General features: G+C 35.6%; 105 protein-coding genes, 5 long non-coding RNA genes, 7 other non-coding genes and 1 pseudogene across 157 annotated transcripts; 69 read left to right on the top strand and 49 right to left on the bottom strand.

Moving 5' to 3' along the window:
- Window positions 1–7,286: 7,286 nt before the first annotated feature.
- LOC106369241 (casein kinase 1-like protein 13) lies at window positions 7,287–10,899 on the bottom strand. 5 transcript variants are annotated; one of them, XM_048741972.1, is made up of 14 exons: window positions 10,597–10,811; window positions 10,283–10,505; window positions 10,170–10,210; window positions 9,825–9,894; window positions 9,589–9,737; window positions 9,411–9,506; window positions 9,266–9,336; window positions 8,967–9,028; window positions 8,796–8,859; window positions 8,515–8,726; window positions 8,353–8,438; window positions 8,190–8,256; window positions 7,950–8,083; window positions 7,287–7,768 (listed from the first exon to the last, which is right to left on the bottom strand). In XM_048741972.1, the coding sequence occupies exons 2-14, from the start codon at window positions 10,356–10,358 to the stop codon at window positions 7,496–7,498; spliced, it is 1,401 nt and encodes a 466-aa protein (XP_048597929.1). In that variant the 5' UTR covers window positions 10,359–10,505; window positions 10,597–10,811; the 3' UTR covers window positions 7,287–7,495. The 5 variants fall into 5 exon arrangements, with proteins under 5 accessions (XP_048597929.1, XP_048597927.1, XP_048597928.1 ...); XM_048741970.1 differs by having other exon boundaries at window positions 7,950–8,086; window positions 10,597–10,809; XM_048741971.1 differs by having other exon boundaries at window positions 7,950–8,086; window positions 10,601–10,797.
- Window positions 10,900–12,337: 1,438 nt separating this feature from the next.
- Window positions 12,338–12,409, bottom strand: TRNAG-UCC. Its single transcript has one exon. It is a non-coding gene; the product is annotated as a tRNA-Gly (tRNA).
- Window positions 12,410–13,353: 944 nt separating this feature from the next.
- Window positions 13,354–19,325, bottom strand: LOC106405298 (ethylene-responsive transcription factor 14-like). The gene has a single exon (XM_048741974.1). It carries the CDS (start codon window positions 14,558–14,560, stop codon window positions 14,003–14,005), a length of 558 nt encoding a protein of 185 aa, XP_048597931.1. The 5' UTR covers window positions 14,561–19,325; the 3' UTR covers window positions 13,354–14,002.
- A 68-nt stretch (window positions 19,326–19,393) lies between these two features.
- LOC125578651 lies at window positions 19,394–21,880 on the top strand. 3 transcript variants are annotated; one of them, XR_007316741.1, is made up of 4 exons: window positions 19,394–19,898; window positions 20,130–20,876; window positions 21,025–21,455; window positions 21,543–21,880. It is a non-coding gene; the product is annotated as an uncharacterized LOC125578651 (long non-coding RNA). The 3 variants fall into 3 exon arrangements; XR_007316740.1 differs by having other exon boundaries at window positions 20,130–20,240; window positions 20,503–20,876; window positions 21,025–21,880; XR_007316739.1 differs by having other exon boundaries at window positions 21,025–21,880.
- Window positions 21,881–23,714: 1,834 nt separating this feature from the next.
- On the top strand, window positions 23,715–28,456 carry LOC106365408 (RING-H2 finger protein ATL1). Its single transcript, XM_048741973.1, has one exon. The coding sequence runs from the start codon at window positions 25,463–25,465 to the stop codon at window positions 26,558–26,560; it is 1,098 nt and encodes a 365-aa protein (XP_048597930.1). The 5' UTR covers window positions 23,715–25,462; the 3' UTR covers window positions 26,561–28,456.
- A 7,870-nt stretch (window positions 28,457–36,326) lies between these two features.
- LOC106369242 (1-aminocyclopropane-1-carboxylate oxidase homolog 6) lies at window positions 36,327–38,173 on the bottom strand. The gene is made up of 3 exons (XM_013809365.3): window positions 37,567–38,173; window positions 37,045–37,366; window positions 36,327–36,680 (listed from the first exon to the last, which is right to left on the bottom strand). Exons 1-3 carry the CDS (start codon window positions 38,070–38,072, stop codon window positions 36,429–36,431), a joined length of 1,080 nt encoding a protein of 359 aa, XP_013664819.2. The 5' UTR covers window positions 38,073–38,173; the 3' UTR covers window positions 36,327–36,428.
- Window positions 38,174–40,192: 2,019 nt separating this feature from the next.
- Window positions 40,193–42,389, top strand: BNAA09G50560D (uncharacterized protein At4g14450, chloroplastic). The gene has a single exon (XM_048741975.1). The coding sequence runs from the start codon at window positions 41,897–41,899 to the stop codon at window positions 42,179–42,181; it is 285 nt and encodes a 94-aa protein (XP_048597932.1). The 5' UTR covers window positions 40,193–41,896; the 3' UTR covers window positions 42,182–42,389.
- An 873-nt stretch (window positions 42,390–43,262) lies between these two features.
- LOC106405974 (TNF receptor-associated factor homolog 1b-like) lies at window positions 43,263–48,843 on the top strand. 2 transcript variants are annotated; one of them, XM_013846543.3, is made up of 13 exons: window positions 43,263–43,426; window positions 43,988–44,213; window positions 44,454–44,565; window positions 44,654–44,742; window positions 44,837–44,905; window positions 44,976–45,108; window positions 45,308–45,466; window positions 45,793–46,141; window positions 46,282–46,394; window positions 46,492–46,642; window positions 46,749–47,188; window positions 47,267–47,375; window positions 47,452–48,843. In XM_013846543.3, the coding sequence occupies exons 2-13, from the start codon at window positions 44,036–44,038 to the stop codon at window positions 48,601–48,603; spliced, it is 3,054 nt and encodes a 1,017-aa protein (XP_013701997.2). In that variant the 5' UTR covers window positions 43,263–43,426; window positions 43,988–44,035; the 3' UTR covers window positions 48,604–48,843. The 2 variants fall into 2 exon arrangements, with proteins under 2 accessions (XP_013701997.2, XP_013701998.2); XM_013846544.3 differs by having other exon boundaries at window positions 46,495–46,642.
- A 473-nt stretch (window positions 48,844–49,316) lies between these two features.
- Window positions 49,317–50,605, top strand: LOC106369246 (40S ribosomal protein S15-1). Its single transcript, XM_013809369.3, has 4 exons — window positions 49,317–49,469; window positions 49,552–49,700; window positions 49,801–49,858; window positions 50,174–50,605. The coding sequence occupies exons 1-4, from the start codon at window positions 49,467–49,469 to the stop codon at window positions 50,420–50,422; spliced, it is 459 nt and encodes a 152-aa protein (XP_013664823.1). The 5' UTR covers window positions 49,317–49,466; the 3' UTR covers window positions 50,423–50,605.
- A 1,851-nt stretch (window positions 50,606–52,456) lies between these two features.
- LOC106369247 (auxin-responsive protein IAA17) lies at window positions 52,457–54,786 on the bottom strand. Its single transcript, XM_013809370.3, has 5 exons — window positions 54,348–54,786; window positions 53,661–53,872; window positions 53,009–53,144; window positions 52,854–52,915; window positions 52,457–52,728 (listed from the first exon to the last, which is right to left on the bottom strand). Exons 1-5 carry the CDS (start codon window positions 54,584–54,586, stop codon window positions 52,691–52,693), a joined length of 687 nt encoding a protein of 228 aa, XP_013664824.1. The 5' UTR covers window positions 54,587–54,786; the 3' UTR covers window positions 52,457–52,690.
- An 8,976-nt stretch (window positions 54,787–63,762) lies between these two features.
- Window positions 63,763–64,949, top strand: LOC106369249 (auxin-responsive protein IAA3). The gene is made up of 3 exons (XM_013809373.3): window positions 63,763–64,104; window positions 64,194–64,502; window positions 64,613–64,949. The coding sequence occupies exons 1-3, from the start codon at window positions 63,947–63,949 to the stop codon at window positions 64,686–64,688; spliced, it is 543 nt and encodes a 180-aa protein (XP_013664827.2). The 5' UTR covers window positions 63,763–63,946; the 3' UTR covers window positions 64,689–64,949.
- Window positions 64,912–69,946, bottom strand: LOC106369248. The gene is made up of 9 exons (XM_013809372.3): window positions 69,201–69,946; window positions 68,464–68,728; window positions 68,192–68,351; window positions 66,759–68,061; window positions 66,524–66,680; window positions 66,216–66,443; window positions 65,778–66,131; window positions 65,474–65,575; window positions 64,912–65,391 (listed from the first exon to the last, which is right to left on the bottom strand). Exons 1-9 carry the CDS (start codon window positions 69,665–69,667, stop codon window positions 65,110–65,112), a joined length of 3,318 nt encoding a protein of 1,105 aa, XP_013664826.2. The 5' UTR covers window positions 69,668–69,946; the 3' UTR covers window positions 64,912–65,109.
- Window positions 69,947–71,415: 1,469 nt separating this feature from the next.
- On the bottom strand, window positions 71,416–79,965 carry LOC106365409 (probable indole-3-pyruvate monooxygenase YUCCA9). The gene is made up of 2 exons (XM_013804841.3): window positions 72,302–79,965; window positions 71,416–72,184 (listed from the first exon to the last, which is right to left on the bottom strand). The coding sequence occupies exons 1-2, from the start codon at window positions 72,968–72,970 to the stop codon at window positions 71,585–71,587; spliced, it is 1,269 nt and encodes a 422-aa protein (XP_013660295.2). The 5' UTR covers window positions 72,971–79,965; the 3' UTR covers window positions 71,416–71,584.
- Window positions 79,966–80,125: 160 nt separating this feature from the next.
- LOC106369250 (eukaryotic translation initiation factor 2 subunit gamma) lies at window positions 80,126–82,750 on the bottom strand. Its single transcript, XM_013809374.3, has 9 exons — window positions 82,623–82,750; window positions 82,323–82,450; window positions 82,183–82,244; window positions 81,986–82,098; window positions 81,799–81,901; window positions 81,419–81,646; window positions 81,096–81,314; window positions 80,751–81,011; window positions 80,126–80,659 (listed from the first exon to the last, which is right to left on the bottom strand). The coding sequence occupies exons 2-9, from the start codon at window positions 82,429–82,431 to the stop codon at window positions 80,357–80,359; spliced, it is 1,398 nt and encodes a 465-aa protein (XP_013664828.1). The 5' UTR covers window positions 82,432–82,450; window positions 82,623–82,750; the 3' UTR covers window positions 80,126–80,356.
- Window positions 82,751–82,997: 247 nt separating this feature from the next.
- Window positions 82,998–92,287, bottom strand: LOC106369251 (myosin-8). Its single transcript, XM_013809375.3, has 39 exons — window positions 92,038–92,287; window positions 91,138–91,266; window positions 90,885–91,028; window positions 90,663–90,808; window positions 90,414–90,573; window positions 90,181–90,239; window positions 89,930–90,089; window positions 89,715–89,864; window positions 89,511–89,647; window positions 89,287–89,433; window positions 89,111–89,212; window positions 88,753–88,810; window positions 88,567–88,668; window positions 88,424–88,461; window positions 88,215–88,341; window positions 87,929–88,096; window positions 87,723–87,854; window positions 87,525–87,634; window positions 87,400–87,460; window positions 87,133–87,310; window positions 86,841–87,046; window positions 86,639–86,758; window positions 86,441–86,539; window positions 86,146–86,358; window positions 85,917–86,056; window positions 85,728–85,842; window positions 85,597–85,641; window positions 85,459–85,509; window positions 85,209–85,379; window positions 84,966–85,118; window positions 84,690–84,881; window positions 84,465–84,593; window positions 84,310–84,380; window positions 84,096–84,192; window positions 83,946–84,002; window positions 83,768–83,824; window positions 83,602–83,682; window positions 83,454–83,536; window positions 82,998–83,366 (listed from the first exon to the last, which is right to left on the bottom strand). The coding sequence occupies exons 1-39, from the start codon at window positions 92,038–92,040 to the stop codon at window positions 83,255–83,257; spliced, it is 4,503 nt and encodes a 1,500-aa protein (XP_013664829.2). The 5' UTR covers window positions 92,041–92,287; the 3' UTR covers window positions 82,998–83,254.
- Window positions 92,288–92,522: 235 nt separating this feature from the next.
- Window positions 92,523–97,487, top strand: LOC106405004 (FT-interacting protein 3). The gene has a single exon (XM_048741976.1). The coding sequence runs from the start codon at window positions 94,270–94,272 to the stop codon at window positions 97,225–97,227; it is 2,958 nt and encodes a 985-aa protein (XP_048597933.1). The 5' UTR covers window positions 92,523–94,269; the 3' UTR covers window positions 97,228–97,487.
- Window positions 97,488–97,969: 482 nt separating this feature from the next.
- Window positions 97,970–102,327, top strand: LOC106405833. The gene is made up of 14 exons (XM_013846380.3): window positions 97,970–98,385; window positions 98,620–98,778; window positions 98,869–98,985; window positions 99,061–99,145; window positions 99,381–99,489; window positions 99,573–99,640; window positions 99,727–99,852; window positions 99,932–100,827; window positions 100,903–101,103; window positions 101,203–101,263; window positions 101,394–101,507; window positions 101,593–101,706; window positions 101,786–101,875; window positions 101,979–102,327. Exons 1-14 carry the CDS (start codon window positions 98,297–98,299, stop codon window positions 102,003–102,005), a joined length of 2,256 nt encoding a protein of 751 aa, XP_013701834.2. The 5' UTR covers window positions 97,970–98,296; the 3' UTR covers window positions 102,006–102,327.
- Window positions 102,328–102,334: 7 nt separating this feature from the next.
- LOC106405835 (tetratricopeptide repeat protein 4 homolog) lies at window positions 102,335–104,276 on the bottom strand. The gene is made up of 8 exons (XM_013846382.3): window positions 104,044–104,276; window positions 103,749–103,961; window positions 103,490–103,681; window positions 103,221–103,421; window positions 103,066–103,146; window positions 102,844–102,967; window positions 102,666–102,764; window positions 102,335–102,584 (listed from the first exon to the last, which is right to left on the bottom strand). The coding sequence occupies exons 1-8, from the start codon at window positions 104,146–104,148 to the stop codon at window positions 102,511–102,513; spliced, it is 1,089 nt and encodes a 362-aa protein (XP_013701836.2). The 5' UTR covers window positions 104,149–104,276; the 3' UTR covers window positions 102,335–102,510.
- A 141-nt stretch (window positions 104,277–104,417) lies between these two features.
- On the top strand, window positions 104,418–107,356 carry LOC106369255 (TATA box-binding protein-associated factor RNA polymerase I subunit B). The gene is made up of 2 exons (XM_013809380.3): window positions 104,418–105,118; window positions 105,469–107,356. Exons 1-2 carry the CDS (start codon window positions 104,533–104,535, stop codon window positions 106,836–106,838), a joined length of 1,956 nt encoding a protein of 651 aa, XP_013664834.2. The 5' UTR covers window positions 104,418–104,532; the 3' UTR covers window positions 106,839–107,356.
- Window positions 107,357–108,726: 1,370 nt separating this feature from the next.
- Window positions 108,727–110,539, top strand: LOC106402626 (acid phosphatase 1). Its single transcript, XM_013843402.3, has 3 exons — window positions 108,727–109,278; window positions 109,388–109,597; window positions 110,276–110,539. The coding sequence occupies exons 1-3, from the start codon at window positions 108,848–108,850 to the stop codon at window positions 110,451–110,453; spliced, it is 819 nt and encodes a 272-aa protein (XP_013698856.2). The 5' UTR covers window positions 108,727–108,847; the 3' UTR covers window positions 110,454–110,539.
- LOC106369256 lies at window positions 110,036–112,457 on the bottom strand. The gene is made up of 5 exons (XM_013809381.3): window positions 112,136–112,457; window positions 111,919–112,022; window positions 110,874–111,813; window positions 110,691–110,764; window positions 110,036–110,449 (listed from the first exon to the last, which is right to left on the bottom strand). Exons 1-4 carry the CDS (start codon window positions 112,217–112,219, stop codon window positions 110,693–110,695), a joined length of 1,200 nt encoding a protein of 399 aa, XP_013664835.2. The 5' UTR covers window positions 112,220–112,457; the 3' UTR covers window positions 110,036–110,449; window positions 110,691–110,692.
- A 48-nt stretch (window positions 112,458–112,505) lies between these two features.
- On the bottom strand, window positions 112,506–115,992 carry LOC106369254 (BRCA1-associated RING domain protein 1). The gene is made up of 13 exons (XM_013809379.3): window positions 115,842–115,992; window positions 115,703–115,756; window positions 115,524–115,594; window positions 115,191–115,423; window positions 114,874–115,107; window positions 114,441–114,716; window positions 114,249–114,349; window positions 113,935–114,121; window positions 113,739–113,842; window positions 113,570–113,660; window positions 113,283–113,448; window positions 113,080–113,198; window positions 112,506–112,998 (listed from the first exon to the last, which is right to left on the bottom strand). The coding sequence occupies exons 1-13, from the start codon at window positions 115,922–115,924 to the stop codon at window positions 112,636–112,638; spliced, it is 2,082 nt and encodes a 693-aa protein (XP_013664833.1). The 5' UTR covers window positions 115,925–115,992; the 3' UTR covers window positions 112,506–112,635.
- A 287-nt stretch (window positions 115,993–116,279) lies between these two features.
- LOC106369259 (phospholipid--sterol O-acyltransferase) lies at window positions 116,280–121,128 on the top strand. 2 transcript variants are annotated; one of them, XM_013809385.3, is made up of 17 exons: window positions 116,280–116,612; window positions 116,999–117,134; window positions 117,237–117,381; window positions 117,481–117,650; window positions 117,737–117,813; window positions 117,929–117,964; window positions 118,147–118,363; window positions 118,439–118,613; window positions 118,952–119,051; window positions 119,198–119,292; window positions 119,613–119,664; window positions 119,785–119,856; window positions 120,069–120,237; window positions 120,319–120,423; window positions 120,500–120,584; window positions 120,686–120,782; window positions 120,859–121,128. In XM_013809385.3, the coding sequence occupies exons 1-16, from the start codon at window positions 116,367–116,369 to the stop codon at window positions 120,765–120,767; spliced, it is 1,962 nt and encodes a 653-aa protein (XP_013664839.2). In that variant the 5' UTR covers window positions 116,280–116,366; the 3' UTR covers window positions 120,768–120,782; window positions 120,859–121,128. The 2 variants fall into 2 exon arrangements, with proteins under 2 accessions (XP_013664839.2, XP_013664840.2); XM_013809386.3 differs by lacking the exon at window positions 117,929–117,964 and having other exon boundaries at window positions 116,281–116,612.
- A 1,499-nt stretch (window positions 121,129–122,627) lies between these two features.
- On the top strand, window positions 122,628–123,629 carry LOC106356014. Its single transcript, XM_048740602.1, has one exon. It carries the CDS (start codon window positions 122,628–122,630, stop codon window positions 123,627–123,629), a length of 1,002 nt encoding a protein of 333 aa, XP_048596559.1.
- A 5,413-nt stretch (window positions 123,630–129,042) lies between these two features.
- Window positions 129,043–129,998, top strand: BNAA09G50740D. Its single transcript, XM_013809387.3, has one exon. The coding sequence runs from the start codon at window positions 129,251–129,253 to the stop codon at window positions 129,716–129,718; it is 468 nt and encodes a 155-aa protein (XP_013664841.2). The 5' UTR covers window positions 129,043–129,250; the 3' UTR covers window positions 129,719–129,998.
- A 278-nt stretch (window positions 129,999–130,276) lies between these two features.
- Window positions 130,277–131,844, top strand: LOC106403907 (CRIB domain-containing protein RIC8-like). The gene is made up of 4 exons (XM_048741978.1): window positions 130,277–130,968; window positions 131,069–131,175; window positions 131,268–131,346; window positions 131,449–131,844. The coding sequence occupies exons 1-4, from the start codon at window positions 130,908–130,910 to the stop codon at window positions 131,736–131,738; spliced, it is 537 nt and encodes a 178-aa protein (XP_048597935.1). The 5' UTR covers window positions 130,277–130,907; the 3' UTR covers window positions 131,739–131,844.
- Window positions 131,845–132,295: 451 nt separating this feature from the next.
- LOC106365411 (glutathione gamma-glutamylcysteinyltransferase 2) lies at window positions 132,296–135,102 on the top strand. The gene is made up of 9 exons (XM_013804844.3): window positions 132,296–132,522; window positions 132,965–133,121; window positions 133,204–133,442; window positions 133,514–133,677; window positions 133,781–133,832; window positions 134,014–134,241; window positions 134,322–134,511; window positions 134,632–134,801; window positions 134,926–135,102. The coding sequence occupies exons 1-9, from the start codon at window positions 132,448–132,450 to the stop codon at window positions 135,007–135,009; spliced, it is 1,359 nt and encodes a 452-aa protein (XP_013660298.2). The 5' UTR covers window positions 132,296–132,447; the 3' UTR covers window positions 135,010–135,102.
- A 297-nt stretch (window positions 135,103–135,399) lies between these two features.
- TRNAD-GUC lies at window positions 135,400–135,471 on the top strand. The gene has a single exon. It is a non-coding gene; the product is annotated as a tRNA-Asp (tRNA).
- Window positions 135,472–135,608: 137 nt separating this feature from the next.
- Window positions 135,609–138,626, bottom strand: LOC106369261 (casein kinase 1-like protein 9). Its single transcript, XM_022691607.2, has 13 exons — window positions 138,361–138,626; window positions 138,232–138,272; window positions 137,982–138,051; window positions 137,748–137,896; window positions 137,588–137,683; window positions 137,438–137,508; window positions 137,299–137,360; window positions 137,169–137,232; window positions 137,006–137,090; window positions 136,786–136,912; window positions 136,613–136,698; window positions 136,160–136,306; window positions 135,609–136,081 (listed from the first exon to the last, which is right to left on the bottom strand). Exons 1-13 carry the CDS (start codon window positions 138,434–138,436, stop codon window positions 135,788–135,790), a joined length of 1,368 nt encoding a protein of 455 aa, XP_022547328.2. The 5' UTR covers window positions 138,437–138,626; the 3' UTR covers window positions 135,609–135,787.
- A 1,096-nt stretch (window positions 138,627–139,722) lies between these two features.
- On the bottom strand, window positions 139,723–143,398 carry LOC106369262 (cactin). Of its 2 annotated transcripts, none has more exons than XM_013809391.3 (9): window positions 143,210–143,398; window positions 142,610–142,893; window positions 142,072–142,539; window positions 141,620–141,715; window positions 141,153–141,437; window positions 140,747–141,058; window positions 140,480–140,656; window positions 140,134–140,400; window positions 139,723–140,036 (listed from the first exon to the last, which is right to left on the bottom strand). In XM_013809391.3, exons 2-9 carry the CDS (start codon window positions 142,871–142,873, stop codon window positions 139,917–139,919), a joined length of 1,989 nt encoding a protein of 662 aa, XP_013664845.1. In that variant the 5' UTR covers window positions 142,874–142,893; window positions 143,210–143,398; the 3' UTR covers window positions 139,723–139,916. The 2 variants fall into 2 exon arrangements, with proteins under 2 accessions (XP_013664845.1, XP_048597934.1); XM_048741977.1 differs by having other exon boundaries at window positions 142,610–143,103; window positions 143,210–143,257.
- Window positions 143,399–146,992: 3,594 nt separating this feature from the next.
- Window positions 146,993–150,002, bottom strand: LOC125578652. The gene is made up of 2 exons (XR_007316742.1): window positions 149,932–150,002; window positions 146,993–147,084 (listed from the first exon to the last, which is right to left on the bottom strand). It is a non-coding gene; the product is annotated as an uncharacterized LOC125578652 (long non-coding RNA).
- An 8,605-nt stretch (window positions 150,003–158,607) lies between these two features.
- On the bottom strand, window positions 158,608–160,620 carry LOC106369264 (12S seed storage protein CRD). The gene is made up of 4 exons (XM_013809392.3): window positions 160,138–160,620; window positions 159,807–160,060; window positions 159,302–159,712; window positions 158,608–159,081 (listed from the first exon to the last, which is right to left on the bottom strand). The coding sequence occupies exons 1-4, from the start codon at window positions 160,436–160,438 to the stop codon at window positions 158,710–158,712; spliced, it is 1,338 nt and encodes a 445-aa protein (XP_013664846.1). The 5' UTR covers window positions 160,439–160,620; the 3' UTR covers window positions 158,608–158,709.
- Window positions 160,621–161,131: 511 nt separating this feature from the next.
- LOC106369265 (prohibitin-2, mitochondrial-like) lies at window positions 161,132–163,138 on the top strand. Its single transcript, XM_013809393.3, has 6 exons — window positions 161,132–161,280; window positions 161,420–161,601; window positions 161,690–161,806; window positions 162,232–162,402; window positions 162,484–162,696; window positions 162,788–163,138. Exons 2-6 carry the CDS (start codon window positions 161,431–161,433, stop codon window positions 162,980–162,982), a joined length of 867 nt encoding a protein of 288 aa, XP_013664847.2. The 5' UTR covers window positions 161,132–161,280; window positions 161,420–161,430; the 3' UTR covers window positions 162,983–163,138.
- A 2,607-nt stretch (window positions 163,139–165,745) lies between these two features.
- LOC106365413 (monothiol glutaredoxin-S13) lies at window positions 165,746–166,614 on the top strand. The gene has a single exon (XM_013804846.3). It carries the CDS (start codon window positions 165,968–165,970, stop codon window positions 166,430–166,432), a length of 465 nt encoding a protein of 154 aa, XP_013660300.1. The 5' UTR covers window positions 165,746–165,967; the 3' UTR covers window positions 166,433–166,614.
- Window positions 166,615–167,480: 866 nt separating this feature from the next.
- LOC125578653 lies at window positions 167,481–168,109 on the bottom strand. The gene is made up of 2 exons (XR_007316743.1): window positions 168,067–168,109; window positions 167,481–167,991 (listed from the first exon to the last, which is right to left on the bottom strand). It is a non-coding gene; the product is annotated as an uncharacterized LOC125578653 (long non-coding RNA).
- A 3,437-nt stretch (window positions 168,110–171,546) lies between these two features.
- Window positions 171,547–176,661, top strand: LOC106365414 (zinc finger protein MAGPIE). The gene is made up of 3 exons (XM_013804847.3): window positions 171,547–174,510; window positions 174,706–175,102; window positions 175,574–176,661. Exons 1-3 carry the CDS (start codon window positions 174,366–174,368, stop codon window positions 176,502–176,504), a joined length of 1,473 nt encoding a protein of 490 aa, XP_013660301.1. The 5' UTR covers window positions 171,547–174,365; the 3' UTR covers window positions 176,505–176,661.
- Window positions 176,662–180,448: 3,787 nt separating this feature from the next.
- On the top strand, window positions 180,449–184,071 carry LOC106369266 (protein TPX2). The gene is made up of 16 exons (XM_013809395.3): window positions 180,449–180,700; window positions 180,791–180,944; window positions 181,022–181,280; window positions 181,370–181,483; window positions 181,555–181,650; window positions 181,739–181,891; window positions 181,978–182,040; window positions 182,113–182,193; window positions 182,264–182,419; window positions 182,490–182,621; window positions 182,704–182,784; window positions 182,871–183,157; window positions 183,236–183,344; window positions 183,432–183,491; window positions 183,583–183,677; window positions 183,753–184,071. Exons 1-16 carry the CDS (start codon window positions 180,562–180,564, stop codon window positions 183,877–183,879), a joined length of 2,106 nt encoding a protein of 701 aa, XP_013664849.1. The 5' UTR covers window positions 180,449–180,561; the 3' UTR covers window positions 183,880–184,071.
- A 200-nt stretch (window positions 184,072–184,271) lies between these two features.
- On the top strand, window positions 184,272–186,454 carry LOC106403913 (MATH domain and coiled-coil domain-containing protein At2g42460). The gene is made up of 4 exons (XM_048741981.1): window positions 184,272–185,161; window positions 185,252–185,412; window positions 185,486–185,697; window positions 185,788–186,454. Exons 1-4 carry the CDS (start codon window positions 185,070–185,072, stop codon window positions 186,313–186,315), a joined length of 993 nt encoding a protein of 330 aa, XP_048597938.1. The 5' UTR covers window positions 184,272–185,069; the 3' UTR covers window positions 186,316–186,454.
- A 412-nt stretch (window positions 186,455–186,866) lies between these two features.
- Window positions 186,867–190,253, bottom strand: LOC106369267 (switch 2). The gene is made up of 5 exons (XM_048741980.1): window positions 189,783–190,253; window positions 189,565–189,671; window positions 187,633–189,208; window positions 187,363–187,549; window positions 186,867–187,269 (listed from the first exon to the last, which is right to left on the bottom strand). The coding sequence occupies exons 1-5, from the start codon at window positions 190,170–190,172 to the stop codon at window positions 186,935–186,937; spliced, it is 2,595 nt and encodes an 864-aa protein (XP_048597937.1). The 5' UTR covers window positions 190,173–190,253; the 3' UTR covers window positions 186,867–186,934.
- A 307-nt stretch (window positions 190,254–190,560) lies between these two features.
- LOC125578819 lies at window positions 190,561–190,645 on the top strand. The gene has a single exon (XR_007316902.1). It is a non-coding gene; the product is annotated as a small nucleolar RNA R32/R81/Z41 (small nucleolar RNA).
- A 376-nt stretch (window positions 190,646–191,021) lies between these two features.
- LOC125578817 lies at window positions 191,022–191,109 on the top strand. Its single transcript, XR_007316900.1, has one exon. It is a non-coding gene; the product is annotated as a small nucleolar RNA snoR31/Z110/Z27 (small nucleolar RNA).
- A 214-nt stretch (window positions 191,110–191,323) lies between these two features.
- LOC106403101 (probable serine/threonine-protein kinase At1g54610) lies at window positions 191,324–195,170 on the bottom strand. The gene is made up of 8 exons (XM_013843950.3): window positions 195,034–195,170; window positions 194,210–194,957; window positions 193,853–194,137; window positions 193,196–193,513; window positions 192,892–193,119; window positions 192,281–192,487; window positions 191,828–192,202; window positions 191,324–191,741 (listed from the first exon to the last, which is right to left on the bottom strand). The coding sequence occupies exons 2-8, from the start codon at window positions 194,942–194,944 to the stop codon at window positions 191,583–191,585; spliced, it is 2,307 nt and encodes a 768-aa protein (XP_013699404.2). The 5' UTR covers window positions 194,945–194,957; window positions 195,034–195,170; the 3' UTR covers window positions 191,324–191,582.
- A 2,324-nt stretch (window positions 195,171–197,494) lies between these two features.
- BNAC08G45520D lies at window positions 197,495–198,607 on the top strand. Its single transcript, XM_013845312.3, has one exon. It carries the CDS (start codon window positions 197,927–197,929, stop codon window positions 198,434–198,436), a length of 510 nt encoding a protein of 169 aa, XP_013700766.2. The 5' UTR covers window positions 197,495–197,926; the 3' UTR covers window positions 198,437–198,607.
- A 117-nt stretch (window positions 198,608–198,724) lies between these two features.
- On the bottom strand, window positions 198,725–201,155 carry LOC106369270. The gene is made up of 8 exons (XM_013809399.3): window positions 200,808–201,155; window positions 200,302–200,442; window positions 200,128–200,220; window positions 199,928–200,054; window positions 199,718–199,824; window positions 199,496–199,576; window positions 199,329–199,411; window positions 198,725–199,232 (listed from the first exon to the last, which is right to left on the bottom strand). Exons 1-8 carry the CDS (start codon window positions 201,117–201,119, stop codon window positions 199,013–199,015), a joined length of 1,164 nt encoding a protein of 387 aa, XP_013664853.2. The 5' UTR covers window positions 201,120–201,155; the 3' UTR covers window positions 198,725–199,012.
- A 79-nt stretch (window positions 201,156–201,234) lies between these two features.
- LOC106369271 (thioredoxin M-type, chloroplastic) lies at window positions 201,235–202,794 on the top strand. Of its 2 annotated transcripts, none has more exons than XM_048741991.1 (3): window positions 201,235–201,578; window positions 202,020–202,372; window positions 202,617–202,794. In XM_048741991.1, exons 1-2 carry the CDS (start codon window positions 201,356–201,358, stop codon window positions 202,334–202,336), a joined length of 540 nt encoding a protein of 179 aa, XP_048597948.1. In that variant the 5' UTR covers window positions 201,235–201,355; the 3' UTR covers window positions 202,337–202,372; window positions 202,617–202,794. The 2 variants fall into 2 exon arrangements, with proteins under 2 accessions (XP_048597948.1, XP_013664854.2); XM_013809400.3 differs by having other exon boundaries at window positions 202,020–202,363; window positions 202,608–202,739.
- Window positions 202,795–204,849: 2,055 nt separating this feature from the next.
- On the top strand, window positions 204,850–205,769 carry LOC106365417 (N-terminal acetyltransferase A complex catalytic subunit ARD1). Its single transcript, XM_013804850.3, has 2 exons — window positions 204,850–205,174; window positions 205,420–205,769. Exons 1-2 carry the CDS (start codon window positions 204,931–204,933, stop codon window positions 205,650–205,652), a joined length of 477 nt encoding a protein of 158 aa, XP_013660304.1. The 5' UTR covers window positions 204,850–204,930; the 3' UTR covers window positions 205,653–205,769.
- Window positions 205,770–206,222: 453 nt separating this feature from the next.
- On the top strand, window positions 206,223–209,247 carry LOC106365418 (secretory carrier-associated membrane protein 2). 3 transcript variants are annotated; one of them, XM_013804851.3, is made up of 11 exons: window positions 206,566–207,164; window positions 207,256–207,363; window positions 207,430–207,492; window positions 207,575–207,608; window positions 207,681–207,803; window positions 207,903–207,965; window positions 208,044–208,137; window positions 208,222–208,267; window positions 208,375–208,442; window positions 208,570–208,618; window positions 208,683–209,223. In XM_013804851.3, the coding sequence occupies exons 1-11, from the start codon at window positions 207,111–207,113 to the stop codon at window positions 208,833–208,835; spliced, it is 855 nt and encodes a 284-aa protein (XP_013660305.1). In that variant the 5' UTR covers window positions 206,566–207,110; the 3' UTR covers window positions 208,836–209,223. The 3 variants fall into 3 exon arrangements, with proteins under 3 accessions (XP_048597943.1, XP_022547331.1, XP_013660305.1); XM_022691610.2 differs by having other exon boundaries at window positions 206,230–207,164; window positions 207,256–207,492; window positions 208,683–209,237; XM_048741986.1 differs by having other exon boundaries at window positions 206,223–207,164; window positions 207,256–207,492; window positions 208,570–209,247.
- TRNAQ-CUG lies at window positions 206,398–206,469 on the bottom strand. The gene has a single exon. It is a non-coding gene; the product is annotated as a tRNA-Gln (tRNA).
- A 212-nt stretch (window positions 209,248–209,459) lies between the features above and the next one.
- On the bottom strand, window positions 209,460–209,531 carry TRNAD-GUC. The gene has a single exon. It is a non-coding gene; the product is annotated as a tRNA-Asp (tRNA).
- A 487-nt stretch (window positions 209,532–210,018) lies between these two features.
- Window positions 210,019–212,070, top strand: LOC106406811 (coproporphyrinogen-III oxidase 1, chloroplastic-like). Its single transcript, XM_013847548.3, has 8 exons — window positions 210,019–210,643; window positions 210,723–210,798; window positions 210,885–210,979; window positions 211,070–211,153; window positions 211,245–211,332; window positions 211,416–211,540; window positions 211,627–211,725; window positions 211,828–212,070. Exons 1-8 carry the CDS (start codon window positions 210,119–210,121, stop codon window positions 211,894–211,896), a joined length of 1,161 nt encoding a protein of 386 aa, XP_013703002.2. The 5' UTR covers window positions 210,019–210,118; the 3' UTR covers window positions 211,897–212,070.
- Window positions 212,071–212,980: 910 nt separating this feature from the next.
- Window positions 212,981–214,161, top strand: LOC125578654 (protein NETWORKED 3A-like). 4 transcript variants are annotated; one of them, XM_048741988.1, is made up of 3 exons: window positions 212,981–213,126; window positions 213,238–213,350; window positions 213,475–214,161. In XM_048741988.1, the coding sequence occupies exons 2-3, from the start codon at window positions 213,266–213,268 to the stop codon at window positions 214,074–214,076; spliced, it is 687 nt and encodes a 228-aa protein (XP_048597945.1). In that variant the 5' UTR covers window positions 212,981–213,126; window positions 213,238–213,265; the 3' UTR covers window positions 214,077–214,161. The 4 variants fall into 4 exon arrangements, with proteins under 4 accessions (XP_048597945.1, XP_048597946.1, XP_048597944.1 ...); XM_048741989.1 differs by having other exon boundaries at window positions 213,003–213,126; window positions 213,244–213,350; XM_048741990.1 differs by having other exon boundaries at window positions 213,008–213,126; window positions 213,233–213,350.
- LOC106402674 (putative DUF21 domain-containing protein At1g03270) lies at window positions 214,096–217,671 on the bottom strand. Of its 3 annotated transcripts, none has more exons than XM_048741983.1 (13): window positions 217,218–217,671; window positions 216,892–216,968; window positions 216,681–216,764; window positions 216,432–216,545; window positions 216,070–216,153; window positions 215,839–215,910; window positions 215,603–215,670; window positions 215,355–215,442; window positions 215,195–215,268; window positions 214,732–215,122; window positions 214,599–214,645; window positions 214,448–214,508; window positions 214,096–214,377 (listed from the first exon to the last, which is right to left on the bottom strand). In XM_048741983.1, exons 1-13 carry the CDS (start codon window positions 217,456–217,458, stop codon window positions 214,270–214,272), a joined length of 1,509 nt encoding a protein of 502 aa, XP_048597940.1. In that variant the 5' UTR covers window positions 217,459–217,671; the 3' UTR covers window positions 214,096–214,269. The 3 variants fall into 3 exon arrangements, with proteins under 3 accessions (XP_048597940.1, XP_048597942.1, XP_048597939.1); XM_048741985.1 differs by having other exon boundaries at window positions 214,096–214,369; window positions 217,218–217,669; XM_048741982.1 differs by having other exon boundaries at window positions 214,096–214,380; window positions 217,218–217,667.
- Window positions 217,672–217,827: 156 nt separating this feature from the next.
- On the top strand, window positions 217,828–221,161 carry LOC106402801 (TVP38/TMEM64 family membrane protein slr0305). The gene is made up of 9 exons (XM_013843597.3): window positions 217,828–218,717; window positions 219,054–219,115; window positions 219,255–219,309; window positions 219,422–219,520; window positions 219,721–219,807; window positions 219,961–220,077; window positions 220,324–220,416; window positions 220,647–220,677; window positions 220,834–221,161. The coding sequence occupies exons 1-9, from the start codon at window positions 218,616–218,618 to the stop codon at window positions 221,013–221,015; spliced, it is 828 nt and encodes a 275-aa protein (XP_013699051.2). The 5' UTR covers window positions 217,828–218,615; the 3' UTR covers window positions 221,016–221,161.
- Window positions 221,162–222,486: 1,325 nt separating this feature from the next.
- On the top strand, window positions 222,487–223,961 carry LOC106405517 (probable aspartic proteinase GIP2). Its single transcript, XM_048741994.1, has one exon. The coding sequence runs from the start codon at window positions 222,550–222,552 to the stop codon at window positions 223,852–223,854; it is 1,305 nt and encodes a 434-aa protein (XP_048597951.1). The 5' UTR covers window positions 222,487–222,549; the 3' UTR covers window positions 223,855–223,961.
- An 813-nt stretch (window positions 223,962–224,774) lies between these two features.
- LOC106405767 (pre-mRNA-splicing factor 18) lies at window positions 224,775–226,698 on the top strand. Its single transcript, XM_013846307.3, has 2 exons — window positions 224,775–225,672; window positions 226,177–226,698. Exons 1-2 carry the CDS (start codon window positions 224,845–224,847, stop codon window positions 226,594–226,596), a joined length of 1,248 nt encoding a protein of 415 aa, XP_013701761.2. The 5' UTR covers window positions 224,775–224,844; the 3' UTR covers window positions 226,597–226,698.
- On the bottom strand, window positions 226,648–228,889 carry LOC106369279 (tRNA (guanine-N(7)-)-methyltransferase non-catalytic subunit wdr4-like). The gene is made up of 10 exons (XM_013809410.2): window positions 228,649–228,889; window positions 228,399–228,563; window positions 228,156–228,309; window positions 228,026–228,082; window positions 227,879–227,949; window positions 227,708–227,786; window positions 227,568–227,627; window positions 227,348–227,448; window positions 227,205–227,265; window positions 226,648–227,134 (listed from the first exon to the last, which is right to left on the bottom strand). Exons 1-10 carry the CDS (start codon window positions 228,774–228,776, stop codon window positions 226,778–226,780), a joined length of 1,233 nt encoding a protein of 410 aa, XP_013664864.1. The 5' UTR covers window positions 228,777–228,889; the 3' UTR covers window positions 226,648–226,777.
- A 358-nt stretch (window positions 228,890–229,247) lies between these two features.
- LOC106405765 (methylcrotonoyl-CoA carboxylase subunit alpha, mitochondrial) lies at window positions 229,248–233,330 on the bottom strand. 4 transcript variants are annotated; one of them, XM_013846303.3, is made up of 15 exons: window positions 232,942–233,329; window positions 232,646–232,767; window positions 232,414–232,561; window positions 232,189–232,326; window positions 231,901–231,996; window positions 231,746–231,805; window positions 231,371–231,463; window positions 231,172–231,283; window positions 230,960–231,064; window positions 230,689–230,825; window positions 230,315–230,549; window positions 229,962–230,239; window positions 229,647–229,892; window positions 229,466–229,562; window positions 229,248–229,385 (listed from the first exon to the last, which is right to left on the bottom strand). In XM_013846303.3, exons 1-15 carry the CDS (start codon window positions 233,287–233,289, stop codon window positions 229,381–229,383), a joined length of 2,220 nt encoding a protein of 739 aa, XP_013701757.2. In that variant the 5' UTR covers window positions 233,290–233,329; the 3' UTR covers window positions 229,248–229,380. The 4 variants fall into 4 exon arrangements, with proteins under 4 accessions (XP_013701757.2, XP_048597950.1, XP_048597949.1 ...); XM_048741993.1 differs by having other exon boundaries at window positions 230,689–230,828; XM_048741992.1 differs by lacking the exon at window positions 229,248–229,385 and having other exon boundaries at window positions 229,461–229,562; window positions 230,689–230,828; window positions 232,942–233,330.
- A 1,613-nt stretch (window positions 233,331–234,943) lies between these two features.
- LOC106369282 (protein NETWORKED 1D) lies at window positions 234,944–240,727 on the top strand. Its single transcript, XM_013809414.3, has 5 exons — window positions 234,944–235,258; window positions 235,426–235,492; window positions 235,601–235,716; window positions 235,852–239,489; window positions 239,621–240,727. Exons 3-5 carry the CDS (start codon window positions 235,620–235,622, stop codon window positions 240,539–240,541), a joined length of 4,656 nt encoding a protein of 1,551 aa, XP_013664868.1. The 5' UTR covers window positions 234,944–235,258; window positions 235,426–235,492; window positions 235,601–235,619; the 3' UTR covers window positions 240,542–240,727.
- Window positions 240,728–245,022: 4,295 nt separating this feature from the next.
- LOC106369283 (protein SPIRRIG) lies at window positions 245,023–259,470 on the top strand. 2 transcript variants are annotated; one of them, XM_048741995.1, is made up of 20 exons: window positions 245,023–245,497; window positions 245,848–245,917; window positions 246,090–246,175; window positions 246,444–246,579; window positions 246,660–246,716; window positions 246,854–247,024; window positions 247,127–247,318; window positions 247,450–247,515; window positions 247,843–247,957; window positions 248,116–249,281; window positions 249,472–250,171; window positions 250,291–250,393; window positions 250,495–251,609; window positions 251,706–253,356; window positions 253,627–253,792; window positions 253,880–256,638; window positions 256,724–257,032; window positions 257,142–257,448; window positions 257,540–257,686; window positions 257,780–259,470. In XM_048741995.1, the coding sequence occupies exons 1-20, from the start codon at window positions 245,325–245,327 to the stop codon at window positions 259,007–259,009; spliced, it is 10,719 nt and encodes a 3,572-aa protein (XP_048597952.1). In that variant the 5' UTR covers window positions 245,023–245,324; the 3' UTR covers window positions 259,010–259,470. The 2 variants fall into 2 exon arrangements, with proteins under 2 accessions (XP_048597952.1, XP_013664869.2); XM_013809415.3 differs by having other exon boundaries at window positions 253,627–256,638.
- A 259-nt stretch (window positions 259,471–259,729) lies between these two features.
- LOC106369285 (beta-carotene isomerase D27, chloroplastic) lies at window positions 259,730–261,703 on the top strand. The gene is made up of 7 exons (XM_048741996.1): window positions 259,730–260,062; window positions 260,141–260,289; window positions 260,367–260,459; window positions 260,564–260,625; window positions 260,801–260,907; window positions 261,249–261,341; window positions 261,467–261,703. The coding sequence occupies exons 1-7, from the start codon at window positions 259,804–259,806 to the stop codon at window positions 261,499–261,501; spliced, it is 798 nt and encodes a 265-aa protein (XP_048597953.1). The 5' UTR covers window positions 259,730–259,803; the 3' UTR covers window positions 261,502–261,703.
- On the bottom strand, window positions 261,515–264,331 carry LOC106369284 (putative clathrin assembly protein At1g03050). The gene is made up of 3 exons (XM_013809416.3): window positions 263,429–264,331; window positions 262,080–262,943; window positions 261,515–262,001 (listed from the first exon to the last, which is right to left on the bottom strand). Exons 1-3 carry the CDS (start codon window positions 264,096–264,098, stop codon window positions 261,742–261,744), a joined length of 1,794 nt encoding a protein of 597 aa, XP_013664870.1. The 5' UTR covers window positions 264,099–264,331; the 3' UTR covers window positions 261,515–261,741.
- A 328-nt stretch (window positions 264,332–264,659) lies between these two features.
- Window positions 264,660–267,651, bottom strand: LOC106403922 (F-box protein At1g69090-like). Its single transcript, XM_013844701.3, has one exon. The coding sequence runs from the start codon at window positions 267,305–267,307 to the stop codon at window positions 266,204–266,206; it is 1,104 nt and encodes a 367-aa protein (XP_013700155.3). The 5' UTR covers window positions 267,308–267,651; the 3' UTR covers window positions 264,660–266,203.
- Window positions 267,652–270,733: 3,082 nt separating this feature from the next.
- On the top strand, window positions 270,734–271,920 carry LOC106365419 (monothiol glutaredoxin-S1-like). The gene has a single exon (XM_013804852.3). The coding sequence runs from the start codon at window positions 271,408–271,410 to the stop codon at window positions 271,807–271,809; it is 402 nt and encodes a 133-aa protein (XP_013660306.1). The 5' UTR covers window positions 270,734–271,407; the 3' UTR covers window positions 271,810–271,920.
- A 689-nt stretch (window positions 271,921–272,609) lies between these two features.
- LOC106365420 (BTB/POZ domain-containing protein At1g03010-like) lies at window positions 272,610–276,231 on the bottom strand. 2 transcript variants are annotated; one of them, XM_013804854.3, is made up of 5 exons: window positions 276,113–276,231; window positions 275,493–275,559; window positions 274,170–275,378; window positions 273,458–273,704; window positions 272,610–273,117 (listed from the first exon to the last, which is right to left on the bottom strand). In XM_013804854.3, exons 1-5 carry the CDS (start codon window positions 276,202–276,204, stop codon window positions 272,816–272,818), a joined length of 1,917 nt encoding a protein of 638 aa, XP_013660308.2. In that variant the 5' UTR covers window positions 276,205–276,231; the 3' UTR covers window positions 272,610–272,815. The 2 variants fall into 2 exon arrangements, with proteins under 2 accessions (XP_013660308.2, XP_013660307.2); XM_013804853.3 differs by lacking the exon at window positions 276,113–276,231 and adding an exon at window positions 275,650–275,766.
- Window positions 276,232–277,394: 1,163 nt separating this feature from the next.
- On the top strand, window positions 277,395–281,682 carry LOC106369287 (peroxisome biogenesis protein 6-like). Its single transcript, XM_048741997.1, has 11 exons — window positions 277,395–277,755; window positions 277,872–278,745; window positions 278,940–279,081; window positions 279,245–279,428; window positions 279,601–279,789; window positions 279,909–280,175; window positions 280,247–280,405; window positions 280,481–280,875; window positions 280,945–281,089; window positions 281,162–281,245; window positions 281,364–281,682. The coding sequence occupies exons 1-11, from the start codon at window positions 277,501–277,503 to the stop codon at window positions 281,451–281,453; spliced, it is 2,784 nt and encodes a 927-aa protein (XP_048597954.1). The 5' UTR covers window positions 277,395–277,500; the 3' UTR covers window positions 281,454–281,682.
- Window positions 281,683–281,870: 188 nt separating this feature from the next.
- LOC106415538 (cysteine-tryptophan domain-containing zinc finger protein 7) lies at window positions 281,871–286,423 on the top strand. Its single transcript, XM_013856287.3, has 10 exons — window positions 281,871–282,025; window positions 282,154–282,315; window positions 282,400–282,472; window positions 282,562–282,650; window positions 282,727–283,059; window positions 283,129–284,853; window positions 284,941–285,101; window positions 285,272–285,432; window positions 285,526–285,686; window positions 285,973–286,423. The coding sequence occupies exons 2-10, from the start codon at window positions 282,154–282,156 to the stop codon at window positions 286,168–286,170; spliced, it is 3,063 nt and encodes a 1,020-aa protein (XP_013711741.2). The 5' UTR covers window positions 281,871–282,025; the 3' UTR covers window positions 286,171–286,423.
- Window positions 286,424–286,636: 213 nt separating this feature from the next.
- LOC106365422 (cullin-1-like) lies at window positions 286,637–334,540 on the bottom strand. Of its 2 annotated transcripts, none has more exons than XM_048742002.1 (8): window positions 334,091–334,540; window positions 333,762–333,995; window positions 332,920–333,687; window positions 332,784–332,839; window positions 332,099–332,525; window positions 331,791–332,009; window positions 331,532–331,699; window positions 286,637–286,753 (listed from the first exon to the last, which is right to left on the bottom strand). In XM_048742002.1, exons 1-8 carry the CDS (start codon window positions 334,331–334,333, stop codon window positions 286,652–286,654), a joined length of 2,217 nt encoding a protein of 738 aa, XP_048597959.1. In that variant the 5' UTR covers window positions 334,334–334,540; the 3' UTR covers window positions 286,637–286,651. The 2 variants fall into 2 exon arrangements, with proteins under 2 accessions (XP_048597959.1, XP_013660311.2); XM_013804857.3 differs by lacking the exon at window positions 286,637–286,753 and adding an exon at window positions 331,233–331,435 and having other exon boundaries at window positions 334,091–334,538.
- Window positions 288,206–295,695, top strand: LOC125578655. 2 transcript variants are annotated; one of them, XM_048742000.1, is made up of 6 exons: window positions 288,206–289,268; window positions 289,345–289,639; window positions 289,724–289,897; window positions 289,976–290,570; window positions 290,841–291,048; window positions 295,606–295,695. In XM_048742000.1, exons 1-5 carry the CDS (start codon window positions 288,238–288,240, stop codon window positions 291,002–291,004), a joined length of 2,259 nt encoding a protein of 752 aa, XP_048597957.1. In that variant the 5' UTR covers window positions 288,206–288,237; the 3' UTR covers window positions 291,005–291,048; window positions 295,606–295,695. The 2 variants fall into 2 exon arrangements, with proteins under 2 accessions (XP_048597957.1, XP_048597956.1); XM_048741999.1 differs by lacking the exon at window positions 295,606–295,695 and having other exon boundaries at window positions 290,841–291,259.
- LOC125578658 (K(+) efflux antiporter 1, chloroplastic-like) lies at window positions 292,845–295,376 on the bottom strand. Of its 4 annotated transcripts, XM_048742007.1 has the most exons (10): window positions 295,054–295,360; window positions 294,818–294,940; window positions 294,444–294,653; window positions 294,221–294,370; window positions 294,002–294,054; window positions 293,866–293,875; window positions 293,660–293,713; window positions 293,494–293,552; window positions 293,283–293,357; window positions 292,845–293,177 (listed from the first exon to the last, which is right to left on the bottom strand). In XM_048742007.1, the coding sequence occupies exons 2-9, from the start codon at window positions 294,821–294,823 to the stop codon at window positions 293,354–293,356; spliced, it is 546 nt and encodes a 181-aa protein (XP_048597964.1). In that variant the 5' UTR covers window positions 294,824–294,940; window positions 295,054–295,360; the 3' UTR covers window positions 292,845–293,177; window positions 293,283–293,353. The 4 variants fall into 4 exon arrangements, with proteins under 4 accessions (XP_048597964.1, XP_048597963.1, XP_048597965.1 ...); XM_048742006.1 differs by having other exon boundaries at window positions 293,866–294,054; window positions 295,054–295,376; XM_048742008.1 differs by lacking the exons at window positions 293,866–293,875; window positions 294,002–294,054 and having other exon boundaries at window positions 295,054–295,354.
- Window positions 299,867–301,785, top strand: BNAA10G03660D. 2 transcript variants are annotated; one of them, XM_048742005.1, is made up of 6 exons: window positions 299,867–300,289; window positions 300,389–300,517; window positions 300,604–300,735; window positions 300,824–300,952; window positions 301,044–301,379; window positions 301,475–301,785. In XM_048742005.1, exons 1-6 carry the CDS (start codon window positions 300,002–300,004, stop codon window positions 301,580–301,582), a joined length of 1,122 nt encoding a protein of 373 aa, XP_048597962.1. In that variant the 5' UTR covers window positions 299,867–300,001; the 3' UTR covers window positions 301,583–301,785. The 2 variants fall into 2 exon arrangements, with proteins under 2 accessions (XP_048597962.1, XP_048597961.1); XM_048742004.1 differs by having other exon boundaries at window positions 299,872–300,289; window positions 301,472–301,785.
- LOC125575442 (cullin-1-like) lies at window positions 305,917–309,600 on the top strand. Its single transcript, XM_048741998.1, has 11 exons — window positions 305,917–306,127; window positions 306,246–306,275; window positions 306,461–306,675; window positions 306,747–307,052; window positions 307,118–307,885; window positions 307,968–308,023; window positions 308,140–308,257; window positions 308,358–308,648; window positions 308,738–308,956; window positions 309,049–309,222; window positions 309,311–309,600. The coding sequence occupies exons 2-11, from the start codon at window positions 306,260–306,262 to the stop codon at window positions 309,410–309,412; spliced, it is 2,265 nt and encodes a 754-aa protein (XP_048597955.1). The 5' UTR covers window positions 305,917–306,127; window positions 306,246–306,259; the 3' UTR covers window positions 309,413–309,600.
- LOC125578657 lies at window positions 316,312–322,355 on the top strand (annotated as a pseudogene).
- Window positions 324,007–327,003, bottom strand: LOC125578656. Its single transcript, XM_048742001.1, has 5 exons — window positions 325,936–327,003; window positions 325,565–325,859; window positions 325,307–325,480; window positions 324,634–325,228; window positions 324,007–324,363 (listed from the first exon to the last, which is right to left on the bottom strand). Exons 1-5 carry the CDS (start codon window positions 326,961–326,963, stop codon window positions 324,200–324,202), a joined length of 2,256 nt encoding a protein of 751 aa, XP_048597958.1. The 5' UTR covers window positions 326,964–327,003; the 3' UTR covers window positions 324,007–324,199.
- On the top strand, window positions 328,052–331,099 carry LOC106369288 (cysteine-tryptophan domain-containing zinc finger protein 7). The gene is made up of 6 exons (XM_048742003.1): window positions 328,052–328,599; window positions 328,674–329,530; window positions 329,615–329,775; window positions 329,946–330,106; window positions 330,190–330,350; window positions 330,649–331,099. Exons 1-6 carry the CDS (start codon window positions 328,167–328,169, stop codon window positions 330,844–330,846), a joined length of 1,971 nt encoding a protein of 656 aa, XP_048597960.1. The 5' UTR covers window positions 328,052–328,166; the 3' UTR covers window positions 330,847–331,099.
- Window positions 334,541–334,931: 391 nt separating the features above from the next.
- Window positions 334,932–337,662, bottom strand: LOC106369289 (wee1-like protein kinase). Its single transcript, XM_013809423.3, has 10 exons — window positions 337,372–337,662; window positions 337,110–337,170; window positions 336,957–337,023; window positions 336,472–336,735; window positions 336,316–336,383; window positions 336,122–336,231; window positions 335,980–336,020; window positions 335,728–335,873; window positions 335,274–335,627; window positions 334,932–335,193 (listed from the first exon to the last, which is right to left on the bottom strand). Exons 1-10 carry the CDS (start codon window positions 337,632–337,634, stop codon window positions 335,110–335,112), a joined length of 1,458 nt encoding a protein of 485 aa, XP_013664877.2. The 5' UTR covers window positions 337,635–337,662; the 3' UTR covers window positions 334,932–335,109.
- A 1,314-nt stretch (window positions 337,663–338,976) lies between these two features.
- LOC106365423 (glutathione S-transferase F4-like) lies at window positions 338,977–340,497 on the top strand. The gene is made up of 4 exons (XM_013804858.3): window positions 338,977–339,098; window positions 339,238–339,380; window positions 339,728–339,776; window positions 339,872–340,497. The coding sequence occupies exons 1-4, from the start codon at window positions 339,005–339,007 to the stop codon at window positions 340,339–340,341; spliced, it is 756 nt and encodes a 251-aa protein (XP_013660312.2). The 5' UTR covers window positions 338,977–339,004; the 3' UTR covers window positions 340,342–340,497.
- A 1,873-nt stretch (window positions 340,498–342,370) lies between these two features.
- On the top strand, window positions 342,371–348,662 carry LOC106369290. Of its 2 annotated transcripts, none has more exons than XM_048742010.1 (26): window positions 342,371–342,592; window positions 342,674–342,850; window positions 342,941–343,054; window positions 343,136–343,282; window positions 343,383–344,020; window positions 344,131–344,255; window positions 344,349–344,440; window positions 344,682–344,910; window positions 344,981–345,053; window positions 345,149–345,297; window positions 345,369–345,439; window positions 345,533–345,706; window positions 345,798–345,869; window positions 346,015–346,119; window positions 346,206–346,295; window positions 346,394–346,469; window positions 346,556–346,652; window positions 346,758–346,827; window positions 346,924–347,103; window positions 347,172–347,294; window positions 347,376–347,459; window positions 347,580–347,764; window positions 347,840–347,978; window positions 348,061–348,120; window positions 348,209–348,313; window positions 348,389–348,662. In XM_048742010.1, the coding sequence occupies exons 1-26, from the start codon at window positions 342,494–342,496 to the stop codon at window positions 348,500–348,502; spliced, it is 3,588 nt and encodes a 1,195-aa protein (XP_048597967.1). In that variant the 5' UTR covers window positions 342,371–342,493; the 3' UTR covers window positions 348,503–348,662. The 2 variants fall into 2 exon arrangements, with proteins under 2 accessions (XP_048597967.1, XP_013664879.2); XM_013809425.3 differs by having other exon boundaries at window positions 342,410–342,592; window positions 342,677–342,850.
- Window positions 348,663–348,906: 244 nt separating this feature from the next.
- Window positions 348,907–350,847, bottom strand: LOC125578659. Its single transcript, XR_007316744.1, has 2 exons — window positions 349,284–350,847; window positions 348,907–349,209 (listed from the first exon to the last, which is right to left on the bottom strand). It is a non-coding gene; the product is annotated as an uncharacterized LOC125578659 (long non-coding RNA).
- Window positions 350,848–351,937: 1,090 nt separating this feature from the next.
- Window positions 351,938–354,143, bottom strand: LOC106412466 (E3 ubiquitin-protein ligase BAH1). The gene is made up of 6 exons (XM_013853381.3): window positions 353,761–354,143; window positions 353,455–353,696; window positions 352,869–353,135; window positions 352,514–352,651; window positions 352,359–352,417; window positions 351,938–352,257 (listed from the first exon to the last, which is right to left on the bottom strand). The coding sequence occupies exons 1-6, from the start codon at window positions 353,942–353,944 to the stop codon at window positions 352,152–352,154; spliced, it is 996 nt and encodes a 331-aa protein (XP_013708835.2). The 5' UTR covers window positions 353,945–354,143; the 3' UTR covers window positions 351,938–352,151.
- Window positions 354,144–354,711: 568 nt separating this feature from the next.
- LOC125578660 lies at window positions 354,712–356,443 on the top strand. Of its 2 annotated transcripts, XR_007316746.1 has the most exons (4): window positions 354,712–355,217; window positions 355,349–355,513; window positions 355,618–355,774; window positions 355,884–356,439. It is a non-coding gene; the product is annotated as an uncharacterized LOC125578660 (long non-coding RNA). The 2 variants fall into 2 exon arrangements; XR_007316745.1 differs by having other exon boundaries at window positions 355,349–355,774; window positions 355,884–356,443.
- Window positions 356,444–359,360: 2,917 nt separating this feature from the next.
- Window positions 359,361–360,025, top strand: LOC106412228 (60S ribosomal protein L22-3-like). Its single transcript, XM_013853132.3, has 2 exons — window positions 359,361–359,651; window positions 359,836–360,025. The coding sequence occupies exons 1-2, from the start codon at window positions 359,422–359,424 to the stop codon at window positions 359,975–359,977; spliced, it is 372 nt and encodes a 123-aa protein (XP_013708586.2). The 5' UTR covers window positions 359,361–359,421; the 3' UTR covers window positions 359,978–360,025.
- A 191-nt stretch (window positions 360,026–360,216) lies between these two features.
- Window positions 360,217–360,910, bottom strand: BNAC08G45960D. The gene has a single exon (XM_013853131.3). The coding sequence runs from the start codon at window positions 360,907–360,909 to the stop codon at window positions 360,319–360,321; it is 591 nt and encodes a 196-aa protein (XP_013708585.2). The 5' UTR covers window position 360,910; the 3' UTR covers window positions 360,217–360,318.
- A 1,370-nt stretch (window positions 360,911–362,280) lies between these two features.
- On the top strand, window positions 362,281–365,284 carry LOC106369296 (endoglucanase 1). The gene is made up of 8 exons (XM_013809431.3): window positions 362,281–362,592; window positions 363,006–363,212; window positions 363,297–363,497; window positions 363,670–363,762; window positions 363,849–364,010; window positions 364,095–364,206; window positions 364,453–364,616; window positions 364,799–365,284. The coding sequence occupies exons 1-8, from the start codon at window positions 362,326–362,328 to the stop codon at window positions 365,129–365,131; spliced, it is 1,539 nt and encodes a 512-aa protein (XP_013664885.2). The 5' UTR covers window positions 362,281–362,325; the 3' UTR covers window positions 365,132–365,284.
- A 782-nt stretch (window positions 365,285–366,066) lies between these two features.
- LOC125578661 (endoglucanase 1) lies at window positions 366,067–369,073 on the top strand. Its single transcript, XM_048742011.1, has 8 exons — window positions 366,067–366,382; window positions 366,796–367,002; window positions 367,087–367,287; window positions 367,460–367,552; window positions 367,638–367,799; window positions 367,884–367,995; window positions 368,242–368,405; window positions 368,588–369,073. Exons 1-8 carry the CDS (start codon window positions 366,116–366,118, stop codon window positions 368,918–368,920), a joined length of 1,539 nt encoding a protein of 512 aa, XP_048597968.1. The 5' UTR covers window positions 366,067–366,115; the 3' UTR covers window positions 368,921–369,073.
- A 1,231-nt stretch (window positions 369,074–370,304) lies between these two features.
- Window positions 370,305–372,180, top strand: LOC106414786 (exopolygalacturonase clone GBGE184). The gene is made up of 4 exons (XM_013855366.3): window positions 370,305–370,573; window positions 370,720–371,019; window positions 371,132–371,635; window positions 371,755–372,180. The coding sequence occupies exons 1-4, from the start codon at window positions 370,373–370,375 to the stop codon at window positions 372,004–372,006; spliced, it is 1,257 nt and encodes a 418-aa protein (XP_013710820.2). The 5' UTR covers window positions 370,305–370,372; the 3' UTR covers window positions 372,007–372,180.
- Window positions 372,181–373,558: 1,378 nt separating this feature from the next.
- LOC106415971 (60S ribosomal protein L19-1) lies at window positions 373,559–374,887 on the top strand. The gene is made up of 5 exons (XM_013856785.3): window positions 373,559–373,750; window positions 373,931–374,053; window positions 374,140–374,453; window positions 374,539–374,615; window positions 374,708–374,887. The coding sequence occupies exons 1-5, from the start codon at window positions 373,639–373,641 to the stop codon at window positions 374,733–374,735; spliced, it is 654 nt and encodes a 217-aa protein (XP_013712239.2). The 5' UTR covers window positions 373,559–373,638; the 3' UTR covers window positions 374,736–374,887.
- A 434-nt stretch (window positions 374,888–375,321) lies between these two features.
- TRNAK-CUU lies at window positions 375,322–375,394 on the bottom strand. Its single transcript has one exon. It is a non-coding gene; the product is annotated as a tRNA-Lys (tRNA).
- Window positions 375,395–375,536: 142 nt separating this feature from the next.
- Window positions 375,537–377,099, bottom strand: LOC106411577 (protein DEHYDRATION-INDUCED 19 homolog 2). The gene is made up of 4 exons (XM_013852363.3): window positions 376,913–377,099; window positions 376,578–376,741; window positions 376,159–376,236; window positions 375,537–376,054 (listed from the first exon to the last, which is right to left on the bottom strand). The coding sequence occupies exons 1-4, from the start codon at window positions 376,995–376,997 to the stop codon at window positions 375,698–375,700; spliced, it is 684 nt and encodes a 227-aa protein (XP_013707817.2). The 5' UTR covers window positions 376,998–377,099; the 3' UTR covers window positions 375,537–375,697.
- A 299-nt stretch (window positions 377,100–377,398) lies between these two features.
- LOC106369300 (protein MRG2) lies at window positions 377,399–379,759 on the top strand. Its single transcript, XM_048742012.1, has 10 exons — window positions 377,399–377,717; window positions 377,800–377,853; window positions 378,006–378,019; window positions 378,235–378,368; window positions 378,472–378,527; window positions 378,626–378,730; window positions 378,805–378,884; window positions 378,986–379,155; window positions 379,269–379,353; window positions 379,461–379,759. Exons 1-10 carry the CDS (start codon window positions 377,505–377,507, stop codon window positions 379,540–379,542), a joined length of 993 nt encoding a protein of 330 aa, XP_048597969.1. The 5' UTR covers window positions 377,399–377,504; the 3' UTR covers window positions 379,543–379,759.
- A 207-nt stretch (window positions 379,760–379,966) lies between these two features.
- LOC106414733 (probable galacturonosyltransferase-like 5) lies at window positions 379,967–382,637 on the bottom strand. Its single transcript, XM_013855331.3, has one exon. It carries the CDS (start codon window positions 381,202–381,204, stop codon window positions 380,110–380,112), a length of 1,095 nt encoding a protein of 364 aa, XP_013710785.2. The 5' UTR covers window positions 381,205–382,637; the 3' UTR covers window positions 379,967–380,109.
- An 826-nt stretch (window positions 382,638–383,463) lies between these two features.
- Window positions 383,464–384,764, top strand: BNAA09G51220D. Its single transcript, XM_013804862.3, has one exon. The coding sequence runs from the start codon at window positions 384,120–384,122 to the stop codon at window positions 384,657–384,659; it is 540 nt and encodes a 179-aa protein (XP_013660316.1). The 5' UTR covers window positions 383,464–384,119; the 3' UTR covers window positions 384,660–384,764.
- Window positions 384,765–386,234: 1,470 nt separating this feature from the next.
- Window positions 386,235–389,043, top strand: BNAA09G51230D (phospholipase A1 PLIP2, chloroplastic). Its single transcript, XM_013809435.3, has 3 exons — window positions 386,235–387,165; window positions 387,255–387,677; window positions 387,808–389,043. The coding sequence occupies exons 1-3, from the start codon at window positions 386,545–386,547 to the stop codon at window positions 388,819–388,821; spliced, it is 2,058 nt and encodes a 685-aa protein (XP_013664889.2). The 5' UTR covers window positions 386,235–386,544; the 3' UTR covers window positions 388,822–389,043.
- Window positions 389,044–391,292: 2,249 nt separating this feature from the next.
- On the bottom strand, window positions 391,293–397,531 carry LOC106365429 (histone-lysine N-methyltransferase MEDEA-like). Its single transcript, XM_013804863.3, has 17 exons — window positions 395,605–397,531; window positions 395,160–395,413; window positions 394,892–395,050; window positions 394,447–394,534; window positions 394,241–394,363; window positions 394,106–394,153; window positions 393,940–394,011; window positions 393,782–393,863; window positions 393,603–393,684; window positions 393,241–393,367; window positions 392,947–393,152; window positions 392,681–392,812; window positions 392,509–392,596; window positions 392,372–392,419; window positions 392,061–392,189; window positions 391,894–391,971; window positions 391,293–391,651 (listed from the first exon to the last, which is right to left on the bottom strand). Exons 1-17 carry the CDS (start codon window positions 395,710–395,712, stop codon window positions 391,484–391,486), a joined length of 1,992 nt encoding a protein of 663 aa, XP_013660317.2. The 5' UTR covers window positions 395,713–397,531; the 3' UTR covers window positions 391,293–391,483.
- A 2,940-nt stretch (window positions 397,532–400,471) lies between these two features.
- LOC106369302 (MATH domain and coiled-coil domain-containing protein At2g42460) lies at window positions 400,472–403,251 on the top strand. Of its 4 annotated transcripts, none has more exons than XM_048742013.1 (8): window positions 400,557–400,621; window positions 400,839–400,903; window positions 400,989–401,113; window positions 401,191–401,336; window positions 401,453–401,664; window positions 401,778–402,146; window positions 402,249–402,590; window positions 402,696–403,251. In XM_048742013.1, the coding sequence occupies exons 2-8, from the start codon at window positions 400,841–400,843 to the stop codon at window positions 403,143–403,145; spliced, it is 1,707 nt and encodes a 568-aa protein (XP_048597970.1). In that variant the 5' UTR covers window positions 400,557–400,621; window positions 400,839–400,840; the 3' UTR covers window positions 403,146–403,251. The 4 variants fall into 4 exon arrangements, with proteins under 4 accessions (XP_013664893.2, XP_013664894.2, XP_048597970.1 ...); XM_013809437.3 differs by having other exon boundaries at window positions 400,560–400,621; window positions 400,848–400,903; XM_013809439.3 differs by lacking the exon at window positions 400,839–400,903 and having other exon boundaries at window positions 400,472–400,621.
- Window positions 403,252–412,479: 9,228 nt separating this feature from the next.
- LOC106352676 lies at window positions 412,480–414,312 on the top strand. 3 transcript variants are annotated; one of them, XR_007316747.1, is made up of 8 exons: window positions 412,483–412,941; window positions 413,026–413,125; window positions 413,205–413,300; window positions 413,411–413,463; window positions 413,556–413,604; window positions 413,691–413,738; window positions 413,857–414,070; window positions 414,225–414,312. XR_007316747.1 is itself a non-coding variant. In XM_013792308.3 (7 exons), the coding sequence occupies exons 1-7, from the start codon at window positions 412,658–412,660 to the stop codon at window positions 413,929–413,931; spliced, it is 705 nt and encodes a 234-aa protein (XP_013647762.1). In that variant the 5' UTR covers window positions 412,483–412,657; the 3' UTR covers window positions 413,932–414,074. The 3 variants fall into 3 exon arrangements, 1 of the variants encoding a protein (XP_013647762.1); XR_007316748.1 differs by lacking the exon at window positions 413,691–413,738 and having other exon boundaries at window positions 412,480–412,941; XM_013792308.3 differs by lacking the exon at window positions 414,225–414,312 and having other exon boundaries at window positions 413,857–414,074.
- A 4,259-nt stretch (window positions 414,313–418,571) lies between these two features.
- LOC106377342 (polygalacturonase At1g48100-like) lies at window positions 418,572–424,264 on the top strand. Its single transcript, XM_013817560.3, has 6 exons — window positions 418,572–419,163; window positions 419,261–419,428; window positions 422,497–422,544; window positions 422,630–422,837; window positions 423,307–423,391; window positions 423,502–424,264. Exons 1-6 carry the CDS (start codon window positions 418,702–418,704, stop codon window positions 424,010–424,012), a joined length of 1,482 nt encoding a protein of 493 aa, XP_013673014.2. The 5' UTR covers window positions 418,572–418,701; the 3' UTR covers window positions 424,013–424,264.
- Window positions 424,265–425,437: 1,173 nt separating this feature from the next.
- On the top strand, window positions 425,438–427,927 carry LOC106372124. The gene is made up of 5 exons (XM_048740603.1): window positions 425,438–425,626; window positions 426,326–426,506; window positions 426,964–427,078; window positions 427,152–427,276; window positions 427,362–427,927. The coding sequence occupies exons 1-5, from the start codon at window positions 425,438–425,440 to the stop codon at window positions 427,481–427,483; spliced, it is 732 nt and encodes a 243-aa protein (XP_048596560.1). The 3' UTR covers window positions 427,484–427,927.
- Window positions 427,928–434,833: 6,906 nt separating this feature from the next.
- On the top strand, window positions 434,834–435,499 carry LOC106381887 (protein NIM1-INTERACTING 1). Its single transcript, XM_013821832.3, has one exon. The coding sequence runs from the start codon at window positions 434,885–434,887 to the stop codon at window positions 435,338–435,340; it is 456 nt and encodes a 151-aa protein (XP_013677286.2). The 5' UTR covers window positions 434,834–434,884; the 3' UTR covers window positions 435,341–435,499.
- Window positions 435,500–435,530: 31 nt separating this feature from the next.
- LOC106352657 (ADP-ribosylation factor 1) lies at window positions 435,531–437,023 on the top strand. Of its 2 annotated transcripts, none has more exons than XM_048742016.1 (5): window positions 435,531–436,132; window positions 436,223–436,299; window positions 436,381–436,500; window positions 436,574–436,713; window positions 436,799–437,023. In XM_048742016.1, the coding sequence occupies exons 1-5, from the start codon at window positions 435,982–435,984 to the stop codon at window positions 436,881–436,883; spliced, it is 573 nt and encodes a 190-aa protein (XP_048597973.1). In that variant the 5' UTR covers window positions 435,531–435,981; the 3' UTR covers window positions 436,884–437,023. The 2 variants fall into 2 exon arrangements, with proteins under 2 accessions (XP_048597973.1, XP_048597972.1); XM_048742015.1 differs by having other exon boundaries at window positions 435,536–435,844; window positions 435,941–436,132; window positions 436,574–436,851.
- Window positions 436,879–438,788, bottom strand: LOC106352648 (cytochrome c oxidase assembly protein COX11, mitochondrial). Its single transcript, XM_013792277.3, has 8 exons — window positions 438,651–438,788; window positions 438,416–438,543; window positions 437,985–438,294; window positions 437,835–437,887; window positions 437,661–437,733; window positions 437,464–437,568; window positions 437,300–437,380; window positions 436,879–437,220 (listed from the first exon to the last, which is right to left on the bottom strand). Exons 2-8 carry the CDS (start codon window positions 438,496–438,498, stop codon window positions 437,065–437,067), a joined length of 861 nt encoding a protein of 286 aa, XP_013647731.2. The 5' UTR covers window positions 438,499–438,543; window positions 438,651–438,788; the 3' UTR covers window positions 436,879–437,064.
- Window positions 438,789–439,034: 246 nt separating this feature from the next.
- Window positions 439,035–439,933, top strand: LOC106369272 (leucine-rich repeat extensin-like protein 3). Its single transcript, XM_013809406.3, has one exon. The coding sequence runs from the start codon at window positions 439,129–439,131 to the stop codon at window positions 439,546–439,548; it is 420 nt and encodes a 139-aa protein (XP_013664860.1). The 5' UTR covers window positions 439,035–439,128; the 3' UTR covers window positions 439,549–439,933.
- Window positions 439,934–442,260: 2,327 nt separating this feature from the next.
- Window positions 442,261–444,651, top strand: LOC106352639 (transmembrane protein 214). Its single transcript, XM_013792266.3, has 9 exons — window positions 442,261–442,458; window positions 442,586–442,744; window positions 442,822–442,932; window positions 443,020–443,187; window positions 443,260–443,397; window positions 443,468–443,589; window positions 443,674–443,918; window positions 444,012–444,241; window positions 444,313–444,651. Exons 1-9 carry the CDS (start codon window positions 442,402–442,404, stop codon window positions 444,511–444,513), a joined length of 1,431 nt encoding a protein of 476 aa, XP_013647720.1. The 5' UTR covers window positions 442,261–442,401; the 3' UTR covers window positions 444,514–444,651.
- Window positions 444,652–444,757: 106 nt separating this feature from the next.
- Window positions 444,758–449,434, bottom strand: LOC125578662 (serine/threonine-protein kinase/endoribonuclease IRE1b-like). Its single transcript, XM_048742014.1, has one exon. It carries the CDS (start codon window positions 448,544–448,546, stop codon window positions 447,062–447,064), a length of 1,485 nt encoding a protein of 494 aa, XP_048597971.1. The 5' UTR covers window positions 448,547–449,434; the 3' UTR covers window positions 444,758–447,061.
- A 2,672-nt stretch (window positions 449,435–452,106) lies between these two features.
- BNAA09G51360D lies at window positions 452,107–454,463 on the top strand. Of its 2 annotated transcripts, none has more exons than XM_013792259.3 (9): window positions 452,107–452,367; window positions 452,436–452,519; window positions 452,591–452,722; window positions 452,787–452,954; window positions 453,038–453,175; window positions 453,257–453,378; window positions 453,459–453,715; window positions 453,792–454,021; window positions 454,091–454,463. In XM_013792259.3, the coding sequence occupies exons 1-9, from the start codon at window positions 452,185–452,187 to the stop codon at window positions 454,349–454,351; spliced, it is 1,575 nt and encodes a 524-aa protein (XP_013647713.2). In that variant the 5' UTR covers window positions 452,107–452,184; the 3' UTR covers window positions 454,352–454,463. The 2 variants fall into 2 exon arrangements, with proteins under 2 accessions (XP_013647713.2, XP_048597974.1); XM_048742017.1 differs by having other exon boundaries at window positions 452,108–452,367; window positions 452,436–452,525.
- Window positions 454,464–456,986: 2,523 nt separating this feature from the next.
- On the bottom strand, window positions 456,987–461,489 carry BNAA09G51370D. Its single transcript, XM_013821821.3, has 4 exons — window positions 458,474–461,489; window positions 457,628–458,155; window positions 457,417–457,537; window positions 456,987–457,323 (listed from the first exon to the last, which is right to left on the bottom strand). Exons 2-4 carry the CDS (start codon window positions 458,082–458,084, stop codon window positions 457,254–457,256), a joined length of 648 nt encoding a protein of 215 aa, XP_013677275.1. The 5' UTR covers window positions 458,085–458,155; window positions 458,474–461,489; the 3' UTR covers window positions 456,987–457,253.
- A 2,666-nt stretch (window positions 461,490–464,155) lies between these two features.
- On the top strand, window positions 464,156–466,294 carry LOC106352603 (transcription factor HFR1). 2 transcript variants are annotated; one of them, XM_013792228.3, is made up of 5 exons: window positions 464,156–464,291; window positions 464,400–464,763; window positions 464,882–465,010; window positions 465,095–465,160; window positions 465,903–466,294. In XM_013792228.3, exons 1-5 carry the CDS (start codon window positions 464,194–464,196, stop codon window positions 466,182–466,184), a joined length of 939 nt encoding a protein of 312 aa, XP_013647682.3. In that variant the 5' UTR covers window positions 464,156–464,193; the 3' UTR covers window positions 466,185–466,294. The 2 variants fall into 2 exon arrangements, with proteins under 2 accessions (XP_013647682.3, XP_013647687.2); XM_013792233.3 differs by having other exon boundaries at window positions 464,213–464,279.
- Window positions 466,295–466,454: 160 nt separating this feature from the next.
- Window positions 466,455–470,016, top strand: LOC106352621 (F-box/kelch-repeat protein SKIP6-like). Its single transcript, XM_048742018.1, has 2 exons — window positions 466,455–466,663; window positions 466,999–470,016. The coding sequence occupies exon 2, from the start codon at window positions 468,786–468,788 to the stop codon at window positions 469,950–469,952; it is 1,167 nt and encodes a 388-aa protein (XP_048597975.1). The 5' UTR covers window positions 466,455–466,663; window positions 466,999–468,785; the 3' UTR covers window positions 469,953–470,016.
- LOC125575552 (germin-like protein subfamily 2 member 2) lies at window positions 467,127–467,520 on the top strand. The gene is made up of 2 exons (XM_048740604.1): window positions 467,127–467,261; window positions 467,323–467,520. The coding sequence occupies exons 1-2, from the start codon at window positions 467,127–467,129 to the stop codon at window positions 467,518–467,520; spliced, it is 333 nt and encodes a 110-aa protein (XP_048596561.1).
- A 305-nt stretch (window positions 470,017–470,321) lies between the features above and the next one.
- LOC106352592 (translocase of chloroplast 33, chloroplastic) lies at window positions 470,322–472,148 on the top strand. The gene is made up of 8 exons (XM_013792218.3): window positions 470,322–470,471; window positions 470,601–470,698; window positions 470,779–470,886; window positions 470,966–471,090; window positions 471,201–471,465; window positions 471,539–471,607; window positions 471,681–471,842; window positions 471,939–472,148. The coding sequence occupies exons 2-8, from the start codon at window positions 470,603–470,605 to the stop codon at window positions 472,005–472,007; spliced, it is 894 nt and encodes a 297-aa protein (XP_013647672.2). The 5' UTR covers window positions 470,322–470,471; window positions 470,601–470,602; the 3' UTR covers window positions 472,008–472,148.
- Window positions 472,149–474,149: 2,001 nt separating this feature from the next.
- LOC106352582 (uncharacterized calcium-binding protein At1g02270) lies at window positions 474,150–476,594 on the top strand. The gene is made up of 9 exons (XM_048742019.1): window positions 474,150–474,400; window positions 474,498–474,602; window positions 474,689–474,794; window positions 475,088–475,311; window positions 475,386–475,462; window positions 475,552–475,660; window positions 475,750–475,881; window positions 475,970–476,191; window positions 476,267–476,594. Exons 3-9 carry the CDS (start codon window positions 474,722–474,724, stop codon window positions 476,492–476,494), a joined length of 1,065 nt encoding a protein of 354 aa, XP_048597976.1. The 5' UTR covers window positions 474,150–474,400; window positions 474,498–474,602; window positions 474,689–474,721; the 3' UTR covers window positions 476,495–476,594.
- Window positions 476,595–478,250: 1,656 nt separating this feature from the next.
- LOC106352572 (silicon efflux transporter LSI2) lies at window positions 478,251–482,836 on the top strand. Of its 3 annotated transcripts, XM_048742020.1 has the most exons (7): window positions 478,264–478,397; window positions 478,522–479,806; window positions 479,897–480,149; window positions 481,774–481,904; window positions 481,977–482,236; window positions 482,367–482,498; window positions 482,580–482,834. In XM_048742020.1, the coding sequence occupies exons 2-7, from the start codon at window positions 478,555–478,557 to the stop codon at window positions 482,772–482,774; spliced, it is 2,223 nt and encodes a 740-aa protein (XP_048597977.1). In that variant the 5' UTR covers window positions 478,264–478,397; window positions 478,522–478,554; the 3' UTR covers window positions 482,775–482,834. The 3 variants fall into 3 exon arrangements, with proteins under 3 accessions (XP_013647651.2, XP_048597977.1, XP_048597978.1); XM_048742021.1 differs by lacking the exon at window positions 478,264–478,397 and having other exon boundaries at window positions 478,423–479,806; window positions 482,580–482,836; XM_013792197.3 differs by lacking the exons at window positions 481,774–481,904; window positions 481,977–482,236; window positions 482,367–482,498; window positions 482,580–482,834 and having other exon boundaries at window positions 478,251–478,397; window positions 479,897–480,305.
- An 828-nt stretch (window positions 482,837–483,664) lies between these two features.
- Window positions 483,665–485,429, bottom strand: LOC106381837 (soluble inorganic pyrophosphatase 1). Its single transcript, XM_013821779.3, has 9 exons — window positions 485,305–485,429; window positions 484,940–485,045; window positions 484,836–484,864; window positions 484,687–484,752; window positions 484,484–484,591; window positions 484,340–484,405; window positions 484,142–484,262; window positions 483,977–484,058; window positions 483,665–483,879 (listed from the first exon to the last, which is right to left on the bottom strand). The coding sequence occupies exons 2-9, from the start codon at window positions 485,043–485,045 to the stop codon at window positions 483,837–483,839; spliced, it is 621 nt and encodes a 206-aa protein (XP_013677233.1). The 5' UTR covers window positions 485,305–485,429; the 3' UTR covers window positions 483,665–483,836.
- A 4,194-nt stretch (window positions 485,430–489,623) lies between these two features.
- LOC125578663 (WAT1-related protein At1g01070-like) lies at window positions 489,624–492,487 on the bottom strand. The gene is made up of 6 exons (XM_048742022.1): window positions 492,217–492,487; window positions 491,823–491,885; window positions 491,512–491,628; window positions 490,528–490,930; window positions 490,008–490,159; window positions 489,624–489,918 (listed from the first exon to the last, which is right to left on the bottom strand). Exons 1-6 carry the CDS (start codon window positions 492,417–492,419, stop codon window positions 489,771–489,773), a joined length of 1,086 nt encoding a protein of 361 aa, XP_048597979.1. The 5' UTR covers window positions 492,420–492,487; the 3' UTR covers window positions 489,624–489,770.
- Window positions 492,488–497,964: 5,477 nt separating this feature from the next.
- Window positions 497,965–501,793, bottom strand: LOC106352565 (WAT1-related protein At1g11460). The gene is made up of 6 exons (XM_048742023.1): window positions 501,509–501,793; window positions 501,359–501,421; window positions 500,863–500,979; window positions 499,415–499,817; window positions 498,407–498,558; window positions 497,965–498,303 (listed from the first exon to the last, which is right to left on the bottom strand). Exons 1-6 carry the CDS (start codon window positions 501,712–501,714, stop codon window positions 498,138–498,140), a joined length of 1,107 nt encoding a protein of 368 aa, XP_048597980.1. The 5' UTR covers window positions 501,715–501,793; the 3' UTR covers window positions 497,965–498,137.
- Window positions 501,794–506,342: 4,549 nt separating this feature from the next.
- Window positions 506,343–508,199, bottom strand: LOC106352549 (pyruvate dehydrogenase E1 component subunit alpha-3, chloroplastic-like). Its single transcript, XM_048742024.1, has 3 exons — window positions 507,851–508,199; window positions 506,915–507,692; window positions 506,343–506,842 (listed from the first exon to the last, which is right to left on the bottom strand). The coding sequence occupies exons 1-3, from the start codon at window positions 508,070–508,072 to the stop codon at window positions 506,565–506,567; spliced, it is 1,278 nt and encodes a 425-aa protein (XP_048597981.1). The 5' UTR covers window positions 508,073–508,199; the 3' UTR covers window positions 506,343–506,564.
- Window positions 508,200–508,675: 476 nt separating this feature from the next.
- LOC106352541 (60S acidic ribosomal protein P1-3) lies at window positions 508,676–509,951 on the bottom strand. Its single transcript, XM_013792157.3, has 4 exons — window positions 509,755–509,951; window positions 509,454–509,538; window positions 508,990–509,205; window positions 508,676–508,903 (listed from the first exon to the last, which is right to left on the bottom strand). The coding sequence occupies exons 2-4, from the start codon at window positions 509,523–509,525 to the stop codon at window positions 508,850–508,852; spliced, it is 342 nt and encodes a 113-aa protein (XP_013647611.1). The 5' UTR covers window positions 509,526–509,538; window positions 509,755–509,951; the 3' UTR covers window positions 508,676–508,849.
- An 837-nt stretch (window positions 509,952–510,788) lies between these two features.
- On the bottom strand, window positions 510,789–512,391 carry LOC106352540 (3-ketoacyl-CoA synthase 1-like). Its single transcript, NM_001316053.1, is given in 1 exon segment — window positions 510,789–512,391. A coding segment is annotated over 1 exon segment (1,587 nt). The 5' UTR covers window positions 512,387–512,391; the 3' UTR covers window positions 510,789–510,799.
- Window positions 512,392–518,012: 5,621 nt separating this feature from the next.
- Window positions 518,013–521,558, bottom strand: LOC106352539 (CBL-interacting serine/threonine-protein kinase 9-like). The gene is made up of 14 exons (XM_013792152.3): window positions 521,138–521,558; window positions 520,614–520,676; window positions 520,442–520,513; window positions 520,041–520,148; window positions 519,877–519,957; window positions 519,714–519,767; window positions 519,403–519,528; window positions 519,233–519,322; window positions 519,019–519,144; window positions 518,840–518,941; window positions 518,630–518,746; window positions 518,490–518,546; window positions 518,319–518,393; window positions 518,013–518,234 (listed from the first exon to the last, which is right to left on the bottom strand). The coding sequence occupies exons 1-14, from the start codon at window positions 521,324–521,326 to the stop codon at window positions 518,157–518,159; spliced, it is 1,338 nt and encodes a 445-aa protein (XP_013647606.1). The 5' UTR covers window positions 521,327–521,558; the 3' UTR covers window positions 518,013–518,156.
- Between the last annotated feature and the right edge of the window lie 5,926 nt (window positions 521,559–527,484).

A 527,484-nucleotide genomic window follows, 5' to 3' on the forward strand; every position in this document is an offset into this window, starting at 1 on the left:
TCAATGAAAAAGATACAGCTGAACAAGCACATCAAGTTACACAGTTGGCTTTAAATTGGTTGTTTATTCAGCTTATACAACATGTTCATGCATATTCATATACTTTCTGTTTGAAAAGAAATGAAAATTTTAATTTTCACGCATATTAAAAAAAGATATAATTTTGATTATCAATACATATTTTTTGTAATATCCTATATATTAAAAGAGAAACATTATCATTTAATGCTTTCACACTATATTGGACACGTGACAGCTTCACATCAATTTTAATTTAAGCATGCTGACATGTCGGTTTCACAATTATTTAACAATTAATGCGTTCACACACTAATTTTTTTAACTCCATTGATGCAATTTAATGTGTTCACATTAATCTTTTTTACTCAGTTCATTTTTAAATCTTGCATTTTTAACTTTTGTATTAGTGAACTGATTTTTTTCTGTACAACAACTGAATAATATCATTTGAAAGAAAGAAATTAGAAAATCATTAAGATTCGCATCAACTAAAATGCTAAAATGAGAATGTTTTTAGAAATTTAAAGTTTTGTATGTTGCCAAAATTAGTCATTGTTGATGTTTCTGTACACGAAGACAATAAATAGTTGTGATTGATTATGAATTAAAAAAATTGAAGTAAAAAACACCACGCACAAAGTCGAATCTTTAGTTTAGCCAAATATTAATTTTCTTTACGGAATTTTCATATCAGACCAGGAATTAGAAATATAATCAGATTGGTAGTATACTCATAAAACAGAATTTTTTAAAAAGAAAGATCATGAAATCGATTGAAAAACATAACTCATGTGCCTACCGAAGATATCACATTATTTTTCACGCAGCTCTAACACTTTTCATTCGATTGTATCGTGTTTTTATTATATTTACCAAGAATTTTTTATAAGAAACTACATGTTATTAGTTATAGACTACATCAGTTTTGCAACATGCCGAACAATATTGACATGACATCCAACCATTTTTACTGGTATTCTTAAAGTATGATCCAATAATTATGTATTTTAAATAAGCCAATATTTGTTTTACATTTATTTTATTTTGTTTTATATTATTAGAAGAAAATAAGCATGGGTAAAATATATACATGTATCTGACGAACTGAACCGAAATAGATTTGAAATTAATACTAAACACAAACTAAAACTGACTAAGTACTCATATTGATCTATAAGTTTAATATCCAGATAACCAAATTCGAGAAAAAAAATCTAAATCACAATTATATATTTAGATATATTAATTATTTTAAATTTTATATCTATTAGATATTCAAAATATAAAAATATCTAAAAATTATCGACGTAGTCTCAAGTAAATATATAAAATAATAGAAAATATTCAAAATACTGGAAATATTTATTTTTTCTCCATCCAACCCATATTTAAAATTGAACTAATTTTTATGTAAATTTAAATATTTATTCTTACATCATTCAAATTTTTATATTTTATATTATTTTATTTTTGGATTATGAGGATTTAAGTATATTTGGATTTTTGTTAAAAAAATACATAATTAAGATGGATACCCGAACTCGAGTCTGAACTCCGCAATGATTCGAACTAAATCCAAAAATTGTAAATATCAGAATACAATTTAAATTTCTAACTCTAAAAATCTGAAATTTGAATATATCAACTGAATCCTAACGGATATATGTATGTTCATCTCTAAAAAAAACTATACAACAAATCTTTAGTACAACATACAATAAATAATCTAATAAATTATTTCACTTGTGCGGAGATTACTACCTATTTAACTGCTATTAATCAATAGAAATCCAATAAACATACTCATGTTTTTTTTTAAATTTACAATTTATTACTTAATGTATTGAAATATAAAAAATATAAAAATTTTAAGAACCAATTTTTTTCTAAAACGAAAATCTTACTAGTTACACAGCTGACTATTGTTTGGTTGTTTATTCAGCCAATGAAACATGTTCATGCCTATTCATGTACATACTTTTATGCGTATTAACCAAGAGGATATATAGTTCGTGATGGTAACTATAACACTGAAGATAACTAAAACCAGCCATGTTTGTTTGTTTCTTAACGATAATTAGGAGACTCACTTCCTCTTGCCGTTCCCAATAATGAGGAACTCGAGCGTAACGTCAGGAGGAACTCTCGATGGTGCGGCAGCATTTGTGGCCAAAGCGGAGGACGAAGGAGGAGGGAACTGAGTCCACTGAGTTGTAGATGGCCGGCCATTGTTTAGGACGACTCTGCTCGATCGGTTCTCTAAGAAATCAGCTGAGGAAGTGACTCGAACACTAGACCCAGCAACTGCTTTTCTTGAAAAACTCCGGTTCCTAGATATAGTGATTGGTCTCTCCTTGTTAACCTGATTCAACAAAACAAAAAAAAGATTATTTTTGTTAAATCCACAGTTCTCGAATCCTAGAATCAGGGCCGGATTTAGGCACAACCGCACGAAACATTGACCTTGGTCCCTCTGAAAAATTTGTAGTTTATATACTTAAAGTATAGACTCCCAAAACTATGCAAATTTTATTATTAATTTTTTTTAAATTAATATTTATAGTCTCTAAAATCTCAGATCTAGGCACAGTGGCACGAAACATCGACATTTCCTGAAAATTTTGGAGGTTATATACATAAAGTATCGGGGCGTTACAAGTGGTATCAGAGCTGGTTAGCCATCTCGGTTCTGACCCGAGAGGTATCTTGAGACCTGTCCTGGGGTGCAACAAAGACGTTGCGTTCTTTGAGAGAGGGTGGATTGTAACATCCCAATTTGTGATATGTGGAAAATGCTTAAGAGAATTGATTTGGCTACCTATATCACCAAAGTTGACTTACCTTTTCTGTCACACATCCGTTTAGGACTCTAGAGTTAAGCGTGCTTGGGCTGGAGTAGTGAAATGATGGGTGACCTATCGGGAAGTGATTCGCGATACCGTGCGAGTGAGGCCAAAGCACGAAAAAAGTCGGGTGGTGATTGCATGATCAGTAAACAAGACTCTAGAGCCTTGGAAAATTAACGGACCGACTGTCGGATAGAATGGGACCCACAGGCCGAGAGAGCGGACGTGGGTGGCGTTACATTTTATTTTATTGAAAGTTTTTCATAAGAACACCTTAATTATAGGAAAATAAAATAGATATTACAATAATCATTCCAACAGCAACGACAACAGAAACAACAGCAACAACAACAGAAACTACTACAATAAAAACATATTAATGCTTTTCATAAAGAACCCTAGTTTCTCTTATCCAGAATCATATTTTGCTTGTTTGATATCAAGAAAAACCCAGCCTTAACGTCAAGTCGATGGAACTCGAGATGGCCCCGCCTTGCTCCGTCGCAGTATCCTGCGGTGTCCGTTCCTCCAGCTGGCTAAGAAGCGGAAGCGTACGTAAGCCTTCCGATGGCATCATCGGAAAGAGATCCATCAGCTTCGGCTTCTCTTGCTGCCCAAACAAAACATTAGTGCTAGCCGGAGTCATTGCCAGAGATCCTCTGAGAAGCCTCCCTTGTTCATCTGTAGGACCACTACGGTAAATGTTCAAGTCAGGACGATTCATTGCCGGGAAAGTAGGATTAGGGTTACGGTTAAGGTTCGGGTAGTGGCGGAAGGTGGCAGGTGCGGGGGCAGGTCCGAGGGCAAGTGCGGGGGCAACGGCAGATGATGAGAAGTTGGAGTAATGATGATTGGAGTGAAAAGTGTTTGTGTGTGTGATTAGGTCTTGAGGTGTGAAGAAGATTCTCTGACAAAGAGAACATTCTAGGCGGTTTGAAACTCGAGTGAGATCTTTTCTCATGCCAAATCCAGCATTCATTTTCTGCAAAAGGATTGAGATTTAGAGGGAGAGATAGCTATATGATATGAAGAAGCTAAGACACATATATTGAACTATTTATATACAAGTTTTTTTTCTTGGTAAACTTATATGCAAGTTTTGTGTACAAGAGATAGGATATGCATGATGCCAGCCTTCTATTCGAGGAAATCTCTTTTCCATGTTTGTTGATATCATCATAATTGGGGCTGGGAAAGATATCTATAAATCTGATTTCATTCGTTATTTGTCGTGATTTGAACAAATCCATATATCCGTAAAACGCTGCGAATCAAAGCAGAAACTAATATTTAATATCCTACAAATATTAAAAAAACTAGGAACAAATATCCGATCCGATCCGTTAATTATATGCATATATATACATATATTTAAATAATTATATATACAAACTATTTTTTTTTGAAGACGCCCATCTTCTAAGATCAAGTGGTATGCGGGTTTGAGTCGTTCTGAAGAGACGTTCTGTCCGGCTGGATCTGATCTATATGGGAAAAAGAGTACCGCTACATCTCGCCTTCTTAGCGAGAGAATCTGCACACAAATTCTAGTCATGGGTATGCGGGTGATTCTGAACTCCAAAAACCCGTCTCTTAGAAGTCAGAATGAAACTAGCTCGGAGGCAAAGGCCGGCCAGTCGAAAGGGTTTGCAATCATGTCCACCAGTTCCGAGCAATCCGTCTCCATTTGGACCGCAGTGAAATGTAACTCTCGTAAACAAGACATTGTCCATATGAATCCTTCCATCTCTGCATGGAGGGCTGATAGGCTTTTCCGGCATCATTGTAATCCAAATCTTTCGACTCCCATTGGGTCGTTGTAGAACCACCCTAGTCCACTGACTGTGCCATCATCGATCCATGACACATTTGACAGGTCGGGCGTTGGGGGGCCACATAGAGAGTCAAGGTAACTAACGGAGCAGATCGTGCCTCCCCTTCCTCTTCCACTTCGTCCTCAGGTAAGCAATTATTAAATTATTATATTTTCTTTAATATTTTTATTTATTAAATTAATTATTTTAGTTATTAAATTCTTTTAATTAAATATAATTTTGAATTATATATTATTATTGTAAATAATTTTAGATATTTATTATGTAATAATTATTATTTTTATTTTATTTTTAATTTAAAAAAAACGGATCGGATAGTCCGCGAATAATTAAAATTGTCACGGATATTCGAAATAACGAATACTTAAAATCTTACAAATCGAAGCTGATTGAGAACTTAAGTATTTGTATGGTGGTATGTAGCGGATCACGAATAATAAGACTTTTTCGAATATCCGTTCCGTGCCCATCATAATTAATATGATAATGATGAAATGTATAGCTTTAGCGATATGTCAACAAGTATGAATTTATTTTAGAATTTTAGAAAAAATATTTTCTATAGAATTATGTATGTACATATGTCTTATCATATATAGAAGTCGAGCATATTGTACGGAAAATTTATGAGGTAAGATGCTTTTAATGCTAATAGAAATTTTAGAATAATGATTTTGTTCATTTTGATAAGGATATTAATGGTATGTTACTTGTTTGTGGGAAAGTAGTCCATCACTTATATACTTATATACAGTGAAACTTCTATAAATTAATATTGTTGGGACTATACCAAAACAATTTTTTTTTTATTAATTTATAGAGATATTAATGTATTGATATACTAATTGAAACAAAAACTCAATTTTAGACTATGAAATTATATTATTTTATAGAGATCTTTAGTGTATATTAATTTATAGAGTATTAATTTAAAGAGGTTATACTAGATATATTATTTTGTTTTGTTTCAGGGAGTATATTTCTTAGAGCATGACTAATGAGGAGTTCTTAGAGTGATGTTTTTAGCGGAATATAAGAAACCGTCTCTTAACTTTTAATAACCCATTCTTAGCTTTTTTGGTTAAAATTTAAGAGACAATTTCTTATATTCCGCTAAGAACCTCACTATAAGAACCATCCATTAATCATGTTGTTAGTTTCTCTACTGTATTATACAATATATTTTTGGTAAAATCTTAATGAGTTATTCTGGTAAATACCTATGTTACATGGAAACGAAAACGGGTGTGTGGAAGCGGAAGCATATAAAAGCGCATAAGCAAGATTTTTTTAAAAATTAAGAAGCGGGTACATGTTGAAAGCGTATCCATATATATATATACACATATATAAGAATTTTTTTAAAAAACACACATAACTTAAATGATTTAAAATTAAAATAGAGCATTTAGTCATTTATAATAATTTTAAATGATTTCATATTAAATATGTGAAAACACACATAACTTAAATTTAAAATAAATTATTATATTAATTATTTTTTAAACTTTATAATTAATTAACATATTATATTTGGATTTTATATAAATTAAAAACTACAATTTTTTATATAAAATATTATGTTTTTTTAATAATGGAAACGTGATTCCAAAACAGAATCGTAAACTTCCAACGTATTTCTAAAAAGAATATTTTAGAAACATTTTGGAAGCAAGATTCTGTAAGCTTCCACAAGGTTCAGATTCCGATTCCGGTTCCAAAGCGAGAAGCGGATGTCCGATGAAGCTTCCGTGCAACGTAAGTAAATACTAACACAAATGAATTATTTGTTGCTGGTCTTCCATGCGAGTTAATATTCCATTTAAGATGTTAAAGTTAAACTATCCAAACTTATTTGCCATAAAGATGAACCTTCAGACGGAAAACTAAATTAATTACTTAGCTTATGTGCATCGAAGCTTATGTGCATCGACTAAATGGTTAAAATACTTACATGGTATTAGTATGGAAAACAAATCTAAATACAAAGTCGTAAATCATGAAAATGTGATTTAACTGGTTAAATTTGATTCAAAATTAATTAGTAAGCACATAGGTAAAACAGAAAATTATTATATTCAAATTGTAAAATGTACATTGGATTGAATTCCATATATGCAAATATCTATTTCTAGGATTGTTATGCTACTAAATCAGAAATTATAAGAAAATGTTAAAAGTGGACAAAATGTGGTAGTAAATATAAGAGAAATAATCTTTTGCATATGATGATGAATCAATGAAAAAGATACAGCTGAAAGTTGTCCAAAAAAAAAAAGACAGCTGAACAATCACATCAAGTTACACAGTTGGCTATAAATTGGTTTTTATTCAGCTTATAAAACATGTTCATGCATGTTCATGCATATTCATATACTTTGTTTCAAAAAATGTAAATTATAATTTAAAAAAAAGTACATTATAAAACTTTCACACATATTAAAAAACATATATAATTTTGATTATCAATACATATATTTTGTAATTAACTATTAATGAATAGAATTCCAATAAACATAGTTATATTTTTTGAAATTTACAATTTATTACTTAATGTATTGAAAATATAAAAAATAAAAACAAATTAAAAACCAATTTTTTCTAAAACGAAAATCTTACTAGTTACACAGCTGACTATTGATTGGTTGTTTATTCAGCCAATGAAACATGTTCACGCATATTCATGTACATACTTTTATGCGTATTAACCAAGAGGATAGTTGGTGATAGTAACTATAACACTGAACATAATTAAAACCAGCCATGTTTGTTTCTTAACGATAATATTGAGACTCACTTCCTCTTGCCGTTCCCAATAGTAAGGAACTCGAGCGTCACGTCAGGAGGAAGTCTCGATGGTGCTGCAGATTTTGTGGCTAAAGAGGACGAAGGAGGAGGGAACTGAGTCCTCTGAGTTGTAGCTGGCCGGCCATTGTTTAGGACGACTCTGCTCGATCGGTTCTCTAAGAAATCAGCTGAGGAAGTAGCTCGAACACTAGACCCAGCAACTGCTTTTCTTGATAAACTCTGGTTCCTAGATATAGTGATTGGTCTCTCCTTGTTAAACTGTTTCCAACAAAACAAAAAAGGTTCTTTTTGTTAAGTCCATAGTTCTCGAATCCTAGGATTTGGACGGATCTAGGCACAGTCGCATGAAACATTGACCTTGCTCCCCCAAAAATCTCCGGCCCTGCCTATGCCTATGATATACTATAACTTACAAGAACAAAAGAAGTAGGTTACTAACCGTCTCTCTAGATGCAAAAACGTTCTCTGAGGTTCTTGGTCTACTAGACCAATCAGCTTGAACGCCAGTCCCTGAGCCATTTCTTCTGGTGTATGCCTCGAAAACACCTGAGAGTCTATCCCGAGTGCCTTGCCCTGCTGAATATTATTCCAGAGAGTAGTGTGTTAGTATTCTAGCTTCTCAACCTCTATTAAGTTGGCGTAACTATATATCTTTACTAAGAACAAATGTGAAGCTTACTTGAAGGCTTTTCTGCTTTCTCGGCAGATGGTGGAATTGGAATGTTCAGAGCTGGTCTTAGGCTTGGCTATTAAGAACAGAGGCAAAGCATGAGAAGGTTGTTAATTACTCTACTGATATAATAAACGATTCTGCACGTGTAGCTTCAGAACGGTGGACTTACTCTTGGTCTGGCATTGGAACTGGAACTGGAGCCGAACTGGGGATACCTCAGTATTGTCCAATCGAATACATAGTCAAACTGGTAACCTGCACACATGAGAACCAAATCAGTTTCTTGAGAATTTTCTTTAGAATTATTGAAAGATAGAGAATAAGTGTATACCTTCTCGGATGAATAGGTCTCTGAAAAGCTTCTTTAAGTAGGAATAATCTGGTTTGTCTTCAAACCGTAACGAACGCACGTAGAGGAAATAAGATGTGAACTCAGGTGGAAAGTTTTTACAGAGGACCTCCACTGGTGTAAGTCTTTTCTTTTCGCTGATCTTGTCATACTTCTGCTTCTTGGTTCCTGCACGAAGTCCTTGCCATGGAAGGCTGAAAAGAGAAATTACAGATCAGAAACAAGTCTAATATATACAATAAAGAGTAGACTTATTGATTTACCTTCCTCGGAGAAAATACATAAGCATATAGCCAAGAGATTCCAGATCATCCCTCCTACTTTGCTCTGTTATATTAAAATACTAATTAAGAAACTGATGTAGTGTCAAGTCTCTCAAGTGCATGCAAGTTGATGGTAAACATGAGAAGCAAGAAACAAATTAAAAAACTAACCAATTCCAAGATGAGTGTTAACACTTGCATACCGAGCTGTTCCTGTAAGATTCTTGTTATCTCTGGGAAGCAACAACACTTTCAGATTAGCAAAAGTGAAAGCCATCAAAGAACAAAAGCTAAACTTTGGGTAGCTATTCAAGTTGAAATGTATTATTGTAATGCAACCTGAATATTTTCTACCAATGTTCAAAAAATCACTAGGCGGTTACTAGGCAGGCACTTTATAGAGAACTACTGATTTGCCGCCTAAACCGATTTTTAGAACAACTTTCTACATGAGGAGACAGAGTAGGCACCTGTAAGGAATATGCTTGTGTGTTTGAAGATCTCTATACTTTTTCGCTAGCCCATAGTCAATGATGTAAACCTGTAAAGTAATAGACCAAGATGGTATTTAAACCAAATTTATGAAAAATGCTCAAGCTCTCAAACTGTACTCACCTGGTTAGCTTTGCGGCCAAGACCCATCAAGAAGTTATCTGGCTTAATATCACGGTGAAGAAAGCCTCGCACATGCATATACTCCACTCTGTTTAACTAACATAAACAAAAATTGAAACCAAGTGTAAGCACATGGAATCAAGTAGAAGAAAAAAGAAAAAGAAGAATGAACTATTACCATCTGATCAGCGAGCATTAGAACAGTCTTGAGAGAGAGAGATCGACTGCAATAGTTGAAAAACTCCTCCAAACTAGGACCAAGAAGGTCTATCACCATACAGTTGTATTCACTCTCAACACCAAACCATTTGAGGTGAGGAATACCAGCTTCAATAACACAAAGCCACATTATATTAACATAAACATGAGAAAAAAAGATTGAAGAGTGAAGAGTCAAAAGCAAAAAAAACATACTTCCTCCTTGGAGAAGCATATAAAGCTTAGACTCATAATGAAGCTGAGGATGCCTAGATCGAAGAGGCTCCTAACAAAAATATCAACACACAAAGGGGTGAGAAACATTAACATAATCAGCTTTTAACCAGTGTTCTAAAAACGGTCTAGGTGGACTAAACAATTTTTTTTTTTTTTGCTTAAGAGGACTAAACAATTTTTACAAACTTGGTTTTTAAAAAATCAGTCTAAGCGTTCAAAAAATCAGTCTAGGCGCTGGCATAAATATTAATCCTCTCTAACCACCGCCTAGCGATTTCTTGAACATTGCTTTATAATACTAAACTAGAATCAATTGGCACTTACGAGCTTAACAGCAACTTCATCTCCAGTTTGTACATTCACTCCTGAACCAAAACATATAAAAGTTAGAAAAAAAAAGTAAAGACAAACAAGAAAATAAAAAATGAATTAATTACCTAGAAAGATTTCACCGAAGGATCCACTTCCAAGCTTCCGACCAAGCTTGAACTTGCCACCAACCACACGATCCATTTTTTTTTTATTACAAATCTCCAATCAAAAAGTAACCCTTTTTAAAACTTCTTCTGTGTATCCAACCCCAATTCAATTCAATGAAGAACCTTTGATCACCAATCAAAAGTTTTTTTTTTAACCCAAAATCGAATTTGCGGAATAAACCTGAAAGTATTCAACTTTACAAACTTAGCTTCTGCTACAAAACCAAAACTAGAATCACCCATTTACATAACCATCATGATCGAGCTGTTACCGACATCTTTCGAGACCAAAGCTTGAGACTTTAGGACAAGGAGAAGAAGAAAAACGCGGAGAGAAACGTTAACGGTTGACAAAGAATTGGTCTTTAGACTGCTATACGGATTAGGTAGAGCTCGATTCAGTTTATATATATTCTTTGGAAATATCAAATCACAAGAGCCTCAGAGATTTTTTTATATTTCATTTTCATAGTTTGCCTTATCTTGAATAGACAGAAAAGTCAATAACTCTTTGCTTTAATTGCGTGCTAATTTGTACTTACTCTCTCTCTCTCTCTCTACACATGGTAATGTAATCAAATGTTTCTCTTTTTATTTTTTTGTATTATTATTAATAGAAACTTTTGAGTCACCGTTAAAAATATAGGAAACCAACATTAAGTTCCATTATTTATAATATTGATTCTTATATTAAATCACATATTTGAGCTTGGAATTGGATGCCTTTGTTTTTTTTTTCTTCTTACTTTCGTCGGCAATATTGATTCTAATTAGCAAGGTATATTTTCCAGTGTCATGCACTAAAACTATTTTTATAATTTATTGTTAATGCCATTGCAATGATCTAATTTTGATAGTATTATAATGTTTAGAGCTATTTTCGGTTAATTGTGTACATTGAGTTTGTCAATGGTTATCTACTACTGAATAAGGTGTCATCCAAAAAAAAATATGTTAATTTTAATCTTGTCTTTTGTTTACATTTTATTCACTAACCCTGTCAAACATGCAGTACTAATAGCTGATTTTTTTCAAACCAACCAAGATATATTCTAAAGCGTTAAAGTTGAGATAAGATCATAAGAAACATCGAAAGAGAAAAATTAAATAATGTTTCAAGAAAGTTAACAAAAATAAATGATTAATTTTAGTATTATAAAATTGCTTATAAATGTCGTAGAACTCAGCTATAACAATGAAAATAAACCTGTAACAAAAATAAATGATTTTTTTTTCCTCCTGCTTTTCATTTTATTACCCAGTGTCCCTAAAGCTTTCACTGGTGAGCCATAGTTTCTTCTTGACAACAAAACGACGTTTCAAGTGAATTGTTTCCTTAAAATTTGCTAAGTAAATGTTTTAAAGTTGCTTTACAAGAAACTAAAACACAAGATAAAAACATCAATGAGCTATGACTTCACTGAAGTTCAGCATAAAATGATCGTATAGTGAAAGTTTTATGGGATGACACAGGTTGATTCATTGATTGTATTGAAAATCCTAGTATTATTCTATAAATAATGTTTTGGGCAAACGATTATGGCTACAAAATGGATTATCAATTTATGTAGAATTACTTATTCCATTAGTTACACGGATTGCTACAAGTTTTGGAAAAATGGTTATAAATGATCAAAACACAAAGCGCAATGTTATTCTTGCTGCTATTATTACAAAACCTAAAATGTAGAAGTGTGAATGTTTGTGTCTTTACTCTTTATACCTTGTCATGATAGCATAGATATTGAGCCCAATGGGAAGGCCCACGCCCTGAGGATTTGGTGAAAGATACTTGAGTTAAATTCTGACCTTTTATTTGGTTTGTGTTTCATGATGACGAACGACAAGTTCATAGGCGTGACAAGCTACACTCTGTTCGTGGGTTTGCAATAGCGAAAATATTATAACATTTCTTTGCTTACGCTTCTTTAGGCTCCATGACTTCAGCAATCATTATCAAGGTTAATGCAGCGATCTTAGATTAATTTAATTTTCCAGAATTTGAAAAAAAGATGCGTCTGCCGGGAGTCGAACCCGGGTCTATTGCTTGGAAGGCAATTATCCTAACCGTTGGACTACAGACGCTTCTGTTCGACCTGAATATCAACAGTAAGACAATGTTTCTAGGCTCAGCGTTATTCAGCTAATTCAAATGGTTTTCAATTGTATCAACGAAAAAGTTAGTAAACTTGATCGAAAAGTAACTAATTATAGAAGCATGAGATTAATACCTGTCTATCTCTCACTTTAGCAAAGCCCTTATCTTGTTCTTAGCGACAAGACCACCAATCTTACGACATGTCCGATCAGACCTAACGGCGGCGGGAAAAGGGATTTTAGGTGAACAAGTAATCAGACTTGACTGATGCTGGCTCGTCAACGGCCGCCGGTGGGTCCAGTAGCGACGACGCCGTTGAAGCAATGAAAGTGAAACAAGAGATTGGTGTAGTAGACAAAAAAGGTTAGTTTCTTTGTGCTACTTATAAGGCGAGCCCACATTTTTAATCAAATATTATTCCTTTCGAATTCGATAAAAAAACTTTCCTCTTCACTTTCTTATATGTTTATATTTTAAAATACATTTTGTTATCTTGGTTTAGTATAACATTAGTTGAAAATATTATTAATATTAGTTAAAACAAGGTTTACCTACATTTTAAGTTTTTTTTTTACCTTCAGACGGAAATAATACCTTTATAAAGCAAATAAAATATATGTTCTTTTCTTGTAACATAAAATATATGTTCTATAACAATTCTGATGACCCCTGCACGTACTAATAATCAAACCCCTGCACGTACTAACATTAAATCTTCTCCATTTTTCTTAGTTTGATTTACATTTATCTTTGATTCTAAATTTAAACTTTTGGTTTATAGTTGTTTCAAATGTGTAATTCTGAAAATTATATAATAATCAAAACATCCACAATGAGTTACTGAACTCATTTGCCAATCAGAATTGTTTTAAAAATGTACGCATCAGGTAAAAATGTAAAACAGTAAAAAAGTCTGAAAGAATATTACATACGCATATTTTGAGTGTTGGAAGGTGCGGTTACAATATGCCTCTCAGATTTGTACGTTTGTGATGGACACAAAATTACTCATAAATCGGTATGGTCGAAATTTCGTTTGACAATATATTTGAAGTTAAAACTGGTTTTAGTAAGATAGTTTCATCGAACCAAAAACTATACGAAATAGTTATCATTTTTTTCACTCAAATACAGGAATACGTACTGAACTAGAAAACAAAATTATATTATATGGATATCAAAATTAATGCTTGGCTTTCTCTTTCAGTAGTTGGCGTTTGCAAGACTTTTTACGCTCGTTTAGATAAGTATATAACATGGAGTTACAATTATATCAAATCATATATAGCTTACTACACAATATATAACATAAAAAGATGTTTCATTTATCCATCATTTTCAAATGGTGTATTACATTAATTCTCAAAACTAATTACACAAGGACCCGGCCATTTGAACCATGAAGTTCTAGAAATCAAGATGACTGGCGCTTAAAGAGGCTTATTCGGTATAGAAATAGATTGACAAATAAACTTGCCAATAATACATTTCTTATAATACTTATCATGCTTGGGATTATTTTCGTTATAAATGGGAATGGTCTGTCACTTAACTCTCAGTCTAATACGACTGTATTCCCTTTATTGCCTGTTACCCATGTTAATATTATTAATCTTGTTATAGTTCTCTCCATATTCGAGAAGTTCATCCAAAACACTGTCGTCCAAGTACTCAAACTCAAAAACTTGCCTCGACGAGGAAGAGGTTGCCGCAGTAGCTGCAGAGTTGGATAAAGATCCGCTTCCCATATTATACTCGTGAGGGAAGTTGAGAATGGCGGCTTGGCCTCTCATAGAATAGGCTGCTCGGTCATAGGCTCGAGCCGCGTCTTCTGCAGTTTCAAACGTCCCTAGCCACACACGCTCACCGTGCTTCCTTGAATCTCTTATTTCCGCTGCATATTTCCCCCAAGGCCGTCTCCTTACGCCCCGGAACTTCCCTTGCTCGGCTCCTCCTCCTCCTCCACCACTACGACTCCCTTGATCCATATATGTATATGTGTGTGTGAGAAGAGAAACAAAGGCAAAGTGAATAATTAATAAGAAGAAATGTATGTTCGATGGACGGACACAAGCTTGAGCGTATGATTTGTATTTGTCGTTGTGTGTTTTATCTGCATGGGTTGAATGAGATTTCATTTCGGGGATTTATATAGAGAAGGAAACAAGTGGGTCCATTAACCTAATATTCGATTTCGAAGCCTCCACTTATCAAAGGTTATATATATTCTTTATACCTTTTTCAAAATCTATGTTCCTTATATAATATTTTTTCCTTATAGATATTGGTATGTGAATTCACTACATTTGGCATTTTCTATCATTTTGTTATTTATTTGGGAAAAAAACGAGCTAAAACCTGCCATTGTTTTTCAAGTCTGAAAAAAACTACTGATAACCAACTTGCTTTGGTCTAGTGGTAAAGGAGCTTCAGCTGGAGTGTCTGCCTCTGGGTTCGAGCCTTGGCCACTGCGGAATTTATATATGGGCTGCAGCATCCGAGACCGAAGACCGTTACGCGGTGAGCCACCTGGTGACACTCGGGTCCATGTTCACTTCGATCTTTAATCTGGACCACCACGGTGGGACCAGGTAGCAAAAAAAAAAAACTACTGATAATATATAGGGTTTCCAAAATGTACAACATATGGCATATCTATCTGTAATAACATGCATGGTCAAAATAAGGTATCCAAAGTTTTGTTGTTGAATTTAAATTTTTGTGTTTATATGTGTATATATGATAATAATTGTGATTATTTTATTTGTATATTATTTAATATATTAACATTAAAAAATCTCGCTTTTTCTATATATGGTATGATGCACTGAAGTTTAAACTCAAATTTTAAATTAATTTTGAATAGTGTTATCCATGGCCAGGCTACCTACACCTCCATTTAAGAACTAGTATGGGTAGTATAAGATATCTCAGATTAAAAAAAATTGAAATAATTTTATTTCAGTTTTGTATTTTTTTAGCCTGCTATTGCATTAGATAAAATACTTTAGATCTTTTTAATCCAACTTGAAAACTTTCCGTAGAAAATTATTTATAAAAATTAGGCAGTATTTTAAAATTATATTAAACAATATCATAGGTTATTTTTCAGCAACAGTAGCAAGATTTTTTGTTACCAAAAATATATGGTGCAACTATATAAAGAGGGAACCATGGTTAATGGGTAGGTCCACTTGGAATATGGTTGACTTGATAGTTGATAGTGCACACGTGGGTTGACTCTCAAAACCGACTCAGAAGTTCTCGTTGGACCATGTTTATACACTTTTTCCACGTGTCTTGAAGGGCGAGATTGTAAACCAAGTAATCGCGGAGTCTAAAGTGTCTGCTTGGTCTTTTAAGATCGATACCTCAATTCCATTTGGTATGAATGGCTTAGTTTCTAAATTAATTATGTTCACATTTGATAAAATATTATATTTATTTTTTCTGAACATAAAATATTATATTTTATAAATGGTCTTTTGTATCTTTAAGTTGTGAACGCAACACAAAAGGTATTGCAATTTGATTTTATACTAATTAAGCATCTCAGACTTGCGTATCATTTACATATTGTGATTATTATTTTAAAAGACTAACTTATCATCGTTGCATTTGATATCTATACAAATGTTAAATATGTATACAAAAGCAAAATTCAAACTTATAATCAAAATACATTTAACCGTATAAATACTATATAATATCATTTAACATTAACAAAGAAAAATTATCAGTTATTTTGTCAAATTAACATTCTAGTCACAGAACTAAAAAACTTTTTTTTTTAGGTTTAGTAACTTTTTCAGATCTACTATTATCACCATCTTTAGTTTATTTGCAGACTCACAGATGAATCGGCCCTTGAGTTTGTTTGGGCTTATGATCTTTGCATTTTCATGACGTCTTCGGAAAACAACTCAACCTACAACCTTTAAAACGTAAATCCACAACCTATAATATACATACTCTAGAATCTTATAACTACAAAACGGGCATCAGCTTTGAGCCAACAAGTATCAGTTAACTAGGTCCACAAAACTCCTCGGTAGAGTTCCATCAGAATAACAAGAGTGTGTCACTATCATTAAGAAACTTCTACGACTCTTTATTAAAAAAGAAGAAGAATCTTCTATGAGAGGACTTCGTAAGAGTGAACATTCCATAGTATATTTCACCCGTTAATTCAATTATTTTACTGACACTAGTACTCAAATTGATTTTTGTTAACCTATTAAGCTATTTGTCACGTGGGTTTTCCTGATGATTCATGCATCCTTGTGATTTAGGATCAAAATATCTACAATTAACGTTAAGTCAGTTGTAAAAAAAAAAGAAAACGACATGTCCGATGTATCTAGATGATGGTTAATTCATGATCATAGTCACAAAGTGGATCTACTACTACATCTATAGCTAATTTTCTTTTTGTATATTTTTTAAAAAATAATACATTAGTTAGCCTTTTTTGGCTGCTCCTAGTCGTGGATTCGATCCTCTATGTGCCCGTACATATTTAAAACTTTATTTTAGTCTACAATGCAGCTGTATGGAGCAGTTCTCTTTCTTCTCTCTCCATCTCTTTTATGTTATACCTGGGTTCCTTTCCCTTCGTCATTATAAAATAATGATTGCGATTCTGCTACTATAAGTAGTTTATATCTGACTCGGTATATATTATTGACTTTGAATCCGACCACTGCAAAGACTGAATTATATGTATATATTAGCTAGAGTAATTACAGCAAATGATTATGTTTTTCATGTTATTATCTATATACAAAGATTAAACCGTTTAAAAAAATCGTACATGAATAAATTAAATTTGTTGCATGTGGTTTTGTTAACATTTTTGAGGCATTTTTTAAACAAAAATTATGTTATAATATGACTACATCTATACTACTTTTCTTGAAATTTTCAAAACGCATAATAGCTTTGTATTAACTTTTAGAAATCAATCATTTCATATTAAAGCCTGATTTACAGTTTAAAGTTAATTAGAGCCTAAATCAAATATTGAGAACAAAAATTAACAAAAACTTTTTCCAAAAATCCAACAATCTTTAAAAGCGAGATGGATCTTCCATCTTAAATCACCAGTAAGCGAATAATAAGCAAATTGAAAATAGTCATTCTTTTTGTAGATTAATAATCCTGAAAAATATATATTGTGTGGTTAAGACTGAAGAAGAATTAGAATACCTTTTGTTGTGGCCACTACGACTAGTGCAAGGGCTCTCTCGAGGTTGGGGACAAGGTAAACCTAGACTCAAAAGTTATGTCTTCGTGCATGAACCAACTTATTGAATATCATATTATTATAATTTATTTTAGGATGAATCTATCATATAATCGGCAATGTTCCATGACGAACCGATACACATAAGCAAAAGTATATTTAACCAAATAGATGAAGCTTCTTTAGTTCAAAATAATAATTGCAAGTTATGTAAAATGTTATGGGTTTATGCATTCTAAGTTATTACTAGTAGCATTCAAAGGTAGTAATATTCTCGTTGGGAAAACATAGTTTAATTCATTAACAAAATCATCGTATGTATAACTATCATGATACATCAACAATTTAGTATTTAAATGTGTCAATTAAGTACCTTGAGTTTCATTTTAAACTACATAAACTACTACTAGTAAATTACGGTTGTGCCCAAAGATATTTATGTCAGATCATGTATAACTTATGCTTTCATATGAATAGCATGATAACTTGAAAATTTTGTTGATTTCCAAAAGAAAAGCTTGAGAAAATTTTGATTTAAAGTTTATTGATATTTTCATGCATAATCATAACTTTTTAGTTGAGATGGTTAGTTAAAGAATAAAAGTTTTTGGAATAAATCTGAAGTCCAATCGCCCGGCCCAAGTTTACGCGTAACCCCCATGATCCACGCAGCTTACCCAATTGGGTTTAGAAATTATGGAACAAACAGGGAGGGATAAACAGATAAAAGCACCCAAATCAAAAGGGTCTCGAAACTAAATCAAATTTAATACATTCCCCTGTGTATAAAAAGAAATTGATAGTAGTGTTAATGATATTTTAAATACTTAGGGAAAACTAGTCAAAGAACTTCAATATTAACATTTTACCACAAAAAAAAAAATTGCAGTTTCTATCATCACTATTATCGGCTTTCGAGACCCTTTTATTTTAACAGTTTAGAGTAATTTAGACGTATTGAATTTTAACTCATTAATGATCCGCAAATATATGAAACAGCATTGGAAAAGGATGTTTTGACTCTCACACACATCAAAAAGTCAAATTACGTTGACCCAAGAAGCTGCTCAAGCTTTCTTGAATAAAAGTCAAATATTTTGTTTAACATCAACTACAAATAAGAGTACAACTTAATTTCGAAAATGAATGAGATTACGTTTTCTTGAATAACGTTTACATTGTTTGCTAGTAGCGTAATACCAAAGATTTCTGTAAAATATCTTCTTAGCAAAAGATATATACTTGATCAATGATCAGCTTAGAGTTTTGGATTAACTAGTAAGTAAATTCTACATATGTTTTACATATAAGAGCCTTCCCCTAAGGATATAATACGATTCTGAATGCAACTAATATAGTTCTAAAAATTATGTATATATATATACATATATATATATAGTTCTAATTTATCTTTGGAACTTCAAAAACGTTAAACCAAAAGAAAATTGTATACGCATAACGTGAATTCTTTGCTGAGCCACGTTTACAAATGTCTGACGCACTCACGTGACCGACCAAGCATCGTGTGCTCCTGATCCGGCTCACTGTTGAAGTCTAAGCTCAGTAGCCCAATTGGCGCATTACGATACATTCTCAGGACCTCATTCGTCAAATAGTCTTTAGTCAATGTCAAAATGAAATATTTAACCTTTTGTTAGGAGTCCTTAAGTTTTTTTTTTTATATTGAGCAATCAAATATTTACTACACTAATGGAATCGGTATAAATCTAACCTATACTAAAAGGGGAATATGGTCAAAGGAGAGCCTGTCCACGTTGGATTAAATAATCAACCAGTAAAAAATTGACATGTCAGCTTCATTTTTAAGTAATCCTCTGTTTTTGTCCACGTCTTTATTTCTACAAACCCAAACTCCTACCTAATTTTTGACAAAATATCGCCTCCAGACCGATTCGACTTCTCATTCCTTCTGATTGAAAAATCAATCATAAATCACTATGTTATCTTCTCCACCGATTCACCTGCGTAGAGTCTCATTTCCACCCCTATCACTCATAAAGACCCAACCGTTATTGCATTAACACAAAGCTAATCAACTCTTCCAATTCTCACACCTAAAAACGTTATATATATAGCTCTTTTACGGTGCTCTCATTCACCAAGAAGCTACCTTCATCAGTTTGCAACTCTTGACTAATGCTTCTTCATTAGGCCAAGATCTCATACATTTATCCTTTTGCTCCCTTCTTTGCTCGACAATCTTTCGCAAGGTAATTTTGTTTGATTTTCTTCTATGATTTTATCTCTAATTCCTCTCGATGTTGTGTTCCCCGATCCCTTTGTGATTTTTTTTATACATGTTGATAGTTTGTTTATGAGCCGAATAATATTTGTTTTCATTTTCAGTGTCTTTCTAGATCTCTCTTCTATGTATGTGATTTTTAATCGGTACCTGGCTACCTACTCAAATTCCTCTCCATACTTCATTTTGATCTCTCCAGGTGGATTATCTATGTGACCAAGGAGCCACCGAAGTGAGCAGGATGTAGCAAAGCGGCTGCAACTGATCCAAACAAACCAAAAAGGCCAGCCGGGGCCTTCTTCTTTTTCATGTAATAATCGCCTGCAAATTCTTCTTTTATTTTGTGTTCAGTAGTTTCCATGGGTTAAATTTTTTTATTTAAAAAAGTTCTTCCTCTGGCTACTGCGAAATCTAATACAGGTTAGATGGTTTGAATCCTTTCTGTTATTTTGATGTCAAAAGTATTTGACAATGGTTATATGAACTTATAAATCTGTTGCCATTATTCCTCTTTTTAATTTGATTGTAATGTATTTTTTGTTGGTTTTCTATTATTTGTATGGACATACAAGTTGCAAAAGCTGCTGGAGATAAGTGGAAATTCTTGACAAATGGGGTATGTTCTCTCAACAATTACCCATAGTTGTGTTATTAGCTTATCATCTCAGTTGTCATAACAAAGTATAATACTTGTGTTTTACAATAAGTGAGGAGAAATAACTTCATGTTGCCAAGGCTGAAAATCACAAGTTTGACTACGAGAATAACATTGAGACCGTACAACAAGAAATTGGTAAACCAAGTGTCAATCAAGTGTCAGTTTATAGATTGGTTGTTATGTTGGTCGTTGACCAATCATTGATTACTTTTCACTCATAGAAGAAATATCCAAAGGAAGATGAGGGATCTGAAAAATCAGTGCCAGAGGTTAGGATGAAAGAGAAAGGTTAGTGGTTTTGAGCTATTACACATCATTGCATAAGAAAGAGCTTTGATTTACTTTTGTACCATTTGTATAGATGTCTGCAAAGATATCTCTATATGTTAATCTTAACTTAAATGTTTGTGGGGCTAATTAAAAGAAGACTGAACAGGGTGCAAGAGCATAAAAACTACACGCTACACAAACCTCTTGAAGCTAAGGACATTGCAGCTAAGAAAGCTCAGAGAAATTCTGAGTATTTAAGGGAGAAAGAGAAGAAAACGGTATCAGCGAAAGGCTACAATTGTTTAAGAAATATGTGAAGCAATGAAATTGAGCAAGGAATCGTCTGATGATGGTGGCAGAAGCTGCTCATTACGCCGAAGTGGCTACTCATAAAACAGATGTTGTTGGGTAGATAGTGCAAGGGACAAACTCGATTGCAGGGACGGTGGAAGGTGCAGTGGGATATGCAGGGCATAAGGTGGCTATAAAAATGTGGAGTTGATTAAAAATAAATCAGCAGCGGCTGCTAATATGGTGGTTGGATACACAGTGAGCCAGAAAGAGAAAGCTCAACACAAATGCCAAGAAATGCACCAGGTACTACTCCGCTTACGTCAAAGATCTTGATTTAGCTCATTCAAGTATCATAATGTTGTTACGTGGTTCTCAAGAAACTGTTTTTAGATTTGTTGAGTGGGGGTGAGGAAGAGAAGCTACCAGGGTTTGTCACAGAATCAAGAAGATGCTATGGACCGATGTAAGAGAAATTAGAAGTAAGGAAATTGTATTCGGATATGGACCAAAAGGGTTCGGGTATGAAGAAAGATGTTTAAATATGGAACAAATGGAATGTTTTTTCAATTGTTTTTGCTTATAAGGGTCCTTTATCTAAATAGCATGAGACTATGCTTCAGAATAATTCCCTTCTAAATAAAAACCGCTCTTTTTCTATTAAATGGGTTGAAGTATGTAACTGGTTAAGGTTTATCAATCTAATCAATCTCTTCATATTTTCCTTTGAATTACTAATATTTATCTACTCTTTGGAGACTAAGTCAGTGGACTTTATACTTTGAAGTGGATCGTACAACACTATCATACCAAGAACATTAGCTACCTTCAATTTAAAAATACCAAAATTTCAAACATGTGATTGCAGACAAATATCTTGGATGGAAGTCATCCTCATAATCAAATCACTTCAATCGAGTTGCATGTTAATTTGTATCATATTGTATAATAGCAGACACATATATATGTGCAAATACTACATATAAATACACATAAATTTGTATTTTGATCGGCAAGAGACGTCGGAGACCATATATGTTTTCACACAATAATCAACAGGAAGAACCATATTAATCTTGGATGATGCAATTAAATAAGAAAAATGCTTAAAATTACTAAATATAACTACAAATAGTAATAAATAATTAAATTAAAAATTAATCAAAAATGATATGTGATATCAATATACAAAGAAGAGAAAGAAAAAAAACCCAAAAAACTAAAGATTATATTACAAAACAAAATGTAAAACACATAAAGTTATACGTAAGTCTTATATTAATTCAGTATAACTACATGAATAATTTCATATGCACAATAAATCTATTATTTAGTTCAAAAAAAGTAAAATAAATCTATTACACTTAATAAAACTCTGATTATATAGGAATCAAGAAGACAACATAGAAGACCAAGACAACATAGAAAACCAGCGTCGTTAACAAACAAAAAAAAATCATCTTCTTTACTGTTGTAAATATTCTTCTATGTATTAGCTTGATCAATGAAGAATTATTTAAATAAATAAGAATCAAATGAAAGCAAAAGTTTTTACGGAAAATTGTTTTTAGAGCAAACAAATGATAACTATGTCCTTTTAGACTAATATTTATTTTGTGTCATTTTTGTCCATAACACCTTTTAATATTTTTGAAAATAAATTCAATAAGTAGTTTTACAAACCAAAAAAAAATTGGAAAATAGTAACTTTTGATAAAATACCATTATGAACTTAGTGGTATTTTTTCAGTTCTAAAAATGTTTAAATCATAAATTTTAGATTATGTTCTAAATAAAGTAGAAATTGCATTCTACAAAGTAGAAAACAAAATCCACTTTTTTCATTGAATCTACAATGTTTAGAATACATGATCTACGTAAATAAGAGTATTCTAAAAATATTTAGAATACACATTCCATGCTTAACCTACCGATCTAAATCTTTAGAAATCAAAATCTACACATTAATATAAATCTACAACACGTAGAAACCGACTTCTACAGATTTACTGTAAATCTAAAACATGTAGAAATCAAAATCTACATATTACTATAATTCTAAAAACCTGTAGAAATCGTTTTCTACATATTAGCTGTATTCTACGGATAAGATATCAGTTTCTAAAAATATGGAAACAAAATATTTGGGAATATTCACTTTGATATTTTTTTAAAAATCGATTTTTTTTTTTATAAAAAAAACAAAAAAAAACGAAAAAAATAAAAAAAATAACAACTTTAAGGGCATTATTGCCATTTTGAAAATAATTAGTCTAATGGAACATAAAGTATATAAGATTAGTCTGAAGGGACATATTTATCATTTTTTTGCTCTAAAAAAATAATTTTCCCAAGTTTTTATAATAAAGATTCCGCGCGAAGCGCGGAAAAAAGATCTAGTATATATAAGTTGAATACACTCTAGTTCAACTATATATATAACTCTTCCTTGAGTTATATATATATAAAACTCTTCCTTGAGTTATAAATAACAGATAGTATATGACATGCTTCCCAAACTGAACCAAACTATTTCGTCGTTGTTCCCATGTGAAATCTACTGAGTTTTTTCATAAGTTTCTGGAATGAATAGTTTTTAATGTCGTTCTCAGAAAATTTCAAAAGTAAAGTCAGTACAATGTAATTAAGTTACATATGATATATTATTCTGCTGCTCTGTTAGGGTAGTATTTGTTTATTTGTAAATCATAACCACAAATCTGAATCTTATTTTGTCGATTTGTGATTTTCATATTTCCCACTATATTTCTGAGAACTGTGATTTCCATCGGGAGGTAATCAAAATGTCTTGATTTCTTTTGATTTTTTTCAAGCCTGTCAATATTTTTTTTGAAACGAGTTTTATTCAAGAGATACAATAATCAGTTTGAAAATTAGTGTCCACTATGTTATGTCTCCATCGTGGCCACGTTTTCCTTTTGCACTGTTTGAAAATCTGAGAAATAATAAATTTATGGTATCTCTTTCAAAATATCCATGCCATGCAAAAGTCGAGTATACATATGCACCTATATGAAAATCAAATACATAAATTATATATACACAGACTTACTGAAGCCACAACTGTTATTACTGAAATATTTTAGTTGTGGAGGTATGAATTTTATTAATACTATTTTCTGAAGATGGGAAATGATTGATAAGAAACATTTAAATATACCATGAAACTGTATTTCTCACCGAACATGTTCTGTCAGTGTCACTATCACTGTGAGCCAAACTCGAAGAGCATACATACACGATAGAGTATGGAAACATTGTGGCGTCCTTAAATTTTTTTTTATTCTGTCTGCCAGAGTCATCTTTTATTCTCAGATTCCATAAATCTAAAATAGGAAATGAAAAATTATAACGAAAACTTTTTGAGTTTTTCTAGCGGTGGATTTGACTTTTCTAAATTTCTTCTAATTCTCATGTTTTCTTCACGGTGCTAGACAAAGAGACGATAAGTCTTACTAACTTTGTGTCTTTTTGTAACGTGTTGAGCCACAGCTTAGATCCACCATAATTTTTGGGGGTTAAAGATTTATGCAATCTTCAATAATTTTCTCAATTTACAGACAAAATGTGAATATTGATCAAATTATGTATTTTACAAATCAAATTTTAAAGTCTCAATAATAATTTGGAAAGAAATAATATTCAAATTAGCAACTAACAGTCATGGTTAGCTGGAGTTTACAGACTAGATAAGCGAATCCAAGTTTATCATCAGTACATTTGAATAAATATAAAGTATACTACATGGAGAAACACAACTTAATTTCACTATATCCAACTAAGTTATAATCAAAATGCCTATTAAGTTAATCCACTTGGAATAAGTAAGTAGTTTTCCCTTATTGTTTAGTGTTTACTCTTATAAAAGTACAAAAAACTGCTTAAATCAAAGAACCCTTACAGCAAACCAGTCACATAGATCGAGAACATCAAAATAAATAAAAAATTAAGAAGGATGATAGCTTAAATGTAGTAAACAAGAAACAAATATGATAGCCTAAACAAATTAAAACATTAATCATATAAAAGAGCCTCTAAAAATCTCACCAACTCTCTCTCTTTCCTCAGCTTCATTTATGTTTTTCTCCTCTACCACTCTCTGCTCCTCTCCTTTGGTCTTTCTTTGTCACACGCATTCACGTATATATACAAACACATCAGATTCTTGTTTAGAGAAAGAGAAAGATTCAATAGAAAAATTATTTGATTTGTTCATTTATTTCTACTGAGTATAACCCTACAAGGCTAGATTTTACATTTTTTTCCTTCTTTTCATAGATTTTTTTGAGTCAATGGATTTAACGGACCGTGGCAACCCTTTCAACAATCTAGCTTTTCCACCGCCACCGCCGCCATCCACCACCTTCACAAGCCCTCTATTCCCAAGATCAAGCTCTTCCGCCACGAGTTTTCCCATTCTCGCCGTGGCAGTGATCGGAATCTTAGCTACTGCCTTCTTGCTTGTAAGTTACTACATCTTCGTGATCAAATGCTGTCTTAACTGGCACCAAATCGACATCTTCCGCCGCCGAAGAAGAAGCCAAAACCCTCTAATGATATACTCTCCTCATGAGCTAAACCGAGGTCTTGACGAGTCAGCCATCAGAGCTATCCCAATCTTCAAGTTCAAGAAGAGAGACGTTGTTGGAGGAGAAGATCAGGACAAGAGCTCCCAAGAATGTTCTGTTTGCTTAAACGAGTTTCAAGAAGACGAGAAGCTGAGGATTATTCCTAATTGTTGCCACGTGTTTCACATTGATTGCATTGATATTTGGCTTCAGGGCAACGCGAATTGTCCCTTGTGCAGAACCAGCGTTTCTTGGGACGCAAGTTTCTCTCTTGACCTAATTTCTGCACCGAGTTCTCCTCCTAGGAATGGGAATCATGGAAACGACGCGGTTCAAGGAGGTGACAATGAGTTCTTCGTGATTGAGCTTGGGAGCAGTAATGGTAATAATAGACAAAGCGTGAGAAGCAGAGAGTTACTTGCAGAACAAGAAAGGGCTACCTCGGAGGAAGTGTTGATAAGTCCTTCACCAAAAAAGTTTGATCTTCATGCAATGCATAATAAAAAGGGAATGTTTCATAAAGTGACGAGTATGGGAGATGAATGCATCAATACTCGTGGAAAAGATAGTCAATTCAGTGAGATCCAGCCCATAAGAAGATCGATCTCGATGGATTCTTCACTGGATCGCCAGATGTACTTGGCTGCTCAAGAGGTGATTGGCCGGAACACCGGGAAGGCTGTAATGGTGGCCGGAGACGGTGGAGGTTCTGCGGAAGGTTGTAGCAGTAGTGGTGGTGATAATAACAGAGTGATGAAGAGATGTTTCTTCTCTTTTGGAAGTAGTAGATGTTCTAGAAGTTCCTCAATATTGCCTGTTTAGTTTGAACCCAAATTGTCTTTCGTCTTCTTTATTTATTTTTTGAAAATTTTATATTGTTTTGTGAATTTTTAAATAAATAATTAGAGATGAATCTCTTAAAATTATTTTGGAGGGTGAGGTTGGAGAGAAATGTATGCTCACTGTTTATAAGTCAAAGGAGATAATGAGTAGTTGAATAGTTCCATTGAAATAGTAGTGAATAGTACTACTTTTTAAAAAGATGTGAATAGTATTCTCTTTGCATCAAATGTGCTAAGGAATCAAAAAAGTCACACCAACTGTGTAGGTGATTTTCTTATTTTTTAAATTCAGAAAGTAGAACAAAGGTTAAAACAGACTGAAATTTGGCTAAGAGTCGAATTCTTTGCTAGCCATTAATTTAACACTGCATATCCAAGAATTCTCCAAAGCTTGTAAATTTCCAAAACCTCTTTTATTTGAGTTCATGTCCTGTTAGAAAGACCTCCAACAGTATCAATACAACGATGAAGAAAATGGACAGGGCAAAAAAATAAACTTGCTAGGTTTAAGCAAACTCGTAATAAGGAATTAATATAATAAGTTTGAGTTTGTAATAAGGTGAAGAAGCAAAAAAAAATCTAATATAAAACTCCATATTTAAAGTACATAGCAACTTAACTGAAGTGAACAAAGCTAAAAGATAGCGAGCTAGGACAGCTTAAGCGGTTCTTTCAATCTTTGATCTCAGATTTGTCTGCAGCCAAAGCACCACTTACAATCTTGATCTCGGGAGCAAGAGACCCATTTTGTTCCCCTCAGGCATGTCACACGAAGCGCTTGTTTCAATCTTCGAGACTCTTACTCCCCGTAGGTTTTCCGAAAACGCGCCTGTTTCTTCTTAAGGCGCAACAGCAAAAGATAAGTAGAAGAACCTTCCTTACCATTCACTTGATCTACATGGAGATTCATACATGGCACATAATAAAACTCAGATTAAAGGGAAAAGTAAAGCCCTAGCTAAATAAAACAGTCGGTTTCAAACCAAACAATAACACTACAAGAAAACACAAGTTTTACGAGGGCAGTTTTCCTCGCTAATTCGTCGTAAAAGCAGTGTTACGACGAATTAGCGAGGAAACCCGTTTCGTCGTTATATGTTTGTCGTAACGCATATATCCTCGCTAAATCGTCGTAAGTTAGCGAGGAAATAATTTCGTCGTAAAAGCGAAGGAGGATATTTCGTCGTAAAGACCACGTAAAGATTCCTCGTAAGGACGTCGCTAATTTTCCTCGTAAAGACCACGTAAAGATTCCTCGTAAGGACGTCGCTAACATTCCTCGTAATTACCACGAAAATCTTTCCTCGTAAGACACACGTAAATAAATACTCGTAAAATTGACGTAAATTGAAAACTTTCCACGTAAAGAAAACGTAAAAACCTTGATAGATTTCCAAACGTTTCCTCGTAAAAACCACGTTAAGCTTCCACGTAAAGAAGCCGCAAAATTAGCTACGAATTTACTTCGTTTCATTATTTTATAGAAATATAAAAAATTATAATTATAAATATAATTTAAATTATTTAAATTATTAATGAAATTAAAATTCTAAAAAAATCAAAACCAAAATATTTTATTTATAAATAAGTTTTGAATTCATAATACAATAACCGAAATTAAAAAGAACTTGGGTGGTCGTTAATTAATCGCCTCGTAGAATTCATCACTCCTCGCCTGAACATCCGCCTCGGCATGTGAGTCGTCGGTCGGTGACTGGCCTGGGATAGGATTTTGTTGTCGCATGGTCCTCAACAAAGTCGCCCATTCCGGATTTGTGGCCGCTACAACGTCCAAGAAGCCCTCGAGTCCACCCATACGAGATCGCAGCTGAGTAGAATCTCTACGCAGCTCAGTAGACTCTCTACGCAGCTCTTCGGACTCCCTACGCAGCTGAGCGACTTCATCATCCCGTCGCTGAACATAAGACGATGTCGCTATCGGAACATCGTTGACGGAACCAATCCCCAACGTCCGTCCCTTTTTTTTAGGGACAACCTTAAAAACAAAAAATAAATTTTGTTAGTAAAAATTTAAAGTTAAATTAAATGAATATTTAAAAAAATTAAAATTTTAGAAAATTTACCTCCTCGTAAAGCTTATCCACTTCAGGTGTGGATAAGGTGACGGGTAATCCATCGGTGGACTGTTGGGTCAGCTGGGTCTGGCGTTCTTCAACCCGAGCAGCCAAATCGTTGTAGATTTGTTCGGACTTGCCATCTATAAATCGGCCCGCCTTGTTCTTGTGGGTCCTTTCGTAAAGTTGCATAAGAGACGGGAATTCTCCCGTCTCTTTGGCCTAAAAAAACATTTAAGAAAGTTGTTAATTAGAATATATATATAAAAATATACTAAAAATTTAATATAATTAAATTTTTAATTACCATTTCCAAACGGACACCAGCGTGAGGTTTTTGGCCCGTAGTGTGAAGCATCGGCCCGTTCCCGTGCTCATCGACTGTGTTACGGGAGTTAGAGCAAGACTGGGCGATTCTAATGGAATCAGGAAGACGCCAATATCGGATGAGGCCATCCCAGACATCCGTGGTGAGCTCAGCGGGTTTGCCACGCTCATACCCCTTCACGATCCAGTCACCCTTCCAGTTGGAGACCGTGTCCAACAAGCGAACTTTCGCCTTCGCTTCAAACTTCTTCCTCACCCTCTCAGTGATCCCGAAGGCCCAATTATATTTTTGCTGTTGGAAAAAATAATTTCTAATTAGTTTTTCAGAAAAAAATATATATATAAATAATTAAAAAATTTAAAGATATATATTTAATTAATAGATTTTACAGCGTAAATTTTGAACCACGTCTTTCTGACGTAGTGGGGCGTCATTTTCCAGTTCGGATGTGCCATGGAGAAGTAACCTTTTATCGTGTCGGTTACGTCCGATGCAAGACATCCGTCAATCCCCCACCTGAAAAATACAAATTTAAAATATAAATTATTTTTTAAAGTTATAAAATAATTTAAAAAGAATAAAAAAATAATGAAACATACCATAAAGTTCCGTCCGGTCGGTCGGGGTCGATGACTGGTAAACCTTCTCTGCCTGGCAGACGGAGAATGTCCTCTACGGTGTACTGCGAGTAAGGAGCACTCGGAGGCACCATCAAATCGGGATGAATCTCGGCCGCGGGCATCGGAGGTGCCGGCATCGTAGGAGGCACAGGAGGAGGAGGCATCTGGGGAGCACTAGAAGAAGGAGATCCAATGACTCTCTGAGTGTACTGAGTCTCGGGGACAGTCTCCTGACCCGAAGAACCGGGAGCTGAAGAAGACGACGGGTCTAAACGACTACCCGGCTCTCCGAACATCTCTCTGTAATGGGCAGTAAGTCTACCTTTTCGAACCTGAGAAAAAAATTTAATTTTTTAAATTTTCGTAAACATATACTTCCCAAAACTATCCACCTAATCAACACTAAATAACATAAGATCCGTAAACCTATCTAAATTCCCTATACTAACCACCTAATCTATCCTAAACTAATCAAACTAGAGAGGAATTAGGGAGACTTACCATTGCTACGAATTAGGGAGGAAGTGGAGAGGAAGTGGAGAGGAAAGACGGAGCGAGCTCGCTCGGGATATATATAAGATTACTTGTCCTCGTAATTTCCTCGTAAACTTACGAGGAATTACAGAGGCCCGCGTTTTCAGTTACGACGAAATAGCGACGAAATACAAAGGCCCGCGTTTTTGTTAACGACGTTTTTACGACGAAAAGGGTTACGTGGAATTAACGAGTTAACCAGTTACGAGGAATTAGCGAGCCTTTATTTTCTATAAATACCCACAACTTTCCTTCTCAAACCACACACACAAACTCACAAAACACACCCTATCTCAAATCACACTCCTCACCAAAATACTTTTCAAATTAGAAATATTTGAAAAAAAAAGAAGAAAAGAAGATATTAGAATTTATGTGGGTGAGACTTAAGTCTCGCCACATATAATTCCAGTATCTTTCTTTTTTTCTTTTTTCTAGTTTTTATACTCCCGCTTTTCACCAATTTAGAAAATTTGGAAAAAAAAAGAAGAGAAGAAGATATTTGGAACTCATGTGGTCGAGACTTACGTAAGTCTCGCCAAATGTGATTCAAGCATCTTTCTTCTCTTCTTTTTTTTAGTATTTTTAATATTTTCGTCGTAATATCGTCGTTATTTTACGACTCTTTTACGACGATTTTGGCTTACGTGGAATTAGCGTGCCCCGCTTTTTTAATTTCGTCGTAAAGTCCTCGTGGCCTTACGAGGTGTTTACGACGATTCTGTCCTACGTGGAATAAACGAGTGCCACCTTCGTCATTTACTTTACGTGGCATTTACGTCAATTTACTTTACGAGGTCTTTACGACGATTCTGTCCTACGTGGAATAAACGAGGATTACGTCGTACATTCGACGTCAGGTTACGAGGAATTAACGAGCAGTACGTTTAAATCCCTAAAATCCGAAACCCCAAACCCCAAAACCCCATATTCCTTATCTTCTACTTCATATATTCCAAACCCCATCTTTATTTTCATTCCAAACCACAATTCCCACATTTACTTATTTATAAAACAAACTCCCACAATTTCTTATTCATAAAACAAACTCCCACATTACCTTATTCATAAAACAAACTCTCACATTACCTTATTCATAAAACAAACTACACAAAATCAAATACATCAATCGGATACATCGACATTCTCGTCATCACTAGAAATATCATCATTTTCATTAAACTCGTCTTCTACAGCTTCGTCTGTGGCATCATCGGTAAGATCTTCGTATTCGTGATTATGCGGATCAATGAGAAGGATGTCATCAACTTCTTGTTCAGGTTCCTCGACTTCATTTATCTGTTCTTCTTGCAATGGTGGTTCTTCTCCACTGATGATTCGTCCTCGAGGTGTAACTTTGATCACTGCTAACCAATTTATACCCGAATCTCTCATCCGAGGGTATGGAAGGAAGCTAACTTGGTCTGCTTGTGAAGCTAAGATGAAAGGCTCGAATTTGTTGTACCGACGTCCACCGTTGACATCAACTACACCAAATTTGTTAGACCGAACACCTCTGTTGACGACGGGGTCAAACCATTCACATTTGAAGATGACGCATTTCAGCTTCAGTATCCCTGGAAATTCGACTTCAATAATCTCCGTCAAGATCCCGTAGAAATCTGTTTCCCCTTTCACACATATTCCATAGTTACTGGTCGCCCGCTGTCTACCATACTCATATGTGTGAAAAGTGTAGCCTCGTGTGAAATACATCTGTGATGTGGTGACCTTTACAAGTGGAGATTGAATTACTTCGTGTAACCACTTAGGATAATCTGCATCGTCGTCATAATCAACCTGCAAAAATAAAGAGAACATTAAAATACAAATCATGTATGAAAAAATAGTTTGAGTTATAATACCTGATTCCGCAACCACTTAATGAAGTGCTGATCTTTCCTTTTGTCTACGTCACTTGTGGATATACCAGGAAATGTTTCTTCGACTTGAGAAACAAATAGGCTGTAAAATTAATCACATTTCATAGGAATGAATCTCTTGCAATTATATAATTAATTATATGTGTTTTGAAGTGTCCATATATGTTACCTTTCAAAATAACGCATCAATGGATCCTCGCAATTGAGTAGAATATAGGTGTGTGCACTATGAGCGTCTTGTTCACTCGACCACCAAACCTCTTTAGACTTCCCACCGAGTCGTCCAATCTGGCTAAAGATCTCTGGAACACCAGCAACTGCATATGTTGGCGCAACTCCACCATCATCATATCTTCTTGGAGCTCTTCTACGGGTACGTACTTTTGACGCAAAGTAGTACGATGTGAAGTGAGAAACTTCTTCCGTCAAACTTCCAGCAATTATAGAACCTTCAACTTTGGCGAGGTTCTTTGCTTTTCCCTTCAAATATTTCATGGCTCGCTCATACTGATACATCCATCCGTAATGTACAGGTCCACGAAGCAATGCTTCATATGGGAGGTGGACAGCTAGATGCTCCATGACGTCAAAAAATCCAGGAGGAAATATCTTCTCCAAGTTGCACAATAAGATGGGAATGTTCTCCTGAAGCTGTTCTACAACTTCTTCTTTAAGAGTGCGTGTGCTCAGATCCCTGAAAAATGCTCCAATGCCTTTTATATTCCAAAAACAATTAAACACATTGTTAGTCGTATATTATTTTGAAAACTAGACCGTTATAAAATTATTGTGATATAAAACACTACGAACCTGCAAGTGCTTCATGTACGTTTGTTGGAAGTAGCTCCGCAAATGCAAAGGGCAGTAGTCGTTGCATAAAGACATGACAATCATGACTCTTCATCCCAGAGAACTTTTGACCCTTTTCAACACATCTAGAGAGATTTGAAACATACCCATCGGGGAACTTCACTTCTGATGCCACCCAGTTGAACAACACCGACTTTTTTTCTGAAGACAGTCTGAATATCGGAACAGGAACTTGTCCATTGCTTTTAATATGTAACTCGCTTCTTGAGCAAATATCCGGCAAGTCTAACCTCGATTTTATGTTGTCTTTTGTCTTCCCTGGGACATTCAATATTGTATTCATGATGTTCTCAAAGAAATTCTTCTCTATATGCATCACATCGAGGTTGTGTCGCAGAAGAAGATCCTTCCAATATGGCAACTCCCAAAATATACTCTTCTTGTGCCAGTTGTGATGAACACCGTAAGAATCAGGCATATTACGAGGGACATGCCAATTACCACCCCAACGAACTGTTTCGTTAGCTCCGTAGTAGTCGATTTGTGCTTCAATTTGTTCTCCAGTTAGATATGGTGGAGAAGTGTCTCTCACAACCCTTTTGTGCCTAAACAAATTCTTGTTTCTTCGGTAAGGATGGCCAATGGGAAGAAATCGACGATGACAATCAAACCAACTTGTCTTCCTACCATTCTTCAGTTGAAACGCATCTGTCGTTCCATTACAATATGGACAAGCTAATCTTCCATGTGTAGTCCATCCAGACAACATCCCATATGCAGGAAAGTCACTTATGGTCCACAAAAGCATAGCTCGCATCGTAAAATTCGTCTTCGTTGAACAGTCATACGTCCTCACCCCTGTTGACCACAAATCCTTCAACTCTTTTATCAGTGGTTGTAGGAAAACATCCAGGGACCTTTTTGGATGGTTCGGACCAGGTATCAATATCGTCAAGAATAGCAACTCCCGTTGCATGCACATCTCCGGTGGCAGGTTGTATGGCGTAAGAAAGACTGGCCACAATGAATATTGTCTCCCTGACATTCCGAACGGACTAAATCCATCTGTGCATAATCCGAGATACACATTCCGGCTATTGCTAGCAAAATCCGGATGTACTTTGTTGAAATGTTTCCAGGCTCTTGCATCTGATGGATGAGTCATCTCACCATCCGTCTGAGTATGCTCGGCATGCCATCTCATCTTTGCAGCAGTCTGCTCTGATTGATACAATCTTTTCAATCTGTCTGTAATTGGTAGGTACCACATCCTTTGGTACGGTACCCTATTACGTCCCCGTCCTTGCGGTTTGAATCGTGGCTTCTTGCAGAATCGACATACTTCTAGCTTCTCATCATCTCCCCAATAGATCATGCAGTTGTCGATGCAGACATCTATCATCTCCGAAGGCAACCCAAGACTATAAACTAATTTCTGAATCTCATAATAAGAATCAGCAGACACATTGTCTTCCGGCAAATACTCTTTAAACAAGTCCGCCCATTCGTTCATGCAACTTTCAGGTAGATTGTGATCAGTTTTAATATTCATCATTCTAGCAGCCAACGACAATTTAGAGAGACCTTCTCTACAACCACTGTAAAGTGGTTGATTCGCCGCGTTTAACATTCCGTAAAACTTTTTTGCATCTATATTAGGTTCTTCATCTTCATCATGAGCTACGAATGCATCAGCTACCATATCATGAACCCTATCATAATCTACCATCTCCTCCTGATGGTAACTATGTTCATTATGCAAATGATGATTAACCGGTTCTTCCTGAAAATTGCTATTACTACTACTAGCTTCATTCTGATCATAATTATAACCTTCCCCATGTTGAAACCAGATATAGTAATTTGGCGTGAAACCTCTATTTATTAAATGCTTCCAAACATTTTCACGGTTTGCCAATTTCGAATTGTTGCATTTCCGACAAGGACAGAACATCTTACCACTTTCTTGGGCGAGCGGTGTTGAATCTGCTTGGTGCATAAATGTCTCCAGCCCCGCAAGGTATTCTTTCGTCACTCTCCCGTTAGCATCTCTATGCATATACATCCAATTCCGCAACTCGTAAATAGTCCCAGAGCCAGCCATTTTTTTTTCTTTCACGTTTTTTGTTGTTGGTGTGTTTAAAATGATGTTCCAACATCCATATTTATAGAAAATTTCTAATCTGGTAGTTGTAATTTTACTATGAAATTACGACGAAAATTAATTGTATGGCCAAAAAAAAAACGTGAGCCACCTACCAAGTTGGTGGATTCAAAATTTCCTCGTTAAGTACACGTAAAATATTTCGTCGTAAAGCACTCGCGAAATTTACGTGGCTTTTACGAGGAAAAACTATTTCCTCGTAAAAGCCACGTCAGTTTACATCGTCTTTACGACGAATTTTTTTTGTCGTTAACTTACGACGAAATAACGATGCTTTTCTTTCTCAACGTAATTTCCTCGCAAAATCAACGTTTTTTTACGAGGAATATTTTTCCTCGTTAAACTTCCTCGGTAAAGATACGTTTTCTTGTAGTGTAAGAAAAACCTGTATTCTCGGATGATTTACAATGGTTGTGAGATGAGCTAGGTGCCTGAGTCATTAGAAACCCTTGAGTCTAGAGATGGATAATTTTAGTACTTATATTATAATACTTTCTTTTTTGAGTCCTCTACAATTTGATTGGAAAGGAAATTTCCATTGTAAGCAATTTGATTGAGACGTGAAAAAGATTTCAAATCTTCAAACTAAGTCAAAATTGGTTTACTAGTTCATCGTGGTTTTTATTGGTTCAGCTAATTTGGTTAAGATAAACCGGGTATGGAACATGGTTTTTAGTAGGAGAGGCTACGGTTGTGATAGGCACCACTATAGTAAGCACCACGCATCAACAATTTTCTTTGAGCTGGTCTTCAAGATGTTTTGGCCCGATGGTTGAATATCCTTCAAACACACACACACACACACACAAAATACACCAGACTATTCAACCATCGGGCCAAAACATCTTGATGGTATTAGATATATAAGAGTTTAAGAAGATAGATTTTAGCTTTGCTCCAGAGTGTATAAACCATTGACCAAGATGGTATCTAGAAAAGATGAATACCATCATGATCATATAAAAGAAAGAATAGCTTATTACTTTTAAACAAAACCAGTTGAAAATTTAGGGCCAGATCTCATGAGAACATAAAGAGCCAAACTAGATATGTTACAAAATCGCAAACAAAATAAGAATAATTAAGCTGAACTACAACGAGCACCTTTTGATCGGATTGGTTGGCTCAGTAACATTTGGACAAACTAAGATAGATCTATCTTTTTGCAACAAACAACTTTCCAAATCTTATTGCAATATTGTGATACTAATTTGTTCAAAAAAAAATTGTGATACTAATTAAGAAATATAACTTTATTTGCACAAAGGAAGTAGCTTTGGATGCGATCCAAAGCTCTTCTTCGTTCTTTTTGATACAGATGGTATAGAGAGGTGACAATGGAACGAGGACTGGACCACCATGCATGAAATACACATGTATCTTACAACGAACTTAAACGGCTTGTACTATTATTTTATTTTTGCCAAGTGTTTGTCATAACTTGAGATAGGACAGATGAGAAGTTCCGTTGAGGCCTTTCTTAACGTATCCCTTTGTGTATTCTTCTAAAGTGAAGTCTCTGTAGATTGGAGGGTTTTCTTCAGAGAGAAGCTCTTTGATTGGTCCATATACAGTTGAATTTGGAAGCAAATTCGTGGTGAAAAAGCTCGCGACTGAAATCCTCGTTTCAGTTCTGTTCGAAAGCACTCTGTGCTCTGCGCTTATGAATTTGTCATTCGTTATTAGCTGCATATCAAAGACATCTCTCAGATTCTCAACAAAAGCAGACATTGTTTGTTATAAAAAAACATGCAAAGTGCTTGTGAACAAATGTGAATTAACTTCGAAAAACTAAATTACAAAAGACTTAAAAACACGATTGAATCAATTATCGGTTTTATGGTTCGTATATTAATTATTAATTATGTGAATTATAATTTACAACAGTTTAGATTCGTATTTATATTACTTCAAAATCTGTAATTTATTTTCTCTTTAGAAAAAACATCATAAATTATAATTATGTGAATTATAATTTACAACAGTTTAGATTCGTATTTATATTTTCACTTCGAAAATCAACACAAAGAATGGATCAATGAGCTATTACCTGCATGAAATCTCCGATGTTGATAACAAGAGCCCCTGGAATGGGTGAGACATCGACCCAACAGTCTTGATGAAGAATTTGAAGGCCACCGACTTGGTCTTGAAGGAGAATGGTGAGGAAGGAGTTGTCAGAGTGATGGTTTGTGCCGATAGTTAGGTCTGGTCGAGGACAGGGAGGGTAATAATGGCATATCATAAACAAACCCTTCATACAATCCATGCTCTTAAGCCTATCAAAACTCAAACCAAGAGCTTCTGACAAGAGTTCAAAGAGCAAATCACCTAAACTCATCATATGCTTCCAGTGTTCGATCGTAGCATCCCTAATTCAAATAATATAAATGATGTTACAGTTACAAATTTCTCAACATGGATAAATTGGTATTTAGTTATTCATATAATATATGTATATATATATATATTATGATTTAGAACTACTATATCATTTTATATACAGTATTAATTTCTAAACGATAATATTTTGTATAATTTCTTGAAAGATAAAACAAAACTAGGTTTCTACCTGCAAACCACTGGGAGCTCTTCAGGGGTTGGGGGATCAGGAGACATGTAACAGGCGAAACTGTCTCTCCAGTTAACGCATGCAGTAGAACTATACAGATCAAAGTTACTATTGTAGACAAATTTCTTGGTGGCTTCACGCGAGAAGTAAGACTTCTTAACCTCGAGATCTTGCTCAAAAAACCTTCGAACTCCATCTCTCATCTCTTCAAGAACGCTTAAAGGAACACCATGGTTGACCACCTGAAAAAAACCCCACTTCTCTGCCGCATCTTTGATCTTCTCAACGACACGTGGACGTGACACGTGGATGTCTGCGAAGTCGATGATAGGGATTGCAAGATTCGAGGAAGAAAGAGAGGGTTTCTTATCCGATAAGGTACCTTGTGGGAGACGGAAGATACGAGGAACTTCGGTGATGTGAGCATCAACGAGACCTTTCACACCTTCTTTTGTCTCGTCGAAAGCTTTGCGCTCATTGTAAGAGTCGAAGTCTTTGCTCTCCATTTTCTGTTCTTTAACCTTATTCAAGATTTCTCACAAAGGTTGTGTCTTATGTATAAAAAAGAAGAACGTTCTGGATCTTTGGTTTATGTGTTTGTTCTTGTGGTGGTTGAGGGAGTGTCTCTTATATAATATTTTGGTCATGAGGTGAAGGAAGACAAGATAGGTACCTTTGGTGCATGGGACCGACAATGACCATTGATGACATTGTCCGTTTTGGTTGATGATGACTGTAAATGATGTCATCATAAACATTCACAACTAGGTCATGCTGACATCAACATAAACTCATAAAGCATCATGCCTCAAGTGAAGTGTTTTTTTTTTCTTTCTTTTTGCTAAATTATATAACTCAAGTGAAGTGTTCTCATACGTTATGTCCGAGCCCGATTGGTAACAGATTAGTACAGTTTTATATGAAAGGAAAGTCTTTTATTTAGCAGATGAAAGGTCAGAAAAATAAAAAATAAAAGCAAAATGCATATGTTATGGACAATATCTTTTTTTTGGCTTTCAAGCTGGGATTTCCTAGCGTAGATGTATATTAATAAACCATTAGTATTAATAATAGGCCAATGGAGCTTCAACAGATTAGTATCATTATCTTAGTTATAAAAATTAGTATCATCAACATGAACTATTCATCAAATTAGAAAAACTATTCATCAAATTATTTTATAAAATCCATTGTAATATAACAATATTATCTCTACAAACTTCAGTTCAATTTGTATTTTGCTACCTTTGTTTTCATTCACTCATTATTTAGTCGATTTTATGTTTGGCTTAGTTTCATAAATTATTGATTTATTTCTTTATGAATTAATAGTTATTTTTTATAGGTGAATAATCTAGTTACAGGTGAATTTTGATTTTTTTTTAATATAAAACTATAAAATCTAAAATCCAGTTTAATTATATTTGAATTTAATTAAATTGTCATGGGATTTTTGTTTGCAAATAATTTAATTAAAAATATTCCAAAAATATTTTCGGTTCTACAAATTACAAATTGAACATGGAAGCTGGTAAGTAAATGCACAAATATTGCAACAACGTTTTTGTTACTACTTTTTTAGAAAAACCATATCAATGAAGTTCTCTTTAGAGAAACCTTATCAATGAGGTCCTCATTACTTCATCAACATTACCAAATTTCAAACATAAAACACATTTTCAAGACAAGAAACGAAAGAAACAAATGTAACTATGCAACGAAACCGAACATGAATCTTAGTTTATCAATTTCACAAAAACTAATCAGATTCTCTAACTCTTTTCTTTTGGCAGATGAGTATAACAATCGTGTTGATTAGTTTCTACATGTGTGTTTTATTATAGAAAAATAAAAGTAAAAAGCGGTCTGCTGAAGTATGATGCTTTTCTCTTGGAGCATCCTCTCCACTACGAGAAATGGATTGAATATGAAAATGCTGAGAATAGTTTGGGGTCAAAGGGTAATGCATATAACGTGTATGAAAGAGCCTTTGAGATACTCACACATTTGGTTGATCTTTGGGTACATTACTGCAAAGAGTCCATCAACAGTAATTGGCTTCACAACGACATCAAAAACCTCTTTACTCGGGTTACACTTATAGTTGGAAACGACTATAATGCATCTCTGCTGTGGAACACAATCATTGGGTTTAAGACAAAACACGATGACTGGAACCGGCTTGCCATGGTCTACACTAGTCTTTTGATGCATCTTACTCAGCATCTTGATGACTACTTGACCCGGTAATTTCCAACGACTTAGTTAAACCATTTCCAGTGTGTATTTCATCTGCGCCTATAGGCCCGAGTATTGGGTTCGGTATGTATTATGCATGCATAAACGTCACCTTGATCACTATGTGGATAAGCTCATTGATCGAGCAACCAAATTGGTTTTTCCCAAGGTATGAAGTAGTTTCTCTATAAAAAAATTTTAATCACATATGTTTTGTTGTGTGTTCATCACAGTATTCTATCAACATAAATCATATATTTCAGATAAATGATGCTTTAAAGGTTCTCAAGCCCCTGCTCAATGGTGGAAACGATGACAAAGTTCTTTCACAAGCATGCTTGGTTCTCTTCAGATGAACTCTTACTTTTCTAGTTTTATTTTTTCTTCCTGGTTCTCCCTAACGTGTCTATAGAGTCGTTGGAAACATAGTGAAGTGTGTTGAATCTTTTTTCACAGGTAAGAAGAGTAATTCTTTATGTTTTGTGTTTTTGCTTTACTATTTTGACAACAATTTTGTTTGTTTGTTTTGTAGTTTATCACTGACAGTGATGTGCTTACGAGACTCTACCAGTTGCTTGCAAGAGATGACACCGAAGGTATCCAAAAGAGATTTTGTTGGATAATTTCGAGACTAACTAATGGGAAAGGAGCTCCGATAGAGGTATTAACCTTTTTTCTGCTATAAATGACAAAAAAGACAGAATTGTTCACAGAAAATAGTAGTGACTGTTTTTAATCATATTGTACAGGATGTGCTTGGGACTGAGATATATGACAAGACTGTTAATGTCTTGAAGATGAGAAAAAGCAGCACATGCGGTATGTTATTCGGTAGTAACTAGTCGTCAGCTTCAAAAGAAAACACTTTGGCTCTTGTGACGTGAGACTATCTTTTGTTAATAAAATGTCTATCAACTTAGTAATTTTTGTTATTGTCGTCTGAGTCATTTGAAGTATAAGATTTGATCTTGTGATGTGAGACTATCTTTTGTTATTAAAATGTCTTCAACTTAGTAGCTTTTGTTATTGTCGTCTACTCAAGTGCATAATGGTACATGTTTTTGTTGCAATCTTTTTTCTTTCTCTAGTGTTCCACTCTGTAAGAACTTGCTTGTGGCCATCATCAAAATGAATTTCTTCATAAATTGTACAAAGTATGTATATTCCTATTTTATAGTATGGTTGTAATCCAATGGACAAGCTTAGTATGCATGATTATAATATGATATCACATCAATAAATTTGTCGTATATATATGACCTGAATTTTTGATAAAGGTTATCTCTAAATAATATAGACCGTTAATTAATTTTGTGATAATTATAATAAGAGACTGGCTAATTATTCAAAAACATATTATCTTTTTTAAAAACTAGAATGTGATTCTTTCCATTCTATGTGGCACACAAAATCTCATAAAATTAAATAGATTTGGTTAGTCTAAAGTTGGTATAGAAAAAAGTTATATTATCTCGTTGGTTTGAAGTTAATTTGGTCTTTATTATTTTTTGTTTTGAAAATTTGCAATCAGTTCAAAAATTTAAAAGGTTTTATCTCGAGTTAGGGGTCTGAACCTCATAACATACAATTTCTTGTAAATTATAAAGATGTGAAGTTTTCTGTAAGTTTCAAAATGTTGCAACTTGTTAGCATAATAATTACATTTTGGAGTCGTTATTCATAGAGTCGTTTATAATACTTCATATATTAAAGATAATTGGTTATCATTTGTAACATAAATATAGATTAGACGATATAATTTGATTCGATCGGTAGTAAAATAAAGAGACATACCAGCATTGCCGAAACATACAAACTAATCGGATATTTGTAGAAACCAAAAATGAAAAGAGGAATAGAGAGAAGTTAACATAAAAGAATATAGTCAAACTTATAAATTTATAAGATATACTAGTCAAAAGGAAAAATACTTCAAATACTTAAAAGAATTGGAAAAATAATACTATAAGATTCGATCGTATACCCAACATACAAGCCAAGCACACTTAATTGAACACATCCCTCTATATAAAACACATACTCACAGTCACCCTCATAGACAAAAACAAAAAGGCAGCAAGAAACACTAGCGATGTCGTCCACAGCAAGAAACCGAAAGTCGAGTAGGCTGCAGCGGCGGGCTCCACCGCCTCTAAAGATAAACCCATCCGTTGCAAACTGGAAAATTGTTATTCCTCTTTTACCACCTACGGAGTCACCGCCACAGAAGCCACCAACGGCAATGAAGAGGGAGGAGCAACGGTGGGGGAAAGAGGTGGAGAAGCCGCCGGTTTTCAAGAAGTGGCAACACCCAGCGGCTCCGTTTTACTACCAGCCAGGGCCGTCGTCTAATCAGCCGTTTGCATGGCCAAACTAATTAACGGTCTCTTAATACTATAGGGCTACCACGTACATGCATATATATACATATATATGCTTTTTATGCCGACCACATAGGTTAATAACCATATAAAAATATAACTGATTATGTAGCGTATACATATATCAGCTTTATGCAATAACTATATATGTGTTTTTTACTTTTTACTTTTAATGAAAGATGCAATAATATATGTGTAAGATGAGTTACCAGTTTAATCATAGTTGTCAATTTGTCAGCCCATTTTTCATTTGTGGTTGGATTTTTAGAGTATTCTAAGCCCATGTCAGGATACCTCCTTAACTCTCTCAGATGACAAGGCTTAAAAATTGAGATAGTAGTAAGTGTGAAAAAGTTAACTACCATGTAAGCAAAAGGAATGGTTCAGACGTGTTACATACTTGCATGTTAGATAACGGAATTAGAAGTTCAATGTGTCGGGCGATATTTTTTTCCTGTTATTGTCCCATCGATGTCGTTAAATGTTTAAAGGAAGAAAACTAGTTACACCCAAAAAGAAAAACTGATTAAGACTTACAACTTATTAGCTCCTTTGTAAAATATTGATAATTTAGATTAGCTATCTTTAAACAGGACTCGCTGGACTTTTCAAAACTTCAAAGAATGCATATATTAGAGTCTATCTAGGTGTAAAAATACTAGTGATTTTCAGATCCAAATATAAACAAGTTAAGGTATACTATTTGTCTAAAAACAGAAATATAATATTGCAAGAAGATTTGTTTCTTAATAAAGTAAATATTTCTTTCACTCAAATATATACCATCTTAAATCTAACCGCGTCAAGTCTTTTTTTTTTTTTCAATTTAATCATAAAACTGTTTACAATTTCATATCATAAGTATTTCTTCTAATATACATTTATTCTGAACTAAAAAATACAACAAAAAATAGATTTGTGAAGCAAAACTAAACTAAATATGTTATGAATTATTTAATTATACAAGTTGAATATAGTAGTAATAAAACAAAAAAAAAAATCCAATTAAATAAATGTAAATTTTTTTTAACTATAACATAAATAAAAATAATTAAGAGTTACTAATCTCTTAAGAGAGTTTTATTCGTGTGTGTGTTATGTCCATGAGCTGTTTCGTGCGACCTCCCTCTCTCTCTATTCCTATTTATCTCTCTTTCTTCCTTCCGTCGTCATCTTTGGTTTCTCTCGAGCTGCCATTAACCTATTCAAAGGAATAAGCCTCTCTCTTCCCACCATCACAGGTTCGCTTCGATCTACACGATCACCCCCTTTAAGCCCCCTTCGCTATCCATTTCCTTATCGTTCTGATTTCGCCAGGGCTCAGGCTCCTGTAATCAAAAACCGCTCTCTAACCCGAGAGAGAGAGCTGTTATTTTCGATTTTTTTCGATCGTTGATTTTATCTTGGGTTTGGTTTAGGTTTCCGATTTCTAGATGAAATTGGGCGGTTTCTCTGGAGATTGTAGTTGATAAAGAAATCAAATATTGGATTATTATTGTTGTTGTTCAAATCTTGATTTTGAGATTGGAGTTTAGGGTTTATTGCCCCCTTTTGATTATCTCATGTGAGGTTTAATGGCTTGGATTCATTTCTAGAACTGAATTAAAGTTTGAGAAAGAGCCCAGATCGCTCAATATGATCCCAATTGTACTCAAGAGGCAGATGATCACTATTAGCGATCAAATTAATTGCTTGAATCAGCTAGTTTGATTCATTAGAGTGTAAACTTGCCTTGGCATATTGTTTTAACACTTAGTCTTATTAGTTTTCTTTTTTTTGCTTGTTTTTTTTTTAATTTATAGTTGAAGTAGGGAGAGAGCTTTGACGGGAAAAAAGTTTCATATTGGGGAATGGCAGAGACTGTTGATGAGGATTCTGGAGTGGGGAGATCAGTAGAGGCGAGTACAAATGGACAATACAGTCTATCAGGAGAAGCACTCTCTCAGTGGAGGTGTTCTACTCAAGTGGAGAATGGGACTCCTTCGACTTCCCCTTCTTACTGGGATACCGATGATGATGATGACTATGGTACGTGTTTCCACTTTGTATCACTTGGTTGTGGTGGCTATCTTCAAAATGAATTTATTCACACGTTTTACAAAGTGATAAGTGGTTGGCCAGATGTGACCACCACAGTCCATGCAGTTGTCTCTCAAGTTTAAATTGTTCTTTTTGTGAAGTTTGCATCACATCTAAAAAACCGGCTACTTCCTCTCTTATATGTATCATATACATGTGCCTTATTATACTTCTATAATCTTTTCCCAGGCCTTAGACCGTCTCAATTATTTGTGAAACATAAATGGAAGATAGAGAAATTCTCAGAAATCAAGAAAAGGGAGCTCCGTAGCAGTGTTTTTGAAGCTGGCGGCTACAAATGGTACATAACATATTTTAATCTTTCCCATCCTTAAATTTTGTCTCACAGTTAAAACTTAAATTTGTTACCTTTATCTTAATTTTGTCAGGTATATATTAATTTATCCCCAAGGATGTGATGTTTGGCATCATCTCTCCTTGTTCCTCTGTGTTGCAAATCATGAAAAACTTCTTCCAGGTTAGTTATTTTTTTCTCCTGTGGTCTGTGTGGTCCCCTTTTTCTCCCTCTGGATTGCATGGTCATGTAGGTTCTTTTGTTATCTTTGAGACAGGCTGGGGTCATTTTGCTCAGTTTACTATTGCTGTGGCGAATAAAGATCCAAAGAAATCCAAATTTTCAGGTGAGTTTTTGAGCTCTAATTTTGCTTGCCCCTTTTTAAATATGCAGACATTTGAACTCACCTCTTGCAGATACGCTGCACCGGTTCTGGAAGAAGGAGCATGATTGGGGCTGGAAAAAGTTTATAGAGTCACAGAAATTAAATGACGGGTTCGTAGATGATTCCGACTGTCTTACCATCGAGGCTCAAGTTCAGGTTATCAGGTAATGCGAGACTCACCTCACCTCTGTGTAGACTGTAGAGCCTGACTAAAAGTTACCTCGTCTATTTTGTCCATGCTACCATTAACTTACATCTCCACAAGTTCATAAGTTCTCAATTTTAATATAGGAACGTGTTATTTATTTCCGGTGTCACTGATTTATGTATTGTGGTTAATAACTCTGTAATTGGTCCTTGCAGGGAGAGGGTGGACCGACCTTTTCGGTGCCTTTATCGTGGGTATAGGAGAGAGCTTGTTAGGGTGTATTTGACAAATGTGGTGCAAAATTGCCGACTTTTTGTGGAAGAGAAGAGAAGCAAGCTTGAGAGGTTGATAGAGGACAAGGCAAGATGGACGAGGTATTTCACATTGCAACTTGTACCTTTAACTCTCTAGATTCCAAAAATGAGGAGGAAGTAGCTGTAGTTACCTTTACTGTTGAAGAAATCTTGCCATGCTTAGAATTATCTTGTTTCCACCATGCTTTTGGATCCCAAATATAAATTTGATTTAGTTTCACATTCAATTTTTTTTTATTTGGTGGCTGTGGCTCTCCACTATCTGGGATTTACACCCATCTAGTATAGAACTGTTGCCATAGTTCTATATTTCATCTAATATCTTTACCTCTCAAGTTAAGCAATTTTGCCTAAAAAAGGAATGGATTATCAATCCTTGGTTGCAGCTTCGGCGTTTTCTGGTTAGGGATGGACCAAAACTCTAGACGTCGGATGTCTACAGAGAAAATGGACGTAATCCTAAAAGGAGTTGTAAAACAGTTTTTCATAGAGAAGGAAGTTATAGCCACTTTGGTGATGGATTTCTTGTATAGCGGATTGAAGGCTCTTGAAGGCCAAACTAAGAGCAAGAAATCTAAGCCAAGATCGTTAGATCCCAAGGAATTGCCAGCTCCGCTTGTTACTGTGGACAAAGATATGTTCGTATTAGCTGATGATGTGCTGTTACTCCTAGAGAGAGCTGCCCTTGAACCCTTGCCTCCAAATTCGGATAAAGGTCCACGAAACCGTACAAAGGTCGGTTTCATGGGCTATATATATATATATATATATTTGGCAGAAATTCGTTTTTTTTTTTTTTTTTTCATTTTTCTGTTTAAGAGGACTTGTTGCATTGCCCTGAGGAATTTTTTTTTTGTTCTTCTATGCAAATTTAGGACGTCAATGATGGAGAAGATGACAACAATGAAGCCATTGAGCGTGATGAGAGACGTTTAACTGAGTTGGGACGACGAACTGTGGAGATATTTGTTCTTAGCCATATCTTCAAGTAACAATACACTCAATATGTCTCTATACGGTATTCCATTGTCTTTGTCCTTCGCTGCGCTTATGTAATCGTACTTGAATATCTGTAACAACTGCAGCAGCAAAATCGAGGTTGCATATCGTGAAGCTGTTGCGCTAAAAAGGCAGGAAGAACTAATTCGTGAGGAAGAGGAAGAGTGGTTGGCAGAAACCGAACAGAGGGCCAAAAGGGGAGCAGCAGAGAGAGAGAAGAAATCTAAGAAGAAACAGGTGTGATACTTTCTTCAGTTCCAAAAACAAATTTTACTACTTCTGCTTGTCTTATACAGCTTAGTGAATGTTGATAAGAGTTTCTTTGGTTGTTGCACATTCATAGGCGAAACAGAAACGGAACAGAAACAGAGGGAAGGACAAAAGGAAGGAAGAAAAGGCGACTTTTGCAACACATGAGAAGGATCTCGAGGAAGAAAAGGATTCTGTCGCAGAGAAAGCAGAATCCCTAGTTGAAAAAACTGATACTCTTGGAGATGTATCCGACATTTCTGATTCTGTGGATGGTTCGGCCGAGATTCTTCACCCTGATTTAGAAGATGGGGACAGTAGTTCTGCTCATTGGGATACTGCCGCCTTAGGGAGCAGCAGAGAAAACGACATTTCCATATCTGCACCCAATGGAATTGCAGAAAGAAAGAATCAGTCCAATATGGAAGATAGTTCATCGACTTGTTCTAACGATTCCATCAGGTCTGGGTTTACCAATGGGTCCTCCTACACAGGGAATGCCTTGATTTTCCGAAACCAGAATTCGCCAAACAAGTAAGTTTAGTTTTGACCTCCCCTTGCTCCTTTTGTGTGTTCTGATTTCCTGATGGTGAGACACCTTGTGATTTGCAGAGGAAAGAACCAACCAAGGAGTCAGAATTCTACTTCCGAGTCTGGTTGGGTTGTTGTCTCCCACAACCAGGAGCCAGAGAGCTCTCGGAATCGTAGTCCCGTGGGAAAGGTTGGTCACTCATGGTTTTAAATTATTAGATAACAAGTGAGTTGCTTATTAAATTATTACAAATTACCTTTTTCAGGTACAAAACGTGGCTCAAATCATTGTGAACTCGGTTGACATGGATCGACCTAAAGAGAAGAGCGCTGCTGTACTTACTTCTCCAAGAACTGCTGCCAAGAATCCTTCACCACTAACTCAGCCAAAACTGGAGAAAAAGAACGTTTCAGTGGCACCAAACAAGAAAGTAATGCCAGCAAGTGGACCACCTTCATCAAATCAAGTAGTGCCGCCTTCTTCAGATATTGGTCTCAGAGCTGATGTGCAAAAGATCCCTGCTCCAAAACAACCTGCAACAACAACTATAACAAGGCCTTCTAGTGCTCCAGTTATCCCTGCGATGCGACCTGCTCCTATTGTCGTCTCCTCGGCTCAACCAACAACATCCTTTCCTCGGTCGGTTAGCTCAGCTGGTCGTCTAGGTCCTGACTCTTCGCTACACAACCAGCAAACTTACACTCCTCAATCCTACAAACACGCCATAGTCGGCAACTCTCCTGGTTCATCATCTAGTTTCAACCTCCACCCAACCACATTGCCATCAGCATCTTACTCGCAAACACCGACATCATCTTATCAGTCAAGCTTCCCGTTCAGTCAAGATGGGCTCTTCCTGGGTGGAAGGAGTTTAAATTCTGTAAACATGGGAATGAACAACCCTTATGCACCCACCGTGACTAGCAATAGTTCTCGACAACAAGCACAAAACTTGATGACGGACGAGTTCCCTCACCTCGATATCATCAACGACCTGCTCGAAGACGAGAACTGCAGCAACATGGTGTTTAATGGAAGCATGTTCAGTTCACAACCCCAGATGCTGGACAGGCAATACTCTTACCATGGTGGTGGTGGTGCTGCTGATTTTGGCATCTCAGGTGAGTTACTGTCTGGTGGCAGATCCAGGAGTTTTGGAGAAGAGGGATACCACTACATGCCACATAATGGTCTCTCTGCAGCAGGAGGGCCATATGCAGCAGATGGTTTGATACCGACGCAGTGGCAAATGGCGAACGTGGACTTGTCTTTACTAGGTATGAGGAATAATAATAGTAACTTGGGGGATACAACAGCATACCATCATAACGCATACTTTGGTTTGGACTCTTCGAATCCGAGTTTTTCGTCTGGGGTTAATGGCTACACTGAGTTCAGGCCGTCCAATGGTCACTGAGTGCAGGCATCATGAAGAGGGGGGTGGATTATAGGGGTTTTCATGAATTTGGGATTTGTAACGTTTTCATATACTAAAAAAAGTTACCATGAAAATACATTTCCTGTAAAGAGAGTTTTCTTGTCTTCCTCTACTTTTCAAATGAATCTGGTTTTCTATAGTTTTCATATTTTTCTATAGACAAAACTTTTGTCCTGGAATTTCCTACAAATTTAGATGAATAATATAAATATTCCAGTTTTTGGTAGTAGTAATAATAGAAGGAAAAAGGAATTTTCGTAAATTAATTGGTGACTTTTTATTTTCGATTGACGATTGACTAAAGTTATTAGTGACATTTTCTCAATACACGATGAACGTACTATATCAGGTTCCTCGAAATAAAAAGATTAAAATTAGTTTTCACTTTCTCTACTATTTATAATGCACATATATGAATCAGAATTTTGAAAAGTTGATTACTAACGTAACCTAAGCATAATTTTACATACAATATGTAACCAAAGAGTTCTTGATTAATTCACAAAAAAAAAAAAAATTAACAATTCTTTGTAATCTTAATCGAACTTTTAATCTGAATTTTTTCAATCCATCGTTTGGATATTTAGTGGTTAATACATTTAATCTAGATTAGAGAAGGTTGTATAATTCACAAAACGAAGGTTTGTGCTAATATTAAAATAAAACGAATACAGAGACCCGAAATAATAAATAAAGAACTCTTAATACTAGGGCTCCCAAGTGTGTCTGATATATATAAAGAGTGTTAGCAAAACTAAACATCCTCCCTACTTTATCGCCTCCAAAGACTTCAACGCAGACCATCTTCTTGTAACCGTTTATCCTTCGCTGAGATCTAAAACATGGTGAGTTCTTCACTCTCCTCTACAATCTCTATACCTTATTCTCTAGTTTCATTTTCTGATTTAAAAAAAACTGTGAATGTAGGCTGATGTGGAACCAGAGGTTGCTGCGGCAGGAGTCCCGAAGAAGAGGACGTTCAAGAAGTTTGCCTTCAAAGGAGTCGATCTCGATGCTCTTCTCGATATGTCTACTGACGATCTCGTCAAGCTCTTCCCTTCTCGTATTCGCAGAAGGTAAAAATACAATTCTAAAAAAAAAAAGACTTTACACTGTTGTGTAATGGATGTTTTTATGTTTGTTCTGACATTTCGCTCTTGTCTGAAAATGGTTTAGGTTCTCTAGAGGTTTGACCAGGAAGCCTATGGCTCTCATAAAGAAGCTCCGTAAGGCTGTAAGTCATTTCTATCTCTCTGTTGGCGTAGTTGAATGATTGGTGGTGTTATTCGTAGTTCTAGATTAGCTAAGATTCTCATTTGTGAACATTTTCAGACAGATTGTGTCTTCTAGCTTGTTCATCTGATGTCTGAAGATTGTTCATGTGATTGTTGGATACGCTGTCTTAGTTTACATTTCAGACATTAATTTAAAACATGAGTTAGTTCTTGTAGTTTTAGAATGTCTTCGTTTAAACATTCTATTTGATTAACCATTCAACACTATTTTATGTTTAATTTTAATATTTATTTTATTTTGGGTTGGTAAATAGAAAAGGGAGGCACCGCAAGGTGAGAAGCCAGAGCCAGTGAGAACCCACCTGAGGAACATGATCATTGTCCCAGAGATGATCGGAAGCATCATTGGAGTGTACAACGGGAAGACCTTTAACCAGGTCGAGATCAAGCCTGAGATGATTGGTCACTACTTGGCTGAGTTCTCCATCTCGTACAAGCCGGTTAAGCACGGTAGGCCTGGTGTTGGTGCTACCCACTCCTCCAGGTTCATTCCCCTCAAGTGAGGAAGAGCTTGTTATACTCTGGGGAACGCGTTCCATCTTTTTACATGGTCTCTTGCCTTTGGTTTCTCAAAGTTTGTTTGACCCTTTTTGTTGTTGCTTTATGATGAAAACTTCGTTAGATACTTTCTCAACTATTATGTGATCAGGATCTTAAAAATCAAATTGTTTTGAGTTTAACTTTAATTTCACTATCAATTATACATTATCTACTCATAACGAACACGTAAGAGCATCCTCATTGAAGAGGATCTCTCACGTAAGAGCATGCTCATTCAAACCGTACACTTCATTGAGTTTAAGAGATGTTTAGGAGAAATTGAGTTGTTTGTTTCCCAATTTGAAGATAGGGAGAATAAAGGCGATAGAGAAATTAATCGAGACCCGGGGAAGGATTTCACGTGAATTTTAGAGTTTCTAACGGGCCGTCGCGGAACCTGAAATTGATTGTTGTACAGATAAAATGTCCATGAAACTAAATTATCTCGTAAAGGCCCAAATAACAAAATATATGTGATTATTAGAATAAATAAAAAACAGATTCGAGTATTTATTACTACTACTGATTGAGGAGTTTGCACAAAAGAAAAACTTTTAACAATGAAACTATTAGTTTTTAAATTATGTTAGTGATAATAAGTGACTATACATGTTTTGTATTCAGTCATATACTTAAATATATTTTGGTTTTTTATCCACTAATAATAATGATAATTAAGTATGACTCTCTTTGTGTGAGAACTGAGTACGCAAGTCTCGAATCAAATTCATATTTTGGTTTTAGTCTCGAGAACATTGGATATTTTTGCCAACTAAGACATCCATTTTAGGTAATCACAATTAAAATTTTGTTCTCTAATTCAGAGTGGGTTGTATCCAGTGTTTTTTTTGCTTGTTCATAAACTGTTTGAGTTTCTATCTACTGCTCAATAATGTATTATCTATAATATTAGTTTGCTGAAGAACCCTCTAGAGCGTCAACTTGTCAAATTAATTATCAACCCCATCAAACATCGAACATGCTTCTGCCTGATCCAAGAAGTTGATATAACTATTTAAATACTTATTTTCAAAACATTTCAACGTAATTAATTTACAAATGTTTGTGTTTACACATACATTGTTAGACATTTTCTATATTACTATATATATATATATATATATGCATGCATGTATGTTGAATCGATACATTCACGAAACTTTGACTTGTTCGTTTGGGATTCAACATTTTCTTCACGTGCTTCCTCGATTATCAATATTTACATTCTCATTTTCTTATTATAATATGTGAATATGACATTCTTGATAGTTTTTAACGTTGAACATAAAATTAATAAAGCTAATCAGAGAATTGAGAGACATCTGATAGCTCCATTATAATAGTAACCAACTTCAAACTTCACTTTTATATGGATATTTTAATTTTTGAAATCGAAAACCTACCATGGGTCATGTATATGACATAACTGTATCTAACATGTAGTTTGTTTCTGAAAGTTAAATGTACATAGTTTTATCTTTTAGTGGGATTGTAAAATTAATATAATCAAGATAATGGAAAATGAATTTATAAACAAATATGTTAAAATGTAGGAAAGAGACCCAGGAAGATGCACATGGCATTGCTCCCTCTCTTTCGCATGGGGTCCTCCTATTTATCTATTTTATTTCCTCCAACCAAAGCTAATTATAGCTTTGAGTACCGCCAACAAATCAAGATACCAATTAACAAAGTGCATCCTTTCCGATTTCATGATTACATTTGATATAATATAACATGTACATGTATGTTAGTATTTTGCCATCCTGATATATTAAGTTTCGAAACTATGCTCGGAGAAGTGTTACTTCTAGGACCTAGTTACTTCATTCATGGCTATGATTTTCAGCTTAAAGATGTATGAGCCGATCGAACAATCAACTCAGTCAATCAAAAAATATGTGCAGTATCATTTTCATTTAAAAAAATTTGGGCATTAATTGTCCTACTCATATACACATTTGTGGCAAAAATAAAAATGAAAGACAAACACAAAATATGTTCAAATTATTACATATTTTCATGCAAACGTCTCACATATTTAACTTAATAAATCCATTACACATAATAGCATTTAAATTGTATCTATATACCACATATAATTCAGATCAAAACAGACAATTAAAAAAGTAGATATCGAACAATGTTTTTCATCGTAAAAACACACACACAATTAACACTGATCATTGTGTTAACAAAATATATGGTCATTACCATATAGTCTCTTAACTTCAAGTTCTGCTCTTGCACTTCTCCATTGCTCTCGGAGCTGAAACGTTTTACAGTTATTAATCAACTAAAATTTTGCACATTAGTTATATATGTCATGTTTTACAATTACTATGACATACTAAGCGCAAATATAAAACAATATCATTGGTATAAAACTCATACCGAGACCAATGGCGTCAGATCCTTTCATGAGACGTAAACGCTTGCATGTATCAACGAACATTCTATTAAAATAATTTATTTAAGCAAAGGAAATGATCATTAATAAATTAAGGTCTATAATTAGATCATAATTAATAAGGAAGAAGAAGACGTACGGCCAAGGGACGTCGCCGACGAGCATCCAGTCACCGTCTTTGTCTTCATAAGAGGGAACATAGTCCCAAGTATTCACTAAAGCCATGTTCCTCTCATTCATGAAGTCTATCATTCCTTCTTCTCCTCCATATTTTCCTTCATTATTTTCTCAACAATATTAGTATTATTCTTACCTTCACATTAATATACAATGGATAAAGTTTAGCTATATATGTATACAAGTCTATAGCCTTTAATTACTTGAGTTTTTTTTTGTAAACCTTGAGTTGTTTGGACCCTAGGTGAGGACTTGTTTCCTTATCTTTATACTTGGCATTTATCATGATGCAACAACATACATTTTTAAAAAATAAAAAACAACATATAAAATATTAATTTTATAAAAAAATAAAAGCCATATATACTTGTTATGAATTAACTTACAACTTATGGACTTTTCCAATAGCTTACGCATTTTCGAAACTATTACCAATAGTTAAGTTAGCATATGAAATAATTGTCTGCTGGATGTAGTACCGTGAACATTGTAAATAACTAACCATCTTTTTCCTTTAATTAGTATAGTGACAACTAACAAGTATTATCAAAAGCCCGGTTGATAGATATATGCATGGAATCGTATATCTAGTAAGACATATATATACAACGTACCCATGGTAAAAGAGCTGAACATGTTGGACAAAGCATTAGAGAGTTCATCGTAGCTCTTATACATCTTCAAGTCGACTTTCCTCAAGTACGGTGCTCCGTCCATCGACACCTTCACAAACGAAGCCGTCTCCGTGCCACCGCTTGGTTTTTGGCACGAACCCATCACGTTCTTCCGGTATGACCTCACAGGTGGCCATCCCACAACTTGTGCCCTTCAAAATTATATATATAGAAAATTGGAAAACAGTTATATTATACAACCTTTGTATGAGAACATGTTTATATAAAGTGTAGTTAGCTCATAGTAAACCAGTTCTTACGTTATGTTCCAAATATGCTATATTTGCATGAGACTATATATGGTTTAACTGGTGAGAGAATTAGATTTTTTATTTTATTCCTGCGGACTTGCAACGTTATAAGAAAAAAATAAACCTTAGACATACTAATTAGATCATTTGAGTCTTTTTTTTTTAAACTAAGTTTAGCTACAATTTCTTTAAAAAGTGTCCGTTGTTTGCTCAAACTTTATACATCTTAATGAGGTTTTATCAACACAAAGAATAGTTATCGCTAGAAATAATATCTTGGAGGTCCATCAAATTTAATTTTCCGCATAAAGATAAGAAAAAGAAACTTGCGCGAAGATCGGAAAATAAATAGAAAAGGGGAACATAGTCAAATTACTTGGCAGGAGGCTTGGCGGGATCTTTGGGAGATGAACTCTTTTCCTTGGAAACAGAAGTCACGACGTCATGAGTCTTAGATCCTTCATTGCTTTCAGGTTCATTGTTCAGATTCAGCTTCAAATCAACTGTCTCCGAGAACCCTCTCTTGGTTCCAGTCACCGGAGCCCCCGTTTCTCCGCCGGGAAGACCAAGACACAGCTCAGTCTCTCTCAGATTCAGCTCGACAGTGCCCATCATTGTCAACCTCTCTTCTTCTTAATGTTCTTCTTCTTGGGAAGGTGATGAGGAAGATGGACAATTGATTTTAAAAAAAAACACACAAATAATACAAAGTGTGATGAGTCTCTATTATATCTCTCTCTAGGTGGTAGCTGCATGTGTATGTCGTATTTAAGAGATATTTGGATAAATGAGTCTTTGACACGTGGATGAATGTGAATCCTTTGATGGAGTGGTTTTATTCGATTTTACACTAATCGCTACTAGCTATTACTTAATTACTGTTGTTGAATCTCTTGTGATTTATTTTGTAGTTGTATATGACTGCATTTTTTGGTTGTGATATTTTTAATTATTCTTTCTAGGCTTACTTTCTTAAAATAAAACAAAGCTAAGATGTTAAAAAAAATTAACCTATATTCCAATTTATAATATTTATCATTAATTGTTATACATTTCTGCATTCATAAATCCACCCCCCCCCCTCCCCCTCTCCCCGCATTTTTTATTTTGTCAAACTAAAACTCATTTGATGCAAAAAGTTACTTTTCAAATTTGCTGCAACTTTATAATGAAGTAACAAATGCTTTTCTTGCACACGAACATAAATAACAATCCTGCATATATATATATATATATATATATATATATGATTACATATGATCTTAAAAACAATATGTATGGTCTTGTTCTAAAAACAATATATGGTCTTAAAACCAAAAATATTGAAGATTTGTCTGTCTGTTATGTTCTACGTGGGGGAAATACCCATTATATTCTTCCAACATCATATATATATTTTCCAGTTGTAGTGTAGTTCTTTTTTTGCACAAAAAAAAAGTTTAGTTCTTTTTCTTAGGTAAACATGTCGATCATTATATGACCATATGAGTGTAGTAAAAGGGTTAGCCATTTAGGTGGCGAGGTCGCACACATTTCATATCAGAGTGTATCAGTAGAGATATATACATATCAGAGTGTTCTTAATTAATATAATTATATTATGCTTTTTGACTTCCAATTATTATAATATATTTAACTATATAGTTTGATTTTCGCCGTAAGATTCTTTGCCGGAACCTTCCAATTATGCATATCACAGCCACATGATACAATTATACATCCCACAATAAAAGCGCAGCCCTCTTGTATTTAAATATTCTCATACCACCAACACAAAATAAAGTATACAATGCATCTAATTAACTTATTTATTAAAACCCACATATATATAAAACGAACTGTGTATCTAGACACATATAAACGCTCCATTGCTCGTTGTAATTTTAAAATAATAACATATATAACTAAAGCCACGTTCAGTTTGTAGCGAACAACAACAGTCTGGTGGTTATCGAAAACATTTTATATATGTCCCAGTTTTTACTCATTAAATCGATTTGAAGACATTACACGTACATCGTATATGTTTATACTAGAATACAGAATATTTTGTGTGGCGCCATTAGTTGATATGAAAGCCACGTTATTTGATTTACGATCATAGATCTGATTTTCTTGATGTTATGATGGAATGATATATATCATCTATCGTTGTAGACGAAATCCTTTTTTTTCTTATGAAAGAAGCAGAGTATTAGAAATTGATCAGAGGCATATTTGTGATCATCTGATACATGATAATGAAGATGATGTGATGGCTATTGACCATATCGATTTAGTATAAAGAATATAATGTTAAATGTATAAACGAAGAAAGTTTGTTTATTTCTTCACTTATAACATCAATGCTTTATCATGAGAATATAATAAAACAGAATATACATTTTCTTAAAACAGTGTAGCTAGCTCCAATAGTTTAAGCAGCATATCACTTTTCTTTTTAACTTTAACGTCAGATATATGACCGATATTAATTTAAGTGATATATAATCGACCTCAGACTTATAAGTGGTAATTTTACTTCTAGAGTTGGGTTTGGACCCTGTTTTTGAAATACCAAAATTTTAGATCAGTTCGGATATTTTAACAGTTTGGATTCGAATTAAGTTGAACTTTTTGGATTGGATTTGGTTTGGTTTTTCGGATCCAAATATTTTGCTAAACCCTAAATTGTATACATTAGAAAACCAAAAGCATAGTAGTATATCTATAGTTTTCTCTATCTAAAATTTGATGTTGGAATTTGGTGCTATTTAAAGCAACACCTCTACGAAAATTACGATAATACCGCCAATATTTCAGTGGACGTAAATTTGAATACGGCACATTTTCAGATGACATGTACTAGCCGTAACCAGCGTATAGTCGTAAGGGTTTTGAACCAGGGGCGAAGCCAGACTCTCTCTTCACTGGGTGCAAAATAAATATAGATAATAAGAAGAGGGGAATCCTTGAATAATTGTGGGTGCATAATAACCAAATAAGCCACTTTCACCATATATGTTCAAGGTAAAACATTAAATATCTAAATAACAGTGGGTGCACTTGCACCCATAGTCTTCAAGCTAGATTCGCCACTGTTTTGAACCGGAAAAGAAAAATTACCCTAAGGGAATTGAGGGGGCACAGGAGCAGAATCGAAATCCAAAAGAGGAGACACAGTAAAATAACATCAGCATAAATTCCAAAACCAAAATTTAAATTAGTCAGTTTAACCAAAAAAAAAATTTTAATTAGTGAGAAGAAGAAAAACATGGAGATGGTGAAGGGACAAGTTACATCCAATAAAATTTAGAGGCAAAAACATCTTAAACCCTACTTTTGTTCCTTGATTTGTCTACATCCCTCTCTTTTACCTCTTTCTCTCCTTTTGTTTGTATCCCAAAACACTCTCATGAGCTTTCAAATCAAGAAACCCCCTAATGTTTTGTTTACATTTTTTGGGTCACGTTTGTCTTATATATCACATCATTTTGTCGTGATTATTAATTAATGTGTATCCACTTTATCGGAATATATACACGGATTATGGAATTCACCTGATAACTGTAAACCAGTGGATAAATATCAATTCTCGACTGAACGTACATGACTAGACTAAAAAATCGCCCGCACACATAAATGGACTGTATGCGAAACTTTAGTGAGATTGAACCAGTGCATGCAACCAATTTTCTATATCAATAATCACAAGAATATATGGAGACCACCCTTTTTGTTCAAGGTGGATTGTTGGTGACCACCTTTGATGTGTACGTAATCTAGATTAACTTTATTTTCATTTAATTTTTATATTAAAATACATTGTGTATTAATATGTATACATATATTATATGTATAAGCTTGAACGTTATATGCATCATGTAGAACTGAATGACTTGCTATCAGGGGTATAGAGGTGCTGGATATTAACTTGCACGATAAGAATGTGTGAGGACCAGGTGTACTTTCATATGGATATAAGAAGGCCACAACTCTCAACAATCCACCACACAAAGATCATTTCATTTATTTTTCCCTTTCCTTTCCCTTTATTATTATTTGTTTCTTAAGTTTTCTCCTTTGAATTAGTTGTTGGAATATACTTCTCACATTTAAAGAGTGCAGCCAAATGACATGCATGCATGCAGTTAAAATGACAAAACCAAATAATAAGCTTTTTACATTGACTAAACTGTAGTTTGTGATTTCGTGTGAAAACTACAACACTTGTGAGACTCAAACAACTTAGTTAATTTACGTCAATACTTGCTCAACAGTAAACACAAGCAATTATTTATCATGAGTCATATGTATATATGGGTTAAAATAATTAATAAATTGGTTGTAAAACTAGTGTGTTTTTGTCAATAAAATAAAATATGTATATATGGGTTAGGATAATCAATTGGTTGTAGAACTAGTGAGTTTTGTCAGTTAATCGTTATGTTTGCATTTAAAGAAAACACAACATTTTTCTTGTTACCAAACAATCTTGTGAAATTATAAAAACAAACATAATTTGTTGGCGAACACCCATGAATATAATTTCTACCGAGTTTAAACTTTTAACGAATCCTACTATATAAAAGGACTAAATTCAAGGCTTTTGAGACTATCCACCTCAGCCAAAATATTTTCATCCAAAAAGAATTAGAAATAAATATTATTTAGAAAATAATTAACTAACATATGACTTTTGATATTTCTAGAAATTTCAAATTCGTAACTGCTAATTTATTAATAGAATTATATATCTATATTGAATTATGTTCTATTTTTAATCATTAGACATCAAGGGTAAATAAATTATTAATTTATAATATTTGTAGTTTATAACTTTATATTGTAGTTATTATAAATAAAGAGAAAATAACCGGGGAGGGTGAAGAAGCTCATGTAAAATTATGTAATTAAAATGGTAAAATGGTGAGTATGATGAGGTGAATCTAAGAAAATTTGTTGTACAAATTATGGTGTTTTCTTCGTCCACTATAATGATTTAAAATAAAATATATATTCACATAAATAAGTCAATATTTGTTGGCTTTTTTTTGGTAAGATGTTAAGATTATCATTTTCTGAAAGGTTACACTGTTGTTTTTAAACAACTTATTACAACAAGGAAACAAAAATAACCAACAACAACTCAGGATAAAAAAAGCCTTAAGGAGGTCTTATACAAGAAAGATAAAAAGAAGTAGAGAAAAAGAGAAAAAAGAACTTGCCGGGTAAGAGAGAAGACGGTCACACATCATACGGTCGAGAGAGGCAAGGATGACTGATGAAGGTGAGGAGACAGCTGTGAACACACGAGCATTACGCTCTTTCCACAGCAGGTAGATGGCTGACTGAAAGTAGAGCTTGATGACTGGAGTAGCATGCGTATCTGCGTTGACGCGAGGTTGATTGATCCAGGCTGCAACAGAGTGTAGATCAGCCGGAGGAGAAATCTAAACTAGCAAAAAGCTTCCATATCAAGCGAGAGAAAGAGCACTCAAAGAAGAGATGATGGTGAGTCTCTATTTCCAGATTACAAAGGACGCATGTTCCTGAGACATTTAACCCCCAACGCTTCAAGCGATCCTTGGTTGGCAGTCTTCTCCGCAAAATCAGCCATGATATAAACGCATTACGTGGAATATGTTCCTTGAACCAAATAGTCTTGTGCCAATATTTATTGTTGATAGTGTTTATATTCTTTTCTGACATTAGTATCCATATGTTTTAGTAAAGTGATCCAAAGAGATAAGTTTGTGGAGCTAACCAAACGAGGATTATAGTGTTTACTTTGGAAAAAGTAATAGGTTGAATGATAGATGGTGTGCGTGCTTTTTCACATGGAAATCTGCACATATATTAAAATTGTAAGATTTGAATCATAGAGAAAATATAGTGTATATGACTGAAGTTGGTCCATTCCGAAACTAAAAATGGCCAAAATTCTTCTTTGTCAAAATGCATAGATGTGAATCTTATATGAATAGAGTTCTCCATTGCTTATAGCAGTGTAATAAACTTCGTGTGTAAAGGAGAAAAAATGTTATATAAGTGAAAACAAAAATTATGATTTTTTTTCTTGTGCCTATAGGCTCTTCGCAATTGAAGAAGAAAGAATATATTGTGTGAAAATCTTTGGCTCTGTCAAATTTTATCAAGTTGTTTATAAAACTGCTTTTATCTGATTCATGTAATTTTTCAGTGTTGATTTAAAAACCCAAAAAACCCATCTATACTGACTTTTTGATATATATTTTTCTGTGATTTGAATTTAAAAAGAGATAAAACTTTCGATAAGTTATGTAAACTGATAACAAGTATTTAGCTTTAGAAAGCATTTACATGTTTCAAACTTATAATATATACATATATAATGTTTAAAATTATGCATATAAAACATGTGTAAAATGTGCCTAAATATGTTTTTCTTCTTTAATGTGTTAATCGTACTATACATAACATTATTTTAAAATTTCAAAAAGTTTATGTCACATACAAAAAATCATCAATAAAAAATTTAATTCTCCATCTACAACAAGAAAATGAAAAATTATAAACATATAAATTTAAATTAAGAAAAACTAACATTGAAAAAACAAGAAATTAATGTAAAATAAAAAAACCGACAAATAATATTATAAATAAAATAAATTTATAAGACACAATCCGCGCGAAGCGCGGAAAAAATCTCTAGTACATGATAAATCCACTTAACTATTAGATTTATAAACACTAGCTGATAATATATAGTTGGTGCCAACAAAAAAACATATATATATCTATAACTAAAATTTTCAGTCCTCGAATTTAGATAATGATAGAGCTACAACACTAATGTAAAACATTGGATAATATATTATATTATGGTAAAAAAAATTTTGAAACACAGTTCATTCATGAATACTCTTAAACAGAGTTAGTTGGGGCCATAATGGCAAGTTCAGCAGACCCTGCTTTGCTAATATATATCATGGTAAATTTATCATATATTTAGGTGATAAATCATATCTATATTGCAATTTAGATGATAAAACAGTAACATTAATACAAAACACTATATTATCATAGTCAATACAAATATAGACAATAAGGTATATGTATTTTATTTTTCTAATGAATTTCAATTAGTCTTTTGTACAGATCATTTAGATAAAATGATTTTTTTTATTATATCATAAAAGTAAATATTCGAAAATGACCAGCTCATGATATATTATATAAATATATATATTGGTAAAACTCTTAACAACATAGCCTCATGGTGGGGGATAATCACATTACCATTGCTTGGAATGTCTATCTTTACTTAACTCCTAAAAGCAGTTAAAATAGCTGACTGATTTAAACTCTAATTGTATCAATAGAAAATTTTGCATTTGCGGCTATTGCGATGGTTGTACGTCAAATATTGGATATACATGGTCATCAGGTCATCGGTATGCAACTGAGTACATTTAATACAAAAATAAGTATGATTTGTTCTTATTAAACCACTCCTTATATCATCGTTAAATGGGTAATCAAATGTATCGGGATCTAAAAACATCTGATAAATTGGGTGATCCCAAAAACTTTAACGGTGGGATCAACGACGATTTGCAAAATCCATAAGTTAGGTAAATAGTGGGATAAGATTAGCATACAAGAGATTTGGTGAATCGCTTTATTGATCACATTTGACTGGTAAAGATTATTCTCTGTCCAAATAATTCCAAAGATTAATAGGGAATTTATTTTAACAATATCCAACAATATTCTTCTAGCCCTAAAGATTTTTTTTTCCTTTCGATAACTTATTACCAATATGAAATACATTATGTTCCGCTTTTCAGAACTTGTAGCTTGAATCCTTGATTATATAGAGTCATATAGTAACTTCACTTTCTAATTTTTCTTTTATATAGCATGATCCTTTTTAAAAAATATAAAAAATATTATTTTTGAAATCAGGTACATATAATACGTTTTGTTAATTGAGATTAATTACTTGAAATTTTCCTTGGGGAACTAAAAAGAAGGTAATAATAGCACATCCCTAAAAAGGGTCCTAACAAAAAATTATATTAATTAAATAAGAAAAAGGGTTTAACAGATCCCTGAAATTAATGAGGAAACCCAAGGTTGGTTTCGAGCCCAGTTTGAGTAAAATCAAATATTATTTGCGGATAAAAAAAATTATAAAGTTTGTTATGTAATTAAGAAAATAGAAAAGGTTGTTGGGAGTATAGTGAGGACTGCGGAGACAGAAGAAGTGGTCCAGGACGCCGTCGAAGTAAAAAAGACTCTAAATTTCGTCGGCCCAGCCCATTTAATTAATCTTAAAATATTATCCAATTGCAAGGCATCACCGACGACTCCGTGTTACATGGGACCAAATCTGCATTCCTTGTATGATTTCACTACACGTGTACGGTCTAGATGATGGTTGGCGATATTCCCTGTATGTAGGACAAGCAAATACTTTAGTGACAGGTGTCTCGATTATCATGTCGGCAAATACAATTAACAGCGAATCATCATTACCGACTATAATGATCATAGCTAAATTAGGTTTTGAAGCTATCTTTTTTTTTTGTTTATTAACTGTATACCGTCTCCTTTATAAAGAATGCCATTTTATTTTGTTTTTGTTTCACAAAGAAAATCATATATTAGATTTCAAGTTTAACATTACAAATAATGCATTATATATATATATATATATATATATATTCTCTTATAGATAATGCCATTTATCATAAAATTACGGGTTAAATTGTTGTAAGTTTGTAACTATTAAGAATATAAATTCATTTCACTTATTTTCTTGATTTGTATGAAAAATATAAAAATGACATTTTCAAAACGGAGAAAATAATATATATAGTCCATTAAATGTAATGTTCCTAAAGAAAATCTTTAAATCTTAATCTTTTTATCAAAGTTTGAAACCAAAAGAGTAATACACAACTAGATATTTTCATGGACAGGAAGCTATTAATCACTGTTCATAAGACGATTAGGACCGAAACCAATCAAACCATACATGCAAAACCTGGGTTACTAGAAAAACAAATCAAGCCATATGTTATATCCGATTCACTTAGATAATGTCATGTCAAAGACGTAACATCTTGAATAAAAGCTCCCATACAGCCAATGACACGCTGTAACATGAACAAAGAAGACACAGAGAATCTAATATGCTGAAGATCTCTCAGGTTCCACCCCATTATGATGTTACTGACAATTAACTAAGCCTTGAGGTAGTAGAACCAAAAGGAAGATGCTTGTCTATTTAGCAAAAAAAAAAAAAGCCTTGTCTTGACTGTTTTACGTGTGTGGTTGTGTCATGTCATGATCATTATATACAGACAAAAGTGGTGGGCTTTCACAAAACCCAGTAAAAAGACAAAGAAGGCTCTATATCAAGGGCCCAAGTATTTGTTTAATTATGAAGGTGAGAGTTTTCAACTTTTGATCTAGTCTCATTGAAACAAACTCATCAAATCTAACCACTAAACTACACACAATTCAAAAAGAAAGAGTTTAGTTAAAATGATCTAATACCAGAACTGAAGTAAAGATAGATGAGCAAATCTGATCAAAACTTTTATCTTTCAGAGATATTAGATAGCGAGAGGTGACAAACATGTCAGTAATGGCAGACCACATGAGTTGGAGATTCAAATATTTTGATCTGGACTGTGTATCATACACATGTCCCCAGGTAGATGGGACACACTTTTGCCTCAAAGTTGCTGTTACTGCTACCGACAAGCTTTGCTGTTTTTTCCTTTGTCCTTAACTCAAAAAACAGTTCCCTCTATCAACCTATCTTTAACTTCTATAAAACACTTAGCTTCCACGAAGACTCATCTTCATCTTTAACATCAACTCTATATCTATCTCTATCCTCTCACTAAGGAAAACAACACAAAAGCTCTCTTTTATTCTCCTCTCACTCTTGAAGAAAACTCAGAAGAGGGTTAAGTTTAAGAAAAGTTTGTTGAGAAAATGGATGAGTTTGTTAACCTAAAGGCAACGGAGCTGAGGCTGGGATTACCAGGAACAAACAATGTATGTGAAGAAAGAGTTTCTTGCAATAGTAATAGCAATAAGAGAGCATTACAAGCTGATGCTGAGAATGAAACCGAAACATCCCCTCCTAGAAAGTAAGTTTTAATACACAAAAAAAGATCTCTGAATCTGATTGGATATGATACAAATTTTGGTTTATTGACAGTGTTTTTCCTTTTGCCAGGGCTCAGATTGTTGGATGGCCACCAGTAAGATCTTACAGGAAGAACAACATTCACACAAAGAAGAATGAATCTGATCTTGAGAGTCAAGGAATCTATGTGAAAGTAAGTATGGATGGTGCACCATACTTGAGGAAAATAGATTTGAGTTGTTACAAAGGATACTCAGAGTTGCTCAAAGCTTTGGAGATGATGTTCAAGTTCTCTGTGGGAGAGTATTCTGAGAGAGATGGATATAAAGGGTCAGACTTTGTGCCTACCTATGAAGACAAAGATGGTGATTGGATGCTTATTGGAGATGTTCCATGGGAGTAAGTTTTCTTTATAATATCTCAAAAGAAAAAAATATTTACAAGAAAAAAAAAACAGAATAAAAATGTTTGTAATAAGGGTTCTTATGGGGTTTTGTTACTTGTTGCAGGATGTTTGTATGCAATTGCAAGAGATTAAGGATCATGAAAGGTTCAGAAGCCAAGTGTTTAGGCTCTGGTGTATGAGACAAAGCTTGAGGAAACCTAACAGAGACACAAGAAGAGCTTCAAAGGTTGAAAGGGTTTTCATCAGATTGAATTTAAGTCATAGCCAATTTTTTTTTTACCTCAACGGTAAATTTCAAATGTAGATAATGGTCTTTCAGTATATGGAAACTGAAACCTAATCAATTTTTGTTACAGATACAGGGCAAAAGGTTGTGTCCTTGGTCTGTTGTTATGTATTGCATTTAAAAAATGTTGTATGAGATTGAAGAGTTCATCTAATGTTTGTAACAATATGATATACTGAAAGGTTACAAAATGAAGAAACAAAACAAGTTACATGAAATAATTAACCATCAATGGCCATGATCTAATCCCTATAGCCTAATGAATGGTTAACTTAAAAAGACTGAGACCAGTCTTAAATCATCATTATCTCTTTTCAAGCTTCAAAGGCTTGAGAGCTTTGTGAAGAAGTGAAAGTACCTGTAGGAGAATGGCTCTTTGTCCATGAAAGAATCATTTCATGAAGGTCTTCAGCGCTTAGACGGTCTGAAGGAGACTCCATCGTGCAGCAGTGAAACACGTCGATAAGAAATCTCATTGTGTCCAAGTCAGATTCGGTTAGGTCAAGCTCTTCAGGCAGTTTATTGGCTGATTCTTCTTCCTCCGTTTCAGAGGCCAGCTTCTCTAACTCCTCTGGTAGTTTTGGCCTTTTGCCCTTCTGTTTAAAAGTTAAAAAGAGAATGAACGGGTTAGTTGTGTCATAGGTCTTGCAAGTGTAAAGAAGATCTGTAGAGACAAACCTGTAGAGATTCTTGAATCTGAAGCTCGGATGAATCAAAATATGGGATCTGTAGTGTCAACAGCTCAAAGATTAGGCATCCAAATGACCAGATATCCACTTCCTGACAAAACACACGACCAAACTCATCAGTGTCTGTCTTAAACTATCTCTAGGCCCTGTTCAGAAAAATATTAACTGTATATTTAACGATATAATGAAGTAATATAAATTCTAAATTTAGCAGTATATCTAAAAATTTAAATTTTTAGATCATAATTTATATATTTATTTTGATGAACAAAAAGGATAGTAGAGAAACTTACAAGACCGTAAAAGTTTTGTTCATGCATTGCTCGGAAGACCTCAGGAGCCATCCAACGTGGCGTACCAACGCATACATTAGGAGGATGTATTCCCACATGAGCAATGCAGCAACCGTGCAAGTGAGACCTAAGCGGGACAGCTCTATCGAAATCACAAAGCTTCACAATAGGTTCTTCTCCGTTTGCTCTTTGGATGTTCAGATCGATCAAAACGTTTTCGCTTTTGATGTCACGGTGAATTATATCCTTCGAATGCAGCTGTACTAAAGCCCCTGAGATATCTCTTGCGATAGACAAGGCTAGATCCATTGGTACATGATGCTTACCAGCTTCAGAAAGCTTCTCAATGTGGCCCTGTAGACAGTCAAACCATAAAGAAGATTCTCATCAGATGTTACATAGGGTATCTATATATAGAATGAACAAAAAAATGTTTACCTTTAGAGATCCTCCTTTTATGTATTCCATAAGAATAGCAGACTGCAATATGCGTCGGTGTTCGTTTCCATCTTCCGAGGCTATCCACTTGGAAGATAACTCATGTCCGTATAACTCCACTATACAGTCATGCTTCAATGCTCCTAAAATCCTCACTTCTCCTAAGCAAGTGTACTCAAAAGTCCTAATGTCATCTACGGAAGCTCCATTAACCTCTAATGTACGCATCTGAGGAAAGAAAATAATAAACTATTCAGCTTATGGTTACTCAAACCTGAAGTGGAGAAAGGTAAAAAAAAAAAACAAACCTTAGCAGCTGCTTCAGTGGAGCCAAGCTTGCAACGGATAAGACTACTATTAGCTCTTTCTACTCCTTCGCTTGTTGACAGAGAAGGAAAAGAGCATCCTGGTTCCAGCTTTGCTCTTTTGCAAATGGATTCACTAAGCCGATTAAGAGGAATGTACCTGAAGCAATCAGCGGATTAGTACAAAACCTAGCAGACGACATGAACTGGTAAGAAGAGAGTAAAGAAGTGTTATTACCGGCAGAAGTATTCTTGATCTGTATCTTCCCTGATGTCATGAGGACGGCAAGCATCAACCACCATACGAACCAAAGAGTCACCTCGCTTCACAGGAACAATGTTCCAGGCATGCGGCGTGAAGTCTAGATAGCCTCTAACGAGCTCGCAAGGCACAGGAGGCTCCATACGATCGCAAAGGAACTTCATGAGCAAGGCCCTGTGTCTACAGATGCCAAACTGAAGCTTCCCTAGAGGAACCACTACAGAGTTCCGCTTGGACTTGATAGAACGCAATGATCTTTCACACACATCAGAGAAATTGACATCTTGATTCCCAGTCACACAAGTGCAGACAAAAGGTTTCTGGTAGTTTGTGCCGGAGAGCGCAACCTTTCTGGTTCTTTCGATGATAGCAGTTCTGTCACTTCCTCCGAAATGATCTGACACAAAGAGGGCGAGATATGATGCAACTTGGAGGTTGTTGATGGAGACTTGATCTACTTCTGAAGGTGGACAGTTCAGTATCTTCATTCTAGCTACCAAGGCTCGAGCAGAGAGGGTGATTGCATCCAATACTTCATCCTTGGACCTGTCCAGGAGTATGACTTCACGTGAATCAAGGGGCAAGATCTCCTCATACTTACTAAGAGGCATAAAGGGCCTATCACGTCCAGCATCAAAGAATCCATCAGGAAGAGAATCTTCTGTGCTGCAAAATGAATTGCTGCTGTATTTGTGAGACAGGTTAGCAATGTCTGGAGATGGCTTATGGCATTTAGAACCTTTTGGGTTATCCAGGTACTTATCAGAGCATCTCTTTGTACTGTGATTTGGTTTCTTTCTCTCTGTAGAAGAACTATAGTCTGCATCTCCTGAAGAGGGAGAAGATGACTTAATTTCACAACACTCCTTGTTATCTTTTTCACTCGTTGATTGGTTTTCCACAGATGGGGAATTTTCAGAAACCAAATCAGCTTTCAAACTGCTCTCTTCATCTTCAGAAGTAATGACAGGATCTCCTATTTCAGCGTCTTCTAACAGTTTATCACTGTCATCCAAGCAGATGCTATCAACCGAATCTTTGTTAGTGTTCTGTGAAACATTCATCTCCTGTTTTCTAGTTTCTTTGACTTTGTACTTCTTCTCCAGAGGGATTTCACCTTTCCACTTTTTTTTGTTGTTCAAACGATCTTGCCTTGTCCTTTGTTGTAAGTAGTGATGTTTCCGCTTCCACCTCTTACTTGATTTTCGAACCGAGACGCATCTACCGTTGGAAGAAACAACAGTTGACATACTTAGTGAGTTACGGTGAGAGCATGCACCTACAGTGCAAACAAAGAATTCACCATTCAGTTTTAACAAATAAAATCAAAAGCAAAGAAGTATCAAACTCCTCAGCTTTATCAGGCATACATAGTTCAGATGCAAAGGAAATGAATATTAAACTCTCACCTTGAGGGACACTTATGATGTTGTTTTCAAACGGGGTTTCTTCATATACATCCATTTCAACTATAGAGCTGCAAGTATCAACTCCCATCTCTTCATAGTTCCCTCCCAAATCACATTGTATCCATGCAGGAATAGAACAACAACTCTGGAGCCTATTGTACTTGAAACAACCAGAAAATCAAAGAAGCTCCGTCAGATCAAAGAATCTGGTGAACTCCTGAAGTTAAGCATATAGTCATATACCAAATAATAAAGCAATGTTAGAGAAATACCTGTAAACTTAGAATCTGAAGCCTAGGCATTAAGCTTAGATCGAGAGGATCCAGAGTTGTTAACCGGTTGTTAGACACGTCCAGGCTTTCCAAGTTTTGTAACAAAGCTAAAACCGATGGTAGCTCAATCAGCCTGTTGTGAGCAACCTTCAAGAACATCAATGAAGTCAGGTAACTTATCTCCTTAGGCAAACTCTTGATCTTGTTGAAGGAGAGATCAAGATACTCCAGACTCTTGAGACATCCAATCTCCGAAGGAATATATCTGCAAACAAGTAAGGAGACAAAAGTTCAAATCCTAAACCCAAAAAAATTTAAAACTGATTATATTATGAACCAAATTATTAGCATGATTGATTAAGCCTCTCATAAAATAAATAATATACAACTAAAATCTCTCTAAACAGTAAACAACATTCAATTAATTTATAAAATTTGATTAATCAATTTAAAATAAAACCTAGTTTCACATTATTAAACAATAACCAAAAGACATGGTTATCTCTATATATTATCTGAAGATAAATGATTAACACTAGTTATAAACAAAAAAATTAAAACTGATTATAACATGAACCAAATTATTAGCATGATTAATTTAGCCACATACAACTAAAATCTCTCTTAACACTAAACAACATTCAATCAATTTATAAAATTTGTTTAATTAATTTAAAAATAAAAGATCATGATCTAAGGCATCATCAAGAAGTATAAAAAGGCAAAGCTTTTCTTACCTAATGGAGAAGTGACAAACAGAGAGCCTCGTCAAGGACCTAAGACCAGAGATCTCACTCAATAGAGTCAACGCAGAAGAGCGTTTAGGGACTTTAGTAAGCTCAAGCTCCTTCAAACCCTTGAGCTTGTCCCACGCCAAGCCGTCGCCGAAGCCCGGCGACGAGATCTTCACCTGAAGATACTCCAAAGCCACCAGATTCCCTAGCTCAGCCGGGAACAGATCGATCTCGTTGCCGAAAAACTTGAGCTTCTTCAACCTCCCGAGCTCTCCGATCGATTTGGGGATTAGGTTGAAAGCGTTTCGAAAAAAGTAGAGACCTTTGATGGGATCGAATGTGTTGTGGCCCGGAAGAGAAAGCTCCAGACTTTGGCCGGAGACATCGATCACTGACTCATCGGTTTCGTTTCCTTGATCAATGTCCACGTCATCGATTGAATTAGCAGGATCGTTGCTCTTAGCTTCCATTGGATCTCGTCGCAGCGATTGGGAAGTGAAGAATTAGGTTAAAGGTTTAATTGGGGGTTAAAGAGATGAAATTGGAGAAGAGGAATCGAGCCCAGAAGCGATGGAGAGAGAGAGAGAGGGGGATGAGCTCGAGGCCATAGAAGGAGAGGAACCCTAGCTTTCGCGACAAGACGAATCAGAGATGCGAGATTGTTGATACCGACAGGATAAATCCAATAACGCGCTTAAGACATGGAAAAAGTAATACTTTGAAAAGTTTTTGAAAATGGATAGTTTCCGTTTCTGATTCAGACAAAAAAGGAATGTGCCGTTGATTTAAAGCTTTTGATGCTAAGAACTTAAGATTGTATTATTTTAATTATGGATAAGCTATGTGACAAAGTAATAATTTGTAAATACTACTTTCTCTGTTTCGAATTAGATGTCGTGTAGAACAAAAATTTTATTTCAAAATTAGTGTCGTTTTATGATTTTAATACAAAATTTATTGATTTTTTGTTTTAATTTATTTTTTTATTCGTTGAAATATGATTAAGTGTATTGATAATAATTTTTAAATAATTTATTAATCTGTGTGTCGAAGTCTAGAACGACGAGTAAAATGAAACGGAAGCAATATATTTTAAAAGTTGTTGATACGATATTTCAAAACAGCAAATTTTTTATATATATTTTGGTGATTGGTGGAGTGTTTGCGCTTAGAATACCGCACACACATGACAAATTGCCTAAGATTACGAAATAAATACGTAACCGTAGCCACAAGAAGAAGAAAAAAAGAGAAAACGATGAATATTTAGTCATTAATAACCGCGGTAATAAAAATGACATATCTTTTGTCCAAATCACGGCGCCTTTAAGCGAGAAGAGAAGCTGTGATTTGTCAGCTCAATACTCTCTCCACCACAAAGGTATGGCACTGGTTAGAAAATCATGTAACATCAGCATAACCACAATTTAACAAGGTATTTATCTTTAGGTGATTTAAATCCCTGGAAAAAGTTTCATCCCACAAGTATTTTTTTTTTTAAAGAATGTTAAATTTATTCAAATAAAAAAAACCTTTTAATGTATGCTACTTGTCTTAAAGTTTTGAAATATTTAAGAACACAATTTTCAAACTCAATTACGCCCGAGCCATAAACCAAACTCGAACGCAAGTATCTCTTTAAGCACATCTACACTATGGATGGTATCAGGAGCCTCAAGTGGGTCTAACCAGCCTGGTTATTCAAGGGTTCGTGTCATCTCATGCATTGACTCTGAAAAATCTTCAATCCTTGAAGATGATCAGATTCCTGGAGGGACTAAACTGTTGGAGAAATTGCAAGGTAAAATCTCAATAGAAGAGAGGGTGATGATTGCTGCATCCGAAGCTGTGGGAGCAGCAATGTCCAGCCTTTTGATGAGAGCAATACTCTGAAGAGAAGAGAGTTCAGGAAAAGATCAAGAAATGATAAGAAAACCACCAACTAGTTGCAATCTGCTGAACTTGCTTTAGGCTGAATCTTGTTTGAAGTTATCATTATGTTTTTTTTTTGTGACTTTCATCATTGTCAACTACTAAAGAAGATACTTTATAAGATCACAACAATGCTAGTTAGGCGCTTTATATAAAATTATTGATTAGACGGGTAATTAGACCGATTTCTTAAGTGTGTAAACCGACTTTTAGAAATAATCATTCTGAAAAAAATCGTTTTGTTTAGGTTTGATTACACTAATTTATAGACCACTGCGAAAACCTATTACAAAATGAAGTATATATGTTTAAAAGCCATGTCATCCTAATTATACAAAACGTCCATACAGCTGTATAATTACAAAACACTGTCAGGGACTTCAGTAGAGTGCTCTCTTGACTCTATCTTTCATATTAGTATCTTTTTTTTACAAATAAACATAGTAACTTGAAGCTCAAGCAACTGAGATACATCTGCGGTGACCTACATTTCTTCTCATCTTCTGTCGCTTAGTCTCTTCTCTCCACACATTACCAATATCTTGAGCTATGTTAACAGCATCCGCAGATGCTCCGGCCAGCCCTTTCCTCGTGAATCCAGCCGCATATAAACCCGACTTCCCTTTCCAAGCTTGTGGAAATGGTGACTTCGGGAACCCGTTCTTCGAAAAGAACTCACTTTCATGAAGCCAAGAAGGGACGTTGCTGCGATAACCGGTGGCTAGAACCACCGCATCAACATCTAACTTTCGTCCATCTACGAGCTCCACGTGGCTTCGTGAGAACCGTTTGATCGCAGGGACGATTTCTACGTCGCCGGACTTTATCTTCTCCAGTGCACCGATGTCGAGAACCGGCGTCTTTCCCGTCTTGCTTTTCAGCTCCATTGGGCCTATGTTGGGCCTCTTAAGCCCGTAGTTTGATAAGCTTCCAAGAACCAGCCATGATAAGCTCAGTATAAGCTTGTCTACTAGCCATAGAGGTAGCCACTTCATTAACATCACTGAGATTCCAAATGTTGATTTCCCCATTATTTCTCTCGGCAACACATGAACCTGGTCGAATAAAGAAACATAAGAACATGATAAGTTTAACGTTTCAAAATTTATTATATAGTTGTACTTATATAAATAAATAAATAAATAATCATTTTTGTATTGTGTTTTGCTTACCGAGCTACGAACGACCATGGAAGTAATAGCATTGTGATTAGCAAGATCAAGAGACACTTCCATGCCTGAGTTTCCACATCCCACGACAAGAACTCTTTTCCCTCTAAACTTCTCGCCGGACTTATACTCACAAGCGTGGATCACTTCTCCGTTGAACTCCGTCTTAAGCCCCTTAATCTCCGGCACAACTTGTTCGGCGTTTTCTCCCGTCGCCACCACCAACCACCGGCAAATATACTCCATCTCCTCTCCGGCAGAAGTCGTCCTAACCCTCCACAACCCGCTGGTTTCATCAAACCGAGCAGACTCGACTGATTTATTAAACTCCGGTTTAATCTTGAAATGACTTGCGTAGGACTCAAGGTAGTCGATGAACTGTCGTTTTGTTGGGTATTCAGGGTAGTGATCAGGGAAGGGCATTTTTGGTAATTGGCAAAACTTCTTGGGCAAGTGAAGCTTGAGTCTGTCGTATGTTCTTTTTTGCCATAGTGAAGCTATGCAGTCTGATCTTTCGACCACGACGAATGGGACTCCTTCATCACGTAGACAAGCTGCTGTTGCTAAACCGGACGGACCGGCACCGACGATAACCGGACCGTTGACCCAAATACACCGACGGTCTGATGAATATTCTTCACTTGCCATTAGGCTAAACATATTATTCTCCATTTTTTGAAGTGGGTTTGATAAGTATGTTTGGGGTGGGTTTTTGATCAATTTGAGAGTATAGGTAGTGAAGTTGAATGTTTTTGTTGTTGTTGTATGTTAAATGAGATCTGTTGGTTTGGATTTGGAGGGAGAAGATGTGTGTATTTATAGGAGTCCAGTTATTAGGAGGATGCATGTGGTTTGCGTCTTCTTAGGACTGGTTATTTTTATCACTGAGAATAATTTGTACGCAATAGTTTATTTAGGACCTAACTTTTGTCATATGCTTTTGCTTGAAATGTGAAATACATAAACATTATTTACACCTTTTTCAATAGAATTATTCGATTCTCTTGTTGTATTATGTGTAACTTAGAAAATAGTATCTCACAAAAATCATTAATCATATATTTGCCGTCTTTGTTTACATTTTTTTGCTGATAATTTAATTGATCACCCCGCAATCTGATTACTGGTTCTTGATGTTGATTCCCGTCTATTTTAATTATAAAATTTACTTGAAATTTACTGATGTGAAAGAGTAATAAATTGAAGTCTGGACCAAAAGATAATGAGTGATAGGTGTGTTTACTGATCGTTTGGTCCAGTCCGTATTATACTTCCGCAAATTTGACGAGTTTAAATAGTACGTATGATAGGTTTATATATGCATGGCATAGTACATACTACATATGGTAATAATGGTACTCATATAACGTAGTAGTACTTTTTACTCGTGCTTGTTATATATTTAGATGTTTTGTTATGTTGATGGGATCATGGGAACGGATTTTGAAATATTCTTTTCTTCGGTGATTGCGCTAAATAAACTGAGGTATACATGTATGTTAGAAGAAAAATAGTATAAATTTTGTTGGTTATTAAATGTATAATCCAATGCGTCGAAACATATGAAGAAATAACTAACCCTTTAGAAGGGATTGTATTGACATATATAATAGTTTCTTAGAGCATCTTTATCTCATCAAACCCATTTGGAATTCTTATTTTCCTTTCTTTTGTCTAATTAGAAAAAAATAAAAATTAAAAATCGAATCAATCGCGAACCGTCACATGTCAGTGGAATCCGAAAATAGTGCAAGAAACCCATTTAAATTGGTGCTTATTTGGAGGCTTTAAGCAACGGTTTTTTTGCTTTTTTGTGAGGTTTACACTAAAAACCTTCTCTCAACCCCTGCGATAAAAATACTTTCAGATCATATTTATTGTAGGTCTTTTAGATTAGATTTCTCATCATAATACAAGATATGATCTCTTAACTTTTAAGAGGCTTACAATAAACATACTCTTTGTTTGTTTTTTTCTTTATAGATTCTCAACTTCTCCACTATACATATTACATATACATCTATTCAAATAGTTTTCTATGTTATTGCAATTTAATTGTGTTTTGTTTTTCTTGCTAACTAAATGTTATCCATTTATAATTAATCCCACTGGTTCGTTATTATTACTAACCTAATAGAAGCATTTAATGTCTTCCACGTTAATCATTGGTTATATGAATCCACGTGGCACATCATGCTCACAAATACTCAACCACGTGGAGAGTTTTGGCCCAATCTGAACTCCTCCGCCGGCTAACTAACCACATCAAATCAAAATGCAACTTTCTTAATTTTAAATACCATTTTTATTATTGCGATTCTCTTTTTATAGTTTTTTTTGAAGATAATTCTCTTTTTATAGTTTCTCTTTTGTTTTTGTTTTTTTGCTCTTTTAGGTACTTTCAAGTTTCATATTAGTTTCTTTTAAGCTTGTGACATACTCTCTCTGTTTTTAAAAGATGCATATTCTAGATTTTTCACATATACTAAGAAAATTCATTAAATATGCATTGTTTTTTGTGAATAACAATTTTCTATAACTTTTAGCCAATAGAAATTTAATAAACACCATTAATTTTTTTGAAACTTACAATTTTTTATAAAATCATACTTAAAAAATGTATCTTTTTAAAACAAATTTTTTTTCCAGAACATACATCTTTTAGGAACGGAGGGAGTAATATATATTTTAAACCTGTAAGGGGAATAGTTTCTTTTCAAAAGGTTTTACCAAAGGGAATAAATAGTTGGAAGTGTATTGCTTCTTTTCCCAATTTATTAAGATTTAGTGGATGTTGATAATAGTTAAAGAAATGTCACTTCCATGTAATACACTAAATTGACTTTCGTTGGAAAAACTAAAATTAAATCGGCACTCATTCCCTAAATGCAATTTTACTATTATTTATTATCATATAAACAACAAATACGTATATACTATAATATTAGGGTTACTTAAATATATCATTATGTACCTAGGTTAAAAAGTTCTTTGAATTACTAAACTTTGTAATACATATATAATGTTATGGGAAGTACAAGTATATACGCATGCATGGATGTAATCCACTAACTTCAAATTAGAGAATAAGATGGGGAAAAAAAGTATTCATGGGGAAATGACATATAGATATGTGCATGAATCTTTTTTCCCATTAGCTACAAAATTTAATAGGTTTAGTTAGAGTTTCACGTTTCCCTATTTTCATATAACGAGACGTTTTTCTTTTGTTTGTTGAAAAGCATCTTGATACGATTTGTTACGGTTTTATATAATTTGTATTAACATTTTCACGATATACTAGATACATTTGGATCACTATTGTTGCATTCATAACCGTATATTAACCAAACCACGTCTTTCTTTTACTGGTTTTGGTTTACAAATTTACGAAATATTATACAGTATTAGCAAAGTATTTACTAAATCAAAAGCTTTTTTTCTTTCTTGAATCTAGCTTTTTATTTAGTGATGGAATTTTGTTTACAAAATTTACTTATTTCTTTATATAAGTTAGTAATGGGAATTTAATTCTATTGCCCACATACTGCTATGAATTTGCCATAAAATTCTTTAAAATTCGTTAATTGATATACCTATTTTTGAAATGAGTATCTAACCTGTTTTCGTTTATATAATTGCATTCATAAATAAGTAGTATGAGATATGACATAATAATGCAGAAAACATGTATACATACTCTTTTCAAAAAAAGAAAAACATGTACACATTCTTATACAAAGCAAAATTCATACTTTAATGCAATTAAATTATAAAGCGATGGCATCCAATAATGAATAAATACAAAAGGTGTTTTGATCGAAAAGTAATATCGTACCTTTTACACGATTTGGCTGTTTTATTAGCTGGCGCTAAATATTGCTATTATGTCGTTTAAGTCCTCGTATATACTTCTAAAAACTATGAATTAATGCCTAGTTCATGTATTATTGTCATCTATCATGAAATTATATTATTAGTAGCATAATTTATAGTATTGTTTGGAAGCTAGCGAGGTTCGAGAATATGGAATCAAGTGGACGTAAATTACGAGTATAGAATAAAAGGTAGACGTGAACTCGAGTTAGTGGAGAACTTAATTAACTAAATATATAAACATTTTTCACATAGATTTACTTATATATATAGAGCAATTTTTTTATATAATCAAATATATAGACAGAAAAAATTCTACATTTTAGATTTTGTTTCCAGAAAAACGAATTAGGATTTCCTAAATACATCGTTACACTTTGGCATGACAAAACGTTTTGAATACGTTCATATATACCAGATTTACAACAAAAATTATCTTGATCAAATTTATCTAGGACATACATATAATTATATACTCCATCCGTTTTTTAATGATGGACTTTCTAAAAAAAATCAGAAATATGTATTTTTTGTGTTTTCTATGAAAAAATGTAAATTTTAAAAAAATTAATTAATTTTATTGAATTACTATTGGTTAAAAATTATTAAAAATTACAGAAAACGATACATTTATTATAATTGTTTAATGTGTTTTCTTAATATGTGTGAAAATACTAAAAAGTCTATCTTTTAGGAACGGGGAGAGTATATCATAAGATTGTTGCATAATTGATTTGAAAAGCAGAAGAGTACTATTATAATGTCTTTATTTTTTTTCGTAACACATTATAATGTCTTTATATACATAAAATTATTGTTCTTCAGTTTTCGGTTAAGTTCACTGATCGTAGTTTCCCCTATAAAGGGACCCTCGTAGAAAAGGCTTTAGTATTGATCGTTGTGCAAATTATCCCTCTTTGCATAATTTCTTTCATTCTTATACTAAACTTATATAAATAACACACTCGTGGCGGATTTTCTTTAACAAAAATAATCATGGTGGATTTTAATAAAATTTGCAAGGACATATATAGTAAGATAATATGTTCACATGGACCCTACCCAAAAGCTCACAGTGCGATATGTGTATATATATGTATTTATATAATTAATTATTAGGAATATCATTCTAATAAATGAGACATGAAAATATAAAGCTATTGAAATACAACTAAATATCCAGTTAATAAAGTCCTCTCCAAATCTTATGTTGAGAAGATGACTCTTACTAGGAAACGATTAAGAAACATTAATATATGAATGTTTTGATTTTTAGCAAAAAAAAACATTAATATATGAACATTAAAGTTTGAGTCGTTTAAACTAATAGTACTGTATAATGTAGGAAGTTAGCGTAATGCATGATTGCATGTGACGTGATCGATCTATCATAAATTTTTCCTTAACCACTGCTCGATTTCCTCAACTACAAAGTCAAACTTGTTTCTTATACATGTATTTACAAATCAATACATCTACATTATGTATTTTCTGTCATATAATACCCCTATTTGTGTCAGAGTAGTTTAAGCTAACTGTTTGCTAGTAATTGCACTCTCGATCAAGTTATAGTATTTTATATATTATCATGTGACCAAGTTAATTAATTCAGTTTTATTACTATATGAAATTGTTGCTAATATAATCATATTTTTATCAATATTTAAGTGGCCGGATGTAATTTTATCTTTAGATTTTTTGCTTATTTATTTTATATGTTTAAGAGTAGTTGCTAATCATATAATGTATATGGGAAATTTATCATTTTAGATACTATACTATACTATAATATAATATAATATGAGTGATATTTTCCATATTTAGTTCTTACATAGAATGAGAAAATGTGTATATATAATATAAGTCAGTCTTTCGGTTAATCATTTAACTGGAGAACAAAATATTTGATTAAAGGTGCTTATTTTGACTAACTTTGAATTAATTGATTTGGTTTCTTCACAAATTCGTTATTCTAGCATAACTAATAGGAAAATAAAGAGTTGGACAAGGAGCTCAACACAACAATGTTTTGTATTCTTTGTTAGTTAATTGATGTTATGTCAACTGTTAATATATATATAGTATTCCATCAATAAATAAACCAGACACATGATAGTCTTTTACAAGTGATTCCTTTTTTTATTCTCTAATACAAGTGATTCTAACAGAAGCACAAAACACATGAGACCACATGAAATTACGATTTTTAAAAGGTTAGAGAAGAACTATATATTCCAATAATGACCCGTTAAGCATGGTTGGTGTTGTAACTGGCCGGTCAAAATTAAGATTATTAAACTGAATGATTAGTCAAAGTAGATAGTCTCAAAATTATAACATACAACATATATATCACACAGATTGTTTGGTTTTTTGGAATAAACCATGCCGATTATCCGGCCGGTTCCAAAGAAAAAAGTGTATTATAGATTGGATTAACACGAAAGTGTATCATACTGAATTTGAATACTTTCTAATTTTTTAATTATTGTAAAGAATAAATGATTGTATGTTACGATCCACCATTTTAACTACTACATTAACTTAATCTAAAATCTGACATAACTAATTGAATTGCACTATTTTCGTAGCGAGATTAAATTTAAACGGTACTACCATAATCAAAAAATTGTCACACATGTATTTTTAAAATTACCAAACATATCACATCACAATGCGTTATGCGACTATATTACACATAATCAATGGATTGCCACAAATACATATTGTATAATATTGAGTTTACGATATTGGATTGCATATAAAATAAAGAAACAAGCTCTTAGATTGCAAGAATGGTAAGTTAATACTCTATTTGTTTACAAACCACAAAATAATAACGACATGCACTCGCATATTTTAAATTTTGGAGAGTGGGATTGGTGAAAAAGGGTTAATTCTGGTGCTACGAGGTGGGCCACAAAAGTCGCAGTTGACCGAATAATACAGCCATAAATAAACAAGTCAATATTTAGGCCCATTTACAAGTAAATGACATTATAGTTAAACATCTATTTTTGTTTGTATACCCATAAATGAGTACTGGACCAATGTTTGGGTAAGTGATCCAAGGCTGTGCCCATTTCTAAAGTGAGACGAAGATATTTCAATTTCTTTTTTCCTCTACAAAACAAGAAATATCAAAACATTGGTTAATTTGTTAACCCTAATCTTCTACAGTCCAAAATGATTATTTATTAGCCTAACGAACAAATGATCTTCAATGTGAAAAACAGCAGAAAGGAACTAAGGATGTTACATTCATGGTTGAAACATGTACACGTTGTTGTTACTCATAGGGTTATCAATCAAACAAACCCTACAAGTTTAAGATGTTGTAACAAAAACATGTAATAAGTATATATTGTACGGAAACATTTAGACAAGTTGAAGCCATTTGAAATCTAGTATTGAAAAGGAACAAGTTGTAGAAATAGTTCAACGTCAAATTCAAGGCAGAAGAGACTCGAGAGACCTATAAGAAAACCTCACGGAATGTTTGAGATGATAATGACAAATCGTATCATATCGGGACGTCAATAGATATGATGAAAGCAACGATCTGAGTTTGCCAGCTTGACAAAGTATAATCGAATTATAGATGAGGTTTCCTTTTCAGTGTGTTAAACACAACAGTTGTAAATTTGGTCCATCATGGTCCCTAATAAAAGATGTGTAATTCAAAATAAAATGATACAAACATTCCTTTTGATTTTGATTTGAAAAAGTTAGGTGCGAATTAATGTATAGTACAAGTTTTCGGACCGACACACCAACTTGGCAGTAACAATGTATTTTATTGGATACTTAGGAGACACGAGTTAATATTTATTTCCATATGGTTATAGTTACATCAAGGTTCCATATGGTTATAGTTACATCAAGGTCTTGAATTCATGATTCCAGAACTTTCTGCTATCTTCTTCTAGTTAATAAGATTAACACTGAAACTTTAAGAGAACAAATTTAAAATATTTTAAAAATCGTTTCTGTAAACTTCACCGGTCATACTGAAATTCCCAGCGTATAATTAAACAGAGAAGTTAATAAAACATGAGACCAAAAAATGTGATAAACATCTAAGAAAGAAAAAACGCAAACAAGGGTAAACTAGTAACAAATGTATATCCGCAGATAGGTACTCTCAAAAAAACCCCAACATGAAAATTAAGACAACACACCTCAGAAAGGTGAGGGAGGGACTTCAATGGTGGTTCCAGCTTGAATCTGACCCCAACCTATCAAACGCCAATGCTTCTCCACACGCCTGCTCAGAGCCACTTTCTCTCCTTTGCTCGTGCACACCGGCGCGGTCAGCTGCAACTTAGCCAGATCGTTCTTAACTCCAACAACTTTGGCTCCAGTCGACATGGAACCAATGTTGAGCATCAGAATCTCTCCCTTTGTTAGCTTTGACACTTTCCCTTGCTTCTCTGATCCCTTTGTTCTCACTCCCAACAATCGCCGTAGAAGAAAGAAGTTCACCTACAAGATTATTTAACATAAACCAAATCAACTAAGCTTACCACCAAAGGAGAAAAAGCACAAGAGACGTATCCTGAGTTGTTGTTAATACCTCAAGTTCAACAAAGACATCAGGAAGGGAACCGATTTCACCAAGGACTTGACCAACCAAACGATCAGCACGAGTAAGAGTTGGGTCCATTGTTGTTCCAACTCCAATTAGACCTCCAGGAACGGCAAACTGAAGCTCGTTCTGTTCGGCGTAGAGTGAAATGATGCGGGAGTAAATTGGAGTGCATTTTGGGTTGCCACGCTCGTCTTTCACAACAATTCCAGGTCGGATCTCAATCAATTGGTTCACTTTCAAAACACCCTACAAATAAATAAATGCAGTTATAGCAGTATGTACCATACAAAGAGGCTTGATGAAAAGATAGAAAGAGAGAGAAATAGATACCCGGAGGATACTTCCACCAGCAACTCCACCTTTAATGTCATCAACCTCAAACCCAGGTTTGTTGACATCAAAAGACCGAATCACTATCATATTTGGTGGGGACACGAAGTTCCTCTTAGGGATTGGGATCTTCTTGACAATGTACTCGCACACAACATCGATGTTGTATTTCAGTTGTGCTGACACTGGGACGATTGGGGCACCATCTGCGACAGTGTTCTGCAAGCAAGATGTGATGAAAATATGAGTACTTAGTTCCCCTAAACCCTATTCCTTATAGCTTAACCAAGAGATTCATCAGAGATAAAAAAAAAGAATCGAACCATTATAAATTTCTGAATGGCCTCGTGCTGGTTAATGGCAACGTTCTCTTGAATAAGATCAATCTTGTTCTGAAGGATGATGATATGCTTGAGTTGCATGATTTCAACAGCAGCAAGATGTTCGGACGTCTGTGGTTGCGGACAAGTTTCGTTTGCAGCGATGAGAAGCAGTGCACCATCCATGATTGCTGCTCCGTTAAGCATAGTCGCCATGAGAATATCGTGTCCCTGAAGAATAGAACATGAAGCTCATCAACAAGAATAAAGCCAAGAGTCGAGAAATCTAACACTACTCCATCAACCCTCAATCATAGGAAAGTACCATCCTTTGAAAAATAGCATATAAAGAAGAATGAAGAGAAGCATAAAACTCATCATACCGGGCAATCAACGAACGACACATGCCTCAATAGTTTCATCTTGGCGTTCTCAAATCCAGGGACATCACAATTCGGGGTGTCTTCCTTCCCACTTCCATAAGCCCTAGAATAACATATACGTCATTAAGACTCTCAGACACACGCAAACCTTATACTAGAAGATCAAAATTTGAAAGCAAGAACTCACTTGTAACACATAGGTCTAGGGCATTTATCATCCTCGCACTTGTAAATCTTAGCATTCGCATATCCAAGCTTAATAGTGATATTACGCTCCAACTCATTCTTAAAACGAACAGTCTACACAAGAGCACCAAACGATATACATCAACTGCCTCTACTAACATCAAAATTCGTCAAAAAAAAAGGGAGAATCAAAGTAACCTGGACACCAGAAATAGCTTTGACAACAGTGGACTTGCCGTGAGCGACATGCCCAATGGTTCCTGAGATAATAACACTTACACAATCTTAGCTTAGCACAAGGAGAAAGTTTAACTAAAGAGCCTTGGCAAAGAGCTTACCAATGTTGATAGTAGCCTGGCGAGAGATGACCTCAGGGGATAACGGATGAAGCACAGTCACATCCAATTTACTAAGATCTTGCTCCGCCAAGCCCTTGTTCCTCGCCATTATCAGAGGTTTTCTTCTCCTGCTCAATACCAGAATCAATCAATCAGAGTAACGAATCAATCAAAGACGAGTCTCCCCCTAAACAAGAAAACCAATTGGATTCCAAATCTAAGACTAATCTAGGCGAAGATTCTACGGAGAGAAGGAATCTTTCGAATGAGAAGATGCGATTGTGGGAGATCGAGACGAACCTGAGTGAGAAAGCGGCGCAGGTAAGAGGATGAAGACGACGACGACGAAGATAACAAGAGATGGTGATGCTCAAGGTTTTTTTAGGGTTGTTGCGTTTCTTCTTTTTTCCCCTTATGATATTTAATTATTTTTAAACCGGCAAATATTATTATTTATTATAAAGCCCCCAGTCAGATATATTATTCACCAACTGGAACAGTAGTTTAGTTCTTATGAATCACATCCAAATCACAAAGATCTATTTGATGAAAATGTTAAAAATCTACTTCATTACTAAAATGAAACTAGGGAGATTTTTTTTTTTATAAATATAAATTCTTCTGTACAACAATAAAGGAGCATTATGTAGTCACTACTTATTAAAACTTTGAGTCTGTTCAGTAAACATGTAATATAAAAATTGAGAAAACTTTGAAATGTGGGGTCAAAATAACAAATGAATGAACTTGTGAAAATCAGAGAGGTTTTTGCAAGAAACAAACCCCCACAAACAAGTGGAAAATCTACACTTTGTGTTCCCATCATCTTCTTTCCTTTTGGGGCCAAGAAGACACCTCTACACCTCAGGCTAAAACAACAGAGGAAGAAGCTTTTTTAGAATCTGAGAGCTCTCTCTCAGTTCCCAAGAAACTTAGTGCAAGAAAACAAAGTCTGGATTGTCCAGAAGCTCTTGTGCAGGTTTCACACTCGCAAAGTCTTTTTCTTGCATCGAACTTGATATTTCATCCACTGAGAAAGGAATGCTGCAGAGAAGATAACAAGAAACCAGTTATAGGCTTATAGCTCTTTAAGAAATGATTGATTCCATTTGCTTGGAATAGAGAGTTTACCTGGAATTATCATCCAACAAGAAGGAATTGCTGTCTGCATCGTTGGATTCCTCTGTCATGAGTGCACGCATGCTCGATATTACCTGTCAGAGAAGGTGTCACACTCTGCTCATGATCTATAAAGGTTTTTTTTTTTTCAGTTAGGTACCTCTTGAGACACACTCCGGGTGTTATAGCAGTCGTCCCAGTATAATGTGCATATCCGGTAAAGTTGCTGGACACTGAGGATCTGAAACCAAACAAAGAAAAATGAATCAAGAAAGCAATTTCAATATCCTCAAAATCATTTTATCTATACTAAGGCGAGGCTTTACCGGGCATAGGTCATGTACTATATCATCATATGATACTCTGTACTTCTGGTGGATAACCTGCAGGGTAATGAGGAGAAGGGATAGCTTATTAGTATGGTTTTTAGAGAAACAGATGGGACTAACAAAAGCTAGTTTTGTAAGTTAACGTTTTGTGTGTAAGGAAAGGAAAAAAGCATACCAGGAAACCAACAGCTTGTCTGATGTGTTTTAGTTCATCCCAAGATGGACCAGCATACTGCAAAATCAAAAGAAGGAAACTAAATGATAAAATGAACTGAAGAGAAAATATTTATTTCGTAATAAAACCCACAAAGGTAGACATTTTTACTTCATTGACTTGGCCGCACCACAGCTCTAGCTCTGCAAGCCCAGCTTTCACAAACTCTCCGTTGCTGAATGTACAACATTCTTTACGCAGGAGAAGGCTATATAAGATGTTAAAGGAAAAAAAACAAGTAAGATAACTAGCTTCCAATAAAAACACATAGTATCAAAATATTATGTGTAGAGATCATTTAGAAGTGATTTTAAAGTGTTGTAACCTGTTAAACAGTTGCACATTGATGAAAGAGAAAGTTTGAGTGTGTATCTTCTGGATGAGTACCAAAGGAACCTGTACACACCATCAAACATATGAGAATTTGAGGAGTTGAAAAAAAGAAGATCAATGTCATGGAAGCTTTTACTACTTCCTTACATTATTTTCTTTCAATATGGCAAGAACCGAGTTGAGACCATCAATAATGCTCTGCCAGTGAATAGCAGGGGAGTCTTTTCCAGGTGTCCTTCCAGATCTTTGCATCCCTCCTTTTGAAACTCTTGGTGCCTGAAGTTTCATTGTTTGGACAGAACAAAAGTTGTTAATTATTGAAGTGCAAAGTGGTCACAGCATTTGGACATGTAAAGACAGAGAAAATGAAACCTGGATGCACAGAGAAATCAAAGCTGAGAGCTCTTTCTTCAAGTTATCCCTAATCATCCCAAATATTTTCTCAACATAAGCTGCAAGCTGTTGCTTGAAAAGTAGAGCAGGGTACTTTGCCTCCACTGGGCGGATCACCGCAAGAGCAGCAGCGTCAGCCGCAGCAGCAAGGTTCGGTGACGAGCGGAAGCTCTGGTTTAAGAAAGATATAGTTATTACACTTGACATTGTAAGCAAAAATTCATAAAAGTCATAATAAAACACAAGTTATAATACCAAGGCCATCCTTCCAAACAAGGAAGTTGTGATGGGTGGCTTTTTGCTTGCCGTTGCTCCCGTGCCGCCAGTTTTAAGACTCTTTTGAAGTAAAAATAGCAGTGCCGATGTGTTTGTCAACCAATACGCCAAATGAGCATTGTCATCTTCAATCTGAAAAATAAAATAAAATTCAGTTATGTAGCTGAAACTTCCAATTTTTTTAGTAAATTATAAACAGTCAAGAAATGTATTTTAATTTACCTCAATAGCGGAACCGATCATCTCAATAAGACGATCAAACGCATTAGTCTTCTCAGACTCAAAGCATTTCCAATGAAGAAGACACTTGTATATTGTAAATGCAGCAACAGGTTTGCCATTACTGAACTCGACTTTTCCCTTGACACAGTCAATGAGAGTATCAACATTCTCCTGCAGAAGCAAACATCAGGTTATCACAGTTGCTCATTAAAGCTGTGCATATACATAGTATAAAGTAATTAGCCAGTACAAGTTGACGTTCTGCAGCAGTTTTCCCAGCATTTCCAGCGACTTCGGCTTCCTGAGAAAGTAGCTTTAAGATTTATGAACCAACATAATATGTAAAGTAAAAATAAATGAGGTATCTAAGAGATCAAGATAGCTCTACATTTAACTGGGTTTCCACATTTATACGCTGGCCATTTTCCAGATTCTGCAACAAGTATTAATATTAAGCATAAGTAGACGGTAGCAAAGAAGAAGCATATATATTAATAAAGTATAAGAGAAACAATATACTTTAACAGTTACAGTTGGAGGATGCCCTGATACAGTTTTCCCAGGAGTGTTTAAGATTGTTTGCTGACGCATTATTTGTTTCTCAGCTTCCATTTCTGAAATCTTCTCTTCAAGCCTGCAAATGAAAAAAAAAATCAGCTAAATATATATTACTGCTAGTGCTAATTGTTAGATTCTTGCAAAGGGTACCTCTGCATTGCGGTCTTCAACTTCTCTACTTTAGATTCTGCTTTTAAAGCTTGCTTTAGTCTATCCTGGCTAATCCTGCTTGTCTCCTGAAGTTCCTTTGCTGTTTCATCTATCTTTGTTTCCAGCGAACTCACCATCCCCTGCATAATCATTTTATATAGGAGATCAACAATTTTTGCTAGAATATTTTCATTTGGTGGATAGTTCATTAGAGAGTGTTCAGACCCACCTTCAGCGTTTCATTTTCACTTGTGAGTTTCTCCATTAGTTCCTGGTCAACTACAGGAACCTCCTTGATAATAGGGAGCACCTCGGAAACTTCCTTGGCAGCTTCACGCTCTTGAATAAGCAGTGCCTCGGTTTCTTTGAACTTGTTTTGTATTTCCTCTAGAGAAGCCTCGTACTTGGCGTTTTCTTGTTTCTTGGCCTCTTCCAGATCAGTCTGCAAGCGTTGAATATAAAGAGTGTGCACTCTTAGAAATTTCAATCAGAGATTTGATGAGAAAAAAAGTATAAACGCTCACCCTCATTCGTTTCTCTAACTGCAATCTCCATGTGAGTTCCTCAACTTGCTTCTCTAGCTTGTTTTTGGCTTCTTGGAGGGCTCCTGTTTGTTTAGCAGCCTGTGTGTAGTATCAATATATACAAATTACATTGATGTTTTGTGCAAAACAATACTTTAAGAAGTCAAAATCTAAACAAAGAAAGAAACCACAACTCACCATCTTAAGGTTTTTGAGTTCTTTACGTGCAACCTTTCCTCTCCATGCACACTGTGTTGTGATGGCTGCTTTCCTCAGTTTTCTGTAATGCAGGCGAGCCAAGAACACGCGGCACCGGTTCTGTAATGTTGTTCATTCAAGGGGTTAGTATCCAGTCTATTGTATAGTAGTGTTCCATGAGTACTTCAAAATACATTCATACCTGGATTATTGTTGCAGCTTTAGTCTGCCTTCTGAAAGACAGCTCCTTACGCGAAACCATACCACGCATACCCGCTTGAATTGAAACAGTTGCAGAGAACATCTCAGTGTAAGCTTTCCTAGCGAGAAACTTACGCAAGTCTCTCTGGATTCTCAAAGCAGCAGCTTCCCTGCGCTTGCTTTCATATACACCTCTACCAAGATAACCTGAAATGATAGAGACACATTTGTTTGCAAGTTAGTTTCAAAAGTAAATTTAAGAAAACAAAAACAAAGTACAAAAGTTTTTATACCTCTACAAACAGCCTGGATCTGAGTAGCAGAACTACGTAGCTGCATAAAAGTTTTTTTGGCAAGATAAGATCGAACTTTTCTCTGGATGATACTAGCTGATCTTCCCAGGATCTCAGTTCTTCGAGTATCCAAGTCTGCCATTTGTCCGGCCCTAAGGAAAACTTTGGTCTTACCAATCTACAAAAGTAAACACTTCAAATCTCAGGGAACTCATCACAGAAGCAGCTTAAGACTGAAGATGATAGTTTGGTCAACAAAGAAATTACTTGATATCCTTCAAGTCCTGACTTATCAAGAAGTTTCTTGCAAGCAGCTGGTCCATCAGAACTAATATATAAAAGGAGTCAGTAAAGATTATTCACTGAAGCAAGGAGACAAAGAGACATCTTACTTCTTGTCCAAAACTTGTGGAGCAAGGATGCTAAATCTATTCAAGAACTCATCAAAGTGCTTCCTAGTAGGATAACCAGCACAACTAATCCGGATTGCCTCCATCACTCCCTGAGGTCACAAAAAATCATCATTCTTATTGAACTAAACTTGTAACGAGAAGCTTGATTATTTAAATGAAGATGGATGTCATACGCACCCCACAACGTAATTGCTGTAGGACATTTTTGTTCTCAAAGATTCCAGGCTTCAATAGATTATTAGGCTTTATACATCGGATGTAATGTGGCTCCGTTGTGTTCAGAATCTCAAGCAATGAAACCAGTTGTTGCTGCAAAGAGGCAAAAGACATGGGTTTAAAACATGTTAAGCTGACAGTGGAGACAAAAAAAAAATCAGACATACCTTGAAACGAGTACCAATAGAGGAGAATTTTGATTGTTTGGAATCGTCAGGTGCTGGTGGGAACAGGTTTGCAACGAAGGAACATGTAGAAGCATTTAACAACGCTTGATGCTCAGCAATAACATAATCCTTGTTCTTGTCTAGGAAAAGTTCTGTTTGATAAGTGACCTGAAACAATAATGACGTCATGGTTGTTAATTAAACGAGATATTTACAAATCAATTACAGAATTTCACAATCATGTGAAGAACCAATGAACGTAGCGGATGAGCAAAAAGAGACTTACATCACCAGCATAATGACAAATTGTGAAGTCGCTGCGAGCCAGTTTCGGCTTGGTAAAGCGCTTGTGGTTTTTGTATGTCTGGTATAGCTTCTGTGCAAATGTCTCGTGTGTTGATCTTGGAAACATGCTGCAAAACCAAAAGCCTCACTTCAGCTACATTTCTTTTTTAAAATGCAGAATGAAATAACAAAGGTAAGCATCAAACTCACCAAGCTTCATCTAGGAGAGCAATAATACCCCCAGGTTTCTGAAAATTAAATAAACAAACACCACAAATTAGCAACTACAGAAATGACATAACAAGAAAGATAGCTATATATCATAACTATAATTTTAAGGATCCACACAAAACCTTTTCTATTAGGTCCAAGATATCTTGATTGTCAACAAACTCAATATAGCTCCAGTTGATCGCTTCCTTCTTATACTCCTCTTGCTCCATTTTAAACACATGCTGCAATGGTGGAGGCGTTACACAAGTTATAGAACTATGGCAGAGATACAAGGTCTAAAATTGAAAGAGCTGTTAGATCAAAACCTGGTTAAAGTGCTGTTGAAGTTTCTCATTAGTCAAGTTGATGCAAAATTGCTCAAAACTGCAAAAATGCTAGAAACAGTAAGCATTGTTGGGCCAAAGAACAATGACAGTCAAATACTATTAACCACACAAGCTCAAACAACAATAGGAAAAATAATATTTTCTACCGTCTACGTTAGAAGCAGCACACTGCCTTGGTGATGATATTTGATCAGACACCAATATAAAACACTAATGTAGAAGCAATCACATGAAACAAGTTGAAGATTTTGTATGTAAACTCAAACTATTAAGAGTCCAAATTTTTGTAGAAACCTATCTATTCAAACTGAACAACAGGCATACCGGTTAAGCACACCTGTTTGTCTTGAAACTCTCGAATCCATAAATATCAAGAACACCGATCAAGTACTTCGATTCAGGATCTTGACCAATTGAACTGTTAATCTTCTCAACGAGCCTACATAGACAGCAAAAAACAATGAGTACAAAGCAGTTATCTTTGTCAAAATAAGAAGAGAGAAACTCACTCACCAGTCAAACAATCTTGAGTACATGACTTTAGCTAAAGCATCTCTGCTAAGCGTAGCAGCTTCTGGATCGAGATCTTTTGTGATGGTTTCATCACGTGTTGCCATGATACGTTTGCATAGAGAATCCTCAAGTGACTTGGCATCACACCTGCAAGAAAAAATCTACTTCAGTCACATGCAAAAGCATAAGAAACCCAATTCAGTTAATGAGTTTAGGCCATTTACATGAGAAGCTCAGCGGCAGTTTTCAAATGAAACCAAGACTTTTCATCTCTAGGGACTGATGAATCAATCTCTTTTCCTTTACCGAACTCAATATTTCCCAGATGCAGAATAGAAGCCACAACGCGGAAAATTGCATCCTGGAGACATGCCAAAAAGATAAGATAATCTTGCAAAGTTCAGCTAAAGTTCAAGTGATGGAGTTACCTGCTCTTCAGAACTGATCCCAACAACATCCATAGCCTTTCTTGTTGCATGATATTCCTCAGCATCGTTTATACTCTCCAGTGCAAGACACTTGGATTGATTGAGATAATGGTATGTCTTCGGCTCACCGAGCTTGAACTTCTTAACATCCTGATAGTAGAAAAGATACATTAGTAAGACATTATAAACTATGTTTTTGAGATGATGGAACTTACTTCTTCTGGTGCAGCACAAAGCATGTAGAAACAATGGTAGTTTCTTTCAGGGTCAGACACCTGGCAAACACGCGATCTTTCCAGCAAATAAGTTCTTATAGCAGCTCCAGATATCCTCCCTGATTGGTCAAACTGAATCTCCACGAACTTACCAAACCGACTATAAGATAACACAAATAAAGAACTTCAAAACCTTTCACACAAAAAAGGAACACTTAAAACATTAATTGAGTATAATGACACCTCATTACCTGGAGTTATTGTTTTTAACAGTCTTTGCATTTCCAAACGCCTCTAAAACAGGATTTGACTGTATGAAACATAAATATAATAAGAAATTAGAAACAAATCAAAGCATAAAAAACAGAAAAAGACTGATACAATGAATACAAAGGAACTGAACATGTTTCAATCTAGCCTCTACTAGAATCACTTTTCTGATGTTTTGATTAGACGAAAAAAACATCTATAAGTATATCTTCACCTCCAAAACTTTCTGCTCAACACTCCTTCCCTCGGAAGCACCAGTTCTCCCACCCATATAAGCAAGATATTGCATAAGCAACTTTGTGCTTTCAGTTTTACCAGCCCCACTTTCACCACTAACCAGGATAGATTGGCTTACTTTCTCGTTAACCATCTGTCTGCAATAGAATAAACCAAAGCAAACATGCCGTTTACATAAAAAAAATTAACAATAAAAAGCGAAACATTGGGTAAGTGCTACAATTACCTATAAGCAGCATCTGCAACAGCAAAAGGATGTGGACTCAGCTCACCAAGGGAGGCTCCTTTGTATTGAGTCATCATATGGCTACTGTATAGATGTGGAAGTCTTCTAAAGGGGTTAACAGCAATCAATATGCTTCCTGTGTATGTCTGATAGTAAACAGGACTCAGTCTAACATGAAAACTATAAATAACAAGGAGATGCAATAACTTGTGAAAAACTCACATAAATCTCATTTATATCATATCTTGATTGCAAATTCTGAAGGACTCCAGGCTCATGTAAATAAGCTAGCCTTGTCATATCCTCCACCCCAGATGCTGGCGCTTCCACATCTTTTGGGTATATATTTGAAGCGTTAACAGTGACCTGTGTTTCCAACAAATAAAAACAAGAAAAGTTTCATTAAAGCTTCTCATGCTTCCAAAGCCACACACACACACACATTGTTTGATTTGAACATATGAAAAGCACATACTTGTTTCCCTGAAGTGCAGAGAACTTTGATTTGTTCACCATTGATCTCTACAACTTCACCGTCTAGCCATGCTTCATCCTGGTCCTCCACCCACACACGTGACCCCACTGCAGGACTGAAGGTAGCAACCTGCAGGAAAACCAAAAATGTCAATAAGTGATTATAGTTATTATATTCGCAACAAGACCTTCTCTGTAAACATGATCTTAAAACCACTGAGAAACTTTGAATATTCACACACTCTTTGCATATACGTCTCTCAAATAATATTGCAACAAAATCAAAACTTCAAAGACATTTAAGAGGATTGCATCTCATAATGACTACCAGCAAAATCCACAGCTTTCCCAAATCAGCTTATGCAAAATTAATAACTCCATAAATGTACCAAAGAGGTTTTCTTTTTATTTTCTAGCCATACACATAGAAATTAAACAATATTAAATTGAACTGTGCCTAAATACAATCAACTAACTTTCAAAAAAGAAAAAAAACAGACATTGAAATATTCATAGAGAAAATTGCTGCTTCAATGTGCCTACACATTGAATCTGTCTTCGTAACCACAAGTGGCTAATGGAGAATCAGACACGTTAAGAACTAAGCACCAAACTCTTGATTTAAAAAAAAAAATGTCTCGAGTTGAAAGTCAAAATCCATATCGTGCATTGACTTTGTTATGAAACGTAACGATGTCATGGCTTTCAAAACCGCACAAAAAGAACATTTCAATAGATTGAAAAAAAAGAAGACAATCGCTAAACACAATGTTCATCGTTGCATCAAATTCAAAACTCTGGATTCAATCAAACGACAACACACGAGAAAGTTACACCAAAGCATAAACACACAAATACAACAAAAAAAAATGCAATCAAAACATCATCAAAAAGGCATTACCATTTTGTTTCAGGAATTAGAAACGCAATGTTCTTGCTATCTCTGGATCTAAATTTGAGATCAAAATATCAAATCAACATTGAACTTCTTGTAACGAAAGCCGAAACACCGACAATGCGAAAATGCGTTGGGAGAATTTGTGCGATTCGATTCGATTCCCAGAAAGAAAAATTGTATTAGCAAAAGCGTAACGCGTTTATGATTTTGTAATGTCGAATTTTTTTTGTTGTTGTTTGATTTTCTTTCTTTCGTGCTTCCCTCTCCTTCTTCTGGGATTTGTCTGAAGATTTTTTCTTTTTTTACTTTAATTAAAAAATGACAGCGTCATAACTAGATGCTATATTAAGACATTTTATATCCCCGAAAAACCCCTTGTCTCTGCCTTTATATTACGAGCTAGCATTTCGGACACGGGAAAAAAAGACTAAATTTGTCCATTTCTTACAAGAAATTAATTGGTAATGAAAAGCACTAAAAAGCATATACGGTATCTTTCTCTATGGGCTTAGTATAGAAGATGGTGGCTCGTTATATCTTGTTATTGGGCTTTAAAGTTAGAGTAGTAAGTGTTAAAAGGCTTTTGGGCTGTAGCTTAATCTATGCTATTAGCCTATTACCTATCGTTTTGACCTGGACGAGATACGCTGACTGAGGAAAAGTAAAGAAATTAATTGGTGCGTCTTGTTAAACGGGTTAGAATATCAAAAGGTAAATGGATCGGGTAGTAATAGTATTTTACGAATATTAAGAAAAAACATTAGAGAATATAAAACATCGTTTTACAAACAGAAAATTATTTGTGTATTTAATTTTTGGGATTTTTTGTGAGTTGTGGTAAGAGTCACAAGGCAGAAAAAATACACACAAAAAAACAAGTGGCATTTCCAATGACTATGAAGTGGTTGCCACGTGGCTGACATTAACAAGGTTGCATTAATATGTTTTGGTTTTGTTTTAAATAACTTCATGCATGCACAGAGCAAAACATGTGGAAGTAATTAAAGAAAGTAGACATAGTTTTTTTTTTCTAAAGAAATATAGCACGTCCAGTACGTACCCATTAAACGGACAAAATACAATAAAATACAGTTTGACATTTAATAAATAACGGTAATGTTTTAACAACAAATGCTGATAATTATTATATGGGAACTCTAAAAAACAAGAAGAACGTTGCGTAACACAATGACAAACCTGCAAACAAAGTCCTTAATAACTTTTCTCGTGTTAATCAAAAGATAATATCTTATTATATAAATCATCATGCTTCTAAATTTCATTGTTAGTTTCTCAAGGTACCATTTCAAACGTAGATGAATTATAACATTGAAAATATAAAAATGCTGATGCGATGATGATTAATATTTACAATTAGTACTTCAAAATTCTCACTTAATCCTGAAGATAAATATGCTAGGCTTTTCTCTTTGTCTCAACAAGAAAATCATGAAGACTGTTGAAACATAAGAACAAATGAATAAGATATTAATCCCTGACAAAGTACTCTTTTGAGACAAAATTGCTGTTCCATAGACCTTTGAGGTTTGACCCGCCACGAGGATTAACCGAGCCCCCTCTTTCCATCACCTCCCACTCGCTAACATCGGCGCGTAAAACTACCAACATTTTTAAATGTCTCACGACTTACCGAAAAAGAGTAAAGTAAAAAAAGAAGGAAAGCGAAAGCAGGGGGTCCCAGTGGATCAGGAGGAAAGCAAAAAGCATACGGTAAGAGGCAGAAGAAGCAGAGCAATGTCATTGGTGAGAGACGTCGTTAACTCACGCGCGACCACCGAGCGTTAAGCTCGAGGCTGTTCTGTCCCTTTCCCTTAAGTTCCCTTCCTTCTGTTCTTTGTACAAAAAAATTATTATATACAAAAAGCTGTCTTCGGTATATTCAATTTATTATTTATAATCAAAAATATTTATTCAAAACATTCAATACCGTGACAGAAAATTTAATTTAACCGAAAATATCTGAAAATATATTAAAAATGTGTTTAATATTCCTAGTAAAAACACAAAATCCAGATTCTCTTCTATAGCACGCTCTCTCTTTCTTTAATCTTCTGCTCCTTCAGACACACTTCCCTCCCTCTACTCAACTGTCCTCTCACTTGCCTTTGTGCTTTCAATCTCTCCTTCGCTCTCAATATCTTATCTCCATCTCTACGTTATCTTTTCCTTCACTGGTCTTCTTTGTAATTCTCTGTTCTTTTCTTCTTCCTTGTCATGACGGTTCCGGACGCAAAAACCAGCTCCGGCAACGAGAAGCTTGTGGTGGAGATAATAGGGGCCCACAACCTCATGCCAAAAGACGGCGAAGGTTCTTCGTCACCTTTCGTTGAAGTCGAGTTCGAGGACCAACGTCTACGAACTCACGTCAAACGCAAAGACCTCAACCCAATATGGAACGAGAAGCTCGTCTTCCACGTCATCGACGTCAACGAGCTACGTTACAAAACGCTAGAGATCAGCGTTTTCAACGAGAAGCGTTCTTCGAACAGCAGAAACTTTTTGGGTAAAGTCAGAGTCACGGGGTCTAGCGTTGGAAGAGAAGGAGAATCAGTCGCTAAGCTGTACACGCTCGAAAAGAGAAGCCTTTTCTCGCACGTGCGAGGAGAGATCAGCTTAAAACACTACGTCACGACTACGACTGATAACGATGTAAACATAAGTCGGGTTAACGGGTCGGGTGGTTCGAAGAAAAGCAAGAAAGTGAGCTCTTCAATTGGTACTCAGCAACAACAGCAGCAACAACAACAAATAGCTCTTCTCAACCACCAGCAACATAATCAACAGAGGATGCTACCATTTTATCCAAACCAAGGAGAGATAAAACCTCTCGTGATAACAGCTCTACCCGGTCCAAGACCCGGACCCGGACCCGTCCTTTACTCAAACGGTTCGAGTGAGTTTTCTCTCAAGGAGACAAAGCCACGTCTTGGAGGAGTTACCAGCGGTTTGAGCAGTCACAAGGACAAGACAAGCTCGACGTACGATCTAGTCGAGCAAATGCAGTACCTTTACGTAAGAGTCATGAAAGCTAAAGACTTGTCCGCATCCGGAGAAGTCGTGTCTGAAATAAAGTTGGGTAATTACAAAGGAGTTACTAAAAAGGTTAGTTCGAGTAGCCTCGAGTGGAATCAAGTCTTCGCATTTTCTAAAGAAACCATTCAATCATCCGTAGTTGAGATCTTCCTCAGAGAAGTAAACCGAGACGAATACACCGGTCGGGTCTGGTTCGATTTAAGTGAAATACCCACCCGGGTTCCTCCGGATAGTCCGTTAGCTCCGCAATGGTACAAAGTAGAGAGTCGAAACGGCGTCGGAGGAGAGCTTATGGTCTCAGTGTGGTTCGGGACTCAAGCGGATGAAGCTTTTGCCGAAGCGTGGCATTCAAAAGCTGGTAACGTTCACATAGAGGAGCTCTCTTCGATAAAGTCAAAAGTTTACTTGTCTCCCAAGCTATGGTACCTTAGGGTTTCGGTCATCGAGGCACAAGACGTTGCTGTTATGAACAAAGGAACAGGTCTCATGAGGTTCCCCGAGCTCTCAGCGAAGCTACACGTCGGGAGCCAGATCTTGCGGACCACGGTCTCGGCTTCGAACCCGACACGTAGCTTTACGAATCCGTACTGGAACGAGGATTTGATGTTTGTGGTTGCTGAGCCGTTTGAGGATTGCATTAATGTTATAGTGGAGGATCGTGTCAGTGGTAATGATGTTGGGAGGGTTCAGATTCCGGTTTTGGCTGTTGAGAGAAGAACCGGAGATAAACCGGTTGGTTCGAGATGGTTTACTTTAGACAACGGTAACAACAATAGTCAGTTTGGTTCGAGGATTCATCTGAGGCTGTCGCTAGACGGTGGATACCATGTTTTGGATGAAGCCACGATGTACACCAGCGACGTTAGACCGACAGCGAAAGAGCTTTGGAAACCGCATGTCGGGCTTTTGGAGATCGGGATTCTCGGTGCGACGGGTCTGATGCCTATGAAGGTTAGAGACGGGAAAGGAAGTGGGACCGCTGACTCGTACTGCGTGGCTAAGTACGGTCCTAAGTGGGTGAGAACGAGAACCGTTGTGGACAGTCTTTGTCCGAAGTGGAACGAGCAGTATACTTGGGAAGTTAACGACCCGTGCACGGTTGTAACCATCGGTGTGTTCGATAACGCGCGAGTCGACAAGAGTAACAGCAACACGCGCGACGCGCGGATCGGGAAAGTGAGGATTAGGTTGTCGACGCTGGAGACGGAACGTGTTTACACGCATTCGTATCCGTTGCTTGTGTTGCACGCAACGGGGGTTAAGAAAACCGGCGAGCTTCATTTAGCTGTTAGGTTATCGTGCGGTAACGCTGTTAATATGTTTCAGATGTATACCTTGCCGCTTCTTCCGAAGATGCATTATACACAGCCGTTGGGAGTTCATTTGATTGAGCGTTTGCGTTACCAGACGCTAAACGCGGTCGCTGCGAGGCTGAGTAGAGCGGAACCGCCTTTGGGACGCGAGGTTGTTGAGTACATGCTTGATCACGATTTTCACGTGTGGAGTATGAGGAGAAGCAAAGCTAATTTTTTCCGTCTGGTTAACGTTGTTTCGAGTTTGGTCTGGGTTGCGAGATTGGTCGAAGCTATGAGGAGTTGGACCAAACCGGTTTTCTCTACGGTTTTCGTTGCGGTGTTCTTGTTTATGGTTTTGTTTCCGGAGCTTATATTACCGTCTTTGTTTCTCTACGCGGCTGCTGTTGGCGTTTGGCGTTTCAGAAAGCGGCCTAGGCATCCGCCGCACATGGACGCGCGTATCTCCCACGCGGAGACCGTGTTTCCCGACGAGCTCGACGAAGAGTTCGATACGTTTCCGACGAGCAGAGGGTTTGAAGTTGTGAGAATGAGGTACGATCGCGTCAGGAGCATCGCCGGGAGGATTCAGACAGTGGTTGGTGACATGGCGAGTCAGGGAGAGAGAGCGCAGGCGTTGCTGAGCTGGCGTGATCCGCGTGCGACGTTTATATTCTTGGTGTTCTGTTTGGTCTCTGCGGTTGGGTTTTACGTCGTGCCGGTTAAGTTAACGGTTGCTGTTTCTGGTTTGTATTATCTGAGACCGCCTCGGTTCAGGAGGAGGCTGCCGTCGCGTGGGCTTAGCTTCTTTAGGCGGTTGCCGTCTAGAGCCGATAGCTTGCTTTAGATCTTTTTGTTTTAAAAACATGTTGTCCTTTATGTTATTACTAGTAGTGACTTTAGCTTTTGGTAGGCTTCTTGATTCAATGGATTTGTTTTGGTCAAGTTAACCGGTGTAGGGACTGTACCAACAAGTTGCATTAATGATTAGGAGGATGCTTTGTTGTTTCATTGCAAAAGTTTGCTAACTGCTTGTAGTTTTTCTTTTTGGTCCCCATGAATGACTTTGCTTGTTATCTGTGATACAAAAAATAGACATTACTCAAATCTCCCTCTTGATTTGTCATATTTGACGACTTGCTAACATTTTATGACTTCTTCATCTCAATGGTCATTGGTCAGCCAAGTGATAATTTTTTTTTGCAATGAATGAAATATATATATTTTATTAACTACCTATATTCTTAAACTAAAAATTTTATTGATAGTAATCTTATTTTGATGAATAATTTTATTAAATTATATCTATTTTACATGAGAAATAAAACATCTTTGGTTATACTTTTAACCTCTTAACATTTTGTCAAGTACTAGCATGAACGTCACGATTTTTGAAAATATGATGAACTAATTTTCTATATTTTTAATAATCCAAAACAGAAAATAGTAGTTTTGAGATAAATATTTTGAAAATATGAACTAATCTTCAATTCTCTAAATAATCATGATAAGGCAGGAAAAACTAGTCTTGAAGTAAAAATTGAATGAAATGTATTCAAATTTGTATATTGGTAAAATAATCAGAATTGCAAAGTGTGTTGTCAATTATGTAAACAAATATTAAGGCATAATTTCAAAATATTAGAAAGTACAAGGGTATCATTAAAATTTATGAGAGACTGTGTTTAGATAATCAAGAACAGATCTTTTAATGCCGAGCAGACCGCATGGCATCGTGTTTCTCCTTGTAGGTTTCTCCATCATCTCTTCATCAATAATTAACCCATCACGAGCCATCGGAGCCGCCGCCGGAGAGGAAATTCGGCAGATTAGATCGGCGAATTGGGCTCGCTTTCTATAGGATTTGTTCGTCCTCGCATCTATATGGATTCGCTGTGAATTTTCGGGATTTAGAGATGACGGAACCTATGTGGTCACACGATCAACCTTCTCCTCGGTCTCCGATACCATCACCATCACCAGTGGCTAATTCCCATCGCCAAAGGTCATAACTTTCTCGTTTTTATCATTTTCTGCTTCTGAATAATAGAAAAAAATTGTTTTTTTTCAAAAAAGCAAATTATAGAAACTTGGAACATGAGATGAGATCCAGCGTTAGATCAGATAGCTAGAAGGCTCGTTTAGGAGAGATTGTTGTATATTAGGATCCGAGTTATGTTTTAAAAAAAAAGACAACTTTAGTATAGATGAATATTGATTAGTTTGAGTGTTTATTCAGGTGTAGGAGCGTCTTCAAGCTGCTGGTCCAGAGAGAGATTTCACCTAAAACGAAGTTTGTGCCAAGGAAACGATTGGGAGCTAACCGATGCGGTGCTGATTCGTCTTGCGGAACTAGTAAGCAACCAGTGAGCGAGCTCGGACATAATCTTATTTCATGGTACCTTTCTGTCTAATGTTTCTTCAAGCTTAATGTATCTTCTGTGAAGATTAGTTTATGTGATTGTTACTCCCTTTCCTTGTTATGTAGGGTTGAGGCGGAGTCATTGCATCATTTATCTGCTGAGTACTGTCCTCTTGTGCCTCCTCCAAGGTCGACTATTGCAGCAGCTTTTAGTTCTGATGGAACAACTCTTGCTTCTACACAGTGAGTATTTATGAGTAGTATTTGTTGTAATATTGCTAAGGAGATTTACTTGGGTTTATTTTTTGAATCGTGTAGTGGAGACCACACTGTAAAGATTATTGATTGTGAGACAGGGAAATGCTTAAAAGTTCTGAGCGGCCATCGGAGGACACCATGGGTGGTGAGTTAGATAATGCTAACCTTTTTTCTCTTTACGTCGTTGATTAGCTCTTAGCTTGACCATAACTATCTCTAGACTACTACCTAGTGGCTATATTGTCACTGCCTCATTGGTTATGTTAGGATGGATGATAGGCGCCAACTTTGTTATATATTCGTTAAGGTGTAGCATGTTAGACAATGATTTAAACGTTAGCTCACTGCTTTAGTATCTAATGTCATCGAGTTCTCTGCAGGTCAGGTTCCACCCTCGCCACTCAGAGATAGTTGCTAGTGGAAGTTTAGATCATGAGGTGCGCTTATGGAATGCTAAAACTTCGGAGTGTATTAGATCTCATGATTTCTGTAAGTATTTTTGTTATTTTTCCTCTTCTACTTTTTTCTCACAGAGAATTAACTTTCGTCCTCTTCTTCTTTGCACAAAACAGATAAACCTATTGCTTCTATAGCTTTCCACGCTGGAGGTGATTTACTTGCTGTTGCATCTGGTCATAAGGTATCTTATTGCCTTTCAAACATCTCATGAAGCGCACGGCCTATCCTTTCAGAATAAGATTTGATTTTAGTGCGTTTCTTTTGTAGTTGCACATATGGGATTACAATAAGAGAGGGGAGGACTCATCGCCAGCGATTGTGTTGAAGACAAGGCGTTCTCTGAGAGCTGTTCACTTTCATCCACATGGGGCCCCTCTTCTCTTGACCGCAGAGGTGAGCTATATATATATTGAGGATTGGGTTATCAGTTCGGCTACTTAGTGTGCTTACTCTTATCAACTGCAAATGGCAGGTGACTGACATTGATTCATCAGACTCCGCAATGTCCAGAGCAACATCTCCAGGCTATCTGCGATATCCGCCACCTGCTATTTTCTTCACCAACACGCAGAGTGGCGGTCGTACTAGTATGGCAGCTGAACTGCCACTTGTGCCATTGCCTTACTTGGTTTTGCCTTCATATTCTGCTGATGATCCAAGAAGCCAACAGCCAGCTGGTACTACTGGTCCGAGGAATGCACAATCAAGGTTTCAGAGTAATCAAAGTTCCGGCAGAACAATGTCTCCTCCCACTCTTCCCTTGGCTATGTCCGGTGATCTTGCTGCCCAAGCTGGAGGTAGAACTTCGACCACTGCAGTTGATGCCATGGATATAGACGAAGCTCAACCTATTGGAAGAAATAGAATTCCCAGTCAAGTCTTAAGACAATCAGAGCAATTAGTTCACCTCAGAGACAGAGTTTCATGGGAGGTACCTTTTCTACAAGGGTGGTTGATGGCTCAGAGCCAGGCTGGTGCTAACTCAGGGGTTCTTTCTACTGGTAGTAGTGGTCAGGCCAGCTCAACTCCGCATATAGGTTCATCCACAGCTAGTCTAGAGGCTGCAGTAGCGTCATTAGAAATTCCTGGTGGCGTTAACTTATATGGGGCTTCTGCAAGAGGAGACTCCCGGGACCGAGTTTCACAGTCCCGGTTTGCGGGATCTGGTTTAGCTACTCAACAACACCAAGGAACTGATGCTCAACCTGTGGTAAACAGAATCCCCTCTGAACTGGCTTCTTCCATTGCTGCTGCAGAGCTGCCTTGTACTGTCAAACTGAGAGTGTGGGCACATGACATCAAAGACCCATGTGCGATACTCAAGTCCGACAAATGTCGACTGACAATACATCATGCGGTTCTTTGCAGGTAAAATATTCTCCTTAATATCATTATACTAAATAATATTTCACTTTTGTTGATGGGGTTACATTATCTTTTCAGTGAAATGGGAGCCCATTTCTCGCCATGTGGGAGATATTTAGCGGCCTGTGTTGCTTGTGTTCTTCCTCATGGTGAGACAGATCCTGGTTTGCAGACTCTGGTCCAACAAGATTCAGGGCTTGCAACTTCCCCTACTCGACATCCTGTCACAGCACATCAAGTCATGTATGAACTTCGTGTGTATTCTCTCGAAAAGGAAACGTAAGTGTTACATCTTACATTACTCAGCTTTTAAAAATGGCGGCAGCATATAACAGACCACTGATGGAGAGAGTGTCTCGTGTGTGTGTGTGTCTACAGATTTGGTTCAGTACTTGTGTCAAGGGCAATTAGGGCTGCACATTGCTTGACCTCTATCCAGGTAAACCAACTTTAAGGAACACTTATATAATTGTATAGGTCCATGAGATTCTCATCACTAATCAATAGGGTAAAGTTGATCACTGATTAGTATGATTGTGAATACTTTATAATTAAAAGTTTCCGTGCAGTTCTCACCAAACTCCGAGCACATATTGCTTGCATATGGTCGGCGTCATGGTTCTCTTTTGAAGAGCATTGTGAGTGATGGAGAAACAACATCACATTTTTTCACTGTGTTGGAGGTAAACGTTTATGCTTCTGTAGTTTTGGATCTCTAGGTCAAGTAGTTGTTATACTGATTTGCATCTTTTTTTTTTCTTCCACTAGATTTACAGAGTTTCAGATATGGAACTGGTGAGAATACTACCTAGCTCAGAGGATGAAGTTAATGTTGCTTGCTTTCATCCTTCACCTGGAGGAGGTCTTGTTTATGGAACAAAGGTAAGTGATCCAATAATGTATAACTCTTCTCAGGCCCTCAATTATACAATCAACTAAAACTTTCTTTATACTTTCCCAGGAGGGGAAGCTTAGGATCTTCCGGTACAATACAGCTGTTGCGTCCAACCTCACTGCACCCAACAGCTCACCTGAGAAGAACCTTACCGAGGTAGAGTTACTGAGAAGGTTGATCTTGTTGAAACAATCAAAGTTAAAAAGAGTTTGAAGGGAACTAATATATGATTTATTTCAATTTTCATTATGAACAACAGGTGCAGACTTATGCATTAGAATGCTAAGCAGAGAAGAATTCAGGTCTCAGCCGTTATATATACATACACATAGTCGGATCTTGCATCGTGGGCTTATTCATCTTCCTCTACTCGCTCTGCTTTTTTAGTTCTCGATTATAAATCTGAGAAGCTTTTTACATTCACAAGCTGGATGTTATCTTTTTATACCGTGGAAGGTTGCAACGTTGGATGGCCTTCTCAGTTTTCTTAGTCAGTTATTTGAAAAGACTGCAGAAAAAATGTTCCAAAAAAAATTGTTGTTGTAGCTTTGTAACTAAGTTTGTAACCACGTTCTTCCTTTGTAAGTTTATTTTTACTTGTTCGATTATCTCCCCTTACTCCAAAAAAAACTTTTTTCTATCAAGACGTTGGATCTGAATACATAACACTGAGATTGAGAACACACTTGGGTCATGAACGGTAAAGTTTTCTAAATGTGTTTTAAGTGTTACAAAAATCAAAATGCTGCCACAAAATGTTCAATACTCTAATGGTCCTTATAACTCACCCTTCAACTTGGGGGACTCCATTTACCGGCGGCAAAGTCCTTATAGAACTTGGACCTCTTCGAGACGATGTAGAAGACTAATAAACCAACAAAAAACAATATAAGCTCACACGAACAAAGCTGAGAAAACAGAATCCAATATGATAACAGAAACAAACCTGGGATCTCAGGAATGACCAAGTTTGGTTCTTTCAACACGTCATGCAATGTTCTCCGCTCGTTCACTTTAACCATACCAGACGAACCCTTTCCTTTCACTTTTGCCCCAATTCACGAAAAATGTGTGAGCATTTAGAGTGATTGACAATATACTAATACTATCATGAGTTTTCTTACCGTTGTAAGGTGTTTTAGTTAAGCTCGTGCCCTCATCTCCAGTGGTTTCGGCTTGAGAACCTTTAGTACCTTCTAGAAGGTACTGGAGAACTCTACTCCTAGGCAATGGAGTTCCCGAACTCGCCTAGAGAAAAAAAAGAAGCAAAATGAGAAGAATGTTCAACCTGTTAACACCAAATACATCATAACACAGTTTAGTCTATAGGAAGAGGAGTTGGTTACCTCGTAGTAAAGCTCGATTGCTTCACGCGTGTACTCATGGTTTTTATCCCATGGCAGCGGTGGGCTATCCTCTGAAAACATGTTTGGAGCGCTAAGGAAGGACAAGAAACCGAACTTAACAAAGCTAAAACAGTGAGTTTTTGAAAAAAGGATATCATATCAAGATGGGTTGCAAACATGTCAGTTTCACAGAAGTCCTCAACAAAGTCACTTGTCATCGCCTCTGCGTAAAGAAGCAGGACAGGCCAATGTAAGATGTTGTTTTGATCCAACACTGGCTTCTTCAGACCCGTGAGTTCCCGGTACATTGCTTTCCCAATCTTAACTCCTCTGTTTTCAAAAGCAGAGAGACAAGCCTACAGCCAAAACCCAATGAGACACTGAATAAAAAGCTAACTACTTAAGCTTTCAGTAGCTTCTTTACCTTGGCTTCCACTACAGCCCTTGACACTTCAGCCTCGTGTTCTTCTTTCTCTTGCTTCTTCAAAATCACCACCTTTAGAAGCTTCTTCATGTCCTCATTACCCGGATCGTTCTTGATTCCCTTCTCACAATAAGACTGTGCTTCACTCAGCAAGTCCAACGACAATGACGCCTTCGCAGCTCGATACACAGCCTATCAAAGCATTGAACCCCATCAGGAAAGATGATCAAGGAGAGAGATAAAGGAAGTGCCTTTATACCTTGACGTTATCAGGACACAGCTTGATTGCTTCCTCAGCATCAGTAAGAGCACGACGATAGTTTCCTAATAGTAAATTAACATGAGCTCGATTCGAGAACAAGATCGAAGTCTCTGAGTCACTTAGAACTCCCTGGTTAATGGCCTTCGTGTAGTTCTCTATTGCTTCGGAGTAATGCTTCTTCCCTTTCCTCACGCATTCGTTTCCTTGCTCCTGTATTCGAACAAAGACGTTTTAACCATCAGAGTGACTAGAATGGTTCAAGAGGAGAAGGAAAAGGAGTGGACTTTTTTACTTTGAATTCGATGGCGGCGGATTCTTTGAGAGCAGTGATAGCTATGAGGTCTGCCTTTTCGTTCTCCGTCATCGGTTCCGAACCAGCTTCCATCCATAACGCCATTGATTCGCAGTGGAAAAGATTGAGCTTGATACTACTTAAGACTCGATTAACCTAAGATGAAGACAGGAACAGCAGAAGTAGAAGAAGAAGAAGAAGCTTCGAGCTCTTTGGACCGGTTAAATACAATCTCTAACCGAATACCGGTTCAATCCTATTATTCCGGTTTGATTTTAACATCTTTCATTGGCTTTCATAATAACATATCTATGACAGTCAGTGAAATGGATCTATATATTGGGCTTTAATGCATCATTTATAGCCCAATAAAATAGGTGTACGACGTCGTATTGAGTCAGGACCAATCTTCACCCTCTTCGTGTTTTTCGTAAACCTGATTTAGGGTTTATCTCTCTCTCTCTCTCTCTCTCTTTCCTTGAATCAATCATGGAGACTAATAAGATGATCTGCAACGGCTGCGACAACGACGAATTCGAAGAAGAAGACGGTTTCTTCTACTGCCTCCAATGCGGCGTTCGAGCCGACGATGTAATCGCAACCGCCGTCGAAGACGAGGACTTCGCCGGAGACGGCGGAGGTACACGCGTCGGAGGAACGTATTCGCAGCTCAACATTCGCCGTGTAACAACGCAACCAACAGCTACTCCTTCGCAGCATCTCGAGGAAACGAATCGCTACTCCCAATTCCGCTCTCAGCTCAAATCCGCAAGCAAGATCACTCAGCCCAACGGCGACGTAGGAGTGCCAACGGATCCGGAGGATTTCGGAGGAGAAGAAGGTGTGAAGGCTTTGAGCTACGAGGATTGTTACCAGCAGACGAGAGAGAGATACGCTAACGGTCTTATCATGATGATAACTTATCAGTGCGATGCGTTGGTTGAGAAGTTCAATGTGACGCCGTTAATTGTTGGGCTTGTGGGACCCATCTGCTTGCGTTTCTTGGCGCTCTCTGGTGCCTTTGATCAAGATTGGGCTGATAATGCTATTCGTGATTCCGAGCTTCAATCTCAAGGTAGCATAATTATATAATTAAACCCGAGAACAGGAATATAGATCCGATTACAAGTAGACTCAAACAGAACCAATACAACTGCGGAACAAGTGCGGTGCGGTATCAATATTAATACAAACATATAAATATATAGTTGACAACTGCGGAACAATTGCGTTACAGTCTTAATAGTAACACAAACATATAAATACATTGACGTTTTTAGAGATTTTTGTTACTATTAATCGTGGTGCGTTTGTAACATTCGGACTCTAAGTAGTGCTTATCGTTCTCAACAGTTTACTTGTTGGACCAGTTAGTGTTATTTATTTCATTTCTTGATGTTCTGTTCTTTAATTTCAATTTGTTAGAGACAAATGGAGAAGTAAAAGAGGTTAAGAAGCGGCGTAGTAACCGAGACAAAGATAGTTCGGAACACCGTAGCTTTGATGGTAAAAGAGCAGTAACGATATGGCTAAGTCAGCTCAGGAGCTCTCTACCATTGTCGAGCTCTCTAGCTATATCTTTCCTCGCTTGTCACAAAGCGGGAGCACCGGTTCTACCCACTGATATAGTGAGATGGGCGCGAGAAGGAAAGCTTCCTTACCAATCATGTTTCCTCAAAATTCAAGAACTGATGGGAGAGCGAACAGCTACTTGTCCCGTGGGAGCTAGCGTCATGTTTCGCCCCGATGAGATTGTTTCTGCTCACAACTTGGAAACGCAAGCGGCTTCCATTGCTGATGTTATCGGTTTGGTTTTGCCTCCTGTGAATTTCCACGGCATTGCTTTGAACTATCTGAAGCGTTTGTCTGTTCCCGTGGATAAGGTTATGGATCTTGTGCGTCTCTGGGCGATGCCTTCGGAGATTTACTTGTCTAAAAGCCAGCACAGGCTTCCCACTCGTGTCTTTGTCATGTCTATTCTTATTGTGGCGATACGGATGCTTTATAACATTAATGGTTTCGGTATGTGGGAGAAGAGTTTGGTTGATGATGATGCTTCTGAGGAGTCTGGTGATGATGATGATGGAGAGTTAATACAAGTCAAGAAAGTAGCAACTGAGTTTGACACTAAAGAGCTTATGAAGACGCTTGAAAAGAAGTATCACGAGCTTGATGCTGAAACCACCGCTGATTTTGAAAATGATCTTTGTTCATATTTAACGCACGGGAAGAACGAGATCTTTGCTGGGTTAGAAGCAGCTTCAGCTGATGACACTTACAGAACCGTTGGTAAGCTGTGGAGTAGTTACCAGAAGGAAGAAGAAGAGGAATCTGAAACTCCATCCAAGAGGGGAAGAGACACTCCTTGTGAGCCATCAATGGAATGTTCTCCATCAACACCAGATGATAATAATCAAGAAGATAGTGGATCAAAGGAGAGAGCGATAAGCAGACTAATAGCAGACATGGGAGAGAACTATTTCGTCTACATACCGCCACGAGTGAAAGTAAAGAGACAAGGGTACATTCAATACGTGAGGAAGAAAGATGATGGAGCATTAGTATACGCAGTTCACGCTGATTACTACATTCTTTTGCGTGTTTGCGCTCGGGTCGCTGAGATTGATACTAGGAATATGCATAGAGGTGTGTTGAGCTTTGAGAGAAGGTTAGCTTGGATTGAGAAAAGGATTGATAATGTTTTGCATCTAACTCCAACATCTATGAAATGTAAGCACTGTGACTATGGTAACGTTGATTCAGAGGATCATGATGACGATATGGTTTTGTCTTAGTATCATCGTTCAACTCTTTTTTGTGACTAACGTTGTAAATGATCACGAGGCGTGTGGCTAACGTTGGGAGCCCTAGGTAGATATACTCAGTGAATGTTAAGGCTCCTGATGGGGTCAAAGTGATTGTAAACCCTAAGAGGCTTGTGTTAAGCCATGTGGATCAAACATTGAGCTAGAGTTTGGGTGTGGCTACTTTTCTGGAGGGACAGTTGATTTGAGTCAACTCTAAGAATATGATGCAGCGAGTTAGGAGTCCAATCAGTGACCTTGAAGAATCAGTGAGCCAATGTTTGAAATGTTTCAAGACGTTGTGTTAGTGTCAATGGTCGATTTATTAGGTAAAGACGAAACGTAAACCAGAAGTAAGCTACATTTGAATTGTGAGTGAAGCTGATTGATTGATTGTTGTTTTTCTTTTCTAAGTACTAACTTTTTTTTTTTTGAACAAACTTTTCTAAGTACTAACTGTATTTCATTTTTCAGATTTTAAAAATGAAACTACATGTGTTTCTATCGTATAGTGAACCATAAGCAAATGTGTACCCTTACTTCGTTTAATTTTCTTGTGTAACCAGTACAACAAATTCAAAACTACCTATTTAACTACATAGTTTGTTTTTGCTAAACCATTCATTTACTCTACTAAACAATATTAGTTACGAGCTACTATCAATTTGTTGAAAAATGAAGATTATATTTTTGTCAATTGTTCACATGGTTTGTTCATGTGAACAGCTGATGGCAGCTCAGATTGCCGTTGAACCACTCAGTAAAATTAATTTATTATGTTTGCAACTGTAACTAATTAACATGTGATTAAACCACTGAAATGGTTAACAAACTATTAACAAATCGCATCATCATGCTTTAAAGAGTGGATCGGTGTGGAGTGTGATTTATTAACTTCTTTATTTGACCAATTCTTCCTTTTTAATAATTGTTTGTCTAAGAAAATAGCTTATACTCTAAAGTTGATATTGATATATATATTCATTAAATCATTAAATTCCGAGATCTAAATCAATTTGCTATTAAAAATATATTTTGAGTAAGCATTATATGTAAATAATATGGCAAGTATGAGTTGTTCTTGAAGCAGGTCATGCTTAGCCACTTCCTCTATGTATATTAGATATGCTTGTCTAGATAAATATCATTTAAACGTTGTCCTCATATATACTAGCAAATCGCATATTTAGTTGGTTTTTCACCGGTATTTATTTTTTAAAATTAAATTCCATGTGCTTGTATTCCCACTCTTCAATCAATTTGTCACCATAATCTGACTACATTCCTCTAGATCTACATTTCTCCAGTCCTTTCCATTTCGCCTAAGCTATTTATAATGTATTCACTTTGAATGGAGACTCGATCTTTAAATTTCTCCCGTGGTATTGACGTATTGTTTGGATCCTAGTTAATACAGCCATGAACTCATGTTACCATGCATTTACGTTGGAGCATATGTATGGTTCGCGTGATTATGGTGTCGTTAAGACTATGTAACAATTCATTCATTGCAATCTTTTTATCCAAAGTATAATTCCCAATAATGCAATGTGTACCATATGTGCCAATATAGTCAAAATCTCTTGACAAATTAGCCACGTCGTGTAATGCTTTTTCACAATTTTAACGCCACTAATCGAGGAGATCAATTGCTCGTACAATCATACTTACTTATCAATTAGTTTAATTATCCACATTCTCTTTGTTTCTCCCGCATATTAAGCTAAACTTTCATAATTGTGTTCCCCTAATATTTAAGTGAAAAAAAAAACAATTCATATCGTGCACCAGTATATTAAACAAAGATCTATATTAAAAACTGAATATGGAATTACGATAAAATATTTAAAAATTAATGAAACGCCAATAGATTCAGATTTGTGTTTTTTTTTCTAAATTCTTTATGGCTTATGCCTGACTCTTCTCTACCTATAAAGCCCTCTTTACATACACACTTGTGATCAGATTTTCTTAAAGATCCAAAGCACTTCTTCTCAAACATGGACAGATCTATCTTTCTTTCTCTAGCACTAGCCTCACTCTTGGTCGGAGTCGTCTCAGCTCGTGACTGGAACATCTTGAACCAGCTCAAATCACTCGGTATTTCATCCCCAAGCCAACCCGGTCTTGTTACTTCGGGGCTATCGACCAACCTGAAACGGTACTGCGAAAGCTGGAGGTTCAACGTGGAAGTACACAACATCAGAAACTTCGACGTGGTGCCTCAGGAGTGCGTGTCTCACGTCCAGAATTACATGACGTCATCTCAGTACGAGGATGACGTTGAGAGAGCCGTCGATGAGGTCATCCTTCATTTCGGGAGCATGTGTTGTAGCAAGAGTAAGTGCGATGGCATGGACGCTTGGATCTTTGATATTGATGACACGCTTCTCTCTACCATTCCTTACCACAAGAGCAACGGCTTCTTCGGGTAAATCTAATACTATTAGCTCTCTGGTTTAACCGGTTTAAGATAACCGGGGTTTAATCTTGTTCGATTGATCTTTATTTTATGTTCATGATTATGGAATTGAAAACAGAGGAGAGAAATTGAACTCTACTAAATTCGAGGATTGGGTAAGGAAGAGGAAAGCACCACCAGTGCCACACATGGTTAATTTGTACCATGAGATCAGAGAAAGAGGAATCAAGATCTTCTTGATCTCTTCTCGGAAAGAATATCTCAGATCTGCCACCGTTGACAACCTGATCCAAGCCGGTTACTATGGCTGGTCCAACCTCATCCTCAGGTACTATTAAACCAGAGATTGAAAAACATACTCTCTTCGGTTCATACATTATCTAAACCGAAAACAAGAGAAACCAATACAATAAGCTGTGACTAGTTTCATTTCATATATACAATAAAAATTCTATAAATTAATAATATTAGAACTACAATATATTATTAATTTATAAGGTTAATAATTTACAAAAAAAATCTTTTTTACTTTTGTATATTTTATTTAAAATAATAAAACACTTGATTTTAAAACACTAGTTTCAAATTTTGTATTGTTTTTATTCGATTATTTAGTGTATATAAAATATTTATCTTAAATATAGATGTATTTTAGATGTAAAATGACAAAATAACATCAAAACATTTTAAAGTATCTAGAAAATTAAAGGTATAATTTACCATTTTAATATATTGTTTATATTTATATAAATTTTATATACCTTAATTTGAGACATTTAAAATTTCTTAATTTATTGAGTATTAATTTATGAGTAATTAGGGCTAATGATGACATACACACCACAAAAGCTAACCTTGTCCATTCACTAACACTTTCATTAAAGTTTTTAATATATTGACTCCAGTTGAGCTAAAAACCGTATTTATACACCCCTCTAGTTATTAATTCTGGTTTGCTCCAACCAGATTAGACAAACCAATGTACTAAAAGCTAAAAACAATGCAGGGGGCTAGAAGATGAACAAAAAGAAGTCAAACAATACAAGTCAGAGAAGAGGACATGGCTAACAAGTCTTGGTTACAGAGTTTGGGGAGTGATGGCAGACCAATGGAGCAGCTTTGCAGGTTGTCCTCTTCCCAAGAGAACCTTCAAGCTCCCTAACTCCATCTACTATGTCGCCTAATCAAAACATAATAAACCTCTGATTTTAGCTTTCATTGTACAAGAAGAAGAATCCATAAATAAGAGAGAACAGTTTTGGTTCTGATTCTTGTTTTTGTCTTTTTTTTTTTTTGCATTTTATATATGGATAACAAATGTCTTTTTTTTTTTCAGTAGTACCAAATATACTACAAGAGAGACATCAAATCAAAATAAAAATCAAACACAATCAAGTGAAAGTGTTGAAAGAGTGCAGCACCATTATTTATCTCTCTTCAAAGCTTTCTCCAGCCTTGCCTCAAATGGTGTTGAATGCCAATTCACGCTTTTATCCTGCATTGTCGACACAAAAACATGTCATTCTCAAAGAAATAAAAAGGACTCTTGATTGATTATTGCAATCAGTACTCTTTCCTAGGATGGTTTACTGATTGAATCGTACCTCTCTGTACTTGCTGGTGGTGTTTGGTATTCCCTTGAATGAAGATACAGAGCCGCCGCTATCTACTGCCTTTGAGTGATCACCCCAGTAACCACCAACTGTGCCTATAATAGGTGTTTCATCATGACTCTTCCTCGGTGACTTCCTTGGCGTAGAAGCAGCTGAAAACTGTTTGATCTCCTCCGATGTCAATGCACATAGCACAGGCCTTTCGTCATGGCTGTTTATAACCCGTTTTGAATAGCTTGTAGGCTTGTTTTTCTCCGGTGTGTTAGAGACACTGTTGCATTCGCTACCCGTCTCAGATGTTGACAACCATGTCGAAAGGCTAGCATCAACAGTTAACTCTTTGTTTCCAGCTTTCTTGGGTTCATCAATAGGAGAGTCTGCGCCGAAACAAAAGGAATCCTTTTTGTCTTGTTGATCTGAGATGAGGTTGTTGGAGTTCTCCTTTTGAGACTGTTTCTGCATCGTCTTCCCATTGGACTTAGCGGATTTCCACTGAGTGAGATTCTCAACGGGGTTAAGCACTCCTTGTGCATAGTGGTTTCCATCTCCAACGCTCTCATCAGACCTTCTCAGCTTTGCATCAATCTTAACTCCTTTGGTCAGCTTATCCTCACTAAAGGCTTCATCACTATAAAACTCTTCATCCAGGTCGCTTTCACCGCAGTTTAACTCATCCTCCTCCACTTCATCATCGCTTTCTCTGCAATTCTCGTACCTGTAGTTTGAAGGATGTGAACCTGAGGGGTTCGAGGCAACCTCACTCTTCTCAGAAGAAGACTGACCAGCCTTGCTTGGATTCACTTCGGGCACAACCTCTTGTTTCTCCTCTTGCAAGAGCTCTTCAACAGATTCTTGTAACGCAATGTGGTCATGAGTTTTGACTTTGGAGTCAAAAGTGACTCTCTTCCTAGTAGGACTTGGACTCTCCTCACTGACAAAAATCAGCATATGCTAAACTTAAACAAAGCTCAAAAGCTTGAATCTATAAGAAGAACAAGTTAGCCACAAAAAAAAAATCAAAAGCAATCACACTCACCAAGTTTCAGTGATTGGAATCACCGAGCTTTTCGGGATGATCTCCTCAACTGCAGAGACTCTATCACTGAGATGAACAGGCTTTGCATATTCCACAGAGAGATTCTAAAAACAAAGAGTTTCTTCCAGTCAAGCAACTTAAAATAGGATCAACACAAAGAAAAAGCTCATGCAAAAATAAGAAAGTTTTTTTCTCAGGAAACACGCGAGAGACTCACGTTTGCTTTACCCTGATCGGACTCTCTACGTTTCTGACGCCGGCGATTACTCCGGCGACCGAAACAACGTGGAAAGCAACCCATAACTGGAGATGGAGATGAATTTTCCTTCGTTGGGGGGTATTTGATCGGGTATAAATGGGTCGCAGCAGTCGCACATCGAAATTGAGGAGGGGGAGGAGCGTGGTAGGGACGACGATCTGAAGAGCGGGGGAAAAAGCGTACAACTTTGGAATTGGGATTTTTTAGGTTTTAATATTATTGTTTTCCGTATATTATTTTAATATACTCCAATATCTGACTTTTTTATTTTTTTTTAATTAGGGTTGATAAAGTAACTGACCGTTACAATGCTGACCCACCAATCAAATCTCTCAAAATATATATAACGTTGAAATTATCTTTATTTTTGTTACAAATTATTTTAATAAAAATAGGATGTTACTTATAAGTTATAACAATCTTAAATATATTGTGTAAAGTAACTGAAACATTCTAAGTTAGCTGATGATCATAGGATGTAACTTATAACCAGCAATGGACTCCAATAGCCAAGTGTGACCAACGACCTTTGACCCTGTTTTGCTTGATAAAGCTTCTGCTTCATTCGCTCTTTGCCAAATGATCGTCACTTCTTCGCCTAAACCACATCCTGGTGGAGGATCAATGTTGTACACCACAATCGCTGATGATGATCTTTGGTCACTGTCACTGACGTTGTTGCTGCTTTCTGCGGTGAGCTCGTCCTCTGTCTTCAAGATCGTACCGCCAGCGACTTTTACTAGGTTCTGAAGGTCTTCTTTGTACCCTTTGAAGAAGTCTCCATGGAAATAGAATTTCAAGCCGTCAAAGAGCTTTGGTTTCTGCTCGACAAAGAAAATAAAGAGTGAGATATCTAAGCAAAACATTATCAAATTTGTTTTTTTTTGGTATGATGTACTTACATTAGATGCTGCTCTGAGTCTTGCGGTTTTTGGTCCATCTTGACATCCTTGAGTGTCGATGTGAATCTCATATTGTTCTTCATCAACAGGTTGAGAAGCTTCAAGGCTTGCTTTCATCCCTGTGGAAACAATACCAGTTGATCCATGTAAATATAAAGATTTATTATTGGTAATAGTAAAGAGCAATGAGCAATCTAACTTACAGTCTGCATTGATAATCCACTTTCCGTTGAGAATACCCATAAGCACCTTCAAGGTTCTTGTGCAAGCTCCTTTCTCGTTTGTAGAAGCAATCACATGTGTCACACTTGGGTTCCAGTATCTTGATATTGTCGCATTGAGTTTAGCAGCTAACTTTTCCATCACACGCTGAGGAATAACAATGCAAGCAGACGTTTTATTTACTTTGAAACAACAAAAGTGGAAAACCACAAACAGAAGGCTTCTTGTTTGAGTGTTGTGGTAAGAAGAGTATCTTAGAAGCACTGACCTTATCATCTTGAGAGAGTGCTGATCCACACAGAACAAGGTCTTTTGTCATTGCAGGTTTGTCTTCCAGCGGACAAAGTTCAGCAGATTTTCTGAGGGAAAAAAAGTAATGAGATTTTATTAGTAACAAATCAAGAAAAAGTCATAATATGCTGAAAATGGTTTCATACCCTTCAGGTAAGGAGTCAGCTTTAGGTAGACAACAACGAGGTCTAGACTTCTCGCTTGGGAATTTAACTGAAGAATGAGCCGGACAAAGCAGGAGAAAGTCTTCCTGTAAGGACCAAGAAAACAATTTCACATTACAATTGGAACTTCGGTAAGTAAAAAATTAATATATGCAGAAGAGAATGTGACGGCACATACATTATCCCACCGGCATCTGGACATCTCTCGTGCACATGGAACATGGTAGCTCCTGCGGCAAGACTTGACATAGCAGCCTAAGGCAGCCCCTTTCAGACTACATTTGGTGCACTTGATTTTCATTCCCCTAGCCAGCTCTGCTTTCAGGTTCTTCACTGTGTCAGCTTCATAGTAAACTTGCGGTGCCCTGAACATATTCATTCAGCTGCTTTAGTTTTTTTTATCATTAAGAAAGATTTAACATTCTCGCTTAAATTTTATACATGAACTTTAAGAGAAAAGATTGTAAAAGTTTTGGGTTATGTTTTATTTACCATTCAATACATGCGCTATGGACATGGATAACATTGGATCGGAAGATGTCATCTCCAAACACCGGATTCCCTCTGGAGTAATGCAGCATTTCTCCACTGGCCTAAAGAAACATAGATCCAGCCAGTTGAGTAAGGCTCACAACAAATAAAAAGCTTAGCTTTTAAATCAGAGGCCATGAGAAAAGATTTTACCTCAGATACCCTAGCAGACTGGCAGAAGCCACATATGGTTATGTTGGATGATGGTTTATCTGAAATTACAGATGGTGTCAAATCTGATGACTTTGAGGTATTCCCAATTAGCTGATCATCAGAGGTTGATGTGTAGTTGTTCTTCAATTCAATATCATCAGCTTTTTGCATCAGGTTCTTCTGCCTCTTGTAAACCTTTTGATGATTTTCCATTGCTTCAGAAACGGTGATGTCACACTTCCTTTTTGCAGCTTGTTCAGTATGACTTTCAGGTAACTGCTAAAAAGATTTGATACAAATGTTAAGTGGTAATACATCTTAAGGACAGAACAAAAAATCAAATAATAATTCAAAAACTTAAATAAAACCACAATGTGTTATTAAGAATGGCAAATATAAATGGCCATCAAATGATGGCAAGAAGAGACTGCACCTGATGTATCTGTGCTTTTCCATTATCACATGACTGGACGTTCTCCATCAACAGATTCACAGTTTGATCCTGAGTTATCGGATTTGGAGTACTGTCTTTTGACTTTGGAAGCATAGAATCATCACGACTAAAGGACTCCACACAAATTCTCTTCCTCGCAGCATTGCAAAACTGCTCAGAAGCAGTGATGCCACTCATACATTTAGCAGCTGGTCCTTTCTGACTTTCCGGTGTCTGCAGCAGGAAAATATAATCATTACACATCTTTCAAGTGAATGTACAACATAACATTAAAACTGATCAGAAAATGATCTCACGTGATTGCCAGAGTTGTCTGATTCAGAGGCTGGAAGGGGAGAACCATCAAGACTAGAAGAGTCACTACCACCACCATTGCCCTTGATCACATCCTTGTCAATCATCTCAGAATCTTCAGATCCACCGTTGGAAGTGTTTCGGATCTGTAACTGTGGTAGATGAACAATGACAGCTGCGTTCAAGCTTTTGTATATGCTTATAACACTCTCCATGAAAGGCAGATTCCTCCGAGCTGCACATGAACAATTACATACTCTCTCAGCACAAAATTTTCCAAGAATGATTACAAATCGATTATCTTATGATTATATGCATATTTAATTGACTTTTACCCTTCTTGGAGTGTTTGGATTTGCAAACAGGACAGCCTGATTCAACTTGTGACGATTCGTGTATACATGAACTGCAAAATCAATTCCAGAAAAATAAGAATCGATTTGAAATCAAATATGTAGCGAATTCATAAAGAGTAACAGATAATATATATATATATATATATAGTTAAACTCACTCGCAGAAGATGTGATCACAAGGAAGCAACACCGGTTGATTAAGCAATTTCAAGCTGCGATTATAATCGATTGTTACGATTCTATAAACAATACGAAAGTAATTAATTAAAACAAAAATAGAAGAAGCTATAGACGAACCATAGAGGGCACTTGAGCTCTAAATCGAGCTTCTGGAGGTGAAGAACCCATGGATTCATCAGCATATTGGTGAAATTCGCCATTACTGTACGGAACGAGATCTAGATGACGAAAACCTCTTGAAGCCGAAGAGAAGGAGATGAATACGTTTCGTCTCCGTTCGATTGGTATTTACTTAGAGAGTGAAGGACACGTGTACGGTCGATATTCAATGGCGGGAAGAAAGGCGGGGAGATGCTGATTTGGTTAAGCGGGTGAAATGTTTTTTTAAATAAAGCCCGCTTGTTTGCTACCAAAATTTGAAATATTTTGAATTTGCTAGTAAAAGGCCCAGTAAAGCCCATTAGTTAGCGAGTCACCCTCTCAATGTAACCGAAGGTTATTGCCTTGCATTATAGCCACCACGTAGGGGTATAATTGGAAACTTAGGACGCTTCCAAAAAACTATTCAACTCTCCCACACACACGCTCTCTCTCCTCTTTCCTCCAAAACTCTGGCGATGGAATGAGACGTAGTTAGATACGATGGCAGCGAATTTGAAATCTGTAACGGCTTTATGCACCGTACTCGCCGTCGTTATCTTGCTTTTCCGTGGCGGTGCGGCGGCGGTGGAGGATGAGACCGAGTTTCACGGCGACTACTCGAAGCTATCTGGTATAATCATCCCGGGATTCGCGTCGACGCAGCTGAGAGCGTGGTCAATGCTCGACTGTCCGTACACTCCGTTGGACTTCAATCCTCTCGACCTCGTTTGGTTAGACACCACTAAGGTAACGTGATCTTCGTTTCAGCTCTTTGTTTCCCGATCGAGTTCCTTGTTGATGAATTCCATGCGAGTGATTGCAACGAAGCTAGTATCGTATCTCTTTGTTGACTGATCAGTTTTTCAACGTTGAGGCCTCTTGTTTCCTCGATTATCTTGTTGAAGAAATTTTGCTCACCGAATGTGTTCGACGAAAGTGATTATTTATTCATGTTTTCAAGGAGATGAGTGCTTACTGCTTAGTAGTTAGAAAATCTCTTGCGTATTCTTAAATTTATAACACATTATGTGTTATTGAAGTTAGCACTCGTGGAATCATCGAAATGTTTTTCCTATGCATTGTGATTTTGTTGGTTGTTCATCACTGATGGATTTGGTGAATGCTTTGTGCAGCTTCTCTCTGCTGTAAACTGCTGGTTTAAGTGTATGGTGCTAGATCCTTATAATCAAACGGATCATCCCGAGTGTAAGTCACGCCCTGACAGTGGTCTTTCTGCGATCACGGAATTGGATCCAGGTTACATAACAGGTAGATTCACATTTTTTTATCGTCCTTTGAAGTTTCTTAGAATTCAAACTCGTTTTATTGTGATAATATTGTTAAGTAAATTAGCCTTGGGTTGATCTTCAGGTCCTCTTTCTACTGTCTGGAAAGAGTGGCTTAAGTGGTGTGTTGAGTTTGGCATTGAGGCTAATGCAATTGTTGCTGTTCCCTACGATTGGAGATTGTCACCAACCAAATTGGAAGAGCGTGATCTTTACTTTCACAAGCTCAAGTTAGTCCTCACCATGCTTATGTGTTTTTTTCCTTCCTATTTATTTTTGTATTGTAAGATAAGCCTACAACTCTGTTCTTCTTTCTTTTTATTTTGCAGGTTGACCTTTGAAACTGCTTTAAAGCTCCGTGGCGGTCCTTCTATAGTTTTTGCACATTCTATGGGTAATAATGTCTTCAGATACTTTCTGGAATGGCTGAGGCTAGAAATTGCACCAAAACATTACTTGGAGTGGCTTGATCAGCATATCCATGCTTACTTCGCTGTTGGTACTGGCCAGTTATTGTTAAGCTACCATTTACTTTCTCTCTAAGCTGGAGAGTCTCAATAATTACCTAATATCTGCTTTATTTAGGAGCTCCTCTTCTTGGCTCAGTTGAGGCAATCAAATCTACTCTATCTGGTGTAACGTTTGGCCTTCCTATTTCTGAGGTTACCTCTGACTTCCTTTTAGTATCAAGGACTTAATATCTACCAGGTCTCATAATACACTTCCGAAGTGTTGCTTTTGCTGATAGAGCTACTGTATTCGATATGGTATATGTAGGTTTTGAATTGGCTAGTTATCAACCAACATATGTGGGTAATATGTTTATCCTAATTCAACCGAAGTGATGTACACAGATTTAATTTCCATATTACTATGGTAGATTCCTAATTGAGAAGAAGCATTACTGAGATCTCTAAACTATTCTGGGGTTTGTTTATATAAATTATGTGAGATATTGACATGGCCTCTCATGTATTTTGTTGGCAAGGCTTCAGGGAACTGCTCGATTGCTGTCCAATTCTTTCGCTTCTTCGTTGTGGCTTATGCCATTTTCAAAGAACTGCCAGGGTGATAACACGTTCTGGACGCATTTTTCTGGTGGTGCTGCAAAGAAAGACAAGCGTGTATACCACTGTACTGACGAGGAATATCAATCAAATTATTCTGGCTGGCCCACGAATATCATCAACATTGAAATTCCTTCCACTAACAGTAAGACTTCGTATATGCATTTTGTTCATTCTCATCTCTTGGTTAATTTATTCAACACAAATCATTTTTTTTTAGGCCGTGATGCGTATGCGTCAGTTACAGAAGCAGTTCAGGCCAACATGACCACCATGGAATGTGGTCTCCCCACTCTATTGTCTTTCACAGCCCGTGAATTGGCAGATGGGTCTCTTTTCAAAGCAATTAAAGACTATGACCCAGATAGCAAGAGGATGTTACACCAGTTGAAGAAGTAAGTACCTTTTTCTATGATGGCTAATATTTCTCATTTGTCATCACTTGTTGGCTCCTTGTACTTCAAGTTTTTTTAGATCTTTATATCAACTGTACATATGCTTTATGCTTCTTATTACAAGAGAAAACTGTGATCAGAAATCTTGGTTTTGAAATATCTGTGTTGCTTGTAGTTATGAATTAAAAATAATGTATTTCAGATTAATTTTCACATTGAACACGTATTATTTGTGTAGTTTATTTGGACTCGGCATGGACTAACATGCCAAATTTATTTGCATATGTTTGTCAATCTTCAAAAAAGAAAATATATAACATGCTAACTATATTTTATAGGTTGTATCATGATGACCCTGTTATGAATCCTCTGACTCCTTGGGAGAGACCACCTATCAAAAATGTGTTTTGCATATATGGTGCTCATTTAAAGACAGAGGTATGACTACGTTCTCCAAATGACATAGTGTGCCTGTTCTGTAATTATATTCCCTGCTTTGTTTTGCAATATTTTTTTGTTTGTGCTCTTATCTTCTCCTTTGCATCTTAAACGTTAAAGATACTAAACGTATGAAGATGTATTAGGTTGGTTATTACTTTGCCCCAAGTGGCAAACCTTACCCTGATAATTGGATCATTACGGATATCATTTACGAGACTGAAGGTTCCCTCGTATCAAGGTAAATCCTCGCAATGGCAGCAAGTAAAACAGGATGCAAGGCTTTCTGTATCAGTCTAGTGGCGTATTATTTCATTTGCATCAGAAAGTTGTTACATAACTAAAGTTTCAATAGTCTTAGTCATTTACACTTAGTCGATGATCAGTGGGTACGAGAGGGCAGAGGTGTGACATACTTGCATGAAAACTGGCAAAACAAAATTAACCCAGTTCTCAACTAGGAGTAGTCTTCCTTTTAATTATATATATATATATATTTTATTTTTTTTTGCTTTTAGGAACGGTAGACTAGCTCATATCTTCACTCTGAAATATCTGCAGGTCTGGAACTGTTGTTGATGGGAACGCTGGACCTATAACTGGGGATGAAACGGTAATCTCAGAAGATGTTTCGAATAACTTTGTTGGAAAGCTACTGAATACCAATATAATATTGCATCTGGATGACTGCATGTTATGTATTAAACTGCCGTCTCTATATATTCTTTTATAGGTACCTTATCATTCACTCTCTTGGTGCAAGAATTGGCTCGGACCTAAAGTCAACATAACAATGGCTCCCCAGGTACTCTTGTCTAGTTCCCCACCTCAAGGCTCATTGTGTCTTGTAAATTTTTCGATCTTCCACTAAAAGTTTCTATATCTCAAATACATTTTTATTCCATAGATAATCTATAAAATTCATTTGAGTCGGCAACAGTTTTTCCTTTCCACAAAAAGACATCTCTCTGTACGTATACATACATAGCTAAATAAATGTTCATTGAAAAACAACAGCCAGAACACGATGGAAGTGATGTACACGTGGAATTGAATGTTGAACACGAGCATGGGTCAGACATCATAGCGAACATGACGAAAGCACCAAGGGTTAAGTACATAACCTTCTATGAAGACTCTGAGAGCATTACAGGAAAGAGAACTGCAGTCTGGGAGCTTGATAAAAGTGAGTAACAAACATATCACTTTTGACTTATCAAAGCATCATGCATTGGTTTTTAACTTTTGACTAATCATTTGTGTGCAGCAAATCACAGGAACATTGTTAGATCCCCAGTTCTAATGCGGGAGTTATGGCTTCAGATGTGGCATGACATTCAGCCTGGTGCAAAGTCCAAATTTGTCACCAAAGGTATCAAAATTGTTATTGTCTGTTCTATCACTTTTCTATTGCTCTTGGGTTTCAATGTAGATACTGTGTGTCACAGCCAAGCGCGGGCCACTTAGAGATGCGGATTGCTACTGGGATTACGGGAAAGCATGTTGTGCTTGGCAAGAATACTGTGAATACAGGTTTCCACTCTCCTATTACATGCAAAGTTTGCTATCTATATTTCTGAAATCACTAACTTTACTGATTTGGTTTGTTGTAAACATCGTGAAACCTGATGCAGATACAGTTTTGGGGATGTTCACTTAGGACAAAGTTGTAGATTGAGGAACACATCTGCGAATATGCTGCTCCAGTACATATAGATTTTCCTCCTTCAGGTCACAATAATTTCCCTTTTTCTTACATTCCAAGTCTCTTATTTTCAACTGATTCTTTCTCTTAAATTTGTCACAGCAAAGGACCATTCCTTGCCCTCCATTTTTCAAAACATTCCATTCTTATTGCTCTCTATTTTGCTACGCATTTGCCTTCTCACGCAAAGGTATTCTTTTGTGATTTTATTTTCTCTCTTATGAGCGTATGCTAATTTGGTTACTGATAGAGGGAAGTACTACTCTGAAATTTACGGCTAAGTGAGTAAAATCCGTATTAAAAAGGTCTATTTGTTAACAACACCTGCTTTTCGTGTTTACAAAACCGTTTACGTTTCCGGTTGCGTTTGAATACTCAAGTGCTTGATTGTTTCAAAAACACGTTATTCTCTTATACAATTCTTACATATTTATGTGTGTTATATAACCAAAATTTATTTATATAAAAGTTTTAACTACAACAGGTTAAAGTAATTGTATATAAATCATAAAAAGAGGTGGGTGAAAATTTTACTAATTATGGGTTTTGCGTTTTTGATAAGAAATTAGGAATGGGAAAAAAGCGTAATTAGGTGGGGGAATTAAAGTTCTCAGTGGTTTGATGGTTTGGTTGAACATGAGTTTTGAACTTTTTATACGAGTCTATACTTTATATTGTTATATTTATTGTGATGTCAATTATAGAAAGTCTTGTTCACCAAGATTTACTTGTACTTGGTCTCCAAGCTAAACCCTCATATTGTATCACTATATAAAGAGTTCATTATTCATGGAATAAGACACACCAATTCCTCTCTTCTCTTGTCTTCTCTTTTTTTATTCAAAACACGTTATCAGCACGAAGCTCTAACGATCTTGAGCTAATAGGTATAGATTCTTATTATGTTATATTTTTAGTTTCTGTTCAATCCTCTTTCAAATCATGCTTATTATCAATTCATGGTTTGTAAAAATGGATTCATAGTTCATACTTGATTGATTGAGTTTATAAGTTTTTAGTCGACCATATTGATTCGACCTTGTTTTCAAGGAATGAAAATCATTGAATCTCGTTGAGATCGTATCAACGTTATGAACCGAATCACGAGTAACCATACGCTATTGCTTCTTTCCATTTTGACTTAATACTCTTTTATTGTTATTTTATATAACTGTCTATAGTCATATAGCTATCTTTAAATTGAATACGGCTCTAGATTCTTGGTTTGTTATTAAACACGTAAACTACCAATACCTTTAAATCATAGTAGTTAATCACATCGCTTGTACACATTGATTCTTATACATGCTAGCTATTTTCTTTCCTCACATGTTTTTATTTGATTAGACATATTAGATATAGCCCACATGTGTTAATTGATTTTTTTTTTTTAACAGCTGCATTGATCTTAGAAAATTACGGCTACATATAATTATTGATAGCATTCACAAATGAATATTTCATAGTTTTTGACTTTACGGCTGCATACCATATTTTATTAATATTGTTTTTATGGCTGCATCCCATAATATTGTTCTTTAACATATAGATATGCTTCGCTCGAATTGGTCAACATGACACAAGTTTATTTTAGCACATTAATACATGTAGATTGTTAACTCATTATTGTCTTGCCGTGTAGATTGATAGTTTGGTAACACGTTGAGTTTTGTGGAGTTATGATTATTAATTTATTTTCTTTTACTTGTGAGAAACGTTAATGCATTGATTATAAAATATTGATATTGCCTTATACATTTTGTACGCAAATATATGCATATATAGCTTATTTACTTTTTAATAAGGATGATTTCATTTTTACTTATTTTATTTATAAGAATTTAATTACTATTTTATTATTTCAGTGAGCTATGTCGAAAATTTCTAGTCTTGAATTTGAAGTTCTTGATATCACTGGAAACAACTATTTGGCTTGGGCATTAGATGCCGAGTTTTCCCTTAGTGCAAAGGGACTTGAAGGTACAATCCTAGAAGGAAATCAAGCGGGAAATCAAGATAAAGCAAAGGCTATGATATTCCTTCGTCATCACCTCCATGGAGATCTCAAAAATGAGTATTTGACGGTGAAAGATCCACAAGTCCTTTGGAGCGACTTAAAGGAAAGGTATGATCACCAGAAAACTGTGATTTTACCTAAAGCTCGTTATGAATGGGCACATCTGAGATTACAAGACTTTAAGTCTGTAAGTGATTACAACTCAGCCTTGTTCAAAATTACTTCCAAGTTGGAGTTATGTGGGGAGAAAATCACGGAAGCTGATAAGTTAGAGAAGACATTCTCTACTTTTCATGCAAATAATGTTGTCCTGCAGACACAATACCGTGAAAAGGGATTCCAGAAGTATTCCCAACTTATATCTTGTCTCCTTGTGGCTGAGCAAAACAATGAGCTTTTGATGAAAAATCATGGACTACGTCCAACTGGTTCTGCTCCATTCCCTGAAGCGAATGTGACTGAACAGAACAACACTGGCCGCGGAAATGGCTACACTCGTGGTCGCGGTCGTGGCCGTGGTCGTGGACATGGTCGTAGAGGTACACGTGGACGTGGATATGGTCAAATTCGAGTCCGGGGAGTTTCTTTTAAGAACTCTAACTCTCACCAGAAGTGGGAAAAGAAAGATGGTGACAAACAAGAAAATGAATGCTACCGATGTGGAAGTAAAGACCATTGGGCTCGTACGTGCCGTACACCAGCACATCTTGTTGCCTTGTATCAACAGTCAGTAAAACAAAAGGGAAAGAATGTGGAAACAAACATGGTGTACGAAGGTGGAGAGGATGATTTTGATTTTGGTGATGCCACTCACCTTGACCTTTCCGATTTTCTCGTTGATGAAGAGAAAAAGTGATTGAGCAATAACTATTTAAGAGATATTATGTTTTAGTTTATTTATTGGCTTTTAATTATTTGGCTTTTAGTCATTAGCTTTGGTTTTTATTTACTATGACGTTGTTTCTTTTGCATTAATGAATTTAATCTATTTTATTATTTTATATGAGATTATAATTTATTTTATTTATTTATTTGAAGAGAAATGGATGGTGGAGATTTATGCTTAGCAGACAGTGCAACTAGTCACACAATTCTGAAAAACAAGAAATATTTTTCTCATTTAATAAATAGAGAAGCAAGTGTGAGCACTATAACAGGTAGTGCAAAGATAATTGAAGGCTCTGGAAGAGCAAACATAATACTTCCTATGGGAGCACAACTTGAAATTGTTGATGCATTGTATTCCCCTAAGTCTCAAAGAAACTTACTAAGTTTTAAAGATATTCGCAGAAATGGATATCATATTGAGACTATGAATGAAGGAAATATTGAATTTCTTCACATTACAAGTATTATTCATGGCTCTAAGAAAGTAGTAGAAAGACTACCAACATTCTCCACTGGATTATATTACACTAAGATTAGTGCAATTGAGGCAAATGCCATAGTAAACCAGAAGTTTACTGAAAATATTACTGTTTGGCATGACCGGTTAGGTCATCCCGGTTCAACAATGATGCGAAAGATAATCACAAATTCATGTGGGCATCCAATGAAGAACCAGAAGATTCTTCCTAATGATTATTCATGTGCTGCTTGTTCGCAAGGAAAATTGATTTTAAGGCCTTCACCAGCCAAGATAACTCATGAATCAATAAACTTTCTGGAACGTATTCAAGGAGACATTTGTGGGCCGATTCACCCACCATGTGGAACCTTTAGATATTTTATGGTTCTAATTGACGCATCAACAAGATGGTCACATGTTTCTTTGTTATCAACTCGCAACCTGGCGTTTGCAAGACTGCTTGCTCAATTGATCAAATTACGAGCACATTTTCCAGATTTTTCCCTTAAGGCAATTCGCCTAGACAATGCTGGTGAATTCATGTCTCAGGCTTTTAATGATTATTGCATGTCTATTGGGATAAGTGTTGAACATCCTGTAGCACATGTTCACACACAAAATGGTTTAGCTGAATCGTTAATTAAACGTCTTCAGTTGATTGCTAGACCATTGCTTATGAAATCAAAACTCCCAGTCTCTGCATGGGGACATGCTATATTACATGCAGCAGCGTTGATTCGCATAAGGCCAACGAGTAATCATCAATTCTCCCCATCACAATTGATTATGGGTCATGAGCCTAATATTTCCCATCTTAAGATATTTGGATGTGCAGTATATGTTCCGATTGCTCCACCACAGCGATCTAAAATGGGACCTCAAAGAAGGTTAGGAATATATGTTGGATATGATTCTCCATCAATAATTAAATACTTAGAGCCATCCACAGGGGATTTATTTAAGGCCCGATTCGCAGACTGTCATTTTAATGAGTCTGTTTTTCCAACATTAGGGGAAGAGAAGAAACAGTTGGGAAAGGATATTAATTGGAATGAATTATCATTATCTTATCTTGATCCTCGAACTAAAGAATGTGACCTAGAAGTCCAAAAGATAATTCATTTACAAAGCTTAGCAAACCAGTTGCCAGATGCATTTACTGACCCAAAAAGAGTGACTGTGTCACATATCCCAGCTGTAAATGCTCCAGTTAGAATGAATGTCCAAGAAGGACAAAATCAACCTGCTAATGAGTCCAAAACACGCCTGAAGCGTGGTAGACCTATCGGTTCTAAAGATAAAAACCCTCGAAAAAGAAAAGGAGCAGAAATTGGCAATAATGAAACCGAGGTAATTACTACAAGTGAAAAATCTCCAGAAGAGAACATGACACAAAAAGAAATTCAGGTACCTGATAATGAAGAGATCTCAACTAACTATGTCATGTCTGGAATGAAATGGAACCGAAAGCAAATCGACGTCGATGATATTTTTGCATACAATGTAGCAGTTGATCTTATGGATGAGGATCATGAACCAAAATCTATTGAAGAGTGTACACGAAGAAGTGATTGGCCAAAATGGAAAGAAGCAATAGATGCTGAATTAAAATCTCTTGCAAAGAGAGCAGTGTTTGGACCTGTAGTCCGTACACCTAAAGGTGTAAAACCAGTGGGATATAAATGGGTTTTTGTGCGAAAAAGAAATGAAAATGGTGAGATTGTGAGATACAAAGCACGTTTAGTTGCTCAAGGATTTTCACAAATACCAGGAATTGATTATGAAGAGACATACTCTCCTGTGGTGGATGCTACTACATTCAGGTTCCTTATCAGTCTGGCGATAAAGGAAGGACTTGATTTACGCTTAATGGATGTAGTCACAGCTTACTTATATGGCCCACTAGATACTGACATTTACATGAAAGTCCCTGAAGGATTTAAACTGCCAGAAGCAGCAAATTCTAATTCTCGAGAAAGTTATAGCATAAAGTTAAACCGATCTCTTTATGGACTGAAACAATCAGGACGTATGTGGTATAATCGCCTAAGTGAGTACTTGTTGAAAGAAGGCTATAAAAACGATCCTATCAGTCCATGTATCTTTATAAAAAGATTTGAGAAAGGATATGTTATAATTGCAGTGTATGTTGATGATTTAAACATTATTGGAACTCCTGAAGAGATTTCAATTACAATGGATTACTTGAAGAAAGAATTTGAGATGAAAGATCTTGGAAAAACAAGATTTTGTTTGGGACTACAAATTGAGCACCTTAAGAATGGAATCTTATTGCATCAACAAACTTACACAGAAAAGGTTGCTAAACGATTTTCTATGGATCAAGCACATCCTTTGAGTAGTCCAATGGTGGTAAGATCACTCGATGTGAATAAAGATCCCTTCCGCCCTAGAGAGAAGAATGAAGAAGTTCTTGGTCCTGAAGTACCATACTTAAGTGCTATAGGGGCATTAATGTATCTTGCCAGTCATACAAGACCTGATATATCATTTGCAGTGAATCTACTGGCAAGGTTTAGTTCATGCCCAACTCATAGGCATTGGAATGGGATAAAACATATACTCCGATACCTCCAAGGTACGAAAGACATGGGAATATTCTTTCCTAACCCATCCGCAGAAGATTTGATTGGTTTTGCAGATGCTGGATACATGTCTGATCCCCACAATGCTAGATCACAAACAGGATATGTGTTTACTTGTGGTGGAACTGCTATATCTTGGCGTTCGATGAAGCAAACAATTGCAGCTACTTCTTCCAACCATGCAGAGATTTTAGCCATTCATGAAGCTAGTCGCGAGTGTGTATGGTTAAGATCCGTCATTCAACATATACGAGAAGATTGTGGTCTATCTACAGGAAAAGAATCCCCAACAGTCATGTATGAGGATAATGCTGCATGTATCGCTCAACTCAAAGATGGTTACATCAAAGGAGACAGGACAAAGCACATTCTACCGAAATTCTTTTTCACCCATGATCTACAGAAGAATGGCGATGTTCGTGTCGTTCAAGTTCGTTCAAGTGACAACTTAGCTGACTTATTCACCAAGGCGCTACCCACTTCTACTTTCAAGAAGTTGGTTCATCTTATTGGATTACGTCGTCTCAAGGATCTTGACGTTAGTATACATGAGGGGAAGTAATTGCGTGCTGCACTCTTTTTCCCTTAACCATGGTTTTTCCCACTGGGTTTTCCTGGTAAGGTTTTTAACGAGGCAGCATCATACGCGCATAATAGACATCAAGGGGAAGTGTTATATTTATTGTGATGTCAATTATAGAAAGTCTTGTTCACCAAGATTTACTTGTACTTGGTCTCCAAGCTAAACCCTCATATTGTATCACTATATAAAGAGTTCATTATTCATGGAATAAGACACACCAATTCCTCTCTTCTCTTGTCTTCTCTTTTTTTATTCAAAACATATATATCGAAATTAAATGTTTTAGTCAATTTTATGGTCCCTCTCAAACTGGGGTCCTTTATCTATTTTTGTTTTATTTTACCCCCAAATTTGCCACCCTTATTAAATTATAGACATGCATTATTTTCTTGTTATTAATACCTTTTTCAATTTTGTTATGGCATTCTTCTTCCACTTAGATGGATGAAAGGTGGCAAACTTAATGCCAAACTATCCAACACCTAACAAAATGCATAACCTTTACCAAAATAATCTCTCTTACAGTTCTTTTTTGTTATTTAATCGCTCTTTGTTTGGTGACAGTTGTATGAGAACTGAGCGACTTGTAAATCTCCATGCCATTTTTTAGGTTTTCATCATTATGCATACAGTTAAATATAATTATTTTCTTCATAAAGATCTAAATTAAAAAATTAGAAATTTTCCTGTGTGATTACATTTGTAATTAGTTAATTTTATATATATCTGCATTAATAGTAACTATGTTATATGTATGATTACTACATCCTACTTGTCAATTGATTGAGGTTGTGCCTTACAGTTATTGTTGTCTAAGGTATTGTGTTTTATTATTGTCAATAATAGTAAGTGATTTTTCATATAATAGGACAATTATATTTAAAAGGACAAATTAATTAGTTAGAAAATATATATAATGAATTCAAAATCTAGTCATTAAAGTATGAAACCCATAAAAAGGTTTATCAGAATAGTAAAGTTTTTAAACTAATTTGTTCATTCTTGAATTCGTTTCTCTCCATCGTTGAAAAATTATAAAGTTTAGGTGCTGATAAAAAAATGAAAAGTAAACGAGGAAAAAGTCTTTTAACATAAAACAATTTTCTCTATCCCTTCTATTTAGCGTGTTTGCGCGTCTCTTCATTTGCATATAGCCACAAATAGAAAGAGAGAATTTCGATTTTGTGTTACAAAGGTTGCAAGGGTTGATGAATAAAATTTGATAGCAGGTAGTATATAAGTGTGGTCTGATCAAAATATATATTTTATGAACTGAGTTCGTGCTTCGATGGAGCCACATTACCCAGTAACAAAATGATTAGGGAAATAACTTCTTTCTTAAAAGGAATATGATCATTTTGAATATTATTGGTATTTAAAACTAATTTTCTTCATGTATGATTTTACAAATTAGATTCTAATATTCCTGTAGTTTCAATATTTTATCCCTCGTTCTTATAAACTTTAATATTTATGCCAAAGAAGCCAGATTTCAGTTATTATATTCCTTGTAATCCTATAGAATGAGACTATGAGACTAACAAAAAGGACTATTCAGTCAATTTTTTTTTATTTTGGATGATGACCCAAAATTGAAGAAACGTTAAAGCAAAATAAAGGGTAATATAGTCAATTCAAATTGAGTGGCCTTTTGGTAATTTTGCAGAACGTCAAGGGGAATCCAAGCCTCCCAGCCTCTATAAATTGTCACAACATACCCATTCCCGTGAACCTTCTTTTATCCCTACTCGTCCTCTCTCTCTCTCTTCCCCTCCCTATCTCTCTCTAGACGCTACCATTATATTCTCTCCCCAATAATAAATAAATTATCTTTCATTTTTTCACCCCCCTCTCCAAGATTTTGATTTTACTATTTTACGGCAGTTAATATTTATTTAATTGCGTTGGCTGACGTGGCATGCAACCAATAAAAAAGCACCATGAACACCAAAACTATGCGTCTTCCGCCACGTCGCGTTCAAACGCCAGACAAACGCAAAGAAAGAGACGGCGTTATATCCTCCGTCGTCCAAAAACCGCCGGAAACCTCCGTGAAGAAGCTTCCTCCGCCGCATGTTGTTAACCGTCCGCCGGTTAATTCCAATACTAATAAATCACTAATCGCAGCCGAGCCGGTCGGCTCGAACCAGCTAATTTTAGCGGGTTACTTGAGTCACGAGTTTCTCACCAACGGCACACTCTTCGGTGAGCAATGGGATCCGGCTCGAGCACAAGCCGGTACGACCGAGTCGATGAAGTTAAAGCGGAGCCATATTAGTGAGCCGGCTGAGGAAAGTGAGCCGAAAAGGAAGAGGTATGTGGAGGTTGCTAATCTTCTACGGTCTGACGGGGCCCACCTGCCCGGCATCGTCAATCCTGCCCAGCTTGCCCGTTTTCTCAAACTGTGATCGCGTGTACACGTGTAGACAGATCATTGGTCTGTCGTTTGGGAAGCAAAACAGCTCTAAAACGGGAACCTCCTCCCTCCTCTCCATCTCTATCCATTTTTTTTTTCTCTCAAATGTTTTTAAATCATCTCTGTGTAAAGCTGAATCTCGCTCTCTCTTGATCGTCTTCCTCGAGATTGATCGAGAAAGGTTAGGGTTTGTTGTGAGGTAGATGTTCGTGTCTTTGTACATCAGACGTATCAACTAGCCAATCGATTAATATTCTCAAGTTTTAATTTAAGTTTTTAGAATTTTTGATGGTATGATGGTGAATTGTGTGAATCCGATCCATACATGACGCAAAATTATGATATATATTATGTTGATTATTTAATCCGGTCGATGATGATGATAATTGTGATCATAAACAGATGATTGTCTATGTCGTTGAGCTTCTTAGTTGGATTCGATTTGATCTTCACTAGTGTCGGGCTTGTGTTTGAAGCCTATAGTTTGTTCTTGCTTTCTTAAAGGACATGGATCGTTTATGGATTAAATAAAATAAAAAAGAGCATAACTTGAAACTTATTCTGAGTCTTTGGATCCTCAGTACTTGCTTAGGCCCAATTGTCAGATTATCTTTGTCCGCTTTGGTTTATTTGTATTTGACAATGCCTCCCCTTCACATCTCCAGCACTTTCGTCTCTATGAGATGTTCTTGCGTATTTTGGCCAGTATCTTTGATCATCTCCAGCGTGATGTTAGGTGTTTGTTGTGGATTTCATTTCAACACACATAATGTAATGAAGTCATGATCTCTCCCTCATTGCTTACGATATATGTACAGTGTTCTTTAAATATGGCATAACATAACCAATATATGTACCTCTAAACAGAATAATCTATATATGAAGCTATTGTTTTTTTAATTTTTATCAGTTAGTGGCCAATAATTGTTCTGTTTTTACTAACAACTGCTGATTTCCATTCAGTTTTACCAAATTAAGATTACAATACATAACAAATATATATATTATAATTAGTTTTAATCCACTTTCAACTTGATTTCGTTCACTTAGTTAATAACTGAGTCGTAATTTCATTGATCCTTTATATTTCAGAAGACAAAAGACAAACACGTACAGAATAGCTTCTTCTTCCTCCTTTTTTTTTCTTAGTTACTATTTTGATTTGGTTTAGCAATTACATTATGTCCAACTACAGAATGAAAAGTCTCTTGAAGGGTCTTAGGTACATTTCTCATATATTTGGTGAGTAATTTTACATTTGTGAATATAACTTTATATGAATTACTACTTTTAAATCACCAAAACTAATAGTATAAATCTTGTGAAATTGCAAAAAATGAAGAAAACGAGAAAGAGCCAGAGATGCAAATTGGAACTCCAACAGATGTAAAGCATGTTGCACACATTGGTTGGTATGGAGGATCTGTCAATCAAAACTCACCTAGCTGGGTATATACATGTTTTCTCTATATTTTCAATATATTTTTGTGTAACGATATAGCATCATTAATTATAATAAACTAACAATAGGTTTCATGTAGATGAATGATTTTAAAGCATCGGGTGGTGGATATGCATCTACGCCTCTAGGAAATTATATCGTAGAGGATGCCTCGGAAGGTAGCTCTAATCATATTTAGCTAGCTGTAGCTTAGTTTAACATAAAATATACATTTCTTACAACGCAGTATATATAACGTAGAGATGCTTACGTACATGCAGATTCAACTCGATCACGTGACATACCAAGACATCCAAGATCGTCGAGAGACCGTTCGAACAATGTGGATTCACCAATAAAAGGACGATCACGACGTGGAACCTTAAACTCTAGTGGGAATCCAAAAACTTCACGGAGATCAAAAGAAACTTGTGATAATCCTCAAGACGGTTCTAGAAAATCTCGTAGAAGAAAAACTAGAGATTGTGCGAATGATGGATCGTCACGATCGTCGCGTAGAACATGCGGATCACAGACAGAATCTATACTGTATGTTACAGAATCAATCTAAGTGTGGTCTTATAAAACTATCATGTATCTTCTTCTTTTTTGATCAAACTTCATGTAGCTTTTAAGCTTTGGTTGGTTTATAAGAAAATTCAATCTTGATGTGTATTTCTGTTGATGGTTTTGTCTTTCATCTAACCGGTTGAGTTATTATGATCACAGCTCATTTCACAAGATACAATTAGTTATTAGATTACAATCATGTTTTAGAGAAAACAATTACGGTGTAATTAAGAAGTTTACGTGCAGTCATGTTATTTGGTTAGCATCTTAAAACAAAAAGAGAATAAATTATCATCCCTCGTTTTAATGTTTGTTGTTTATATTTAATTTTTAAAATAGTTAGAACCTGCTTTCATGGTTAATGATGCATGTGTACACGATCATCCAGTTGCATTAAGAAAAAATAAGTCTTTCTATAGCAACACTTGTGTATAGTTTAGGATTTAGCCATCTGTCTTGGTCAAGGTCAACAATTTTAAAACCAGAAATATTATCAAAACCGAACCGGACCGGATGATATTAGCGGTTTATACACATTATGAGTCTTCTCCACGGAGAGAAGACAAAAGAGAATCCGGATTTGAATTCAATAAGACTTCTCTGCCAATGCGACTCTCTTAGAAAAACGTACATACGGAAACCACTTACGTTAAACCACTGAGAGAGCTCTTCTACTTTGCTCTTCGGTTCGAAAACCTCTCGTGGTGATAATGTCTACGGCGAGTTTGTATCGGAGGTTCCTTCCCTCTCCTCCGGCGATAGATTTCGCTTCCGTTGAAGGAAAGGTGCGATACTACTGTCATGGTTTTTCCAAATTGAAACAGGGTTTTTGGGGTTTTAGTGTTGTCTGCTGTCTACTGCTCGTGGTTAGAGACGATCATTGATGTTTGTTGATTTGTCTTAGAGATTAGAACTGAGTATGTGAATTAGTAAACTTCAAAGATTCTTTTTACAGAAAAAAATAAATAAAAGATTTGTTTTTGATATTAGGGTTGTAGCTTCATCTGCTCTCTACTGCTTATGTGTAGAGAGATCTGAGTATGTGACTAGCAAACATCAATTTCTTTTTTTTTTTTTTTTTTTTGAAAATTTTCAAGATAGTTGATTGTTTTGACAATTACCAGTCACCATGAGGAGTAAACTCAAAACAAGCGTCTCTCTATCTTATATGTTTTTGTTTGTTTGTTTACCTCACTGGAGAGTTTGAAATATTCACCGTTGATGCAGAAAATCTTCAATGAAGCGCTTCAGAAAGGAACCATGGAAGGGTTCTTCAGGCTGATTTCTTATTTCCAGACGCAGTCCGAGCCTGCTTACTGTGGATTAGCTAGCCTTTCCATGGTTTTGAACTCTCTCTCTATTGACCCCGGGAGAAAATGGAAAGGTATATATACTTCAAATTCCTGACTTTACAACACCACATTTGGTTGTGGGGTTTCTTGATTTTTTGTTTCTTTCTCTAATAGGGCCTTGGAGGTGGTTTGATGAGTCAATGCTGGAATGTTGCGAGCCGCTTGAGATAGTGAAGGATAAGGGCATTACGTTTGGGAAAGTTGTCTGTTTGGCTCATAGCTCTGGTGCTAAAGTCCAAGCTTTCCGCACTACTCAGAGCACTATTCATGATTTCCGCAAATACGTGTTCAAATGTTCCACTTCTGATAATTGTCATATGATCTCAACGTATCATAGAGGAGTTTTCAAGCAGGTACAGCTTTTTTGGCTGTGTACAAATTATGAAGTTTGAGATTGCTGAAATTCTTTAGTTTCTGGTTGCAGACTGGAACAGGCCATTTTTCGCCTATTGGTGGTTATAATGCTGAAAGAGATATGGCTTTGATTCTTGATGTCGCTCGTTTCAAGTATCCTCCTCATTGGGTTCCTCTTAAGCTTCTTTGGGATGCCATGAACAGTATTGATCAGTCAACAGGGAGACATAGAGGGTACATTATCTTTCTTTCGTTTTTTCTTAGGCTTTTTATTGTATGACTAAAGAATGTAATCCTCGTTTTCCTTGGCTTTTCTGATGTTCTCCTTTACTTCCAGGTTCATGCTTATATCTAGACCCCACAGAGAACCAGGATTACTCTATACTCTGGTAAGTCCAGAGTCATGATGCTATTCATATAGTTACTGCTAGTTTGTCTTCAATCCTTCACACTGTAGCTGTTACGAGTATTCTTATCCTAAAACGATTTCACATTGATGTGAGTGAACTTTTAAGAGAACATTTTGTTTCAAAGTTTGAATGAGTGATGATTCCTGATTATATATTTCAGAGTTGTAAAGATGAGAGCTGGACCAGCATAGCAAAGTATTTGAAGGAAGATGTTCCTCTTCTTGTAAGCTCGCAGCATGTTGATACTATCGAAAGAATCTTGGATGTTGTATTCAAGTCACTTCCGTCAAACTTCAACCAATTCATCAGATGGATGGCTGAGATAAGAAGAACAGAGGATATAAACCAAAATCTCAGCTCAGAAGAGGAATCAAGGCTCGACCTAAAGGTATTATTCCCTTGTTGATTTTCTCCTCAACTCGGTTTTCCAATTTATTCATCACTGTTTTATGGTTTGTTTTACTGCAGCAAGAGCTGCTGAAACAAGTGCAGGAGACTGAACTGTTCAAGCATGTCGAAAAGTTTCTATTCTCTGTGGGCTACGAAGACAATAAGGCATATGTTCTTGCCAAGGCTGGTTCTCAAGGATCTGAAATCTTATCGGAAACGGAATCGGATGAGTCTTGTTGTCCGGAAACTTGTGTGAAATGCATCAAAGGTATGTTTGTTCTTGAGCTTGTGATTTATACAAACCTGATAAAATCCCTTTCATTTTCAAGGTAGTGGCTTGTACACAGTTCTTAATTGTTGTGCTTTGTTTTATTGTTTTCCATCAAAGGTGTTGGTGAGGATAAAGTGAAGACTTACCCATCAGGGAACGATGTGTTCACTGCTCTTCTGTTGGCTTTACCTCCACAGACATGGTCAGGTATCAAAGACCAATCACTTTTGCAAGAGATGAAACAGCTCATTTCCATGGTTAGCTTCCCAACTCTGCTTCAACAGGAGGTAAATAATCAAACCAACTTTAAATTCCTTGTGTTTATGCAGTTAAAAGGCTTTTAAGATCTTTTTCCTTCTGAGGATTGCCTGCCTCATGAGGCTTTTGGTTTTGTATGGTATTGGCTAACAGGTGTTGCATCTACGACGACAACTTCAGCTGCTAAAAAGATGTCAGGAGAATAAAGAAGACGAAGACCTCTCTGCTCCTGCCTAAATATTATTACACTAATCACTCTCATTTTTTTCTCAACAACCAACATAAACCTTAAGCAACCATTGAATGTCTAATTTATCTCTTATGGGTCCGCACAACATATCCTTATTAAGGTCTCTTGTGAGATCTATTTGATTCAAGTAAAAGCAATGGACTAACATATATCACCATCACATTGCTATATATATATATCATTGCTACGGTCTCATTGTTTGACTACTACAATTTGAACTTACCAAAGACTCAACTAACTGTACTTTTACCACTAGTGGCTTCTGCTTAGACACCGCTACAATGATTGCTGCTGTCGTTTCGCATTTTTGCTGAAATTTAAGTATAACCTTATGATCAATGATTCTTTACGATCGTTGCAAACTACTTAGCAACAAAGTCGTTGTAGTATAGTGGTAAGTATTCCCGCCTGTCACGCGGGTGACCCGGGTTCGATCCCCGGCAACGGCGTTTGACTTTTTTTTTCGTGACAAAATATAATTGGGCTTGCTCTTGGAACCCAAAATCTATCCGGCCTAGAAAAGCCCAGCACCTCAGAGTTCGTCTTGTTATCCTCGGCTAGTTTTTGTTTGTACACTTCTACTTCCTTTAATTCATAATTTTTTTCATTCTATACATAACCCCCTAAGCTCTGTGCCAAAAGTGTTTTACATCATACATAACCCAACAACAACTGTTTTAAAGTATATGAATCGTTTGTATTGTATATCTTATATATATATATATAGATTTTCGTTTGTATAAAATCTCTTTCTTTGTATGTTTCTCATGATTTACGAAGAGAAAGAAGCTCGAAGCTCCTCCTTAACGGATCTCCCCGAGTGTTTCTAGCACCACGGGAAAGAGTCGAACTCTTCTTTGACTCATATCCTCCTGGTCCCATTCTCTGGCTCGTTGATCCCATTCCACCACCGCCGCTTGAAGTCACCAAACGGCTAGAGGATCTGCTATCACTAGGACCCCCAGCTGAACTTGGACGTGAGCTCGAGGCGATTGCTCTCCTTGAAGAGCTTCCGTTTCTTGACGAACTGCCTCTTCTTTCTGACTCACCACCACCAACCTGTGAAAAAACATACAAAGCTATGAGAAGTTTTGCAATGTTTTATTTTGTCTAAGAAAGTAAAAAAAGGGTTCTTACAGGGACATCATCAGAGTTTCTTGATGCAGACCGATCACGTGGTGTTGCATGCCTTCTTGAAAAAGCTTCAACCGCACCTGATAACCTATTGCCAGCAGTCCTCTCCGGTTTTCCAGCAGTTAACTCCGGTTTTCCAGTTGTATGATCCTGGAAACACAAAAAGATTATTTTTGTATCAGATATCCATCTAACTATAACCTCGCGCCAAATTTACATGTTTTAAAAATTATAAACTTATTTCTTCACGAATTAGCATCAAATCAGTTCCCCTGCTTTAAAAATTAAACTTATTTCTCCAGATTGACAAATTTTCTAATTTATTTCTCGCCTAACCGATAATTCAAAACTTAATTACCCATAAACCACGATTTTAATTGGTTTAGTATTAACAAAATAATTCTAAACCGGCTAAACCAAGACAAAATGTTTTTTATAAAACCGGTTTAGTGTTACCCGTGTTCTTGAACTAGAACTGGAGCTGGAACCAGTTTGCGGATGCTTCAAGACGGTCCAGTCAAATACATAATCAAACTGATAACCTGTGCCATCATAAAAGAACAAAAGAAGAGCATTAAGAAACTGAAGAGAGACAACGACTAGAATAAGGAATGTGTGGCAAGAACCACCTTCTCTAATAAACAAGTCTCGGAATAGCCTCTTGAGGTAAGAGTAATCAGGTTTGTCATCAAACCGTAGAGACCGGCAGTAGCGGAAGTAAGAAACAAACTCAGACGGTTGGTTTCTACATAAGACCTGTTCTTCAACATCCAATGCTTAAGTGCCACTACTAAACAAAAAAAAAAGAAAAAGAAAAACATCAAATGTGGCAGATGTTCATTCACATACCTCTATAGGAGTTGAGACTTTCTTCTCACTTATTCTGTCATACTTCTGCTTCCTTGTCCCAGCTTTTAATCCCTGCCATGGTAAGCTGTAACAAATACATTACAGCAAAGGGTTCAATATTTGTTGCTACAAAAGATTGGTGTGGAAGATGTAAGAGTCTTACCTTCCTTTGAGGAAGTACATAAGCACATAACCAACTGCTTCCAAATCGTCCCTTCGACTTTGTTCTTTTGATAAAAGACATGTCAGTATCAGACCTGAATACATAACGGTTTCTAATAATAAACACTGACCTACTCCAAGGTGTGTGTTGACACTTGCATACCGAGCTGTTCCAGTGAGGTTTTTGTTTTCTCTGCCCACCATCAAGTTTACTCTTAAGCTACACTACAATAAGAAGAGATGCAGGGAATATGAAATAACCTGTGTTACCTGTAAGGAATGTGCCTGTGAGTCTGAAGGTCTCTGTATTTCTTCCCCAATCCAAAATCAATTATATAAACCTATTGTATCAGGACAAGATATAGAATCAGTCAAGCTTTTCTGCAAAGAAGTTCACATTCAAGAGCAGTTGCACAATACCTGGTTTGCTTTGCGGCCGAGGCCCATTAAGAAGTTGTCAGGCTTAATATCACGGTGAAGGAAACCTCTAGTGTGCATATACTCAACTCTGTTAATCTGAAACCAAACAAGATGTTTTTCGGTTATGGACAAAAGAAAGAATTGTGAATGTATTACTCACAAGTTGATCAGCAAGCATGAGAACGGTTTTCAAAGAGAGTTTTCGGTTGCAGTAGTTGAACAAGTCTTCAAGACTTGGACCTAGAAGGTCAATAACCATAACATTGTATTCTCCATCAACTCCATACCACTTGATGTTAGGAATACCACCTTCAACAAAAAGCAGAAAAAAATAATAAATGTGAGGATGAATAAAAGTCTGTCAATGAAATGCAATTTTTAAAAAGAGACTAACTTCCTCCTTGAAGCAACGTATACAATTTGGACTCATAGTGTAGCTGAGGATGCTTGGTCTTGACAGATTCCTAAGAGAAGAAAACAAAAGCAGCAAAAATCAAAAGGCCAATTCAAAAGCAAACAAGAGAGAATCAAACTCAGTTCAGTCAAAAAGACTAATTCTTTCTATCTTGCCATTAATGGATATTAAAAAAAAAAGTCATCAAAAATCAACAAACTCTCTGGTCATTAAAAAAGAGGTTGATTACCAGCTTAACAGCAACTTCTTCTCCGGTTTGGACATTTACACCTGCAACAAGAAGAATAAAACCTGAAGAATCCACCCAATGAGATAAAAGCTAGCAAGAAAAAGGATTGTCCTTTTTGTTAATGATTACCAAGATAGAGCTCTCCAAATGATCCACTGCCAATTTTTCTGCCAAGTTTGAATTTCCCACCAATCACAAGATCCATTGATTTCTCTCTAAAACAAAGTCTCAGACTTTTTTTCTCAAATTCAGACAACTCTCAGAGAGACAGACACATAACTGCTTTCTTGTTTGTTTATGCCATCAACGACGACAAAGCCTCGTGGTGGAAATCTCGAAATCGAATCCACAGTGAAAACGATGATTCACGATTCTTTTTTTTTTTTAAAGTATTGACACTTCATTAAAGGGTCCCCACACGCTCCGAATGTCTCAATGTAACGCAAATCGGTTAGCCATTGTGGATTCGAACTTGTACCTCAGAAAACGTTTTAAAGTCGTAAACTTTTTAGCTGGATTTGACCCGGCAAAGTTGGCAAAACGTCAGAGTTTCGCTCAGCAATAACAAAAATGTTTCCGGTAATTAATAATACTAGTTATTATTATTAATACAATTATACAAATAAGTTAGGAATAATTAGAAATTTTGTTGCGACACTTATGATCTGTCATTGGCTTCCTTTTTTTGTCGGCAGACAGAATTTCGTTAATTAAAGATGAAAATGAAGATGAAGATTTACTGACATGTCATGTAACTGTGATGTCATTATCAACTAAGATTTGAAACAATACTGCATATCATTATTAACTTTTAATCATTTAAAAAAATCAGAAAGAAATGCTTTTTTTTTTGTCATACTAATCTTTGTAGTTAAAAAAAGAGAGCAAAAAGTAAAAACTAGCTTTTGGTTAATACTTGCGGAAATAATACCATTGAGCTAATATACTAATTTAATTTGCCTCATTTATTTTTCTGTTAAAGTTAAATACATACTATGTTTTGATAATTCGTTTCTCAAAACACTAAAAATCTAATATTCTTTGCTGGTTTTATTTATTCTATGAAATTACATTGATAGGGATTAGGGAATAATGCATTTGCATTTATGTCTTCAATTAAGTACAGTTTATTTACTGTAATCGTGTGTCGCTCCGGACCAGCCAGTGTCTGTGGCGTGTCCCACGATGACCCTGAATCGCTCTCTGGAGTTTGGAGAAAAAGAGGCATCAAAAAGGTGTGAAAAAGAAATGGAAGGCCAGATTATACAATATCTTCTACTCCACTACTCGAGTCTGATACCAACATAATCTTTTTATAAGCATCACATGATGTTGAAATCTCAACCTAAACAATTTCACGACACAACTCACATTCATGTATACACCAAATTTCTCCACGTAAACTGATATTTCACCTAAAATAGTAATCACACATTCACCAACTCCAGATTTTGTTCAACTTATCAATACATTTTGTTAGCAATCATCATAAACAGTCAAGTTTTTGAACTTGTCACATTGACAAAACTGATGTTCTATTCTGTTATGTTCGATAAACATTTTAAATGAAAACAGTCCAACAAAATACTATGTATTGCCCATTTGTTACAAACAAGGTTTAGTGAAACACCAGCCAAAGTATTACAACTGCCAACTTCGGATTCTCCGACCAAACTCCGATAACTCTATCGCCTGTAACGATGTCGTTTAAAGTTGATGTACAAATGCAGAATCCCACGCTCAAACGTGCATTTGAAACCCTTCTTGTGAGAATACTCCCACTCTTTGTTCACAATCCGGAACGCCTGCAAAACAAAAAAACATATTGATCAACACCACAATAACACAGAGATGTATGTGATGATGAAACAAAACACAGAGGTGATGGTTCTAAGTACTTACAATGTCTTCATAAGGAGGACCAGCATGGAACCGGATCATACAAGTTTCAGAACTTGTCCCATCTTTTTCTATAGTGTAAATGGGAGCCTTGATCTTGTCTACCAAATCCGGGTAGAAGATGTTGAACTTGTACCCTTGAACGATCTTAGGAGGCGGGTTGTCGTGATCATAGTGCGTTTGGTTATACTTGTTCCACTCGTAACCCGTGTGAACTCTGTTGAAGTACTTCGGTTTTCTTGGCCGGTACTTGTCATGCCACCAGTATACCTATAAGGAGATAAAGATGTTTTCAATATTTCCACTCTGAGAAGAAAGGGATAGACAAGATTAATAACAAAAGAGATACCTCAGAATCAAGGTTCACTTCAGCATTGGAGCCAAAGACAGCATCACCTTCCTCCATTGCTCCCATTGCTTTCATTGCTTTAACCTTAAAGTTATCTTCTACAGGTGCTGGTTTTGAGTCCATAGCTTCTTTGATCCGCTTCTTCTGTTTCTCCATCACAACCATCCGTTTCATTTCCTGTTATAGCCACAATCATATTTTTAGATCAGAAAAAAAAAGTAAACACTTAATGGGCAAAAGTCGATTGCAGGAACAGTTAAAGAGTACCAGTAGCTTCTTGTCTTCCTCGGGATCGATTGCTTCTTCACGATCATCACCGTGCATGAGCTCTGGCGAAAACGAACCAGCCGCTTCTGCTTCCACATCAGCTTCTTCTTCTTCCTCCATGATAGGCTCCGGAGAGAAGGCTTCTTCAGCATCTGAAAGATTTGTATCGTTTATCTCCTCCTCCTCGTTTTCTTCCATCACAGGTGCTAAGCGATGATTAACTTCGACATCTTCTTCATCACCCTCTGAAAGTTGCTCGAGGCGATGTAGATGTCTCCTCAGCATCTCAGCGTGTATTTCCTTCAAGCAAGCCTATTGAGCATCAAGATAGTCAGTGAGTATGCAAAAAAAAAAATTGTTTGTTTAATAAAAATATAACACCACAAGATCATCCACGAGCAAATACCTTTGCCTTGTATATATCGAGGCGTTTTAGAACTGCTTCCCAATACTCTACTACTTTCGCGGACCCAGACCGCAGCTGGGACTCGATGTCCAACTGCAGTTCTAGAAGCTCCGAGTGGGTCTTCCCATCAAGAAGTTTTCTGACGTCAGCTTCAACACCAGCGTGTAGTCCCCTCTCTTGAGCAAGCAATTCTGCAGGAGGCTCCTCCCCTCTAACTCTAGCTCGATCCAAGGCATCCCTTTTACGAGCTTCAGCTAGTTCCCAATCGCATACCACAATAAGCGCCTGGAAAATTTCGAAGGTATGAAGCACACAGGTTTACTCCCATACATGTATAAATGTAGCAGCATGAAACAAAGAAGAAAGAATCATAATAAACCATCAAAAAGAGACAGCATGAGGGTCCATGGAAGATATCAAAATTCTATACTTGCACAATCGCTTCATAGACTCGTTGAAGAAAATACCTCCCAATACTGTACGCGTGTTGGAGTTGCCCGATCTGAATCCAGATACATTTTGATATCATCCCGAAGCTCTTCCATATCTTTAACAGTGAGTCCCTGCATCATACATGTCATGCGTAAGTCTACTTTATTAAAAAGCATCACAACAATCTGAAGAAAAAAAAACAGTGAACTCTTATTGTTCACCAAAAAATGACAACTACTCAATCAGAGACTTAACGAGAGATCTACACTCTCGATCTCCAAACCAAATCATCCAGTATCGTATCTAAATTGCTAATGGCTTACACTTACTTATCTAATCTCAAGCTTTTTCTCTCCCCCGCAAACCAACTAGTTCCAAAGACTGAAAATATCATGGAACTGAACAAGGACCACGAAAGTAAAGACCTAACTGAAAAAATGCTTAACCACAATATGGATTGACAATCTAGCATAAGCTTTGTAAGTACCTTGAAAACCATGTAGGGTTCACTGAGCTCGATATCCATATCATCTGAACCATCCAAGTGCTTGCAGAGGACGTCGATAGGCTTCAGCCGTCCTTCACGCAGTCTGATCTCCGACCTCACCTTGCTTTGATCGAAATGGAACTCTTCCTCCTTCTTCTCCCAATCTTGAAACTCAGCTCGAGCACGTTCTCTAGCCAGCAATGCCATTTCTTCCTCGTGTCGAGCTTTCTCCACAGCTCTCTCTTCTCTCCTCTTCTTAACCTTTTCAACCTCCGTCATCCTCTCCCCACGTCTCCTCTTCTCAGCTTTGACGGAAAATTCGTCCAAGGGTACTCCATGGTGAACATCTTTTTCAATCTTCTTCCGCCACACAAAGGTCTCAGTGAGATTGGAATCCCCAAAAGGGTTTGAATCGTTGGAGTAGCCAGACACTGACTGAGTCTTCAGTTTCTTTGCTGCACGTAATGCCTACCAAATAGCATAAAGTCAGCAACCAAGTCCCAACACATAAAAAAAAAAAAAAAAAAAAGAATAATACCTTCTTTTGAGCCTTTTTAGCCATATACTCCTTGATTTCTTCCTCAGAGGGCTTCTTAGAGGAAGTTCTCTTCTTACTCTTCCGTCCACCATCGCTATCAGAGGAGGAATCATCATCACTCGAACGACGGTGTCTACTACGACTGCTGCTGCTGCTTCCCTTCCTTCTCCTGGAACTCCTGGGAGGAGACAAATCATCAGAACCGTCAGAGTCAGACTCTGATTCATCTCTCCGCTTCTTCTTCTGCTTACCATGAGATCCCATACTTTGAAAAGTTAACCACGCTGTCAAAAAATATAATTAATCAGTTTCCTCACCCTTAACATTGCAATAATAAACAAAAGAGAGTCCCTCCCTCTAAATCCTCAGAGCTAATTAACCAATTCCGATGATAACAATTGAAATCAAAAGCTAGGCGTTGATTGATAACGAGATTGATGCATAATAAGCCAACGAAAGCAGAGACATTCATGCGAGAAGACCACACGATTTGGCTAAATTGAAGGAACGAAAAGAGAAAGAAGCTCCTTATTAACCACCAGCAGTAAGGGAATCTGAACCAATAAGCAGAGTATAGAGAGAGAAGAGGTCATAGCATACCTAGTTGGATCTGGAATCAGTGGCGGGTGTGCGACGGTGGAGACCTCTCCTCCCCGATAACTGCATCGAAGCCACGTTTCCACAATAAATAGGGTTGGTATTTTTTTTCGGTATGGGGGTATTTTCGGTTCAATTAAATTTCTATGACTAACCGGCTCGTACTAACCCGGCATTTATACAATCTTTTTAAAAATTTTAGTGAGAGTTTGTTGTTTAACGTTTCTGTTAGCTTCCTCTGTCTCCGGACAGGATCAGACTCCAGTTCTTTGCAGCTTCGTGTAACATCAAGATATTCATCAATGAAAATACCTAGAGAAAAAATGGCTTAGAAAATCTACTAATTTGTAAATATATTTAAATTAAAAATATCGTGAACCAGCAGATGTAACACTAACAAAAATGATATGGGAAAGGAAAAGAAAAAAATATTACAACAGAGAGGGTTGGGGTTACAAAGAATCACACAAATCAATTTACTAGTAACATACATTATCTATATAATATATAATAAACCAATATTGCCATTGATCTAGTGTAGCTCCCTCTAGTGTTTCTTGCTCTCAAATCACAAGAAGATGAAGTCAGACGGATCCAAAACCTTAGATTTCACGTGTGATCAAAAAGCTGACCAACCTGATGCAGCTCCTGTTGATTTGGTCGGTCCTGATCCCGTTGTTGAAGGGATATTTGACGTTCGTTGCGCATCGAGACCGTAACCTTTTGTAGTGTTATTATACTCCCTCATTTTATTTAATTGATGTTTTACTTTCAAACTTAGTTGAAAACAAAAATATTAAATATCTTAAAAGACAAAAGAAAACTCAATCAAAATTTTTATTTTGACAAAGAGATTGCTAAGCTGTAAATAAATTAAATTTTTACCATTTTCATTACAATTTTAGATAAATTAACAATTGATTCTAACATTTTTTTTTTGTGAATTTTAAGCAATTGTACAAAAAATAAAAAGGAAAGACACACATTAATTCTTTGTCAGTAACATATTACACCTTCCTACGCCAAAAACACCAGCACAAATTTATTAAAAGTTTTATTCATTTCTTTGATAAAGTCATAGTATTATTATAAATATTATTTGAGTTTTAGTGTAGATAAAAAAGAAATTAAGGAGGGCAAGGGTATTGACATCGGCAAAACGTATTTCCGTTTTTTTCTTTAATGCACGTGGTAAAAGCCAGTATTTTCTTATGCTTTTTGACACAGTTGGCTTTGCAGCGCTGGACTTCACATGTTTTGTCTGGCTCTTCTGAATAACATGGTTTTCCTTTCTGAGCAATCACTGTTTCTCCTGTTATTATAATAATTAAAACATAACTTTAGTTTCATATTTAAAATAAAAACTGATTTTTTTTTGTAAAACAAACATATTTTTAGAGAGTTTTCTGCATACTTATATAAAAAAAGAACTAACCGTTTAAAGTTCTTTTTTCTAAATCATTGATTATTCTTGAAAAATCATTTAATTCAATATTATATAATTAGACATGCAATCTACATATGTATATAAATATATACAGCATATATATACAGCATCAAATAAAAATTATTTTGGAATGATAATAAATTCATAAAGTTGTAAATGTAAATACAAACCGAATAGAAGAACTGTGAGCATGAAAAAACCAATAAGCGAAAGTTTAACCGTGTTTTTCATCTTAGCTAATGAAATGATTGTGTTTTAAAAGTTAGAAAGACTGAGACCTACATTTATAGATGAATCACATATTGAAACTTATCTAATTTAAGCTATGTCTCTTTTCAAAATCCGATATAAAAGGATCTTTTTTTTTGAACAACCCGATATAAAAGGATCTAGTTTGACAAAAAAACACAATTCTAGTTTTTATTTATTTAATAAATAAAAAAGTTTATTTCATTATTTTTAACTTTATTTGAAATATTTCTTGATATATATATATAAACAATCAAATTCAATTAATTTACAGATTCAGAATTTATATAATACACATTTAGAAGAAAAAAAAACAGAAAGATAAACAAGAAATGACAATTTGGTCAGTAGAAATATAATTTTGAAGTTAATAGAAAAACAATCAGTTATTTCTATGTACATTTTTTGACAATACTTCGTATACGAATGACACAGAAGATAAATTACACATAAGCAAATTCAATAGATATATGAAGAGTGTGTTTACCTTATGATCTGAGGCATTTTGGATCAACCGTTAGACGATGCCAATTTCATATTAGCATCAAGATTATGCTATTTTGGGATCGTTCGTAAGAATGTGCCAATTTTTGTTCGAGCTAAAAAAAGCGTAATTAACTGAAGGCAAAAAAAAATCAAAAGTGTTAGGCCTTTTATATTTAGCAAATTGTGAATGTCTAGACACTGCCAAGGGGTCTGTTGTTATATTTTCCATTTCCAATGTAGGGAATATGAACCAATAAGCAGAGTATAGAGAGAAGAGGTAATAGCATACCTAGTTGGAAACGGAGATCTGGAATCAGTGGCAGATGAATGCGGCGTCTGTGCGACGGTGGAGACTTCTCCTCCCCGATAACTGCATCTAAGCGACGTTGCTACAGTAAATAGGTTGATATTTTTTGGTATGGGGGTATTTTTGTCATACGTGTGTCAGTTCAATTAAATTATCGCTCTGGTTAAGGATAATTCGGCCGTCTCAGTACGTACCAGAAAATTGACCGGTTCTATGACTAACCGGCTCGTATTAACCCGCATTTACACAATAATTTTTATGATTGTGGTTGGTTTGGTTTAAAATTTTAGTGAGAGTTGTTTAACGTCTCTATTAGCTTCCTCTGTGTCCAGATAAGATCAGACTCCAGTCCTTTGCAGCTTCGTGTGACATTAAGATATTCATCAGTGAAAATACCTAGAGGAAGAATGGCTTCGAAAATCTACTAATTTATAAATATATTTAAATTAAAAATATCGTGAACCAGCAGATGTAACACTGACAAAGATGATATGGGAAAGGAAAAAAAATATTACAACAGGGAGGGTTGGGGTTACAAAGAATCACCCAAAACAATTTACCAGTAACATACATTATCTATATAATACATAATAAATCAGATTGCCATTGATCTAGTGTAGCTCCTTCTAGTGTTTCTTGCTCTCAAATCACAAGAAGATGAAGTCAGACGGATCCAAGACCTTAGATTCCACGTGTAATCAGAAAGCTGACCAACCTGATGCAGCTCCTGTTGATTGGGTCGGTCATGATCTCGTTGTTAAAGGGAGATTTAATGTTCGTTGCGCATCGAGACCGTAACCTTTTGTAGTGTTATTATACTTCCTCATTTTATTTAATTGATGTTTTACTTTCAAACTTAGTTGAAAACAAAAATATTAAATATCTTAAAAGACAAAAGAAAACTCAATGAAATTTTTTATTTTGACAAAGAGATTGCTAAGCTGTAAATAAATTAAATTTTTACCATTTTCATTTCAATTTTAGATAAGTTAACAATTGATTCTAACATATTTTTTGTGAATTTAAGCAATTGTACAAAAAAATAAAAAGGGAAGACACACATTAATTCTTTGTCAGTAACATATTACACCTTCCTACGCCAAAAACACCAGCACAAATTTACTAAAAGTTTTATTCATTTCTTTGATAAAGTCATAATATTATTATAAATATTATTTGAGTTTTAGTGTAGATAAAAAAGAAATTAAGGAGGGCAAGGATATTGACATCGGCAAAACGTATTTCCGTTTTTTTCTTTAATGCACGTGGTAAAAGCTAGTATTTTCTTATGCTTTTTGACACAGTTGGCTTTGCAGCGCTTGACTTCACATGTTTTGTCTGGCTCTTCTGAATAACATGGTTTTCCTTTCTGAGCAATCACTGTTTCTCCTGTTATTATAATAATTAAAACATAACTTTAGTTTCATATTTAAAATAAAAACTGATGTTTTTTTTGTAAAACAAACATATTTTTAGAGAGTTTTCTGCATACTTATATAAAAGAACTAAACGTTTAACGTTCTTCTTTCTAAATCATTGATTATTCTTGAAAAATCATTTAACTCTAATATTATATAATTCGACATTCAATCCATAGATGTATATAAATATATACAACATATATATACCGCATCAAATAAAAATTATTTTGGAATGATAATAAATTCATAAAGTTGTAAATGTAAATACAAACCGAATAGAAGAACTGTGAGCATGAAAAAACCAATAAGCGAAAGTTTAACCGTGTTTTTCATCTTAGCTAATGAAATGATTGTGTTTTAAAAGTTAGAAAGACTGAGACGTATATTTATAGATGAATCACATATTGAAACTTATCTAATTTAAGCTATGTCTCTTTTCAAAATCCGATATAAAAGGATCTAGTTTGACAAAAAAAACACAATTATAGTTTTTATTTATTTAATAAATAAATAATTTTATTTCATTATTTTTAACTTTATTTGAAATATTTCTTGATATATATATATATAAACAATCAAATTCGATTAATTTACAGATTCAGAATTTATATAATACACATTTAGAAGAAAAAAAACAGAAAGATAAACAAGAAATGACAATTTGGTCAGTAGAAATATAATTTTGAAGTTAACAGAAAAACAATCAGTTATTTCTATGTAAATTTTTTGACAATACTTCGTATACGAATGACACAGAAGATAAATTACACATAAGCAAATTCAAGAGATATATGAAGAGTGTGTTTAGCCTTATGATCTGAGGCATTTTGGATCAACCGTTAGACGATGCCAATTTCATATTAGCATCAAGATTATGCTATTTTGGGATCGTTCGTAAGAATGTGCCAATTTTTGTTCGAGCTAAAAAAAGCGTAATTAACTGAAGGCAAAAAAAATTGAAAAGTGTTAGGCCTTTTATATTTAGCAAATTGTGAATGTCTAGACACTGCCAAGGGGTTTGTTGTTATATTTTCCATTTCCAATGTAGGGAATCTGAACTAATAAGCAGAGTATAGAGAGGAAGAGGTAATAGCATACCTAGTTGGAAACGGAGATCTGGAATCAGTGGCAGATGAATGCGGCGTCTGTGCGACGGTGGAGACTTCTCCTCCCCGATAACTACATCGAAGCGACGTTGCTACAGTAAATAGGTTGATATTTTTTAGTATGGGGATTTTTTGTCATACGTGTGTCAGTTCAATTAAATTATCGCTCCGGTTAAGGATAAGTCGGCCGTCTCAGTACGTACCAGAAAATTGACCGGTTCTATGACTAACCGGCTTGTACTAACCTGCATTTACACAATCATTTTTATGATTGTGGTTGGTTTGGTTTAAAATTTTAGTGAGAGTTGTTTAACGTCTCTGTTAGCTTCCTCTGTGTCCGGACAAGATCAGACTCCAGTCCTTTGCAGCTTCGTGTGACATCAAGATATTCATCAGTGAAAATACCTAAAGGAAGAATGGCTTAGAAAGTCAACTCATTTGTAAATATATTTAAATTAAAAATCTCGTGAACCAGCAGATGTAACACTAACAAAAATGATATGGGAAAGGAAAAGAAAATTATTACAACAGGCAGGGTTGGGGTTACAAAGAATCACACAAATCAATTTACCAAGTAACATACATTATCTATATAATACATAATAAATCATATTGCCCTTGATCTAGTGTAGCTCCCTCTAGTGTTTCTTGCTCTCAAATCACAAGAAGATGAAGTCAGACGGATCCAAAACCTTAGATTTCACGTGTAATCAAAAAGCTGACCAACCTGATACAGCTCCTGTTGATTTGGTCAGTCCTGATCCCGTTGTTGAAGGGAGATTTAACGTTCGTTGCGCATCGAGACCGTAACCTTTTGTAATGTTATTATACCGCCTCATTTTATCTAATGGATGTTTTACTTTCAAACTTAGTTGAAAACAAAAAATATTAAATATCTTAAAAGAAAAAAAAAACTCAATGAAATTTTTTATTTTGACTGTGAGATTGCTAAGCTAGCAAGGCATTAAGTTTTTACCATTTTCATTTCAATTTGAGATGAAATTAACAATTGATTCTAATATATTCTTTTGTGAATTTAAGCAAATTGTGCAAAAAGTAAAAAGGGAAGACACACATATCAATATTTGTTATTTATATTTATATTTAGTAACATAATACACCTTACGCCAAAAACACCAGCACAAATTTATTAAAAAAATTATTCATTTATTTGACAAAGTCGTAGTATATTATAAATATTATTTTAGTTTTAGCGTAGATAAAAAAATTAGGAAGGGCAAAGATATTGACATCGGCAAAACTTTTTCCCGTGGACGTCTTTAATGCACGAGGTAAAAGCCATTATATTTTTATGCTTCTTGGCACAGTCGGCTTTGCAGCTCTTGGCATCACATGTTCCCGTTTCCTTTGGATATTCTTTATAACATGGTTTTCCTTTCTGAGCAATCACATTTTCTCCTGTTATTATAATAATTAAAACATAACTTTAGTTTTTATATTTAGAATAAAAAATATTTTTGTAAAACATATGTTTTAGAGGAGTTTTCTGCATATTTATATAAAAAAGAACTAAACGTTTAAAGATTTTCTTTCTAAGTCATTGATTATTCTTGAAAAATCATTTAACTCAATATTATATAATTAGACATTCAATTTATATAGGTATATAAATACATACAGCATCAAGTAAAATCTATTTTGAAATGATTGTATAACAAATTCATGAAGTTGTAAATGTAAATACAAACCGAATAGAAGAACTGTGAGCATGACAAAACCAATAAGCGAAAGTTTAACTGTGTTTTTCATCTTAGCTAATGAAATGATAGTGTTTTAAAAATTAGAAAGACTGAGACATACATTTATAGATGCATCACATATTGAAACATATCTAATTTAAGCTGTGTCCCTTTTCCAAATCCGATATAAAAGGATCTAGTTTGAAAAAAAAACACAATTCTAGATTTTATTTATTTAATAAATAAAAAAAATTTATTTCACTATTTAAATTTACTAAAAATATTTCTTGATATATATATATATATAAACAATCAAATTCGATTAATTTACAGATTCAGAATTTATATAATACACATTTAGAAGAAAACAAACAGAAAGATAAACAAGAAATGATAATTTGGTTAGTAGAAATATAATTGTAAAGTTATTTGAAAAACAATCAGTTATTTCTATATACATTATTTTGGAATCGTTCTTAAGAATGTGCCAATTTTTGTCCGAGCTAAAAAAAGGCGTAATTAACTGAAGGCAAAAAAAAAGTCAAAAGAGTTAGGCCTTTTATATTTAGCCAATTGTGAATGTCTAGACATTGTTAGAGCACCCCCATCAGCAAACTCCACTAGTCTCGATTCCCAATGTGCATTTTTGATTAGTTTAATTTTTTTTTCGTTTGACTTAAAAAAAAAAATTAGTAGCCGAACCATTTGCGGGCCGCCATGTGGCATAGAACCCGCGGAACAGTGTTGATACGGGTTCATAGTGGGGAGCTTTTGTGATACAGGTTCATAATAAAAGGGTTTTTATATTTTTTTTTTTTTGGGAACTGTGTGAACCCCCCTCCCCCCCCCCCCCCCCTTCTTGATACTCCAATGCAGATGCTCTTAGGGGTTTGTTGTTATATTTTCTATTTCCAATGAAGTAGAAAATAATTTTGTATTCTCATTGCGATAATACACCTATTGTTTCATATAATTTTTCCTTTCGTTATACAAATCTTTTTTTGGTATGTTTGTTACAGTCATGAAAGTCATCACAAAATAATTTCCGTTTAGTACATACCAGAAAATTGACCGGTTCTATACTAACCGGCTCGTACTAACCCGTGCGTTTACACTGGAGATTTGAATCCTTTTTATGATTGTTGCTGGTTTGGTTTTAAGAATCTAGCGAGAGTTTAACCTTTCTGTTAGCTTCCTCTGTCACAGGAAAGGATCAGACTCCAATCCTTTGCCGATTCGTGTGACATCAAGATATTCTCATTAGTGAAAATAACTAAAGGAAGAATGGCTTGTGTTACAAAAAATAGTGAAGAATGGCTTAGAGAGATATTATAAAACTCTCCTCACTTGTAAATATATTTTAAAAAATCTCGTGAACCAGCAGTTACGTGTAACACTAACAAAGATGATTCGGGAGAGGAAAAAAATAATACAACTTTGAGTGTTGGGGTTGCAAAGAATCACACGAATCAATTTACAAGTAACATACATTATATATATATAATAAAACTCATATTGCCATTGATATCTGGTGTACCTGCCTCTGATGTCTCTGCTCTCAAACTAGGTCACAAGAGGATGAAGTCGGACGGAAGTCACGGAAGACCTTAGATTTCACGTGTGATCAGAAAGCTGCCCAACCTGATGCAGCAAGCTCATGTTGATTTGGTTATCCTGATCCCGTTGTTGAAGGGAGATTTGACGTCCGTTGAGGACCGAGACCGTAACCTTTTGTAATTTTATTAAGTGAACTCCTTCGTTTTATCTAATTTTCTCTTGAATTTAGTTGAAAACAAAAAAAATATTAAATATCTTAGAAGAAAAAAGACTCAATGAGAAATTTTATTTTGACCGTGAGATTGCTAACCTGTAAATAAATTAAGTTTTTACCATTTTTCATTTCAATTTTAGATGAAACTAACAATTGATTCTATATTTTTTTTTTGTGAATTTAAACAATTGTACAAAAAAGAAGAAGACACACATATCAATATTTGTTATTTATACGTATATTCAGTAACATAATACACCTTACTACGTCAAAAACACCAAAACAAACTTATTAAAAGTTTTATTCATTTCTTTGACAAAGTCGTAGTGTAATTATAAATTTTAGTGAGAGTTGTTTAACGTCTCTGTTAGCTTCTTCTGTGTCTGGACTGGATCAGACTCCAGTCCTTTGCAGCTTCGTATGACATCAAAATATTCATCAATGAAAATACTTAAAGGAAGAATGGTTTAGAGAGTCTACTCATTTGTAAATATATTTAAAAAGACGTGTGTGAAAAGCTTTTACCATTCACTTGTAAACGGAGACCTCGCGTACCCCCGAGAGGTGTATGCTCTAGTCCTCCTCCTCCTCTTCTTCTTTCTCGAACCACATCGGAAAAAGACGTGTGTGAAAAGCTTTTACCATTCTTATTTCAATTTTTATATGAATTAATAGCAAATTCCAATATAATTTTTTTGTTAATATATGCAACTGTTCAAGAAAAAAAAATTAAAAAGGTAGACACACGTATCAATATTTGTTATTATACTTGTATTCAGTAACATAGTACATCTTATTATGCCATAAAACGAGCAACAATTTATTAAAAAATATTATTTTCTTTGACAAAGGCATATTATCTTTAAAAAAATATTATTTGAGTTTTAGTGTAGATAAAAAAAGAATGATTTACACTATAAGTCAGTTTTTGACTTTTTATTACACAAAATAGCAGTTTGTGCTATTTGAATAGGTTTTGGTGGTTAGAGACATTGTTGGCCTTGGAAAAGTGTAACCATAAGTTTTTTTTGTGTCACCTTTATAGATATAGTTAGCTTTTCGTTATATGTGCACCTAACTAAGCGTAACAACAAGAATATTTTTTTTCTTTTGTTTTAAATTTCTTAAAATGTTGAAACCCATAAATCGTAGAAAGCAGTGAACATTTTTTGGTTTGTTTTTTTTTGATTTTTTTCTTTGGTTAGCATTCTCGTCGTCTTTCATTTGATCATAAACTCTTTTCGACCACCAAGACCGGAACATCATGACTTTGCCGCCGCGAGTTTAGTATACTCGGCCACAAACTCAGTTTAAAAAAAACATCTATGTTATCGTGATTTGAGTCAAAATCAGCTGTTTATCACGGATCTATCATATTTGAATGATAATAATAAAGAAATGAGGTTGACTCAAAGAAAATCATCCCAAAAAATGGTGATTTATGTCTGAAAACAAAAATGACTGCAAACTATGTAGAAAGAGAAGTGTCGATGAAGAAGAAGATATGCAAAATTAATACTGCCCTTCGCTATCATAATCTCATATGTCTATAACAAAAAAATTATGCACATCCGTTAGTGTACATGTGTACAATATAAATTATGGCGTACATGTGTACAAAAAATACTTGCACGTATGAGATAGAAATCTTTTTGTAGATATGGTAAAAATGTACACTTTAGAATTGATGGAGCAATGATTACACGACATTTTAATAATAAAAAGATTTCTAATAAAAGCATAGAAAAATTTTCATGGACAATGTCTTTTGATATTTGGTCAATGCTCAAATGTCCAATATACATATTATATTTTATCTTAGTGGCGTTTTGCATATCTCTATCATAATACAACAAAAATATTGTGCACATCCGTGAGTGTACATGTGTACAATAGAAATTGTGGCATACATGTGTACAAAAAAAAAAAAAACTTGCAAACATGTATACATAATTATCAAAACATGTATACATAATTTTCACTTTCCACATGTACATAAATTCCCAAGATCTTATATGTACATTAGTTCACTTGTACACCAAATAAGTTTTCTAAAACGATGAGCTTGGAAATACATACTCTTTGGCCTCCGTAACTTGTATAGTTGAGTGAAATCTTGTGCAGCAAGCATAGCATCATAAGATGATAACTCATCTCTGTCGGTTTTACTTTCATCCCATCTACACAAGTTAGATAAACATAGTTCAAAGACAATACCAGTAAAACCTCGCAGATTCTAGACAAATGCTAAATGAATATAATTCAGAGACATTACTAGTAAAACCTCCAAAGTCTTGTCTTTCTGCAGATATATTGATAGACACATCAACAAGCCCTTAAGGCTTACTTGAGTTCATCTTCCTAAATTAGTAATTTGGAATCAGACACTTTAGTTTATTTTATATTTCATTCTAAGCACTATATATCTTAAGTTATACATAATCTTCCTCAATTATATTTACATATATAAGACAACAAACAATGTAAATGCAAATAATAAAATTAATCATAATTTTAATATATTTAAAATATAAAAATTATAGTTGAATTGAGAGAAATAGATGGAATCTAATATACCCAAATGATAATTAAATCGATTATAAAAATAACAAAAACGACTAGATATAACATATCAAAAATCATATGTCTAATTAAAGTAATATAATATTATTAATATAAATTATGCATACAAATTATAAATAAATTTAAAATTAAAAATCAATAAAAATCAATTATTATAATAAATATATACCCCTGTATGAGCACGGAAAATCACCTACAAATAATATTTTAATAAAAAGACACAACTTTTAAAGTTGATATTTTTAGATTTCTTTGTTGGAAACACATATTTATAAATTGGCAATTTTTAAAATCAACACATAACTTTTTAACTTAATTGAAATTCACAACCTTTATAATTAATTGAGATTGCTATTATTAATACTAGGCAAAGAGCTCGTGCGATATCGCACGGAAACTCATTTTATAAAGAATATATTATAATCTATAATTTATAATTTTATATGCCTGATAAAAAAATTAAATCATATAAATAATTAAATTTAATTTTGATGATTAAAATATGATTTACAAAGTATTCAAATATATATATATATATATATATATGTATATATATATATATATATATATATATATTTTATAAACCTTTATGTTCCCTTTAATTTTTTATCAAAACACATATTGTATACAATTTTGTCTTCATCCTTTTTAAGTTTTTTCATACAATTTTTCACATGATAGTTATCTTCAACCACTTTTTGAACAAAATGCAATTTTTTTTGCATGATATATAATTTTTTTTCCTATTTAAAACATAATATTAAAATTATTAGTTTATAATTTTAAACAATTATAATTTATATGTTGGTAATTGTTATTTTGTATATTTATCTACCTGCTTTATTTATTGAAAATGAATATTCAGAAAATTTAATATTGTAATAAATATATGTTGATTTACGTTAATATGACCCGTGTCATTTATAATATTTTTTTTAATTTTTGGGAGAGTTATTATAAAATACCAATACTTATTATATAAACTAACACATTACTTAAATAAAACCAATATTTTTTAAAGTAATCCCACTTTGAGATGAAAAAACACCTTGTTTAGATGAAAAGTTGCAACTTTGACATTATTTTTTTCACCATTTTATTATTAGTAGATTAGTAAAAATTTGATTTGAAAAATGCATGGGAGAGACTATTTATAGATTTTTTAAAGCTTATTTGAATAGTCACAACCCTTCAATATGAGTAGTCACATTCTTCTAATACTCACAACTTCTCACTTTTTAAAAGATACTAGTGAATAGTCACAACTTTTAGACTATTTTTAGAAAGACACAACCTTACAACATATAACTTTTAGAAAAGACACAACCCTCTATACATATTTTTCAAAAGACACAACCTTTCAACATAATTGAAATTCACAACCTTAGGAATTAATTAGAAAAGACACAACCTTACAACATAGAACTTTTAGAAAAGACACAACCCTTTACACTACTTTTTCAAAAGACACAACCTTTCAACATAAGTGGATTCACAACCTTAAAAATTAATTGGAAAAGACACAACCTTCCAACATAGAACTTTTAGAAAAGACACAACCCTTTACACTTCTTTTTCAAAAGACACAACCTTTCAACATAATTGGACTCACAACCTTTAGAATTAATTGGAAAAGACACAACCTTCCAACATAGAACTTTTAGAAAAGACACAACCCTTTACACTTCTTTTTCAAAAAACACAACCTTTTAACATAAGTGGACTCACAACCTTTGGAATTAATTGGGATTGCTTGTATACAATTGTGTCTTCATCCTTTTTAAGTTTTTTCATATATTTTTTCACATGATAGTTATCTTCAACCACTTTTTGAACAAAATGCAATTTTTTTTTGCATGATATATAATTTCTTTTCCTATTTAAAACATAATATTAAAATTATTAGTTTATAATTTTAAACAATTATAATTTATATGTTGGTAATTGTTATTTTGTATATTTATCTACCTGCTTTATTTATTGAAAATGAATATTCAGAAAATTTAATATTGTAATAAATATATGTTGATTTACGTTAATATGACCCGTGTCATTTATAATATTTTTTTTTAATTTTTGGGAGAGTTATTATAAAATACCAATACTTATTATATAAACTAACACATTACTTAAATAAAACCAATATTTTTTAAAGTAATCCACTTTGAGATGAAAAGACACCTTGTTTAGATGAAAAGTTGCAACTTTGACATTATTTTTTTCACCATTTTATTATTAGTAGATTAGTGAAAATTTGATTTGAAAAATGCATGGGAGAGACTATTTATAGATTTTTTAAAGCTTATTTGAATAGTCACAACCCTTCAATATGAGTAGTCACATTCTTCTAATACTCACAACTTCTCATTTTTTAAAAGATACTAGTGAATAGTCACAACTTTTAGACTATTTTTAGAAGGACACAACCTTACAACATATAACTTTTAGAAAAGACACAACCCTCTACACATATTTTTCAAAAGACACAACCTTTCAACATAATTGAAATTCACAACCTTAGGAATTAATTAGAAAAGACACAACCTTACAACATAGAACTTTTAGAAAAGACACAACTCTTTACACTACTTTTTCAAAAGACACAACCTTTCAACATAAGTGGATTCACAACCTTAAAAAATTAATTGGAAAAGACACAACGTTCCAACATAGAACTTTTAGAAAAGACACAACTCCTTACACTTCTTTTTCAAAAGACACAACCTTTCAACATAAGTGGACTCACAACCTTTAGAATTAATTGGAAAAGACACAACCTTCCAACATAGAACTTTTAGAAAAGACACAACCCTTTACATTTATTTTTCAAAAGACACAACCTTTCAACATAAGTGGACTCACAACCTCTAGAATTAATTGGGGTTGCTATTATTAGTAGATATTAACAACAAATTCCAATAGTCGTCCAAAAAACAGCAGCAAATTCCAAGATAATTTTTTTTGTTAGTTTACGCAATTGTACAAAAAATAAAAAAAAAGACACACATATCAATAACATATCAATATTTGTTATTTATATTTGTACTGGGCAGTATAGTACACCTTATTATGCCAAAACACCAGAAACAATTTGTTAAAACTTTTATTCTTTTCTTTGACATTGTATTATTATAAATATTATTTGATTTACACTGTAGACAAAATAATCAGGGTGGACAATCATAAAAACATATGCATATTGGTATTTTGCCTGTACCCTGTCCGCAACGACCAGTCCCTGGTTTATGCCTCCTGACACATTCTGCTTCACAGCTTTTGGGTTCACATGTTCCATCTTTGTTTTGTAAATTTTGACGACATGTCTCCTTACTTTTTCTTTTTTGAGCAATCGTTATTTCTCCTGTCATTATAATAATTAAAACATAATCTAAATTTTTATCTTTAAAATAGAAAATCATTTTTTTTTTGTAAAACATATGTTTAGAAAGCTTTCTGAATATTTATACCAAAAAAACTGAAAATCTAAACATTTTCTTTCTTAACCATTGATTATTTTTATAAAATTATTAAACTCAATATTCTAGAATTATACGTAAATTTTATGTAGGTATATCAAACAAACGGCATCAAATAAAGTTTATTTTATAATGCATATATAATATATTCATAAATTCGTAAATGTAAGTACAAACCTAATGAAGAATTGTGAGCATAAAAAAACCAATAAACCATGGTTTGAAAGCAATTTTCATCTTCGATAATGAAATAGTAGTGTTTTAAAAATTAGAAAGACAAAGCAGTATATTTATAGATAAATCACAAATTGAAATATTTTCAATTTAAGCTATGTATATTTTAAAATTCCGATATTAAAAGATCTAGTTTGACCAAAAAAATTCACATCTCCAATTTTTTATTTACCAAATAAATAAAAAAGATTTAAATTTTTAAATTTATATCTAAAACTGTGGTGTTTGGATGTAAAATTTATATCTAAAAATCCAAATACTTAAATACCTTTCAGTACAAAACATAATTTGTTTTATATTAATTCTTTTTACTACATAGTATTTTAATAGTAAAATTACGTTTCTCCTCAAACAAAACAATTGAATCACTTTCACGCCAAAAATCACGTTTTTGACAAAACGGTTGAATCACTTTCACGCCAAAATCGTGATGAAGTTGAAATTTTTATTGTCAGGGGCCCTGGGAACCCACACCTTGGACTCGGGGTGAGGTGAGGTGTTGTTTTACGTGTCATGAAGTTGTCTCTGTTTCCTGAGCGGCTTCTGGTATGTTGTGCTTTTTGGATCCATGTCCTTAGTACATGTAATGATGTTGACTCTGTTTACTCGCAACACTTGTACTAATAAACTAAAATACTTGTCACTAAAACTTTGGTGAAAGTCCCTTCTTATTACATCATTAACTCGAAAATCTAAAAACATAACTGAAACAAAGACAAAAGCTTAAGAGCTTAGTGTCATAGCCAACATTGTCTCTTGCTGACTAAACTTGACCCGCTTGGCTTCTTCCTCGGTCACTCCATACGCCGCTTTGATCACATCCACGGGAACCGCTCTCAAGTACGATGTTCCACCGCTGAGTGTGTTCATGTAAGCATTGTCGTTCGTCTTGAACGCTATCCACTCGAACCCTGTTTCACCAGCGGTTTTGACAACCGCAAAGCCTTGTGGAACCACAAGAAGCTCTCCTTGTTGCACTTGCGCATTGAACACGGACTGACCGTTGTCGTCCACTACTTGTATCATGGCTTGACCGCCTGTAACGTATAGCACCGTGTGTGCGTTTGCGGTCCAATGCGGCAACATCATTCCTCCCTATCTCCACAAAAAAAAAATCATTACATTAACACATAATATGGTTCAACAGAACTCTAAAAAAAACAAAAAACTTACTTTTATAATTTGCATACTAATGAGTAGCCTGAATACTAATAAAAGAAATATCATTACAATAACACATATCATGATTCAACAAAACTGTAAAGGAAATTGTATACTAACACTCTATAATTAGTTGACCTAACCAAACACTTACGCTGTAGAGAACGCCTCTAATGGCGTTAAGCCTTACTAAACGTAGGACAGGGAGATTGAGGCTGTTAAGAGTGCTGATTCTGCCGGCTCGTGTGCTGAAAAAGTCGCTACGTTCTGGATCGTCTATGTTCTCGTGCAGCCTCGCCGTGCAATACGTCTCTTCGATGCCATTACCATTCCCATCTTGTTGCCATTGACGTGACGGGGAGCTGATGAAATGTAGCGGACCGTTTGCTCGGACTATGTTTCCTCTGTTGTCTTTCTGGTTCTGTAGTTTCTTAGCTGTCTCGATGTCGATCTTGAATGCTTCTGCGATTATGTTCGGGTCGAAACCGCTGAAAGCGTTTTTGCCTGATGGCCAAGTCAATGGTTGTTGTTGTTCTTGCGTCTTGCTCCCTGCTATTTGGAACATCTACAAATGTGTATGGTTCATATGATTTATTATTGTAGTAACCATATTGATATATAGCATGCAATGAAAAATTTGGAGTTTCTTTAATAGTTACCCTAGGGACTTGGTCAAGCTGGTTTTCTCTGTTGGTAACATCAAGAACGATCACGATGACGACGTCGGAATTGCCGCGGTTGTACCACCACTGTGAAACTCCGGCAAGCGAAGCAAACACATCTCCTCGCCTGAAATCCTCCAGCTTCTGGTGCATGTCCTCAAAACGTCGATGCATGTCTCCTCCTACTCCTCCTCCAGCTTCTTCATAAGTCTCAGGACAGCCAGAAGCAATTGTCCCCATCACTCCTTCTCCTGTAAACAATAATTAAAAAAAAAAACTAAACTCTATTAATTTTCCTCACAAGAATAATTTATACTAGAAGAAATACCTTGGACAACGTAAGCGAGGGAAGGTGGGCTAAAGAAAGATGGCAAGAAAATGGAATTGGCTTGAAGAGTGATGCGAGCTACGGTCACACCAGCGCACTGGAGCTCGTTGCTTGTGTGATCCCATACTTCCATCTGCCCGGCTTCGAACTTAGTCGCATGAGCCGGGCTGAGGCTGTTGATCTGGCTGAAATGGCATGCATTGGGCAACGGAAGCTCTCGCTGGCGTGCTTCGCTTCCGTGGAAGAGGAGGAGAAGTGAGATTGAGGCGATGGAGAGAAGAGAAAATATAAGCTTATGCATTTTTTTTCTCTCTTTACTTTTGATAAGGGGTCATTAAGAGACGAATAGGACGATGGTTTTTAAAGGAGGTGGTTGATGTTTTACCACGGTTGCATGGCATTTGCACACAAACAATAAATATTTCGTTTCATCAGGAATTTAAAGCTCTCACTAGTATATATTTTTGAATTTAGATAATGAGAAGATTTAACTAGTATGTATTTTCTTTCTCAAAGTAAATTTAAGTTTGTATTTTTGAGTAAAATAGTATGGTAGCACGTATATCTTAGCTAACGTACAACGTAGGATCGTAAATTAATCAATTTATTCAAGGTTAAAAAATGGATACTCAAATAGTGACACATTGTGACATGGAAGAGCCACAGGAGTCGCATTGCATGGCAATGTCACAGTTTGCATTTTAACACATCATATTGTCATATATGCCAAGTGTCCACACGCACTATTCAATGTTTATGAAATAAAATTAATAACATATGTATGCCTTACTTATTAGAATAAGAAATCTATATATGCTCAATTTATCAAATTATACAAGATAGAAAGATGAGTTCAAATAGTTATTTTATGGGACGTTGAAACAAAATCACAAAGCCAATAGCCATAAAGTTAAAAAAAATAATCTAAACTCATGCTGACAAAAAGAAAAGACTTATATAATGGGCCTAATGCAGCATACGTTTATTAATGGGCCTGAGCGATTCGACCCGAATTAACTATAGTTTATGATGATATATCAGGAGTTTATTTGTCAATTCTCAATTCTAAAACCCTTAGCTTCGCCGAGATCGTGATCCTTTCCTAAAACCCTAACATCGCCGGTGATCAAGATCTGAGCTAAGGTAAACTGATTTAACTCGATAATGGTCAAAGTCTCGATCGATTTGAGCATTCAGTTTCTGGAATTTTCTATATGTGATCGTTTGGAGTTTATGTTTTCTCTTTGTGTAATCTCATTGCCGTGTTGATTGTTTGCTGTAGATCTTAAAGAAATGAGTTTCAAGAAAGTGCCCAACGTCCCTGGATCTCCTGCTCTCTCTGCCCTTCTTAAGGTCAGCGTTATCGGTGGCCTCGGTGTCTACGCCATTAGCAATAGCCTGTACAATGTCGAGGGTGGACACCGTGCTGTCATGTTTAACCGCTTAACTGGTATCAAGGAAAAGGTTTTGTATTATTCCTCCAACGAACACAATAGTTACTTTGAAAAAGAAAAAAATGTGAGTTTTTTACTCTCGGATTTGGATTTTTAAGGTCTACCCGGAAGGCACGCATTTCATGTTGCCGTGGTTTGAGAGGCCAATCATCTATGACGTCCGTGCACGACCCTATCTTGTGGAGAGCACCACTGGTAGTCATGACCTTCAGATGGTATGCGTTCTGTTGTGTTTTTGTAATATTATACATGCCATGCTTTAGTTTCAAATGCTGTTCTGGATCGTGCTAGACATTCCTTCTTTTGAGCTTATGCTGAGATTCTTAGGAAAATGTTTTTAAGTTTAGATATATGGTTTATGAGAATGGAGCTGTAGGATATGTTTCATTTGCTCTGTTAGCATATTATGTGATTTGTGTATATCCCTTATATGTTCTGTGTGAGTTGTATGAGATAATGGTCTGATTATATATCTTCTCATTCTCCTTTGTTTCTATCTATCGGAGTTTGTGGCTGTGAGACGACAAATCATATCATACTTTCTTTAGGAAGAGATTACATTAAAAAGCTGGAATAGAAAATAACATAATGTCACTGGGGTGTTGCTGTGTGTGTGATATGTTCATTTGTTGTTGCGCAGGTGAAAATTGGACTTAGGGTTCTCACACGTCCCATGGGTGACCGTTTGCCTCATATTTACCGAACCCTAGGCGAGAATTACAGTGAAAGGGTTCTTCCTTCCATCATCCATGAAACTCTAAAAGCTATAGTGGCTCAGTACAATGCAAGCCAGCTCATCACTCAGAGAGAGGTATCTATCTCAACATTCTTCTTCTGCAATCTTTTCTACTCATTGTTCGTAATGGTAAGACTGTTTTTCACTCTCCTGTAGGCTGTTAGCAGAGAGATACGCAAGATTTTGACAGAGAGAGCTTCCAACTTCGACATTGCTCTCGATGATGTCTCCATCACGACTCTCACATTTGGCAAAGAGTTCACCGCTGCAATCGAGGCGAAACAAGTGGCGGCGCAGGAGGCTGAGCGTGCTAAGTTCATCGTGGAGAAAGCAGAGCAAGACAGGAGAAGTGCGGTTATCCGTGCACAGGTAAATGATTGTTGATCTTTAATAGAAAAATCTAATGACAGATAAAGGTTTCTCTGTTAAAAGCATTAGGCGTGATTGATTCATTGTGCAGGGAGAAGCTAAAAGTGCTCAACTAATCGGACAAGCTATAGCAAACAATCAGGCATTCATAACGCTGAGAAAGATTGAAGCTGCGAGAGAGATTGCTCAGACCATTGCTCAATCGGCTAACAAGGTGTACCTGAGCTCCAACGATCTCTTGCTTAACCTTCAAGAGATGAACTTGGAGCCTAGCCCCAATAAGTAAATGAACGATATAGCAAGTTCCATCGTGCTAGGTCTGAAAATGCTACAAGTACTCGGATTGGCTTTGGTCAGTGGAACTGATTGTTAATGTTTTCTCGGATATTTGATGAAGTTAGATTAAAATTTGATAATAATAATAATCATCAAATTCGTATTATTAGCTTCATTTTGGCCCTGAGCATGGAACAACAAAACATTCGGTATGGCCCTAAAAATTTAAGCAGTGCGATTATTTGGTCTTCAAGTTGTCCAAATATATATAAATAAATCATCTAATTTTTAGACTATAATTATTTTTAACTTCATAAATTTTAGGATTAGCCTTGCATATATTTTATAATCAAATTCTTTCGTTTATTCATGTCAGAATATATTAAAAAAATATTTGAAATTTTGATAAATACATGATTTAGTATGATATATATTGGATAAGAATGTCCTGGTTTCCTAATATTTGGTCCATGCAATCCTTGCTTAAGATTATTTATAAATGAAATATTTTCCGTTTTGTTCTTTGTTGTTTATAACTTGCTATTGAACTTTTTTTTCCTTTTTTTGCACTAGTTGACAACGTTATCTTTTTTTTTAAAACAATATGCCAACGTTATCTACCTATTGAAAAGATTTGTATTGGAGAGAATAATATAAATGAATACGTACTATAAGATTTGTATGAGCATAGCAACATGGGGCCTTATATTTAATGACGCCATGCCGGCGCCACCATGATACAGACGTCTTTTTTCTTTTATTTTTACCGGTGAGGAAGGAGTTTTATGGGGGTGACGACTGACGAGACTCCGGCAAAACTTTCCGGTGCCGTCAAATTAAAAACATTGTTTTAAAAAAAAAGGTTGAACAAGTAAAACTCTTATCTGATGTCTTATTCCCGACGGCTGCTTCTTTATGATGTAATTTTTTTTTTTCTGTCCAAAGCTTTATGATGTAATCTATTATTAAATTAATATGCTAAGAGCATGCGCAACGGTGAGGCTGGGAAGTCGAGTCCTTAGGATTAGAATATTAAATTTTAATGTTTTTTTTACTTTTTGAATAGTTAAGGATTGTAATTAAAAATAATGTGTGCAATGGTGTCACCTACATTGAATCCTAGCTCAATCATTCAGCATCAAATTTTTGGTCAATCATGAATCAATGGAAAGTCTAACTTCAAGGATCAAGCTGAGCATGAAACCAATTTGCGGAAGACGCAGCATCACAAAAAAGTGTAAAGCTCATAAACTGGAAATTGCAATCAAGTTAAGACCAATAATCATTTACAAGTGATCACATGAGTTAAAACCTTTTCTAAGGAGGCAAGACGATCTACAGTCAGAGCATCAGCTTGCACAGCTCCACAGTCCAAAAGAACCTAACAATCGCCAATTAATCAATATATCCTTATGTTTCCAGTAAACAATTGAAAGAGTAAGCAAGTAAATGATCGATAGAAACCTTTCGAATCTTTAGCCTAGGAGACTGAATCTCGGACGTGAAGACAAAATCAGGCGCGCCGATGACGACATGAACGTCGTGCCCGGCCGCGATCAAGTGACGGACAACCTGAATTGCCACAAATTAGCCACGATCGAACTAACGCAGTAGTCACAGATAAGAATGATGCAGAGAGAGAGAGAGTGAGAAGGAAAACCTCGACGACGCGGGTGGCGTGACCGAAGCCGTGTCCAGTGACGTAGTAAGCGAAGACCAGGTGCTTGCTGGAAGCTGAGACGCCTTCGTTATCGTCAATCCTCATTTTCTTCGACGGGAAAATATCTCTCCGACGATCGCTGAGGGGAAGAAGAAGACTGATTCTAAAAAACTAATAAATTTCCAGCTTTAACGAACGATCCACTCAAATTCGGCCACGTACCACAAGGATCAAGTCCTTAAACCTCCTAATTACGGACCAATCCTTACGTTTATTAGCCTAAATATTATTATTATATTAAAACTAACATATGCTTTAGCGTTAAGGATTCGGGACGAACCCCCGTTGCGGACGCTCTAAAATAGCTGGAAACGAGAAAATATTAATAAAAAATTAAAAATGCGTTGTAATTTATTAACCAAAGAGACACGACATGCTGTCTCGTAAACTTAAAGGAAAACGTCATGCCGTTTTATCACGGTGAGAGTCCATCTTCTGTTATGTTTCGTTTCTACTTCTCAGCTGTTTCCTTTTGACGAAATGGGTTGTACTTGTTAGATTTTTCCACAAAATCGCGACGTCATCACCTTTGTGTGGTTCGTGCAATGTATTTTTCTTTGCATATATCTTTCAAGTTTCAACTAGAATATATGATTTTTTTTCTTCTTAATGTTAGAGAAAACAAGTCATGGTCATGACGTAAAGAAGATGATCTTAAAATCTAATGGTCTATACAATTGATTTGCATTTATCCATAAGCGTACATTTATCCATAAGCGTAACCATACGAAGACAATTTTAATTATGACCTAAGTCTAAAACTAATAAATAAATCTCTTGACATCAGCCTTGTCGTAAGCCATTTACTATGCCGTCGTCATCAACTGATTTTAGAAAAAAATACTATATCGTGCAAGTCATCAATTTATCTAAGTTACAAATTATAATAGGTTAAACATGACATTACCTTAAGATAATAATAACAATGATACTTAAAAATTGAGCTATCGAACTCTAGTTCCGACAATGAGTTAAATTTTTTCTCTTAATTAACACAATGTTTTAAAAATATTTGGATGATTTACACTCAACATTAATGAAATGATTACAAGTATAGTCATAGATATGTATTTCAGATACGGTGACGTTGCTTCGGATATGATGAGAATACAATTTATACATGCTTACGTTAAGTTGACCCCAAAACGAAATGCTCTAAAAAAATCTCTATATAAATTCTCTAATCCAATCTCTTACCAATCCAACTGAACTAAACAAGACTCTCTCTCTCTCTCTCTATCCTCTCTCTCCTTCCTTCTCTCTCATACAACAATTATGCAAAAAGCAGTAAGACCATACGAGTCATCGTGGACGAAGACCATACCGGGGAATAGCATTTTCCGCCCAGAGAATGAAGATAAACCATCATCATCCTTATCATGGTTAACATCATCACCACAAAAACCATCATCTTTAAGCATCAAGAAACCAAACAACGTATTGGTGATGGAGAATGCTGCGGTAGTGTTTGCCAGGAAAGGTTGTTGTATGGGACATGTAGCCAAACGGTTGTTACTGACACATGGAGTGAACCCATTGGTAGTTGAGATTGATGAAGGAGACAACAACGGTGACAATATCATCATGAGTGAGCTCGGTAATAACGTGATTAGTAAAGAGAAATTACCAGTCATGTTCATAGGAGGGAAGTTGTTTGGAGGATTAGAGAATCTGATGGCTGCTCATATTAATGGTGATTTAGGACCTACTCTCAGACAAGCTGGGGCTTTATGGCTTTGATTCATCATTGCAATTCTCATATAAATGTTTATTTAGTTGCCTTTTGATTTTTTTTCTCTTTGTTGCATTTGCTTGTTGATATTGTATGCAATTTTGTAAACCTATGTGAATTTGTGATTGGTTTGTTATGTGATTGGTTTGATCATAAACAACAAGAAAAATATATAGAAAGAACAGAAATATATTTTCTTGTAATTAACAACTCTTGAAATATGTATTTGTGTATAGTAATATCAACAAGTCAACTCTTTCCAAAATTGAAAGTCAAAACTCATTATAATGTTTGGCTTTTCCATATAAAATCTGCGGTTTTCTGTTTTGGTTTCACCAAGATTCGAAGAAATGATCATCGATCATACTTCATCTCGTGATGGTTTTGCTGAGTCGGTGTGATTCTTGAGCGAAGACTTGAGAACTATGATTTTAATAATTTGTTCTTTAACCTTAGTTAAAGCCTCACCATTTGAATTTTTTTTAGGTTGAAACAGCCTCGTTACGAAAGCAATCTTGACAACATTTACACTCAAAAGTTAGGCCTCCACAGCCCATTCTTTGACAATTTAATGGATTAATAATATGTGACCCTAATCTTGAGAAAAATTATGGGCCAATATAGGCTAAGCCGATTGATTAGTGAACATCATCCATTGCGGACTGGTCGTCTATTGGATAATTCTATGTCTGTTTCTGACGAATAATTCAATTTCTATGTAAAAAAAAGGGAAAATTCCATAAAAATACACCAACTATTTATCTATTTCCACTTTAATACACCAACTTTTAGAGTTACCACAAATATACACCAACTAATTTGTTTACCCATTTCAATACTCTAAATGTTGATCGTGTATCCAGTATACAACCTATCATTGACTTTGACTAACAGCACTATTCACACTGTTAGTAGTGTGGTTAACTTTCTAACTATGGTTAAACTTATAAATCTGAAAAAAACTTTCTCGAATCAAAATTAACTTTATTATTCTTATGAGAATATTTAATTTAAATTTAACAAGTGGTGTTAGCTATTGATATTATATAAACAAAATAAATGTTAAGCCAAAGTACTTGTCACATAGATGGAAGAAATGCTAAATTCAGTCTACGAACCGAAAAGAATCTTAACGCAAACAAGAAAAAAGAAAATCATAATTTAGATAGTCAAAGTCTAAAAACTAGAAGGATCCAAAAGATAGCATGATAATAAACTAGAGTTGGCGTGGTCCCTGAGATTGTCCAAGATCTCGTGCTCTGCTTCCTCTCACATCAAATACTCGATTTGTGAAAGGACATGTGTAAATACCAACTCCCCTAGGGATCGATGGCTGTCTTCGGACTGGTGGACGACCTTGACCTCGTCCTGGTGGTCGGCCACGTCGAGGTCCCGTAGCTGAAGCAGGTGGTGCACTAGATGATGTTGGAAACGTAGAGGTCGCGCCAGAGGTCGCACCAGATACAGTAGATGATGCAGGTTGGGATTGAGGCACTGAAATGGAAGCTTGAGACTTAGTTTTTCTTTGTCTTTTAGGTGGAGGAGACGGGTAGCTTTCACCATCAACCTTAAGTGTTTGAGAAAAAAAAAACGTAAGATGACATGACAATTCTAAGTAGTCGAGGGAAATAGTTACACTCACAGGTATCTTCTGAGGTCTTCCACGTTTTCGTTTTGGAACTTTCTTGACACATGTGTAGATCCTGTCTCATCATAAATTTAGCATGTGCATATATACCTTTTCTTGGTGATAATTTGACCAAAAAGATAATAGTTATGGTGTTTAAAGGAATTGAGTATTTAAAAAAATATGTGGACAATGAAATGTACTAAGAATATGTATCAGTATCAGTTTATATTTGCAACAGATTGTTTTCAATTGATGAAGATAGTTTCGCAATCAGAAAAATGACCAGCTTTTGCAAGTTATTTGGAAGATATTAAAATTTTGAAATTTTTTTTTTTAATTCAGAGATCATTCATATACTGCGAATGCAGAATACAAAGGTGGATAGTCTAGCTTGTAGAGTCAGGAAACAACCGTTTTTTGTCTTTTACATAGATGTGGAATTATCAATATGGTTGGCAGAGTTAGTATGAATCTGTATATATTGATAATAAAAAACAAAATATGAAAAACCCATATATACAAATGCGTGACATTTATTTTTGAACTATATTTGATGTGGTCTACTTTCAGTGATGAATCCGTTTTTTGTCGTTTACATGGAATAGAATTACCAATATGGTTCGCAGAGTCAATATGAGTTTGTGTAATGAAAAAACCATATATACAAATGCGTGACATATTTATTTTGAACTATATTTGACGTGGCCTACTTTCAGTCATGAACCCAATAACATTTTAGTGACTTTTAATAAATTTATAATATATTACAAAAGATCACTTTTAAGTAATGATCAACAACTTTTTAATATGCCTTTACGAGCTCGAATGCATCAACCAACCATTATGGATGGAGGTGGGCCAAATTTGACCGTTTGGTAGCAATGTTAGAGCATCAGCAATGCTGAAACTCTCAATCTCGATAACCAAGGTAAGTTTTCTTATTATTTTATTACTTTTATTTTCTTTTTACTTAAAAAAAAAAAAAAAGAGCCAATCGCGGGTCTCCACGTGGTGATGGGACCCGCGTACAGTGAAGAATTTGTAGAAGATTAATCCTTATCTAAAGATTAATTTGGCACATACTTTTAAATATAATGGGTCCCACAGATTATTATAATAAGTTTAATGCTAAGGATTTTGTTAAAACTCACCATTGAAGGTGGTCTTAGATATTCCAAATAGAGTTTTCCAATAATTATTTATATATATGTAACATGAAAATGCAATATGTCCTCATCACTCAATGATTTGTTGTAAGATAATTCAAACAAAATCATGGAGAAGATTATCTTCTTTTGGTATGACTTGCTTAGCTAAATTCATGGTGATTTGCATAAAAAATTAATGGATATATTATCAAAATATAGTGGTAAAGCGTATAGTTTAGCTGACCATATGCTACTGGCTACATCGCAAAACATACTAATTGTGTAGTCACAAAAATATTATTATTAATTATGACTTGATGATTCATGGGAATCATACCTTTGACCAGACTCAACTGAAAGACAAATTTTAACCGTGGTATACACATGACAATGTTAAAAGGAATAAGAAATAAAAGCAATTTTTTAATCTTTACTTCTGAACTTTTAATCTCAACCAATAGTTGTAAATACATGTCACATGTATATATATTCGGTTAAGAGAATTTGATAGCTAAATACATGACCATATTTGTGAACTATTTAAGTTCGTGTTGCATGTGTTAGTTAAGGGCGTAAACAATCACTTGGTCCTATTTTTAGGTATTACTCTCTTTTTCTCACTTTACATTATGGACAGTTTCAATCAACTTTGTGGAAAATAGTTGGAAAGCGTTACTTTAGCTTTTAATTACTTTTATGACCTATGTTCAAAAAAAAAAAAAATACTTTTATGACCCATGAAAAAAGAATCTTGTAGATATCCTTTTTTTTGGGGTAAATTTTTTTTGTAAATATCATTTTTCAGTTTTCACATATAATTGCACGTATCGAACGTAACCAGTTTCATCTCATAAGTTTACCATAACATGAGTTTTTCTTTTTGCTAACTAAAGAATTGAATACCATAATTTATTTGGACAATAACCGGTTGCTAGATCTCTTTCCACATCTGCTGAGACTCGAATACGGTGCTCCGGGTGCCATAACATGAGTTTCTCTAAATGTGTATATAAACACATAATTAACTAACTTGTGGGTATCCATATAATTTCATGTAATTTATGAAAGTATAAGCATATTCTTTGTAAATGAATACCATACATATTATGATAAATATATTGAGAAAATATATATTATGAAATTGCATATTAAATATTTTCTAAATAAAAAGTAAGTAATATAATTTTATTTGTAAGTTAATTCCGGTATTAAACATAAATTAGTTAAAATAATAATAGTGATAATTCCTTACAAATATGTCCTTTTAAATATACACATATATTTAGCATTTTGTGTTATCAAGCAACATAACATGCATTCATCCATTCTTTCTTCTTCTTGTTGCTGCTTTCATTGGATTAAGCAACAATGCACTCTAACAGTTTAAAATATATAACGGAAAAGAGTAAAGTTAAGGTGGTTGGAAAAAAAGTTGTTTTTGGATAAGCTGATCCTCTGTTAGTCAATGCTTTTTACAACCATTACCAGCTCTTTCCCATGGTAAACATTTTTTCTTTTGTTAATAAATACATTTAACATTTTAATTTTTTTTTTAAAATAAAAAAACGATAAAATAAATAGACGATTTTGATTTGCGGAGTGTCAATATCAAATTTGACGGAAAATGTATTGGATTGGTCGTCTGATTAAAAACAAGAAGGCCATTATCATCCACTAAGTGACATATGTATACTTTAAGTCTAATCATATCTCCATTATGTCTTTGTTTTTATTTCATATATCGCCAAGTTTCTATGCTATGTTGTGGATCTATACTTTGTCTTCTTTGAAATGTCGTTTATTGCATAATGTCTATCTACGACTACACATACGTTTAATACAGGTATATAAAATTGTATACACATGTCTCTATGGCTTAAACATCTCCTAGATCGTGATTTTTCTAGTGCCCTCCCAAGAATAAGTATGGATTCTAGCTACTGTTGTTTTATGTAAATCCATGTTACGACTTTTTGGTCTATGGTAATATTATTCGACGTTTACATATAAACATGTGCATATTTAGGCGTTCACCTTCAACTAGTGACAGTTATAAAGAAATGTGCATACTTGTTAGCGAAAACCATTATACTATGAGATTTATTCAAAAAAAAAAGTTGAACAACCACGCATTAATATAACGAATTTTAGAAAGTTTTTTTTTTAACAACTCCTTTGTTAATTTTATATAACAATGGTGCCTTGATTGGCACTATTTATAAAGAAAAACACTAGGTGACAAAGAAAGTTGATATTCTATTATTCTGAGTATTTTCCATAAAAATGATTAATCAATGCAGCAGACTAATTCGTCCCTATTATTTAGAGCGTTTTCAATTAAAACATTTATTATATATATGAATGTTTCTTACACTTTGGGGAGTTTATGTAAGATATAAATATTGCACTTTTATGAATTAAAAGCATGTCGAATCTTAGGAGGGAGAAAAACGAGTCTGCTCATGCATGTTAATATACACAACAAACTAATTCTTACAGTTTGAAAAACTAAATTTGATTTCTAACAATTTTTAATATACTTTACCGTATATGGCGTTTTATTTTAAGTAATTCTTTTTTTTTTTGGTACAATTTATTTTAAGTAATTCTTGCTGGTGCATTCTCCTTATGGGATTGTTATCAGTTTTATTTGCTAACTAGGTTTGTAAATGGGGTCCTTGTAAATGTAACTGTAACTAAATCACAATACTGACTGTACAAATTCAAAATTAATACTTTTGATATTTAAATGGTATGAGCTATTGAACTGTCAATATATATACAGCAAGATTTATTTTTATTTTGTTAGAGACAAAACTAAGTTTATTATATTGACTATAATTTGTATAAGCGCCGTTGATCAAATTCGAATACATGTAGTTTTTTCATTTCGGATCTAAATATGCATAATTAAATACATATCTTCTTTGTTGGTTTAAATATATTAAATACATATGTTATTTTATCATTCTCTGGATACAAACGCGTTTTAACTATATATTAAACGCGTTTCTTTATAGTTTAAAATCCCGTTTGTTTATGTGCCTATATTTATGTGCATGTGAATCTTGATTATTTGATAAAGGGAAGAATATATTACTATATTATAGTATAATGAAGTCTCGAAAAATTAGGGGAATATTCTAGTGCCGCCAAAGTTCAAGAAGAAAAATCCAAAACTAAGACATTAAATAAATATAAATAATATTTTATAGGAATCTTAAAACATGATTACAGTATGATTAAAGTGGAAATTACATAAAGAAATAGTAACAAGTCAGCCCACAACCTGACGACCTCTCGCCCTTCCAAAAATTCACCTGCATTTTGACAGTTATATGTCTCTTAGCTTCTTTCAATTAACTAACACATCGTAATTATTTTACTTTTCAGCTAGGAGGTATAAAAGCACATATATAGTTAATTAACTTAATTTTGTTTGAAAAGCGATATGATCCAGATTGATATATAAAAAAAAATTAGATTTTAGAAGTATGAAGTATTGATCTACTTGTAGCACGTATAAAAATTATAATACTAAGTATGAATTCTATTCTACAAATCATTTTTCTAATGTAAAATAGTTTAAATAGCACTTTTAAAAATATTATGATTCACTCACATTGTATTAACTAAGTTAATAAAATATGAAAGGAAAAACACTTTGATATATTGGAAGAAAAAAACTTTGCTAAAGAAAAAGGAAAAGGGAACATTGCAAAAAGATACTTGTAAAAAAGCATGAAAAAGATACTCGTATCTACTAACTTTATTCTCAATTCTAGAGAGCATTCACATTTTTTAGTTGTTAATGTTTTTTTCCTCACAGAAATAAGAAAATGATGTAAGAAAATTCCCAATACTTTTTTAACTGTGATTTGATCTTATTTGGTCAAATATAAATGTTCTAAATGGCAAGAATAATTGTTTGAATTCAGTTTAAAATACTTTGTTTATCAATTAAAAGGGAGACTAGAAAAAGAAAATCGAATATTTAAAGTGGGGGTATGCCCTTTTTCAAAAAAAAAAAAAAAGTGGGGGTACTTGAAAGGAAGAGTTTATAATGTCGCATGGTTTTTGTTTTCACTGTCCACCAGACGATTATTCTCTTTTGCCTATTTAGGTTCTTGAATGACTTGTCGTATGTTGTTGGATTTACCTCATCAGCACGTGCATGGATACACGTGCATTGCAGGTTTAGTTCTCAGCAAACGAAAGATGTAACCATCGCCGTTGGATCTGTTTGCTTCTTTGACCACCCTTAATTTACGGAAATGTAAATCTCAATCAGTCAATTATGAAAAGGATCAATAAAGCGTTGGCTCTCATATAAACTGTAACAATCATTTTAATTGTTTAAAGTATAACATATTCAACTATTTAATTTAGTTATTTTTTCAAAATTTAATCCATTATTCAACTTCTAGCCACATAATTATTGATGCCTTTGGCCCGATCCTTACAAAAACTTTATCCAAACCTAATTGATATGAAAATGTTTTTATATTGTATCGTTATCGCATATACATCATGATTGTACTGAAAAATATAACACTAAGAGAATCTATAATGAGAAAAGAAGGAAATTGACAGGAATATCAGTTACAAAAAAAAAAAAAATTGACAGGAATATGAAAAAGCAAATAAATACGAGAAAATAATTAAGGCTAAATAAATAATGAGATCATCACACCAAATAGAAAAGGCAGACATAGTAACTTTCTGTGTGTCATGACGCACTGCCACTTCCACTGAAAAAAAGCTAGTAGTATCAAATATTGAAGATAATAGTAGTCAGGTAAATTTTATAGAGTTAAGTTCCACCGCCATTAACTTTTAACTAATAAACAGATAAAAATAGGGAAATATATGTTTAATTATAAATGAAAATGGCTGCGACAGTTTGATCAAGGTGCTTATATATATGAAAGATGAATAATATTTTTTATCACACATATTTGCTTAACTGTGTAGGGTGGGTGTGTGCCTATATAAGTAAACAACCAATATAACTTCTCTTTTGTATTATCCTCTCATTCTAATTACATAAGATTCTAAGTGCTTCTGGTCTTTTTGTTCTCTCTTAATTTTCCTTTAAATCTCATCTCTAATCTTAACTTTCTCTTTTGTATTTCTCAACAAAACTTTCGTCCAGAGGAAGTCATGACAGCTGAAGAACATACAATCTCTAGTAGTGGAGGATATGTCCAAAACTTATCAGCAACTGATCATGTCGATCATCGTCATGAACATGAACCCTTTAATCCTCCTCTTGCCAAGAAGAAGAGAAACCTCCCTGGAAACCCTGGTAATAATTAAATAACTAAGTTTAATATATAGACCACTACCTAAAACCCTAATTAAGAAAAAAAGAAAAGAAAAGAAAAGTCATCTTCTTGATCTGGTTTCTTCTTCGATCTTGAACTACAAAATTTCATGCACTCTTCCATACAATCTATTATCAAGATCACAAAATATTGATTAATTAATTCGATCTCTACAGATCCAGAAGCTGAAGTCATAGCTCTATCTCCAAAAACACTTATGGCCACAAACCGTTTCCTCTGCGAAATATGTGGAAAGGGTTTTCAAAGAGACCAGAATCTACAGCTTCACCGTCGAGGTCACAACCTCCCATGGAAGCTAAAGCAGAGGACAAGTAAAGAAGTAAGGAAACGAGTGTATGTGTGTCCGGAGAAGAGCTGCGTCCATCACAATCCGACAAGGGCACTTGGTGACCTTACAGGAATCAAGAAACATTTTTGTCGCAAACATGGCGAGAAGAAGTGGAAGTGTGGCAAATGCTCCAAGAGATATGCAGTCCAATCTGATTGGAAAGCTCATTCAAAGACTTGTGGGACTAGAGAGTATAGATGTGACTGTGGTACTATTTTCTCCAGGTATTTAATAGATCTTTACATTTCTTAATTCATCACAGTATTATAATATTGGTATACTCATGATCAGTTTGCATTCAAACATCTGATTTAACTGTCTAATTAGTATAGTTAACTGATACTGTTGAGTTAGTATTTTTCTTTTTTCTTTTTGGAAACTCATGCTAAACATATAAATTAAACTACATACCTTTTAAGTCAACTATATATGTACTGCAATATCACTGGATACAAACAAATTTTGGTTTTATTATGTTGTTTGTAACTAAGATAAGATAAGTTTATTTTGTTGTTGTTGTCTTGTTGGAAGTAGCACTCGTAGGGTCTGTAACTAAATAACTTGAAGAGTTTCTGAATATTTATTTGTCATTCTCCGAGCGTACGCACGTACGTGCTGCTTGTTTTCTTGAATAAGACAGTTTCTTGGATTGCCATATTTGATTAATTGTTGTCTGGTTAAATTTTTGAAAACAGGAGAGACAGCTTCATAACACATAGAGCGTTTTGCGACGCCTTAGCAGAAGAAACTGCTAGGCTAAACGCAGCTTCTCATCTCAAAAGCCCCACCGGTAATAATCTTAATTACCATTATCTTATGGGCACACTCATCCCATCACCACAACCACCACCGTCGTTTCCATTTGGAGCACCGCAACCGCAACATCACCACCACCCTTTTCCCATCACAACCACCACCTTTGATCAGCATCATCATCAAGACTCCATGCAACCTGCTTCTTCACTCTCTCTATGGATGGGAGGAAATGTTAATCATCATCAAGTGACCAACGAGGACTGTACGCAGCCGCAGTCACCGCAGGAGGATTATAACTGGGTTTTTGGGAACGCAAATAATAGCGGCGAGTTAAGCGATTCACTCATCACACGTGAAAATATCAATATGGCTGCCCATAATGAAAACGCAAACGCGGTTACTTCTCTTTCCGTGCCTTCTCTTTTTAGCAACGTCGACCAAATGAGACAAGACGCAAACGTAGCGGTCGCAAATATGTCGGCAACTGCGTTACTTCAAAAAGCGGCTCAAATGGGCGTCACTTCTTCTACTCCGACCACCACCAGCGACCAGTCAGCGTTTCTTCAGAGTTTTAAGTCGAAAATCTCCGACCAGAGTCCGAATGTAGAAGATGGTGGCAGTGACAAGTTCTTCGCATTGTTTGGATCGAACAGTGTCGGCTTAATGAGTAACAATGGTCTTGGTCACGAGATCGTGAACCCTAGAAATGGCGTTACGGTCGTTACGGGGATTGATGAATTACAGAATTACCCTTTGAAGCGTAGAAGAGTTGAGAATGGGGATGCATTAGGAGGAGGGCAAACTCGAGATTTCCTTGGAGTTGGTGTACAAACAATGTGTCGTTCATCTTCTATCAACGGATGGATTTAAAAGTTGAAACACTTGTAATGGATTTTTCTACCTTATTTATAAGAACTTATCAAAGCTGTAGTGTAACTTTGTTTAGGGATTGTTAGTGAAAGTAGAATTTGTATTGATTGTTAAAATTTTCAAATTCTATTGGTATATGTCAATGAGTTTTAACATTCTTGCTAAATTCTAGGTGTTATTGATTTGCTTATTGTCTAATGATAAATAAAATCCGTAGTTGTTCGTCTTTGATTAATTTAAAGATTTTAGATATTTCGTAATGTACATTAATTATTAATTATTTCTCTGAACAAAATTTAAACTTAACTTAAAGAACATTCGTGGTATAGTGATAAGAATTACCCATTGACTACATTCAATACAGATTCCTGATTAATTTAACAAACTAATTTGATTAATACTTTCAACCAGTTTTGGGGTTAAAATCTTTTTACTTTTATGCAAGATATATTATTATACATCGCAAACTATGACATTCAACATGATCAATACCATTAAAACAGGATCATTTCCAAATTATACCCTTAATGAAAATTGCATTTTTCTCAAAAATACCCTTATTTTTACAAAGGATTATTAAAATTCATTAATGGCATTTAAGTCTTTTGGTTTTGGGCCTACATATACACCATAAATTATGGGCATATATATATATTTAAAAGATATACTAACTTTAAATTTAATATAAGTATAAATATATTATGTACTATAAATAAATTAACAACATGAAAATATTATTTTCTTAAATATACGTATCAATATTCAAAATAGATCATTTGAATATTATACAGATTTTCAATACAAACCAAAATCATATATCCTACACCATATATCATATACATTTTTGAATATCATTTTTTCATGTATAATATTATTTATACATAATATTGATATGACAATTACGAGTGTTGAACAATATTTTTAAAACTATCTTAAAATCAAATTTTAAATCTAAAATAAAAACAAAAACATATAATAGGTTATTAATAACGAAAATAAACTAATATTGTCATATCAATAGATTTTTTATATTATCATTTTTTATTTGGATAAAGAGAATCACTAATTTATGTAATATTAAAAAATATATGATTAATTTAATCATTTTAAAAAAAATACTATCAGATATTTTGTGTTTTATCGGATCAATAGTATCAGATCGCAGGTTAATAGTGAGTTTTTGAGTTTTTTACCGGGTTATATCCGATTTTTAATTAACTAATTTTTCATTAAATCTGAACCGGATTACATACAATGTATCGGGTCTATAGGTTCAACCATGAATCTAAGTCGGATATGAAAACAAATCTTAAAACTCAAACATTATTATAGAACAACTACCATATTTCGAACAAATACCATATTTTAAAGAGAAAAAAATAAATGATAAAAACCTAAAAACTCAATTGTTATGGATCGAAACAAAAATAATAGTAGTTTGTAAATCAGTTTTCGATCAATAAATGAAAAATAAACAAACCCGCGCTTTTTAAGCGCGGGTCAAAATCTAGTCATGTCTTAAAATAGAGTCTACATTCACACATTAGAAAAGAGACTACACTACCTAAAGACAAGCATTGTTAATTACAATATATTGGTATTATATCGTTAAAGAAAAACTAAGATTCATGCATACTCATTAGGTCAGAAAGGTCTTTGATTTGCTTTCACAAATAAATACTTTAAAAATAAAAGGGTATGTACGCATTGTATTTTGTATAAACATAACACAAAGAGTGCATTGAGAAGTGGTGGGGACAAAAGGAAAGATGAAGGCTTTTTGTGCTGAATAATTCTAGCTTAACTCGCAGGGCAATTCATAGTGGAAGATAATAATAAGAAAATATAAATGAAGATGAAGAGAGATAGAAAGTATAAAAGAGACACAGGTAATGTTTTCATTATTTATTTTTAAATCTAGCTATTTCGCAAATCATTACATCAAAAAATTTGATATTCTATAATTTCTAAAAAACTCTCTCTCTCCCGTAAACTCAGAAGCCGCCTCCTTCAGCCTGAAACCCTAGCTCCGGCCTGCCCTTGCGGTGGTGCCGGAGGCGAAACTCCTTCTCCTTTCCTTTTTTCCTTTTGCTCTTCTCCTCCTCAATCAATCCTAGCCGATATACTTGCTTCTCTGAACCAGTTCGAGCTTTCGCCGAGACGCGGTCTTGCTCGACGGTGACGATTCCCGACGTCTTTGGAGAGGCGGTGAGGCTTCCGTGAGACTGGGGAGAGATGAGTCGGCGTTTAGGATCGAAGACCTTGTCAAGATCTGGTTTTCACTTTTTTCAGATCTTCGACGAGAGCTTCATGACGTCGGCGCGTGTACCGGTCTGACAACTTCTCTAGCTCGGATCTACCTTCTAGCATGGAGGTGAGACAGACGGAGAAGATTTTTACAGTGCGGTGGATGAAGGATTGTACCCTGGTCCTCGGGGACATCACGCTCCAAGATACAAGCTGATGGAGTAGTCAACCGGAGGTCTGGTTTTGGTCGGGAAGCGTGGCGAAGCTCTACTTCCCTGCACCGGAGTTTGGTCTGAGGTCATCCCGGTGGTATGAATTTTGCACCTTCTGAAGCTGTGATACGAGGCATCGGTCATGCTAACCGCACGTCAAGGTCCGTCTTTCAGTCCGGATGTAACTGTCCGGTTTTTTGGCTAAGGATCGAGGCAGTGGAAGAGAACGGGTATGAACTGAGACTGAAATGCACCTTTTAGGTGTTGAGGCGATTGATATCGAACTGAACTCGGATTATTGGAAGATCAATTGCTTGTTCTCTGTATTGTTAGTCAGTTTAAGTCTCATTGTCTGTTTGTTTGACACTGTTTTCGCATCGTGTGGTCTAATTTAGGGTTTAAGAGACGGTTCATTCCGGGTAGTGGGATGTTCTTGTTCTCGTAGTGGTGAAAAATGCAATATCGGATTGATTCGGGTAGCGTAGGATCCTTGTAAGTGTTCCTGGGTGGTACTAGATCTCGATATTGTATGTGGGGTGAAAATCTTGTGAGGTTGTAATCTCGTTACCACAAATTGGTTAATGAAAGTTGAAGTTGAGCCAAAAAAAAAAAAAATCTAGCTATTTCGCTAGCTAGAGTTGAAAAACTATCTCAATGTGTACATCTGTTATTTGTCAATCATCACATACGCATTGCCAAAAACTATTTGGAACAATCAGTGTCGATGATTTTACTTTTGGAAAAGGTTTCCTTCTTTGAATCATACCAAGGAATGGGTTTTCACCCTATCCGGTTAGACCATGCGCTTGGTCTAACCGTGCATTGATCAAGTAAGTAGCAGGCACTGTAAAAATGGCGATGAATGATAAAGTATACACTAACCATAAATTGATTTTCTACCATAACTCGAAATAATGAATAAGAATTTACAATCAATTTTGAGTAATAGAATAGATGTTTGCTGCAAAAAATAAAATAAAATAAGAATTTACAAAATACAAAAGAAATAATTTATGTATTATTTGTTTTTTTGTATATTTTATATTTTTGGTGTGCTTCAGTTTAACATTGTGATCAGTACAAACTTAACATTATGTTTTCTAAAGGGTTCATAACTGTTTCTGAAAGGTTTAGAACTGTTTTTAAAGGTTGGAGAATAGTTTCCGACCGGTTTAGAACTCTTTTTGAAATGTTTATAACTGTTTCTAATGGGTATAGAATCTCATTACTATGCTATTTACACATTGTTTCTAATATATTTGAGTAAATATATTTAAAGTAAAAAAATTAAAATTATAAAAAAAAAACCTAATCAACAAGAGTTGATATAAGGGGGAAGCTTGAAAACGACATAGTTTCAAGGATGAATAAGAAGATTGGCTGGGAAATATATAGCCGTTAGAGATCAAGAAACGGATATATAATTAATAAAAAAGGAAAAAAAGAAAAAAAAGGCCGTTGAGAGAAAGAACACACTCTCCTGTATTCAATTAAAAGCTTTATGACCGTTGTGATTATTATTATACATTCCCCTCTGAAAAAGAAGGATCCAAGAAGAACCCTCTAAGTTGTGCGATTCGATTCGATTCTTCCCTCTCATGGAAGGAACAACGATGATCGAGCAGACGTATGAGTTCTGTGCGCCGCGATGGTTTGATTTCGTTATTGGAGAGACGGACGACGAGGCTCGCCGAGCAGAGCTCTGGTTCGAATCCGCTTTAAGCTGTGCTCCTTCTCGTAAGTTTCGATGTCTCAGATCTGTAATTTAGTTCTGATTTGGTCTCAATTGCGTTAGGGTTTAATCTATCTCTCTCTCTCTGTGTGTAGCATCGGTTCCAAGAATCAAAGCAAGGAGATCATTCAAGGTAGAGACAATGTGCAACTTCAATGAAGAAGAAGAAGAAGAAGAAGAGGCCAAGAAAGAAGATGTTAGTCCAATTAAGCCATCTCACAGCAGCAGCTCCAAGGACTCTGATGCAAGGTTACTTATGCAGTTTTGTGTAGTGATGTTTGTGTGAGGCTGATTCTAAGACTCCTTCTTCTTGTTTCATTCAACAGCGACAAGGAGAACATTATTGCTCCTCAAGCCTGCACACCAAAACCACTAGGAGGAGACTCAGTTTCCCTTAAGAAGCAGCAAACTGCTAGAAAGATGGCTAGCCTGCTGAGGAATCCCAAAGGAAGTCATCAGAAAAGTGTGTTGATGATTAGGGAAACGAGTGTTAAGAAGAACATGGTTGCTGCTGCCACTACCAATCTGATTCAGGATAATCAAGCCATCAAAAGGCAAAAGCTAGACGATGGAAGATCAAGACAGGTGTGAGCCAATCTTTTTTTCAATAGCATCAAGCTTATTAACTCCATATCTCAAAAGCTTTACTCTTCTGATCATTGGTTTATCTTTAGATTCTCAATCCAAAACCAACGACTCTACTTCATAAGACAAGACAAGGTCTAGTCAACACAGGTTTCAACGTATGTCCTGAAGTCACTAAGCAAACTCAGAAGGAGAATAGAAAGGTATGAGTTGGATACTTATTATAAAGTTTCGGACAGACGCTGGTTGTTAACTTTTGTGTTCACTTTTAAAGGTTTATGTCCGTGAGAGAGTTGAGCCTTTCATATCAACTGCTGAGTTGATGAAGAAGTTTCAAACAAGCACTCATGCCAAGGCTTCTCTTCCACAGGTAAACAAACAAAGAGACCTCCTGATAGTTTCTTTCTCTGATTCCTTTTAATTAACTTCCGGGACGGTGTGATGTTTTCTTTGTGCAGAACCGAACTAAGCTCACACTGACAAGACCTAAAGAGCCAGAGTTTGTGACATCTCAACGAGCACGTCCTTTAAGAGTGAAGAGCAGTGCAGAGCTTGAGGAAGAGATGCTGGCAAAGATTCCCAAGTTTAAAGCTCGTCCTGTCAACAAGAAGGTAATGCATTTTGCTTTCACTGTGTTATGTAAAACCTCAGAAAGTAAATTTAAAACAAAAAGAATTAATTCTCTTGTTTGATGCAGATTTTGGCAGCTCCAGCTTTGCCTGCGCCACAAAGAAGCACACCACATCTACCAGAGTTTCAGGTAGAGACTATCATCATTTTAGAAATGAATCTTTTATTTGATCTACAAGAGGCTCATATCTTACCGTTGCAGGAGTTTCATCTTGAAACAATGGCTAGGGCGAACCAACATGCAGAGACATCTTCAGTAGCTTCAACACAAGTGTCTAAGCAGGTATGAAACTTCTTCTTTGCCTATGTGGTCACCTCGTTTCATGCCATCTGATTATTTCTTGCACTCACAGCATAATGACTGGAAGCCTCACCTAACTGCACCAAAGCCCCCTGTGCTCCAAACAATGCTAAGAGCTCGTCCTACTAAAGCAAAAACTACTGCGGAAATTGAGCAAGAGGAACTAGAGAAGGCACCAAAGTTCAAAGCAAAACCTTTGAACAAAAAGGTACTAACTACTTCATATATATATTTATCTCAAGATATCTAACTTGGAATCAAATAAACTCATCATCCAGATATTTGAAAGCAAAGGAGAGATGGGGATCTTTTGTAACACCAAGAAGCACATCACCATACCTCAAGAGTTCCACTTTGCTACAGATGAGAGGATATCCAAACCGAACTCTGTCTTTGATGCATTTGACAAGGTAGATTTCAACTTAACATAACCTGTTTTAATTAATGCAAGTGGTTATGTTCCATGTTTGACACAACTTCTTCTTGTGTCAGCTGTCATTGACCTCTGAATCTTGCCATGAAAAGCCTCTACCAAGGATCACTGCTCCAAACCCCTTCAATCTAAGGACAGAAGTATGTATTTTTTACCCACTAGCAACTTCTTTGACTGACCACCAATTTTTACTGACAGTTCTTTTAACTACTTTGTGGCACTCCAGGAACGAGGCGCTGAGAAAGAGAAGAAGTTTGTAATGGAAGTCACAGAGAAACTGATAGGAGATGAGAGGGCAAGAGTTCCAAAAGCAACCCCATATCCTTACACAACCGACTATCCCGTGGTACCACCAAAACCAGAACCTAAGCAATGCACAAAGCCAGAACCGTTCCAGTTAGAGAGTCTAGTGAGGCATGAAGATGAAATGAGAAGAGAAATGGAAGAGAGAATGAGAATGGAGAGAGAAGAAGCTCAGAAGAGGCTCTTCAAAGCACAACCAGTTATAAAAGAGTAAGTAACCAACCTACTGCCCCTTTTGTCCAGGAACTTTATCAATGTTTTCAAAAAGCTAACTATAGATGAACACAGGGATCCAATCCCTGTTCCAGAGAAAGTACGTAAGCCACTCACAGAGATTCAGGCGTTCGACCTCCATGTAGAGCATCGAGCTGTTGAGAGAGCAGACTTTGATCAGAAAGTAAGCTTTTCAGTCACTTCAACAATAAACAACATGCTTACATAACCTCTTGAACTGACGTTATTTATCATTCTATTGGAACACCAGATCAAAGAGAAAGAGAATCAGTACAAGAGATACCGTGAAGAGAGTGAAGCTGCAAAAATGGTATGCAACAACACACACTCAACTTGTTACATATATAATATCTCACTAAACTTTGCTGAAGTGTAAAACAATACTTGAAAACATCTATCAGGTGGAGGAAGAAAGGTATCTGAAGCAAATGAGAAAGACGATGGTTCCTCATGCCAGACCTGTGCCTAACTTCAACAAACCCTTCTTCCCTCAAAAGTATGTTTCTTCAAAAAGAACTGAACTCTCTTGTTTTTAGGACCATATTGCTTAAAAACTTCATGTCACACACAGGTCCAACAAGGAGACAACCAAACCAAAATCTCCCAAGCTTAGAGTGATCAAAAGAACCGAGAGAAGAAAGATGATGGTTCGTCCAGTGACTGCAGCTACAAGTGCTTCGGCTGGTCAGATGAGATAGTTTGTAGATGAGACATGTTCATGAATGCTTGAACCTGCATTCCCTTTGTACATTTTGATCTATTCAGTACTAATTTTTCCTTTGTAATCTAAGTACTAACTAATATTGTAGAAGTACTTCCTCTTATGTATCCTGATTCAAAATTGTTTTACCTTGAAAAAGATTTATCTTAATGATATAAAGCTCTCTTCATCCTTGACGCCAACATAAAACAGGATAAACACTCTGAATGTTATGTTATGTTAGAGCATATCAGTTAAATTTTCATTCATGTACACATTGTTTGAATCACTTGCTCCAACTTCTATCTGAAAGAAATTGTTATGGGCCATTTTTCTCTTTTGAGTATCAGTTTGGTGGGCCTTTAGTGTCAAAAAATATCCGTATTTTTAAAATGACAAAAATCTAAAAATTATGTTTTGTGGTTTCACTGTTTGCGTCAGCAACTTTTTACAGAGGCAAAAAAAACCCATTTAACTCAACGGTTGAAACTACTTTGTGAAATAAAACGGATGGTCGAGATTGATGCGAGAGAAAACTCAACATTTATTATTATTGCTTTTGACCTAGATTGTGACGCCGTTCACCTTAACAAAAAAAAAGAAAATGAGACGAATCATTGTTGACCTTTTTTAACTTGAAACCTTACGAAAACTCTCTGTCACCGCTTCAATTAGGTATAACTCATCGTCTCTTTTATATTTTTGTGTGACTGTTTTGTTTTCGGATTTCTGATGGCTTATTTGGAACACGTGTCTATTGTTAAGCTGTAAAAGTACCAATACAAAAAGTGTTATTACATGATGAACAGACACGTTTGATTCATAGTACATCAGTTTTATTTTATTTTTTGGTCAAAAGTACATCAGTTTTATAGAATGGATAAATATTGCTTTAAAATGTATTATTAATTAATTTTCACTTTTGTAACATTTTACTGATTTGTTAATGTACTTAAAATTTTAATTTTAAACAAATTTTTTAACTAAAATATTTTGATATATTTGTTAAAGCTGATTAATTATGTTATTACAAATTATTTTAATATATACAAGCTTTTGAGATGGATGAGAAAAAAAAAGAAAATTTTGAGATATATATATATATATACTGAGATATATATATTATGCATGAATTGAAAACAAGAAATCAAAACTAGCGGATCAATATTTTTAAGGAGACATCTACAGATGGAGCATACCTTGAGTTGGGTGATTGAAAACTTCTCCGAGAAGAATGATGTGATAAGAACTGCTGACTTCTCAATCAGCGGCTGTGAATGGTAAATATATAGGAAAAAACAAAATCACATTCTTTTTTTTGGCTGAGTTTTATTATTATTTTCTAACATGTAAAAAGGGTTTTCTCCTAGGTGCGTTTGTGTGCATCCCAAGGGTACGGCTGGCTCTGATCACTTGTGTCTGTACCTGCACGTTGTGAATACAGATTCATTGAGTCTTGGATGGAAAAGGAGAGCTAGTTATTGCTTTGTTTTGTTGAATCAATCCGGAAAAGAGCTATTCAGATCAGCTGGTAAATTATATCAAACATGTTACTTAGTGATGATTATCTGATTGATTTACTAAGAAGATGAAAAATCTTGCAGAGGACAGCAGATGCACATTGTTCTGCAGTGAGATCTTATCCTGGGGTTACAATAAGACGCTGCCTCTTTCCAAACTCCAAGAAAAAGGGTTTCTGAAGAAGAACAAACTAACCATTAAAATCTACATCAAAGTCCTTGAAGTTGTTCATCAAGGAAAGTCAACTGAGAATGAGATGTTAGATTACCGTGGTTTTCAGATCCCTGCTTCTCAAGTAAGTTAACCCTAATCTTTAATAAATAAATCCCATTTGTTAATGATTAGCATAACAACATCCTCTCTCTCTCTCTCACTGTTTTGGCAGATTGTACTACTGAACAAGAATGTACCTTATGACCCAAACCATTCAGTAGATTTCGAACCAGAGAACCAAGCGGTCAAAACAAAGTACAGGAATCTCCTCCGCATCGTCGAAACACTGAGCAAGCCTCCACAGAGCTTGTCTTTGGCTCAACTATGCAAAGCTCAAAGCGAGGTGAATGCGCTGGAGGAAGCAGGCTTCAAGCTCGACTGGTTAAATTCAAAGATTGAGGAACTTTCCTTGGAGTGCAAGAAAGAACCACTTTCTGATGGATCTAGGGTCCGACAACTCGAGGATAGGGTCAACAATGTGGAATTGACTCTGTGGGATCTCAAAGTTGAACTGGACAAGGAGAAGGTTAAATCTGCTGCTGCCGCTGCTTCTGCCGCTACCGCTGCAGCTGCTGCTTCTGCCGCCGCTGCTGCTGCTGCTTCTTCCGCTGCCGCTGCTGCTAAAGTTTCTTCGTTTCCGTTTATAGATTTTATCATAAAAAGGTTCTTTCTCTCTTGCTTCTCATTCTCAAAATACTAGGATCATCTATGTTTTAATACTCATCATGGCTTTGTGGATTTTCCATCCAAAAACATCATAATTGGTTAATGTGTTGTGATCCCATCAACTTTTGAAGGATGATTCTTCGTTTCCGTTCTTATCAAGCAAATTTGAATTATTTTTCTTTTCTTTTTTTTTGTCATTATCTGCCTTGTTCTTTTCACTTCCCATTTGAATTTGAATTTATTATATTACAATCACATTCAGTTCTAAAATATTATAATCTCCATTCTCCACAAACAAAATATGATAAACACTTAAATTAATAAATAATCAAAGTTATTAACAATAAATATATGAGCAATATAACTTGTAATTTCATTTGTATAACAAAGGGTAAAACACCAAAAAAAAAATTGTTTTAATAGTATTGATGTATGTGTGTGTGTTTTTTTTTAATTACGAGAAGGTTTAGGCCAAAGCCCTAATCCCCCACACCCGAACTTCAGCATGTAATATTAGTTTGTCCCGGTGGTCATTCGAACTAATGACCTCTGGACATGTCCCTTTCTAGCTGAGCTAATGTCCTCTAGTAAAATGATTGCATTTAACAAGTATGTGTGCGCATCTTATATACAGTTAATTAGCCAAATCTACATCAGGAAGTCTGATACTTGACTCTGTCTGAAAATTCTTGAAGTAACTTCTCTCTAACAAATGGAGAAGCTGACAATACCCATCTACTAAACTCCATTATCTCCATACCTTTAAACTCAGCTAACATCTTGTACTTCTCTCTTTTCCGTTCCCTCTTTGAAAAAGACATACCTTCTTCCTCTTCACTACCACCTTTTCTCTTTTTCTTCTTCTTATGATCCGCACACTCTAAGTTCTCATTGCTGTCACCCTCTCCATTGAACCTCTGAGATGATGTTGATGTTGCTGTCCTTCCACCGTTGATGATATCTTCATTTCGATGTGCATACACAATGCCTATTCAAATAGTCACACAAGCCAGAGCAAAGATTCATAAGACCACAAAAAAATATTCAAGCAGAGAAAAGTACACATCAGTCTTATTCTTACCCAAGTCTCCAAGCATAGGTTCCTGTGTTTCCTGTTTAGAAGAGCACAAGATTTCCTCTTCATCATCTGAAACACCTTTCTTACTATCCTTACGCAATTCAACGATCTCGCTAGTGAATAGCTTATCAGAGAGATCACGGAAAAGATTTGAAATCCCAAACAGCTCCCCTTGAAACTCTTTACAGTCCTGATCACAAAAACGAACCACAACATTAGATCTCTTTAATGAAACTAAACCGGTTTAAAACTATATATTTGTTTATATGTTACCTGAACTCCTTCAAAGTACCTAGTCTCCATCTTCCCTGCAACTGCAATGTTCGAAAGCTGCTGTTTGTACACTTGTCTTGTATAAACCAGCTCCTCAAGGGAACCAGCAGCCAACAAACGAAAAACCACAACATGACGTTTCTGTCCATACCGAAACGACCTGTCTTGCGCTTGCAAGTCATGAGAAGGGTTCCAGTTCGGATCAAATATAACCACACGGTTGGCACTCACAAGGTTTAGTCCCAGCCCACCAGCTCTAGTTGATATCAGAAAGACCTGTTTGCTAGGACTCGCGTTGAAATCATCTACAAGAGACTGTCTCAGATTAGTCGGAGTTGAACCATCAAGCCTCGCAAAGCTATAGCCTTTCCTAATCAGAAACTTCTCAAGTATGTCCAGCATCCTGACTGAGAAGCTGAAGAGAAGTATCTTGTCCCCCTTTGAGATCCAAGAAGCCATCAGCTTCTCCAAAGCTCTCATTTTACCACAGTGTTTCACATCACTCAGGTCCATGAAGCTCTCGCTCGCGGCAACTCCTCCCGCTAGATCAATATCTGATCCAAACACTGCAGACACAAAGTCTGCGTCCTTCTTCTGCTTCTCCGGTTCATCTCTAGCGTTCGGTTTGACAAGCTCAAGATGATTGCTCACCTGCTGAAGCTTCACAAGGCAGGGAAGGACCAAGCAGAAAGGGCATGAGTCACAACCGTCTGGAGAGTCTCTGTGGATGTAACTCCAGATAGGTCCATCAGGAACAATCCTTCTGCAGCACTCTGATTGCTTAAGAGGGCTTCCGCACGCGCAGGGTTTGTCTTTATTCACAAGACATTGAATCTCTGGGAGCTGCAGCATTCTTTGGTAGACACGTTTCTGCAGCTCGCTCATCTGACAGAAGACTACGTTGTCTTCCTTCCCCATCATCAAATGCCCTATGGTCTCCTCCTTCGTCCTCCTCAGCATGTACTTACTCAGAACACTGACAAGATGCTGTTTCCTCTTCTCTGCAATGTGGACGAATCTTTCCGGAGCCGTTGCCCTCTGCCCTTGCTTTAGAGGTTCATCATAGTACTCTCGGAAATGCTCACGAGTTCCCAGAGATCCTGGCGCTACCCACTCAAAGAGGTTGAAGAGCTCGGTGATCTTGTTCTGCATCACTGTCCCCGTGAGACCGAGTCTTTTCTTGGTCTTGATCTTGAGACACGCCTCGTAGAGTTTGGACTTTTCGTTCTTCAAACGGTGCGCCTCATCGGCGATCACTATCTCCCAGTTAATCTCTGACAAAACAGGGCCTTGGATTCTAAATGTGTCGAAGCTGGTTACCAGTACCTCGACGCCACGGGCGTTGAGTTTCTCGAGAATCGTATCTCGGTTAGCTCCGTGGTAGACAGAGACCTTGAAGAAGCTGGCCCAGCGAGAAAACTCGCTCTCCCAGTTGTGGATTACCGAAGATGGACAGATGATTAGTACAGGACCCTTTTGAGAGTCTGAAACAGACGTATCAGTACCAGCAGCGTCACTGTCTTTTCCATAAACTCCAGCAAGAAATGCAATTGTCTGAATAGTCTTTCCCAGTCCCCTGTGCCACAGCTATAGTTTTAAACTACACAAGAAGACTACAACCAGGGCCATTTACACAGCGACACACAAAAATTCATCCTTTATCCACTGAATCTATCAGTATAATGGTTTTAAACTACACAAGAACATTCTTAAGAAGACTAAAACAAGACCCATTTACAATGGTGACATACAAAAATCCATCCTTTTTCCACTGAATCTATTAGTATAATGGTTTTAAACTACACAAGAATATTCTCAAGAACACAAAAACAAGACCCAATTACAATGGTGACATACAAAAATTCATCCCTTTCCTCTGAATCTATACATAAAGTTGTAACATTTTTCAAAACAAAGCAGAGAAGAACTCACATGTCATCGCCAAGAATGCCACCATGGTTGTTTCTATAGAGATTAAACAGAAACTTAACTCCCTCTCGTTGATGTTCAAGCAATCTACAGTTGATAGAAGCTGGTACCTAAACCACATCACAACAAAAACAACACATTCTTAAAATTCAAAATCAAAATAACTTCGAGATGGGCCATTAAGACGTGAGCAAAGGCTAAGACTTTCGATAGAAACTAACCTGTATGATCGGGATTTCTCCGATTGATGACAGCACAAGCGGTTCGTACGGACCGGAGTAGTCAAATTCGACCCGGTTTAAACCGGGTCTCCCAAATTCAATCGATATTTCGTCATCTTCTTCATCAAATTTGATACTTCTTTTGTGGGTTTCTTCGGGAAGAAGATTGGAATCTTCGACCTGGGTATTTGAGATTCTGGATTCGTGTTTCGAGGGTAAGAAGTATGAATCGTCGAGACGGAGTAGCTGCTGCGAGAGAGACGATTTGGGAGGTTTTCTCGTCGGTTCCAACTCTTGGGTCGATGAGGTTTGGGACGACGATGATGATGATGACGGGAAAGTACTACATGGCTTCAAGGTCTGTTTGAAAGTGTGTAACAACGACGACATCGCTAATCGATCGCGTTGCCAGAGAGAGAGAAAGTCGAGTGCTTTCTTCGAGAAGTTGAAAAAAGTTGTATTTTTTAGAAAATTTAAAACTTATTTCCTTTTATTCGAGTTATTAGAAAATAAAAAGGCAAAAGGGAAATTAACATGTTCATTAAATCGGGAACGGTTTCGAGTAATGGGCCGACCAAACTAAGCCCAAACTGTACTTTTGTCCTAACATGGTTTTAGGTTTAGGGTTTCTTGTCCCTCTCCTGTATATATATCAATGTCTAATTCATATCTCCAGAGATAAGACGCCAATCTTCTTCTAATCACCTTTTAATTGATTTGTTCTCTCGACTCATTCGATTTCTTATTTGTCAATTATTTCGGTTTTCAAAACGTTTTGTTATGAAAGTGATGAAAGTTGTAGATAGGTGATGATCTTATGATCGATAAAAATTTCAACTCGCTACGTTCTTTCTGATTCTTACCAGTTTTTTTTTTTTTTTTCTCAAATTGAAATACATTCATAATCGAAATACCAATATCATTACAAAAGCTGGCGGCAAAATGAAATAGCCCCAGAACCAAGAGCCCATAGAAAGCGGCAACTAAAACCCATACTAGGGTGACTTAAACCCACACCAGGGTAACTTAAATAAACATAAATCTACACCGACATCGAACCAACTAAACGGTTCTTTTTGTTTGCTTACCAGTTTACTAATTTGTTTTCTTCAAAGTTCTTTTTTATTTGCTCCCCTGCTTCACCTTTTTTGTTGAAAGTTTTGTTTTCTCTCATGAAAAAAAAACTAACGATTTTGACTCGGTTCAATTGGATTTTGCTATTTTTGGAACATGGTAATGCTGGAGAAATGATGATAAATCAGTATAAATCTTAGGACACCTTCTGACACACCTGTGTATGAGAATGACGTGTTGTTCTGATCTTCAGTTACTTTTCTTTTTCTCTTTTTGTCACCCCAGTACATTTTTTTTGTTTGCATATCCTTCAAACAATTACTTTTGTTAATTAAAATAGATGTTCATTCTTTCTTCAATTTGTTTCTGAGAATTTGATAATTCAAATCCTAATTGAGAGAGTATCTAGAAGTTTTCTAAAGCCGCAGTGAGATTATGATGGCAATGTTAATACCACCAATATACTATTACCACAACATTAAAGTTTGACTTGCACCATAACCACTATAAAAACAATATTCAAATCTGTATATGTACACGGCAGATCAAACTCTATAATGACACCTTATATATACAATAATCTAACCAAACGATCTCGGCTTGAGCCTTAAGGACCGTAATTATTGCGTATAATCCAAATATATGAATTACCAAACTCCCTTTGAGCAACTCTGCTATTTTACTCTGGTTTCCAAGTTAGAAGACAATGCTCAAGTTTAATTAGTTTTATGATTTACTCACATCAGTTTTGCCTTCTCGTGACTTCTTTGCTTGTCTATTAAATTCCTGAAGCTGTATGTCATGTTCTTCAAGCATCTGATCCACTCTGCTTGGCTGAGCCAACAATGGTCTTGACATGTAAATATTGCTGTCACTAGGATTATACTGTACGCATAGAAACACAACAATTGTAAGTTTAAAAACACATTTTTATCAAATGGAAATAATCAAAACAGAGTTCATTATCTAACCCAAGCCAGGTCAACTGGTGTTGTCATACGTCTACTATCCATAGTGTCAGCTCTATTATACACTCGTCGATCTATTTTTCTTTGATCCATAACTGGTTGATCTAGCAATGCTTTGGAGGAGAGTGAACTTGTTAATATCTTAGGGTTTACTCTAGATGGAGGGTATCTAGGAGCAGGTACATTCTCTTTCACATGGATTGTTGACTTAGCCATATTCCGTTTGCTCATGAATGGACCCGAGTGTGAACCTCTCTCACCAGTTTGATTGTTTCTAGTATTCATATTTTGATAACCAGGAACTTGGCCATTAGGAGTCCTCTCCTCCTTAAACGACTTGAAACTATCGTTTCTCCTCTTCAAATCTAGGTATTGTTTCTGCATTTTGTCACAAAAAGTGAATTGGTAGCCATTGTGGCCTTGAAAGTTAGTTAGGACCATATCACAGTTACTTACCTCTATGTTCACTGATAGATGATTAGCTTTGATAGGTGGGACATATTTTCTCTTGTGTGATATCGCCTGAGACTCTTGCCGTTCTTGTTTCTCCACCATTTGTCGTTGCGTTTTCGCTTCATCGCGCTCATTAGCATCAATCTCTTTGCTCGGAGGATATTTTGGTAGACAAGATGGATCACAAGCAAATGGCTTGGTTTTAAAGTACTGAAAAAAAAACAGTTGTAACCAATGTTCAAAAAATCACTAGGCATATTTATAACCGATATTTTATTAAAGAATTATTAGATAACTTATTATATATTTTGTATTTATATCTGATATTTTATTTTTTGAGGTTTAATTATAAAAATATTTTAACAAATTGTATTTTTTTTAAAATAGACATAACTTGTGGACTTTCATTAACCTTGTTGTTTGATTTAAAATAATTTAGACTGATTTGAACCAATTTGAGATAGATTAAACCAGTTGAGCTATTTATATTGGATTTTGAAAAAAAAAAATCATTTCGGCTATGATCAATTTGCCGTTTAAACCGATTTCTTAGAACCGTGGTTGTAACTAACGATGCATACCAAGAAGAGAGTAAAACGTCAGGCACAAGTTACCTCACTTTCAAGGGCACTATCTGCAGAGTTCCGGTGATCAGGGTCTATAGAGAGCAAAGTCTCTAAAAGCAAAAGAACACTCGTGGGAAAGTCCTTAAACATCTCTGATAGTTTCCGCCTATAAGGAACCCTACTTCTGAATCCAGCTGAAGACGGTAAGTTATGTTTTCTCCAGTAACTTTCAGTTGGTGAACCACATAGCTTAAAGATTTTATGCAACTGTTCTACCTATAAAGAACAAGTGATGAGTAACTTCAAAAACATGCAACCACCAATGCGTAGTAAGCAATGAATGTGCATTTACCTCGGTTTTTCCTGGTAGGATCGGTTTACCAGCGTATAATTCACCTAAGATGCAACCTGTGCTCCAAAGATCAACTCCAACACCGTAATGAGAAGCTCCAAGCAAAAGCTCTGGTGGTCGGTACCAAAGAGTGACAACATGGCTAGTCAATGGTATAGTTTTGGCAGGGTCGAAGAAAGTTGCTAACCCGAAGTCTGCTATCTTCAAGACTCCATTACGGTCGATCAGAAGATTTGAGCCTTTTATATCTCGATGAAGAACACCACGGCTGTGACAATGTTCAAGCCCACTTAGAAGTTGTTGCATGTAACATTTAACCTAGAAACATAAGAGTAATAATACCTTTAAATAGCACCAAATTATGTTTCTATGGTAAGATTAGCATATAAGAAAAAAAATTCTAAAATAGCATTAACTAAAAGTTAAAATATATTTTATTTTATATCTGGATTTGACTTTAGTGAAATTCATGGTTAGTATATAGGGATAGGAGAGGTGGGATTATGTTCTAGAAACTAGAATAATTTAATATTTTTCATGTTAAATCAATGCTATTTTGAGAATTTGTTTATTCAGTGTTATTTTAAAAAACTTTTAAAATGTGCTATTTTTGACATGTTGGAGTAAGCAAGCATTTACGTGCAATAGTAGTAGTACCTGAGGCTCTGAGAACTTAACACCGGGTAGTGAAGAAAGTCCTAAGAGATCATGATCCATGTACTCGAATACTAAGTAGAGTGATGATGAAACATGGTCAGTGATCAATGCTTCTAGTTTCAGGACATTAGGATGATCAAGCCGTCGCATTACTATGATCTCTCTCGCCATAAACTTGACACTTTCTATGTCATTAAGATCAAACCTGACTTTTTTAAGCGCAACGATCTTGTTATGAATAAGATCACGTGCCCTGTAGACGCTGCTATATGTTCCTTGACCAATCTGTATGCACAAGATTATGTTTAACTAAACATGGGTCTGGATTAAAGAGAGTTTGTAATAAAAGAAACTTACTTTCTCAAGTTTCTCAAAGGTGCTTGCTCGACGTGGAGCCCAGTCTACTAACGCCTCACCAGCAACAGAGACTAGCCAAGTAGGCCATGCCTGCTTCAACTCTATGTCTCTTGAAACGATAACACTCTGGTTCTTTTTCACTTCCCAAGGAACAGCTTGAACCGAAGCTTCAGCCCCAAGATTCTCTGGTTCCTTCTCAACATGATGATGATCAGAAAACCTTTTGGAACTCAACTTTTGAGACTCAACCAACCGAACTTTGGAGTCGTTGCTATTCCATTGGTCTAGCTTCTGTTTTAAAACATTCGGACCAATCTCCAAATCATGTTTTACAACATCACTCAAGCCCCTTGTCAATTCCTGATCATGATCCATATGAACTTTGGAATCTCTGCTATTCCATCGATCTAGCTTCGGTTTTGTAACATTCGGACCAATCTCCAAGTCAGGTTCTACAACAGCACTCGAGGCCCTTGCCAACTCCTGATCATGAACAGCTTGAACCACATGATCAACTATCTCAGGATGATCATTAAACCTAGTGGAACTTAACGTTTCGGAGTCAACCAACTTATCTTTGGCTTCTCCCCTGCTACTCGATCTATCAAACCCATCTCCCTGTTGAATCCCATCATCTATCCTCGGAGAATCAATCGCCGAGGAACGTTTCACGGATGACTCCTTCAGTGTCGATTTTCTTCTGAAAAGCCTATGTTTAGAACTTACGCAACCCATGGTAAAAGATACCCTGAAGAGATAAAAAAGAGATCAGAATGATTCAAAACCCAAAAATCTAAGACAAGAGATTCAAACAGAGACATTACCTGGATGCTTGAACGTTCAAAGAGGGAACAAAGAGAAAAATCTATGCATAAGGAGAGATCTTTATTGTTGTTGTTACATGTTTGACTGATTAAACGCATACGTAGAGCCAGTCGGTCACATCATCGGACGGTATAAATTAATTATAAACAAACATCTACTAGATAAATGTCAGCCGCCTTTGGTCAACGAGATAGATCCTTTTCCACATTATCTGTCTCTCCTCACTCCTGTAACTATTTTATAATTTGTCTTGAGAAATTTCGGTTTATATGATTGGAAAGTGAGTGATAATTGATTTTTGAAAAGGTTTGGTAGCATGGTAAAATTGTTTTGGTCAAGGTAGGCTGTTCGAAAAAAGTCAACGTAGATGCTATTTAAAAGTACGATTAATTTTAAAGAAAATAATACTCCTCTCAAGTCTTGGTCCCCGCTTGCAATTGCAAGACTACTTGTTTTGACCAAGTTCTTTTGTTTAACTTGCTCCAACTAAATCGTTTGTTTAACCATATAAAAGTTCACAAGTTATCTAAATAGTACGTTATATCTTTAATTAAGTTCTCGGAATTTATACCTAAACAATATAAGGAAAATAGTGAAACTAATGAAGACAAATGAATATCAAGAACCAGAAGGATAGTAGACCTAGGCACGGATCGGATATCCGGTTTTTTGAAAGTATTTGTGATTTGCTCCGTATGCCACGAATATCTAATTTTTTGATTTGCTTTGTTTCGGAAAAATATGGATATTCGGAAAAATACATATACGGAAAATAAATAGATATTTGCGGATATTTACGAATACTTACAGATATCTCAAATGTTTTGATTAATGCAAATAATCTTAAAATTTTGATATAAATTTGTTTTATAAAATATTTTTTGCATGATATATAAGATAAAAATTAAAAGAAATAGTGAATCTACGTATTTTATAAATTTTTAAAACTTAGTTAATAATTATAATAAGACAAAACTTAAGAAAAAAATTATAGTTGTCATAAATTTATTCATTTCCTTTTATGTAATATTTTTATATAAGTAATAATGTGAATAGAATTTATCAATTCATATGTTAGAATAACAATGATATAATTTTATACATTTAAAATTTTAAATATAATCAAGAATGTATTTATATATTATCGGATCAGATATCTGCTTTTCAAAATTTTAATATTTGTGATTTACTTTGATTTTAACGGATATTAATTTTTAATATTTGCTTTGCTTCGAAGATTTATATATATCCGGAATTTTTGAATCAAAACGAATAACAAATCGAATCAAATTTAACGGATAAAATGTCCAGTCCTAAAAATAGTTAATAAGAAGCTAAATACGAATATGAAAGAAGTCAGAATTATGATTCGGAAGATACTGTTTGACTGAGACATATAATAATATCAAGTTGCCAGACACAAATACGTAAACGCTTGTTTTTGTATGTACATATAGTCTTTACAATACCTAGGAAATATATTTTTAATCTACTGGCTCACACGACCGCACGGTGTCTTTAGAGAATGACCAACTCATTTACTTTTTATTGACAACAAACACTTGCTTCAGAGAAAACTAATCTGTCTTACTGTATATGTTACACTTGCTCAGCTATCATGGTTACATATTTGTTCAGTTGAAGCATGGTTATGGCCTTATGGTACACCCACTGGAGTCTGGAGTCTCTATATGGCTCGGTAGCCTCGGTTAAAAGACAAATTTGATTTGTGAAGCAAGGGAAGCCGAAGACGTCTCTATAGTAATCTCTGAAAAAGCAGCATGGCAATTGTGTAGTGACGACTAGGAAATGCGTCACCACTGAGTAGGTTCCTCTCTTGGCCATCTTGATTCTTGACAGATAATTTAAACCCCAATTAAGCTTAGTTAATCTTAATTAAAGACACTCGCATTGATATCCACAACACCATGTCGTATTCTTCTCCTTTGTGTCAAATGCGTTACAGATAATATATAATACATCATGGTTTCCATCTTGAAATACACAATTACAGATTCTCAACTTGTATGAATAGCTAGTGTTTGATCTTATGCTGATAAATATTTTCATTAATATAAAATATGTCTTGAGCGGTAATCGTTAAGAAGCATCATATCGTCCTGTTCTTTCTCATCTTTACTTCAAAAGAAATTATATAAACATAAAAAGAAATGACTTCTCTAAGTTTTAAATTACTTAATTATCTTTAAAGATTATAGATGATTCGTCCTTCCTTTTTTGTTCTTGTCGGCTAACATAAGCTTAGAGGCCCTATTAACCAAGACAAACCACATTTTTAAAATAAGAAAGACAAAACGCATTTGTTTGCTTGTTTATTCCTAACTTCATATACGACTAAACCAAAAGAATCTTACTTACGTCGTCTTAAACATATTTATCCGAAAATTACCATACACAAGAATTGTATTTCGTCATAAATTCCGGAGAGGAAAAATAAACAAAGAAGGAATACATTTTTATTTTTGGTAAACAGTTATTTATACTTATCTAGTTTGTGACATTAATGGAAATTAGATATATAATTTACGCCTCTATCAGTTCACGCATTTTTCATGCAATATGCATTTGTTCCCAGTTTCCATATATGGATTATCGTGAAATCGGGAAATAAATAAAGGAAACTGTAAGCGCGTGTTCTCCACTAGAAACCTCCAAAGCGACGAGTGTAAATCACGCTCTTTGATGTGAGAGTGAAACTCACGAGGACTACTAATCTATTTCCTCCAAATCAGAAGACTTTTCTCCAAATCTTTCCTTTCTTCTTTTCTCTTTCAGCTTCAGACAAATCCCAAATCACGGAGATTTCAATTTCAGACAAGAGTACAAAGTCCCCTCTCAAGAAAAAAAAAAATAACACACTCAGATCTCCAGATGGTGGATTCTCCAAGAGCATCGAGTTCATCTTCTTCGTTACCTCCTCCAAGATCGTACCTCATCTTTATGCGAATCATGAGCAAGAGAAGGACATGGGTCTGTCTCTTCGTCGCCGTCTACGCCATTCTCCTGTCTTCCTCCTGGAACTTCTTGAGATCCGTGCTCACCTGGTACAAGCTCCAGTACACGTCGTCGCCGTCGCCGCCGTCTCGAATACCGGCGGTTTACGCTTCCGTGGTGCTGGGAGCAGTGTTCGGGGCGATGTCGATGGTTGCGGCGGCGGCGGTGGCTGTTCCGGCGGTTATGGTGATTTGGATATCGGTGGTTGTGTTGCTCGCTTTCTTCGGGAAGTCGAGGAGAGATTTGGTTGTTGAGGCTCGGAAGATTACGAGAGAAGTGTTTGGGTTTGTGTTTAAGGTTTTGCTCAAAGAAGGCAATGCTGTTGCTGCGGTTTGTGCTGTTTTGGGTTATTTTGTTCTTATTAGAAAGGATTTTGATTCTGTTTAAGTGTTTATTTAGAAGGTTTTTTTTGTTTGGAATCTGACGATTTTTATGATGAGACTTTGGTTCCCATTTTGTTTCTTGTTTAACCTTTGTTAATGAAGTAATTAGCAATGTATATGTACATTTTGTGACCATATAACAGGAGATGTTCATGAAATCATTATTTTCTTGAAATCGTGTGAAGTTGTTAAAGATTTTGAGTAACTGTTCAGCATGTTTGCTTGCTTTGCATTGTTGGGTAAGGTTCATGGTTAAACCGTCCTTGTACCCCAACAAACCAAATCGAACCAAGACAAAAAGAAGTTAATTTGATTATATAGTTGTAATTTATTTATAACTTTAACATTTCAAAATAAAATAAAAAATTCCATTGTTGTATTAAAGATAAATCTTCATGGAGCAAAATGTTTGTTTTGGAGTGAGGGGTTGCACTAACTTGGGTGAGTGTTGCTCATGATCACTGTTACACTTCAGTAATGCATCAACCATTAGAACTTACATGAAGGCATCATGATCTTTGTATCTGATGTAATCAAAGCCCTGCCCGGAATCTATCATGTGTCCTTACTGGTTGCGTTGTTAGCAAATGTTGATGGTGTTTCTCACTTTACGAGTTATGGACCTGCCCATTCTTAAGCGTCGTCCTGTTAATGAGTCCAGTAGTACGACCAAAGCTTCCTCGACTGCATCGGCTTGTTTGTCTAAACCGTAGCTGCTTAACTGTGGGAGAAGGCTCAGCTCAGATAGGAGTCCAATTGCTGCTGCTGCGGTGCAAGTCCGGTCCCATGATGGTTGTGGTCTGTAGAGTAAAGATCAAATTTAGAAGGATAATCACTTTTGTGGAACAGAGGAGTTTTGGAGCATGAGTAATATAGAGATGTGAGAATGTTGTTACCTGAGTTTGTGCATTGCTGATGCACCTGTTGTAAGAGATATGCAAGGAAGATCTTCATCTCCCCATACTGTCTTTGCATGATCCTACACATATGGGTCTTAATGTCTTAGTAAAATGACAGAGATGAACTACATGTGAGCTATAATCAATTGGAAAGGTTATTATACCTTAAGACGCTTGAGCATTGCAGCTGAATTGTTCCAGGTGCCATCAAGCAAAATGAAATGCAAAGTTGAATCCTCATCTCCCTGGGAAATAGAAAGCGTAGCGATCAATGAATACATTTTCATTCTATATCCTTGTCGAACTTTTATGTTGAACATAAGCATAAGAGTATAAGACTAAAGAACAGAGAAACTATACATAAGCAATGACGTTGCAATCATTACCATGGATGATCCAGGATTCTCTGAAGTTGAATCACCAAAAGCGTTCTCAACAGACAACGTGAGTTCCGAGTTCTGGTTGGGATAGAGGCAACGGACATGACTTTTTCCTGAACAGCCATCATAACAAAAAAAGGGCTTTTAGCAAAACCAGTAGTTTACAAACAAATACAACTGAACTTGCAGGGATCTAAGACTAGTAGAATCAAACACCTGCACGCTTAAACTCATCCCACATGATCTCTTCGTCTTCAGCTATTCCAAAGATGCAGAGTGAAGCAGAGTGTACACCAAATACTTGCCACAACAACTTCCCTGTGTTGTTCTGCCGCAGAAAATCCTGCCAAGAGCGAAACAACATGTCAATACATAGTAATACCAACTCAAACCGAATAGCCAAGACCAATACTAACCCTAGGATGCATATAGAGCCAAAACCGTATCCGTTTCCATAAATCACAGGGCTTGACGTTAGCACACATGCAATCCTCCATAGCAAGCCAGCACTGGCAAACACAAAATCAGTAAAAATTGAGTTCTTCTTATTCATTAAGCAATTGAAGAACAGTAAAAAAATGAAGTAGAACCTTCTGGCACAAATAACCCCTGCTCCCAAGCAGCCTACAAGCAACTTGCCGAGCAGAGAAAAAACGAAACTTCTTCTCAGGGTCTTCTAAGGCTTCATATGTAGCCCTATGCTTCTTATCCTCATACGCACCAAACGCTCCCTGCGATAGTTTCAACACAAGTAGAATATTAATAACCTATCCAGCATTTAAGAGAGCACACATTGTTAAGAGAAATGTAGAACAAATCAATTAAACGTTGATTGATGATGATAAGAACTATATTACAAGCTTGAGTGAGCTCTTGTGAATCTAATCTGTAGATACCTTCCTAAAGCACAAACGCATACTATATTCTTAAGTCACTTATCTTCTAGAAGCATTCTCCCACGTCACTGTCTTCTAGAAGCTCAAACCAAAACGGCTTTTGGATCAGCTCCACACCTTAACTTACTAATTTAAAACACAAAACGATTTGAAATGAAACAAAGCGACAACGTTTCATCATCATCATCGGCTAACTCTACCTGTAACTTGCCACCATTTCCACCAAACTCGATCTGCGCATTCACTTTAAGCTCAAGAACCTTCAGATCATTCACAATCTGTTTGACCGCCGCTGGTAACGGAGAAACCGCTCCCCATCTCCCCCACTCCTCTTCCGTGACGACTCCGTCGTCGTAACCGCCTGAATCCCTGGAACGAGCTTGCGAGCTAACGGAATTCATAACTAATCTCCGGCCAATGCCTCCGAGTTGACGGCGGCGGATGCGGTAGCTAGAGAGTAGAGAAGGAGAGGAGAAGTCGAGCGCAGAAGAAGCTCCGGCGAAACAACGCATCGTGTTTTGGTTGGTTCACTTTGGGTTTATCGAGGAATAATGTTTCATGGTTTAACGAAACCAAGGCCCAATGGGCTTATAACATTATTTATTTAATATTCAGATCATTATTTTTTTCGTTTGTTATCTTCTTCACATATTATTTTTTTCCCTGGATATTATTACATTTGAGGTCTGAGAAGAATCTCAGGAACAGAACCTATTGTGTGTGTTTCTTGTTTCTCTCTCTCTCTACAATGGCTGCTTTTGCGTGCACTACTCGTCCGCCGATTTCTCTCCGGTCAGAGATGAGGATCGCATCCTCAACGAAAGTTTCACTCTCCACTCGACAAATGTTCTCCGTGGGAGGATTGAGGACTCGCGTCTCTCTATCATCGGTCTCCAAGAATTCTAGCGCTTCTCGATTACGACGACGAGGAGGGTTCATCATCTGTGAAGCTCAGGACACTGCTACAGGGAGTATGTTTGTTATCTCTCATAATGCGTTTGTTTTGGTTGAAGATTCTCAAGTGTTGAACTTTCTATCGAATTGCAGACGTTTGAGTTATAAAATTGGAGAAAGTTTGCATCTTTGGATCTAATGTTGAAGTAGCTATATAAACTGAGATGTTTGCTTATTGTATAGCACACACATTGATTCAAGGAGTAGTGTAGATTGGATTGTTTGGTTAATGACATGGCTAAAGAATCATCACTTGCTGATAATTGTAGCTTTGATCTTACAGAGAGCCTTATCGTTTAGTTAATGCCGCTTTGAATCACTGTACTTTTTACTTGTTTGCAAAAAACCAACTTCAAATGGTCGTTATGTAAACATTATTTCGTTATCCCTTCATTGTTTGTTTGTTTTGGACCATAATGACCATTTGAAGTTGGTTTTTGATATTCTGTCTATTGCAGTTCCAATGGTGAACGATTCAACGTGGGAGTCACTAGTACTCAAGGCTGATGAGCCTGTTGTTGTGGACTTTTGGGCACCATGGTGTGGACCCTGCAAAATGATTGATCCCATTGTCAACGAACTAGCACAGCAGTACACTGGGAAGATCAAGTTCTTCAAACTAAACACTGACGATTCTCCGGCGACCCCGGGAAAGTACGGTGTGAGAAGCATACCAACCATCATGATCTTCGTTAAGGGAGAGAAGAAGGATACAATCATCGGTGCAGTGCCTAAAACCACATTAGCAACAAGCATTGATAAATTCTTGCAGTGAAGCATGTGGATGGATCACTCTCTTTTATTTCTCTATAGTCCTGTTCGTTTAACGAACGCTGCGTTCGATATCTGCGTCTGAGATTTGTTCATAAGTTGATTAAATGAAATGAAAACAAGAGACGCAGCGTCAAAAAAACGAAGCTTTCCGGTGTTGCCGCTGACGTCAAAAAAAGTAGCGACCATTGTTCCTCATTTCTCTCTCCTCTCTGCGACTGAAATCAGAAACGCGGCGTCACCTGTTCTTCTCTCTTTCTCTTTGGATACCCTTTTTTCTCTATGTGTATTTGGACTTAACTTATCTACTACTCCTTCTCATTTAGACATGTATAATGATAATAATATAATGTTGGGTTTAAGAAATCGTGTTTATGATGGTGACTTTATCTACACGGTTTGGTTTATTGTCGGAGTCAACAAACTAATCCTATTATTTAATTTCCATGCTTGGCAAGCTAAGTCATTTTCTTGTTCGGATCAAATAGTATGGTTGCTACCCCCAGTTTTCTTGACAAATCTCAAAGCTTCAGGATCATCTCTTTTCTTCCTCTCGCATCTACTGGATTTCAAAACGTTTTAAGGTAGTCTTTGGGAGTTTCATGTTTAAAAAGCTTATGGTAGTATTTGTCAACGTCTATGATCTAATCTCTGAATCTTGTTTATAAGAAACATGTGCTAGTCAAATCTTATCATCATGTCTCTTGGTTTCTTACAGAGATTAAATCTTACTTGGATATGGCCTTGGGATCTGCTGTTTCACCAAATGGTTCACAACCAATTCTCTTGAGTGTTTCACCGCCTTACAGAAGAAGACCTAGCCGGCGAAAGACAGAAACTTCGAAGGATGGTATCAAAACTCTCAGGTGGACTGCAACAATTGTAGCAACTCTGACGTTTGTTATATATTACATATGTACAAAGCTTTACATCAGTTCTGCTCCAGATTTAAGCATCGCAGGTTTTATCAAAACAGCAGTGTTCACGGTTTGTATGCTGTGCAACACCGTTCCAATGATTTTTTCTGTTGAAGCTATAGTTCATCTTACCCGGCCAGAACGTCCGAGTGGTTTTGGTTTCAAAGTTGAAGCTAAGATAGGAGCCTTTGCACTTGTAACAGTTAGTTTTGTGTCTATATTGGTTGCTTGTTTGTCTTGTGGTGATCCTTCGTATATGGCATTACTTCTTCTATGTTTAAGCACATTAGTGATTGGTTTTGTAAACAGTTTCCATGATTAGACACATTCAATGAATAAAAGGATAGCCATGATCCAATGAGGACCAAATTGTCATCAACTTAAATTTAGTGGGTCATTTCATAATTGTGAATAGTTTATAAAGTCGAAGTCGTCGCCGTTGCAAAAAGAAAAACAATCAACTACTAGGGATATTAAAACTGGTATGTCCTGCACGTTTATGTCCGTTAAGAGCATGTTTACATTTTTTTAAAAATTGCTTGCTCCGTATTTCTCAGTTAAGAATTACTCAAGTCTCCCAGCAATCTGTCAAATGTATCAGCTAAAATACAATAGTCCATAAACTTAACATTGCTTAATCAAGTCAACGAACTAAACCTATTATTCAATTTCCTTCCTTGGCAAGCTAAAGCATCTCTGGTGATTGGTACGCACATTCAGAGTTTTTTCTTTCTTATTTGATCAAGTCAATTTGCTTGGAAAATTTCAAAACTGCATCATCGACTAGCTTTTAAAACGTCTGAGGTAATCTTCATCATCATCTTTTTGTATTTGTCGACGTCTATGATCTAACTTTTGAATCTGGCTTTTAGAAACATGTGCTTGTCATCAGATCTTATCATCATGTCTCTTGATTTCTTACAGAGATTTAATCAACTTGGATATGGCCTTGGTGGGTGGTATCAAAACTCTCAAGTGGACTGTAAAAATTGTGTTAACTTTGACAATTGTTATATATTACACATGTACTAAGCTTTACATCAGTTCTGCTCCAGGTTTAAGCATCACAGGTTTTGTCAAAACAGCAGTGTTCATGGTTTGTATATTGAGCAACACCGTTCTAATGTTTTTTTCTCTTGGCAAAATAATTTTTCTTATCTGGCCAGAACATCCGGATGATCTTGTTTTGAGAGTTGAAGCTAAGCACATAAAAGCCTTAGCACTTGTCACAGTTACATTTCTATCTTTGTTGGTTGCTTCTAGGGTCGGAGTTTGACTTGTGTTGATCCTTCCTATATGGCATTCCTTCTTCTATGTTTAGACATAAGTGACTGTTTCTGATTTGTAATACTCATATGTTTGGTTTTGTAAACAGTTTCCATGATTACACATTCAAACGAATAAATATTGGCAAAAGATCATTACCATAATCTATTGCCAATCCACATTTGTCTAGATAATTGTTTCTGATTTATAACTGTTTCTCTAATTAATAATTATATGAATAAAGCCATGTTTCCAATGAGGAGTAAATTGTCATCAACTTAAATTTAGTGGGTCATTTCATAATTTCGAATAGTTTCAAACAAATATAAAAAGACGAGACCTTCTTGCATGATCGATCGATCCACTGTATACGAGAGGATCAAACATCAACATCGAAAGATCGAATCTTTCTACAATGGAGAAAGGAGTTCCGGTAGAACTAACTAGAGGGTCTGCTAACTGGGCCAGAGTGGTGGAAGAGATCGTGAAGCTGGAGAAGAAAACGTTCCCTAAACACGAATCTCTCGCTCAAACATTCGACGGAGAGCTCCGCAAGAGAAACGCCGGTTTGCTATACGTGTCATCCGACGGAGAGACTTTGGGATATGTCATGTATGCTTGGCCGTCTTCTCTCTCCGCTTCCATCACCAAGCTCGCAGGTATTAGACACATGTCCACCAACTGTTCGATGAAATTACGCAATGATGAGCTCGTGGATAAAAAAAATTACAACTTATAGTGAAATCCTGTTTTAACTGTTTGATAAAATAACTTTTAGAATATATTATATTGTTAAGAAGACAAGAACACATACTTATCAGACAAGCTAAGAGCTATTACAATCAGAAAGAATGTATTTCAAGAGTACTTTTCAGCGTGTGTTTTTTTTTGTTGGAGTATGCAGTGAAGGAGAGTTGCAGGAGACAAGGCCATGGAGAAGCATTGCTAAGAGCAGCTATTGACAAGTGCAGAAGCAGAAAGGTACAACGGGTCTCACTTCACGTCGACCCCACGAGGATTGCTGCTGTGAATCTGTACAAAAAACATGGGTTCCAAGTAGATTGTCTGGTGAAAAGCTACTACTCGGCAGATAGGGATGCTTACAGAATGTACCTTGATTTTGATGACTCTGTTTAGCCAGAAAGATTTATTGGGGATTATCAAATCCATGGTGAAACATTTGTTTGGATAGTGAATCAATTTTCTTGTACACACTCGTTAATTACTCTCCACATCAATATACTAAACTATTTATTTGCTGTCTACAATACATAATGGATTTTTTGGGTGCCCATTAAAACTTTTTTATGTAATTTACACTAGCTTTTTGACCAGCGCTATTTTATGATAAATTTTTTATTAATAACTTAACAAATATTTTGTTAACTTATAACAATTTTGTCTATTTAAATCAATGTTTTTAAATTCGACCCGAATCCGCGGTCAAATCAATTAATCTGGTGATCCGATAATTTATATTGTCTGATAATTATTCCTTTCTATGAGCAGATCAAAAATGATATTTCTATTTTATAGCTAAACAGATTTATATTTCTTTCTTCGTAAAAGTTCAATCTAAAAAAAACTTTCAAATACCATGTATTAAGATGGCATTTCTATTTACTGGTTTTCAACTACAAATTTTTAACAGATAAATTATAATATCTAGATATATTTTAAATGAAATTTTTATTTTCCAATAAGGGTGGATTTGACAGAATTTTCATAAATCATTGATACAATAAAGAAGGATTTAGAACAACTTTTACAAATACTAGATTCAATAAAGTGAGATTTAGAAAAAAAAAAATGAAATTCCTCCAAATCATCAATCCAATAAGCCACTCTTTGATCTGGTTTTATGCTTTTTGAAAATAAAAAAAGGTCCCACCGAGACTTGAACTCGGGTTACTAGATTCAGAGTCTAGTGTCCTAACCGCTAGACCATGGGACCATTTGTTAACCAATACTCCAAATAGTTTTACAAACCAAAATACAATGCTCGAGTATTATATGACGAGTGTCACTGGCCCGGAAGCTCTTTTGTGGTGTTACCGTTATGAATCATCTACATAACTCTTCACAAAGCTTTCTGATGGGATTACTGAGAGAGGAAGTAGTGCCTGGGAGGATTTGTACTGTTATATCAATGCTTTTGAGGAAAATTGGACAAGCAGATTTGGCTATGAAGCTGATGCATAGCAAGACTGGGATTGGTTATGAGAGGATGGGTGGTGTCAAGTTTAGAACTTTACTTCAAAGCTTTGTTACTCACTATTAAAAGAGTTATACAGTTCAGTCTTTGGTGTGTATTTGCTTTGTTTGTAACAAAAGAAGCACAAGTTTATTCCAATTGAAGTCTTACAAAACCGGATAATTTTAGTAAACCGGACCAAATTTAGAAACTTTTCTGTTGAAAATGTGCTGAATACAAAAGGAAGAGAGCACCATTCATTTAAAATGCCTTGAATTTCTCTGGCGCGCACATGTGCCATTAGTTTTGTTATCTCTCTCTCTCTCTGACTACAAAGAAACCATTCGTTGAAACCATTTTCTCAAGCATTCTTGATTCCTGTCAAAATACAAACACACGAAATGGCACGACAAGATGCTAATCCATTTGCTGATGAAGAAACCAATCCTTTTGCGGTAATGAGCTCTTTGTTTCCTTGAAATCAAGAATCAAATCACTGGTGTTTTCTTCTGTAGTTCTTTTACCCGTTTGATCTTGATGTTTTAGGATAATACAAGTGTTCCTCGAGCAAGCAACTCCTCCTATCTCAAGCCGCTTCCACCTGAACCTCATGATCGTGGTGCTACCATCGATATCCCTTTGGATTCCGAAAAGGTATCTTCAATATCTTCTCCATTTTTTCCTTTCAATGTTTGCTCAAAATCTGGTTTCTGTTTGAAGGATCTTCGAGCTAAAGAGATGGAGCTTCAGGCTAAGGAGAACGAGTTGAACCGGAAAGAGCAGGTAAGTCTAGCTTCCATGTTACCCTACAGTTTCCATGTGAATTGTATTGATCAGTCTTCTTCTTGTTCTTGTCATCATGCAGGAGCTGAAAAGAAGAGAAGATGCAATAGCCAAAAGTTAGATAATCTTCCATTGATACTTATTAAGATTTTTTATTGTAGCTAACTGATACGGTTTTTTTTTGGCAGCTGGAGTTGTAATTGAGGAGAAGAACTGGCCAGATTTTTTCCCTCTAATTCACCATGACATCCCTAACGAGATTCCAATACACTTACAGAAGATTCAATATGTCGCATTCACCACATTATTAGGTAACGCAAAGGCCACCCTTAGACCGCTGCAACAAATCCTTGCACCTGTCCAGAGTCAAGTCAAAAGTTAAAACAGACTAAAATTATTGAACTATGCAGGATTAGTAGGATGTCTCTTGTGGAATATTGTGGCAGTAACTGTAGCTTGGATCAAAGGAGGAGGTTATTTACTGTTTTTACTCGAAATGATCAGATTCATATTGATCCTTTTCACTCATCTCTGATTCTGATTGTTATCAGGTCCCACTATATGGCTTATGTCAATCATCTACTTCATTGCTGGGGTCCCTGGGGCTTACGTCTTGTGGTATCGTCCTCTTTACCGAGCTTCCAGGTAAAAATCAGCTCTATAAGTAAAACAATCTCTTACATATTAAATGAGTGTCAATAATACAAATGTGTACATGTACCTGTGCAGAACTGATAGTGCCCTGAAGTTCGGAACTTTCTTTGTGTTTTACGTGGTAAGATAAACCGTATCCCCATTGGTAGATTTCCTCTGCATCAGAGTTCTTTCAGAAAGCCATGAAAAAACAAAACCACTATGTTTACACTGTCTTGTACTTTTCAGTTTCACATTGCATTCTGTGGCTTTGCTGCAGTTGCTCCACCAGTCATCTTTCAAGGAAAATCTCTCACGTAAGAGTTTTCTTCTTATATGAAAAGCATTTGTTACAACCTCTCCATTACACTCTTTACTCAATTGTCTTACAACCTCTCTGAGGGAGTCCATCTGATTCCATGTATTGTTTGGTTTGGTGGACAGAGGTTTCTTGCCAGCACTTGAGCTTCTAACTACTAATGCGGCGGTCGGAGTAAGTATTTTACTTCTGTTCATTTACAAGTGCTTACCTTACCAATATGTTTTCTCCCTCATAGATATTGTATTTCATTGGGGCGGGGTTCTTCTGCATCGAAACACTTCTCAATATCTGGGTGATTCAGCAAGTATATGCCTACTTCCGAGGGAGCGGCAAAGCTGCACAGATGAAACGCGAAGCTGCAACTTCGACCTTGATGCGTGCGCTATGAAAGGCAAACACTCTTCACTTTAGAATGTATCAACGGTGGCTTGAGGTCTAGGCTGACAATTTTTTTTTTTGTTGGAATTACTTTGTAAAGACTAAATCAAGTAGTACATGGGGAGATCTCAAGCCGAAACTGTGTTGTTCAATTGTCTAATGAGAGTCAATCCAGCTCTGTGCAATAGTTTTTGCTACTCCTCTCTTCTCACCATTAACCTACGAACCTTGAGTGCATCACCATGGCGACCTATCCACTTGTACATGTTACTTAGAAGTTGTCCTTTCTGACAGTATCCTCCAAGTAAGGCAGACCAAGATACCGTGTTCTTCTTAGACATCCCATTGAACACTTGCCTAGCTTCCCCCGATCCGCATTTACCATACATATCCAAAAGACTACTCTCCATAACAATCACCCGTTTTGTGAAAGTGTTACTATATAATACTTTTCTGGTGGTGTAAAAATATATAGTTTACCGAAAAAGGTTTAACTAATTTCTGGAAAAACAAATCAGACCTTTTTGTCCGAAAATATTGGGTTTCTCTAGGCCGAATATGTAAGTGAAGTGGCATTTATATTGGGTTCAAAGTAGAAGCCCAATTAGTAACTTTGATAACCAAAAAAAAACCTCGCCGTTGCCGGGGATCGAACCCGGGTCACCCGCGTGACAGGCGGGAATACTTACCACTATACTACAACGACTTTGTTGTTAGCAGCATTAGAAAGAGCATTAGGAAACCTCTGTTCAGACGTTAAAGCGAAACGTTGTTAATGGCGTTGCTTAACGAAACAAATCAGACCTTTTTGTCCGAAAATACTGGGCTTCTCTAGGCCACTATACTACAACGACTTTGTTATTAGCAGCATTACAAAGAGCAATAGAAAACCTTTATTCAGACGTTAATAACGCCAAACGTTGTTAATGGCGTTTCTTATAGAGGGGATGCCCTTAACGCACACCCAGAAAGAAAAAGGGTCACATTTTGGGCCTATAAAACCAAATTCCTTATATCTGATATTGGATCAGATTAGATAAATGGATTAGTTGAGTTGGACAATGGTTTTGAAATTAAGCGGATTGATTAAACCGCGCTTAAAAAGGCGTTTCTGGTCTGGTTACATAAATGGATTAGTTGAGTTGGACAATGGTTTTGAAATTAAAACAAGGGACTGTGTTATTTAAACAGTGGGAGAAAGAGGAACCGGTCAGCATCAGTGGACAACGACTACGACTTTCTTATCATCATTAAAGATCTCTCTCCATCCATCTTCTTCTCCAACATCGAAAAATGGCTTCTCACTCTTTGACTCTCTTCTCTTCTTCTTCTACATTTGCTCCCTTCTCCTCTCATCAAATTCACTCACCCAATCTATCTACCGTCCGTTTCCCCCGACCAATCAATACCAAACCCAATCATCACTCCCTCCGTTGTTCCGTCTCGATCGAGAAAGAAGTCCCCGAAACGGAACGACCCTTCACATTCCTCAGAGACTCTGACGACGATTCCACTCACTCTTCTTCAGTCAGGGCTCGTTTCGAAGCCATGATTAGAGCTGCTCAAGACAGCGTCTGCGAGGCCATCGAAGCCGTCGAATCCGGTCCGAAGTTCAAAGAAGATGTCTGGTCTCGACCCGGCGGAGGCGGAGGGATCAGCCGCGTGTTGCAGGACGGGAATGTGTTTGAGAAAGCTGGGGTTAATGTCTCTGTTGTGTATGGTGTTATGCCTCCTGAAGCTTATAGGGCTGCTAAAGGCTCTGCTTCTTCTGATCAGAAACCTGGTCCTGTTCCCTTCTTCGCCGCCGGTGTCAGCTCGGTAACACCATCTCTCTCTCTTTATCTCTCTCTCTCTCTCTAGATTACAGAAAGATCAAGTCTTTATGTGATTCTTGTAGGTCTTGCATCCCAAGAACCCTTTTGCTCCGACTCTGCATTTCAACTATCGATACTTCGAGACTGATACTCCAAAGGGTAAGTGTAAAAAGTGTAAAAGTTACAGTCTTTTTTTTTTTTTGGATAGTAGATTAGTAGTATTGATTTTTTTTGTCAATGTGCAGATGTCCCTGGAGCTCCGAGGCAGTGGTGGTTTGGTGGTGGAACTGACTTCACGCCAGCTTACATCTTTGAAGACGATGTCAAGCATTTCCACACGGTCTGAGACCTTATTCCTTTCTTGAGCTTTGTGATTTGATGGAGTTTTTGCTCTTATTATTATAAAGCTTGTATCTTTCTTTGTTGTTAGATTCAAAAGCAAGCGTGTGACAAGTTTGACCCTTCCTTCTATCCTCGGTTCAAGAAATGGTGTGATGACTACTTTTACATCAAGGTAATGTCTAGGAACAGCGCAGAGACTAAGAGTCTTTTTTTCATAAGCCTGTTGTATTGTGTTTAAGGACGCTTTGATCTTTTGCTTGCAGCACCGTGATGAGAGACGAGGACTTGGAGGGATATTCTTTGATGATCTTAATGACTATGATCAGGAAATGCTTCTGAAATTCTCCACTGGTAAATGACTAATTCTTCAAAATATTATGATGTTAGTGTGTTCTTGGTAGACTAATTTTAAGTTGATTTTGGGATTTTCACAGAATGTGCGAACTCGGTTGTACCGGCTTATATACCTATAGTAGAGAAAAGAAAAGACATGGAATTTACAGAGAAGCACAAGGCATGGCAACAGTTGAGGAGAGGGAGATATGTTGAATTCAACTTGGTATTATAATAACATCCACTAGCTTTTATGAGCCTTGGTACTTTGTTAGTGAGCCTCTAATGTGTGTGTTGTATTGATTTTGAAAGGTATATGATCGTGGGACGACGTTTGGTCTAAAGACAGGAGGGAGAATAGAGAGCATTCTTGTCTCTCTTCCACTGTCAGCAAGATGGGAATATGACCATGTAAGTTCCTTTTCCCATTTGTGAAAGACACACTAAGTCCTAAATCATAACTCATTAGGCTATATTACAAGTGTAGTAGTAACTGTGTTTTGTTGGGTGTAGAAACCGGAAGAGGGGACAGAGGAGTGGAAGCTATTGGATGCGTGTATCAACCCCAAGGAGTGGATATAGCTTGTGGTGAGGGCTTGAGTGAGTTTGTTTTCATTGTTTTGAGTTTTGAGCAGCTTTAGAGAGATTAGAGTAATGAAGAGATGGATAAAGGGAGAGTTTGTAAGGTGACTGTGTATGTGAAACATGCGTTTGAAACGCTGTCGTTATGTTTTATAGAATCCAAGCTTAAGACAACCATGGTTTATAAGTGTATGAATCACTAAGAAAAGATGACACCATCACTAGAATACGATAAGAGCACAATAAAAAAGCAATTAAGATATAAATACTGATTAAGAGCCTTTGATCCTAAACACTTGCTGCAAGCTTCACATCTTCCACTGTTTAGGATCATGGTCTTGTAAAACTCATATGAATATGGATAAGTACATCAATCTATAAAGAGTGCAAAATTTAAACACCATTAAACGTGATAGGCGTTTAAAGCCAAGATTAGTTAGCATTATTATTTTTCTTTATTGTTTTTGTTCCTATTATTCACACTATAAGCATGGAAAGTTGAATCCTGTTTTGCCATATTTCTACTTAACATCAAAAACAACTATTCACAGCATGGATTAATTACCATTAACATCCTTACAAACTTGTTGAAAAAGAGAGACAGGATTCAGTTTTATTACATTCATCAACTTTTATTTTACTTTATTGTTTTTGTTCCAGTCTACACTATTAATATTTATTAATTTTTTTTGTCACATTCTGTTCTTTATACTAAAACAAGCATGTAAAGTAGTGGCAAAGAGTTTATCGACCGTTGCATAAAATACCTTTTGCGTGTTAACGCTCGCCACGGCCCACATGGCCTGGTGGGGCCCATTAAGATAATTTTCGTCTCAATCAACTGAATGTAATCCCAAAGATACCCCTGTTCATAGCTCTAGCTCCATCGACAATGATATCTATCTCGTATAAACTGGGGGTGATAACGTAATTGACAAATATAAACAGAGTTGATGCTGCCATGTCATCCGCCGCTTAGATATCCAGGGGTATCTCTGTAAATTACAAGAAACTGCGCGCTTCTCTAACGACCATACGTGGCGAAATGCTACTGGCTAGAGAGTGATGTTTAACTATATAAAGACCACTAACCAAGAAGAATACATTCGATCTTATAATTCCTCTGTGACTGACTACAAAACAGAGAAGGTGAAGAAGACGAAAGAAAGAAAGAAAGAAAGAAAGAAAGAGGAAAGAAACGGCGCCGTGTAAACGTAATCCTTCACCGAGGTTAGTAATCTCCGACTCTGAGCTTCTGTTCTCAGCTTTTCATGTTGTAGCTGTGAAGGATGAAACTTGTAAGCTGAAGAATCTCTGTTTTTATTTGGATTTTGAGTGGAGATTAAGCTTTTGAGAAGAGTGAAAGAAGATGGTGATGGAGTCATCAAAGTGGTGGTGGATTGGAAACCACAACACCACTAATTTCTCTCCTTGGCTTCATTCTACTCTCTCCGGTAACCTTCTTGTCTCTCTTTCTTGGCTCTGAGAAGAAGAAAAGAAATCTCTCTTTCCTCGGTTTGATTATATGGTTTCCAAAGGTGTTAACTTTTAATTGTAATTGTAATTGTAATTTTGAAGAGTTGGATAAGAAGACAAAGGATATGCTGAGAGTGGTCGATGAGGATGCGGATACTTTCGCCGCAAGAGCTGAGATGTATTACAAGAAGAGGCCTGAGCTTGTTGCCATGGTCGAAGATTTCTACCGTTCGCATCGCTCCTTAGCCGAGAGGCACGACTTGTTGCGACCCTCTTCTGTGCACAAACACGGCTCAGAGAAGCATCATGATAAATCATCAACTTGCGATGATGAGTCTTCTTGGTCCAAGGCTTGTGAGACTCATGACGACTACAACGCTGAGTCTGAAGTTGATGACGGTGAATCATCCTCAGTCGATTATGGTGGGAATTGTGAGATGCTGAAGGAAGAGATAGAGAGGCTGAGGGAGGAGAATAAGTTTTACAGCGAAATGGTGAGAGAGAGAGATGAAGAGAAGAGGGAAGCTATAAGGCAGATGAGTTTAGCGATAGACATGCTCAAAGAAGAGAACTCAGAGCTCAAGAGATGTGTTTCCTCTGTTGTTGTGAAGAGGAAGGTTAAGCTTGAAGGGTTTTGGGGGAGATTAGTAGGCAACTGGATCCTCTCAAAAACAGATTCTACTTCCAGAGAGAGAGTTTTATAGAAACCTAGAACTATCTAAATGACCTATATATATATATTTATAAACACTTAAAACAAAACAAATTACACTCTTCCTTTTCTTTCCATTATTTCAACTTTGTATAGACACAACATACAACAAAGAGACGTGCCACAATAAAGAGAGGACACTGAACATTAAACTAACACAAGGTAAACAAAAAATATAGTATGTATTATCTATATGATTCTGCTAAAAGAGGCTCCGTGGTTTTTGATTTCTTGGTACTTCGTGCTTCTTTACCCACAAGCTTCTTCACCGTTACTCCTACCTTGCTTTGATACTCCTAACGCAACACACACAGTCACTAATCTTTGATTCAATACATATGTATCAATGGTTTTGATGCTTACCACTGGCGAAGCTCGTGTTATGGATGATACAGCCGCTGCTGCTGCAGCAGCCACGCGTACCCTGAAATGATGTCAGAATAGTTTTACTTTTTCAGTGAATCTTTTTAGTAAAATCTGTAGACTCAGAACTAAGTAAATATCATTACAATACCTTTTATGTACATCAATGTAAACGTCGGTTTCATCCACGATCTCTGCCTGCATTTCCAGTAAAATCACACAAAGCAAGTGTGATCAATATATAGGAAACATAAGCATAGAGTAGAGACTTTTGAAAGACATACTTGTAGAAGTTCTTCAAAGACATCTTCTAACGTGATGATGCCTATAACTTCTGCATCCTCGTTATCTTCCAACAAACGCGGCAAGTCCCACCTTGTCACAAGGCCGTTCTGTTGGAAATTTCTCCCCCTAGTTTCCACATGTGTTGGTGCTTTATCAATATCAACCACCACAACATCATGATGCCTTTCATCCACATGCTTAAGCAAAGGAGCTGTTAGAAGAGGACTCGAGTATGAGTTCATATATTCCTCCTTGGGTGGTTCCCCATTACTCATCAACTGCATGTTCTTCTTTTTATCTTTATCTTTGACCTTGACAACCGCGGCCATGTGACTGTTCCCCTTTTGAAACTCGTTGAGGATATCATACAATGGCATATCTGATGGAACCCTGCAAAGGCAACGTATGGGAGAACTTATACTTAATTCATGTGGAAAACACACTTAAGGAAACAAGATATACCTTGGGATCTTCCTGATGGAAACAGAACTTACTGATGTTTCTGTTTCCGCTCGTACAGTTAGAAGACTCTTAACCTAAGTAATAACATCATATACAGAAATAAATAAATCTAATAGAGCTCAGTGAAATGAAGCAATGCAAAAGTTTGACAGGGAGTTACCAATAGAAGCCCAATGATATTTTTTGGATTCCCTAAGTATACTGGGATCCGGCTATGTCCTCTGGAAAGTATTTTTCCAATTGTTTCCCTGCATTTTTTACAAGGTGAATATTCATGATCTCATATTAGTTACAGTATATTCAACAAATCAGCTAAATGGAGTTTCTCAAAACCCATTTTTCTTTGATAGATTTGACAAATAGAGAAAGAAAATCATCTAGAAAAGACCAACTCTAAGCTTAACTCACCAGTTTAGCTTTGTAGTTACATCCAAGGAAAATGTTGATTCAATTGGCGTCATAGCCTCCTCAGCTGTCTGAGCTTCCAGGAAACGAAAGCGTGTGAATTAGATTAGTGGAAGTAATCTTGAAGCAGTAAAAAAAATATTAATGTAGTTTCAATACCAAGCCTCATGCTAACCATTTCATTGTAAACATAACTTATTCTGATTAGTAATGCAATCATGGCTAATGCAAATCCTTACCTTCTCACTCAGATCAAGGGCTCCGCTTATAATCATTGTTTCCTCGTGTGTCAGTTCACCTCCCTTACCAGCCTATGTTGCAAAGAAGCAGTATGTCAATGGAAGCTGGGAAAGAAAAGTACTTTTTGATTATAAATTAACTTGACAAAACAGATAGGGGTTACATCACAAATTCGCCTTTTTTTTCTATCCTGGTTTCGTTTGATTGTTAGATCATAAAAGAGAAACTACCTCCTGGCTGTGCATTGAGACAAGTGCTTTCAGCTGAGCTCGCCTAAACAGTGTGTCATTATGCCCAATTACCGCATCAAGAACCTGAGGTTGATAGAAGTAAACACCCTCAGCTACATAACACTCTGACATCTATAAATGCATCCACTTGTCTAGGTGATATAATCAATGCAATTAGCTTCAACAAGTAACACTTCATAATGACATCTATTATATTAAATACAAGGTCCAACAAATTCCACATTTTTTTCTATACTGGTAGCATAGCTTATTGAATATTGTAGCAACTAGATCCATTGTGGTTTATTGACATTTAGTGCTGTTGACAAAGAAAGATTTGTCTACAAAAAAAAAAACACCACCTTGCCTATAGGGTAAGCGATAGGATAGCAGAGTATCATCAAAATGCGAACCAGCCACAAAAAGTTAGCCCCAACAGCAAGCCCATACCTCGAGCATATCGCTTGTGGAATTATCTGCTTGTAACATAGTTTTTGTATCAGCTAAAGATAGAAAGTTCTGAATAAAAGACAAACTTGAATGTGTGTTTCAAAAAAAAAAAGAAATAAAAGAGAAACTAGCACCAAAGAAGGCAAAACAAAAAAGGTTACCTCCCCAAAAGCAAGAACAAAAGTAACAGAGAGCAAAACAGCCACAAAGGGATGGAAGATCTTATCAAGACATATAGGAAGTGCCTGGAAAAAGGAATAAAAACAAAATCTTTCAATAATAATAACTGCAATAATGTATTATCCTAATAATGAGGTTCACACAATTAGTAGTTTATAGCCGTAAATCAAGAAACAAATCAAGTGTTTGTACCTCCATGGCAGCTGCATTGCATAGAAGCAGAGTCACAAGCAGTTGATGCTGCTTCTTAACCACTGGTAAGATAGCAGCTACAATATATACAAATTCAAGTAACTCCAATTACAGCCAAATTTACAAAATACTCAATAAAACGACAATAAAAAAACAAATTCAAGTAACTCCAATTACAGCCAAATTAACAAAATACTCAATATAAAGACAAAAAATTTATATTAATTCTACCGTTACAAATCAAGCAAGTTATGTATGTTTCAATCAAAGCATCGATTTTTTTTAACCGTGGAGTAATTAAAGAAGAGAAAAAGACAAGACCGTACCGGCTTGTTTTTTCTCGGAGGAGGAACCACTCTGCTGGAGAATCTCGAGCTCGACAAGGCCAAGGGACATTAATCCGAGCGTTAAGCCCGACATTATCCCAGCGAAGAGAACGAGGAGACACGCTACACCGACGACGACGAACCACCACGGGGAACCGAATCGGATGTCTTCCGCCTCGAAGACAAAGCTGTTCAACGAATAAGCTGCTTTTACGAGGACTACCATGCTCAGAACACCCATTTTGTCGTTTTCCTCAGCTTCGATTTGGTCGAAACAAACAGCGACGGAGCTCGAGAGAGAGGGGACTTATGATGTGAAATGTTTTTTTTGGTTAGAAGGAAGACAGTGATACGGGGATACATGGACCTACGGACACGTCAGCAATCAACATGCGTTTTCTCCTCTCTTTTTTATTCAGCTGTTACTCATGCGTCTTTATAAAATTGATTTGCTGACTACTCGTATAGTTTATTTGTGAGGAGCAACGTGATAGCTATGAAGTACTTAGCTTTCATAATAGATAGACATGTATTAAACGGTCACCTTCCACGGTTTTAACGCCCCGAGAAGGATACACCAGTGCACTTGCCTCTTGCCCCCATCAGTCCATCACACAACTCTTGAGTTCTTCCAAAATATCATTTGGATTGTTTTGCATTTAAATTACTTTAAAAAAAATCAAATATCAAGTTTTAAAAATTCAGTAAAACGTTGCTGGAAAAAAAATTAGAAACCTAAGAAAATTGTTAAATAATAAACTGAAACGAGTGTTCTCTCATAATACTATTACACTAGTGTAAGAATCCTAAACTAAACTAATTGTCATTACTAGAGCTGGAGACATTGCCCACCTCTCTAACGAGAACCCAAAGGATCAAATCTCGGGAGGCTTATAGCATTTTGTGCTTGTTCTTCAATGGTCAACGTGAATGATTAACAATTAAATAAATAGATTCCCCTTATTTTCTTAAATAAACAAAAAAAATACAAATACCCAATAATAAACTTTGTTTGGGCTTTAGGCGTTATTAAAAGCCCAAACTTTGGGCCTAAAGAAAATGTTCGCGGAAAAAAAGTTTTTCTACAGTGAAACCAGAACGAGAGAGAGAGGCAAACAGAATCTCAAGATCGAAGTAACACTGATGAATTCGAAGGATTGAAAGCAACAATCTCTCATTCGATTTCTGCAATTCAGCGGAGATAGAGGCGAGGCAGTGTGAAGCATATCTCCAGAATCGGGGAAGAGGAGGCATTCAAATCTGGCGAAAGTGGAGGGGTTAAGGGCGAGGCCGTGGCTCAAGCCAGGATCTTATGCGAATGGAGATCAATACGACTACGACGGCGATGAGGGTGACCATTCGAGGCCTTGGTGGCGCCGTCGCCTCAGATCCTTGTATATGGCGGCGAGTTCCTTTACTCCGTCCACTTTCCGGATAGCAATATCGCTCCTCCTCCTTGTCGCTATCGGCACCGCTTTCATTTTTCTCCCCGTTGAACAGGCAATTTCTCTATTCCACTATCCACGCGTGTACTTGTTGTAGCTTTAGTGAATCGATAATCGTCGGTGGCGAATAGAATGGAGTATTGCTGCTGGAACTCGCTAGATCGCTGTTTATCTGTTTGGTGATAGTGTTGTTAGGTCGTTACTAGCTAGATTGTTTACACTATGAATCACATTTTGCGAGCATCTGTTGTTTGAAGGTAGCAACAAAATTTCGATTTTCTTATGAATTTAATCGGGAATTTTGCTACACCTGGTAGTAGAGAGTAGTGATAGATCAGAAGAATGGTAATATGTATGATTTAGAATCATTGTTTTTGTTCACTTTCTGCAGAAATTGAAGGACTTCTTGTTATGGATTAAGGAAGATCTTGGACCCTTTGGTCCAATTGCACTGTAAGCTTCTTCTCAAGCTTGCTACTTTCTTTTGTTCTCTTCTTTTTAAATTTAATGTCCCACCTCGAATATGTTTACTTTGCCGACATTGTTCTCTGGCTGCCTTTAATAATCTTACCCTTCTCACTGAAAATTGCAGGGCTTTGGCTTATATTCCCCTCACAATTGTGGCGGTTCCTGCTTCTGTACTTACGGTAGGTTTCAATTCATAACTATGTATGAGATAGAGGGTGTGCTTCTATGGTACAACATGGTATACTCGGGCTTTTTATCTTTGTTCTGATAGTTATGATTTGGTTTCTGCAGCTAGGGGGTGGTTATCTTTTTGGCCTCCCAGTTGGATTTGTAGCCGACTCTCTTGGAGCTACGTTGGGTGCAACAGCAGCATTTCTACTTGGTAGAACGGTATGTCTCTTTGATAACATAGTATATGATTCTGTAATTTATATTTCCTCTTGCAATGGCTAACCAGATAAGTAATTGATTCATGTTTCTTTTGCATCTTCACAACTAGGCAATCAAACTATGTGTGGCTCTTTCCTATCTTAACTATCTCATTGTCGCTAATGATTTTTTTTTTTTTTTGTCTTTCTGGTATCATGCAGATTGGTAAATCTTATGTCACCTCAAAAATAAAGCATTACCCAAAGTTTCAAGCTGTTTCCGTTGCAATTCAGAGATCTGGCTTCAAGGTATGAAAGTAGCTTTCTCTCAATTAATTGACAATTCGTTTTTATTCATACAAGCTATACCTGGGACCAACAGTATGGCATGGTATCTTAAATCTCTGGCTACGATTTAATTGTTGACTACTAACTACATGTTAATATTTTCTTCCTGTACAGATAGTTTTGCTGCTACGTGTTGTCCCCATTCTGCCCTTCAATATGTTGAATTACCTCCTATCTGTCACCCCGGTTCGCCTAGGGGAATACATGCTGGCCACTTGGTTGGGAATGATGGTACTGACACATTCTCTTGCATGTTGGCCATTATGTACATTGATAGTTGTTGAAGGATAGCCTAGTTATTTGATCTTTGTTTTTGCACCCAAGAACTGATCTGTCTTTGGAGGTTGGTAGTTGTGTGTAACTCAAATGGGCATGCGTTCTATGTACCCAGTTCATGGATAGCATGCATGTGAAACTGTTGATTGCTTAGATTATCCATGATTATGACTAACCTTCTGAAATGTTTTAATGTAACAGCCCATTACGTTTGCGCTAGTTTATGTTGGAACTACTCTGAAAGATCTGTCTGATATTACACATGGATGGCATGAAGTGTCAGTTTTTCGTTGGGTAAGATTTTGCTCATTTTTTTCTACTTGGCTGCTAATTTTCTATGGTATTATATGCACTTTTCTGTTGCTTATTTTCTATCGGATTACATCTCTGGGATCTGAAATATTAGAGAATTTCTCTTGAATATCCTAAGGATAATGATTTTTTCATAACAAAGTCTTAACTGTACTATTGCAGTTATGCAAATCTGATATTTCTTTCTTCCACATTGTGTCTTGTGAATGTAGGTACTAATGATGGTTGGCATTGCTCTAGCTGGTGAGTCTCTTATGTAATCATTTCCAAATATATATATATAGTAGAAACAAACTGGGTGGTGTTTGTTTTGACCCGACATTTGTGACCTGGTCTGGTAACAAAAACCTTGTATAGATATTGTCTGATCTAATCAAAGTATTGTTTACAATGGTGCAGTAATTCTGATAATATGCGTAACAAGAGTGGCGAAGTCATCATTGGAGAAAGCATTGGCTGAGAATGCAACTGATACATTAGATGGGAAGAAGAATGATGACACATCCATGCTCCCCATTGCAGAACCACCACCACCAACGGATCATCTACACGAACCTCTCGACATCAGAATCGACCCATAAGAAAGAACAAACAAAAGGAACCAAACCTCTTGAGTTTGTAAATTTTCCAGAGATTTTTTTACCGAGGGAGAATATTATTTGATAACGTTTTGTATAGCCCATAATAATACATAGATTCACCGTTTAAGTAAGTCGTTCCTTTTTCACTTGCTTATTTTTATTTACTTAGCATTTACAGATTCATGTAAAAAAAAAGAGAGCATAGTTAACCCGAATTAACTTGAAAATTCGATGGAGTACTAATTAGAGGAAGGGGCTCTTTATGCAGCCAAAAGATTTTGATTTGGTTATCCCTCGATGTGGTCTTGTTAGTAAGCTAAGCTGTATTGTACTCTCGTTAATTGTATTATGCCAATTATATTATGCCATGGACATTATGTATGCTTAAATGATTACTGTGGTTATTAGTTCTTTCAGATGGAAGATAACTCGGTTGAATTTGATTAGGCCAGTAACAGATTAGTGTTTATTCCCCGTTATTGGGCCTTAGCGCTAACTGTGCTAACTTTTCTTTTTCAGTCAAAACCTGTGCCAAACTTTTTTTTTTCTGGTCAAAACCTATGCCAACTTGAATCTATTTGATCATTTCCTCAAAAGGAAAACAAATCAGTGGGTACATGTGGTTGTCTTGAAAAGACCAGATGTTAATTTATTTACTGTTGAACAGAATAGAAATTACATTTAAATATTCGATTGACTGTATGATTGCACGTAAGCTACTAACGTGTGTATATGTTGTTTAACATACATATCAATAAACTGATGTGACCCGTAATTGATGTGTGTGCCAGTTTTATTATTATGATATACTGATCTCTTTAATACTAGTCTCTTCAAGAACGTTGAGTCTATTACTATCGAATCTTTTAATTGTTTTGCTAACTTAGCAAATTGATTCAATATAAAAAGAAGGAAAGGTCAAAAGGTCAAGAAAGGCACCCACTCACCTGGCTTGCATTACCTCTGACCATCCAGGCATCCACGGTGTTTCCTGTCTCTTTCAAATATATTTATTTCCTCTGTTATTGGTCAAGTAGGAATTATTTAATCAGCAAGTAACACAACATTTTTATTGTTAATTAACATACATTCGGTAATCTTATACGGTACAAAAACTAAAGATCGAAAACCCTGTCAAATGGAGAAATAAAATCCGACAGTTGGATAAAACTCAAATGAGACCATTGTTTTTAGTTTATTTTCATAATATATAAAAATAGGTTTATGAGACAAAATAATATTAATATTTAATTGCAACTTAACCAAAAGCTAGCAAAACAAATTTTGGAATTTAAATTACACATTAATCTAAAAATAATTGTATAAACCGAACAAAAAAACAAAGACACTAAATTTGATTTGTGTCATCTTCACATGTGTTGTATCTGGAAAGTCATTATCATCAAAGTCAATAACGTGACACTATTATGATATCCAAATTAGCCGCCACATTAAAAAAAGACCACAATGTTGCTATAAATACACACAGTGATACCACTACTCTTTCATCAGCACTTGACATTCATCTCTAATAATGGCTCCCTCTCCGACCATTTTCTCCGTCCTTTTCCTTTTCTTTTTCATCTTCTCACTCTCATCTGCTCAACAATCATTCCGACCAAAAGCTCTCCTTCTCCCCGTCACAAAAGACAAATCCACCAACCAATACACAACCGTCATCAACCAACGAACTCCCCTAGTCGCCGCCTCCGTAGTCTTCGACCTCGGTGGTCGAAACCTCTGGGTCGACTGCGACAAAGACTACGTCTCCACCACGTACCGCTCCCCTCGCTGCAACTCCGCCGTGTGCTCACGAACCGGCTCCACCGGCTGCGGCACGTGCTTCTCTCCTCCGAGACCTGGCTGTAGCAACAACACTTGCAGCTTAATCCCAGATAACACCGTCACGGGAACAGCCACCTCCGGAGAAGTTGCTACAGACGTTGTGTCGATTCAGTCAACTAACGGCGTTAACCCGGGTCGGGTCGTTAAAATCCCCAATTTGATATTCGGATGCGGAGCAACGTTTTTGCTCAAAGGACTTGCAACTGGAACCGTCGGTATGGCTGGTATGGGACGCCACAATAGCGGTTTACCGTTGCAGTTTGCGTCCGCGTTTAGCTTCAACCGTAAATTCGCAGTGTGTCTTACTTCGGGAAGAGGAGTTGCCTTCTTTGGTAACGGACCTTACGTTTTCCTCCCTGGAATTCAAATCTCGAATCTCCAAACGACGCCGCTTCTTATTAACCCTGTGAGCACTGCTTCTGCGTATTCGCAAGGCGAGAAGTCTACAGAGTATTTCATCGGCGTCACTGACATCAAAATCGCCGATAAGTCCGTTACGTTCAACAAAACGCTTCTGAAGATCGACGGGACTACCGGATTCGGAGGAACAAAGATCAGCACGGTGGATCCGTACACCGTGATGGAGACGACGATCTTTAACAAATTCAGAATGGCGTTCGTGAAAGCAGCCGCCGCGATGAACATCACTCGAGTACCGTCCGTGAAACCTTTCGGCGCGTGTTTCAGCACGAAGAACGTATTCGGAACGCGGGTTGGATACTCCGTGCCGGCTATTCAGCTTGTGCTTCACAGCAACGACGTCGTTTGGAGGATCAACGGAGCTAACTCGATGGTGAGCGTTAGCCGTGATGTCATCTGTTTGGGTTTCGTTGACGGAGGAGTCAACGCAAGAACCTCTGTGGTGATCGGAGGGTTACAGCTGGAAGATAACTTGATCGAATTTGATTTGGCGAGTAACCGATTAAGCTTTAGTTCCACGTTATTGGGGCTTCGCACTAATTGTGCCAACTTCAACTTCACTTCCACCGCTTGATATGTTATGTAAGAAGCTGATGAATGATTTTAATAACTTGATTCGAATAATGGAATGAGTGACTATGATATATTGTTGTTGTTTTTCTGTGATTTTGTATTGGTTCTTTTCTGCATATCAATAAAAAAAACGACAAGAGAATAAAAGTTGATTACATAAACTAAAGGTGAATACTAATGTTTAAATCTGCAGTGAAAAATACCTCCAAAATCAAAGTATGACACTATGCCCAGACCAACAAAATCAAACCGGTTTACTAAGAAACCATGTCTTGCACACCAGTTTCAGCCATCTTCTCCGAATCTTCTTGTGTTAACAGAGTTTTCCTGCCCAAAGTCCCCGCCTTATCGTATGGTTGAGACATTTTCCTTAGAAACTGGAGCGAGCTCAAAAGAATTCAACTACTGGATTCTGAATACTTACGGCTTCTTGAGAAACAAGTAATGTTTTGAGGTTTACCTCTCGGGAAAATGTGGATAGCCATGTCAGTGCTTAGATTCAAGTGTGCATCTCGCAGATGTGAAAGCATCCAACCTGGTAACTTGGACCGCTTATCATGACGGCTATATCTGCATGTTTAAACATAAATGGCAGGTTTTTTAATAGACCAACATGAACATGTCTGTCTCGGTTCTGTCATACAAATTTCTTCCTATTTCTAAGTAACAGACAATGTGGATCTTTCTAACACTCGAGGTTAATATATATGATGTGGACAGAGAATCACAAGAACCTTAACGATTAGAGTTGAAGGACCATATATCATTACTCCATAATAATCAGCCTTTGACTGGATTATTTAAATGGGCTAACTTTTATTTTTTATCAGCAACGGGGTAAATAAAATCAAATTAAGCCCATTTACATTTGGGCTTAAGACAATGATTACGTCATCTATATATAATTGTTATTTGAATAAAAACTATTTAACTATCATATCATCAGTCATCGCCCAATCCTCGGCGGCGATTCGATTAAAGAAACATTCCGATGGATTTGCTCAGGCAAGAGATTCTGAAGAAGAGGCAGTCTCTCTCCGAGGAAGCTGGTGGCAAGAAGTTCTACAAACGATCCGATATCGAGCAGAAGAAACTCCAGAAGCTTCGCGAGGAAGAGCGACGCGAGCACGAGCTCAAGGCCCAGCGACGATCCGCCGCCGCCGTATCTATCAGCGGTGGTAAACAATCCGGCGATTCATCTGCTCCTGGCTCTTCCACGGCGTCGGAGACAGCTGCGATCGCTGATTCCAAATCCCTAACCGACGAGAAGAACATCGAAACCCTAGATCTTCCGAGGCATGAAGTGATTCGCAGATTGAGAATCCTCAAGCAGCCGATGACTCTCTTCGGGGAAGACGATCAAGCTCGTCTCGATCGGCTCAAGTACGTGTTGAAGGAAGGCTTGTTCGACGTCGACAGCGATGTCACCGATGGACAGACGAATGATTTCTTGCGGGACATCTCCGAGCTGAAGAAGCGGCAGAAGAGTGGGATCATGATGGGAGATAGGAAGAGGAAGAAGAGTAGTAGAGATGAGGAAGGTGATAGAGGGGAAGCGAGGGATGATGATGAGATTAGTGGCGAGTCTAGTGATGTTGATGCTGATAAGGATTTGAAGCGTTTGAAGTCTAACTTCGAGGAGCTTTGTGATGAGGATAAGATTCTTGTGTTCTATAAGAAGCTGTTGATTGAGTGGAAGCAGGAGCTTGATGCTGTGGAGAACACTGAGAGGAGAACTGCTAAAGGGAAGAAGAATGTAGCCACTTTTAAGCAGTGTGCTAGGTATCTTACTCCTCTCTTCAACTTATGCAGGAAGAAGGTATAAAGCATAATCCTTTTTTTGCTTTTGCTTGCTGTTTTGGTGTAACTCGTAGACTTGTTGTGTGAATATGAACTTATATAAGGTAGCAACTTGTTATGTAGATTATCTATGTTTTAAGCATTTGGACATTGACTATTTCAGTTCTATGGTAGCGTAGTGAACTATGTTGTTTAAACTTAGTTTGGGTTCAAACACAGATGCACAACGACTGGGTTTCTTTAGCTTGAGTACTTTTGGTTTCAGATATGGTGACAAGAAAAGAGTTTTGGATAATTCTAATGCTACTTAAACATTTAAGATGTAGAATGGCTAGTTGCAATCTGTTTCTTTAGTAACCTTGAGCTTAGCATTGAGGCTTTTGTGTTATCTACCATTTAGTAACTCCAGAAGATTTTGGTGCAAAGCAAGTTTCTCACTTTCTGTCTTATATTAAGGATAATATAAACGCTTTACATTGAAGTTTTATGAGCTCTCCGGGACTTATATGTTTACAAATTGCAGGGTTTGCCATCTGATATTCGACAAGCTTTGATGGTGATGGTTAACCATTGCATAAAGCGAGACTACCTCGCTGCAATGGATCACTACATCAAACTAGCCATAGGAAACGCACCGTGGCCTATCGGGGTGACTATGGTTGGTATCCACGAACGTTCCGCGCGAGAGAAGATTCACACCAACAGTGTTGCTCACATCATGAACGACGAGACCACTCGCAAGTATCTTCAGTCGGTTAAAAGACTGATGACGTTCTGCCAAAGACGTTATCCAACTATGCCTTCTAAAGCCGTTGAGTTCAATAGCTTAGCCAACGGAAGTGATTTACAGTCTCTGCTCGCTGAAGAGAGGTACTTTGGTGGTGATCGTGGACAAGTCTCGGAAGAGAGACTACGCCTCATGGCTCCCCAGAACGACAATTAATGTTTACATCTTTACTGTGTTGTAATGTCTTAACCTTTTCTAAGATTGTAATGAAAGATTAACTAATGTATCTTATAAAGTATCTTCTTTAGTAGTTGACAATGATGAAAGTCACAAAAAAACATAATGATAAGCTTCAAAACAAGATTCAGCCTAAAGCAAGTTCAGCAGATTGCAACTACTAGTTGATGGTTTTCTTATCGTTTCTTGATCTTTTCCTGAACTCTCTCTTCTCTTCAGAGTATTGCTTCTTCATCAAAAGGCTGGACATTGCTGTTCTCACAGCTTCTGATGCAGCAATCATTACACTCTCTTCTATTGAAGCTTTACCTTGCAGTTTCTCCAACAGTTTTGCCCCTCCGGGAATTTGCTCATCTTCAAGGATTGAAGATTTTTCAGACTCAATACAGGAGATGACACGAACTCTTGAATAACCAGGCTGGTTAGACCCACTTGAGGCTCCTGATACCATCCATAGTGTAGATGTGCTTACAGAAATACTTGTGGGGATGAAACTTTCTCCAGGGATTTGTATCACCTGAAAGATAAATCACCCGGTTAAATTATGGTTATGATGATGTTACATGAACTGCTTATAAGTGTCATACCTTTGTGATGGAGAGAGTATGAGCTGACAAGTCACAGCTAAGCAATAATATTCCTTGAAAACTGCATTCAGCATTGGTAAAAATAATCAAACATTTGATATCTTAAAGAAACATAAAAAGCGGTCAAACAAAACTAGACTTGCCTTTGAATAGCCACTGCTGCAAGAGAAGAATCAGGGATAGCGCATAGATCAGTAACTGTGACTTGCGTTTGCTCGGTTTCATTAGATTCCAAATGTCCAGCCTTCAATAAGCAAACAGCAATAAAAGAAGAACAAATGAATTACTTCTCCAACTGAAATAACATAACCAAATGGTCCCATGTGACAAACTGACAAAACAAATTAAGTGTGAAACTTTTACCACTGTGCTAACTTCACATGTGTCCAGAAGAGATCCAGATGTTATATCCCACAATCGCACCTAAAAAATCGGTATTAAGGAATGTAAAGCATCAGTCACTGGTCTTAAAATACATGAACAAAGATGTAAAGATGACTTACAGTTGAATCTCCACTTCCAGACATTAGGTAGCTTTGAGTAAGCTCTGGACTGGAGACAAAAGCTATGCAGGTGACGAACCTAACCAGGGTTTTAAAACAAAACGTTAAACCAACTGTTAAGTAATAAATCCTCGAGATGAGATGACATGTTTGCCTTAAACTCTCACTCACTCTGTATGTCCAAGACAAAAGCTCTGTATTTCATGAGCCCCTTGTAGAGGCTCCTCAGGAAAAACAGTCACCTGTGATGGTAAACATACTCACTACTATAAGACCAATCCAAACAAAACGGCACAACATTTGATTACACTAGCTTACCCTTATCTTAAAGTCCCGATCAGCACTAAGTATATATCGACCATCAGGGGAAAACTCCTATAAACAAGAACAGATCAGGTTGAGAGACAAACACAGCTTCTGTAAAAGAATAAAACTAGATCTTACTTACCAAGCTAGTAATAATACTACAATAATGCGAAAGCAGCGACACACCCTTGATCCCACCCAGCTCGACCACCCATACAACACCAAACTTATCCGCATAGCATACATACGAATCATCGTGGCTTATAGCAACCGCAGTAACTCTTTTCTCAGAACATCTGCCATTGTTATTATTACACAAGATTACGAAAACATTCTTAGGAATCAATACTCTAGAAAAAAAAAAATGATTACTAATGTAACTTACATGGTGTTGAGACAGCGCCAAGACTCAGCAGACCAAATCTTAACGAGCTTGTCATCGCCCGTAGACACAAAAAGCTTTCCACTTGCGCTATAGCGAATAGCTCTAACGGAATCTTTATGGAAGGATTCGTTAGATTCGTCCACTAAAGTAACTGGACTATTGTCTCTGTGGATAATAACATTCAATTGGTAAAACTAAATGTTTTGAATTTGAGATAGGATTGATTTTGAAAGGAAGGCAATGAGATTACATGAGATTGAACACACGAAGATCCGAACCGACGGTGACAGCGATAGATTTTTGAGATGGATGAACTGATATCAATGCAGGAGCAACATCGATAAGTTTGTTCTGTTCTTCGATTTGAGGTTCTTCCATTGTTACACAGACGGACGGTCGGAAGGACAGTAGATTTAGGGTTTAAGATGGATTTTATTACTTGATCTGTTTAAGGTCTAATCGTTTTGTCGTTAGAGTTGTTGTTAAACTGTGTTTGTTGGTAAGAATTATATTAACTTTTATTAAAGGATAATTTGTTTGTCGGCCCATGTTGTGATAAGGTTCAGCTAATGGGCCACGCGTATCGGCCCATAATAATGCACGCCACCTGTTCGATGAAATGTCTGTGAGAATATGTACGAGACAGTTTCCTTGAGTTCTACATATCAGCTGAGAAGTACGACTCGAAGGATACAATGGTAAAACTCCAAAACTTCAGAGCTGAGGCTCAGGTCAAAAAGAGTGAACCTGGTTTAACTTTCAAGAAATGGCTCGGTCTATCTTGATTATTGTTTATTGTAATTACCATTTGTAGTTTAATCTTAGCCTGAAGAGGAAGCAGCATAAACATTTGATAAAAGCTTGGAGTTTATTAATCTTTTGTAAGATTTCAGTTTATATATACACATCCAAATTGCTTATTAGTTCAGGTTTCGTGTAAACTAGCGGATGGGTTCGATCAATAGCGTGTAACCGTGTTTATTTACCCTGCAAAGATTTGTGAAACGGGTGGAGTTAATTAAAAAGTCTGAAAGGAGAAAAAAGGTTTAACACTAAATTATACTAACCTTTGATCCTGAATAGAGCACTTCCATCTGAAACCTGTTGGCCTGCTTTAACTTTGAGGTCCTGTATGCTTCCAGAAGACGGTGCTTTCACAACATGCTATTAAAGGAAATTATACTATAATTAGTTTACAGTCTGTTATATGAAATAGCATATGCGTTAAGAAGAGATTTGTATACTAACCTCCATCTTCATTGCCTCCATGACTAATACTGGTTGACCTTGATCTACTTTGGCTTCGTTTTCGACCAGGACCTTCACTACCAAACCAGCCATGGGGGCCACAACGGTTCCTGGAGGGTGTGATGATGTTTCTGAGCTCGTTCTGTGTTGGACACCTTCTTCATCTCCAGAGAATTCAATCCCAACCTTCTGCTTGAACTGGTGGTGTTCTGAACCGCGCCATATATGGATGTGTTTATAACCATCCTGGTACCAAAAACAAACTTCATAAGCAGCAGTTTCACGAGAGTTTGAACATGATGCTGATGGTTATACCTTCAAGTACGCGGCTATAGTAACGTTCATGCTCAACCCGGCCGCTTCAACTCTAAAATCGCAGTTTCCTCCTGCTCGAGTTACTCTGACTTCTAAACTTGGAGAATCACTGCCTTCCTGTATGAGATAGCTTCCATCTGGTTGATTTATTACGCCGAGTGATACAAGGTTCGAGCCAGTTCCCTCGCATTCGTTGTCCCACTCAAGCTCAATCGTTTGCTTGGCTTCATGATGGACTCTAAAAGGAGGATGAGAATGCCATATTGATGGAAGCTTCCCTGTATGAGTTTACACAAAAATAAATTAAATCATGTAACTTGTAAAGAAGAGACTTAAGACTCATGTGAACTGACCATGGTTACTTTCATTCCAAGAAGAATGCTCGATTGCGGATACACAAGCAGCTACCAAAGCTGCACTATGCTTAGCTGCCTTGTATGCCATTTCCGCTGCAGCTGGATTGCTTTCATCAGCGAATAGATCGGTTCTATGGTGCTCTATAAAATGAGTTTCTACGTTGCCCACTGCAAACTCTTTGTGACTAGCAAGTTTTTGAAGGAAATTTATGTTTGTAGGTACACCTGCTACCTGTCAACAAAAGATATCTCATGTAATTACTGAGAAGGCATGTGAGAGAATCTGGAAGAAGTTTCTTTAAAAAAAAAATCATAAATGAAACTATTCAGGACTTGACAAAATGTTGTTAATTGGAGTCTACGGGATGTACCTGAAAGTTAGACAAGCAGTCCTTAAGTTTCACTAAAGCTTCGCCGCGATTGCCTCCAGATACAACAAGCTTTGCAATCATAGGATCATAGTGCATGCTAACAGTGTCTCCTTGCTCAACTCCAGTTTCCACCCGAACTGCTAGAGAAAAAAAGGTTCAACATGAAAGAGGTTCTCAACAAGACAAGAACAGGGTCTGATGTCTGACAGATAAGAATTTTCTTTTCAAACGATGGAAGAATAAACAGCTTTATATATATAACCAACGGCACCTGATGATGAGACTGCAACAGGGCGATAATGATTGAGGACTCCAGTTGCAGGAAGAAATCCCTTTGGAACATTTTCAGCATATATCCTCGCCTCAAAGGCATGACCTGCCAAGAGATACATATACTGGTCAAAATGATGAATCAACACCTGAAAATTAATAAATTCAATAAGAAAAATATTTTCCATTTACGGCAAGGAGGAAGAGAGATACCTAACAATGGCACCTCGGCTTGGCTAATGGGGAGAGGTTCCCCATTGGCAACACGAATCTGCCATTCCACAAGATCTTGACCAACAATCATCTCAGTTACAGGATGCTCAACCTAAGAAGGATTATCAATGTTCTTTTAGATAATCAAATGTTTAATGAGGTAACTAACTTTGGTTATACAGATAAATGAAAGAATCACCTGGAGACGGGTGTTCATCTCCATAAAATAAAATTGATCAGACTCAGTGTCAACTATGAACTCCACCGTCCCAGCATTGTAATATCCAACTGCCTTTAAATATCAGAAGGTAACAGAATATAAGTGCTTCTTGTGGAAGTTGAAGTGAGAGATATAGCCTAGCAAGAAGAGGTGTCAAATGACTACACATCAATGGAACTCACATTAACAAATGTAAACTTTTAAGTCATGATCAAATATTAGTAACGCAAGGGACGTGTACTATAAGTAAATGCAATAAAAAAGAAGATTATAATCAAACAATTTCGACTAAGATTTCTCACTAAAAATTCACTACACCTATAAAAGATGAAAAAGCAGGATTAAAAGTTATACCCGTGCAGCAGAGACAGCAGCTTGGCCTAAGCTAGCCCGGAACTTTTCAGATATATTAGGCTGCACAAGTAGAGTTTCAATCAAACTCATATCCATTCCATTCATGCTAGAAAAGATATAAACCAATAACAGAAAGAACACACAGTCAATATTACCGCAGGAGCTTCTTCAATAATCTTTTGGTGTCTTCTTTGTACACTGCAATCCCTTTCGTAAAGATGAAGAACATTCCCATGTTTGTCACCAAATACCTGAAAACAGTGTAAACACAGAAGGAAAATTAATTAAATTGATAGAAAAAGTGAAGATCAGAAACGGTTTCTCTATGAATATGTCATAACTTAATCCATATAGCTCAAAGCCTCAAACAGAAGTACATATAGAAAACCAAACTAAGACATATGTTTTCCTTCTATTCAGAATAATTGGGTCTAAACCAGTACCTGGACTTCTATATGCCTCGGTCGAGTGATGTATTTCTCGAGAAGAATTGTGTTAACGCCAAAAGAAGCAGCAGCCTCACGTTGAGCCCCCAAAAACGAGTCAGCAAAATCCTTCTCACTTTGCACTATCCTCATTCCCTAAAAAACAAAAGCTTACTTTGCCTCAGAACCAATAAATGTTAATAGAGTAGTTAACTTATTTGATCAATGATCATAACATCATACCTTTCCCCCACCTCCATGTGTTGGTTTGATTATAATAGGGTATCCAATCTTTCCCGCTTCTGACTTCATATGATCAATATCTTGCTCATGGCCATGATACCCAGGCACGAGAGGAACTCCAGCAGCCCCCATTATTCTCTTGGATGCACTGAATACATACAGGTGAAGAAGAAGTTCTTCAAGCGATGATCATAAAAGACAGCTCGTGCAAAAAAAGAAGTATGAAGGTAACCTTTTATCACCCATGTCTCTAATTGCAGATGCTGGAGGTCCAATGAATGTTAGTCCCGAATCTTCACAGAGCTGAGCAAAGTCCGAACTTTCCGACAAGAACCCGTAGCCAGGGTGTATTGCCTAATTATAATTCAAAAAAAAAAACATCAGGTAACAACAGTCTTATGAACACAACAGATGATGAATCTTAAGCCAATCATAGCAACTAATCAAAGTTCAAGTTCCATAAAGTTCGCTCCTTTATTCCACGGAAGTCTCTAAAACTAATCAATAAACTAAAATGAAGACTCACACCTGTGCGCCGGTTCGAGCCGCTGCCTCCATGATAGCGGCGGCGCTGAGGTAACTGAGCCGAGCCGGAGGAGGGCCGATTCGTACGGCCTCGTCGGCAGATTTCACGTGGAGAGAGTCTCTGTCAGCGTCGCTGTAAACAGCGACGGTCTGAATCCCTAGACGCTTCGCAGTTCTCATGATCCGGCAAGCGATCTCGCCTCTGTTCGCCACTAGAACCTTCTCGATACACTGCTCATTAGGCTTGACCGAAGATCTTCCAGAAGATGAAGAGCCGGAGATGTATCTGACGAGGATCGAGTAACTTTTCCGGCGAACGTCACGGCGAAGTGCCCATATCGTCATCGACATTTGATCTCGATTTCGAATTTTCCGAGTGAAGACAAGTGTGACTCAGCAACTGTAGATAAAAGGAAGAAGGCGAGGTTACTGTAGTCATTTCCTTAGATTAATCAGCAATAAATAATGACGTGGCATGCTTTGTCGTGGGATTGGTCCTCGAGTGGATATGCGTCTGATGTTGCGCTTGCGTTGCGTCTCTACCCTCTCGCTTGACCCAACTTTATCCGTATGGGCCTCCATATTTCATGATGGGCCGATCATTACGATGCATTCTACGAGGCTTAATTATAAATTTTGGAATATTGTCATTTTTACAATGATGTTATTAGGGATTGTATGAATTTCCACTTGGTCTGACTAGTTAGGGATTAGTTTAGAGTTCAATATAGTATCAACGTTGAATATCATATCAGGCACATGGACTATGGAGGGATAATTATTAAGTATTTTGGAAATGATAATACAAACTACAAAGATAATAGGTTTAGGAGCATGAAACCGTTGTGGAAATATTAAAATGTAAGATAAAGAATTATTAAAATGGTTGGTATGGATGGCTGTTGAGTGTTGATTTTTCTATTCATTTTTTTTTGTTTCTTTAGCATCGTATACGTCCTTCTCGTTTAAAACCGACAAAAATAAAATGAAGAACAAATACACCTTTCAATTAATTCAATATTACATACATAGAATATGTTAGAAAAACGGTTGATACGAAGTCACGTTTGCAGTTTGGTTTACAAAAGAAAGTGATCTTAACTATCTCGAAACGCCATGTAAATATGTATACAACCTTTTATGATGCTTAGACGTCAAATTATTTCAAATAGATGAATCATTCTTTTCTGTCTTGATTCCTGAATACAGACGGAATAAACAACCACTCTTCGTTGGTTTGGTTGGTAACAAAAAGATATGGTATAAGTTGCGTCAAAGAAGTAATCCATCTTTAACACATAAGTATTCTCAGTCACAATTGTGATTATAATCTAAATGTAACGTCAGCATATACTTCTTACCGTTATTTACAAACCCACCAACCCCAACATTTTTTGAGAAATTGAACGCCAACTTTAATTGGTCACATGAAATGATTGGAAAAGTTTGACACGCAAGATCCTCCCTCCGATAGAATAGGTCGAAAGGAACTAATAACCAACGTGGAGAAATGACAAAGGGTGACACGGAAGTGGACCGAAAGCACACCGTCCAAGACTTCATGTCTTTGTAGCTTGTCATTTCTCAGCGTCCCTATGCTTTATCAACATTATTGCTTATTCATTTTAGCTATAAAAATGGTATAACAAGAAAAAAAGAAGAGATGGCAATGCTATTTTTAAATCTACTTTTCACAACATATACCAACTTTCTTCTACCTCACTACATTAGTTTTTAAATATAAATTAATTCATGATTTTAAACCATACTATATTTGAATTCTAACAACTATTAAAAACTTCTAACTGTTATTATTCAAGTCTATAGTACTTAAAACAAGGAGTTGCATTATAAAGAAAAAAATTAGATATAGAGAAGTATCAAGTGTTAAAATGTGTTTTTCATGGGAAATGGAAAGTATAAGATTAAATATATTATTTTTTTGGTACATTTAATAATGGATGGATTAAATAATTAGTTTCTGGACATAAAAGGCCCATAAAGGTTTTCTTAAGTTAAGCCAACCAGTTGGCAGCGAAGATGATCACAAGGCCGCAAAGTCACGCCACTTCGAATTAATAAAAGAAAAACATTTTTGGAAACAGTAGAGAGGAGGGTGGTAGCGTCATTTCGAAGCTTCTCCGTAAGTCCACCGTACCTAACCAATTCTTGATAACGTCAAAAGTAGAAACAGAGCGGAAACGCCTGTAGAGAGAGAGAGAATAGAAGGAGAGATATTCAGCGGAAAGAAGTTGAGCTAAGACACGCGGAGAAAACTCAGGAGAAGCGAATAACTTTTTTTAAAACACTATTCTCTCCGGTAATTATCGCGATCTTTGTTTTCAGACCAACTGTTGTAGTTAGTTTCTGTTTGGTCTAATTAGCACTGTACCACGGTCATGTGATCGTCTAATTTGTCGTTTATTAGAGCAGAAGAATCGTCGTTTTTTTTAATCTGATGATCAGGTTTGTTATGTTTCTGACCAGGTTACTACTCTCGATTGCTTCGGACAGTGATTTTTTTTTGTCTCGATATTGGCCTTTCGTTGACTTGGTAATAATATTCGTTTATATTTTCTCTCTCCTTTTTATTTTTGTCTATATATGATTTGATTCATTCTTATGGAAGCTTAACCTGTGCTTCTTCTTTCGCTTTGTTTAGCATTCTGGGCTTGTGAAAAATGGCGGCTGTTGCGAATTTTAATACTAAACGTTATTCTTGGTGGTGGGATAGTCACAATCCCAAAAACTCTAAATGGCTTCAGGATAATCTCACAGGTATGTCACTAACTGAAGCTACTAACTTCAATCTTAATTTTAATTGTTCTAAAAATGTGATTTTTTTTTAGTGAGATGTTGAGGCCTGATCATTTTTTTTTTGTTATTTACTAACATGTTTTTATTTGTTGACAGATATGGATAGTAAAGTGAAGCAAATGATAAAGGTTATTGAGGAAGATGCAGACTCCTTTGCTAGGCGAGCAGAGATGTATTACAAGAAGCGGCCTGAGCTTATGAAACTGGTGGAAGAGTTTTATCGCGCGTATCGTGCTTTAGCTGAAAGATACGATCACGCCACAGGTGCTCTTCGTCATGCTCAGCAGACTATGGCAGAAGCGTTCCCCAACCAAGACCACACCATGATGTTCGGTGAGGAGTCACTCGCTGGTTCTTCCGCAGAGGAGTTTGATCCGCAAACGCCTGAGAGTTACCCTCCTATCCGAGCTCCGGTTTACCCCAGTGAGTTACAAAAAGATGCTTCCTCTCATTTGAGTACAGTGAAGCGAAACATAGCCTTCATGGAGGATCCTCAGGCCGTGTATAACGGGAAAGGTTTGAAAATTGGAAAGGCAAGAAGCGCGAAGGTTGTGTCAGAGTCTGAACGAGCTAGCAAGGCTGAAGCTGAAGTTGTGGCGCTAAAAGAGGCTCTTGCGAAAGTGCAGGCTGAGAAGGAAGCTAACTTAGCTCAGTTTGATCAGAGTTTGGAGAGACTGGCTAATCTTGAGTCTGAGGTATCTCGTGCGCAAGAGGACTCGAGGGGTTTTAATGAACGAGCTACAAGAGCTGAATCCGAGGTCGAAACACTTAGAGAAACGCTTAGAAAGCTAGAGGTTGAAAAGGGAGACAGTTTTCTTCAGTATCAGCAATGTTTAAGAAACATAGCTGATTTGGAAGAACGTATCTCTCTAGCCGAGAAGGAGGCTGGAGAAGCTGAAGCCGAGATTCTATCCTTGAAGCAAAGGCTTGCTAGATCAGAAACTGAGAAGGAAGCTGCTCTTGTCCAGTACCGGCAATGCTTGGAAGCGATATCTAACTTGGAAGAGAGGTTGCGCAAGGCTGAGGAAGATGCAAGGCTAATCAACCAACGGGCAGAAGATGCTGATGGTGAAGTTGAAAGCTTAAAGGAAAAGGTCTCTAAATTAACTGAAGAGAACGAAGCTTATGAGCTCCAGTACCAGCAGTGCCTTGAGACAATTGCGGATCTAAAGCTCAAGCTGTTTCATGCTCAAGAAGAAACCCAAAGGCTTAGTGCTAAGCTAAAAGCTGCGGAGGAGAAATGTGTAGTGCTTGAGAGATCAAACCAAGATCTTCACTCTGAGGTTGATGGTCTACTGGAGAAGCTGGGGGATCAAAGTCATGAACTCACGGAGAAACAAGAAGAGATGGGGAAGTTGTGGACTACTGTGCAAGAAGAACACTTGCGTTTCGTGGAGGCTGAGACCGCCTTTCAAACGCTCCAGCAGTTGCACTCTCAGTCTCAGGAGGAGCTAAGCGCTTTGGCGTTGGAACTGCAAAAGAGGTCTCAGATTCTTAAAGATATGGAGGCTCGTAACAATGGGTTACAGGAGGAAGTTCAGGAAGCGAAAGAGGAGAACAAATGCCTCAGTGAGCTCAACCTCTCCTCGGCTGCGTCCATTAAAATTCTGCAGGAGGAGGTTTCGAGATTACGGGGGGAAATAAAGGAGCTTGAAGGTGAAGTTGAGCTGAGAGTGGACCAGAGAAATGCTTTGCAGCAAGAGATATACTGTCTTAAAGAGGAACTAAGCCAGATAGGGAAGAAACACCAGTCCTTACAGGAGGAGAACTCAAAGCTAAAGGAAGTAAAGGAAAAGGAAAGTATTGAGAAGACGGCCTTGCTTGAGAAGTTAGAACTGATGGTTCAGAAAAATCTTGTTCTTGAGAACTCCATATCAGATTTGAGTTGTGAGCTGGAAACAATCAGAGGGAAGCTGAAGACATTAGAGGAAGCTTTTGCAGAAGAGAAAGACATGTTGGTTTCCCGTTTGGAGAGTGCTACAGAGAACAGCAAGAAACTCTCTGAGGAGAACAGGCTACTGGAGAATTCTCTGTCTGATGCCAATGCAGAGCTTGAAGAGCTTAAGTCAAATTTGAAAAGGCTAGAAGACTCATGCCACTTGCTGAGTGATGACAAGTCAAGTTTAGTTAGTGAAAGAGAAAGCTTACTCTCTCAAATGGAGATAATGAGGAAAGACATTGAAGAGCTGGAGAAAGAACAGGCAGAGTTAAAAGTGAAAGTTTTGGAACTAGCAACCGAGAGGGAATGTTCTCTTCAAAAAATTGAAGAGTTGGGAGTGTGTCTAGATGCCAAAGACCGTGACTATGCTAGTTTCGTGAAACTGTCTGAGAGTCAGATGAATGGCATGAAATCAAAGATCCATCATCTTAAAGACGAGAATCAACGCAAGGAGAGAGAGTATCATGATGCTCACGTTGAGATTATTGTTCTGCAGAAGTGTTTGCAGGAGTGGCCTGAGAAGAGTTCCTCCCTCGTTGCCGAGAATCAGAAGATCAAAGAGGCTTGTCAACTGTTGGAAAAGCTAGTCTCTGAACTAGAACAAGAAAACATTGGGAAACAAGTGCAGATTGAGTCCTCGATTAACTGCATTAAAATACTGAGAGCGTGGATCTTCCAGGTACTGATGAAGCTTGAAGTTATCCCGTGTATAGATTCCTGTGATGAGAACTCGCAAGACCAGAAAAATATGCACGACATATTGGATAGACTTGATGCGATGCAAACTATGCTTCATGAAAACCAGCAGTCCGCTATTGAGAACATCGTCCTTGTTGAGTTTCTCCGGCAACTGAAGCTAGAAGCTGTTGGCATTTCAGCAGGGAAGAAACTCCTTGAGAAAGAACTTGAATCTTATCGTCACCAGCTCTCCCTTTCGCAGGACATGAATGGAGAATTGACCACAAAAGTTAACCAAGGAGTAGACAGAGAAGAAGCCTTGAAGGTGGAAACTGAGGATTTGCGCAGGCAAGTAAATGACTTGTCAAAGTCGACAATGCAGTTGGAGGAGGAGAAACGTGAACTGGAAGATGACATCTCTTTGCTTCTCTCCGAGAGTATATACCAAAGCAGTCTCATTCTTCTTTTGGAGGATGTTGTTTTGGAGAAACTTTCAGTGGCGGTGAAGCTAAACGAGGATATGGAAATGCTCAGTTTTGTTAAGAGTAAGCTCGAGGAAGGGGTAAGCGAGGTTGGTGATAAGTTGAAATCTACGGAAACTGAGAACTTGCAGCTTAAAGGTTTGCTAGAGAAAACAGACGCTGAAGTCGCTAATGTGAGGGATCAATTGGTTCAGAAGGAGAAAGAACTTCTAGAAACTATGCTGCTGATCTCCACCGTGCAAAACGAAAAGTCTGAATTATCTAAGGCAGTGGAGGGTTTGGAATGTAAGTACAAGGAAGCTAAAGCAACAGAAGAAGATAAAGATATCCTATGGGAGTCTCGGGCTTCAACGTTGTTTGGAGATTTGCAGATGTCAGTTGTTCGTGAAACATTGCTTGAAGGGTTGGTCCGTGAGCTAGAGGAAGCCTACAAGAGCCTTGGAGAAAGAAGCACATTAAAAGACGTGGAGGTTGAGCAGCTTAAAGGAAGAGTGAACAACTTAGAGGAGGCGAACAAAGGACAAAGGGATCTCATGAGTAAATACTCCCAAGCTATTATATTGTTGAAGGAAAGCTTAGAATCTCTGGAGTCACATATTGACATGCCTCACGAGTTCGAGAATGGACCAGCCAAGGTAAGCTGTCATAGCAAACACTGCGTCTAATAATCAAAGCCATTGAACTGATGTTGCATATGTTCTTTTGTTAGTTTTGAAATTTTCTTGTGGGTCAAGTAACTAATCTTTTGTGTGTATTTTGGTAACAGGACACTGCTTCAATGGTGGATAACAACGAGGGATTCTTAGAGCTTCAAGAAATGTGTTTGAGAATCAATGCTATTGAAGAGGCGGTAACCGAAAAGCTTGCAGTGCAAGAACTAAAAACAGCAAGCAGAAGTGGAAGTCTGCGGAGACAGAACAATGAAATATACTCTGAGGAAAGCGAAATGATCACGAAAGATATCGTACTCGACCAGGTCTCTGATTGCTCATCATATGGGATTAGTAAGAGAGACATTGTGAAGACAGAAGATGATCACAGTCTTGAGGTAAAGCCACAAAACCATCAGAAAGGCAAATCCATGTCTGAGGAGTCACTGGTCGTGGACAAACTAGAGGTCTCAGACAGATTCACGGATCCAAACAGAGAAGTAAACAAGAGGAAAGTTCTCGAGAGGCTTGATTCGGATTTACAGAAGCTCTCAAATCTTCATATAGCCGTTGAAGATTTAAAAAGCAAAGTGGAGAGAGAGGAGAAAGGAAAGGAAGAGTACGAAACAGTTAAGGGACAGATCAGTGAAGCAGAGGAAGCGTTGGAGAAACTTCTAAGCATCAACAAGAAGCTGGTGACAAAAGTGGTGAGCGGTTTTGAGGTATCAGATGGAAGCAAGTCATCGATGGATCTTGATGTGGATGAGAATAGCAGAAGGAGGAGAATATCAGAACAAGCGAGGAGAGGATCAGAGAAGATTGGGAGGTTGCAGTTGGAGATACAGAGGTTACAGTTTTTGTTACTGAAGCTGGAAGGAGAAAGAGAGGATAGAGTGAAAGCGAAGGTGGCTGATAGCAAAACGAGGACTCTTCTTAAGGACTATATATATGGTGGAGTGAGAGGTGAGCGAAGGAAGAGGATAAAAAAGCGTTTTGCGTTTTGTGGGTGTGTGCAACAACCACCTCCATCTCCTTGATCGTTTTGTTAAAAAGCATAAGAATAATATTCATGTGAATGAAAGTGAGTTTAAGTTTAATATATGAATGACAAACACCTTTGTTAATATATGTTTTCGCGTTTGGAAGATTTTAAAAGAAATTTGTATATTGCAGGTGGCTGCAATTTCATTTTGTAGTTTTTTTGGTAAGTTCTTTTTTTGTCACTGAGTTTTTGGTCAAGTTCATTTTGTAGAAGGAAGAGTCAAAGGTTATCCGTTGTGGATAACACAAGTTAGCGTTCGATTAAACTTTTTAGAATTTATAGTTTAATAATGATATAATAAATAATAAACATTAACAATAAAAATACATAACTAATACAAAATTAACAAAAAAACATACAAACATAACACAATGTAGACTATGTTTTGATTGATTATTTGTGGAAAATATATTAATAATACTGTCTTAAATAAAATTCTAATATTTTATTATATGTGTGGTTATATAATTTGGTTATTGCAATAGCGATTTATAATAAAAATAAATTTTAGTTTAAAAATTAAAACGTAATGAGTGAACTTAATTTTAAATTGATAAGTTGATTATTTGCAGCTTTAAAGTAATTTTTGGTTTTTGTTTTTCTAAAATATATTTTATTCAATTTTTATTTTAACAAAATACACTTTTTATTTTATAGAGAAACTAGTTTTTTCTAGGTAAAAAGGTTGATTTTTTTTTTCCAGATTTTGAGTTGTTTTTAGTTTTGTTTTTCTAAAAACATTGTTCATCCAATCAAAGCTTTTTGAGACTTTATAAATTAGTTTTTTTTTAAGAAAGAACAACTGTCCATTTTAAAACAAAAGCCAAAATCTAATTTTTTAGTTTTATTGCTTGAAAATAATTTTACAATTTTTATAGTACTTAATACCCGATTAAAAACAAAAGTATGGCTTTAAGACAACACATTCATCCAAAAGCAACATGAAATCGAGTACTAGTTAAAGAAACCATAAATTGAGGTGTTTAAGAAGATTTGTGCTGCTTAAGACAATCGATTATCTTCAAATCCAAAAACACAAAAAAGAAACCACCAACCGCCACAAAAATGAAAATAGTCTTTAACTGATTAAGAGAATCAAACAGAAAATATGTAGCAAGAAAACTAGACCCTACACTCAACGCTTCAAATAAGTACCCGAGCTTCCCGTTGACGAAGGCTTTGGCACATGTGTTTAACGCCACATAAATGATAAAAAACTGAAGAAAATAGAGTGGGGAAGCTTCTCTTACATTGGTGTCAAAATCAGTAGATTTACATTTATTGACCAAGTTTTACCTTTTATTTATGCAAATATATAATTTCCACCAAATTAATATATTTTATTTGATGACTATTTACCACCATTTATTTTTCTGATTGTTTAATATAGGTGACATCAACGTTTTATTTTAAAATACCTAAAACCACAATTTGCTCACAATTTGATTACAATTTGCTCACAAAATGGTCTTACGTTTCATTTATTTATAAAATAATATAATATATCTGAATACACATTATATAAAGAAAATTAATCGAGCAATCAAACTCGACTTTTAAAATTTATATTGAAAATTTCCAAACTGGATAATTTCCTATTCAAATTATTTTTCTTCACGACCAAACAACGATAATGGAATTGTTATGAAATTAACATCTAGTATTATAATTTTGCAAACACCCACACCTTTTTCTTATAGATGGAATAAACAAGTTTTGGGCATGTCTTTTTTTTTGTAGTATTAGGTTAGGAGTTAGGAATAGTTGCACCAAAAATAAATAAGAATGATCTAATAAGAATCAGTTTAAGAATCCATGAATAGTTGTATACTTTGTGTGTTTTAGTAAAATATAAAGCATTTATTTGATTGAAATTAGACATGAAGCTGATTTGATGATTGGTTGGGGCAAGGGAAGCTGATCGACATCACAGGTCCTACAGGCACTACTTATTTGGGCATTAGGAGACACGCTAAGGTTAGCGATGCTGTTACATTGGAAGGGTGGAGCATACGAGGAAGTAGAAGCCGTAGGTTCCACGAGCTGAGAAATAGTATCTTACAAAGAGAACCTCCGCAACCAGAGAACGGCAAGGACATAGTATTGTGGAAGCATGTGAGTGATGATTATAGAGATCATTACTCTGCGGCTAGTACGTGGGAGCAAGTGAGGTCTAGGAGGCCTAGAGTCGAGTGGAGTCGAGTAATCTGGTTCACACAAGGGGTCCCACGATTCTCATTCATAACTTGGCTAGCAGTGAAGAATAGACTATCAACTGGTGATCGTATGAGACAATGGGGAATGGTACAGAGTTGTGAGCTTTGTGGAGAGAGAGATGAAACGCGTGATCATTTGTTCTTCGCATGTCCTTATTCCTACACAGTGTGGGAGAGTCTGGCTAGGAGACTTATTGGCATCAGCATCAATCCGGATTGGCAATGGACACTGCATCGCATACAAAGAATGAGTCAAGGGAAAGCTGATACTGTTTTGGTGAAGCTTTTGTTGCAGACCACAATCTACCACATTTGGAGAGAAAGGAATGGGAGGCGTCATCAGCAAAGCAGAGTCACCACTGATCATATGCGACGGCGCATTGATAAGGCAGTGAGAAACAGAATCTCATCACTCAAATACAGATTCGATCACAAATATGGAGGATTACTCAGCCGTTGGTTCCAGCTTAGTATGTGAAGAAGTACTGGTTCATACATAAAGATAGTAGAGTAGTCATACTTATGTAAATAACATTCTTTGCTTGATCAATAAATTTGATATTTCATCAAAAAAAAAAAGAAATTAGACATGAATATGTGAATGTGTATCATCTCTAAACATGCTTACTCGACAATTTAAATATGCATACAACTATTAGATACAAGAATGGGAGTGTGATTGGTTGTATAAATTGAAATTAACACCATTAGATTTAAAACATATCAGATTTTTTTTTGTTGATTTCAGACTGATTCATTAGTCATTTAAATCCAATTCTTAGATCTGCATCACTGTATTTACAAATTTAACATGCTTTTATTTGATTTCTACACTAGAGAACTAATTCAATAGAAAATAATTACAAATCTACTAGTTGTTTTTCAAATTTCTATAATATATTTGTAATATCTTTATATTTATTTTTTTGGGGAAAATTAAAAATCGATCACAATATAATCCCATAAGATCTTATCATACTATGTTTGGTAATTTTTGTAAAAAAAAACTAGATTTTGTAACGATGATTTTTTCGGGAAAAAATTGACGATTAATTATAGTGTTGTTGATTTTATCATTAATAAGGGGGGTGTTATTCAATCGGTGATTTAAAATCAATTCTCAAGTTTTGTAATCAATTAGATGGTGTTATTCAATAGTGGATTTAAAGTAAATTCCATAGCTTTTATAATCCATTGTTATTAGATGATTGATTGTAACTTCTACTTTAGTGTTATTGGTTATTAAATTTAGAATGTCTCAATTAAATGATTTTGAAATATAGTGTTATTAGTTCTTAGATTTACAATCTCTTCATTAATTTTTTTTAAAATCTCTTGTTATTCAATCAATAATTTGAATACAACATTTAAAATATGGTGTTATTCGTGTATAATAGATTCTTACAATGATTTGATTTGAAAATTGTTAGAATGGATTTGAATCTTGCTTCATGAGTAAATTATATTACTCAACAATCTAACTTTGCTCCCTAAGATTTTAAAATCATTTCTTAGATGATGTTATTCAATCATGTATTTTAATAGATTTTAAATCTATGTAAAATTCACCGTTATTTGAAAGGTGATTCTAAATTATATTTAAAATCTAGTGTTATTGGATATTGTATTTATAAATTTAATTTAAAATCTGGTGATATTCAATGAATGATTTTGAATGATTTAAATGTCGTTTTTAGAATCTAGTGTTATTCAACTACAAAAGATTTAATTTTTTTTTGGAATTTAAAATTGATTTCAAATCATTTGTGGTGGAAACAAATAATTGGAATAAAAATCCAAGGTATACTTCAGAAATTTTAGAATTCATTAACTAAAAACTATGTTGAAATTTAAAATTTTAAGTGTATTATTTTAAAGTAAGAATAACAAGTCAACCTTTGCTAATCTCCCGTATTAGATCTAAAAGTGTGCTTATATGTTCTTATAGCTTGACTTGGCTTATTGTCTGCGCCATCTCTACATAAAATTCGTAGTCGTTGGGTTGCAAATTGCAATGCAAGTCTTAATCGGATCAAAATAGAAATATAAATTACAGTGGGCACATAATAGTAGAAAACTAAAACAAGAGGACTAGTAAAGTAACAAAACTGGAAATTACAACGAGAGAATGAACAAGGCGCGGAGAGACGCCGTCAACAAAAAAAAATATAACGACGAAAGCCGGAAGAAATTGAAAACTTGATTTTTCTTTTCAGCTAAAAATCAAAATCATTAACTTAATTAAAATAAAAATAAAAAATTCGTTTTTTCTGTGCTAAGCTCCTTTTCTTCCTATTTTGTCAAAATCGTGCAAGGGATTATTCAAAGGATCTTAGATCTTTCTGCTTTGACAAGAAACCCTAATTTGAGACATTGTACCTTCAGCTCAATTTGATCTCAAAGACTTTTTTTTTTTTCCTTTAATTCAAATTCCATTGGCGTCATTTTAGGATAAATATTTGTTTTCTTGCGATGAGAGCTTCTTTCTGATCTCTGACTCGACTCGACTCGGATCTGTGGGAGGAGTCTGCTCTCGTCGTCGTCGGATGAAAGTGGACAACCATGAAATGGTCAACATTGCTTAAGGACATCAAGGAGAAGGTCGGTTTAGCTCAATCCCCTGACTCCGCAACCGCCGATGCTTTTTCCGTTGACCTAACTGCTCCCTCCTCCCCTCTATCTACTACTCACGCCGGCGAGTCTTCTCGCAGTGACTTCAACTCATCTCCTTCGAGGTATGCTATGGATTCTGCTTGATCTGGCTGTGGTTCCCGATTAGATTGCTTGTTAAGTGATCAACATCAAACTAAGTGGATAGTCTCTTTTATATTGCTTTATAAATGAATCAGCATCAACTAAGTGGATAGTCTCTTTTAGATTGCTTTTTGTGGTGCTAGGTTTTGTGATAGGATTGATAAATAAGAGTCAGAGACTGCTGCTACTTACATGTATAAGTCTTTTTCTTTTACATGTTTAGTAGAAATAGTTAATCAGCTTTATGTTGGCCACAACGACAGTCGTACAAGCCTATTGACTGATTGTTGTAAAACAATTGGTAATCCTCTTTTTCACTTCTTGAAAGCAGAGAACACCATGAATTGGAACTGGACTTCAAGAGGTCATGGGAAGAGTTCCGTTCTTCAAGCTCTGAAAAGGTTTTTACTTTGATATTCCAAACTGATGATTTGCTATACTTGTGTGTTTTTTTTTTGACAGAATGTCTTACCTGTAATCTTGGAACAGTTCCTCTTTTGGCATTTTTATAGTATATGATCTGCCTACAAAAGACTAAAAATAATTAATGCTAATCGTTCATATGTCACACAGGAGAAGGAAGCCGCCTTGAATCTCACCGTGGATACGTTTTGTAGATTAGTGAAGCGGAATGCTAATATAGATCAATTAGTTACAATGTAAGCTATTCCATACTCTTTCTCCCATTCTGGTTGGATATACGTTGAAATGGGCTTTGTTGTTTCGAGAGAAAAAAAAATGCATTTGCACCAAATTAAAGTGTTTCCGAGTCTTCACATCATTTGAATTGTTTTGGAGAAAAAGACGTTTCTCAACCTGCATGTTATTCCCCTGTCCAGAGGATCCTCTTCTGTACTTCATATTCTGTGATTGTAGCTCACATATATGGTAATATCACCTATATTGAGAAATTTATTTTGGTTTCAGGTTAGTAGAAACACATATATTCTCTTTTGTCATCGGGAGAGCATTTGTGACAGATATTGAAAAGTTGAAGATCGGCAGCAAGACAAGGTCATTGGATGTAGAGAGAATATTAAGGTTCTTTTCAGATGTCACCAAGGTTTGCCTTTTTCTAAATGTTGTGCATCTTGACATGCCAACCTATCTTCTCTATTTTTAATACATGATTTCTTCCTGCAGGAGGGATTTAGTCCTGGTGCGAACCTTTTGACTGCTGTTGAAGTACTTGTATCTGGGGTAGTTTTTTTTTTACCTTTTCCAGTTTACGCACTCCATAAAAGCTTACAAAGCTCAATTTGTCCAGTATGCTGGATTTTTTATGCGTTAATATATAATGTGCTACCTCCTAAACGCCTTGTATGTGTTCTTTTCAGCCAATCGATAAACAATCTCTACTGGATTCTGGGATATTCTGCTGTCTTATACACGTTTTCAGTGCGCTTCTAGCATATGATGAACTAAGCAAAAGTAAAACAAATGATTTGGAAGAGAAATCAGTGGACAAAGATGCTGGATATAAAGTACTTCAGACTAGACGACTTGAGGTTCTGTTTCCATAACTGTGTTCCAAATTCTAATAAGACTAAAACAAATACTTTGTTTTGAGCTGGATATTGACAACTAAAGTTTACCCCTCATTCTTGTAGGTGGAGGGTAGTATTGTACATATTATGAAAGGATTAGCAAGCAATCCTTCTGCCGCTCAGAGTTTGATTGAAGATGACTCTCTTGAGTCGCTTTTCAATATGGTTGCCAATGGCGCCGTTATTGTCTTCTCTCAGTATAAAAAAGGCCTAGTCCCTCTCCATAGCATTCAGCTTCACAGACATGCAATGCAGGTATTTTTCGTGCATCTGTTTTAGAGTATTGTGTTGCCAACCGAAAAAAATTCTGTGAACGGCTTTTTTAGCTTGACGGTTGAAACTTGATGCTTATAGTTCCATTTAACACCCTTCCGTGTCTCCTCCAGATCCTTGGACTTCTTCTAGTCAATGACAATGGGAGCACATCAAGATATATACGCAAGCACCATCTGGTATGACATTAAATTTTGCAGACTGCCTATGTGTTGTTTATTGATTCGCCTGCACACTTAATAAGCTTTCTACGTGGGTATAGGTTAATTCTTTCTTGCTAATGTTAAATTTCTTTGGTCAAAAACTTCCCTTCAGAAGATTTACGTTGATTAAATTAAGGATAAAAGCAAATGATAATTAAATGTTGTATGCGTATATTTTAGTTTAGTATTACGAAGTGATTAAGTCCAATAAGGCATTGGAAAAGGGTTTCATTTTCTACTGTGAATTGCTTATAGTAGTCTACCAAACCTACAAATCATATAATTTCCTGACTTCTCCTGTAGGTAAAGGTTCTTTTGATGGCTGTCAAAGATTTTGATCCAGATTGTGGTGACTCAGCTTACACAATGGGTATTGTGGACTTGTTACTTGAGTGCGTGGAATTATCATACAGACCTGGTAAATATGGTCTACACCAATATAAGCGCTCTAAATATATTCTTAAGCATATTCTCCATATGGAAAATGCAACGAGAGATTATAACATTCAGTTGTCACATAACATGTAAGCTGTTCTAACCTATGGCTACTAATCGTTTTCAGTTTTGACTTTGTAGAGGCTGGGGGTGTTAGGCTCAGGGAAGACATACGTAATGCACACGGTTACCACTTTCTTGTTCAGTTTGCCCTGGTTCTATCTTCCTCGCCAAAGAATCAGACGTTTGTGTCCACTAGTTCATCTATCGATCAATATAGTGGTTCAGATGGCTCAGAAGTGTTTCCTGATGGTGGAAATACAAAAAGTAGAGAAAATGCTGATTCTTCGTCAGAAAAATTTTCTCCATCATTGTCGAGGTTGCTTGATGTCCTTGTCACCCTAGCTCAGACTGGTCCAGCTGAGCCATCTATAAGTAGGGCCTCACGTTCATCCCAAACGAAGCCAACTGGGCATAGCAGAAGTCCAACCCCATCTGTTGATAGTATATATGATGAAACATGGGAACAGGGAAGTAGTAAAGTTAAAGACCTGGAAGCTGTCCAAATGCTGCAAGATATCTTCCTGAAGGCAGAGAATAAGGATCTTCAGGCAGAAGTATTGAACAGAATGTTCAAGATATTCTCGAGCCACGTGGAAAACTATAGATTGTGTCAGGAATTAAGGACCGTTCCATTACTTGTCCTCAACATGGCGGGGTTTCCTTCCTCGCTGCAAGATATAATCCTCAAAATTCTTGAATATGCTGTCACAGTTGTGAATTGTGTTCCAGAGCAAGAATTGTTGTCCCTTTGTTGCTTATTGCAACAGCCAATCACATCTCAGTTGAAGCAGACCATACTTTCTTTCTTTGTGAAGCTCATATCGTTTGATCAACAATATAAGAAAGTCCTACGTGAAGTTGGTGTTTTGGAAGTCTTACAGGATGATTTGAAGCAGCACAAGCTTCTTATGGGTCCAGATCAGTATAGTGGAGTCTCTAACAATTCAGATCGGAAGCCTAGCGCAGGTAGCTTCAAAAAGCACTTAGATACTAAAGATGCCATCATTTCTTCACCAAAGTTGATGGAATCTGGGTCAGGAAAGTTACCTGTCTTTGAAGTTGACGACACTATTACTGTTGGTTGGGATTGCCTGATCTCTTTGTTGAAGAAAGCTGAGGCTAATCAGGCATCTTTCCGTGCGGCGAATGGTGTGACGATTATTCTTCCTTTCTTGATATCGGATGCCCATCGAACCGGTGTCTTGAGGGTCTTATCTTGTCTAATAACGGAAGACACTAAACAGGTAAACTAAACTCCGAACAAGACTTAGCTTTGTTTTACTTACACAGATTTGTTCCGCTCCTTTTCTTGGATTTGTTACACCACAGCAAATTATATTGCAAAGTTGATGAATTGGATTTACACTGATGCCACTATTGTATATTTTACATTGTTGACAAAATCCTTACTTTTCTTAATGTCTCTTAAACCAGGTCCATCATGAAGAATTAGGAGCTGTTGTTGATTTGTTGAAGAGTGGAATGGTTACTAGTATTTCTGGCCATCAGTACAAGCTTCATGATGATGCCAAATGTGATACAATGGGTGCTCTGTGGCGAATTGTTGGTGTCAATAGTTCTGCCCAAAGAGTCTTTGGCGAAGCCACTGGTTTCTCTCTTCTATTGACGACCCTTCATACTTTCCAGGGGAACAAAGAGAACATGGATGAGTCTGATTTGATGGTTTACATCAAATTGTTTAAATACCTATTTCGCCTTATGACAGCTGCCGTCTGTGAGAATGCTCTTAATAGGATGAAACTTCACGCTGTGATAACGTCTCAGACATTTTATGATCTCTTGGTGGAGTCTGGATTACTGTGTGTTAAGTTGGAAAGGCAGGTTATACAGCTGTTGTTAGAACTTGCACTTGAAGTGGTGGTTCCACCATTTTTGACATCAGAATCTACTGCCTCTGCTGCTACAACAGAAAGTGAAAAGACAACCTTTATTGTAACAACCCCATCAGGCCAATTCAATCCTGATAAGGAGAGAATCTACAATGCAGGTGCCGTTAGAGTTCTTATCCGTTCATTGTTGCTCTTTAGTCCGAAAATGCAGCTAGAACTTTTAAATCTTCTGGAATGTCTTGCGCGTGCCAGTCCTTTCAATCAGGAAAACCTCACATCAGTTGGTAAGAACCACGCCTCTTGGGGTATTCTTCAATCAATTTTCAGATCCCTGTCGTTGTTGTTTTTTCCCTGTTATTCTCTCTCACCCCTTTCTCGTTCTTCATGAATTGTAATTGAACAGGCTGCGTGGAACTTCTGTTGGAGATAATTTACCCCTTTCTTCCGGGTTCATCTCCATTTCTTTCTTATGCTTTGAAGATTGTGAAAATTCTTGGAGCATACAGGTACGAATTACAGCATATTTAGTATATTCAGAATTCATTTCGAAGGTTGCCATATTTGTTCTTTCTGTCTGTATTCTTAGTACGTAGTTTTCTTTGTGTAGATTGTCCCCGTCTGAGCTTCGAATGCTGTTTAGATATGTTTTGCAAATGAGGATTATGAATTCAGGTCATGCAATAGTTGGGATGATGGAAAAGCTAATTATCATGGAAGACACAGCCTTGGAAAATCTATCCCTGGCTCCTTTTGTAGAGATGGACATGAGCAAAACTGGGCATGCTTCTGTTCAGGTGTCTCTGGGAGAAAGATCTTGGCCTCCTGCTGCTGGTTATTCATTTGTTTGTTGGTTCCAGTTTCGCAATTTCTTAACAACCCAAGAAAAAGAACCAGAAGCATCCAAATTTGGCACTTCATCAAAGAAGCGCACCTCGACTGCGCAACAACACGAACGGAACATATTTCGGATGTTTTCTGTTAGTGCTGTAAGCAATGAAAGTCCATTCTATGCAGAACTTTACTTTCAGGAGGATGGTATTTTGACCCTTGCCACTAGCAATTCAAGTTCATTGTCGTTTTCTGGATTGGAGATTGAAGAGGGCAGGTGGCATCACCTTGCTGTTGTTCATAGTAAACCGAATGCGCTTGCTGGGCTCTTCCAGGCTAGTGTTGCAACTGTCTATCTTGATGGGAAACTAAGGCATACGGGTAAATTGGGGTACTCTCCATCGCCTGTTGGAAAATCTTTGCAAGTAGTAGTTGGAACTCCAGCTACTTGTGCCAGAGTTAGTGATCTGACATGGAGAACACGCTCGTGTTATCTTTTCGAGGAGGTGCTCACATCAGGTTGCATTGGTTTCATGTACATTCTTGGTAGAGGGTACAAAGGTCTTTTCCAGGATGCGGATCTCTTACGCTTTGTGCCAAATCAGGCTTGTGGTGGGGGGAGCATGGCTATCCTGGACTCATTAGACAGTGATTTGACTTCATTGCCCAATGGGCAAAAGGTTGATGGAAGCAATAGACAAGGAGACTCTAGTGCAGATGGTAGTGGAATTGTCTGGGATCTTGAGAGGTTGGGGAATCTTTCCTTTCAGTTACCTGGCAAGAAACTTATTTTTGCATTTGATGGGACATGCTCTGAATTCATCCGTGCGTCTGGAAGTTTTTCCCTGCTTAATCTGGTTGACCCATTGTCCGCGGCTGCTTCTCCAATTGGAGGTATACGGGGACCTTTAATACTCTAGTTCCTTTTTGTACGTTCTAATCTGATCTAGTTACGTTGTTTGACTGATTCTGCTTTTTCAAACGGTGTAGGAATACCACGTTTTGGACGTCTGGTGGGAAATGTATGTATCTGCAGACAAAATGTTATTGGCGATACTATCCGCCCCGTGGGAGGAATGGCTGTTGTACTCGCGTTTGTCGAGGCTGCCGAATCTAGAGATATGCTACATATGGCTCTTTCATTGCTTGCTTGTGCGCTTCATCAAAACCCTCAGAATGTGAAAGATATGCAAACCATCAGGGGATATCATCTACTAGCACTATTTTTGCGTCCCAAAATGACCCTATTTGATATGCCGTCTTTGGAGATATTTTTCCAGATTGCTGCATGCGAGGCTTTGTTTTCGGAGCCAAAGAAACTGGAGAGTGGACAGAGTCATATTAATATGACACATACGGAGGCTGTATTCGAAAACAGCTATGAGGATCTTGGTCTTTCGAGATTCCGCTACGAAAGTTCCTCAGTTGGGTCTCATGGGGATATGGATGACTTTTCTCTTCCCAAGGATTCTATTAGTCATCTTTCTGAGTTTGAAACCGATATCCCTGTTGAAACATCAAACTGCATTGTCTTATCCAACGCGGATATGATTGAACATGTCCTCTTGGACTGGACCCTTTGGGTAACATCCCCTATTTCCATCCAGATTGCTTTACTTGGTTTTCTGGAAAATCTGGTTTCAATGCATTGGTACAGGAACCACAATCTTACAATTCTGCGAAGAATCAATCTGGTGGAACATTTGTTAGTGACACTTCAGAGAGGTGACGTGGAAGTTCCGGTGCTGGAAAAATTAGTTGTTTTGCTTGGATGCATCTTAGAAGATGGCTTCTTGAGTGCTGAGCTTGAAAATGTGGTTAGGTTTGTGATTATGACATTTAATCCACCTGAAGTGAAGTCACGAAGCTCATTATTGCGCGAGTCAATGGGAAAGCATGTAATTGTGAGAAACATGCTTTTGGAAATGCTCATTGATCTCCAGGTGACAATAAAAGCAGAGGAACTTCTGGAGTTGTGGCATAAGATAGTCTCATCAAAATTAGTAACATACTTCCTCGATGAAGCTGTGCATCCTACAAGTATGAGATGGATCATGACCCTTCTTGGTGTTTCTCTTGCTTCTTCTCCTAACTTTTCCCTTAAATTTCGGACAAGTGGAGGTTATCAGGCGCTGATGCGAGTACTTGAGAACTTTTATGATTCCCCAGACATATATTACATACTGTTCTGCTTGATCTTTGGGAAACCTGTTCATCCAAGACTACCGGAGGTTCGGATGTTAGACTTTCATGCCCTAGTCCCGAATGATGGAAGCCATGTGGAGTTAAAATTCATAGATCTGTTGGATTCGGTGGTAGGAATGGCTAGATCTACTTATGACAGGTTGATCATGCAATCAATGCTCGCCCACCAGTCTGGAAATCTCTCTCAGGTCAGTGCCAGTCTTGTAGCAGAGCTTGTAGAGGGGGCAGAAATGACTGGGGAGCTTCAAGGGGAAGCTTTGATGCACAAAACGTATGCGGCACGTTTGATGGGTGGCGAAGCATCAGCTCCTGCTGCTGCGACGTCTGTTCTCCGGTTCATGGTTGACCTTTCCAAGATGTGCCCTCAATTCTCTGCTGCTTGCAGGCGTGCAGACTTCGTTGAAAATTGTGCTGATCTTTACTTTTCCTGTGTCAGGTTGGCATCATCAGACCTATTGATATAATTTTCACCACCTACTAAATATTGATGATTTTCTTTTGGGCTTTTTGAAAATAAATGATTTCCGGCATCGATCTAATAGTCGATGAATATACTAAATGTGGACTGTAATATGTTTAACGTGTCATCTCTTGCTCAATTTCAGAGGGTCTAAGATAAGACTAGGATATTTTCATGATGTTGGATAGCGTAACCTGCTAGATATTATTTGCATAATTTGCGCCTAAAGGTTTTTTCGTGCTGTAGGGCTGCGTATGCTGTGAAGATGGCGAAACAGCTCTCTGTGAAGGCAGAAGAGAAGCATACAAATGATGACGATAACGGCTCACAAGGAACTCTCTTTAGCTTGCCTCATAACCAGGATAAGTCCGCTAAAACCTCCATCAGTGCTGGAAGTTTCCCTCAAGGGCAGGTCAGTCTTAGCTCTGAAGAAATGCCTTTATCAGCAAATTATGTGGTTCGAGATAAGATGGAGAACATTCTTACACCACCACCACAGGACGCAAGTAAATTATTTCAAGGTGTTGAAGATGTTAAGAAACAAGAAGGTAATCATGTCGGCCATGCATCACCTTCAAGTGAAAAGGATTTTCACGATCGCAAAGGGAATGCAAGTCAAGTTCAGGCAACAGATTCTCAGAGTTCTGCATCTTTCCCTATGATCGAGTCTCCCCTTTTATCTGAAAAATCAGGCCTCAAAGTCTCATTCACTCCATCACCATCTCCGGTTGTTGCACTTGCATCCTGGCTAGGCTCTAACTATAATGAATCTAAAAGTTCTACAGTGGGTTCTCCTTTTCTTGAATCATATGTATCTGTTAATGAAGTTGATGCATCTTCAGAACGAAAGTCAGGCTCCCACGGGTCTTCTGCTGTCAGTGCCTTCTTTACAGTTAGCCCAAAACTTCTCCTCGAAATAGATGAAACTGGCTATGGTGGCGGGCCTTGTTCTGCCGGAGCGAGTGCCGTGTTAGATTTTATGGCAGAGGTACTTGCTGACTTAGTGACTGAACAGGTTAAAGCTGTACCGGTTCTGGAAAGCATATTGGAAATGGTTCCTTTCTATGTTGATCCTGAAAGTGTGCTAGTTTTTCAAGGCTTGTGCCTTAGCAGAGTCATGAACTATCTTGAAAGGCGTCTCTTGCGTGATGATGAAGAGGACGAGAAGAAGCTGGACAAGACCAAATGGTCTGCGAACTTGGATACGTTTTGCTGGATGATAGTGGACCGTGTGTATATGGGTGCATTTCCTCACCCCACTGGTGTTCTTAGAGCTCTTGAGTTTTTGTTGTCGATGTTGCAATTAGCTAACAAAGATGGTAGGGTTGAAGGAGTCTTTCCCTCAGGGAAAGGTTTGTTATCCCTTGGAAGAGCAACACGGCAGCTTGACGCTTATGTACACTCAATCCTGAAGAACACAAATAGAATGATACTATATTGTTTCCTGCCATCGTTCTTGATAACTATTGGAGAGGAGGAACTGTTATCACAACTGGGTTTACTTGTCGAATCCAAGAAGAGGCCATCTCCGAATCCAGCTGTTGATGAACATGGGATTGACATCTCAACAGTTCTGCAGTTGTTGGTCGCAAACAGGAGAATCATATTCTGCCCAAGCAATCTTGATACTGATTTGAATTGCTGTCTGTGTGTGAATTTAATCTCCCTGGTCCTTGACCAGAGAAAGAGTGTGCAAAACATGTCACTTGATATTGTCAAATATTTGCTGGTGCACCGAAGATCTGCCCTTGAGGATTTGCTCGTCACTAAACCAAACCAAGGACAAAACTTTGATGTTCTACATGGCGGTTTTGATAAGTTGTTGACTGGGAATCTACCAGAATTCTTTAAGTGGCTTGAAAGCTCGGAGAAGATTATTAACAAAGTACTGGAGCAGTGTGCTGCAATAATGTGGGTACAGTACATAGCTGGCTCAGCAAAATTTCCTGGTGTCAGGATAAAGGGGATGGAAAGTCGCCGGAAGAGAGAGATGGGGAGAAAAGCACGAGATATGTCGAAATTGGACCTAAAACACTGGGATCAGTTGAATGAGCGGAGATATGCGCTTGAAGTATTGCGTGATGCCATGTCTACTGAGCTTAGAGTTGTTCGACAAAACAAATATGGTTGGATACTTCATGCTGAGAGCGAGTGGCAAACTCATCTCCAGCAGCTTGTGCATGAGCGTGGAATCTTCCCAATGCGTAAATCCAATGGTTCTGAAGATCCCGAATGGCAGCTCTGTCCGATTGAAGGTCCGTACAGAATGCGCAAAAAGCTTGAACGATGTAAGCTAAAAATTGATAGCATGCAGAATGTTCTTGATGGAAAGTTGGAACTTGGAGAAATTGAGCTTCCCAAAGCCAAAAATGAAGATGGGCCAGTTATTTCTGACACGGATTCTGATCCAGCTTTCCTGCTCAGTGAACTTTATGATGAGTCGTTTTTGAAAGAGTCGGATGATTTTAAAGATGTCGCTTCTGCCAGAAATGGATGGAATGATGATAGAGCTAGCAGTACAAACGAAGCAAGTCTTCATTCTGCTCTTGACTTTGGTGCCAAATCTAGTACAGCATCTGTGCCAATAACAGACAACACCCATGCAAAATCTGAGACTGGCTCTCCAAGACATTCATCTTCTGCTAAAATGGATGACACGAAAGGCCCGGAGGAAAAATCAGAGAAGGAACTGAATGATGATGGTGAGTATTTGATCAGGCCATATCTGGAGCATCTTGAAAAGATTAGGTTCAGATACAACTGCGAGAGAGTTGTTGATCTCGACAAGCATGATGGAATCTTCTTAATAGGGGAGTTCTGTCTGTATGTGATAGAAAACTTTTATATTGACGATGATGGGTGTATTTGTGAGAAGGAATGCGAAGATGAGTTATCTGTTATTGATCAAGCGTTGGGTGTGAAAAAAGATGTCTCTGGAAGCCTGGATTTCCAGTCTAAGTCTAGCACATCATGGACGACAGCAGTGAAAACGGGAGCTGTAGGGGGAAGAGCATGGGCATATGGTGGTGGTGCTTGGGGAAAAGAAAAAATGGGCACGACTGGCAACTTGCCGCATCCTTGGCGTATGTGGAAGCTTGATAATGTTCATGAAATTTTAAAACGTGATTACCAGCTACGTCCGGTTGCCATTGAGATCTTTAGTATGGATGGATGTAATGATCTCCTCGTGTTCCACAAGAAGGAGAGGGAAGAAGTTTTCAAAAATCTGGTTGCCATGAATCTTCCAAGGAACAGCATGTACGGTATCATCGTTCTTTTCATCTCGTTTCCTTTTGTTCCTCGCTACTGATTTAACATTAATGCATATCTTTATTTTTCCCAGGCTCGACACAACCATTTCAGGATCAGCAAAACAGGAAAGTAATGAGGGAAGCCGCCTTTTCAGATTAATGGCGAATTCATTCTCAAAAAGATGGCAAAATGGGGAAATCAGCAATTTCCATTACCTAATGCATCTCAATACCCTAGCAGGACGTGGATACAGTGATCTGACGCAGTATCCAGTATTTCCTTGGGTTCTCGCAGATTATGATAGTGAGAGTCTTGATTTGTCAGATCCCAAAACATTCCGCAAGCTTCATAAACCAATGGGTTGCCAGACACCTGAAGGAGAAGAAGAATTTAGGAAACGGTTCGTCATACATCTAAATTTTTCATGTTAAGTAGTTATGGTTTCACGATAGCATAATTCTATTCAACCTTTGCTTATCATGTATTCCCTTTTACCTCCTTGATTGCAGATATGAGAGCTGGGATGATCCTGAGGTTCCAAAATTTCATTATGGTTCTCATTATTCAAGTGCTGGAATTGTCCTGTTTTACCTTATTCGCCTCCCACCGTTCAGTGCTGAAAACCAGAAGCTGCAGGGCGGTCAGTTTGATCATGCTGATAGACTCTTCAATAGTATAAAAGAAACTTGGCTAAGTGCATCTGGAAAGGGAAATACTTCAGATGTAAAAGAACTCATTCCTGAATTCTTCTACATGCCCGAGTTTTTGGAAAACAGATTCAGCCTTGATTTGGGTGAAAAACAGTCAGGAGAGAGGGTTTGTGCCAATTCTAGTTCTTTTAATCGCGTTTGAATGTACTATTTTCCTTTCATGTTTTGATATGGATAGTTCTCCTGCATAAATTCAGGTTGGTGAAGTCTTTCTGCCTCCGTGGGCTAGAGGTAGCGTTCGTGAGTTCATCCTCAAGCACAGAGAAGCGTTGGAGTCAGATTACGTCTCAGAGAATCTGCATCATTGGATAGATCTCATCTTTGGGTACAAACAGAGAGGAAAGGTACATTAGACAACATTTTCCTCTTGCTTCTAGCCAAGTAGAATGCAGAAATCATGTTATATAATCCTTCTTTATTGGAATGTTTATTCACAGGCTGCAGAAGAAGCTGTAAATGTTTTCTATCATTACACGTACGAGGGAAATGTTGATATCGATGCAGTTACCGATCCCGCAATGAAAGCTTCCATACTAGCGCAGATTAATCATTTTGGGCAAACTCCGAAGCAATTATTCCAGAAACCTCATGTCAAAAGGAGAACAGACCGAAAAATCCCTCTCCACCCTCTGAAACATTCGACGCATCTAGTTCCTCACGAGACGCGTAAATGTTCATCTTCTATAAGCCAGATCATTACTTTGCACGACAAGGTGCTCGTCGCCGGGGCTAACTGCTTCCTGAAACCCAGTGGCTATACGAAATACATAACGTGGGGTTTCCCAGACAGAAGCTTGAGATTTATGAGCTATGATCAGGACAAACTGCTATCAACTCATGAGAATCTCCACGAAAGCAACCAGATCCAGTGTGCTGGTGTTAGTCACGATGGACGCATTGTGGTCACTGGAGCAGAAGATGGTCTAGTTTGCGTGTGGAGAGTGAGCAAGGATGGGCCACGTGGCTCGCGACGATTACGGTTAGAGAAAGCCCTATGTGCTCACACAGCTACAGTCACGTGTCTACGCGTAAGCCAACCGTACATGATGATTGCGAGTGGGTCTGATGACTGCACAGTTATAATATGGGATCTCAGTTCGTTGAGTTTTGTGAGACAGCTTCCTAACTTCCCAGTTCCCATCACAGCAATCTACATCAATGACCTTACCGGGGAAATTGTAACTGCTGCCGGCACTGTCCTTGCGGTTTGGAGCATCAATGGCGATTGCCTTGCTGTGGCCAACACATCGCAGTTACCATCTGATTCGGTATTATCTGTAACGGGTTCGACATCTTCCGACTGGCTTGAAACAGCCTGGTATGTAACTGGTCATCAGAGTGGAGCAGTTAAAATATGGCGGATGATACATTGTACTGATCCGTTGAGTGCCGAGAGCAAAACGAGTAGTAGCAACAGAACAGGAGGGTTGAATTTGGGTGATCAAGTGCCAGAGTACAAGTTGATTCTACATAAGGTGTTGAAATTCCATAAGCAAGCGGTCACCGCTCTCCATCTCACGAGCGACCTTAAGCAGTTACTGAGCGGCGATTCAGCTGGACAGCTGCTTTCATGGACATTACCAGATGAGACATTAAGAGCTTCAATGAAACAGGCATCACTGAAACAGGCATCACTGAAACAAGCTTCAATGAAACAGGCTTCATAGGTATAGGATGTAAAGCGGAGACCAGTCATTCCCCTTTGGGTAGAACCGGAGAAGGGGACTTCAAGACAGGACCACATAGTAGGAAGCAGAACAAAGTCTGAACAAAGGTGTTGGCTCTGTTGAATCTCTTACATCACTGACTTGCAGGCTAAGAGGAAGAGAGCGAGGCGAGACATTCTCGGTTAAGGAGTTTTCAAGATTGGGAAGGAGAAAAGGTTTGGTTTAAGGATTTGTGTAAATAGATGGGAAGATTACAAGCTTTACAGGGGAGTGTTGTGTACTACTGTGTACAGTATTGTATTTTTGCGGCGTTTGTTTCACTTAATATTATTTTCTTCTTCTTGAAAACTCGTTGCAGAAGCTGGGCATATTAGTATTTACAGCCCCATCTCTGCAATTGTTGTATTGTTTGTAACCTCTGTATTCTTCATCTTTTGCTTCAATGTATTTGTTTTTTTGCTCTTGATTATAGATACAAAAACATGGTTTGTCAAATAAGTTCTAACGAGCCATGATGAATTGGTTTTTCAGTTTTCTTTCCCAATTATTAATATGGGCTTGTGTAACGGTGAGGCCCATTATAGGCTATCCCATTCCCAGCTGCACATCTCGCGCGTGTGTTAATTGTCTGGAGACTATCCAAACTCTCATGCACCACACGCCCGAGGGCAAATCTGTCATTTATGTTTCCTATCTATATATAGACATGGGAACCGTTGATTATTGGCCTCAGAAAAATAAAAAGAACCTGCAACGAGTTCTCTCCTTATGTTCTTACTTCTTCCATAAGACCAATGATGAACACTAAGTTATCACTTTCTCAGACCAAGATCATTGGTTTCACAATCCGGCTCAACGATACACGCACTCGCTATGGACGTTCAAGCATTTCCGCAACTCTCAGCTCAAAGCCAGCCTACTCTGGAGAACTCAAGGTTGTAAAAGAGACATCAGGAACGGAACTATTGAAAAAGAAGAATGCAAGCAATGAAGACAACTTCTTGTCGAAAATTGCCATTAATTATCTATCAAAGACTCTTCAAGACACTGCAGGTTCGTATCTCACATCTATACTTTGAATCTTTGCTCATTTAGTTCACATAAGATAGAGGTATGAGATACTTTTTTCAGGGATGAGTAGTAGTAGCAGCAAGAGTACTGGTTATGATAGCTTAGTGGACACGGCAACTAGGGTTGCGGGTAACTTAGACATCAAGCAACAGCATGAGCTTGTTCTTGTTGCTTTGGACAGAGCATTTCCAGCAGTGATACTCTCCTTGGTAAGTTCTTATGGATTTATAAGATCAACTAGTCATGAGAAATTAATAAAAGTAACATTTTCTTGCTAAAATTACAGATCAAAATGCTTTTACCACCTTCGAAACTATCGAGAGAGATGTTCGCGCTATTCACCACAGTGTTTTTCGCGTGGCTTGTTGGACCTTCAGAGGTAAGATATAAACTGTTTCATTACCTCAAAGATCCTAAACTTTGCCTTTGTTTTTTAGTTCTAATAAACGGAAGTATTTTGAATTTGGGAACATTATTGAAAAGGTGAGGGAGACTGAGGTTAATGGAAAGAAAGAGAAGAGCATGGTGTTCATAAAGAAGTGCAGGTTAAGTGTAATCTCTCTATTTGGTCCCATCTGATCACTTAATGTGAGACAAAAAAAATCAAAATCATTCTTCCATAAACAATCATTACTTAACATAAACCACCAGTAACAACACTAATTTCACTACTGAATTTTGTCTGTTAATAATGCTTTTAACTGTTGTTAAATTTTGTAGGTTTCTTGAGCAGACTAATTGTGTTGGTATGTGCACTCACCTTTGTAAAATCCCATCACAAATCTTCATAAAAAACTCACTTGGAATGCCTATCTACATGATGCCCGGTACTACTCAAAATATCATTCTCTTTATTATATAGTTGCAATCACTAAAACAAGAAGATCTTAGCATTCAATAAAGCAGTTGAAATCAAACTTAATATATGGTGAAAATAGTAGCCTGCACTTCTGACTTGTGGAAGCTTTATATCATCTTAAAGGGTCCCATTGAGTCACCACTAAGGACACAATTAACTACAAGTAGACCCATTAAGTCTCCAAGATGTATAATGATGGGTGATTATTCTTTCTAAGAAGTCAATGATTTGACTTAAGACACAAGCAATCATTCCCTTTTTAAAATGTCACAACACTAATTAACATTTTTCTTGAGTGTTTCTCCACAGATTTTGATGATCTTAGCTGTAAGATGATGTTTGGTCAGGAGCCTCCAGAGATCAAAGATGATCCTGTAATGAAACAGCCATGCTTTCAATTCTGTAAGAATGAAAACGTTTCAGCCAACAAGATAACTTCTTTTTTTTTTTTTTTAACACTAACAAGATAACTTCTTAAGCAAGACATTTGAGTATAAATATCAATTAAAATTCTCTGTTTTTTGCAGGCAAATCAAACAGAAGCTATGGTGTGAAGCACTAGAGCTCATACAAGGGACATTAAACATGATTGTAATATCAAAACATATAGTATTTAAGTTTATCTTGTAAAGATAAATCAGAGATTACAATTACTTATAGAAGCAAACCTCATGCCCTATGGTATTGAACCAAGAACAGAACAAAACATGTAAATGTTTGAATTTTCAAAAAGAGTAAGACAATAAGCAGATCTATAAGACCAAGATGAATAATGGTAGACAAAAAAAGGCTGCAGACAGAATCAATATTGAGGTGTGTAAGAGTAATTAGGCTGGTTTTGGTTTTGTCTTATATTCATGTGTCCTTGTCTTCCTTCTCTTGAGAATTGTTCCCACATAATCTGTTCTTCCATCAACATTCTCTGTTTCTTCTCCATCTCATTCATCTGCACATAAGCTGGCGGCGCAACCACCAAGGAAGCTGCAAATGGATCCATCGGTACTACCGGCCCATTGCTGCTTCCATTGGCCGTTGCTGGTGCTGGAAGTGCCAGCATTGTTGCTGTAATCATACATAGTAAATTAGTAGAATGCAAATGAAAACAGAGTAAACAGAGCAAAGTAATGTTTATTTTCAAACCTGCTGGTCTTCCTGCAGAACCAAATGCCATACTGCTTGCACTTCCACTGGCTCCATAAGCCGTTGAGTTTTGCACGGCGGCGTTCACAGTTCCATGCTGATACATTCCGTTGAGAAGCAACATATCAAAGCCTCCTCCGAGTTCAGTCTTTTGTCCTGATAAGTTTGTAGCTGACTGCACCAAAGCCGTCTCCCAATCTGCTCCATCATCCTTAAACGCTTCCCATCCAGGACCAGACTCTGAACCCGAACCGCTCGCGTAAGGGCCATCGAATAAAGCCAATGCTAAGCTATCTCCAGCTTCTGCAGCTTCACCGCTGCTTATATCCACAAGATCCAGCAAATCACCAACCTCTTCTTGCTTCTCCTCCTCTATTATCACTGGTTCCTCTGCTTCTTCCTCTGTTTTTTCTTCTTCATCTTCTTTTGGTGGAGGTGCAGGTAAGGCCTTGATGGCGTTCATATCTTCTTCCTGCTCCTCATTTACTTCCTCTTCTCTCGCTTCATCATCATCTTCCTCATTAACAGATTTTGAGTTATTGGTCTCTTCTAAAGCGGTTTTGTCTCTTATAAACTCATCCATGAGTTCAAGCTTCTTCTGCGTGATTTTCTCTATCTCTGGGTACTCGGAAGACCTAGCGATACCCATGTTCTTACACCAGGAATAGAACTGGTCTAGCTCTTCAAACTGTTTAGAGACACGACAGAAAATGTCATAGACCTTGATCGAATCAGGAATCTCTAACTCCATGAATCGCTCGATCAAAACACCCATTATCTCTGTCACATCATAATATATCTGAAAACTCTCCTTCACTATCGGATACAGAGCCACAATCACAACTCTATTGTTCCTCGCGCTTCCTGTTTATGCACATAACTTGTTACAAAATGAACATAGCATAGAACAAGAAAACAAATGGATGTGATGTAAGTTGTTTATTTTGTACAATGTTGAATAAATTGTTAAAGCGTGACTATGACTAGACGGATTATTTGAGGTCTAGTGAAGCCTACACTTTAATTAGTATTGATATATATATTATATATTAAATATTTTAGTTTTTATATTTATAAAATTATTTTATGAATTATAAAAATTAGAGAATATAAATTAGACAAATATATGGATTTACACTAACATTATTAATTGATTAAATAAATTCTGATTAATTATATCGATTTAGACCAATTTTAATCGAATGGTTTGAACCGATTTGAATAGCGTTAATCAAATTTTAATAAAATCGTTTTGGTTATAACTGATTTGCCACCCTAGGAAATTTTAAGAAATTGCTGAAAATGTTCTATTCGTGTGAATCGCATAAGTCGGATTGTATTTGTAGTACCTGCTGGACGACAAGCCAAGAAACGGTCAAGAAGTTGCTGCAAATGCTGTACTCTGGTGAATATCTCCTCTGTTTTCATCTCCGCGGTAGGTTGTGACCTAACCACTATAGCCTTGGAGAGATCAGCCTCGGGCTTATCTTGCTTGTCATCCACGGTATCTCCTCCAACGCAGTAAACTCCACGTTTCCCATGTCTAGCTTGCATCCTCAAATCAAGCCTATCGTCGAGGTACAAGGCATAAGTCCTTACAAAAGCAGAGTAGTCCCATGAGTTTGACCTAGAAACATCTCTAAAGTCAGACATGTTGAGAAGCCTTGTCCCACGGCGAGTAGCGAAGAAGATCTCTTGCTCATAGGCTCGATCGCCTTCTCCTAAGAGACGTTGGATCAGAATCAAGGTTTTGAGAGCAACGGTCCAGCATTTGGTTTTGTTAAGACGTCTAGAAAGCGTGTTGACGCATGCGTTGATGTAGTTGCGTGAGTAAGAAGTTAGGCTAAGAATCTCTCTTATGTACTTCTCTTCCGCTGGGTACTCCTCGTGACGAGTGGCTTTGACGATGGCAACGTCAAGCTCTGATAAAGAAGCGCTTCGGCCGTTGACTTTGGCTAGACCGACGCTTGTTTGGTCCTTCACGGCTCCTATTGCTCGTTTAAGTTTACTAGAACTCATATTTTTGTGATTTATTATAAATGTATTTTAGTTAGATAAAGAAAAACAAGACAATGAGATGAAGAGAGAAAAGGGAAGAACGAGAGGATTGTTTTATTTTTTTGTTCTCGTTTCCTCTCTTCTCCTTTTGTGTGTCTTTTTGTTTCTTTGTTGTCTTCAATTGTGTATGTTGTTTTGTTTCGTCAATGTAGTTTCTTTGGTGTACGTTGATTTTTACCATGCAAGTCGCCGAGGTTCTCGGAGACTTTGGCCGGTGATTAATATGCCACGTGACCTTTTTAATTGGTAAACTGAAATTTTCCAGTAAGGAGTCATTCTCGTTCCTTGTCTTTGCCATTAATTGTGGAAGGAGGAGATACTGATTAAGGAGTCAATCTCGTTCCTGTGATCTTCGTTTTTTAGCCATGGTACACACAATTTCGATAATCTTTGTTTAGATGAGGTTATATAATTTATAACTAGACTTTGTAATAGCATATACCTTGATGAGGCTTTTATAACATCCCGGTATGTGATATATGAAAATGTTTAAGATAATTGATTTGACTACGTATATCACAAAAATACACTTATTTTTTAGGGACATATTTTTTTAGAACTTCTGAATTAAGCGTGTTTGATCTAGAATAGTATAAGGATACCAAAATGTAACACACGTCTCATCAACACTCGAGACCGGCGTGTTACTAATCAACAACTTATATCTCAAAATCTCTAAAAAGGTCTGAAAGTCGATTTTCATATAAATACAAAATAAATCCATAAATCCAATAACTGAAATAATCGTAGAAAATAGTAAACATAAGTCTGAGAAATAAAACAAAGAAAAACGCTTAAAAGTACCAACTGTTCGATCAATTTTCTACTTGTCAGTCTCACCTAAAACTTTCTCACCATGATTTTTTCAAATGGAAAATCACTTGTTCATCAATATGTTTTTTTATTTCGTTAGGTTCCACTTGAATTATTCAAAAACATTTGTTAATTTTTCATATAAGAACAGTTATTAATATTTTTTTATACTTAAAAATAAAAGGGAAAATTGCTAAAAGAGAACAAAAAAACAAGGTTGTTGTCCCTTTAGTATAAAACCAACATAAAGTTGTCTCAATAGTATATTTTTTCTCATAATCCCAAAACTAACCCTATATTTAATCTAATTAAACACAATTTAAAAGTTAATTTGAATTTTAAAAAAAAAAGTTAATGGAAAAAAGGTAAAAAACAGTTGAAAGGCAATCGAAAAAAAAAGAGGTATAGATATGCATCATAGAGAACAAGAGTTTGTGAGAAGAATCAAAAGAAAAACTATGGAAAAACCATAGATTGATGAAGAAGAGAAGGAATAATCGTTTTTTTTTTAATTTTTCAAGTAAAATCGACCGTAACACGTTTTAGAAAGTTAAAATATTTCTAAGAGATTTTTAGAATATTTTCTTAACTGAAATTTCATTAATTTTCGCAAAAATCCAAGTATTCTTATCCGTAGAAGGCGACTTCTAAAAGTTTAGAAGAATGATAAAAATTCTGAATACACTTTCTACTTTGAGTAGACGTAAGATTACATTGTAGAAAACACATTCCTCGAAATTTAGAATACTTTATAAAAGTAGAAGATGCATTTGGAAGGAAAGTGGATACTTTTACGATTAGGAGAATGTGCATTCCTCTTTTTTAGAAATTTAGTAAATAGTAAAATGAACGTTCTAAAAGAAGTAGATGAACGTGTTTATTTTAGAAATCGTTTTCTACTATACCATTTTTCATAGAAGACGCATTCTACTTTTAGTAGAACGTATTTTAATAATCTTATTTACCAAGTTTTTGAGCAAAAGAAAATTACCAGCTTGTGTATATGGATGTTTTATTAATTGTTTATATTTTTAATAATTTTTTTGATTCATAAAATTATTTATTTCATTAGTTTTCAGAAATACAAAGGCTAAAAAAGAGAAAAACTAGACAAAATTAGTTTTATACTAAAGGGACAACAACCTGATTTTTTTGTTCTCTTTTGGCAATTTTCCCAAAATAAAATCACTTCCAGAAATTATATGCTAGTTATTAGTAAAGCAACCAAGAGAAACACCTATAGATAGGGATCATCAATCAATCCTGAAACTTGGTAAGAACCAACGAGCTCTAGAGAATGAAGCACATGAAGAAACTAGTGGTGGTAGTTGTTCAACCTTTTTGGTATCCAGATTGAATACAAAGATTTCAGTGGCGTACCAATGTATCTCTTCATCAGTGAAGTAAATAGAGTTACTAATGACGCCTTCCTGGTCCTTAGCAAGCACTGTAATACCCAAATCCAAAATAATCGCCTCATCTCCCAACGAATAAATTTCCTCCAAGCCCTTTGATGATGAATCCATTTTGAAGATTTTAAAGGTCCATGTCTCGGACATAGCAGGATTTTTGCTCTTAACAATTAAGACATCTCCTCGTACAGTGAGAACCACATTTTTCTTCTTGCGAACCTTTTGGACATACCATGGAACTCCAGGGAATCTCATCCTGAAGCTAAATATTTTATCCACGCGTCCCCCTCCTCCTAGGCTAGCTCTGGAAAGTTGTAGCGGAAATTCACCAGAAAAGTCGAAAATATGGAGTTCATCATTGGTGAGAAAATAGAGCTTGTGATCTTTGAATACCATGTCTTCTTGGTTTTGGATACCATTCGAGATTTGTTTCCACGAGTTATAACCTTTCTTTACATAAGCCAGAGTTTTTCCTATAACAAGGTAATCTTTGGTTTTATCGTCTATCCACAATATGGCGGAGTAAAGTCGTTCTGGTGTAGTAAGAGGTAGATTGATCCTCTCGCGGGTTAAGAGATTAAAAATATAAACAGGGTGTTCCTTGTTTTCATAACTAGGATCCATCAAAAGCCAGCTTCTACAAGTCGCCATACAATAAATATTATTTGAAAAGTAGTCGCCAGTTTTGTAGAGCTTTTCTTCTCTATCTTCAGGATTGAACAAGAGACAGTAACTCTTTTCCTCGGGGAGTAAAATCATCCAAGGGATCTTATTGTTTGGCTTAGATTGTCTTGAACCAGTTTGCCAAGATGAACAAACCAATTTAGCTCTTTCGAAATCAGTAAAGCTAAGGCGTTCGAAAATCAGTTGCATCAGATCTAGAGGAAGCTCGGACCAGCAACGAGGAGGAGATTGGGCTAAGGCTAACAACGGTGGTGAAGCCATCTCACAAAAATCTTGACGGCTAAGCCTTCGGTTTGGGAGAAAATATTAGATTTTTAGTTTTCACTCTATCAAAAACCTTAATTTGATTCATGTCTATAAGATATATATATAGTAAAAAAAATTATTTAAACAGCAGAATATGTAGAACATATGATGAATATAGATGATCATTATGGTGCAGATCATCTACAATCTAAAAAGGACAAGAATCTCCTTCTTTTTTTAAATGATATTTATTTTATTAAAATATAAATCATAATTTCTATTCAAGTGTGATTTTTGTTTTAAAATTGGACCATCTCTAATAAATTCATATTTCATTTAATTCTAATTAAAATTTTGGCATCATTAAGATATCACATCTTATATAATATATATATATATATATATATATATATATACAACTTCACCTATAAACTGTTTTATTTTATTTTTAATTATAAAAAAATCTGTTGATAAAAAAATATTAAAAAATTTACAAAATTTTTAAATATTTTGTATCCCATTTTCATAAACTTTATAAGTATAGTCTATATTTTATTTAAATAAATGTAGGGACAATTTGAAAATACTCTATTAATAGTTTGAAATTTGTAAATTATAATTTATTTTTTTAATACTACACTTTATCAAATGTAAAAAGAAATTTTATCCATATTTTTTATTTGAATAAATAAAACACAAATTCGAAATATGAATAATATCAATATTATATTATTATCATTTATGTTAGGAATAAAACTGAGTTTGAGATAAATATATTATTTTACTATTAAGAATTTTAAAATAACATTATTATTATAAAATAAATAAATTATGATGTTTGTGATTTTATCATGAAGTTTATCTTGTACACTTTTATTTTTTTATTTTATATAAATAAATCGCCCGATTTCTCATTCTCTATAAAAATTAATGTCTTTTACTTATTCATTCCAAGCTCCAAAATTTTCAGATCTATGCAGCATGCTTTTTCTTTACAAAACAAAAACAAAAAATCAAACTATTTTTAGAAAAAAACACAAGCAAAATTAGAAACCTAAATCTGATTTTAAAGTCATAAAAAAACTAAATTTTGATTCATAATCTTAAGAGAACTATCAAAAGCGAGATGATAAAGTTACAGAGATCAAACATACATTTGAAGGGTAAGAGACTATGTAAACTTAGAAATTTAAACTACACTTAAAGTATGGATAAAGAATAAAAAATTTGTGAATGATAGAAAAAGAAACTATGGAATTTAAAAAGTGAAAAATATTTTGCAAAAATGGCTGATGAATGATCATGAAGAAGACGCAGGTTTGTTTTCTTTTTTAATTTTTTCAAAAAGGTATATATATATATATATATATATATATATATATCTGTAGGTATTATTAAGATTTGTTTTTTTTAATATCTTATTATTTTGAAACTGTATAAACATAAAATAAATTATGATGATAAAAATTTGATGATAATATTAAATATTCATATATGAAAATTTGGTAAATTCATATATACAAAAGTGTATTTTTCAAAAGAAATTAATATCTCATGTAAGTGTATTTCTCCATATTTTCTCATAAATGTACTATATGAATCAAACATAAAAAAATACATTAAATTCAGAAATTCACTTTTAAAAAAAAAATCATTTATAATATCATTCACCATTAAAACTGGTTAAAATTCGTAAACCACGTATAAAATTTACTAAAATAAGAAGTCTAAATTATTTAAACATAGCAATATATTTACTTATAAAATTCTGCTATATATAAAACTACGGGCGGGTTAGTCACTAAAACGTAAATATATCATTAATGTTAATGAATATTTCTAAATGTATAGCTTTCTTAAAATCTAATGAATTTGCAGAACTTTTGTTTCATGAAAATATAATTTTAATCTACATTTTTATATTTAAAAGCATGCATTTGAAAAGTGTAATTTTAATTATCATATTCTAAGAATGAAACCTGAGCATTACAATTTTATGGAATATAAGAAAATATTCATAATAAAATATGAGGATTTTTGTTCTGAGTCAGTGGCATCGTATTTTGATATCCTCTATTTCAGTATAACATTTCAGTTATGTTCATTTGATTATTCCTCGTTTGTCTAATGTTAAAGCGGAATCGGTGACAAAGTCATATTTAGCTCTTGCTTTATCTAACTCCAATGCTGAAGACTAAACATTTTTAGTTAAGTTAATAAATATTATTAAATCCAAAGAAAAATGAGGATATTTTGATTTTATTTCACTTTAGTACATTGATCTAGGGATGCTTGTAAAATTTTAATTTTTTTAAGAGAAAAAGACTAGGATAGCACCAAACCAAGTTTTTGTTCCCAAAGTAGCACTCAAGACTCAAAGTCGCAAAAATAGGTTTTATTAAAAAGGTAAATATACACTTATACCCTTGGATTAATTAATCCAAACTTTAGGGTTTAGAGTTAACATGTGGGATTTTGGAATTATGGTTTAAAATTTTATAAAAAATAAATATTAAAATAAAAAATAAAAATTTTAAAAATAGTTTCAAAAAGTATTTTTAAATTATAAAAAGAAAATTTCAAAAAAAAAAAAAAATTCGAAAAAAAAAATTTCAAAAAAAATTATAAAAATTTCGAATATGAAAATATATAATCTGAAACTATAAAAAAATTTCTTTTTTTCATTTTTTTTTTTTATTTATTTTTTTTATTTATTTTTGTTTGGTTATTTAATTTTAAACCAATAGTATTCGAGATATTTTACTCTTTAATGAATGTCATTTTTGTGACTTTCTCTTTCTAGTGTCATTTTTGAGACATAAACTTCAAAAGATGCTATTATTGACAATTGCCCTTATTGTTTTGTATAAATATGATTATTTTTTGTATAAATATCGATCAGCAAGCTAATTAAAATTGTTATCAATTTTTTTTTAGAAAACTGCGGTTTGGTGTGATGTTTGTTCTGCAATATATTTCAAGCAACATCTATAACTTGCTAATTTACATTAAATCTCCCACAAAATAATAGTGTATCCTATAGTTTTCTGCATAAATTTATATACTAAGAATATATGATAGAGCTTCAACGATAAAACTCATTTACCCCCAACAAAACATGATTGGCTATGTTAACATTTATGTGTGACCCTCACATAAGAACCAGCGCGGCCCTTCGAAATTCTATGGAGCCAATTTACATTATATACCGCAAGGATCTTGAAATATATATATACGATCATGAACACGGAAAACAACTTTGTTTTTTTCACGCATGCAAAAGCATTCAAAGAAGAATAAACGTGTAAATTCTTTCAATGTGTGTGTGTGATACGTCATACGTGGCTTATCTTGTTCTCGCCTTGGTGGAATATTAAACAGCGTTCAAATACCTTTTCATTTCTCCGCATATACTCATAATTTCCTTGGATATTATTTCATAAATATTTTAGTATTGGAAAAAAGTATAAATAGAAAGACATTTCAGAAAATCTAAGAGACAAAGAAAAGCAAGTCGGGTTCATGTCTAATCACTTCTTCATATCGAATATGTTCTTGGTAATATACGCCTTCTATCTCTGTTGTTTGTATTATCTAATGATAGTCTATGTCTTAGGGCTGAATGCTTTCAGTTTCTTTTTTGGCATAGCTATTGATAAATTAAATGTTCATTATTAGAATCATTCTTATCATTTATGCCTGAAACCATTAGACTAATAAGCACATAATGACATGAACGTCCATAATTAAGTATCAAGTAATCATATACTATTATGCGATTGTTTGGAGAGTATATATATTTGATCAGTTCTCTTTTCTTGTCGATCGAATAATCCGAACGTAGAGAGGCAGCATCTTCCACAGCTTGTACTACTTAAACGAAAATATGGCTCTTTCGTGGTCTTGATAGTATAATTCCATTTACAATGTATTTAGATTCTTTCTTCCAATAATTAATTAATTTGAACTTCTTGAGAATCGAAAACGAGATAAAATATTTTGTTGATTGTGGTTCTTTCTTCAACCTTTTTCTCTCGTTATGTCATTTCAATCATGTATAGTATAAGGGGCTCCCGGTATAATTCCGGAAGCAAAAATCCTCTATATATACTCTAATGACTTCCCTTGGACCAGAATCAAACCAAACTCACCATCACTTGCACCAATACACTTACACGCACACAAACGTTTTCAGACAAATAATATCAATGGAGAAGATATCAAAATTGCTAGAAGACAAGCCAGTGGTGATATTCAGCATGACTTCATGTTGTATGAGCCATACGATCAAGTCGCTTATATCTGGCTACGGTGCGAATCCAACGGTATACGAACTAGATGAGATGTCTAATGGATCGGAGATTGAACGAGCACTGGTCGAGCTTGGATGCAACCCGACCGTGCCTGCTGTCTTCATAGGGCAACAGCTCATAGGTGGTGCAAATCAGCTTATGTCTCTTCAAGTAAGGAACCAACTAGGTTCGGTGCTCAGAAGAGCCGGAGCTATATGGATTTAAGAGGCGCCTTAATCGCAATTAAGCGCGTAATGTTTTTACTTATATATTTCTAGTATAGAATATGATCAGTGTTTGAAACATACTATATCTAGTGTTAAAATAAAAAGATTATTGTCGTTTTTTCTAAAAAAATACATAAAATGAAAAATAATTCGATTCAATTCGCTTGTGTAATGCAATAGCAATTGTTAAGAAATAAAATCGTCTTTAAGTTTCAAAAAAAAAAGAAAAGATCGTCTTTGCATAGTAAGTACTTACCTGGAAACATATAACTGGAAGAAAGAATCTAAATACATTATTGAAAAGTTGATACAAGTCAATAGCATTGACCAAAAAAAATATAGTTATTTTTGGGTAAAATATATTTTTAACGCCGTCAGCAAAATACTAAACCTTAAACCATTGGATAATCCATAAAACTTGGATAAATCCTAAACCCTAAATCAAAAACAATAAACATTAAATCTTGAAAACACTTAACACTTAGACCCTTGGATTTAGTATTTTTAAGATTTAATGTTTAGTCTTTTTGATTTAGGATTTAGAATTTGTCCAAGAATTTAAGGTTTATCCAAGGGTTTAGGCTTTATCCAAGGGTTTAGAGTTTAAGATTTAATGTTTTGACGATGGTGTTAAAAATATTTTTAAAAATAACTTCTTTTTTTGTAACTAGTACTATTTTTATTTATTTTTACTTTATTATTTTTAAATCATGATAAAATTGATAATATTTTATTTTCTTTTTTAAAAATACTAAATATGAAATAATTAATCTCTATTAGTCGGTGAACTCTAGGAAGTGAACCCAAGAATAACTCAAAAAATAAAATACAAGTCAATAGCAAAGACTGGACAAAACACGATCGCTCACATTTCACAAACACACACTATATATAGCTATACATACACACACTATCACAAATCAAACTCCCCAACCAAAAAATAATAATTATTCACTATGCAAATAAATCAAAATATTGAAGTTTGAAGACTCTTGTTTTTTAAATCAAGAAACCGAGTGTCGTCTTTTTCTCTGAAACAAGAAACGGCTCTCAGTACTTGCCTTTCCCTTCAAAGAAGGTTTAAGACTAGCGAAGCTGAAAAGAGAATTGAGTTTGCTTATCTTTTTAGCAAAAGACTTGAAAAGCTTAGTCCCTGGATTAGTTTTAACGAGTTCTTGTCTAATAGAGATGTGATCTTTCTCTAGATCCGTTAATCTCATCCTCATCCTCGCCACTTCAAGCTTTAACTCTCTGTTTTCTCTCCTCACTGACGCATAGTTATCTCTTGGTGATATCGCTCCACTTCCTTGTGATCCAAGCCAACCAAACAAACAACCATGAATTAGCATAGACGAATAAAGGCTAAATCATACTATATACTCCCTCTATTTATCAAAGAAAGTCATTTTTGAAACATTTAAGGCGGATTAAAAAAAATACAAAATACACTAATATTTTTATTTAATTTACGATTAATTAAATGGTAATAATTTAATTAAAAATCTATTGGTCATTTAAAAGAGAAAAATAGATTTAATATGTAAAATCACATTGGAAATGTATTAAAAAAATGATAGTTTTTGTGAAACATGAGTATAGAAAGACTATACATTATACAATGCTGAGGGGTTATGAAGTAAAATTACCTGCTCCACTTCCTCCCCGTTGGGGAAACTGATGACAGTTACCACTGAATAGAAACTGAGTAGGACTAATGCTACTGCTCATTGCGTTTCTGAGTCTAATCTGCTCAAAGTACAACACTTGTACCGCCATTTGCACTGGTAACCTCTCGTTTTGCGCTGCATGGCTACAAGCTTCTTGTGACAGTTTCTGTGAATCTATCGTCTTACAAAGTCGGTAGCGCTCTGAATCCTTTATATTCGGATGTACCTATCAAAAATAAATAAAACCAATATTCAAAATATCTTTAGACATAACTAAACGTTTCGATACTAGGTGTATTCCTCCGATTATAAGTAGGACCTAGTCGTAAACAAATTAGATGTTTTAATTTTAAGTTTAATTATAAAATTATTTTGATGAATTATAAAATTTATATATACACAAAATAATAAATTAGATAAACTTGTGCATTTAAATTACATTTATTGGTTGGTTTGATATATTTAGACATATTTAGATGTGCACAAAAAGACCAATGTAGATTAATTAAAACATATTAAACTAATTTTAACCGGTTTTGAACGGTTTAAACCGTGGTGAGGCGCATTAATAAGAAAATCGTTTCAGTTACAACCGACTTAAGTGGCCTCAACCCATTTATAAAACATTAAATAAAACAATATGTGAACTGGCTAATTTATAAAATGAGAGAAAGGTTCAAGAGGTTTTTACTTTGAGGTAAATGTCAACGGCTCGATAAAGACCATCACTGATGATACGAGCATGATCTGGCAAGAGCTCAGCTAAAGCTATGAACTTCGACGTTGTTAGATTCGTATCCAAAGCTATCTCCGCTAGATAGTTATCCATCAGCTTCGATACTTTCAAGATCGAGCTCTGTTTTGGAGATCCAGGACTGTCGAAATCGAAAATCATCTCTGTTTCATCACCAAACCGGTTACGATGATGTCGATCTTCTTCTTCATCATCGTCTTCTTCGTCTAGATTCAAGAATATAGAGAAGATTCTCAAGATAGAATCAATGTCGTACATCGTGTTGTTGACTCCGTTAGGGCTTGTCGGAATCAAGACATCTTCGAGGATGGCTTGGTCTAGCTGAAGACCGATCCTTCGCTCTAAATCTGATCGACATGAGCTTATAGAAGCAGAGGATGATGATGTTGCGATAACCATTTTGAGAAGACTTGAAAGGAACGCTATTGGAACAGAGCTTTTTCTTCCTTGCGTGGGAAGTAACCTAACGATTGTTTCTACAATCATTCTCTGTTTCTTCTTTGCTTCTGAATCGATAACCCTTTCTTTCTCCAGCTTTGTATCCCTAACTATTAGCCCTTGAAGAGACTTATTCGTGTAACTGATGAGAATCTTGCTGATCACGTCTTGTCTCAGCCCTTTAGACCTAACCGCAGAGACAACTCTCTGGAAGAACTCAAGATTCAAAACAGCTACCGACTTCCCCCACCAGTCTAATGGAGTCTCTGGCTCCATATTTGCACCCGAAAAAGTATAATCGAGCTTTAATAGACCCGAGGTGAGCTGCTCTTTGCAGGCGTTGTTGGCGATTGCTATGACTAAACGGTTCACCAAGTTGAGATCTTCAGAGACTGGGACAAGGGCTTCACAGTGATGTAGGACGAGGATGGAGTTGGAGATACTTGGAAGGACCGTTTCTTTGAAGTAATGTTCTGTTTTGATAGCGAGATTGTCCTCTGAGAAGTCCTCACTCATCTCTAGGTAATGAGATGCACAACGAAGCTTAGCTACGTTGAGAAGGTTGATCTCAATGTTGATTCCATAGCAGAACTTAGCTGCTAGCTCAAAGGCCTCAGATCCTCCAGGAACACTCGAGAGACATATGTTGAAGGTTTTGGAATCGGTAAGAAGCTTCCTGATCTTTCCACTCCGAGAAACAAGAGGAAACTGAGAACACCAAACCAACAAGCAAAACAGTTCAAAACATAACTCAAGAAACAGAGGATCCTCTGTTTTGGTATAGATGCTCTGTTTTTAGGTTTTGTGTTTGCTTATTTTTACCTTATGAAGACAGAAACTTGAAGATCCAACTTGAACTGTAAGATCACTAGAGACTTCAGATATTGGCCTGCAAGAACACATAAACAAACCCATTAAGATTCTGAAGAGTTTTCAATAATGATTTTCTGAATTATTGAAGCAAAAGATCTGTGTGGACTTGAACTTGATGATCATGTAAGAACTGCTTGTGTCTTCCATAACTCCAACGCTAAGATTCTAGGATAAGGAAACAGTAAAATCTATCATCTAAAATAGTGTGTGTGTTTTCCTTGGTTTTGAGGCCATTTTTAGATTCACAGTTGAGACATGTAAAAGGTTATGTCAACATCAAACTTTTCAAATGAAGACAGAACCAAATGAAGTGTGATTGTACGGATATGTTCCACATAGATACAAAATAGGATGGAGAAATTATTGGTTTTTGATGAACAGTGAGAGATTGTGACAATAAATGACTTGTGGCTACAGAGATTCACATCACATACAAAAAGATTTGGATCTTTATTAGCTAAATTTTTCATGGGAAAGAACAAATCTCTTATTCGTTTTTCTGACATGTTTCTAGTGAATGCAGACAAAACTAAAATGGTAATCATAAATTACAATACTATATATATTACCATTCAGAGGCATGTCTGATGCTTGAGTTCAGACGAAACCCTCTCTTTCCTGTGAAAGTTGGCTTCACTTCTCCTACTGTAGAAAGTCCCATCTCTCTCTCTTCACAGAAGAAGAAGAAGAAGAGCTCTTGTGGTTGTTATTACAAGGAGTGCATGTACGTAGTTAATGATGCAAAAAAGGTACAGAAAAAAAGAGTTTTGATATCTTTGGTTAATTAATCTGTTAATTACGTGTAAAGCTGAGGTCATTATTATGATACATGAAATTAAGTTAGTGAAAACAAATGCATGTATATACATTAATTGCTACTAGTGTTCTTTGATGTATGAGATGCATTTCAATCTCATTATTATGGGCTAAGGCATCTATTTTTCTCTTGTTGATCCTGTGGTAATTGTAATGATTACTTATAATTTCATGATTATGTCCACTCTTGGTTGCCTTCAACTAACCGAAATTAATTTTTCATTTTACATTCTCTGCTCAAAAAATTATTGATAAACTATTTAAAACCTATTTACAAACAATACCATACTGAAACGATTTTTAACAGCAAAAATTTAACACTAAATTATTTTATTGCATAGTGTTTTATCTACTAATGTGATAATATCCAGTGGTGGTTTTTTTTTTGTAATGCAAAATTCTATTTATAAATTTTATAAGAGGATATGTATTGTGTCATGTGAATTATTTGGCGAGACCAAGCTTTAAGCTCACTCCATGCTTTAATTTTTGAATATGTATTGTTTAATGTGTGGTCCATAAAAATGTTAGATGATTTCTTGCTTTGGTTATGAAAATGAAAGAAATAAAGAATTAGAAAAGCTGTAGTGATTCCTAGTGATTACACCGATTGAGATTTATACTTAGCTTTAAGGCTGTGTTAATGTGTTATGTAATGATGTTAGGCTGATCATTTAATCTCGAGCCCCTCGAAACATAAAATATAATTTTATGGTAATTATGAAAAATTAATCTATGTTGGATTAGTTACATTACGTATGAATATATGATAAGCTTTTTGTAAGTTTGATTGTGTAAGGTTGACCAATAGATTAGTGGTAATCACAAGATATAGTGGTATTTAAAAAAAAAGCAGTTTACCAAACAAAACAGTGATTTTTTTAGTACTAATTGTTTTGGCTGAGATTGGTTGGTTCTGTCGGAATGTATAATAGTCCATCGAAAATGTAAAGGTGATAAAAGATTTGGACTCAAATGCAAACAAAAGGGCAAAATAAAAAAATTTGTGACGGCGCGTCAGGCTCCGAGCATTATCTGATCCTCTTCTTCTTCCTCGATTCGCGTATTCGAATCTCTTCAACGGGAGCTCCAAGCTTCTAATGGAAAATTAAGGCTTTTCAATTTTTGAGTTTCCGTTGCGATGGTTGAGAGACGGAGTCCTCTGGTGCTCTCATCCACCAGAGCTACTCTCCGTTCAGTCCTGAATTCGCTTCGACCCGACGAGATTCCGGGCAGACCCGATTCGAGACGGCGGAGCGTAAGGTTGCCAGCTGGCATTCTCAGGTGGAAACGAGACGGAGTAAATGATTCAAAATTTGATTCTTTAGATGAATCCTCACTGGTCGGACTCTCCACTCAATTGCTCAAGAGACTTTCCATCAACTCTGGCTCTTTCGTAAGTCCTTAAGTGTAAAAAAATGGATCTTTTATTGTAAAAATGGATGCTTTATTGTAAAAATGGATGCTTTATTGTGAGTTTTGATGTTAACATTTGAGTATTTATATTACAAGGTTGTTATCAACAACATCGACATAGGCATTCAACGGGTTGCGCAAGTTGTTGTACTTGATCCTCCCAAGACGACGCTTGAAGATTCATCTGTCACTAGCTTACCAGTTTCGGACTCTCTTCACACAATGCTTGTCTTCCCCACTTTTGATATGATGAGTCAACAGTTACTAGACCAAGAGGTTGCTTACTTGTCTCCTATGTTAGCTTTTAATCTTAGCTTGCACATGTCTTGCCTGAAGTCCCTAGTACATCGAGGGAACGAAGTCTTAGAGAAGTACTTTGTTGCTAAATTCGATGAAGAGTCGGCGTCGGTGGCGGGTGAGTCAAAGATTGGTTTGGATTTGGAACCTGTGTCCGAAGTTCCAGGGTATGCGTCACATCTAAGGGTTTCTTTTGTAAAGATCCCGGAGTGTGGTACCATTCAGTCATTGGTAGTTAGTTCCTCGTTTGAAGATGAAGAGAGACAAGGGTTGATAGATTCCGCATTGAACAAGTATTTTGGAACTGATAGAGTACTCTCAAGAGGCGATGTGTTTCGAGTTTGCACTGAGTGGAACTGTGGTTCAAGCATTTGTGTTCAATGTGGTCAAGGGTTAGGCTCCAAAGAAGAGGACTTTATCTATTTCAAGGTCGTTGCGATGGAACCTTCTAGTGAGAGGTTTCTTAGAGTCAATCACTCTCAAACCGCTCTTGTACTTGGTGGAACGGTCTCTTCTGGTCTTCCACCAGATTTGCTTGTTTCTAGTTCAAAGGCTAATATGCCTTTGCAGGTGGACACAGTAAATGTATTGGCGTCGGTGCTTTCCCCACCTCTCTGTCCATCAGCACTCTCATCGAAACTAAGGGTTGCTGTTTTACTCCATGGCCTGCCAGGTACACTAGAATAAAGTTTTTGAATTTAATATCTTTTCCTTAAGTGAAAAAGATTAGTAAGAGATTGTTTTGTGTGTTCACAGTAATGGTGATTTAGGGAAAGCCAATATTCGTATATTTTATGCTTTTTTACATACAAATGAATCATATGCTAATAGCTTCTTTTTTTTCTTGTCTATAATGCATGTTTCAAGGGTGCGGGAAGAGAACTGTTGTCAACTATGTAGCTAAGAGGTTGGGCCTGCATGTAGTTGAATATAGCTGCCACAGTTTGTTAGCATCATCCGAAAAGAAAACATCTACTGCTTTGGCTCAGACTTTTAATATGGCACGAAGGTAAATTCATTATAGTCTATTTTATCTATTTCTCTCAGATATTCATTACTTGAACTATGTTAATGTCACTTATATTGTAAAGTTTATACCTTCGTATAATATTGGTAATCACTAAGATCTTCTTTCTGGAACGTGGCGAATGCCTTTGTTTTCATTGTCACAGGTACGCACCAACGATACTACTGCTCCGCCATTTCGAAGTTTTTAAAAATCTGGGATCTCAGGACGGCTCACAGGGTGATCGAGTTGGCGTGGCCTCTGAGATTGCTTCGATTATTAGGGAACTGACTGAGCCAGTTTCTAATGGTGAAGACAGTTCCATGGAAGAAAACTCGAATAGCAATTCCGTAAGATTTGCATTTCTTTCCTTGGTTCTCCATTGCATGTTGCACAGTTTCAGTTAATGTCACTCTTCCCTTAATAAACAGAAATTTGAAACAGTTGGCCTTTAAAGAAGAGATTCTTGATTTCAAGAATGTGTCGTGTCATGATACCTAATCTGATTATCTCCCAATGCAGTCTGTAGATGAAGGTGGGAAGTTTAGGGGACACCAGGTGCTGTTAATCGCATCTTCCGAAAGCACTGAAGGTCTCTCTCCAACAATCAGGCGTTGCTTTAGCCATGAGATACGGATGGGTTCTCTAAATGACGAGCAGAGATCCGAGTTGCTGTCTCAGTCCCTCCAAGATGTTTCTCAACTCCTTAATGTATGTGAGTACATATACCAATCGAAACCAGAAAGCGTCAGTTTATTCTTCTAACATCAAGCTATAGTTTAAGAACTTCAAACTTGATGCATAGATACTGTCTTCTTTTTTTGTTGTAGACCAGCTCAGATGAATTTGTGAAAGAATTAGTTGGTCAGACTTCTGGTTTCCTCCCTCGGGACTTGCGTGCTTTAGTCGCTGATGCTGGTGCCAACTTATTCATCAGTAAAGAGTCCGAGACTGAGAAGATTGATTCTCTATCAGGTGATGTAGACCAGTCAAGTCAATTAGGTAACGGCAGTGAGAGATTAAAAGCTAAGGATGACTTCACTAAAGCTTTGGACCGATCAAAGAAGAGAAATGCATCAGCCCTTGGTGCTCCTAAGGTAACATTACCACAGTGTTTTCTCTTATGAGACCTATTTGCATTCTTAAAAGGTTTAATTGCATTTTTAAGGTTCCGAATGTGAAATGGGATGATGTTGGTGGGCTTGAGGATGTGAAGAGTTCGATACTGGACACAGTTCAGTTACCTCTCCTGCATAAAGATTTATTTTCATCTGGACTACGTAAACGTTCCGGTGTGCTTCTCTATGGTCCTCCAGGAACAGGGAAAGTGAGTAAAGCTGTGTTTGCCTTCTGACCTTTAGCTATTGTTAATATGTCTGATACCTTTTATCCAAATCTGTAGACTTTACTGGCAAAAGCTGTGGCTACAGAGTGTTCCTTAAACTTCCTCAGCGTTAAAGGTCCAGAGCTGATCAACATGTACATTGGCGAGTCAGAGAAAAACGTTCGAGATATCTTCGAAAAGGCGAGATCGGCGCGGCCGTGTGTGATCTTCTTTGATGAGCTTGACTCTCTTGCTCCAGCGCGAGGCGCTTCTGGTGATTCAGGAGGAGTGATGGACCGAGTGGTCTCTCAGATGCTTGCAGAGATTGATGGACTGAGCGATTCTTCGCAGGATCTGTTTATTATAGGAGCGAGCAACAGACCTGATTTGATTGATCCAGCTCTTCTGCGACCTGGAAGATTCGACAAACTTCTTTATGTTGGAGTCAATGCTGATGCGTCTTACAGAGAAAGGTTTACACAATTTTAAAACAAAATCAAAAAAACACATTTGCACATATTATCTTATCCTTGTTTTTGTAGGGTATTAAAAGCACTTACTCGGAAATTTAAGTTGAGCGAAGATGTGTCGCTTTATTTAGTAGCGAAGAAGTGTCCGTCTACGTTCACGGGAGCTGATATGTATGCGTTGTGTGCTGATGCTTGGTTTCAGGCAGCTAAGCGAAAGGTGAGAAAGAGAAAGGTTAAACACATACTTTAAAGACTGTTATAATCTGATGATATTCTATGGAAAATGCAGGTGTTGAATTCAGATTCAGGGGATGATTCTATTCCAGAAGACGATCCGGACTCTGTTGTAGTAGAGTTTATAGATTTTATAAAGGTACAACCTTCTTTTCTTCATCTACTCTCAAAGGCCTGGAGTATGTTGATAATCCAATCTCATTGCATCAGACAAAAATATGGTTTTTGAGAAACCTCTACTTATTGTGACATTGTAGGCGATGGATCAGCTTTCACCATCACTCTCCATAACTGAACTGAAGAAGTATGAGGCGCTTCGAGACCAGTTCCAAGGCCGTTCCAGCTGAAAACTCCTCAGTCACAATAGCAAAGAAAAAATCACACAGTTTATTTATGATGTGGACACAACAATAAACCCATCAGATCAGGACTCTTATAGATGATGGACAGACTCAGATCCCTTATGAATATATAAGTTCTGTTCTGTTTGATGTATGTAGATTTGTTTCCATATTGCGGACAAGTGGTTCTTCCATGTAATTAATCCAAATGGTTAAGGATTTGTTTTTGATTGTCCTTTTTCATGTAAAAAAAGGAGATCAGTAATACAAATCTGAGTTAAATTGTCACGTTGTCAACACACAACTTGTGCGGAATGTACAACAAACAAGCTTTGAGATTTTGACCGACCACTTGAGATGCTGACATCATCATTGTCACGTGGAACATTGCTTTGTTTGTGCGAGCTTGTCCGAAAAATCCAGTTTGAGTTTTTTTTTCTCTTTCCTTTTTTCCTTTTTTTTGTTTGTTCGAGAAAATAGCTACCAACGAGAGAGAGAGAGAGAATGACAAGGAATCAGAAAATGGATATTTGAATTTCCCAAAAGCTTCGATCTTTGCAAGCTTTCAAATTCCTCAGGTGAGCTCGCTATTCACTTCCAACGTTATTCATTAGCTAAGTTGAGAATTTTTTTATTTTCCCAATCTCGATCTGAGTTTTTTGAGAATTGATCGGATTATAGCAACAAAAGGTTTTTGTTTGTTTAGATGATTTCGGTGAGCAGCAGCGATGCTAGAAACGAAATAGGGTTAGGGTTTGGTGGAGGAATTGAGGAAGAAGAAGACATGGAGATGGAAGAAGATGAGGAAGAGGAAAGCACACATTCTTATGTCTCTTGCGTTGACCCTGACGTTGCTCTCTCTTATATTGTAAAACACACCTTCTTCCTCTTCAACCTTCTTTAGATCTTTCTCTAACTCTTTTTTTATTTCAACTACTTAATATTTGAAAAGGATGAGAAGCTAGAGAACGTGTTAGGACATTTTCAAAAGGATTTTGAAGGTGGAGTCTCTGCTGAAAATTTGGGTAAATGTTCCTTTCTTATGCTAGTTACTACTTACCTTTCAGGGTGTATCTATCTTTTAACACCAATCTCTCTCATATAATATGTATAGGTGCAAAGTATGGTGGCTATGGTTCTTTTTTGTCTATGTATCAAAGATCTCCTGCTTGTAAGAGTCCACCACAAGCTCAAAACCAAGTGGTAAGAGTCCCACTCAAAGCTTTTAGAGGTCAGATGTAAAAATATTTTCTAAGAGTCAACCTATTTTTTTTCATAGGTGGGTCAATCTAAGTGCTCAGATTCACCTTCAAAAGCTGGTTCCACTTCTAAAGCTCCTCCTGCTTCTTCTGATGTCTTGGCCAAGATGAAAAACTTGGTCAAATCAAGTAATGATAGCAAACAAAAACCTGTCACCAAAACGTCTCCTTCTTCTGCTCCATCTAATCATAAGACACTCAAACTCCGTATCAAAGTTGGTTCAAAAAGTGACCTCTCTCTGAAAAATGTTACAACCTATGATGGTAAACAAGGCCTCAATATGATGCCACCATCAGAAGTTGAAGAAGGGTTACTGATTGGGACTCATGATTCGCCCACTAAAATTCTTATGGTGAGTATTTTTGTTTGTTCTCTCAGTGATGAATGTGAGTTTGGAGTCTTGATGCATTTCTTTGTGTAGGCTATGGTGTCCTTCCCTTTTCATAAAGACCAGCTGTTATCACCTCTCTCTGATGATCTCATTCAGTTGGGAAAGAAAGGAAACATCATGAAAGATGCACTAAGGTGTGTGAAGAAGGAAAAGTTAAAGTATATGCCTCCACCGTCAAACAGGCTTGATGGAAGTCATATTGTATCTGATACTGATAGAGAGGTTGATAAAGAGTCATGCGAGGAGCTTGTTTCCAAGACTATGAAGCTTCCTCTTCTGTCCTGTCTATCACCGTCATCTATCCACAGGGCGAAAGAGATTGATAAGATATCAGATTCTTATGTGGAGGGTGCATTGAGAGGGATGAACAACACTGACCTGGATGCAGCTTTGATGGGTTCAAAGCCTGAACTGGAAGATGATGTAGTAGCGTTTCCAGATCAAAGTGTTGAGGGAACTGAAAGTGTTAACACAAGAAAAGACATGGAAGAAGGTGAACATGTAGATCCTGTGGTGAAGGTTAGTAAGACATGGAATGAAGAGCAAATTTTGAAGCCAAAACTTCCTAAAGCACAGAAGTCCCGGAAAAGTTCAAGCAGGAATGGTTTGAGAGGCAAGGATGCTGCTGTAAATGTAGTTAATACGAATCTACCAGATAAATTGCAAGAAGATATTGGTGATTCAGGAGAATCAAAAGAACAAGAACAAAGTAGTCTGGTTCCTAAAGGTAAGGAAGAAAAGCTTTCAGAAGAAAGTGCAGTGAAGGAGAGTTTCAACGGTGTTAGAAATGTTGAAGAGGCATGGAAGTGTGAACCAGATTCGAAGCATCCTATCAAGTGGAGTGACTTAAATAAAGATGGGGACAACACTAAGGAGAGTGTTAGATCAGAAGTGACAAATAAGCATTCTGTTGTAATCGGAATGGAACCTGAAAGAGATCTTTGTAAGAAACCAAAGACTGGAAAATCAAGATTTTCCGCTCTAGACCAACCTGGATCCAACAAAACTATGAAGGATACTGATAAGCCTTCCCCTCATGAAGACAGAAAGAGGAAACAGAAGGAAAACAAAGAAAGTGGAGATTGTATTAGAGACGCCGCAGTATTGGAGCCAAGTGGAGAGAAAGTTAGAAAGCAAAAGAGGCTTAAGGGTTCAAGTTGTGAAGGAAAAGAGTTGCCTGAGAGTTGTGATAGGTACAGAGTAGTTACTCAGGAAAATGGTAGAGATAGTGCTTCTCATCAACCTTTGGTCCATGAAGCCAAAGGTTCACTAGTTGACTCACTAGCTCCTTCAGCCTTAGACCCACCTGAGCTCAAATCAGAAAGAATCTCAGAGCGGGATAAACCCAATGATACTGACTCTAGTGCTGGTGATACGCGAAAAAGATGCAGAGATGGTGAAGGTTATATCACTATGGATAAACCAGGGACAACAAAGAAGGCTGCAGAAAGTTTGAGGGACAACAAAGAAGGTTATTGCACAGAGAGTGAACCTCAACAAGAAAAGGCAAAAGAAAGCAGAAACAAGAAAAGACCTGCTAGAAAAGTGTCTATGGAGAGTAACAAAGAGGACTCATCAAGGGAACATCAAGATCCTATTAATAAGCGAGATAATACAAATAGTACAAAGACAAAGGTTATGCGACATGATGATCATGTTGGCTCAAGCCCTTTGAAAAAGGAAATTACGAGTCAGGCTGCATCCAACTCAATCAAAGAGGCTACAGACTTGAAACACATAGCTGATCGTCTTAAGGTTTGGGCATATTTTATTGCAAAGTGTTGTAGTGGTTCTCTCTCTCTCCTTTGGCTTAACATAGACATTATTATCCTTTTTTTGCAGAATGCTGGGAATAATCACGAGAGCATTGGTTTTTACTTTCAGGCGGCGCTTAAGTTTCTTCATGGTGCGTCCCTTTTGGAGTCCTCTGGCACTGAGAATGCTACACATAAGAGCATTGTCACATCCAAGCATATCTATGGCAGCACAGCAAAACTTTGCAAGTAAGTTTGGCATTCAGCAAGATCTGACTTCACTGTGATGCTACTTGTTCGTGTTGGCCTCTCATTTTCGCTGAGTTTCTTCGTTGTGGCCTATAGATATTTCTATTATGTCAAGATGTGCAAAAGTTTCTATTGAACCGAATCCTCTTGTTATAAAATTGATGTAACAGGTTCTGTGCACATGAATATGAGAAAGATAAAGATATGGGGGCTGCTGCTTTGGCTTATAAATGTATGGAAGTAGCTTATCTAAGGATAACTTATTCCTCCCATGGGAACATAAACAGATATAAATCTGAGTTGGAAGCATCTCTGCAAGTGATTCCTTCAGGTATTTAGAATAAAAATAAAGAACATAATATTTTAAAAATGTTTGGGGGCTGATGAATTACTTTGCGTCTTGTTGTTGGGGATTTGAAAACAGGTGAATCTCCTTCCTTTGCTTCTGATGGTGAAAACCCAAACAAGACATTGGCAGCAGAGAAGGTTGCCTTGTCCACCCCTGTGAGGTCATCCCCTAAAGTAACTGGAAACCATGTTCTCTCTTCAGGAAACAATTCCTCTCTTTCACAGCTTTTGACTTTTGTAAGTTCAGTTAGTTTACTTCTGTGATCTGGTGCCTTGAGATATATATAATTTAGTTTTACAGAACCATTTAACTGATCTAGTTAGACTGTAAACTACTAAGTCTTTTTATTATTTAGTTGAGATAGTTTCTTGGTTGAGACTTGAGCAACATGAATTAGAATCATCTTCAAGTATAGCATCATATTCATTACCATCATCATAAAAAAAACAGTGTTGTGTGTGTAAACATTATCAGATGTTTGTGTAAGTAATCTTGCAGCTAATGGATGTGTTTCTTGGACAGTCGCAAAACGTAAGCCTTGCAATGGATGCATCAAGAAAAGCACAGACCGCCTTTGCAGTTGCAAAGGGAAAATCATCCGACACCAGATACAGTAGTAACGGCATAACATGCATCAAAAGGGCTCTTGATTTCAGTTTTCAGGACATGGAGAAGCTGGTGCATGCGGTGAGGCTTGCAATGGAATCCATAAACCGATGATTGTGAATTATGATCTCACCTTTGTACAAGTATCATAGGGCCATACTCAGAGCGGAGAAGAGAAAGGAAAGCTACCTTTGAGTTTTGCTTGGGGAATTGTAGACTATATAAACTTATTTTACTGCGCAAGTGTATAGTGTTAGGACCTTATTTGTGAGAGACTCGACAAAGATTTGAAGTTATCATCATGTGTTGTTCATATATATATCCCTTGTAGTATCAGAGAACTTTAGGAAGAGTTTAACAAGAACTGGAACTAAATTACTCAACCATTGTAGCAACTCTTTCTATCTATTCGTTTCATTCACATTTTATATAAGGCTATTATCAAGATTTGAATTATTTTTGTAAAGGACTAAGGTAAAGAGTAAAACACATTATTATATATCAGAAAAAGTATTATCCAAATATTGTAGGAAAAAAAACCGAAGAATGTATTAATGACGAAAACTAAACAACATTTTTCTTTGCTCTCTTTTGACTAGGCGACATATTTGAAAGTGTTGGGGTTTTCAGTATCCCTCTCCAAATAATATCTGCTGATCAAATCCTCAATACGTTTCTTGATCATCTTTATATCAGGCTGCAAAATATTAATAATTGAAACAGCTTAGTCACTTATTGTGGATAATTTTTGAAATTTAAAAGTTAAAATGGGTTAAATGAATGTAAAAAAATGGTTTTATTTTATAAGTTTACGATTTTTGACAAAATGAATCAAAAGACTATCGAGTATATTACTTGCGCGGTTTATAGTTAACTGACTACGAATAGAGAACAACCAAAATAACTTGTTAATTGCGCGGTTTATAGTTAACTATCGAGTATGGATTTGAAATGGATACTTATAATAATATAGTAGACACTTAATAGTTCAATAGACTATATTACTCAAATGATATAAATATTCTCTCATCAGGAAATGTCGTAGACCTGCTAATAATGAACCTTTGAAAACATACCTTGATTATTTATGTGTAACAATAGATTATCATCTCGCTTGAAGAACGTTAAAAAATGAAAGATCGAGGTTCATGGTTCTATGGTTCTATTTTTACGCTTTAGGTTTAGACTGAATTTGTTTTCTATGAGAAAAGTTTAACAGTGAAATTTTTGTTAATGCTTGGTTTGTGAAATGTAGTTGTGTTTGTAAAATGATGATAAAAATTGTACCATTAAACAGTAGAGCATGGTGTTTTATTCAGTGTAGGTTATTTCTGCTTTGAATTATATTTAGTAGTTAACATGCGCTCAGAATACACTAATTGTAATGGTGAAGAAATTTTGAATAACAGCCGGAACGGCCATACGACCAGATCAGTTCTTGCAAATTATGTCGAGTTTGATATATCATTTCGTTTAAATCGATCAGTTTGACCAAACCTTACATTACGAAATAAACTTACTTTAATAATAAGGGATAATCTGTTTTATAACAATTTGTTAAAAAATATAAACGTTAGAGAATGCTTTATTATAAATGTGGACTGTTTTATTTAATGTAATGTTAGTAAATTTTTCTAGGCAAAAAATAAATTAGACTAAAATTAATTAAAAGTCATTGTATGAGTACCACGTAAGCATTAATAAGAAATTTGGAGATGACACTTCGTCAAGTTCATTTTGTAATTAAATACAAATTGATGTTACAACTTTTTAAAGGATCCTTAAATAATATATAGGGGATATAATTGAAAATTGATAAATAGATTTTTTTTTTTTTTAATTATTCTTTTTCCGAGAATCAAAACTCAATTTTTTTGGTGTAGAACTATTAATCAAACCACTGAACTAAGAGAGATTATATGTTAGATTAATTTATGAATAAGATAAATATTTATAGTTTAAAATCGATTATAAACATCTCATCTCAAACAATTTCCTTCTTATCATGTATTGGATCAAGTCAAAATGTTGGGGCTTTGAAATGGGCTTTTATGTGCTAATTTGGGCTCTGCTACAATACATTACCTAGAACGACGTCGTTGGTTGTTAGGGCTCGTATAAGATTCATCTCGTCTGTTCATAGCCGTTCTCAGGATCTTCATTGCTGCTTTAGGGTTCCTAATGGCGACGTCGCACGAGAGTGTCAAGTGTATTTGCAGTGATAAGAAGGTTGTAGAAGTCGATCCCAAGACATGGAAGTCCAAGTGTGGCACGTTTCAGTGTTTGAAGGATATTCTGGATGTGTTGAAATCGGATATGTTCTTTGAAGGTGTTGATGTGAGCTTCAGTTCTATGAAGCTGATTGCTAAAAACGTGAGCACTAGGAGCCAAACTTTGCAGTTAGTTTGCGTTGTTGCTGATCGGCTGAAGTTTCTTCTGGATCCAAAGAGAAGATCGCTTGTGGAGAAGATGATAGAGGAAATTGCAGATGGTTTTGAAGTAAACAAGTGCTTTGATCCGGACGAGATTTTTGAGTTCATATATGAACTTCTGGATAATGGCCTTAATAACCGGAGTGTTTTTCCTGAAGATAATGCTACTATCATCAGTGAGCTTGCTTTGAAAGTACTCCATAAAAGAATGGAGAAAAGAGAAGTTAATCAAGAGCTGATAGATCCGTTTCTGCCTCTGGTTATGGGATGCTTGAGCAACCAAACTCTTTTGCCTTCAGCTCTTAGAGGTTTGAAATCTTTACTGAAATTTCCATTGCCTTCCCTCAGGGAAGAAGGAGATAGTCTAGATAGTTTAGGAGATAGGCTGGTAGGAGAGTTGTCATACATTGCTGCTGGTGGGATGATGAATATATCTCTTGATTGCTCTCTCTCTTGCTTTGCCATTTTAAAATGGTACATTAGCAAGGAGATAACTATGCAGCAGATGAGTATATTGATTAAGTTTGATAGATTATTTGAGGATATAGAGACAGATGTACACTGTAGGGCTCTTTCACTCATCGAGGCCATCATAGAGCGGAGGTTTGAGTTTGAAGAGTTATCCAACATTGTATCTGTTGTTTCATATTCGCTGATACACAGTGTTGTGGAAAAAATCAGCTTGAAATGTCAACAGATACTGTTGGAGTATTTGGCCAACTATACCCTTAGTGACAAAATTTTAGACGGTCATATTGATATTATGCTCCAATACACACGGTATGTACCTACGAATTGAATTTAGCTTCTAGTTTTTCCTTATTTTATTCTCACGGTAATTGTATTTGTCTTCCAGGTGTAATGATCAAAAGAAGGCTCGAGCCCTGACCATGGTTCGATCCTTTATCTCCAAATTTTCAGAACCTGGTCTTGGCAGCAAGAGCAAGAGGAAATATTTAAACAAGCTCTCGAGTCGTTTCTTTGCAACTCTGTTGCCTCTGATTCCCCGAGATGCTGACCCTTTCAAAGCGCCTTCCCCTGTTGGTGAGCTCATAGGGCTTCTTACAGAAAAAACTGATGTAGGTATGGTTGGTAACCTGATCCCTGAATGTCTGTCCGCTTTTAAGGAGTATCCGGCAGCGGTAGCAGAGGTGAGTTCACGTGAAGTTATTGCATACCTTTTGTGTTTGCTTCTTTTGGAAATTTAGCTCGCTCAGTCGTTGGATGCCATGCAGGTGTTGTTCTTCTTCATGAAAGCCTTGGAGAAACGTTTCAGGAAGCATATCATCACTATATTGAAGAAAGTAGAGGTTGCTCACACTTCCGATGAAAGTCACTACTCACTGTTCATGGTATTCAGTACGTTCAGACATTTTCCTGGTTATCAAGTATTGGATCCAGAGTTTGAGGTATCCATTTTAGCTTTTGTTCTATACTTTCTTTGCAATAATCCAGTGAGATAATTCTTACTGGAACTTTTATTTCAGGAGATGTGGAGAATTGTATTCAAATCACTCTTGCACACAGAGTCAAGACTGAGGAATATATGCTGCAAACTCCTGAAGGAATACTTCAACGCATTGGGAAAGAAGAACATGGCGAGCTCTCAGTCTTTGGTAGCTACCTTGTTCATGGTGGCTGCACATCTGTGCTTCGTGCTAAAGGAGAACACCTCAAGCGACCATAAGCGTGACCTCACAGAAAACTTGGTGCATGTGCTCTCCGCTCTTCATTCTTGGATTGGGCAGCTTGATCAAGCAACCTGCAATGAGTTCTGGTTCAGTCTGGGGGAGAATGAAAAGGAGATGTTTCGTGAAGCCTTCAAGGTGATTGATCGAGAGGAGGAAGGAGTGTCTAGGGATTTACTCTCTGAGAATGGAAATGGTATAAGGAAAGGGTTGATTGGAATTTTGCTCAAGAGAATGGGGGAGCTTGCTCTTGAGAAGGAGTCTGTTCAGATGAGTGTTGTGTTCAGTGTCTATGAAGAGCTTAGTCAAGAAAAAGAATGGCATTTATATGCTTCGGAAGTTATGTATCCGTTGTGCAAAGTTTGTGAAGGTTTTGCAGGGGAAAACATCTCAGGTATTGATCTGTTCTTTATTGAGTGTGCTTTTGCTGTCTTAAGTCTAACACAATCGTGTGGATAAAGTTTTTATTTGTGTTGGCTGCCTGATCTGTTAGAATCAATGTGCCTTTTGTTGTTGATTTGATGATCACTGTGCCCTACTATTTGAAAGGCTCTTGCGTTGACATGATCATCATGTAGAGTATTGCAACAAATTTAGGGTGTAGGGTTCATATTAGGTTTCTCTGGAGTTGTACAGAACACTATGGTTCTTTTCTCTTTTTCAGTTGAGCTGAAAAAACAAGGAGAGAATGTGCGAGACAGTTTAAGATCGGCCAACAATATCTTTGGGGAAGCCTACGTTGGAATAAGACAAGGATTGCAGGCAAATAGAAAGAAGAGAGCGGGAGAAGAGCTGGCGAAAGCTGGCCCGAGAAAGAAGATAGAGTAGAGATGAGCGTTTCCAGTTTGCTACTCTCTAGGAACTGTTAAGAGGTTGTGGAAAGAGCTTTTAAATTCTGTAACTCACGTGTTCTTTATGCTGCTTGGAGACTTTTTTTTTTTTTTAGCTCATCCATAAACAGTTATTCCAGACATATGTGATTATGCAGGTGGGTTTGAAATGGGCCACTTTTACTGCTTTTATGCGTCCTCATAAAATTTTGTTACATGACAGTTATTTTGGGGAAAAGTGCCAATTTCGATCCCAACTATTTCAGTCGTGCCAAATACGACCCGAACAATTGATCAGTGTCAAATACGACCTCAACTCAATTATAATTCGAAAAAACTACCTGAACTTCTTAAAACGTGCTTAAATCTAAATTGACTCTAACAGAAGTTAGTCAATCGTTAACAAGATAAAACGACGTCGTTTTGATATACGAGGAAAAGTACCAATTTCGACCCCAACACTCTCAGTCGTGCCAAATAGGACCCGAACAAATGGGCAGTGCCAAAACCGGCCTCAACTTAAGTATAATTTAAGAAAAACTACCTGAACTTCTTAAAATGTGCATAAATCTACATTGACTCTAACAGAAGTTAGTCAACCGTTAACAAGATAAGAAGACGTCGTTTATATACATATATATATATATATATATATATATATATCTATTTTAAAAAAAAATATGTTCATTCCGGAACTCAAACCATGTTGTGATACCCTTTTAAATGGGCACACTAACAACTAGATAAAAGTAACTTTTTAAAATACTATTACAAATTTGAAATTATATAAACTACTATTATTCTTCATCTTATCCAATTTAAAATTTTGGTGACAATTTTTTCTGATTTATATAAATACATTAACACATTTTTCTTATTTATCATATCTTTAATAAAATTATATCTTACTAAAATATAAATAATAAAATATTTATTATTATACGATCTTAAATATGCTTAAAACTTTGAATTTATTTATACAATTTTCTTATATAAATTATTTTTAATTTTTAAAATTAAGTGGGAATTTTTTTAGTTTTCAAAGTTGATATTATATATTTTGATATTTTGTTCAAAAATGTTAAGAGGCCTTTTACCTTTCTTTCACTAAGATATGTTGTACAAAATATTAGACAAATTAAACAATAACTAAAATATATAAAGCAATCACCAAAGTTTTAAATTGGATAAGATGAAGAAGAATAGTAGTTTATATAATAGAGAATTTCTATTTGTAATAATATTTCAAAAAATTATTTTAGTCTAGTTGTTAGTGTGCCCCTTTAAAAGGATATCCCAGCACATATTTGAGTCCCGAAATGAACATATTAAAAAAAAAATACATATAAAACAACGTCGTCTTATCTTTGTTAAAGGTTGATTAACTTTTGTTAGAGTTAATGTAGATTTAGACACGTTTTAAAAAAATTGGGTAATTTTTCTTAAAGTATGATTGAGTTGAGGTCGTTTTTGGCACTGACCATTTGTTCGGGTCTTATTTGGCACGACTGAGAGTGTTGAGGTCGAAATTGGCATTTTTCCTCGTATATCAAAACGACGTCGTTTTATCTTGTTAACGGTTGACTAATTTCTGTTAGAGTCAATGTAGATTTAGGCACGTTTTAAGAAGTTCGGGTAGTTTTATTGAATTATAATTGAGTTAAGGTCGTATTTGGCACTGATCAATTGTTCGGGTCGTATTTGGCACGACTGAAATAGTTGGGGTCGAAATTGACACTTTTGCCGTTATTTTGTTAGTGATAAACCGTTTCCGTATATCAATCAACACTAGAAAAGGGGCAAAGAAGAAGAGGAGTAAATACCCCACACACACACTCTTACACAAATGTTTTTGTATTTATTACCGAGACTGTGTCCTAATATATATATTTTTTTGATTAAAGGAGAACAATTAATTGAATAAAACTCCCTCCAAAAGGACCATCATCATCAGCCAGGTAGCTTATATGAATGTGACATCTGTGTTCAATGGCCAACACTAGAATATTAAAAGTTTGTTCTTAGAAGAAAGAGGCACATCAGATGGCGAGTGAACCACTTCCTTCGATGATCTGGTTCTCCTCAGTTGCATCCGACGTTTGAGTTTTAGGCTTAGTCGTCGTCGTCCTCGAAAAACCATACCCCAGCGAGCTTCTGCTTGCTTCACATAGCTGCCATTATCGTTATGCACCATTTCCCAATACAAAATCAATCAAAGACCAAACCACTCTGATAAATAAATAAATGTTGAATTTGATCTTAAGATTAAAACGCACCTCCGTTAGTTCAGATAGGTGACGGTTCCTGAACTCGTTGATCGTGTTTGCTATTTCTGAGGTTGGTAACTTCACCTGACAGAATTTTGTATCAGAGAGGTTAAAACGTGATCTCAATGTGTGTGGAAGTTACTGATAGTGCCCACATTTTCGGTTTATCTAAAACGCACAAAATGATCATATAGCAAATGAATAGGCGATGTTATGTTACCTGCTGACATCGAGGGCAACGAATGGGATAAGTCTTTCTGAGAGAAGCTGAGCAATTATCTACAAGTAACAAAATATTCAATGGCGAAGACCATCTACACTGTGTAGACTACACAGATGTTCTCGTCTAAAGAGCATAAACTGTAGAAGTTCAGGTCATTCTAAACCTGACCAACTCGTCCAAATCCGCAAATAATTATGTGATCCTGCAAATCATCCGTCTGAAAATAAAACCAATGAGAGATTAGACATGAGACAGCCTTGTAATAATTTCCTGAACCAAAGAATGTGTGAGTTTCAAACACTAATTCAAGTGTTACCATTATTGAGTGACAGTGTTAAAATTCTGTACAAGTATCATCAAGATTCCTACCTCACTTTCACTGCAAGTAACAAATATACAATGGACAAGAAGTTGGAAACTCCCACATACACTGTGACACAGACTATCTACACAAATGTTCTCGTCCAAAGAGCATAAGCTGAAGAAGTTCAGATAATGTATAAACCTGCCCAACTCGTCCAATCCGCAAATAATTATGTGATCCTGCAAATCATCCGTCTGCAAAATAAAATCAGCCAAAAAAAAAGTGGGATTAAACATCAGGCAGACTCGTAATGATTTCCTGAACCAAAGAATGTGTGAGCTTCAGAATGACACTAAAGTCAAGTGGTACCATGATTGAAATAGATCTAAAATTATCTACAAGTATCATCAAGATTCCTACCTCACTTTCAACCGGCAATAAACTTCTAACATCATGCAACTCAAACCGGGATGCAATTAACTGGCCACCAGCAGCTAACCAAGGTGTGATAGCCATTGAGATTCCCACCACAAGAAACAGCAACGAAGATAGCTGAGGAGACATTATACCCTGGAGGAACCACCGGTTAGGCCTCTAGGGAAATACCGTTGGAATAAATATATACATGATGTCGATAGCAAACCTGATTGACAGCTTCTCCAAAAGCAACAAATGCAAACTCTCCACCAGGGGCCAGAAGAAGACCGGCTCTAATTGCAGATATGACTGAAATTCCGAACAACTTTCCCATGACAACGACTAATATAGTCTTGCCCAATATCAAGAGTCCCAAAGTCCCAATTACGACGGGGAAGTTAGAGAGAAGAAGTTTCGGATCAATAGACATGCCAACCTGAAATGAGTATAACTCCCTTTTTAGTCTTATGACTGTGCTTACATATGTTTGCAGTTGAAAGAAACATCAGAAGTAATACTTTCTTTCACCATCCACAGTTCCCTGCTTTTTTCAGAAATGATAAATATATGGATGAAGTTATTTCAGAACTCATAAATTACCGTCATGAAGAAAAGACCCAGCAGAAGACCACGATAAGGAGCAATATCTGATTCTACTTGCAAGGAAAACTCTGTTTGCGGTTGTCTTCTTTAACCAACCTTCATGTCTGTTGATAATTCCATCTTAAGAAACACAAACAGAGACAAACAAAAATTAATCACTAGTAACCGAGACAACAAACAAATCAAATAACAATGAAGGATTCAGACATAAAAAGAATGATATAAACGTTTACCTATCGATTTGATTTCCTCGCAGTCAGCTGAGGAGATCCACCGAGTGAGAGAACAGAGGCGGAGTCTTCATCGTCGGGGGAAGATCACGAGACAGAGGCTGGCTCTTCATCGACGGGGTAAGAACACGACAGAAACGGGGATTCATCGAGGAGAGAAAGAGAGAAGCGGAGTCCTCGAGATTTCACCACAACAAGGCGGAGTCATCGACGGAGAGAATCGCGAAACGTGGAGCCGCCGAGAGAGAGAAAGAGAGAAGTGGAGCCGTCGACTTTAACGGAGAACGACGCGGATACCTCGAAGATTCAATCGACAAACGCGGAGTCGTCGAGGGAGAGAAAGAGACTTGCGGAGTCATCGAGGGAAAGTGGAAACAGAGTCGTCGAGGGAGAAAGAGAAAGACGCGTACAATGACACGTGTCCCATAACACACGGCGCTTGTGGAGCTTAATTAAGCATCGCCTCCTTGCTTAATACATTATTTTCTTTTTTTTTTAATCCGAAAAACATTAAACACCCCCTCTAAGCACTTGCGATAAACGTGCTCTTAAGAGGTTGTGGAAAGAGCTTTTAAATTCTGTAACTCACGTGTTCTTTATGCTGCTTGGAGACTTTTTTTTTTTTTTTAGCTCATCCATAAACAGTTATTCGAGGAGAATTCGGCCAAAAAAAACACGAACTTTTCACGAATTGCCAAAGAAAACCTGTACTCGAGCCTGGCTAAAAAAATTATTTACTTTTGTTGACTTTTTTAGTTTATTAATAAACTTAAGATTGACTTGTCAATTTAGCACGCCGTAAACTCACAGTTAACACAGTGTTAACTAGACGTTAAATGTTGGCGTTAAGTAAAGCGACGTCGTTTCATCTCATTTGAAAATGACGTCGTTTTACATGATTTGAATTTAAAAAAATGTAGACCCTTCAATTCGAACCCAGGTTAATTGGTCAAATGGCAAGGTATTTTACCACTGGGCTACTGGCACCTTCAATGTACTTACTAACATGTTTACTTTTATTTGATACATATTAAATATAAAATATTCTCTAAAAACTTAAAAAGATCTTTAAAATTTCAAAAAAATTGAAAAGTAAGAATTTTTTTATAAAATTAATTTTAAAATTAAAATTGAAAATAAATTTTATTTTTCTTTTTAAAAAATAAAAACTCTTCCAAAATTTTCTAAAAAATTAAAACGATCTTTAAATTCCAAAAAAATTGAAAAAAATAAAGAATTTTTTTTATAAAATTAATTTTGAAATTAAAATTGAAAATAAAATTTTATTTTTCTTTCAAAAAAATAAAATTTTATTTTTCTTAAAAAGCAATAAAAAATCTTCCAAAATTTTCATAAAATTAATTTTGAATTAAAAAAATTGAAACTTTTGGAATATTTTTTATTTTTAATTTCAAAATTAATTTTATAAAATATTTCTTTATTTTTTCAATTTTTTGGAATTTTAAAGATCTTTTTAAGTTTTTAGAAAATTTTGGAAGAGTTTTTATTTTTTTAAAAGAAAAATAAAATTTTATTTTTAATTTTAATTTCTAAATTAATTTTATAAAAATCTTCTTTTTTTTAAATTTTTTTTGGAATTTTAAAGATCTTATTAAGTTTTTAGAGAATTTTTTATATTTAATATGTATCAAATTAAAGTAAACATGTTGGTAAGTACATTGAAAGTGCCAGTAGCCCAGTAGTAAAATAACTTGTCATTTGACCAATCAATCTGGGTTCGAATCCAAGGGTGGTCTACATATTTTTAAATTCAAATCATGTAAACGACGTCGTTTTCAAATGAGATGAAACGACGTCGTTTCACTTAACGCCAACAATAAACGACGTCAAATATTTCTGTTAAATTTGTTGACGGCGTGCTAAATTGGCAAGTCAGCGAAAACATTGTTAATTAATTCTAAAGTCAATGAAAGTTTGATGTTTTTTTAGTCACTCCATAAGTTCATGTTTCTTTTGGCAATTCGTGTAAAGTTGAGGTTTTTTTTGGCCGAATTCTCGTTATTCCAGACATATGTGATTATGCGGGTGGGTTTGAAATGGGCTTTTTCAGCTTAACTTTTACTGCTTTTATGTAGGCGTATTTGTGCTTTGATGCAATATGCCTACAAAGGTTTCCTGTGACCTAGAAGGACGTCGTGCTAGGTCTAATTTATGTTCTCATCTATGTTGACTTATGTTTACGCTACACTCTCATGTTCTAAGTTCAACCCAGTTTTTATTGATCAGGTATATAGAACGATCGTGTGGCGAATCATTTGCATAAACATTAATTTGGTGACTTTTTGTTTTAGCGCATCCATAGGCATAAACAATATGCCAGACCCAGACATGTGATTACGAATCCCACTTTACGTTTAAAATCACACTAAGAATGTTCCTAGCCTTGCGCATTTCGGAACAGATCCAAAAATATCCTATCTGAAATCAAATAAAAAATTTACAAGTTGAGGACTAAAAATCTTTATCAAACGGTCGGGTTTGGGTATTTAAAATCTCAAATTACGGAAATTTAGTTTTACAAATAATCCTCTTATTATTAAAAGAGAAGCTTTCCTACAAACTAATTCTTAGTCTTGCACATTTTATCCGGATCCGAAAACTCAAACCGAAACCAATCTAAAAATATGCTATCTGAAATCAAATCGAAAATTTACGAGTTAGAGGACTAAAAATCTTTATTAGACTCAGGTCTGGTTTGGGTATTTAAAATCCTACAAACTAACTTTACCTTCATGTATTATTAACCAAAATGTTATTTCCTACGTGTCATCATAATAGTACTTTTCACACTTTTTAACTAAAAGTCAATCTTTCACTAGCATAATTACATGTATTCCCATTGTTATAGACTAACTTTAATAGACATCTGTAATCGTTAGATGCATCAACGATCTTTATCATTGTTATGTTTCTAGAATGTGTTACAATGTCCACATAAGCCGCACGGATTGAAACTAAATTATATAGTTATATAAATATAAACAAAATAATTATATATTATATAGTTGATATTGGTTGTACTGCCTACAAACAAGATAATTATATTATGTATATAAATATATTTAAAATAATTATATTATATAGTTGATATGGTACTGACTATAAAAAACGAAGGATAGTGGGAGGAGTGGGTTATTTTGACATCCCTAGCTGCCGGTTAAAGATTCAGCAGCCAGCCTTCAAGACAGCGAGCAGAATCGATGAGGCAGTCATTCATGGACTATGGTGTTGTAAGGAGTCTGGTGATTGAGAAGGGAAAACTGATGAATCAGACCGAGTCGAGAACCCCTATTTATAGGTGTAGTCGTAGATAAGAAAGGAGGGGATTCATTGAATGAAAGATAGTGGGAGTAGTGGGTTGGTGGTCAGTGTAAATGAAGATTACTGAATGCAACGTATTACTGTTACGGCACCATCGGAGCTAGAAGAGGAAATATAGATTCACAATGTAGCGGCCAATTCGTTGAGGAGGAGATGAAACTGAAGTGAGTGGGTTTTATCTATTAAACGAATGGTGGCACCTCTTGGCGATGTGCATATCCCTGTGTCATTGGTCGATTATTTGATCACCCTTGGCAGTGCTGTATCACAAATACTTCTTGTAGGTCTATGGAGCTCCTTATGGTGTCGTTGCAGCAGCTGACTCAAGCCCGCTTTTCTGCATATGGTGTGTGGCGGTAGCGGTCTCAGTGTCCCTATGCCGTCCCTCCTGTTGGTTTGTTTTCATTTAATAAATATCGGATATCGAGCTTTATTTCCAAAGAATGGTATCCTAGCTAATGGGTTCAGAGCTGACCTTCGTGATTCTCCGTGGCTAGAGCTTAGGCGAGTGAGATGGGTCAGTTGGGGATGGCGGTTCCCCTCAACGGTGTGATTTGTTTCAATCTCCTGATTTTTGGTCAATCGGGTTGAAGAAAGGAGTGTTGGGTGATCTTCAATTCTGTGTGTCGGCGCCTATATTGAGAAGGAAGTGAAGATGGAGTGGTCGGCTTGACCTTGGTAAAGTCGGCGTCGTTGGCCGCGGATCTACGGTGATGATGAGGGACCGGTCCTGGTCCTTTGAGCTTAGATTTTTTCCCTCCCACTGTTTTTTCACTTACTTTTCCATGTACATTTAGTGATAAGCCTAATCTATTATTGAGGATTACTGTTTCTCTGTCGGTTAGCCGAGACCTGTTCCGGTGCCCGTTTACGGGTGGATTTTTAAATTAATATATATAATTAAAAAAAAAAAAGAATGGTTTACATAGGCTTTAAGTTTTATGGCCCAAGCCTAAAATAACAAACCTTTCTGATTTGGCCCTTTAACATCCAAAATTATTAACCCAAAATGCTGAAAATATATGCTTGACAACAAAAGTCCATCCGAATCAAAATAAATAAAGCACTGCGTTTTGGAATAAGGGGGACAATTGTCATGAGTATAGAACTTGACTTTATGACATGGCGTTGATGTGGCAGTTTCACAGAAAACAAAACTTTCTTTATAGTAATAGATAGATATTAATTTGTTTATTTATTATTATAGTTAAAAAATAATAAATATAAAATAGTTATATGATTAAAAGTAAAATCTTTTTTTAAGTCTATGATTTGTAAAAAGATAATAAAAATAGTTTGTGAATGTTAACATTACTTTAAGAATAAACTAAATATTTTAAATATGTCTCAGAATTTAAAATATTTTTATATTATTTTTTATTTGCATACTCGTCTGTAGAGCAAAATTTACCGTAGTATATATAATGGGTATTTTCAGCTGAACTTTTTATGTGTATTTGGGCTTTGATGCAATAAACCGACAAAAGGTTTCCTGCCGACCCAGAACGACGTCGTCCGTTGTTAGGGCTGGTGTACAAAGATTCTTCTCGTCTGTTCCTAGCCGCAAAACCTAAAAGACAAAATCTTCATTGCTGCTTTAGGATTCCTAATGGCGACGGCGGATGATTCTAAGAGTGTCGTGTGTAGTTGCTGTGATAGGAAGGTTGTAGAAGTTGATCCCAAGACATGGAAGTTGTTCAATGAGATGGTTCCAAAGGAACGATACGATGAGCAAATTGCGCCGGTGGAGATGCCCCGTGTGAAAAGCAGAGTCCTCAAGAGGCTTTTAACCTACAGCGTTAGGATCAGTGATACCACTTGCTCCTCGAAGACTTGGATGTATGACGAGTTCCTACACGGTGAAGAGCGCCTGACCAGTCTCATGGACCTTATCAAGGTTTCTTGTCTCTTGTCTGTCTTTCAGATATCAAGTTAATCAACATTTATTTTAATTTTTAAATTATGATCTTAATTATAGTTTTTGTTCAATATATAGGTGGCTGATTATCTGGATCTTCAGTCATTGTATGCTGGTGTCATCCAGTATGTGGAGGACAAATCACAAGAAGAAATATCCTATATGGTACGCAATGAAGATCTCAGGAGTCTCCTCAAGATTGTCAAGGTGTTTTTGTACACAAATCATATATGTGTGTGTGTTTGCTTGTCTCTCGGCTTCCTAACTCAATTAATTATATGTCTTTCGACTAGTCGGCTCTTTATTACCTGGAAGAGTCTGAGGAGCTCTTGTCTGCTGTGCTGCCCCTTTTAATGAAATCACAAGAAGAGTTCTCCCAGATGATTGTCAAAGAAGATATCCTCGGTTTGATCAAATTGATCGAGGTTTTGTGTTTATTCCAATAATTAATTAACTATCCTGATATACTTGCCTCCTCTCAATCCTGATACACTTTTGTGTGTGTGCATATAGGTGGCTAAGCCCTTGTCTTATGAGAAACTGTGCAAAGCTGTGCACAGCCTTATCCTCAATAAATCCATAGACCAGCTTTCCCTGGAAATCCATAACCAAAACCTCAAGGCTCTCATCAAAATTTTCTGGGTCACACACACTGTTTCAATTTTATTTTTTAGGTTTCACACTTGACTGATTCATCCTTGACACCTCTCTCATTTTTTCACTTCATATATAGGTGGCTAGAGCTGAGAAACTTCAGACACTCCAAGACATGGTGGTCCAATATGTCTTCGATAAATCAGATGAGGAGTTGGTCCAGATGGTAAGCACCGAATTACCTTGCTATCAGTCCATCTACTTGTCCGAGGCTCGGTATCTGCGAGTGGGCACCACTGAAGCTGAGGAAATATTTAATTGGCCCTCTAACGACACATTGAATCAAAAAATTCCCATCGAGGAGCAAATTCCCATCGAGGAGGCTGGGGATGGTAGCAATCACATTCCCATCGAGGAGGCTGTGGATGGTAGCAATCAAATTCCCATCGAGGAGGCTGGGGATGGTAGCAAAAAGGTTAATGCTTGATCCTTATTTCTATTGCTTCTGTTTGAATGTAACTAGGTATGTATATAAAATTGGCTTCTTTGTATATTTTGTTAATTCAGAAGGAAGGATTGCAAAAGAAGAGGACCAAGACTAACAAGCTGAAGTTGGTACCATGCATAAGTAAGAACCCAAGTACAAAAAAGCAGAAGAAGGATCTCTCGGATAACTAATCTCATTAAACGAGATATTTAATGTTTTTTCTATTTTGAATAAGAGATCGACTTGAGCTCTAATTTTATCTTAATGCGTTGTCCTTGTTTTTTTTTGTTTTTTTTTAAACTATCAACAATGCCCTCTTACCATCATGTTTAATTATATGGTTTTTATAGAATCAAACATAACAGTCATAGCAAATTTTATTTTGAAACCTATATATCCGTCTTCATATAGTCAGGTTTCCTGGAAAATAGATCAAAAAATGATTTTTTAAAATCTTGTTATACCACCATTATCAATAGCATTTTATTTTTAGCTTTCTTTGAGACTACATACAAAGCTTAGATTCTCTCCAACGATATGTATATTGATTTCATTAGGCTTTATACCGAATGTTCAACTAGTTTTAGTGGAACAGATCATCCCTTGATACACAAGATAAAGTACAATTATGTATATCATTGGAACAGTTCATCCCTTGATACACAAGAAAGGTGGGACTCTGTCAGGTACAAGCAATATGTTCAATCGCTTTTGTATTGCAAAAGAATGACATATAACTTTTAACTTAATGTATATATAGATATAGATAGATGTATAACTAATTGATGAGATATACAACTCGTCTCTTGAATTGCAGGTAAAGCAATTAAACTGTTGAATTTATTTTTCAACAGGCCCACTGTAAATGGTCAAAGAGCATCTCCTGAACCTTTTTGGAGTTCAAGTTTATAATTTTTTATTATTAATTTTTTGTTTGATTTAGAAAAAAGAAAAATCGAACCAATCACAGGCCGTCATATATCGTGGAATCCGTATGAATTCGTCAGACACATGTTCACTAGAAAGAACTAGAAAGAGGCAAGTTCATCACTGTACATTATTTTAATTTTAATTTTTTTTTAATTTGTGTGAACCCTCCCATAAGTTTACTAAGGCCATCTTTAATGGGACTGCAAAACACTATTTTAGTGTGATTTTTATACCAAATCCTTTCCAATGGAATTACAAAAATCATACTATTTTAGTGTAACACTAAAATTTGACACCAAATTTGGTGTGACACTATTCACCATACTAAAATACTATTCATCTCATTAAAACACTATTCACTTATTTTATTACTAAAACATTCAATTAAATAAATGATAAATAAAAAACTTAATATATATAATATTATAAAATAGTTTTAGTGTGAAATTTAGTGTTATGGTTGAAAAAGACCTTGGTTTTAGTGTTGAAATTACACTAAAATAGTGTGATTTTGACACTAAAATAGAGTTAATGGTTAGAGATGTCCTAATGGGATGCTCTGAAAACTCTCCTTGCATCCCGCGATAATGCTGCTCTTAATTCGTATGGAAGGTGCTCCATTCAGAGTGACGTTGACCGGAAATGGTGAATTAGTTTAGACTTTGTCTTCGTATCGAGAGGCGGGACCCAATTACTGGAACATTAGGTCGAGCCAAGATCAGGGGCGGACGCAAGACAACGGGTACGGGGGCACGTGCCCCCAACTGTTTTGAAATTTTCTTTGCTAAATACTATAGGGTTTATTGAATGCTTCCACCCTAAAACTAAATCATAATGAAAAAAATCATTGTGCCCCCTACTAATTAGCATCCTACATCCGCCCCTGGCCAAGATCGAATCCATATATTAACCTGGTTTTGAAACAAAAACATTTGATACTTAAATAAACCAAAATATACCAGAGAGGTTTCATGCAGAGACCCAATAGATGATGTAACATAGACCATGAACGGTGAAAATGGCCATGACCATATGGCCGAGCCAAATATGGTATTTGATGCTTGACCCCGACGTAAGTCCCAACGCCGGTAGCAAAGACGACCCACGTGCCACCGGTAAGAACAAAAATGGTAAACATATGTTTCCAATCAGCCCTATCCTTAAGGCCGCTGACTCCAGCTTGGCTTGCCACCTTTAATTCATCAAAGTTTTCTTAACTTTTGAAAACATACTAATTAAACTGTCTATATAGTTCTCTTGATCTATTAAAACTTTATTTGATCCAAATGATTTACTAAAGTTATTATAAAAAATGATTTTATGCAAATTATCATGTGATAAACCATGAACTAACCATGATATTAGCATTTTAGTAATCAATATAATATAGTTACATTCAATTTGTTTTGGCATAGCTTTTCTATAATAATAATATTTTTTAGATATACACAAAATTAAACGAAATCACATATAATAATAACACAACCATATATTATATTTTGTATGGTTGATAGTGAAAGAAGTGAAATAAATTCTTACAAAGATTCGCCAGGTGCGGCGGCTGATCGAGGAGTGATAGTGGCAAAGTTATTGCGCAAGTAAGTAATAAAGCTCCAAAGAAGAAGAGCCACAAACATAGCCGAATATCGGATCAGATTCGGATATTTAGATTTTGAAAAAAAATACTAAATTTTTCATTTCTCAACTTTTTTTGTATTTAGAACTATAACTTTCACTTAACAATTTTTTTATTTTTAATAAATTGAATGGTTAATAGATTTGGACATAACATTTTGAAATTAAAAAAATATTAATTTGGTTATTGTTTTTAAATTTTGGATGTAATTTTTTGTTAATTCTTGAAATAAAAAGTTTGACATGCATTTTAATTCATATGAACTTAAAGTATTTGTAGTATCAATATAAATATTTTATATAAAATGAGAGATGTAAACTATAAATATAAGGTTAATTATATATATGTTCGGTTATTTTCGGATATCCATTCGGGTTAGGATATTACCCGTCCGGGTTCGGATATCTAATATCTCATAATTTAATATCCGTTCGGATATTTTGCTATTTAGTTCGGATTTTGGTTCGGATTTTTCGGATCGGGTTCGGATGCGGCTTCGGGTAAAGTCCCTCCCCTAATTCGTATACAATCATTTAGTGAAAGATATAAAGAACGGCATTACGAAACTGAGGGAATTCTCTGACTAATGGGAGGACGATTAGATTCACGAGAAACAAAGAATAACAGTGAGGTATAGAGTTGGTGGACTGGTTCGTGAGAGAGTTTCTGCTTCCTCAATCACTTAGTGAGAGGAATCTTCCGAGGTAATGGGTTTAGCGGAGACAGCTCCGGTGAGGTTTTGGATGATAATGGCTTGCCGTTGGATGTTGTTGAACCTGATCGGCCAAGCAAGTGTTGATTTTTTATGAGTAATACTGGTGGTGGACCTGGTGGTCGCAGAGCTTCATGTGGAAGCCATTGAAGCTGTATTCTACTTGGTAAGATGAATATCAGTTTAGTTTCTATTCCTAGCTTGAATAAAAATTATGAGAGACTACACTCCTGCCTCCTGGGAAGAAGCTATATACTCCCTCCGTTTCAATATAGATGATGTTTTAGGTGATTATTTTTGTTTCATAATAGATGATGTTTTCACATATCTAGGTAACTTTAACTTTAACAAAAACTGTGTAGCCAATTGTGTTTTTATAATTTTTGTTTATAATTAAATAAAATAGTTTTAAATTATATTTTAATGATTTTTGGTTTAGAAAAGATAATTTCTTAATATGTGTGCAAAGAACCAAAACTTCATCTATTATGAAACAGAGGAAGTATTATATAGAGTTTCACCCCTAGCTTGAAGGAACACTTATGATGGATTAGACATTATATCTCTCTTGATGAAAGAAAATGTGTTTTTTTTTCTTCTGATTTTTAATACTAGATTGTTTGAGAAAACTATAGATTATCTGTTCTAGAATCATATATGAAAATAAAACTTCTTAATGGAAAATTTTCGTTGCTCAAGTGACAAAAAAAAAATAGATGTTTGGCGGTGGAAGAATGAAATCGTATTCGTAGTTTAACTACATTGTTTCGCTTCAGAAAGAAAGAATCAGCAAAAAGTTGTGACTTTATTGCATTGCTTGATGGAACGTTTGTTGGTTATGTTTTTATGTCTATACTCTCTATACATTAAGAGTGCTTGTCTCAGGTATCTGTTACATATTTATGAACAGATCACACGCCTTGACTGCTCGACCAATCGCCGACGAGCTATAACTTTCTGGTGAAACATATATAAAACCCCTTGTTTTAGAAAACGTTTGTCAAAAAATATATAAAAACTTGTTTTAGATTTTTTTTAAAGGACACATGTCACTCTCAAAATTGTCAATTGACACTTGTTTTCTAGTACAAAAAAGAGATGTATGTCAATTCTTTTGCAATACAAAATTGTGGCCCGTTAAAGGCCCGTTTACATAACAAAATTAAAAGGGCTTACTCGAGTTCGGTACAGCCCGTTTATTTTCTTTTCTCTAGTAAGCAGAACTAAGTCATTATTTTAGCGGTGACGTTTGGATAAAAAACGTAATCCGCTTCACTTGTGTTTCGGTAAATAACCTAATCCCCTTTTTCTCTCCGCCGTTTTACTCTCCGCCGTATTCCTCTCCGCCGTAATCTCTCCGCCGTATTCCTCTCCGCCGTATTCCTCTCCGCCGTATTCCTCTCCGCCGTATTCCTCTCCGCCGTATTCCTCTCCGTTTTCGGCTTGCCGTGTTTAGAGGTTTAAAATCGCAGTTTCACTCTCTTTACCTTATGATGATGGTGTACTCCATGTTTTAGTAAAATTCTTTTGTTTATGATCTCGTTTGCTGTGCTAATATTGTTATTGATTTCTGCAGCTTTGGGCACAACAATGTTCACAGAATCAGGTAGTTTCTTTCTCTTCCATTTCCGTTTCGGAAAATTTTACTTTGTTCTTTGTGATGTGAATGTATTGATGTCTGTTAATTCTTGATTTCCATTTCCCTAACCGCAGATATAGTTCTTTGTAATGTGAATGCATTGATGTCGATTTATGTCTGTTAATTCTTGATTTCCATTTCCCTAACCGCAGATATGGGGAAGAATCTCATTTTTGAGGACATAAAGGCGAAGATAGGATCTGTGGTAACAAATCTCACCCGTTTTTTGGAAGGGGATAATGAGGATAAAACCCTTCTCAATGAGGATAAAACGCTTCGCAAGACTATTTCAAAGATGTGTCCCTCTTTGCGATGTCATCTTTGCTTCTACTATGAACGCATTTACAGAACATATTATAGAGAAACTGTAAGTACATTCTCATCTTCTTATATTTAGTTGTATCTATCTAATACAATTTTTTTTTAATATGTCTTTAGGTCTTACCAAGTTTAAAGAACACGCACGGAAAAGAGTTGCTTGAGAAGCTTTACCAGAGGATGATTAATCACAAAATCATGGTATCGTCGCTGTCAGAGATTTTCGAAGATCTCAACAAGTTTCTTGCTGACGGGTCTTACATGCGTTCAAAAAAAATGTCCCGAAGCTTGCCTCTTCAAGTACTCCGTGACAGACGAAACCGTGGAACAGTTATCCAGAACTTTGAAGACCTTGCAATGTTTTCCTTTCGAGAGTATCTTTTATTAGAGATAAACCCCGAGTCCAGAGTTGCTGTTGTGAACATGGTAAGTTTCAAAATTTGCAATGCTTTTATGTTCTATCTAACACGATTTACTTTTCTATGTTTCAGATTATGGAAGAACGCGAGGGCGTTGCGATTGACAGCGATCTACTGAAAAAAGTGCTAGATATCTACATGCAGAGTGGGATAGGAACTGTACAAGTATACGAAGAGCATTTTGAAGACTTCTTTCTTCAACAAACAGCTTCTTACTATTCTCATAAAGCCTCAAGCTGGATCCAAGAGTATTCTTGCCCTGAATACATGATGAAGTGTGAGGAGTCTTTAGAGAAGGAGAAGGAGAGAGTCACTCGCTACCTTCATTCAAGCACTGAGCCAAAGCTAGTTGAGATCATGCAGAATCAGTTGTTGTTTTTGGGTGCAAAGCAGTTTCTAGACAAAGGGCAGTCAGGTTGCGGGGCATTGCTAAGAGATGACAAGAAAGATGATCTCTCCAGGATGTACAGGCTTTATCATGCTATTCCTCAAGTGTTGGAACCTGTTGCAGACGTCTTCAGGCTTCATATTGCTACAGAAGGGAGCGTACTTATCAAAGAAGCTGAAGACTCGGCTACTAGTGGTATCGTGGAGGAACAGGTTCTTGTCAGAAAGATAATTGACTTGCACGATAAGTACATGGCCTATGTCACGGACTGCTTTCAGAACCACACATTATTCCATAAGGCGTTGAAAGAAGCCTTTGAAATCTTTTGTAACAAGAAAGTTGCTGGAAAGCCAAGTGCAGAGTTACTTGCAACGTTTCTTTACAATCTTTTCAAAAAGGCAGCCAATGACAAGTCGAATGATGACTCTGCACTCGAGTCTACAATCTACAATGTAAACATTCTCTTCTTTTTTCTTTCATTTGTTCAATCTCGTTGATTCTAGTCTGCTAATAGTGTCTTTCTAATGATCACAGGTTGTAAAGTTGATTGTCTATATAAGTGACAGGGATCTTTTCGCCGAGTTATATAGGTACACACACATCTCCTATTACTTACGCTAATGCATTATCGGAGATAGTATTTGTAATGGTTTTGACTCAGTTTGATTAATGAGATCCATGCTTTTCAAAATATGGTTGTTTGCAGGAAGAAGCTAGCCCGTTGGCTCTTATCTGGTCAAAGTGGTGGTGGCGGGCATGAAATGCTAATTTTAAAGCTCAAAAAACAATTCGGTAATCTGTTTACTAAAAAGATGGAGACCATGGTTAGTGAATGATTCTCTTGTTTCCTTGCTTAAAAGGGTTGTTTTATTAAGGTTAATTATGCCTAATCTTTTGTACAATTAACTAATATGTTTGATATAGGTCAATGATATGGAATTGACAAAAGATATTCAAAGACTCTACATGGGAGTTGCAAAACCGGAAGTTGATTTTACTGCCACTGTTCTCACCTTGTCTTCTTGGCCAAGTTACAAGACATCACCAGAACCCAATCTACCAGTCGAAATGGTCAAGTGTACTAAGGCTTTCGATCCCTTTTATAAAAGTATAACCAAATCGAGGAAGCTTAACTGGGCTTACTCTCTGGGAAAATGTCATGTTACTGGAAGATTCGATGCAGGATCAATCGAATTGGTCGTGTCTACCTACCAGGTACATATCTTTTTGTTTTTGGTTGTTGTCTCGTGACTTGATGCATTTTGAATCTCAACTTTATATTTGAATTCATCTTTTTGTTTCAGGCTGCTGTTCTTTGTGTTTTCAACAACGCAGAGAGATTAACTTTCAACGAGATAATTGAGCAAGTAAAGCTTGACCATGAAGATCTTGCAAGGGTGCTTCATTCACTCTCATGCGCAGATTACAAGATTCTTAAAAAGGAGCCAGCCTCAAAGACCATCTCTAAAACTGATTCGTTCGAGTTCAACTCCAAGTTCACCAATAAGAAGCAGAGAATCAAGGTATGCATGATAAAGAGCATTGTGTTGTTTTCATGCTACTAGTGTGTTATTTTTTTTTGTTTCCTTCTGTTTGTGACATTGTGATGAAACAGGTCCCTCTTCCTACACTGGATGAACCGCTAATCGATAAAGTTGTCGATGAAGTTGTTAAAGATAGACCCAGTGCGATTGAAGCTTGTCTTGTGAAGATCATGAAGGAAAAGAAAGTGTTGCAGTTTAGACAGCTAATCGCTGAGTGTGTTGAGCGGCTTAGCCATTTGTTCAAGGTAAATTAAATTAACGAAAGTATAGTCACATGGGTTTCCATATTTGTAGATTAATTAAGGATGTTCTTATGTTGTTTTATTTTTGCAGCCTGAGATAAAGCAGATCAAGAAACGTATTGAGAAACTGATGGAAAAGGATTATTTGATTAGGGATATCGACGATGCCAACTCTTTCAAATACGTTGCTTAGGTAAACGAGTATCTTGCGTACATGAGCAAGAAGGTGGTTTTTTTTTTGTAACACGCAAGAAGGTGGTTATATAGTTTGCTTCTGACATAACATGTTACAAAAAATATAGTCAGTTTTGTTATAATATGTGGATGAAACGGATAGAAAGAAAAAATTGCTATACAAAAGCGTAAATTTGGTAACATCTTCCTGAAGTTCTCTCATTATACTATATAAAGAGGCAGAACAACGCATCATCTTATACTTAAAAAAAAAAATTGTTAAAACTTCAGAGAACAACGGGTGGTTGTTGTGGCGTGTCTCTAATGAATCACATCATCATGAAGCGCCATTTCAGTAAACACACCTCTTTACGTCACACGCCGTCATTTCATATTTCTGAAAAACCGAAACTTTACGCGTCTCTCCTTCAAACATGCACCAAAGTCTCATCCTTTACCCACGGCCTTCAGTTTCACGCACGCAAATGCGTTGAGGTAAATGTCAACGGCTCGATATAGACCATCACTGATGATACGAGCATGATCAGATAAGAGCTTTCTGCTAAAGCTATGAACTTTGAAGTTGTTAGATTCGTATCCAAAGCTATCAGCTTCGATACTTTCAAGACAGAGCTCTGTTTTGGAGATCCGGGACTGTCGAAATCATCGAAAACCATCTCTGTTTCATCTCCAAACCGGTTACGATGATGTCGATCTTCTTCTTCATCATCGTCTTCTTCGTCTAGATTCAAGAATATAGAGAAGATTCTCAAGATAGAATCAATGTCAGACATCGTATTGTTGACTCCGTTAGGGTTTGACGGAATCAAGACATCTTCGAGGATGGTTTGGTCTAGCTGAAGACCGATCCTTCGCTCTAAATCTGATCTACATGAGCCTGAAGAAGCAGAGGATGATGATGTTGCGATAACCATTTTGAGAAGACTTGAAAGGAACGCTATTGGAACAGAGCTTTTTCTTCCTTGTGTAGGAAGTAACCTAACGATTGTTTCTACAATCAATCTCTGTTTCTTCTTTGATTCTGAATCAATAACCCCTTCTTTCTCCAGCTTATAACTATTAGACCTTGAAGTGACTTATTCGTGTAACATTCTTTCGTCCAATAATTAATTATTCGTGTAAGAAGCTTCCGGATCTTTCCGCTACGAGACACAAGAGGAAACTGAGAATACCAAACCAACAAGCAAAAAGTTCATCAAAACTATGTTACTCAAGAACAGAGGATCCTCTGTTTTGGTATAGATACTCTGTTTTTAAGGTTCTTGTGTTTGCTTATTTTTCCTTATGAAGCCAGAAACTTGAAGATCCAACTTGAACTGTAAGATCACTTGAGACTTCAGATATTGGTCTGCAAGAACACATAAGCAAACCCATCAAGATTCTGAAGATTTTTCAATAATGATTTTCTGAATTATTGAAGCAAAAGATCTGTGTGGACTTGAATTTGATGATCATGTAAGAAATGCTTGTGTCTTCCATGACTCCAACGCTAAGATTCTAGGATAAGGAAACAGTAACTCTATCATCTAATTAGTGTATGTTTTTTTCCTGGTTTTGAGGCCATTTTTTAGATTCAAATGAAGACAGAACCAGCTGAAGTGTCAATGTACGGATATGTTCCACATAGATACAAAATAATATGTGAAAAATTATTGGTTTTGATGAACAGTAAGAAATTCCGACAATATATGTGTTGTGGCTGCAGATATTCACATCACATACAAAGATTTGGATCTTTATTACTAAAATTTTCATGAGAAAGAACGAACCACTTGTTCGTTTGCCTGACATGTTTTTTTTTTAAAAACCAAACTATGTGTTTTGCCTGCACATGCGGGCATAATCATCTTACGAATACTTATTATTTTATGTCTTATTAATCCAAAAATCGGTATTATAAAACTTTAATTGGTGAACATGTTGAAGAAAAAAAATTATGGTAAATTCTTTGTTCCTCAAAATTTATACCAGTTATGTTGAAATTTTAGTCAAATTATTGAAAAGTAAGATTCCATTTTTTTCTTCGAAATTCCCCATGAAGAAATGAATTTATAAGAAAAAATTTCCCAGTGCAATTTTGATATGAAAATTTTAGTCAAATTATTGAAAAGTAAAAATTCCCTTTTTTTATTTTTTCAATTTCTCAAATAAAATTTTATTTTTTTATTTTGCTCATTTTTTTTCATTCTTCTAGTGGTCACCAACCGAAGCTATAATGTTTCACAGATTAAACTTAAATTGGTTTAAAGTAAAAGCAAAAAAAATTGTTTTGAACTCAGTCACAAGTTAAGTTATTATTTATGATTTTAAATAGTTAAATCAAACTTCAAATTATTTATATGTCAAAAAAACGTTCATCAAACTATGTACTTATTATTGTGTTAAAAGTTTTAAAACACTCATATATTAGAAATAGTTTAGAAAATATCTTTATATAAATATTTTTGTTTGACTAATATTTAATTATAAACTGTTTTATATCTTAGTTTTTTTACTTTATAATAAAAAATATTGTTTTCAGATAGCAACACAATATATATAAGAATTCTCTTAATTTTTAAATATATTTTCACAATTTAATTATTAGTTTATAATTAATTATTTAATATAACATATAAATTTAATATTATTAAAATAAATGCGTGTTTTATTATATATAAAATTCGTCATGGGTTTTGTAAATTTAATAAATACTCAGTTAAATCAAAATTAATATAACATATAGATTTTATTATTATTAAAATCAAAATTATTTTTTAATTATATATAAAATTCATTACGGATATTGTTTTAAATTAATAAATTAGTGATTCAGCTAAAAATCATTAATAAATCAATGACTAAGCTAAAACCTAATAAAAAGATGACAAATAAGCAAAATTGGCTAAAATAATGGAAAAAATGCAAATAAGCAAAATCAAAATAATTATATATCTAATTACATATTTTATAGTTATATTATTTAAATTTATAAATTATGGACTCAACTAAAAACTATTAATAAATTAATGACTCATCTTAAACATAATTAAAACATAACAAATAGACAAAATTACCTAAAACCATATAAATCGTGACAAATAAGCTAAATCACTTCATAAATAATAGTATAGATATGCGTCAAAAAGCTAAGATGTGAATGCAGACAAAACAAGAATCAAACTGGTTATTCAAACAGAATTTATATATTACCATTCAGGGGCATGCCTGATACTTGGATTCAGACGTCTCTTTCCTGTGAAAGTTGGCTTCAGTTCTCCTACTGTAGCAAGTCCCATCTCTCCATCTCTCTCTCTTTACGGAAGAAGAAGAAGAGCTCTTGCGGTTGTAAATCACAGGGAATGTACGTAGTTAATGATCCAAAAAGGTATAGAGAAGAGTTTTGATAACTGAGGTTAATTAATATGTTAATTACGTGTAAAGATTATCATAGATGAAATTAAGCTAGGGGGGAAACAAATGCATGTACATACATTAATTGCTAGTAGTGTCCTTTGATACATTTCAATCTCATTGTTATGGGTTAAAGTATCTGTTTCTCTCTGGTTGATCCTATGGTAACCGTAACGATGACTTCTAATTTCATGATTATGTCCACTATTTTTTTGCCTTCAGTTAACAAGTCGAAGTTTCATTTTACATTCTCTGCTAGAAAGTTATTGATAAAAGTATTTTAAACATACACTACAAACAAGAGCCATACTGAAACGATTTTTAACAACAAAGATTAACATTAAATTTATTTTACTGTTTACTCCTTGTCTGTTTACTAAAACTACAAGAGGATATGTTTGCGTCATGTGAATCATTTGGTGAGACGAAGCTTTAAGCTCACTTCATGCTTTAATTTTTGAATATTAATTGTTGACGTGTGGTCCAAAACATTAGGGGCTTTTCTTGCTTTGGTTCTGAAATAAAGGATTAGAAAGCTGTAGTGAGTGTAGTGATTAAACCGGTTCGGTTCGACCCCAAACGGACCGGTTCGGTTCGGTGACAGATCTAAGGGATTTAACCGATGGGTAAAGATATGAATATCCATGGGGTTCGGTTAATACATGGAACGGTTCGGGTAATACGAATTCTCTGTGGAAGAACATGAATCATAGATAATTTTTTCCGCTTTCCAAATTTATAACCGGTGATTATATGTCAAATTTTGAAGTTTTATATGTAAATGGCAAAAAAAAAACATGTATCAAAATGATGTTTTTAAAGTCTGAAACATGAAAAGAGACTGCAAATTAGGATTTAGAAAAGGGAAATACGAGGAAGAAAATGAAGAAATTATAAAATTGTCATTCATTAAAGAAAAATAAATAAATAAACTAGAAAAGACATCTATAGTGTTCGAAGACAACAACATTTCAAGAACATTTTCGGCCACTGACCAACTGTACAATTCACTCAAAGTATATAAATATATTTACATTTTGGGTTTTACACCAACCCGACCCGACCCAAAACTGGTGCTACTTGATCCGAAATTCGAACTAAAATCTTTTCTACGTATTCATTGGGGCAATTGTCAATAATAGCACCTTTTGAAGTTTATGTTTCAAAAATAGCACTAGAAGGAGAAAGTCACAAAAATGACATTCATTAAAGGGTAAAATATCTTTAATACCCTTGGTTTAAAATTAAATAAACAAACAAAAATAAATAAAAATAAAAATAAAAAAAATAAAAAAAAAGAATTTTTTTTTATAGTTTCAGATTATATGTTTTCAGATTCGAAATTTTTATAATTTTTTTTTTCGATTTTTTTTTTTATTTTTTTTTTCAAATTTTCTTTTTATAATTTAAAAATACTTTTTGAAACTGTTTTTAAATTTTTATTTTTTATTTTCGTATTTTTTTTTTATAAAATTTTAAACCCTAATTCCAAAACCCCACCCCTTAACTCTAAACCTTAAGGTTTGGATTAATTAACCCAAGGGGTATAAGTGTATATTTACCTCTTTAATGAAACCTATTTTTGTGACTTTGACCCTTGAGTGCTACTTTAGGAACATAAACTTGGTTTAGTGCTATTCTAGTCTTTTTCTTTATTCGGGCAATTGTCAATAATAGCACCTTTTGAAGTTTATGTTTCAAAAATAGCACTAGAAGGAGAAAGTCACAAAAATGACATTCATTAAAGGGTAAAATATCTTTAATACACTTGGTTTAAAATTAAATAAACAAACAAAAATAAATAAAAATAAAAATAAAAAAAAAGAATTTTTTTTTATAGTTTCAGATTATATGTTTTCAGATTCGAAATTTTTATAATTTTTTTTTTCGATTTTTTTTTTAATTTTTTTTTTCAAATTTTCTTTTTATAATTTAAAAATACTTTTTGAAACTGTTTTTAAATTTTTATTTTTTATTTTCGTATTTTTTTTTTATAAAATTTTAAACCCTAATTCCAAAACCCCACCCCTTAACTCTAAACCCTAAGGTTTGGATTAATTAACCCAAGGGGTATAAGTGTATATTTACCTCTTTAATGAAACCTATTTTTGTGACTTTGACCCTTGAGTGCTACTTTAGGAACATAAACTTGGTTTAGTGCTATTCTAGTCTTTTTCTTTATTCGGGCAATTGTCAATAATAGCACCTTTTGAAGTTTATGTTTCAAAAATAGCACTAGAAGGAGAAAGTCACAAAAATGACATTCATTAAAGGGTAAAATATCTTTAATACCCTTGGTTTAAAATTAAATAAACAAACAAAAATAAATAAAAATAAAAATAAAAAAAGAATTTTTTTTTATAGTTTCAGATTATATGTTTTCAGATTCGAAATTTTTATAATTTTTTTTTTCGATTTTTTTTTTAATTTTTTTTTTCAAATTTTCTTTTTATAATTTAAAAATACTTTTTGAAACTGTTTTTAAATTTTTATTTTTATTTTCGTATTTTTTTTTTATAAAATTTTAAACCCTAATTCCAAAACCCCACCCCTTAACTCTAAACCTTAAGGTTTTGATTAATTAACCCAAGGGGTATAAGTGTATATTTACCTCTTTAATGAAACCTATTTTTGTGACTTTGACCCTTGAGTGCTACTTTAGGAACATAAACTTGGTTTAGTGCTATTCTAGTCTTTTTCTTTATTCGGGCAATTGTCAATAATAGCACCTTTTGAAGTTTATGTTTCAAAAATATCACTAGAAGGAGAAAGTCACAAAAATGACATTCATTAAAGGGTAAAATATCTTTAATACACTTGGTTTAAAATTAAATAAACAAACAAAAATAAATAAAAATAAAAATAAAAAAAAAGAATTTTTTTTATAGTTTCAGATTATATGTTTTCAGATTCGAAATTTTTATAATTTTTTTTTCGATTTTTTTTTTTTAAATTTTTTTTTTTCAAATTTTCTTTTTATAATTTAAAAATACTTTTTGAAACTGTTTTTAAATTTTTATTTTTTATTTTCGTATTTTTTTTTTATAAAATTTTAAACCCTAATTCCAAAACCCCACCCCTTAACTCTAAACCCTAAGGTTTGAATTAATTAACCCAAAGGGTATAAGTGTATATTTACCTCTTTAATGAAACCTATTTTTGTGACTTTGACCCTTGAGTGCTACTTTAGGAACATAAACTTGGTTTAGTGCTATTCTAGTCTTTTTCTTTATTCATTGGGTATAGAATTTATTTATCCGAAAGATCCGGACCCGAATATTGCGAAGTCGGGTAAATATATTATGTATAATGTAGTTCACTTTAGTTGTGCTGGAAACAGATCATCCCTCATCACCCGTGAACGTGGCCCCCAAAGTGCAACTTTTTATTAGTCTTAGTTCTTTATTAAAGTTATTACACATACATACGGCCCAATATTGTTGTTTTGCTTCCAGCCCATTAGAAACCAGGACCGGTGCTGATGACCTCTTTTGCTTATTCGATTCGATTCGGTTGCGATGGTGGAGAGACGGAGTCCTCTGGTTCAGGTGGAAACGAGACGGAGTAAGTGATTCAAAGTTAGATGAATCCTCACTGGTCGGACTCTCCACTCAATTGCGCAAGAGACTATCCATCAACTCTGGCTCTTTCGTAAGTCCTTTTGCAAGGTTGTTATCAGCGACATATAGGCATTCAACGGATTGAGCGAGTTGTTGTACTTGATCCAAGATGCATCATCTCTCACTACCTTGGTGGACTCTCTTCCCCCACTTATGATTTGATGTCAATGCCTCACTCCCTTCCCACAATGCTAAGGATGACTTCACTAAAGCCTTGGACCGGTCAAAGAAGAGAAATGCATCAGCCTCCCAAGGCCACAATGTTATGAGATCGATCGATTTACTTGCATTTTTTTTTATGTTAAGACTTCGATATTAGACACAGTTCAGTTACCTCTCCTGCACAAAGATTTGTTTTCATCTGGTGTGCTTGCTTCTCTATGGCCCTCCCTCTAGGAACAGGGAAAGTGAGTAAAACTGTGTTTGCCTTCTGACTCTTAGCTTCTGTTCCTGGCAGTAAAGGTATTTATAATACTTTTCCTCTTCCTTTGAAAGAGCGTATTGAATCAATACTGCTTTGATGTGCTTGATTCACTTTCTCCAGCACGAGGTGCTTCTGGTGATCCAGGAACGAGTGGTCTCTGCGATTCTTCAAAGGATCTGTTTATAATAGGAGCAAGCAACAGACCTGACCTGACCTGACCTGATTGATCCGGCTCTTCTACGACCTGGCAGATTCGACAAACTTCTTTATGTTGGAGTCAACGAACGCTGATGCGTCTTACAGGCAAAATGTTTGTTTACACAAATTTAAAACACATTCACACATTCTCTCTCATCCTTGTTTTACAAAATTTACAGGGTTCTAAAAGCACTACTACTCGGAAGTGTCCCTCTACCCCCACTGGCGCTGATATTTATGCATTGTGTGCCCATGCTTGGTTTCATGCAGCTAAGCGAAAGGTGAGAAAGAGAAAGGTTAAACACACACTTTAAAGAATGTGAGTTTGGGGTCTTGATGCATTTCTTTCTCTAGGCTACGGTGTCGTTCCCTTTGCATAAAGACCAACTGTGATCACCTCTCTTCTGATGATCTTATTCTGTTGGGAAAGAAGGGAAACATCATGAGAGATGCGCAAAAGTGTGTGAAGAAGGAGAACTTGAACAGGCTTGAGGGGAATCATATTGTATATGATACTGATAAGCAGTCATGTGAGGAGCTTGTTTCTACGACTATGAAGCTTCCTCTTTTGTCCTGTCTATCACCATCATCTATCCACCGGGGGAAAGAGATTGATAAGATATCATAGTCTTATGTGGAGGGTACGTTATTAAGAGGGATGAACAACACTGACCTGGATGCAAGCTTTGATGGGTTCAAATCCTGAACTGGAAGATAATGTAGTAGCGTTTCCAGATCGGAAGTGTTGAGGGAACCGAAAGTGTTAACACAAGAAAAAAAAACGTGGAAGAAGGGGAAGCACTAAACTCGCCGGAAAGTAAATCAAAGCGAGAGAAAGCTCCAGGTATTGAACATGTAGATGATTCTACTGTGGTTAAGGTTGGTAAGAGTGAGACAAGGAATGAAGAGAAGCTTCCTTCAAGCACAGAAGTCGCAAAGCAGGAACAGTTTGAGAGGCAAGTATGCACCAGATAAATTGCAAGAAGATATTGGAGGATCTGAAGATGTATACGGGAGATTATTTGGTGATTCAGGAGAATCAGAACAAAGTAGTCTGGTTCTTAAAGCTAAGAAGGAAAAGCTTTCAGAAGAAAGTGCACTCAAGTAGAGGGTTAGAAATGATGAAGAGGCATGTAGGGATCCTCGTTTGGTATGTAAACCAGATTCCAAACATCCTATCAAGTCGAGTGACCTGAATAAAGATGGGCACAACAACACTGAGCAGAGTGTTAGATCAGAAGTGAAAAATAAGCATTCTGTTGAAGGTATTATTTTCTGGAATGTATTGATTTTCCCTATTATGTTTCCTTTCTATTAAAACCATCTGATGCGCTTGATACGTGCGTCAGTAGGAGGAATGAAGAATGTTGGATTGGAATCTGAAAGAGAACTTTCTAAGACATGTAAGAAACCGAAGACCGGAAAATCACGATTTTCTGCTGTAGATCAACCTGGATCCAACAAAACTATGAAGGATAGTGGTAAGGCTTCCCCTCATGAAGACAGCGAGAAGACGCCTTGTGTTGGTGGAGAAAGGATTGCCATGAACCTCGTAAGCTGTTTAATAAATTCCATACTAATTCTTAGAATATTAGCGTACCGAAGAAATATTAGCGTACTGTATAGAATGCAGGCTGAAACTTCTGCAATTATTAGGTCAATGAGGAAGAAGCTTCCCTGCTTGATTTCTTATGGTTACTGCTGGCAAGCGTCATATTTGTGCCTCTATTTCAGAAACTTCCTGGAGGTTAGTAGAAGTCTTCTTTTCTTTTTTTTTTGTTATTTTTCCAATGCATCCCCTTCCCTACAATTTCTATGCTCTCATTAGTCAAAACCATTTTCAGTCTCGCGATCATGTTGCATAGAGATTTATGTGCTGTCTTGATGGCTTCATCTGCTTCAATGTATAGGCAGCCCTGTTCTTGGATATTTGGCAGCCGGAATATTGATTGGTCCTTATGGTCTTTCGATTATCCGTAATGTGCACGCAACCAAGGCCATGGCCGAGTTTGGAGTTGTTTTCTTGCTTTTCAACATTGGCCTTGAGGTACTATTTGATACATACGTATGCTGTGCTTTTGCTTTTGATATGTGTTTGGTAGAAGATCCAACCGTTTCTTTTCTTTTGGTTTGAAAGCTATCTGTTGAAAAGACTGAGTTCCATGAAGAAGTATGTTTTTGGATTAGGCTCCGCTCAGGTGATTTGATTAGATCCCCATATCTCATTCCACATAATATATCCAAGTTCGGTGTCCAAGGTTCCTAATCTACATTTCTTTTTGTAATCTAGGTTCTGGTGACAGCGGCAGTAGTTGGATTGGTTGCGCATTACGTTGCTGGTCAGGCTGGTCCTGCGGCAATAGTTATTGGAAATGGCCTGGCACTGTCCTCAACCGCTTTTGTCCTTCAGGTGACATCTTTGGTTGCATTCAGATAGCTATCTTACTGAAAGGAATTATGTTGAACAAAAACAGTGTACTTGGTATCAGGTTCTACAAGAACGGAGTGGGAGTACATCTAGACATGGACGGGCTACATTTTCCGTCTTGCATTTTCAGGTCGGTTCAGAGCAGAGTTCATTCTGACAGCTATGCCGGGAGTTTCTCATCATTTTGTTATTTTTTCACAGGATCTAGCTGTAGTTGTTTTACTGATTCTCATCCCACTTATTTCACCTAATTCATCGAAAGGAGGGGTAAGCTCATCTCTCTGGTTCCTTCTTATAATTGAGTCCGGTTAGCTGTGTTTGTATACGCTCAATGATGTCTAGGAAGTATAAATGGTAGGAAAAGGCGAAGTTTCTAATTGTTCTTCTCAGATTGGGTTTCAAGCCATTGCTGAAGCTCTTGGACTTGCTGCAGTCAAAGCAGCAGTTGCTATTATTACTGCCATAATTGCTGGTGGTCGTCTTGTAAGTCTCAGATACTTTAACTTTTGAGGTGCCAGATATGTTCCTGTGGAGATATTATCTAAGGCATTGACACTCTTTTGGCCCACAGCTTCTTCGACCAATCTACAAGCAGATTGCAGAAAATCGAAACGCTGAGATATTCTCTGCCAACACACTTCTTGTTATCCTTGGGACTAGTTTAGTGACAGCTAGGGTATGACCTTCATCTTGTTGGTTCTTGGCTTTTACATTTATTCCGCCATGCGATTCTTTCTTTTCTGCTAAATGTTCCTTTCTGTAAATCAGGCGGGACTCTCCATGGCATTAGGAGCGTTTTTGGCTGGTTTACTCCTTGCGGAAAGCCGGAAACAGAGTTTTCCTTGCAAGTAGAATCAGATATTGCTCCTTATCGTGGTCTTCTGCTGGGTCTTTTCTTCATGACGGTAATTTATGAGTTCTGAAATAACTTCATCCATATATTTATCATTTCTGAAAAAAGCAGGGAACTGTGGATGGTGAAAGAAAGTATTACTTCTGATGTTTCTTTCAACTGCAAACATATGTAAGCACAGTCATAAGACTAAAAAGGGAGTTATACTCATTTCAGGTTGGCATGTCTATTGATCCGAAACTTCTTCTCTCTAACTTCCCCGTCGTAATTGGGACTTTGGGACTCTTGATATTGGGCAAGACTATATTAGTCGTTGTCATGGGAAAGTTGTTCGGAATTTCAGTCATATCTGCAATTAGAGCCGGTCTTCTTCTGGCCCCTGGTGGAGAGTTTGCATTTGTTGCTTTTGGAGAAGCTGTCAATCAGGTTTGCTATCGACATCATGTATATATTTATTCCAACGGTATTTCCCTAGAGGCCTAACCGGTGGTTCCTCCAGGGTATAATGTCTCCTCAGCTATCTTCGTTGCTGTTTCTTGTGGTGGGAATCTCAATGGCTATCACACCTTGGTTAGCTGCTGGTGGCCAGTTAATTGCATCCCGGTTTGAGTTGCATGATGTTAGAAGTTTATTGCCGGTTGAAAGTGAGGTAGGAATCTTGATGATACTTGTAGATAATTTTAGATCTATTTCAATCATGGTACCACTTGACTTTAGTGTCATTCTGAAGCTCACACATTCTTTGGTTCAGGAAATCATTACGAGTCTGCCTGATGTTTAATCCCACTTTTTTTTTGGCTGATTTTATTTTGCAGACGGATGATTTGCAGGATCACATAATTATTTGCGGATTGGACGAGTTGGGCAGGTTTATACATTATCTGAACTTCTTCAGCTTATGCTCTTTGGACGAGAACATTTGTGTAGATAGTCTGTGTCACAGTGTATGTGGGAGTTTCCAACTTCTTGTCCATTGTATATTTGTTACTTGCAGTGAAAGTGAGGTAGGAATCTTGATGATACTTGTACAGAATTTTAACACTGTCACTCAATAATGGTAACACTTGAATTAGTGTTTGAAACTCACACATTCTTTGGTTCAGGAAATTATTACAAGGCTGTCTCATGTCTAATCTCTCATTGGTTTTATTTTCAGACGGATGATTTGCAGGATCACATAATTATTTGCGGATTTGGACGAGTTGGTCAGGTTTAGAATGACCTGAACTTCTACAGTTTATGCTCTTTAGACGAGAACATCTGTGTAGTCTACACAGTGTAGATGGTCTTCGCCATTGAATATTTTGTTACTTGTAGATAATTGCTCAGCTTCTCTCAGAAAGACTTATCCCATTCGTTGCCCTCGATGTCAGCAGGTAACATAACATCGCCTATTCATTTGCTATATGATCATTTTGTGCGTTTTAGATAAACCGAAAATGTGGGCACTATCAGTAACTTCCACACACATTGAGATCACGTTTTAACCTCTCTGATACAAAATTCTGTCAGGTGAAGTTACCAACCTCAGAAATAGCAAACACGATCAACGAGTTCAGGAACCGTCACCTATCTGAACTAACGGAGGTGCGTTTTAATCTTAAGATCAAATTCAACATTTATTTATTTATCAGAGTGGTTTGGTCTTTGATTGATTTTGTATTGGGAAATGGTGCATAACGATAATGGCAGCTATGTGAAGCAAGCAGAAGCTCGCTGGGGTATGGTTTTTCGAGGACGACGACGACTAAGCCTAAAACTCAAACGTCGGATGCAACTGAGGAGAACCAGATCATCGAAGGAAGTGGTTCACTCGCCATCTGATGTGCCTCTTTCTTCTAAGAACAAACTTTTAATATTCTAGTGTTGGCCATTGAACACAGATGTCACATTCATATAAGCTACCTGGCTGATGATGATGGTCCTTTTGGAGGGAGTTTTATTCAATTAATTGTTCTCCTTTAATCAAAAAAATATATATATTAGGACACAGTCTCGGTAATAAATACAAAAACATTTGTGTAAGAGTGTGTGTGTGGGGTATTTACTCCTCTTCTTCTTTGCCCCTTTTCTAGTGTTGATTGATATACGGAAACGGTTTATCACTAACAAAATAACGGCAAAAGTGTCAATTTCGACCCCAACTATTTCAGTCGTGCCAAATACGACCCGAACAATTGATCAGTGCCAAATACGACCTTAACTCAATTATAATTCAATAAAACTACCCGAACTTCTTAAAACGTGCCTAAATCTACATTGACTCTAACAGAAATTAGTCAACCGTTAACAAGATAAAACGACGTCGTTTTGATATACGAGGAAAAATGCCAATTTCGACCTCAACACTCTCAGTCGTGCCAAATAAGACCCGAACAAATGGTCAGTGCCAAAAACGACCTCAACTCAATCATACTTTAAGAAAAATTACCCAATTTTTTTAAAACGTGTCTAAATCTACATTAACTCTAACAAAAGTTAATCAACCTTTAACAAAGATAAGACGACGTTGTTTTATATGTATTTTTTTTTTAATATGTTCATTTCGGGACTCAAATATGTGCTGGGATATCCTTTTAAAGGGGCACACTAACAACTAGACTAAAATAATTTTTTGAAATATTATTACAAATAGAAATTCTCTATTATATAAACTACTATTCTTCTTCATCTTATCCAATTTAAAACTTTGGTGATTGCTTTATATATTTTAGTTATTGTTTAATTTGTCTAATATTTTGTACAACATATCTTAGTGAAAGAAAGGTAAAAGGCCTCTTAACATTTTTGAACAAAATATCAAAATATATAATATCAACTTTGAAAACTAAAAAAATTCCCACTTAATTTTAAAAATTAAAAATAATTTATATAAGAAAATTGTATAAATAAATTCAAAGTTTTAAGCATATTTAAGATCGTATAATAATAAATATTTTATTATTTATATTTTAGTAAGATATAATTTTATTAAAGATATGATAAATAAGAAAAATGTGTTAATGTATTTATATAAATCAGAAAAAATTGTCACCAAAATTTTAAATTGGATAAGATGAAGAATAATAGTAGTTTATATAATTTCAAATTTGTAATAGTATTTTAAAAAGTTACTTTTATCTAGTTGTTAGTGTGCCCATTTAAAAGGGTATCACAACATGGTTTGAGTTCCGGAATGAACATATTTTTTTTTTAAAATAGATATATATATATATATATATATATATATATATGTATATAAACGACGTCTTCTTATCTTGTTAACGGTTGACTAACTTCTGTTAGAGTCAATGTAGATTTATGCACCTTTTAAGAAGTTCAGGTAGTTTTTCTTAAATTATACTTAAGTTGAGGCCGGTTTTGGCACTGCCCATTTGTTCGGGTCCTATTTGGCACGACTGAGAGTGTTGGGGTCGAAATTGGTACTTTTCCTCGTATATCAAAACGACGTCGTTTTATCTTGTTAACGATTGACTAACTTCTGTTAGAGTCAATTTAGATTTAAGCACGTTTTAAGAAGTTCAGGTAGTTTTTTCGAATTATAATTGAGTTGAGGTCGTATTTGACACTGATCAATTGTTCGGGTCGTATTTGGCACGACTGAAATAGTTGGGATCGAAATTGGCACTTTTCCCCAAAATAACTGTCATGTAACAAAATTTTATGAGGACGCATAAAAGCAGTAAAAGTGGCCCATTTCAAACCCACCTGCATAATCACATATGTCTGGAATAACTGTTTATGGATGAGCTAAAAAAAAAAAAAAAGTCTCCAAGCAGCATAAAGAACACGTGAGTTACAGAATTTAAAAGCTCTTTCCACAACCTCTTAACAGTTCCTAGAGAGTAGCAAACTGGAAACGCTCATCTCTACTCTATCTTCTTTCTCGGGCCAGCTTTCGCCAGCTCTTCTCCCGCTCTCTTCTTTCTATTTGCCTGCAATCCTTGTCTTATTCCAACGTAGGCTTCCCCAAAGATATTGTTGGCCGATCTTAAACTGTCTCGCACATTCTCTCCTTGTTTTTTCAGCTCAACTGAAAAAGAGAAAAGAACCATAGTGTTCTGTACAACTCCAGAGAAACCTAATATGAACCCTACACCCTAAATTTGTTGCAATACTCTACATGATGATCATGTCAACGCAAGAGCCTTTCAAATAGTAGGGCACAGTGATCATCAAATCAACAACAAAAGGCACATTGATTCTAACAGATCAGGCAGCCAACACAAATAAAAACTTTATCCACACGATTGTGTTAGACTTAAGACAGCAAAAGCACACTCAATAAAGAACAGATCAATACCTGAGATGTTTTCCCCTGCAAAACCTTCACAAACTTTGCACAACGGATACATAACTTCCGAAGCATATAAATGCCATTCTTTTTCTTGACTAAGCTCTTCATAGACACTGAACACAACACTCATCTGAACAGACTCCTTCTCAAGAGCAAGCTCCCCCATTCTCTTGAGCAAAATTCCAATCAACCCTTTCCTTATACCATTTCCATTCTCAGAGAGTAAATCCCTAGACACTCCTTCCTCCTCTCGATCAATCACCTTGAAGGCTTCACGAAACATCTCCTTTTCATTCTCCCCCAGACTGAACCAGAACTCATTGCAGGTTGCTTGATCAAGCTGCCCAATCCAAGAATGAAGAGCGGAGAGCACATGCACCAAGTTTTCTGTGAGGTCACGCTTATGGTCGCTTGAGGTGTTCTCCTTTAGCACGAAGCACAGATGTGCAGCCACCATGAACAAGGTAGCTACCAAAGACTGAGAGCTCGCCATGTTCTTCTTTCCCAATGCGTTGAAGTATTCCTTCAGGAGTTTGCAGCATATATTCCTCAGTCTTGACTCTGTGTGCAAGAGTGATTTGAATACAATTCTCCACATCTCCTGAAATAAAAGTTCCAGTAAGAATTATCTCACTGGATTATTGCAAAGAAAGTATAGAACAAAAGCTAAAATGGATACCTCAAACTCTGGATCCAATACTTGATAACCAGGAAAATGTCTGAACGTACTGAATACCATGAACAGTGAGTAGTGACTTTCATCGGAAGTGTGAGCAACCTCTACTTTCTTCAATATAGTGATGATATGCTTCCTGAAACGTTTCTCCAAGGCTTTCATGAAGAAGAACAACACCTGCATGGCATCCAACGACTGAGCGAGCTAAATTTCCAAAAGAAGCAAACACAAAAGGTATGCAATAACTTCACGTGAACTCACCTCTGCTACCGCTGCCGGATACTCCTTAAAAGCGGACAGACATTCAGGGATCAGGTTACCAACCATACCTTTACTTAATTTTTCTATAAGAAACCCTATGAGCTCACCAACAGGGGAAGGCGCTTTGAAAGGGTCAGCATCTCGGGGAATCAGAGGCAACAGAGTTGTAACCAAACGACTCGAGAGCTTGTTTAAATATTTCCTCTTGCTCTTGCTGCCAAGACCAGGTTCTGAAAATTTGGAGATAAAGGCTCGAACCATGGTCAGGGCTCGAGCCTTCTTTTGATCATTACACCTGGAAGACAAATACAATTACCGTGAGAATAAAATCAAGAAAAACTAGAAGCTAAATTCAATTCGTAGGTACATACCGTGTGTATTGGAGCATAGGATCAATATGACCGTCTAAAATTTTGTCACTAAGGGTATAGTTGGCCAAATACTCCAACAGTATCTGTTGACATTTCAAGCTGATTTTTTCCACAACATTGTGTATCAGAGAAAATGAAACCTCAGATACAAAGTGGGGTAACTCTTCAAACTCAAACCTCCGCTCTATGATGGCCTCGATGAGTGAAAGAGCCCTACAGTGTACATCTGTCTCTATATCCTCAAATAATCTATCATTACGCTTAACAAATTCAGTCAGCTGGTTCACAGTCATGTACTTGCTGATGTACAATGCCAAAAGATCATAGCAAGACAAAGAGCAATCAAGAGATGTTTTCATGACCACACCAGCAGCAATCTGTAACAACGCTCTTAGCAGTCTAGGTCCTAGAGCCTTTCCTTCATCGCTGAGGGAAGGCAAAGGCAATTGCAGAAGAGGCTTCAAACATCTAAGAGCAAGAGATTGGTTGGGAGTTTGGTCGGTCAGACATACCAAAACCATAGATAAAAAAGGGTCGATCACCTCCTGAATGAACTCTCCTTCCTTCATTCTTCTATAGAGAAGATCTAAGGCAAAGGCACTGATTAGAGTAGCGTTATGTCCGTGAAAACCACTCTTGTTCTTAAGACCATCATACATGAGTTCATAGATAAACTCAAACAGCTCCTCCGGATCAAAGCACTTGTTTACTTCAAAACCATCTGCAATTTCCTCCAGCATCTTCTCCACAAGCGATCTTCTCTTCGGATCCAGAAGAGACTTCAGCCGATCAGCAACAACGCAAACTAACTGCAAAGCTTGGCTCTTAGTGCTCACGTTTTCAGCTATCATCTTCAGTTCTCTGAAGCTCACATCAACACCTTCAAAGAACACATCCGATTTCAACACATCCAGAACATCTCTCAAACAATGAAACGTGCCACACTTGGACTTCCATGTCTTGGGATCGACTTCTACAACCTTCTTATCACTGCAAATACACTTGACACTCTCATGCGACGTCGCCATCAATGAAGATCCTGAGAACGGCGACGAGATGAGAATCGTATACGAGCCCTAACAACCGACGACGTCGTTCTAGGTAGCAGAGCCCAAATGAGCACATAAAAGCCCATTTCAAAGCCCCAACATTTTGACTTGATCGGATATTGTTTGAGATGAGATGTTTATAATCGATTTTAAAGTTAAACTATAGATATTTATTTATCTTTTTCATAAATAAGTAATTTTAAATATTTATGTCATATAATTTAATTGATAGTGCGTCTGTCTGTCTGTTTATAGATGCATGCTTAATTTATTGGGCTTTCCTACCCCAAACAAAAAAAAAAAAAAAAAACTTGCTGAATTTGTTTAAATCTGTATCAAAAACATAATTGTCATTACAAATAATTAAAAATTAAATTAAGAAAATTCATTACAATTTGTTCGTATAAACTTGTCTAATAGGTAAGGCCTTGATGGCATTCATATCTTCTTCCTGCTCCTCATTTACGACTCTTCTCTAGGGCACCGCACCTCTTGCAGTTTGGATCAACTCCCATCCCTCTTTCTTGGAGAACAGAACCAACAGGCAGTACTCTGTTTTTGGTTTTCTATAACAAGTGTTGAATCTTTGGAGAAGTCTTCACCTGCCAAACACATTTCTTCCAGTCAAAGTCATCCAACATTGAGTTTTGTGAGGGCATAGCCGGTTTTAGTGGAGTAAGTTCCTGATTTCTCAGGTAACCACACCAAGGAGTCCGGCGTACCGCAAGAGCTTGGAACAATTTTCGTGATCAAATCCTCATAATGAGGGAGCTTAGAATAATTTTCTGTCATGTTTCTAAGGAATGCAGACAAAACCAAAATGGTAATCATAAATTTACAATACTATATATATATATATTACCATTCAGAGGCATGTCTGATAGGCCTGGGCACGGATCGGATATCCGGGTATGGTGTCTTCCAGTAGCATAAAGACCAGCTGCTATCACCTCTCTCTGATGATCTTATTCAGTTGGGAAAGAAAGGAAACATCATGAGAGATGCACAAAAGTGTGCGAAGACGGAGAAGTTGAACAGGCTTGAGGGGATCATATTGAGAGGGATGAACAACACTGACCTGGATGCAGCTTTGATGGTTCAAAGCCTGAACTGGAAGATGATGTAGTAGCATTTCCAGATCAAAGTGTTGAGGGAACTGAAAGTGTTAACACAAGAAAAGACATGGAAGAAGGTGAACATGTAGATCCTGTGGTAAAGGTTAGTAAGACAAGGAATGAAGAGCAAATTTTGAAGTCAAAACTTCCTAAAGCACAGAAGTCCCGGAAAAGTTCAAGCAGGAATGGTTTGAGAGGCAAGGATGCTGCTGTAAATGTAGTTAATATGAATCTACCAGATAAATTGCAAGAAGATATTGGTGATTCAGGAGAATCAAAAGAACAAGAACAAAGTAGTCTGGTTCCTAAAGCTAAGGAAGAAAAGCTTTCAGAAGAAAGTGCAGTGAAGGAGAGTTTCAACGGTGTTAGAAATGTTGAAGAGGCATGGAAGTGTGAGCCAGATTCGAAGCATCCTATCAAGTGGAGTGACTTAAATAAAGATGGGGACAATACTAAGGAGAGTGTTAGATCAGAAGTGACAAATAAGCATTCTGTTGAAGGTATTATTTTGAGTTTCCCTATTATGCTTCCTTGGTATTCAAACTTATCTGATTTACTTGATAAATGCGTGTAGGAGGAATGAAGAATGTGGCAATGGAACCTGAAAGAGATCTTTGTAAGAAACCAAAGACTGGAAAATCAAGATTTTCTGCTCTAGACCAACCTGGATCCAACAAAACTATTGGTAAGGCTTCTCCTCATGATGGACATGAAGACAGAAAGAGGAAACACAAGGAAAATAAAGAAAGTGGAGATTGTATGAGAGAAGCCGCAGTAATGGAGCCAAGTGGAGAGAAAGTTAGAAAGCAAAAGAAGCTTAAGAAGGGTTCAAGTTGTGATGGAAAGGAGTTGCCTGAAAGCTGTGATAGGGACAGAGTGGTTTCTCAGGAAAATGGTAGAGATAGTGCTTCTCATCAACCTTTGGTCCATGAAGCCAGAGGTTCACTAGTTGACTCACTAGCTCCTTCAGCCTTAGACCCACCTGAGCTTAAATCAGAAAGAATCTCAGAGCGGGATAAACACCATGATACTGACTCTAGTGCTGGTGATACGCGAAAAAGATGCCGAGAAGGTGAAGGTTATATCACTATGGATAAACCAAGGACAACAAAGAAGGCTGCAGAAAGTTTGAGAGACAACAAAGAAGGTTATTGCACAGAGAGTGAACCTCAACAAGAAAAGGCAAAAGAAAGCAGAAACAAGAAAAGACCTGCTAGAAAAGTGTCTATGGAGAGTAACAAAGAGGACTCATCAAAGGAACATCAAGATCCTATTAATAAGCTAGAAAATACAAATAGTACGAAGACAAAGGTTATGCGACATGATGATCATGTTGGCTCAAGCCCTTTGAAAAAGGAAATTACGAGTCAGGCTGCATCCAACTCAATCAAAGAGGCTACAGACTTGAAACACATAGCTGATCGTCTTAAGGTTTGGGCATATTTTATTGCAAAGTGTTGTAGTGGTTCTTTCTCTCCTTTGGCTTAACATAGACATTATTATCCTTTTTTGCAGAATGCTGGGAATAATCACGAGAGCATTGGTTTTTACTTTCAGGCGGCGCTTAAGTTTCTTCATGGTGCGTCCCTTTTGGAGTCCTCTGGCACTGAGAATGCTACACATAAGAGCATTGTCACATCCAAGCATATCTATGGCAGCACAGCAAAACTTTGCAAGTAAGTTTGGCATTCAGCAAGATCTGACTTCACTGTGATGCTACTTGTTCGTGTTGGCCTCTCATTTTCGCTGAGTTTCTTCGTTGTGGCCTATAGATATTTCTATTATGTCAAGATGTGCAAAAGTTTCTATTGAACCGAATCCTCTTGTTATAAAATTGATGTAACAGGTTCTGTGCACATGAATATGAGAAAGATAAAGATATGGGGGCTGCTGCTTTGGCTTATAAATGTATGGAAGTAGCTTATCTAAGGATAACTTATTCCTCCCATGGGAACATAAACAGATATAAATCTGAGTTGGAAGCATCTCTGCAAGTGATTCCTTCAGGTATTTAGAATAAAAATAAAGAACATAATATTTTAAAAATGTTTGGGGGCTGATGAATTACTTCCCATCTTGTTTCAAAACAGGTGAATCTCCTTCCTTTGCTTCTGATGGTGAAAACCCAAACAAGACATTGGCAGCAGAGAAGGTTGCCTTGTCCACCCCTGTGAGGTCATCCCCTAAAGTAACTGGAAACCATGTTCTCTCTTCAGGAAACCATTCCTCTCTTTCACAACTTTTGACTTTTGTAAGTTCAGTTATTTTACTTCTGTGGTCTGGTGCCTTCAGAGTTCAGATATATATAAATACACATATTTAGTTTAGGTTTACAGAACCATTTAGCTGCTTTAGTACGTAGTTGAGATAGTTTCTTGGTTGAGAGTTGAGCAACATTAATTGGAATCATCTTCAAGTATAGCATCATATTCATTACCATCTTCGTACAAAAAAATAGTGTTATGCGTGTAAACATTATCAGATGTTTGTATAAGTAGTCTTGCAGCTAATAGATGTGTTCCTTAGATACATATATTTTGGTCTTGCAGTCGCAAAACGTAAGCCTTGCAATGGATGCATCAAGAAAAGCACAGACCGCCTTTGCAGTTGCAAAGGGAAAATCATCTGACACCAGATACAGTAGCAATGGCATAACATGCATCAAAAGGGCTCTTGATTTCAGTTTCCAGGACATGGAGAAGCTGGTGCATGCGGTGAGGCTTGCAATGGAATCCATAAACCGATGATTGTGAATTATGATCTCACCTTTGTACAAGTATCATAGGGCCATACTCAGAGCGGAGAAGAGAAAGGAAAGCTACCTTTGAGTTTTGCTTGGGGAATTGTAGACTATATAAACTTATTTTACTGCGCAAGTGTATAGTGTTAGGACCTTATTTGTGAGAGACTCGACAAAGATTTGAAGTTATCATCATGTGTTGTTCATATATATATCCCTTGTAGTATCAGAGAACTTTAGGAAGAGTTTAACAAGAACTGGAACTAAATTACTCAACCATTGTAGCAACTCTTTCTATCTATTCGTTTCATTCACATTTTATATAAGGCTATTATCAAGATTTGAATTATTTTTGTAAAGGACTAAGGTAAAGAGTAAAACACATTATTATATATCAGAAAAAAAGTAATATCAAATATTTTTAGGAAAAAAACCGAAAGAGAAGAATGTATTAAAGACGAAAACTAAACAACATTTTTCTTTGCTCTCTTTGACTAGGCGACATATTTGAAAGTGTTGGGGTTTTCAGTATCCCTCTCCAAATAATCTCTGGTGATCAAATCCTCAATACGTTTCTTGATCATCTTTATATCAGGCTGCAAAAATTAAACGAAAATCATTAAGAAACAAGCATTCATAATGAAACCAATGCGTGTGACTAATAATACTTTTTGTTTTTTTAACAAGTTTACCTTGAACATTCGGCTAAGCTGCTCAACACATTCAGAGACTAACTGTTGATGAGGCAACACTTTTCTGCTCTTCATGATCCGCACAAGAGAAGCATCAATAGCGTAACGTCTATCTTTATCAACATCCTCAACTACTTTCTTGCGGTCATCCACTGGAGGAAGAGGCACCTGTTTCACACAAAAAAAGAAAAAAGAATTAGTAGCTCTAGTCTTTCTGTATTGATCTAAAAACAAGACAAATAATCTTATGCGTACATACCTTGATTCTCCGCATCTTATCGGTGAACTTGGAGTTGAATTCGAAAGAATCGGTTTTAGAGATGGTCTTTGAGGCTGGTTCCTTTTTAAGAAACTTGTACTTTGCGCATGAGAGTGAATGAAGCACCCTTACAAGATCTTCATGGCTAAGGTTTAGTTGATCAATGAGCTCCTGGTAGGTTAATCTTTCTGTGTGGTTGAAAGCACAAAGCACAGCAGCCTGAAAACAGAAAAAAAATATATATATCAAAAATATGTAACGTTGAAATCAAAAAAATATATGAAGCAGGAAAAAATATATGAACATACCTGGTAGGTAGAAACTATCAACTCGATAGGTTTAGCATCGAATCTTGCAGTAAGATTACAATTTCCCAGAGAGTAAATCCACATAAGTCTCCTGTGTTTGGTTTTGATCTCATAATAAGCCTTGAAACTCTCAATACAGTTGACCATTTCGAGTGGGAGATTGAGGTCTGAAGTCTTGTAACTTGGCCAAAAACCAGTGGTCAGAACAGTGACCGTGAAATCAACACCTTTGGGTTTACCTGTATTGGCATTTTTTAAATATTCCTCGAAGCCAGTCTGCTGGTCTTTTCCCAATTGCATATCCGTCACCATTCCCTCCATCTTTGAAGTAAACTGTCCACCGAACTGTCCTTTGAGCTTTGTAAGTATACTTCTTTCATGGTCGTCACTAAACTTTCCGAATAATAGCCTACGTGCTAGCTTCTTCCTGCATGCATACAACAAGCCATTCTAAATACCAGTGCCTCTCAAATAATTTCTAAACCTTGTTAAAAAAATATTAGTAGTATATTTAACATTGTATTAAAATAGTTTTAGAACTTTCTTTTGGAATTATAGGCTCTAGATTTAACAGTTTTTAATTTACAGATGCAAACCGTGATGGACCACTTACATGCTATTAGATGACTATGCTAAATAAATGAATTAGCCTAAGCAATAAGATTTAAAGATGAATGTACCGTACCTGTAGAACTCTGCGAAAAGATCCTTGTCACTTATGTAGTCAAGCAGCTTAACCACCTGTAAAAAGAGACAATATTAGCATCAAGAATCAACGACATTGAACATAATATGAAGGCAAAAAAGAAGAGAATGTTTACATTGTCAATGGTAGACTCAATAGTAGAGTCATCATTGGACTTGTCATTGGCTGCCTTCTTGAAAACATTGTCACAAAACGTTGCAAGCATCTCTGCACTTGAGCTTCCAGCCACTTTCTTGTTACAAAAGATTTCAAAGGCTTCTTTCAACGACTTATGGAATAAGGTGTGGTTCTGAAAGCAGTCCGTGACATAGGCCATGTACTTATCATGCAAGTCAATTATCTTTCTGACAAGAACCTGTTCCTCCACGATACCACTAGTAGCTGCGTCTTCCGCTTGTTTGATAAGAGAGTTACCTTCTGCGGTAACATGAAGCCTAAAAGCTACCGCAACAGGTTCCAACCCTTGGGGGATTGCATGGTAAAGCCTGTACATCCTCGAGAGATCATCCGTCTTGTCATCTCTCAGCAATGCGCTGCAGCCTGAGTTCTCCTTTTCCAGAAGCTGTTTTGCAACCAAAACCAACAAATTGGTTTGCACATTAGCAACTAGTTTGGGCTCGGTGTCTGAATGAAGGTAGTGTGAGACTCTCTCCTTCTCCTTCTTTAAAGACTCCTCGGCCTTGATCATGTACTCAGGGCAAGAATCCTCTTGGATCCAGCTTGAGGCCTTGCGGGAATAGTAAGAATTTGTTTCTGTAAGAAAGAAGTCCTCAAAATCCTTTTCGTACCTCTCCATGTTTCCCATCCCATTCTGAACAAAGAGATCTAACACGTTCTTCAATAGTGCCCTATCAATCTGTTGGCCCTCTCGCTCTTTATGAATCTGGATAATACAAAACCGTGTTAGATAGAGTTCTGTCTATACATCATCAAAGAGTTCTATATACATGTACTTACCAGTGCTATAACAACTTGTTTGACATTGAAGTGAACTTTTTCGTAAACATGGTCGCGGAAACAGGTCATGCCAACTACAGTTAGGCTTGGTATGCCATTCCGTGCAATGTAGTAACGGTCAAGATAGTAGAAGAAGTGAGATAACCACCTAACCATAATTTTATTAATCTCCCACCATCGTGAAACCTCTCTTAGCATGTATTCATCATGCTTCTCCATGATAGAGGGCAAGATCTAACACAAACACACAAATATATGTTACAAAATAAACTATTTGTAAGAAAGCCCTAATAAATAAATAAATAAAAGTGGGTCGATAGTATACTCACCGTAAGCTTGTCATAAGCTTGAAGGATGGCACCATACTTTTCATAAAGCGGTCCAGACGAATCATGAGGTGGTTTCTGGATGCACATATTGTAAACTATTGTGTAGTTTCCAATATATTCTTCAGGCAGAAAGGGTGGTTCAGGTTTTCCTTCAATAATCCTTGTGAGCTTGGTAACAGCCGCATCAATGAGTTTAAATCCATCCTCAATGGTGATAGGCTCACGACTTTGACTAGAAGACATTCTTAATCAAATTCTAATGGAAAACTAGGGTTTTGAGAGAGAGAGAACTGAGATGGAATGAAAGTGTGAACAATAAGCTTTGAGGAGATAGGTATTTATAGCGATTAGTTAAGGCGGTGGCTAATAATTATCAATTTTGATTTTTTTTTAATAAATGTAAACCTTATCAATTGAGATTTTAAAGGAAGTAAATCTGGAAACTTTATTATTTTCGAATTTCTTTCTATTTTTTGCTAATAATTTCAAGATATATACAAGTTTAGTTTACTTTTTCTTTTTCTGGTGATAATTATTAAAAAGAAAAATTTTATTCAGTTTTAAATTTTGATTTTAGTTATGATTATCAATCCTATAAAATTATGAAATGTGAGGTAAATAAATTAAAATAACTAAATAAACTATTTTTTACCAAAAAAAAAACTAAAAAAACTATTTTTATTTCCTTATTTTGTTGAGACTAAATTGTTTTGGATACACAAGAAAGGTGAAAAACAACAGTTAATTCGAGTTAATGATTGATTTTTCGTGGATCCAAAATAGTTTAGTCAATAAATATTCACAAACAATATTTGAAAGTTGTGGTATAAAATAGTGCAAGTGAGTTAGAAGTTTGTTGGTTTTGATTTGATTTGAGAATTTTAATGGCAGTTTTTCTCCTAAACAAGGTTGCCAATGCCGAATTAAGGTGCTATGACCAGTACACTATGATCATTAGTACCATAATTTACAAACAAAACAAAAAATAGTTTCTCAACATGTGAGATAGTTTATGAATCTCAACCTTGAATCCTATCGAACATGGGATGCTCCATTACTTCTCTAGCAGAAGGACGACGCGTTGGATCACGATCCATCATTGTCTGTTTTTTTTCAAAAAACATGTTAGAAATTGTGTATGTTCCATGAAACACACAAGAGATAAGAATAGCAAATAACGTACCTTTAACAGTTGCTGTAACTGTAACGAATGGCCAGGAAGGAGAGGAAGTTTGCCTTCTTTGATGTTGAGGGATTGGTTTCTTGATTCCGTAAGAGGCGATCCTCTAATCAGCTCGTAGACCGTGACACCTAAAGAGAAGATGTCGACTTTATCAAGTTGCTCGTAGTTTTCGTTTAGTATTTCTTGAGGCATGTAACGTGCATCCCCTTCCTCTACTGGCAAGCTTTTGTCCAACCGCGTTGCACAACCGAAGTCGCCGAGCTTGCAGACACCGTTCTTGATGTATATGTTGTCGGGCTTTACATCTAAATGAGCTATTCCTTTCTCATGCACAAAATGTAACGCCTTAGCTATCTGTAACAGAGCAATGGTTGGTGCTGGTACTGTTAAATAAGAATTCTCATGAATCTCAAGAAACTCTCTCTCTACTCTTTTTTCTTATGGAAGTGTGTACCTGATGCATAATCACCAAAATCTCTCTCTCTGAGATCTTAAGTGAAGATTTCTTGGACAAGCTGTGATCGCAGAGTTCCAGTTGAATGTATAACTGCTCGTTTTCAAACCACGAGTTGTAGTATCCTACTACGTTTTCATGGAATCCTACAAACAAACAAAAAGGTAGAAACTGTTTGACCATAGTTTGCAAAGAGCGAACCATTAAAAACAGGTTAAGGACAAGAAGGCAAAACAAGAGTCTGTAACTGACCTAGAGCAGCAAGAGCTTGAACTTCCATCATAGCTTTACGCCTGTCAAAAGTCGGTTATGATTACTTAAATAAATTGATTCAAACAAGTTGAACTATTATTAATACAGCACTAAGAAAGAAAAAAAGTGCAGAAATCTCTACCTCTCTGAATCCAAAATCAGCTTCCTTGTGCTGTATTTGACAGCATACAAGCAACCATCAATTCTCTTCAAAACTTTAAATACACGGCTGAAATTCCCAGCGCCTATTTGCTGGAGAAACCAAACAAAGTGCTGTCAGAATTAGAAAGAAGCAAAGCAACATAGTTCCATCGATTCAGATCTTCATTGGCTTACCTGAATTTCATGAAAGTCTGTGAGATATCTTGACAAGCCACCCCCACCTATGCTTGCAGGGAGAAAACCTGCATTACAGTACAGTTAAAACATAGTTTTTTGGAAGGACCGCTATAATTCTTAAGCCATTGCCAAGTGAGGGTAGGAATAACTCACTAGCACATTTAGACCTCTGATATCCGAAAGGGTCACTAGCTGTATCGGAGTCATTCATCACATATGGATTTTTTAGGCAAGGAGGTGGCATAACACGAGACCTCAGAGCAACTGCAGTCTGTGAAACGTATCCAGTCCTCTCCGTTTGATTGGCTTGGATCTTCTCCACCATGATCTCATCTGTGTCAATACCATCATTCTCTCGTTCATTTACTCTATGCTTCGAAGACCAAGTATAATCTGAAGTTTTCGATGTAAAACTGTCTGCATTGACCATAAAAAAAAAAGTTACCACTGGAAAAAGTTAGGAAAATAGCACATCACCAGAATACTATATCTATAGTGAATCTTAAATCAACAAAGAGTTAAATGTTGAAAATTTTGTAAAAAAAAACAGGAGAACCAAACATAACAATTGTACCACAAAACAGTCAAAGCAAATTTCATTCCAAAACACATATAAGTCTTCGGACACAAAAGCTTACCTTGGCGGCATCTTTTGCTTTTAACTGTATTAAGTTTAACAGGAGACTTAGGACAAGGAGATTGATCCTGCAAATTAGAAATACTTATAAGATATTCGTGAGAAATAAAAAAAAAACAATTGGATAAGATTAACAGCTGTCTCTCAGTTTCACCTTGCTGCTGTCTAAAGCGCTCATCAAGTTCTGATTGTCCGGTGTTATATAGTCAGGTGTGCTGACAAGATTCAATCCCAAAACAAAACAAAAAAAAAAGACTTTTTATCAATAAAAGTGTTTAGCTTTCGTTGAGACTTCACACAAAGATTTAAAAAGACGGAAATGTCCTCAAATCTACAGAGCCTAAAATCGATTCAAGAATCCTAATCGTATTCAGATCTCAACCTAACACACAGCTAATTAATGAAATATTTTTTACCAGAAGAAGTCTTGGCTGAGGATGAATCCCTTCTCTCCGCAATCGCCGTCTCCGTCAACGGAACCCAGCTCATTCCGGAGCTCCGACGAGGACTCCGCGGCGTTCGACGGGGGACGATTATCGAACGAAAGCTTCGTCAATTGACCGAATCGAAGGAGAGAGTGTCCTTCCATCTCAAGACTCTTCTTCGTTCTCCTCGTATCGATCGCGCCTAGGGATTTCTTCCTCTTCGCCAACAGTGTTCGTCCTTTCTTCTCGAACATGACGATTTAATTTTTAATTTAATTGATTTTGTTGGTGGAGGTAATTTGGATAATTTATAATTTAATTTAAAATTTGCGCGCTCGTTTTAGTTTGGAGAGGATCAGTTGCAGCAAGGAGTACGGTGTACATCTTCTATTATCGGTTTACGACCGTCCGATCTTCAGGGTGGTTAGCTTTTAATCAGACTGAAGCCGATGTGGAGCGTGTCATGTAAGCTTTGGGCTCTTAATATAAGCACTTGGGCCACGGTGTAGGCACTTACTCTCAGAATATTGCACCTTTTTTTAGAATATTAAATAATTTATGCTATTTTCTTTAATTATATAAGATTTGCATTTTCCTTTGGTCAACAAATTTAAAAATCAATCTAATACTAATTACTAGTGTTTCAGAGAAAAAAATCTAATACTAATTATTTTCTCTTGAATATGGGATAATAAATCTGTAATTATCAATAATGTTTTTTCTGCGTGAAACGTCATTAATACTCAGAGTTTTTGTACAAACTCATATTAATGTGAATAATGAGGAAATGATCTCTAGCGAAATCCCTCATGGTTGGAAATATTTTAGTAACTACTAGCATCATTGTCGTAGTATGGGACCACCACCTCTCATATGTAATGTATAGTATATAAATTAGCTTCTTCTATATGTTAATTCAGAAGGAATTAGAATTGCAAACCAACATTAACAAGTTGAAGTTGGTACCATGCATAAGTAAGAAGCCAAGGACAAAATAACTAATTTTTAAAGGATATCTTGGATATTTAATCTCATTTTTTAATGTTTCGATTCTCTCTCGAATAAAAAGGTCGGTTAGCCTTAATTTTGCTTAATGTGCTTTCTAGCCTCTGCTTGTTTTTTTTTAAACTAGAATGTTGGTTTAATGCTATCAAATAATATGTTTAATTATATGGGTTTTGATGGTGAAACAGGAGAATTAAATATAACATTCAAAGCAAATTTCATTCTGAAACCTATATCTTTGCTAATTATATGGGTCTTACTACTCACACACATTAATGTGGTGAACTATAGCATCATTCATAATTAACTCGGAAGCGGTTTTAGCCTTCTTTGAGACTTCATACCAAGCTTAGATTCTCTTGAAGAAAATACTGATTTCGATATTATTTGTGCCAAATGTTAAATTAGTTATAGTAATGGATGAATCTTTCTTGGTTTGATTCTTTTCTTTAGCTTTGGTTAATCTATCAAGATAAAGTATATATATATTTATATCATTGGAACAATTCATCGCTTGATACACAAGAAAGGTAGGACTCTAAATGTTCCTCACTTTTATATTGCAAAAGAATGACATATAACTTTTAACTTAGTGTATATATAGATGTATAACTAATAGATGAGATATATAAGTCATCTCTTGATGAACTGGACTAAGAAGGTGTACAGGCTTGTGCCAAACTGGAAGCGTGAAACAGAAGTAAAAAATCTAGGTGAGATAAAATAAACAAGTACTAATTTTGATTTTGGTAACTCGTCCTAGATACAACAGGAATGGTTTCACCATTTCTATGATTATTCTTCTTAATTTACACTAATGTGAGAAGAATTAATATGGAATTTATTAAACAGGTTACAAGGTTCATGGCAATCCTTTCTCCACCAGCACAAGGCGTGTTCTCGCTGTTCTCCTTGAGAAAGGGCTCTCTTACGAGTCCATTACTGTCGATTTAAAATCCGGTGAACACAAGACGGAGTCTTTCCTCTCTCTCAACGTAAGTAATGTTCTCGCCTAGAAAAAAAAATCGGAAGATTAGTTAGTATGTACTTAGTAGCTTCAGAGTGTGTTAACCTGATGTATATGCTACTTCAAGTTACTTTTCACTCAAGGCATTCTAGGTCTAGTTTAAGTTCTCATATGTGTTAACTTGAGGTTTACGCTACACTATATCATGTTTTACGTTTCAACTTTTAACCTAGTTATTATTGATCAGGTATATAGAGCGATCGTGTGGAATCATTTACATGAACATTAATTTGTTATATGTATAGGATCAGAATAATTGCCAATCACCTCACCTAGTGATTATAGTTACTTGTAATGTGTTTGTTATTGATGCAGCCTTTTGGTCAAATCCCAGTTTTTGTAGATGGAAACATTAAGCTGCATGGTGAGTTAATTTTAATTGTTAACTTCATGATAAATATTTATTTATAAATTAATCGATTTTCTGACTTATTCAAATCTCAATTTTCTTGCTTCTAGAGTCTCGAGCCATAACACAATACATTGCATATGTTCATAGCACAAGAGGCACACAACTTTTGTATCTTCAAAGCCACGAGACAATGGCAATACTAACAGTGTGGATGGAAATCGAAGCTCACCAGTTCGATCCATTTGCATCAAAACTCACTTGGGAGCAAGCCATTAAGCCTATCTACGGTCTAGAGACTGACCAAGTGGTCGTCAAAGAAAACGAGGCGAATCTAGAGAAGGTTCTAGATATCTACGAGAAACGACTCGGAAAATATAGATTCTTGGTTTGTAATACCTTTACTTTGGCTGATCTTCATCATTTGCCAAATATTCAATACCTTTTGGGAACTCCAACAAAGAGATTGTTCGAAGATCGACCTAAAGTGCTTAAGTGGGTGGGCGAGATTACGGGTAGAGAGGCTTGGAAGATGGCTTGTGATCATGAAAAGTATTGGTTTGGTAAGCAAACGAAATAAATGAAAACTGTGTGAGAATGTAATTGTGTGTTGTATAGTTTGGCCTTTGTTTGTAAGCTTGTGTTGTTTGTTGTGTGGTGAATCTTATAAGATTCATTGTGTGTATGTATGTTGTGATGTATGTGTGGATAAAGGGAATAATAATAATATATTTAAAATATAGCAATATTTCCACAGATAAAATAAGGGCTCATCTATTATCTTGCCAATGTTTTCTTAAACTTAGACGGTACCCATATAGATTTGAATGTGAATAATTATGAGTTCTGTGATCCAAGAATTGTTTAATTTTGCTTTAAGCTTTGAATATTTTATGTCGAATGTACAATAATAGTAAAATGCCTATGTTTGGTTTGGTCCTTAACCTCTTTGCTTAAAAAGTGTTGGATATGTGCTCAAGCTGTAACACATAAAGCAACCTATACTCTCAACCTAAAAGCCTAACAACTAATAAGAATATGATTAATAGGAATTTCTTAATGGAATATAAAAAATCGTCTCTTAATTTTTTTAAAGCTAAGAATCGTATTTTATTTAAAAGTTAATTTTTAGTTTTTTAGTTAAAAGTTAAGAGAATGTTTCTTATATTCTGTTAAAAACCTCACTCTAATAACCTCCATTAATCATATTCTAACACGCAAAACATATTATTGACTTTGAGTTATTTCCATAGCACCATTAAATTGTTTTGGGTTGTTTCCATTGAACTATATTAACTTAATAATGGGCCGGGAAGGTACACACACTAATGGGTCTTTACCCAATTACATTTTCTGTCAATAGATTTGATTAGTTTGTTTACTGACTCTAAATAATGGCGGGACGATTACACGTGCTTAATACAACATTCGGTTCGGTCCTAACTGCTAAAGTAGTTTGGTGGTTACATCTGTTTTAAATTAATCAAGAACGCCATATCTGCTTGAAATTTGTTGAATAGAGCGTTAAAAAGATTCAAACAGCTGCATAACATACAAAAAAAAAAAGAGAGAGAGTCAAAAGCACATCACATATAAACAAATGAAAAATGAAAACATGCAACTTGGAGTAGTTCTCTTGTGAGGATCTAAAAACATAAAGAAAGCAACGTATAAAATAATGATCAAGTGGATTTGCTGTAAGGCTGTAATTTTACTTCAAATGCAGTAAACGCATGCATGACAAGTTGTCAACATAATCCCAAATTGACGATGAAGAGGTCTAACATTAGTATGCAAAATATTCCATAGGTCTTAGTATAAAATACCACTAATAATGTGAGATAATAAATAATTGGTCTCTCTTTTTTTTGGAGCTTTAGATTTTAACTAGATCTTGATCCGCGCAACCGCGCGAGTGTTTATTTTTATTTATTTTTATAGAAATATTTTATTTTTACTTCTACATTGGTATATATTAGTATAATATATATGAGATGTGTCTATCACTTTTTAAAACATAATAATTTTATTGTATATTTTTTTATTGAATTGATTGTTTTCAGATCACATTTTTAGCTTGGAAAAGATTGATAATTATTTAGTACCTATAATGTAGTTGACATATTATTTAATTCCTATAATCTAGAAAGTGAGTTATTTAGATCTATAATAATGATAAGATTATAAATTAAATGTTACTAGAAATTTTTTTTTTTCAATTGACAAATATTTAGTAAATGTCATATTTTCATATATTTGTGTTTTATTTTATAAAATACTTAAATTTTTTATATTTATTTATCGTATTTCATTTTAAATGACTATTTATGTTTAAAAATTGAACTTTATTTTTTTAACGAATTAAGTTGGTATAACTCTGATAAATTAATTTTATTATGTGGTTAATATTTTAATTAAAAAATTAGATACTTTTAATAAAGATTTATACTTTTCAATGAAAAAATTCAATTTTTTTATGAATACTTAAATTATATTAAAAAACAAAAAAATATAATAATTAAAAATAGTTAAAAAAAATTATTTGAATTTAGACTCAATGCCTAAAATAATATGAAAGTCGAGATACGCATTTAATAAATTCCTTGATAAATGGAAGTTGCAGTTCTTACAAAAAACATAACTCAGAGATAAAACTGACATTGCAGTGAAATCAAATCATTCCTTCCTTCCGAAATCTCTCTACGAAGAAGAAAGGAGATTCGTTTTAAGACATGGTGGAGACGAGGCGTAGTAGCTCTTCCGCTTCAAAGCAGCTCTCTCCTCATCCGCCTCCTGAAACTCCATCATCACGGCCTACCAAACGATCCAAGGTTTTAAGATCAATCCCATTTGAATTGTGAATTTCGGTTTCTCGTCTTCTCTTTGAGTTTTCTGTTTGGAATGAAACCTAGAAGGCGGTTTCGAAGTCTGGAGAACCGGAGCTTAGAGCTTCTCATCCGAAGACTAGTGATGCCTTGGTGACGCCTTCTCCCCCAGGTGAAGTTGTGTCTGAAGCTGACAAGTCGAAAAGGGGGAAGAAGCGGTCTAAGGCTTCTCCTTGGGCGAAGCTTCTTTCTCAGTATCCACAGGTTCCTGAGTCTGTGGGGATTAGCTGACAATGTACATTAGTTGTGTTGTTTCTAACTGTCCTGAGAAAAAAAATTACTTGCGTTTTTCAGAACCCTCATCGTCTCATGAGAGGCGCTGTGTTTACTGTTGGACGAAGAGGATGCGATTTATCTATCAAAGATCAATCCATCCCCAGTGTTCTTTGTGAACTGAGCCAGTCTGAGGTATTTAAACTTCTATCTGATTGGTTGAGTTTTCTATTAGCCTAAAAGGACACCTTTTCTGAGATTTTTTTGTTGTTGCAGCACGGAGGTCCTTCAGTTGCCTCGCTGGAGATAGTAGGGACTGGAGTTCTTGTTCAGGTCAATGGCAAGATTTACCAAAGGAGGGCTTGCGTTCATCTGCGGGGAGGCGACGAGGTTGTCTTCAGCACTCTCGGGAAACATGCTTATGTATCCTTTTAAGAGGATTCTGGAAAGTTATCCAGGGATCACCTTTTATGTATCTATGATGTTGTTTGCTGTATTTTTGTTTTCTTAACAGAGTGTTCAGATTATTCAGTCTCTTAAAGATGAAAATCTAGCTCCACCACCAGATAGAGCTTCTTCATTTAGCATCTTTGGAGAACAGAGTGCGCCTCTGAAAGGGCTTCATGTTGAGACAAGAGCAGCAGGAGAGTCTTTATCTGATGAGAAGGCCTCTGTATTGGCGGCTTTAAAACAGCTACATGTCCCTTTTCTACCACCTACTGCTGAAAATGTCAAAAGTCAGCAAAATTCAAGGGCTCCTGTCCTACCTTCTAGCTCCGATGATTGTATTCCTGATGTTGATAGCGACAATGACGCTGATAGCTACAATGACGCTGATAGCGACGATGACCAGAACGCTGATGCAAATGAAATGGATTCTTTTCAAGAAGCTGAAGAAGGTAGAAGTATTCCTGATTCTGGTTATGAAACTAGACCAATTTTTGGCCTACTCAGGGATCCTTCGAAATTTGATTCAAGGGGTAGCATTTCCAAATTACCGGTGGATGATCGAAGGGAAGTGAAGGAAATGCCTAAAGAATGTGACAGTTCATCAGCCTCGGTATCAACTAGACGTCAAGCGCATAAAGATTGTCTGCGAGCAGGAGTACTCAATCCTCAGGAGATAGAAGATTCTTTCGAGAACTTCCCATATTACTTAAGGTCTGTGTGGTTACAACATTTTAAAAAAAAAATCTCTGTTATTCAAACAAGATGGACAACTGGTATATAGTCTTCCAAGTATTGATAAACAACTCTCTAAATTGTCACAGTGGCACAACAAAGGATGTTTTGATAACTTCAACATATGTTCATATGAATTGTGGAAGCAAGTTTGGTAAGTATGCAGCAGATCTGTCGACAGTGTGCCCCCGTATCTTGCTCTCTGGACCAGCTGGTATGAAGGAAACTCTGTACAATTACTGTTTATAATTAATATTTGTTTCTCATTTCCATTTCCTAACATAATTTTCATATGGACTAATTGAAGGCTCTGAGATATATCAGGAAATGTTAGCAAAATCTCTTGCTAAGAAGTGTGGGGCCAAATTGATGATTGTTGACACACTCTTATTACCTGGGGTAAACTCCCACTTCACCTTTAGATTCTTCTTATCATTCGTAGCGTTTGATTTTGTCCATATTCGTATTGATTTTTATTTTTTAATTTAGAATCGTGAGCATATTGGTATTAAATTGGCCCTCCTGAATATTGATTTCAAATGCTTCAGAAGCCATACACTGTCCCGGCAATCTCTTAACTTATTGGGATTTAGAACATTACTGCTATTATTGATTCTCTATTTTTTCTGGATGGCTTCAGGGATCAACAGCCAAGGAAGCAGATTCTACCATAGAAAGTTCTAGGCGTGAAAGATTTTCCGTGCTTGCTAAACGAGCCGTACAGGCTGCACATGTTACGGTTTTGAAGCATAAGAAACCTACTCCAAGTGTTGTGGCTGATATAACAGGTGGATCAACATTGAGTTCTCAGCCTGTTCTGAGGCAAGAAGTGTCAACTGCATCCTCTAAAAGTTACACCTTCAAAACTGGTATGGACGCTTATTTTTCGTTTTTCTGCAACTTTCTGTTTTACTGATCAGGCACTTCTGTATTTCTTAGGTGACCGAGTGAAGTTTGTAGGCTCTTCAATTTCTTCGCTTCCTTCTTTCCATTCTCCACTTAGATATTGTTTGTTCGTCTCATCTTTTGTTTGAGATCCTTTCTTCTGATGTACATAGTTGTTATCAGAGCACATTTCATATCGTTTGTTATTGCTATTCTATCTAGGGGACCGGTATTAGGTTTCCACGGAAAAGTAGTACTTGCATTTGAAGACAATGCATCTTCAAAAATCGGGGTTAGATTTGATAAGCCGATAGCAGATGGCAATGATCTTGGTGGCCTATGTGAAAAAGACCGTGGTTTCTTTTGTGCTGGTAATTTTCCTTATAATACCTACACCTTTGCGTTAAAAGTTAATTGGACTAATGACATTGTTTGTGTGCAGCGAGTTCACTTCGGTTAGATAGCTATTCTAGTAACGATGTTGATAAACTTGCCATCAATGAAATCTTTGAGGTAGGTTGACCTTTTTTTGTTGCCTCTCTGTTTAATTTGAAGAGTACTACTTAGTCCAAGAACCGTTTTAAAATCGTTTGAATGATGCTGTAGGTGGCTTCTAATGAAAGTGAAAACGGATCATTGATACTGTTCCTGAAAGACATTGAAAAATCAGTGTCGGGGAGAATTGATGTGTATGCCACTTTGAAGAGCAAGCTGGAGAATTTACCGGAGAAGATTGTTGTCATAGCCTCACAAACCCAATTAGACAGCCGAAAGGAGAAAGTAGGATTTCTATTTAATCCCTCTTTTTATATGCTTAAACTGTTTTAATTATTCTTATGTTCTTCTCAAAATGGTCATTATTCATTTTCAGTCCCACCCTGGAGGTTTCTTATTCACAAAGCTTGGCAGCAACCAGACAGCATTGCTGGATCTTGCATTTCCGGTATGATAATCCGACTCATCTAGTTTTAGTCTTATTTTCTCTGAGTTGCAACTTGTAAGTGACTATACTGCATTTATGCATATGCAGAAATAAATATACTCTCTCTCTTTGATATGTTGGGAGTTATTTTTCATGTCATCTGCAGGAGAACTTTGGTGGTAGACTGCAAGATAGGAACAAAGAAATGTCTAAACCAGTGAAACAAATCACTAAACTATTTCCTAACAAAGTTACCATCCAGTTACCCGAGGTCTGAGCTTTTCTTCTTTTTACCTTACTTGGTGTGATTTGTTAATTTTTATTTAATGTTACTTTTTTTCTTTTAAAACATAACAGGACGAAGCTTTCCTATTGGACTGGAAGGAGAAACTCGAACGTGATGCAGAGATCCTGAAGGCTCAAGCTAATATTGCCATCATTCGTGCGGTGAGCATCTTTCAGTGAAATCCCATGTCTATCTAAATGTCGATTGTTTTTTTAGTCTTCTGTGTGTTTACTTATGTCTTTGTTAATGAATCTTGCAGGTCCTTAGCAAAAACCGTCTGGAATGCCCTGCCCTCGAAACCTTGTGCATCAAAGATCAGTCCCTTCCGCTCGATAGTGAGCATCTTTCACTCTGCTTTTTCTGTCTTTGTTCCTTGAGGGTATGGTTGCTTTGTCTTTACCCAGAACTTTATGATTAATAGGAGTGGAGAAAGTGGTTGGCTGGGCTTTCAGTTTCCATCTTATGAGCTGCTCAGAACCGACGATCAAAGACAACAAGCTTATCATCTCTGTCGAAAGGTGAGCTTCTTTAATAAGAAGAACTCTGATTATAGATCCTGCAGTATAACTTGGATTGTTTCTTGTGATATATTTTGAAAATAACTTTTTTCTCATATGTTGCAGCATCACATATGGCCTGCAGGTGTTGCATGGGATTCAAAACGAAAACAAGAGCACAAAGAAATCTCTCAAAGTAATATTTCATAACCTTATGTCATTTACCTCCTCCTAGGCTAAACCTATATATACCTTCTAAATTTTGAACAATTACAACGCTATATCATTTCAGGATGTTGTTACTGAGAATGAATTCGAGAAAAAACTCCTATCAGACGTCATTCCTCCAAGTGATATCGGTGTTTCGTTTGATGATATTGGGGCTTTGGAAAATGTGAAAGACACCTTGAAGGAGTTGGTGATGCTTCCTCTTCAAAGACCTGAGTTGTTTGGCAAAGGCCAGCTTACAAAGGTACCTTTTTCCCTTTTCACTTTCAAATGTCTGTTTGGAAACTGAAATGTAACTGTTGCTTCATGCAGCCTACAAAGGGTATACTGTTGTTTGGACCGCCTGGTACAGGGAAGACGATGCTGGCAAAGGCAGTTGCAACAGAGGCTGGTGCAAACTTCATCAATATTTCAATGTCCAGCATCACTTCAAAGGTATTTGTTTTTTAGAACAGTGACCTGACTCGATAAATGTTTCCTGTGGGATTGGATTTGACACGAAGATTTTTCTTGCAGTGGTTTGGTGAGGGAGAGAAGTATGTGAAGGCTGTTTTCTCTTTAGCAAGTAAGATAGCTCCAAGCGTTATTTTTGTTGATGAGGTATGTTTCAAGACTGAAAAACAGATCGCCCCTCTGCTTTCCGTTTCTTTAAATGTCGTTTTCTGCACGATCTCACTTCAGTTTCTAAAGCCTTTTGAATGGAAACAAAATTATTTATAGGTTGATAGCATGTTGGGAAGAAGGGAGAATCCAGGGGAACATGAAGCTATGCGTAAGATGAAGAACGAGTTCATGATAAACTGGGACGGCTTACGCACAAAGGATAAAGAAAGAGTGTTAGTACTAGCTGCTACAAACAGACCATTCGACCTTGACGAAGCAGTGATTAGAAGGCTTCCGCGAAGGTAATAAACTCTCAATAATTCTTCTCTGCTTCATGTATGATCGTCATTGTGCTTTAGAGTAGATCTTCTGTGCAGGTTGATGGTTAATCTCCCGGATTCAGCAAACAGATCAAAGATCTTGAGCGTAATCTTGGCGAAAGAAGAGATGGCAGAGGACGTAGATATAGAAGCTATAACAAATATGACAGATGGGTACTCAGGAAGTGACTTAAAGGTCTGTCTGTAGTTTCCTCCCTCTTCTTGATCACAAACTGAAAACCTATTTATTGCTTAAAACAAACGATCTTGATTTGCAGAATCTTTGCGTGACCGCAGCGCATCTTCCTATCCGAGAGATATTGGAAAAAGAAAAGAAGGTTCGGCTTTGATTTTTTAACATCAATAGTGGGCTATGTGACATATGTGGGGTTCCTTCTTTAAACCAGATTTTTGTTTGACTTGCAGGAGAGAAGTGTGGCTCAAACTGAAAACCGACCAATGCCACTATTATATAATAGCAAAGACATTAGACCATTGAACATGAATGATTTCAAGACCGCACATGAACAGGTTTGAAAGACTGGAAGTTTCGCATTTTGGTCCAAGTTTTTGGGGATTTAATGGGGGGGATGTTTGGTGTTGTAGGTATGCGCGAGTGTGTCGACTGATTCATCGAACATGAACGAGCTTCAGCAATGGAACGAGCTGTATGGAGAAGGAGGGTCAAGGAAGAAGACATCACTGAGCTACTTCATGTAAAAAGATAAACAGAGAGGTTGTGTATTTTATTTTTCCTTGATATAGAAAATCTCTCTTTGATAGTTCAATTTATATAAGATTTTTATGTACAGAGAGAGATAACAATTGATGTACAAACTATTTGTAGATTTTTATGTTCTCCGAAAGTTTTAGTATTTTACTGCCAATTTTATTTAATTTTGGTACCAAGCATGCATCAAGTATTTTTTAACTTTAGTTTCTATTTTTCACTCACCCTAAAAATTAGTCGCCTGAGAAGAGGATGGTGCGATTGGTTTGCAATATAATATTGCCATAGTACCCTCCAGTCCACATGATGGCTAGTTGACAACCAAATCGTCGTGCTAACGAGTCGAACCCCATTACAAACTTCTTTTCTTTTTAATATTTTACTGAAGAGACCATTTAATCAAAAAGCATATTATTATTTTAGTTTCACAAAACAGAGTGATGCTATTACCAAAGTTTAGAATGATTTATCTCAAGAACTATACAAACTTTACAGAGGCTTGTAAGCTTTATGGTGAAAATATCTCGTTGCTCCTTTTAAATTATACAAGAGCCGGCCACAATCCTTTCTCTGTTTCTTGCGGAAACAAAACCGCTTTCTTCAGTTTCAATCCAATCGCTTCTTCTTCTTTCTTACTCTCCATCACACTTTCTTTGCACTTTTCAGACTGATCCACCATCCTCATGTTCCAAGTTTTCTGACAATACGTTAACCACATACATCAGAGTCTTCGAACTTAACATTTTTATTGGTTTGTGGTTTTCGTTTTACCTTAAGTTTTTCATAGTCGAAGATACCATTTCGAGCAAGATCAGCTCGAACCCACAGCCTTTTGAAGTGCGTAGTTGACCAAGTCTAGGCCTTCTTGGATTAAACCAAGATGATGGCTCGTTTTGCCTTTGAACCAAGTAAGACATTTTTTGAAACTAGAAGCTAAATGTAACTCAAGAAGCTTCTGAGCATTCTCGTTAACTGCATGCCAATAAAGATTCCATCACAAACTGCATGCCAAAAAAGATTAAAACATTCTCAAAACCAGAAGAAGAAGAAGAAAGGGACCTAACAGGGGAACAGCAACCTTTGCATTCACGAGGACAGTTGTTGCCACGTTGATGAGTGATTGCTTCGTTTAAAGCAATCTGAGAAGGAACATGATCTCTTCTTCTGCACTTCTTCAGAATCTTCTTGAGTTTCCTGAAGCCAACACCAGGTAGATTCTTCTTCTCCTTCTGTTCTTGCATGTACTCCTCATACTTCATTTTTCACAATCTCCCAGCCGGTTGTGAGTGAAATCAAATCAACAAAACACACCACACACACAAGAAAAGGTTATCTCTTTGATAGTTTAATTCAATGTATTTTTTTTGGATTTTAAAGCTAAATTCTATATATTTTCGCAAATAAGCAATTACCATACAAAATATTTTTATATTTAAAATTAAATTTTAATTAATTTCCCAAATAAAAATATAAACAATACAAAATGTTTTAAGATTACACAAATTTTAGATTTTATTAAAATTATTATCATTAACTAAACAATATATTTTCATTTTAGAAAAGACGAGGTGCAAACACTTGGTCTATTTTTTAACATATTGAAATTCATTCACAATACGAAGAAAACATGTTAAACATCTACACCGCCAACTGACCATACGGAAGACCTTATATAAAGGACTGGATGCTGATATTTTGTTAAACATCTACATCACTGACGGACCATAAGGAAGACCAATAAGGACCGGATGCTTCAGCTTGGTTTGTTTTCGACATATTAAAACTCATTCACAATACGAAAAAACATGTTAAACATCCACACCACTTACGAACCATATGGAGACCATACGGATCGGATGCAAATAGCTTGGTTTGTTTTCAACAAACGGAAGTTTTTGCACCATGTATTTTTCCAACATGAAAATATATTATTTAATATAATAATAATAATTTTAGTAAAATTTAAAATTTGTAAACTTAAAACATTTTGTGTGGTTTTTATTTTTATTTGTGAAAATAATAAAATTTTAAATTTAAATTTAAAAATATTGTGTATGGTAATATATATATTTGTGAAAATATTTGGAACTTAGCTTTAAAATAAATAAAAATTGAAAAAATGGGTTTTCAAAAAAGAAAACCTGAGAGGCCTTGTTCCAAAGCGCATATGTTCTTGGGCCAAGACTTGTTGATGAAGAAGATATATCTCGAAGAAGCTCATCCTCTTCTCAGGCGACTCTTTGTCGTTTTCTTCGCCGGGTGACTGGATAGGATGTCGTTCTTTGACATGAAATGAGATGGTTCCCTCATATCGATAGGCTCTGAGATGAAGGGAAGAGTTTAGTGACTATGATCGCTTTGCTCGAGAAGAAACAACAATTATTATAAAGAGAACATATATACTAAGAGGGACTCACCACTGTCACGGTGTCACCAGGGAGGGAGTCGGAGACAAGCGAGAAGAACATATATAAGATCGATCACAATCTTCACTCCTTACTGCTTTCACTTGCTCTGTTCCTCTACTACCATCACAAGCAACCTAATTTCAAACAATCATCAAAGCTTCGTGTAAGTAAACATGTAACATTTCATATAAACACCAAATAAAAACAGGAAATAACTCACAACGATGATTGGGAGTCAGCTGGGTGATGGTTGAGCTCATCTTGTTGTTACAGAAACTGGAGTAAAATAGAGGAAGAGAAAGGTAAAGAGAAAGAAAGTTTGAGGTTAAACCATGAGCTTTATCACTGGGTTGGCGTGTTAAACCAGTTTTAATTCTATAATAAAGCACCGTTTCTAGGCGATTTTAAATAGGGACAACAGTACGCAACATTGGGCCGTGTAATTATTAATGCAGCAAACGGTAATAAGTTTTCCTACTGTGTAACGGTCTTATTTTTCTCACTGGGTAACAATCAATCATGCATTGTGACTTGTGACAACTATATTTCCTTTTGTCCAATAAGAAAAAAAGAATTAATTGATCACAACGGGAAAACAAATTACCGTGTCAACAGTCCATATTTTCTTTAATGCGTAATGATTTATTTTATCAAGGTAAAAAAAACCATTTGATGGACTAAAACAGGCCTTGAATGGGCTTATAATAAGGATTACACTCTATTCATTGTCCGACTCCGTTAGAGTGGCGTTAGTTACTTCTCTAATGATCTACTACCCGATTTAACTACTTGGCCACGTTTGAACCAGTCCATGTACCGAGACAGAAAGCTAAACTCGATGCAGCATTCGGTTGCAACACTACAGAAGCTATGCACAAGATATCACATGTACAAGGATAAGAACCATGCTCTAGTTCCTTGCTGATTACTCTTCTCCTCATTTTTGTAACAACACTACAACAATATCTTTCTAAAGTTTTTTTCTATAATGAATCCTTCTCCTGAGAGCTGTTAACAGATGCAAACTTAATAAAAATAACATAGAATACTTAAGAGTTTTCAATCTTTCACAAACAAATGGTCACTATATATAAGCCAAAACACACACTCACAGAAGAAACCAAATCACAATCGTGAGATTTTGAGTTTTTATTTATTAGATTACAATCAATCAAAACCAAGAATATTCAAGTATTGATGTCTAACTTGAGATGCCACAAAAATCAACTTGTTATATTCCAGTGAAGCTTCGACATTGATAATCCCAATACTCCTTGGCTTGCTGTAACCTTTCTGCTCTCTCTGTTTTACGCCTTTCTTCCCAATACTCTCGGCAGCTGCATGCATTATTAAATGTTTCAAATTTTGTAACCCTCAAAGCTTAAAAGACAGGTTTCAAAGACTATCTAACAAGGAGATTTGTTGTATGTTCATTTACCTTCTCTTAAGTAAGATACTGAGCTCGTCCAAGTGAACAGCACCTTTATAAACACAAACCTGGCATCAAAATGAGAGAAATACATTAAGATCACGAAACATGCAAGAAGATTAGTATATATCAATAAAGTTGGTGACAGAATGTGTCTAACTAACCTCACGGCAAAGCGGGCATTTTTCAGATGGGTCTGCGGCTTTCAAGCCATCAACTACGTTTACTGATGCAGCTGAACAAGCACATATGTAGCAATATATGTGACCGCAGGTTAATGATATCGGATCAAACACCGTGTCCTGTTCATAACATTTTAAATTTTAAAATATTTATTTTCAGACAAAGATTCTTTCAAACCAGATACTAAACAGACTTGGTCTTGAGAAGAGTGGAACAGCACGTTAACACAACAAGGGCTAAGACTTTTATCATTATAGGTTGATACTTTCTTTATTTTAAATTACTACGAGGTCAACTATATTGAGATTCCTTTAAAATCATGTTAAGGTTGCTTACCAAGCATATTGAACAAGTCAAGTCAATGTCAACTTTAACAGAATCAGAGAGCTCGCAGGAGAGAAAAGGCTTCCCATCATCAAAGATAAAAGAGCAACCACCAAAGAGTGATGGAGGAGAAGCCAAAACAGCTCCAGACTCCTTCTGTGATTCTTTCAGGTTGATGTGAAACGCCATGAGCTCGCATAGCCATGGTGATTGGAGGATCTCTATTCTCATTTTCTGGACTTGTGTCTTAAACGCTTGTCCTTGGCTAGACTCATGAATCTGCACGGCGAAAGATGCTAAATATTACATATTCCCTATGTTTCATAATATTGTTATGACTAAATTCACAAAGATTAAGAAATGTATTTTTCTTTTAAAAACATTATTAAAAGTATACAATAAAAATGATTCAACTAATTATTAAGAAATGTAAAATGTAATTGGTTGAACAGCTTTTAATAAAGTTAAAGTTAGCTTTAGAATCTTAAAACATCTTATATTTTGAAAAACAAAAAACTTATAAAACATCATATTTATAAACCGAGAGAGTATTGAATATAAGAAAGTGTTTAAAGATCATCTTGTACAGATAACTAACCTTGTCGTATTTCTTGAGGATTTTTCTGATGGCGACGGCGTTGATGAGGGCGTAGTTAACCAAGTCTTGGCCTTCTTGGATCAAACCAAGATGATGGCTCGTTTTGCCTTTGAACCAAGTAAGACATTTTTTGAAACTAGAAGCTAAATGTAACTCAAGAAGCTTCTGAGCATTCTCGTTAAACCATCCTACAACATCCTCCATTTCCTTCTGAAGCTCCGGGAAAAAAGTTCCATCACAAACTGCACAAAGAGTTAAAACATCACAGACTGAAAATTTCATGAGAATGATGTCAGAAACAGGTACCTGCGCATTCACGAGGACAGTTGTTGCCATGTTGTTGATTGACTGAAGCAATACGAGAAGGAAGATGATCTCTTCTTCTGCATTTCTTGAGAATCTTTTTGAGCTTCTTGAAGCCAACACCAGGTAGATTCTTCTTCTCCTTCTGTTCTTGCATGTACTCCTCATACTTCTTACAAAACTTCATTTTCACAATCTCTCAAACGTATATGCGTGAAAATATAATCAACAAAAAAGGTTATAAAATTTAGATGACCATCAACAAACATAGCCCTGAACAAACAGGATCTGATCAAGAAAACTACAACCCTGACAAGTTTTTTCTTCTCTCTCTCTCTCTCTCTCTCTCTCTCTCTCTCTCTCTCTCTCTCTCTCTCTCTCCCTCTCTCTCTCTCTCTCTTGCGTCTCGTGTTGTTTTTATTATGAGAAAAAAACAGAGGCGTATTTATGAACAGAGGAAGAAGAAAAAAGCTGGTGACGTCGGCTGAAAACAACTTTGTTTATAAAAAAATCTATAAAGAAAGCAAAAGTCAAATGTTTTTTTGGGGAACATATCTCCGTTTAAAGGTGTTATTTGTGTTTATTGTTTTCAACATTCAGTTTCATTACTTCCTTTAATTTCTTAAAACATTAATGTATTTGACAGACTCGTTAGTCGTTACCATCTTATTATATAAAGTAGAGTTTCTTCTCTCCAGGGCCCTCCACATCAGCAGACACGTCACAAATTCGGCTCACAAGAGCCTGACACGTGTCCCTTCTTGCAATACACTGCGTTTCATTAATGAGACATTGGGCTCCTGCATTCCATTGTTTGTTTTGATTACCGAGTTAAGCCTGATACCCAGAGGCCCATATATTGTTCATGAACAACACGTTGTTTTAAGGTTTGGCCTCTTCTTAACACCAAAAAAGAGTTCTTCTGCGTTGTTCCGTTTCCTCTTCTTCTTTTTTTTTTTATCACTGTTCCGTTTCCTCTTATAATCAGTTGAAAAACTGAGAGTTACAGATCAATGTGAAGCACTATCTGACATTAAAGGCGTGTCTACTCTCTGTAAGAAGGTGTATCTACACCTATATAAAGGTTATCATTCTTCACTTGAATATCTATACATGTCCGTTTCTTCTCGATCAGACCAAGCTCTCTCTACTTTACGGTTATATGGAAGCGATCTCTGCTTCACTTCAAAACCCTAATCTTATCCCCAAGATCTCTCACTCTTCTGGTCCTCTTTCTGCAACCACCGTGGAGATTCCGAAGCCTGCTTTCGTTTCTGTAGAGAAGGTGCCGGCTAAATCTCCAACGAAAAGATCCTCTGTGTCTGATAATGGAGGAGACGAGACTGATTTGCCAACCACCACGAGTGAGATCATTCTTTCAAGATGCTAAGTGAGTTACTGGAAACTGGGATCTGAAACAATCCGAGGCAAAACAGATCGGGATTCGGCGATAGTTCATGGTTAGATCCTCTAAAGCTCGAATCTTTATTTCAGTTATGCACTTTATGTAAGCTTATTGCTTTGGTTTTGTAATAAGGTATAGGGAGATGAGTGATTGATTGTTTAATGTGTGCTATTGTTTTACTTATAGAGACAAAGAGGAGAAAGTGGCTTGAAGATAACTCAGAAACAACTACTAACGGTTTTTTTCTCTTTGATACCTCGATTATCCAATGGTGGGCATGGATGAAGCAATATCATCACAAGAATATCAACTCATCAATTAACGGTGAAATTTGAAGTTTTTGTCTTGCAGGTCGTGCTGCAGTGATAGGGTTCTTCATGGCTTACACTTTTGTTCCTGTCATGAATCCGGATTTTTTTCGTATTGAAATCTAGAGGTCTGTTTGAAATTTGTAGGTTGAAAAAGGGTTTAAAGATGTTGTCCAAGAGATTGAATCTGAAGTTAGCTGCAAGCTGGAGGAAGGTAAACCTGGGATGCCATTAGATAAGAGATTCATCACGAGTTTATTGAGTTTATACCTTCTGTGCTTTCAGTTTTCACCAGAAGGATAGGGTAAGCAGCAATGAGAATTTTTCTTCCCTGTAGAAGAAGCTTAGCTTATTTATAAATAAGAATAAAGAAATGAAAAGAGATGAATTGGTTTGCGTTTGGCCTCTAACAGAGACGATACACCAGGTTGCAGCATGTGATTTTTGAGTTAGAAGCTTCAGAATTGGTTGGATCAATTAATAGACCACGTGCCTGGCCAGCCTTTCGAGCGTATGGTTTGGAGTTAACTGAAGTGCTGAGTAATCTTACAGATTGGAAGGTGAATATGGTGATAAGAGAGGCTAACTGGGGTGCTTTCTTGATTGCTCAAAGCGTGACAAAGGAGATGAGACTTCAGTCCTATGTGGCCCAGGGTAATCCTTCTTTGTTACATGGTTTGCTTGCAGAGGAAGGTACGGGGAACAGCGTGTAACAGATGATGGTGGAGTTGAATGTCTATGGTGAAGCTATGTGTTTTTGGAGAGAAGGTGGAGTTTTAAGCTCTTAGCGTTTCTATTCGCTTTTTAGTTTTTAGTGTAATTTCAATTGTTGTTTGAGGTTCCTTTTGAATCTTTATGGTGTTTTTGACACTTTCCATTTCCTCAAGAGTAAAAAAAAATTGGTTTGCGTTTCATGGCCTGATTTGTAAGATTTAAATATAAAGTTTTGGTCTTTTGGGTGGTAGTTTGCTTAAGAATTTGTCATTTAGTTTGATTTTCGTCTAACCTTTCATTTGTAATGGCTTTCCATAAATTGGTTTGGTGGACAAAAGTTTTCAGTTGTTTTGGTCATTTTGACTTGCCTTATAAATAGCAACACTTAATTATTGGTTAAACTAAATAGTAACACTTAAATTATTGGTTAAACTATAATCATTTAACCAATTTTTATAGTAACAATCTAGCTAGAGAATTTTTCATGTCTGACCATTAATTTCTTACTTATACCATCATCTCTATAGTGTTATATTATAGAACCCTCAACAAACTATAAGTTCTAAAATTTTCAGATTTATTAGGCAGAAAACAATAAAGTAATAGTTTAAAATTTGTATACTAACTTATTTTAATACATAATTCTAACATATATATATTCAAAAAAAATTAAGAATTCGACCTAAAAATGGTGTCCAACGTCTGTGATGAAGGGATGGTCATCTCATACAGAACAAGCTTATGGGGGGGACAGAAAATGACTTCTCATAGGAGTTTGTATTATTTTCAGTTTTAAGGGTTGCGTAGATGAAGATTTGATTTATGCTCGCATAATCTTCGATTCACAATTGTTATAAAAGTTTGTGGTGTGTGATTATTATGATTTAGACTTATGGAATAAGAGAGAAGAGTCTCATCATACCTTACTATTGGCACACATGTGTTTATCGCGATAGGTTTGCGGGTAGTTCGTAGGGATTTCAGAATATGTTCGCAAACATAATTCATAAATTATAACCTAACATGATATTTATAAATATTAAACAGCAACAATTAATATCTTATTTTAAGCTACTTGCTTTTTTTTAAAGAAAAATACAATAAATTGGATTTTCTTCTAATTATTTAAATTATAAAATTTAAGAAGAATTATATTAAAAATCTATTAAATTCAAAAAAATTAAATATTTTGAACACAGTGAAATAAATATATTTGTTTTCATATAGTAACAAATATATAATTTCGAAAATAAAAAAATAGTCAAATATGTAGTAAAAATAGTGAAAATTATTATTAAAATAAACCAAAAATTTCATGTAAATTTTAAATATATTTTTTTATTTGCTTATCCGCCCGTAGGGCGGATCCGACCCTAGTAAGAGTATATATACTTGTAAATTTGATTGATGACGACATTCAATACACATCACATTCGATCTATTTTCTTAATGCCGCGTGGATATGTGATTCGAAGTTTAAAACTATTGATTGGTTGAAGTCATAAAAATTAAGAAATTTAGACAGCAAATACAAAAACTATTCACTATGTTTTTTGAAGATCTATAAGTCTCAGAGATATTTTACCTTTAAAAATAATTACATTTAGATTTGTTGCCTCTAAAATGGGTGTCTTCAACTAGCTTGTTTGTCTGTATATTCAATTACCTTTCTAGTATGAAACCGAAAAACAACTGTAACTGTTTATAGAAGCAATGAATCTGTGAAATTTAATACCATGATATAATAATAAGTAACCTTCCATGATTTAAGATATATAATACTTACTTTAGTATTCACTGTGTAATATGGGAATGGGATAAAGATGCCACCACAAAGACAAAGGGCTTACGCTTTGAATGTTTTTCTTCTTCTTGGTGGGGTCAAATTAGAAACTTCTTGATAACAATAAGGATAATACAATTTATTGGAAGTTTAGACTGATTTGGATTTCGCCACCAAAACTTGCTTTTATCATTTCCAAGCCGCGGATTTTGTCTTTGTTAACTTTATGGCCCCTTGTATTAGTATATTGGTTATTTTCCCTTACAAATCCCCACCATTGTCCACAGTTTCTCTTGTTACATTTTTTCTTATTTGATTCGATTTAGTTTGCTTTGAATTTTATTATTTACACTTTTTCTTACTCATTGCCTATTCTCCTCAAAAGAATGTGGTTCTTTTCTAGCTTACACACAAAATTAGTGGGATATGCTCTTTTGCTTTTCAAAAGTTTCAAAGTAGATGCTCAAGTGGCCAAGACAATATGCATTTTCACCTTATTTTATCTGAGTGGTGTGTAATTTGAAATGTTTATACTAGAAAGCTGCATGAATCATATATCTTACTACATGTCTGCATAATGAGGTCATGTGAAGACATAATAACATCATGATTTCTTTCATCTGGCTATCTTGGGCCAAAAAATATATCAGAATTTATATAGTGATTATTGTAAAATCTAAATAATCCATGTCCAAATGCATAAATATGAGAAAAAGTTTCAGAAAGTAGACTAAAGCTTCCTGTAAAGAGGAACACCATTGCATATACTATTCAATTTTTTTTTTGGTTTATTCGATTCGACTGGTTGTAAACATTTTTAGACCCAGTGGCCAGTAGTGGGATAGCCGTTTTCAAAAGGAGAAATATAAAAGTTTGTCAAAAGGCAATTTAGCACAACAATGAACGATGTATAATAAAGTACTCAGATGAATATAGGATTCGACGAGAAAACATTCTCTTGCGTGAATGAAATGCAAAATACACCTAGGAATTACGTAAGTAAGTATGGCTTTTATACAAAACTAGGTCAAACACGCTAAATCCAGCTCCAATGTTGATCCGGAATATCAAAGTTATCTTATAAATTAAAGAAGACAGAAGTATTCTTGAAGAAATATACAACTTGACAACTATTATATGAGTATTGAGTCGTAACGGAAGAAAATCAACAATAAGAAAAGGCTTATTTATCTCCATGCAAAATACAACATTAAAGGAAACCCTAGCAGCTCTGACTCTGTGAAAATGTAGTTTTCGTCTTAAACCCAACAGTTTGGTCCGAAATATTACTCCAATATTAGGACAAAAGCCCATTGGGTTATAAATGTGTAACAACCTCTCAACTAAATGAAAACCCTAGGGACTTCGTTTATATGATCAGTCTCTAACCGTTTACCGTCTTGGCCAAGTTTTCAGTGTTTAGGCTAGAGCTACACTTTGTCACATAGAGAGAGATGGCTCGAGGAGTGGCAGTGAAGTCGAGTGCGAAGAAGAAAGGAGTAGCGTTCGTGATTGACTGCTCCAAACCAGTCGATGATGAGATCATGGAGATAGCCACGCTTGAGAAGTTTCTTCAGGAACGAATAAAGGTCGGAGGCAAACCAGGAGCTCTTGGCGACTCCGTTTCCATTACAAAAAATAAAGGAAAGATCACCGTCACAGCCGATTCCAACTTCTCCAAACGGTACATCACGAGCTTGCTGAGTTTTATTACATTTGTATTAATTCGATATTTGTTGTTTTGTACAATCTCAGTCATTTAAGTAGCTACCAAAAACCCTAACTTGCTCTTCAAGCGTACCAATATAGTATTGAATTTTGCATCATCCACTATTTGATATGTGTGTTTTGTGATATTAAACAATCAGGTACTTGAAGTATCTGACGAAGAAGTACTTGAAGAAGTACAACATCCGTGATTGGCTTCGCGTGGTTGCGTCGAACAAAGACAGAAACGTGTATGAGCTAAGATACTTCAACATCGAAGACGATGCAGCTGGTGATGAATAAGATTAACCCACTCTCTTCTTCATTTCTTTTGCTACTATACTTTAAACATTTTTTTCTGCTCCTATAAAGATTTTGTAAACAATTTGAATGATTCCATTGCATTTGATAAAGATTTAAAAATAAGCAAAATATCTAACATTTAACATGGAGATTCAACACATTGGTTTGTTTACTGTAAAGGATCCTTAGATACCAAAAAAAAGAAGATTGAAGCAGAACCACAGAAACATAAAAAAAAAAAAAAATAACCACAGAAACATATAAAGTTGACAACTGATTGGTAAAAGAACAAGTCATCCAAAGAGTTTGACTTTCTGTAAGAAAGAAAAGTCAAACTTCCTTCAGACCGAAGAGACAAAAGAGTTTCCTCTTCCCAAACTCTCACTTTTCAACTTCAATCCATTGCAATCAAACCCACATCCACACTGCGGCGACTCGTAAAACTCTCCGATGGCGAAATTCGCCGAAGTGATCCCGACGGAGAACTCGAGCTGGTCTCCCTTCCTGAGAACCTCAACGATGTTGAGCCACATGAAGAGAACCTTCACCTTCACGCCTGTTAGCTTCGTGAGCTTGTTCTCCGATATGACGCCGGAGATTGTCGATTTGTAATCCAACTGGTAAGAGCCTTGGAGAGCGAAGCTACACGACTTGTTGAAGTACGCGTGGAACTTCCCCGTGGATTTGTCCAGATCGTACGATGAGACTCCTTTAGGGAGGATTCCGACAGGGAAGTTATAGCTCTGGAGAATAGAATAAGCAGTCGGGAGATCGTCGTCTGTTGCGGCGGTGATGAACGGCGGAGTAAGGAAGAAGAGGAAGAGAAACGAGGCGGTTAACATCGGAAACGGAGACATGGGTCTTTCAATCTGATCGGCGAGAAAAGCAAGAGAGACCTTTGAATGGAAAGAAAAGTGAGAGACTGGGCCCATCTTAAGATATCTCATTGACCAATAAACGGCGCCTTTCTTACCAAACAGCTAGAGACGTGTCATAAGAAAGTACAAGAGGTGTCCTTTTAGGATTGTTACATGGAGGCCATGGGCTTTTAGAGACAAATTACGAGCCCACGACAGTAAAACCCACGACCACACTATGAGGTGGTCGTATATTAGCGTTTTAGGTCACCATCGGTCAATTTATTCTAACGTAACGTGTGGCATTATTATATTAGGTAGGATCACCATATCCACGCAGCATGTGCTACATCTCCGGTATTAATCCTTCTTTACTTCTTTCTGATAAGTCATAAGCAGCGGTCATAACTCATAAGTGTGTATTATGATTCATTTAATATGTATATATACACTTATGGTTATGGGAACCCATATATATTCTTATCAACACAAAAGCTCGTTGTACATTACGTTACGTATGTTATTTGGGTTTCTTATAAACATTTGACCTTATTCTCAATTGTTCATATGTGATTGAAGTTATTTCTAAACTTGGAAAGCAAAGCCCTTTAAGAAAACCTCCAAGGCTCTCCAACTTCAAGTTCAACCATGTCAATGTGATCAGGAATGTTAATGCAGACTCTAATTTTAACTATTTATCATTGAACGTTGGTAATGAGATAGATCAAAATGTTTTGTTCTCTTTTATCTTTGCAGACTCTAATTTTAACTATTTATCATTGAACGTTGATAATGAGGTACATGCAATGCATTATTAATGTTAGGAGAATAAGTGAAGGAATTGCTATCCACTCTCCTCATCATTTAGCCCACTCCCAAGGAGCCGAACCGAGCGAGCGTACGGAACTATATATAAATTTCTAAAAACTCCTTCATATCTGTATGTTTCACGTTATCCGCCAATATTTGTTCCAGTCGTATACAAGGTCCACACCTGCCACACTCGTTCTTTCCTTCTCTTATTTACCTTTTGGGTTCTGACAAAAGCATATGCATATCTCATTACTGTTCTATTGGTCATATACCACGTAAAATTGACTGGTCTGTTCGAATTCATTTTCCTTTTTTCATTTTTACCATAATGATAACAATTATATGTTTCGACTGAATTTCGGTATGGGTGAATGGTTACAAAACTTTTAAAATTTCGAGATTGTGTCAACGAATAGCAAGCTAGTTTTTTTTTACATTATTGAGTGATTTCATGTTAAATTTTCAAAATTTTCGGTTTTGAAAAAACTAAGAAAGTTGTTCAGTTCATATAATTAACCAACCCGGTTTAGCTTAGAATAGAGAGGAGGAACGTGAGGAGAGAGGAAACCAATCTTTTTCTATATAAACAGAGCTTTATAGCAGCAAGGTTCTTCAGCTAGACTGCTACACACTTGTTCATTCGTTAGCTACCTCTCCCTATTCGTTTACAAAAGAGAAATGCCTCTTCCTCTCTCTTCTTCTCGCCTCATCGCCACATTTCTGGTTCTCCTTTTGCTTCTTTCCAATGGCTTCTCCTCTCCGTCTACTTCTTCTTCTTCTCTCCGTAGCATCCACCAGCGTCACCATCTCGACAACCACAACTACAAAGACGCTCTCACCAAATCCATTCTCTTCTTCGAAGGTCAAAGATCCGGAAAGCTTCCTCCAAACCAGAGGATGACTTGGAGGAGTAACTCTGGCCTCTCTGATGGCTCTGCCCTCAACGTAAATCACACTACTTTCTTTGGTTTTATTACTCTTTTTTTTTGTTTTGGAAAATGTGACGTGGGGGTTTGTTTTCTTTCTCCATGATTGTTATTTAGTTTGACCAACATAGGTCATAAACCTATTAAAAATCACAAAATACAAAACGGATAAGACGAAAAAACCTTCTTTAATTTGAAGCTTTTCATGATTTTCTTGAAAGTTTTCCTTACTTTTATGGGTTTGATGTATAAAACATAGGAAAAAAAAATCATTTATATTTGAAACTCTGTTATTGTCTTTAAAATTTTTTAGGTTTAATTTCTCCATCAAAAGATATATACTACTTTATGGAGTTTAATTGATGTATAAAACAGAGGAAAAAGTTACAGATTTGAATGTACTAGTTTTGGTTAATGAGATTAATTTTGTAGGTGGACTTGGTGGGAGGATACTATGATGCAGGGGACAACATGAAGTTTGGATTTCCAATGGCATTCACAACCACAATGCTCTCATGGAGTTTAATTGAGTTTGGTGATCTCATGAACTCTGAGTTACCAAACGCTGAAGACGCAGTTCGTTGGGGCACTGACTTTCTCCTCAAAGCCACTTCACATCCTGACACCATTTATGTTCAGGTCACTTAATTTATATCCACTTTTTAAAAAAATTAAACTATGAGAAACAGAGGAAGAAGTGGTTTATGTTAGCGTTCTATATAGGTTGGTGACCCTAACATGGACCATGCTTGTTGGGAGAGACCAGAGGACATGGATACACCACGAAGTGTGTTTAAAGTAGACAATAACAATCCTGGTTCTGACATCGCCGGTGAAGTTGCTGCCGCTCTTGCCGCTGCTTCGATTGTTTTCAGGAAATGTGATCCTTCTTACTCCAATATCCTCCTCCAACGAGCCATTACGGTAATCAATGAAAGGAAAAAAACATACTCATATTCAAAGTTAACAAAAAAAAAAAATCCTCACATTTTTGTACATATTATTACATTAAATAACCATGTGCACTAAAAATAATTTTCTATTCAAAATGTCATAAATCTGAGCATTGATTAAATTGCGTTAATGGGTTTTTAAGGTTTTTACATTTGCGGACAAGTACAGAGGACCCTACAGTGCAGGTCTAAAGCCAGAAGTTTGTCCATTCTATTGCTCTTACTCTGGATATCAGGTACAACTTTTTTTATATTGGGTCTTTCTAAAACCTAACATTAATCTTTAAAAAAATCTGAAATTAATTTAATGTTTTTTGGTCAGGATGAGTTGTTATGGGGAGCTGCTTGGTTACACAAAGCAACAAGTAACCCAACATATCTCAGTTACGTCCAAGCTAATGGGCGAAACCTTGGGGCTGATGAGTTTGATAACATGTTTAGCTGGGATAATAAGCACGTTGGTGCCAGAATTCTTCTCTCGAAGGTTATAAAAGAAAGATACACTTATTTTTTGCTAGGTCATTTATGATTCAAAATATTTAACCATTTGATTTTTGATTTTCCCTAGGAGTTTCTGATTCAGAACGTGAAAGCACTTGAAGAGTACAAAGAGCATGCTGATAGTTTCATTTGCTCTGTTATACCTGGAGCTCCATTTTCCTCTTCCCAATACACCCCAGGTATATTACAAATTAACTCTTCATTCTCTCATAGTTATTTACATATTTGCCTATAATGTTCTCGTTTATTACTCTTTCCCTCTCCAGACCAGAGTCAAGGCTACAATTAATGGGTAGTGTGTATTTGTTTTCATTTCGTTAACTATGATGACTTAATAACCATCTTCTTTTCAAATAGTGCGTAGTAATAATTGGGTTCTCTACCAAATTTATGGAAGAGTGTAATGTATTTGCTTGTATGTATAGGTGGGCTGTTGTTCAAGATGAGTGGGAGCAACATGCAATACGTGACGTCAACATCGTTCTTGCTCTTGACCTACGCCAAATACTTGACATCTGCTCGCACCGTCGTTTACTGTGGTGGCTCCGTCGTCACTCCCGCCCGCTTACGCTCCATTGCCAAGAATCAGGTTCGGTCTTAAAATTAATGTGTTACACTACAAGCCTTTACGATATATTTGCATTTGCACATTATTATCAAACTCAAACCGAAACCAAACAAAATTTGACACGATATCGTTTGGAAATAAATAGGATTGATTAGTATTTATTTATTATACAAAAGTGTAACTGATATATATATATATGGCAGGTGGACTATTTACTTGGGGACAACCCACTGAAAATGTCGTACATGGTTGGTTATGGTTCGAAATATCCACATCGGATACACCACCGTGGCTCATCCCTCCCCTCCGTTGCAGCCCACCCGACCAAGATCCAATGCCACGATGGCTTCTCCATGTTTAACTCTCAATCTCCTAATCCCAACGATCTAACCGGTGCAGTCGTTGGTGGTCCGGACCAGAACGACCAGTTTCCTGATGAACGGTCAGACTACCAGCGGTCCGAGCCAGCCACTTACATTAATGCCCCACTTGTTGGAGCTTTGGCTTATCTCGCTCGCCCCTTTGGCCAAGTCTAATTAAGCTTCGTCCTAATCAATTAACCGTTTTATTTATTTACCTTTAGAATTAAGGATGCTATCTAAATGAGTAGCCAAGATGGTACGATCCGACTCATGTGTTTAGACGATGCGGTACTAATTGCTTTTAATATTAATTATTATTACGCTTTACTATCTATGGCCATTTCTAAAAAAACAAATTGGAACAACCTATGCGAATAGAAAACAAAATATACGAAGCTCATGCGAAACTATGTGAATAGTACATGAACACTATATTTGAAAGGTAAGACTTTTTTTTAATACCTTTTGAAAGGTAAGACTTTTTTTTAATACCTTTTGAAAGGTGAGACTCTAAATGTATTGGTAGATTCATAGATTTTAAGTAAAAAGGTAATGTTCGTGGTAAACAAATAAAGTTTTTAAAAAATAAATAAATTATATCTACGCGAATTTATTATTTATTTTAAAGAGAATAGCAACTAATAAAATTATGACGAAGGATGATGAATGTTTTTTTTTTGGGTCTAAAGGATGATGAATGTTATCCGTGGGAAACGAACAATTGACCCGATGGGGAGATATGGGTCGAGTAAAGCTCTCACTATCTCTGTTATGAGTTATGACAGACTCAATTCCATATTTACGTAATCTAATGTTCAATAGAAAACAATAAATAATGTTTTCATAGTCCATGTTTTTATTAATTCCAACCATGTCTTTGATATATATTAGACCCTACAGTGGTGATTTTTTTACATTATTGAGTGATTTCATGTTAAATTTTCAAAATTTTCGGTTTTGAAAAAACTAAGAAAGTTGTTCAGTTCATATAATTAACCAACCCGGTTTAGCTTAGAATAGAGAGGAGGAACGTGAGGAGAGAGGAAACCAATCTTTTTCTATATAAACAGAGCTTTATAGCAGCAAGGTTCTTCAGCTAGACTGCTACACACTTGTTCATTCGTTAGCTACCTCTCCCTATTCGTTTACAAAAGAGAAATGCCTCTTCCTCTCTCTTCTTCTCGCCTCATCGCCACATTTCTGGTTCTCCTTTTGCTTCTTTCCAATGGCTTCTCCTCTCCGTCTACTTCTTCTTCTTCTCTCCGTAGCATCCACCAGCGTCACCATCTCGACAACCACAACTACAAAGACGCTCTCACCAAATCCATTCTCTTCTTCGAAGGTCAAAGATCCGGAAAGCTTCCTCCAAACCAGAGGATGACTTGGAGGAGTAACTCTGGCCTCTCTGATGGCTCTGCCCTCAACGTAAATCACACTACTTTCTTTGGTTTTATTACTCTTTTTTTTTGTTTTGGAAAATGTGACGTGGGGGTTTGTTTTCTTTCTCCATGATTGTTATTTAGTTTGACCAACATAGGTCATAAACCTATTAAAAATCACAAAATACAAAACGGATAAGACGAAAAAACCTTCTTTAATTTGAAGCTTTTCATGATTTTCTTGAAAGTTTTCCTTACTTTTATGGGTTTGATGTATAAAACATAGGAAAAAAAAATCATTTATATTTGAAACTCTGTTATTGTCTTTAAAATTTTTTAGGTTTAATTTCTCCATCAAAAGATATATACTACTTTATGGAGTTTAATTGATGTATAAAACAGAGGAAAAAGTTACAGATTTGAATGTACTAGTTTTGGTTAATGAGATTAATTTTGTAGGTGGACTTGGTGGGAGGATACTATGATGCAGGGGACAACATGAAGTTTGGATTTCCAATGGCATTCACAACCACAATGCTCTCATGGAGTTTAATTGAGTTTGGTGATCTCATGAACTCTGAGTTACCAAACGCTGAAGACGCAGTTCGTTGGGGCACTGACTTTCTCCTCAAAGCCACTTCACATCCTGACACCATTTATGTTCAGGTCACTTAATTTATATCCACTTTTTAAAAAAATTAAACTATGAGAAACAGAGGAAGAAGTGGTTTATGTTAGCGTTCTATATAGGTTGGTGACCCTAACATGGACCATGCTTGTTGGGAGAGACCAGAGGACATGGATACACCACGAAGTGTGTTTAAAGTAGACAATAACAATCCTGGTTCTGACATCGCCGGTGAAGTTGCTGCCGCTCTTGCCGCTGCTTCGATTGTTTTCAGGAAATGTGATCCTTCTTACTCCAATATCCTCCTCCAACGAGCCATTACGGTAATCAATGAAAGGAAAAAAACATACTCATATTCAAAGTTAACAAAAAAAAAAAATCCTCACATTTTTGTACATATTATTACATTAAATAACCATGTGCACTAAAAATAATTTTCTATTCAAAATGTCATAAATCTGAGCATTGATTAAATTGCGTTAATGGGTTTTTAAGGTTTTTACATTTGCGGACAAGTACAGAGGACCCTACAGTGCAGGTCTAAAGCCAGAAGTTTGTCCATTCTATTGCTCTTACTCTGGATATCAGGTACAACTTTTTTATATTGGGTCTTTCTAAAACCTAACATTAATCTTTAAAAAAATCTGAAATTAATTTAATGTTTTTTGGTCAGGATGAGTTGTTATGGGGAGCTGCTTGGTTACACAAAGCAACAAGTAACCCAACATATCTCAGTTACGTCCAAGCTAATGGGCGAAACCTTGGGGCTGATGAGTTTGATAACATGTTTAGCTGGGATAATAAGCACGTTGGTGCCAGAATTCTTCTCTCGAAGGTTATAAAAGAAAGATACACTTATTTTTTGCTAGGTCATTTATGATTCAAAATATTTAACCATTTGATTTTTGATTTTCCCTAGGAGTTTCTGATTCAGAACGTGAAAGCACTTGAAGAGTACAAAGAGCATGCTGATAGTTTCATTTGCTCTGTTATACCTGGAGCTCCATTTTCCTCTTCCCAATACACCCCAGGTATATTACAAATTAACTCTTCATTCTCTCATAGTTATTTACATATTTGCCTATAATGTTCTCGTTTATTACTCTTTCCCTCTCCAGACCAGAGTCAAGGCTACAATTAATGGGTAGTGTGTATTTGTTTTCATTTCGTTAACTATGATGACTTAATAACCATCTTCTTTTCAAATAGTGCGTAGTAATAATTGGGTTCTCTACCAAATTTATGGAAGAGTGTAATGTATTTGCTTGTATGTATAGGTGGGCTGTTGTTCAAGATGAGTGGGAGCAACATGCAATACGTGACGTCAACATCGTTCTTGCTCTTGACCTACGCCAAATACTTGACATCTGCTCGCACCGTCGTTTACTGTGGTGGCTCCGTCGTCACTCCCGCCCGCTTACGCTCCATTGCCAAGAATCAGGTTCGGTCTTAAAATTAATGTGTTACACTACAAGCCTTTACGATATATTTGCATTTGCACATTATTATCAAACTCAAACCGAAACCAAACAAAATTTGACACGATATCGTTTGGAAATAAATAGGATTGATTAGTATTTATTTATTATACAAAAGTGTAACTGATATATATATATATGGCAGGTGGACTATTTACTTGGGGACAACCCACTGAAAATGTCGTACATGGTTGGTTATGGTTCGAAATATCCACATCGGATACACCACCGTGGCTCATCCCTCCCCTCCGTTGCAGCCCACCCGACCAAGATCCAATGCCACGATGGCTTCTCCATGTTTAACTCTCAATCTCCTAATCCCAACGATCTAACCGGTGCAGTCGTTGGTGGTCCGGACCAGAACGACCAGTTTCCTGATGAACGGTCAGACTACCAGCGGTCCGAGCCAGCCACTTACATTAATGCCCCACTTGTTGGAGCTTTGGCTTATCTCGCTCGCCCCTTTGGCCAAGTCTAATTAAGCTTCGTCCTAATCAATTAACCGTTTTATTTATTTACCTTTAGAATTAAGGATGCTATCTAAATGAGTAGCCAAGATGGTACGATCCGACTCATGTGTTTAGACGATGCGGTACTAATTGCTTTTAATATTAATTATTATTACGCTTTACTATCTATGGCCATTTCTAAAAAAACAAATTGGAACAACCTATGCGAATAGAAAACAAAATATACGAAGCTCATGCGAAACTATGTGAATAGTACATGAACACTATATTTGAAAGGTAAGACTTTTTTTTAATACCTTTTGAAAGGTAAGACTTTTTTTTAATACCTTTTGAAAGGTGAGACTCTAAATGTATTGGTAGATTCATAGATTTTAAGTAAAAAGGTAATGTTCGTGGTAAACAAATAAAGTTTTTAAAAAATAAATAAATTATATCTACGCGAATTTATTATTTATTTTAAAGAGAATAGCAACTAATAAAATTATGACGAAGGATGATGAATGTTTTTTTTTTGGGTCTAAAGGATGATGAATGTTATCCGTGGGAAACGAACAATTGACCCGATGGGGAGATATGGGTCGAGTAAAGCTCTCACTATCTCTGTTATGAGTTATGACAGACTCAATTCCATATTTACGTAATCTAATGTTCAATAGAAAACAATAAATAATGTTTTCATAGTCCATGTTTTTATTAATTCCAACCATGTCTTTGATATATATTAGACCCTACAGTGGTGATATGGTGGCAACAAAAACTGTCTTTTAGCTTCAAATGAGAACGTACACACAGTAGTTCCAGAAGTTACCAATCAAACGTCAAAATTATATTATAACACATAGACATAATTTAATCACGCCTTTAAATGATATCAAAAATCTGAATTTTTTTTTCATCAAAAGAAAAAACTGAATTTTTATATATCTGGGGTTTAGTCTGGATTTCAGTATAAACAATTTCGTAGCAAAAAAAAACAATTTAGTTGCAAAAATACAAAACTTTGTTATTTACACAGAATTCGTTGAGAAAGAAACGAAAATCATAAACAAATGGTAGATAATTGCTTGCAGTTATGAAAGATGCGTTCCAAAAAAAAAATTGCTTGCAGTTATAGATTGTTAATTAATCTAGCAATGCTGATTATTCTTAACCAGTTAATCAATATATTTGTTTTTCTTATATATAAAACTGACCGTGAAATCAGAACGTTATTACTTAACGTTGGGTGGTGAGCCATCCGCAAAAGAAGATGCAATCACACACTGATATTTCCCTGAAACCATTACTTTAAAACATACTTAAATCCATAAATAGAATACAAACCAACCCTATAAAACACATCATCAATCCTCCAATAATCAAAAAGAAAAAATCCTCCAATAATCAAATCAATATATATATTTGTGTACACTTTTTAAAAAGAAGACAAAAGAAAAGAAAAAAAAATATTGATTATAACAATGGCTAATGGAAGAAGGTTGCTCGCTAAGGCAAATGATAGTAAAGTAGGTTCGTTAATTCTAATGGCCGTAGTGTTTGGTTCTTGCCTGGCTAATGGTGAATATCTCGGTGGCGGACGTGGCCTTTCCGGTAGTTCCGGCGCGGTCTTTGATATTACTAAGTTTGGGGCCGTGGGAGATGGTGCCACCAACACTTTCAAGGTAAGATGTCTTAAAATTTAGGGATTAGCTTGAGTTTCGCCTTATAACCTTTTGGTTATTAATTAGTAAATTACATGTGACAAAGAGCATTGATCCAATAATAAAGTGTTCTTCTAAAAAGTTGGATGACATGCAATAATACGCAGGCGTTTTTGAAAGCATGGATCCAAGTGTGTGACAGCCCTGTACCGGCAACGCTACTAGTCCCTGCAGGACAATACTTGGCTGGTCCAGTTATTTTTGCTGGTCCATGCAAGAGCAGAGTAACTGTCGAAGTTCAAGGCACGATCATCGCTACAACAAGTGGATATGCAACCCCCGAATGGTTCTTATTCGAGCGTGTCAACGATGTCCTTCTCACCGGAACCGGCACATTCAACGGCAAAGGTGAAGACATATGGAAAGAAGGTTGTGGCAAAAAGACCAATTGCAATCTTCCTCCAACGGTATAAATTAATTATATAATATAATATAATATAATATAATATAATATAATAATAATATATCACTGAATGTTATATTTTTTTACCAATCACTCGTACCTACGTACACATGCAGTCTCTAAAATTCAGAAACTTGAAAAATCTTGAAGTCAGCGGCATCACATCGGTCAACTCAAAAGCCTTCCACATGTTCTTGGTGAAAACCGAGTTTGTCAACATCCACAACATTAAGCTTCTCGCGCCTGCTGAAAGTCCTAATACTGATGGTATCCATTTGAGCAATGCGGACCACGTTAGCATTACGAACAGTAAAATGGCGACAGGAGATGATTGTGTTTCAATTGGTCGTGGCTCCAACAATGTAACCATCCAAGGTATTATTTGTGGTCCAGGACACGGTATAAGTATTGGTAGTCTTGGTAAGTACAAGAAGGAGGAGGACGTTTCCGGCATTCACGTTAGCAATTGCACGATGATAGAGACCGACAATGGTCTTAGAATCAAGACTTGGGGTGGCTCAGATCCAAGCAAGGCTGCGGACATTAAATTTGAAAACATTCAAATGCAAAGTGTCAAGAACCCAATCATCATTGACCAAAACTACGGTTCAAGAGGCGGAGTAAGTATATATAAGCTATAACCGAGAAAATCTGAAACCCAAAGTCAAATTAATCTCTTACATTCAATAACTTACCAAATTCTATATTTTATTTATTTATTGTGTGTGTGTGTTTGTAGGATTCACAAGTTGCCGTAAGCGATGTGTTGTTCTCGAACATAAGAGGAACAACAATTACACATAATGTTGTTCAGCTCAATTGCAGCAAATCGGTACCGTGCGCAGGAGTCAATGTTGTTGACGTGAACTTGAACTACGTAGGCAAGAAAGGAAAAAAACAGTCGGCGTCAGGAGGTTTGGTTGGAGCTATTTGTGACAACGCTAAGGTTGTCTTTGGTGGACAACTTAGCTTCCCAACGTGTGCCAAATGATTTTTTTTGGTATAAATAATTTAATAGTGAAAAATCAAAAGTTTCACAAACGTTTGTTTCGTTTGTTGGTTAGTTTGAAAATTTACCAACAAAAAATAAGCATTAGAATATTTGACTTTTGATAATGTTTTCTCCTATCTTTTTATATTTTTATTTCTACTTATGGAGGTAATGTATAATAGAGGGATCCTTAAGCTGATTGTCCTGGTTAGAAATCTGGTCTGTGAGTATTACTGTATAACGTATACACACATTTTATTCACAATAGAATTACTCTATTTAGTTGCACAAAAAAATAATTACTCTACCTAAAGGAACTAATTGAAGAAACAAACAAAACATCAGATAATCAAAGCTTCCTTTGCTTAACCTAATCTCAGGAACAAGCACATAGAAAGATCATGCGAACTGAGATATCGATTTCCATCTCAAAAAACTTTTCCAATTAATTATAGTTTCAATTATTTTAATTTTACAGCAATCATATTTTTTGGGAAGGCTGAGTTAGATATATAAATTCTCCACCTCTTAAATTTATTTGACAAGTTGTAATTGTTTTAGATTTATGTTGATTTTCCCAGTACTGTCCCGATAATTGTGATTATCTGAAGCCAAAATCCTTTTTATCATGTATAATATAAATATGTTGACTAACTGTTTTTAAATAAAAATACATATGTAAATGCGGATCCAAGATAACAAAATACAAAGAAATTTTGGGAGCTACTAAAAACAATCGATTATTCAACTCAACTCAACTCAACTCCATAGAATAACGTACGGATTTAGGCATGGCCTTCTTTTAAACATGAACTACAAAGCCTGCATAATATGTTGAGTAAATTCACTAGGTGGAAAATCAAGGTCGAGATGCGAATCACAAATAGATGTGCGTTTCTCATTACTAGGAGTGCTACTTTACCTCAGTGGGGGCAGTTTTATGTTGCTAGGGGTTTCCCGTTTCCCTCATTGGTTAGGTAAGTTAATTTACTAGCTGATGAGAAAATGTGATCATCTTTTTGATCTTTCTATTGTCTTTATTCTCATAAAAGCTGTGGTAGATATCTTTTGTGACCATTGTGTTTGTGTTGGCACTTTTTTGAATGTAATTATGGGATGGATGTTTTGAATGCTTGTAAGAACGTTTGTTCTTGGGCTACCTTTAAAACAAAAACATATGGATTTAGGCTTTGTACCAAAACGTTTCTATTGCAGATTGTTTTTGTCACTTGTCAGTAAAACAAACAATGGATTCAAACTTAAAAGTAGTTTACACTTCAAAAAAGGAGACACTTTCATATTTACAAATATATTTTCATGAAAAAATAGTATAAAAAATGATACCTATATTATAAAAATCTACAGTTTCTTTATAGTGTTTCGTGTGACTGAATATTTCACCAGGGTAAAAGAAAACACCAACGCAAATACGTAAGAGAGTATTGTTAAAATTTCTTTTCAGATGGGCTTTTCAGAAAGCCCAAGTTTCTTTTAAAATATAAAGCCCAATGGACTCCTCGGAGAGCTGAAACCCTAGAGAATTAAAGAAATATATATATATATATATAAACTCTTTCGTCTGCTCGGAGAAGCAGTTCTCCTCCGCCACACCAATACCAAATCCTCGCGAAAATGGTGTCTCTGAAGATCCAGAAGCGGCTCGCCGCGTCGGTGATGAAGTGCGGGAAGGGCAAAGTCTGGCTCGATCCGAATGAATCTCAAGACATCTCCATGGCCAACTCTCGTATGTTTCTTTCATTTTCATTCTTATCCTCTCTTGTATTCAATTTGGAATCTACAAATGTAAAGCTATTAGTGGTTGATGTTGCTTGATTAGGTGGATATAATAGTGGTTTATGTATCATGCTGATTAATAGCTCTGATAATCTAAGAGAGTGATTGGTTTGGTTTTGAAAATGTCTAGGTCAAAACATCAGGAAGCTTGTGAAGGACGGTTTCATCATCAGGAAACCAACCAAGATCCACTCTCGCTCCAGAGCACGTCGTATGAAGATTGCCAAGATGAAGGGTCGTCACTCTGGATACGGTAAGCATCCCCTTCTTGTTTTTGCCTGAATTGAAAATATAATATTTTTATAATGATTGATGACATTTTGTCTATTGGTTGAAAAGGTAAGAGGAAGGGTACCCGTGAAGCTAGGTTGCCTACTAAGGTACTCTGGATGCGCAGGATGCGTGTGCTGAGGCGTCTCTTGAAGAAGTACCGAGAGTCGAAGAAGATTGACAAGCACATGTACCATGACATGTACATGCGTGTCAAGGGTAACGTGTTTAAGAACAAGCGTGTCTTGATGGAGAGCATCCACAAGTCTAAGGCCGAGAAGGCAAGAGAGAAGACTTTGTCTGATCAGTTTGAGGCTAAGAGGGCTAAGAACAAGGCTAGCCGAGAGAGGAAACATGCTAGGAGAGAAGAGCGTCTTGCTAAGGTACTAACTTAACTTCATGGTTGTAAATTAAAATTTTTCCTTTTGAGTTTGATTGCGGATTGTTGAATATTGGTTTGTGGTGCAGGGTCCTGGAGGAGATGTTGCCCCTGCAACTGCACCACCAGCTGCTGCTGCTGCTACTACTACTGCTCAAACTGCAGAGTAAGTCTGATCTCCGTGGTGATATCAATTTGAGTATTTGTTTTGAATTGATTAGCATCTACTAATTCATTTACGGGTCTGTGCTTGTGTAGGGTGCCAAAGAAGAAGTCCAAGAAGTGAAGAGGATATAGTGATCAAGCTATATAGATCATTTCACTTGACTTGAGAAGTTTTTGAATGTTTTATGAAGTTGGTTTTGTTGAAATACTTTCTTTGCCCGAAAAACATTAAGTTGTGTCAGTTAATTGGTTATGGTTTCACATTTTAAGCTCCTCAGTGTCCGACCTATTTATTATGCTTCCATTCCTTAGTTGCATCAAAATTTGTGAAATTTAAACCTACCATCACTTAATTGTTAACCTATGTTTAAAGGACTTCAACTTAAATGCGTAATTTCACAAAAGAATTCTTAGTGGAGGCAAATTCTTAATACAGTATTAGATATGACGGCTGAGACAGGTGGGGGTTGTTAGGCTTCATGCGGCCATGATTCTCATTGGTAGTGAGTGCCATATGAAACAAGCATACATGATTCTCACTGGTAGTGAGAGCCATATGAAACAAGCGAACGTTTTTGACGCTATATAGAAAACCCCTTTAACATAAGAAGATTAAAGCTTTTATAGAAACTGGGTTCTTTGTTATTTTGAAACAGCTGAACTGCAGTGAAAAAATTAGTTTCTCAGGTTCCATCAAAAATAATAAACGCTCACCGTGGGGCTCGAACCCACGACCACAAGGTTAAGAGCCTTGCGCTCTACCAACTGAGCTAGACGGGCTTGATGACTGTCTAACAAGTTTTCCAACTTTGGCGCTTAAAGCACAGTGTAAGCTTAACTTCCAAAGGCTGGGACAGGCAAGTGTTGAAGGCAAGTGCCTTGAAAGGAAAGAGCTGTACAATTAAGATTCTTCGTGCAGACAAAACTGAAAACGCATTGGCTTATAATATTACGAGACTAAACCTATATTAACGTCTGAGAAACAGATAAAACAGAACTGAACAAAGTTACAACAATGCCAATGACTTGCCTTTGCCATTACAGGCTTCACATCTTTATTTTGCTTTTATTTTATCTTTAATCTCAGAAGAAGTCGCATCCATCATCATCAAACATGGCTGATGACAACAGTCCCTGTACAAACTCACACTTCTTTGCCTTCTCCAGTTGTTCAGTATCCGATAAAGCTGTGGAAGATGCCCTGTCTTTTACGGTAGAGGAATCCTCAATCAAAGCCTTGTCTTCTACACTTGAATCAACCTGCACAGTCTTGGTTGGCTTTGGCAATGGAGGACTGTTGAGGAAAGATAAGAACTGGTCCGCAACAACAGCTTTAGAAGTATGATGATTGATAGATGGCGGCATGTCATCGTGGAAAGATTGAAGATATTTATCTGATGAGTATGGATCGTCCATGTAAGATGTCTGCTTCTGCTCACTGTAAAGTTTCTGTCAAGGAAACTCTCTAATAAATTGCATTCACTTCTTTATAGACTCTAGAAAATTGGCAAAAAAGTGACGTTTGTGAAATGAAAAAAGGATATCTTTAAGACATCTCTATGGTATGTGGTTATATGATCCACCATGTGCATCTTCACCCTTTTGCTACAAACCGGGCATACCTACAAATCATAAACAACAACAAAAAATCTAAATATAAGATGTTATAACAAATCACTGAACCGGAATCAATCATTCACCTCTTAAGTAAGTATGTAAAGCCAAAAACGTTTCCAAGATCAAGTGCTATGTTTCTCATTTTGAAACCATTTCACAATTTCAATTCGATTCTAAAGGATAAGTCTAAATACTGATATTCAATTAGAAGACTGAGGGGACATGTTTCTTCACAATCCTACTCACTAGACTTAGAGCAAGTAAGTGAACCTTTCAATCAATATCTAAAATACTTCAATGTCTAATAGTAAATAATATGGAGAGAGAGGATGTGAGTTTGACATACCCCATGGGTAGCTTCAAGCTGATGCTCCTCGTCGATATGGTGACAGAGTTCGACTAAATCATAATCATCGGAACAAAACGGACATTGGTAGTCCACTTCAACATCATCATCATCATCATCATCATCATAATCTTCATCAAATTCTCCCGAATCTCGATAAGAACCTGATGAAATTCGAGAAAGAAAAGAAAAAAGGTCTTTTGTCATCTAAATTAAACGTAAAGCTTCAATCTTTCTTAACACAAAAAAAAAAAAAAAAATTAGAAACCCAATTCAGACCCATCAACCCTAAAAATGAAAATTTAGAAATTGAAAAGGGAATTTGGGATAATAACCAGATTGATACTTAGCAGCTGTCGTTGCTGATCGATAGCTTCTCGAAGAACCAGAAGAGGAGACAGCCCACATATCGTCTTCCATCTTTCGATTCAGACAACGCTTTTGAAATTAGGTAACTAATTAGAGCTCCTTGTCGTCGTTAACTAGCACATGTCTGCTTCGTACTCTTCTTGTTGAGAGACATTTTATAAACGGAGCGAGACTTAGTGGCCAAGAATACGCGGATTTTCTAAATTACCAAGGTACCCTTACACAGAAGAAGAACACAATCTCAAGTCTCAACAACCGACCCAGACTTTTCCAACCTCGTTGGTAGACACGGGGTGTTTGTGTCTTTTTCTCTTATAAAATACGGTTATTACTGCTTTGTCCCCCCCTAAGTAAATAATGGCCTACTTTGATAAAAAAAAAATTAAATGGGCTTTGCTTAAAGGCCCATTAGTCAGGGAAGTTTGATTATTCTTTCTTCCCGTCGCGTCGATTGGAAAAACCCCGGAAGCAATTTGGTGCCCCGTCGAGATTCGACGATCGTGTTTTGTTTCCCTTAACTCTCTTCACTCTTCTTCCTTCGTTCTCCACACCTTTCTAATGGGAAGCCATAGCAACGCCGAGAAAGATGAATCCGCCACCGAGACGGATGCTACGACACGGCGGGGCTCTCTCTCTGTTACAGAGTCCAACACCGATTGCGACGGAGACCACTTGCCTCCTCCTCCTCCTCCTCCTTCCGCGGACGTGAGTCAATTCGAAGAGGGAGAGAAAGTTTTAGCCAACCACAAAGGTTGTTTCTACGAAGCCAAGGTAATGTTATTTTTGTCTTAATTGGAGTTGTTGTTCTCTGGTTGCTTTTGTGTTTAAGTTTGATCTTTGTTTTGTGTTTCAGGTTCTTGAAATTGCATTTAAAGACAATGAATGGAACTATTATGTGCATTACATTGTAAGTGTAGATTTTATTTTGTTTTGCGTATAACCACGAATCTCTGTAAAAGCATAAACAAATAAAACACATTTATTGTTAATGCTGCCGTTATTATATTTTTGCCGTTTTCAATATGTAATCTTTTTATTTTCTTTGGTTTTTTATTACAGGGTTGGAACAAAAGGTTAGTAAACATTTCGACAATATTGTTACTTACTGCCGGCTTTTTATTGTCTGAATGATCTTTCTGTTGTTGTTGGTACATTGCATCATCGGTCTGAAAATCATTCTGCTGCTAAATCAAACGTTTGCCAAGATTACAAGTTTTTTTTGTTTCTAATGCATTGATAGTTTCATGGTTTGATTATTGTTGTAATGATTAGTTACTTGTTTGGACAGTTGGGACGAATGGATAGGTCATGGTTGTGTGTTGAAACACACCGAGGAGAATATTGAGGAACAGGGTATTAAGCAAGGAGTCAAGAGTGCTATGGCTTGGAGAGTGTCCAAGGTGAAACCTAGATGCCCTAGTGGTTAGTGTTCTGGGTCTTTTATTAGAGGCTTTGTTGCACGCTTTATATAGATCATATGCTTTAGATATTATCATCATCATTTTCTTGTTAATATATTTTGCAGTTGCTAGAGGAAGAAAGCGGAAACAAGATTCTGTTGATACACTAGTCTCTCCAATGGTGAGGATTTTCCTTTCATTTTTCTCTATATTCCAAGTTTGTTTTATTGTTTGCTGATCAGTTTTTGCCTGATTGTTTTTGTTGTTTGCTGGATACAGGAGGAGAATTTGGTTGCTACAGACAACCTTTTAACTTTCAATATCCCGTCAGCGTTGAAGAAGCAACTCATTGACGATTGTCAATTCGTTACTCAGATGCAAAAGGTTGTTCTCGATTCATTAGGTCCATATATCAAGGGATTTATCAGTGACATTTTTTGTAACATTTATGTGAGCAGCTTGTGGAACTTCCTCGCTCTCCTAATGTGGATGATATCTTGAAGAAGTACACTGACAGCAAAATGAAGAAAGATGGCAGGTAAGCGCTTTGTTGCTGTTGTTAATGTCATTTCCAACAGTTAAGAGTTATTGCAGGCTTGTTGTGATATAATATTACTTTCTTTTGGTGAGCTTATGCAGGGTAAGCAATTCAGTAGAGGAAATTCTGAAAGGTTTGCGTTGCTACTTTGACAATGCTTTGCCGGTGATGTTACTTTACAACAATGAGCGGAAGCAGTACGAGGAAAACATATCTGGGGATGTGTCTCCTTCAACTGTGTACGGAGCTGAACATTTGTTACGACTCTTTGGTAAGGCCACCTTCTTTGTAATCAGTATGCTGAATGTTACTCACCACAGCTAAGAGTATAAGACCTTTTATGTATATTGTTTCATGTCAAACTCTAATGATTGAGTTTTGCAGTGAAATTGCCGGAGTTGCTGATCCGTGTGAAAATGGCAGAGGAGACTTTGAAGGAATTGCAGGACGAGTTTGTTGATATCCTAAGGTTTGTTTTCTCTTCTCCTTCTTAATTTAGGCATTTTTTCTGTTCTGCATATTACAAATATTAAATAAAAATCTTTTTTCTTAATCTTAAAAAACTAATGATCATAGGTTCTTGAAGAATAACCAGAGTTCGTTATTTGTATCAACATACAAAGCGGTTGAAGAAATGGAGGAACTCGTTTCTAAATGATGGTGTCATTGTAGTAAGTATATGCAGTGAACATTGTCTCTGTTGTTTAAGTATGTAATGTAACGAGAGAGCTTGTCCTAAGTTTCTACGTATAGATATTAAAATGATGAACATTGTTATTCTACGTATAGATTCGGTCTGTATTATTAAAATGATGAACATTGTTAATTATTGTCTACTGCATACACTTGTTCTCCCTTAGTTATAGGGGTTTCTCTTTGTTGTTGTGCAAGGCATGAAAAGTCTTTTCTCGGCTTCATGTTTGTTGTTAACAGATTTTATGAAATACTTGTGTTATGGTACAATTATCACTCTTTCTGTTGCATAATTTTTAGTTACAGATTAATGATTAAGAAATATTTTTAGACATGAAAGTGTAGAAAAAAACAATTAAATTATTGAATAAAGAAAACATAGCTAACTATTTTTCAAACAATTCAAAATATTTATTTATTTCTCTAACATAAAAATATATTTAGTCGCCAGTACACTAAAAACTAGCGTCAATGGGACAAACGGCAGTGCATTTGAACAGAGTTTACCGCGCGAATAGGTCAAGCATTGACGTCAATGCGAACGTTTATACAAGTCATAAGGTTCCCACAACGAGTCCAAGGGACACGGATGCTTCGCATCAATCCTAGACCAAGGCTTGCCACTACCAGACCAATGTAGCAAACTCACCGGACCCTCATGCATATCACGGCAGCTACCTTTAACCTTATCCCCACCGAGCCCATGCTGATTCCACCGATGCGAAATCGGAGCAACGTGACCGGCAAACACCAACAGATACGCAGGGAGAGAGCCCAGCTCGTAAATCCTCTCGGCCTTCTGAATCTCCATCCACTTCTCGATCGTCTCCGTGTACCCGAACCGTCTCCATTTCTCCAAATCCATCACCATCACTCCCGTGTTGAAGTAGCAAGGCTTCCTCCCTTTGAACGTCTCGTTATACCTCTCGTCGAACCAGAACGCTCCGTTGAAGTAGCTCGTGAAGTTCGCGTGGCAATACTCCGGAGCCCCGATCGTGCTCGGGCCTAGACCCGTTTTCCATAGATTCAGGATATCGTCGATGACGACGATATCTGAATCTAGGTAGATGACCCGGTCGACGCAAGGCTCGAGCAGCTCAGCGAGGTAGTTCCTCGCGTAGTTTAAGGGCTGCTCGAGCGCTTGCCTCACGGAGGAAGAGATGAAAGACTGTACCCTCTCAGGGGCAAAATAGTAAATCTTTAGATTGAGTTTCGGGAACGTTGATCTGATCACGGATTCGAGGCTCGTCTCGGACTCGGAGACGAGGAAGTGGAAGAAGATGCTCTCCGGGCAAGCCGAGTGTTGGAGGACGGAGTTCACGGCGGCGATTGAGCCGCGAAGGTAGACGAAGTCGAGAGTGATTGCCACGTGGACGTAAGAAGGGTTGCAGACGCCGGAATCGCCGCCGGAGAATCTGCATTCGGCGGCGTTGCGGAGTATCGGAGATTCTCTGTAGGAGAAGTTGCGGAGGGAGTGGTCGGAGGGTGATGGTGATGGTCTGAAGTAGGCGTCGAGGTGGGAAGATCGGATTGCCGCCGCCGGAGAAAAGGACTGGAGTGAGGGAGAGAGGAGGATCACCGCTAAAGCGGCGGAGAAGAAGCCGGAGAATTCTGTAAGCCAAAGCATCGAACACACTTAGAATGCTACTCTTCTGTGTGTAGTGTAGCTCAAGGTCTGTGTCTGTTTAAGGAAGAAGACGACCAGAGGAGGAAGACAATGCTGTAGAGACTATAGTTAATTGTTCTTTATATACGTATTTTATTATCCATTTCATTAATGATGTTTTTATTTATGGACTTTCTTATATCTAAAGTCAAATCTTCTATTTATGTCTCAAATTAACATTTAATTATGATATTTTGATTTGTCACACTAAAACAAGCTTAGCCATATGAAATCCAAGAAAGGCAGTAAGATATATTTTAATTTCTGATAATTGAAAATGATATATGTTATATATTTTCCGAAAATGGTTTCATTATTTTAATTATAATGTTTAATTAGTGGCTTATATTTAAGAAATATTACTGGTTTCATATATTACATAAAATTATCATATAAATATTTAGTATTTTAATTTAAGTGCTATTATAAAATCTAAAGAGATATATAAAAAAAATGAAGTGAAAGCTAAATGTTTTAATTTATGATGGTGAAATAGTGCTTTAAATATTAAATGTGGATAATTTAGTGCAGTTATTAACAAGTTGACTTGTGAAATTAAGGTTCTAGTAAAAGAGGACAAGTGAGCTGTTCTTGCATGTTTTCAAGAAGAAGACTAGAGGAAGATGACTTTTACATTCGATTTCTTTGTATAATGTTAATGAGAGTCATGCTGATATCCTTTGTATCTGTAACTATGAGACTCTGTGTTTGTTGGATCCTTTGATTCCTTGTTCGTATATAATATTCTCTTAGTGTTAAAAAGAAGAAGATATACGTTGTGAATTCGTCATATATTTATTGATTTCGTTGATATTACACAAAAGATTTTGAATAATAGAGAGTTAGGTCACTGGTGTTGGGAACTGAGATTAACATATAATGACGTTGAAGGTTTAAACCCATGATATATTTTTGAATAATAGAGGGTTAGGTCACTGGTGTTGGGAATTGAGATTAATATATAGTGACGTTAAAGGTTTAAACCTTTGATATCAATTAAAATTACTAAACCTTAGTTGCAAAAAAAAATTGCTAAACCTTGGGAATGAGCTCCCGCCAAATGACTAAATTATTGGACTGAATAGATAGTATATCTTAATATAATGTCACAGTTGAGATACTGTTTATTGCCAAGCTTAATTAGACTTAGAATTATGTAGCTTGACAAACAAGTAATCTATAGAACTATGTTTCAACGCCCTCTTCTTCGTCCCAACGCGATTCGAGGATTTTGGCAGCTTTCTCGTAATCTCAGTATTATAGTGACTCTGAAGATTCCCTATCTTCTCCAAACCTTCAGCGTCGTCAATCATTTGTGCTGTACGTAGTTTTAATTATCTTTACGAGATTGTCACAAGCTTTTTAAATTTGAATCTCCACGTCAACAAAATTAAAGGAATGGCGGGAAGTTTATTAATAGTTTAAATACTGTCCTACCTATCTTTTACGATGCTTTTACGATGCCTAGTGTCAAAACCAGCCTAATCAAAACTCGAGGTTAAATTTGTGAAGCTGATGACTTATCCCTTTTTGCAAGTCTGCAAGAGATGAATCGTTACTCAGAGTTTCCTCAACTTTGCAAGTTTAGTGAAAACATTTGTCATTTATATATATAATATAATCAAGGAACTCAGGAATGCCAGAGCCACAGAGGTGAACTACGAAGCACATCCAGTGAGAGATTAGATCGTCTTGTCTTTACTACGGATATATGCCATTTATAAAAGTTGTGCCTCGGTCGAACCTACAGCCACAAGTTGTGCTTTTCATTCTTTTATGAATTGAAAACACATAACAAAATCTGTGAGAGGACACGATCGCGTGGAAATTAAAGTATAACAATCGAGACAGCCGTAAGACATTATTCAACGGCAGCTAGCGAAACTAAGTCTTAAGCTTATTGTTATACAAGTCTCTTGATTTTTTGTAGTTGTACAATAATTATTTGATTACAACGAAGGTTCTACTGTATGTAATTAAATCTCTATTATACTTGTACAATTATTAATCAAGCCCAATCATTAAAATTGATTGTTAATTAATGCTTGAACTTAATAATTAAGTATCGAAAAAAGTATTTACCAGATCATATAATGTATTTTATACTGTATTTTAGTACTATCATATCTATTCATAAAAACAAATTTAAAGGACCGACCACGATTCTTCTTTACTATACTTGTTTTGTCACGAGGTTCATTGCGTTATTTAATCGCCCACTTTCTAATCTTTAATAACTGAATTGTAACTTTTGACTGATTTGAAAGCGGTGATAATCCTATACTAATAGAATAATATTTGGGAACGAAAATCACGTGGTCTGGAAACATGCTATAATACTACAATGCTTGTAACTGTATCGAGTATATGTCTCCTAAAATGTGGCTACAGCTTGAGGTAACACTTAGTTTTGAGAAGAAAAACGTTTTAATTGTTCACTGGAAGAATAGATAAATGATACTAATAGGTTTAGATTGATAAGAAAACTTAGTGAATAGTGAATATGGACCGATAGAAAATAATTTCTTAGTCTTCATTTTAAAAAAACAAACAAAGAAAATATACTTAGACAATTAAGAAACAAACAAAACGGCTGAACAGCTAAGATCTTGCCCGCGTACAGCCCTGAGAGGTCCCACTTGAAATCCATTCTTATGAAATAAGTTTTTGTTGTCCATAAACAACTTTACTAAATTGAATATTTATGTGTAAATCTCTATATTTCCGCGTCGACAACTGCAAAAGCTGCTTTCCTTTTGTATAAATACACACCAAGTGTTCACAACTTCTCCCATCAACACAACAATCACCTGAAAAACCAAAGCAACGACAAAGATCAAAGGGCTTACAGCTTCCATCACAACAAAGAAGTCTTCATGGGGGAAACAAAAAAGAAAAGCAGATCAATCACAAGACAAAGAGCTTGGAGTCTTGTAAGAATGGCTCTTCTATGGGGAAGAAAAGGTGGCATCTTCAAGAAGTGGCACATGTTCGAGCTACGTAACTTGTTCTCCAAGCATCTCAAAGCCCTAGCTCATCATTCTAACAGCTTTGACAACGGCCGTTATCTCGGTGAGAAACAGCTCTCTTTCGACGACACCCCGGTTTTTAACGTGAAGATGCATCGTCCTGCTTCCATGAGGTTCCTCTTGCCTTGCATTGCTCCTTCCGTTGACTTTGATTACGACTTTGAATTGGACGGTCAAGATGATACCGAATATGTTAAATCATACGGCTACTACAATGGTTCGTGCAATGAGAAATGTGATCGTGCGTCTCAGGATGATCATGAAAACGAAGAGGAGAAAGGGGTGGATGCGAGAGCAGATGAGTTTATTGCTAATTTCTATGAACAGATGAAGTTGCAGAGGCAAATCTCTTGTTTGAAATACAAAGAACACAATGAAGTCGTATGATGATAATTAACAAAAGGGTTTTCACTTTATTCACTATATAGATGTTTCTTGTCTTAATCCTCCTTTTTGTGTTTTCTTTTCAATTTTGGTGAAATACATTACATACATGCAAGATTGAGAGATACAATTTCACAGATTGTTAATTCATCATTCATATCAATATGAGACCTACAAAGTTTCTACCAATTAATTTATGTTTTCTTGGCCTATATACACAAAATAACGTTTGGTATTCGTAGCAAGAGATCCTTATTCGTTATCATGTGAACATTCACTCGTTGGGTAAAATGAATGTAAATTTCATTTTCATTTCCACTTGGTAATAAATTTTTTTCTACAGTTTTGAGTTGAAAAGCTACCCCTGACTAGCTTCGGAAGGTTTAATCCAATAAAAAAACAAAGCTTAATGACGAGAAAGAAGGACCAATCTAGGGATGTTATCTCCTCTTCGTTTACATCAAAAGCTCTACGAGCTTGCTTTAGCTCTCCTTGTATTGCCAAGAGTTCCCTACAACGGTTAAGTTTTTGAAAATCCTACATAAAACCAAATCAAAGAACACAGTTATACATAGAAGTTAGAACACAAAACCATAGCTGGGCCTAAGGGTTTCATTCGAGTAATTTACCTTGTGGATTAACTACAAGAAGTCATCAACTAGTAGGCTTCCTCGCTTTGAGTCAATATCTTAAGCCTCAGTTATGTAAAGTCAACTATACATTGTGCTCAGCTAAGAAAAAAAAATTGGCTACTTTTCAAACACAGTTAACTGCGTTATGAATTATGATGTTCTTAATATAAAAGATAGATCCTCACAAAGCTATATATTCTCAACATGTATATACATTTGAAATGTATCATGATAATCTGAAGGGGGAACCAAAGAAACAAGAAAAGAAGACTAATAGTTTCGTTTCGTGCAAGTACTTTGAATTTCGTTTTGGACATTACCTCACGAAAAAGCAACAAGACATGCACAAACACACAACAACAGTAAAAGACAAATCGCATTGAGCATTCTGATCCCGCTACGTATGCAATTGGATAGAACCCAAAATCTTGGAACACGTCACACTGTTTGTCCACCTATATCCATTTACACACTACTCTGACTCTGACGTGGCAGTCTTCCACTTTGTCCCGGTGGTCCCACGTGGATATTGTAGGAAACTTCCATTTTTAATCTTTATCAACTTGAAATATTTTTCTATAAATTGTAATATATAAAGTTAAATTCTGTCCAATACAAAATTTACTAAGGTGTTGAAACTTGAAACTAACCAACTACAGTATTTCCAAGCAAATAAAGTTAGATATGGAATGAAAGACTATAAATATTTCCCTTATGATAATAAATAATTTTGAATTTCTTTTTCTCAAGTCGGCAAATAGTCTGACCCAACTCGACTACCCCCTCGCTTGATGGGCCCTATGTGGGGTAAAACGTGTTGGGCGGATAGATAACTCACGCGTTTTACACGTCTGTATGTTTAAGCTAAACGACATCGTTTAATAATTCTCCGAGAAACTCTTCATTTGTTATATATTTTCTTGTTCAAATTAAAATATCGCAAAAGAGGTAGTCAAAAAAAAAAATCTCAAAAAGAAAAGCAAATAAAGTCGTCTTTTTCTAATTTAAAGAGATGAAAAGATCTCTCTCACACAGAAGTTTCCTGTCTTGGTAGATCTGATCGGCTGATAAACATTTCTTTCTTCTTCCCTTCTAAATTTTCTCATTTCTAATTCTTTCTGTGGAATAGATTTTACATTCCAATTTTTTTTTCAAAGATTGTTAATAATTCCAACTGTGAATAAGAATCGCTCCCAAAGGAACAGAAAAAATAAAATAAAAGCTTTTCTTTTTTATTGAGGAAAAAAAAAACAAAGATGGATAGTTTGTGTTTGAATACAAGCTTACACGGCGTAATTCCAGCGATCAAAGCGGTTGGAAGCGGCGTAAGCGGTTGTGGCGGAGGAGTTGTTGAAGTTAGAGCAACCGCAGCGGCGCCATCGCGAAAAAGAGGATCTTTTGGGTTCTCTTTCAAGCTCCCATTGACGCCGTTTTGGTCTCGCGGCGGTGGAATTGCGTCGAGGAGACGTAGTAGCAGCGGATTGGCTTTGGACGACGCCGTTTTGGTGGATTCTGGCGATTCGAGAACGCCAATCGCGGAGGAAACGCCGGCGGTGGAAATGGAGACGGGGAGGAGAAATGGGAGCTGGGTTTTGAAGATATTGGATGTGCAATCTTTGTGGAGAGACGGAGAGGTACAAGAAGAAGAAGACGATGATGAAGATGAAGAAGAAGAGGAAGAGGAGGATGGGGAGCGAAACGACGCCGTATCACCTGAAGAAGATGGTGGATGCGATGTATGTTACGAAGAAAACAAATTTAAGCTGGACAGAGACTCCTTCTCTAAATTGCTGAAAAGGGTTTCATTACCTGAATCAAAACTCTATGCTCAAATGTCTTATCTGGGAAACTTGGCTTATTCCATTTCTAAAATAAAGGTTCGAACTTTTAACTCTGTTTCTGTTTCTGTTTCGTTTGGTTTATGTTTCTACATTGTCTTTGTATTAATATCTTCTCTTTCCTTCAGCCTGCGAATCTTTCCAAATATTACGGCCTTAAGTTCGTAACTTCATCAGCCGAGAAAACAGAGTTAGCCTTAAAAGGTGAAGTTTCAGATGAGACCAAACCAAAGGTGGAAGAAGAAGAAGTTGAAAGCAACAAAGGTCGAAAGATCAGTGCTTCCGCCGCATATGAGATGGTTGCATCAGCTGCTTCTTACCTCCACTCTCGTACCAACAACATTCTTCCTTTCACTTCCTCCTCCAAAAACGATGAGAATTCATCATCAGAGGTTCCTTCTTGTTTAACCGACTCTGTTACTTCCGTTGTTGCTGCCCAAGAAAATGTCAAACAAGCTGTTGCTGACGACCTGAAATCAACAATCTCTTCCCCTTGCGATTGGTTTATATGCGATGATGATCAAACCCAAACCAGATTCGTTGTCATTCAAGTAAGCAAACGGAAAAATCTCAAAACTCTGTTTTTTTAGACAAACTCTGTTTTTACTCTGTTTCTTTTGGACAAACTCTGTTTTTTTTTTCTAGATTTCATTCTCTTAATGTTATGAACTTTGCGTGTAGGGATCTGAATCCCTAGCTTCGTGGCAAGCGAACCTCCTCTTCGAACCAATCGAATTCGAGGAGCTCGGTGTGATCGTCCACAGAGGAATATACGAAGCAGCTAAAGGAATGTACGAACAAATGCTACCTGAAGTCAAAGCCCACTTAAAAGCCCATAAAAACAGAGCTAACTTCCGTTTCACCGGACACTCACTAGGCGGAAGCTTATCCTTACTCCTAAACCTCATGCTACTCGTCCGAGGCGAAGTGCCCGCTTCTTCTCTACTCCCTGTTATAACATTCGGCGCTCCTTTCGTGCTATGCGGAGGAGATAATCTTCTCAAAAAGCTAGGCTTGCCTAAAAGCCATGTCCAAGCTGTAACAATGCACCGTGACATCGTCCCTAGAGCGTTCTCTTGTAACTACCCTTACCACGTGGCGGAGCTTCTCAAGGCTGTTAACGGCAACTTCCGTAGCCATCCTTGTCTCAACAAGCAGAGTGTGTTGTATTCTCCCATGGGAGAGCTTCTCATCCTTCAGCCTGATGAGTCCTTCTCCCCCGGACACGAGCTTCTTCCTCCGGGAAACGGTTTGTACCTTCTTGAAGATGCGGAGGAGGAAGAGAGGTTGAGAGCAGCGCAGACGGTGTTCTTGAACACGCCGCATCCGCTCGACATTCTCGGCGACAGGGCGGCGTACGGGTCGAGCGGGACCATACAGAGGGACCACGACATGAACTCATATCTGAAAGCGGTTAGGAGTGTGATAAGGAAAGAAGTGAGTCAGATAAGGAGGGAGAAGAGGGAGCATCGCCGGAGTCTCTGGTGGCCTATACTGGTGGCTAGAGAAAGCAGCGGGAGCTCGGGGAGACAAATCAACGGTCAGGATTTCTCGGGGATGATGAAGACAGGGAGGAAGTCGTTGCAGAGGTTTAGCCGCCTTGTGGCGTCTCAGCATATGCCTTTGATCGTTGTTCTGTTGGTTCCGGTTAAGTTGATGTTCCTTGGAGCTTTCAACGTCTTTGGGTTCCGTTGAAAATGGTTTGTTTGTTTTTTTTTCTGGCGGGTTAAAGTCGTTGTTGGCTTATACCGGTTTAGACCGGGTTCTGGTAATGACCAGGTTTAGATCATTCTTTATTCATGTGTATTTTGTTTGTATGTTGGGGGCCCGTTGGAAGCTTTTTCTTGTTAGATTCATTGGCTTATGCATAAAGATTGTGGAAAGTGACCAAAATCTATACAAATATTTGTGTGTATATATATATATTTTAAGTATGCAACAAGAGGGCAAAACCAATTTGATTAGTGTAGATTGATTACCAGTCAATCATGTGCACAGTCAGAGCCGGTCCTAGGTTTGAGAAGGCTAAAAGCAAAAAAAAAAATGTGGTCACTTATCAAAACAAAAAAGTAAAAAAATATGTACTACAGCAGATTCGAACAAATGTGGTCACTTATCAAAACAAAAAAGTAAAAAAATATGTACTACAGCAGATTCAAACCCAAGATGATGCAAGGAAATCTATTACCTCAGCGCTATACCACTAGACTAAGAAAGTTTTTAGTAATTTTGTGGCCGAAATATCTTCTTAAATTTGTCGGCTGGAAGCAAGGGTTTTATTGGCTTGGTCCAAGGGCCGGCTCTGTGCACAGTCATACTTAACCATGGTCATTGGATTCTTGTTCTTGATTCTGTTCTAGAAATTTATTATTCATTCGGATATTTAAAGGCTATTATCCAAAATAATTTTGGATCTTATTCAATTTCAGTTTTTAGTTAATTTGGGTTGTCAAAATTAAATATCAATTTTAAAATTTTGGATGATTCAAATAATTATAAATATTTCAGATAAAAAAATTCTGATAATTAGTTTTGGATATTTCAGTTTATAATTAATATTTAAATTATTAAATTATTTTAAAACTAAATAGTTAATATATATAAAAGTATATAAATTATATCATAGAAATTTTAGTCTTCATTCGATTCTTGTTCGGTTTCATTTCTTGATTCTATTGATATATAACTAAACCAAAAATCTCTTTGTTTTTCGGAGGTTCTTGGCAAGACCATAGTTGAGCAAAGGAATGGGTCACGGCTCAGGCTTCAACAGAGAAGCCCACCCAGCTACGCACACAAGCAACACATCACCTGACTAATCCTCTCGATCCTCACCAGACAATCATCTGTAATATCGATGCAGCCTGAAAATCAGATTTGAAAAGAGCTGGACTTGGATGGACTTTCACGGACCAGAATCTCGAGGAATCGGGCAGGGGAGCTCAAATTAAACACCACGTTCCATCGACGCTCCTAGTTGAAGGCTTGGCGGTAAAAGCGGCCCTTATGCATGCCATCTCGTTTGGTATCACCCATATCTGGCTTAGATCAGACTCCCAAGTGCTTGTCAAAGCGATTAACGAGAACCGACGATCGACAGAGCTCTACGGAACTCTCTCCGACATCGCGTCTCTCGCCTCTTCTTCTTTTACTTCATGTCGTTATAGTTTTATTCCTACATCTCAAAATGAACTAGCAGACTCAATTGCAAAGACATGTCTCTGTAATAGTGTTCCTGTGCCTTAAACTCTATCTTTCTATTTTCATTCTAATCAAATCATCCTTTGAACAAAAAAAAAGGTGCATAAATATCTGTTCATGCCTAGCCATACTTAAGGTTTCTTCCTTTTGATAGCGAAAGCATGACATCCATTACACCAAAAAAAAAAACATGACATCCACAAATCATCCAACTTCAATTATTTTGAAAATGGGAAGATATTTGTGAAACTGTGACATGACTTGTATCATAAGAAATTGCACCCAATAGCTAAGAAAAAAAACAAAATTCACTATCTAACTAAAATCCCACCCTCTCTCTTCTTTTCTCTTCCTATCTCTCTTTTCTCTCTCTCTAAAAATCTAATTTCTCTTTTTTTTTTGGTTATTCCCTAAATAAGCCCTTGTATCATCGAATTATTATTTTTTGTCGTAGCAGATCATCGAATTTGGATTAGTGGCATGCTATTATTATTATTATTATTATTATTGTTTTTATTATTATCATTATTATTATTTTTCTATGATTTTTGTTACTTTTAATTATGTTATACGGAAAAGAGAAAAACAAGTTGGGCGAGTGGTCGAGGAAGTGGCCCCAAAGAAGTTGATGTTTATCCAATCCAACGACAATGCACGTTGTCACCAACGACTAACCACACTCACGCAGTGTAATTATACGACCATAAAGATCTAGCTGGAGACTCTCATCAGTGTTTTCACTCGTGAATTTTAATCGCTTATTTTGTACTGTTTACTTAAAGATCTTATTGGAACTGCACGTGACAAAAAGTTTAGTTTAATCATAGGTTTATCTTTTATATAATTAGGATGGTTAGTGAGTTATTCATCAATTCGTTATGGTCTGAGTCGTCTGACAATGGTTGGTACGTACGTACTTCGAAATTTTAATAGGGATCTGATTATGAAGATGGTAGCTTGGAGGAGGAAGAGCAACATCGACATTTGGCAACTTCAAGAGTTAAAGACATGAGACAGACAAAACCTTAAAACAATAAAACATAATACTTCAAAATTTGTCCTTTCTCAAACCAAAACGACTCTGAACTTTAGTTACGCAAAATAGCATTAGAATCCAAAACCGACTGCTTTGTGTCAATCTTCCTCAGATTCAAGTCTAAGTAGATGAACTGCTGTTCTCTGGCTTCGAGCTACCACTGTCGCTAGATATGCTAGGAGACCTATCCGCTTCTCCTGGTTTATATTCGAAGAACAGCTCCTCACCTTCTCTGATAGCTTTACCCGCAAATAATCCAATCCTCTGATCTCCTTTAACAATCATCACCTGCAAAAAACAATAAATTGTAAGCTAATTAAAAGATCATCATTTAATTAGTTTGAGTTTCTTGGAACGTTTTGAAGATATATAATTAATTGTACATTAGAACTAAGCAGAAACGACTAAGTTGATACAAGCATGATTTCTAGTCAATTAATGAAAACTGACAGAAGTAACCTTTTCTAAATCAATCAATATTGTCCTAGGGTTAATATATTTCCCGAGAAAAAACTACTATAACTTGGTACCTGGGCGCAGCAGTTCGGATTTGATGAGTGATTGAGAAATCTAAACTTGTTTCCTTGTCGGCGAGAATCAATGACGAACTGTAATATATTATTTCAACTTATGAGAACAAATTTGTAATAAAAATGTAATTATGAACGTAGAAGAGAAGGTAGGAGATCAAAATTACCTTATCATTCAAGTTAAAGAGGTAGGAATAACCAAGCTTGTGATCTGCTCTCTCACGTTCCTCTGCTTCATCGACGGAGACCAATTCTCCAGTATATTCTCCGAGAAACTCATTTTGTTTAAGGGAGTGCTGATAGATCAACTCAGTTTATATCATTAATGGTCTAAAGTTTGAAAAAAATTTAAAACAAAGAGAAAGGAGAACATGTTCACATATATAGGGGGATGGTTCTAACCAAGCTGGTTTGAATCTAAACACAACTCTAGTATTCTCCAAGATACATATGTTATGATATTATTATGTTTTCTTACCCGTGTAAATGCACCCCATCCATGAACATTAGACATTCCAAGGAGAATCTAGTTAATAATAGAAAGAAAAAAAGAAGATTTAATTATTTGGTATATTCCAAATAAAAATTCGATGCTGACTTGACGTCGATGGCAACCTTTTTATGTTTCTTAAGGAGGAGTTGCATGTTCTTGCATTCGCTTGTCTTGGATGTCTCACCAAGAGAGCCATGGCCATCTCCACAACTATATTTAAAACAAAGTTTTCTTAGATTTTTATTTTATTTTGAAATTTAATCACCGACTTTTATATTAAAATGAAAATGTTACCTAAGCGAACAACTCCGACATTGATCTGGATTGCATTCACGAAAATTGGAAAAGCAAGGACATTTTAGGTTTATACATTGACCCTTTGTACAGTTACATCCTCCAAAGCGATTGTTGCATGTCTTTGGACACCTGAATCAAAAATATAAACTTATGTTTTGTTGGTGCTGACCTCCATTGCGAATATGAAAGAACTTGATGAGTTTACGATATTAAGACTTCAAGAATGTTTTCGATTGCGAATGAGAAGAGTTAATGGCACATACCCGCAATATATCTCACAGCAATTTCCATTACGGAAACAAAGGCATTGATCTCCACATACCGGCTCGCAAGTGCATGGTGTGTACTGCTTATATGACTTCTCTATTTCGTTCATTGTATTTTTTATAGCAGCCGGATAAATATGCTTTTGGAGTTTGACTTTTTTCCGGACCAGCCTACGTTTTTTTCGCGATGTCTCTTTATTAACCTGCAATAAATTAATATCATATCTATATGAAACTTAAAAAGTTCAAAAAAAACATAAATGTCACGACGATTGAATATTTTAATTTTACCTGATTGTCTGTTTCTGAAGTTTCTTCATGTTCTAGTAACATTTTATATTGATCTTGCTCATGCATGTAATTGTAAACCTCTAAACACGTCTTAAGTCCGGGAAGTGCGTTTCTTGTAATAAGACAACTGCGGCCAGAGCATGGACAAGGAACCCAATCACGTTGTAAGTATATATATTGCGAAAGTAACACCAGTAAGATACTTCAATTAGCTAGTTACGTGATAAACCGGATGTATGTGTGACCAAATGTTTTAGTTTTGATAAAGATTAATTCAATGATAATCGCGATAGCATTTAGGGAGAATTCTCAATTAGATTATTCGTATATTAATACCATTTCTTTGTTAAACATTTTTATACCTGTTTTTACCAAAGAGTTTAGCTCCTTTGAGGTAAAGATCCATCTCTACAGACGTCCACTCATTGTATGCTTGAGACATCTCTGTAATTTCATTTATTTCTTGATTAGTATCAGTTAATACACAGTGTCCAGTTGATCAAAAAAAAATATACACAGTGTCCAGTTTCCGTGTTTGTACCTGAGACCACATTCTTCCCTTTCTTGTTTGATACATAGTTATCATTATCCACCATATGATCAGCTTCTGTGACACCCTTTAGCTGTTAAACCAGTAAAAGACAAAATTAAGAAATGAACAAATATTGTGTGTGGGAGAGAGAGAGAGTGAGAAAGTACCTTAAGGTAGCAATGGTTACTGCATTGTTTTCTAACATCCTCCTTCTCAAACAAATTAGATTGGTTTTCTTTCTGACAAGCCAAAGTCATCTAATTAAGTTGATCACTTAAGCTTCTAAGGCTTAAGCAATAAAAATAATAATTAGATAAATTAATTAAAGCTTACATTGTAAATCTCAGGCTGATCTTCTTCATGCACACGACAATCGAATCTCTGTAAAATAACAATATTATGTTTTTTTTGGGGGGGGCGGGGGGGGGGGGGAGGGGGTGACAACAAATAAAAGTTTCAAGAATTCACCAAGCAACGACGGCAAAAACGCCTTTCAGTAGTCTCCGGAGAAGAAGTAAATATGCGTACATCAGAAACTTCACCAGTATCTCCTTCATTGATCTTAAGCTTCTTGAGATCATTGTATCTCTCCTACAAACATGAAGATAATATATTCGTCGATAACTAATTGAACACAAACAAAATTATTGATGAAGATTCGATTTCACAATTACCAAGATATCTGAAACATCTAATTCAAAGAACTTGGAGAGAGCACTTTGCACCACCAGGTCATCTAAATTATGTTTTTGCCCAACCTCCCTACAAAATTATTGTTAACGAACTATTGTTAAAGAATAGTAGAGGCCTCAATTCATATGTTCATATATACAAATTTAGAATCTGAAGTTGTATCAAGGGGCGGACACAGGTGTGTATGGGTACGGGGTCCTGTGCCCCCTACTCTTTTTTTTCTTGAATAATTCAAGTCTATTTTGTTAAATATTCTTAGTTTAGAGAAGATTATGAAAAAGTGCCTCCAATCTTATTTTCTTTTTGATATCGGGTGCCCCCGACTACAAATGTGTCTAGATCCGCCACTTATAATATGAATGCCCTTCTTGCATGCACATAAATGATCGCTTAGTAATCAGTAACATATGCAAAGCAAAAACTAACCATATAAACTGATCTGCATCTTTGGAAAATTCCAGTTTTTCTTTCTCGGTTTCTTCTTCATCTTCTTCGTCGTTGCTGCTCAATTCCTCTGCCTGGCCTTTGACATAAATTATTTGTTTCTTACCGATCACAGAATCACTTTCAGCCATTAGCTTATTACTGCAATGTTAACAAAAAAAATATAAATATATATATATATATATATATTTACGTGTGGTATATATTGTATGATTGATTACTGAAACTAACATGAAGTACAAAAACATACCTATCCGTGAAGACCCAGGTAATGGCTCGTGGTAGCTGTTTAACAATTGGAAGCTTGATAACTTGTTTCTTGGGAAGTGGAGATGTAAATTCTTCCGGAGGATTATATTTGAAAATATGAAGTGGTGTTTTTATTCTCAAAGAAAGCATATTGTTGTCCCCTCCATCATTATTTACTCCAGCACCCCGGGTTGAGGCAAGAGAATGATGATATGCAGCATGAGTAACCACACTTGGTCTATCCGCAAATGATTTCTGTCAATTCAATAATTCACTTTTTGGGGGTAGAAATTCTTTTCAGATTATCATCTATTGGCAATACCTAGCGTATAACCATAACCTTTATAAGTCTTTGTTTAGTTCTCTCATCGGCTCATCAGTCATCACTTTTCAACATAATTAAGAGTACGTAGAAAAAATTGTAGAAGCAACAAAAGTTTTTTTACCTGAATGTGCAGAAACCTTTCTCTTTCGATTTGTTCCTTGATTTGATTCAGTTCCGGAGGCAAATTCTCACCTTCATGATTTTCCTGAACAAAACCGCGAAAAAGCATTAACACACAGACCAAGTAAAATCCACAACATTCTTTTGGTGCTGGCTTCTCAGAAATTTAGTGGATCATGAGACGAACAACATAAAATCTATCAGAAGAAAAAAATAACATAAAATCTTATTTAGATGGACGTATCAAATGATCTTCGACTCCACGTCAAAAAGTTAGATAATGAAAAGAAAGAACATGTAACTAGTAAATTTACCCTCTCCATTAATATCCCCTCGCCTCTTGTTTTCAATTGTTTTTGTGATATGTTGTTGGAAGGTATCACATCTCATTTAAATAGTAAGAAGAGTCAAAAAGAAAAAAAATTAACAGGAATATTATATGGATATATAGAAGTCAATTAATAAAAAGGAAGGAAATATTAAAATATTAAAAAAAAATATTTAGACATATAATACTTACGCTTCGAACGGTAACCAACCGTCCCGCATCACACCGTCATGAATAATAATAAAAAACTTTACATATATTTATATATCTATATATTTTTGTTATTATTTGAATCACACTGCATTTATTCTGTAGTTATCCAGCATGTTAACATTCGGACCCCTTTAATATATGTACGGTTGTTGAATTGACTCTCAAATTAAAAACATTGTATGTGATAGGATCAAACACTTGACTACGTAAATTATTATTAGCCTGTCAAACATTATATTTTACTGAGTATGGTTTCGCCTTTTGGTTTGGAACGGTGACTGCAGATCGTACTGAGCGGTGTGGAATAAGCGGTTCAACTACGGTGCAGTTCTAACAATTATAAAAATATATAGATATATGATATATATATATATATATAATATTACTGTTAACTGTGGTGGTGTGGTACAGTGTGGATCGTAATATTCGAAGTGTCTGTATCATTTAAAGTCCAAATCTCTTGAACCAATAAAAAAGAAAAGAAATTATGAATATATCGTTGTTTATAAATATTGTTTTCATGCATGAATCTACGTACTGATTCGTTATGTATTTGTATTTTATGAAAAATGCATGCACGAAACGCAATTTTGCTAACTCCACTACCTACGTTTCCCGATTAAACAACTTATATATACAACAATATTGCAGGCTATCGATCCGTAGTTACCCATTAATCAGTAACGAGGCATATTCTCGTTAATATCATAACACTCACTATTCACTAATTTCAATATGTTTCCAAATGAATGTAAAATTGATAATAAACAGTTTATTTCAAGTGTTTAAAAAACTAAGGAATAAAGAATCACCCTTCCACTTTTCTATGACATCATTGTACTATATAAACCGGAATATAAGAATTAATGTCCGGTTTTAGTAATAAAACTCCTTAAGTAAAGATGAATCGTAAAAAAAAATTCAACTAAAAATCATGTGAAATAAACCTTCAACTTTAATTATGTGAATATATGTTACCCTCCGTCTAAAAAATCGTGACAGAAGGTGACATATGTTAACGGTTTATAAGTTGAGGGTTTATAATGTTGAAAATTTAGTTGAGAGGTTTTTTTACGATTCAAAATAGTTAAGGAGTTTTATCACTAAACGTCATGTTTTAAAATCTTTATTATCATTTATACATTGTTTTAGATTGATTTATAAGTCTTTAAAACTCATTTATAAATTTTAATACATTACTTTATAACTGATTTATAAATCTTCATAAATATTTTAATACTTTTACATATGATTAATACGGTTTCGCAATGATTTATAATTTTTTACAATTTTTGCTATTTGTTAAAATAAAATAATCTAACATTATTCACTTCAAGGATGAATTATTCTAAATACTATTTAATACTTAATATAACTTAGAAACCTTAAATTATTTGATATTTCCTCTGTTCCTAAAAGATAGATTTTTTAGTATTTTCACACATATTAAGAAAACACATTAAACTATCATAAAAAAATGTATTGTTTTCTGTAATTTTCAATTTTCAATAACTTTTAACCTATAATAATTCAATAAAATCAATTAATTTTCTTGAAGTTTACAACTTTCATAGAAAACACAAAAAATACATCTTTCTGAAACAAACTTTTTTTCTAAAAAGTCTATCATTAAAAAACGGAGAGAGTATTTGATAATGACGATATAAACACACAATTTTTTATATCATTATTGCCAAATATCAAATAATTTAATATTTTGAAGTTATATTGAGTTCTAAGTAGTGTTGATAATTATTAACTTAGGTTGTACAAATTTATTTTATGATAAATTATTGTATTAAAATTTAAAAATTAGTTTGAAGGCTTATAAATCAATCTAAAACAATGTATAAATGATAATAAACATTTTAAAGCATTGAATGATTTTTAGTGATTTTTAGTATACATTGTTTTAGATTGATTTATAAGTCTTTAAAACTCATTTATAAATTTTAATACATTACTTTATAACCGATTTATAAATCTTCATAAATATTTTAATACTTTTACATATGATTAATACAGTTTCGCAATGGTTTTATAATTTTTTACAATTTTTGCTATTTGTTAAGATAAAATAATCTAACATTATTGACTTCAAGGATGAATTATTCTAGATACTATTTAATACTTAATATAACTTAGAAACCTTAAATTATTTGATACTCCCTCTGTTCCTAAAAAATAGAATTTTTAGTATTTTCACACATATTAAGAAAATACATTAAACTATCATAAAAAATGTATTGTTTTCTGTAATTTTCAATTTTCAATAACTTTTAACCTATAATAATTCAATAAAGTCAATTAATTTTCTTGAAGTTTACAACTTTCATAGAAAACACAAAAAAATACATCTTTCTGAAATAATTTTTTTTTCTAAAAAGTCTATCATTAAGAAACGGAAAGAGTATTTGACAATGATGATATAAACACATAATTTTTATATCATTATTGCCAAATGTCAAATAATTTAATATTTTGAGTTATATTGAGTTCTAAGTAGTGTTGATAATTATTAACTTAGGTTGTACAAATTAATTTTATGATAAATTATTGTATTAAAATTTATAAATTAGTTTGAAGGCTTATAAATCAATATAAAACAATGTATAAATGATAATAAACCTTTTAAAGCATTGAATGATTTTTAGTGATAACCTCCCCCTCCCTCCAACTATTTTTGAATCGTAAAAAAACTCCTCAACTAAGTTTTCAATATTATACAGTTTTTTAAACGGAGGATAACATACATTAACAAAATTAAAGTTGATGGGTTTATTTAATAGGATTTTTAGTTAATGATTATTTTTTACGATTCATCTTTAGTTGAGGGGTTTAATTACTAAAACCCCTAATGTCCTCAGAGTTTTAATGTTGGTATATACATGATTATGTTTCTTACGGTTTTGCCCATGATTTTGATGATTTAATTGTAGCAGCGTAATTGGTGCATCCCATGTCTTCTACAGTTTCTTTCTATCCATATTGCGTAGATAGTGGTTTGGAAGACATACCCGAATATGAGATGATGATGCATGACTGTTGTGTTCCATCCTGTTGTAAAGTGGTCTTGAATGATACTTTTTGCTGAGACAGTCCATATTTGAGTACAGATGTGTGTTTACCTTGTCATGAGAAAGACAACTGACTTAGGCTTCAACTTGTATAACACATTTTAGCGACCCCATTTTAATTTCATTTTAAGTTGGTTATATTGTATATATAAACTTCTCTTAGTTTTGGATTTAAACAATAATTTATTTATGCTATTTAGATTTATTTTATTATATTTTAGATTTTTAGATTTAATTTATCATCTATCTTCATAAAACTATTATTTTATTTATTTAATTTTTAGACTTTAAATTATATTTTTTTAGCTTGTATGATTTTATTTTTACTATTGGAGTAATACATTTATAAGCTTACCATTTAACATATCTAAATAAACACATATTTAATTAAACAATTATAAAATCTTCATAGATAATTTGAAATCTTGCATTTTTGGTTTGATAAACTATGTATTTTGTATTCTTTTAAGAAATACTATGTTCACTTTTTCATATGAATCTATAAATATTAAATACATAATTTTTTGTAAAGTTTTATATAATAGATATTTATTACTAATTATGAAAACTTTTTTACTCTAACTTTAGGCCCCCAAACACCTAGGCACGACACTGTCTGAGTAGAGTATGAAATTTTAAAGAATAAGATTATTCCGGGATCCGATGTGCATTACGGCTTAGATTTGTTTTTTTTTTTGGTGTGGTGGCGTTGATAGACAGTGGTTCGGTGTGGATTGTTATTTCTTCTTGTTTAGTTCGAAATGCTTCTCTTTTGATAAGTTGTTTCAATTGTGGTTTTGCAGGTTGCCGCGGTCTTGGCTCCGTGCTTCGAGCTTTTACTTTAAGTAACGCTTTTGTTACCGGAAACTTGTTTGCATTGAACCATTTTTGAATTTTCATGGTTTTCATTATTTAATTTCTTACAAATTGCTCTTATCAGTAATCAATTAAAACTTTAATAAACAAAAATATATGAAAGTTTTTATAAAATAATCAATTAAAAAAGAAATTTAAATCGAAGGGTTGAAAGTATATTAAAATCCAAACGGATGGTCAAGATTGATCAGGAAAAAAAACTACTTTTGACATGCCTTCTCAGTAAAAGAAAAGGGAAAAAGAACCAAAAAAATCTACAACTAAATATCTATGGTTTGACTTCGAGGGTCTGCGTAAGCATTTTTGTTTTTTACTATAGGACAAAAAGTTAAAATATCCAACGGTTAACATTACATGGTTCAATCCAGCGGACGGTCCAGATCGAAAAGAGAGAAAAGTCCTTTTCCTTTATCCAGTGGTCGTATTTAAGGAGGAGAAGGTTCTCCTCTTTTATTGTATCGCCATTGACTTTCGAACCGTCTGAAGTTCTTAAACAGTTGCCAAGGCTTCGTGTCTCATCGTAGGTAACTCAACTCGTTCCTGTCTGTTAAGTTGTATGAATAATATTATGCACACATACTGATTTTATTGATTTCTTTCGTTGTAAGAAAAGTTTTGTTGTTGTGTTTCAAAAAAAAAAAAAAAGTTTTGTTGTTTGATTTGGAACTGTTGATTAACCACTCTGCCTCATGGGGTTCCCGTTTTGAACTTAATCGTAGATTTTTAACCCAAAAAAGTTAGATATGTTAGGTTCTATTGTGGTTGGATGGAGTTTGGTGATAACAATATTGGTCAAGATTATGTCGGTGAGATTTATGTTTTTTTTGTGCATGTATAATGTGGTTTGGCCTAGGAGCTGTAACATTTTGTTTTTTTTTTTGTTCGCGCAAGGAATCAAAAACAAGCTCTAAAATGGGGACGGAATTGGACAAGGCCTTAAGTTTGGAGATAGACAACTTCTCCGAAAGGACAAATGTGATGAAGTCGGTTATCTTCTCAAGCGGCGGCTGCAACTGGTAAGGGGCGAAATCCTTGTCATTATTGTCTATATTTTTAGAACTTAAAAAAAAAACTAATGTTTTCTCTTAATTAGGTTTCTTTGCGTTTGTGCTGGTGATCACTTGTCTATGTACCTGCAAGATGTGAATACTCATAGATTGAGATCTGGATGGAGAAGGAGAGTTAGTTTTTGCTTCGTTTTGTTGAACCAATCCGGCAAAGAGCTTTTTAGATCACCTGGTATTGATGAGCTTGATTATATATGTTGCATTTAGTTTGTTTTTGTTGTACTTGTGTATCTGATTGATGAAGAAGAGAAGTTAATACATAACTGTTTTTGTTTAATCTTATTACAGACGAAGGCAGACGCAGGTTGTTCTGCGCTGAGACCCCAAGCTGGGGTGTAGGTAGGACGTTGCCTTTGACGAAGCTCCAAGAAAAAGGGTTTCTGGAGAAAAACAAACTAACCATTGAAGTCTACATGAAAGTTTTCGAGGTTGTTCATCAAGGAAAATCAACTGAGAATGATGTTTTAGATTACAATGGCTTCAATATTATTGCTTCTCAAGTAAGCCGAATGAAGTTTACTCTTTCTTATTTAAATTTAACAATTCCAGAATGGTTAGCATTCAGTAATAATGTTTTTTTTTCTTCTATTTTTGTTAATTAAATCATTGGTAGGCTGGTCCAGTAAGAGATATCTTTGTTCAGCACCCAGACTTTGCGATAGATGTCATACCAAAGAACCAAGGGGTGAGAACATCATACATGAATCTCCTCCTCGGCCTCGTGGAGGCACTGAGAAAATCTCCACAGAGCTTTTCTGTGACTGAACTAAGCAACGCTGAGAGTGAGTTGGCTGAGCTCAAGGAAGCGGGCTTCAAGCTGGACTGGTTGGATTCAAGGCTTGAGGAGATATCCTTGGAGAGGAAGAAATTAGTCTCTGATGGGCCTTGGGTCAAAAAACTCGAGGAACAGATCAAGAGTGTGGAACTGACTTTGTCAGATCTCAAAGTCGAACTTGAGAAGGAGAGGATCAAATCTATCATAGTAAGCCCCTTTTCTTCTATAAAAAAAATTCCATTAATAATCACCGGCATGGTTAGCATAGTAACAATGTTCTTTCTGATATATATATATATATAATTGCAGGCTGGTCCAGTGGGATATATCTTTGTAACGCACCCAGACTTTGCATTAGATGTCATACCGATGAACCAAGGGATGAAAACAGCATACATGAATCTCATCAGCAATCTTGCGAAGGCGCTGAGAAAGTGTCCACGAATAGTCACTGAGCTGAAGGAAGCAGGCTTCAAGTTCGACTGGTTGAAGTCAAGGCGTGAGGAGATTTCTTTGGAGAATAAGAAAGTACTCTCTGGTGGGCCTAGTGTCAAACAACTCGAGGAACAGGTCACGAATGTGGAACTGAATTTGTCGGATCTCAAAGTTGAACTGGACAAGGATATGATCAAATCTATCATTTCTTCTCAAGTAAGCTGCCACTTGTTTCCTTTTCTTCTTTTAAATTTCCATTAATAATCACCAGCATCATGGTTAGCATAGTAACAATGTTTTTTCTTTCTTCTTTTTTGGTAGACTGGTCCAGTAAGAGATATCTTTGTACAACAGCCAGACTGTGAAGTAGATTTCATACTGAAGAACCAAGGTATGAAAACAGAATACATGAATCTCCTCCTCGGCCTCGTGGGGATGCTGAGAAAATCTCCACAGAGCTTGTCTGTGACTGAACTGAACAATGCTCAAAGCGAGTTGACTGTGCTGAAGGAAGCAGGCTTTAATCTTGACTGGTTGAATTCAAGGCTTCAGGAGGTTTCCTTGGAGAGGAATAAAACAATGTCTGATGGGTCTCGGGTCCAACAACTCGAGGGAAGGATGAAAAATGTGGAACTAACTTTGTCGGATCTGAAAGATGAACTGGACACGGAGAGGATCAAATCTGCTGCCAAAGTTTCTTCTTCGTTTGGTTTATTAGATTTTTTTATAAAGAGATTCTTTCTCTCCTGTTTCTCTTTCTCAAAATACTAAAACTAGGAATAATGTACTGTATGTTTTATTACAATCAGAACCGAAGTTTTCATTCGAAAAAAATAATGTAAGCAAACCCGATTGAAATACATATGTATTTATCATCTTTTAAAACTAATGTTTTAAAATCTGCATACAAGGCCTCCAATGAGCTATGAATGTGTCTGCACTATTTACTTTGAATTCTCAAAAAAATATCATCTATGTAGTGCATGAAGGATAGAAGCAGGCCTCATGTTAATATATAACAACACTCTATAAATTAATATTGGTTATTTTATTAACTTATAGAAATATTTTTTAAAATATTTTAGAATATAAATTTCGGAAAATAAAAATAATAGTTGATCAGTTTATATATTTATTAAATTTTATAAATTTGACTTTCATACAATTTTATTATAGTTTTAGATGTATATGAAAAATGTATCATAGGCTTTAAAATTACGTTTTAAATTTAGTTTTATTAAATATATATTTTATCAATTTATGTTATATTTTAAACCAACTTACAAAATTTATTGATTTATTATGTTTATTAGTTTAGCTAATATTAGTTTATAGAGTTTCTATTGTATAACAAAGTACATTTGCAAGAATCTAATCATTTAATAGTTAGATAGGAACCTTTTAAATCATCATGAGCATATAGTGCCAGGATTTAACTCAATAACTGATTTAGTTTCGGTACGAGCTGAGAACACCTAAACCAGATTTGCTGGAAATCAGACCAGCTAATCAAGGAATATGATCGGGTCCAATTCAGCATCGTACCATTCTTCAACCAAACCCTTCAAGTACTCCGATTCGACGGTGTTATTAGTCTCTAATTCATACTCTTTCCCGGAAACTAAACCCATCATGTTGCATAGCGACGCTGTTTTGAGTAAGTCACACACTTCAAACACGGTTCCAACATTAAGTGTAAAGGCATTCACCATCTGAGTCACGACCATTCGCCTCTGCTCCTCCAAGCGTTTGATTTGCTTCGGGTTGGACAATTGGAACAAATCCCATGTTTCAGTTAAACATCAAACCGTAAACGGTTTCGTCGACAGGCCGGTCTGCAAATACCGAACTGTTCAGTATTTCCTTTGCCACTTTAGGATGACACATCACTATCACCTTAGTATCACTGAGATTAAACACCATGAGCCGTTTGGCGTTACTCATCGTAGCCACAGCCGTTATGAGCTAATGAGCCACATGGATTGACCTTAGGCTCAGAGAACTGAATATATTCGGCCCATAAGCATAAATTCTTTTAGCCCATAGAGCATGCCCATCAATGAAAAGGGGGTTTCACAACTTTAATTTTTTTTTATTTTTTCGTTTGATTTTTTTTTTTTAAAAGGGAAGGGGTTCACAACTTTAATTTTTTTTTTCCGTTTGACTTTTTTAAAAAAAACAGCGGACCAATAGCGGGCTGCCACGTTGCGTGGAACCCGCGAAATGATGAAACGGGTTCATCCGGAGGCACCCCTGCGAGATGAGTTCATCAGATTCTATTATTATAATTTTCTTTTTTTGGGATGTGTGAGAGCTTCCCCCATGAAACTTTGATGGGCATGCTCTTAATTATTATCTTTGGAAAAATATTCATAAACCTTTTATCCAAAATTCAAACCCTCAACTTTACACCTGATCCTGAAACAGTTGCGAATCTGATATTTGGCCTTAAGCATGTAGGCTCATGCTTCCCACGAGTGGAACACCTCTCGGACCGGGAATAAGATTTTTGGTTTTTCGGCTAAACAAGGGAGTAAACCAACGAGTGGAAATATTTTCCCCAAGCCGGTCCGGGGACGACGTGTAAGGTAAACCAAGTGATGGCTATGGGGACAAGGAAAGAAACAAAATGTTCCTGCATGAAAAGATTGAAGTTTTATGCAAATTCACAAATTTGGTATTTCAAAGTTATTGGTTGGTGCTCAAACGGGTATATGCTAACAACCCAATATGCGCTCTAATATGTCATGTTATGTTTGGTACACTCGATTTACAATGCCACTCGACAGAAAAAATAGTCTAAATAAATATAAATATTGAAGATTATACTTACAGATGTCCGAAAACAGTACTATATATCTTCTAATGGCGGTCAGCTTTTAAATTTATTATAATTGTTTTTAATTGAGTAGTATCCTATTTCTTATAACAAAAGTCATCATCCATCGCAACACTTTGCGATTACAGTAGCAACGATAATCACGACCATAACAATTATAGCGCTTATGTGAGCTTCATGACCTACAAAGTAGAAAGCCTCCACGCAAGCTACCACTCCCATAATAATCCCAAATCCTTGAAACACAGTCTTTATCTTTGTTGACTGGAACAACTTAGATACCAATATGCATGTGACGTAGGAGAACACCGTGGGGAGGAAAATTGTTGGTAGCTGCAACTGCAATGTTGAGAGTGTAGACGTAACATCATTGCTTCCTTTTAGTAGATAATTCACCGGCACGAAGAGGAAGCACGATGTAATCACCCATTTAATAAAACCATTCGCCTCCCCTACAAATTCCAGCCACAAGTCTTTCACAACTCTAACAGGAGCGACAACCTCAGGAGCAGCAGGGCCAGCCTCGATGTCGTTTGGACCTTCACGGTGACGACGGAATCCCAAGATCCGGCGAAACCACCCACCACGGGGAGCAACAAGAGCGGTATCGTCAAGAGCAGTAGAGCCGGCCTCGGTGTCGTTTGGACCCTCACGGTGAGGGGATCCCCAGATCCGGCGAAACCACCCACCGCGGGGAGCAACAAGAGCGGTATCTTTAGGAGCAGTAGAGCCGGCCTCAATGTCGTTTGGACCTTCACGGTGAAGGGATCCCCAGATTCGGCAAAACCATCCACCGCCGGGAGCACCAACGCCGTTTCCACCGCCAGCACCGCCTCTGTTTCTACCGCCAGCAACATCGCCGTTTCCACCGCCGGCAACAACAGGAAGAGTTGGTTCACCATCGACCAAGCTGCTGAGGAGAGCTTCTTGTTCGGAGTCGTTGGGGAGCGCATCACTGGGGAAAAGCCCCACGAACCAGGTAAAGAACGTCCTGAAAATGCCCTGAGCGCCGGTAACAGCATTCCCGTCAGCGCCGGTGACAGCATTCTCGCCAGTGCCGGTGACAGCATTCTCGCCAGCGCCGGTGACAGCATTCCCGTCAGCGCCGGTGACAGCATTCCCGCCAGCGCCGGTGACAGCATTCCCGCCAGCGCCGGTGACAGCATTCCCGCCAGCGCCGGTGACAGCATTCCCGCCAGCGCCGGTGACAGCATTCTCGCCAGCGCCGGTGACAGCATTCTCGCCAGCGCCGGTGACAGCATTCTCGTCAGCGCCGGTGACAGCATTCCCGTCAGCGCCGGTAACAGCATTCCCGCCAGCGCCGGTGACAGCATTCTCGCCAGCGCCGGTGACAGCATTCTCGCCAGCGGTTTGGATCTCACTGAGAATAGTATCTTCGTAGACGTTGTCGACCTCAACGATTTCTGTTTCAGTAGGATCCACCATTGTTTTTCTCTCTCTCAGTAGGATATTTTAATTGCTTGTCTCTAGAAGAGTTATTAATATATATAGGATATAGCCGAGACGATTACCAATGTAATTCGACCAAAAAAAAAAGTGAAGCAGAAGTATTAAAAAATCCGGAACCTGTCGACAAAAATATTAAAAGTCAGGGACCTAGATTGTAATATCCTAGGAGGTAGGGTCATCACTAGCGGTGTGTTTCTACAAGTAAGTTTCTAGATATTAGTTTATTAATATTTTTAGAATAATAGAATTTGTGTAATTAAATTTTAAGTGTAAACTAAATTTGTACTAGAAATAAAGTGCCGCGTAGCTTTATGATCCCTTGACAATTTTAAAAAGTCTCTTCATAAAGAGGTCGTCTTTCGTAATGTCTCTCTCTTACTTTTTGTTATTTTGTTATTTTTTTGACAAGAGACTGATGAAAAAGACACTGATGCGGATGCTCTTTGCTCTTCTTTTCACAACTGTTCCTTTCAGTTATAGCTAACTATTCCTTGATTGGAATATTTGGGTTAAAATAGGCTGAAATCAATTCGTTTAGTTTTCTCCAACTAGTCTTTTTTGGTAAAAATTCTCCAACTAGTCTTCTTCTAAAGTAACTCAACCGATCAATCAATTTGAAAATTCCTACTTATATCTTGTCTTTATGATGCGTTGAATATTATTATGATATTGTCAATTAATATACACTCAGTTATGATGATGAAACTAGTCAAGACCACGCTATATTGATAAGTTATGTAAACGTGTTTTATATGATAATGTAAGTTCACATATTTTTCATTTGTTTATTAAGCCCAAGCTCCAACCTCCGATTAAGTACCCTAACCATAATTTATCAAATTCATATATTAATATATTTGAGAAGCGAGTACAAAATTATAATATTGCAATGACACTCGATGACAATTTTTGGTTCAAACTATTTGCATTAGCGAGTCTTATTAACAACTAGTCTATCGCAATTTGCATGTTAACCAACATGAACAAATTAACATGCAAAACTATTATTTTACCCCAACTGTTAGCATTAGTCTAATTTGTACTCCTTGTTAATTTATGTGTTGCATATAGTTGAGAGGGGAATTTTTCCGTATTAAATATTCATGGCTAAATTATATCGCTTTTTATGGGATAATAAGCTTACAGTTCCTGCCATTTTCACATATGATGGTAATTATGTTAAGTATGATATGGAAGATAAACTTTCAAAATAAAAAAAAGGTGTGATATGGAAAATAATTATGGTAACTTTGTTTTTTGATTAAAATTATTGTACTGATATTTGAAAGCATGAGAATAAACAACATTAGAAGGCGAGAAGGTTAAATATATAGAATCCTATCGAGAGAGCATATGATAACTATCTACCGTGGTAAATTAAAATTTACACGCAAATTCACGTCTGGGGTACTTAATTGGGGGCCAAGCAAAAGACAGCACACGAGTTTTTTTTTGCTACCTCCTCTCCACGTGTACGGTTGTTCACTTGTTTGTCACTCAGACTAAATGTGAGTCTCTCTCTCACGTGTAAAGCACACGTTTGACAACTTGAGAGAAACTCTAAGTCAGCTAGAGTGACTGACTTGAATTATACTATTATAGTATAGAATATGCCCTGAAGAGCTGTCTTTTGTCAAGACTAGTGGTTAACACTAGGCCACGTAGGAGTGCAACATGTGCTTCTTCCTCTTCTTTGAGTGGATTTTTTTTTAGCAAAAGTCGGATGAAAAAAAGTGATCCCCCTTTTTCCTATTTTTCCTTTTTGAAAGGACAATATTGTTTTGAAGTAAAAAAAAAAGAGAAAAGATGGTGCTCTTTTCGAATTAGCTGCTACATGTGTGGTGTGTTTTGTTATATACTTGATTGATTTTTTTTGTACAACCTTTCATTTCATTATCTTAAACTTTAAACTTACAAGAGATAGATGAAATTATCCATCCTCTTTGACTACAACAAAGAACTTTAAAAACAACATAAGTTAAAGTAGATAAATTGTTCAAAGAGATTGACAGAGAAAATGAGACACCGCTCAAAAGCGTCGGTAAAAGATTAGTTTTAAAGGTGTCACCCACAAATAACCACATAAAGAAATTATCGCATCCTTCGAATCTTCCACACTTTAAAATAGTCACTGTATGTCATGACGTTAAGAGCTCCAAGACCTCAAGTCCCATTGGCATAAGTCTCGTTGTATCTTCCGGTCCCAAACGAACCATTACACAAGATATCAAGCGGTTAGGAAAGCAACGATATTCATTGGCTTTGGAGCCAAGAGAAGAGTACCTCTCATGTAGAGGGATTTTGGTTGAAGGGTTCACTCCTATCAATAGAAGGAAAAGGGAAAACGATCTCTCATGGCTCCGACATGAGGAGGTTTGAATAGCCTTTAGTTTTAAGGCTACGGGACTGCAATCTTCAAGCATTGAATGGCTCAGACAGACATGAACATTTGTACTTGTCGGAGATACTGGTTGATGACGAAAATCGCTTGACATCGGTGTAAAAACACCATCGACTGCATTAACAATATAAGGCCATCCAACTATGCCCAATATGTAAGCTTCACTTGATGGGATTTCTATCTTCAAATCCATAACATAGGTAGACAGATAAGAGCATGAGAGCATTGAATATAGCATATTTAAGACTTGTTGGACGTGGATAGTGGTGGCGAGAGGGGTGAAATGAGACATCCTCTGAATGGAATTGGACATTAAAGAACTTGACTCCTCCACACCAGTGAACAGTAAAATATGCTTGACTCCAATTTCCGAAGAAACATGCCTTAATTAACCCACTTTATCTAAAAATACTCAAAATATCAAAAATCTAAATTATTATTTTTAGATGTATATTTACATTTAGATCTAATTTCATTTTTTTGTATATACTAGTGACAAAAAATTCCTTACATAAAAGGTTTAATTCGGTTATTAAAGAAAACAATATGAAGAAATAAAGATGCAATTTAGTTATGTTTTAATCAATTATGTGTAATATCTGACAATATACACGTGTGGTTTCCTACGTGGTAAGAAGAAGAAGAGAGATTTTTCACCATGTACGAGCATCCCAACCTCGAGTCTCCCCTTCTCCCTCCAATATCATCTACTTCTCGCGTACCCTCAGAGTCATCTCTGGCAACGAACCAAGATGATATCACTGAAGTTGATCTTCGTAAAGAATCACCTTCTACCGACGTGGCAACTAAGAAAGATGATATCACCGAAAATGATCTTAACCATCTCGCGAGTGCGCAAAGTCACCGGAAATTCCACCCACCGCCGTCGCAACCGTATATAAACCCATCATCACAATGCTCTTTCTTCTTTTGGCAGGCTAATCCAGTGGGATATATCTTTAGACATCATCCAGACTTTGTATAAGATGTCATACCAAAGAACCAAGCGGTGAGAGCATCATACATAAATCTTCTCCTCGGCCTTGGAATGCTGAGAGTGTAGAAGGAACACTTTTGTTTTCCTCTAGTAAGTATTTCATCAGAACGAATAGGAAACACTTCGTTATCACCCACTTGGTAGACTCATTTCCCTCTCATCTCTCAGACTATAATGTATCTAACGCTGTCTGAATGTACAATAGTTGCTCATCAATAATCATATGATTTAATAAAGGTTCAAATAAAAGGTTAAATAAATCACAATTTATTTTTATATATGCTAGTGACAAAAACCTTAAATAAATAGTTTAGTTAGGTATTATAGAAACCAAGAAAAATAAAAGTAGGTATTTAATAGGTTGGTTTGGAAGTTATGTTTAGTTATTCTTGTTGTCTTCTTGTGCCTTGTAGTGTGAGTTGTTTCCTTACTTTGCTAGAAATTGTACATAATAGATTAAATTTACTTATTGATTAACTTTGTTGCGACAGTGGGTCACAGAGAGGGTTTTCTCGATGTTTTGGGTTCTTTTATCAAGTCCTTTTATGGTTAGTTTGTTTTATTACTTTGCGGATAAGAAAATCAATGGCTCAATCATGATATTACCCAAGTATGATGTATAACATTCTTTTGAAGTTTCCCTCTCGATGATTTCTGTTTTGTGGCGATAAATGTCTATGTTTAGTGAATCAAAATCATGTATTTGTAAGTTAGATTTCATTTTTTCAGAACTTAAAGAAGTTGGGAATATTACTGAGGATAACATAACACATGTCCTAGACCAGAACGAGAATATAGATACCAACAATTCGCTTAAGATAGCATTTTATTGGTTCTTGATTGTTAAATGCTCAGTAAGTGACATAGATATACAAATGTCATTGATTTGAGATTTTCTTTTACTTTTATTTTTGGTACAAACTGTATAGAATAATGTTGCGAATGGTGATGACATTCTTTATTGTTAAGTGCTTAGTAAGTGACATAGATATACAAATGTCAATGATTTGAGATTTTATTTTGCTTTATTTTTGGTACAAACTGTATAGAATAATGTTGCAAATGGTGATGACATTCGTTTTTACTTTCTTGAGTAAAAAAATAGTATGATTAATAGAAAAGTGATTTGAGAATTAAATCTTGAATGTGTATCGAACATGCCACACTGAAATCTTCAGTCTGAGGCTCTCCCATCTTAGCTATCCCCATCATTCTTAATAGCTTTTTCAAATTTGTAGTGTTGATGCAAAGCAGAGCAAATCTCTGAGGCCATTTTGTGTGTGTGGTTGTGAAGGTATTCAACTTTTTCAATAGATTAATATTAGATCCAGAGAACGAGATGAGATCGAGCTCAAGCTCAGAGAGAAAAGAAGAAGATGAAGTTTGTTATTCAATTCTCAAAATGTATTCTGTTACATTGGTTCAGTATTTATAAGACTTTCTATTCTCCTAACCGGTATTAACCAATACATAACCGGCTTACTCTAATAATTAAAACACACAAAAGAGGCAAAACTGAGAAAGATTGCAATGTCTGTAACAGTAAGTCACATGAACACGAACACGATCAATCATTTGTCAAAAACCTGTAAGATCAGATCCCTGTTCACTAGTTACCCATCTGCTTGGATAGCAGATTCACTTTCTCTTCTCCTCGTAAAACCTATACGTATCCTCAGTTCACTAGTCGCACTCTTCTTCTTCTTTCGTCAACACTCGCAAACGTCTCTCTTTTTACGTGGAGTCGCAAGACTGCTAAGTAACTCTCTCTTTTCTCTGCTTCAGCTCCATTTTTTGTTGAAGTTTTACTTGGAGATACAGAGTAAAGATGGAAGTAGATGTTCCAGTATTCGTAGCGTATAACTTGTACTTGTCCTTGGATCCTGAATCTTTCCCTAATTTGATGCCTTTCATTTCATCCGTAGAGGTACTTTTCATGTCTCATCAACTGGCAGTTTCAATCTTCAGAGCTTGTTTTCTTTAGGTGTACTTTGTGTGGTTAGGTGTTAAAGGACAAGCCTGATATATCATGTTGGTCACTTAAGTACTCTGCTTTTGGCCAAGACATCAAGTATTCTTGGCTTGCTCGCAATCTTCAGGCAAATCAATCAATAAATAAATAAATCCATCATTTAGTATTCTTGACTGTTTTTCTTATTCTTTATATTTTGTTGCATCAATGTCAGACAGCTCCGGCCTTGTTTTGAAAGCTTGCTTAGAGGTGGACTTGAAACATTTGCAACCTTGGCTAAAAGCCTAAAACCACTTAAGAAGGTCAGCTTTATATTTTAAAATATTATGGAACAATTTTTATACTAATTAACAATCTTTCGTCTCTCATAACAGAATATCCAAGAAAACAAACAAAACAAGAAACTTTAGTCATGCAAACAGAGTTTTTCTTTTCTTTTTAATTTTAGCTTATTTGTCTAAACACGCCAACACACTTTGCGTGGAGTGTAATAACATTTAAACTAAGAGACAGCGAGATTGGTCTTGAAAAGTCTCTTCATAAAATGTATGAGTACCCATTTGATTAAGGTTCCAAATCTCTTTCTCTCTTAAGATCAACAAAGATGTCATCAATAGCTTCTGGTACAGTTCCAACCACCAAATCCGTTGCATGTTTCAGAAAGTCTGCAAGTTCTTCATCTTTGCTTCATCGATCTTCTTCTTCTCGGTTCATGCCAACTTCCTTATCACCTATTTATGCAAAACTCATAAACTCTAACAATAGTTCCTCAGTTTCTTCATCATCTTCCTCCTCACCTCCTGAACCCTTAAGACCCGTTATGCGCAGCACAGAAGCTGATCGACTTGAAGAAGAAAGACTCCGCCAAGTACACTGGCAAGACGTCGCGTAAGTTTCTTGAGAGAGCAAAAACTTAATACTAAGTGTCTAGAGAGATTCGGTTGTGAAAATTATTTGGTCTGGATGAAACAGGGTAAAGATGGTAGTGGACGCACCAGCTTCCGTGGCTTACAATTTATACGCAGATCGTGACTTATTCCCTAAGTGGATGCCATTTTTGTCATCAGTTGAGGTAAACCTTACTCTGAAACAGAGTCTATAAGCTTTAATTCTTGCTCACCTGACTTAAATATTTTATTTTCGTCTCTTAGGCAGTGGAGGGTAGTCCTGATTTATCCCGGTATTTGGTAAAATTCAATTCTTTTGGACAAAATGTTGAATATCATTTTCTCGCCAAAAATTTGCAGGTAACGTTTTACATCAAAATTAAATTAATATCCACCAATCCGATTATATTCTTTTTGTTCATTAGAAATTCGAACTAAATATTATTTATTCTTGCAATCTCTCTCTACAGCCAATTCCAGACAGAAAGCTGCACTGGAGATCTATAGAAGGCTTTGCAAATAGGTGAACTCAAATTTGGTTTATACAAAAATAACCATCTTTTCAATTTTTCTTATTGATTTTGAAAAAATGTATGTTCTGTATTTATAAAACAGAGGCAGTGTTCGATTTTTCCCTAGAGGCCCTTCCTTGTGCTTAGTAGAGGTTAGTAGTATCTCGTCACCATTTTTCTCACTTTCAATACATATGTGATCAATTTTAGTTTCATTTATTCATTACTTTTCTGTCAGATTAATTTTTCATTCGAAGTTCCACATGCTTTAGCTCCAGTTGCATTTGTAAGGCTATTTCTCCATATAGTGGATGATTATAAATTATTTCGTAAATAATTTACGTGTGTATTTCTTGTTAACATATTGCCTCATTATCTTTTTTTTTATGTTTCAAAAATTACAGTTAATGAAACCGTTTATGGAGAAGCTTATTCGTGGAGGATTGGAACATTTTGCTGCCTTCGTGAAGACCTCTTAAGGCAGAAATGAAGAATACTTCATTTGCCTTCGTCCAAATAAATTATTCTTCATGCAGTTATTTTTTCTTGTTTCGTAAGATGTCCAAACATGGAATGTTGTTACTTGTTAATTTACTGATGAAAAGTAAATATTCTAAAGTAATTAAGAGTATTTGTACTCCCTACACACAACTTCTCACCTATTTGCATTCTATACCCTATTTCCCTTCAATTTTTTTTCCCCCAATACTACCATTTTCCCCCAATTCAATGGTATCCCACTCTTTTTAGGGTATTGAGCTAATTTGCTCAAGTAATTAAGACATGTTTCTTTCAAGATTATACGCTTGCTGTGTGACAAAGCTATTTATTATTTAAAGCAATTATTCGTTGCATTATAATTGACTATTTGGTTTCGTAATTTTAGAAAATAATAATGGTGATGTTCAATAGATGTAATAAGTCTTTTTTAAAACACAGTTTGTTCTCAAGTAATATGTTTTTCTTTTTAGAACAAGTAATATGTTTTTTTTTTTTAACTGAACAAGTAATATGTTTCTTAGTTTTTTTTTTAGTGTTAGTTGCGGTAAATAAGATAGCCATGTGTATGCATTGTTATCAACTTTTTATCATGTTCCCATATCATTCCCAATAGAATGCCGCTCAAATTTAACCACACCTTTGTTATCTTTTTGCTAAAGACCGTCCTAAACAACAACAACAAAAAACTGAATAGTTCTTGATAGAAGAAGAAGAGTCTCAACTCTCGGAGCATCTGAGAAGTGGAAGAAACAGTACTTGGGTGGGGTAAACTCATGCGGACAAGTCTCCCTTAATTAGGTCTGGGAATATGAGTTTTTACCCGCGGGGTCCGGCCCGTTTGACCCGCCGCGGAGCGGATGCGGGTCGAACAATTTAGAAAAATTTATTCGCGGGTTATGAGCATTTTATGCGGAGCGGATGTGGATTGGTAGTTTTGAAACGCAGGTATCCACCAACCCGCATTTTTAATTTTTTTTTTAATATATATATTTTTTTTTCGTAAAAATGTATATTTTTTTTTGTAAAAATACATATTTTTAAAGAAAATATGAGAATTTTTAAAAATAATAATAAAAATATTTTAAAATATTTAAAATTTTAATTATAAATATATTATTTATATTATATTTTACAAAAATTAAATTAAATTAATATTTTTTTAAATAAAAATATAATTCGCAGGTCCCGTGGGTTACCCGCAAAATTAAGCGGGGCGAGTGCGGGTACAAATTTATTTGTTCGCGGATTGTGCGGATCGGATTTTTTGACAAAAGAAAAAACTTTATAACCCGCGGGTTGGCGGATCAGCAGGGCGGGTTTGACCCGCAACCCAGCCCTACCTATAATCATTTCCAATTTAGCCGACATCTCTACTCTTGTGTATACATATTTTCCCGTTCGCGATCGTTTATACCGTTGGAATGTATCATATGGATATATTATTCGTTTAACTAAGTTTTTTTTTTGACAAATTGTTTGTTTAACTAAGTTGGTAGTTCTTTGTGTACCTACGTGTATTAATGTATTATTAGCTCTCTTTCTAGAAACATATTGCTAGCTATAAAGATGAAAATTAGTGGATAAATATTAGAAGATGGAGCAAAGTATGGACTATGGAGACGTGCACTGGAAATGAAGCAAAGTGTACATCTACCAAATCCTCTAGATTGAGGGCAGAAGTTTGAAGAGCCAGTCTCCTATTCACAATCACACTATATACACACATGTGTATATATTGTATATTTGTAAATATTACTTTAACTTCTTTATATTATACTATTTTACACACGCACAATGTTATACATATACATATTTGTGTATCTTTGTAATGAAGAAGCAGGCAACATCTTCCATACTCTCTTAACATTTTTACCAAAAAAAAAAAAAAAAAAAACATCTTCCATACTCTTAAAGTAGACATGGACATGTTAATGTCTCATTGCCTATAGGTATTTTTAAGCACCTAACATAGCCTCTTGCCTTATATTGACCAACTTGTTCATATCAGTCTCCATCCTTTATCTTCCATTTTCAGCATGCTATTTCACAAATGTGACAAAAAGAAAAGAAAAGAAAATGCAATATTCCGAAAATATATATTAACATATGTATATGCTTATTTTGCTAAAAATCAATTTCAATATTAACAGGGTTAGAAATTTTGAAATATATAATATTTTGTTGAAAGTAAATGTATTTTATAAAATTTTGGATCACCTCTAGTCTAAGTAAAAATAAAAGGTATTAGCCTATCATGTTTGATTTATTGTTATTATAAAAATACTCATAATTATATATAACTTATAAGTAAATTAACTAAACATAATCTTACATTTTCTTATTTAATATCAGAGAAACTTTAAATTACATATACAGATAACATATATTTTTGTATTTTAATTTTATTATTTAAAAAAAATTAAAATTAAAATACAAAAATATATATATGACTGATAATTGGAAAATTGTTCTGTCTTCTAACTTCTCTTTTTCTATACACTACCTATTTTTTTGTTATTTATATTCGAGATATATATATACACACACAATTAAATTATTATATATTATACAGTGTATACACATGCAGTTTGATTATTATATAACATACACACATTCACACAATTTAATTATGATGCTTAACCTTATGTTTATAAAGTACCCGTCCTTAACCTACACAATTGTTTTTGCAAGTTCATTAGCTTTAGTATGTCGTATTATAGCCGCCATTTTTGCATGGAGGATGAGGTCACAAGATGCATGTATAATTATAATTTTTAAAAAAACAAACTTATAATTTATAAAAAAATATTTTTTTTTATAAAATTTGTTTTATAAGAAGTTATAGCACATAAAATATTTATAAAATATATAAACTAGAGCACATAGTTATTAACACTGAATGCAATGGATTAAAAATGCATAAATATTAGTGTTACTATAATCCATTGCATTCAGTGTTACTATAATTATGTGCTAAAAAGCATAAATATTAGAATTTTGTTCCTAAGAAAAGTGGAAGAAGATGAGATGAGACCAAACATAATTGAGTTCCACCGAAAAGTGTAAAGAGGGGCGGTGAAATTCTCAAATATGATCAAACAGTGGTGTTTCTGAGTATGCAATCAATGATGGTTGGTCGGTCATACAAATATATATTTATATTCTTGGTAATTCAGTAAATTATTCACATATTAAAAAGAATCATTTGTACCTCACCTTTTCTATAATATTAAATACATGAAAAAGAATTGGGCCACTGAAGAAGCCGAAAGAGGTTAGATATAACCCACTCGCGGCCATTCTCTTCTTGTTTTCTCTTTAATAAAAAACTGAAACTATGTATATAACTATATTTTATCATAACAAATGTATTTAACCTTTTCTCAATTATCTTCAGTGGAGAATAATTCTTTTTACATGTTATATGTTTCGTCGTGTATTGAATAAACTGTCCCAAACTATAATTTATATACATATCCTCCAGAAAAGTTTTTCAAAGTGGGTATAAACTAAAATAAAGAGGATGAGAGATATTGTAAGACCTCCTAGGGTGAAGAAAAAACCATTTAAGAGATGGCATTTTAAGACAAACTTTAGGTGTGCATAAGAACTTTATTATTGGGAGCTTTTCATCCAGTTTTTTTTTCTTTTTGAGAAATTTCAAATTTTGCATAATAAGACACTCCAAAAATTATAATCAAATCTATATATTAAAACCAAAAATTGGATTCAGTCCAATTTGACAGTTGGTTTGATTCAGAACCGCAAGCTTACATGCCCACATTCACCTTGGCTGCAACTAAAATGTTATTTTGTGGAATAAAATTATTTAAAATACATTCCATAAAATTTCATAAAATATTTACCAATTACAATAAAATATTTTTAAAAACAATTCTACACGTTCCATTTTGGAAATAAAACAGAAAAAAAAATATTTTGTAAAACCTATTTTCTTACTCAGGATTTTAAATCCTCGTGAATAAATAGAATGTATATAATTTACTAATATCATTTTTACATTTAATCCATCATTCCATTTTTCTATTTCACAAATAATCATCCTTATTATTCGGTATTCCTTATTGGAAAAACATGTTACAGCTATTGCCTTAAACTGTACCATAAGTATACGTAAGAATATATTATTTAAAAATTATTAAGATTAATTTTTTTTTTGGTCTAAATGTTAAAATATACAAATATTAAGATTTAATTGATTTCTAATATCTGATGTAGTCAATCATTTTCATATGATGAGGATATGTATTATGTAATTTTGATTTTAGAAACTAGTATTAATGTAGATACTCCCATGCATGCCGCATCCATAATAATATTCGTTCCCGAATACGTGGCCATAAATTTTCCCAAGGATTAAACTCAATTCAAAATTACACCAAACGATCAGTCTCATACTAGAGATAAACACCAGCAACCAAAAAGAATATTAGTTTAAAAAAAAAGAAATGGAAACCAAACAAAAAGCCGCGGTAAACTTTACCTACACTACACTTGTTTTTTTTTTGATCAAAACACTACACTTGTTTAAATTAAAATAACATTAGGTTTCCACTTCCTATAGCCCACGACGTTGCAGTATATATAAAGGAACCAGGCTTGTCTGCTTTTGATGCATTAACATTTCCAAGAAGCATTCTAAACTTAGTGAGTGCGACTCTCTTCTTACACACTTTTTGTCCAACATTCACCTCAAAATCACCAAAAATAAAAACATTTTCAATCCAATGAAAATGTTAATTTCTTCTTATACTCGCAACCAAATCCTTTGTTTCATCGCACTAATTATCACACTAACCTCTTTAACTGAATCTCGATACCATCACCACAAAGAGAAACACAAACACAATAGCCATAACCATCACTCTTCAAAACCAGAACCACCTTCTTCCTCAATCTCTCAGCCTCCTACTCCTCCTCCGGGCCCTGATGACTCGCCGTCACCGTCACTACCACCGTCACCTTCCGACGACCCTGAAGAAGACGACAATGGAGTCTACGACGTGAGAAAGTTCGGTGCGGTCGGAGATGGTGTCGCAGACGACACGGAAGCATTCAAAACGGCGTGGGACTCATCATGTAGCAACGGGAACGACACCGTTTCTGTTTTGCTTGTTCCTTACGGCTACACATTTATGATCCAGTCTACTATTTTTACCGGTCCTTGCCATTCTTACCAATTATTCCAAGTATTATTTCTCTTCCTAAAAAATCTAAACGTTTTGATATACTATAGACAATTATATCAAATGGGATTGGTTTTAATAACATTTTTTATTGATATAGGTGGACGGGACCATTGTAACACCAGATGGACCTGAATCGTGGCCGAGCAATATAAGTAAAAGACAATGGCTTGTTTTCTATAGAGTCAACGGAATGGCTTTGAAAGGCGCCGGAGTTATAGATGGCCGGGGACAGAAATGGTGGGATCTTCCCTGCAAACCTCACCGGGTAATTGACTAAAATAATTAGGACATCTTAAAACCATGTGGTCTTAAATATTGTACTATTCATTCATACTGTTTTAGGAAAATTTTCCAAGCATTTACACCAATTTACAGTTTATTTTAATTTTATTTATAAATGAATGTAAAACTCTACAATCATGGAAAGCTGACTCTATATAAGTGAAATGGCATATATACAATATTTATTTTACCAAAAAAAAAAAATATATACAATATTTATAGGGCTAATTGGCTGAGTAGCCACAAAAAAAAAAAGTCAAGGGAATGGACAAGATTTTGACGTAATGTATTCCTTCGCTTTTTGCTTGTTTTTCTGCCGGTTATATCCTTATATATAACAAGTTACCGGTTCTAACTTATGGAGAAAACGACGTGGTGATTTTGTGTCTCATAATATCAATGAGACACTTTAGGAAGCGCGTGGGTAAGCCATATTCAAAATCAAAGGAAGGAAAAGATAGAGAGAGACGAGTTGATGAAAAGCTTAACTGTGAAAGAAACAACGTTGTTTAACGGAGAATGCAAGAATGTAGTTCCATACTATATATTGTAGATAGAATAATATAAGTACAAATATATAGGAGACGTTTTCATTCCACATGACTAACGTAGAATAGAACTCTGTTTGTAATTTATGAGTGATTGACTTCCACCAATGTGAAAGAAACAACATTGTTTAACGGAAAATGCAAGAATGTAGTTCCATACTATATATTGTAGATATAATAATATAAGTACAAATATATGGGAGACGTTTCCATTCCACATGACTAACGTGGAATAGAACCATATTTGTAATTTAGTAATATAATCACGAACAAAGACGGTGGAGTGGGCGGTTGGAGGAAGCCAAGTACACATGTAGAGTTAGTAAAGATATTTTTACTGTATGGAATTAAACAAGTGGTGTAAATTAGTAGTTGTATCAATAAATGTTGTATTCCATCTACTTATCGGTGTAAATTCATCTGAAGAAACTCATAAAATTTAAAATTAAGGGAGATGGCAAGAGAACACCTGAAAGTCAACAGTAAACCCAATTTAGGAAAATATAAACCCCAATCACAGTACTAGATATGTGTTGTAGTGTTACGTACACATTTGCACCGTCCATTACGAGGACAGTTAATTTCCTATACACATTCCTTTTTAAAATGCTATGCTAGTTATATTACATCCACAACTGGGCAACATGCAATACAAAGCTAAAAGGAACGAGTAGACATCATTTGGAAGTAAACACTAAACCCAAATTAGAGAAATATAAACCCCAATCCATTGGCAAAGCAACCCCAAATCCGTTGGCAATAGAAAACCTAGAGAGAAGCTCATGTACAATTTTCTATTCCATATAATATAAACTATGTTATTTTCTATTTTTCATATTCCATATAGGAGTATTTTATATACAATATAAATATAATGGGGATGGTAAGAGAACATTTGAAATTAAACACTGAACCCGCAAAAAAACATAAAACACAATCCATTACTAGATATGTGGTATATTGTTACGTACATATTTTTGCCTTATTCATAATTTCAAGGCTACTTTTGCCATAGTTCAGCAAGGATGGAGCAATATGAAATACAAATGTAATGGAAATGGTAAGATAACATGTGAAAGAAAAAACTAAACCCAAAGTAGAGAAATATAAACCCTAATCCATCGGCAATCCAACTATTGGGACACTTAAACCCACCTACCATTGGGTTCACAGTCTTTTCTTGCCAGTGGGTTCGCAACCTGTCTCAAACAATCTACTTGGAAACTCTAACTCGTCCATACCAAACCTGAAGAACAAAAAGTACAAGTCTCAAAGAGTGAAGATGGTTCACAATGTAATATGCAATATAGAAATCAATAATGAGGCAAAGTGAGTAAGAACCGGCAACCGAGTGGAACAGTATATCATGTGAATGTACCATTCCATGTGGAATGAAATATGATGAACCGAATACTATTCCACTTAATATGAGACGCATCAGGCAAAATATACATATACGGTAATAGACTTAACATATATGTGTTGCAGATTGCATTCCACAAAATAGTCGATATTTCAACACCATGAACTATGGATAACAGAGACATAAATCCCAAATGAAGCATAAAGTAGATTAACGACATCAGACTAAAGCACCCCCAAACACAAAGTGAAACAAATCAAACATTATCACAAGCGATACTATCCTACATGGAATGGTTGAATTGGATACGAATACTATAACATTCAAAATAGAAACAAATCTAAAATTTCATACTATGTGTACTGACGTACCAAATCTCATCAATCATATTCTACACATCTTCGTATAGATTACTACACTAGATAGATTGCATCATCGACATGAAACAATTCAAATTTAAGAAACTTTCACACAACCCGAGAAAACTCGAACCCTATATCGATTTGATAAAGTCTGATATGCTACGCCGGAATTCCGTAACCGGAACAATTGTTGGTTTACAACAGAAACGATGATACAAACTTAACAACTAAAAACCCTAATTTTGCCAAGATCTAAAATAAAATCTGAGAAACAAAGACGAAGCAGAAAGAGAAAGAACTTACGGCGTTGTCAAAGATCTGAGAAACCCGATACTCTGTCAAGTTGGAGATGTCGGCGGTGTTACTCACCTCCGCCGAGACCGTCGCGCAAAACCAAACCACCGACGCCCGTAGAGCCCGATTAGAAGAGAAAACGACGGAGATGAAAACTTGAGTGCAGTGAGAGACGAGCTGTAGGAGGAGATAAGCATCAAGGTGCTTTAGAATTCCAGAAACACCCGATAAAGAAAGTGAGAAGGAGAGGTTGTATGGAAAAGGAGAAGACACGAGTAACTTTGAGCAGTAAAGTTTTTTTTTTTTTAATGAGATAGCAGGTTAGCCGGTTAATTAGGAAGGGTAACATAGTATTATTATGTATATATGACGCCGTCTATATATCTGTTAGGTAAAAGCACCAGTGTGTAAATTACCTTTTTTTCATGTCTATAGCCCCCAATTTCCCATATTTATAACTAATTATTTTGTTATTTTTCTACAGACTGTCAACAAATCTGCAATTGTTGCTGGCCCTTGCGACAGCCCCATTGTAAGTTCAACATAAAAATTTACGTACTAATTTACGACCCGATTTTTTAAATTGCTCTGGTAACTAATGAATTAAATGCATGCAGGCTTTGAGGTTCTTTATGAGCTCGAATCTAACGGTGGAAGGTCTACAAATAAAAAACAGCCCGCAGTTTCATTTCAGATTCGACGGTTGTCAAGGAGTTCACGTCGAGTCCCTTCACATCACTGCTCCGCCGTTAAGTCCCAACACTGACGGCATCCACATCGAAAACTCTAACTCCGTTACCATCTACAACTCGGTCATCTCCAACGGTAAAAAGACTTACATGTTATATATAGAGTGATTTACGCTTGGCAGTTTTAGACAATTTATTACACTTTATAAATGTAACTTTGTCAAAAAGAAAACTTTAGTTAGAAAAACAAACCGATAACCGGTTTATAAATGAAACTTTAAAAATACTAAAAAAACAAGCAAACCAAAAAGGTTCGAAAATGCGGTAGCGATCGAATAAATAAAATTTATTGTATTTGACATCGGCCAATAAAATATATGGTTGATTAACGGATCAAATTGGCTGTGCAATATGTTTATGCGTCCTTTAGATCAAACTTTATCAAAAAAGAAAAAAATATATATAATATTTGGACAAATCCTTTCAAACTAAATATAAATTTACATAATACAACAAAATAAGTTAAGAAGAATAAATAGATTTCAACAAAAGTAAAGCGAAATGATTCTTGTCTGAACAATTAAAGTCATGCTTCCAATTTGCAGGAGATGATTGCGTATCTATTGGTTCGGGATCCTACGATGTTGATATACGGAATCTTACCTGTGGACCCGGTGGCCATGGAATTAGGTTTGTTATCTCTCTTTAATTTGATTAATCTGATTAAAAACACTTGTTATGGCAAATAGATCCCAACCAATAACTATTTACTAAAACGTCATTATATACTAAATTTTTAGTATTGGAAGTTTGGGCAATCACAACTCACATGCATGCGTCTCAAACATAACCGTCAGAGACTCGGTCATAAAGTACTCCGACAATGGAGTTCGGATCAAAACATGGCAAGGTGGGTTCGGTTCGGTCTCAGGCGTGACTTTCAACAACATCCACGTGGAGTCAGTCCGTAACCCAATAATCATTGACCAATACTATTGCATGACCAAAGACTGTGCCAATAAAACATCTGCCGTTTTCGTATCTGATATTACATACCAAGGCATCAAAGGAACTTATGATATTCGAAGTCCTCCAATGCATTTTGGATGCAGCGATGCAGTTCCATGCACGAATCTAACTCTTTCGGGTATCGAGTTGCTTCCAGCAAAAGGCGAAATCGTTGTGGATCCATTTTGTTGGAATGCTTATGGAATTGTGGAAGAGCTTTCGATTCCTCCGGTTTGGTGTCTCATGTCCGATCCTCCCACGGCGTTGCAAGGTGCTCTTGTTGACAAGTGTGGTTCACCGTGATTTGCATAATCGGATCAATAATTGATCTGTTAGGCTATATTCTAAACTCTTACGTGATTTTATAGGGAAATGTATATAAGTGTGAGGAGAATCATTTTCTTGATTCTTCGTTGAGGAGTGGCACATTTTATTTGCCTCTCCAAGTATTTTTAAATCGTGTTTAATTTTCATTTGATGATTTTTGTAATGTGTGTTTAACTATTGATGGCGTGATATGATTTATATAAAAATAAGATTGTGTTTTATCTACGATGTTATACATCCCTATACGGACAGTTCTTTTTTTCCGTGAGTGAGTATATATATAATTTTTTGGTGTGCAATTTAATTATGTGAGAGGATATATAAAGTAGTGGATTTAACTGAGTAGAAAGTCGAAAGAATATTCCAACTTTTTTATGTTGTCTTGGTCTCTTCTCTTGGTAGGTCGAACTAATAATATCGCATATATTTCTCAAAAAGTAATACTGAAAATGCACTATGTTCATCGATCTCTCGACGTGTAGCTTTCGTAGTCAAGAATGTGTATCTAGTAAATCGTTAATCAATTAATCACATAATGAATGATAAAGGAAAATCAAACGGTTTAAAATTTTGTTTTTGATCGATGACGCATATATTTAATTATCTATCTTATTAAAACTCAAGTACAAAATTGGAGTGTTTGGAGACTTGAATAGGACTTTTAAAAATTTGGAGTGTTTGGAAACATGGATTGCAGTCTTTTAAAAAAAAATATTTTTGTTTGAAAACAAGGATAGTAGTATTAAGAAAAAAAGTAATGGACTTATGTTTTTTTAAAAAATTGAAAGTTATCTAGGCCACTTTTAAAATATACCAAAATGGGTCAATCTAATTCCCTAAAATTTTTTTTTCTAAACTAACCATAAAACAAAATTTAAACTTTATATACATATTTCAAATCAAAATAATAATTCAAATTTGATTTATATCAAAAATTGATTCAAAAATATACATATATTCAAAAATGGATTTTTACTAAATTATTTTTCAATAACCATTATAAAAAAATATTGTCAATCTAACACTACTAAAAGCCAGATATCCTGAAATTCTAAGCTGTCCACGTCACTAAAAATATTCCTCCAATCACAATATTTCGTTTGGACACGTCATACAGGTTTAAGTTTTTTCTGGGCTTCACGTTTTCTTTTTATTTAGAGTCTGGGCTTTGTTCACGAGGATTAGTCACGAGAGCTTCTCTTTCACCTTATCGTCTTCTCTGCTTCAAACCCTAGAGTCCTCCATCGATCCACTTCTTCTCAATCATAACTCCTCTTCTTCTCAATCAATCAATTTCTTCTTAATGATTTCGTTTCAGTTTCCTCTATTCCTCATCCTTTATATACTGATTTACTTTCGTTTGAAAAAATCAAAACCCCTGATCTGCTCTAACCTAGATTCATGGCGATGAAACCGAATGGGAAGTCAATTGTCTCCTCTGGTTACGATGAGAAAGTCATGTTCTTCAAAGATGTCTCGCTGGGTCACCACGAAGCTCAGTTGCGATTTCGCCTCATCCATTTTTGGGAGGCTTGGAACCCAGTAAAGAAGACGTTTATCGGCCTGGAGATGCTACTCATCGATGAACAGGTACGGTATCTGGGTGCCAACAAATGTAGATTTGACTACGGGTTTGTTCTACAATTGTTTTTGGTTTTTTTTTTTTTTTTTTTTTCCCTAAACTACTTTATTGATGAATATGTTTTCTTTCGGCTTGATATAATTTCCACTAATCTTTAAGAAATAAGTTTAAGTCATTGTTTCTTTAGAAGTTCAAAGAGACAGTTATTTTCACGGTTATGTTTATTCCTAAACTACTTGATTGATGTTGTGTTTGGTTGCGACATTATATAGTTTCCAGTATAACCTACCGTACCTGTATATAGTTTAATTATTTCAAGATGTTCTTCGATTACTTATTTTTGTTTTGCTTATGTTTTTCTTTGCAGGGAGCTGTTATTCAAGGATTTATTTCCCCATGACGTATTGAAAAATACTTGCCTGACATGAAGTGAGGATCTGTTTACAAACTCAACAACTTCTATGGATCCAGAAACAAGTCTGTGTTTCGGGTTGCTGATCATACCGCAACCGTGTCGTTCTCATGGGACTCAAAACTGTCGGTTCTTCGAGACTGTCGCACCCCTTTTGATGAAGACAGTTTCCGGTTTCATTCGTATGAAGAGTTTCAAGCTAACTCTGATCTCAAGGGAGATCTCTTCGGTAAGCTCTGTAATTCCCCATATAATGTTTTAGTCGCATTGCTAGATGATTAAATGTAGTATATAGACTTTGTTGCTGCTTAGATACAGAAAACTCAACCGTGATCATACCGCAACCGTGTCGTTCTCATGGGACTCAAAACTGTCGGTTCTTCGAGACTGTCGCACCCCTTTTGATGAAGACAGTTTCCGGTTTCATTCGTATGAAGAGTTTCAAGCTAACTCTGATCTCAAGGGAGATCTCTTCGGTAAGCTCTGTAATTCCCCATATAATGTTTTAGTCGCATTGCTAGATGATTAAATGTAGTATATAGACTTTGTTGCTGCTTAGATACAGAAAACTCGACTTAGCTGAATCAATGTTTTCGGTTTTTCATAATCATTGTCTGAATTAACTGGGTCAAGTGGTATATGTGGATCAGTGAAGTTAAAGTATGAGGGTTTAGGGTTGTCTTACTCATTCTCTGAAGTCAGTCTTCAAAGAAGCAAATTCTGATAAATGAAATTCATTTGTTCGATTTGTAACGTTAGATATCATAACTTATTACTCTCGGCTCTTGGATTTTATTGATCATCATAGTGTAGGATTGTATAAATTGTTTATGTTGAGTATTGTGATGTGTTTCTAGATTCTATGTGGTCACAAAATAGTGAACTATTTATTTGGGGTCATCTTACTAACACTCTTGATGATTAATGGAATAGATGTTGTGGGCCACATGAAGTTGGTTGATAGTCAGAGTATCAATAAGTTCCCCGTGCTTGACGAAGTGGAGATAGCAAAGGCGAGGCGTCTGCTGGTTCATATCCAGTCACATGAGTAGGTTTCAATTGTTTCTTAAACACCAATTCTCTTTTTTTCCTCTTAACCATTCATTATCGTTTTTTTTCAGTGGACCCGTGATGAAGCTTTACCTTTGGGATCAGGCTGCAAGAAAATTCTGCAAAAAGTTCAATTCATACGAAAATACACCCACCGTGTTACTGGTCACGACCGTAAACACGAAGACTCTCGGAGGTTAATTTTTTATCTTTAATATAGGTTTCTTACAGTTGCATATCTGCAGTTTGTGTTCTTAACTGGATTCTCCTTGATACCATAGGTACTCTTGCCTTGGCACCAATGTCCTCCTCGCGTGTAGTTATGAAATACGATGTCCAACCTACTATCGATTACTTCGGCTGTCCCGGAAGCTCTAATCAGCACAATCGGGCAAAGACATAAGTTTTGTGTCAAAGTGACAGAGCACAATTTATCAGGCAAGACCCAGTCCCTTACTGTGACCAAGATCCTCCCTCTAGACACAGCCAGCAACAGTATCCTCGGAAGGAAACAACACGACTGCAACTTCGGAGGAAACATTCAAAAGCCGTGTGGATTCTGCAGAGGGGAGTAAGAGGACTTGTGACAGTGATGAGATAGAAGAAGCTAAATGCCATAAACGTGGGAATTAAAGGTTCAGTACGTCTCCTAAACTTGCAAGGTTCATTGCAGTTTAAGTGTTTTTTTCTCAGTTTCGTTTTTTACTCATGTTTTCCTTTCAGTTTAACTTTCAGAGTTTTCTTTCTTTCCAACATTTTATCTACTTCGAATGATTATGAAACCATGAGCTGTGCACTATTACTTTTCTCCTTCAAGATTACTTTGCTGAGTTATTCATTTAGAATTCTATGCTGTTTACAATTATATAGGTATGAGGAACAAAGCATGAATTCCGCAAATGTCTGGACTGTTAATGCATGAGTAATATTATAAGATAGTCACCGTTATTACGTGATTGTCCGCATATGTACATTACTCTCCATTCCAAATATTAAAAAAAAAATAGTATAAGATATGGCCATAATTTTCAACGCCACCGTTTTGGCAAGTCAAACCGAGGAAGTTAATGTTGTTTCCTTCCACTAACATAACAAAATATTCTGATATACAAGCCAATAAATTTCTAATTCTCCTTCATATACGCTAAGCTTAATCATTTTCCATTATTGTGATACTGCTCAGAGAATCATTGAGGCATATACGATTAAATAAAAAACCCAACTTCATCTCTCCCATCTTCAAAATCAAGACTCAAACCACAATATCAGAACCTTCTTCTAAGCTCTCCTACGTACGTATAATCTAGATCTCTAACACACAATCGGAGCTTTTCTAAAATCAAGATTACAAAAGGATGAAGAAAACTTTCAAACTAAGCCTAGATCCTCCGAGTAATCAAAACTCCAAACTTATCAATTATGTGATTCAAATCATGCCACAGAAATCTTACCACAAAACTGCCATTAAATAAAAAACCTAACGTTGGTAAGCTTGATAATTGTTTTTTTTTTCTAAAACAAATAAATGTTTTCTAAACTGTTAAAAAAATCTAAAGAGCTTGGAGAATTTGGGGTGTATTATACTATTATTAGATGGTTCTACTAAAACCATATTAATGAGAAAAAAACTATTAATGGCACAAATATTCTTAAATTCAAAACTCAGATACAGTTTTACTAAAGTAATAAAATAGAATTCAATCATATTATAGTATAACTACATATAGACTATAAAATTTAGAACTGAATTATAGATAGGATGCAACTGGGCCCCACAAATATGTTAAAACTTGGTAAGATTAGTAATCAATTATTAAAAAACATAAATTATTTTCGATAGACTTATTTGTATGCTATAGAAAGCATTGTATTTTACTCTCTTTTTATTAACTACATATAATAGAACCTGGAATTATCATATATGACTATTTCTATTTTATAAGAGTTAGTATTAATAAGGAAAAAACATGTATATTAATAAGAGTTAGTACTATTCCCTCTCAACTGGCCTTTTTCTTATATTCAATGATTACTTTAACCCTAACACTATTTTACATTTAAAATAATTTTGACAAAAATATATTAAACTTTTATGATATTCTGCTTTCACATTTTCATACAAAAATAACCCGGGCGAAGCCCGGGAACAGCTCTAGTATATATAAGAAAAATATAATACAAAGCCCAATTTGAAATACCAACTCAAATTATGGTTTTCATATTTCATATTAAGTTTTAAAAATATAATATATGTAATTATTTATATGATGGTATGTATAAAATACTATTAATTATATGATTACTTATATGATGGTACATATAAAATACGATTAATTATATGATGATAAAATACGATATATAATAATGACTAGGGATGGGCTTTTGGATACTCATACGGGTTTAGTTCTGATCAGTTTGTATTTTAGGTTTTCGGGGTCAAAGATTTCAACCTTATTAGAATGTTTCTAAATTTTGGTTTGAGTTCGATTTGGATCTTTGCGGGTTTGGTTTGGGTTTGGATAACTAATTTAAATTATTTTTAAAATCTTAAATCATTATATATTTTAAATTTCTCAAAATGTATAAATAAAATAATATATTACGTATAAATTTGAATAACATATGTCATAATACTTAAGCTTAACATATCAATTGGCTTGATTTAAAATTTTGGATACGAAATCAATAATTATTTTAAGTATTTTTGGTGATTTGAGTATACTTTAACTATTTCAGATATTTACTTTTGACTATCTATATATATTTTCAAGTATTTAAACCAATTTAAAAGTATCATTTTTGATGTTTTATATACGTTAAATCTAAAAATAATTAATATATATAAGTATATAAATCTATTTTTAGATAAATTCGGATACCCAAATACTTCGGTTCGGATCAGATTCGGTTCTCTAAATAACAAAATTTTGAATAATTAGAATATTTAATCAATTTATGTTTGGGTTTGGTACTATATCTTTGGATCGGTATCGGTTATGTTCCTCGGATTCATTTTTCCAAATCCTAATAATTACATGAAAAACAAATATCAACATATTTTTCAAAATATACACCCGCGCGCCTGCGCGGGTCAAAATCTAGTATATCATTATTATTTGACATACATTGTTAAATTTGACGAATTCCACATTTTGCAAACTAAAATAGAATAATCTCATATACAAAACGATAGCTATCTAGTTTCAGTGGGCAGAACCTTTTTTTTCAAACACTTTAAATCACTGGGCAGTGAGCAAAACCTTTATTTATGTGTTTTGGTCCACCAAAGGGGAAGCTCGCGCGCTTTCCCGCCTACTTCCCACGACCTCTCTCCTTGTCTGCTAGTCTGTTTGCTTGTACATCCTCTAACTGTTTTGTTGTAACCTAGCTTATCATGTTTCACTGGCACACCGGAGTTGTAAGTTCCGTTTATCCCCTTTTCGGGTTGAAGATAATGAATATTTAAAAAAAAAAAAAATTAAAGTAGAGAACATAGGTTCGCTTCAAATAACAAGAAGGTACAGAACGAATTATCAAGACAAAGTGTGAAACAAAATTCCAGGAATATTTGTAGGTTAATAGTACAACCTGCCATTTTCCCCTTTTAACCAGAAATTTTCCTTTTTTAACCAGAAAACATTTTTTCTTTTTCTTTTCCAACAAAATTTCCTTTACGATTAATAATTCTGTGTCGAGATCCTTTTTACTTTTGGACTTCTAAAGGTTTTTGTTTGTTTGTTAAGACTTCTAAAGTTGATAACTTATGATCAACTTGTTTAAAGTTTAACTGGTTCACCTCCGCACGCGCAGCCACTTGATCACATATATCTTCATTTATACACAAATATAAACGTATGCATGCAACATTGCGATATCAGATTATTTTTAATTTGATCTGAATTTTACGAGACAGCTTAAATTTGAATACGAGCAACATTGCGATATGTAAATCAACGCATACATCATAATTTTATTGGAAGTAGAAATTAATGTTAACGTGTGTTTTAACTTATGTATGTATGTTTTTTGGTACAATTGTTACGCTTGTATGTTCTTTGCTACTTTTGCATAAAGAGGTAAATTCTAATTATGGAATCAATCACGCGTATGTGTGTATATGCAATTATACAACAGAAGAAATATAGTACTTTCTTTTTGAGGTTAAAGAAAACTGAAAAAGCTTACAATGCCACCCGAAGATTCTAGGTTCCGACTCTCGTTTCTGAAAATATGAATATATTATCTTACGTTAAAAGATTAATAGTTTTATAACAAATTGAGAAGTTTGGTGGGTCGCAATTGGAATGTTAGACACACCCCACCTCCGATTCTCCCCTTTTTCGGTGTGACCACGTAATCACAGTTTAACGTATATTAACATTAAATATAACTATATGTTTGGTAAAGTAATCGGTAAATCTATGTGTAATACTATTTTACTTGATACCCGGTAACTTGAAAGCGTACGTAAAGAAAAAAGTGATTGCCCAAAAAAAATGGTAAAAAGAAACTGAGGTATATTTTAACTGAAAATGTTTGGACTAAATTAATCATGTTAATGTTAGACTAATCCTTAGTTAGTATGCTAATGATCTAGTCGCAAATTGAACCTTAGCATTTTAATGTAATAGAAATATAATCGTCAAATAAACAAACAAATAGATTATGTATATTTCTCTACCTAGCCATGTTTTTTTTTTGTAAAATGTGATAATCATATGTTTTAATATTATATTTAATAATCAAAATTTATTTAATCTAGCCCAGATATATATTTTTAATTAATCTCATATGCTATACATACATAAATAAATATATATATATATATATATATATATATCAACGCATTTCTTTGCATCGATATTTTACAAAATGAGATTAACCTTAAGAGTTGGTTATATGAATCATCAGAAGTTTACAAAAATGACCAATCAATCATGGAGGAATAAGTTAATAGAAACGAGTGGAGATATCATAATTTTTTTTTTTTGTAAACTGGCTTTCTAAGGTTAACTCATAATTCATAAATGATAGTTTAGGATTCTTCTTCTCGCTTTTCAGTTTTCTGCATTATCTCCTCTACCTTATCACTATGCCCATCACATTCATATCCTCTCCATAGGCCATTCCCAATTCTAATAAGACGAGGCGTATCAAAAATGTCTTCTTAAATTGTCAATGAATCCTCCTAAATTTATTTGTTTCCCCCCCACTTTCTAGTCTACTAGTCTAGACTCTTATCTTTGAACGATTAAAAATAAGAGTTTGTAGTATTTGTTTGTCACTGCTGCAGAGAGTGTATTATCACATATTGACATGCCAATAAAAAATGATGTCAAACTTTTTTTATCATAGTTTTTATTTGTTTCTTTATGTTGTAACTGAATGAATTACTCATTGATCGATCTGAGGCGTTAGCTAACAAACTATTTTTGTTTATTACATCGACATTCTGTAATATTATTATTATTATTATTATTATTATTATCATATTTAACAATAGAATGATTATAAAACCACGTATTGCATGGTTGCATTTTTTAGTTTCTACTATTGTCGGACCATAATAATTACTTTTTGTTTGCTCAAAAAAAAAATTTCTTTTTTTTTGTTGTCAAACAACCATAATAATTACTAACCTCAATAAATCCAATGTTAATGGTTATGCCTCTAATAGTAATACATATGTTGTGTTGTGTATTTTTTATGAATATGAAAGAGAATATTTACGAACTAAAGATTCAAAAAGGAAAAGAAAGAATAAAGGCTTTAACAAAAAAAGAATAATAGTTGCCTTCGACCCTAACAGTAACAGTCACTCTTACAATGTCGCAGTGAATAAAAAGTGATTATTATTTTCAATTTATTATGCATGTGTCCAGAGCCGGGCCTGAGATTCCGGAGGCCCTATCCAAAATAAAAAAAATATTCATTTTTTTAATTTTTTAAAGATATTTTTGTTTGAAATTTTTTTTAAGATAAAACATTTTTTGTTTACTTAAAAATTTAAAAGAAAATTTTTAGTCTATTATAATTTTTTTAATATAATTATAATTTTTAAATCTGTTTATTTTTATCATTTTTTCTATTTTACATTAAATATTTATATATTTATCATATACAAAATTTATTTTTTCAAAAAAAGGGGCCCCACAAAAGTGGGGGTCTATTCAAATGTTTCGCATGAATGGGGTCAAGCCCGGCTCTGCATGTGTCTGGATTCGAATCAGGAAAATGGGGGTTGAAAAGACAAATCTAGAGGGAGAGATTAGCTTTGATAGAATATTAGACTATTAGTATAACATCAAGTGTTTAGAAGAAAAATAAGAGAATATGGCGCAAATATGAAGCTTTTAAGAAGTTTAATTTAAATACGTCCTAGTACTACTAGATTACGTTTTCTCCTTTTCCCATAAGATGTAGAGATTTATGAGTGAGCCTTTGTGGATCGTCGTGTGCCAAAAGTTTATACATATTAATATATAATACATGTTTTATGAGTGAGCCTTTGTGGATCGTCGTGTGCCAAAAGTTTATACATATTAATATCTAGTGATTTTTTTCTAAATCCAATGTTATGATAGTCATGAGTTTACTACAGGCAATGTTTTGCAAAGGAATGTTGTTTCTCCTAATAAAGAGAAATTGTTTAACAAATCCCAACCTACAACAATCAAATTTTGAGAAGTTTTCATACCTTTAGGCCCATTAGACTACTGATCCATGTTCTATGACAGCAATCTTAACGAACCCATTGGGCCATGGATTTCTCGAATCTCGCCTTTGATAAATGTGCGATTACGGAAGACGAGAACAAACTTACTACTTTTAGTCTTTTTCATACGTCTACCGAACATTGAAGCATTTTAAATTATGCGTTAGTTGTTGTCTTTGTTTCTTTCTTCGTGTCGGGACAGTTCCGTGTTAGTAAATTCAATTAAACATTTTTGTGGAAAACCAGAGATATAGTTAGGTTCATTATTAAAGAACAAAACGGGAAGATTTATTTTTATTTATATGGATTAATAACTTGTTTATATATGCAAGTAGCCGACAACTTATAATTTGATTCGAAAAATCTTTATACAATCTCATCATTTCGAACGGATGTTAGTATGACGAGTTTTTTATGAGTTTTTTTATTATACAATACTAGTCACTATATCATACATTCAAAAAAAGTTTCCAGGAAAATTGATCTAACGGTTCAGAAAAGAGAATAATGTAGGATCGATCCACTGGATCTTTTTTTCTGTCGCGACCTACCATGAGTAAAGTAAACGCATCAAGTTTCAAGTCAAGGTGTTGAGATGATGAGTACCAATTATAATGTGTCAAGAATACGTCACTACGATGACGTAATCTCATAACTGCTTCATGTCGTTTTATCCACAAAGATCATCATCTGACGCAATCGAAACGTTGGTATCTCCGCATTCTTTTACCTTTGTACCCCTCTTTGTCGATTTTTTCTTCCAAAAACGTTTTCAAAGTGTTTGAATTGTTTTTCTTTTGGGAAATTAAAAATATAAATATCAAAGCTTTTTTTTTGACCAAAAGTACCAAAGTCCAAGTTTATTACATACAAATTATTTTTTGGAGTATTTCTTGTTTTAAATATAGTATTGTTAAAGAATAAAGCTAGAATAAAAGTTAAGAAAGACTAAAAGGAGCTGAAGACAGGTTGTTTTTGTCATTTTGCTAAGAAGTTTCGTCACGTCTAATTCTTCCTTTAAACAGACAAATATAGGAATATTAACCCATCTCACTCAGTCAAGTTTCCAAACTCATTTTCACTTTGTAAATGTATCCCAAACAACTTAATCTACACGATTGCCCCTCTAGTGCCCTTAAGACCATGAAGAACGAGAAGGACCAAAATGTGGAGATCAAGGAGGTCAACATGATCGACAAGAGAGAAAGAGAAGAGGAAGAGGAAGAGGAAGAGGAAGAAGAGAGGAAGATTGATACGTTCTTTAAGCTTATCAAAACGTATCAAGAAGCACGAAAACGAAGACGTGAAGAGTTCACTGGGAACTCTGGCGAGGCGAGGAAGAAATGGAACGGCGGAGAGAGATCATGCGTTGTGGTCCCGGCGTTTCTTCCGGAAGATTTCTCTGAGTGTCGTATGGATTTGAAGCCAGTGATGGTTGTTGCTGATCGCAAGGAAGATGATATCAAGTTGAAAGAAGAGGAAGATGAAGAAGCAAAGAAGGAGGGACAAGAAGAGAAGGGTTTAGATCTTAATCTTGCGTTGTAGTATATTAATCTATTTTTTCTGTTCTTTTCTTTTAGTTTCTCACTTTCACTTAGGATTTGGGACTTGACTTATAAATATTTCAGTTTAACTCGAAAGTGTGTCCGATCATACTAAGCTGGAACATTGGTCTCAGTAAATCGCTAGACGGTATTTACCTTATAAGGAATTAGTGATTATGTGGCCGTCTAAACCAATTTTTTGAACTTACACCGATTTTATAAAAAATCATTAAGAAAATAGTTTAACTTAGATCGAATTTGCTGCATATGCCTATTTTTAGAACATTGTTAGAAACTATAGTCTCCTGAACATGAACACACATTCTCTGTCTATTGGCAACTTTATTGATAAACAAAGGAGAAAGTCTTGAAACTGATTGCACCAAGTCAACTGGTTGACTTTAGTTGTGATCTCTCAGATCCTGAAACGGACTACACACAATCCTAAATCTTAATGCCCAAGCTTTGAACTAGTTGACTTTGAAATTCAAGAAGAGACAACAAGGTTGGTTCTCTCTCTCACAATCTCAAAGCTATTTTTTCTCTAAAGCCCAATCCTCAGATTCATCTCCTTTTGTTGTTGTTTTCCGGGTCTCTAAAGTCAACGTAGTTGAAGAATTTGATCGTTGTTGATTCAAGAAGATGGGGACAACACTGGGGAAGCCATTTGCTGGTATATTCCAAGAAACCGAACCGAGAATAGTGTTTTTCGGCCTCCCCGGTACTGGAAAATCATCTATACTCCACAAACTCAAAACCGGTGAAGTGCTTTCCACAAACATCCCCACCGTTGGTAAGTAAAAGCAAAAGCACATCGTACTTTTTTTTCACATCATTGTTTTCATATAAACTATTCAAACAAAGAAGGGATCAATGCTTCTAGGATTAGACATGGAAAGCTTTAAATACAAGAACTCGAGCTTCTGTTTCGTTGAAATGGGCGGGCAATATCGGTATAAGGTATGTTAAGTCGTTTTCTTTTCACACCAGCTTAAAAACAAAAACATATAATATTCATACCTCATGATGGCTTTGGTGCAGATGATACCGTTATGGAAACATTACTTTCAACAAGTATCAGGGTTTGTGTACGTGGTCGATACCAAAGACAGAGAGCGAATGGAAGAGGCAAAGAGTTTCCTTCACATGGTGATGGATGAGGTAACAAACCATGTCTCTTTTAAACATCTAGCAAGTTGTGTATAACGCCAAACATTTGATTCCCTAGATTCAGATACAGGGGAATGTACCGGACAATGTTGCTGTTCTTGTTTATGCAAACAAGCATGAGGTTCCCGGTGCTATGACTGCATATGAGATCAGTAACGAACTTGATCTCGCTTCTCTTCGTCAAAAAACCTGGCAAAGAAACTGGTAAAATGAGATATGAACGACCTTGTCAAGCCTATAATCCTGCAATTAAGATTGATTTTTTCTGATAATTTGTGCTGCTTGTTAGGCATGTTCAGAGCTCATGTGCACTAAGTGGTGACGGTTTACATGAAGGACTCGACTGGCTCCTGAAAAATGCTGAGAGAATGTAACAAAGTTCTGATATTATTTAACGAATCTTCTGTTTCAAGTTATTAAGCTCTTCGCGCTTATAATATTTCTATGTTTCTTAGACATAACTGAAGCACATAACTAACAGCATAACAAAGATGCCTTCATAAAATTCTACAAAGATTTGAGAGTTTCTCTCTAGAAAAAATAGACAGACACTTTTTACTTGGTTTCTTGAACTGGAACAGAGCTTTTATTGTCGACCGAATCTGAAGTATTTTCCTCGGACACTTTGAAGAAAGTGTAAGACAATATCAGATTGTTGATTCCGTCCATTCTTGGATCAGTCTCAAACTCCGGATCAATATAGAAGAAGACCTGCAAACCAAAGTTAAACGAATGGGACTTAATTAAGGAGTACTAAACTGAAACAAGAAGGAAAGGGTAAGCCACCAACCGGCATGTCGATCTGTTCTCCGGGAAGAAGTCGCTGCTCCTCAAAGCAAAAACACTGTATCTTGTTGAAATAAACTCCCGCCTGAAAAAACCAACAATAGTTCGAGAATCAATTAAAAAGATGTCATAAGAGAAGTTGATAGTCATTCACCACCGAGGCTAAACCTTCATGGGAGTGACATTGTACGTCGAGACTCCGGTTATTGGAGCTGAACTTTTGTTTTCAGCAGTGTAAAAGGCCAGAGCGCTTTCTCCTGGCTTTACTCTCACCTTTAACAACATACCAAAACTAAAACGCTTTAAAACACACACTTTAACAAGTCACAACACTCTTCCTGACTTGGAAAGTCGTCTAAACAAACCTCTCTTTGAGTTGGAGTGAACTTCCACTGCATCCCATCTGCAACATCAGCATTGAACTGCACCACAATCTCCCTGTTTCCGAGACAAAACATGATAAAGAGTATAGTAAGCTCTACTAATTTCATCATCAACAAAATTATTATAAAAATAACAAGACGAGAGGTAATAAACACCTTTCGGTGACGGTGCCAGATTCTGAATGCCTAGCAATCTTCTCCTCAACAGTCTGTACTAATCCAAGACCATACCAAGAATTGAAATCTCGGAGGTGATAAGTGAAAGGAATGCGCATAAAACAAATGGTTATTTAAATATGCATATACCTCTTTGCGTTGAACAGTACCTCCATAACCAGTAGCTTGGCAGAACGTTCTATACAATGGCACAGCGGCGTACGTTAGCCCCACCATGCCAAAGACTACAGCAGTTAGGTAATAAAGCATTTTCTTTGATTTGGTTTCTGTTATTGACTGAGTTGAATACTGGCGATGTGCACCACTAAGCAACATCGATTTAGCAGCAGCGGAATGAGAATTCAAAGGGAAAAACGAAGATGAGCTTCCCCAAATCCCTCTCTTGCTTTGGAGATTATACTGATTGCCATAACGAGGCCAAGGAACAAGAGGCACGCTCCTACAATAAGAAGATTAATTCTTTATTCAAAATCAGAATCTTACAGCTAGGGTTGAACTTTCATTGAGGAATATTAACGAACAGTTAATCTGCAATCTCAGGAGGGGAGGATCCATTTTACCTCGTTGAATGCAACGATGTTCGATGAAGATTCTCTAAATATGACGAAATTCGAGTTCCTCTACATGCCTTCGACCACGACATAGCCGCCGAAGATAAATGATCTCAACCGATCGATGCAGTGAGACACTACACACAATAACGATGTAAGATTAGATTAAAGAGTGTAACGCATCAAAATAAGAAGAATGCTCTAAGGAGAAAACTAGAGAGAGAGAGGATCATCGAAGGCTTACCCGTAAACGAACGGCGTTTCTGGTGGCGTCGACGGTGGAGATGTCAAAGACGTCACTTGAAACGACAACCAACGAGACAGAACAATAACTAAAAACTCAACAAGTCAAACAACTTGTTTTGTCTGGGTAAGTGGTAAGATTAGTCGCTCTTTAGATTTTTTGCTGTTCACATGTAATTCTAAGCCCATTGTATGAAATTGCCCAATTAGGCCCAAATAAAAATATTACGGACACTATCATATGAAATGTCATTGAATTAATTGTAACCCCATGCAGTGAACTGTCATTGAATTACAAATATTTTCAAGATCTTCAACGTCATTAGGACAATATATTCATTTATTAGTTAGATCCGTATTAAGAATGTTCGTATTATGTTATGGTATTAAAACACACGTCGAGTCAATAAATACATTCCATAATTTGATCATTTTTATTTTCACACGTCCAAGTCCAAGTCCAAAAACTCTCTTAGGACATGCCAGAGATATTGCGTTTGATGGATCTCACGGCCTCATTCCTCATGGCCGTTGTGTTTCTTGCATCCCTGGTTATGATTGATGCCGCACGTTCTCCAGTCGAAAAGCTCAACGAGGATCCCATTAAGTGCACACCTTGTATCCAAAATCCACCGCCTCCACCGTCTCCTCCTCCTCCTTCTTGTCCCTCGCCGCCTCCACCATCTCCGCCACCTCCTTCTTCACCACCGCCTCCAAAAATGTCCTACTGCCCACCGCCACCAAAGCAGGAGGTCTACTTTTCGCCGCCGCCGCCACCTCCCCCTCCACCGGGAGACTTGTACCCCGTTGACCATGACTTCGGAGGAGCGGCTGCTGGAGAGATGTTCACCACCGTTAAGCTGATTGCGCTTCTATTTATCGGTTTCATGGTTCTTTGAAAATCAAGAGTGATTCCTAGGATTGTGGAATATCTCAATTTTATTGTTTTTATTTAATTTTAATTTTGGAACTTTAGGAGGGGTTATTGGTAGAAGAATTCAAGAGGAGTTATTAAATTTTGAGATTTCATTGTTATTGGTTTATGGATTTTAAAAATTTAATTAGAATCCATTGTTATTGGGATGATGACTTTTAAATTTCACTCAAAATCTTTTGTTATTGGAAAAGTTTAGTTTTCATTGATTTTAAGATTCAATTAAAATCTATTGTTATTGGACTATAAATTCTCTTTGTTTTTACTCATAAGACTAAACTTTGAGAATATTATCTATACCCATAAGATTTTTGAAATCTATGCAATAAAATACACTCGCATACAAAAACACACAAAATTGAACAATGAAATAAAACAAATCACAATTTTAACATAAAAGTAGAAAACAAATATTAAAATTTTAATAAAAGTAAAAAAAAATTAAAATAGTTTTAAAAAGTATTTTCGAAATTCTAAAAGAATTAAAAAAAAACAATTTGAAAAAAAAATCGAAAGCTTTTATACAAAAAGTTCAAATTTAAAACCATATATTTTAAAATTATAAAAAATAACTTTTATTTATCTATCTATATATTAAAAGGTACAATGACATTTTGTCTTTTTAATAATTGAAATGATTCTTTTTTCTTTTCTCCTATTATACCATTAATTTATTACCTTAAAAGTTAATAACAATCAATAGAATTCTATATATAAGTAATGAAAATCTATATAAGAATATTGGATAAAATTTGTCAAATCTAGTTTACTTGTAAAATCTTCTTAACTATTGAAATCATCAAATTCCATTAAAATTCATGTTCCAATAATAGTCAATTTTTTCAAATGAATATTTGTTTCGGTTTAACGTAAGGGGAATGTTATAGCTAGCTGCTTATATCATCTCTTTAGTTACTCTCATGATAACTGATGGTTGAATTGATTTAAATTTACAGTTAGGATCCAATCATGTTCCCATCGTTGTTATTTGCATACAAATGTTAATAGTATAATGAATTGTAGTTAAGTATTGTAACAATTAAATTCTACTGCCATACAAACGACTTAAATAGTGTCTCCATAACAGTTAACATCATTGGAGTGCATATGGTGCCTGTGGAGAATCTCAACTAATATTTTCATGATACAATACAACAAACAAATAGAAAGTGAGTTTGGATTCCACAAGTTTTAGTTATAATTAGCTTATGTAGACGAAGTCTCAGATTATAAAGATGAATAGTGTAATCCCACTGCCTCTATTCACCATCATCTGAGATATTATGTCTATATTTTGCGTTTGCTTGTTATGGGGTTCAAGTTAAATAATTTACACCTGAATTAACTTAATATCTCAATATTTGCCTAGTTAGATACAATATAACAAGCTAGCACACTTGGACTTGCCTAGTACATTGGACCACACAAGATTCAAGAAACTTGGATTGGTGATTTTAATTATGAAATTTGATTAATAACAAAGTCATTATGTTATTTTGTTCGTATGTTTAACATTGGACCACACCTGAGTTAACATTATGTTTAATCTGTTTTCGACAGTGCAGTTTTTATCTTGTTCGTATGTTCTAAATCGTCGACTACATCACTTCTCTCTATGTCAACGGTAACATAATAACATTACCGCAAGTCCGAGAGAGTTCTAATGCAATTCTTGAAGAATTGATGAGATTCATGAAGACTTTCAAGAATTGCCTTTGCTGTTGGGTTGTATCTCCCATCTTGTTCAAAGACCTCTAGCTCCTTAGTGATAAAAAAAAAAGCAAAAACCAATCCAAGAAAGTATATGTCATTGGGAATAACTTGTGGGCCATTGGTAACATAAAAAAAAGAAAGGATAATACTGCACAAAACTTGTGAAAATTGTTATGGACTTAATCATGTCAAATCAATACTACATTTTTTTCTAATGAAAATTTGGTCACTTCACAGATTAATCCTATTACATTTGTCATCCGTAGAACATTACAAACGTGCAAACAAGATTAAAATAATCAAATTGTTATACAAGAGATTAATCAATAGTGATTGCTTTTGAACAGTTGTGATGCTGCATCATGTTCAAACACATCTAGACCCTTGGTGATGGAAAAACCAACGACCAATCCAAGTAAATATATGTCGTTGGTTAAACCGACAAAAATGAAAAAAAATATAAAAATTGTTATTATTCATAATCATTAATTGTTATATATATGTTAATCATATTAGGTACCATAACTTTTATTTAAGAAAAAAATACATGATTCTTATATTTTGTATTAATATAATATTTTTTTGCAATTGAATTTTAGATCTGTAAATTATTGAATTGATTCTTATGCTGACACGTAAGCCAAATTGACATCATAATTAAGCGACACATCATCAAAATCTCTTTTGTAATTATTACAAAATATATGATACAACTTTTTAAATTATTATCAATTAATATATAGAGGATTTTTTTTTCAACTAAGTTTTTTTGAGAAATTGATTTTGTAAAATCTATGGAAACTATGATTTACTATAGTAAATAGTAGCAATAAGGAAATTAACGCTTTCAAGGATCTATGGAAACTACTATTTAGTATAGCCACCTAAAAGTTAGATTTACCTTCATCAGGATCTAGACACGTGGATGAGGCAGGATCAAGAGTGGAAGGGAAAGGATCGTGGAGAAAAAATATGGGTTCGAAGGTCTTCAAGGAAAAGGAAAAATTAACATTTATTGATTTGCAACCGCCTCAGATAATAGAGCTAAGAAAAAAACGTCTCTCTCTGGAAAAAAAAAAAACAAAAAGAAAACCTAGTGGTTATCATGATCAAATCGAATTCGAAGGTGAAGGCAAAGATCGTTCCCTCAGGCGGCGTTGAGGTAAGTGAACTCGATTTGATCATAATGAATCAAACCCTCCCTCGTTAACTTTTTGAATTCCCTGTAGATTTATTCGTTCATCGATGATAATCCAATTTCAATTTCTTTTCCTTGTTTCTGTTAACAGGATATGGAAGATAAATCGAAAGGTGTTGGTGCAGCAGAGGCGGCTTTGTCTGTGGAAGATGAATGGGAGGAAACTGAAAAGGAGGCGATAGTGTCTTTGTCCGAAGCTGCCAAAAAGATCCTCCCCTCACATTTTGCGGCTTTCGTGGACAAACAAAAGGTAAGTGAATATGCTTCTGTTTATTCCCACCAAAAAAAAATAAATTGAATTTGGTCTTTTGTTTGTTGCGTTAACAGGGTGTGCCGGAGCTTGACTTATGGAGGTTAAACTGTTACCTTGAGAAAGTATTTTCCCAAGTTTCGTCATTACCATGGTTTAACATGTTAAAGAAATCTCCTTTGTCCTTTGTGAGTTTACCTCTTTTTAAAAAAAAAAAAAAACATAAGTTATAGGTTGTTAGATTCTTGAAGCTGAATCTTTTACTTTTTTAACAGGTTCCATTATCTTATATTCCTAAATCTGTCTACGAAGCACCAGTGGATTGGATCAACAAACTTCCAACTGATGAACACTGGAAGTTCGTTAGGTGGGCACTTGATCGACTTCTCACTGATTGGGCAGCACATGCCAAAGGTGAAGAACAACGTTTTACCCAATATGAGGTAATTTTTGTGTGATTGGTGTATTCAGTTACCTTTGTTGGTCCTTACTCCCATTATCTTGGTAACCATTAGGTGGCGACATTGGTTGAATTAGCCATGGTGTTGCGTGGTAAACCTGATTCTTTTACTTGTCTTTTGCCGATGCTGAGGGTGAGACCTAAGTATCAAGGCGAGGACAAGCTTCCGCTTATCGTTTGGATGATGGCTCAGGTTACTGTGATATTTTATTTTATTTTTGTGTACCAAAGAGTGTCTTTTGTTAAAGCTTTTCAACTGACAGGCCTTCCAAGATGATTTACCAACTGGCTTGTCTTCATGGGCGCGTAACTTGTTACCACTAGTCGGTAATAACAAGTCCTACAGCCCTGAGTTAGTGGATCTCATCTTGCAATTTGTTGAGAAGTGAGTCCGGTTTTAGTTTGCTCCCTCCCTCCCTCTTCTGCTGTATGTAACAACAATCTGATCTCTTGTTTTTCTTTTAATCAGGAGGATTTTGTCGAATCCAGAGGCTCGGACCATACTTGTAAATGGAGCTGTTAAGAAGGATGGAGAGCGGCTGATTCCACCTTGTTCTTTTGAGATGTTGGTGCGGCATACATTCCCTGCTAGAGTAGAGGAGGCAACAGAGAGGTTTGAGGCAATTTATCCGGTGTTGAGGGAAGTAGCCCTTGCACCAGGAACCGCAGTGAAACAGATATTCACTTTTTCTTTGAAATTAGCTGGTGGACAAGGTATTGGTAACAAACGAAACCCTCTCTCTCTCTCTCGCTCTCTCTTGATTTGGTGGTTCTATTTGAATTTACCACCCTTTGCTTGTGTTACAGGAAATCCTGCTCTAGCCAGTGAAGCGACAGCAATCGCCATCAGTGTCTTGACACAAAACGTTGATTGCTTTAAGCAGTGGGATGTTCTCTACAAGGAGAATCTTGAAGCTAGCGTTGCTCTTCTCAAAAAGCTTGTAGACGAGTGGGAGGATCATTCCTTCAAACTATCATCATCATCACCGAGTGATACTCTCACTGTCAATCGAACTATGAATAGCTTCAGGATAAAGGTATTAATACCTCCCTTAGACTCTTCTAAGCTAATATATTATCATCTCTGACTTTTTTATTTTGTCTGTAGAACGAAAAAGCCATCACTGAAGGAGTAGCCAATCTTTCTCTTTACAAAGAAGCTGACAAGTCGTGTAAACTGATCTCGAGGAGACTCTCCCGTGGCGGGCCCGGAATAGCACCCTTAACCGCTATGATTATAGCAGCTGCAGCTGCCGCTGGAGGAGGCATTGGAGCCGCACTTACTCTATATATCTTGCCAATAGCATAATTAGTGGTTTCTCGCTGATGTTGAGGAGTGTGTATACAAGTCCTCTCTTAAAAGAGACTTATCAGAATGCTAACGACTTGTTTGATCTAAAATGTATTATTATTTGTTGCCTTCTTTTAATCCCTTTCTTTGAAGCTATTATGATTTTTTATTTTTTTACCTTTGTGTGTGTGAAAAAAATAGATAGTAAAAGGTAGGATTTAACACTAAACTGATAGCTCTTAGTTATGCATGCACCAATACATATCAAGATCAAGAGAACCCATTCTTGATCATCGTCTAGGTAAAACTTGAATCAGACTCGAGCAAAGAGACCAAGAGGTTTAGTTGCACAAAGACAATGGGTTTGGGTGTGTTCTGAGAACATGTTTTCATCCATTAAGTAGACCACGAGGTACACAAATGTCTTTCTAACTAATGCCAAAGATCAAGCTACGTGTTGCAAAGCAAACTTGCGGTGCTGAGACAAGACGGAAGCAACTCTGCTCATCTGAAACCTCACTGCTAAAACGAAAACCTCCTCTGTGTTGCTTAGCTGAATGGAGAATGTTATGTAACATCTGAAGAGGATCTCCATGACTCACCACCAGAATTGCACAGCCTTGATATTCAACTTCCATGGATTCCATAGCAGTAGCAAGTCTAGATACAACATCATCTGCATTCTGCACTTCCACCACCTTCTGGTCTCATAAACGGATCCCATATCTCAGAGAGAGTACTGTGTGACAATCAGAAAAAAGAAAACACACACAAACAACAAGCTTGAGAAGACAAGTATACACACACTCATCTTTGACTTGTATATAAACCACAAGCACCTTGTCATGTGACTTGAGTTCAAATGTAGGTCCAAAACAGCGTTCTTGTAAAGCTTCAATCATCTACTCAGCAAAGACAACACCTTCAACAAAGCTTACACAGATAACACAAATAGATTGCAAGGGGGAGGAAATAAGTGTAGTAACCTTACATTGAGGACCATTACAGGGAAAGATAAAAAACCATTAAAGAGACAATGAGTCTTCTCCTCTCTCGTATATCTGTTGTTCTTTACAAACGACGAATCCATCTATGTCTTCCTCAAGAAAACAAATATTATCCTAATTAGATAATATCTTATACTTGCTTCATCTTTTTCTCTCACACGTATGTATCTTCTTTTGTAATCTTAAAGTAGATAATATAATACTTACAATATGGTGCTGAGGTCAATCAAACAAAACATAATAATTAAGAAAAGGGTTAATTGACCATGTGAACAAATGGGATTTATATTTAGCTTCCGACTTATCCCAATTTGGCAGCTCCTCTATTTGAATATTATATAAAATGAAATAGTAGTTGTTTGGCGTTTGATATTGAACAACAACAAACTTGAAAGAGCCTATCAAACCATTGTGAGATAGGAGGCCGCTTTACTGGATCAGTTTCGGAGATGAGAAAAGGGATATAGTGAGAGACCAACAAAAGGGGTATGACCATTAAAGAAAGCATGCAAGTTGTTAAGTTTAGTATTGTTCAATATAATATGTATGTATCTCACAAATCCTTTTAACATTTATTTATAAAATTCATAAGGCTTTAAACTTGATAACTTTGAACCGAATCAATAGAGAACTTAACCGACAATTATTTGAAGCAAAAAAAAACATAAGTAGTTTTAATCCAATAATGGAGAAGCCAAATGACAGATGTCGTGAGTCATCTCCCAAAGCCTAGTTATGGAGTGTCTGTCAACAAATTAAAAAAAAATAAAATATATATATACAGTGAGATATTACATTTATCAGCAAAAGATTAAAATAATTAAATCACCAACCTTTGTCACTCAAAGTATGTTCTTAAATCCTTATGTGTCCGGTAGTGATCAAAAGCTATATAGTACACTTGCACCAGCAGTTGCGGAAACTTTCTATCGAAATACTCGAGTATTGATTCTTGAGAAGTTCCCACGATATGCTAAAACATCAAATACATGTACAAAATAGTTAATACACTATGTGTTTGGAATATGAAGTGTTATGAAATACAAAATAGCTAGTAAATATGTGTAAAAATACAAACCTCAACATCTTCATTCTCTTCTCCGCCGTAATGCCAAAGAGTATTTCTCACAAGTCTTACCAAATCGGCAAGTCGATCACAACTGTAACCCTCTTTGGCTATTTTGATTCTAAAAGCATCTTCTAGTCTCGTATCCCAACATTTGTCATTCTCCAGAACTATTCCTGCACTTTTTTGTAGTGAATTCCATACATCCTTCTCTTTAGAACCGACAAAGCAACGACTAGCAACCGAATAGAAGTGCACCTTCATCACACATGTCCAAAAAAATGGTTCGGCCAGTGCTCTTTTTGCAGTAATACTGAAAATAATCAAGGAGATTGGTTAATTTGTGAAATCAATTAAAATAATAATATTAACGAAAGAATAAATAAATAACATGGTGCTCTTTTTGCAGTAATACTGAAAATATGCAAGGAGATTGGTTAATTTGTGAAATCAATTAAAATAATAATATTAACGAATGAATAAATAAATAACATTACCGCTTTGCATGGGGGGTTCTAGTCAAATTCTTGAAAATTTGGTAACCTTCGGGGAAGTTTTTCAATATATTCTTTGCTTTTTGTTTAAAAATGATATCATCTTCACATACATCTTCAAATACATGGTTACCCTGAGAGATCGAAAAACCAAAGACACATCCAAGGAAATAGACATCGTTTGTCAAACCTTCGAATTGATTCTTCCTCTGTATCTGCTCCGGTGCTTTCCGTTTTTGTTCCCCGAAGTACCCACTGTCCCCGAGAAGCTTGCCCATGCTCAAATCCCCAAGCTTTGCAATAAAATCCTCATCCTCAGTAGCCATTATAAAAAAGCTTTCCAGATTTATATCTCGATGAATAATATTTGAACGATGCAGTTCGGCAACACCCGAAACTATATTTTTTATCAGACTAACAAGGAGACTGGAAGGACGACCAGTGGCTTCCCAACACTTATTTTTTTTAATAAATTTCTCCAAAAGACATATTTGGTTCTGAGTGAGATATCGTGTGTCACTTCCTTTGCTTGAACAGAATCTAATCAAGTCACCTATAGTGCACATCCAGGGTTGTAAATAGACATAAATGTAAGAATCAGTGAAATCGAGACCATAGTGCCGGAGAATTTGGTTCGAATGATTTTCAGTGTTATAGTGGTTTTGCCTTTCATTATACGCAATTGCAAGCGCTTCATCGGAGTAAATGATTCTTTTCACGGCCACGAGACGTTGATCACGTGTATCCTCAAAGACCTCAATGCCGTCAGCTCCCACAGCCAGTAATTTAGTCAAATTGTTTATACTACTTTTGTCCCTCACTATTGACTTTAGTTCGAGCTCTAAGTTTTCTGTAGGTTGATGTGACTGTGGTTGTGGTTCGAAAATAGACTGATCACCATATCTAATGTCGATATCATTTTCCTGATCAGCTTCAATCTCTGTCTCCCCAACATGTTGGTATTGCAAATTTCCCTCTTTCTTTTTTGATGAAGATTTTTTGTTTTTTTTCTTTTTTGGCGGATTTTTCACCATCTTCTCATCAGGTTTTAAGTTTCCTTGATCTTGTTGGAGACCTTGAGTCTGATTTGAAAAAGTCCACATCTGGAATACAAGACCAACCAGACAGAAAGGAGCAACCACAAACTTAGCGATATCCCAACTTGCTATCTCGAGCAGCTTCCACGGATGCGTTATGAAATATTTTCCATCGCTATTAACATGAAACACCATGTATGGTTCCCTGGTCAAAAAGGGGGCAGATATTAATGTTAAACTAATGATATAGAGCAATGCTAAGCGTAAAGAGTAGAAAGGGAAGGAGGAGCAACTCACTGATTTGTAACGTTGCCAACGAAGGAACAAAAAGACAGCAGACACAAGACTATGACAAGGAAGCGACACTTGAAGACTGAAGCTCTCATGGCCTCCCTCGCTCTTTGTTCTTTGTTCCAACCACTCATCTGCACTGGAAGAGAATAACATATTAAATGTCAGAATATATATAGAAAAAATAAACTGGAATATAATAAACAGAGGACAAGAAGAAAAATATAGAAAACTACATGCTCACCGTTGTTTGAACCGAGTACTATCGACAAACTAGTAAAGAAAGGGAACGGGTTTTCGTCGGTGGATCGAGACAAACACGTTTTATTAGATCAACGAATCGTTTGATTGTGATACAAAAAGGGAAAGACACGGTAAAAAGTAAACCGGCGAAAGCTAGTTTGCCGGGAGATACAAGTCGGCGAGAATAAGATCTAAACCCTAGTTTTTGGCCGAAAGTAAGTGTGTGGTGATTTGTCGATCCCTTCCTCGACACCCCTCTCTCGCCTTTTATAGGCGGTCGCTCGTTAACCTACTCGTCTTGACTTAATGGGCCTTTCGTTGATTGGGCCGAGCTGTCGGCCTTTACTTTGAGTCGTCAAGCCGATTGCTTTCGCTCGCCCATCTGATCGACTAAAAGTAGTCTCGAGTCGAGTCGAGACGGCGGCTTAAAAGCCAGCAAGCCGAGTCTACCTTACATGGTTATGGGTCATGACAATTATCTTGTGGGTCAAAAGGGTCAGGCTCATACCCAACAGTAAGTCCCTCCAGTTCACTGGTGAGTAGTGTAGTTGAGTCAGCAAATTTGGAAGTAAGGTCTTAAGGATGAATGTTCTGAACTCGTGATCTCGCTCATTCCTTCGTTCGGATGTGCTGCACATCTTCTTGTGACTGGTCGCTGCATGCTGTTTCTTATTGAGTCTTCGAAGTTTATCGGTTTGAATGAACCGATGGTTTTCTTTGGTCTTGGGCGTATCCGTCGGTCTTGGTCTAAACCGGTTCCGGTTTGCCTAGAGAAGTCGGAGCATCGCGAGATGATGTTGGCATCCACGCGCCTTAATGGGCCCATCTAGGCCCGTTTATGCCTACTGATGATGCCTCGAGGGGATGCGTTGCTCCTTCCTTATAAATACCCCTCTCGTCTCTCATTTTTCTCATTCTTCATCCGACTCAGGTATTCTCTCTCTATTTTACTCTGCTTCTCTCTCTAGCTTTGTAGTCGTAGATCTCAGGAATCTCGTCATGTCGTCGGGGGTAAGTTGTCTAGAGAACATAAAGGAAAATCGGTGGTGACTGAGTCGAGTCATGCGGGCTTCAAGCTTAGTTTAACAACCTTACCTTAAACATATTTATCGATATTATTAAAACTGAATAGCTTTAGATATTGTTTGGAAAAATAGATATCTTTATAAATAATAAATATAATATATTTTTAGTAATTTAATTAATATAATCGTCATTTTAGTAATTTCATTAATATAATTACATTAATTATTTTTTCATATTTTACTAAGTTTAACAATTTCATTAATTATATTAACTTAACAATACATCACATAATTAATTATATTACCGTAATAATAATAGTGCAGATTTTTATTTATTAGTTAATCAACATTAACTTTGTACCAATTATATAATCAAAAATGTAAAACAACTGGGCTTTGCATATGGTTAAACATTCCATTTAGTTTGTTTTATTTTAGTTTCAATCGGTAGAAAATTATGTTGCCAAAAAACGTAATTCAAAAACATGTTTTTGCAAATAAAATAATAAATTAAATTAAATTAAATTAATAAAAATAAAAATATATTATTGTCACTTAATTTTTCACTCCATATAATTATTTTACTAAATAAAAAATTTATTTCTATTTCACTTAATTTATCTGAACACATAGAAAAAGTTCTTTTTACTAAAATCAATTACGCATGAACATTGGCTATCCAATTAGGTGTATTGTTTTTTTTTTGTTTTAAAATTAAATTCCATTTGAATATTATGTGTGGGTTTTGAGTTGATCTATTGTGAGTGTGGAATTGTTCGGTTCAGATATTTACACTAAAAATAGCCATGTCAATCTCTAGTCTATACTATTAAAAGGGAAGTATTCTTTAAAAATCTACTTATAAAAGGTTGTTGGACATATCTATAACAATTTATTATATTTTTAGTCCTACAATTAATTACTTTAACTATACGCAATTAATAATTAACTATGCATATTTATCTTTTTATGTTACCATAAAAAATTAAAACCCCTAACATGCTGGGATCACAATCATTGTGATGAAGAAGTCAAAAAATTAAAACCCCTATACGAGAATACTATATTAAACAAGATCGATCATATTTATCCCATCAACTACGATTACCAAATCTAATGACACTTAAATATACTAACAACTACAACAATCTAAGTTAAATAAGAATACCTATACTATTAAGACAGAATCATTGATATTTTTTTTCTCTTTTAATGAAAATGACTATTTTCCAAAATTTTCTTAAATTAACAAACAAAATTTAATTCTCATTGATTAAAATTTTGTATTTTGGTTTTTGGTATAAAGACTTCATACCTATTAATTTAATTCTTTGGATTCATGATATATTAAAAAATTCTCATTCTATCAATCTTAATTTTAATTTTATTAATAGGTGTGAACCAGTTGTATGCTTCTAAAAAATAAAATATATACATTTAAATTGTAATAGTGTTGATCATTACAAAACCTATAAATTAAAATGCATAATATAAATACAATGAATTTATTTATATGACAAAAAATAGTTTATTTAGTTTTATGTACTATTATAAGGTATTGATGAAATAATAAATAAGTATTAAAAACAATTATGGTTTTCCCGAGTCAGTCGGTATCGGACCACGGGTTAATAACAGATTTTTTTGGTTTTATTAGATTTTTAATTAATAAGTTTTTACTAAATACGAAGTTTGTGAAAACAGATGAGTTTGTAAAAAAATCTGAAAGAATGTTATATGACAAATATAAGCCAGTATGGATTATATACGGCCACCATGTTTACCAGTTCCATCACAAGTTTAGATCGGATATAAAAAAATTGTTTATATCTTAATTTGTTTATAGATCACATATGTACTCCACTAAAAGAGTTTAATAATTTAGAAAATATAATGCTTTCTTCTCACCAATTAAATGTACATGCACTATTAGTCATCATCATTAATATTTGTAAAAATATAATTTGTACTTTAAATATTTAGGTACCCATTTAGTTTTTGGTTCAGTTTTAATTTTAGGTTCTAGAAAAATATGATATTCTCGGTTATTTATGAAATTCAATTCAAATTTTGTTTTTTTTTCAGTTTGGTACAATTTGATTCGAGATTCCAAATAAATGTACTTAAACTTATACTCTTATATAGAAAATCATCAAAAATATATATTTAATTTTGAAAAAAAATCCGCGCTTGGAAAGCGCGGATCAAAATCTAGTTAGTTATTATATAGTAAACCATTTTTCTGCCCACGAAGTTTTTTGAGAAATTGATTTTGTAAAATATATGGAAACTATGATTTATCAATATAGTAAGTAAATAGTAGCCACCTCATGCTAAGATTTACCTTCATCAGGATGTAGACACGTGGATGAAGAAATCGGACGGTGTAGGAAGGGAAAGGATCCATATGGGATCGAAGGAAAAGGAAAATTAACATTTGTTGATTTGCAATCTCTGTCCATAAATAAATAGAGCCAAAAAAGAAAAACTTTTCGCTCTCGACAAAGCACAAAGGAGAAACACATAATGGTTCTGATCAAATCGAATACGAAGGGGGAGGAAGCAAACATAATTAAAAGAAAAAATGATTCTCTCTCTTCGGTTTCTGCAACAAAACGAGAAAACCTAATGGGTATGATCAAATCGAATCCGAATCCGAAGGCGGAGGAGGCAAATATCGATCCCTCAGACCTACTCGACGAAGAAAAGGTAAAGTGAACTCGATTTGATTTTGTATTTGGAAGCTGCAGAATTCGATGTTCAATTTTTGTTAACAGGAAACTCACAAGGCGGCTATATTGTCTTTGTCCGAAACTGCCGAAAAGATGGATCCCTCTTCTCTTGCGACTTTCCTCGAGAAAGTATCGGTAACTGAAATTAAGATTTGATCCGTTTTGTCTACTTCGAATTTTAATTATCCGTTTGTAAATAGGACGAGGATTGGTATCATCCGTTGAAGCAGATATTGAAAGTAATCGATTACTATGGGATTCAACTTTCCCAAGTATCCTCCTTTCACTGGGTCAACATGTTCGACGACTATCCTCTATCCAAACTCATTCATGTGAGCCTTTTGTAATTTCTTCTAAAAGTCTTTCTTAGGCTGATTGATCTCTTAAATTAAACAGGTTCCGTTATCTCTTATTCCTATGTCTGTCTACGAACAATCACTCGATTTCATCAACACGCTTCCATTCGAGACACTGCCTGCCGTTGTACTATGGGCCTCTGATCTCATTCTCACTGAATGGCCTGGCGTTGTCAAAGTTGAACAACTTAATTCTGACTTATCTAAGGTTCAGTTAATTTTTGAATTGCTTCTGTTTTAACTTTGTTTGACTCTCTGACTGACTCTTGTTTTTTTCTAACTACTTGTAAGGTGGCAACATTTGTTGTATTAGCCATGGTGCTGCGTACCAAACCTGATGCTTTGACTCTCGTTTTGCCAAAGCTGAGGGACAGACCTACATATCAAGGCCAGGACAAGCTTCCCTTTATAATTTGGATGATGGCTCAGGTTCATTCTGATTATTATTATTATTTTTTCATGTGACCGAGAGTGTCAAAGTTTGTTCAATTTTTAATTAAATGGTGACAGGCCTCCCAAGGTGATTTATGTGCTGGCTTGTATTCGTGGGTGCGTAACTTGCTGCCACTAGTCGTTAAGAACAAGTCCTACAGCTCTCAGTCAATTGATCTCATCCTGCAATCTCTTGAGATGTGAGTCCATTTTTAAGATTTTCTCCCTCCCTCCCTCTGCTTGTATGACTAAAATCTTGTTTTTTTTTTCTTTTAATCAGGTTTTTGTCCTCGAATCCAGAGGCTCGGGCTGTACTCCTAAACGAACCTGTTAGGCATGGAGAGAGGCTGATTCCACCTCGTTCGTTTGAGATCTTGGTGCGGCTTACATTCCCTGCTAGAGTAGGGGAGGCAACGGAGAGGTTTGAGGCAATTTATCCCTTGTTGAAGGAAGTAGCCCTTGCACCAGATACTATTACTAGTGCAAACGCACTGAAACAGATATTCACTTTTTCCTTGAAATTAGCTGGTGGACAAGGTATTGGTAACCAACGAAACACCACTTGCTCCAGTAATGATGAGGGCTTCGTTCTAATGAAATTGTTTTTTCACAGGAAATCCTGATGTAGCCAAGGAAGCTATAGAAATCGCCATCAGGTCTGTAACAGAAAACGTTGATTGCTTTAAGCAATGGGATATTCTCTATAAGGAGAATCTTGAAGCTAGCGTTGCTCTTCTTAAAAAGCTTGTAGACGAATGGGAGGATCATTCCTTTAAACTATTATCATCATCGTCGAGTGATGCTCTCACTGTCAAGCATGCTATATATAGATTCAGGATGAAGGTAATAATGCCTCATTTAGAATCTTCTAAGCTAATTTCAACTAAAACCTCACTTATTATTTGTCTATAGAACGAAAAAACCATCACTAAAGGAGTAGCCAATAGTTTTCTTTACGAAGAAGCTGATAAGTCGTGCAAACTGATCTTGAGGAAACTCTCCCGTGGAAGTGGCGGCCGTAAAATAACACCCTGTACCACTATGGTTATAGCAGCTGCAGCAGCCGTTGCAGGAGCTGCACTTGTTCTGCAGGAGGCACCGCACTTGCTCGTATCTTTCATTTTGATTTTCATTTTGATTTTTTTTTCTTTCTTTCTCGTATCTTTTCCCTGAAACTCGAAGAGAGAGCCTGAATCTTGATCGATCTATGCATTAGAGAAGAGTCTGATTTAGTGACCTATGAGACAATTTAAAACTCTATGAAATACAGAAGAACGAAACAATAGTTGATCGGTGCTAGCAAGAGATCAACCTGCAAAAGAAAAAGAAAAACACTAATGCTTCTGTGTTTAGAGTGATACCAAGTAAACTTGCCTCTAGTAAACAAGAGTGATACCAAGTAAACTTGCCTCTCGTAAAACATTTACGAGCCAGCTCGAAACTTTTCTTTTTTAACCCCAAAGAAGCTCAACATCACCATGGTCTTCATGCCCATTTCGTAGCTCATCAAGCTTATAAATGGATAGAGAACGAAGAGGAGAAGTGACCTCATTACCCCTCCAGCTTCAAAAGCTACAAGCATGAAGGGAACAAGGTGTTTGATTTGAGTAGAGCTCCTTCGATGTTGAATATCAAGGTGTGATGTAATAAGTCGTGAGCTTGGTTAAGACTGTGATGAGAATGATATTTTTGGTGTTTTTGTTTAGGGTTACGATGAAACCAACACTGGATAATAAAAAACCGGTAGAAGAACATAAGACCTTGGAATATCGATATCTTATAACTTATTGCCGGACATGGTTGACTTTTTTTCTTTTTTACTTATGTAAAATCAAGTCGCTGGATTCTAGACTCTGCACGCCGAGAGAAACAGAAGCGGATGGCATTTATAGAATGGAATGATGACGTAAACACCCTTGGAACGGGTTTTGTAAGGAATGTCATTGATGATGGTTCAGCTTGCATGATAACAATAATTGATATTTGATGGGAATGGTTGTCTGAAAAGTATATGTGCGTGTCAATATGCAATTTTGTTTCATTCTAAATTTATTTCCGACCAAAATGGGAAGGATTGTTGTAGGATATAAATTGAATTTTTAGAATAGTAAAGCATTTTCATCGAAGGTATTTAAAAATGAGATTCTCAGATCAAATTATGTATTTTATAAAATTTTGAGATCCTTTCATGAGATATTTTTTAACAAGGGTGTTCAATTTAGTTTTTTTTTAATCTGTTTTTCTCTGTTCTTTTTCATACAATTTTGATTAGATTCGTTAAACCACATTAGACATTTATAGTTATCTGTCTTTGGTGAATTGTTATTAATTCTACTCAAATACTACCATTTATGCTGGTTAATTTCAAAAACCCATCTTTAAATCATATATAGTGGATAATCAGAAACAAGAAAATAAAATATATGTAATGAATACATCCACTAGTGTTTCAAAAAAAAAATACATCCACTAACAAATATATATAAGTTAATACATGGAAAACCTAAAAATGAAAAAAAGCATATATTATGTGGGAAATTCATGTATTCATGAAGCAATGTAAGTTATATTTCAAAATGTATATATGTGTGTGTGTACGTAGATACAAATCTAGTAGCAAGAGTCAAGTCAAATTGATGTCTAAACCAATATTACTTCATAACCATTATACCACTTTTCATTTTAGACTTTTAATTTTAGAGCTAGTTAACGTTATTAATCACTTTTAAAAAAAAAAGTATCTTCAATACTGATTAAAAGTATTTATCCATTAAGATCCACTTAATGTTGCGATTGTTCTCGTCAACTGGTTGAGTTTATGGAAAAGAAATCTAAAATATATCATTCAAACTTTTGAACTGCACAAGATCCACACAACTAAACTATTATCATCAATGGGTTGATATTAGCTTAGAAGAGTCATGGCAATCTTTTCTAAAATATATCATTCAAACTTTTATTCACATGACAATCTTATTAATAACAAAAATCATGATCATTGTGGATTCTATAAATGCAAATATTACCAACTAGAGTTAACAAATAAAATAAAATAAAATAAGAACTACAAACGAGAACACATGTCCTCTGTGATTTGTTAGGAAAATACGTTGTTTCAACATGACTGAATTCAAATTTTCATTTTGGAGATATGTATAACAATCGAAAGTTTCAGAATGTTACATCATATAGTGTTGGTTCCACTAACATCAATGCATCATATACGATGACAAAAACATAATTAACTTTTTAACATATAGATATTACGGGTGTGAGATATAATGTGGATATTGGACCATAAACGTTGTAGAATCCAATTGGCATGCAAGTCATTTTCATTGTTTTGGGCGTTTTGTAGTATGAACACTAACATTTTTTTTTTTTCAACACTGAAAATATTATATAACATTGACGGATTCGAAAGTGAGATACATGGATGATACACTGAGCCAGCAGAACACATGTTCCCTGGAAACTATGGCCGGCGAAAACAAGGTTTTCCCGGAAGTTAAAGCCCTAAACAAAGGGAAATACAACAGACTTTACAAGGATCAAAAGAAACCAAAGGATGCACGAAAACATTAACGCATACAGAAAAGGTCAAACCCAAAACTTGCATGCAGAACCACTTAAACTTCATGTGAACTCTGACAAAGGATTATCAAAAACTAGTTGATAATCAGATCCTCCAATAGTGAATAAGCACAATCCATTTAATGCATGTAGACCACAGCTTCAATTTCAGAAAGACTGAACTGAAACAGACTTTCAATGGCGAAGGAAGCAGTAAAGCGACTAGTATGAACACTAACATAAAATATGTTTTTCATCAATTTTCCTTTGATAATAACCCAACCACGTAATTTCACGTGGCCCACAATCACTAATATATTCCACATAATTCAAAAACAGACCCGGCTAGTCATGGTTCAATTTCAGATCATCATTTATTATAAAACGCGGTCGTTTACACCTCGAGTCACCAAAACAACAGAAAATATACAAAGAGAACAAAACTTGAACCAAAAAGAGTTAACAGATTGAGTTGATATCAAAGACCAAAACACATATCAACTCATCTGGTAACATCTCTTGAGTCTTCTCCTTCTTCGGCACCCGAAATTCGCTTCCTCATGTATTTGAAACTACACAGATTAATCGAGAAACGTTAGAAAATGTGTTCATATTTGTCCTTGATTTAGAAAGGAAAAAAAGGCTTTCTTCAAGCTCATTCTCACCTGTATGAGGTGGTAGGGCTAGGATCATTGTATAACTGAGCCGAAACCAATTGGTTGTCAGGTGAAACAATTGGTGCAGGCGAGATGTCTGAACTCAGATTCGAATTGCCAGCAAAGAAGCCTGCAACGTGGGATAAAAAAAACAGACTAGCTTTGAGGAAACACATTTCGGAACTAAACAAGATTCGTTACGAGTTAAAAAGATGGGTACCTTGAGAGACAAGAATACCGAGGAACAGAACCGTTACTATCATCGAGAAGATGCTTATGCATGAAAACGATGATGATGATGATGACTTGGCTGCTTTGATTCTTCTTAGAGATCTTTTCATCCTTTCAATCCTTTCACGCTTTCTCATAGCGAGCTCTGCTATTTCCCTCATCACCTTATGGTCACTCGCAGTCAAAGAAGGGCGTTTTGGAGGTCTAGGTGGCTTTGAAGCCTTTCTTGGTTTCTTGAACTTTACAACATCGCGTTTTCTCTCAGAAACGTCTAACTTCTGACTGTTTGTTTCTGTCGGGTTCTCCTCGTCTCCCATTAACGGATAGTTTACGTCATCATCAATCGTTTCAGAGGCATTGTCTGAAGTGGATTCTTGCGTAACATGAGCTAGACCAGCTTCAATGTCTACTTCAAAATCTTGTTCCCCCGAAACCAATCGGTCCATTCTACTGTCTTTTAAAAAAAAAGCTACTTAAACTCCCACAAAAGCAAAGCTGATTCAGCACTTTACTTCCCCTGAGGAACAAGTCATAAAGATAGATTATTAGCAACTTAATTAGTCTCAAAACAAAAACAGAGCAATGCTAATTCTGGATTAGCTAAAACTCTAACGTAGACCATTCTCCAAGTAAAAGCCTGAAGCTAATCAAAGGATACATACTTAAGAGAGTAAACTCTACAATAAACCAAAATATAAAAAAAACCACAGAAACTAATAACGAAGTAACAAAAATCAAATATTTCATTGGGAATGTGGAAACCCGTTAATTACTTGAAGACCAAAAATGACGAAACTTCGAATCAAAAAACAGAGAAAAAAAACAGAGTACCCACCTTGAATTAGGGTTCTTTGAGGATGAATGAATAGATTGCGTATCCCAAATTAAATTTCCCAAAGATATCAGTTTGCTTTTGTTGTTTATATAAACAGAAAAACTAAAGAATGTTTTTTTTTTTTAGTTTTGGATTGTTTGTGTCGCCGAACGAATTGAAAAGTGACTGTTATGACCAGATACAGAACGTGCCAGCTTGTACGCGGTTTTTTTCTTTTCATTTCTTTTGTTTCTTTTTAGTGATTTGCTCTAATTGTCTCTTGTTTTTTTCACCAGTCACATTTGGATATTGTCTGATTCTCAATTATGTATTAGTGATCTGGTTTGTATAATAATAGATTTCAGACGGATATGCAGTTTTAAAAGAAACTTAAAAATTACTAAAATTGTAAATACACAAACTGTAACCTTTCCTTCTAATCAACTTTTTTCAAGTTATCTCTTGTGGATAATTAACAGGTTTCTTTGTTTGAATTGTTTAGGAGATAAATCTAAAAATATATATTTTCCTGACTTTGTTGGATGCACTAACTATAACATGGATCATGGTCATGAGGTTGATGTTCAAGAATTAACAAATTTATTATTTTATTTTTGGCAGTAGTCGGTTATTGGATTTGGATAAACAACAATTTATTGGTTGACATTCGAAAATTTGTTAAACTAAAAAAAAAATTTAAGTCAAAAGCTGAATTTTTTAGCCAAGTTCTCTCCCTTGAAATAATAAAACTTGAGCTCGTAAACGAGACACATGTCTAATACACAATGTTCATGTAGCGATTATTAACAAAATATACAGGTTAACTTAAGGCCTTTTGAGATCTTCTCTTATGTTAACCCACAACTTTGTCAAAAGCTTAACTTAGTAGAACCAATAAGCTTAAGTTCATTTAAGAGACATAATACTAAACCAAATTAATGCAGATTAAGTGAAGGACAAACCGTTTCAAGCAACGCTTAGACCTCCTCGCTTACTTGGACGGCATTACCAAACAATGATGGTGGTAGTAGGGGTTTAAGGACAAACTTTAAGCTTGTTTAAACGGCATGTAGTTTTGAAGACATAAGACATCAGCTTACATGTCATTTAGGATCCGTATGGGTTTCATGAGAGATATATGCTGGGCTGTTAAATGTAGAAACTGGGCCTATATGGAGTATGAAAAGCAGAGGCCCTTTGAATAAACGAGTAACATGGTTGACCCAAGTTATTGACTTTGAAGAAGCCAAAGTCAACGTGTGTGCATGCATTGACCTGACCCCACGCATATGAGGGATTTGATTCAAAACTTTTTTTCTATGGGTTGTCTTTGAATTTAATGTGGTCTGGTTTTGGTTTGCCCAACCAATACCTACTACAAGATTTATTTGGAGGAAGTTATTCCCATGGTATTCTACTTTTCTTGATGCTAAACTAAAAGCCTAAAACTAAAATTATCTGAAACCCTCCTAACAGACATCCACTATTTGTATTTATTATATTCATGTTTTTCTTTATATGTATTTGATATTTTGTTACTACATAAAAATTATATGTAGCTTTTTGTTGTTCAATAAATTCTTTTTTTTTGTCAGCATTCAAGAAATTCTTGATGTAATTTAATGTACTTCTATTTTGCTAGGTGGAACAGCTAGTTTATGTGGGCGAGAAATAAATGGGAGCTAAAAGTCAAAGCCCAGAAACCACTTGCTACCCAAAGTTTTTAAGAATCAGTCTACCGGATTCTCTCGTCCGTTAGATTTCAAGCACACAAAACCACGGTCGTTAGATTTATTACAGGAGGCTCCCACTGTTTCTCTCTATATATAACAGACCAAAATCACTTGGGAATATTAAAAAACATACCAAAAACCCCAAACCACACAGATAAGCTTCTTCAAAGTTCATTAATGGCGTCAATTGTGCTTCTGCTCACACAGATCCTCCACCCTACAAACCCCGAGTTCCCTTCTTCCTCCATGCTTCTCACAACATCATCATCATCATCTTCTCCCCATTACACGCAACATGAAGCTCTAAGACCAACATCACTCGACACGATCAAGATCTCACCACTTCATGAAGATCCTCAAGATTCAAGAGTTATGATCGATTTGTTCTAGATTCAACCATCTCTCATGCTTTTGTGTTGTATTTTTGCTGCTATTTTGGCCAAAATTTATTGTAATATATATATAAATTAAAAACAGAGTTTTCTTAAAGTCAAAAGTGCAATCTACAGCTTCACTTCCTATCAAAGTGTTGCTACGTTATATTACTTGTAAGCGTACCTCGAAAATGAAAATTGTTAACAGTTTCATAAGCACCTTTTACACAACCGACCAAATGCTAATTTCCACCCAAGAATATGCCTTCATGACCAGAGAAAAGCTTTCGCTGCTGCGTCTACCAAATCAAATGATCTATCAGGAATGGCTTGAGGCCATACCTTCACTTCAAGTACAACTGAATCCGTCGAGCCTGGATCTATAAGCATCTTCCTTAAGTCTCTTCTATCCATTGCTTCCACTAATTCACCTTCTGACAGGAAAAGAGACCAAAATACCTGTACGATTTACGTATAAGATAGAACCTTTGCTTCCAACCAGAGGTTCTAAATGCTAGAAACCTTTGCTTCGATTTTCATTAAGTGGGCCCATATAGTCGCTATTTGGGTTGGTCCGTCATGGTTGCATCTTACATTATGTAGCCCAAAATAAACGCCCAAGCGTTTTTCATGATGCCTCTTTTTGGGTCTTTGAGGTACAAGTTTCGGGGAATATAACACACATTTTACCCTTTTTGCTAAGTTCCAACAGTTCTACTTTGAAAGAGTTTTACGAAAATATTATACAAAAAAAAAAATTGTATATAATATACTGATATACATACTGCATACAATTACATATTTAAGAACAAAAAAAATAATACGATGAGAATTAGTTACACTTACATTACACGATGTATGTCTTCATATACTTATATAATGACTTCATCTGGTTTTTATGTTAAAGGGACTTAGATTTTTAGCTATGGTATTGTGTTTTTAAAAAGAAAAGGATGGTGTGCTGGTGTTGAAATATCGACCATTAGGTCGATTACATTACAAAACTAAAAGAATTTCATGTTTCGGTCCCAAGATAAATGACGGGAGAAAATATATTTTAGAATATTGATAAGGATAATGCAAACCTTTTCCAATTTTCAATTATTTGAACTGTGTACTGTAGATTACAACTTATACTCCGAAAGGTCGTTGTCTTTTTTGGGAGATGGAAACGATGGAGTGGCTGAGGTTTTGCTTCGTCGATCGCTAAGACACCAACAAAACCGAAAGCACCGAGTGTCAGACATACAAGCATGTCCATCACGAGGTTTCACGTGAACGACACGGATTTTCTTCCTCTCCTTTAGGGTTTTCAGGCCCATTTGATTCAAAGCGAGGTACATAAATACTTATCTAACATTCTTTTTTTTTTTTTTTATCTAACATTCTTTTTTTTTTTTTTTTTTTGAAAAAGTTATCTAACATTCTTTAAACGTAACAATAGTATAATTTTGCTTCAATAATTCATTCGCTAACTTACCCCCATACAAAAAAAATCTTGCTGGTTTGTTAAAGAGTAGTTTTATTATGATTTCTGTTGGAGAAAATATTTTCTAAGTACTGGAGTTTTTATCGTTTTTCAGCAACAAATTTCACTAAAACTTATCCCATAGAGAGCGGTGGTTAAAGGTGACGGTTAAGTGAAAAAAAAAACCCTAATTCTCTCTAAGCGCCGTCAAGAGTTTGGTTTTGCGATTGTGGTCCCTCCGGTGGCTGGCTATCAACGCCGGTGCCGGAGGGAGCCCGCCTTCTTTTTCCTTGCTTTGTATGTTCTTTGTCTGTGGGAATCGTTGTTACCGAAACTTGAATCTTCTTCGTAGGCGAGCTATGGTGGTCATTTGTTCCGGTCACGTTGTGCAGATCTGGATGAGGAATTCCCATCTCTTCTGAGATTGAGGATAGATCTGTGTGATTCGTGTTGTTGTTTTGCGGCTCCTTCTTCCGTCATCTCCCTTCCGGCGGAGGACTACAAGTTGGCAGGAGGATCTTCGAGGGCTTGGATTTTGTGTGAAGGAGCAGGAGTGGCCGTGTGTCTGTGCACGGTTTTAAGTTTTGGTGCTTCTGTGTTTTATGTCTTGCTCTGTCTCTTGGTTGATGGTTGGTGTGGAGCTGTTCTAGTTCTTGGTAAAGTTATTGTTTCAGGTTTTCTTCGGAGAGTTGGGTTCAGTGATACGTCTGGCGCCAGATTGGAGATCGAGGATCTTTTGACGGTGCAGTGCAGCCGCTGGGAGCGGTGCAGGTGCTTTCGCTGACGGTGTTACTGTACTTTCTTCAACTCTAGTTCCTTTCCTGTCTGCAATACATGAATGGTGGTTGGGCTCGTCTCTGAGAGGCTTTTTGTGTCTCGTCGCTCCAATATCCGTTATCTCTCCGCTTGGCTTTCTTCTTTGAGTTGGCTCCTATGCAGTAATCCTTTCTTCTTGTTGCTGGATAGTATTTATAAATGGTTCTAAACTCTACTTGCAGCAACGGGTGAAGGCGTTCATTGGGATATTCAGTTATGGTTGTTTCCTTCGGTTCGAGGAGTTTGCTTGTGGTGCAAAGGTCCTTATAGGGAAGGGTTTATCCTGGAGCTTCCTTCTTTCAGGTGCTATGGTCCTGTTCCGGCTCTCTTATGATGTTAAGAACTCTTTCAAATCTATCCAGATTACTCTTGGTCATTTAAGTTTCGTGGTTAGTTTGGCTTAGTAAAGTTGTAGTAAAGTTGTCTTGTTTGGACTTAAGCTTCCGGGGATATATTCATGTTCCGCCGGCTTTGTTTTCCGGGGATATATCGTTTTTTCTCCGGCTCTGTTTCCCTGTTTGGGCTCTTGTAAAACTTTGAATGCATTAATAATATAACTTCAGAGGGAAAAAAAAAAAGAGAGCGATGGTTTTGAAGTACATGTTTTACTAGGCATCAATAATAACCTGGACCATCGCACCTGCTCGGTGTATGGGTGATGGTGACGTGACAATAAAATTCCATTAAATGTGTCGTGGGGTTACCGAAGACAAGAAACGTATTCGTTATAGTAGTATATAGATCTAGGGCCACAACCCACGTGGGTTTCTGGATAAAACCCTAAAATTATTGTTTATTTTTGATTTTCCTCTATAATAGTTATGAAATCTATTATTAGCTGAAATAATCGAACATAGTGTTTGGGAGGATAAGCGTCCCTAGTATCATAACTCTGCAATGTCCGATGATATTGAATTATCCTAAGAGATTTCTTATTATACTGAAATATCATAAACACTTATACCACAAAGACATACATAGAATAACATGGATCCATCAGTTAATTAATTTATACAAATATTTTTGTTAATTATTCTCTCGTCATCTTTTGTGAGGAATATATGGTTCAAACTTTTTTCAGGGACCGCTTAGCACCTAAGAGCATGATTAATTGAAATTGTTAAAGTGATGTTTTCTCTTATATTTCGGTAAAAACTAAGAATTTTTCATTAATCATGTTCTATACTTTTCTTTTGATAAAAATGACTTACGATTTATTATGTTTATGTTTACGAGGAAACAACAACCAAAAATCGATTATTTGATATGAAACGTGGCGTAAAACTAGTGGGCCACTAAATTTGCTGACAACTTTACCATCCGGCACCGAATGTTCTTATATAAAATGAAATGGGATTCCATTTTCTCGGACAAATCTTGAGCCCCCTCCCCCATAGAATAATTTTCTCAAATCCTCTATCTCCTCTATCTCTTTGGTTAGTTAACATGTACGTAAAGGCAGAGTTCATAGTTTAGGTTTCTTGTCTTACAGTTCAGTTATCCGTTTTCTTTTTCGTTAATCTCGTAAACCCTAATAATTTACTATTTATTTTCAGGTTGAATAATCAAGATTTAATGGGACTGGAATGGACAAACGATGTCGAATCACTTGCTTTGAAAGATCAAGATATATCAGTAAGAGCAAGAAGTGGTGAAGATCGTATAACCAACGGCTTAAAATGGAGCGACGACTACTTTTATTATGATCAAGCAGATTTTCATCTTCAAATTGTTCCAGAGATTCGTAAAGAAGAAGAAAACTCCAAGAAAGATTTGACGTTGGTTGTCCCTGATGAACATTCTGAAACCGGTGATCATCATCTTCATATCAAGGATTATTCAGATAGTTCATATAATCGACGTTTTTTGAGAAACAAGCATGCGAAGCCGAAACGGCGTCGTGTTCAGATTTTAAGTGATGTAAGTCGACATATATTTGACATATGTAATTGTAACCTGAGACCTTGATGTTTTTGTATATTCTTCATTTTGACAGTTTTTGTTTTAACTTCTTTTGCCTCTGCGGATTTCTGTGTAGGATGAGTCAGGGGATTTTTCAAGAAAGGTTCCTTTAGTGATAAGAAAAAGTTCAAAGAGAAGAATAAGAGATGATATGATGAGTAACAAGATGCGTACTCTGCAGCAGCTTGTTCCTAACTGTCACAAGGTTGGTATAGTTCCATATATTAAGCAATCTTGCCTTAAAGTTCCGGTTTCTAATGACCGACAGTGTTTTTTTTTCGATTTTCAGACGGATAAGGTTTCGGTTCTCGACAAGACCATTGAGTATATGAAAAATCTTCAACTTCAACTCCAGGTCCATATTTTAATTTTATTTAGTATATGTATGGTTATATATAGTACCTATATCTCTACATATAGTTGCTGGTTGTTCTAAACATAGTTGGGTGTCAAAAAGGATTGATGAGGCCTGAGAGTTTGCGATTTTAGCTCGTTTGATAGTAATTGTTCTTGTTATTTGATCTCAGGTTTATGAGAATTATATAGTTGTATTTGATATCAAGTTGTTTTTAATTGGTGAAACATATGTAACTACTTTTTATGTCTTATCACTGAAAAGCTGTTGTTACAGTAGGATTGACAGTATAGACGGGTCAATTAATTATACATTTTAGATGGTCGTTTAGATGATATAATGTTTAAATGATCTACTATACACGATTAATTTAAAATTAATTATATTGTAGTTTTTTGGTATCACATATATTGTGTTTGCTTTCAAATTAAAAAAAAAATTGTTCATTGTTCAAATTACAAATAATTTTGAAGAGCGTATAATTAACATATAAACGTTTTTATTTATTTAAATTGAGAGCATTTCTCTCATATCAACAAAACTCAACAGAGAAATAGGGAATACTATATAGTTATGATTAATTTTTGAATCTCTTTGTTTTGTATGTATAAACATATAATTATCATATATATAGAGCTGCGCGTTTATGCTTATATATGTATTTTATATTAGACATCAGAAACTAATTTGTAAAATAAAACCCTTTCTAAAACTAATTTGTAAAATAATGTTGTAATTGCAGGTGATGTCAATAATGGGAATGAATCCATATATTCCTCAGGCGACATTAAACTTTGGAATGCACAACCACCTTTTGAGGGCGATGGTTATTGCTCACGGCCTAAACCCGGCCAAACAAACAACCCTTTCACCGTTAATCGCGGGGTCAAATTGGCCGTCGCCACCGTTTAGTCATCTTTCATTCCCACACTCATCTAACCAATCTCTCTTTCCTACACCAGCTTCTTCTCCTCAATGTCTTTGTGGTTTGGTTCCTTGTTTCCCAAGTGATTTTTTCTTCTAATACGATGGGAGGTAGACTATGATATATGTAAGTTGGAGAAAAGTTTGTATGAAATGCTCATTGATTAAAGATAAAATATACGTAAATAAATATCGCGTCGTTTAAAATAAGAATTGGTTGTAGTGAAAGACATGTTAGAAAACTATAGTTTTACCTACTTAGCTTTGATGTACATTCATAGTTTGGTAAAGACAAATAAATTGTTTTGTTTTTCTCAAGCAATGTCTTGTCGATCAACAAGACTGGTCTAATTAAGTTCTATAAAAACACCAAAACAAAAATCTAGTGATCCCATAATATCAAGAACCTGTAGCTTCTTTTCTCAAAACTAAACAATACTCATATAATTACGTCACATTTTTTAGCCATGATGAATTCACGGATAATTATTACCATCGGATTCTCTTATATTATCAGTTCGATTCGTGCATACGATCCTGATGCTCTTCAAGATCTCTGCGTTGCTGATAAATCCCATGGTAAATTTTTTTTTCCCATGGTAAAAATATTACTTACTTCTATTAAGATATTTAATTTAGCATACCAGTTTTAATGGTATCTCAAAAATAAAGTAACATAATTTAAAACTCGTATCGTTTAGGAAGAACAAGTAATTCATAAATAGAGACCCGAGTAGATTTTATATCAAAATACAGTTAAGTTCGTAAAGATGACTGAATCAACAAGGTTGTAAGTTAATTACATATTTAATGACAATATATTAAAATCAGGGATTTAGTGAATGATTAATAATTACATCAGATAAACAAATATGCCTTGTGATATGATAAATGGCACAATGTGCGCATCACAGGAACCAAGTTGAATGGATTTCCATGCAAAGAAACGTCAAACATCACGTCGTCCGACTTATTCGTTGCCGGAATTTCAAAACCCGCAGTTATAAATTAAACTCCACGACTGGCTCCGCCGTTACGGAACATGGAGAAGATCCCAGGGCTAAACACTCTTTCCGTCTCTTTAGCACGGATAGACTATGCGCCGGGTGGTTTGAACCCACCTCACACTCACCCACGCACCACTGAAGGAGAGCTCGAAGTTGGGTTTATCACGACGGCAAACAAGCTTTTCTCAAAAACCATTTTTTGTTTTTCCAAGAGGGCTTGTGCATTTTCAGAAAAATAATGGCAAATCTCCAGCATCGGTTTTGTCGGCGTTTAATAGTCAGCTACCAGGAACGGTTTCTGTTGCAGCGATGCTTTTTGCGGCGGAACCTGCTTTGCCGGAAGATGTGTTGACAAAGACTTTTCAGTTGGGGTCTAAGATGGTTGATAAGATTAAGGATATGCTTGCTACGAAGAAATCATTTAAATGATAATATCGTCACGTTTATGATGAGAAACCTATCAAGGTTTTTCATTAATGGTATGGTAACTAAAAATAATCTATTACTGTAATTATCTGATTTGTATGGGTTTGCAAAAGATAATTTATTTTTTTATACATAATATTAAATAAATAAATCATCATGTATGAGTACTTCTGAGGTTTAGGTTTGTGATTCATAATATATACCCTTCACTCCCTTAATAATTATAAGAGCGTTAGGATGCTAAATTAAGATTTTTATTAATAAAGAAAGTTGTAATTTTTTAATTTAAAATAGTTTTGTATTTAAATTATAAAATGACAATTGACAATTGATTGATAAACATACGGAGCTAGTTTCACATCCAGTTCTTGCGGTTATTAGTTTTAGACTCTTTTCTACTCCCTCCGTTATTTAATATAAGTCGTTTTATAGAAACCTTTTTGTTCCAACTTATATGTCGTTTTCGGTTTTCTATGTAACATTTATTAATAATTAATATTGTCTGACCAGTGATAATATATCTTCTATTTTTCTATTGGTTAAATTGTGGTTAGGTAAATAATTAATGATGTTTTTTTGAAAATATAATAAATTAATGATTTTCTTAATTTATGTGCATAGCTTTAAAACGACTTATATTAAAAAACGGAAGGAGTATATTTCTTTTATTTTTAATTTTGATCAATGGAGATATTTTGAAGTTTATTTTAGTTATGACTTTATAAGTTTAAGTTTAGGATTGGACCAAAACCTAAGATGGACTGAAAATGTATAAAGAGCTAACTAATAAGGCCCATGACAACAATTCGTTTTGTTTTATTCGCCAGTTCTTAAATTCTTAAAACATGATTAATGCGGATCTCTTAAAATGATGTTTTACGGTAATATAAGAAACTTCTTTTAGTTTTTTCTTAACTAAATCCTATCATGAACTACATATGGTTGGCTTATTTTCATGCAACATTTAAATAAAACACATTTAAATAATGAAACGCATATCTATAAATAATTATTTTTGGGTTGAAATTAGATTTGTAATTGAACCGTCCTAAACCGCTTGGTTCATCCATTCAATCCAATGATTCAATGTTCTTTCCTTTTATTTCAGCAGTATTTTTTTTGTTTCCTTTTCTTTCAGACGTCAATGGCATATATAAATAAATAAATTGAAAACACAATCAGTCGTGGTTCTAATCAGGTTTGTGTCTGGATCCTCTCTCACATCACAGAAAGCCTAGCGCTAGAAGGGAAATCCGGTAATCAAATCAATGAAAGGAAGATGTACGATTCAGGGATGTAGTCGATTGGCATTGAAGACGAGGAAGAATGAGACGAAGAAGGTGTGTGGGCTGTGGTCGCTGCCAGATGATGTGTTTGTGGACTGCCTGGCTCAGGTGTCGAGATTGGACCTCGTGGCCTTAGCTATGGTCTCCAGGAGACACCGGTTTTACGCAGTGTCGACTAGATTCTGGGCCTTGAGGTATCGGATGGGTAACGTGGACCCATACTTGTACGTATTTATGCACATGCATCCCGACCCAAGCCCATGTTGGTTCGTCCTCCACCCCATGCAACGTCGGCTGAAACGTATCAATTTGAACTTGTATCCGGCGACCCCAGTAACAGGATCATGTTTCGTGAAGACGGATTTGGGGATCTATACTATCGGTGGACTCATCAACGGCAAACCAACATCGGAAGTCACGTTTCTGAATTGTATCGAGCACACAGTGTACCGCATCACGCCTATGAAGATGGCTCGAAGCGGAGCATCGGCAAGTTTGATAGAGGACGGGGAGAATAAGAAGAAGAAGAAGATATACGTGTTTGGAGGGTGCTGGGATGTGGCTGATTCCTCCAACTGCGTAGAGGTATATGATATCGAAACCGGAACGTGGGAGTTGTTGTCTGTGTCTACGCCCAAGATGCCCCTCAAAATCAAAGAGAGTATGGTGATGGACGAGAAGCATGTCTACGCGGTGGATGAGGATGGTGAAATCTTTGTTTTCTTGACAAGCAAAAGTATGTTTTGCGCAGAGGGAGAAAAAGAGACTAACCCGGATGATAAAAACGATTGGCGTTTGTTTGATCAGACGTTTTTCTGCCGTGGTGTCGGCGGGAGAATACTGTGGCGTTTGCCGCGTGAGTTTGGTTGGAAGGAAGTCAAGGGTTTGGAAGAGCTGCAGCAGCAACACATTATCAAACTATGCGCCTTCTCTGTCCAGAGGATGGCCATCTTCTGGGAAGCCCAAGGTTCTGATCAGATTTTGGAGCTTTGGTATGCCGAGATTACCCTCAAAATGACAAGACGCGAGGAAGGCGAGGAGGAGGAGGTATGGGAGGTTTGGGGGAACATTGAGTGGTCCGGTGCTGTCCTCTCAGACTCATCATACACTGGCCTTAACTTGTTATTTGCTGATTCTCTCTATCTCTGAATATATTCTCAAGCCTTTTGTTTTTTTTTTCCAAAACTTTATTTTATGTATCTCCTGTTTGTGTCATTTTATATAATTTGGAATTCAGTCAGAAAGCTTTTACTCTTGAGTAAAAGTGTATGAAGAAAACATAGAATAATAATATTGCAACATGTTGCTGATTTGTGTTTCTGTGATTAGTTACTATTTGTCCGAACATTGAGTGATGATCCTCTGTGCGCTTTGCCCGGAGATAGCTTCACAGCTTTTGACTCAGTGGACATCATCTTCCGGTAAGTAAGTTGGAACACAAGCCCTGCCATAACACTAGACATTGATTCTGTTTTGGAGTGATGGGGTCCATTTGTTGATTTTCTAAAGTTATGCGGCAGTTAAATAAATAATAGAAGAAATAGAGGAGTAAAGATAAATAAAATCCACTAAGTAAATTCCGATAACACATGGACATTGTTTGTTTTCTGTCCAGAACGCTTTCCTGAGAAGAGGCTTCTTCTTCTCCTAAACCTCACACAACGAACGGTACCTTCCTTCGAGTCTCTTTTAAAGCTTTTATCTCTTTCAACGTTTATTCGATTTCGTAATCTATAAGCTTTAGCGCTATATATAAAGCTTTTAACTTTTTTTGTTTTTGTTTTGGTTCTGGAGAAGTGATGGGGTCGCTTGTTCGCGAATGGGTTGGGTTTCAGCAATTTCCAGCAGCTACCCAGGAAAAGTTAATTGAATTCTTCGCCAAATTGAAGCAAAAGGTTTCTCTTTTCTTTTTTTTTTTTTTATTTGTTTTATGTTTCTGTTTGTGATAACTCTTAAGGGTTGTGTAATTGTGCAGGATATGAACACTTTGACAGTTGTTGTAATGGGCAAAGGCGGTGTGGGAAAATCATCCACTGTCAACTCTCTTATTGGTGAACAAGTCGTCCGTGTCAGTCCCTTCCAGGTACTGTGTTTAGTTTAGTTGAATTTGCAATAATTGAAGCTGAGATTAAGAAAGTGTGGTGTTTTTTTCAAATTTTAAGGCGGAAGGGTTGAGGCCAGTGATGGTTTCAAGAACAATGGGAGGCTTCACTATAAACATTATTGACACCCCTGGCCTTGTCGAAGCTGGTTATGTCAATCACCAAGCCCTCGAGTTAACCAAAGGGTCAGTCACTACTAGTATTCTTTTTAATCCCCTCCTATGACAAGTTCACTGTGTTTGTAATTTTTTTGTGTGTGTTTGGGGGCTTACCTTGTCTTTGATTTTGGGGGCAGGTTTCTTGTGAACAGAACCATAGATGTGTTGCTGTATGTTGATCGTCTGGATGTGTATAGAGTGGATGAGCTAGATAAGCAAGTTGTTCAAGCTATCACCCAAACCTTTGGAAAAGAGATTTGGTGCAAAACGTTACTTGTTCTGACTCATGCTCAGTTCTCCCCACCCGATGACCTTTCCTATGAAACATTTTCCTCCAAGAGATCAGATTCTCTCCTCAAAACCATCCGCGCTGGTTCGAAGATGGGGAAACAACAGTTTGAGGTATTATGGCTTTACAGTATTATTACCATGTTTGGGAAAAGAATCAGTTATAAATGCTTCTACTGGCTTGTAGGATTCTGCAATTGAGGTTGTGTATGCGGAGAACAGTGGGAGATGCAGCAAGAATGACAAGGAAGAAAAGGTTTGTTTAATCTATTGACTTGAACTGATTTGGAGACTGTTCGCTTATGTGATCTCTCTTTCTCTCGGTTTAGGCTTTACCGAATGGTGAAGCGTGGATCCCAAACCTGGTTAAGGCCATAACGGATGTAGCAACGAATCAGAAGAAAGCGATTCATGTAGACAAGAAGATGGTGGATGGATCTTACTCTGATGATAAAGGAAAGAAACTCATCCCTCTTATCATCGCCGCTCAGGTAAAAAAGAACACACTGCATCCATTTTATAGACACCAATTCGATTTTACTGTCTTGGTCCAACTTTGCTAAATAAACTTTTCTTTCTTTTTGTAGTACTTCGTCGTTAAGATGATCCAAGGAGCAATCAGAAATGACGTCAAGATAAGTGGAAAGCCACTTTAAGAGCTCTGCTTTATTGTGATCCAACTAAACAGAGAAGACTTTCTTTTGTTCTTGTTTCCGGCTTTATGTTACTGTTCGAATCATTTACATCCTCTTTGTCTCTGAGTTTTTGCTTTAAATTGTCAAGTTATCTGTTGTCTTCTTCCTCTGTCTCCGACTACCCCAAACAGCCTGCTTGTCAAGACCGGCTCTTCAATAGGAATGCTGTGCTATAGCCCAATGAAATTTAACTGCTAAATGGTTTTTTTGCACTATGATTGGTCATGAGCAGTGAGCACTATTATATTTTTTCAAATATAAATCGTTTAACTATCAATAACAATAATTCATGTGTAACAGAAACAACTATTATAAAAAGGATAATAATGATTCTAACCCAACGTTAATATTTATTTATGCGTTGACAAAAGAAAAAAGATACATAAATTTTATACGACGTGATTAAGCAACTTGACCCATGGCAGTTTTGTTTAAAGAATTAAAAGTTGCTTTGGTAGGAACCTGGTCAAGGTCACCGACATGAGACAAGAAGCATGACTCTCATTTCTCATAATTAATATCTTACTCCTCTCCAAAGATATTTGGGTTTTTCATTAGTTAGTAATGACTGGTTGTTTTATTAGATATTTTCTAAGTAAATTAGAGTAGATATGTCAATTAGAACTGAAGCCGGCAGCCCGAACCCGTCCAACCCTAAAATTACCGGATCTGGACTTAGTTTTAAAATTATTTGTTATATTAATTACACAGGTAATTTTAAATATATAATATCTAGTTAGTTTAGTTATTATTTAGGTGTACTAGACTGCATATAATTATTTGTATTCAACTATAATCGTTTATTGATCTAAACACATAAAATTTTGAATAGTTTCTTATTTGCATTCAGGTTAATTTGTTACCTTAAATAATAAAACTATGTATAATTTAATATATTAAATATATCTATATTGAAATTAAATAGAAAATAACTAAATAAATACACCAATAATATTTTGAAATTTATTTTAAATAATACTAAACATATGAATTTGATTTGCTTGTATGTTTTTTTGTAAATATTGAATTTAAAATATACGAATAGTTAATTAAAACCAAAAATAAATATTAAGCAAAAACAAATATTTTTTGATATGGTTAAGTATAATACTTTTATTTTATTAAAAGTATTTGATAAACATAGGCTTATGATAAATAAGTATTTTAAAATCTTGGTTTTAATATTTTTTTAAAAAAATAAAATAATACCATTTTTTAAGCTTTGTTTTTGAAAATTATGTTATATAAGTATTTTTTTTAATTTTTATAGTATATTTTTATTTTTTTATTCTAATAAACATGTAAAGAAAGTGTGGATAATAGTTTTAATAAAAAAATAATATGCAAAAATTAATGAATCATCTCAATAATAGTAATCATAAAATATTTTTAGTCAACTGAAAGTAACTGATTTTATATTATTTCTGTAATCATCTAAGAAAATGTATAGAATCTTGAAAACATATAACGTTATATTGCTTAACATAATGTTTTGAAAGGAAGATTTTTTTTTCAATATCAAGGTTTTTTGCAAAATTTTCCTTTTTTTTTATGAAATCACATTATATATTAAAATATATATACATCTTAATAATCTAAATTAAAATTGGATTAACATGAATCAATAACAAAAATTAATAATATCAATTAGATATATTATTTTTAATTCACTAAAATTAACAATTTTACCGGCAGCGCAGCACATAAGAAACTAGTTTATTAAAAAAATTATATAGAGAAGTCACAATCATTTTATTCTATATATATTTCCACAAGTAGAAAATAGACACAGATTTATAAGAGATTGATACTATCATTGAATTTTTTGAAGAATTTGCTTAGTCAGTCATGAATGAAATTACATGGAAAATTTTAATAGTAATTGATGAACGAAATTACATGGAAAATTTAATAGCAATTGTGAATGAAACTTCATGGACCTTACAAAACCGTGTTTTATGTGGTATACATTAATAACGCATTTAATAAATAGAAAAATAAACGGTTCACATAAAGTCATGAATTTAAATAAATTTGATAAAAAAATCAGTCGTGCCAAAAAGAAAAATATATAAATCTGAAGCCTCCATCAGCTTGAAAATTCGAAAAGAAAGGCATCACAGGAGGAGGAGGGAGGCTCATCATCAATCAACGGTCCAGATTCATTATCATCCCTTCACGACTCTTATATTTTTTACCGGCAGACACAACAAAGCGGTTTTTATATTGTTCCGACTTGTGAGAGATCCGATGTGATTGTGCAGAGACTGAACTCGAGCTTAGCTTCTTCAACGAGTATATCGTGTACCACTTTCAATATCTTGGCTCCCATTTATAAACGCGTTGACCAACTGGTTTGTTTGTTTGTTTGTTCCCTTCTTCTTCCTCCTCATGTCTTTTGATTTTCCGAAATTTTCTCACTAGACGACATTGGTTTTGTTGTGTGTACAGAATCAGAGCAATCGAGAGAGCCATTCTCGCGACCTTTGGTATACTCGGAACCAGGATATATTAGAGTTGTTACTCCATCAACGCTCTTCCGTGATCTGTCTACAGGTAATAAGATTATAATATAAATCTTTTAAAAAGTCAACGTTGACTCTTTTGTATGTGGTTAAAAGAGAATTGTGACTGTTCATTAGGAAGTTTGGGTTGCAAATGAAGAATTGGCGAACATGTACCATGATCGCCTTGCCACTGCAGGCTACGATATTTTCCAGTTGCCTAGAACAAACCGTCGTGGCGATGGTAAGTAAAGGTTCTCCATTTTATCATGCTGTTAATTTAAACAATTTTCCCGCTCTGGTTAGGACTTAGGAGTACAAGGATACTGTTCTTGCTAAATTGTTCTAGGTATAACATTTCTTTCCAAAGTCATTAGAATCTTAAGAGGCTTGACATGCGTCAGTTAACAGTAGATTAGAGAGAACGTAGATGGGGCAATCTAAAGATACATTTTGTGATCTATCTGATTGCTTGCGATCAAAGTTAGGTCTCTTTTCTTGTCTCATTTGTGAGTGATTGAATTTATTTCTTAACAGGTCTTTTAACAGCCATCCATAAGGACTACTTTGAACTTGTAAATTACCGGGAGCTGCTGTTTAACGATTTTGGAGACCGTGTTGCTCAGCTCTTACATGTCAAATCAGTTGTTCCCTTCCCTTCTTTTAATGGGAAACAAGATGTTCAGCAAGAAGTTCTTATAGTCAACACTCATCTCTTGTTCCCACATGATTCTACTTTATCTATTGCAAGATTGCGTCAGGTTTGCCTTCTTTCTTTTCGTTTTGCTTCTTTTTTGTGATTGTTTGGTTTGATAATCTCTGCCTCCCTTGACAGGTTTACAAAATTCTCGAATATCTTGAAGCTTACCAAAAGGAAAATAAACTTACCCACATTCCCATTATACTCTGCGGGTGAGATGCTTGTCTTAAAAGAGTAATTGAAATTGTGTCCTCACCAGTACAGTCTACTCAAAGACTTTGAATTATTGATTTTATTTCAGTGACTGGAATGGAAGCAAGCGTGGGCATGTGTACAAATTCTTGAGATCTCAAGGGTTCATATCATCATATGATGTTGCTCATCAGTATACGGATAGTGATGCTCATAAGGTTACAAATCTCCTACCAACTTTCCTCCATCATCATTGTTATTAAAGCCTGGTTCATCCTTAACCGTTTTTCTTCTTATATTTCTTCAGTGGGTTAGCCATAGAAACCACAGGGGTAACATATGCGGAGTCGATTTCATATGGCTATGTAACCCTACTAGGGGCAATTCAAGAAAACCGTTGAGAACAAGTTGGGTGGAAGCTGTTTTCAGCATTATCAAGGTGAGTGAGATTGATTGCAAATATCCACAAACAAAGATTGTTAATCACTTATTGTATAATTCTTGATATATCATGATGGTGTTTCCAGTATCAACTCCAGAAAACTTCCATAGCTGAAGACAATAAGGCATTTGCCATTCTTGGGGGAAATAAGCATAGTGACTCACTAACTTACTCTGGCTTCTGCCAAGCACTTCAAAAGGTAAATCTAATGGGTATACCACATGGACTTAGCTTCCAAGAGACAAAAGAGCTATGGGTTCGAGCTGATCTTGCTCGAAATGGTGTCTTCGACTATGAAAAACTTAAGGTAAAACGAAAGCCACAAACCAATAAAAATGTTAAGTTCGAAGACTCTGATGTATGTGGTTTAATTTATTGTCAGAAAACTTGGAACATGAGGACGGTGGATCAGTCTAAAAAGTGCAAAGAGAGGGTGATGGAGAGTAAGAAGGAAGAAGAAGCAGTTGGATTGAAAGTGAAGAAAGCGGTTTTGTTTCCGCAAGAAACAGAGAAAGGATTGTGGCCGGAAGATTACAGTCTCTCCGACCACGCTTGTCTGACAGTACAATTCTCACTGGTCAAAATAATCTCTAGTAAAACTTTTGTATAGTTGTTGAGATAAAGCATTTTGAACTTTGGTAATAGCATGACTCTGTTTCAGACGACTATGCTTTTGATTGAATCGACATTGAGTTAAATAATAATAAAAAGGGTTTTTAGTAATTAAACCCCTCAACTAAAGATGAATCGTAAAATAAACCCTCAACTAAAAATCATGTGAAATAAACCCTCAACTTCAATTCCGTTAACATATGTTACCCTCCGTCTAAAAAACCGTGACGGAGGGTGACATACGTTAACAGTTTGTAAGTTGAGGGTTTATAATGTTGAAAACTTAGTTGAGGGGTTTTTTTACGATTGAAAAATAGTTGAGGGGTTTTTTCACTAAAAATCTTTAAAATTTAAAATCTTTATTATCATTTATATATTATTTTAGATTGATTTATAAGTCTTTAAAACTAATTTATAAATGTTAATACATTACTTTATAACCGATTTATAAAACTTCATAAACATTTTAATACTTTTACATATGATTAATACGGTTTCACAATTATTTTTATAAGTTTTTACAGATTCTGCTACTTTTTAAGATAAAATAATCTAACATTATTCGTGATACTACATAAACATATATTGCAATACAATAATAATATATCAAATATATTTCTATTGATCAAGAAAACAAATAAAAATATAATGTATTGGAATAAAAATAATCATGCATTATTTTTTGGGATAAAGGGAAAGTATGAGTCAGATGACGGAAATCATAAAAATAAGAAAAAGTGTGTACTAACTCTAAATAGAAAGATTGACTTCTTGGATGAATTATCCTCCACAATTTTTAAGATTTAATATAACTTAGAAAAATTAAATTATTTGATAGTTGACAATGACAATATAAACACACAAATTTTCTTATATCATTATTGCCAAATATCAAATAATTTAATATTTTAAAGTTATATTAAGCTGTAAGTAGTGTTTAAAATTATTAATTTAGGATGTATAAATTAATTTTATAATAAAGTTATGTATTAAAATTTATAAATTAGTTTTAAAGGCTTATAAATCAAACTAAAATAATATATAAATGATAATAAAGATTTTAAAACAATTAATGACTTTTAGTGAAAAAACCCCTCAACTATTTTTGAATCGTAAAAAAAACCCTCAACTATGTTTTTAACATTATAAACCCTCAACTTATAAACTGTCAACGTATGTCACCCTCCGTCACGGTTTTTTAGACGGAGGGTAACATATGTTAACGAAATTAAAGTTGAGGGTTTATTTCACAGGATTTTTAGTTGGGGGTTTTATTTACGATTCATCTTTAGTTGAGGGGTTTAATTACTAAAAACCCTAATAAAAAAAATAACTTTATATTAGGGGGTTGATACCTTCTCTTTAAAAATTCAACTAATTACAGTAATCGTGATAATTGACTCGTTAACACGACGATTTGGTTGTCATGTTATGTAGATTGAATAGAAAAACACTTCATTACTTTGTTTTCCAATGTACAGTTCTTGAGATCAATGATAAATCATTTTGAACTTCTGTATAATGAAAAGAGATTTTGTCTTTTGATTGAATCAACATCGAGTTAAATTAATTTTTTTTTTTTAAATTGGGCAATAAATTAATAATTTTTTTAAAAAGTAACTTTTGTATAAGGGGTTGATACATTCATTTAAAATATTCAACTAATTACAGTGTCGTGATAGTTGACTCGTTAACACGACGATTTGGTTGTCATCTTGTGGACTGAATAATAATAAAAAACATTTTACTAATGCAAAGACGAGTCAAAACATTGTTAAACTTCTTGAAAACTGGTGAACAAAGAAGATCTGGAACAGAGAACCCAAGAGAGAAAAAGCTTTTTGGGTTTCAAAAAGCAAACTGAAAAGAGCTGACTTTCTTTAATGTCTTAACTATAAAAGGTAACTCCTGTTCCTCTCTGTTTAATTTATCTCTCACACAACGCTTCTACTTGTCTGTAAACTATTCCCATGGAAGAAGTTGTTTCATTACCCAAATCAATTTGACTCGTAAAATTGATTGCAGAGACGATTGTTCCCTAATCGCAATTGTTTTAGCATGGCAATGGCGCCTGTAGTGAAGCTGGTCCTAGGCTCAATAGCCTTCGCAATATTCTGGATACTAGCGGTCTTCCCGTCCGTACCATTCCTCCCAATCGGTCGAACCGCCGGTTCCCTCTTCGGGGCCATGCTCATGGTCATCTTCCAAGTCATCACCCCCGACCAAGCCTACGCCGCCATCGACCTCCCCATCCTCGGCCTCCTCTTCGGAACCATGGTCGTGAGCATCTACCTCGAGAGAGCCGACATGTTCAAGTACTTGGGCACGCTGCTCTCTTGGAGAAGCAGAGGACCCAAGGACTTGCTCTGCCGCGTGTGCCTCGTCTCCGCTGTTTCCAGCGCTCTTTTCACTAACGACACTTGTTGTGTGGTCTTAACCGAGTTCGTGTTGAAGATCGCTAGGCAGAAGAATCTTCCTCCTCACCCGTTTCTCCTCGCTTTGGCCACGAGTGCTAATATAGGCTCCTCCGCTACTCCTATTGGGAACCCGCAGAATCTTGTTATTGCTGTTCAGAGCAAGATCTCGTTCTGGGAGTTTCTTCGTGGAGTGTTTCCCGCGATGATCGTTGGGATTACTGTTAATGCTGTGATGCTTCTCGCTATGTACTGGCGGATATTGTCTGATCATAAAGAAGAGGAAGAGAATGAAGTTTCTGAAGGTGTTGTTGCTGTTGAGGAAGAAGATGTTACGTCCCATCGATTCTCTCCAGCTACGTTACCTCATCTAAGCTCTTTCAGATCGGAAGAAACTAACGGGAGAACGGATCCTGAGACGCTCAGGAACAGAGGGGCTTCCTCTGGTGAGAGCAGTGCGTCTAGAGACCACCAAGCTGACACTGAGTCGCAAGGAGAGAGCTATCCTACAACCATCAACAGCAATGTGTTGTTGTTTCAAACCAAGAGATGGAGACGGGTTTTGTGGAAATCAAGTGTTTATTTAATCACGCTTGGGATGCTGATCTCTCTGCTTATGGGTTTGAACATGTCTTGGACTGCGATCACCGCGGCGTTAGCTCTTGTTGTTCTTGATTTTAAAGACGCGAGGCCTTCTCTTGAGAAGGTGTCGTATTCGCTTTTGATCTTCTTCTGTGGGATGTTTATAACCGTGGATGGATTCAACAAAACTGGTATCCCTACGGCTCTGTGGGATCTCATGGAGCCGTATGCGAATATCGATGAAGCTAAAGGAACCGCGGTGCTAGCACTTGTGATTCTTGTCCTATCCAATGTAGCCTCCAATGTACCAACAGGTGTGTCATCAAACATGTTTTTTTTGTGTGTGTGTTTATTATATCTCTAGATAGAAAAAAATCATTTTAGTTGTTAAATTGTGTGTGCAGTGTTATTGTTGGGAGCAAGAGTAGCGGCATCAGCGGCGGCAGGGGAGGAGGAGAAGAAGGCGTGGTTGTTGCTGGCGTGGGTTAGTACGGTGGCTGGAAACTTGACGTTGCTTGGTTCAGCAGCTAACTTGATAGTGTGTGAGCAAGCTCGTAGAGCAGTGAGCCATGGATACACTCTCACTTTCACTAAACACTTGAAGTTTGGTTTACCTTCAACGCTCATCGTTACGGCCATTGGTCTCTACCTTATCAAGTAATCGACAACTCACTCTTTACATGCTTTGTTTTTTTCTTTACACACTTTTTGTAAGTCAATTATGCATAGAATCTATATTTGTATCTTTGAAAATAAAATGAACAAATAGTTATCGTAATTATGAGTGATGAATGAATGGTACACTACATACTATTTTTCACGTTTGAAAATGAGCTTCTAATAATTTCAATATTCATATCAAATTCTCATGTTTTTTTTTCACTTTTTGGATAGTGAGTTAACTGTAGAATATTAACATAATAATAAATATAACTAGCTCTAGAAAAATATAACTAGCTAGCAAAAGTCACTAACCGAAAAAAGACAGATGATTATATGATCATTAGTAAACTAAAAGGTTCTACCACATAAAAGCTTTGGTAGAATCTCTGTTGAGGTCTAAAAGTTTTGTACCAATACATTGGTGTGAAATGAAATTTGATGTTGAGCCAAAAAAAAAGTAAACCAAAAGGCGATTCCTCACTAATTTTCAGATTTACAATATTTATTTAGTTCTTTTAAAGGTAATTCCTGACTTACTCAAGGTATGGACCAATTAAGAAAAAAAGATCGGATTAAAAGTTTTTGAGAAAAAAAAGTCATATTACATTTTCGAGTTAAAATATGTCTTTAGGGGTATAAAAGCTTATGTTTGTGAGGCAAACAGGATAATCTGATTTGTCTTATAAAACGAGTGCAACGTATACTCAGTGACGTACATCTTTTTTTTTGGGTTGGATTAACGCAACCTCAGTTTTCATTTAAGTTATATAGTTAATTTATCTAGATAAAGACATGACAAAAGATGTATCAAGATAGCAACGTGTGAAGAGAAATTCTTAGAGCCATGATTAACTCCGGGTTTTAACTGAAATTTTAATCTTTGTTTAAGAAACGGTTATTAGCTTTTAACTAAAAAAACCTAAAAATCGTCTTTTAAATAAAAGATATAAAAAATGTTTTTTTAGTTGAAAAATGCAAAAAAAAATTATAAAATTATGAGTCAAGAATCTCAAATAAGAGACCGGAATTAATCAATGTCCTAAAGATTTTTCCTCGGATCGGTTCACTCTCTTTCTTTATTTTCTTTTTCTATAATCTGTAGAAACTGCTTAAAACTTTGCGTTAGCGACGTTTACGATCAAGTATATTCCTTTGGGCTAGTTGATGGATTAACGACGTTTACGATCAAAACGTTGTTCGCCATCATCCATGTGACCCCGTTGTGTGGTCAACGTTAAAATCTCTTTGATTGTTTATTAATTTAATTCTACTGAAATTTTGATATTTCCTCGCAAGTATCGCCAAGCGTGGGTGTTTTGGTTTGTGAGAGAATGTTTCTAGTTAACGTGGTGGTAGTCACAGATTAAAATATACTAACAAATACGTTTCCAAAACTCACCAACCACTTTATAATCCAACGAACCGAGATTTTTGTTTTAAGAGAAAGGCGTTGGTTAAACTCTCTCTCTATGTCTTTTGAATTTTAATATTGCCCCGCAAGAATTGGCACGTGTGGGACCGGAACTCCCCCGTTGTCCTATAAATACAGACTAGACCTTCTTCCTTTTCTCCAACGATTCAAAGGAAGCAAAATGGGGAATAATATGGTGGGCTTCAGGTTTCGTCCGACGGACGAGGAGCTCGTGGAACATTACCTCCGTCCGAAAAATAACGGCGGCGGTTCCACCACGAGCAGCCAAATCATTAACACTGTCAATATCTGCAACCTTGATCCTTGGGAATTGCCTCGTAAGTCCTGTCTCTATCATCATCGTCTAGCTAAGTTGTAGTTTTCTCATATCTCAGTTTGTTATATCTCAGCGCTGTCGAGGATGGCGTCGAGTGATCAGGTTTGGTATTTCTTCGGACGCAAGGAAAGCAGATACAACAGAGGTGAGCGACAGAAGAGGAAAACCAAGTCTGGTTTTTGGAAGAAAACCGGTAAGACCTTGCCTATCACGCGAAAGAGCGGTAACCACGAAACCATCGGTGAGAAAAGGGTTTTGATGTTTTACACGAACGGTTCCAGATCCAACTGGGTTATGCACGAGTATCGCGCTTCTTGCCTCTCTCCTAATGACGTACATGTTCTACTCTCCCTTTTTCTTTTTGTTATTACTCTGTTTTTGCTATCACTCTGTTTTTGTCATTGCTCTGTTTTTATTGTTTGTGTAAAATATTAATTGATTATGATGAATTGGTGTTTGACAGAGCGGTGCATATACAATCTGCAAAGTACAGTTTAAGGGTGAAGCGAGTGAGATCTCTTCTTCCTCCGTTGTCGACCATGTTGTGCACACTCACTCTTTACCCTCTCCTATGAACAATCCTGTAGGATCTGAGGTGGGTTAATCTCTCTTTCACTTCTTCCTAACCATATTCTTTTTTATGCGCACTCATTTGTGTTGTTTTTAGGGATTACAGAGTCCAAGTCAGTTTAGTGGTAATCAGCAAGCAATGCAGTTTGATGCTGAAACTGAGATGGATTTCGAAGATTTGTTAAACTATGATTTGAATAGCTTGCTTGATTCTGACGGTGATGAACAGAGTAAGCCTGCTTCCATGCCAAGTCAACTACCAGTGTCTTCATTGGTCATATATAGCAGTGATGATGATTAGTGATTCTGTAACACGATTTTACTATGTCCCTTGATCAACAAGAAAGGAGCTGTTTTTTTGTATTACATGATAGATTAAGTTTAAGAAAATTCACCAATGTTCGGTTACATGTTTCTGTATAAGTTATGTCTAGCCTTGTTTTGTTACATGTATGTATTCATAAGATATATATATATATATATATATATATATAAATGAAAAGAAAAGGAGAGTTTGTGATAAGAATTGGTTAGAGAAGACACAGTTGTATCAATTCAACACAAGAAACAAAAAAATGTCAAAATTCCCTTTGAAGTTCGAAAATGACAGGTTCTACAAAAGCAAACAAGATTAGTAGTATCAAATAAAAAAAGGTACATAGATGTACTACTTTTCAAGAGTCTCTTAAAGTCCACATCATATATATGTGGTTGTTCATGTTGTTAACTATTATTTTACTTTCCCTCTTTTTAGATTTTAGATTTTTTATATGTACACAAGTAATTGAAATAAAATACATATATTTACTACTTTTCAAGAGCCTCTTAAAGTCCATATCATTCATATATGTGGCTGTTCATCTTGATTCCTAATTCCAAATCCCATTGGACTAATGTTAACTATTATTTTACTCCCTCTTTAGATTTTTGTATATGTACACTAATAATTGAACAACAAAAAACTGTTTATTCTTACCAGAGAGTATCGACTGTTGAATGAACAATGACTTACGCATCCTCGGCCCATTATCAATGTTGCTTGACCAATAATGTACCGCTGATTTAGTAATACTGGGTTATGTTAAGATTAAGATGGACCGTTTATGAAAGACCCAAATAACAAGTGGATGATTATTCATGAAAAAGTGGATGAGTATTTTCTTTATATCCATGAATGAAATGCTTAACGAGGGGTGTTGGTGAACGTTTCAATCGTAATGAGTTCAGAAGAACAAATGATAGATCCAAAGTCTTACAAGAAAAAACAGAGAAAGTATGAATTAAGATAAAAAGCTGTTTCTTATCATCATTGAAAGAAACAGAAACCAAGATGTTGCAGGAAACGTTCTGAGGAGATGAAGCTTCAACGTCTCAGGGTATGGAGAATGTACTCAGCATAAAGGTCCCTGTAATCGAAAATCAAAATCCAATGAGTAGTTGCTTTAATAATGTTAACAACTTGAAAAGCTGTAAGAAAGGTTGGTACTAGATGGAGAGACTTACATAGAGTACTGGATAGCTTCAATAGCATTCTCAGATGGCAGAAAATCATTGACTGCAACTTCCTTGTTCTCGTTCTTCTTGTCTATTGAGAGAGACATACGTTAAATGGAAAACTTTTAGCACTTACTGAGAAATCGAATAAAAAGTGAACAATAAAAAGGATACAGTCTTCAAAGAAACGACGGATCTCAGAGAGACGGTGAGGAGGAAGTTCTTTGATGTCAGTGTAATGCTTGTACTCAGGATCATCAACACAGACTGCTATAATCTTGTCATCTTTCTCGCCCTGAATTAAAGAAACAAACAAGAATCACTTATAAAGCAAAGCTCAATGATTAGCCAATGACCCTATTGGAATATTACCTGGTCAATCATAGGCATTAATCCAATAGCACGAGCACGAAGAAAACAACCAGGAAGGACAGGTTCCTACACAAATTTTGTTAAAAAATTGGAGTGAGAGATGTAAAAAAAAACAGTTTGGTGGCAAATATGAAAGATTGATACCTGCATGATGACTAAAACATCAATAGGGTCATTGTCTTCACATAGTGTGCGAGGTACGAAACCATAGTTGTGAGGGTAAACGACTGATGAGTAGAGAATACGATCAACCTGAGATTAAAAATCAAAATTTTGTAATTTATGAAGAAACCATTTACTAAGACAAAAACATCAACTTTGGAGCTTTATATAATAATAATAACAACCTTGATGAGTCCAGTCTTTTTGTCAAGTTCATATTTGACTTTGCTTCCCTTTGTGATCTCAACCACCTTAATCAATATTTCAGCAAAAGATAAGAATGATTCCAAGAAAGTGATTATTCAATAATAAACAAAAAGGTGTAGAAACTTACAACATTGAAAATCTGGGGAGCTCCAGGGCCTACCAAGAGAGATTCATGATTATACAGTAGTTGGAAAACACAAAATCAAAAAGGAAAGAGCTTTTAAAATGTACCAATCTCAAGATCATGCCAAGGATGAGCAGCAACGGATCGTCGGGACAAGGAAGAGAGGATCCTCTCGTTAAGACGAGGCGCAGGTCGCTGCTGCTCTTCACTCATCTGTCCAAAAAAAATCACATTTCTAAATCAATCAAAACTCGTTCGAAATTGATCGAATCGTACATCATCGTCATAATCGCTAACTAGTGCAGAGAGATGGAATCAATTGAAACCACCACGTATCTGCGGGACGAATCTGTTGGTTTTCTCTAAAAAACCCAATAGATGATTTGAGATTTGAAGCAAAACCCAGATGATTAATCATCGTAAAGCATCAAACTTTGAGATCTTAAGAATTAAAGGGAGAAAAAAAACAAACCTTTCGGAATCGAAAAGGGAGAAACTTTGGGAGAGAAGAAAATACGAGTGAAGCGCGTTGTTGGTGTGTAAAATGCAAAGGCAGCGTTTAAAAGGTTTATAAATCGAAACACTCTATAAAGAAATTTTTGTCAAAAGAAAACATTCTATAAAGAAAGAAATTGTATATTATAATGTCTTTATACTTTTACGACGTGGGTTGGGTTGGGTTGGGTTGGCGTAGACATGCAAGTTGCGACAATAATAATGTGTGTTTTATTAACGTGGGTTGTTATGGCTGGCCGTGCCTGAATTATCACAAATTCATGGAACATGATTAGTCCACTATGAACGAAAAACTATGTAATGTTTGTTATTCATATCAATGAAAGTATATTATTAGTTCATGAGCTCGTCTGAATGACGTTAATGTTTCATTAGAATGAACCAGATGGATGCATTCGCGAAGTCTTCTATATTCATCTTCTGTGAAACGTTTGAATCTTGCATAGCAGCAACAACTTCCTCCTTGTCACCATTTGTTTAATTTTGAATCAGCGTTTAGCTTGGTCACTCCACTCTCTTCTAAATCATCTGATCTGATGATGAAACCAGGTTTTGATCTTGAAGGAATATATATGTTTTGTTTCTCAAGCGGTACGTAGTTCATAATCATTTTTATCCATCGGTGGAGTTGGAACTGCAACGGTTGGTAAGGCAAGGCATGTGACTGGAGTAGGAACTAGGAAGAAGTCCACTGAAGAGTTGAACCATAAGTGTCTGTGTCCATATCGGAGAATGTAAATGCAACCCTGAGACTCTTGAGGTTAAAAAGAGTCTTATACTGACCCCGGGTAGAGGTCCTAGAGGTTACTTCATGTCCTTGTCCTACAGGGGCCAAGGAGGTTTTTTCTTTTTTGATTTGAATGGCTAAAAGAGTCCATGCAGTCCCATTATTTCATCCGACTTAAAGTGAAATACGGTACATTTGTGTCATACAGTGCTAGTTTGTTACTATAGAGTATAGACCTGTCTCATGGTTATAGAGAATGAAGCTCTCTCTAATCTAACTCTAGACAGTTTTATGATCTCGATTCGTTTCAGAGCAAATGAAAAAGTTAAAACAGTTATGTGCTATCCTTGTAACCAACCAACTCTACTTAGCAAGACTCCAAATCTCTAGTTGAAGCACTGAGTAATAAACAGAACCCATAAAAAAAAAATTTGTTCCACACAGAACATGGTCATCATTATCAACTAAATTCATTGATCGTCGTTATCTCACTACTACAGTACTACCAACCAGTTGTATCTTTACTTAAGATTCGAAAGGAACAGCTTATCTTTGTGCATGACTTCTGATCTGAACAGCAGTCTTTGTCCCAATATGTTCTGCATATTAAAGAATGAAAAAGGAATCTCACAATCAAGAGGAGATAAAGAAAAAAGAACAGCACAGAAGACAGATGTTAATTTTGTAAGACCTTGTATACGTTGCCAAGCTCTTCCATAAAGCCTCAAGGCTTCTAGAAACCTATCATGTTCATCCTTTGTCCATCGTTCCCGCTGCTTTGTAATAGTATATGGCTTTCTTGCCTATTCATCAAAACCAAATCTTCACTCACACAACAACAAAAAATCCAAAAATCTCAAACGAAAAACCTCAAAGCATCAATAATACCTTAGTTAATAATAACTCATCTCCAGATGTATTTGTATCCATCATAACCGCATCTTTACAGCTTTCCACTGCTTCAAACACTATCTACTATAATAAAGAAACCATCTTTGATCCCTCCAAACATCAAAGTATCAAAATTTTAAAGCCGTTGTGATTCTAAATGACCAGGACCGTGCGGGTTCAGTTTCTTCGGGTATTTTGGGTCGGCTAGTTTGGATTTCGGGTAGTTCAGGTTGGTCGAAATATGTGACCCCAAAAAGTTTGGTTCGGTTTTTGGTTTCAAAAAATTTTACTAAAATTTTCGGTTTTGCAGTTAGTTTGGTTAAATTTTTGGTTTAAATTGAATAAAATTTGATTTTTTTTTTGGTAATTTCAGTTTGGATTTTGGTTAGTTCGGTTATTTCGATTCAGATTTTGGTTAGTTCGGTTCGGAATTTTGGTTAAAATTGGTATTGTTTCAATTTTTTTTAGAAAACAGAACTTAACAATTACCGAACTGAAAACCGATTTTTTTGCTATCGAACTAACTTTTTTGTTCAGTTCGGTTAAAATTCTCAGCCCTAATCATCCTTTATATATTACTCCCTCTGTATCAAGTGGTTTTTAAAGTTTTTGAACATGGATTAAGAAAATACAAAATTTTATACAATTTACATTGGTTACATAAAAATATAATTAAAAGAAACTAGTTTAACCAAAAAGAAAAAAAAAACAGTATTTTGTAATTGATCACAAAATTCAAATGCTATTAAATTCTATATAGAATAGTGAGAACATCTGTTATTTTGAAAACAATTTTTTTTAAAACACCACTTAAAGTGATACGGAGGGAGTAATTGAGAAGCATTACAACATTTTTTTGTAGCCACGTGTCATCACTAGGATGATTCTTATAATTCCTAGAAAAATAGATTGGTCTATCTAACATATATTATAATTTTTATTAAACTAACAATCAAATTGATTAGTAGTGTACAAAAACACATTATTCATTCTTTACTTAAATAAAAGTTACGGATTAACCTAATATGATTAACATATATATGATAATTAATGATTATGAATAATAAAAATTTGATAAAAAAAATTGTATCCTCTCTCCTTTTTGTTTAATTTTATATTACTTAAAAATTAAAAAAACACATCAACTAACTAATAAAAATTTAGATTTTTTTTATATGTTATATTTTGAATTTTTAAAACGACTATAACCTATTAAAAATGTTAAAAGTTTCACACTGAAAATTTTGTGATAAATGGTTTAACTTTTTTTTTATAGCAAGATACAAGATCATAAAATCATAAAATCGTATGAATATGAAGTCTCATTTAATGGATATTCATATTAAATATATATATATATATATATCTATCTTTTTCGTTTAAATTAAACAATATACTATATAAAATATATAAATATGTTAATTTCAAAATTTGTATTGAAAAAGTATTGAGACCTTAATATTTTAATTTTGAAATTTGCATGAAAAAAATTTCACATTAGAAATTTTGTGATTGATGGTTTAATTTTTTTGTTGCAATAAATTTACAAATGTTAATAAAATTATATGAGTACAAAGTTTCAATAAATAAATATTTATATTAAAATATACTATATGTATATTTCAGTATCATTGAAATTTAGTTATATAACACAAAATAAATGAAATACCTTTTTGTTTTATTCACCAAAGAAAATTATTGTAAATAAAAAAAATGTGTTGTTTTGATTTATGTGTTTACTCTATTTATTTATATATATTATACGTAAATGAAGTGAAAATAATTTCTATGCATAATCTCATTCCGCGCATGGCAGAGATTTTAACCTAGTGATGATGTATTAATAAGTTGGTAGCTTTGATCCTCGGATTATATTAAAGCAAACCCAATAATCTATATTCCTATTTTCGATTTTATAGTTCCATTTATTACTGAGATACTTTTGAAGTTTTTTTCTAGGGCAGCAATACCTTTTGTGTTTTAAACAAGATGTGCCTGCTATTAATGCATTCCACCGGCTCATGCAGTGGTAAGCATAAACTTTTTCATTGTTTTTAGTAAGCAGAGGATTTATGCAGAAACATTAGCTACTTTTTAAAAAAAATGAAGTAATCGTGTCACTTAAAATGTGTCAAAATTCCACATTATATAAACGATATTTGAATCATTTTTTTTTTTGAATAAAGGCTTTCAAATTAAAAACATAAACTATTACATGATAAGACTATGAGTCTTATAGTTAGATAGAGTTTGCATGAAACAAGTTTCATGAATGATTTAATCCCGATCTATGAAACATCAAAGATAGAGACTAGAACAACCAACAAAATAATGAAAGACAATAACTAGTGATAAGAACCACGACCGCGACGGCCACGCTTTCCTCTCCCTCAAACCGTCTTCCATTCCATGTCTTGGAATTTGGTAGGAGGTTTTGTTTCCCTCCCACTTCTTGTCAAGCTGAGCGAGCTAGCTGGCTCTAACACAACTTCATCCATATCTCTTAACACTGTGAAACGAGAAAGACTCTCAAATGCACAAGGGTTAAACGTTGTGGTCAAGGGACCAACAACTAAAGTTTCACAAACCTCAGAGTTGATAATGTTGATATTTGAATCATACGGAAATTTAACCCGAAAAGAATTAATAACGAAGAAAAATAGATAAGCTGTCACATGATATATTATTAAATAATGATGAATATATATTTGACAACTCTTTACGTTGATGTCTGCAGTTTTAGACTTCAGATAAGGGTATTCTCTCATTATCTCTCCTTAAACATTTTTTTGACAATCCTCTCCTTAAACATTAGAACTATTATTTGAAATATTAGTATTTTGTTCTTCGTTATCCATCTGAGGAGGCAATGTAGTTGATGTTTCCGTTTCGTTGTTCTTACCCCACAAGAACACATAGAGACCCATTACTGCCACTACTGATCCAATTACACTGTAATAACAAAACTCCAAAAACTTTAGTTAGTGTTATGAGCATGTACCTACTTTACACATATATGAATACAAAACAAGTAAAAGTACCTGCCGAGGTATAAAGGAGTGTGTAAGATGAGGAAATCGAATAGAGTAGCTGAGATAAGACCGATTGGAGTAAACGTTGATGCGAAAACAGCTCCCAATTTCTTTATCCCCCATATTGTTGCTACCGTCGACATGGCTTGCCCTACTACTCCCTGTAATTAGTACGAACAACTCAAAGAAAAAGAAAGTTTCTAGACAAACTTTTGCAAACATTTTGACAAACATGTTATTATAAAACATATTTGTAAAATCAGTTGTTGTTAATGTATTATAACAGATGGGTACTATCTTTAGAAAATGACATTTACCCAATATGAGTAAATAAACGTAGAATGCAACAAATTTTAGTAGGTGGTTCGTTAAATTTAATTAATATTTAGAAACCTCATGGTTTTATATAAATGGCAAAGTAATATTAGATAAACCTCAAAATTTCCTATGCGTTTGCATAGTTACCTTGTAATTTATTAATTTATCTTTAAGTCCATTTTAGATTTATCTAAATATTATAATAACTTACAGCGTATACGACGACAATAATCACGAATCGATCATCGATAACCCAGTCTTTAACGTTTCTGCCCTTGTAAAGGCTCAATAGAGCACATTGGAACGCCGCAAAAACCGACATGAGACAGGTGCTCGAGTATTTACAAGGGTACTTAATGCTTAAAGTCCCTTGAAACAACATCCATAGAGACAGCAACGTGGTTCCTATGGTTAAGTAAAGACATCCAAGAAGCCAGTTATTGGTTTTGTCTTGATCATTGTTGTTGTGGTGAAGAGCCTCTCGGTGAGAGTGAGGGTTTGATATTTGAGGGCCTTTGTAGAATGTTAAGAACAAAGCCCCACTTATGCATATTAGAGTTCCCAGCACCTTCAATTTTCCTCCTTTGGTCTTTAGATTCTTTACTTTTTCAATCCTAAAAACGTGTTTATGTAAGTTTATATGATAAATGCCACATAACTTGTTAAGAATATGTCTCATATTATTTTATTTTTTACTTTACAAAAAAACGAACATAAACCTATGCAAAAGGATCGGGACAGTGTTTCTTTTTTTTTTTTTTTTTTTTTTTTTCGGGATAGTGTACTTGCGTTGTAGACAACAACAAAAAATTATATAAAAATAGTTGTTTACTTTTTAAAGCTAATGATAGATATTATATATATTACATTTGATTCAATGAATCGTGTTATTACTAGGTTCCGCATCCCTTTATCAAAGATTATAAAAATGCGACGTCTAGCCAAAAAGACCTTTTACCAGGAAAAGCTATATAAAGGAGCTCAAATGGATGTAGTTACGTATAAGTTTAGGTGATATAAGAAAGCTCTTTCTCAAAAAAAGAAGTTTAGGTAATATCAAAGAAATCATAATCAAATTGCACAAAATCAATTTAGCTAGAAGAATTTTTTTCAAATAAAATATTTTAATATATAGAGTTCAATAAATATGTTGCGTCAATACATACATAAAGAAGGCGGGTGGTTCAGTCAGTACCTGAAAACAAGGGCCAAAGCGAAAGTGACTGCAGGCAACATGCTTACCAAAGCACACGAAACAGTTGCTGACGTATACGATAGACCAAGCAAAAAGAAAAATTGCATCAAACTTGCCCTGCAATTTATAAACCCAAAAATAAAACTTAAATAACAATAACTGGGGCGCGTGATTAATATATTTTTACTTGAAAGAAAACATTCGAAACCGAAAATAATAATTAACGTATTATAATAAAAATAAGAATAATTTATAAATAGACGACACAAAATGTCAAGAATTAATTGAAATATAGATTTGAGAGGACAAACCCGAGCAGACCACTGAAGAAATGATCGATGAATAGCCTAAACGTTAGCTTCGGTCTTGTCTTCCTGTTTAACAATTAAACATAATTTTTAGAGAGAAAAAACTTCACTTAAGTGCACATAACATAATTAATTGGCTTTGCTTGAATGTTAAAAAAAAAGGCGAATTAAAGGAAAAGCGAATTCAAACAATCTTCAAATGTATCTGTCTCAAGAAAATGCTTTTTTCTCATAATAGAGATTTCATTATTGACTTACATTTGAAAAAATGTATTTTGTTATCAAAGAACAGTCTTTTTAGTGCGCTAATATCGTTTACAGCTCTATTTTTTTATGGGGGGAGGGTATGAACAGAATATCACATATACATAAATCGTGTTTCATAAAAGTTTCGAACCTGTCCAAGATATAGGCGAATGGAACTAGAATGAAAGCGGAAATAGCCATTCGATAAGCACCAATGACCATATGGTTCACACCAACATCAAGAGCTTTCTTCACAAGTGCATTCACTGAACCCATCGCTATGTTAGTTATCACCATTACTATAATCGGTGACCATTGCCCGATTACTTTCACGCTTTGCGTCTCTTCACTCATCTCTCTCTCTCTATATATATATATATGTCTATGTATGTGTGAGCTTGTGTGTGTTAGAGAGAGATAAGAGCCAATGTGCTTTTAGTTTGGTTAATCACAAACCTTCCCATATATATAAGGAAATGTTTATGCGTTGTCATTTTTCACATTGGACTTATTCTGGCGTTAACTTGAAAAGAAAAACAAGACAATTCCTAGCATATCTAAAATATCTAAAGCATTTTTTTAGTGAAAACTGTCTAAGCATGCATGTGTAGTTACTAGTTACACTATGTTCATCCACTCGCAACCAAAAACTTAAAGTTGTTACGTATATCGGTATCGGTATTCCCTGCGGAATTTCAAACGCTTTAATTCTTTTGATTACTATATTATTTAAGGAACTTGCATAGGCTCACGCATATGATTTTATATAGAGATTATAAAATTATGAATATTCGTTAATTTGGCGAACAATTTATTTACACGATATACGTTATCGGAGAAACATGTAATTTGGTTTTGTCACGTCTTGTTCGTGTCATCTACTGCAGATTTTGTACATTACTCTGAAACATTTCTCTTATCGGCATACAAATTCTTTTTTTGAAAGAATAATCGGCATAGTATATTTTAGGAAAAAACGTAGGTCGCGACTTGTAATTGGCTTGGATTTAGCGATGTGGGAAATAAACGAATCTCTACAATAGTATATTAAGGCAGAGAATGAGTTTTACTCAGATTTTAATGCAAAAAATGAAATACAAATTATACATTGTAAATCCACAGACTATATTCTAAATTTTAAACCTACAAACTATAATGTTCAAAGAGAACAAAATATGTCATATCTGGATATTGGTCATGGATTTGTTTTTTCTCTTGTGTTCACTGGTCATGGATTTATAGTCACCGATCTATATAGACCTTTTAACTCCTTTTTGTTGTTAAATAAATATACTTTAACTTTCTCTCGCGTCTTTTACTTATTTGTGTTTCAATTTGTTTTAGGTCTAAACAATTATTCGTTTCAATTTAGCATTATCGTTAATTAGGTGACTCACCCTTGTGTCTTCGGAGGTTGCCCCTGTCAAGTTTCTTTGTAGTTCTGTGTTTCGATCTTTTAGCGATTCTTCATCGGGTTGGAATGTTGGAAGCTGTAAGAACCATTATTTTTAAGTTTAAAGACGCCTATTTACTAATAGCTTGTGGTACCAGACTCTCTTTTTTTTTACATATACTGCTTTATAGATCTCGATGTTCAGTTTGTTTTTGAGTCTAGGTCTTTCTATGCTTTTGGTTTCAGATTTTTGTCACCATAAATTTTGTTGTTCAGCTTCAATTTCTTCATTCAGTTACTTGTTTTCACTATAATCTAAATAACAAATTCGAAAATCTAATATTAATCTTAACATTTTACAAAAAAAGAAGAAGAATATTTGAACTATATAGCGCACTTTGTCCAACAACTTCAATATATTTCATAAAAATAAAGGGAATCTTATATATTAAAACAAAAGTCACAACTTTGATTCATGTGTGATTTTTTTAAAAATGGACATAATGGACCTATTCATAGAAATATATATTATATTTTAGTTCAGACTAATAATAAATAGAATTTTTAAAATATTTTAATCATAATATCTTTTGATATCTTTTCATTTTAAATATAAATATATTTATTTTAAAATTCTAACAAATCTGTTTAAAAAGATTTTTACAAGATCTTCATTTTCGAAATTATATTTAAATATTTTTGCTAATTTCGAAATTAGTTTAAAATATTATTATACATTAATATATGAGAAAAAGACTAAGATAGCACCAAACCAAGTTTTTGTTCCCAAAGTAGCACTCAAGGTCCAAAGTCACAAATATAGGTTTCATTAAAGAGGTAATGTACACTTATACCCCTAGGGTTAATTAATCCAAACCTTAGAGTTTAGAGTTAAGGGGTGGGGTTTTGGAATTAGGGTTTAAAATTTTATAAATAATAAATAATAAAATAAAAAATAAAAATTTTAAAAACAGTTTCAAAAAGTATTTTTAAATTATAAAAAGAAACTCTGAAAAAAAATAAAAAAAAATTCAAAAAAAAAAGTTTCAAAAAAAAATTATAAAAATTTCGAATATGAAAACACATAATCTGAAACTATAAAAAAAAAATTCTTTTTTTATATTTTTTTATTTTTTTTTATTTTATTTATTTTTATTTATTTTTGTTTGTTTATTTAATTTCAAACCAAGGGTATTAGGGATATTTTACCCTTTAATGAATGTCATTTTTGTGACTTTCTCCTTCTAGTGCTATTTTTGAGACATAAACTTCAAAAGGTGCTATTATTGACAATTGCCCTTAATATATTCAGTTATATAAAATTAAAAATAAAAAAAATCTATAATATTTTATTTATTATATAATCATAATCAATCATATTAAAATAAAATTATTATATTGAGCTAAATATAATAAAATTGTATTAAATTTATATATTTATTTATTTTATTTTCGTAATTATAAAATATTTATGTCCAAAAATAAAATCTAATATGTTGGTAAGATGGGTTAAAATTATCAAACTATATAATACATGTATAAAAATTAACATGTATTTTTTTAAAGTTAATAATATAAAATCTTTGTACTACTTTAATCATAATATATTTTCATTTTAAATATAATATATATTTATATATTATATTTTAAAAATTCTAATAAATCTGTGTAAAAATATTAAACAATAACTTAATGTATTTTAAGTTATCGTTTAAAAATGAAAATAAATAAATTATATCCTATTTTATCTACTTTATAGTCATGATCATGTTAAAATATAATTATTATACTAAAATAAATATGATAAAATTATATTCAAGTGATAAATTAATAAATTTTATTTTCATAAATATAAATTATTTATTAAAATATAATATGATGATAGAATAGCTTAAAATTAACAAACTATATAATACATGTCTAAAAATTAACATATCTTAGACTTTTATATATACAATAATAAATTATCTAATATTGGTAAAAAGAAATCCAGTTTTGAAAGACGGGTCAAAATTTAGCATAAATTAAATACAAAATAATTTTTAAATATATTTTCTCATTAATATATTAATTTGCTTAATAACTAAGTGCAAATACAATAAGATAAATATATAATAAGAAGTGGTAAATACATACGGTTTAAACAATTAATTAATTATAACATGTAAATTATAAAATTATTGTATTTGAAATAGTTATATAAATATTTAAGTATATGATTAACATTAAAAATATATACCACTTATGTTCTAAAACAATAATTTATGTATAGAAAAGTGAAAACAAACACCCGTGCGGTTGCACGGATCAAAATCTAGTAATTAGTTAAAGTTGTTTCTATTTATAGTACTCCTCCTTTTTCTGTTAAAATGAGTCAGGATATGATACGTACTTAGTGTATTACCATAATAAATTTATCATTTATGTATCATATTATAAGGTCGGTTGGAAATTTATCATATTGTGAATCAGTTCTTGTTGCACAGTGCACACCGAGAATTTTGATGTAATTAACATATAATCTCTCCGCTTCATAAATATTGTTATTAGCTTTTATTTTGTTTCAAGAATGCTAAAAAGACTAGTAACTATTGTATACCCTAAACACACAAAATGAGAATTTTATGGTCACTAATCTTTAATATTTAATTAACACAAATGTCATAATCCTTTTTTTGCAACACGACTTTCATTAATGATTAAACATACAGACTACATTTTGAAGAAGAGATGATCCTAGCTCTACGAACATTACAATAAAGCAATACATCATAAAAGATAGATTTAGAGATTGTCAAAAAAAAAAGATGTAGAGCAACCTCTAAAATAAAATGACAGCGAATTCAGAGTAAAACTCGAATGCCTCGAAATAAAATTTATGGCGAAGCCGGAAAGTTGGAACTTAATCACTTTGGAATGTGACGTTAATAGCTGCCAATCCACACCTTGGGATATTGTTGACACGAGACCCTAAATTATTACATTTCTACCATATTTTTGAAACCTTTATATAAAGGATTTTGTTTGGCAACAACCAATACTCTTTCACTTATTTGATAAGAAAATATCTTAAAGTATCATTACAAGTCAATTTGATGAGTTTCAGTATTATTTGCAGCTTTCCACACTTTTCAAAATGTAAAATGCATTTCGGTTATATGTTTCTTTACAGAAATTATTTTATGTTTCTTTACATGCCCAACACTTTTATTTAAACGAGAAATCTAATTCAAAACCAGTTGAAAAAGAAATGACCATTTACTCCGAAATTTAAACAAAATAGAATTATTACGCCTCTCCGAATTAAGTCGGACGTAGTTCCTAACCTACGCAAGAACAAGTAAGCCAATTAAGCAGCTTTTTGCTCAAACCAGGATGTTGTGCCCACTAGATTGCTATAATACAACGAAATCCCTCTGTCCGATTCAATGGATGGGGCAGGATTAAGGAAATATATATCGGAAGAAGATGATTACCGGTAAATTAAATATGTATTTTTGTAAGTGTATTTCTAATGTAAAATTCTATTTTTTCTTCTAAAATAGAGTAAAAGTGAAAATAGAGTAAAACTGCTCTAACCTTACTCAATTTTTCACTTCATAATAGAGTGATGAACAAAAAAAAATAGATTATTCTATTTATGAAATAAATTTCATTATAAAATGAGATATTGAGTTAGGTTACAGTATTCATTACTCCATATTTACTTTTATTCAATTTTAGAAGAAAAAATGGAATAGAGATAGAAATGCCTTAGTTCGTCCCAAATGTTCATCTACCTCGGTGGTCCAGTGGGCTTTTTCGCGGCTTACTTTATGGACTTTCGTTTTATTTCGAATGTCTCAGCGACTCCAAACAAAACGTGCAAAGAAAAAAATACACAATGATCGCTGATGATCAGTTGCCCAAAAAATTAAAGCTGGGAAAGTTGTGGACTAAAAAAACTGTCAGTGCTTCATTACAAGGGATGATGCAATTTCTATCTTATTGATAGAAAAGGTGGCCTACTAAAGAATAATGGAATCATGTGATCCCAATAAAATTGATATATTGTTCTCTTTTAGTGTATATTATAGTATATGATTGGATTTGGGGGAATAGTTGTGGAAAGTCACTCTTGACTCCATCAGATATGATTTGCTCTTCCATATTCCCACTAGTTCATTTATATAAAATAGAATATCATACAAATATTATTTTAATTAAGAATTATATTATGGCCCCAACAAAAAATTGTTTCCGAGTGATGCGAAAAAGAATCAATACACAATCAACTTATACAAAGAAACAATGTAATTACCATTAGACGTGCATGTTTGATATATATGTTAAGTACCTCATATCTAAATTAATATGTGGCCTGTAGTAAAACACAGAAAAGGATCAATATACATTAATTACTAAATAATTTTAAGCTAGAGATTTATGAAACTTAATATTATATATATATTGAATCAAATAGCAAAGATACATTAACTCTCAACAATCCAAATATTTAGTTAGTGGATATACAAAATTAATAATTTGCATTGGACAAAATTTAGAACTATTGAGATGCTCATAGCGTATAAATTTATAATACAATTTTGTCACATTAATCTGAAACAATACAAACATAGTATAAAGAGAGTAAACGGAGGTACTTTATTATATCTCAAATCCTCTTCATTCAAACCATATTAAACGGATAACCTAGAGCCGTTATTGTTGGTGTTATTATCATTAGTATTGTATTTATCTTCGCTTTGGATCGGAGGACTCATTGTTGCTCCTGCTTTCATTTCTTTGTTCTTACCCCACAAGTACACGTAGAGACCCGTTACTACCACCACGGATCCAATTATACTGTAATCGAAGTAAGAAAGGCAAAATGTAACAATTAGAGTCTTATATATTATATAGCATGGACCTACATTCACATATATAAAACGAGGTAAAATGAAATTACCTGCCGAGGCACAAAGGAGTGTGTAAGATGAGGAAATCGAATAGAGTAGCTGAGATGAGCATAATGGGACTAAACGTTGATGCGAAAACGGCTCCCAATTTCTTAATCGACCATGTTGTTGCTACTGTCGACATCGCTTGCCCCACTATTCCCTATATTTACACATTTTAAATAATCAGGACCAAAAAAATAAAATAATAAATAAATAAAAAATCAGGGCCATATCTATATATTTAAATCCAAATCCAGTCAATTTTTCAAAAATATAAGTATTCCTTCTTTTTCATAAATTTGCATATATTTTTTTTTCTACATTCTAGACAAGTTTCAAATAAAGCGGCATTACTTCTTTTATGTAAGTTAACACTTTATTCTCATCATAATTAAAACCCAAAATATAAGAAGTAACCAATCAACGAAACAAAATGATACCAAAGAACATAGGCCTTTATTAAAAATAGAGTGGTTCAAAACATAATTGTAAAAATTGACTGCTAAGTGACTTGGCTTAGCTTTTGGCATTTATTCCAAAAATGCAAAAGAAAAAAAAAACACAGAGCTCATAATATTGTAACAGAACGTTTCATCCTCTAGAATCAAAAATAATATATATATAACAATTTTCCAATATATTTATTAGTTGTTACCTGGATAGTAAGAATCAAAAATAATATCACCAACTTAATGGTGTCTCGTTCACTTAAGAAAATATTTCGTGTTTTAATCGGCTGAGCAAATCGAAGATACATAGATTTCCAGCGAATGGATTACGTGCACCAGCTTAGTTGGGATTAAAATAATATACACGTCATTACAAAAATTCGAGGATTATATAGTAGAAGATGATAGTGTAAGACAAAAGGAAGTTTTATCTAAAAAATTCCATAATTTTAAAGCCTTGCAGACAAACACCATGGTTTATTATAAGTTCAAAAAAAAAAACACCATGGTTTATAAAAATTAATTTTAAATCCCAATTCAGGATATAGTAGGTATGACCTGACTTACCGCGTATGCAATGACGAAAATGACGAATCTATCATCAATGACCCAATCATTGACAGTTCTCCTTTTGTAGAGACTCAAGAGAGCACATTGGAATGAGCCGAACACGGACATGAGACAAATGCTCGTGTATTTGCAAGGGTACTTAATGTTTAAAGTCCCTTGGAAAAGCATCCACATAGAAAAAAACGAGGCTCCTATAGCAGCATAGAGACATCCAAGAAGCCAATTATTTGTCTTGCTTTGATGGTTGTTGTTGTTCTGAAGAGCCTCTGGGTGAGAGTGAAAGTGTGATATCTGAGGACCTTTGTAAAATGTTAATAACAACGCTCCACTGACGCATATGAATGTTCCCATCACTTTTAGCATTCCTGTTTCGCTCTTTAGATCTCTTACACTTTCCATTCTGAAATTGACACAAATTTAAAACAAAACATTTTACTGTATTTGATATGTCCCCATGCATTCTGATACGTTAGGTGTTTAATATATATCCTTAAAATTCATGCGCTGTTTTCTTGTTTTTTTTATAAACAACGCTGTTTTCTTGTTTATGCGTATTATATAACATTAGATATTACAACATTCTCTTGGTGATTGTTTTCCGAAAAGTAATTATATAATCAGTGGCGGATGTAGCATAATGTTATAACACATATAAAATATAAAACTCAAATTAAAATGTAAGTTTTAGTAGGAGGGAATAGCAAAAATTTGGGTATATTACAAAGAATTTGAAATTTTCAAGGGAGCAAGTATCATCCTCTTGGTTTATGTACGGAGCTAGCATATGATCATGCCGGTCAGATGACCCATGTGATTTTTAAAAATAAAAAAAATTTGCATGTATTTCCTATAGAAACATATGATGAACCGTGATTACCGACTCTTGTATCGTCCCTGTAAAAAATATTTCCCCCTCTGCCACTGTATATGTATATCTACCACAATTTGCATGAATAAAATAATTCTATGTGTATTAAATTTATTTAAATTTAACTGCATATAATATCTGTTTCAGAAAATCATTTGTTTTGTCTATATTACGTGATCATGGAAAATAATTATTTTTCAACAGATAATGGAAAACTATTTAAAACAATCAATTCTCAATTTTGTAAGATGAATAATTAATTAAAAAAAATCAACTTTACGTATATATAAGTCTATTTCTTGTCTTATTAGATCTACTATTCTCAATAATAGAATTTCATGAAATAAAATAATAGTAAAAAATACTTTTTCTTAATATCGAAATCGAATATAAATGGTTTTTTGTCAAACATGTCAATCTTTAAAATTCTGCATAAAGATATTTTAGTAAGTATTTCTGTATGATGAAATGAATATTTATCTAGTTTACACGATTATATTATATTATTATGGACTTCGTTAATGATATTTTATGATTGTTTAACCTAAACTTAGAATGAATGACGGTTCATTAGTACCTTAAAATAAGGGACAAAGCGAAGGTAATTGCAGGCATCATGCTCAGAAAAGCACCCGAAACAGTTGCTGACGTGTACGACAGACCAAGCATAAAGAAAAATTGTACCAAACTCGCCCTGTGGATAATCAAAAATATGTCAAAACAAAACAAAAATTAGAGCTTAGCTATATATCTGTTATTGCAAAAGTTGACAAAACAAAAAAAACTGCTACTGCAAAAATAAATACCAAGAAAATCTAAGAGCATTCACAACGGTAAAAAAAACTCAAACGAGTCTCTCAAAAATAAATAGAAAATGTGAGTTATTTACAAAATGATATGCGTATATTAGTTAAGTGGCAATTTATATGAAGAATTCTCTCTCTTTATCTTATTTTTTCTTTTAGTTATTATTTTTGTTGTGAAAAAATCTATTGAAAGACTACAGTTATGGATATGCTTTGACGATGAGAATCATATACTATAAGAACAAATAATTAAAAAGAGGGGCAAACCCAATCAAACCGCTGATGAAATGATCGATCAATAGCCTTAACGTTATCTTCGGTCTTGTTTTCCTTTAAATAGTAAAACATAAGATTTAGAAGAAAAAGTATTTAGTTAAATCACATATAAGTAAGTTGTTGGATCATCAAATATCGAACCTTTCCAAGAAATAAGCGAGAGGAGCCAAAATGAAAGCAGAAATAGCCAGACGATAAGCACCAATGACCATATGGTTAACACCACCATCAAGAGCCTTCTTCACAAGGGCATTTACTGAACCCGTCACTGTATTTGCTACCACAACTGCCATAGCCGGTGCCCATTTGTCTACTATTGATGATCTCTCTCCTCCAACGACATTCATTTCTCTTGCTGATTGCTTTCTCTCTATATGTATGTATGTATGTTAGAGAGTGATAAGACCCGATGTGCTTTGAGTTCACCACAAGGCTTCCCATATTTATAAGCAAAGTTTTTTAAACAATATTAAAGCTTTCACTTTGGACGACCAACTTTAAATTGTTCACTTTTTGCATACGTTATTCGTATTTCACCCGGCTTTTCAACGTCTTATTTTGAAGTATTTTAACGTATCATCAACTCGTAGTGTCCTGCAGGATTGTAAGGGAAATGTTTAATAAAAAAAAAGATTGTAAGGGAATTTATACCATAGATTTTGCAAGTACTAAGCAGACATTTAACTTGACAACTTAAAAATAATAATCAATGTTCCCACTCACATAACTAGCTTAAGAGCATAAATGGAAAAAATAACGCATCGATAACACCAATCATGTACTGGCTGATCATGTATTTGTTTCTTTCTTTTGCGTAAACCGCACATACATACAAATAGGTGTGTTTTCTTAAATAACGCACACATTTATATAATTTTCATTTTAACCATAAAAACAAAATGGATGGCAAAATAATCAATCAGACATTTTGGACTTTTAAACGAACACAAGACACGTATACCATACATGTATCTCAATTTTATTGTACAAAGAATTATTTCCTATAAAACTATTTTACAGACAAATTATTTCAGTAATAATTAGTAAACAGTACTATTATTATACGTGGTTGATCCCGTGTAAATCATATATGTTGACATTGCTGTTGTTGCATTACATTAGAAAATATATATTTTGTAATTATATATATATATATATAATTACATGTTTGTATGGAAGGCATATAATAATTTTTTTTTGTTTTTTTTTTAAACAATAGTTTTATGCTATTTTAAAATATGTAAAACAAATGCCTTTTAATTAAAAACTATTCAGTTATTATGTCAAAATTATTTAATATGTTGTATTTTATGATTGGGATAAAAACACACATACGTATACTGATATACATTACAAACTAAAAATTAAAGATTTGATTTAATTTTCATATATACAATAAAAACTTTCACTATTCAACATGATTCAGTACTTTTTTTAATAAAAAATGGACTTGTTCAGAAAATGTATACATCTAAAAATATTAGTTACATTTTTTTTATCTCAGATGCATTTGATAATTAAATTTTAAAATAATAAAATATTACATATTTAAGACCAAACAAATAATTTAAATTTAAAAATATATTAATTATATATTAATTATATATTATTTAATTATATTATATATTTTACGCTGCTTTTTTATCATTAAAATTTTAAAAAATTAATACCACAAAATATATTTTAACCAATCAAATATTATATGCAATGCTTATTTTTATCAAAATATTACTTATTCTGTAAATCACATAAACCGTAGTTGTATCCCACCATATTTGTTCCGTCCGATTATATTACCAAATCCGCAATTATCATTCGGATCGTAAATGCTTATGCCGGGGTGTGGTGTAAAATATTATTGTTTTTATTTTGTTTTTGTCCATGTTATAGTTTATATAACCAAGTATGATATTGGAATTAGAAAAGCATAATAAAAGTTTGTTGATGGCCTCTGGCTAGAGAAAGAAGTGTCAAAATATTGTATGATTTTCTTCACTGATCCAGAGGCTAGGAGAGTATATATGAGGGAAGTGCTGGATAAGAGATAAGGAAATGTTGTTTTTCTTTTTTTTTTTTTGAAAAAGGGTTTTCAGTTCAGAAATGTTTTTTCTTGACAAATGAGTTTAGGGAGATGTGGTGGCTGAGTTTAGTGAATGTTGGGATGGGATGTTTATCTAAACTGAAATCCATTTGATCATGTTCTGAACTGGCTAATCTTTCTATGTGACTCTTTCTGTTTCCTTTTTTTTTTGGTCAAACTCTTTCTCTTTCCTTTAACCTGTGAGACTCGAGCGTAAATATAGCGTCTTTCGTGATGAATCAATCGTAAGTCGTAACTGGCATTTTACAAAAGTGAAAAAATACGTCATGCAAATGAAGCAAAATTGTTGGCTACTTAATTTTATACTCAACTATAAACACATGCAAACTAACTAGATAATTAATGACATTTAACATTTAAGTGGCTTAAACAAAATCTTTGAATCTAAAGTAATCTCAGGTCCAGTTACTTAAACTAACTAATACTTCTAATTTTCTAAAGTTCAATTAAACCCAATAGTAGGTGACTTACAGAAAAAAAAAGGAGAAAATCCTAATTTTTGGCAAAGCAATCTGAAACGGTTTTTTGAGAAAAAAAATACCATCCTCGGTGGCCTATCCAAAGCTAAAAATCACTAACGGAGCCCCATGAGTATTTTTTTATTAATTTATTTTCGTTCTAATATAAAGTTATTGAGGAATACATTGCTATTTTTTGAAAATCCATAAACCCACTGAGAAGCACTATCCTATTTGATTTTTATGCGCCATTTTAATATTACTTCTGTTTAACTTATTGAAAAGGTGAATTTTAATGTCATGTGAATGATAAAATAAATACGGAAAACGAAAAGCTCTGGTTCTATACGATCGTATTACTCTTTAGCTTTTGCATTGAAAATGGAAAAAAAAGAAGCGTTATTAAATGATCAAAGGTTGTGAATTCTATCACGGCAAGTCATTAGTCATATATAGCTGATAGTGTGACACATATATCTTTTTCCTTATTATACACACCTTTACGGAGCAAAGCGAAATCCAGTAATAACTTGTACTCATTCATGCTACAAGATACGTATGTATTTTTTTTTGAAACGATTTGTTTTGTTTATAGTTGTCATTTTCAGCACCATTATAATGTATACCTAATGAAACGCTATTTTCTATAATATTACTTCATTCAATTAAAAGTCATGGCATCACTTATCCAAAGTTTAACCATCACACTGGTTTGCTAATGAAGTCCCCCTATATATCTAGCAATATGATTATTATTTTAAAACACGTGGGTTGTAAAAAATAGAAGTACCATTACTATTTTCATTGATAAGATTGATCGTAATCTTCTAAGACTGAGCCTAATAAAACTCATCTGACAAACACACACGTTGGTGAATACGAAAAAGAGTTCATATTGCTATCCGAGTTTGAATGCATGATCTGTCAACGTGGAACCCAGCGTAATATCATATCAAAAAAGGCCACTGAAAGGAGCAGAAAATCAGCTGAATTAACAAGACAAGATATTTGTTTATTTTGAAATTTGTAATATAGTGGGACGACATGTACCTCACTAAGTTAAAGTTTATACTTCTAACCTATAAGCATAGTCTGGAATTTTATGGCCACTAATCACCTTGGTGAAAATACAATATAGTATATTGTGTATGATGTGACGCCTAAATATTCCAAAACATTGATAAATTATAAACAAGATAACCATAATTAATAACTAACAATTTCTTGGAAAAAAAAAAGAACTACTCCCCCAAATTCCAGAGAGGAGCTTCCCATCCAAAAAGGCAATCGACTAAAATCCCCAGTCATCCTCTTCCTTCATGACTTTCAGTTCGTTACACCCAAATTTGTTTTCTTTAACTGAAATCAGAAATAGACCTGCACCATCATACTCCGATGTTTTCTTTTTCTTTTTCTTTTTTGAAAAAGTATTACATACGTTCTTCACATCATGTTTTTTCAATGAGATAAACTAGTCGCAATTTGGGGAGATAATTCTCCATGTTAATTGATCGCATTTTGAAATGATCCTTTATACTCTCTTTTTAAACTTTCATTGGATCCATCTGGTTTGCACTATCTCATATATATTTTTTGTTAATTCCTTAAGATATGTATATTGTGATACATTTTTGTTTCATGATAAAATTTAAACTATATTTTATTGGAGGGCATCGCACTGTCTCGAACCAATGACTAAAAAAATATAAACAGGACAATAGATTTGAGCATAAGCTATTTAAACCAGAAGATGGAATAAACAGGAAATTAGGTGATGTAAAAGAGCAATAATAATAGTATTTTTGTGTAAGTGGCAAACGAATCATTCAGATAAATGGTGTCGGGCCTGCTGAGTTAGGTTTGGTTTGGCAGTTACTTAATGTGGAAATGTACGGTTCACATTGACTCCGTTTATTTCAGTCTAGAGTTCAGGTGGTCAACAAGTTGCTGTTAGTATGTTGCAGCATCATAATTTACTACTATCTTTATACGTCACTAACTCATCTTCTGACATGGGCCCTCCTTAAATTGTCTTATTATGTCGATTTCCTTTCAATGGGCGTAAAACAAATCTGTAGTCCATTTAAAGCCAATCTATGGGCCTTAAACAAAGCTAAGAGCCCAGATTTTAAAACCCTAACAAAACCAAATGCGGACTCATTATCATATAACTAATCTTAAATGTATATGTTCTAAAGTAAAGGTATTCTTATTTTATAAATATTTTGTATTATTCATAAATAAATTTATTATTTATATTTTAACTAAAATAAGTTATTTGTAAAAAATATGATAAATTTTGAAACATTTTAACTGTAAAACTATAAATTTTTACATATTTCAGTGATTATTATTTAGAGTTATGAGTTTTTTTTTCAACACCCATTTTCCATCCAATGATTTAATAAATAACAACTACACAGAGAAATAATAATTTATATAAGAAAAAGATGCGAACCCATACTGACCGGTCAAACATTAAAGAGCATATTTGTAAATTGTAAAACCATCGAATAAAGAAAAAATAGAAAAAGTTCAAACGATTCAAACTGTTTCCTTGTGGCATTTTAACTTAACAACATCAAACAGAAGCCAAAGACACTATGATTTAAGTTTTAACTCTCTCTCTCTCGCTTTATCAGACTTGAGCTGTGCCTTCAGTAAACTTGGGATCCTCACACCTGTAACGTCCATCAGGTCCAATTCCAAACCCTTTGGGATCAGCAAACACATTCTCTAGCAACTGACTCCGACCAGGCTGTGGGCTCGCGTCTGCAAACTCAACCGCTTCCTCCACCAACTCGTCTATCTTCTTCTCTATCGTCTTAAGCTCCCCTTCATTCGCAAGCTTGTTCTCTATCAGATACTTCTTCAGTGCTGTGATCGGGTCTCTAGCCGCGTACTTGGCTTTCTCAGCTGCCATAATCTAAAGGTTAGTTTCAATCCTAAGATAAAACATTACAAGAAAAAAAGGAACAAGAGATGTACCAGCATCACGGAGCTCATCAGGATCAGCCAAGGAGTGTCCTCTGAACCTGTAAGTCTCACATTCCACCAATGTCGGACCTTCACCTCTCCTAGCTCTTGCCACTGCCTCTTTAGCCACTTCTCTCACCTTCAGCACATCCATACCGTCGACATGAACACCTGGCATCCCAAACGCAGGACCTTTCTTCCATATCTCAGGATCAGAAGTCGATCTCAAATGCGACATCCCAATCGCCCACAAGTTATTCTCAACAACGAAGATAATAGGCAGCTTATAAAGCGCCGCCATGTTCAAACACTCGTAGAACTGTCCGTTGTTACAAGTCCCATCTCCAAAGAACGCCACAGTGACGTCATCGCAGTCCTGCTTCAAGACTTCCCTCTTGTACTTCGAAGTGAAAGCAGCACCAGTTGCCACAGGAATGCCTTCGCCTATGAAGGCAAAGCCACCGAGCATGTTGTGTTCTTTAGAGAACATGTGCATGGACCCACCTTGGCCTCTGCAGCAGCCCGTGACCTTCCCGAAGAGCTCGCTCATAACGGCACGAGCGGAGACGCCTTTGCTGAGGGCGTGGACGTGGTCACGGTACGTGCTGACGACTGAATCGGATTTGGTGAGGAGCTTGATGAAGCCGGTGGAGACGGCTTCTTGGCCGTTGTACAAGTGGACAAAACCAAACATCTTGCCTCGGTAGTACATTTGAGCACACATGTCTTCGAAAGAACGACCGAGGATCATGTCTTCGTACAAGACCAGTCCTTCCTCTTTGGTTATCAACTATTTTTCGTGATTATTAAAATTATTAAAATCAATTCTAAAAAAAAAAGAGACTTTTCAATGATTATACTAGTTTAGGAGCATTGCATTGGACATGAATTGGTAAATTACTTTGTCGGCGGGATAGTAAAGAAGGTTTTAAGGAGAGAGAAGCATACCAGGGGATTGGTGGGTTTCTTCTCCTTGACAATTTCCTGGACAGCGACGACGGGAGATCGACGAGCGGCGTGAGCGTGATTGAGTCTGCGAAAGGGGAGAGAACGGGTGGATCCGAGGAAAGAAGAAGGAGGAGGAGGCAATCGGGTGGGGGGAAGCAAGAGACGATTCTCTTGAGATGATGATCCATGGAGAGGAAGCGTGGCTGAGAAAGCCGTCGCCATTTGCAATGTGAGATTCAAGAGAATGACAAAGGCGGAGAGAACGAGAAGGATGATGATGAGTTGTTAGTGTTGTTGTAATAAGAGGCGGAGGCTCAACTCCCCCCTTCTACTTATTTGTTTCCTTCAATTTTTAATTATCTTGTTAAAAAATTATATATATGTGTGTTTTAGATTTTGGGACCCACCAAACTAGTGAGACTTTCGTTAACATCAATGTTTGCTTTTTTCTAAATTATTTTCTTAAAAATTTCAAGATCCAATCTAGGAAGTCCAATTGGCAAATTGATGTACAAATGTACACAGCTGCAGTAGGTGAACCAACATGAAAATCCCCACACGCCATATCCTCTCTCTTTTTCGGTTTGCATCGCATTAACGGGCCAGGCTTAACGATAGAAGAAATCACTCATATTCAACCCCAGTTTCCCCATACTAGCCTAACTACGGTTTTGATTACTCTTGCTCCATGTTTAGACACTGATTTTGTCTGTCGCTAAGAATTTTCTCTTTACACTTTAGAACAGTCTGTGTCATAAAATCGCAAGTGTGGTTCGACATTTATAAATCTTGTAGATGTTTATATCTTGGATAGAGTTAAAGAGCAAAAGCAAACAAAATCCATTATAACAAAAGATAGAGCTGATTGATTAGCTCGGTTGACTTGAGTTAATACAGCAGAATACTTCCAACTTAGACCAAACCAAGTAGTAGTAACTTAGATGATGCAACAAAATAATGAAAACCAAACTACGAACAAACACGTAAATTGCTGGCTGCTTAGTCGAACAAGCCGAAACCCAAATCACCATCACTCTCTTCCGCCACTTCCTCCTGCAACCACAATATAATTACCAAAAGCATGTTTAGTAACATGCTGTGTAATAAGAAAACAAATGATTTATTCTCATTTCCCCTACCTTCTTCTTCTCCTCAGCGGCAGGTGCAGCAGCCGCGGCACCACCACCGGCAGCTGGAGTAGCAGCAGCAACAGGTGCACCGCCTCCACCACCAGCACCAACGTTCATGATGAGGTCAGTCACATTCCGTTTCTCAGCCATCTTGGCGAATAGCATTGGCCAGTATGACTCAATCTCAACGCCAGCTGCTTTGACCAAAGTAGCGATCTTGTCGGACTACCAACACCAAGTTAAATAGCAAAAGTCAATAAAACAAATTCCAAACATCAGAATAAGTCTCCCAAACCATAAATAAGGTTTGTAGAGAGATAAACATACATATCAAGCAAGTATTCAAATACCAAATAAAACAGAAATGACTCCTAATCCTTTAACCTCTATGTCTTTAAGTATACTAACTAGCTAAACACGTTGATCAAAGAAATGGATAATAATCTGAAAAATCACAAATAAAGAAAACTAACCGTGATAGAAATACCCTCGTCCTCGAGGATCATAACTGCGTAGCTGCAAGCAAGCTCTCCCACGGTCGACATTTTTTTTTATAATCTGAAACCATGTCAAAACAATAACAGCTGATTAGTCACCAAATTAGCAAAAATAAAATATCATACATACTCGGAATCCTTTAATCCGGAGTCTAAATATGAGATTCTAACTAACCAAACATCACATAAGGTCCTAAAAACTAAACCACAAAAGATAAGCAGCTGCTAGAAACAGTGTGAGATCTTAAGGGATAACTAACATAGAAGCATCAAGTACCTGTGACTAGGTTCGATTATGCTTTTGGAGAGCGGCTCGGTTGATAACTCGCTAGGGTTTGCCACGAAGATGGGAGACGCATATATTATAGAGCTTGTAACCCTGATATATATGGGCCGATTAGATATTACAGTTTATTAGGCCTTTATTTTATAGTGGGCCTTTTATGCGATTTACTCTATAGAGAGAATTGACTTTGACCAGATTAGGTGTGTCGAAGATAGCCAGTGCCATTTGATGATCCCCTATGCACCTAAATTACTAATTCCCAGTGGTGTACATGTTTTTGACTTGTAACTCAACAAACAAATTTAATTGTATGTTTTCCCAAAGACATGAAAAGTCTGACGTGTTTTCTTGCTTTTAGTTAGAAGTTTCTTTACTTTTTTTTGTTGGTAAATGTAGGCAGCAACCAATTATGCAGATGATGGTTCAACCACCTCCATCTAGGAGAGTTGTTGACCCGACTGACGGTTCGATCCGAACAGAAAAGTACGACATAATTTAGTTATTATTATAGATCAAGACTTTGAAGAACCAAGAGATTTTTAGAAATGGATCTGGCTTTTATATGTTTTTCTTAGCTTCCCTTCTTGACTCCCTCCGTTACTTTTTACTAAACTAGCACAAGGAGTGAACGGGTTAGTAAATAACCAATATTTTTGGATTCTTCTTCTTTTTTTAACTACGCTAGTGAGTAATACTTTTGCCAGTTAGCTAATGAATGAATCAAAACCCACAACTTCACCAACCAAAAAGTGTGATCAATTAAAATCACCGTAATTTGTGCGATTCTGCAAGTTATCTGTATAGGTGTGAACTCGGGTACCGTGGATTACAAAGACTTATGTTTGTCTTTTGACAATTTTTAGATTTTCTAGTTTACCAAAGTATCAGAAATCAACTAACTTATAGCAATCACACATCCATAAAATTAATTAAATTATAATAATCCAATCGACAACTTACAACAAAATATTTGATATCAGGTACACAATTACATAATCAAACCAATGAATACACTCCACATATCCGGTCGAACCAATCATTGCACAATCTTAACCGGATAATTCTCAATCGAACCAGCCCACGCATTACCCGTCAGCTCCTCCGTCGAAACAACTCGTAACGCTTTCCAAACCGCACTATTACACTTGAAACCAGATCCAAACGCAATCTGCCAAAGCCTATCACCAGCCTTAACCCGACCCTTAGCTTCGGTATAAGCCATCTCGTACCAAAGCGAGCTACTCGAAGTGTTACCAAACCGGTGCAAAGTCATTCTCGAAGGCTCCATATGCCAATCTTTAAGATCAAGATTCTTTTGGACCTCGTCGAGAACCGCTCTACCTCCTGCGTGTATACAGAAATGCTCGAAAGCTAGCTTGAAATCCGGAATATACGGCTTCACTTTGAGTTTTAGCAACTTCCTTTTGACCAATGAAACCAAGAACATTAACTGTTCCGACAAAGGAAGAACCATCGGTCCTAACGTCGTGATGTTTGTTTTCAGAGCGTCTCCGGCCACGGACATAAGCTCCCTAGCTAAAGAGACACCGATCGTTCCTCTCTCGTCTTCCTTCTGGTACACGCAATTATAGTTCTTGTCGTCTGATCCTTTATGTGTCCGTACGACGTTGACTAGCTCGTACTTTGACTTTGACCGGTCTTGTCGCCGGTTAGAGAGGAGAATCGCTGCACCGCCCATTCGGAAGATGCAGTTACAGAGGAGCATTGACCGGTCGTTTCCGAAGTACCAGTTTAGGGTTATGTTCTCCGTGCTGACCACGACAGCGTAAGAGTTTGGGTTTGCTTTGAGGAGGTTGTTGGCGAGATCGATTGAGATTAGTCCGGCGGAGCAGCCCATTCCTCCGAGGTTGTAGCTTTTGATGTCTTCTCTCATCTTGTAATGGTTCACGATCATGGCCGATAGAGACGGCGTCGGATTGAATAAGCTGCAGTTTACGATCAAGATTCCCACTTCAGCCGGTTTAATTCCGGTTTTCTCGAAGAGTGAATCCAAGGCACCGAACATAACGGCTTCAGCTTCGGCACGTGCCTCGGACATATTTAGCTTCGGGGGTGTTGAAGTTATGCCACGTGGAAGATAAGTCTCGTCTCCTAAACCGGCCCGGTTCGAGATTCTTTGCTGGAACTGGACGGTGTCGTCGGTGAAAGCTCCGTTTTGCTCCGTCATCTTTAAGAACGAATCTACGGACATTTTCCGCTCGTCTTCCGGTTTGTAGCAGGAGAAATCCACTAAGTAAACCGGTTTAGACCGGTTAGTCACGTAGATGATCAAAACGAAGCAGAGGGAAACCAAGCAGGCGAGTCTTGTCACCCCGTCGAGTTGGACCGCATGGTTATACCAAAGCTCGGAGAACGTCTCGAACGTGAGACCGGTTAGCTGAACCAGCACGGTCCCCGTTAAGGGAAGAATGATGAGTAGGAAGAGAAAGGTGGTGAAGTTGAAAGAGTTATGAAGTCCAAGCTTCACGTACTTAAGCTTGACGGACGTTAAGAAATCTGGCAAACGTCGCCGGATTCGTATAACGGCCGATGAAGAATCTTTAAACGCCATCTCCGCTGTTAATCTCTCTTGATCCATCTCTATGCTGTTTGCTCTCTCCATCAGTATTAACTTTGGGTCGAATATTTTCAAGCTGGATATACAATTTGTATAACTATTAAATCGTTAGGCAGATTCGGAGAAAGAGAAAATGAGAAATACAAATTCCTAAAGTGGTGAATTTGGAGGATTTTGGTGAAATGAGGGCAAGTGGAGGTGGATATATATAAAGAGTTGCTATTAAGTGCAAGAAAGAGAGAAAAAAATTAACAAGATTAAATAATAACGAAAAGAAGATGTGAATAATATTCGAAATTAATGGTGGGTGGTTCCGAGATACTATTATTAGCTCAACTACTTATTATATGGGACCTTGATATTAAATTAACTAGTCATATTATTTGTCACTTTTTTTGTTCACACGAAATGTAAATGTGTAATAGTACATTATCATAAAAGTCTTTCAGAACCCATCTGAAACATATGGTTAGATCATAAATTTGGGTCTCTTTTTCACATAAATTTGAGTTTGACAAACATACTAACTTTCTATTTTTGTTTAGCCTAGTTGTTAAGTAGATCACAATAACACACAACAACAAAATATGGCATGCATTCTTACTAATCGAAATGTTCTAGACAACCATTAGCAAAAATACATGGTTTATATATCCAAGATTGATTGAGTAGTATTTGGAAATTAACAATTAAACTAGATTTTGATCCGCGCTTAAGAAGCGCGAATATTTTTTTGGTGACTGTAAACTCAAATATTAAATGAATTTCTGTTTATTATTAGATATCTAAAATATTTAAAAGTTGTTCTATTATTATTATTTCAGTCCGATACAATGTTTTCATTGAGATTTCATATCCGAATCAGACTTATGGTCGAACCGTAAGATCTAGTAACTCATATATAGTGGGATGAAATATAATAAAATGAATATAGTAAAAGTATCTGAAAATCAAAAAGACTGTTATTAACCCACTGAGAAAAATATAATTTGTTTTTTTTTTATAAATTTTTGATATATTAATATATATTTGACTTGTATAAGAAATTTCTTTTAACAAATATTGTTAAGTTTATTTATAAATATATTAATTATCAATCTACCAAAATAGTGAAGCAAGTATTATTTCTTTTTCTTTTTTAATTTTCTATCAAACTATTATCAATTTTTTTTAAAAAAAAAAATCAGTTTGTGACAGATATTTTATTATTAGAAATCCATACAATTTAAATAATGTTACATTTATATGTATTTATGTATAAAATGGTCTTCATAATTTGGGATTTTGTAAAAAAAGGGTCTAAAGTTAATTTGGTTAATTTTTTTTTCTGTAACAAAAGTTAATTAGATTTATAATTTTCTTTTATGAATGGGTTGTATCAGTTAAATTATCTTTTTTAAATTAAACGCCCAAAGCCCAATTAATAATATTTAAATAGGGATAACATATAATATATAAGGAAGACCAAAAAAAAAAAAAGGTCCAAACAACTTTTTTAAGTAGATTTATTAAAACTCCTTCCTTTTTAATAGTATTGATATTGTAAATATTTTGGTAACTTGTAATTTTAAAGCAAATTTGTTTGACAAACGTTGCTTTCGTTCATGAGAAGCGTTCCCTGTCCAATTGCAACAACAAGGGTAGACGAAAGCGTGTCCCCAAATATTCAAATTTGCTATTTTTATGTAATTGTGTATTTCACATGGATGGAAACTAATCATTTTTAGACCATGATAAATTGATAAAGAAGTACACTATATTATTTCTTAATATCAGCACATTTCGTTTTGGGTAAATCTTCAAAATAGCACCTTTTTAAGTTTATATCACAAAAATAGCATTCAAAAACTAAAATGACCAAAATAGCATTTTATTTTTTGAAAAATTTAAATTTTTTTATTTTTCAAAATTTGAAATCTTATCCTCAAAACCTCACTTCTCAACTCTAAACCCTAAAACCTAAACTCTAAACCCTAAATTCTAAACCATAAACCCTACCCTTTGAATGCTATTTTTGTGACTTTTAGCCTTGAGTGCTAGTTTGGGAACAAAAACTTGATTTAGTGCTATTTTGGTCTTTTTCTTTTTCGTTTTTCCCGTTACATACGCATCCACATTAAATGTTTCGTTTTTTTTTTTCTGAACGAAAATGTTTCGATTATGTTGTCAATTATATATATATTTTTAAGTCAATTATAATTTTAAAAATTTGGCTATCTCCGTTAAGACGTTGAGTTGTTGATAAAAATATATATTTAAATTCTTATGGACAGGTAATTTGTTTATCAATACTATTAAATTAAGAATATGAAGTTTAACTATTTTTATAACTCCATCTAAATGTTTATTTAAATATATTATGTAACCACTTTTTATTAATATTAACCTTTATTTTAGTTCCATAATTCTAGGGATCCAGTTCCCTCAATTGATTTTAGATTTTTAATCGATGGTTCCATTTTAATTCCACAATTTTAGGGAATCACTTCTCAGTTAATTATTAGTAGATGGTTGTTATATGTAAGATTAATAACATAGGCAAATAAAATGATCTTATCCTGATACTAACACTTGATAATAATATAGGTAAATAGAATACATACGTTAGTGTATAGTTTATGTCAAATAATTTTATTCTACTAAGGTTCTAATGTGCTTTACTAAAAGGGCTTATTTAGGGAATAACCAAAAAAAAAAAAGAAATTAGATTTTTAGAGAGAGAGAAGAGAGAGATAGAAAGAGAAAAGAGGAGAGAGAGTGGAATTTTAGTTAGATAGTGAATTTTGGTTTTTTTCTTAGATATTGGGTGTAATTTCTCTTACTAAAACCTATGGTTTTTTTTTCACCTGGTATTTTTTTCTGAAAACAACTTAATAATATTTAACATAGCACTACAATCTACACTTTTTAATAATACATAATTGACCTAATGCTTGAGGTTAGTCGGTTTAATAATTAATTTATTGTATTATTTTATAAGAATACAATATGTAAACAGTTTATTTAGATAAAAATCACCAATGTGTATTACTTATCGAAAATTCTTCAATATGGAAATAATAGATTTTATGTTTAATGAAAACTATTAGCAACTCTTACAATATATATATATATATATATATATATATATATATTCTTTCAGTTATTTATTCAGTTTTTGGTTTAATTCTATTAAGGTTTCAAGTTTTTGGAGGTAGTAATTTAAATCTCATTTGGATATTAATAAATTTTGGTTTGGTTCATATTTTTATGGGTTTAATTAGTTTTGAATACCAGTTTAAATCATATAAAATTTAAAAGTAAAATATATATTAAAATTCTACAAATTCAATAATAAAAATAACAAATGACATAATTTTATAATTTTATAATATATGACCGAATATCTAAATTTAACATAAATTACGCCAGTTTAAATATTTGAGTAAAAAACCAATAAATATTTTGAATATCTCTAATATTTTAAGCATTTTAAATTATTATTTCAGCTTTTACGGGTTATTCTATAAAGCCTACAAAGTATTTGTCGCTGCAAATATATTTTGAATTACGATTATAGTTTTTACTGCTTAAATCGAAAAATAATTTGAATAGATAATTTAAATAAATATAAACATAAACTATGTATAAATATAACACATAAAATCATACATAAAATTCTAATTATTATTAAGTATATATGTAAAAAATAATATACCCGCATTTTCAAAGGGTGGGTTAGAATCTAGTTTGCTATTAAAGTGATTTGAAATCAAACAATATTTATCAGCATTTTCGATCTGTATTTCTGATTTTCAAATACTTCTTCAAACCTAATAAATTAACTGTGCCAAGGTGTCCAAAAAGGACATTGGAGGGGAAAATGGGGAAAACGAACCTCAGAGACAGAAGCGTCGTCTTGTCGTTGTAGTCCGACTGGAACCTGTCTCTATTTTCCTTATTTACCTTTTTATTGGGATAAATAATTAAAAAACTGCAATAAACCAGATGAACCATTTAGAGCATGATTAATTGAGGTTTTTATGATGGAGTTTTTAATGGAATATAAAAAACCGTCCCTTAACTTTTAACTAAAAAAAATTAAAAACCAATTCGTTTTTATATTCCGCTAAGAATCCTCATTAATCATGCTTTAACAATCAAAGAATTTTTTTTGCATGCATGTGACTTAAGAGCATGATTAATGGGGTTCTTAAAGTGGAGTTCTTAACGGAATATAATAAACCGTTTCTTAATTTTTAATTAAAAAACTAAGAACCGGCTCTTCCCATTAATCATGTTCTAAGTTATGAGTTCTTCCGTTTTGCTTATATATATAGTATCTTTTGTATTACGTGTGAAATCATAAGTTACACCATTTACAACGTGAGAAATACAAAGATATTTATGCAAGTCTTATTCGTAGAATCTAAGAAACATAATAACCCCTTTAACTAAAAAAAAATCCTGTTGATCGATTTTCACAAATAAAAACAAGACATAAATACTCTCACAGATTGGTAAACAGAAAAGAAAAACTAAAGACAAAAGCCGACTACGCCGTTTGGATGAATCGTGATTACCACATGAAACACATGTCGACAGGACGTACCAACTCTCTATCTTCAATACTAGAATGATACATTTCACCAAATGCTCAAATAGTTTATCACTATATGAGTAATTCTGTATTCTATAAAAAATTAGTAATCGAGGTCAAACTTGATGAGCGTAATAGGAGCCAAAATGTTGTAGTTATAAAACATATATAGACCTCCTAGTGCAATATCTTATCAAACTACTTAATTTGCGAACTAAAATGAAAAAATGGTAATAAATATAAATGGTGGACTAGTGCCCATGTGTAGAACATAAACGAACAGTTAATGTTGGGCGGCTTAATACCAACTAACTAGAAACCAGTCCGCCATCAATGTATAAATAAATAATATGTATATATATTATCTACATTGTATGAAAAGGACTAATAACGTAAATGGTCTCTAGACTCTCTACATAAATAAACGACATCGAATCCATAAAACAAGCTGAAAAGGGTTTGATGCAGTACCATTGCACACTACTATAAGTAAGTACCCTTCAAACTTCAAAGTACCAAATGATTAATTAAGTTATAAAGTTTAACAACTGAAATTAAGAAAAGCAAATCCTTGCATATAACCTTATTTAAGCACCACGGCAAAACGTTACCAATTGTTTTTTTTAATATTTATATAATTTAATCAGGATTGGTATATCATATATGGATTTTAATCCATGTAAATGAGGGTTGATTATTAGGGATGTATCATACTTCGGAAATTATAAAAGATATTAAATAATATATAAAGAGTTATTACCGATCTATTTATCACTCATTGGTTTTAGATTGAAAATCCATAATAAATTCGAATTTAATTGGCACTGTAATTTCTATCTCTTGTTTTTCCTTTATAAAACTTCTATCATTATATATTCTTCCATACTTTGATGGATACCGTGTCATTTTAAAGCGTAGCCAATGAAGTGGTTTCAACTGTAATCAAATAGTAGTGAAATTCCCGAGTTTTGACGACGAAAACAATATCTTCGTAAATAAAAAAACAATATCTTCATTTTCTGGACTTTACCACTTTTAAGTTGACTCAAAGTGAGCCAAGCCATTTTTTGTGGAAGATTGCACGTGGATATCTCTACGTTTATAGCCCACTACTAGGGGTTTCCTTTATTTTTTGGTTGTCAATCTTTGAAGCTTCATAATACAGTGTCAACCATTCAACTATCTTTCATGATTTATTATATTTTGTTTCGAATAGAACAACTTGCAGTTAACTTATTAAGCTTTATGTTCTTCAGGTGCTCCATCAGTATTCCACACTACATCCTTTAATCCAGATGAGAAGTTTTTGTAGAACTGCAAACCAGATTTACATAATCCCAATTAAAAAAATAATTAGAGATGCTAACCGGTCCATGAAGATTAAACTGAAAAAAATACCTTGTGAAACTCGAGGGTATCACCGCCGGTTTTCCTAAGCTCTACCACATGCAACGATGGCGCCACTTCAAACACCTGTTAAACCGAATAAATCATTGTATACCAGGTACTGATAAATAAACCCGAACTTAACCGGGACGTTATCATTTCTATTTTATATGTTCTGTTTACCTCTGTAGCAACTGAGAGCTGGCCTTTACGACCACTTTTGTCTCCTTTCATTTTTATCTGCAAATTTATTTAACAATCTTCAACGAAGCCACAAATAAAATAATTCAATAACACAGACAAAATCAAGAATACGAACAAACCTTGTACTTGTCTTTACGGACGTTGAAGCCTAATGGCTTTGCGGTTTCTTCCATTTTGGACATTATTTCGCTCGCAGGTCGTTGAGAAGTAAACCGTGTCTCTTTCTTCACAAGTTGCTGAAAATTCCATAACCAAAACAATTAGACAAATATATTCATAATTTTATACAAAATAATCCAAAAAATTGCATGTAGTAAAAAGGTTCGTACGGCTTGCTTTTCGAACAAGTTTTCAAGACTGTTTGAGCTAGAGATAAGTTCAAAAGCGTTCATGGATTCCGGTTTCGCCTTCTTCTCTGTTACAAGAGACTCCTATAGTAGCAACATGAAAGAGTTATTATCAGTTGACTAAATACACTGGCTTAACTTAACCGCACTAGAATATGTACCTTGGAGTTACTGAAAGCAGCATCCACATCATCAATGGTTATGTCTTCATCATCTTGGCCAAACGATGGTGGCTTGTACCCTTGCTTGAACCATTCATCTTCTAGTAATTCTGCAATACTTATTCTCTGCATTTCGAGGAAACCGTGTTTGGTAAGCTCTTGAACAGTTTAGACCATTTGATCTTTAGTTTACAGCATCACAACTAAGTCTTACGGTTATAGGACTGGGATCAAGAATACGCTTAATGACTTCCTTGGCACCGGGAGAGAACCATGATGGGCAGCTGAACTCAGCTTTGCATATCTGAAGTAAAACCAAAGATGAGATTAGAATAGTACTTACAAAATAGTACAAAGCAGAGGAAGATATATCTTTTCACGTACACGTTTGTATAACGTCATGAGATTTGGCTCATCAAAAGGCAAGTAACCAGCCATGAGCACAAATAGAATAATACCACAGGACCAGACGTCTGCTGCTGCACCGTCATAGCCTTTGTCCGACAGAACCTACTCTCAAACCCCCAAAAATGCGGTAGAAACTTTAATATATATCCTAATACACTTAGTAAATAATTTTGGTAGATCATTATATATATTCTAAAATACTTCGTATATTGTTTTGGTCGATCATTATATATCCTAAAACACTTAGTATGCTTAGATTTTTAAGTGCTGAAACTTTAGGTATCTACCTCAGGAGCAACATAGTTCGGCGTTCCACAAGCAGTGTGAAGCAAACCATCTCCCTGCATTCAAAAGAATGGTGCTTATAAAAAAACAAAGTGATATGTTGTTCATTTCACAAATTAATTTCCAATTGGCCATGGAATCCAATTGATAAATCAAATGATTTACCCGAACTTGTAGCGAAAACGCGCTTAGCCCAAAATCAGAAACTTTTAAAATCCCATTTGCATCAAGGATAAGATTTTCAGGCTGCAACAAGCAACATATATAGGTTGAGAAACTTGAAAAAATGATGAATATCAGATAAAAAAAGAGCGCAACCAAAGAAAGACCTTGAGATCTCTGTGGTAGACCCCTCGACTGTGGCAATAATCCACAGCATTTATGAGCTGATGAAAATAACTCCGAGCTTCATCCTCCTTTAGTTTCCCCTGTTGGGCCTATCGTATGGTTCAAATCCAAGAATTGCATTAGTATAGGAACAGAGGAAAACAGATACCATTCGTGGAGAGAAAAATAAAAGAACGATAGAAACTCTAAGTTATGGTTTCAGTTAGCGCCTTACAGGTTGGAACTCTATATTTTTAATCTTTCGTGACAACAAAATCTTGCACTCTCTCGGTTATGCTTCAAGGTTTAATTTAAATGACAAACTTATTCAAAAACGTGAGAAGTCAGAACTTGCAGCGGCAAAGATCAAACAGGGTGGAAGAGTAATGGATCGGTATCTTACGATTTTATCAAATAGTTCACCTCCGTTGACCAGCTCAAGAACAATATAGATCTTAGTTTTGCTCGCCATAACCTGCCCATACCATCACCACACAGAGAGGGTTTACACGGTAAGATTATTAACACATATCGAGAGGTCAAATAAGATTAAAAGTTTATTAGCTTTTTCTTACCTCAATGATTTCGACCACATTTGGATGTTTAATCAGTTTCATTGTCGCTATTTCTCTTTTAAGCTGCACCAAGAATAATAGACGTATATATATCTTCAAGATCTTGATCATAACACTATATTTTCCTCCGATTTAAGAACCAATTTAAAAAGAAAGAAATCTACTCTACTTCAAAACCATATCCATGCCACCATTGTTTTGATCATTGCGTACTACGATAGATTCAAAGATCTCCAAATCCGTATAACTTATAAGCAGAAAACTCCTATATATTCGAATTTTATTTATTTATTTTACAAATACTTATTCGTTCAAGTTTCTTCTTTTCCAGAGAAATCTTATTTATCTGGAGTGTTTCAAAATATTAGTTAAACTTTAGATAATCATTAACCTTGACCACCAACACACATACCTCGGACATGTCCTAATCACGAACTTAAATTATTCACTCGAATATAGGTTAGAAAACAAATCCAAAACACGTGCATGCTTTCGTATTATTAAACACATTTTTACGTGCGAACCTGTTCGACCATTTTGTGGCGGAGAATCTTATCTCGGTCGAGGATTTTGATAGCGGCTAGATCTCCAGTGACGGTGTTCCTTGCGTATTTGACCTTAGCGAAGCTTCCTTCGCCTAGAGTTCGTCCCATCTCGTAGTTCCCCACTCGCGTCCGGCTTGCCGGCGTTGTCTTCTTTCTACTCCCGCTCATTTTCTTCTTTCTTCGCTTATGTTAAGAAAAATCACAATATATCCGTAGGAACAGTCGAGGCTTTAACGTTTCAGATCTCAAAAAGACTAAACAAATCTCAACGGGACGATTCTTTCTCCCTCTCTATTTCTAGTGGATAGATGGATGGTGAGAATATAAACGGACGAGCGGGAGAGGTAATAGGGAGAGTGGGATTCACGAGCGGTATCTAGGTCCCACATGCAAAACATTATTCTCTGTTCCGCGTCCTTTCCGTGTATGGGACCTATGGACACTCTCATTCCTCCCTATGAAACTTCCTTCTTTGTTTTTTTTGGGGTGTGTTTTGTGAGGCTCAGGCATTCTGGATTTTGTATTATATATGGAAGTTATTTTATTTTTTAATATATGTGGATATGGTGTATTTTGTGAGGCTCAGACACTAATCTATTCCATGTTCTTTTTTTTTTTTGCTTCATAGCGTTCTGAATTTCAACGTTCAATGTTCTTTTTGTAAGAGTTTTTTTTTGTCAATTATTTCTATATATTGTAAGCAGATATACGATACGAGATCCTCTACTTATTATATGAGATATCATCTCCTCTAGGAAGTTTCTGTTAATATGTAACTTCTTCCCCAAGTCTCGTGTCTGTATATAAGCGTCTGTCAATTGACAAGAGTAAATAAGAGAAACACATTTCCTAACATGGTATCAAGAGCCTCACGATAACCCTATTTTTTTTCAAGCCGCCATCCCTGTCTCAACCCTTCTCTCCTTCTCTCTTTTCATCTCTATCATCTCTAGACGCCATGGCTCAAAACGCAGAACAAATTGATGACACTAAACCTCTCTTGAATATCAACATGACCAAAATAACGAAGCTCACCTCCACAAACTACATGACATGGAGCCTTCAAATCCAGGCTCTCCTCGACGGCTACGACTTGGCGGGGCACATTGACGGTTCCACACCAACACCAGATCAAACTATCACAGTTGACAATACAATCACTGTCAACCCGGAATTCACAAAATGGCGCCGTCAAGATCGTTTGATCTACAGCGGTCTCATAGGCACTCTATCCCCATCCATCCAAGCATTGGTCACCAACACCAAATCCTCCTATGATGTTTGGAAATCGCTGAGCTCCACCTATGCAACACCATCTCGTGGCCATATCCAACAACTCAGACTGCAACTGAAACACTTTACCAAAGGAGACAAAAGTATCGATGAATACATGAGAGGCTTAACCAGCCGCTTTGATCAACTTGGCCTCCTTGGCAAACCGCTGGATCACGAGGACAAGATAGAATACATCATTGATGGACTCTCTGAAGAGTACAAGTCTGTAGCAGAGCAAGTAGAAGGCCGTGACACCACTCCTTCTATCATCGAGATCCATGAAAAGCTCATCAACAAAGAAGCCAAACTCCTTGCGTTGAATACTCCAACCTCACACACCATCCCGATGACTGCCAACGTAGCGTCCGCTCGTCCTAAGCAGTATCATCAGCAGCAAAGCAGAGGAAGTAACTCCAACTGGAACAACAACTACAAGACCAACAACTTCTCATCGCAGAAACATGACTCTCGCCCACCAACTAAAGGATATCAGGGAAAATGCCAAATCTGCGGTGTGTTTGGACATAGTGCACGCCGGTGTCCTCAGATGCAGCAGCAGTACACAAACGCTGGAGCCTCACCTTTCCGTCCGTGGCAGCCACGAGCTAACATGGCTCTAGCGACTCAAAATCCCTCTACTGCTTGGCTCATGGACTCAGGCGCAACACACCATCTTACAAGCGACCTGCACAACATGTCTCTTCATCAGCCATACGGTGGTGATGACTCGGTTATGATCGGAGATGGATCTGGTTTGCCCATCACACACACTGGTTTTGTTTCCCTACCTTCCTCTACACGGAACTTACATTTAAATGATGTTCTATGTGTTCCAAACATTCAAAAAAATTTAATCTCAGTTTATCGCCTATGTAATGCTAATAAGGTTTCTGTTGAATTTTTCCCTGCTTCCTTTCAGGTGAAGGATCTCAGCTCGGGGTCCCATTAATCCAAGGCAAGACCAAGGATGAGTTGTACGAGTGGCCAGCCAAACCGTCAACCCTACAATCCTTCTTCGCCTCCTCAAACCCAAAAATCACACTACCCGTTTGGCACTACCGGCTTGGCCACCCATCAGCCTCAATTCTTAAAACCGTTGTTTCAAATTTTTCTTTACCTTGCAACCAATTTGTATCTCAAAACACTTTGTGCTCAGATTGTGCCATTAATAAAACTCACAAGCTTCCGTTTCACCAAACTTCTATCTCTTCCTCACGACCCCTTCAATACATTTTTACTGATCTTTGGAGCTCACCAATTGTCTCTGTCGATAACTATAAATATTATCTGGTGCTTGTGGATCATTACAGTCGCTATACTTGGATTTATCCTCTAAAGTTGAAGTCCCAAGTACGTGAAACATTCAAGATTTTTAAAGCTCTGGTGGAAAATCACTTCTCTACTAAGATCGGAACTTTATATTCCGATAACGGAGGAGAGTTTGTTGCGCTCAGACAACTCTTAGCTGAAGCTGGCATCTCTCATCTCACCTCACCACCTCATACACCGGAGCACAACGGGATTTCAGAGCGCAAGCACCGGCACATCGTCGAGACCGGCCTCTCCATGCTCACACATGCCTCCATGCCTAAATCTTACTGGTCATATGCCTTCTCTACTGCAACCTATCTCATCAACCGCCTCCCTACTGAAGTTCTCAAAATGGATTCACCGTTTCACAAACTCTTTGGCCATCAACCCAACTACATGAAGCTACGTGTTTATGGATGCCTGTGCTTCCCTTGGTTAAGACCTTACACCAAACATAAGCTTGAAGACAGATCAATGCCGTGTGTTTTTCTCGGGTACTCCTCAACCCAAAGCGCTTATCTTTGCCTCCAACCAAACACTGGCAGAATTTACATCTCCAGACACGTCAGGTTTGATGAGTTTGTCTTTCCCTTCCAAACACCTAAACCGCAATCTGTACCGCCCTCTCCGACTTCACCAGTTCCTTACCCACTTGTCACTATCTTACCACAAACCCCTCCTGTTGCTACCTTACCTCAAACACCTCAACCTTTAAACCCACAGCCACCACTCGTGCAACAAATGAGGACTCCGAGCTCAGAAACTCACTTATCGGAACAGGTTAATTCTCAGACTCCTTCTCTTAGTACAACTAATGGTGGTAATCTGAGTGCAGGAGCATCACAGGAGTCAGCTCATTCTGCTTCTACCAGTGACTCGAGCTCCTCTCCTGCGCAAACAATCTTGCCATCGGCGTCCTCTTCCTCTACTGATACAGACAGCTCCCAGACAACGGTTTCCCCTGAACAAGTCAATATCCACCCGATGGTCACTAGGAGAAAGAATCAGATCACAAAGCCAAATTTAAAATACAACTATTCTGCGGCTCTATCCAGTCCCATCCCGGCGGAGCCAAACACACTGATTCAAGCTCTCAAAGACAAGCGTTGGAGAGGTTCTATGTCATCAGAGATTGATGCTTTTGCTCGAAACGGAACATATTCACTTGTTCCACGCAGACCAGAATACAACGTCATTGGCAACCGTTGGCTCTACAAAAATAAATACAACTCCAATGGCACCCATCGTTGCTGTAAGTCTCGCTTAGTCGCAAAAGGCTACACTCAAGAGTTTGGGCGTGACTACACTGAGACTTTTAGCCCTGTTATTAAGTCTACAACGCTGCGTCTGGTTTTGGATATTGCTGTCAGTAATTCATGGCCAATTCAACAGCTTGATGTCAACAATGCATTCTTGCAAGGGACATTAACAGAAGAGGTTTATATGGATTAGCCACCTGGCTTCATAGACCCTGACAAACCCGACTACGTCTGCAAGCTTCACAAAGCAATATACGGTCTCAAACAAGCTCCGAGGGCCTGGTACACAGAGCTCAGTACATTCCTACTTGGTCTTGGCTTCGTTAACTCCTTATCAGACACGTCCTTGTTTGTACTAAGACACGAGCATCAGTTCATCTATCTTCTCATCTATGTAGATGATATCCTGATAACCGGTAACACCACTGCAGGAATCACTCGAGTTCTATCACTACTAGCAGAGCGTTTTTCCGTTAAAGATGCAGAACAGTTGAACTACTTTCTCGGTATCGAAGCACATCGCACTTCACAAGGCCTTCATCTCTCTCAGAGAAAGTACATTCTGGATCTCCTCCACAAATATGACATGACAAATGCCAAACCAGTAACGACACCGATGGCCTCTTCACCGAAGCTTCATCTTCGTTCCGGCATTGCTCTCGCTGACCCTACTAAGTACCGGCGCCTCATTGGAAGTCTCCAATACCTTCAGTTCACAAGATTGGATATTGCCTATGCGGTCAATAAGCTCTCCCAATTCATGCACATGCCAACAGAAGATCATTGGCAAGCTGCAAAAAGAATTCTCAGGTACCTTGCTGGTACACCAACACACGGGATCTTCTTCTCAGCTGCAAACAAACTTGTTCTTCATGCGTACTCTGACGCAGATTGGGGTGGAGACAGTGATGATTACATCTCCACCAACGCCTATGTCCTTTACCTTGGGCAACACCCTATCTCTTGGTCATCAAAGAAATAAAGTGGTGTCGCAAGATCATCAACTGAAGCTGAGTACAGAGCTGTTGCCAACACTGCGTCTGAACTGAATTGGGTGTGCAATGTTCTGTCTGAGCTCGGCATCATGCTACCGTCGCCACCATTAGTCTTCTGTGACAATGTTGGAGCCACATTTCTTTGTGCAAATCCGGTCTTCCACTCTCGCATGAAGCATATCGCTTTGGACTATCACTTCGTACGTAACCAAGTGCAACGAGGAGCTCTCAAAGTCGCACATGTCAACACCCGTGATCAACTTGCAGATGCACTTACCAAACCGTTAACTCGTGCACGCTTCATGGAGCTTAGAAACAAGATTGGAGTAAGACCTCCTACTCCATCTTGAGGGAGGATGTAAGCAGATATACGATACGAAATCCTCTACTTATTATACGAGATATCATCTCCTCTGTTTTAGGAAGTTTCTGTTAATATGTAACTTCTTCCCCAAGTCTCGTGTCTGTATATAAGCGTCTGTCAATTGACAAGAGTAAATAAGAGAAACACATTTCCTAACATATATTAGATCAAATTTGATTGGTCAAACTGCAATTTCTACAACTTCTTTTTAATTTGCAAACGTTTATGTTATGGTCATAGATTTGATTCCTATAAAAGAATGTTAATATAAAAATATATAGATGATTGAAGTATGTTGATCTTTCCATGGGAGTAAAGGCAACTGTGAACCACACATTCACATAAATTTATCCTGATAAAATCAGATGACACAGAATGTGATAATGTTTTATTTCTCTTATTTTTATTTTTCAAAAAATTTCTTCTTTATCTTTATCCATCTTCTATATTCGTCTGATTTTTTAATTATACATTTAGAATATAGCAAAAAAACGCAGAAAAGAGTACTGTATTGCATACCTAATAATAATACCGATATAATAGTTTTCTAAAATATTACGTCTTAGAAATTCGCATCCTTATGCACAGTAGTTACGTCTTAGAAAGTATAACTAAACTTTTGTACAAGTACAATTATTCTCATTTGATAAATGAAATTTATCCGAAAAAAAATTAAAAAGAAGAAATAATACAGAGTAAACCACTCATCCAATAACTGAGTATTTTTAAGTTCTTTTGATTTTTTTCTTCTCAAAGTTGGTAGAATAATATCGCGTCACAATCACAAGAAAACCATTGCATTTGGACCGAAGTGAACATGGACCCGAAAGTCACCAGGTGGCTCACCGTTACAATCCAAGTTTTAGTTTAATTTATAAAATAATATTTGTTTTTATTGCATTAGACCGGACACACCCTGTTACTAACTCTTGGCCCATATAAACAAACAGGCCATTAACAGTTTTGTAGGTTGAAATTTAGGGCCGAATAAAAATGATTATACTTGCACCACGCAAGTGCAATATGTTAAGGGAAAAAACGAAAACTGTGGGTGATTCTAAAAAAACGTTTGTATGAAATTCTGTATTGAAAATTTCTATATCCTTAGTTGGAATTTATATT

This window comes from Brassica napus, chromosome A9 (genome assembly GCF_020379485.1).
Source record: "Brassica napus cultivar Da-Ae chromosome A9, Da-Ae, whole genome shotgun sequence".
In the NCBI taxonomy this organism is placed as follows: domain Eukaryota; kingdom Viridiplantae; phylum Streptophyta; class Magnoliopsida; order Brassicales; family Brassicaceae; genus Brassica; species Brassica napus.

Excerpts from the sequence above, each read along its gene's own strand:
- LOC106369241 (XM_013809363.3), bottom strand. The coding sequence starts at position 10,358 with ATGGATCGTGTGGTTGGTGGCAAGTTCAAGCTTGGTCGGAAGCTTGGA. Across the intron at positions 9,337-9,410 it reads TTGGCCGCAAAGCTAACCAG|GTTTACATCATTGACTATGG; the intron begins GTGAGTACAGTT and ends ATTACTTTACAG. Across the intron at positions 8,439-8,514 it reads AGACCTATTCATCCGAGAAG|GTTACCAGTTTGACTATGTA; the intron begins GTATACACTTAT and ends TCATGTGTGCAG.
- LOC106405298 (XM_048741974.1), bottom strand. The coding sequence starts at position 14,560 with ATGAAATCTCATTCAACCCATGCAGATAAAACACACAACGACAAATAC.
- LOC106365408 (XM_048741973.1), top strand. The coding sequence starts at position 25,463 with ATGGATTTAACGGACCGTGGCAACCCTTTCAACAATCTAGCTTTTCCA.
- LOC106369242 (XM_013809365.3), bottom strand. The coding sequence starts at position 38,072 with ATGGAGAGCAAAGACTTCGACTCTTACAATGAGCGCAAAGCTTTCGAC. Across the intron at positions 37,367-37,566 it reads GAGCTCCCAGTGGTTTGCAG|GGATGCTACGATCGAACACT; the intron begins GTAGAAACCTAG and ends TATTTGAATTAG. Across the intron at positions 36,681-37,044 it reads ACATCGGAGATTTCATGCAG|CTAATAACGAATGACAAATT; the intron begins GTAATAGCTCAT and ends TTTGATATGCAG.
- BNAA09G50560D (XM_048741975.1), top strand. The coding sequence starts at position 41,897 with ATGTCGTCCACAGCAAGAAACCGAAAGTCGAGTAGGCTGCAGCGGCGG.
- LOC106405974 (XM_013846543.3), top strand. The coding sequence starts at position 44,036 with ATGGCAGAGACTGTTGATGAGGATTCTGGAGTGGGGAGATCAGTAGAG. Across the intron at positions 46,395-46,491 it reads GTTCTTAGCCATATCTTCAA|CAGCAAAATCGAGGTTGCAT; the intron begins GTAACAATACAC and ends TAACAACTGCAG. Across the intron at positions 47,376-47,451 it reads ATCGTAGTCCCGTGGGAAAG|GTACAAAACGTGGCTCAAAT; the intron begins GTTGGTCACTCA and ends TACCTTTTTCAG.
- LOC106369246 (XM_013809369.3), top strand. Across the intron at positions 49,701-49,800 it reads CCTTCTCGTATTCGCAGAAG|GTTCTCTAGAGGTTTGACCA; the intron begins GTAAAAATACAA and ends AAAATGGTTTAG. Across the intron at positions 49,859-50,173 it reads TAAAGAAGCTCCGTAAGGCT|AAAAGGGAGGCACCGCAAGG; the intron begins GTAAGTCATTTC and ends GTTGGTAAATAG.
- LOC106369247 (XM_013809370.3), bottom strand. The coding sequence starts at position 54,586 with ATGATGGGCACTGTCGAGCTGAATCTGAGAGAGACTGAGCTGTGTCTT. Across the intron at positions 53,873-54,347 it reads CCCGCCAAGCCTCCTGCCAA|GGCACAAGTTGTGGGATGGC; the intron begins GTAATTTGACTA and ends ATAATTTTGAAG. Across the intron at positions 52,916-53,008 it reads GTCGGCGACGTCCCTTGGCC|AATGTTCGTTGATACATGCA; the intron begins GTACGTCTTCTT and ends TTATTTTAATAG.
- LOC106369249 (XM_013809373.3), top strand. The coding sequence starts at position 63,947 with ATGGATGAGTTTGTTAACCTAAAGGCAACGGAGCTGAGGCTGGGATTA. Across the intron at positions 64,105-64,193 it reads GAAACATCCCCTCCTAGAAA|GGCTCAGATTGTTGGATGGC; the intron begins GTAAGTTTTAAT and ends TCCTTTTGCCAG. Across the intron at positions 64,503-64,612 it reads ATTGGAGATGTTCCATGGGA|GATGTTTGTATGCAATTGCA; the intron begins GTAAGTTTTCTT and ends TACTTGTTGCAG.
- LOC106369248 (XM_013809372.3), bottom strand. The coding sequence starts at position 69,667 with ATGGAAGCTAAGAGCAACGATCCTGCTAATTCAATCGATGACGTGGAC. Across the intron at positions 68,729-69,200 it reads GTTTGTCACTTCTCCATTAG|ATATATTCCTTCGGAGATTG; the intron begins GTAAGAAAAGCT and ends ACTTGTTTGCAG. Across the intron at positions 66,681-66,758 it reads GATCAAGAATACTTCTGCCG|GTACATTCCTCTTAATCGGC; the intron begins GTAATAACACTT and ends TGATTGCTTCAG.
- LOC106365409 (XM_013804841.3), bottom strand. The coding sequence starts at position 72,970 with ATGGAGAATAATATGTTTAGCCTAATGGCAAGTGAAGAATATTCATCA. Across the intron at positions 72,185-72,301 it reads CCATGGTCGTTCGTAGCTCG|GTTCATGTGTTGCCGAGAGA; the intron begins GTAAGCAAAACA and ends TTATTCGACCAG.
- LOC106369250 (XM_013809374.3), bottom strand. The coding sequence starts at position 82,431 with ATGGCGAGGAACAAGGGCTTGGCGGAGCAAGATCTTAGTAAATTGGAT. Across the intron at positions 81,012-81,095 it reads CTGGTGGAAGTATCCTCCGG|GGTGTTTTGAAAGTGAACCA; the intron begins GTATCTATTTCT and ends ATTTATTTGTAG. Across the intron at positions 80,660-80,750 it reads ATGTCTTTGTTGAACTTGAG|GTGAACTTCTTTCTTCTACG; the intron begins GTATTAACAACA and ends ATAATCTTGTAG.
- LOC106369251 (XM_013809375.3), bottom strand. Across the intron at positions 88,342-88,423 it reads GCTCTCCTAGATGAAGCTTG|CATGTTTCCAAGATCAACAC; the intron begins GTGAGTTTGATG and ends TTGGTTTTGCAG. Across the intron at positions 86,759-86,840 it reads AAGCTGCAACAATAATCCAG|AACCGGTGCCGCGTGTTCTT; the intron begins GTATGAATGTAT and ends ACAACATTACAG.
- LOC106405004 (XM_048741976.1), top strand. The coding sequence starts at position 94,270 with ATGACGGTTCCGGACGCAAAAACCAGCTCCGGCAACGAGAAGCTTGTG.
- LOC106405833 (XM_013846380.3), top strand. The coding sequence starts at position 98,297 with ATGACGGAACCTATGTGGTCACACGATCAACCTTCTCCTCGGTCTCCG. Across the intron at positions 99,146-99,380 it reads ATCGGAGGACACCATGGGTG|GTCAGGTTCCACCCTCGCCA; the intron begins GTGAGTTAGATA and ends AGTTCTCTGCAG. Across the intron at positions 99,490-99,572 it reads TATTAGATCTCATGATTTCT|ATAAACCTATTGCTTCTATA; the intron begins GTAAGTATTTTT and ends TGCACAAAACAG.
- LOC106405835 (XM_013846382.3), bottom strand. The coding sequence starts at position 104,148 with ATGGCGTTATGGATGGAAGCTGGTTCGGAACCGATGACGGAGAACGAA. Across the intron at positions 102,968-103,065 it reads CAATCGAGCTTTACTACGAG|GCGAGTTCGGGAACTCCATT; the intron begins GTAACCAACTCC and ends TTTTTTCTCTAG. Across the intron at positions 102,765-102,843 it reads AACTAAAACACCTTACAACG|TGAAAGGAAAGGGTTCGTCT; the intron begins GTAAGAAAACTC and ends TTGGGGCAAAAG.
- LOC106369255 (XM_013809380.3), top strand. The coding sequence starts at position 104,533 with ATGGAGACTAATAAGATGATCTGCAACGGCTGCGACAACGACGAATTC. Across the intron at positions 105,119-105,468 it reads TTCCGAGCTTCAATCTCAAG|AGACAAATGGAGAAGTAAAA; the intron begins GTAGCATAATTA and ends TCAATTTGTTAG.
- LOC106402626 (XM_013843402.3), top strand. The coding sequence starts at position 108,848 with ATGGACAGATCTATCTTTCTTTCTCTAGCACTAGCCTCACTCTTGGTC. Across the intron at positions 109,279-109,387 it reads AAGAGCAACGGCTTCTTCGG|AGGAGAGAAATTGAACTCTA; the intron begins GTAAATCTAATA and ends AATTGAAAACAG. Across the intron at positions 109,598-110,275 it reads TGGTCCAACCTCATCCTCAG|GGGGCTAGAAGATGAACAAA; the intron begins GTACTATTAAAC and ends AAAACAATGCAG.
- LOC106369256 (XM_013809381.3), bottom strand. The coding sequence starts at position 112,219 with ATGGGTTGCTTTCCACGTTGTTTCGGTCGCCGGAGTAATCGCCGGCGT. Across the intron at positions 112,023-112,135 it reads CCGATCAGGGTAAAGCAAAC|AATCTCTCTGTGGAATATGC; the intron begins GTGAGTCTCTCG and ends CTTTGTTTTTAG. Across the intron at positions 111,814-111,918 it reads ATTCCAATCACTGAAACTTG|TGAGGAGAGTCCAAGTCCTA; the intron begins GTGAGTGTGATT and ends GATTTTTGTCAG.
- LOC106369254 (XM_013809379.3), bottom strand. The coding sequence starts at position 115,924 with ATGGCGAATTTCACCAATATGCTGATGAATCCATGGGTTCTTCACCTC. Across the intron at positions 115,108-115,190 it reads CAGACAACTCTGGCAATCAC|ACACCGGAAAGTCAGAAAGG; the intron begins GTGAGATCATTT and ends TTCCTGCTGCAG. Across the intron at positions 114,717-114,873 it reads GAAAAGCACAGATACATCAG|TTACCTGAAAGTCATACTGA; the intron begins GTGCAGTCTCTT and ends TCTTTTTAGCAG.
- LOC106369259 (XM_013809385.3), top strand. The coding sequence starts at position 116,367 with ATGGCAGCGAATTTGAAATCTGTAACGGCTTTATGCACCGTACTCGCC. Across the intron at positions 117,382-117,480 it reads CTTTACTTTCACAAGCTCAA|GTTGACCTTTGAAACTGCTT; the intron begins GTTAGTCCTCAC and ends TTTATTTTGCAG. Across the intron at positions 119,665-119,784 it reads CTATAACTGGGGATGAAACG|GTACCTTATCATTCACTCTC; the intron begins GTAATCTCAGAA and ends ATTCTTTTATAG.
- LOC106356014 (XM_048740602.1), top strand. The coding sequence starts at position 122,628 with ATGTCGAAAATTTCTAGTCTTGAATTTGAAGTTCTTGATATCACTGGA.
- BNAA09G50740D (XM_013809387.3), top strand. The coding sequence starts at position 129,251 with ATGAACACCAAAACTATGCGTCTTCCGCCACGTCGCGTTCAAACGCCA.
- LOC106403907 (XM_048741978.1), top strand. The coding sequence starts at position 130,908 with ATGTCCAACTACAGAATGAAAAGTCTCTTGAAGGGTCTTAGGTACATT. Across the intron at positions 130,969-131,068 it reads GTACATTTCTCATATATTTG|AAAACGAGAAAGAGCCAGAG; the intron begins GTGAGTAATTTT and ends CAAAAAATGAAG. Across the intron at positions 131,347-131,448 it reads CGTAGAGGATGCCTCGGAAG|ATTCAACTCGATCACGTGAC; the intron begins GTAGCTCTAATC and ends ACGTACATGCAG.
- LOC106365411 (XM_013804844.3), top strand. The coding sequence starts at position 132,448 with ATGTCTACGGCGAGTTTGTATCGGAGGTTCCTTCCCTCTCCTCCGGCG. Across the intron at positions 132,523-132,964 it reads TCGCTTCCGTTGAAGGAAAG|AAAATCTTCAATGAAGCGCT; the intron begins GTGCGATACTAC and ends CCGTTGATGCAG. Across the intron at positions 133,833-134,013 it reads CAGGATTACTCTATACTCTG|AGTTGTAAAGATGAGAGCTG; the intron begins GTAAGTCCAGAG and ends TATATATTTCAG.
- LOC106369261 (XM_022691607.2), bottom strand. The coding sequence starts at position 138,436 with ATGGATCTTGTGATTGGTGGGAAATTCAAACTTGGCAGAAAAATTGGC. Across the intron at positions 137,233-137,298 it reads CAACACACACCTTGGAGTAG|AACAAAGTCGAAGGGACGAT; the intron begins GTCAGTGTTTAT and ends TTTTATCAAAAG. Across the intron at positions 137,091-137,168 it reads ATGTACTTCCTCAAAGGAAG|CTTACCATGGCAGGGATTAA; the intron begins GTAAGACTCTTA and ends TATTTGTTACAG.
- LOC106369262 (XM_013809391.3), bottom strand. The coding sequence starts at position 142,873 with ATGGGATCTCATGGTAAGCAGAAGAAGAAGCGGAGAGATGAATCAGAG. Across the intron at positions 141,716-142,071 it reads AACCCTACATGGTTTTCAAG|GGACTCACTGTTAAAGATAT; the intron begins GTACTTACAAAG and ends TGTATGATGCAG. Across the intron at positions 141,438-141,619 it reads CACGCGTACAGTATTGGGAG|GCGCTTATTGTGGTATGCGA; the intron begins GTATTTTCTTCA and ends GAAATTTTCCAG.
- LOC106369264 (XM_013809392.3), bottom strand. The coding sequence starts at position 160,438 with ATGCATAAGCTTATATTTTCTCTTCTCTCCATCGCCTCAATCTCACTT. Across the intron at positions 159,713-159,806 it reads AGCTTGACCAAGTCCCTAGG|ATGTTCCAAATAGCAGGGAG; the intron begins GTAACTATTAAA and ends ACACATTTGTAG. Across the intron at positions 159,082-159,301 it reads TTAGAGGCGTTCTCTACAGC|GGAGGAATGATGTTGCCGCA; the intron begins GTAAGTGTTTGG and ends TTGTGGAGATAG.
- LOC106369265 (XM_013809393.3), top strand. The coding sequence starts at position 161,431 with ATGAGTTTCAAGAAAGTGCCCAACGTCCCTGGATCTCCTGCTCTCTCT. Across the intron at positions 161,602-161,689 it reads TAACTGGTATCAAGGAAAAG|GTCTACCCGGAAGGCACGCA; the intron begins GTTTTGTATTAT and ends TGGATTTTTAAG. Across the intron at positions 162,403-162,483 it reads AGCTCATCACTCAGAGAGAG|GCTGTTAGCAGAGAGATACG; the intron begins GTATCTATCTCA and ends ACTCTCCTGTAG.
- LOC106365413 (XM_013804846.3), top strand. The coding sequence starts at position 165,968 with ATGCAAAAAGCAGTAAGACCATACGAGTCATCGTGGACGAAGACCATA.
- LOC106365414 (XM_013804847.3), top strand. The coding sequence starts at position 174,366 with ATGACAGCTGAAGAACATACAATCTCTAGTAGTGGAGGATATGTCCAA. Across the intron at positions 174,511-174,705 it reads AAACCTCCCTGGAAACCCTG|ATCCAGAAGCTGAAGTCATA; the intron begins GTAATAATTAAA and ends CGATCTCTACAG. Across the intron at positions 175,103-175,573 it reads TGTGGTACTATTTTCTCCAG|GAGAGACAGCTTCATAACAC; the intron begins GTATTTAATAGA and ends TTTTGAAAACAG.
- LOC106369266 (XM_013809395.3), top strand. The coding sequence starts at position 180,562 with ATGGAAGGAACAACGATGATCGAGCAGACGTATGAGTTCTGTGCGCCG. Across the intron at positions 181,484-181,554 it reads CTCAGAAGGAGAATAGAAAG|GTTTATGTCCGTGAGAGAGT; the intron begins GTATGAGTTGGA and ends TCACTTTTAAAG. Across the intron at positions 181,651-181,738 it reads CCAAGGCTTCTCTTCCACAG|AACCGAACTAAGCTCACACT; the intron begins GTAAACAAACAA and ends TTCTTTGTGCAG.
- LOC106403913 (XM_048741981.1), top strand. The coding sequence starts at position 185,070 with ATGGAGCATACCTTGAGTTGGGTGATTGAAAACTTCTCCGAGAAGAAT. Across the intron at positions 185,162-185,251 it reads TCAATCAGCGGCTGTGAATG|GTGCGTTTGTGTGCATCCCA; the intron begins GTAAATATATAG and ends GTTTTCTCCTAG. Across the intron at positions 185,698-185,787 it reads TTCAGATCCCTGCTTCTCAA|ATTGTACTACTGAACAAGAA; the intron begins GTAAGTTAACCC and ends CTGTTTTGGCAG.
- LOC106369267 (XM_048741980.1), bottom strand. The coding sequence starts at position 190,172 with ATGTCGTCGTTGTTACACACTTTCAAACAGACCTTGAAGCCATGTAGT. Across the intron at positions 189,209-189,564 it reads GGCATTCTTGGCGATGACAT|GGGACTGGGAAAGACTATTC; the intron begins GTGAGTTCTTCT and ends GCTGTGGCACAG. Across the intron at positions 187,550-187,632 it reads GGTACTTTGAAGGAGTTCAG|GACTGTAAAGAGTTTCAAGG; the intron begins GTAACATATAAA and ends TTTTGTGATCAG.
- LOC106403101 (XM_013843950.3), bottom strand. The coding sequence starts at position 194,944 with ATGGGTTGCGTAAGTTCTAAACATAGGCTTTTCAGAAGAAAATCGACA. Across the intron at positions 192,488-192,891 it reads ATAGTGCCCTTGAAAGTGAG|TACTTTAAAACCAAGCCATT; the intron begins GTAACTTGTGCC and ends TTTTTTTTTCAG. Across the intron at positions 192,203-192,280 it reads ATCTATCAGTGAACATAGAG|AAACAATACCTAGATTTGAA; the intron begins GTAAGTAACTGT and ends GACAAAATGCAG.
- BNAC08G45520D (XM_013845312.3), top strand. The coding sequence starts at position 197,927 with ATGGTGGATTCTCCAAGAGCATCGAGTTCATCTTCTTCGTTACCTCCT.
- LOC106369270 (XM_013809399.3), bottom strand. The coding sequence starts at position 201,119 with ATGCGTTGTTTCGCCGGAGCTTCTTCTGCGCTCGACTTCTCCTCTCCT. Across the intron at positions 200,443-200,807 it reads GAAATGGTGGCAAGTTACAG|GGAGCGTTTGGTGCGTATGA; the intron begins GTAGAGTTAGCC and ends AAACTATCGCAG. Across the intron at positions 200,221-200,301 it reads GGGGTTATTTGTGCCAGAAG|TGCTGGCTTGCTATGGAGGA; the intron begins GTTCTACTTCAT and ends TGTGTTTGCCAG.
- LOC106369271 (XM_048741991.1), top strand. The coding sequence starts at position 201,356 with ATGGCTGCTTTTGCGTGCACTACTCGTCCGCCGATTTCTCTCCGGTCA. Across the intron at positions 201,579-202,019 it reads TCAGGACACTGCTACAGGGA|TTCCAATGGTGAACGATTCA; the intron begins GTATGTTTGTTA and ends TGTCTATTGCAG.
- LOC106365417 (XM_013804850.3), top strand. The coding sequence starts at position 204,931 with ATGGAGAAAGGAGTTCCGGTAGAACTAACTAGAGGGTCTGCTAACTGG. Across the intron at positions 205,175-205,419 it reads TTCCATCACCAAGCTCGCAG|TGAAGGAGAGTTGCAGGAGA; the intron begins GTATTAGACACA and ends TGGAGTATGCAG.
- LOC106365418 (XM_048741986.1), top strand. The coding sequence starts at position 207,111 with ATGGCACGACAAGATGCTAATCCATTTGCTGATGAAGAAACCAATCCT. Across the intron at positions 207,165-207,255 it reads AAGAAACCAATCCTTTTGCG|GATAATACAAGTGTTCCTCG; the intron begins GTAATGAGCTCT and ends TTGATGTTTTAG. Across the intron at positions 208,443-208,569 it reads TTTCAAGGAAAATCTCTCAC|AGGTTTCTTGCCAGCACTTG; the intron begins GTAAGAGTTTTC and ends TTTGGTGGACAG.
- LOC106406811 (XM_013847548.3), top strand. The coding sequence starts at position 210,119 with ATGGCTTCTCACTCTTTGACTCTCTTCTCTTCTTCTTCTACATTTGCT. Across the intron at positions 210,799-210,884 it reads CGAGACTGATACTCCAAAGG|ATGTCCCTGGAGCTCCGAGG; the intron begins GTAAGTGTAAAA and ends GTCAATGTGCAG. Across the intron at positions 211,333-211,415 it reads GCTTCTGAAATTCTCCACTG|AATGTGCGAACTCGGTTGTA; the intron begins GTAAATGACTAA and ends GGATTTTCACAG.
- LOC125578654 (XM_048741988.1), top strand. The coding sequence starts at position 213,266 with ATGGTGATGGAGTCATCAAAGTGGTGGTGGATTGGAAACCACAACACC. Across the intron at positions 213,351-213,474 it reads GCTTCATTCTACTCTCTCCG|AGTTGGATAAGAAGACAAAG; the intron begins GTAACCTTCTTG and ends GTAATTTTGAAG.
- LOC106402674 (XM_048741982.1), bottom strand. The coding sequence starts at position 217,458 with ATGGGTGTTCTGAGCATGGTAGTCCTCGTAAAAGCAGCTTATTCGTTG. Across the intron at positions 216,546-216,680 it reads TTGTTCTTGCTTTTGGGGAG|ATAATTCCACAAGCGATATG; the intron begins GTAACCTTTTTT and ends TGTTACAAGCAG. Across the intron at positions 214,381-214,447 it reads TAACACGAGCTTCGCCAGTG|GAGTATCAAAGCAAGGTAGG; the intron begins GTAAGCATCAAA and ends GTGTTGCGTTAG.
- LOC106402801 (XM_013843597.3), top strand. The coding sequence starts at position 218,616 with ATGGCGGCGAGTTCCTTTACTCCGTCCACTTTCCGGATAGCAATATCG. Across the intron at positions 218,718-219,053 it reads TTTTTCTCCCCGTTGAACAG|AAATTGAAGGACTTCTTGTT; the intron begins GCAATTTCTCTA and ends CACTTTCTGCAG. Across the intron at positions 220,678-220,833 it reads GGTTGGCATTGCTCTAGCTG|TAATTCTGATAATATGCGTA; the intron begins GTGAGTCTCTTA and ends ACAATGGTGCAG.
- LOC106405517 (XM_048741994.1), top strand. The coding sequence starts at position 222,550 with ATGGCTCCCTCTCCGACCATTTTCTCCGTCCTTTTCCTTTTCTTTTTC.
- LOC106405767 (XM_013846307.3), top strand. The coding sequence starts at position 224,845 with ATGGATTTGCTCAGGCAAGAGATTCTGAAGAAGAGGCAGTCTCTCTCC. Across the intron at positions 225,673-226,176 it reads TCAACTTATGCAGGAAGAAG|GGTTTGCCATCTGATATTCG; the intron begins GTATAAAGCATA and ends TACAAATTGCAG.
- LOC106369279 (XM_013809410.2), bottom strand. The coding sequence starts at position 228,776 with ATGGAAGAACCTCAAATCGAAGAACAGAACAAACTTATCGATGTTGCT. Across the intron at positions 228,083-228,155 it reads GTAGTATTATTACTAGCTTG|GAGTTTTCCCCTGATGGTCG; the intron begins GTAAGTAAGATC and ends TCTTGTTTATAG. Across the intron at positions 227,950-228,025 it reads ATCGGGACTTTAAGATAAGG|GTGACTGTTTTTCCTGAGGA; the intron begins GTAAGCTAGTGT and ends TTACCATCACAG.
- LOC106405765 (XM_048741993.1), bottom strand. The coding sequence starts at position 233,289 with ATGTCGATGACGATATGGGCACTTCGCCGTGACGTTCGCCGGAAAAGT. Across the intron at positions 232,562-232,645 it reads AGAGACATGGGTGATAAAAG|TGCATCCAAGAGAATAATGG; the intron begins GTTACCTTCATA and ends GTATGTATTCAG. Across the intron at positions 231,464-231,745 it reads CTGCTGTCTCTGCTGCACGG|GCAGTTGGATATTACAATGC; the intron begins GTATAACTTTTA and ends TGATATTTAAAG.
- LOC106369282 (XM_013809414.3), top strand. The coding sequence starts at position 235,620 with ATGGCGGCTGTTGCGAATTTTAATACTAAACGTTATTCTTGGTGGTGG. Across the intron at positions 235,717-235,851 it reads GCTTCAGGATAATCTCACAG|ATATGGATAGTAAAGTGAAG; the intron begins GTATGTCACTAA and ends ATTTGTTGACAG. Across the intron at positions 239,490-239,620 it reads TCGAGAATGGACCAGCCAAG|GACACTGCTTCAATGGTGGA; the intron begins GTAAGCTGTCAT and ends TTTTGGTAACAG.
- LOC106369283 (XM_013809415.3), top strand. The coding sequence starts at position 245,325 with ATGAAATGGTCAACATTGCTTAAGGACATCAAGGAGAAGGTCGGTTTA. Across the intron at positions 247,025-247,126 it reads TTCAGACTAGACGACTTGAG|GTGGAGGGTAGTATTGTACA; the intron begins GTTCTGTTTCCA and ends TCATTCTTGTAG. Across the intron at positions 253,357-253,626 it reads CTTTACTTTTCCTGTGTCAG|GGCTGCGTATGCTGTGAAGA; the intron begins GTTGGCATCATC and ends TTCGTGCTGTAG.
- LOC106369285 (XM_048741996.1), top strand. The coding sequence starts at position 259,804 with ATGATGAACACTAAGTTATCACTTTCTCAGACCAAGATCATTGGTTTC. Across the intron at positions 260,460-260,563 it reads GGCTTGTTGGACCTTCAGAG|GTGAGGGAGACTGAGGTTAA; the intron begins GTAAGATATAAA and ends ATTATTGAAAAG. Across the intron at positions 261,342-261,466 it reads ACAGCCATGCTTTCAATTCT|GCAAATCAAACAGAAGCTAT; the intron begins GTAAGAATGAAA and ends TGTTTTTTGCAG.
- LOC106369284 (XM_013809416.3), bottom strand. The coding sequence starts at position 264,098 with ATGAGTTCTAGTAAACTTAAACGAGCAATAGGAGCCGTGAAGGACCAA. Across the intron at positions 262,944-263,428 it reads CTTGGCTTGTCGTCCAGCAG|GAAGCGCGAGGAACAATAGA; the intron begins GTACTACAAATA and ends GTGCATAAACAG. Across the intron at positions 262,002-262,079 it reads TTCTGCAGGAAGACCAGCAG|CAACAATGCTGGCACTTCCA; the intron begins GTTTGAAAATAA and ends GTATGATTACAG.
- LOC106403922 (XM_013844701.3), bottom strand. The coding sequence starts at position 267,307 with ATGGCTTCACCACCGTTGTTAGCCTTAGCCCAATCTCCTCCTCGTTGC.
- LOC106365419 (XM_013804852.3), top strand. The coding sequence starts at position 271,408 with ATGACTTCCCTTGGACCAGAATCAAACCAAACTCACCATCACTTGCAC.
- LOC106365420 (XM_013804854.3), bottom strand. The coding sequence starts at position 276,204 with ATGGGACTTTCTACAGTAGGAGAAGTGAAGCCAACTTTCACAGGAAAG. Across the intron at positions 273,705-274,169 it reads CCGTTGACATTTACCTCAAA|GTACATCCGAATATAAAGGA; the intron begins GTAAAAACCTCT and ends TATTTTTGATAG. Across the intron at positions 273,118-273,457 it reads ACGGGGAGGAAGTGGAGCAG|GAAGTGGAGCGATATCACCA; the intron begins GTAATTTTACTT and ends TTGGATCACAAG.
- LOC106369287 (XM_048741997.1), top strand. The coding sequence starts at position 277,501 with ATGGTTGAGAGACGGAGTCCTCTGGTGCTCTCATCCACCAGAGCTACT. Across the intron at positions 278,746-278,939 it reads TTTACTCCATGGCCTGCCAG|GGTGCGGGAAGAGAACTGTT; the intron begins GTACACTAGAAT and ends GCATGTTTCAAG. Across the intron at positions 279,790-279,908 it reads ATGTTTCTCAACTCCTTAAT|ACCAGCTCAGATGAATTTGT; the intron begins GTATGTGAGTAC and ends TTTTTGTTGTAG.
- LOC106415538 (XM_013856287.3), top strand. The coding sequence starts at position 282,154 with ATGATTTCGGTGAGCAGCAGCGATGCTAGAAACGAAATAGGGTTAGGG. Across the intron at positions 282,651-282,726 it reads CACAAGCTCAAAACCAAGTG|GTGGGTCAATCTAAGTGCTC; the intron begins GTAAGAGTCCCA and ends TTTTTTTCATAG. Across the intron at positions 285,102-285,271 it reads AGCACAGCAAAACTTTGCAA|GTTCTGTGCACATGAATATG; the intron begins GTAAGTTTGGCA and ends TTGATGTAACAG.
- LOC125578655 (XM_048742000.1), top strand. The coding sequence starts at position 288,238 with ATGGCGACGTCGCACGAGAGTGTCAAGTGTATTTGCAGTGATAAGAAG. Across the intron at positions 289,640-289,723 it reads ATCCGGCAGCGGTAGCAGAG|GTGTTGTTCTTCTTCATGAA; the intron begins GTGAGTTCACGT and ends GATGCCATGCAG. Across the intron at positions 290,571-290,840 it reads TGCAGGGGAAAACATCTCAG|TTGAGCTGAAAAAACAAGGA; the intron begins GTATTGATCTGT and ends TCTCTTTTTCAG.
- LOC125578658 (XM_048742006.1), bottom strand. Across the intron at positions 294,371-294,443 it reads TTGGAGAAGCTGTCAATCAG|GGTATAATGTCTCCTCAGCT; the intron begins GTTTGCTATCGA and ends TGGTTCCTCCAG. Across the intron at positions 294,055-294,220 it reads TATTGCCGGTTGAAAGTGAG|ACGGATGATTTGCAGGATCA; the intron begins GTAGGAATCTTG and ends TTTATTTTGCAG.
- BNAA10G03660D (XM_048742004.1), top strand. The coding sequence starts at position 300,002 with ATGGCGACGGCGGATGATTCTAAGAGTGTCGTGTGTAGTTGCTGTGAT. Across the intron at positions 300,290-300,388 it reads GTCTCATGGACCTTATCAAG|GTGGCTGATTATCTGGATCT; the intron begins GTTTCTTGTCTC and ends TTCAATATATAG. Across the intron at positions 300,518-300,603 it reads GTCTCCTCAAGATTGTCAAG|TCGGCTCTTTATTACCTGGA; the intron begins GTGTTTTTGTAC and ends TCTTTCGACTAG.
- LOC125575442 (XM_048741998.1), top strand. Across the intron at positions 308,957-309,048 it reads ATAAGAAGCAGAGAATCAAG|GTCCCTCTTCCTACACTGGA; the intron begins GTATGCATGATA and ends GTGATGAAACAG. Across the intron at positions 309,223-309,310 it reads GGCTTAGCCATTTGTTCAAG|CCTGAGATAAAGCAGATCAA; the intron begins GTAAATTAAATT and ends TTATTTTTGCAG.
- LOC125578656 (XM_048742001.1), bottom strand. The coding sequence starts at position 326,963 with ATGGCGACGTCGCATGAGAGTGTCAAGTGTATTTGCAGTGATAAGAAG. Across the intron at positions 325,481-325,564 it reads ATCCGGCAGCGGTAGCAGAG|GTGTTGTTCTTCTTCATGAA; the intron begins GTGAGTTCACGT and ends GATGCCATGCAG. Across the intron at positions 324,364-324,633 it reads TGCAGGGGAAAACATCTCAG|TTGAGCTGAAAAAACAAGGA; the intron begins GTATTGATCTGT and ends TCTCTTTTTCAG.
- LOC106369288 (XM_048742003.1), top strand. The coding sequence starts at position 328,167 with ATGGAAGAAGGTGAACATGTAGATCCTGTGGTAAAGGTTAGTAAGACA. Across the intron at positions 330,107-330,189 it reads TCTGCAAGTGATTCCTTCAG|GTGAATCTCCTTCCTTTGCT; the intron begins GTATTTAGAATA and ends GTTTCAAAACAG. Across the intron at positions 330,351-330,648 it reads TTTCACAACTTTTGACTTTT|TCGCAAAACGTAAGCCTTGC; the intron begins GTAAGTTCAGTT and ends TTGGTCTTGCAG.
- LOC106365422 (XM_048742002.1), bottom strand. The coding sequence starts at position 334,333 with ATGTCTTCTAGTCAAAGTCGTGAGCCTATCACCATTGAGGATGGATTT. Across the intron at positions 332,526-332,783 it reads CTTTTCGCAGAGTTCTACAG|GAAGAAGCTAGCACGTAGGC; the intron begins GTACGGTACATT and ends GTATGCATGCAG. Across the intron at positions 331,700-331,790 it reads ATAAGATGCGGAGAATCAAG|GTGCCTCTTCCTCCAGTGGA; the intron begins GTATGTACGCAT and ends TGTGTGAAACAG.
- LOC106369289 (XM_013809423.3), bottom strand. The coding sequence starts at position 337,634 with ATGTTCGAGAAGAAAGGACGAACACTGTTGGCGAAGAGGAAGAAATCC. Across the intron at positions 337,024-337,109 it reads GCGCTTTAGACAGCAGCAAG|GATCAATCTCCTTGTCCTAA; the intron begins GTGAAACTGAGA and ends TCTAATTTGCAG. Across the intron at positions 335,194-335,273 it reads AGTTACAGCAACTGTTAAAG|ACAATGATGGATCGTGATCC; the intron begins GTACGTTATTTG and ends GAAAAAAAACAG.
- LOC106365423 (XM_013804858.3), top strand. The coding sequence starts at position 339,005 with ATGAGATATATAAGTCATCTCTTGATGAACTGGACTAAGAAGGTGTAC. Across the intron at positions 339,099-339,237 it reads AACAGAAGTAAAAAATCTAG|GTTACAAGGTTCATGGCAAT; the intron begins GTGAGATAAAAT and ends TTTATTAAACAG. Across the intron at positions 339,777-339,871 it reads TGGAAACATTAAGCTGCATG|AGTCTCGAGCCATAACACAA; the intron begins GTGAGTTAATTT and ends TCTTGCTTCTAG.
- LOC106369290 (XM_048742010.1), top strand. The coding sequence starts at position 342,494 with ATGGTGGAGACGAGGCGTAGTAGCTCTTCCGCTTCAAAGCAGCTCTCT. Across the intron at positions 344,441-344,681 it reads ACACACTCTTATTACCTGGG|GGATCAACAGCCAAGGAAGC; the intron begins GTAAACTCCCAC and ends GGATGGCTTCAG. Across the intron at positions 346,120-346,205 it reads TTACCATCCAGTTACCCGAG|GACGAAGCTTTCCTATTGGA; the intron begins GTCTGAGCTTTT and ends AAAACATAACAG.
- LOC106412466 (XM_013853381.3), bottom strand. The coding sequence starts at position 353,944 with ATGAAGTTTTGTAAGAAGTATGAGGAGTACATGCAAGAACAGAAGGAG. Across the intron at positions 353,136-353,454 it reads TCCTCAAGAAATACGACAAG|ATTCATGAGTCTAGCCAAGG; the intron begins GTTAGTTATCTG and ends TTCGCCGTGCAG. Across the intron at positions 352,258-352,358 it reads AGTATCTTACTTAAGAGAAG|CTGCCGAGAGTATTGGGAAG; the intron begins GTAAATGAACAT and ends TAATGCATGCAG.
- LOC106412228 (XM_013853132.3), top strand. The coding sequence starts at position 359,422 with ATGGCTCGAGGAGTGGCAGTGAAGTCGAGTGCGAAGAAGAAAGGAGTA. Across the intron at positions 359,652-359,835 it reads GATTCCAACTTCTCCAAACG|GTACTTGAAGTATCTGACGA; the intron begins GTACATCACGAG and ends TTAAACAATCAG.
- BNAC08G45960D (XM_013853131.3), bottom strand. The coding sequence starts at position 360,909 with ATGGGCCCAGTCTCTCACTTTTCTTTCCATTCAAAGGTCTCTCTTGCT.
- LOC106369296 (XM_013809431.3), top strand. The coding sequence starts at position 362,326 with ATGCCTCTTCCTCTCTCTTCTTCTCGCCTCATCGCCACATTTCTGGTT. Across the intron at positions 363,498-363,669 it reads TCCTCCAACGAGCCATTACG|GTTTTTACATTTGCGGACAA; the intron begins GTAATCAATGAA and ends TGGGTTTTTAAG. Across the intron at positions 364,207-364,452 it reads CTCTTCCCAATACACCCCAG|GTGGGCTGTTGTTCAAGATG; the intron begins GTATATTACAAA and ends TTGTATGTATAG.
- LOC125578661 (XM_048742011.1), top strand. The coding sequence starts at position 366,116 with ATGCCTCTTCCTCTCTCTTCTTCTCGCCTCATCGCCACATTTCTGGTT. Across the intron at positions 367,553-367,637 it reads GCTCTTACTCTGGATATCAG|GATGAGTTGTTATGGGGAGC; the intron begins GTACAACTTTTT and ends TTTTTTGGTCAG. Across the intron at positions 368,406-368,587 it reads GCTCCATTGCCAAGAATCAG|GTGGACTATTTACTTGGGGA; the intron begins GTTCGGTCTTAA and ends TATATATGGCAG.
- LOC106414786 (XM_013855366.3), top strand. The coding sequence starts at position 370,373 with ATGGCTAATGGAAGAAGGTTGCTCGCTAAGGCAAATGATAGTAAAGTA. Across the intron at positions 370,574-370,719 it reads GTGCCACCAACACTTTCAAG|GCGTTTTTGAAAGCATGGAT; the intron begins GTAAGATGTCTT and ends AATAATACGCAG. Across the intron at positions 371,636-371,754 it reads ACTACGGTTCAAGAGGCGGA|GATTCACAAGTTGCCGTAAG; the intron begins GTAAGTATATAT and ends GTGTGTTTGTAG.
- LOC106415971 (XM_013856785.3), top strand. The coding sequence starts at position 373,639 with ATGGTGTCTCTGAAGATCCAGAAGCGGCTCGCCGCGTCGGTGATGAAG. Across the intron at positions 373,751-373,930 it reads CATCTCCATGGCCAACTCTC|GTCAAAACATCAGGAAGCTT; the intron begins GTATGTTTCTTT and ends GAAAATGTCTAG. Across the intron at positions 374,054-374,139 it reads GGGTCGTCACTCTGGATACG|GTAAGAGGAAGGGTACCCGT; the intron begins GTAAGCATCCCC and ends TTGGTTGAAAAG.
- LOC106411577 (XM_013852363.3), bottom strand. The coding sequence starts at position 376,997 with ATGGAAGACGATATGTGGGCTGTCTCCTCTTCTGGTTCTTCGAGAAGC. Across the intron at positions 376,742-376,912 it reads AGCTGCTAAGTATCAATCTG|GTTCTTATCGAGATTCGGGA; the intron begins GTTATTATCCCA and ends GAATTTCATCAG. Across the intron at positions 376,237-376,577 it reads AGCTTGAAGCTACCCATGGG|GTATGCCCGGTTTGTAGCAA; the intron begins GTATGTCAAACT and ends TATGATTTGTAG.
- LOC106369300 (XM_048742012.1), top strand. The coding sequence starts at position 377,505 with ATGGGAAGCCATAGCAACGCCGAGAAAGATGAATCCGCCACCGAGACG. Across the intron at positions 377,718-377,799 it reads GTTGTTTCTACGAAGCCAAG|GTTCTTGAAATTGCATTTAA; the intron begins GTAATGTTATTT and ends TTTGTGTTTCAG. Across the intron at positions 379,354-379,460 it reads GAGTTTGTTGATATCCTAAG|GTTCTTGAAGAATAACCAGA; the intron begins GTTTGTTTTCTC and ends TAATGATCATAG.
- LOC106414733 (XM_013855331.3), bottom strand. The coding sequence starts at position 381,204 with ATGCTTTGGCTTACAGAATTCTCCGGCTTCTTCTCCGCCGCTTTAGCG.
- BNAA09G51220D (XM_013804862.3), top strand. The coding sequence starts at position 384,120 with ATGGGGGAAACAAAAAAGAAAAGCAGATCAATCACAAGACAAAGAGCT.
- BNAA09G51230D (XM_013809435.3), top strand. The coding sequence starts at position 386,545 with ATGGATAGTTTGTGTTTGAATACAAGCTTACACGGCGTAATTCCAGCG. Across the intron at positions 387,166-387,254 it reads ATTCCATTTCTAAAATAAAG|CCTGCGAATCTTTCCAAATA; the intron begins GTTCGAACTTTT and ends TCTTTCCTTCAG. Across the intron at positions 387,678-387,807 it reads CCAGATTCGTTGTCATTCAA|GGATCTGAATCCCTAGCTTC; the intron begins GTAAGCAAACGG and ends CTTTGCGTGTAG.
- LOC106365429 (XM_013804863.3), bottom strand. The coding sequence starts at position 395,712 with ATGCTTTTTCGCGGTTTTGTTCAGGAAAATCATGAAGGTGAGAATTTG. Across the intron at positions 393,864-393,939 it reads GTAACCATTGCTACCTTAAG|CTAAAGGGTGTCACAGAAGC; the intron begins GTACTTTCTCAC and ends CTGGTTTAACAG. Across the intron at positions 393,153-393,240 it reads CTTCAGAAACAGACAATCAG|GTTAATAAAGAGACATCGCG; the intron begins GTAAAATTAAAA and ends AATTTATTGCAG.
- LOC106369302 (XM_048742013.1), top strand. The coding sequence starts at position 400,841 with ATGTTAGGTTCTATTGTGGTTGGATGGAGTTTGGTGATAACAATATTG. Across the intron at positions 400,904-400,988 it reads TATTGGTCAAGATTATGTCG|GAATCAAAAACAAGCTCTAA; the intron begins GTGAGATTTATG and ends TGTTCGCGCAAG. Across the intron at positions 402,591-402,695 it reads AATCTATCATTTCTTCTCAA|ACTGGTCCAGTAAGAGATAT; the intron begins GTAAGCTGCCAC and ends CTTTTTTGGTAG.
- LOC106352676 (XM_013792308.3), top strand. The coding sequence starts at position 412,658 with ATGTCATCAATAGCTTCTGGTACAGTTCCAACCACCAAATCCGTTGCA. Across the intron at positions 413,301-413,410 it reads TTCTCGCCAAAAATTTGCAG|CCAATTCCAGACAGAAAGCT; the intron begins GTAACGTTTTAC and ends CTCTCTCTACAG. Across the intron at positions 413,605-413,690 it reads CTTCCTTGTGCTTAGTAGAG|ATTAATTTTTCATTCGAAGT; the intron begins GTTAGTAGTATC and ends CTTTTCTGTCAG.
- LOC106377342 (XM_013817560.3), top strand. The coding sequence starts at position 418,702 with ATGAAAATGTTAATTTCTTCTTATACTCGCAACCAAATCCTTTGTTTC. Across the intron at positions 422,545-422,629 it reads GCCCTTGCGACAGCCCCATT|GCTTTGAGGTTCTTTATGAG; the intron begins GTAAGTTCAACA and ends AAATGCATGCAG. Across the intron at positions 423,392-423,501 it reads CCCGGTGGCCATGGAATTAG|TATTGGAAGTTTGGGCAATC; the intron begins GTTTGTTATCTC and ends CTAAATTTTTAG.
- LOC106372124 (XM_048740603.1), top strand. The coding sequence starts at position 425,438 with ATGGCGATGAAACCGAATGGGAAGTCAATTGTCTCCTCTGGTTACGAT. Across the intron at positions 425,627-426,325 it reads TGCTACTCATCGATGAACAG|ACTTTGTTGCTGCTTAGATA; the intron begins GTACGGTATCTG and ends TGTAGTATATAG. Across the intron at positions 427,079-427,151 it reads GTTCATATCCAGTCACATGA|TGGACCCGTGATGAAGCTTT; the intron begins GTAGGTTTCAAT and ends GTTTTTTTTCAG.
- LOC106381887 (XM_013821832.3), top strand. The coding sequence starts at position 434,885 with ATGTATCCCAAACAACTTAATCTACACGATTGCCCCTCTAGTGCCCTT.
- LOC106352657 (XM_048742016.1), top strand. The coding sequence starts at position 435,982 with ATGGGGACAACACTGGGGAAGCCATTTGCTGGTATATTCCAAGAAACC. Across the intron at positions 436,501-436,573 it reads TTCACATGGTGATGGATGAG|ATACAGGGGAATGTACCGGA; the intron begins GTAACAAACCAT and ends CCCTAGATTCAG. Across the intron at positions 436,714-436,798 it reads AAAACCTGGCAAAGAAACTG|GCATGTTCAGAGCTCATGTG; the intron begins GTAAAATGAGAT and ends GCTGCTTGTTAG.
- LOC106352648 (XM_013792277.3), bottom strand. The coding sequence starts at position 438,498 with ATGTCGTGGTCGAAGGCATGTAGAGGAACTCGAATTTCGTCATATTTA. Across the intron at positions 438,295-438,415 it reads ACATCGTTGCATTCAACGAG|GAGCGTGCCTCTTGTTCCTT; the intron begins GTAAAATGGATC and ends TTCTTATTGTAG. Across the intron at positions 437,221-437,299 it reads GAGAACAGATCGACATGCCG|GTCTTCTTCTATATTGATCC; the intron begins GTTGGTGGCTTA and ends TTTGGTTTGCAG.
- LOC106369272 (XM_013809406.3), top strand. The coding sequence starts at position 439,129 with ATGCCAGAGATATTGCGTTTGATGGATCTCACGGCCTCATTCCTCATG.
- LOC106352639 (XM_013792266.3), top strand. The coding sequence starts at position 442,402 with ATGATCAAATCGAATTCGAAGGTGAAGGCAAAGATCGTTCCCTCAGGC. Across the intron at positions 442,459-442,585 it reads TTCCCTCAGGCGGCGTTGAG|GATATGGAAGATAAATCGAA; the intron begins GTAAGTGAACTC and ends TTCTGTTAACAG. Across the intron at positions 443,919-444,011 it reads GAAATTAGCTGGTGGACAAG|GAAATCCTGCTCTAGCCAGT; the intron begins GTATTGGTAACA and ends CTTGTGTTACAG.
- LOC125578662 (XM_048742014.1), bottom strand. The coding sequence starts at position 448,546 with ATGTTATTCTCTTCCAGTGCAGATGAGTGGTTGGAACAAAGAACAAAG.
- BNAA09G51360D (XM_048742017.1), top strand. The coding sequence starts at position 452,185 with ATGGTTCTGATCAAATCGAATACGAAGGGGGAGGAAGCAAACATAATT. Across the intron at positions 452,368-452,435 it reads ACCTACTCGACGAAGAAAAG|GAAACTCACAAGGCGGCTAT; the intron begins GTAAAGTGAACT and ends TTTTGTTAACAG. Across the intron at positions 454,022-454,090 it reads TATATAGATTCAGGATGAAG|AACGAAAAAACCATCACTAA; the intron begins GTAATAATGCCT and ends ATTTGTCTATAG.
- BNAA09G51370D (XM_013821821.3), bottom strand. The coding sequence starts at position 458,084 with ATGGACCGATTGGTTTCGGGGGAACAAGATTTTGAAGTAGACATTGAA. Across the intron at positions 457,538-457,627 it reads CGGTATTCTTGTCTCTCAAG|GCTTCTTTGCTGGCAATTCG; the intron begins GTACCCATCTTT and ends CCCACGTTGCAG. Across the intron at positions 457,324-457,416 it reads AGCCCTACCACCTCATACAG|TTTCAAATACATGAGGAAGC; the intron begins GTGAGAATGAGC and ends TAATCTGTGTAG.
- LOC106352603 (XM_013792228.3), top strand. The coding sequence starts at position 464,194 with ATGGGATTCCATTTTCTCGGACAAATCTTGAGCCCCCTCCCCCATAGA. Across the intron at positions 464,764-464,881 it reads GTGTTCAGATTTTAAGTGAT|GATGAGTCAGGGGATTTTTC; the intron begins GTAAGTCGACAT and ends ATTTCTGTGTAG. Across the intron at positions 465,161-465,902 it reads ATCTTCAACTTCAACTCCAG|GTGATGTCAATAATGGGAAT; the intron begins GTCCATATTTTA and ends TTGTAATTGCAG.
- LOC125575552 (XM_048740604.1), top strand. The coding sequence starts at position 467,127 with ATGGAGAAGATCCCAGGGCTAAACACTCTTTCCGTCTCTTTAGCACGG. Across the intron at positions 467,262-467,322 it reads AAGTTGGGTTTATCACGACG|AAAAATAATGGCAAATCTCC; the intron begins GCAAACAAGCTT and ends GTGCATTTTCAG.
- LOC106352621 (XM_048742018.1), top strand. The coding sequence starts at position 468,786 with ATGAAAGGAAGATGTACGATTCAGGGATGTAGTCGATTGGCATTGAAG.
- LOC106352592 (XM_013792218.3), top strand. The coding sequence starts at position 470,603 with ATGGGGTCGCTTGTTCGCGAATGGGTTGGGTTTCAGCAATTTCCAGCA. Across the intron at positions 470,699-470,778 it reads TCGCCAAATTGAAGCAAAAG|GATATGAACACTTTGACAGT; the intron begins GTTTCTCTTTTC and ends GTAATTGTGCAG. Across the intron at positions 471,091-471,200 it reads GCCCTCGAGTTAACCAAAGG|GTTTCTTGTGAACAGAACCA; the intron begins GTCAGTCACTAC and ends TTTTGGGGGCAG.
- LOC106352582 (XM_048742019.1), top strand. The coding sequence starts at position 474,722 with ATGTACCATGATCGCCTTGCCACTGCAGGCTACGATATTTTCCAGTTG. Across the intron at positions 475,463-475,551 it reads ATTCCCATTATACTCTGCGG|TGACTGGAATGGAAGCAAGC; the intron begins GTGAGATGCTTG and ends ATTTTATTTCAG. Across the intron at positions 475,661-475,749 it reads CGGATAGTGATGCTCATAAG|TGGGTTAGCCATAGAAACCA; the intron begins GTTACAAATCTC and ends ATATTTCTTCAG.
- LOC106352572 (XM_048742020.1), top strand. The coding sequence starts at position 478,555 with ATGGCAATGGCGCCTGTAGTGAAGCTGGTCCTAGGCTCAATAGCCTTC. Across the intron at positions 479,807-479,896 it reads AGCCTCCAATGTACCAACAG|TGTTATTGTTGGGAGCAAGA; the intron begins GTGTGTCATCAA and ends TTGTGTGTGCAG. Across the intron at positions 480,150-481,773 it reads ATTGGTCTCTACCTTATCAA|GTTTCGTCCGACGGACGAGG; the intron begins GTAATCGACAAC and ends GGTGGGCTTCAG.
- LOC106381837 (XM_013821779.3), bottom strand. The coding sequence starts at position 485,045 with ATGAGTGAAGAGCAGCAGCGACCTGCGCCTCGTCTTAACGAGAGGATC. Across the intron at positions 484,263-484,339 it reads TAATGCCTATGATTGACCAG|GGCGAGAAAGATGACAAGAT; the intron begins GTAATATTCCAA and ends TCTTTAATTCAG. Across the intron at positions 484,059-484,141 it reads CCGTCGTTTCTTTGAAGACT|ACAAGAAGAACGAGAACAAG; the intron begins GTATCCTTTTTA and ends CTCTCTCAATAG.
- LOC125578663 (XM_048742022.1), bottom strand. The coding sequence starts at position 492,419 with ATGAGTGAAGAGACGCAAAGCGTGAAAGTAATCGGGCAATGGTCACCG. Across the intron at positions 491,629-491,822 it reads TTCTTCAGTGGTCTGCTCGG|GGCAAGTTTGATGCAATTTT; the intron begins GTTTGTCCTCTC and ends TATAAATTGCAG. Across the intron at positions 490,931-491,511 it reads GCTTTGGCCCTTGTTTTCAG|GATTGAAAAAGTAAAGAATC; the intron begins GTACTGACTGAA and ends ACACGTTTTTAG.
- LOC106352565 (XM_048742023.1), bottom strand. The coding sequence starts at position 501,714 with ATGAATGTCGTTGGAGGAGAGAGATCATCAATAGTAGACAAATGGGCA. Across the intron at positions 501,422-501,508 it reads CTCGCTTATTTCTTGGAAAG|GAAAACAAGACCGAAGATAA; the intron begins GTTCGATATTTG and ends TACTATTTAAAG. Across the intron at positions 500,980-501,358 it reads TTCATCAGCGGTTTGATTGG|GGCGAGTTTGGTACAATTTT; the intron begins GTTTGCCCCTCT and ends GATTATCCACAG.
- LOC106352549 (XM_048742024.1), bottom strand. The coding sequence starts at position 508,072 with ATGGCGACGGCTTTCTCAGCCACGCTTCCTCTCCATGGATCATCATCT. Across the intron at positions 507,693-507,850 it reads AGAAACCCACCAATCCCCTG|TTGATAACCAAAGAGGAAGG; the intron begins GTATGCTTCTCT and ends CACGAAAAATAG. Across the intron at positions 506,843-506,914 it reads TGATGAGCTCCGTGATGCTG|CTGAGAAAGCCAAGTACGCG; the intron begins GTACATCTCTTG and ends AGATTATGGCAG.
- LOC106352541 (XM_013792157.3), bottom strand. The coding sequence starts at position 509,525 with ATGTCGACCGTGGGAGAGCTTGCTTGCAGCTACGCAGTTATGATCCTC. Across the intron at positions 509,206-509,453 it reads ACGAGGGTATTTCTATCACG|TCCGACAAGATCGCTACTTT; the intron begins GTTAGTTTTCTT and ends TGGTGTTGGTAG. Across the intron at positions 508,904-508,989 it reads CCGCTGAGGAGAAGAAGAAG|GAGGAAGTGGCGGAAGAGAG; the intron begins GTAGGGGAAATG and ends TTGTGGTTGCAG.
- LOC106352539 (XM_013792152.3), bottom strand. The coding sequence starts at position 521,326 with ATGAGCGGGAGTAGAAAGAAGACAACGCCGGCAAGCCGGACGCGAGTG. Across the intron at positions 519,323-519,402 it reads TCATGACGTTATACAAACGT|ATATGCAAAGCTGAGTTCAG; the intron begins GTACGTGAAAAG and ends GTTTTACTTCAG. Across the intron at positions 518,235-518,318 it reads ATACCCTCGAGTTTCACAAG|TTCTACAAAAACTTCTCATC; the intron begins GTATTTTTTTCA and ends TCTGGTTTGCAG.